The 576,716-nt window shown below is 39.2% G+C and overlaps 1 protein-coding gene across 2 annotated transcripts; it reads right to left on the reverse strand.

Annotated features, from left to right (window-relative positions):
• Positions 1–53,808: 53,808 nt before the first annotated feature.
• SYNE1 (spectrin repeat containing nuclear envelope protein 1) lies at positions 53,809–443,133 on the reverse strand. Of its 2 annotated transcripts, XM_063443606.1 has the most exons (144): positions 443,049–443,133; positions 363,861–363,922; positions 355,278–355,373; positions 352,205–352,288; positions 347,339–347,431; positions 343,755–343,933; positions 338,070–338,266; positions 336,761–336,870; positions 331,323–331,430; positions 326,310–326,447; positions 320,232–320,396; positions 313,977–314,089; positions 312,081–312,249; positions 310,282–310,378; positions 304,871–305,073; positions 301,767–301,931; positions 300,428–300,580; positions 299,028–299,171; positions 297,703–297,876; positions 295,905–296,063; positions 292,297–292,461; positions 289,688–289,822; positions 289,374–289,532; positions 287,581–287,789; positions 286,904–287,012; positions 285,510–285,674; positions 284,682–284,849; positions 283,020–283,196; positions 282,135–282,275; positions 281,558–281,718; positions 279,641–279,791; positions 278,903–279,130; positions 278,081–278,179; positions 277,373–277,560; positions 276,629–276,752; positions 276,016–276,182; positions 275,069–275,222; positions 273,352–273,980; positions 272,502–272,681; positions 271,104–271,254; positions 269,992–270,150; positions 269,282–269,464; positions 267,644–267,745; positions 266,206–266,409; positions 265,283–265,490; positions 263,996–264,108; positions 263,101–263,306; positions 262,272–262,427; positions 261,842–262,133; positions 261,377–261,549; positions 260,762–261,071; positions 256,064–256,228; positions 255,159–255,515; positions 250,945–251,081; positions 248,918–249,095; positions 244,944–245,126; positions 243,440–243,583; positions 241,355–241,510; positions 240,323–240,487; positions 238,784–238,956; positions 233,362–233,515; positions 233,097–233,240; positions 232,683–232,847; positions 232,099–232,416; positions 230,856–231,011; positions 230,466–230,636; positions 229,906–230,232; positions 228,504–228,656; positions 227,450–227,617; positions 225,718–225,894; positions 224,424–224,570; positions 223,472–223,597; positions 222,198–222,374; positions 221,684–221,949; positions 218,164–220,324; positions 217,596–217,933; positions 215,914–216,058; positions 210,799–211,017; positions 209,800–210,065; positions 208,563–208,728; positions 207,549–207,704; positions 201,583–201,735; positions 200,411–200,593; positions 198,325–198,462; positions 197,619–197,804; positions 195,797–195,919; positions 194,516–194,698; positions 193,958–194,101; positions 185,777–185,971; positions 181,781–181,921; positions 177,119–177,286; positions 173,232–173,393; positions 172,686–172,880; positions 170,368–170,541; positions 168,987–169,178; positions 164,051–164,182; positions 162,489–162,577; positions 160,999–161,155; positions 160,406–160,537; positions 159,510–159,665; positions 158,771–158,980; positions 157,995–158,096; positions 152,124–152,243; positions 151,301–151,501; positions 150,309–150,482; positions 149,011–149,142; positions 146,770–146,966; positions 146,198–146,330; positions 144,886–145,068; positions 140,680–140,829; positions 136,916–137,092; positions 135,111–135,266; positions 134,374–134,529; positions 133,250–133,420; positions 132,608–132,741; positions 132,276–132,480; positions 131,630–131,812; positions 131,266–131,412; positions 130,450–130,604; positions 129,492–129,639; positions 128,311–128,405; positions 127,921–128,155; positions 116,902–117,096; positions 114,370–114,495; positions 107,036–107,191; positions 103,231–103,389; positions 101,880–102,046; positions 93,814–93,976; positions 90,535–90,722; positions 87,006–87,156; positions 83,061–83,243; positions 81,093–81,230; positions 80,198–80,389; positions 79,373–79,709; positions 78,462–78,527; positions 75,769–75,911; positions 74,236–74,362; positions 73,370–73,581; positions 72,568–72,768; positions 69,274–69,402; positions 68,152–68,364; positions 65,797–65,889; positions 63,084–63,142; positions 53,809–54,759 (listed from the first exon to the last, which is right to left on the reverse strand). In XM_063443606.1, exons 1-144 carry the CDS (start codon positions 443,113–443,115, stop codon positions 54,519–54,521), a joined length of 26,406 nt encoding a protein of 8,801 aa, XP_063299676.1. In that variant the 5' UTR covers positions 443,116–443,133; the 3' UTR covers positions 53,809–54,518. The 2 variants fall into 2 exon arrangements, with proteins under 2 accessions (XP_063299676.1, XP_063299675.1); XM_063443605.1 differs by lacking the exons at positions 101,880–102,046; positions 103,231–103,389; positions 107,036–107,191; ... (122 more) ...; positions 363,861–363,922; positions 443,049–443,133 and adding an exon at positions 98,803–99,024.
• Positions 443,134–576,716: the final 133,583 nt, after the last annotated feature.

Here is a 576,716-nt window from a genome sequence, read left to right on the forward strand (position 1 = left end):
GTCGGATCTGGGAGATGCTGTCCCTGCCACAGGGAGTAGTGGTGAGTACCCAAGTGCTCAGCTTCGCCCAGAATTGGGCACATAGCTTATCAAATGTCTGTAGCATCGGGTCGTTGCAGTTGGGTGGCTGTGGCAGGTGTTGCAGTGCAGCAGGCTGCGGCAAGTCAGCCATCTTAAGTTGTGGGTCTCCACCTTGTGGATCACAGCTGGTGACAATGCCCCACACAATAGGCCATGGGTGATTGCCAGAGAGGACTGGGATAACCCCACCGGTCCAGATCGGGGGGAACAGGGCTTGAGAGTAAGGAATCACAGACCCAGGCAGAGGATCATCCGCCTCCCCCGCCTCAAGTATGTCTGTAGGCCGCAAGGAGTTATTTCATGGGCAGTGCCCACCAGAGTTAAGCCGAAGCAGGGCAATCTTTCTGATGAGTGCTCCTTATTAAGCAAGAGCAAGTTTGAGAAAATTAAATCAGGGGACAGTACAGGAATAAGTTCATTAAACGAGTTTTCCTGAAGAGCCTCAGTAACATGCAACCATCTTGGTCAGCTAGAGGCCCCACACCACAAGTTGTAAATATTATAATGCATAACCTAGGGTTATAAAAACAAAAACACTTGTTTTGAATAAAGGTTTCATATCATTAAAAACATTTTGATATTTAGCTCTATTGGCTGATTTTCAATTGGAATAAATATACATAAATAAATATAATTCAGAAGCACCTTCTGAAGAGTCAGGTCCTTCTAAGTCACGAAGATGTGATATGATAAAATACCCTCAAACGGTTTTGGTTTTCAGTTTGCCATAACTTAGGGTTTAGTGAATGAACATTAAAGATTTTTATTGTAACACACAGACAGTGATAAACTGGAACAGGACCTCTTTCTTTACTTTTCATTAACACCAACAATCAGAAAATAATAGAAGAGGGTATCACATGACAATAGGGAACATGTAAAAAAAAAACACATAGTTTCAAAATGCTGCCATCTGCTGTCTATACAAAAGCACTTCAATGTAATCATTTTTTTGTTTAAGGAAAAGGGATAGACAGAGGGCCATGAACATAATTCTAAATCAGGAGTCACTCACAGCCCTCTTTATACATGGAATAACATACTCCATGCTATAATTTATAGCGATTATAAAATTCTAATTCATTGCTAAACTCGACACTGGTCGAGTTACATCACGCGATATTAGATTGAGTGACTTTGTAATACCATAAAACTTTACCTCACTGCAAAACAACACTTTTTGTCCATGAATAGCATCATACCTTATATACTCGAGTATAAGCCGACCCGAATATAAGCCGAGGCCCCTAATTTTACCCCAAAAAACTGGGAAAACGTATTGACTCGAGTATAAGACTAGGGTGGGAAATGCAGCAGCTACTGGTAAATTTCTAAATAAAATTAGATCCTAAAAAAATTATATCAATTGAATATTTATTTACAGTGTGTGTATATAATGAATGCAGTGTGTGTGTGTATGAATGCAGTGTGTGTGTGTATGAGTGCAGTGTGTGTGTGTGTATGAGTGCAGTGTGTGTATAAGTGTATTGTGTGTGTATGAATGCAGTGTGTGTGTGTATGAATGCAGTGTGTGTGTGTATGAGTGCAGTGTGTGTGTATGAGTGCAGTGTGTGTGTATGAATGCAGTGTTTGTATGCATGCAGTGTGTGTATAAGTGCAGTGTGTGTATGAATGCAGTGTGTGTATGAGTGCAGTGTGTGTATGAATGCAGTGTGTGTATGAGTGCAGTGTGTGTATGAGTGCAGTATTTGTATGAATGCAGTGTGTGTATAAGTGCAGTGTGTGTATGAGTGCAGTGTGTGTATGAATGCAGTGTGTGTATGAGTGCAGTGTGTGTATGAATACAGTGTGTGTGTGTGATGCAGAGTGTGATGGAGAGCCTTGGTGGGGGGTGGGCATTTTTATTATTATTTTTAAATTATTATTTTAATATTATTTTTTTATTAGTATTTTTTTTCATTATTATTTTTTTTATTATTTATATTTTATTACATTTTTATTTATTTTTTCGTCCCCCCTCCCTGCTTGATACATGGCAGGGAGGGGGGCTCTCTCTCCCTGGTGGTCCAGTGGCATTGGCAGTTCAGTGGAGGGGGGCTGGCAGGAAGCTCTTACCTCTCCTGCAGCTCCTGTCAGCTCCCTCATCCTCCATGCCGGTCCGGTCTGCTCCCGATGCAAGTCCCAGTGTAAGTCTCACGGCCGCACTATGACCCCGTGGCTCTCGCAAGACTTACACTGTGAGCTGACAGGGGAACTGACCGGACCGGCGCGGAGGAGAATGGAGCTGACAGGAGCTGCAGGAGAGGTAAGTAAACGCTTTCTGCCAGCCCCCCTCCTACACAGCCCCCAGTATAAGTCAAGTATAAGTCGAGTTGGGGTTTTTCAGCACAAAAATGTGCTGAAAAACTCGACTTATACTCGAGTATATACGGTAGTTTCAGATTTAAGTCATCCAGCTAATGTATCAAAGGAATTTGCCACTGCCTTAAATGCCCTTTTACTTAAAGCATAATGGAAGTTGCTGCTCTTTAACCTTTAAGGACACATGACATGTGTGACATATCATGATTCCCTTTTATTCCAGAAGTTTGGTCCTTAAGGGGTTAAATAGACACTCCACTGTTTAGCAGATATAACCCCAATGAAAACATGCATACATTAATTATGCATTTTTTCATTAGGATATATTTAAAAACTGCTTGCAAAAGCCCTCTCCTTCTAACCCTGCCAAGACTTTTTGTGACTTCCCAATGCAGCTCAATGAGAAGACAATTGCCTGTCTCTTGAGTTTAGCTCCACTGAGCTAAACTAGCAGAGAGTAATAGGACCGGTTGTCTGACTGACAGCCTGGGAGTGTAACAAGGGTACTTTGTAAAAGTGTCAATTTCTATTGAAGTCTGCACAATTGATTGTAAGTTTGTTTGAGCAGCTCCTTCCTCACTCCTTTTACCAATTGTAAAGCGCTGTAGAATATGCTGTGCTATGTAAATAGTAATTATGATAAAGCGGACACACTCTATACACATAAAGCACTTCGGCTAGCAACAGTGCTCTAGGTGTTTGGAGTGTTCCTTTAAGGGCCCTAAAACATAGTTGAGAGCAGGGGATATGTGGCCATTTTTGTCTTGGGGGGGGGGGGGGGACAGCAATAATTAGATACCACACTCGTACATCATTCTACAACACTCCTCTCTCCTTCTTAAATAGTTCATGCAAATACAGAAAAAAAAACAAGTTACAGTAATTACAGTTACATGATATATAGTAGTGTACTATGCACCAGCAGTCAATAATACACTCCATACTAGTCGCTTTATGAGATATTACACTCCTGTGCCCCCTGTACCCTACCATTTTATTTTATTTTATCCTAAGGGTCACTCGGTGAAAGTATGCTTTTTATCAAGGACTTTACATAATTTCTCTAATAGTAGCACTGTTGCGTTTGAATTTATATATGCTGCTTTGGTCACAAATCTGAATGACTTACTGTTTAGTCACTAAAGTGAGAATCCAAAGTGAATTTCAAATTTGTGGCCAAAATAGCAAAATTAGAAGCATAGCTAAAAGGGGAGCATCACTAAAATCCAAATAGCCCTATATCGAATGGCAAAACCACCCAACTGCGTATGTGGTCATTCTGACTGCAAAACCCGAACATTGTTAAATGTGATAGTGCAGAGTGTTACAAAATTAAAGGCAAAGCAAACAGTCCATTCAGAAGACAGGAGAGTGGTCCCTGTATCCAATGCGAGCCAAAGATGCACAGGAACTGGAAGCAACACTCTTACTCCAGAAGAAGAAATTATAAATCAAACAACTTCAACAAGAAAAATAAAATTAAGTAAACAGTGAAAAAAAGCAATAAAACAATGCCCTATGTCTGGCGGGAGAAAGAGACAAAGCATTGGGGTGAAGAGACTTACAGAGGGTTGGGAAGGGAAGAAAGAGATAAATGGGCTGGGGAAGGGGCAAATGATAGACATTCACTGCGGGAAACAAAACAAACATAGCACATGGTGCTGGAGGAGAAAAACATACTGAGGGACTGGGGAGAAAGAGACACACACATGAGCTGGGGGAGACAAATACACACAAAGGGGCTGAGTGAAGAAAGAAACACACATAGGAGCTGGGGTAGATAGAGATGCTCAAAAGAAAAAAAATGAGGGATAAGATATACTAGAGGGGGTAAGATTCAAAAGAGATTATAAGAAACACAAAAGGGGTAAGACATTCAAGAGAGGGATTAAATGACACTCACGTGATGATGCATTTTTTAGGGAGTAACTGGGGAAGGGGCAAAATGCATCTTTGCCTCTGTAGCTATAAATCCTTGCACTGGCCCTGCACAAGTCAGTTAAATTTGAAGCAGCGTCGGATAAACAGAGTGCCAAGATAGTGTAGTCCCTACTCTGCCCTGTGTGCAGTCATGAGCAAGTGTCAGAGGGAAGGAAGGAAGTGCACCAGGATTAACACGGTATTAATTTGCATTATGCAGCAAAAAAGCCATTTCATCTCTCAGTGAAAAAGGAGTGCGGTCCACGTACACAAACATTTCTGATGAAATGGTGCACTACAGAAAAAAAGTAGACACCCCTGCCCTACACGTTTCATCTGACTCCTGAGACTTCTTCAGGGGCGCTAATATCTCTGTCAGTGACTGGAGCTGTATAATATCCCCAAGGTCCATGTCCATAATTTAAGTGTCCTTCAGCACTCACACGGATTGCCATGAGCCATTCCGCGCTAATCCTTCTGTATGCAATTGTGGTGTGGCGTGTCAAGTCTTGCTTTCATCCTTGAGAGTATTAGAGCCACTTATTATTGCACTTGTGGTGCTTAAGAATCTCTGGTCCGTGTTAAAGCCGGTCTAGTCATGGCCAGCATAATCAAAGATACTACTGATGTTGAACAGGGGATTTTGCAAGCTGCCCCACATAACAGAGACTAACAGTGTTTTTTGAAACAATATGATTCTAGTGAACCTTACATTAAAGCCTTAGAAAAAACTGCACAGACCAGGCTCACCAACCTTTCATCCAAACTCACAGATCTTACCCAAGAGAAGGGGGAGTCAGTTGAAAAATGTGTTCCCCGTGTACAGCTTGGGTGGAAGAATCTCAGGTATTCAGGCAGGGACCCCCTGTCCACTAGACAGCTGCTAACTGTTTCATGCATGGCTTGCATCACCCACTCTGCGCAGCCTTTAAAATAGCTAGACCTGAGTGGTGTAACCTAACTTAGTCTGACCTTAAGGTTGCTAGAGGTATTGAAGCCAACCACCGACTGACATTCATTTTTCTCACCAAATGAAACTTGGGCTTCATGGCTCGACTGCCTTGGTCACTAGATTGCTTGTCAGTCTCACTGCTCTTGTAAATTTACTTGGCAGCGATATTCTATCCACCATAAATGCCAACATACAGTTTAGCTCCATGACTTTGACTTTACCCCGTGAAGATAACTGTCTCATATCACTTGCCAGTGTGCTGGCAAGTCTTAATTCGCTCTGCAGCAATCTACATGCAGCCCTTGTATGATTGCCTCGCCCTTGACCAGGTCCATGGGCAAACACAAAGGCCGGTTGCCTATTAGATCCTGTTGCTAGAGGTGCCCCTTAATGTGTTAGGGCAGTTGCTGCTGTCTAGATAAAGCAACAGACGTGGTTTTAGACCAGCGGTTCCCAAACAGTGTGCCGCGGCGCCCCAGACGTGCACAAAGGGGTGCCACGGAATATTTCCCCGGTGCTATGATTATATCACCGGGGAAACATTACTGCTCAACAGGGGCTCAGTCGAGTGCCGCGGTCCTTTAAGACCGCGACCGGGCCATCCTGCAGGTAGACAGCACGAGAGGGAGAGGAGGCAGTCACAGCATGAAGGGAGAGGAGCATGAAGAGCTCCAGACCCCTCAATCACACAGCAGCAGGACTGTAAGCCACCCTCCTGGAACATAAGGTAGGCTAACAGGAGGGTGGCTGGAGATATAAAAAAATCACTTGTATGTGAGTGTGTATGTGTGTGTGTGAGTGTGAGTATTTGTATGTGTATGAGTGTGTATGTGTATGAGTGTGTGTATGTGTATGAGTGTGTGTGTGTCAGGGTGTGCATCTGTGTATATATACACACATCAGTGTGCTTCTGTGTCTGTGTGCACACAAACATCAGTATATGTGCATTTGTGTGTCAGGGTATGTGTTTTTATGTCAATGTGTATCTGTGTCATGGTGTGGGCATGTATCAATGTTTGTGTGTATCAGGGTGCATGTGTGTATATGCCGGTGTGTACCTATATGTGTGTATGTTTCGGTGTCTATATGAATTTATGCGTATGTTTCGGTGTATTTATATGCATCTGTGTGTTAATGTGCAGGAATATCTGTTCAGCCCAAGCACATACATACAGCCAGGCATCTAAGAATGCAGTGTGCCTTTACTTATGTCCCCTAATGTCACTTTAAAGCGGTGCATGGTATTAAATCAATCTAAATTACTTCCTATGGATTTAAAAGAGGGGAGTGGCAAAGTGGCACAGACCATTTTATGAATTCCTTATCCCCTGGTGAGTTAGTTGAGACCCAGGTACCTCATGACTGTGCAGCCTTATTGGCTCAGGAAACTGCAGATTTTTCGCATGTCATTGATTCACCATTGTCTAATCCAGACTTTGAGTATTTTGTAGATGGTTCTCCATTTGCTGATGAGAAGAGTAACTTCCATACTGGATATGTAGTTGTCTCTGTACACTCGCTCCTCACTGCTCCGCACAGGAGAACCTCCTATTTCGCTTGTAAAGCATAAGTTAAAAGTGTTTATATTCAGGATTTGCACAAATTCATGGAATTTGTCAGATGTATCCAGCCAAATCACAAAGATGTAATTGATCTATCTTTTCCAATAAAATATCTGGTTCATATAGGGTCTAAGGTTAGGATCTGTCTTTATGCACCTCTCCCACCATCCCAGATGTAAATTGGCATAGGAGGGTATGCAAGACGTCCCCGTGGCCGTCCCTGTGATTTGTTGGTAAATTTTTCCATTAAATATGAATACATTATGAATTAGACTGAATTCCAACAGATTTGAAACAAAATTCACATAAGTTACTGGTAGTTTTTGCTTTAGCTGTAGGAATAAATGTACATGTTTAATTCCTAATTGGTGGGGAATAGAGCAGTACAAAGCCTCCACATTCAAACTGCACAGTATAGCATTTTGAGAGAGAATGAGGTTTGTTAGGAGATACAACATCTGTTTGGTGTCAGTAAGGTACGATGGAAGTGTTTGTACCCTAGGAGACAGGATTTTATCCACAAAAATGCTTGCATTTTGAGTCAAGTTTCCACAGCTGGACACAATTGGTCTCCCTGTAGGGTCCGTGAGTGACTTGTGTACTTTAGACAAGCAATAAAAAGTGGACAGACAAGGTTGTTTGATACACATGAAATCAAATTAATCTCGATTGATGACATGGGCGTTCAAGGCCTCAGTAAGTAAAGTTTGCAATTCAACTAGGAATTGCGTCGTGGGTTCTTAAGGGAGGATCCGGTAGGTGTTTACATCATTTAATAAACATTCAGCCATACGGATATAGTGGACTTTGTCTAGGACTACCACATTACCACCTTTATCTGATGGTTTATTTATCAAATCTGTTAGAAAAAAAGGGTAGAGCAAATGCGTCAGATTGCTGTTGCTTGATGGGGGTAACCCCTAGAAAGATAATAACTAAAAAAAAAAAGAGAACCAAAGAAGCTAGATAGGGAACATGTAGGTCTAAACAATTCCCCTTCAGGCTTAGTGTATGTTGAAGCAACCCCTTTAAACTAATAGAAGAAAATAGAATAATTAAAATGAAACTTTTAATTAGTTTACGTTAAAATCCCTATGTATCATAGGAGATAGTAAGAGAAAAAAGGGGGGAGGGGGGGGGGAGGAACAAACAAAAGGAGATATAAGCTAAGGCTGTACTACCCCCGTCAGGTAGTAGCCCCTTTGGCATGGGGATTGCCAAAAAAGTAAAAATATGTATAGATATATATATAGTTCCAATCTTCCAAGCTGCAGCATAATCCCCTGTCCCCCCAGTCACCCTCTGTAACTCTTGTCCCGACGCGTGTTCACCGAATATCGGCTCTTCCAAGGGAACCGGGTCTTGTTAGATCTGTAGTTTAAATATCCCACCTTCCATGCCGATTGAGTAATGATGCCACCAGCCTGATCGGAGGGAAAGGAAAATGACGTGTTACTAAAGAGTTGTAACCCCTTGTAACCGGGTAAAAAATGGATAAGGCAAAAAAACAAATGTAATCCTTTATGTATATATTAAATAAAACACAAAGCAAACAATAATGAAAGACTGTGTTCAGCCTTTCACGGACATTCATTAAGTTCTGACTGATGTCTCAAAAATTTGCCGGGAAGAGTTCAATTTGAAGAGTCTTAAGCAGTACTCATAATGATTTTAAGGTCACTTGTAACAATAGTGTTACTATGTTACACTTATTATCGACTGTAACTAGTGGAAAGAAAATATGTAGCCATGTTTTGTCAGGAGATACTGAGTCTATGCATTCATATATCGAAAAAAGGGGTTGCTTCAACATACAACATGTATTAAATCTGTATTTGTTTGAAGCTGTTTTAAGGTCATTGTTTCCTGTCTACTGAGGTTGCCACTAGGTTGTCAGGGGTGGGCTTCCACATTCATACCTTCAATTTCTCTACAGACCATTTGAGAAAGCCATCCAAGTTCTTATAGTCTTTAAATTGTGGAGTAAACTTACTCCTGGGTTTCAATTGTATGTAGGGAATGTCATTACATGTGGTGCCATCACCCAAATCCAGCAACTCCACTAGAGTGTAAAGGCACTCAAGATCTTTAGGTGTCAAACCCATACTCTGCACTTTTATTTCATTGCGCAGTGTATGATATTTGTGTAGGGCTAACTTTCTAACAAATAGGTGTACATCCTTATCCCAGTCTCTTACCCTTCTCATACTATTTCCTTGGCTTCCTGTATTTTCTGGTGTTAGAAAGCTTTTCCTTTTCTTTCTTATTTTAAATTCCTCCCTCCATCTTCTTTTCTCAATGAATTATTATATGAAATAAAAAAATAAAACAAACTAATTTTATCTACTTTAGGCTTTCATTTTTCTTAAGTTATCAAATCATTTTCTTTCATCCAATGTTGTAATTTTCCAGGTGTGTCAAAAATGAAAGTATTAGCTTTGAATTTCAAAATAAGCTTCACAGGGAAACCCCATCGATAGTGTAGATGTTTGGCTCGGAGGATCTCTGTTAATTTGGCAAAAGTTTTCCGTTTTGATCTAGTGTAGAACGATATTTTGGTATTGGTATTTGTATCTTCTCATAGGGCACTTGTAAAGTCCCTTCCCTTAAAGATAGTAAAATTTGCTCTTTTATACAAAAGGATGAGCAGTATATCAAGAGATCTTGGGGGGGATTTGTAAATACAGATTGTGGCTTTGGTACTGTCACGTATTCATCCGCTTATAAAAATGTGGTTAATGACATTTACTGTCCACACAGGAAAAGTTGTGCCGAGCAGCAACCTAATCCACAGAAGGGTTAATGCTGAGCAGCAATTATGCAAATGGCAACCTGGTAACTGCTTTGGGGTCAAAGGCCGGTTACAGCCTATCAGATCTAGAGGAGGGGTATTTAGACCCAGTTCTCATCCTGCTCAGTGCCCTGTCGTGGTTTCCCTTGTGGTTGTCCGAGAGCGTGTTATTGATTCTGGTAATTCTGGTTATTTGACTTTGGCTTTGTTTTTTACTTCCCTGTTTTCTGGCATCCCTGACTTCTGGCTTTTCCTTATCGTTGTTTCTCTTTCTGTATCCCTTGACCTCGGCTATTCCTGACTATTCTTTGGTACGTTAGTTCGGCCATTCTAAGGTCCGGTATATGTTACCTATCAGTCCTCTGTGTTACACAATTCTACGTGCTGGATCATTCTGTAATCCTGACAGGTACTCTATGCCAGCATTCCATAAGACAGCCATGTTTTTCCTTTGTAATGTTAATGGGTGGAAAACAGTGGTCCAAGTATTCTTCTAATTTTTATTTAGTCATTTCCTCTGTTTCTCAATCTTAGGTTATTGCGTCTCATTCTATCTTCTAAATCAGCAGTTTTTTGTTGTAATGAGATCACTTTAACTTGTATTTGTTGAAATTCCATTTGAGTTAAAGTATGTTCTACATTTTGAATTTTTTTCCGAATTTTCAGAGATCTTTTTTATTTTTTCAAATTGGATTTCCAATGCACTGTTTAGTAATTCAACAGTGAGATTTTGTTGATCGGTATTTTCCCGAGTTTTTCCTTTAGAATCACTCTCAGTACTTTTCATGGAGTCATCTGGGGAGTCATTTTGAGAAACAGCTTTAAGAGTACGTGGAATAAAAAAGGACGAACGTTTTTCCAGTGAGTCTCCTTTATTATCAGCTTTTTTCTTTGACGGTCTTTGATCTTGGGTCTTTCTGTTAGCTGTTAGTGTGTGTATGTGTTTGTGTATGTGTATCAGTGTGTGTAGCAGTGTATGTGTATATGTACATACATCTCAGCAACCAAATTCCAACTGTACACACAAATACATCCCTGCATTCAAGCATGAACACTACATACAAACACTAGTGATGTCCCGAACAGTTCGCCAGGAACCGTTCGCAGGCGAACATAGCGTGATGTTCGTTCCGCCCCCTATTCGTCATGGAGGTGGGAGGGTCTGGGAGGGAGGGTCTGCTACTGATTGGCTGGAATGTGTCTGCTGACTGTGAGGTACAGGGTCAAAGTTTACTCAATGATGATGAATAGGGGGCGGACCGAACATCGCGCGTGTTCGCGACCGCGAACACGCTATGTTCGCCGGCGAATGGTTCCCGGCGAACTGTTCGGGACATCACTAACAAACACATCTCTGTATTAAAACTCCAACATTATATATAAACATACACCAGTATTCAAAAACCAACACTATACACAAATGCATGCCTGTGTTCAAAGACCAACACTACATACAAACACACCCCTACTTTCACACACACATACTCCATACAAAAAACATGCTTACATTCAAAACCACAAACACTTCTGAGTGCTAAAATACAAGCCTGCAAGGATAGGCAAATGGTAGATTCCGAGCTGGCAAAGCATTGTGGTAGTTGTACAGACATATGGGGATCTACCTTTCGATCAGCCTTGCAATGGGGGCAGAGGGTCAATTCTTACACCAGAGTCCTCTCTAGGTTAGTTCTGCCACTGGTTGAATACATCAGGAATGCAAAAAAGACTTAGGCAGGTCTACGGCATAGGAGACTGGGTTGATTATGTGCATCACCTTGAAGGGACTGATAAATCTGGGGGGAAATTTAGCTGCTAAATCAAGTAGAGCAAGTTATGTTGGATAGAGGCAGACAAAGGAAAGAACTATAGGTGAATGTTACATTAATTTTCAATCCACAAACGCTCCTTCATGCAGGAGCTGTGTTGTGGGACATAATAAGTAATGAAATAAAAAAAATATCTGTGTGATGAATTATAGTCTCATTTATTTTGAGACTTCAGCAATTAAAGAGGGCATTTTAATTCTTAACATCCAGTGGCATTTCAGCTGTTCTTTACAGTATTACCGTGTATAAATCTACCTCTAGCAGAAGGTGAAATATCTTTCTCCTCTCAGGTTCGAACAACAACTGTATAAATATGGAGAAAAGTTGCACAATCATTTTTCTTACTGAATCTTTTGAAGCGAGAATTTGAAATTTAGTAAAGATGTTTTTTTTTTTCAACACTCATCTTATCAATGTCTCAGGAAAACTCATTTGCAGTATCATCAAGTATCATTAACTTGTCTAACCACAGATGACTATCTTCTTCATTTTCTTATCAACTTTCTCTTCACGTTCATCAAGTGCATTGAAACCACTCAAGAAAATAACCATATAATTGAAGGCATCATTGTGTGGCTAGAAAATATGATGAACCAGTTATGTATCCTTACATCCGATATAATGAGAGTTATCTATAGATAGCAATTCTGGGGCAAAGTTTGGAAAATGAACAAGTAGGAGCACTTTATTGGTTTCTATAGCTGTATTCCACAATTAGAACTCTGCCCTAGAATTGCTTTTTATACATTACCCTTATTGTCTGCAGACATATAGTTCTAAAAATACCTCGTACATTTTCAAAAACATTTTGTAAATATTAGAAACAAGGAAAAATCACAAATTATATATTATCCTACATTTTATTAATTTACATTTTGTATCCAGTATTACGAGTTAATCAGTGTTAAAATGTGTCAGCTGTATGATATGTATTCATGTATATTTTTTATTTACCTCACCCTTGATATTACCTGTCAGGACATTTCTCGTTTATGGTATAATGCTTTACTATATATTTTTTTAATTTACCAGTGGTGTAAATGGTTTTTTATTTGGATGAGTGCATTGTCTCTTATGTCCTGTGATATTTGCTAAGAAGCAGAACGCACACTCTATAGACCGGATTCCATAAAGGTGTCCCACAGTCCAGAGGAACTCCACTTCACATACAGTTTATGCCTCTATTTTAAGCCTTATTGTATATGCTTATCAAAAAAAAATATATATATATCTTTATTTAATATTGAAACATTAATTTTGCCTAGACATACTATAAGACAAACATTAAGAAAGTGCGACAGTAAGGGGCTAAACAGCTAGACATGTAAAAGTAATATTAAGTAGTTTAATAATTTTACTGGTTCTGAATCTTTTAATATTTTTTTTTCTCTCAGCATTTTTTTGGGGGGTTGTTTGTTTTCTCACAATGAGAACACATATTTATGGTATATAAGAATAATAATTACCAGGAAGTAGGGAAGAGAAAAAAGAGAAAGAAAAAGGGGTAAGCTTATATATTACATCTACATTGGTTCTATAGTTGCTTTTTATAAATTGTTATTTCAAACTCTGCTTTATCGATATTATATATCAATCAAATTTAGTTCTTGAACCTACAAATTTAATATTAAAGATTTCCTATTTTTGTAATCAAATGCTAAGATATACACTTTTGGCGCTATAGCGGGTCCTGTTGAAGTTCTAATATCAAATCATTTGAATTATCTCGGCATTCACCCTCAATACAATAAATCTGCTTTTATATGTATAAGGGTATCGAAATTTAATGGATGTAATATACTAACAAAATCACATAAGATATACTGAGTATTATACATATTTAGCCTTTTGGATAGACAAGCAAAAGCAAGGTCAAACACTTCAAGTTTTTCTTTTTCCTCATAATGTGAACACATATTTAAAGGGACTCTCCAGTGCCAGGAAAACAATCCGCACTGCAGGTCCCCTCTCCCTCCCACCTCCCATCCCCAGTTGCTGAAGGGGCGAAAACCCCTTCAGTCACTTACCAAAGGCAGCTGCTTCTTGGTCCACCGCCGCTCCTCCCCTTTCTCACGAAGCCGGCGGGGGAGACTGATCACGCCCGCCGGCTGGGGAGACCTAATGCGCTCGCGCATTAGACCTCTCCATAGGAAAGCATTGAAAATGTTTTTCAATGCTTTCCTATGGGGATTTTAGCGACGCTGAAGGTCCTCACACAGCGTGACGACGTCTAGCGACGCTATAGCACAGAAAACCTGGACCAGGAAGTGCCCTCTAGTGGCTGTCTGGCAGGTCTGGCAGACAGCCACTAGAGGAGGAGTTAACCCTGCAAGGTAATTATTGAAGTTTATGAAAAACTGCAATAATTACACTTGCAGGGTTAAGGGTAGTGGGAGTTGGCACCCAGACCATTCCAATGGGCAGAAGTGGTCTGGGTGCCTGGAGTGTCCCTTTAAGATATATAGGAATAATAATTGCCAGAGAGTGGGGAAAAGATAGAAGAGAGAGAGAAAAAGGGGAAGACTCATATATTACATCTATATTGGTTTTATAACTGCTTTTGATAAAGCATTAATATTCTTAGATCATGAATATTAATCAAATTTAAATCTCAAATCTATGAATCTAATATTTAAGATTTCCTTATTCTTATAATCGAATATTAGGTTTTAAATTTTTGGCTCTATAGCAGGTCTTGTTAAAGCGGAGCTCTGAGTTCTAATACCACGTATTATGAATTTTCTTGTCATTCTTCCATAATAGAATAAATCTGGTTTTATATTTAGAGGGGAATTAATATTTCATGGAGGTAATACACTAACAAAATCACACAAGATATGCTAAATATTATTTATTACTGGTCCTTTGGCTGGACAAGTAAAAGTAATGTTAAAACCTTTAGGAATATCACGTCACGAATCTCTTGAATAGTTTTTTGTTTTTTTCCTTTGTTTTTTCTTCTTCTCCTCTTCTTCTTTCTCTCTCTCTCTCTCTCTCTCTCTATTTCGGGTCTGCTACAGTGAAGAGGTGGGATTGACTTTAACATTTAAATCTATTATACTTATAACCCCTTACGGACACATCGCCATGCAATGTCCCTGGTGGCTCATAGGGACTTTTATAGCACGAGATGGAAGATTTTTTATTCCATCTACATGCTATGAGGATATATGTTGATGGTGCCTATTTTTTTAGACACCATAGTGTAATGAGTGTTAATGTTTTTGGACGGATTCTGGACTTAGTAGAGTACATATGTTTTGCAGTACGAGTGGGAAGGTGGCTTTGGAGGGTTGGAGAATGGGGATAAATGTCATTAAAATGTACTACTATAAATTCACAGGGACTGAATTCACCTTTTAAAACAGCATGTCTTTTAGATCTTCTGAATAGACAACATATAGACATTGTTTTTACTCAAGAGACACATTGGAAAGAAACAGATAATGGATTGTGGAAATATTGTAAATATCCAAATATCTATCATCAAGCTTTCTGGGTAGGAAAAAAACGTGGAGTGGCTATAATAATTTCTTCAGGGCTTACGTTTTAATATATTCATCATGTTTCTGATGATATTGGGAGATATCTGATCTTAATTTGTAAGATCAATGATGTCACATTCACCCTAGTGAAATTGTGGACCCAGGACATACTTGAAAACAAGAGAAATCTCAATGTATCTTTCCTGGTAAAATATTTTATAAATAAATAAATAAATAAATAATATGCACCTTCAGATCATCCAACCACTTTTTTAGATTCTACTATTCAAATAGTCAAACACATTTTTAAGGGTACTCTTTTTCTGGCAAGAGATTTAAATTGTATAGCATGTCCCAGCTAGTCAGAAAGAGACTAATCAAAAATACTAAAATTAAGAAGAGAGATCTGACACAAACGAAGGCTCTAGCAATGTCTATACACAGACATAATCTATATGACATATGGCGAATACAACATCCTGAGGAAAGGGATTTCACCTGTTTTTCAAATCCCCATGACTAATATTCCCAAATTGATTTTTTTTTTTTTTTATGAAAGCAACATCTCTAGATCTTTGGATCAACTCGCAGAAAGGGAATAGAAGCTGGTCAGATCATGCCCCTGTATTTATGTCTTTAAAAAAATAATCCATGCTTTAAGAGTCATTCTAAATGGAGACTAAAGAATTTTATAGTAGCCTCTGAGTTTAATAAGAAAGATTTACTGAAGGCAGCTGAGTTTTTTCTTCAGGAAAATGATAACAAGGCTGTTTTGGATTTCACCTTATGGTGTTCGGTGAAATGTTCTTTCAGGGGCTATTTAAAACAAAAAGAGGGTAAATCACTAGCAGATCTTTTCTATTCGCCTGGCAGGTTTGGAGAGAACAAACAAACTACTTTGAAGTCCACATTGTATAAAAACTATATGGAGTTGATGATAGATCTTAAGGAGACAGTAAATGGATGGAGGGGTCTAGAGATCTCTTGGCTTGGACAAATAACTATACTTAAATCATATTTGGCCCCCAAAACATCTTACCGTTTTAAAACTATCCCAATCCCAGTTCCATCTAATATAATAAAGGAAATTGAAATGCATGCATGCTGTCCCATTTATTTATGCCAAGTCTGTCTGTTGCTCTCCTAAAGAGCCATACTCCACTCTCTCCTCCAGCTCTGCTACTTTCCACCTTGTTTGGTGGCTGTCACCCTTGCTGCCCTGTTGTGTATTTGTACCCCACCTCATCTAGACTGTAAGCTCATTTGAGCAGGGTTCTCATCTACCTATGTTCCTGTGTCACTGTGTAATTGTCTCATGTATTTTAAATCCCCACCACCCCTTTTATAATATTGTAAAGCACTGCGGAATTAGTTGGCACTTTATAAATACCAATATAATAATAATAATAATAATAATAATAATAATAATAATAATAATAATAATAATTAGACAATAGCCTGACGCCACAAGCATTTTTATTTCACATTGACTTACCTTTTATAGCCAGATACGATAGCTATCTATGTATTAATATCATTACAGCAGTGAAAATGTGTCTAGCTAGACATTGGAGACATACAACTACTCCATCATGGACTGAAATAAAAACCCAAATAAACTTCCAGAGACAGGCAGAGAAACAATTTTTTGACTAAGAAGCAAAGGCTTTAAGTATATACAAAAAAAAATTGGGATCCATGGATTTCATACTATGAAACGTACTTACCTTGTTAGTGACTTGTCCTCTTGAACTTACTCCCCCGAGAGCCGCCTCATCCAATTAACCTCTAGAGGATAGTATTTTTATTTTTTGACTTTGTACTGTAAAATCATCTTTTTCCTAGATAGGTCCAGTAAACTCTCTCTCTCATATATATATATATATATATATATATATATATATATATATATATATATACACACACTGCCTGGTCACACACTAATATTTTGTTGGACAGCCTTTAGCTTTGATTACAGCATGCATTCGCTATGGCATTGTTTCGATAAGCTTCTGCAATGTCGCAAGGTTTATTTCCATCCAGTGTTGCATTAACTTTTCACCAAGATCTTGTATTGGTGATGGGACTCTGCGACAAGTCTTCTCCAGCACATCCAAAAGATTATCAATGGGGTTAAGGTCTGGAATCTGTGGTGGCCGATCCATGTGTGAAAATTATTTCTCATGCTCCCTGCACCACTCTTTCACAATTTGAGCTAGATGAATCCTGGCATTGTCATCTTGGAATATGCCCATGCCATCAGGGAAGAAAAAAATCCATTGATGGAATAACCTGGTCATTCAGTATATTCATGTAGTCAGCTAACCTCATACTTTGGGCAACTGCCTCCACAGGTTTGTACAGTAGGCACTAGGCATGATGGGTGCATCACTTCATCTGCCTCTCTTCTTACCCTAATGCGACCATCACTCTGGAACAGGGTAAATCTGGATTCATCCGACCACATGCCCTTCTTCCATTGCTCCAGAGTCCAATCTTTATGCTTCCTAGCGAATTGAAGCTCTTTTTTTTCCGATTAGCGGTTTTCTTAAGGCTACACAGGTGTTCAGTTCCAATCCCTTGAGTTCCCTTCGCATTGTGCGTATGGAAATGCTCTTATTTTCACTATGAAACATAGCCCTCAGTTCTACTGTTGTTTGTCTACGATTTGATTTCACCAAACGTTTAAGTGATTGCCGATCATGATCAATCAGGATTTTTTTCCGACCAAATTTCTTCTTCGAAGACGATGGTTCCTCACTATCCTTCCAGTTTTTAATAATGCCTTGGACAGTTCTTAACCCAATCTTAGGGCTCATGAGCTGCACTACTGTATCCACCTAATAGGGAGCTCCAATGAGGGGGTAACCCTCCAAAATATGTAGGTAATAGGAGTAGGTGATGTGTAGGGTCCCACAAAGGGAAACCAACATCAGGAGAGCTCCACTGTATAAAAAATGAGGAAGGGAGGCCCTACCTTTAATCAATCTAAGGATAAAAAGGGATATGCAAACAAAAAGTTTACCTTAAAAAAATGGAGGTCTACTAAACGGTGCCCAGGGGATCAATTGTCTGGAGTACCAGCTAGCATCTAAGTTCCAGTTCCCCTAGTGTCCAACTGACAGGAAGGTAGTGTAAACGAGGTTAGGGAGAGAGAAGAGGCACAGGGTCTCCAGAGAACAAGGGACCGGGTAATCAGGTCTAAACGCAGATGAAAAGCCTCACACAAAAAAATAAATAAATAAAATAATAAAAAATAAAATAAAATAAAAATAAATAAATAAAACTCTCAATTCACCCTAAAAGTTACCTCGACACCGTGGTCAAACCACTAGTGTCTACCTGAACCAACTCTCCCTACTAAAGTTATAAATAAATAAATAAACACCTAAAAATCAATAACCATAGTGGTAACAAAAATAAAAAAGTGCTACCAAGTGCAGAGATTAAAGAAAAAGAAAACGCTAGACGCGCATTTCAGCGTGTTTAAAACGCCGTCGTCAGGAGCCTGTGAACATGAGCAGCTTGTTGTTCCATTTAAATACCTATTGCTGATGAAACATGGCCATCAGCTGTTCAATGTGGGAGTTCCTGAGGGGCGGAGTATCTAAGCTCTATTCTGCAGTCCACCAGACCACGACATGCCAGAGTGTGGCATGTCGTCACATGTTCTACATCTCAAAAACATAGTGAAGACACACCCTGCCAATGACATAGCTTAGCTGGCAAAATCCCTGACCACAAAGCCTGCTAAAAAAGGCAAGGCTGCAGGTTCAAATCCCGGCAGGGCCAACCCAACACCCCATCCGTCTGAGGTCAGCAAAACAAGCTCCATCAATGGGGCAACATTAACATATACTACTGGTCATAAGTACATGTTATTGTTTTTTTAACCCCTGTCCTGACTTATAGAGTGGAGTCAGGCGGGGCGTAATTTGGACGTGATGGCTGAATATGTGAGGTGGGCTTAAAGTATTCCCAAAGCACACCTCATAGTGTGACTGGAACATCCACTGTATTATGGAGTGGAACTGTCTGGAAGTGTGCGGGGAATAGCATCTTGGCAGTGCTCACAACATTGTGAGAGCTGCACTGAGTCCCATCCGGTATGGGCATCTATTGCATAGGCTGTCCCATTGATTGTACAGTCATAAAATTGCCACACAAGATCTCACATATGCCAGTCAGGTCAGGTACATTAAATGTACAGTAACGGGACCTGTCTTATGGATTGAATAATGCCTATAAACACATAGAAATAAACATCCAATCAGGGGAAGTAAACCCCAATCAGGATGTATACAATAAGGCAGACAGTATCTTGGCTCGAATGGCAAAATGAACAAGGTGAAAATAAAGTGGCAGTTCATGTTCATATAAAAAGTGTCATATTTACATATCTACAAATTTACAAATAGTATGGTAGGGATCTTAAAAAAGAAGAGTTCCTCAGTGTTTAAGCCCCCTTAATAGAGAGAGAAATTACAAAAAAGCTGAAAAAGAGAATCCCTCATTTAACCCTGCTGGGGATAATGTATTTAGTTTGTAAATCCAATACGATTCTCTCTGCCGTAGTTTTCAGTCCCAATTTCCTTTACATGGAGGTTGGGGGACTGATTCAATACCCATGAATCTAATTTTAGAAGCAGAATTAGAATGGTGAGTTTTGAGATGTCGTGAAATTGGTGTCTCTAATGGTCTCCTTACGGAATTCACATGTTCTCTTATACGAAGCTTGAAGGGGCGAAACGTTTTGCCTATGTACTTCAAACCACTATGTTTTTGAGATGTAGAATATGTGATGACATGCCACACCTTATTTGGAAGCAGACTCTATTAAGTAGACTCTTTCAAGTAGGAGTTAGAAAACCAGGAGTTAAAACTAACTAGGGGTTTAAACTATCAAGGTAATTTTTATTTTTATTTTTTTTTTAAAAAAATGTATTATTATTATTTATATATTTTTATTTTATTTTTATTGTTCTGTATCTGTGAAAATGAGTGTTAGCAAGATTGCTGGTTTAACTCAATGCACATCTTGTTGCATGTATGGATGCCTGGATGTACCATACCTCTGTGATGGTTGTGTGCGAGTGGCTTCTCTGGAAGCTCAGATTGGAGATCTCGAGAAGCAAATCGCAACTTTGAGGGAGATCGACAATCTTGAGAGGAGTCTGCTGCTGACTGAGCAGAGTTTAGTGGGGACAGGTAGTGGAGAGGGAGGAGATAAGACAGATGGGGAACAGGCATGTAGCTGGGTGACAGTGGGGCGAGGAAGCAGGGGGGGGAGGGAAGAGGAAAGGGCTAGCTAGTCCTGATTTGATGCAACCTAGCAGATTTGCCCGTTTGAGGGAAGATGTTGGGAGCATCAGCTCAGGAGTAGCTGTATTAGAGGAAGCTGTTACTTCTAACAGCCGAGCTAACAGCCCCCCTAGTTCGGGTGGGAATCAAAATGTAAGAAAGGCAAGACAGGTTGTGGTGGTAGGGGACTCTATCATTAGGAGAGCAGATAGGGCAATCTGCCGCTCTGATCGGCTCAACCGGGCAGTTTGCTGTCTCCCGGGTGCTTGGGTCCGGCATGTTGCTGATAGAGTGGATGGATTATTGGGAGGGGCTGGGGATGACCCAGCGGTCATGGTCCATGTTGGTACCAAAGACAAAGTAAGAGGAAGATGGAAGGTCGTAAAGAATGATTTCAGGGAATTAGGTAGCAAACTTAAGAAAAGGACCTCCAAGGTGGTATTCTCTGAGATATTACCTGTGCTACGCGCTACAGTGGAAAGGCAGCGGGAGATTAGAGAGGTTAATGCGTGGCTGAAGTTTTGATGCAGGAAGGAGGGTTTGGGGTTTTTAGAGCACTGGGCCGACTTTGCGATTGGGTACAACCTTTATAGTAGTGATGGATTGCACCTAAACGGGAGAGGGTCTGCAGTGCTGGGGGATAGGATGGCTAGAAGGTTGGAGGAGATTTTAAACTAGTAGTAGGGGGGGAGGGTCATAGCAATTTACAAAATGGAGATAGGACAGAAAGGAGATGGGCTTTAGCACAGTATAAGGAGGTTGGAGACGGGGAGAGGGGCAAGCTCAGAACAGAGAAGCTATGTAATGTTGATAATTCAAAAAATGCAAAGTGAAACATGAAAGTCATGTTTCAGTGTTTGCAGATGACACGAAACCGAAGAGGTGGAAGGCCTAGGTAGGCGATACATGAAGAAGTATAGTAATAGGTAGCTTATGTATTAATAAAGAGCACATTATGTAAGCAACAATGTTTACGCCTAACAGAAGGAAGTCAAACAACAATGTAACATATTATGACTGTATTCCTATACAAGTGTCTGAATAAGCTTATTGGTTGCCGCACCTTAGGAGTGAGTCATAGGTGATGTTATGTGGGAATGTATATCGTTCAGTGATATATGTTGGGATGATGATTATAGCATGTGTGTTTTGTGGTCCTTTTGCATAAAAAACAAGCAGGTGCCAGTCCCAACCGCGTGGCATTATATCAGGAAACAGCAAACATCGCAAGCGTTTGTGACTAGCATCGATGTGTGTGCTAATATCTCCTTAGTCGTATTGCTGCATCATTGAGGTGGGCTTAGGGCTGTTTGGCATCCGCCTTAGGATGCCTGTCTATCTAGTTGTCTGTTATCATGTTCCGCTAGTGAAACTAGTGATACCAGTCATACTAGTCATACCCTGTTGACCCACCAAGGGGGGGTACCCCTGGTAGCCTCCACTGCGGCGTCTAGGCTGCCCCATGTCTTGGTTCGTAGCAGGGCTTGTGTTTGTACTCGCTGTTAGCGAGATAGGGAGGGGGAAGTGGGGGGAACGCAGGGAGTAAAGGTGGGAGGGGAAGAAAGACAAGAGATATGAGATGGGGTGGGGGTGAGAGCTGTGTTCTTGTAGAGATTTAATGAGTGTCTGTGGTACTTGGATAGGGAGCATTCGGAAAATACAGAGTATTTTTGGTAGGATCATCAATTTGTATGCATTGATTTTCCCCAGCCATGAGATGTGTGCGTGTGACCATTTATGGACCTCTGTCTTGCAGATATGTGGGAGCATGAGGTAGTTTATTTTTCACCACTTCTGCTATTGATGTTGCAATTTTCACACCTAGGTATGTCAGAGAGTACGTTCTCCGGTCGAAGGGGTATTTTTCCCTTAGGCTACCTTTGGTTGTCATGGGAAGTTTAATGGGTAAGGCTTGGGTTTTATCCTGGTTTAGGCGGTAGTGTGAGATAGTACCAAACTCCGCCAGGGTCGCCATAAGGTGTGGCACTGATTTGTCATCGGCGAATAAAGCCAACCTGTATTCTCGTCCCAACACCTGGATTCCCCGTATGCTTGGGTGATTGCGGATTTTTTGGGCCAGGGGTTCCAGGGAGAGGATGTACAGTAAAGCGGAGAGAGGGCATCCCTGGCGGGTCCTGTTTCATATAGGAAACGAGTCTGAGAGAAATCCCCCGTGAAAAAAATCCTTGGCTGCTGGTGAAGCATAGAGCACCATGATCCCTTTGATAGTCTCTGGGGGAAAGCCGTATTTCACGAGGACACGTTGCATGTATGCCCAGCTGAGTCGTCAAAGGCCTTCCCCGCATCCGGAGGAGGCCCCTGTCAGGATCGGGTCAGGGATCCAACACGCAGAGTACAAAGAGTAGCTGATACGTATACCGGTCCTTAGAATGGCCGGACTAACGTAGAACTACAATAGAATGGTCAGAGACAAGCCGAGGTCAAGGAATACAGAAAGGCAGGAGAGTAAATAACAAAGCCGGGTCAGAACCAAAAGACAAGAGAATCACAAAGCACTGTGTGACTAGAAGGACTAGAACCACGACAGGGCAATGAGTGAATGAGAGAACCCCCGTTAAGTATCCTGGCTAGGGAGAGGAGACACGCCTCCGGCGAGTCCTGATTCGTCTCCCGAGATTTGAGTGGCAGGATGTTTCGGGTTAGCGTCATGACGTCTACCTCCGGTCCTTCTGTTATAAAAGGAAGTGACTCCCTCGCGGCCGGCGTTAGCAAGGCCGAGTGAACCGCGGGAGACCGAGGAGACATGGCGTCCGGACGGATAACCTTCTAAGTCTCTACCTCTCTCAACGGTAGAGACTCCAGGTACCCTGACAGTACCCCCCCCCTCAGATACGCCCACCGGGCGGAAGGAGCCGGGGCGAGATGGAAAGCGGGAGTGAAATGCCCTGCGAAGACGAGGAGCATGAACATCCTCTTGTGGTACCCAACTCCTCTCCTCAGGACCATATCCCCTCCAGTCAACTAAATATTGTACTCGTCCCCGGGAGACACGAGAATCAATAATGGAGTTAACCTCATACTCCTCCTGACCCTCCACCTGAACAGGGCGCGGAGGGGCGATTGTGGAGGAGAATCTGTTACAGATTAGAGGTTTCAACAATGACACGTGAAAGGAGTTCGGGATGCGTAAAGTAGCTGGAAGAGCTAGACGATATGCCACTGGGTTAATTCGAGTCAAGATCCTGTAAGGACCAATATAACGAGGAGCGAACTTCATGGAAGGAACTTTAAGACGAATATTCCTAGTGCTCAACCACACTCTATCGCCTGGAACAAAATTCGGAGCCGCCCTTCTACGTTTGTCAGCATGTTTCTTTACCAGTACAGAATTGTGTAGAAGAATCTGTCGAGTCTGATCCCACAACTTCCTCAAGTTGGCCACATGGACATCAACCGACGGTACTCCTTGGGAAGGAGAAACCGGGGGAAGAATAGATGGATGAAAGCCATAGTTCATGAAGAAGGGACTTGAATGCGTGGAGTCACAAACAAGATTGTTGTGCGCAAACTCTGCCCAAGGAATCAAACCGACCCAATCGTCCTGGTGTTCGGAAACAAAACAACGTAAGTATTGCTCAATCTTCTGATTAGTTCGTTCAGCAGCTCCGTTAGACTGAGGGTGATAGGCGGACGAAAAATTCAATTTGATGCCTAATTGAGAACAGAACGACCTCCAAAAACGTGAAACAAATTGGGAGCCTCTATCAGAAGTGATCTCAGAAGGAATCCCATGTAAACGAAAAATCTCTTTAGCAAAGACCTCTGCCAATTCAGGAGAAGTCGGGAGTTTAGGCAAAGGTACGAAATGTGCCATCTTGGTAAACCTATCGACTACGGTGAGGATAACAGTGTGTTTTTTAGAAACCGGCAGATCCACAATAAAGTCCATAGCCACACAGGACCAAGGTTTGTCAGGAATCTCCAGCGGTTGTAGAAGGCCACAAGGAAGCGAATGCGGTAGTTTGGTTTTAGTACAGACCACACAAACCCCGATAAAATCCTTAATATCCTTCCGTAACGACGGCCACCAGAAATCCTTGGAGATCAAAGAATACGTCTTGCGGACACCCGGATGACCAGCCACCTTACTCTCGTGAAGACACTGTAAGAGCTCCAATTGAAGTTCAGGGGGAACGAAAAGTCTGGAAACCGGAGTCAGTCTAGGTGCCAGATGCTGCAAGTTCCTTATCTGATCAAGTAGCGGGGAATGAACTTTGAGAGTAGTGTTAGCGATAATGTTACACTTGGGTACTATAGAGGACAAAACCGGCTCAGATACGGCAGCAGGTTCATATTGGCGAGATAAGGCGTCGGCTTTAGAATTCTTAGAACCTGGCCTATATGTGAGTACGTAGTTGAAGTGAGTGAGAAATATGGACCAACGAACCTGTCTAGATGATAGTCGTTTAGCCTCCCCAATATAGGATAAGTTCTTATGATCCGTCAAAATAGTAACAGGATGCAAGGTACCCTCCAATAAATGTCTCCACTCCTTCAAGGCCATTATAACCGCTAGTAGTTCCCTGTCACCAATGTCATATCTGCTTTCAGTACCGGACAATTTTTTGGAAAAGTATCCACAAGGATGTAGTGGTTTATCTACACCCAACCTTTGGGACAGAACAGCACCTATACCTGTCTCAGAAGCGTCTACTTCGAGTAGGAAAGGTAGAGTAGTATCAGGGTGAACTAAAATTGGTGCGGAAGCAAACAGCTCTTTGAGTGTCTCAAAAGCCCGAAGAGCTTCAGTAGACCAATTCTTAGTCTCAGCCCCTTGTTTGGTCATGTTAGTGATGGGAGCAATGATAGAGGAGTATCCCTTAATGAAACGTCTGTAGTAATTAGAGAAACCAATGAATCTCTGGATAGCCTTGAGACCCTGAGGTAAAGGCCAGTCTAGTATGGATTGGAGCTTCTCCGGATCCATTTCAAACCCTTCCCCAGAAATCACATAACCAAGAAATGTAGTTTGGGATTGGTCAAAGCTGCATTTCTCTAGTTTGCAGTATAAGCCATGCTGAAGAAGTTTGTGTAAAACCCTCCTGACTTGCCTGTGGTGAGTCTCAATATCCCTGGAATGTATAAGAATATCATCAAGGTATACAATTACACAGTCATCTTGAAACTCCCTAAGAACCTCATTAATAAGGTCCTGAAATACTGCCGGAGCATTGCAGAGACCAAAAGGCATTACCGTATACTCATAGTGCCCATATCGAGTATTGAATGCAGTTTTCCACTCGTCACCGTCGTGGATTCTCACTAAATTATACGCACCTCTAAGGTCTAACTTAGTGAAAATTTTAGAACTTTTTAATCGGTCAAAAAGCTCGGTGATCAAGGGAATCGGATAAACATTTCTGATGGTTATCTTGTTAAGGCCTCGGTAGTCAATGCAAGGTCTTAAAGAGCCATCCTTCTTTTTAACAAAAAAAAATCCAGCCCCAGCAGGGGAGGAGGATCTTCTAATGAACCCCTTGTCTAGGTTTTCACGAATATACTCCTCTAGAACTAAGTTCTCATTCGTGGACAAAGGATATACATGACCCCTGGGGGGCATGGTACCAGAAAGTAAATTAATTTTGCAATCAAAAGGCCTATGTGGTGGTAAGGTATCAGCCTTTCTTTTGTCAAATACTGCCTTTAAATCTTGATACAAGGACGGTATCTGTACTTTGGTAGAGTCAGTAGCGTTATTAATTGGGTTGACACTACAAAGAGGTGACACTTTCTTTAAACAACTCTCTTGACAATTCTGGCCCCAAGAAACTATTTCCCCTGATCTCCAATCTATAACGGGGTTATGTTTCTTAAGCCAGGAATATCCCAGGACTATGGGAACAGAAGGGGATGAAATGAGTAGTAGGGATATTTCCTCCTTGTGTAGAATACCAATAGTTAAGTAAAGAGGTGTGGTCTCCCGGGAAATCACAGGCTCAACTAAAGGTCTACCATCAATGGCTTCAACAGCCAAGGGTGTCTTCCTTAACTGGGATGGGATAGTGTGTTTAGTGAGAAACTTTTGGTCGATAAAACTCTCAGCAGCGCCGGAGTCTATCAATGCCATAGTTTCTAAAGTTCCCTTCTCCCAAGTTAACGAGACCGGTAAAAGGAGTCTATGTTCTTTGTAGTTATGAGTAGAGGACAAAATCGAAACACCCAAGGTCTGTCCTCTAGAGAAACTTAGGTGCGAGCGTTTCCCGGACGGCTGGGACAGCTCAAACGTACATGACCTCTGAACCCACAATACATACACAGTCCCTCTCTTCTCCTGTACTGTCTCTCCTCCTCTGAGAGACGAGTAAGGCCTAACTGCATAGGTTCTGAAACCTGTGGATCTTTGGTTTCAGCAACTTGAAATGATGGTACTAGTCTAGAGAAAGATTTAGCGGTTCTATCTCGAGTATTCTGTCTCTCCCTTAGGCGTTCGTCAATACGGGAGACAAAGGAAATTAAGTCCTCCAGATTCTCGGGAAGTTCTCTAGTAGCTACCTCATCAAGTATTACATCAGATAATCCATTTAAGAATACGTCTATATAGGCCTGTTCATTCCATTTTACCTCTGCCGCCAAAGACCTGAACTCTAGTGCATAATCCACAAGGGTTTGGTTGTCTTGTCTAAGGCGCAACAGTAATCTGGCTGCATTGGCCTTCCTGCCAGGAGGGTCAAAAGTTCTTTTAAAAGCAGCTACAAAGGAATTATAGTTATAGACTAATGGATTATCATTCTCCCACAACGGATTCGCCCATCTCAGAGCTCTCTCAATGAGTAAGGTAATAATAAATCCCACCTTTGCCCTATCAGTAGGGTATGAACGGGGCTGTAGCTCGAAGTGAATACTGATCTGGTTCAAAAAGCCACGACACCTCTCAGGGGAACCAGCATAACGTACAGGTGGGGTAACTCGGGAAGAAGCACCTACAGTAGCTACCTCTAACCCTGAACCCACAGAAGAAGCAGAAGTGTTACGTCTCTCCTCAGGTGGATTAATAGGGCGAGACAGCAGCGCCTGTAGTGCCAGAGCCATCTGATCCATCCTATGATCCATGGCGTCAAACCTAGGATCAGGAGAACCAAGCTGACAATTTGTACCTGCAGGATCCATGGCCCTGTCGTAATGTCAGGATCGGGTCAGGGATCCAACACGCAGAGTACAAAGAGTAGCTGATACGTATACCGGTCCTTAGAATGGCCGGACTAACGTAGAACTACAATAGAATGGTCAGAGACAAGCCGAGGTCAAGGAATACAGAAAGGCAGGAGAGTAAATAACAAAGCCGGGTCAGAACCAAAAGACAAGAGAATCACAAAGCACTGTGTGACTAGAAGGACTAGAACCACGACAGGGCAATGAGTGAATGAGAGAACCCCCGTTAAGTATCCTGGCTAGGGAGAGGAGACACGCCTCCGGCGAGTCCTGATTCGTCTCCCGAGATTTGAGTGGCAGGATGTTTCGGGTTAGCGTCATGACGTCTACCTCCGGTCCTTCTGTTATAAAAGGAAGTGACTCCCTCGCGGCCGGCGTTAGCAAGGCCGAGTGAACCGCGGGAGACCGAGGAGACATGGCGTCCGGACGGATAACCTTCTAAGTCTCTACCTCTCTCAACGGTAGAGACTCCAGGTACCCTGACAGCCCCCGACCGAGCTGCGCTCCATGGCTGCCAGTATGTTAAGGACCTTTCGGGTGTTGTCTGATACCTGGCGTCCTTTGACGAACCCTGATTGGTCGTTGTTTACCAGCCCACCTGGCATTGAGGCAAGTCGGTTGCAGAGTATTTTTGCATACAGTTTGGCATCTCCATTGAGGAGGGAGATTGGCCTGAAATTATTACAGGTGGTAGGCGGTTTGCCAGGTTTGGACAAGGTAGAGATATGAGCCATGAGCATCTCAGCAGGTAGTGCCCTATATTGTATGCTATACTGGTATAGGCCAAGTAGGTGAGGGAGAGTATACGGGAGAATTCTTTATAATATTGGTTGGGGAGACCGTCTGGTCCTTGGGACTTATTTGTGGGCAGGTCCACTATAGCTTTGGTGAGCTCGTCTAGGGATATTGGTTGTTGGAGATAGCGTACGTTTTCTAGTGACAGGGATGGTAGGTGGACATCGGCCAAGAACCTATTAATATCCTCTGGGGTGGGAATTGTCATCTTAACTCAGATTATACAGCTTGTGGTAATAATTGGAAAACTCATTTACAATCATTTTTGGGTCTATGATTTGTTTACCCTTGTCGTTGTTTAGGTAGGCAATCCTGGAGGCGGCTGACCTTTGTTTGAGCTGCGAGGCTAATTTTGCTTTCCTGAAGCAAGAATTTATGTTTAGCTTTTTGTAGAATATATGTTGTTTCAGCCAATTCTAAGTCAGCGTGGTATGCTTTTAAGCAGGCATGGGTGAGTGTTGGTTTTGGTGTTTTAGTGAGGTGATTTCTGCAATTATAGCCTAATATTGGGCTTGGCGTAGTTTTTTCACATGACTCGCATGTTTTCTAAAGCTACTTTGGATCACTGCTTTGTGTGCTAACCATATGTGGTCTGGTGTCATGTCCGGTTGAGAATTCAATGCAACGTAGTGTTGAAGGTCTAATGTAATTTGGGAGATTATAAGTGGGTCATTGAGTAGTGACTCATTTAGCCTCCTAGTGGTTTGACCAGTCGAGGGAAATTGTTCGGTCAGTGTTCGTGTTATAGGGGCATGGGCTGACCACGAAATAACGAAAATATCAGTGCTCAACACTTTCTCTAGGGATGTAGCTCTGATTAAGAATCTATCAATCCTTGAATAGCTGTTGTGTGCAGCAGTATAACAGGTGTAATCAATTTTGGACGGATGGGAAATCCTCCACGGGTCTATGTAGTTGTGTGTCAGAAGTGTTTCGCAAATGTTGGTTGTTTGAGTGTGTTGTTTTTTGGAAGTGGCAGTGGTTACTGTCCGTGAAGCGGACAAGTGCATAGTGCTATCTAGGAGAAAATTAGTATTGCCTCCAAGAATTACCTCCCGTGTACATAGACAACAGTGCCAAGACATTGGTTATGAACACAGCTTGGTTGTCATTAGGGCCATAGATATTTATTAGAGTGTAAGGATTGTTATTGATGTGAAATTGGAGAATAATATATCTGCCCTTTATGTCACCAATTTTGTGGACCAGTTCAAAAGCAACATTTTTATTTACCAGTATAGACACTCCTCTCTTTTTTTTTGTTGTAACATGTGTGGTAGTCAACTGGGAACCAAGGAGAGTTAAACCTGGGTCTGGATCCCCACTTAAAATGGGTTTCCTGAAAGTATGCCACGTGTGCGCCTTGTTTTTTGGCCTCCTGGAGGGCCAGTCTTTGGCGTTCAATGAGAAAAATTGAAAAGTCATAGTGACAGTTATATTTGTCGGCGGGGGGGGGGGCGTGTGTGGGTTATGTATCTATGGATCAGCGAGGACTTAAGATGCTGTAGCCGCATGGGCTCGATGCAGTAGCCTGCAAACGGGTATAGGATGGCTTAGCTTGTAAGCCATGGGTGGGGCTAGTGGTTATTTTGGCAAGAGTGTTATGCAGAATAATTAAACTATAAGTTTGAACAATACAAATTCTACAGTAACTCTTGACCGAATGTGGACTCATGGCTGTTAGTCACAATAGCGGTGAATACAGCCATAAGTGCAAATTGGCAATATATACATAGTACTGGTCATTATAACAGGTGTATATCTGGCTGTTCATATTACATGCTCTGGTGCGGTCAGGACGTGGCCTTCAGGAGGCCTTCTTTGAGTAGAGGGAGGCTCGGAAATAGTACAAGGAAATAGTCCAATCTTGTGTATGTGTCGTCAAGGTGGAATAAAACGTGTAATCGCGGGCTGTAAGGTTGAGCGCCCTCCAACAATCTGTGAGTTGGTATTTGTGGAGCAATCTCAGCATCCGGGCGTGCCGATTGTCCAGTCATGTAGCTGTGGTAAAGCGTGTGTCCACGGGCAAATGGGGAGGTTGAGGTCGCCCCTCGATCACCAAGTTGCCTTCTTGAAAGAGCATTAGTTTACGCAGTACTGTGCGGAGGAATAAGTATTGTCCTGTGTTGGGGACGTGTACTTTGGTCTTGTATCGTGCCCTTGGTAAAGAGGTATATTCCTCATTGTGGGTGTCTTGTTCAGTGTATGTGATTCTCTTGGAGATCAAGATTCCCATTTCATTTCTCGCGTAAGTTAAGTCCATGTATGTTGTATGTGATGAGGGTCATGTCATCCTGGGCATAGTGGGTGTCTCCCGGGGGAGTCGTTTTGTGGTCTCCCCCATTTGCTGCTGCGAGGGGCAACCACCCACCCCAGGAAAGGAAATGTATAGAAAAGAAGAGTAAGAACAGAGATGTGGATGGGATAAGAAGAGGAGAGAGAGAAGGAGAGAATAAGAAGGGGTGTGTGTGTGGGCCAATGGACAAGAGTCTCAAAGAGGCTACACAATTGGGGCCGTCCAGCCGGCAGTTCCTGGGCTCCTCCCGGAGAGCAACTCTCCCCTGCTTGACTTGGGGATGGCTGTGTCTAGTGCCCTGTCTGGGGCAATAATGTCAGTTCAGGGTGAGTAACTAGTGGCCACTAGGCTAATCGGTCCAGAGAAAGGTACCAAGAGTAACCAAGAAATCTGGAACCAAGAGTTTGTGCTCAGTCACTGTTTGTGTAAGTGGTATTAGCTCAGTGCTTCACTGGAAAGTGATGTTGTCGCACTCCGCTGTGGGGGATCAGTGCGTTAGGATGTTAACTATTTACAGTATTGCATAGGGGGCCATCTCCCCAAGTAAGAGGTATGGTTGCACGTGTTGGGTGTGAGCAAGAACTGGTATTAGGGGTAGTTGGTATATGTGCCGTCTACTGTGGGTGGGGTGTCGGGAGCTTTTATGTTCTCACTTTCCCTTTCCCTCGCTGCCGTGTCTTTCTGGCTACCCTTCCTGTTTCCCCTACATTCTTGCACATTTCATTGGGGTTTCCTCTCTTTCCTTCCCCTTTTTTTTCTCCCCCACTTCCCTGGTTTCTAACCCCTCCGCTCTTTTCCTCTCTTCTCTTCCCCCCTCTTTCTGTCCCCCCCTTTTTACTATTTCCTATTCTCTTCCCTCTTTTCTTGCATTACCTTCCCCCCCCTCCCCTCACCCCATCCGCTCTCTTCTTTCCCCACCACTCCATCTCTCCTTGCACCTCCTCCCTCCTCATCTCCCCTTCCCTCCATGGGGCGTTCCTTAAGTATATATATATATATATATATATATATTTTTTTTTTTTATTTTTTTTAATTATCTTTTCTTTTTCATGAATCTTTGCTTCCACCTCAATCTCCCCTCCTTTTTTTGTTATTATTATATTTTTTTCCCCTTTCCACCTATTTTTTAATCTTTCAATGTAGGATAATAACTGTTTGATCCAAGGATAAATCTAACTGCCATTCTGGGGTCAAGAAGGATTTTTTTCCCTAGTTTGTTGCAAAATTGGAAGTGCTTCAAACTGTTTTTTTTTGCCTTCTTTTGGATCAACAGCAAAAAACAAATGTGAGGATGGCTGAACTTGATGGACGCAAGTCTCTTTTCAGCTATGTAACTATGTAACTATGTAAAGTAAGCACATTTTAACAGTCAATTTTTCCATGTTTTTCAATTTTGCAATGCTGTAGTGTAGAGTTTCCATGCCATTTAGGATTTAGTTTCTTGAGAAGTGCGTTTTTCATGCAAGGTCTTCTCCTGTGAGAAGTCAATGTGGAGGTTTACCCATGACTTTTACGTGAAGAATGCTTTGATTTTGCTTGCCATACTAAGTAGAATTCTTGTAATGCTTTGCGCAACATTATTGCAACATTTTGTGTAGACGTGTCAAGATGTCTTGGATATCTACTAAGCACTAAACATATGTCATGATAAACAGATTAAATTAAATCATGTATGTTACAATATGGGAGGTGCTTTGTTCCAATAAATTATTGCACTCATCGTCTACACCAAGCATGTCAAACTCAGGCTAACATGGGCCAAAAAAACAAGGTTTTAGTTTATGTGGGCCACAAAAAATAAAAATAAAAAATAAAATACTTTAGTTTTCATAGAAACGTAGTACCGTATATACTCGAGTATAAGCCGAGTTTTTCAGCACATTTTTTGTGCTGAAAACCCCCAACTCGGCTTATACTCGAGTCATAGTCTGTATTATGGCAATTTGCATTGCCATAATACAGACCGGGGGAGAGGGGGGCTGGCAGAACTGTAACTTACCTTTCCTGCAGCTCCTGTCAGCTCTCTCCTCCTCCACGCCGTCCGTTCAGCACCTCGGTCAGCTCCCAGTGTAAGTCTCGCGAGAGCCGCGGCTCTCGCGAGACTTACACTGGGAGCTGACAGAGGGAGCTGTACAGACCGCGCGGAGGAGGAGAGAGCTGACAGGAGCTGCAGGACAGGTAAGTACAGCTCTGCCAGCCCCCCTCTCCCCCCCACTGAACTACCAATGACACTGGACCACCAGGGAAGGAGCCCCCCTCCCTGCTATGTATCAAGCAGGGAGGGGGGACGAAAAAAAATATAATAAAAAAATAATAATAATAATTCAATAATAAATAATAATACAAAGAAAAAAAAATAATATTAAAAAAAATAATAATTAATAATATATTAAATGCCCACCCCCACCAACACATACACAAACACACACTGCATCACACACACACTTCATTCATATACACACACTGCACTCACACACACTGCATTCATACACACACTGCACTCATACACACACTGCACTCACACACACACTGCACTCACACACACTGCATTCATACACACACTGCACTCACACACACTGCACTCACACACACTGCACTCACACACACTGCATTCATACACACACTGCACTCACACACACTGCACTCACACACACTGCACTCACACACACTGCATTCATACACACACTGCACTCACACACACTGCACTCACACACACTGCACTCACACACACTGCACTCATACACACACACACTGCATTCATTATATACACACACTGGAAATAAATATTCAATTAATATATACGCACACACACTGCTTCATACACACACACACTGCACTCACACACACACGCACTGCACTCATACACGCACTGCACTCATACGCACACACTCCATTCATATGCACACACTGCATTCATTATATACACACACTGTAAATAAATATTCAATTAATATAATTTTTTTAGGATCTAATTTTATTTAGAAATTTACCAGTAGCTGCTGCATTTCCCACCCTAGTCTTATACTCGAGTCAATAAGTTTTCCCAGTTTTTTGGGGTAAAATTAGGGGCCTCGGCTTATATTCGGGTCGGCTTATACTCGAGTATATACGGTAGTTTTTTTTAGAAAAGTACAGTACTAAAAATGTTGCCTAACTGACACTGGAAGTCCTCACACTCCTAGGGCTTCAAAGTAAACAAAAGAGCAAATTTACTGTAAGGAGACATGCATTTGCATATAACCAATGATTCAGTCCAACTACCTTGACATATTAAGAAACGTTTGGTAATTGAACTGAAATGGTGAATGTATGCTGTTGCACAGCTGTAAAAAAAACAAATGACGTTATCTTGTTAAATTTGAAGTCCTATGAGTGTCTAGTTCACTTTGACTGAGATCATCAGACTTGATGATCTCAACCAATCCAATGCTTTCCCATAGGAAAGCATTGGGAGGCTAATGTGCATGTGTGGCAAAAAGCTGCGCGGCCAATCAGCATCTCCATGGAGACCCAATCTAATACACTGCCCCTCCCCCATTCTAATACACTGCCCACAAATCCAATACATTGTCCCCAAATCCAATACACTGCCCCCTCCCTCCATTCTTATACACTGCCCCATTCAGCCAATCTAATACACTGCCCCTTAAGCTAATACACTGCCTCTCCTCTCTCCACTCTAATTGAATACACTGCCCCCACTCCCTTCACTCTAATTTAATACACTGCCCTCCCCCCAATTTAACACACTGCCCCATCACTCTAATACACCCCCCCCCCCCCAATTTAACACACTCCCCCCCTCCTACTACTCTATTAGTGAGTAACGTGTTTTATAAAAAAAAAAAAAAAAACGTAAATATCATTAGAGCATCAAATAGGACTTTAAATGCTGGTAACACCATATCTTATATTAGGATATATGGGGATAGGGGGAAAGTGAAAATATGGTTATCTTTTAGGATTATTCTTTTTTTTTTAGATGATAAAATGTTCTACTACTGCACTTATTTTTTCTTTTCTTTTGCAGATGAGGAATTCCTTTGTGGACAGAATTTTAAGACAGGTCAGAATGTTGAGACCCGTCAATGAAGTCTCTCAGTCAGTTTTATGTCACTTGTTACAACAGAAAATATATGAGATGACTACAGCCCTGGGTTATAAAACTGTCTTACAATTTCTGCCCCAGCATAAAAGTACATGTCACTGTAAGCAGAAGGAAGCAGTAACTTTATACTGAAGCCATCATTTAAAATTATCATACGGAAATATTTAATTCAACATATGCCGTTCTGAAATTTTCATTATTCTGTTGGCATTTCAAATAGAACTTTAGCACAAGCATGATCGCTAATTGAAAATAAATATTAGGTAAGAAAAAACATTCCAGAATTGTTGGTTGGGAATCTTTCATCTATGTTATTTCAATCAACATTTGCCTCTATGAAATCTTTAGTACGCTGCTGCCGTTCACACAAAATCTTTCAAGCAGGACGTTGGCATTAGCATAATCACTAATAGAAAATAAATTTTAGAAAAGAATGAAATATATTCCATTATTGCTCATTAAGCATTTATCACCTTTGTTACGGTAGCTCTAAGCTAATTCATATATATATATATAAATAAATAAAAACACATTTCAGTGTTGAAACTGTTTTAGTGCATATTTATACATTGATGTGTTGAATAACTTTAACACAGTTGAGGACATTACTAAGCGTCACTACAAGAAAAGTGATAACCACAATCACCACAATTGCTTCCAATGTTAATCCAAATATCCACTGTAGTGGTTATAGTGCCAGGAGTTCTCACTCCCACTGCTATGTTTGAGAAGTATGGCACTTATCTGTTTGCCATGAGCACCCATGGTTCAGCCTCTCTGCACATATACTGCTTATGCAAAAGTTCCTCTTCCAGTTTAGCAATATCAACTTCAACAGTCCCAAGACAGGCAAACTTGGTATCACTAATGGAAATAGGAAGTTCTACATAGCAATATCTGTTAAAAGTGTGCAGAGCAAGGGGAACCAAGTAAGTTTCTAACGAATCGAACACAGTTTGGCTTTTAAAAGTGGTATAGTGCCAGAAGATTCCTGGTACCATAATCACTACAGCAAGCTGATCAAATCCAGCATAGTTAGGCTTCAACCTAATTTTTTTATGTTTGTATATTAAGGGTTAAGCCTTACCTGTATGGGTCTGCTGGTAAATTTTGTCTATCAGTTTGATTGACCGAAATTGAGTTTCTTTGTCTTCATTTTTCTAGTTAAATTATAGCCATGACATCCAATCCTGCAAACCTTTTCCATAACATTATGAGTGCAATAAACTTGTATGTTATCTTTTAAACCCACTTGAATGTTATCTTTTAAACCCTGCTAAAGCTCTTATACCAGTCTACCGGAGACATATACAGAAAATAGTGGAGCGCTATCTAGTGTAATACATAGACAATTCATATATACATATGTTCTAAAAGACACTTAGCTTAATTCGTTATTGAGGGACTTCAATTCTGTGTGTGTTCCTTTAAATAGAGAAATAAACTGCAATAGTATAAAAACCTTAAAAACAATTGCAAAATATATGAAAAAGTCAATTGCACTTTTACAATTTCCAGAGCTATGTAACCTAGCTCTGGTATGTATCGCTTATTGGTCCGTTATGGGCGACCACTTTCCCTTCTGGATATTGTAGTTATGGTGCTCCTTCCTTTCCTTGTTTTACTCGAGATAAAAGAAACACAGTAATGGTGCAGATCCCCTTATACTTCCATATGGTGAATAAACAGCAATTATTATACTCACAAGTGTGGAGCCTGTATACTGGCTCAGTAAAGGACCACACACCCTTCTTTAAAACTGCTGGAGTCCAAGTTGATTTGTAAAAATGGATATTTATTTCAATATTTAAAAAATTAAACAATTAAATAAAACAAGCTTATTAAATACCAAGTATAAAGTAGTCCAGATACGAGTTTCGCCATTCTATGTCTTCCTCAGTCCAGTTATAATATAACTCCTCTGTCTGATTTATTCTCTTTTATACCTTCTTTATTAGTGTTAACCTACTCCAGCTGATGATGATTGTTTTACCCCTCCTTCTGGGTATGCGTTGTGCTTGTGTGGTTTGGGGAGAATTACACACTAAGTGTTGTAGCAGCTTTGTTTTATAGGAAAAACCTCCAAATTGGTATATTGATAGATCTGATAAGCATATACCTCTTGATTAAAGCACACACAAATTTAAGTTTGTTTTAGTCTACTGGAGACGCCTTAATTCACCATATGTGATTGGATACAGAGAGTTGAACGGGTTTCCAACCCGTGGTACGCATATCCCCAGGGGTAAAATCCATTGCCCCAGGGAGTATCTGAAACAAATTCGGTGATGGCGGCCGCACGGGTTGGGAACCACATTGTGAGCGTGTCCATCGAGCGGCCCATGCACTTAGGACCACCCGATAGACTTGTGCCATGAGGGGCACGCTCATGTGCTGCTGTTTTTCTGTACTTGTATGTCTGCATGTGTTGCAATGTTTGTATCTGTGTGTCTGTACAGCCATATGTGTGTTGTGTTTTTATCTATGTATCTGCATGTATCCGCATGTGTATCAGTGTGTATGTACATATGTATGTGTATGTGTAAGTGTATCTGCATGTGTATCAGTGTGCATTTGTGTATCTACATGTGTGTCAATGTTTGTATCTGAATGCCTGTATCAGTATGTGTGTCAGTGTTTGTATGATTGTGTGTGTGATTATATGTGTCTATGTATCTGCATGTGTGTCAGTATGTGTGTCTGTATGTCTGAATCTGTGTGTGGCAATGTTTGTATTTGTTTGTCTGTACAGCCGTATGTGTGTCAGTGTGTGTATCTGGGTATTTGCATATGTGTCAGTATGTCTGTGCAGCTATATATATGTCAGTGTTTGCATATGTGTGTCTGTGTATCTGCATGTGTGGCATTGTTTGTATCTGTTAACCTGCATGTGTGTTAGTGTGTGTATCTGTATGTGTGTTATTGTGCATATGTGTATCTGCAACACTCAAGTGCTGCTGTATTTCTGTATTTGTATGTCTGCATTTGTTGTAATGTTTGTATCTGTGTGTCTGTACAGCCATATGTGTGTTGTGTTTTTATCTGTGTATCTGCATGTATCCGCATGTGTATCAGTGTGTATGTACATATGTATGTGTATGTGTATCTGCATGTGTGTCAGTGTGCATCTGTGTATCTACATGTGTGTCAATGTTTGTATTTGTATCACTATGTGCGTCAGTGTTTGTATGTGTGTGTGTGTGTGTGTGTGTATGTATGTGTGTCAGTGATTGTATATTTGTGTTTATGTATCTGCATGTGTGTCAGTGTGTGTCTGTTTGTTTGTATCTGTGTATCTGCATGTGTGACAGTATGTGTATCAGTGTGTCTGTTCAGGTGTATGTTTGTCAATGTGTGTACCTGTGTACCTGTGTATTTGCATTTGGGGCATTGTTTGTATGTGTGTCAGTGTGTGTATTTGCAGGTGTGTCAGTGCATATATCTGCATGTCTATATCTGTACATCAGTGTGTGTATCTGCATATCTGTGTATCTGTGAGTGTGTCATTGTTTGTTTCTGTGTATCTGCTTGTGGGGCAGTGTTTGTATCTGTATGTGTGTCAGTGTGTGCATCTGCATATGTAGTATCAAAGAAGAGAAACACAGGCAGCTCTCCAGGAATATATTCCACCCACCCACGAATATATTCACCTTCTATATCCTGGAGTGCTGCCTGTGTTTCTCTTCTTTGATACTACATTGGTGGATTCAACGGTGTCCATCCTACACACAGAGCGCCCCCTTGGTGGAAGGCCAGAGCATATGTACAGGACCTGAATGCAGGGTATTCTGTTTTTGTTGCATCTGCATAAGTGTCAGTATGTGTATCAGTGTTTCTTTGCAGCTGTATGTGTGTCAGTGGTTGCATCTGTGTGTCTATCTGCATGTGTGTCAATGTTTGTATGTGTGTGTCTGTGTATGTAGGTATGTCGGTGATTGTATTGATTTATATCTGTGTATCTGCATGTGTGTCGCAATGTGTGTCAGTGTTTGTATCTGTGTGGCAGTGTTTGTGTCTGTGCAACTCAATGAGTATCAGTGTTTCGGGGCAGTTGTATGTGTGTCAGGGGTTGCATCTGTGTGTCTATCTGCATGTGTGTCAATGTTTGTATGTGTGTGTTTGTCTGTATATGTAGGTGTGTCGGTGATTGTATTGATTTATATCTGTGTATCTGCATGTGTGTCTCAATGTGTGTCAGTGTTTGTATCTGTGTGTCAGTGTTTGTATCTGTGCAACTCAATGTGTGTTCGTGTTTGTATCTGTGTATCTGCATGTCTGTCAGTGTGTGTATCAATGTGTCTGTCCAACTGTATGTGTTAATATTTGTAACTGTCTGTATGTGTCAGTGTTTGTTTTTCTGTGTCTATGCAGCTGCATGTGTATCAGTGTTTGTTTTTTGTCAGTATTTGTATTTGTGTCTTTATGTGATTTTATGTACCTGTATGTATGTATGTCGGTGTTTGTATCTGTGTGTCTGTGCATCCACATGTGTGTCTATGTGTGTGTCAGTGTTTGTCTGTATCTGCATGTGTTTCAGTGTGTCAAAAGGGCAAAGGAGAAGCAGGGAGAGCCTTTGGCAGAAGAAAAGCAGGGAGAGCCTGGAGCAGAGGAAAAGCAGGGGAAGCCCAAGGCAGAGGAGAAGCAGGGGCAGCCTGGGCTGGCAGATGGGTAGCAGGGGGAGCCTGGGGCAGAGGCATAGCCTGTAGAGCCTGTGGCAGAAGAGAAGCAGGGAGAGCCTAGAGCTGAGGAGATGCAGGGGGAGCATGGGGCAGATGAGTAACAGGGAGAGGCTGGGGCAGAAGGGTAGCAGGGAGTGTCTGGGGCAGAGAAGAAGCAGGGAGAGCCTAGAGCAGAGCAGATGCGGGGGAGCATGGGGCAGAGAAAAACATATACATTTTAAACAGCAACTTTTTAAATAACAGATGGGAGCTTTTCTGTTTTTATTACGTTAGTATTTACCTGAGGTCCATATTTTGATCTTTCTTGGTGACTCACATCTCAAATACCTGCTTTGTTACCAATAACACACCTATTAGAGAGCAGTCTGCTGTTATATATGAACCAAATGATACTCTAAAGATAATCATTTTTCTTACTGTTTGACCTGATACATCACCTTATTTTATTAGACCCTGTGAGGTCACCTTTTTTACTGTGCTGAAAATCCCATAAAAAAAAGAGAGAAATCATATTTGAACTCACTTTGTCACCAAGAGCTTTATTTCTTCTTAATTTATTTACACTGCGTTTTGCATGCTTTTTGTAGGTAAACTCGGTTACTGAACTCAGCCTGTATTTTTCCAGCTTCATTACTGAGGGCAATTAGACAAAAGTAAGTTGTCTAGAGTTAAAGGCAGGCTTGCAAAATAGAGGCTAAAATAGCACCCTTGATATCCACTCTGCTAAGCATACCTGGAAATTAAAACCATTGTGAATAGGTGACTATATGAGAGTATGAAAACATGCTGTGAGTAAATTTATACAGGGAAATCAATGATGCTTCCGAATTAAAATACAAAGAGATTAGGGAAGGATTTGCAAAAATATATACTACCTCTAAAAGATGGATATTGTGTCACATCTTAGAATTCATCTCGAAGGAAAAGCAACTCAGAGAATTTAGCAAGAGATGAACATCGTGAACAATAGTTTATCTGTTATTGTGAAATAAAACAAGTAGCATATATTGATGGAATCCAGGCAACATACTAATGTGTGAATAATAAACATTTTAACCACTCTAGAATAATAATTTTCTTAAAGCTAAGTTTCAGTTCTTAAAAAAAAAAAAAAAATATATAAAAATACAAGTTTGGTTTATAATTTGTTTTCTCAAAACTTTGTATGAGGGATTAAAATCTGCAAATACTTGACATTATGGAAATTCTATCATTTATACGATACTTCGTATTCCTTATTTTGAATAATTTATTGCATTATTTGTTTTCCACATGTTAGCAGGAGGGCAGAATAGATGTCACTGTAGTGCTAAGGAGGCATTATGATCACGTAATAAATATTAATCTCTTCCTTTTTTTTAGATGTTCAGAGTCACGTTGAACTAAACAGTAGCACAGAAGAAGATGTATATATAAAAGTTTTTTTAAAAAAGCACTTGACTTTTTAACTAATAATCAAGGAAGTAGCGACAGACTTTCCCGTTTCTCTACATTGTTTGCATTCAGAGTTTCAATCAGACACTTTGTTTTCAAGAAAGTTGTTGTGCATTTTAAATTGAGTTACGAGAACTGGAAATCTAGATGTTTGTCATCTGGTATCCATTTGGGTTCTGAAATGCAGAATTGTAAAACAGAAATAAAATGCTGAAGTCCCCGATCCCATATTTGCAGTGCTTCATCTAAATGACAAAACTATAACTCGGAAACTATTGACAGGTTCTATAATTGTTTTGAGGATCTCGTAAAAATAGTTGACCTTGTTTAACTGTCATACTCTTAATTTGCATTATGTTTCATCATAATGATCAGGCACAATGGCCCAGGGTGTGTTCTAACTTTATGAGTGCAAATCAAACCACAAAAAAGGCACTTTAAAAGAACAAAATAATGAAAAATGTTTTTCATTTATTATTATTATTTAACAATTGCGTAGATATACCACCAATTAAAACATGCATGCATTTATTTAGGATTTGTTTCATTAGTGGTATATCCAAAAGCAGCTTGCAAAAGCTGCAGATTGCTTGTCTGCAGCCTAGGTCAGCCTCCTTTTTTTTTTTACCCCAGCCCAAACTTTCTGTCTACTCAATGCACCACAAAGAAAAGTCTTTGCAAGGCTGGTGCTCTAAGCAATTGTTTGTCTCTTGAGTTTTGCTTTACTGAGCTAAGCAAACCAGGAAGTAACATTACCGGTTGTCTTATTGACAGCCAGTGGGTGTAACAAGGTAGATTTCTGTTGAAATTTACAGTTTTTTGAGAAATGAAAGAAGACACTGTTCACACATAAAGCACTTCAGCCAGCTAACGTGCTTTAGCTATGTCCCTTTAAACCAGGAATGAGCATAATCCCAAATGGACAAGAAGTTAAACTGTGAGAGCATCTTAGAACTGGGATAGGCAACCTTCAGCAGTCCAGGTGTTGCAGACTACATCTCCCATAATGCACTTACAACTATAATGCTGACAAAGCATTGGGGAAGATGTAGTCCACAACATATGGGGTGGCAAAATTGCTAAACAGATGAAAGGCATCAGTTCATATTACTTCATAGGACTTGAAAGGGAAGATAGAGGAACCCAGTGTTGAATGACTGCATTCTGGAGAGGTATTGCCATGAGAAAAAAATGTATATAAAGTGCACTCGTGAATTTCCATGCCAAGGGAACACTACCAAGCAGGGCCGGACTGGAACAAAGATTCAGCCTGGGCAATTAAAGGCAGAGCAGCCCACTATGGGAAGCCAGAAAGGAGGTTTGTTGATGTAAGTGTGATGCCCCTCCAGAGCATCCAGTGCTCTGTGGTTGTTTCCTGTTTTTTTTTTTTTTTTCAACGTAAGCATGCACTGTGTTTGCTAGTGATTTGTCACTGGTGTCTTCAATAGTGGGATACCAGAGAACTAAAGTGTGTGTGTTTGGAGGTTGCTTGTGCGATTGCATGTGTGTATAGGAGACTATTTTTGTTGTTGTTTGTGAGTAAAGGGGTCTGCTTGTGGCGTACTATGTATCTCTAGGGGCTGTAGTGTATGTGCATTTGTGTGCATGTTTATAGAGCCTGTAGAATGTGTGGGATTAGGGGGTGTTGTGTGTGTGTGTGCGAATGTGAGGGCTGTACTGTGTGTATCTAGGGGACACAGGGTTTGCATTGTGTGTATCTTGGAGTTTGTATGTGTATAGGGGTTGTAGTGCACATATGTGTATAGATGCGGCAATGAATTTTTGAATAGGGGTAGTGTGTGTATAGGTGTATAGTGTGTGCATAGGTGGTGTAAGGTGTGTATAAGAGGGGGGGGCTAGAGTGTGTGTATAGTTATAGAATGTGTGTTTATAGGGAAAACAGAGTACTGTGTGTATAGAGTGTGTGTAAATGCATAGGGGGTGTGGAGTGGGTACAAGGGGCATAGACTGTGCGAGTGTAGGGGATGTAGTGTGTCTTTATAGGGAGTATATAGTGTGTGATGCAAGGAGTGTAGATTATGTTTAAGAGGTATAGAGTTTGTGTACTGTGTGTATGTATGATAGTGCAGGGGGTGTACTGTGTGTATATAAGGGGGTATAGAGTGTGTAGTGTTTGTGAGAGGGGGAGAGGGAGGGAGGGTAGGGGTTAATTTAAAAAATATATATATTTTTTATTTATTTACTGAGTGCCTTGACCCCTCGAGGCACTCAGGACAGGCAGAGCATCGGAAGCCTGCCTGATGGCATCCGATGCTCTGCCTCACTGCCGGACTCCACGTGAAGCAACCCGGAAGTGAATATAATAATCAGTGACTTACCCCTATGGATCAAAGAAGGGAGAAGAAAAAATAAAAATAAAGAAAAGTAAAATAAAACAACATAATATGGTTTAAAAAAGACCTAGGCTTAGTACTAAACTACTGTCAAGGAAATTAGAAGATGGAGGATTGGATGTCCCATCCCTGACTAGACTAGTCGAGGTCACTCTCTTAACCCATGCAATTAGATTAGCCCATGCTAACCCATGCAGTTAGCAAGAGGAAAGTTGGTATATATTTTAAACTAAGAAAATAGGCCCCTTTAAAAAAATCTTTATGAAAATTTTGCTTTAAACCATAGAATGAAAAATTGGTTTGAGATCGATAAAAGAGAATTTTTTTTCATCTTTTAAAATAGAACTATTAAATAATCTGTTACCCGATATTAACCTTCTTCCATGGTCTGAAAAAGGTATTAACACTGTTGAAGATTTAATTAATTCGGGTAAAATTAGAACTTTCAATTTAACTTAAAACGACAATAGGTCTTACGAATAAAGATTTTTTTGATTACCTAAAAAGTAAGGTCATTTGTAATGAAAAGGCTGAAAGTGCCTTATGAAGAAACCTTGAAATATTTTGAACAAATCATTAACTTAACTGACTCAAAAAAACTAATTTCTAAAACTAATCTTTTATGTTATAAATGGAAAAGCAATGCTTCCCAATAGCTATATCGAAATGGAGTCGAGATCTGGGTGTATAAATATCTTTTAAAGGATGGCACAGCTCAATTTCCATCTTATATAAAAATCTTCACTATTTGAACCTGAATGAACTGCACTATGAGATCTTAAACAGATGGCACTTGGTCCCCAAAAGGATGAACAAAATATTTCCAAACCAATCCTCTGAATGTTGGAGGTGTGGGGCAAAAGAGGCAGATTTGCTACCTATATGGTGGGAGTGTCCGATCATTAAAGAGCTATGGCAGGATGTTGGAAGAAACATAAATAAAATGTTAAAACGTACGATTTCCCTAAGACCAGATGTGATGCTTCTACACAATCGTGCATGATTAAACATCAAATATGTCATCAACTAAATATGGAAAAATACATCCCGACTCCCAAAAATAAAAGACTCAGATGTACTGGCTTTTGGGATGAAAGAATAAGGTTATTCAATATGTTATATTAAACTAAGTAAATCCAAGGAAAATCTAAGACAATGCTCACTGAACCCCACCTCATCTCCCCCTCCCCCCCAATCCTTTTGATCGAGAGCTATTTTTTATAATTATTATTTTTTTGGTAGTTTTTGCAATGTTTTGTGGAAGGAATTATTCCAAGGAAGGTTTACACGCGTTTAAATATAACCAAGAAATGTCTTGTTATTATATTTACTAATATGTATTTGTATATTTGGGTACACCTGGGTACAGACATTTCAAGAATGTGTTCATTACAATTATGTGTGTACAATGAGTACAATAAGTTAAAAGGGAAATAGGGAGAAGGGAAGAAGAGAAAGGAAGTAGAGAATGGAGAAGAGAAGAGACAAAGAAAAGAAAAGAAAAGAAAAAAATTAACACTCTTGATAATGTATATGTAAATGTATTAAGTATGTATTTATATTTGTTAAAATTATGAAATAAAAATAACTAATTTAATAAAATAAAAATAAAATAAAAGAAATGCCAAGAGTAAACAGAGGACACTTATCCTAAACGTCAATGGAGTCACTACCGGGTAGCCAGACATACCAGGACAGGGCCGTCGACCAGCATGTACACCAATGCCAGGAAGGTGGTCATCCTCACGGACACCACAAGGTGAGGACGAACATGTGACAGTTACAAGAAATCGGACATTACCATCAATGTGGGACCACAAGAAATCGGGACCAAAGAGGAAGAAACTACAATAATGAACATATCGTCAACTACTTTAATGAAGGAAGAACTTGCTGTTCTTTCAAGAGGTTTGACTTTTTGTCCTATTTATTCTCCTATCCATGTGGAGATTGACTTAGGTCTAACCTGTTTCTTCCATTCCCTTAAACTCAAAACTTTCTTTGATATGGTTCGTATACCTCCTCCCTCTGTTATTCACAGAGATGCAGACATTAAGCTAAGTGATACAGAGCTTAAAAATAAAAGCACATTTAACTCCCTCTGTAGATCATGCAGTTGAGGTTTTTTCAAATTTGGTAAAAAAGGAGATTAATAATGTGGTTACATCTAATTCTGATTACAGGCACCACCCTTATCTTTGTAATCTTTCTAAAAAAGAAGAAATATTTCTCGATTCGTTGAGCAAAAATAAGGATTTAACAATTAAACCTGCGGATAAGGGTAGTGCCACAGTGATACAGAGTACGGTAGCCTATGTGGATGAAATTCTTAGACAGTTGAGAGATGAGGCTTATAGGTGTTTACCAGGTGACCCCACCACAGCTCTTCAATCCAAAATTGAGATACTATTGACTCGGACTTTAAATAATCAGATTAAAGATAAAGAACTTTTATACCAGCTCTGTACACCCTCCCTTAAAATCATAAATCATTAACTAGACCTCCAGGTAGGCCCATTGTAACAGGGATTTGGTTCTCTTCTTTCCCCACGGGCTAAATTTTTGGATAATATCTTGAGGCCTTTTTTTAATAGAGATAAAGTCTTATGAGATACTACTGAAGTGCTTTTGAAACTGAAGGTCATGTGTTCACATTGTTATTTCTGTTGGGTTCATTACCCCGGGACGCATACGCAAGAACAAGTTGGGTTTATATTATTTATCTGAGTGTTTGTGCGCATTTACGCACAAATACATAGGACTTTTTGTTAGCTTCGGATATATGTGTGCACATATTGGTTTCCATTTGGCAGATTGCCTGGAGACATATGTGCTGGATTATTTCAGTTTCGTGCTATCTCTTGCGAGATCGTGCGTACGCATGCATGAATGTTTAGTGCTGTTTGTGTATTACTATACCAACGGCTTTTGTTTATCCCTTTTCCTCAAGTGCGCATGCGTTGCCACTATGCGTTCCAAGACCAGGAAATACTTCCCTGCGTTCCACCTACCCGGTAGTGACTCCATTGGCGTTTAGGATAGGCGTCCTCTGTTTACTCTTTACATTTCTTCTTTTATTTGTATTTTGTTTTATTTTACTTTTCTTTATTTTTACTTCTCCTTCCTTTGAAACATAGGGGTAAGTCACGGATTATTATATCTATTACATGTATGGATCATGTTGTAATTTGCACCGTTTGTTTAAACTAATTATGTTAATTAATTATGTTATTATTTTTAATTGCTTTTTTAATTGAATTATTAGCTGACCTTGTTCACACTGTTTGCTATATATACACTTATGCTGTTCTGTGGTGTTCTGTGGTGTTTGCTTGACCTCTCTGTGGTGTTAGCAAGACCTCTTGTTAGGTCGAAACGTTGCTGTCTTTTTTGTTTCAATAAAACTGCCTGCAGCGTTAACATCCTGAGTGCCTGGAGATATTTCTTCTATTGCTTTGCTGTCGTGGGATTGCTCGTCCTGCCCCGGAGCACCCGGTGGCTGCTCAGGGACTGAGTGTGGTTCCTGCCAACACTTTTGCATAAAGGAGTAGAGACACATATTGTGGTTTGCACAGGAGGAGAGTATAGGGAGGTGAGATGAAAAGAGAATGAACAGTATTGTATGCTGTGGAGATATTAAAAAAAAAGAGGAGTTGAACAATGATATATTTTTAAAATACTGAATTAGAGGAAAACGCAATTGATTTTTTTCACTATTTAGTAGATAAACAGTAGATATACATCCACAAAAAACAAAAACAAAAAATAAGGATGTATTTTTTTTCTGCATAGCTGCAGACTTGCCGTCTGTAGCTTTTGCAAGCCATCTCTTCTTTCTCAGGCACTGACTTTCCACCTTCAGTCAAACATTGTTGCGGCTTTCCAATGCTTCTAAATGAGTTGTAGTACTGCTCATTGAGAAGTGGAAGGCAAGCGAACTTCCCAGCCGGGAGGATTACTGCATCCACTTGCTTTATCTGTTTGGGGTATAAAATGCCTTTTACATTTCCCCCCTACATGCAGTGGTGTATCCTGCTTTTGTGCTGCCCTAGGCATGCCAAAACCCAAGTCCGTTACCTTTGGCTTTAACTTTGTAGTTTGGTTTTCAATACTCTTCACTAAATTATTTAGTTTAGGGAATAAACTACATATGTGATAAAATTGATAGCATGGAACGCTAAAAAAGTGCAAGTGCAATTATTCTTACCCTTAATAAAAATGACTAACACACGTGTATTGGGTACATTGGCTGGTCTTAGATTCAGTGCACATTTTTGGCTGATGGTTTTGTCGAAGAAATATGACTGCTAACAAGATTCTAATCTGTTTCCCCAGCATTTCTCTTTAGGATCAAGCAATCTGCTGCACATTTTCGTCTTTAAAGGCACCCAGACCACTTCAGCTCAATGAAGTGGTCTGAGTCCAGGTACCTCTAGTTTTAACCCTGCAGCTGAAAACATAGCACACTGCAGGGTTACTCAAGCCTCTAGTGGCTGTCACCCTGACAGCCACTAGAGGCGCTTCCGCGATTTACACAGAGTAAATCGCACTTATTTGATGCTGGACGTACTCACGGACTTCCAGCCTCAAAACTATCCCCATAGGAAAGCAATGAGTAATGCTTTCCTATGGGCGGGTTTGAATGCGCGCGCGCCTCTAGCCGCACATGCGCATTCGGCTCCACTCGGGAGCTGACGTTGATGGAGGAGAAGTCACCAGTACCAAGGGAGCCCGGCGCTAGATTAAGGTAAGCAAATAAATTGTTAATTAACCATTTATTTGCTGCGGAACGGGGAACCAGTCATCGTTTACGTGACTAGGGCTCTATATACATTTTTGTAATCCTAACGCTATAGTGTTCCTTTAAGAACTTTGTTCAAAGGAATAGTACATTCTCACTGACTAATGATATATCACCTGTCCAATTTGTGGCTTCCCTGCGTCCCACCTACCCAGTAGTGACTCCATTGGCATTTAGGATAAGCGTCCTCTGTTTACTCTTGGCATTTCTTCTTTTATTTGTATTTTGTTTTATTTTACTTTTCTTTATGTTTTCTTCTCCTTCCTTTGATACATAGGGGTAAGTCACGGATTATTATATCTATTACATGTATGGATCCTGTTGTAATTTGCACTGTTTGTTCAAACTAATTATGTTAATTATGTTATTATTTTAATTGATTGTTTTTAAAATTGAATTAGCTGACCTTGTTCACACTGTTTGCTATATTTACACTTATGCTGTTCTGTGGTGTTAGCTTGACTAAGAACTCTTGTTAGGTCAAAACGTTGCTGTCTTTTTTGTTTCAATAAAACTGCCTGCGGCTTTAACATCCTGAGTGCCTGGAGATATTTCTTCTATTGCTTCGTGGGATTGCTGGTCCTGCCCCGGAGCACCCGGTGGCTGCTCAGGGATTGAGTGCGGTTCCTGCCAACACTTTTGCATAAAGGAGTAGAGACACATATTGTGGTTTGCACAGGAGGAGAGTATAGGGAGGTGAGATGAAAAGAGAATGAACAGTATTGTATGCTGTGGAGATATAAAAAAAAAAAAAGAGGAGTTGAACAATGATATATTATTAAAATTGAATTAGAGGAACACTCAATTGATTTTTTTCACTATTTAGTAGATATACAGTAGATATACATCCACAAAAACAAAAAATACGGATGTATTTTTTTTTCTTCATAGCTGCAGACTCTGGCCGCACACGTGCATCCGGCTCCACTCGGGAGCTGATGTCGATGGAGGAGAAGTCACCGGTACCAAGGGAGCCCGGCGCTAGATTAAGGTATGCAAATAAATGGTTAATCATTTAGGTAACTAGGGCTCCACATACATATTTGTAATCCTAACGCTATAGTGTTCCTTTAAGAACTTTGTTCAAACGAATAGTCCATTCTCACTGACTAATGATATATTACCTGTCCAATTTGTGGCTTGGAGATAAGTGTGCTACTGCGGGTTACTTGGGAGTACTGTTCTTTCTCTTTTTTCCATGTACAAATGTTTGGAGACTCACGCGATGGATGGTGGTATGCTACCATAAAGGCATAAAGGTGTCAATTACAGAGCAAGTTGTTACAGGCTCTGATCCATGTGAGTGGATCTTATCAATTATTATTTCTAGCTTTATATGTATTACCATCTACACTATATACTTGTTTTTGTTTCCTTCTATTATGTACTCAATATTCTCGTGTTATATATTTTTATTAAGGGTAAGACTAATTGCACTTTCTTTTAGCCCTCAACTCAATCACTTTTATCACATTTGTACTTTTATCTGTATGTGGGTACAGAGGTATTCCCACATTTGAGTGTTTTGTGCTGCTATTCACCTTAAAACTTTAAGCGCTTAATTAAAGCCCACTAATTTTACTCTTAGGAGTAAAGATTTTATTTTGCACAAAAAACAACATATGTTTATTCATTAATAAACACCCTTGATAAAGGCAGCCAGGTGGTGCCGAAACATTGGGGGGTTATTTTGGATTCGTGTTTCTGCCCTATTAGGCTTGTGAGAAATCTGGTAAACTACTATTGTTCATTATTTACATGTTGCCTATTTTTTGTCACTTTATATGTTATTTGTATGCTTAAACCTATTGCTGGTTTATTAAACCAAGTTAAATATTACTTGTGGTTTCTGGTGTGCATTCTCCTTTTTTGTCTAACTATTCATTAAACTATAAAATGTAGTGAATTGCAATATTAATTGCAAATAATATACAAAAACATTTGATTTGATAAATTTCTCCAATTCAGCTTGGCTATTTGAACCATTATACATTTTACAGCTTGGCTATTTGAACCTACATTTCCCTATTTGGATTGTAATTCATTACAATTTGGTGTTTCGTGAATAAACCCAGTGTACTTGCAAATGTATAGATTGTCTATGTTGCAGAAGGGGTTGTGATGCAGACAGTCTGCTGCTGGGTCCTTTTAGTGAGCATTAAAGGGACACTATAGTCACCTGAACAACTTCAGCTTAATGAGGTTGTTCAGGTGAGTGCTACAGCTACCCGGAGCCTTTTTCTTGTAAGCACTGTATTTTCTGAGAAAATGCAGTGTTTACATTGGAAGCTTGGAACACCTCTTGTTGCAGTCAATCAGACGGCCACCAGAGGGACTTCCGAGTTCAGAGGCCCTAAAAAGGCCTCTCGTCCGATGCATTCTGGGTGAATGCATCAGACGGGCTATCAGCACACAAAGCACTGTGAACGCGCTTTGTGTGCTGATAGCCTGTCAGCACTGCTGTGGGCGTGGCTTCAGCTGACAGCTGAAGCCCGAACCCACAGGGACGCTTACTGTCCACAATAGTGGTTGAAGGGGGGGGGGGGGAGACCTACTCTCCTTCCCCCCCCCCCGGCCCCCACCGCTGTGCGGCGGGTGGGGGCCCTAAAATTATCAATAAGGGGGGGACCTATTGTCCCCCCCCGGCCCCCACCCCTGAGCGGTGGGTGGGGGCCCTAAAATTATCGATAAGGGGGGGACCTACTGTCCCCCCCGGCCCCCACCCCTGTGCGGCGGGTGGGGGCCCTAAAATTATCAATAAGGGGGGGACCTATTGTCCCCCCCCGGCCCCCACCCCTGAGCGGCGGGTGGGGGCCCTAAAATTATCAATAAGGGGGGGACCTACTGTCCCCCCCCCGGCCCCCACACCTGAGCGGCGGGTGGGGCCCCTACAATTATCAATAAGGGGGGGACCTATTGTCCCCCCCCGGCCCCCACCCCTGTGCGGTGGGTGGGGGCCCTAAAATTATCAATAAGGGGGGGACCTATTGTCCCCCCCCGGCCCCCACCCCTGAGCGGTGGGTGGGGGCCCTAAAATGATCAATAAGGGGGGGACCTACTGTCCCCCCCGGCCCCCACCCCTGAGCGGTGGGTGGGGGCCCTAAATACAAAGGGGGGGGGACCCTAGTTAACCCTCCCCCCCCCAAAAAAAAATGATCTCCCTACCTACCCCCCTCACCCTAAAAATAATGAGGGGGGGAACATTAACTAAAAACCTGTAAAAAAAAAAAATAATAAAAAGAGATAAAAAAAACTTACCATTCGATGTTTTCTTTCTTCTAAAATCTTCTTTCTTCAGCCCCAAAAAGGCCAAATAAAAATCCATAATAACCGACGCAATTAAAAAAAAAAAAAAAAAAAAAAAAAAACGAGCGCAAAAAAAATAATCCATCTTCACCCATGGAGGGCTCCGCGCAGACTGAGCTCCGCAGGGTGGGGAAGGCTTATAAAGCCTTGCCCCGCCCTGCAATTAGGCTAAGAACACTCTGATTGGTGGGTTTAAACCAATCAGAGTGCTCTTTGTCATTTTACAAGCGTGGGAAAGTTCTTTGGAATTTTCCCACGCTTGTAAAATGACACAGAGCACTGTGATTGGATGGCTTGAAACCCATCCAATCACAGTGCTCTGTGTCATTTTACAAGCGTGGGAAAATTCCAAAGAACTTTCCCACGCTTGTAAAATGACAAAGAGCACTGTGATTGGATGGCTTGAAATCCATCCAATCACAGTGCTCTGTGTCATTTTACAAGCGTGGGAAAATTCCAAAGAACTTTCCCACGCTTGTAAAATGACACAGAGCACTGTGATTGGATGGCTTGAAATCCATCCAATCACAGTGCTCTGTGTCATTTTACAAGCGTGGGAAAATTCCAAAGAACTTTCCCACGCTTGTAAAATTACAAAGAGCACTGTGATTGGATGGCTTGAAATCCATCCAATCACAGTGCTCTGTGTCATTTTACAAGCGTGGGAAAATTCCAAAGAACTTTCCCACGCTTGTAAAATGACACAGAGCACTGTGATTGGATGGCTTGAAATCCATCCAATCACAGTGCTCTGTGTCATTTTACAAGCGTGGGAAAATTCCAAAGAACTTTCCCACGCTTGTAAAATGACAAAGAGCACTCTGATTGGCTCAAACCCACCAATCAGAGTGTTCTTAGCCTAATTGCAGGGCGGGGCAAGGCTTTATAAGCCTTCCCCACCCTGCGGAGCTCAGTCTGCGCGGAGCCCTCCATGGGTGAAGATGGATTATTTTTTTTTGCGCTCGTTTTTTTTTTTTTTTTTTTTTTTTAATTGCGTCGGTTATTATGGATTTTTATTTGGCCTTTTTTGGGGCTGAAGAAAGAAGATTTTAGAAGAAAGAAAACATCGAATGGTAAGTTGATTTTATCTCATTTTTTCTTTTTTACAGGTTTTTAGTTAATGGTCCCCCCTCATTATTTTTAGGGTGAGGGGGGTAGGTAGGGAGATATTTTTTTTGGGGGGGGGAGGGTTAACTAGGGTCCCCCCCCCTTTGTATTTAGGGCCCCCACCCACCGCTCAGGGGTGGGGGCCGGGGGGGACAATAGGTCCCCCCCCCTTATTGATCATTTCAGGGCCCCCACCCGCCGCTCAGGGGTGGGGGCCGGGGGGGGCAGTAGGTCCCCCCCCATTGATAATTTTAGGGCCCCCACCCGCCGCTCAGGGGTGGGGGCCGGGGGGGACAGTAGGTCCCCCCCTTATTGATAATTGTAGGGCCCCCACCCGCCGCACAGGGGTGGGGGCCGGGGGGGGGACAGTAGGTCCCCCCCCTCATTGATAATTGTAGGGCCCCCACCCGCCGCACAGGGGTGGGGGCCGGGGGGGGACAGTAGGTCCCCCCCTCATTGATAATTTTAGGGCCCCCACCCGCCGCACAGGGGTGGGGGCCGGGGGGGGGACAGTAGGTCCCCCCCCTTATTGATAATTGTAGGGCCCCCACCCGCCGCTCAGGGGTGGGGGCCGGGGGGGGGGACAGTAGGTCCCCCCCCTCATTGATAATTTTAGGGCCCCCACCCGCCGCACAGGGGTGGGGGCCGGGGGGGGGCAGTAGGTCCCCCCCCTCATTGATAATTTTAGGGCCCCACCCGCCGCACAGGGGTGGGGGCCGGGGGGGGACAGTAGGTCCCCCCCCTTATTGATAATTTTAGGGCCCTCACCCGCCGCTCAGGGGTGGGGGCGGGGGGGGGCAGTAGGTCCCCCCCCTCATTGATAATTTTAGGGCCCCCACCCGCCGCACAGGGGTGGGGGCCGGGGGGGACAGTAGGTCCCCCCCCTTATTGATAATTTTAGAAAGCGAGCTGAGCTGTCAGTCAGACAGCTCAGCTCGCGAACGCGCATTCCGCGCACATGCGCGGTAAAGCGCTCAGGTTCTTCATAGGGCGGCATTCAATGCCGCTCTATGAAGAACGCGATTGGTCCAGCGCGAAGCCGTCCCATTGGGCCCCGCGATTTCGTCATTTTGACGAAAAAGGGGGCGCGGCCTAGCGGGGAGCTCGGCGCTGGAACGGAGGTAAGTTTTTAATATAAAAACACCGATTTTTTTTTTTTTTAATTAATGAAAGTTCATATAAAAGCAAGAAGGAAGGCTGGGGGACCTGTCTTTCTTGCTTTTATATGGTGACTATAGAGTCCCTTTAAGTCTCCCCAAACTGCAGAGCAATCCTTGTACACAGTAAGTAACTTTTTTGTGATTTACAGAATTTTCCTCTTCCCAAATATATTTTTTCTCTTTTATTGTTCTCTCTTTTTTTGTCTTGTGATGTCATATCCTGCGATGTTATGCATATATAATTAATTATGTAAATTCGAATTGCCTGTATTTGTTTCAAAGAAAAGTGGCAACCCTAGACATCTAAAATGAGAATGACATTCCCGCCAATGGGTAAATAAAAATGCAGAGTCTAAAATATTGCATAATATCTATAATTGCAATAAATCAATACAAACAAAACTTGCCTTAGCAAACTGTACAAACATAAATAATAGGTTCTGTTTTTTAAACACTTGTCTGTTAGATTATTTTATTTAGCAGAACTACTCTATAAAGATTGGTAATCCATTTATTACATCCAGTTTCTGTAATTAAAAAAAAGTGCTTCTCATTTATACAACTTTAGAGTTAGTTCATGCTCTGCTCATCGCCCACCAAAGCCAAACAACCAAAACCAGACACTGAGAAAAGTAAAAAAATATTCGCCATATAAGCGCTTTAACATTTTATATTACAACAAGCTTCTAAAATAGCATCTTAAATGCCTCGTAAGTTCTCCTGAAATACTGATAATTCATGTATTCTGAATTGGTGAACAGACTGTTAGAATAGTTATTATTGACAAGTAGACAAATATATTAAATATGATTATGATAGGTATTCCATGAAAGGTCAAATACTGAGTGGTTAATAAAGAGGCATGATGCTTTCATTTCTTTCAGTAGCAATTTTGCAGTTGTCATGATCTGTTAATATATTGGGTTATTATAATTATTGTGGCTTTTGCAGTATGTTTTATTGACAAGTGCATTCGAGTGACTAACACTTCCACAATGAGTGCAAACTAAAGCTGACATCAGCCCGTATTTCCCTGTGGACTGAAAGAACATTTGTCATGAGTGAATTTCATATGGGAGGTGGTCCATTGGTGTACCGCAGCATTGGATGGAAAGACCGGGCAAAGTTATTGGACAGAGTACAGCTGTAATCTTCTTCAGTCATTGGTACAAGGCAAGCAAGACCAATCAGCAGCAGCAGAAGAAGCTGCAGAGGTAACGCAGCTCGGAGGACCCGGAGGAAGAAGGATTGGTTTTGTGAACTGAACTTGGGTTCAGAATGGAAGGAACTTGAGCCAACGTCTTTGGACCTAATAATAAATAAATTTGGAAAATAAGAACAGTATAATGAGTGTCTTTAATATTCATTCAGATCATGTCTTTAATGGAATGTGTGTTTTCTTGTCCACATTGGTACTCTCTAAAGTACCAAACATGTAATTCTACAATAGATATGGGCAGTTTTTAAAATGGTTTACATTATTCTAGAATGCTTTGTTCACAGTATGAAGAAGTTGTGCACATCTCACTACAAACGGTATTTGTATCAGATAAATGATGAACGACTATCCCACTGGTATGTTTTGATATGCAACCTGAATCTGTACAATAGTTGCTGAACTTAGACTCCTATGATGCTTTCATGTGGCTATGAGTAGCTAAGGCTTATGAAAGTTGAAATTATAGCACTTTATTATTCCCTGGTGTGTTCATATCCTTTAACTGTCAATTTATATATTTGATACTTACGGCAGGTGTACTCATTTAATCATTTTAATAAAAATTAGAATGACAATTCCTCCTCTACATTCAATCTATACATGGTAAAAATGGATGAAGCTATCAGACATTACTACAGATTCATTGTTTTGTGTTTTATGTTGCAAATTGAATTTTTTTTTAAATTATTTACGACAAAGTGTCCTGAAACCTATTTATACACAGGATAGCTCACTAAAGTAAATTAAACATGTTACGCAAATATAGCCAAATTAAAAATATTTTCCAGATTAGCTTTATTTACATTTTGGGGTTTTTTGGCATAACATTTGCAATTCATATTAAATTTCCACTTTAGTAAATAACCCTGTCAGACCCACTCCATGGACACTATTTAACAAAAATGACCAATAACAAAAACATTATGTCAGCGGTATGGTTGCAGTACTACCTGACACGTTCTCAGAAATGCTAATGCAATTTTCAACATTACCAGCTTTGCACCTATTAGGTTATCTCTTTGGAAGAGTGCACATTTATTTAGCATACATATTATTTTGTGGTGCTAGATTGTACACTCTATTATTACTATACTCAGACCAATGTTATGCCCTATTTTTATTTGAATTGCTTTTAAACAGACCAGTGGTAGACATATGTAAAGATTTTGCACTGGACCAGTACCCATCACGCAGACAAGTATAAATACATGGCTCTATCTTTAATCATCCAACAGAGCAACTAAACCACTCTCTTTCAAACGGTAGCAATCATATTGAAGCTCATATTATACGATTCTATGAGTGAGCAATCCATTAATGTGAGTCTTGCGTATGTTATCTTTGAGACCTCTTCAAGAGAAAATACTATATAAATGTGTTAAAAAGGTAATGGGTACAGTTTATGCTTTTTTTTTTTTAATGAAAAAAAATTGTATCTATATATATTGTGCTAACAGATTTGCTAGCTAATTTATAGATTCAGAGAAAAAACAATTGAAAAATGCACAATATACCTCATAGGAGATGTCTACTTTCACAAATGTTAGATCTTTGTGGGGTAGTTTTTATAAACTGCTAAAATGCCCCAAAATAAGACATATGCAAATCAAATCCATCTATAAAAATTCTAACTGTAAAACCTGAAATATGGTCAGGTCTATATGTAGTTTCACAGGATAGTGGCAAAGGCATGCATTAAAGGAACACTATAGTCACCTAAATTACTTTAGATAAATAAAGCAGTTTTAGTGTATAGATCATTCCCCTGCAATTTCACTGCTCAATTCACTGTCATTTAGGAGTTAAATCACTTTGTTTCTGTTTATGCAGCCCTAGCCACACCTCCCCTGGCTATGATTGACAGAGCCTGCATGAAAAAAAACTGGTTTCACTTTCAGACAGATGTAATTTACCTTAAATAATTGTATCTCAATCTCTAAATTGAACTTTACAGGAGGCTCTTGCAGGGTCTAGCAAGCTATTAACATAGCAGGGGATAAGAAAATCTTAATTAAACAGAACTTGCAATAAAGAAAGCCTAAATAGGGCTCTCTTTACAGGAAGTGTGTATGGAAGGCTGTGCAAGTCACATGCAGGGAGGTGTGACTAGGGTTCATAAACAAAGGGATTTAACTCCTAAATGGCAGATTCTATACACCGAAACTGCTTCATTAAGCTAAAGTTGTTCAGGTGACTATAGTGTCCCTTTAAGAGTTTTTGTACTCATAAAATGTAGAAGAACTCAATATGGGGTTTTGTACAATAGTAGTACACATGAGGTTTATAAAACAATGTTGAAAAAAACGTGTTATTTTATATGTGTGTATGTTAAAAATCTGAAAAGAAAACATGACGCTGCTATTAATAAACTTTCTGAACTAAGAGCATTCACCTTTTCTTTTTGGGAAATTAAAAGGATAGAGAATAAAAGTATAGAATATATGTCTTCCATATTTTGCAAAAATAATAAATGTTACTTTTTCTAAATGGGTTTTATGACTTGTACTTACAGTGATGCATTATAATGTCTTGAACACTGCATTACTAAAAATAAAATAATAAAAGGCAATACACACAAAGTTTGATTATCATTATATTTAAAGCGGCACTGTAATACCAAACTTACCTTATTGCCCCCCCTTATTGCCCCCCCGGCACCCACCCCTGAGCGGCGAGTGTGGGGCCCTAAATGACAATGGGGAACCTATCGTCCCCCCCTGGCCCTCACCCCTGAGCTGCGGGTGAGGGGCTCTAAATGACAATAAGGGGCGGGGGAACCTACTGTCCACTAGGGTTTTTTGGTTTGGTTTTTTTTAAACAGTGAGCAACCACAATATTTAGTATTAGTAAATTTGTCTGAAAGACCAATTTAGGTCTTTCAGCCTTTTGGTAGATAGCTCCCTGATACCATGGGGATTAGGGAGTTATTTCATAAGCGGCTGCAAGATGCAGCCGTGGCATGATTAGGATCAGAGTTTCATTCATTAGAATGAAATTCCGATATGAACAAAGTCCCGAATTGCGTCCTAACACGAATGGAGAAACTGTTCGGGAATACAGACAGGAAGCATCGCTGGAACACGGAGGAAAAGTGAGAATTGTGGGAAAATTGCTTTGACCACCGGAAATGAAGCACACTTTGCTCCTCCGCTGGTCAAAGCTGGTCAAGCGTAGAAAACCTCCATAAGACAAATAGTCCCTACTTTGTCTTATGTTTTAAAGAAAACTAGAGCAGACAGGAAGAAATGAAGAAAAGATCCTGACAGAGGGAGAGAAGATGAATTGATTGGAGAAAGGTAAGTTCGGCATGACAGTGCCGCTTTAACTTTCAATTTTATTTTTTATTTATTTTTTTACAAAATATGGATATGTTGAGTGTTGGGTGATTGTTTGCATATTACTTGAAAAATTTCCTTAATCTCATTAGAGCTAAATCACTGAGACGTTCTGCTCAGATTTGAGACAATAGCTTTGTAAAGTTAATATTATAATATAAGAACAAAAAGAACATGCAGTGCCTAATTACTCAATGACCCTGCCGACCAAAAAGCACTGTTTGTGTAAAATGTTTTAATCCAAAACCCAAAGTCAATAATCTACTCCACAAAACAACAGTTTTAGCAATAATGTTTAGTAGCATAGTTTGACTGAAAGCTATAAGTAGGGATTGCATGCCCTTATGCATTTTTTATGAATGATAAATACTCAAATTGTTTAGAATAGTATGTGCGCTCCTAAACAATCTATAAAACCAAAGGAGACCGTATATTTTTAAAAAGGGAATTCTTTAATAAAAACTAAAATACTAAAATATAAAAACTTAAAAGAAATATAAAAACTAAAAATATAAAAATACACTCAAAGCGTGTTATGGCTGCCGATATGACTTAGAAGATAGAAACTCCTACCCAAACACATCAGACCTGGCCTTGCCTGAGGTGTTTGGGATCATCTAAGCCATATCGGCAGCCATAACAAGCTTTGAGTGTATTTTTTATGTTTGCTTATTTACTGTTCATAGGAGAATCCTGTGTATATAAGATTTGCTTTATCAATAGTAACTTAGTGTTTATTGTGTGAGGAGCAAGGATTCAGCGATATTCTGTTAAAGGGACACTATAGTGTCAGGAAACCGCTTGGTTAATATGCCTCAATCATTGCCGATGCGCCTCCAGTGGCTGTCCAGAAGACAGCCACTAAAGGCTGGCTTATCCCCAGATGTAAACATAGCAGTTTCTATGTTTACATCAGGCAGGGTTAACCCTAGAGGGACCTGACACCCAGACCACTTCATTGAGCTGAAGTGGTCTGGGTGACTATAGTGTCCCTTTAATTTTGATTTTTTTTTGGATAGATACGGTCTCCTTTGGTTTTATAGATTGTTTGTGAGCGCAAATATTATTCTATACAATTTGAGTTTTTTTCTCCTTAAGTCGCTTACATATGTATGTAGCTGCCCAAGTTAATATACCATTTTAGTTACCAGTGATTTACCTTTTTACTTTTTGAATGATAAATAAATGATCAATAATAAAAAAAAATCTACTTGGTGCTCATTTAAAAGGGTTATGCCAGTGATTTTAAGTGGTCATGTATGTAAAGCATTTCAGTTTGAAATTTCACAAACACCCTATAGTGTCTCCTAAATATAGCAGAATATTACCTTTACTACAGTCTGCTGCTGCTAACTCTGTCCCTGATCTGCCTGTTTGGCTGACATCACATAGGAAAGCATTAGATTGGCTGAGACTGTGAAGGAGGCAGATTAGGGGCAGAGCCAGCACAAGTCAAACACAACCCTGACCAATCAGCATCTCCTCATAGAAATGTATTTAATCAATGCATCTCTATGCGGAAAATTCAGTGTCTCCATCAGCACTGCCCAATGAAGCACCTCTAGCAGCCATCTGAGGAGTGGTCAGTGGAGGTATTCATAGGCTGTAATGTAAACACTGCATTTTCTCTGAAAAGCCAGTGTTTACTGAAAAAAGCCTGAAGGGAATGACTATACTCACCTGAACAAATACAATAAGCTGTAGTTGTTCTGGTAACTATAGTGTCCCTTTAAATGCCATATGTGAATTCTGTATATATTGGACATTTGATGTTGGCACACACAGTATTCTAGAGACAGATTACCGATGGTAGCACAGCCCCTTCACCCTCCCCCCTCCCCACCCAATATACCACCCAAGTCCTCCCCTCAGAGTGTCCTCTGGATTCCTCCTCCACCTTCTGTGATAACACTGGTGGATCAGGCTTCAGGGAGACATGGCCTAGATGAGGGGTCTATGGTAAGCTTTTTATTTTTATTTTGAGGCAGGGACCATACCAATAAAGGCTACTCTAACCAAAAGCAGTGTTTTATTGAAACACAGTTTTGTGGTTGGAGTAACAAACTAATGGAGTGTTTTCTGCTGTAGATAATGTAGGCAACAGGTGCTATTTAATACACATATTTTGTTATATTATATCTCTCTCTTAGAAGAAAAAGTTCTTATAATGCATATATTGCATAACATATGCTGATTAGAATTCCTGCTTTGACAATTTCCTTCTCTGAAAGAAGATAAGCATTCCTTACTTTCATAACATAACCCACAAACTATTTAAGAAATTCTCCACAATCACTAAATACAGATTCTTTACAATAATTTTTTTAAAGTCTGACATTAAGCTATAGCCCATTAATGTTTACTGATCCAGTGCAAGATCAAACACAGAGTATTCTGATCAGAAGCATTTAAAATAATAAGGAACACAGTGACAGCCTGTGCTGTTTTATCAGTTACTACAGCAGCTGACATCAAACACAGTCTGTTTGCCTTATGCTTTTGATGAAGTGCTCCATTCAGTTAGAGCTCGTTTGTATTCCATGCTTGTCTGAATGACAAATTGAATATTGTGCTGTACTGCAAAAAAAGATATGTTAATCAACAGTGCCGGTGGATAGGAAGGGTTCTGCAATGTTATTAGAGAGTGGACCTTGCTGGAAGCTGCAAAGCTGTTAAAACGTACAAAGTGCCAGATGTTTGGCAATGCATGATGAGAGCTGAAAAGGAAATGAGAGCTCTGTGCTTTTGTTACCACTGGATTAAATCAAACTTACTCATCGGCTTGTCAGTGAACCTGCTGGTAACATCACCAACAAGAGACATGCTCAGAAGTAAAGGGTGTTATGCTTTGGAAGGTGCATAGACAAGAATCTTAAAATATACATGTAGATTTAAAATAGAAACAGTAATGTGGGGTGTCAATCAGTAATGTATACTCTATAAATTCCTTAAAATATATGTGTCTGAGTGTGTCTTTATTTTACATCTAAAAAATGGGACAATAAGGGGTGAGAAATTGGATATTAATTTTCACGTCAAGGCAGATTCCGCATCAAAAATAGCTATAAATCTATTTTCGAAATTGCAACTTCTATGACCTTTCAACAACCTTACGCTATAGGTTATCTGAATATTAGAGGGATAATAACTCCACATAAAGTAAAATGATGTCTGCACCTACTATACAAACTTTATTAATTTATTAAAAATTAATCAAGAAATACATAATCTGGAGACATTTCACTTTCGCTGCTACTTAACCGTAAAAAAAAAAAAGATTACAAATGAAAAACTGTTAACTACAGTTAACCAAAAAGCAAAATGTAACAAAGTCAAAACTGAATCGCAAATTTAGGGCAAATTAGGCAAACCAGTAAATATTCTTCAATAAAAAAATATTTCCATCTTGTTTAGTTTTTAAAATTTGTTTTTAAACTCACCACAAAACCCCTATTTCAACTTACTTTTAAAACAATGTTGTGCATTTCTTAAAATCTTTGTTTAACAGAGCCTTAACTAAAGGTGAACACCATCGTTGTTGAATTAAAAATGATAGTTAAAATTGGTGATTATCAGCCCTTATATAATTATTTCTCAATAAATCAATAATTCTGTTAGAAATATACAAACCAAATTTTATGGGTAGCATGAGGACATCAAGAGTGGTACCCAACTGTTTTTTTAATATTAATAATAATACACAACTTATTTACAAATGCTTTCAGTGCATAAATGTGTACACTTTTAATGTATTTTCTTTTTGCTAAATCTTTAAAATGTATCTACACGGAGGTAGTTATTCAAGGAAAATTACTACATACTTAGGGATACAAAATATGTCCCACTGGATATAAAGAAACCTATGTAAGTGTAAAATGTAATCTGAGATGTTTAAACTTTAAATCTATTTTAACATTTCATTTATTGACTTGACAGATAACATTGTTATTATTGTATTACAGATAACACTGTAATACAGGTATAACATAGAAGGACAAAATAATGTAATGCAGGCTCTAGAAGTGGCTCACATGTTTCAGGAAAGTCTCATTATGAGATTCTGCTTTGACCATGCTCTACATTAAAACAATGCATTGTTTCATGAAAGTGTATGCTAATGTCTTCATACTATGTAAAATTACCCTATTCAACATTTTTTTTTGTATTTTAATTTATGATAAATGCAATTTATTTAAAATGGCAAAATTATGGATTGAGAGTCGATATATGGAACTAATCCTTTAGTATTTTTGTAATTTGAGTTATCGAAGTATTGTATAGTAAACAGATTTGGGAAATATATCTAAACTAAGGACTGTGTGAGACTAGGGAAAATAAAAACAAAACAAAACAACGAACGTAACAATAAGTGATTGAAGCACACAAAACAATAGCAAATTAAATTGAAGAAGCTTTTCTTTAGGCAAAGATGCAAATCCATCCAAAATAAGATGGCACGCAAAAAGCTAAGGCAGCAAGTCTGCACTCTAGTGGTCAGAGAGGTATGGGCAGAGCTTTATGTGCATGGAGAGAAAGCAGTTAGTAAGGGTTAGTGGAGTTAATAAGAAAGAGATGGAACCACCAAACTTGAGGACCTTTTTGTAAATTTTCATTCTGACACTGACGAATCCAGAAGAAGCAAGGTTGGCAAAGTGGAAAGGACAGTCATTTTACCAGATGGCAGAATGCTGGTCCACTTTGACAATTTGCAAGCTCCAATAAGTGAATGGAATAGACCCTACCTTAATCAATAATCTAGAAATAAAGAGGATGATACACTTATGTGCCATGAAAACAGCTTGAATGACCTTCACCACTTTAAATGAATCTGTAGAAATCATGTTACAATACTCAATTGGCATTTAATGGGTAAAAGGTGCATGATCGTGTCATAATGAATAAGATGTGGGTGAAAAAACACTTTGGGAATTGAAGAATTGGATGTGGATGGGAAATAATTATCTAAGAAGGGGATATTTTCCAAAGCAGAAGTTGCCAGGACATATAATGGCCCCACACATTTATTATATCATCCTCTTTTTGTTCTAGAATAGTGCTGAATCCAGGAGAATAAGGTACCTGCTAGGTGGGTTGTTGACAGAGGGTCCAGTCTGTGAGACACTACATTTGCCTCGTGGCTGTTTGCAATGAACAGGGGGTAAAGAAAGAAAATGTTCAGTCCAGGCAAATAAAGAACAAGCTACCGATGAAAGAAACTTAACAAAATAAAAAGTGCAGCAAAAGAAATAAAATAATCATATGAGGTGAACAATACCCAAGAAACAAGGAAACTGGCTTTTATAAGGATGGCAAAATGGAAAACAATGGTAAATGGGGTGCGTTGTATATTTACTAACAACATTATATGATCACCATGACCATGATGAAAACACCTCGATATAATAATTTATTGGAAATTATTCCAACGTTGTTTCCTAAAAAACTGTAAAAAGCCAACTTTTAACATAAAGCTTCATTTAAATTCTAAGGAAATACTTTATTTATTTTATCTAGTAACATTGAAAATTGTAGTTGGTTTGTGCAAGTAGACAATTAATTCTAAAAATGTACATCTTGATGACATCATAGTTAATTTGGAATTTTGTCAGAAACTGCTATATGAATAAATTCTGATGACATCACAGCAGATTTGGAATTTAGTCAGACACCGCTAGAAACGGCTATAGGCTTACAAAGCACAGCAAACGTTTTGGGGTAGATTTATCAAAGCAAAGACAGCTACTAATTTAGGGCAAACAGCTAAATAAGGAGTAATCACTGTGCATACCAATAAAATGTATTTCAACATTTAGCACTCTGCACCCAATATAGCACCAGTGTTGCCTTGATTAATTTCCCTTATTATTTCTTCCTTTACTTTTTTTAAAAAAAAATTTGGAGGACGGGCCTAGAGAAAAATAGTATACACTCAATAAACTGTGATATTCAAGCAAATAAAGAGACACGCAGAAAAAAAAAGATATACAAAGAGAAAAAAGAGGACCGTATTGCAAAAACTGCAGGCCAAATAACCAAGCTGAAAACCTTGGTAGATACTAGTGGGATGTTGGAGAATGTTTCCAAATTAGCTATTTGAGCTTTTACCGTAATTTGGAAAAAAAAAATTATCAATTCACTAGAATCCATTTTAAGTAAATGATTTCCAATAGATAAAATAAGAAATTAAGGTAAGATACAGATGGCAAGAAAGACAGAGATATGTAGATAAATGCACAGAGAAGAAAAAACATTTGGCAGTCTTGCTTAGGAAGATACAGAAAGGCCAGAGATACTAGAAGAGAAATAATGGCATGCACAACAAAAAGAATAAGAACCATCTCTATTTAGTGCTGAGCTTCTAATTTCTGCTGCCAATGTCATTCCTTTTAGAAAACATTTATTTTTAAGGTGTCATCAAAAAGTAAATTTCTAGACATGACGAACTACACCAGAACCACAGTGTTTTCATAAACCAAAATAAGACACAGAAACAATAGCTGTTCTGGAAAAGAATATGATATATCCTGTAAGGACAACACTGGGATTTCTTGAAAGACCTCTGGATTGAGAAGCATAACTCTACAACAAATATTTATTTTAATTAAATGTGTTCAAATGTGTTAAACTGCTCAATCATTAAAGGGAAATTATCATTGAAACTACAATTGGATTCTGCATTAATAATAAGAGAACCGGAACTCAAGACAAAGTAAAACAGTAAAGTAATACTCCAAGCACCATAACCACTGCACTTGTTTTAGTAGTTATGGTAACTGAAGGGCCCTAGTCCCATTCCATGGTAAGTAGTCAAAGAATTTGTGAATGGTCTGACAATTACCTGGGGTCCACAGGAGGCCAATCACCTCCTGCAGGAGAGATGGAGACTTTCTCCACTGAACTAGCCCAGGTGCTGTGATCGTGACTACTTGGACCCCAGGTGATTTGTAAAACCAGTCACAGAACTACACACCAGGGCACTTCTGACACTATAACCACTACAGAGTACTGCAGCAGTTATGGTGCTTGGAGTGTTCCTTTAATATAAATGATAATTTTTTTCCTTTGAGAAGATCCCTAGTTAAACACTAAGACAGATCTAATCAAACCAGATTATCCCGAGTGCTTTGCTTACATTAGCATTCAATATACAGAAGCGTGTTGTCTTATATAGTATAATAGCTTGAATATACAATTCACAGACCAGTTGGATATCATACATTTTAGTCTTTAACGTTGTCAAACAATGTTATTCTGCGTTGGACTGATGTACAAAAAAATAGATCTGTTGACCATATTTTTCAAAATGGGAAAATATTAGATATTGTTTGTTGCATTGCCATAGATAATTATGCCAATATACATCCTTAAAAAGCCAGTATTCCTTACAATTTTGTCACTAGGACCTACAGACTAGTGAATGTAAAATATCAGTTAAGAAGATCATATAGATTGTAAGGGACAGATTTTATAGATGTTATTCAACTAAAGTGTAAAATGAGACCCACAGTACCAACACCACAGAAAATTGATTGAAATAATTAAATAGAACTCTAAAGATAGGCCAAAACCATGGCACAGTAGAAAAAACAAAATAGATGAAAATCCTTTGTTCCGATGCCATGCATAAATGGAAATGTCAGGGGTTGGGAAAGGGTCTAAGACACAATATGGACCACCTTGGGATTGTGGAATGTGTGGCTTGCCTTTCCTAACATGATTGTAGTATAAGCGTTTTTTTCTGTATCCCTATACTTAATTTTGCTTTTCTACATGAAAAGATCTCCTGTTTTACCGTTCTCTGCCTGCTAGGTGTGCTCCTTCCTGATGCCGGACTGAGCGATCCAGAAGTATCTAGTTCATCCACTGAAGACCAAGAGGTTAACTCCTAGGTTTAAAAATGACATATGTTAGCAGCTCTTATCAAACAAGAAACCCAACACGCAACACAAAAACTGTTTTTTACAGAAGAAAAACTGTAGTTTCGAATGCCTGTTTTGAAGACATTATAAGTTATAACAAAAGCTTTCTCCAGTAGCAGCTAGGTCACTAAGTTATTGTGAAATAAACTTACAAACCAGTGACAACATATTGTACTGTATTAAGCATAATGACAAGTTATAAAATATACTAGATTATGAATAAAAACAGACAATGATACAGGCAGTAAAACATGGTAAAATTTAAAAAAATAATAACATCTAAATGAGCAGAACCAATACTTAGCCAAAAAGATAAAATGATAAGATATTTTAAGGAAGGTATCCATAAGGTATGTATTTTGCGGATGATACTAAGATATGTTCCATGGTTGATGTTCCAGGAAAGATAAGCCAAATGGCAAATGATTTAGGTAAACTGGAAACATGAGTTGTGGCAACTGACATTTAATGTGGATAAGTGCAAGATAATACATCTTGGATGTAAAAACCCAAGGGCAGAGTACAGAATATTTGATAGAGTCCTAACCTCAACATCCGAGGAAAGGCATTTAGGGGTATTTATTTCTGATGACTTAAAGGTAGGCAAACAATGTAATAGAGCAGCAGGAAATGCTAGCAGAATGTTTGGTTGTATAGGAAGAGGTATTAGCAGTAGAAAGAAGGAAGTGCTCATGCCATTGTACAGAACACTGGTGAGACCTCACTTGGGGTATTGTACGCAGTACTGGAGACTGTATCTCCAGAAAGATATTGATACTTTAGACAGAGTTCAGAGAAGGTCTACTAAACTGGTTCACGGGTCCGCCGGTGCTAGCTCCGTCCCCTTGGTGACATCATCAGAATTGCCGCATTGGATTGGCCGAAATTGGCAAGGGGGCGGGGCCAAACACTGTTTTGGCCAATCAGTACCTCCTCATAGAGATGCATTGAATCAATGCATCTTTATGAGGAAAAGTCAGCGTCCCCATGCTGAGCCATGAAGCACCTCTAGTGGCCATCTAAGGAGTGGCCACTTGGAGGTGGCCATAGGGGCAATGTAAACACTGCCTTTTCTCTGAAAAGGCAGAGTTTGCATGAAAATGCCTGCATATAATAATTATACTCACCAGAACAACTATATTAAGCTGTAGTTGTTCTGGTGACTATAGTGTCTCTTTAAATACATAAAGGGAACTAATACAGTAAAGATGAGACTATATTTAAAGAAGAAAAACTACCACAACAAGAGTACATAGTCTAAAATTAGAGGGGCAAAGGTTTAAAAATAATATCAGGAAGTATTAATTTACTGAGAGGGTAGTGGATGCATGGAATAGCCTTCCAGCTGAAGTGGTCGAGATTAACACAGTGAGGTAGTTTAAGCAAGCATGGGATAGGCATAAGGCTATCCTAGCTATAAGATAAGGCCAGGGACTAATGATAGTATTTAGAAAGTTGGGCAGACTAGATCGGCCGAATAGTTCTTATCTGCTGTCACATTCTATGTTTCTATGTCCATGTTATTCACAATTAAATAATTGTAAAATAATATATATGTAAACACTCATCATCTCCGGATAATAGATGCTTGCTTCAGTGGCACAACGTCATCCAAATGTATACCATGAAGAAGGAGAGCACTCAGAGACGCAGTTCAATAAATAGTGAAGTCAACATTTCAGTCCTCAATTGGGAATTTTATCAAGATGAAAGTCCCACTTTAGAACTGACATTTTGATATGACTTTTGCACTATATGGATCTGCTGAAAGTAAAGCAGTGGTTGATCACTTAAAGAAGACCTACAAGTGCCCTACCTTTTCTAGGTATATATCTATATATATAAATATATATACACACGTGCATATATCCATAACAAATAGCATGCAATGTTGATAAAGAGAAACAAATATATGCAAAAACTTTAAACAAAGTTAATTCAATTTGCATCAAAGGACAATGTGTGAGTGCTAATTATGTGTTAAGCATATAAAGTTTCCCTGAAATGATTATTTACTGTCTCTAAACAGGGTTACAAAAACTGGTTTTCTGACATGTCAAATTTATAAATATATTTAAGTGGGATTATATTGAGTTAGCACCTACTAGCTTCAACCTAAATTGGAACAAATATAATAATAATAACAACAAAATTCAACAAATGTAAAGTTTTTCAAGCAATACGGATATGCGGACTATGTTCTCTTACGTACAAAAGTTAAAGCTTACCAGTTGATTGCTTGACACATCTAAAATTTTATCTAGTTCTTTAATGAATCGAGTGACTTCTTTCAGGAGCACCTTGAGCCTGTTCCCAATGACATGCACCTTTTCTTTGGCTTCAAGGCAGTCCTTGCCCTCTGCGTTCACTAGGAGTTGGCAGGACATGTCTTGCAGAGATGCCACCTTGAGCTGAGACTCTAGCAACTCACGCTTGATTTGCTGTAAAAGAAGAAAAAGACTGTCACATTTTGTAGTCTATCTTACAGACTGAGAAGTCCCGCCACGCCAGAAAAAAAAATACTAAATATAACTAAGCATGTTAACAATTAAATAAAAAAAAATTTACATGTGGTCTTTTTTAGTTATATATCAAAATAATATGGAACTGAAAACATTGTTATCAAATTGAAGAGGTTGAGTGCCAAATACAAGCGATAACTAAATATTTACTTAAATATAACAGCAAAGCTAAACAAATATAGACTAATGTGACCAGATGAACCATTTATACATCAAACAGCCATGATAACAATGTAGCCCCTAATATGCATGTTCTGTAAATGCAAACCTTTAAAAACATAAAGTGAACAGTAGAATGTGATGTAGTATTTGTTTTTATATATTACTTTGCCATAAATGTGTGCCTAGTAACATACACAAGGGGAATGCCATGTAGTCGGCCAAACAGAGGGCCAAAATCCCCTCCCAGCTCCTCTCTACCCCCTCCCCAGTCAGTATAACTTAATTTAGTATTAGTTTAAGTTAAATGGTTGAAAATTAACATCATGAAAGTTCATTGTACATTTGTTTAGTTCTGGATATTACTACAAATCTGAACAAATCATTTTTAAATTAAGTTTAATTAACAATTATAAAAAAAACATTAAATTATCACATCAATTACATTTTACTATGCTTTATGAGAAAAATGTAAATTCTTGAACTGAATATTTAATAATATATTCCTTCATATACACAATGTGTAAAAATCCTGAGAAAAAAAAAATCACATGTAATTATGTCCCTATACTATATTAGATGGAGATAGAGAAAGATAGTGAACTATGTGTTTAATTTCTCCATTATATTAATCTTAATAAAAAGCTTTCAATTAAGGAAATACATTACCATTAAGAGCTTGTGATGATCCTGCAAAGTGTCCATGTCAAGGTTTGTATTGATAGGAACTATTTCATTTTTTCTCCTATCAATGTTTTCCAACCAAAGGAGAAGACCATGGCTCATTTCATGGAAGTCCTGCAAAAAGTCAGAAATAAGGACAACAAACATCAACACAAGCAAGTAATGCAGTTTAAAACCAATAAAAATATAGGTATGGATATAGCTTGTCGGTCCTCTCACACCTCTCTAGTCGGTCCTCTCAAACCTCACCCCTCTGTCAGTCCTTACATTGGCTTCCTGTATCCTATAGGAATCAATTCAAAGTGCTAACCCATACCTATAAAGCACTGAACAATGCTAGCCCCTCCTATATCTCTTCACAGATCCATAGGTATGACCCTTCTCAGTCTCTCTGCTCTGCCCGTGACCTTCTCCTGTCCACTGCTCGCACACGTACGGCCAACTCATGCTTGCAAGAATTCTTGCGGGCGGCTCCCTTCCTATAGAATAGCCTGTCTACTGCCATCAGACTCTCCCCTAGTCTTCAATCATTTAAAGGACCACTATAGTGCCAGGAAAACATACTCGTTTTCCTGGCACTATAGTGCCCTGAGGGTGCCCCCACCCTCAGGGTCCCCCTCCCGCCTGGCTCTGGGGAGAGGAAAGGGGTTAAAACTTACCTTTCTCCAGCGCCGGGCGGGGAGCTCTCCTCCTCCTCTTCTCCCATTCGGCTGAATGCGCAAGCGCGGCAAGAGCTGCGCGCGCATTCAGACGGTCTCATAGGAAAGCATTATCAATGCTTTCCTATGGACGCTTGCGTGCTCTCACTGTGATTTTCACAGTGAGAATCACGCAAGCGCCTCTAGCGGCTGTCAGTGAGACAGCCACTAGAGGATTTGAGGGCTGGATTAACCCATTTATAAACATAGCAGTTTCTCTGAAACTGCTATGTTTATAAAAAAAAATGGGTTAACCCTAGCTGGACCTGGCACCCAGACCACTTCATTAAGCTGAAGTGGTCTGGGTGCCTAGAGTGGTCCTTTAAGAAGTGCCTTAAAAACCCATCTCTTTAGAAAAGCTTATGGCCTCCCAGAGTAACCTCTACCTCACATACCTGTCTCTTGCTCTTTCCTCCAGCTCTGCATCACTCCCACCTTATTTAATTTCCTGTCCTAATGTATTTTACACCCCACCTCCTATAGACTGTATGCTCGTTTGAGCAGGGTCCTCTTCAACCTATCGTTCCTGTAAGTTTTCTTGTAATTGTCCTCAAATCCCCCCTCTCATAATATTGTAAAGCACTATGGAATATGTTGGCGCTATATAAATGGCAATAATAATAATAATAAAAATTAAAGTGGCACTGCAACTGGAAATGTCTCATTCTTTGTATGTATTGTATAAATCACTGGTTCCCAAGCCATAGAATGGAAGGGACATATATGTTCATTTTGTCAAATGTAACATATTTATTGTTAATATGGGAGATATTATTAAAGATAATGGGTGCCCAAAAGCTTTTAGGTAGATAAATGTTGAGCGGGTACACTATAAAAATAAGTTATGAACTTGAGAACTTGAATGGGATCGTTACCACAGTAAAATGAGAAACTAGTAGATTGTTTATTTTTATACATGCACTTGTTTGCATCCTATTTCATATTAAAACCATTGGTAAAGTGGTTTAAAAAATATTGTAATTTTTATATAAATAATGGTATTAAATAATAAAACCACTAAATCTGATCCTTTTTTTTTTTTATTTATCTGTATGAGTGTGCATGTATTGCTTTGCAGTTGGCACTGAAAGCTAAACATAAGTTAATTGGAGTACAACATTGAATGGGAAATCAAACTACAAAGGAGAAAAAATTGGCCTCTTATAATAAAAAAAAGTTGAAACCTCCAAATAAACATCAATTTATTGTTCCTGTAGTCAGTGCCTTTTTACCTCTACAGTAATTCATCAAGTTCAAGCTCCACTAACTCTTAATTTGTGCTTGGCAAAGCAAAATACCAGCTTTTGGTTTTAATGTTTTCTAGTTGGCAGCTTGACAGTAAGATAAATAAAAATTGATTTTCTCACCCATCCAGGTAGTATATATATACAGTTGCAAGAAAAAGTATGTGAACCCTTTGGAATGATATGGATTTCTGCACAAATTGGTCATAAAATGTGATCTGATCATCATTTAAGTCACAACAATAGACAATCACAGTCTGCTTAAACTAATAACACACAAAGAATGAAATGTTGCCATGTTTTTATTGAACACACCAGACTGCTAAAACTTCAGACTGCTGTTTAGCAAAGCAGGCCTGATAGATCTTCCCTCAACCACCATTCCACATTTTCACTCACTTCCTGTCAGACTCAGACGTGCACCGCGACAAACAAGTACAGGGAGGGAGAAATGAAGGGGAGAGAGACAAATTCAGGGGCTGCAGGGGAGGGAGGGGGGTAGAGAGAAAAATTCAGGGGCTGCAGAGGGGGCGAGAAAAATTAAGGGGCTGCAGGGTAGAGGGAAGAGAGAATTAGACACATGGGGGAATGAGACACATGGAGGGGAAATTAAACACATGGAGGGGTAAGAGTGGAGGGAGGTTAAAGACACATCTGAGACAAATTAAGGGGCTTGGGGAGAATGAGCCACATGGAGGGTTTGGGGGGAAGGAATGATACACATAAAGGGCTGGGTGGGAGGAAATACGACACTTGGGGGGGACATGAGATACATGTGGGGTCTGGGAATGAGACACAGAGGGTCTGGGAAGGGAAAGAATGAGACACATCGAGGGGATGGGGGGGCACCAGGGAAATTTTCACACTGGGGCCCTGTGTTCTCTAATTACGCCTCTGATCTGCATAGGATATGGGCTGGGCCTGCTTAAGTTAAGATGAGAGATCACCCATCAGCACTGCAGTCTTTTGTTCCATGTCTACAACCACAATGCCAGGTTGGTTGGCCACTACTTGCTTTTCTTACTGGAACAGAAAGTCCCACAGGATCTTAGCACTGTCCTTCTCAACTAACCTTTATCTCTCGTCTTAACTTAGGCAGGTCCAGCCCATATTCTGTGAAGATGAAATATATATATATATATATATATTATTGTTGTTTCTAGAAATTCATCAGTCATGAGCGGATGTGATAATGAAGAGCTACAATCTATAATTCTAATCATCAATTTTATGATGTTTTTGACGCACATTTCAAGTAAGAAGCTGTTTAAATAAATGTAGCATATTGAGATAAGTATCTAGCATTAGTAGGGCAGTGCAAATAATACAGTACAAACCTGACACTGCATTAAGGCACTCTGCAGTGAACAGCGCCATCCCTCTAGAGTGCTGCACACACGGTCCCATCTATGGTTCATTTGACTAAGACGCTCTTGAAGGTCCTTGCTCTCTTGAGTATCCACTTGCATAAATTCTGAGCTGCACAAGTTAATGGAGAGCACAATAGCTTTGCGGCTATCAACGGCCTTCTGGAGTTCCTGAGATGAGACATTAGTTGGAAATAACAAAGAGCTGTGACTTTACTTTCTAAAAACAGTATCATATTTATAGCATGATGTACATTCATATTTTACAAAAGCTCTTGTTTTGTTTACAAAAACACATCAAATGTGCACATATTATTCCAAAACGGACCTCTTAACAAGCTGCCTACATTCATAGGGGTAAACTATTTAGAAAATACCTTAAATTAAATGACTCCCTTATTGCAATAATTTTCAATAAAAAAGATTTCCAACAATGTTTGTCTCCGTTGCTGCATTATGTTCTAATGTAGAATGCTTACATGCACACTCTACTAACTATGCATGCTGTTAAATTTTCTGCAATTATATGGTTCCATGATATGCATCAAAAACTCTCAAAAGGGCTTTAAGGAGCTTGGAAATGTTATACAAAAATTCTTGCTTAAAAATTATTAATTAAAGTGATTGTAAACAGATAATTGTTCAATTTTGCTAAATACAAAATATCATTTTTTTTTTATTAAAAACACAAAGCATTTTAAGTGGCAAAGCTAAACAAATTAAAATATATTACATACAATTTACAAATTTACAAAACTATTTGAGCAGCTACCTTAAGTTTCTGAATTCTCTGTTCAATGGTTTGAATATCAGTGCTGACGTCCAATCGTCTAAGGTGTTCAAGCTCCATCTCTGTGTTTCCCAGCCAATCCCAGATATTGTCGAGGTCTGAGATAAACTGCTGCCATTGCTGAAGTTTTTGTTTCATTCTGAGTTCCTTATTTAGCGCTTGAGCATGGATTAATTCCCAACGTTCAATAACACCTAAATGTGCAAATGCAAGTTCACATCCTTATTTGACTTAGAGACTGCAATGTACATTAAATAATGAAGTCAAAGGAACAAGTATGCAAGAATTAAGTTTTATTCTCATGTAATTTTCCCTTGTCATTCATACAACATATATAAAAAAGTTAACGACAAAGCTGCATGGCAGTACTCAGCTTGCAGGACAATCGTAGGTGATGCCATTGTTCTATGAATGCTTGGCAGCCAAGCTAATAAGAGTGATATTGGGTTAGAAAACCGCTGATTTTGACCCACGGTCAATGGTTTGTACAGGTAGGGGAGATCAGACAGATTATTTACAAAAAATAAATATGCACAAATGAATATAAAAATTAGAAAAAATAAAATGCCATAAATGAAATGCCACCTTAAAAAGGAAAACAAATCTATGACAGTTTTCCATTAAGAAATATATAAGATAATATTTTCTTGACTCGTCGAGTTACTTAGAAGGCTGTAGGAATGAAAAGTACGGAGGACGATTTGGAGCCCAAAAGAGTACTGCCATAAAATTATTTTTTGTTTTTAATGCGGTCCATATATTAAATCAGTAGTTTCTCATGTAATGTAGGCATTTAATAACAACAAAATTGCCAGCAATGTTCTGTGTATATATGTAGCCCTACTCACCTGATGACTGTGTTTCTGTACTGTTCAAATTAATAAATCCAGATAGTTTTTCTTCTTCTTCTTTCAGTTTTTCACTTACTTTCCTTACTGTATCAATGCTTCCACGGCACTCACCGAGGAGTTTCATCTGTGTAACAAGAAACTGCGTTCAACACCAACAACATATCCTCACTATACTTAGATACAATTATATGTATGGCAGGTCCTTCACTAAACAGGGAGTAGTTGTGACCTAATAAACATATAAAAAGTAGGCCAAAGTTGATGAGTTAAGGGCTATTTTTGCCTGAATGTAAGTTCAGCTACTCATCACGATTGCTGTTAAATGATGAAATCTATTTAAGATGACAGAAATTTAAATAACAAGCTGCTATAGAGGTCAAAGTATTACAATTTGTAATAGTAATGGCCTATTAAGTACTCCACATAAAAACAGCATTGTGTTTTATAAAAGTAGAACCATTAATCTACAATGCATAACTTTGTGAAACAACACTTAAAGGGATACTCCAAGCATCAATATCACTTTAGCGTATCCCTTTCCCGGCAATAGGGTGTGCTATGGCATTCTACAAAAAGAGATCTTTTATGCAGCCACCATACTTACTCTCCTTGCCCCATCTGATCAGGGAGACTGCCTAAGTCCTGAAGCCAATCCCACAGATCGCCATGTGATCGCCATGAAACCGCATTTCAGGCTTGAAAACTGCGAGTTTCTCCCTTTTTTTGTGGCGGGAGCTCCTCCACCATGCGACTGTTCTGTTTGGAGGTCAGGCCCCGCCCCCCTAGGTAAGCAGTTCTAAAGGGAATCTCCAGTGCCAGGAAAACAATCCGTTTTCCTGGCACTGGAGGTACCCTCTCCCTCCCACCCCCCAATCCCTGGTTACTGAAGGGATGAAAACCCCTTCAGTCACTTACCTGAGGCAGCGACGATGTCCCACGTCGCTGTCTCCTCCTCCGCGCCGCTCTTCCTACTGTCTCCGTCGGCCGGTGGGCGAGACTGATCCCGCCCACCGGCCGAGGAGACCTAATGCGCATGCGCGGCAATGCCGTGCATGCGCATTAACGCTCCCCATAGGAAAGCATTGAAAAAGATTTTCAATGCTTTCCTATGAGGAAATGAGCGACTCTGGAGGTCCTCACACAGCGTGAGGACATCCAGCGACGCTCTAGCAAAGAAAATCTTTGCTATGATTCAGGAAGTTCCCTCTAGTGGCTGTCTAGTAGACAGCCACTAGAGGTGGAGTTAACCCTGCAATGTAATTATTGCCGTTTTTAAAAAAAACTGCAATAATTACACTTGCAGGGTTAAGAGTAGTGGGAGTTGGCATCCAGACCACTCCAATGAGCAGAAGTGGTCTGGGTGCCTGGAGTGTCCCTTTAAGTAATGTGTGGCAATTATGAAATATTAATGATCCTATAAGATTTTGTTCTAAGACACAGAACACAGAGGTTAGCAGTACAAAGAATGATATTTCTGATGAATTGCACAGGAACAATTAGTATGCAAGTGATTGTAGTGATAACACTTACATAACCCATGTAACTTGAGTCAAGCTCAGGGCCAGTGGGGGTCCTGCTTCGTATGACATTTTCTGTTTGTTGTAAATGAAAGCGGCTGGTGTCCAGTGCTCTGTCTAGTTGGCGAATATGGGTTTCTAAAGAACCTGCTTCTCCTGAGACAAAACAAAAGAATACCAATGAATAATGATGTTTGCAAACCTAAAATTAGAAAACAGAGAGGCAAGCTTCTAAATGGAAGAAAATCAGCACAATTTTGGTCAGGCAATAGACAAAATTACTAATAAAAGCATATTTTATGAATGCTAATCATTTTATTATATGTTAGTCCGAGGGGCAATGCTAGGTCCAAAACATACCATTAGCTATAGTGCGATGCAAAACTGGCTTACTCCTACCGCAGGAGCATGCAATTTGACACACCAAAACTCCACCCCTTCATTCTGTCCACCTTTTTTCCATCACAGTCCCCACCTCCTTTTCTTTTAAACATTTACAACTAGTAACACATGCTTAGGCACACACCTACACATTACAATCCCTTAAACACACACACACACATACATACAGATACACACAGACATAGAAATGCATACATACAGTGATTTATTTATGTTTAAGGCAGCCCTGAGATTAGCTAAATCTGTTCGACAACCCCGCGCCATCCCTGAATTAACCACAATCTCTATCTCATTCATTTACCCATAATTAGCTATACTCACACAACTATTATTCTATATAAATACATACCCAAATAACAAAGCACACATACAAACAAGCCACGCATACCAGTCATATAGTTTTGAAAATACATACACAGCCACACATAGAGATATATGCTTACACATCTTCTTCCATTTATTACCGCTCCCTTCAATATTCTTAACCACATTTCATTAACCACTTCCTTCAATCTCATTATCACATATTTCATTAATGCTTTTCATGCAATTACCTTACCCCACACATCCATTAACTCTCTTCACCTTAAAGAAACACTATAGGCACACAGACTCCAATGAAGTGAAAATATATTTCCCTTCCCTGCCTGTCTGTCATGCAACCAAGACTCTGCGTTAGCAATACATCTGTGACAAATTCAAATGCTGGGGTTTTCAGGAGCCCACTGGGGGCTACAGCCATGGTTAGCTCCCCCTAGTAATGCCCCTGGTTAGTTATAAATGGAGGCTGAATGTGAGCATATATATTGATATTATATTGATGATACGGAATCTGCAATGTTGTAAAACAAGCAAAATGTACCATTATGTAAGCATAGTCCACGTGGGCCTTTGGATATATATGTTCTATATCTAGAATACACACTAAAAACTAACATACATGACCGTGACTTATGGATTTTGCAACACATATACTGTTTCCCAATTTATGATATATGTTTACAGATATTCCATTCACGTTGTATAACACAATGTTATGGAATATCTATTTATATTGATTTGCAATTATTCTAAAAGTTTGATGCATTATATATCTATATGCTTAACTACCGGTAGGTTGCAAACGGGCACTTAGTCCAAATGTAACCTTTGCAAATATCAGACGGTTGATCTCTTAGCAGAAATGAATCTGTTGAACATGCAGTTTGACATTGGTTCACGAATCCAATCCTCAATACACAAGCACCTACAACAAATTAGGACTATTGGGATAATAGTGATTAGTCTATTCAATGGCTTACAGCAGAATAGTGGAATTCTGCCAATAACAATCATAATATTGACTTCTTAATTAACATGGTATCATAAGCATCTGCAGTAAGGTTACTTTTAGTTCACTTCCCTAATGCCATCATGCATTTTGTTGCTCATTTAGCAATGGTCCTATAGGCCTTGATGTTGCTTAACCCCTTAAGGACACATGACATGTGTGACATGTCATGATTCCCTTTTATTCCAGAAGTTTGGTCCTTAAGGGGTTAAAGAAAAGAGCATTTCAATTTGTCAGAACAATCTGTTGCTATTATGGCCCAGTCATCAATGAGGGTCAAGCAGCGATGTTACACTGTCAATGAGAATTCCTACATGACTGAACACACTGAGTCTGGACAGCGAAACAACCCATTGCCAACAGTATGCAGACTGAGGGAATTCTCCTGAGGAGTTTTAGATTCCTTAACTGACCTCTTCCCTGAGTAGGTTTTATTTACAAGCCTGAAGTGTCTTAACTTAACTTCCACTTCATTTTCTTTCTGCTGTCTTTTAACTCCTTGGGGACCGGTGCCATTTATTACCAAAATCACAATCTTATCGACCAAAGCCAGTGTGAATCATCCTGTGACTTCTCTTTGGAAGTTCTGTAAGGTGTGAATGGGCAGGACACTCCCTTCTAAAAAGGAATCCTTAGCCATATTGTTGTGACAGCTGCTTTTGACCCTTAAGGAGCTAATACAGATTCTATACAATGTCAGTTTAAATACATTTTATAATAGCCTCATTAATTACAGTAGCAGTGGGCTGTGAGTATGTGCATTTGAGGACAAACAGGGAATTGTTAATACCAGCTGTGTTTGTTAGCTTGTTATTGTAATTGCAGTTGTTAATTATTCCATAAGCATGCACAGTGACCAATGTGTTACTTTAAGTAAATGCTATAGTTGAAGCTGTGAAATAAAGATAAAACTATGGCTATGGTGGTGTTAGATGACAATAAGGTGTCCAGTTATTTATTGGCCATTAGCCTACCAGACAGGTTCAGAATATTTTCTGTAAGTTTTACATATGCTTCTGGACTTTCAGGAATCTCTACATCTGTAAAGATAAAGTACAGTCTGAGTACCTACTTAATAGTGTATTACTCTGCATATGGATTCCAGTGGATGACTTGAAGAAACTATAGTGAGAACTGGTCAAAAAGAACAAAACATTTCTATGCTGGCAAGAGCCCTATTTGTCAAAAAGCAGGAGTGAGTATTCAATAAAATATTAAACGTAAACTCTAGATCCGTACACAAACTATTTCAGGCAGATGGTGCTAATTCAGTATGCTAGCCTATGTTGACATTAAAGGACCACTAAAGGCACCCAACCCAGGTCACTTCATTTCAATGAAGTGGTCTGGGTGCAGTTTAACCGTGCAATGTAAAGCACTGCCTTTTAGTATATATGGCAATGCTTACATTGCGGTTGAACACGTCAGTTAGATACAAAGAGCATTGGATTGGATGAAAAAAAAGAGTCAGTGTGATGTTGGGGAAGGTGGATGAAGCACCTGCAGGGACTAGATTTCAGCGCCCCAAAAAAAAGGGTGATTAATTTTTTTTTTTCTTTAAGTGAGAATGTACTGAATATGATAGATAGATAGATAGATAGATAGTAACAATGTGTGCTCCAGTTTTTAATTTGTTCTTGAGTATTCCTGATATGAATTATGATCACATAATACATAAAACTATTATTTGACTAAAAAACATTTAAGTCCAATAATAGTTTAGTAACATTAAAGACCAATAAACTAAAACAATGTTTCAGATCCACTTTTTGATGGCTATCATTTTGAAGATGCCCTTTCATCTAAAATATCTAATCTAATAAGCAGTGTTTCATAATTGGAAATGTTTCAGTCACAGTATTAAGAACCTGGGAAAATGTATTACCAGTAATACCAGATGCTCCTTGAAGGAAGTATGTTTTGTCTTGTTGATCTTCTTCTTCTCCATCTGAATGTAGCGCTTGAGATACCGCAGTCTCAAGGTCTCGACTGAGATCATAGTCGTGGTCCCATTCCAGTGGTATAGAATCCATGCTTGCAGGGGTGTCACGTCCAGATCTTTCACTTCTCATCGGTACTATTAATGACAATGAATGATTTGATGAGGGCAGAGGTGAAAGGATGCCACCTGTGGATTTGCTGTGCCATTGCATGTCCGATAGATCTGCTGCTTCATCCATGTCCAACTCTCGGTCAGAGAAGTCATGCTCATCATCAGTCAGCTAAAAATAGCAATAAAAAGGAAAAATGCATCAATAGGTAGTTGAGTTCATTCAACCAGCACTGGCTAACATTCATATCTGTTTATTTAGCTGCAGCGGTGTTGTTAACTCCATTATCTCAGCAAGAGATATGACTCTATAACCACTGTATCTCATTAAAGTGGTTAATGGGTAAAGAGTCCTACTGTCCATAGCTGGTTGGGCTAAAGTAGAAGATCACTTCAGAGAACCACAGCAGAGGGTCTTGACTGAATGTTCCAGGACAGACAAAAAAATTTGTCGAATTGCTCAAAAATGGTTGGGCCATATCTAAGGACACTCTGCTTCATAACCACTACAATAAGCTGTATTCGTTACTGTTATGTGCATTTGTACTGCCAACAATTTAACTATTGAAAATACTGACACAAACAAATTATTTTATTTGGGAAAAAACAATATACAATAGATGCATCCTGTAATCTAAAAATGAATTTTACATCTCTTACTGGGAGTCGGATAAGCTTCTTGTGATAGCGTTCAACACGGCCAAAGACCTCCAGACAGTATCTTCGGAGCTCATCCAACTCTTCTTCAATGACGGCTGCATCCAGAGGCTCACTTTTTTCAATCAGTTGCTCTCCTTGGGTGATGATTTGATCAATTTTACCGTTGTTTAAGAAAATCTCTTCCTGGAAGGCCTGTAAGAGGTAAAAGAGGACATTACCATTTCTGTTACGGTTATACTAATATTTAACCAATAGCACAGTCTAGATCAGTGGTTTCCAAATCAGTCCTCACTGATTAACCTTTGCAGGGCTGGCAGCTGCAAGCTTTTCCCTCTATTGATTGTAAAGAGTGAGGGAAAGGAAGCAAAAGCCACAGACCCTAATCTTCAAGCCCTCAAATCTCTAAGTATTTCTCAGATGCTGCTCTCCATCCTGGTCTCCTGGTTAAGGCTTGGAGCACAGTAACAGAGACAGGGGAACATGTTTATGTGTCATATTCCCCATGTCGCTATCTTAACTATGCTCATTCTGCTCTCGTTCAGGGCATAACAAGGAGACTGGGAGTACGTGCAGCATGAAAGAAATAGAGTCGGGTCTACAGAGCCACTCCACATCTAATATATTCAGGGCTAGTGACAATTGCCCCCCAAACCCCTGTAGCAACACCTCTGCATTTGTTTTAAAATGGAAATATACAGAAAAGGGAAGTGAGCAGTAATGATTATACAATCACATTCCACCAAATGTAAACATTGCTCTTTCTCTGAAACAGCAATGTTTTACACGGTCAGAGAATATGGGTTTATCTATACACCAAAACCACTTCTGTTTAGAGTGTCCTTTTAAATGTGAGACAATTGCAACTGAACAGAATATTGCAGTCTAATTTTCTTACCTTAAGCTGTTTAATTTTCGCATGCACATCACACTCTGAGAAATGTTCAATGTTGGTAAGCTGAAGGTCCATTTCTGTAAGCCACACAAGGATGCTATCCCGAGCAGTCTCAAATTCTTCCCGCTGACCAATAAAGTGCTGAAAAGTCAGAAATAAACACATTTTGACACTTGACATTTGCAACCAAAACAGGAAGAAGGTCCTCCAATAGATGTGAATTAGGTTATCAAAACCATAACCATAATGTGTTTTATTAAATGTCTAATTAACATGTAATCAAATAGCATTAATGAGCAATGCCACTAGTCTACCTTGAAAACACAATAGTTGATTGCAAATTTGTACTCAAAATTTAATTTACTAGCTGGTGTAAGTCAGCAGCTATGTCAATAAAAAAAGTAACATCCGATCTGGGCACAAAAACCTTGTGGGAAATCCCACAAACTACAGAACCATCTATTTAGGAGATTGTTCTGCAGTTTCTCAGTCATGAAATAGCTATTTTCCAGATATAAATCCAATGACTAGTGGCACCACACTAAAGGTCCCACTACTTGAGCATAGCCACTGAGGCAGCGAGAATTAGACATAACCAGGGAGGGATTATGGGAATTAAATTTAAACCTGGCCTAAACTGAACTGTGAACAGAAGTACTGACATTCTAACTGTAAGGGATACAAGAGATGGGGTGCTAATATGTGATGGGTTATAGTCCAAAGAATAAATGAACAAAATAAAAAGGCTTTATGGATGCCATTGAAAAAAGATAAAAAGTAATTCTGTCTTGACATTATTTATTTTTCTTAGCATTTTTGCAACATTACTTTTATGTATAAATTATCACACAGTGAGCATGTATGTGTTCTAGGGTATAAAATGTCCAGATTCCAAATGGCAGCCCTAATATTTCTTTGCTGAGCAGTTCAAACTCAGTATTACATATTGTCAGCAGGTACAAAATGACTGCAACACTGCAGAAGGGCTTCTGGTTGTCTATGCAAGTGTGTTTCTCTTTAGGTCCCATGCACTATGTCAGGCATAGGCAACCTTCGGCTCTGCAGATGTTTTGGACTACACCTCCCATGATGCTTTGCCAGAATTATGTGTGTAAGAGCATTATGGGGGATGTCCACAACATCTGGAGAGCCGAAGATTGCCTATCCCTGCACTATGTGAAGTAGGTAAGTATTAAAGGGTTGCAGAACAAATTACCTATAAATTATGCTGGTATTGACAATACGGTACCGAATGAGTTATTTTTTATATTTTTTGTTAAGATACTCACAGTATCTATGGATTTGTTATTTATTAAGAATTACATTAGCAGTGAGATTTATTTAAAGGGATACTATAGCATCAAAACAACTTTAGCTTAATTAAGTAGTTTTGGTGCAGATTATGCTCCTGCAGTCTCACTGTTTAATTGTCTGCCATTTAGGAGTTAAAATATTTTGGTTTTGTTTATGCAGCCCTAGTCACAACTCCCCTGGCTGTGACTGACACAACCTGCATTAAAAAAATATAATTTCATTTTCAATCAGTTGTTAACTTACTATCAAAGTTCTTATCTCCTGTTCTATAAATGTAACTTTAATATGCTCCTGCAAGGTCTAGCAGGCTATTAACAGAACAGGAGATAATCAATTCTAAATTAAACAAACTGTGCAATAAAGGAAGTTCAAACATTTCATCTCTCTTTACAGGAAGTATTTAGGAAGGCTGCGTAAGTCACATGCAGGGAGGTGTGGCTAGGGTTGTATAAACAAAGTAGTTTAACTCCTAAATGGTAGAGAATTGAGCAGTGGAACTGCAGGGGTATGACATATACACCAAAACTGCTTCATTACACTAAAGTTGTTTTAGTCACTTTAAACTATGTAATTATTTTACATGATGGAAATGATTTGTTGAGATATCAGGAATACATGCAAATGCACTGTAAGACATGTACAGCAATTGATCCTAACCTTTAATCTTCTTAGAATGGACGTGACTCTCTTCTGCAAGTTGTCCCATCTCTGGTTTCCTTCGTGGACCATCTGCTTTAGTTTACAGGCAGAATCTGTGCGGTTCTCCCGGGCCAGGCGTCGGTACTGTTTATTAATAAGCTCTAGTTGAGTCAGGCTCTCATGAACTTGTCTTTGGAATGCCTACAAATGCAAGAATACATTATTATTGCAGAAACACAAACAAAACAACCATTCCTTTTAACAATAAGTTTCTGTGCAAAGTATACTTTGAATATCTATCTGTCTGTCTGTCTGACTGCATGTCTGTCTGCATGTCTGTCTGCATGTCTGTCTGCATGTCTGTCTGCATGTCTGTCTGCATGTCTGTATGTCTGTCTTAGGTTAGTGCCCATTAGTCAATATGAAACATATCATCATCCAGGCAATCACTACAAGTACAATTTGTATATGTTACCAAACATATTTTACAGTTACTAACAATGTTGCACTAAGTGCACTATAGAGAACTAATGTTTGTACATGTATGTTTTGCAAATAGTTAAGTCTTTCTGAGTGATTATAATTCAGCATTTAAAACATGCAGGAAGGCAACATTAAGGTGAGTAATCAGATTTCAGGAAATGATTTACTGCATTCTGCGTGAGTAACATTCTGACCACTGGTAATTCATCAGTGACTTAAATTTACTTTGAGTCCCTTGACTAAGTAATAGGATAAGCCTGGCCGTCATATGATATTATGCTACATGTTGTAAGATCTTACAAGACATCTCCATAACCCACACTGACCTCTTGTGGTTATACCAGAAATTTGTTAAAATGTCACTTGCAATAATTTTACTACCCCTTTAACCATGTGATTGCCAGATTTGTGAACAATGCATTGCATGGCAGAGTACTGCTTACTTTTCTAACACTTAGCAGTCTGCTAGGAATATAATACATGACAACTGTTTGAGTGCCTTGTGATGCACTATAGAAAATGTGTTGAAAATGTATGAGCAGCTGTGTGTTCTGCGTACATCGGTTCACATTCTATAACAGTGGTAAAGACCATTTTATGGAGCAAGGCACACTTAATTGAGGTACATTTTTATTTTTTTGTTTGGTTGTTGCTTTGCTTTTATATTTATCTACAGCTTATAAAATATCACATTTTCATGAGGCCTTACTAGACAGAAATGCATATTTCTATCAAACTGACATTTTAGTTTTAATTAATTGTCAGGTGGGAAGCCCAATTTTAATGCTGATACCTGAAAACATTATGTGACTGCATTCAACCTGTCACAGCCTTGAAGTCAGTGTGTTTGTGGCACAATTTGAGGTGAAGTGACACAACAGTATGCTACGGTACACTGCTTGAAAATCCTTCACTTCACAGTGACTGCAAGCAAGGCAAGTCGTCAAACACAAAACATCATGATACACTGCTCTTGTGATCCTGGGTCTGACCACGTGACCAGAACACAAAACTAATAGGATTATTTACTAAGTGAGAATTCAAAGTGAATTTCATATTTGAGGCCAAAGTATTTTTAACTAACTTAAAGGGTTTTTTTTTACCTTCATTTTGAACTTCACTTTTAAATTCTCACTTTTGTGAATAGCTCTGCAACTAAACATTTTTATTAGAGAAAACAAAACGTATCCAGATGAAGTCTGAGGTTCACATTACGTCACTGCTTTGTTTTTCTTTTGTGTTAAAATGGACACATTTCAGCTCATTATACCAGTCCTGCTAGAGTAGATTATTAATGAGTGTGTAGGAGAACTGAACTGTTCCAATGATTTATTTGCTGATCAATACTTTCTCATTTTATACATGCAATTTCAGATATCATAGATTTTAAAATTCAATTTACTTTTTTTCCATGGGCCTTCCATTTTCATTAAATCAGTACTTGTCTAATATTACTTCCACAGTCTTTTGCATACTATGCAGTCCTCAGCCCTCAGTATATAATCATCACTAGTCTGAGGAGCATTTGTTATGATATAACTCGTGATGCTTTCTGAAGTCTATTCATTTGTAGCCAAACAAATATCAAGGACCTGAGACAGCTGGCTGTCAGTCTAACAGCTGCTCGACTGACTGTGTTTGTTGCCTGTAAAGACTGGATGTTTTGCTAGTGATCAAACTGCGGTGCGGGTGAAGCACACATACAGTATTTCTCACTCAGCAGTGGATTGCAAACGCCACCTTCTCCGACTGGGGAAAGTACCGTATTTATCGGCGTATAACACGCCCCGGCGTATAACACGCACCTCATTTCCAGAAGGAAATTCCAGGAAATTTCCACCTCTCCCATAGTATTCCCCCCCCCTCATCCCATAGTGTTCCCCCCCCTTTCCATAGTAATCTCCCCCCTCCCATAGTATTCTCGCCCCCCTCCCATAGTATTCTCTCCCCCCTCCCATAGTATTCCCCCCCCATAATATTCTCTCCCCCCTCCCATAGTATTCTCCCCCCCCTCCCATAGTGTTCCCCCCTTTCCATAGTATTCTTCCCCCCCCCATAGTATCCCCCCTTTCCATAGTATTCTTCCCCCCCATAGTATTCTCCACCCCCCATAGTGTGTCCTCCCCCCTCCCATAGTGTCCCCTAGTGCACTTTCCCTCTGTCCCATATTTACTTACCTGTCTTGAAGCGTGGGCCGGCTTCACAGCGCGCACCGCGGAACTGGAACTTAAATTTCAGGTTCCGGTTTCCGGCGGGACTGAAAGGAAGTGTGCACACAATAGTGTGCACACTTCCTTTCAGTCCCGCCGGAAACCGGAACCTGAAATTTAAGTTCCAGTTCCGCGGTGCGCGCTGTGAAGCCGGCCCACGCTTCAAGACAGGTAAGTAAATGTAGGATATCGGCGTATAACACGCACCCATGATTTTCTCCCTATTTTCAGGGAGAAAAAGTGCGTGTTATACGCCGATAAATACGGTATTCAAAGTACGTTTTACAGCCAATTAAACCCCTGAATGTATACTCTAAACCAAGCATGTCAAACATGCAGCCCACAATGGGTATCTTTGTGGCCTAGGGCTGCACTGGCCTACTGGGATACCAAGAAATGTCCCCGTAGGCTGCCTGCCCTGGAGCCGCTTTGTGCTGTGGCCCTCCCACGGGGAGACATATCGGGTTGGCTGTGGGAGTAACTTGTAGTAAAACTTTTGAGTTAATTATATATGTACCCAGGATTACATATTGTTTGCATGAGAATGATAATTTTAATTCATTTTTATTTAATTAAATAATTTTAGTTTGCGTTGGTGTAGGTTGAACTCTATTTTTTTGCAGCCCACGTGAACTTAAACTTTGTTTATTTGGCCCGTGTTAGCCTTTGAGTTTGACATGCTTGCTCTAACCACTACAATCACTTTCTTAATAAAGTGGTTTTGGTGCGTTAATGTTGGCCCTGGAGTCATGCAATTGAAAATAGCGCTGCATGTGACAATCAGCACTGTTTACATTTTGCAAAACCCACATCTATTATCCACCGATAGCTACCAACGCAAATAGATTGAATTGCTAAATTTATTTAATGTCTAAAGTTAGTATCTATAGTATACAGATGCTGTGTTGATTCATTGCTTCTCAGGACTGGAGAATTACTGCATATTGTTTGTTTTTATAATTTATTAGTGTGTTTCTTTAAGGACCAAAAATTTAATAATACATCATAACAGATCAGACTTTACCAATGTGTATCAAAATGGAATGTCCTACCAATTTAACAAATACATTGCTGCATACAGCTGCAAATGAAATATTAGAAAGACTTTCCATGTCCATCAAAGAAGCAACGTTTTTTTTTTTTAGTATTGCCAGCTTCGGCCAAATCTGAAGGGCACGGATAGCCTGAAATGGTCAGACATTTTTTCGTATAGTGCTGGGAGATTCCTCAGCAGAATAAAAACAATAAAAAAAAAAAAAAATTAAATCACCTCAAATTTTTTCAGCTCTTCTTTGGCCATGGTGTACAACACGCCAGAAGAACTGGGAAAAGCGGCTGTTCTTTCAGAAACCTTAATCCATTCTTCAAACCGTGAGAAGTCATCAAGGAATTTCTGCCAGAGTCTCCAGGTTTCTTCAATTCTATAGGGAAAATCAGAAGCTTTGATTATGCCCGGCCCTAGCAACGTTTACCTTAGCTGGTCAAGACCCCTTGCCTCAGTCCTGTTCGCGTATGATTTACACGCAACAGCTGTGGAATTAAAAAAAATAAAAAAAAGTGGCGTCTAGCCAGATTGTGACATTTATACGTGACAAATGTGAAGCTGCTACTGCCGGATTAAACCAGTTGCTTTCTTACTGAAGCTCTACATACAGAGCTAAACAAAAGAACATTATAAACATGCTGGAACTAGGAGCACATGGTGAATGAATGAGGATGTACAGCAGTGTAACATTTTGTTTACTCAATGTGCAAACCTGCCAGCCATTCTTGCTCAGGGCATTGTCGGCATTTAGCACAATTTGAAAGATACACATAGGATCAAAGTTAATTGAGATTAACTTGCGAAGAAATAAGAACTAGCTTGATAAAATTCAAAGATTGCTTGGACAGGGGCCTATGCAAATGGAATAATACAGGATTGCTTTAGGGTGCACTGGTAGGAAACTGCATGTATATAAATCACACATTTAGAAATGAATTTCAAGAAAGCCTGCTTGATGCTTCTTCAATTAAATTACCTTTTATTTGCTATTTTCATGCACTTTCTGCAAATTAAACCACTTCACTAGCAAGACATCCAACACAGTAGCGCGGATAACAAGCAGTTGTGTGGGTAGATTGCAGGTTAAAATAACAAAACAAACGAGTATATAAATGTTTTCATTTATATCATTTTAACATTGATGACACTTGCTAACTCTTAATAGAAATATTGGGAGATAATAGGTTGTAGAAATAATATGACATCCCTTGTTCTTTAATATTTCAAAAAGGATTTTATATAGACACTACAGGCACCAAAACAATTTTAGCTTAATGACGCAGTTTTGGTGTATAGCTCATGCCCCATGCAGTCTCATTGTTCAATTATCTGCCATTTAGGAGTTAAATCACTTGGTTTATGCAGTCCCGGCCACACCTCCCTGCATGTAAATTATTTAGCCTTCCAAAACACTTCCTGTAAAGATAGATCTAATGTTTACATTTCCCTTATTGTACATTCTATTTCATTTAGAACTTTTTATTTCCTGAACTGTTAAAAGCCTTTGATACCAGACAGGTGCCTCCTGTGTGTGATTAAAGTTCATGATCTTATAAAGTAAATGAGCAGTCCCTTAAAAATAAAAGCATGTTTTTTTCATGCAGGGTGTATGTGAGTCACAGCTAGGAGGAGGTGTGGCTAGGGCTGCATAAACAAAACCAAAATTGATTTAACTCCCAAATGACAGAGAATTGAGCAATGAGACTTCAGGGGCATGCTCTATACAATACACTAAAACTGCTTCATTAAGCTAAAGTTGTTTTGATGCCTATTGTAGCATTTTTTACCAAAGAAGTTAATATAACAATAATAATTTTGTAATTATTAATAAGGAGTTAGTGGCAATATTAGGAATGCACAGTGGCATACATACCAGGGTCGCAGGGGTCGTGGCTGCGACCGGGCCCGGCCCACCAGGGGGCCCGGCCGCCCCTGCAACCCGGTATGTACGCACTGGGCCAGCCTCTTCTCCTGGGGGGCCCAGGAGCCGGCCACCTCCGGGCCCCCCGAGGCTGGCCCTGCTTACACCCGGCGGGCAGTCAGGCTGGCCGGTGCGCGAGGGAGCACTCTCCCCTGAGTGCTTCCTCTTCAGCTCCCTCGCGCACCGCACTGATACCGGAGCCGGAAGATGACGTCATCAGTACGCGGCGCGCGAGGGAGCTGAAGAGGAAGCACTCAGGGGAGAGTGCTCCCTCACGCACCGGCCAGCCTGACTGCCCGCCGGGTGACCAGCCCCCCAGGAGCTCAGCAGCACTACTGGACCCCAGGGAATCCCCTAAGCACTCCAAAAGGTAAGGAGGCTGGGGGGAATAAATTAAAAAAAAAGATGCGTTAGTGTGTGTGTTAGTGTTACTGTGAGTGTTAGTGTGTGAGTTAGTGTTACTGTGTGTGTTAGTGTTACTGTGAGTGTTAGTGTGTGTGTTAGTGTTACTGTGTGTGTTATTGTGTGTGTTAGTGTTACTGTGAGTGCTAGTGTGTGTGTTAGTGTTACTGTGTGTGTTAGTGTGTGTGTGTGTTAGTGTTAGTGTGTGTGTTAGTGTTACTGTGAGTGTTAGTGTGTGTGTTAGTGTTACTGTGTGTGTTAGTGTGTGTGTGTTAGTGTGTGTATTACTGTGTGTGAGTGTTACTGTGAGTGTTAGTGTGTGTGTTAGTGTGAGTGTCAGTGAGTGTGTGTCTCCTAGTGAGTGTCAGTGAGTGTGTTACTGTGTGTGTGTTACTGAGTGTGTTTGTGTTAGTGAGTCTGTTTGATGTCTATTAGTGAGTGTGTGTTTGTCAGTGAGAGTTGTAAGTGAGTGTGTATGTATGTCGCTGAGTGTGTCTCTGTCAGTAAATGTGTGTGTCTGTTATCTAGTGTATACGTGTCTGTTCGTGTGTGTGTGTCTTCAGCACTTACCTTTCTCCAGCGCCGGACTCCCTTGGCGCTGGGGATCCCTCCGCCGCTCAGCTCCAAATGCGCATGCACGGCAAGAGCCGTGCGCGCATTCAAACCGCCCATAGGAAAGCATTACTCAATGCTTTCCTATGGACGTTCAGTGTCTTAGAATCGCGGAAGCTCCTCTAGTGGCTGTCAGTGAGAGAGAGTTTCTCTGAAACTGCTATGCTTTTAGCTGCAGGGTTAAAACTAGAGGGGCCTGACACCAAGACCACTTCATTGAGCTGATGTGATCTGGGTGTCTGTAGTGGTCCTTTAAGTGTTTGTGCATCTGCATGCACTGGTGTACATACCGCGGTCGCAGGGGTCGCAACCTTGCAACCCCCCCGAACAGGTGCCCGCCGCCATGTGTTGCGGCCCAGGCCTGCGCAGAGTAAGCGTGCGGGGGGGGCCCATGGATCAATTTTCGCACCGGGGCCCCATAGGTCTTGTGTACGCCACTGGGAAAGCAGCTTCATATATATAACAGAATATAAAACTAAAGTATGTCTTAACACAAACATTTAGACCAACAATTTGTGCAAACTAAGGTTTTGCAAGCAGTCTGAAAATTATCATGTAGTGCACTCAAAAGCATTCAGAGCCATCCTAACACCCTATTTTGCTTTAAAATGCAAAAAAAATAATGATATTTAAATAAATTTATTTAAATTAAATAAATAAAGTTTATCTTTAAAAACTTTATTCCGAGGACGTTGGGGAATCTGCCATTTTCAAGCCTTCCGCAAAAATGCAGAAGGGCAGAATAGAGCACACTGGAAGGGAAATATGTTTTTTTATGGAGTGTAAAAAACATGAAAGTAGGAAACTTTAGGAACTTACTTCAACCTCCTCTCCATAGACATTGCACAGATATTCCTCCATCTACGGTCTAGACTTCGAGTAGCCTGCTGGATGGATTCACACTCCGTGTCCGTGGCACAGGCATCACAGTCATGAAGAAGGACCTCACATAGATTCAATACAGATGCAACTCCAGTACTATGCTTCTCGATATCTCTCTGAAGATCCTGAAACAGAGGTCACTTGGTGACACACTAGCAACAGCCACATTTATTTTAATGTTTTCACACACATGTAATCAAATAAACTGACAAAGTTCTGGCACCTATCTCCCAGCTTCTGCAACAACCATGTCTATTAAATTGTTACCCCCAGACAGCTCAGTAACAGGCAATAAAAAAAAAACCTTGAATTTAATATGGCTTTGTGCCATTGTGCCAGCATGAAACTGACGATTACGATTCTTTACAGTACGGGACATTTATGTTTGTGATCAGGACAAAAGTAAAATTAAGCTCACATTATCAAACATACTATCAGGCAACAAAGAACTGCTGCATGGTATGCTGTGATATGACAATATGGAGCAGTAATTTCAGATAATCATTATATTACAATATTATCATAACGTTGGACTACCTTCAATGTTTGTCTTGCTATCTATTATGAATGCAGATCTTGTATAAATCAAAGACTTTGTTCTCAAGGCATTTTACCATTCCTATAATTTAAATAGAATTCCCAAACTGAAGTATCAGAATTGACATTAATAAATTTGTTGTAGGATATTTATAGCAAACATGTCAAATCTACACCGATCTGTACTGCAGATCCATCCAATGACTAACGCAATGTATTTGTAATTCCAAAATATTCTAAAAGATTGTTAATAGCATGTTTCAACATGTCACATAAATTCGAGCCACTTGCCCACTGAAACTCAATATGGACTGTAGCGAGTATCTTCTGCCAGAAACACCATCAAGATATCTTGATACTTAATCTTTAAGTGGTACGATGCAATCTATTTTTAACAGCACTAGTGAACACACGGTTTGGAGAAGGGAACCTTCAATGTTTGCAGGTTTATAAAAAAAAAAAAAAAAAAAGAGTGCATGTTTCATCAAAAGGTTCCTTAGCCCAAAATGACAACTGTACCTTGAGCAAGACAAATGTAGCTAATATACTACACATATTACTAAAATTAAAAGCAAACATGTGAATCAGTAGATCATTTGAAGCAAAGATTTAAAGCATACTGATAAGAAGTATGCACATGCAAAAGGGATGGGCGTTTTTACTCCACAATGTTTTCCTTTAACCACTCTTATTTCTGCATTATAATAATAACAAAGTATTTAACCAGGAAAGGTACAATTAGATTACTCTGGTTTCCAAGTACGTCCTGGGGATGTTACCTTAGCCCAACATCCAGGGGTTGTTACTATCACCCAATTTAATGGTACTCATTTTATCTACCTCGGAAGGATGACAGGCTGAATCAAACCCTGCCGGGATTTGAACCTGCAACCCAAGGGTTAGAACAGATTCTGCTGATGCATTAGCCCACTTTTAAGTGCATTTTTAACTCCTCAATGACCGTGCTGATAAAATCAACTCCCGTTTTCAGAGATTCTTTGCTCGACCACTAAACTAAAGACCAACTACTGCAATATCTAGCTAATAGAAAGCTTCCTTCTCCTCCACCTGCAGAAAGCAAGGTTTTGGTTATAGCATGTAACTGAACATTATGACACATTGTGAATCCTGAGGAAAATCTTTGATGTCGTGTTCTATACTGCAATACCTTCAAGATACTGGTAATATCTGTAAAAAAAATTCAATATATTTTTTAATTATAATGAACTGTATAGTAGTGACATGTAAAACAATAATATAAAATATCTTTATGGTGACTATGTATTTAGTATAGTATATTGGAAATACATTCTTAATATTACCCTACAATCTTTAGAATTAATTTATGGTTATTATTTTAACTGGAAGATGTTCCAAAAAGTAAGCTGGTATAGCTGATACACTAGCAAATAAAAAATAAAATGAAAATAATCTGACAAAAAAAATCCGTCAAGAGTTTTCCGGCAAACCTAAGAGGTATTTGTAATTTCCTGAAAAATATAGGCAATAGCCTTTGTTTAAATAGGTTGCCAATGCAAATAGAGAACATGCCCACTTTGTGCATTGTTTCTCAAACAAGTGACTCACTTTCTTTTCAAGTCTTTAGTGGGCTCCAGTATATGAGGGGGGTTTATGGCCTTTTTTTACACTTAAAGGAACACTCCGGGCACCATTAAAATCAAGTTGTTATAGTGCCAGGAGATACATGGGCTGGCTTATCTATAGGTTAAACTGCTCACAAATGGCTTAACTCCAAAGGTAGTTTTTATGAATGAAGGGCTACTGATTGGCTTAGTGTCAGCTGACTCTATAGGCCAGTGGCACCCTATCCCGATGCTACCAGAGTCTTATGAAGAATTCCAGAAAGTGGCAGGATAGGGGGGCAGAGTGGAACAGTGCAAACACAGAAAAAGGGTGGAGTCACCAATGTAATGTGTCTGCTGGTTCCATAGGTTTCTATGGTGTTTGTCTCACTATTAGTACTTTAGATCACTGTTTATACATTGTTTCTGTCATTTAATGCTCACATAGTAAATGCAGATTTCTGTCTCAAACTGGAATACTGTAGAGTATGGCAACCTACAAATATGCCATGAAATATTGTCTAAGGCCTCTCTACTTTCTCCTTCATTATATACTGGCTGCTATTCAGGAGCACTGTACTTTGTAAAAGACATCACTTCCCTCTCAGTAAGGGCTAAGTAAATTAGTCTAAAGGGCTTTTAATCTCCATGTATCACATTAACCCTCTGGATACAAATGCTTGTGGCTGAAATGTCAGACAAATAAAATAATAAGCTTTTCAAACCTCTGTTCTAATCTATATGCTTGTAGATGCTATTTTTATTTTACCATAAATGTTTTCGTTCATCCAATTTTAGTGTATATCCTTCCATATTTTATGAAGCTTTGTAGACCGGAGCTGGATATACATGTAGCACATGTAGTTTCATATAAATACACAACATTCCATATACAGTTTAGCCACCAGTGAATGGTACCGTACCTGTTTCAAGAAGGCCACCGGCTTCTTCTCACTCATTCATCCTGGAGCACTGGCAGCCAAGTGCATCTCTGAAACTTTGGCCTCTCTTGATGTGGTGCCAATGCAAATTACCATTTCACGGTTACACTCCTGTTACAGGCAGGAGTCGTGTACCTTACATATTTGGGGTTTACCTGCTGCTCATTTAGCTTCCTTTGTATCTCCTCAGAGTCGCTGGTTTCATACACAATGGGCTTGGACAATTCAGATTCAATGTGGCCCAGCCATGATCTCAAAGTGCTCATGTTCTTATCCAGCTGTTGCACTGCAACCAACGTCTCCTTTAATTTCTTCACTCTGCAGAGAAAGTACCATATTATTTTCACTGAGTGCTCTGATTACGTGAACAATGACAAGTCTGTAAAAATGCCTGAGCTGTTGACAGGTCCCCTTCTTCTGTCACCAGAGCTTTGAATTATTACATACAGAGCTTTGAAACATTACGATTCAGATAACATTTATTTTTAAGAATACCCAAGACAATTCAGAGATTCATTACACACTGTGTGTTTAACCCCTTAAGGACACACGACATGTCTGACACGTCATGATTCCCTTTTATTCCAGACGTTTGGTCCTTAAGGGGTTAAAGGACCACTCTAGTGCCAGGAAAGCATACTCGTTTTCCTGGCACTAGAGTGCCCTGAGGGTGCCCCCACCCTCAGGGACCCCCTCCCGCCCGGCTCTGGAAAGGGGAAAAGGGTAAAAACTTACCTTTTTCCAGCACTGGGCGGGGAGCTCTCCTCCTCCTCTCCGCCTCCGTTCCTCCCCGTCGGCTGAATGCGCACGCGCGGCAAGAGCTGTGCGCGCATTCAGCCGGTCACATAGGAAAGCATTCATAATGCTTTCCTATGGACGCTTGCGTGCTCTCACTGTGATTTTCACAGTGAGAATCACGCAAGCGCCTCTAGCGGCTGTCAGTGAGACAGCCACTAGAGGAAATAGGGGAAGGCTTAACTAATTGATAAACATAGCAGTTTCTCTGAAACTGCTATGTTTATAAAACAATTAGTTAACCCTAGCTGGACCTGGCACCCAGACCACTTCATTAAGCTGAAGTGGTCTGGGTGCCTAGAGTGGTCCTTTAATATTGTGTGTTTGTTATTACTAGTTACACTTTGTGAGGTGTTGATTCAGTAGGAAAAGTAAAAACAAAAACAAAATAACAGTACCCCCTTTAATACTTTATTTTCCTGACTCATGTTTATGTAGCAGTCAGTGGGAAACTAACTACTAATATATACATTTATTATGCTTGCAGCAGATATTGCTTATTTCATTAAACAGAAAATAAGGACTTGCTGAATTAGGTAAGTATTTTAAAATATTTATTTTTCAGAGCAATGATAGAAAACACAACACATCTATACCTACTTAAGCTGAGGGTAAAAGAGAATGAGCTAGATTTTTTTTTCTTAGAAACTTATTAGCCATACCAAAGCACAGTTGGTGTGAGACTAGAGAAGACAATATATTTATTTCCCCTAGGTTAGGTGTTGGTACTTCCACTAATAAGTACTATATAACTGCTAACTTATTTTTTACCTTTGTAAAATTAGCTGGATCTGCATATGCCCACAATTGTGACCCTTTAAATGTGTGCAGAGGTATCTTGGAAAACACTGTGACACTGGTCAAGATAGCAGACATGTCCTAGCTCCCACTATTGAGATGCACTTTAACAATATGGTCATCAACGATATATTGTACTATTCTAGGATTTTATTGCTATGTATATCCATCGGTGGGGATAAATAACCGTCTCAGCCCAGATTTCAAGAATAATTCTGAGAATGCTTCTGCACATGACCAGACTCCATCTTTTAGTAGGCATGGCCTATATTTGTTGACAGATGACTTAAATACCAGACTCCAAGATAAGAATGTTTGCATTGGCATATTCTGGGTGCATTGCTTAAAAAAAAAAAAAAAAAAATCAGTGACTGCAAAGCAGGTCTGTAGTGAACACAATTCACTTTCCTAAATCCACAAAATATTAATTCAAATAGGCATTTTGTACAACAGAAATCTAGATTCATCAATAACACCAATCTATTGCAATCTTGCGCATCTCAAACATTTCACAAATGCCAAAACAAAATGCATAGTATGTCAGTGAGATGTGTAGCTGTATTCACAATGTGAAGTAGAATACATAGCTAAAAACAAACTGACCTTGGGCATGTCTGTATAAATTTAGAACTCCTCCGACACCAGTCACTTCATGCTATCCTTGTTGCCCAGACTCAGAAACCAAACATAACACACAAAGTAGACTGGGATGCACTCCAGAAAGTGAAATATACTGTAACCCAAGCATCCTGTCCAACATAATCTCAATAAAGATACTGTTGCAACAAAACAACACACCACTAGATTTTAATGGAGCAAAGCACAAAATGAAAATATTGGACTTATTGATATACATGTAGACATTACAAAACAGTGGTTCAAGTAACCAGTGAACCATTGAAACGATTTCAGGACATTCTCTATTTTGGAGTAGATGAAAGTTCTTAAATGAGACAGGATAATTAAAAATGGATTAAATAGCAAAGAACACTGCTATTAAAGCAACCAGGAATTTGAGATAGGTGGTGTAATAGAATACTGACAGTTTAGAAAGAAAAAAAGTGGAATATCCACTAAATGACTGTATGTTCAACGTGCAATAGTGATTTAACAAATCATAAAAATCACTGAATAGTAAGAAAAAATGATTGCCGGTAGTTAGCGACAGTATTAAAATGATTCTGATTTGTTAAATCACTATTGCACTTTGAACTGTCAGTATTCTATTACACCACCTACCTCCTATTCCTGGTTGCTTTAATAGCAGAGTTCTTTGCTATTTTATCCATATTTCTTTAGCCTCGGGTGGGGACTTCACACATCTTACCAGTTGTAGTGGGAGATTTGATTTATCTATTGATTTTTTTATATTTTGCTCATTGCATTTTATTTGTCTTATCCTCTGTATTGCACTTTATCTGCATATCCTGTTTATTCTGTCTCTTCTCCCTACCCTGTGTCTCCCATCCAGGTTTTCACTAGCTTTACTTAGTCATTTCAAAATGTTTTACATGAAGCAGTGGTGCTTAACAATATGTTCCATTAAGATTTTTAAACAGTTTCAAAGTGGTTTGTAAAATATTTCTAACAAAATCATTTAAGCCAAGTACCTTAAACATTATTCTTTGCTTTTTTTTTTTTTTGCTTCACAGTCATTAAACTGATTGCAATGACCTTGATTTAATATATTTTGCTAAGCTTTTCAACTAATCACAAACTGTTAGAAAAAAAACAACTTTTCAAATGATTTACCTACAAAAATCCCTATGGCCTTTAAGGCAACTTATTTAGATAAATCAATTGAAAAGTTTTTGTAAAAGATTGTGATCATTTTAAAAGTTTATGAAAGTAAGAAAAAAAAGGACATAAAAATGAGTAGATAATCAGGAAAAGGTGAGATTCTAGAGTCAAGATAAATCAGTGCAAAGTAGTTCTTAAAATGCCTACATGAAAAAAAAACTTTAGGGGGTTATTTACTAAACTCTAAACTGTAGTGAATTTGAATTTAAATCTAAATGGTACATTTCGGCTTTTTTAAGCCGATATTTTTCAATTTATGCTGTATTCACTACAAATCACTATTTAGTAAATAAAGCCTAAAGCAAAAAGTAAAACGGTTCATGCTCTTTTGGGAGGTGGGGGCAATCTGTGCAGTATAATACAATGTTACATCTCTGCAGCACATCCGGTAACAATAATGAAAACTAAAATATATAACATATATAATATATAATAACAATATTGTACTGAATAGAAGCAGAACGATAAGTAGTTTATCCAGTAAGCAGGGAGTATTGGTGAGATTTATTTCCCCAAGTTGACTCATTATAACTCGGTGTTTAATAAATATGCCTTGAAATTTGAATAGTGATAGTAAACGTGTGCTGTGTGAGTTAACGCAGGCTTAGCAGCTGTCACATTTTGAGATTAACATTCTATAAGAGGGAGCCAAGCACTTTACAGTAACCTATCGCTGCACAGCTTCCTTCAAGAGCTTTTTAATAGGGAGTTTATTGATTAAACTGCATTAATCCCAAGAGTCTATCTTTAGAATGAATCGTACCTGAAACCTAAATTAATGTGTGCATCTTTCCTACTCTGGGTTAATTCCTTTTAGGAGATCAAGATTGCTTGGAGCGAAATATTATAATAAAGCGAAATATTATAATATAGCTCATGGTAAAGTGGGCAAGTTAGTTTTTGTAAATAAAACACTTGTGTGTGTGCTCTTTTAAAACAGTCTGATCATTAAACACAAAGCAGATTAACCAGAGGTTAGACAGAGAGCCCCAGAAACATAATTTTGGTTGTTCCAAATCACTTTTAACATAGGAAGAATAAAGAGGGGCTCAGAACCGGTAACATGCCTACTTTTCATGTAATTTGAACTGTTTGATGGAATACAAAGCAGAGTGCAGAAATGTGATACAATTCTAAAGCTAATGAGAAAGTTAGAAAGTTGGTAAAAGTCTCTGCCAAACTAAAAGGTAATTTTATATATATATATATATATATATAACATAACTGCCGGTAAATTCATTTTCGGTTTACTAGATTTTCCGAGTCCATTGTTATCTTACCATATGTAATTATTTAGTGGAAAAAAAAAAACAATAGTGTCTTCATTATTGGAAAAATAATACCCACACCACTAAAACAAGTAGTGTGTCTCGCCTAAAACAGATTAGGTTACATAGATCGTAACTCAAGCATCACTGTAAATATACCAGTAACCTACAAGCAATTTCTCCTAATTTTGCAACATCATCATAGGATCACAAGAATTTTACTTTGTCTTCTTATCATATGTGATCACAACAAATATATGAATTTATAGATTTTTTTTAATTAAAGGCATGCTATCAGAATTGATAAATTAATTAAGCAAACAAAATGAAAACCAATGCCAAGATGCAAGTAAATTCAAATGTGCATTATGATGAACAAATAAATAACAAATGAACCATGTAACCATGGTCACTCTCTCAACTGCCCAAAACTTCCCAAAAGGCAATCTTATGCATGCATGAAAAATGAAATATTTGTCCTGCCTTGAAATATCGCAGTCACAATCTGGGAGATCAGAATCCTCTGTGCCGTCCTCTGCCATTTTATGTGCCCCCAGATCGGCGATAGCTGCCGCGAGCACCATAAACATACTCATTAGTAAATACAAGACCATGAGCAAGTACAATCTTTGAAGAAAGCCTCTCAGTTCTGCAGGGAACGCAGAAATGAGACTGTAACACATGCACAACAAATTGCTATGTGCCTGGTCCCATGCAACATGAGACTGAATGCCTGAACAAATGGCCATGTGTCTAAAAAAAGCCTCTCTCAGGAGCAGTCGCTGTCTCCTGGAATGTTGTCTGTAAACATATGTCAATGATGAACAAACGTCAGCAGGCAATACAGTAAAGCTTGTTTTTTTTTTACAACTATTGAGTATTGCCAAAGCTAATTTTTACAGTTCATCTAGCTCACCCCTTCCAAGCTGCTTGCAGCTTTGGAAATCACTTGTTATATATTGTTGAAGTATATATTGTATGTAAGAAGTATAATTTCTTTTAAATTTAATTCAGTGTTGACTCTCTTGTTTTTTTAGACTAGTGCATTTAGTTTTGCCTGAATTTTGGACTATTACCGGGGTCATCCGAATTCTGTAACTCCAAAATGGGACATGGATGGATCACAAAACAGATGAAATGGACAATGGGCAAACAGTTTTGTTTGATTCGTGATTCTAAATTCTGTCCGTGGGAACAAAAATAAATTATTGGAAAAAATTCTATTTGTTAGTTAGGCTATATTAGCCACTAAATGTTGATTATATTCACAGATCAAATGAGAAGTGACCACTATAGGAGAAAAAAAAGAGGAGCAGTAAAAAAAAATATATATATATTTAATAAATATATAGTATATAGTTTTTTTTATCCACTGCTCCTCCTCTTTTTCTCTATTAATTATTCCTCCTTACTAAATCTGTGAATCAATTAGAGCGAAAATGCACCTATCAGTGTACTGCAAAATATACTCATAATATTTATATTTTGCATTACATTGATTGGCCCTGTTTTGCACCATTTTGGTTCATCTGAATCATTTCCCTGAAACGATTGCATGGAAAAAAATTACATCCAAGCCCTACTATAATGTGAGGTGGAGGCGTGGGCACCTTATTCGACGGTTATAACCACGAGATTTCGCACTATTACTGGAGTGGATATGGCATATATGGTTGCATAAACTAATTTTAATTAATATAGATGGTGGGTCTACTGAGCAAGAAGCACTAGGCCTAGTGCACACTACTACTGTCTTATTGTCATGTTATATTTCTCTGTTAATTTATTGTTTTTGGTTTGCTAGCCCTCATCTACCGTTTTAAAAAAAATTCTGCAGTTATTATATTGCATTTGCAGTACTAAATAAAGAATAAAAAAATAAAAAATAAAATAAATAAAAAAACATCCAAGCCGAAACATCATATGAATGAATTTCAGACCACCCAAACTATTTTTTTTTTCCCCCGGACAAATCGATTCAGCCAAATGAATATTTTTTGCTGTGCACAAGTCTATTGTATATCTGTCCTCCTATGGGTACCTTAAACTTGGATTGATTTACAGCATTCTACAGTGCCTGCCATCTTGCAGTTCTCACCCATTGGGATTTGCATCTTTCGTTCATCCCTTAATTCCACTTACTGTAATAAATCTTACAAGTTATCATAATATTCATAAAAATATAATTATTGCTTGTTTATGAAGAGCAAAATGCTGTACATCTGAATGTATCAATGTGGTTGATCCAGTGCGCGTTCAAGATGGTACAAAAAGGTGAGTTGATTTCATTATCCTACAAATATTTAAATATAGACAAATGTTAGCACTCCAACTACTATGCCAAGTGTTACTTGTAAGCAGCTATGACTGCTTTAGAATTAGGATACTGGGAACTAAAGTCTGCTGACTTAACTCATTTAGAAACAAGCCATCTTGAAGCAATTCTGACAGTTAGCATGATACTGATTGGCTGTTCAGTGTTTGCATGGTGCCCTAAGCTGACCCCACAAGTTATCCTGATTCTGACTTTCTGTTAAAGGGGAATGGTCACTTCCATGTTTTTTTAATGTGGTACATTTTTCAATGCAGCCTGACCCTCCTTTGGTGACAACACTCCCCCTCTCTACAAGGGCGGGGCTGAGGGAGGACATTGCCAGCAGTCATCCATCACCAGCAGTCATCCATCACCAGCATGCAAGGTGAGCTGATTACAGATAAATACTATGCACACATTTAACATTACCCGGTCCAAAACTCCCGCGCTGGCTAATGACGCTGCCAAACGTGGCGTTATACCACTGGCAGCAAAGCACTTTATCTCAGTGTATGCAGTTTCTTAGTGGCATATAGTGACTCCCAGCACCATAACCAGTCCAAAACACCGTGGGGTAAGTCCTCTGTTTCCAGATAAGGAATAAAATAAACACATAAAAATAAGAATCTCTAAATGGTAGATATTTGACAGTAGTGGGACTAATTACAAGAGAACTGCCAAGTCATCTTTTTTTCTTTTCTTTTTTTAAATGATTAAATAAATTAACTGCAGTTTGCAACAACTGCTACACACAATCTGTAAATAGAGAGAACAGGAAAGGACCATCCGGTACACAATATATGTAGAGGCTCCTTAGGGGTTACTGGCAATATAGAAGGGGAATAACCCTAGTTGAATACTTAGAAAAATAGAAAAAGAAAGGGAGACACACTAGGTGTGAATCCCATTAGATCACCATTTCTTTTTCAATCACTTATCAAGAATAGAACATAGTACTTGATTATTAAAAAAAACAGGTAAAACGTACACAAAGAAAAACAAATAGTGTAAAGTGTCACAGCAAAGTGATTAAGTGAAAAGGAACCATGTGATTCATAAACCGGTTTATAGGATGTTTCAGTAACATTGTATCACTGGTACTGAATTGGTATACTGAATTGATATATTGCACATTTGCAACTGGGGTAAACACTAAGAAACTGAAAGAAACATCCAAAAGACCGGTTTATGAATCACATGGTTCCTTTTCACATTCTGTGGATAGCCTCCAGGTGGGCGAACTTACCTTGCTCCAATGAGATCTAGGAGATGTTGCCATCTGTCGTTCACTTTGCTAAGCTTGTAATCAATTTCAGAAGCCTTGCTCTCATGGCTGGCCTTCGCTAGCCTTTCTCCCATTTGCTGAAGCTGCATTTTATTTTCCCGAGCGAGTGCAATTTCCTCTTGGTAATCCTGAAAAGTAAATACATTCAAATAAGGAACACCTAAAAATGTGATTGTGGGTCATATGTTTGTAATACAATTGCAGAATATATGTCAAGAATCCTTTCAAGCAGAAAAAAAATAGTGAAAAGAGACAATGTAAACATGTAAAATCAAAATGAATTTTGAAAATGTATTATATTTCAGTCCTGGGGTAAAAACCACGGGGGGGGGGGGGGCAATTGATGTACAAAACAGAGCATTTGACTGATTCAGAATAAGACATTGAGAAGCCCCAGTTCTAGATGTTAGCCATTAAAATGAAACCCAGACAGAGTCTCAGCACCATTAAATAGGATGCTAAAAAAGGCTTATAAGGTATTGCTCAATTTAAATTGTAGTCTGCAGTGAATTTCCAGCTAACCTATAGGTATTTGGAGCAAATAGTATCATCAGAGTTCAAAGATGGTTTTTCAGTTAGCATGACAACTTCATGGACTTTATTACATCACATACGTTAAAAGCGTAATCAGGTGAAATATGTTTGTGTATATATATAGAACATTAATAAGTTGTCCTACTATCTCATACACTGCCTTTCTCCTCCTGAAGTATTACGCTATCACCTGTCCTACCTGGAAATATACTAACCAGTGGCGGAACTAATGTAGACATGCATTTACACATAATGACAAAAATGCAAATACATGCGTATAGACACAAAAACACACACTGACACACAGAAAGAAACACTGACACACAGAGACACACACTGACACACATACATACTAATACACAGACATTAACATGAAGGCCAAAATACACACATTTTTAGTCACCCTCCTATCTCCTCCCTTTTGGGTACATGAATGTGGCATCTCTTCGGTCCAGTGTGCTGGCTCTTCCAATTTGCACCCCCTTCTCTCTGCTTTCTCCTTCTCCTCTGTATTTCCCACATGGCTCAGTGTTTATATGGGAGGAAGTGACAGGCTCTCACTTCCTCCCAACACTGCCAATATTAAAGAAGCCTGGTAGAACTTATAAAAGGCCACAGTGCACAACCAGGCCACTGAGGACACATTGCTGTTGGGTGGCCCTAACTGCATGGGTCACTCAATGGGCCTCCTCACCATGCAGGCCCCTGTGGTAGTTCCGCTGCAGGCATTAACTTAAAATGGTACCACTGTCTCTACTAAACTATGAATAGTGGTTACCTTTCTGAGCTTTTCGATCATTTCCTCAATGCTGATGTCTCCATTCTGGGATACCTTGCTCTCCATACGAGTGAGCCACTCACAAAGCTCCTTATTTTTCTCATTGAAGATGGCCCACTCATTAAGTCTCTCACTAACTTGCTGTCTTCGCAGAGAAACCTGCAATATTAGAAAACACCTTTGACACTTTTTTTCAAAAAGGGGTAATTCTTCAACATGTAATCGTCACATTTGTGCATAAAAAAATTCTCTCAATTGCACACAAGTAAATATTTGAGTTCATTATTAATGATCTAATCATTAATAGTTATTAATATTTCACTATACAGAATGGGTTTCATGACAGTCTTTTTAATAAAAACTTGAATATTTAAAAATGCTTAAACCTGATTCAAACATTGGTAACTGTGCTTAGGAAATGTTTAACTGTGACCAGAAATGGACTACCGGTATATTCTGGTCTGTTGAGTCAGAAATGTAATAAAAAATGATGTACAACTAAATAGCTATCAAAACAACAAAATAAGCAATTTACGTGAGTAAAATTAGATTTATTTACTATCTTAAATACAATAAATGTAAAATGAATTAAGAATTATCTTGGTAACTGAACCACACAAGCAACAAACATACATTTGCATCAAGATAGTAATAGAGCTTTGTATGAAAGCCGTTATCTCACAAATATGAAGAACACAGTTTATTTTTAACTTACAATCGCTGCTTCTATGCCTATGCTATAATCAAATAGGTATAAACTACATAAATGTTTGTTGTTAATTTGATATATATATGCTGACATAATACCAACCATGACATCGCTGTAGGAGTGCAGGCACAATTAAACATTGTAAAAATTGAAACCAATTGAGATTTTACAAGCAGAAATTAAAGATGAGGATTTTCTTTTTTTGTATGAAACAGCCATTGCTACTCGCACCTTTTCTACATTAAAAGTACACCTTCATATCTCTCATACTCAGTCGTTAGATACGTACCTTTAGCCTGTTGAATGTCTGTTAAAATGTAAAAAGATGTAACCCGCTACCTTAAGATAGCTGTCTATATACTAAGTTTATTACAGTGTTCTTTCTTTTACACCCTAGTAATAGTGCATTTCCTGTTGTGGTTCTTGCCTCAGAATTAGAACTGAGAAAATAATGATGATAACTTAAGTACTTCCACTTCCGGATGGAGAAAAAAAAAGAAAGAGAGAAAGAGAGAAAGAAAGAAAGAATGAAAGAAAGAATGAAAGAAAGAAAAAAAACTTGGCAGTGCTCGTATTTACCTTGTACATTTACAAATAACATTATTACCCACACACAAACATATTTAGTGAATCACACAAAAGTTATTTTGCTTAAAGGAATACTATTGGATGGCTAGTGTGCATGCTTGGCAAAATGCTGCACTGCACCAATTAGATTTTACTTATCTATTTCTGCAGAAGCACCTCTAGTAGCTGTCAGTATGATAGTCACTAGAGGAAGTTAAACCCTCCAGTGTAAACATCCCTGTTTCTGCAAAATGATTAACTGTATATATTTATATATACACTTTGTTTGGGGAGAAGGAGTGAAGAAGAGATCTAGTGGTGCAGCAGGAAAGGTGTACAGTGGGAAGATGTCTATCTTTTTTTCTGCTTTACATGCTCTGCTTTTGTAGTTAAAGCAGCACTGTCATGCTTAACGTAACTTTTCCCAATTGCTTCCTCTTCTCTTCCTCTCTCAGGTCCTGTTTTTCTTCCTATCTGATCTAGTTTTCTTTAAAGCAAAAGACAAAGTAGGGACTACTTTCTCATATATTTTTCCTATGCTTGACCTTATTTGACCAAAGGAGGAGTTTGAGTCCACTCCATTTCCTGCGGTCAAATACATTTTCCCACAATATCATCTCTCCTCCTGTGTTCTCGCATTGCTTCATTCACTGTTAGAACGTCTCGTCACCTAGACAGGGCGCAGGCAAATTCACAGAATTTCGCAATAGCACAATGAATACCGTTTGTCCATTCGTGTTAGAACGACATTCTGTACTTTGGTTTGGAATTTAAAAAAAAATTCTGATTTGATTCGTATCACGGCTGCAGTTTGCAGCCGTTTAGTAGATAGCTCCAAAATTCCGATAGTATTAGGGAGCTATCTACTAAAAGACTAGTTTTGGTCTTTCAGCCTAGTTTATTAATATTAAGTAAAAATTACTTAGCGTTTGTATTACGGGAGATTAAAATCTCCCTAATGCCTCTACTCGCTATCCTGCGAGTAGGGTCATGTCTACTAAACAGCCCATGGCTGCTCACTGTTATAAAAAGAAAAAGACCCCTCCACAAACCCTAATAAAGTGCCCTGTGGTTGGCAACCTATTAAAATAATTAACAGGGGTAGGGGCCCCTAAATGACAAAATGTGGTGGGAAAAGGGATGGCCCTACTGTCCTTCACCCCTCCACCCATGGACATCGGAGTGGGAGAGGGAACATACTGCACGAATGTGGACTTGGGGTGGGACAGAATGTTTACCCTTTAATTATTTTAATAGGTGCCCCACCAAGAAAGGGGGAATCTTTTTCTTTTACAACAGTGAGCTGTTAAGTAGACATGACCCTACTCAAGGCATAGAGAGTAGAGGTAATAGGGAGATTTTAACCTCCCTTATGCTAATATGGCGGTCACATTGACCCCTATAAAATAAGGGGGGGCATGGGAGGGGATTAGGAAGTGGTGGGGAGCACAGCTCACAGCTGCTTCTATTTTTACATATTACAAAGAGGGAGCCACAAGCCAGATTTCATACAATAACAAACCCCGAAGTTACACGTGAATTTCACAATGCTATCTAGTGTGGGCAGATGACGTGTCCCACAGGGCCTTCATCTGTCCACACAAAAATGGTGGCACACAGGACCTAGGGTATAATATCTAAAGGTAAAAAAGGGTGAAGTGACTAGGGGGACAATTTAATGTAGTGGTGTCGGAAGGGGTGTTATAAAAAAAAAAAATGTATGCGGCCATGACAGTTCTGCTTTAGGGATCGATTTAACACAGTATCCCAAAATTCACAGTCCTTACAGCTCAGTCCAATAGCAACAGCAAGGAGTAGTCTGCCTTTCATGACCACAATTCTAAATCTTGCTCACTGGGCACACTCACTATAAATGATTGCCCAGACTTAGATGATGCAACTGAAGCCATTTAAGCATGATTTATACCCTTGTAATAGATGGATGTATGATAAATAGGCAGATTTGGTGTACATAATTCCACAAATCCCTTAATTTGCTAAGCTTTCCAAATGATTCAATACTGTTAGAAAAAGCTTTCCACGTTATTTATATACAGAAGTCACCATTAAAGTCTATGGGATTTTTGTAGATAAATAATCAGAAAATGTTTTCTAATGGTATTGAATCATTTGGATAGCCTATTATATCAAGGCCAATGTCTGAAATGGGTTCTGCTTGCCAATCATGTTTCAGTGTGGGAACATATGTATCTATAAAGAAAAAAAACGCACAGCTTAAGGGTATACCTATTCCTATACTAAATATGAAGAATTAAATAAAACCACGCTCACAATACCAGCCGTCAGTTCAGACTCTCCTCGAGTCAGCCCTTTAAAAGAGATAAACAAATCTTTTCGCAAAATCATAATATATTCTATGTAACCAGACATCACAAAAATAAATATTTTACGGGCTTATAGACACTAAACATGTGCAAACACGCACTTTACACATAGCAATAGCTTTAATTGCTCACTTAAAACCAAAAACATTATGTGATACATGTATATTTGCATTGGTTAAATTACCTGGTGACAAAGCTCTTCCCATTGCCGCTGTAGCAATTCAATGCGCTCATTAAGTATAGAAATATCATCAGCATTGATATAGGGGGAGAAGGAGTTTTTCAGGTGTGTTAGATGAGTAAGATCTTCAACCCATCCTTCAACTGCATTTTCAAGCTCCTGCAAGAAAACAAAACACCATAAAGATTATGTATTTTGCAGAGACATTGTGTCTTAACACACAAGCAAAAGTATTTTGGTGCCATAACATAGAGCCCCCCCAGGTATTAATGACAGCGGTAGTTTCAGGTTGGTGTTAACATTTTATTTATACATTATGATCTCTATTTAAAGGGACACTGTAGGCACCCAGACCACTGCAATTCATTGTAGTGGTCTGGGTGCTGTGTCCATTTTGCACTTAGTGCTGTATTGTAAAACATTGCGGTTCCAGAGAAACTGGAATGTTTACATTGCAGCTCTAAGTCTGCCCACAGTGGCTGTCTACCAGACAGCCACTACAGGCCTCCGGAATTGAAACGGAACTCCATTATCTGACGCAGGACCTCCAGTGTTAGATTTTCCCTATAGGAAAGCACTGAATAATGCTTTCCTATGGGGAGGTCTGATGCATGCACGGCCATTAGGTCTCCCCCCGCCAGCTGACATTGGTGGGGGAGGAGTGTGGGCAGAGCCTGACCCAGCGCCAAAGGGACATCGGCACTGGTTTCAGGTAAACCCTTCAACACCGCCGGAAGGGGGGAGACAGGAAGGGGGGATCTATTAAACCCATAGTGCCAGGTAAACGGCTTTGTTTTCCTGGCACTATAGAATATGTATGAATAAGCTTTTCAAATGATTTAATATTTTCGGATACACTTTTAAAATGTTTTTAATGTTTTTAAAAATGTTTTAATATATCAATATTTATATTGATTTATTTATATATGTATGATAAAAAAAATTAATATTTCAAAAAAATCATGTTAAAAGTATGTGCAGAAATGTCAAATTATTTAAAAAGCATATCCACATATATTAAACTGAGGAATATGTTAGTAAGATGCTAGCAAATACAAAGATAAAAAATTTGTATTTCTCATCCAATATTTAAATGTTTTACACAGTAACTTAAAGGGACACCATAGTCACCAGAACGAGTGCAGCTTTATGTAGTGGTTCTGGTGTCTATAGACTGCCCCTGCAGTCTTTTCAATGTAAACACTGCCTTTTGTGTACAGTACTGCCTAGGGACACCTCCAGTGGTAGTCACTCAGACAGCCACTAGAGGTGCTTCCTGTGCCAGTGCTGCACAGTGTGCAGCACTGAGGTTTAGAGTTTCCACGTTCTGCATGGAGGCGTTGAACATTCCCCATGGAGATGCTTATAGATATTCAATGCTGATTGGCACAGCACAGTATATTTCAAAACATGTGCAATAGCCTCCTAATGTTTTCCTATATAAAAGCATTGGATTGGCTGAGATCGAGACGCAGCATGGGAAAAATGTGTGTAAAATCACAGAGCTATTTAAGGGTTTTTAGGGACCTAAACAGACACACAGACACTATAGTGTCAAGAATACATTTATATTCCTGACGCTGTAGTGTTCATTTAAGTCTCCAAATTAATGTTTTTTTGGTTTTTTTTGTTATAAGACCAAAAATGGTTTATGCTATCTCCCCTTCTCCACAAGGAACAATTGTTGGAAGTGTAATTTAATATTTGGATATCTTTATGTATAAAGAATTTTTATAAATAAACCCAAAAAATGTTATGTCCAATATGTGTACTTTTATACTTTTTGCTGTTTATGATTTACGTGTTAAACTATTAATATCCAACAGGCAACTCAAGAGCTTAGTAAGATACAGATTTCCCAAAGACTGGCTTAGAGTCATGGCAATTTCAGTCCACTAGTTGGTTGACACACTCGTTCTAGAGATTCCTTAATCAGCATGCCTCCTTAAAAAATACAGCATTGAATTTTATTAACCACTTCCTTTCACATGCATGCAGCTGCATCCTGTCTGCAAATCTGAAATTGCACTAACTTAAAACAAAAAGGATTTAAATACAGAATTTGGTAAATTACCAGTACATTAAGTCTGCAAACCATTTAAGATTCAGATCTAAAAGTACTCATAGGTGTTTATATCTTAAATTCTGAATTGTAGCGACTTGAAATTAGAATTGTAACATTTAGTCAAAGAAGATGAACTGGAAAAGATTGTTAACGCAGCTACAATCAGAGCTTGACTATTTTGGTCTATGTTTATAAATTTGCCATTCACATTTCAGTTTGCTACAATTCTGAGTTTCCTGAATAAACCCCAGAGTTAAAAAAAATTGTAAGAAACTCATTTACATGTAAGTAACCAATACCAAGAATGGGGTCACAGGAAATCAAATAGCTGTCAGAACTGTCTTAACAGCATTATAAGCCACAGAGCAAAGCAGTGCACTGGGGCCTTGCCTACACAACCACTTACAGGCAGGGCTGCCATCAGAAATGTTGGGGCCCCTGATGCAGTGCATCAGGGGCCCCAAAGTCTGAGCCTGCCTCTGAGCCTGCCCACATGGCCCGCCCTCGAGTCCCCCAACAGGGACCATCCTAAGTCCAACCACAAGGATGAAGAGTGTGTACAGTGATTTTTGTGTGTGTATAGTGGATTTTGAATGTGTGTAGTGGATACGAAGTGCTTGAGTAAAGTGGATGTGGTGTGTGTTGTGGATGCAGCGTTTATAGTGGATGCAGATTGCTGGTGTGTATTCGATGCAGAGTGTGTTTGTGTAGTGTTTTGTGTAGTGGATAGAGTGTATGTTTGTATAGTGGATGTAGTGTGCATAATGAATGCAGAGTTTGTGTTTGTGTAGTGGATGCAGTGTGTGTATGGTGAATGCAGAATGTATGTGAATGTAATGTGTGTGTATAGTGAATAAAATGTGTTTATGTAGCAGATGTAGTGTTTGTGTGTATAGTGAATGCAGAGTGTGTATAATGAATGCAGGGTATGTGTTTGTGTAGTTGATGTAGTGTGTGTGTGTGTGTGTATTAGATATAGTGTGTATAGTTACTGCAGAGTGTGTGTTTGTGTGGGTTAGATGCAGTGTGTATAGTGACTGCAGAGTGTGTATTTTGACTGACGAGTGTGTGTTTGTGTAGTGGATGCTGTGCATAGCATATCCTGGGCGGGTGCACGGGGTACACAGCACCCAGGCTCTTTGTGAGTAAAGGCACATTGCTGCCGTAGGCTCCGCCAATCTCGCTAAGCGTTGCCCTTCTTTTTAAGCTCTGCCTCCTGTCTGAAGGCCCTCAGAGCTCCTGGATCGCAGCAGGAGGGGCATTGCAGTCTGCCCCGGGCACCCCCCTAGTAAGTGGCATCCGGGCGGACCGCCCCCCCCCCCCCCCCTCCCCAGCCCCCCCTTAGTACACCACTGGTCATATCATATGCATAGAATTTCTCCTTATTTTCGGTTCAGTGTTTTAGTGTTCACTGTTTTTAGAATAGTGTAATTTTAATTTTGCTAACAATTTGAATGTAGGCACCTCTTGATCTTGAGGCCCCAGGCTGAAGCCTAGTTAGCCTATAGGAAAATCCGGCCCTGGGAGGGGCAAGGGGCTAAAGAGGGCACAGAAGGGGAGGGGAGCTAAAGAGTGCACAGGAGGGAAGGGGAGCTACATTAGGGGACAGGAGGGGAAAGCAGCTAAAGAGGGTACAGAAGTGGAGGGGGCTAAAGAGGGAACAGGAAGGGGGCTACATAAGCAGATACGAGGGGAGAGGGGCTAAACAGGACACAGAAGGGGAGGAGAGCTAAAGAGTGTACAAGAGGGAAGGGGGGCTACATAAGGGGACAGGAGGGGAAAGCGGCTGAAGAGGGCACATAAAGAGAGGGGGCTAAAGAGGGCACAAGAGGGGGGCTACATAAGCAGACAGGAGGAGAGAGGGGCTAAAGAGGACACAGGAGAGAAGGGGGGCTAAAGAGTGCACAGGAGGGGAGGTATGTAAAGAGACACAAAGAGGGGCTGAGAGGAGACATAGAGACACACAGAGGGGCTGGGGGGTACATAGACACACAGAAGGGCTGGTGGGACAAAGAGCACTTGGGGGCAAAAAGAGACACAGAGGGGCTGGGAAAGGGGATAAAGAGGACACACAAAGGAGTTGGCTGACAAACAGATGCACAAATTGGCAGGGGGAGAAAGAGACACACAAGGAGGCTGGGAGAGACAAAGAGGCACACAGAAGGGCTGTGGGAATGAACAGATACACAGAAAGGCTGGGGGGTGAGACACACAGAAGGGAGGGGGGAAAAGAGACACACAAAGGGATTGGTGGTAGAAATAGATGCCTGCTGGTGGAAAAAAGAGGCCAGCTGCCACAGTTGCAAGTAGCATCCAGCCGGCTAGCCACAGCAGCCAGCCTGCCTGCCAACCAGCCACAGAAGCCACAGCAGCCAATCGGCCAAAGCAGCCTGCCAGTCACAGCAGTCAGCAAGCAACAATAGTTAAGGTGAGAAGAGACAGCTAGAGCAGGGTATCATAGAGCTTTGTTATATCACTATATTGTGAATGGATGCCAGCTTTTTAGAGAAAACCCTCTCCAGAGCCCATTAGATCCTATTTTTAACATACAGTTTACATATTTGTGGAATGAATATTCTTGAAAACATTTTTTTAAATTGTGGGTGTTTTTTACATTTTAAAAATGTAAAACACACTGCATCCCGTGCACATACACACAGAGACACACACCACATATCTTGCACACAGACACACCTTGCATTCCCTGCACATACACAGAGACACACTGCATTCGCTGCACAGATGCAAACACACACTGCATCCCCAGCACACCCTCAGACACTATTCACTGCATAGAATAATGGATGTGGTCGTATTTTGGCGTGCATGCTTTTGGTACATGCGTTTTTTGGGGGGTTTTTTTACGGTGCGGCTTAGGTGGATTATTGGGCAAGCTTAATGTCAACTATAGGAGGGGTTATCAAATGTATTTTTTGGGCTGAAGTCCCTAGTCCACAGAGCAATGCCCCTGGGGATGGGATAGAGCCAAAAGTGTAATAGAATGGTGCGATAAGTCACACAGGCGCATTCAGAAAAATAAACAAACATACTGCTGAAAACAACAATGCATGCACACACAGTAACGTCCAGTGAAGGATACTCGTACATACAAACATATACACACACACGCGTCTTACAAATAGATGCTTGCATTTACGAATACATTCCATACAAATATTCAATAACTGCATCTGCACACATTAATATTATACACAAATATTCATTTGAATTCACATACATCTGTAAATACATTTCTGTATTACAAATACATTGACTGCAAAATACACCCAGCTTACACACAGTTCATTCAAAAACACTACCAGCTGACAAGATGGCACTGGCAAGCTGTTTTGAAAAATAAATGTCATTGATTAGTAATTCTGAGACAACAATGACACTGGTCAGGGATTTGGGAACAGAAATTGCTATTTGTCACAAAAGTGGCACTGATAAGATGAGGACAAAAATATTTTGAGACTAAGATGACACTGATTAGCTATATTGGGAAATAGAGATGGCGCTGATTAGCTATTTTGAGACAAAGATGACACTGGGAAGCTGTATGTGGGCAGAGGCAGCACTGAGAAGCTGAGGAACAAATATGGCACTAATTAGCTTTTTGGGGGCATAGCTGGCACTGTAGGAAGTGGGTGACATGTGACCTGGGTTGAGGGTGTGTGGTTTCCATAGAAATTGGGTGTGGTTAGAAGTGTTATGTTTGTAAAGGGGAGGGGTTAGCAATATAGCCACACCCACCGGGGGGCACCAAAAATCTTCTTGCATCCAGGCATCAGTGACCCCAGTATTGGCCCTGATGCTGTATATATGTTGAATGCAGCGTGTGTGTTTGTGTAGTGAATGTGGTGTGTATAATGAATGTGGTGTGTGTGTTTGTGTGTTTGTAGTCGATGCTATGTGTGTTTGTGTAGTGAATGCTTTGTGTTTAGTGAATGCGGTGTGTGTGTTTGTGTAGTGAATGCAGTTTGTGTAGTGGACGCTGTGTGTATAGTGAATGTAGTTTGTGTGTTTGTGTAGTAGATGCTGTGTGCATTTGTGGTGTAATTGCAGTGTGTGTGTGTAGTGGATGTCTTTATGTTTAAAAAAATGCAAGTGTTTTTTTTTTAATTTTGATTAATAAAAAAAAAAAGTATAATAATTGTATTAATGAAAGGAAAAAAAGTATTCCTCGCTCCCTGCCTCTTACCTATAGCCAGGGAGTGGGAACACTGGATTCCCTTGTGGTCCAGTTGGTTGCTGAGCTGGTTGGCCAACAAAGAGGGGCCCTACAGTCTTTATCTTTCCACTCTGGGCTTTACTTCTGTCGCGAGCCCGGCATGCATTGCGTGCTGCGGAGCGTTGTCGCGGCAACCTGCGGCATCGCTTTACAGCCGCGGCTTGCAAGAGTGCCGGAGATCAGTGTGAAGCTAGCTGGGCCTGCAGAGGCATATATATATATATATATATATATATATATATGTGCACATTGAAGGGCCGGGGGCTTGGACATGTAGAGCATTACCAGTGCAGTCCGGGCTTGTGACAACCATCATGGTTGTCACCCCTTGGTTGCGGCTCTGCTCACAGGAATAAAAATTTAACTCATCGATAAAATTAAGCTTATATTTATTGGTACCTCCAGTTCTTAAACAGTAAAAGCATATGATGTAAAGCAGAGATTAATCCATACCTATGTTTTAAATGTATAGCATGCAGGCAACTGACATGGGCTGTCAGAATGTATAGCTTTAAGGCTTCAAAAATGATGCGTGTTGATTTTGTCTTAGACGTGTACATTGTTTTTATCAAAGTCAAAGTATGTATTTGCAACAGCAAGATTCTGAATACATTTTCCAGAATAATATACTAAAAAGTTGGCAAGCATATGGGGCCCCTATGGCCGTGATGCCTCTGGCAACTGCCCAGTTTGCCCATGCGTAAAGACAGCCCTGCATTTAAAGTAGCCTTAATTTAGTTTTTTTGTTACAAGACTAAAAACAGTTTATGCTATATCCCCTTCTCCACATTAATATTTCTTTAATACTCCATAGTTAAATATCAGAATTAAATTATAATAATATTTTTGTTTTTTTCTTTGTCATGTTATCAGGTCACATGACAGCTTTATTATTATTATTATTATTATTATTAATCCCCATATTACTCTTTTCTGATTACATTGCAGTTCTGTCTAGCACAAGTAATGAAGTAAGCTATTTCTGGAGAACATGGCTTGTACATTATACCTATGGCTATATCTATATAAGTGGCTTACCTTGCATCGAATTTGTTCTGTATGGAGTTCATCGTGATGGTCGGGTAGACTTTGGGTAAGGTTTTTCCTGAAGGTGCGGAGCTTTTCAAGGGACTCAGCTATTCCCCTTTCACATTTTTCCCAATCCTGAAATAATAGAAAAGCTGATTATTAAGCAATCCATATAGAGTCTCACTCGGGTACAGATGAAGGAAGCTTGAGCTTATTTGCCAAGCATCTACTGCAGAGCTATTTCCATAGAGAAACAATTACCCAGAATCTCTGTAACAGTAAATCAGAACCGTGCAAAGTCTGGATTAATTCCAAAGCTGTGTAAAACTGCAAGTCGCATAAACACTAGGCTGGGAGTCTTGCAGCAAATTTAAGATTATCCTTTACCATTTTAACACCAGTCAGCTGTAGTATACACAGCTGTTTTGAAGTATGATTGGGCTATTATTGATGGACGCTTCTATTATACCGTACTTCAGAGAAGATTATGTACCGATTATGCACATGTTCCTTTCTATCGCACCTTGAGTTTAACTGTGTAAGTGTTGTAAAAGTTGTAAAGGATACATTCTATAAAACAGAGTTGTGAGTATATCAACAAAGACTAGGACCTACTTAGAACACAATGCAAATATTCTCTTTTTGTGCAAAATCCAAGTTTTTGGGATAGTTTAGATAGTGATAATGTAACAGAACTTACATGGTTCTTGCGGCAATCTGGATCTGTGCAAATGGTTATGCTCCAGATCGCTGTGAGTATTGTTACACTATCTGAACCTAAATCACGTTTTGGTTATTTTTTTTGCATTCTCATAAAAAAATTGACTTTGATTTCTACCATGTATAAAATATTTTTGTAAAATTCTAGAACTGTGTGCCCTTGAAAATATTTTACTATAAAGGCACGTCTGCTAGGGAGAAGGAATGCAGGAACCATCACTCATATCATGAATGACATTAAGGATGCCCACACTAACATCCACACTGATGAAGCTGCTCTGTGTGCTACATTTCTGTGGTAAGTAAATCCATGCATTTATCATGGAAAAGGCATGGACATTGTGAGCAAAAACCTCTAAAAGTCAAAATCGGTGCATTCCACATGGTTAAGACATTATTAACGTGCTCACAATGCACTACACCAAAAAATGAAGTGATATGCATTTTACGTGTCTGTGATATTGGCAAACAATTCAAAAACACCCAACATGCATTTATCCATGAAAGATGCTCACAAAACTAAATCTGCATTATTGTGTTAAAAACTGTGTTAGCATTTGCAATTTCAGCTGGAAGACTGTGCCAAGTATCTACTGCTAATTATGGTAATATTTTCTTACTGCTTAATGTAATTTGAATTAGCCTTTTGCTTTAGGCAGTCAATAAATATATACAATATGTGTGCATTTAATAATAATCAAAATCTTCAACTGTCCGTCTCTGATTTATTTAACATAATTTGATACAAACACTAAAACATTCTACACTTTTACTCCATAGAAAAATCAAAGTGACAATAAATATCAGGCTTAAAGTGAGGCTTAATTAATTAATTGGTGTGATTTATACAGAATTACTATTACTGCTTAAGGATGTATTTGATAGGTTGTTAACTGACAATGGATTGGAAGATATATCCCACAATATCAGAGCTGGACGACAGAGTGAGCCCTGCTTTCTAAATTCGGGATTGATTACAAGAGAACTACATATCTTCTAACATTTATAATCCCGTTCATATGAGTGCACTTGACAAGACTGGACTGAAACATGTTGAGTAAATAATGTCACAAATTACAAAGCATGTTAAACAAATAAAAATACTAGCATACATTATACATACTTAAAGGGACACTATAGTCACCAACACAATGTTAACTTAATTAAGCAGTTTGGGATCATGCCTCTGCAGTCTGACTGGTCAATTCTCTGCCATTTAGGAAATACTAGCATGCATTATACATACTTAAAGGGACACTATAGTCACAAAAACAATGTTAAATTAGTTAGGCAGTTTTGGATCATGCCTCTGCAGTCTGACTGCTCAATTCTCTGCCATTTAGGAGTTAAATTGATTTGTTTATGCAGCACTAGCCACACCACCCTGAATGTAACTTACACAGCCTTCCTAAACAATTCCTGTAAAGCGTCATCTAATGTTTACACTTTCTTTGTTGCAAATTCTGTTTAATTTAGAATTTCTTATCTCATACTCTGTTAATAGCTTGCTAGACCCTACAGGAGTCTCCTATGTGTGATTAAAGTTCAATTTACAGAGCAGGTGATAAAAACTTTGAAAGTAGGTTACATCTGATTAAAAATGAAACCATTTTGTTTCCATGTAGGCTGTTTCAGTCACAGCTAGGGGAGGTGTGGCCAGCACTGCATAAATATAAATACATGTGATTGAACTCCTAAATGGCAGTGAATTTAGCTTTGAAACTTCAGAGGCAGTGTTTTGGTGATTGTAGTGTCTTTATAAATAAAACAAATCACTTTTAGTTCTCTAATCAGCATGTTATAAGAGTATGGTAAACATACTTTGAGTAGGAATGCCAGCTGTTTCTTTTGCTCTTCTAGCCTCAATGTGGTGGCCTTCCACCTCTCTTGGATATCGATTAGTTCTGCCTGCAAGGTGGCCTCTGCTTCACTATCAGCAGACAGAAGCAGTTGCTTCCCAGCTTCCACTGTCAGGATGTAGCTTCCTTGCTGCCTGTGAAGTACTTTATCTTTAAGCTGCAAAGTGAAAGAACAATGGTTAATACACCAGACAATGCACTTCTTATGAACATCCTGCCTAATATACTGAAAGCTTCAATTTAATAACCACGCATGATAATAATTAGAACATATACCATCTAAGAAAATATGGATAGAGAGATATTTTAGCATCTTTTAGATTTAATAGTACTAGTTAATCCATGAAAGGTATCCATTACCAATTGTTCCAAAAACATACTCTAACATTGTGGTGGAATCTCGGTAAAAATAAATTTAGTAGGCCGAGATTACCACGTGGCATGTGTACGTGCATATGCTGACGTATCGATCAGTTGGTTGCACGTGGCAAGATACGATCAGTAGTGTACGGAGCATGTGCAAGAATACAGGATATAGTATTCCCCTCCTCCATTGTGCTGGACAGGCCATGCGGTCAAACAGGAAGTTAATTCTTATTTGTGTTGATTGGTTAAGAGAATGTGCGGGTGGAGCTTAATATGGGAGGAGTTATATGCCTATATAAGGAGCCTGCACTATTATCCGGGGCTCAGAACTTGTGGTATTTTGGTGACGCTAGTCCCTCTGAGTCCCGATCGGTGATCCAATAAAGAATCTCTTCCTTCCTGAAGAAACCTGTGTCCATCTCTCTGTGCTTGGCTTCCGTCAGTTTCTCCGGTATCATTTGGTGCATTGGCCGGGAAGCTCATCGTTCAACGGTAGCTGAGAGGCAGAGGCGTGAGACGGTCTATCTTTGCCCACGTTCTCTACGGCTGCACCCCTGAACTTCTGCGTGGACCTCCCTTCGTCTCGGCGCCACTGGGCCGTTGTCCAGGAGATCATCGGCCTCTACGTGAGAAGTGCTGGGGTGTCCCCGTCGATGAGTGTGAACTCAGGTTCAGGAACGAGGAGGTAAGACAACTGCTGTTTTAGACGGCAGGACCCACTAGGGGTATACCGATTGTGCGGTAGGCCCAAAGGGGTTTTGAATCTGTGTATCTGCCCCCTCTATCGGAGGGAAGGAGCGAAGGCGCACCGCTCGATCGAACGCTCTTTAGTCAGACCGTTTGATTTTGTTAGTCAGGCGGGGTCCTGGTGTAAATAGCCCTAGCCGGACACCGGTGTCTTGTCTAGACTAGCGTTCTAGGGTGTATATTACGTTCGCTAGGTCGGAGGGACCGGGAGACTAAGCGGCGCCTGTGTAAATTCGGTTCGCTAGCTCTCAACCTATCTGGGCTAAGTGGGAAGGCGTGTAAATTTGGAACCCACTAGACTTTTGATAGTGCGACTAAGAGGCGCCTGTGTAAATTCGGTTCTCTAGCTCGCTATATGTGGTGATTGGGCAGTGTGGCTAACCAAAACGGGTGTATATAGTTTTAGGTAGTCCATTCAAGGTACTGGCCAATAGTTTAGTTGGGAATTGTAAATGTGTTAACGATTGTTTAGTAAAGTGTATATCTTGTTAGATAGCGCGAGCTCAGCCGTCTAGCGAGAGTGTTAATAGTGTGTTGCTGTATTATAGTGCACGGTACCATAACCCTGTATATTTACTGACACTGTATATAAGTACTAATCATTGTCGTCAATTGCATGTTTTAACACCATAACCACTAATAATTGTATTGTGACCTTAACTTGTGCTTTGACCTATGCTAACCGTACTGTAACCGCTATTTGTAAAAGACGATGTTACTGGGGTGTGTTATAGACGGGTAATTCGTATATAGAGAATTATAGCGTGGGTGACTGTATAGTTACGCCAAAGGGCATAATATTGATTATATAGTGACTGGTGTAACAGCTGTGTGTGTACGGGAATTCCCTGAGTGTTTATTGTTATTGTGTACGTTTCACTTGGTAACTGTACCACGTGGTGCTGTTGCCAGAGGAAACGGGTGTGACTGTTGAATAGTACGCGTGTATAGTATTCGTTGTCGACGACGTTCCATTGTTAAGTATGGGTGCGTCGCAGTCAACGATTCCGGATCCCTTAGGTTGTATGGTGAAGAATTTTAAAAAGGGATTTAAAACTTGTGATTTTGGGGTTAAAATGTCTCCTGTACGTTTGGTTACTTTGTGCACTAGGGAGTGGCCTACTTTGGTTGCGGCATGGCCGCCACGTGGCAGTTTGGATCCAACTCTGGTACAGCGCTTACACGTGGCTGTATCAGGTAGGCCTGAACTTTACGGCCAGTTTCCTTATATTGACTGCTGGAGACAGGCCGTAAATGACTCGCCAAAATGGCTTCAGACATGCCACGAGGAGCAGTGTCGCCTCATGGTAGCTAGGACTTGTTTGTCCACTAGGACTGGTGTTAGGCCCATTTTGGACACGCCCCCTGAGTCCGAGATCCCTTTGCCGCCCCCTTACTTTCCGTTAAGAGGAAGTGATGCAAACGCAGGAAGTCCTGCAACCCTCCCCTCATTACCCTCATCCACTTCCGCTTCCTCCTCCAGTACAGGATCCACCCCCCCTCGTACTAAATCTCCCCTTCCGGAATCAGAACCAACCCCCATTAAAAACGAATATCCTGATTTGGCGCCACTTCAGACTTCCGGTCAAGCTTCATCTAGCTCGACTCGAAGTGTTTTATTTACAACCTTTTCCCAAAACCAACTTCCCACATCCCCATACCCTATCTCTCCCCGACCGGAACCCATGACTGACGCCCCTTTACGTAGCCCCATCCAAACCCGACAGTTGACCGGTGCCCAACAATTAAAGCACTATCAGATGCCTCTTCGTCTGAATCCCGGGTCAGCCTATATCGATGCCGCAGGCCAAATGGCACACGCTGACCCAGTCTTCGTATATGTCCCATTTACTACAACCGATCTTTTAAACTGGAAGACCCACAATTCCTCGTATACTGAGAAACCACAAGCTATGACTGATCTGTTCACCTCAATAGTACAGACGCATAATCCGACATGGGCTGATTGCCAGCAGTTATTAATGACTTTATTTAACAATGAGGAAAGGACAAGAATTAATCAAGCGGCCATTAAAGCACTAGAGGATAGAGCCCGTGCTTTGAACCAAGCTAATCCAGCAGCATGGGCCGCAACACATTATCCCAACACCGATCCCGATTGGAATGTAAATGGTGCTGATATGGTTCAACTCAGAGCCTATAGAGACGCTATAATTGCTGGCATGAAAGCAGGAGGAAAGAAAGCTATTAACATGTCAAAGACAGTTGAGGTGATTCAGAAAAGCGATGAAGCGCCCAGTGTCTTTTATGACCGATTATTGGAGGCATACCGCTTGTATACCCCCTTTAATCCGGAAGACGCAGATAATTCCCGAATGGTGAACTCCGCCTTTGTCAGCCAAGCTTACGGAGATATTAAGCGCAAGCTACAAAAGTTAGAAGGGTTTGCAGGTATGTCCATCACCCAACTAATGGAGGTAGCAAATAAGGTGTATATGAATAGGGATACAGAAAGTAAGAAAGAGGAAGAGCGCAAGATGCGTAAAAAGGCTGATATGCTAGCGGTAGCGATCGCAGGCGTAGATAGACGGGGCCCAGATAGAGGCGATAGTAGATGGAATAGGGAGCCTTTGAGTAGGAATCAATGCGCGTATTGCAAGGAAGAAGGGCATTGGAGGAACGAATGTCCACAAAGAGAGCAGTACGAGAGAGACCAACCCAGGGCAGGCTACGGAAACTTTAGAGGCAGAGCGAGAGGTAGAGGAGGCCCCGGAGGGAGTAATGGTAATAGAGGGAGTAATGGGAACAGAGGAAGTGTTAGGGAAGACAGGTATATTCCAGCAGCGCAAAGGTCCCGCGATAGAGAAGGTAGGGACTTTGTAGGATTGGCTGACACGGTCATGGAGGACTATTGATACCGACCGGGCTCCATCCCCCTTGGTCGAGCGGAGCCTATGGTCGATGTATCAATAGGGGGAAAAAGGAGTGCGTTCATGATCGACACTGGTGCTGAACATTCAGTGGTGACTAATCTAGTTGCTCCTCCATCTGGAAGGACTATTACTGTGATAGGAGCAACTGGAAGAAGTGCTGAAAAACCGGTTCTTAAAAGTCGACTCTGTACATTGGGAGGCCACGTAGTAAAACATCAATTCCTTTATATGCCTGAATGTCCAGTCCAATTGCTGGGACGTGATATGCTATCTAAGTTACAAGCGCAGATTACGTTCCTACCAAATGGAACAACATCCTTAAAGTTTAATGGACCTTCAGGTATTATGACTTTATCCGTACCAAAGGAAGAAGAGTGGCGACTTTATACAGTGTTGACTAGCCAAAACCCTAGGAGTGATGAGTCCTTATTCAACATACCAGGAGTTTGGGCAGAGAACAACCCACCAGGACTGGCCCGCAATATTCCACCTATTAAAATCGAACTAAAACTTGGGGTTTATCCAGTAAGCCTAAGACAATACCACATCCCGCAGAAGGCTAAGAAGAACATCCAATCTTATCTGGATAAGTTCATACGGTATGGTATCCTAAAATTCTGTACTTCCCCCTGGAACACCCCATTGCTGCCTGTTCAAAAGCCCGGTACAGATGAGTATCGACCTGTGCAGGACTTGAGAGCAGTCAATGATGCGGTTGTTAGTATACATCCAGTCGTGCCCAATCCATATAACCTGCTTGCTTTAATTCCGGGCGGGGCTACCTATTTTACAGTCTTAGATCTCAAAGATGCCTTCTTTTGCCTCCGAATTGCCGCAGAAAGTCAATGTATCTTCGCTTTCCAATGGGAGAACGCTGTAACGGGCTCAAAACGTCAAATGACCTGGACAAGACTGCCCCAAGGGTTTAAAAATTCACCTACCCTATTTGGTTCAGCTCTAAGTCAAGATCTACTGGATTTCGAGTCCATCCCAGGAGAGTGTGTATTGTTACAGTATGTAGATGACTTGTTGAGAACAGCAGTTACAAAAGAAATCTGTCAGCAAGCAACGCACGATCTACTACACATTCTCTGGAAGGCAGGATACAAGGTGTCTAGAAAGAAGGCTCAGTTGTGTTTGCCAACCGTCAAATATCTGGGATTCCATATCTCTGAAGGTCAAAGAATTATGGGGCCAGAGAGAAAAGAAGCTGTCTGCCAAATACCAATACCCAAGAATAGAAGACAAGTGCGAGAATTCTTGGGGGCAGCAGGCTTCTGTAGGATATGGATTCCCAGCTACGCGATACTGGCAAAACCTCTGTACGCAGCTATCAAAGGTACAGAGCACGACCCCTTCTTATGGACTCAAGAACAGCAAACGGCATTTGAAGATGTGAAGAAGGCTTTGATGAGTGCCCCAGCATTAGGTCTACCTGATCACACACGACCATTCTACCTGTATGTACACGAGCAAAGAAGAATGGCTGTGGGAGTATTGACACAGTACTTGGGATCATGGCAAAGACCTGTTGCCTATATGTCTAAGCAACTGGATGCAGTGGCCAGCGGACTTCCACCTTGTCTAAGAGCCGTAGCTGCAGCCGCCCTGCTAGTAGCTGAAGCCGATAAACTCACTCTGGGTCAAGAACTTTATGTACGAGTCCCACATGCAGTACAGACGTTGTTGGATTACAAAGGAAATCATTGGTTTAGTAATAGCCGTATGACCAAGTATCAAGCAATGTTGTGTGAAAACCCAAGAGTGCATTTAGAGACTGTAAACACCTTAAATCCAGCTACCCTTTTGCCACAACCTACTGAAAGTCAACATGATTGTTTGGAAGTAATGGATGAAGTATTTTCAAGTAGACCAGATCTTCGTGATTTTCCCATCCAGAACCCCGATGTTCAATATTACACCGACGGCAGTAGTTATGTGAAAGAAGGGATCCGCTATGCAGGATATGCAGTAACAACAATAGACAAGGTGATAGAAGCTCGGCCACTGGCGAAAGGAACATCAGCACAAAAGGCAGAATTGATAGCACTGACATGAGCGTTACAATTGGCTGAAGGTTTAAGAGTGAACATCTATACGGACTCTAAGTATGCGTTTTTAACCACTCATGCCCACGGAGCTTTGTATAAAGAAAGAGGACTACTGAATTCAGAAGGCAAAGAAATCAAGTACGCAGCTGAAATCCTACAACTATTGGAAGCAGTGTGGGAGCCGAAAGAAGTCGGTATTATACATTGTCGAGCGCATCTGAGAGGAGATGGTGATGTAACCAAAGGAAATCGGATGGCAGATAGTGCAGCTAAGCGTGCCGCTGAATCAGGAAGACAGGAGTATGTGGGGCATATAGCTGCCCTAATACCAATCCCACTGTCTCAATGGACTCCAGTTTATACAACTCAAGAAGAGGAGTGGTTAAAGACTGAACCGGGAAAGTATTTGGAGAACAAGTGGTATCAGCTAGAAGATGGAAGAATAGTCATACCAGCATCACTAGCGGTAGAAATTGTCCAAAATTATCATAACGGGACACATTCTGGGAGAGACAGTACAGAAGAATCTCTCCGGAAACATTTCTACATACCAAGATTGTCCAACTTGACTCAGGCCATTGTACGTAGATGTGTAACGTGTGCTAAAAATAATGCAAGACAAGGACCAGTAAAGCCACCAGGAGTCCAGTTTATGGGGGGACTCCCCATGTCCGATCTACAAATAGACTTTACAGTGATGCCTAAATCGGGTGGACATCGTTACCTGCTGGTAATTGTGTGCACCTATTCAGGCTGGGTAGAAGCATGTCCTACTCGTACAGAGAAAGCAGGAGAAGTTGTGAGATTCCTGCTACGAGAAATAATACCCCGATATGGACTACCCTGTTCTATAGGATCGGACAATGGTCCAGCTTTTGTTCACCAGTGCCTACAACAACTGACTCATATGCTTGGTATAAAGTGGAGGCTTCATACTGCATATAGACCCCAGAGTTCTGGTAAGGTAGAGAGAATGAATAGAACTATTAAGAACCAGTTGGCTAAAATGTGTCAGGAAACCCAACTTAAGTGGAACGTTCTCTTACCCATAGCTCTATTGCGAATCCGCAGTACCCCAACCAGAAGGATGGGCCTCTCTCCTTTTGAAATCATGTATGGGCGACCACCTCCCGTACTTGGTAACTTAAGGGGGGATTTGAGTCAGTTGGGAGAAGGAATTACCCGGCAGCAGGTTGTAGAGTTGGGTAAGACTATGGAGGAGGTACAGAAATGGGTACAAGATAGATTACCTGTGAATATTTATCCCCCTGTTCATAGTTATCATCCAGGAGATCAAGTGTGGATTAAAGAGTGGAATAATGTACCGTTAGGACCCAAGTGGAGAGGTCCTTATGTTGTTCTTTTGTCTACCCCTACAGCGATAAAAGTAGCCGAAGTGACTCCGTGGATACATCACTCCAGGGTTAAACCAGCAGCAGTCGATTCTTGGCAAGTTACAGCAGATCCAGAGAATCCCTGCAAGATCCGGTTGAAACGCACTACTCAGTCGGAGTAACGAGGAACTATTGTGGATTACAAATTTTATTGTTACAGGGATTTGGTGCGTGAGTGAGAAGGCCATAATAAAGCCTGTCCGCTTACCAACACATAGTATATAAGCCAGGAAAGTCTCGAAGGGACACCTGTGAAGACGAGCAGAACTCCATTCCCTGCAGCCCTTACATCCTGGAAGCTAAGGTGCCTTCGCACGGACGAAGACTGAGGATGACGGCGAAAGATGTGTTTTTAATAGTGTTTATTTATGTGTGTTTTTATATTCAGGAAGGTAGAGGTACCGACACTCCTAGCTGTGAGGTATGCATTAAGACTACGAGAACAGGTAACCATATTTCCCAAACCCTAATTTGGCATTCACAATACGAGTGTAAAGGAGATGTATCGAGATGTAGATACCTAAATATAGACTATAGTGTGTGCCATTTAGGAGTAGGAGAACCTAAGTGCTTCAGTCCAGAGTATCAACCTCGTACAATTTGGTTGACTCTCAGGAATGGAGATCCTCAGGGGACCCTAATTAATAAGACGGTGTTAGAATCTGTACATTCTTCGGGTGTTCTGCTATTTGATGCATGTAAGGCGATATCAAGTGGTAGAAAGCCGTGGAATGTATGTGGGGATCTTAGATGGGAGAGGACGTATGGATCTAACGATAAATATATTTGTCCCAGTAGTAAAAATAAATATGTGAGTCCTAGATGCCCAAATAGAGAGTATAACTTTTGCCCATATTGGTCTTGTGTGGGGTGGGCGACTTGGGGACAGACAGTAGACAAAGACATGATAGTGACTAAGTTGCCGACTAGCCCATATTGTAAGTCTATGGAATGCAACCCAGTCCATATACTTATAAATAACCCCGATAAGTTCTTAGATAAGTATGGCAATTTATTTGGGTTTCAGATATACGGGACGGGTTTAGATCCTGGGACAATATTGTTTATAGGGATAGAGACTGATACGGTATCCTCCCAAACTCATCAAGTATACCATTCCTTTTATGAAGAGATGAGTATAGATAATAAGATCCCCCATAATGCTAAAAACCTGTTCATCGATTTAGCTGAAAGTATTGCCGGTAGTCTTAATGTTACCAACTGCTATGTGTGTGGAGGTACTAACATGGGAGACCAATGGCCTTGGGAAGCAAAGGAGGTAATGTCCGGTTCTGAGGCAGTTGACCAACTAATATCTACACAAGCCGATTATCATATGAGTGTTAGAGGTAAATCTGAGTGGAGATTAAAGACCTCCATCATAGGTTATGTTTGCATAGCAAGGAAAGGAATAATGTATAATACTTCTGTAGGAGAATTAACTTGTCTAGGGCAAAAAGCTTATGATGATGATACAAAGAATACTACTTGGTGGTCGGCTTCAAATATCTCAGAACCATCTAACCCGTTTGCTAGATACGCCAATTTAAAGGATGTGTGGTTTGACCTATCCATCACATCTACCTGGAGAGCCCCAGCAAATTTGTACTGGATCTGTGGTAAGAAAGCCTATTCGGAGCTGCCACAGGACTGGGAAGGGGCATGTGTGTTGGGTATGCTCAAACCATCCTTCTTCTTGTTACCGATTGAAACAGGTGAGACTTTAGGTGTTAAAGTGTATGATGTGAATCATAGGAAGAAAAGGGGACCCATAGAGATAGGCGCCTGGGAAGATAATGAATGGCCTCCCCAGCGTATTATAGATTATTATGGGCCAGCCACGTGGGCAGAAGATGGTACCTTTGGTTATAGAACCCCTATTTATATGCTCAACCGCATTATAAGATTTCAGGCGGTGGTTGAGATTATCACTAACGAAACATCACAAGCGCTCAATCTCCTAGCGAAGCATAATACTAGGATGAGGACAGCAGTATACCAGAATAGATTAGCCTTGGATTACCTTTTGGCAGTAGAGGGAGGTGTATGTGGGAAGTTTAACCTAAGCAATTGCTGTCTTCAAATAGATGACGAAGGGCAAGCAATAGCTGAGCTTACTAGCCATATGGTTAAACTAGCGCATGTGCCTACTCAGGTATGGAAAGGGTACAATCCAAGTAGTTGGTTTGGTAGCTGGTATGAGTGGTTTGGAGGGCTTAAGGCAGTGGTAGGTGGAGTCCTACTGATTTTAATGTTGTGTCTACTCCTACCGTGTCTTATACCCTTAGTAGTTAGGTCTGTGCAAAGCCTGATAGAAAATATAGCAGAGAGGAAGGCTGCTGCACAGATAATGGCGATATATAAGTATAAGGCTCTAGACCAAGGAGAACCAATGCAGGAAGATGAATGTTGAAGATTCACATCATAAGATAAGTCTGGTCTGGTTCAAGGTAACTTGCGGTGTAAGCAAAACTAAGGTTAAGTGATGCCTCAAGTAATTGTAAAATATCAAGAGGCATCAAAGGGGGGAATGTGGTGGAATCTCGGTAAAAATAAATTTAGTAGGCCGAGATTACCACGTGGCATGTGTACGTGCATATGCTGACGTATCGATCAGTTGGTTGCACGTGGCAAGATACGATCAGTAGTGTACGGAGCATGTGCAAGAATACAGGATATAGTATTCCCCTCCTCCATTGTGCTGGACAGGCCATGCGGTCAAACAGGAAGTTAATTCTTATTTGTGTTGATTGGTTAAGAGAATGTGCGGGTGGAGCTTAATATGGGAGGAGTTATATGCCTATATAAGGAGCCTGCACTATTGTCCGGGGCTCAGAACTTGTGGTATTTTGGTGACGCTAGTCCCTCTGAGTCCCGATCGGTGATCCAATAAAGAATCTCTTCCTTCCTGAAGAAACCTGTGTCCATCTCTCTGTGCTTGGCTTCCGTCAGTTTCTCCGGTATCAACATGTCATCTGAATCAGTACTTTCTTATGATTTAACTCGGGCATTTTTAGTTCTTTTTAAAGAAATCCAAAATACTTAAATGTCACTAGCCATTGTTTTCTAATTTTAAAATCTGCCCAGTAACTCATTAAGTTTTATGAAAATATTTACTAAAATCCAGCAAAACAAAAGTGTTTTTATTGATATATTGAATAATACTGCAGTAGTCTACATCATAAATTGTGTGTGGGCATAATTAGCTGCCTAATATGTATGTGTGTTAAAGTTTGAGGCTACTAATATGTGTATATAAGAGTGGCTAAATGGCTAGTTATGTGTGTTTTGTTTAATACTGCATGGATTAGGCTCATTGCTTTAAAACATTTTAAAGGTAAAATTTCCCCAAAACAATGATTTGCTCAATGGGATAATGCCCCAAATAAAAATGACATGATTCTTTTTGAATGCAAGTTTCTTCTAGACCTAACTGATTACTTGGGACCTGTACTTCTGGGCCCTATTTACAACCCCCTAGTTTCTTTTTGACAATCACAGACCACAAAAAAAATGAAATGTAATTTACCTGAATTTCATCAAGAAGTGCCCTGGCTTGTTGTAATGGTATTGGAATACTACCCAGTTCAGCGACCGGTTGGTAAGACATCTCCACCAACCACTTTCTCAGTTTCTCAGCCATCTCTCTGTATCTCTGCCACTGACGTATTTGGCTATCAATTATCCCTCTCCTCTGCTGAGTCCGACGAATCACCCCTTGCCACTGGCTACTGAGTAAGGCTAGTTGCTGGTTAAAGTCATCCCTGTGAAACATATATGAGAAAATTTGTGACACCAATTCCTTATAATTCCTTACTGAGCATGCAGTGATACAATATTGTGACTGAAGAGACATAGACATCACACATACACAAACACAAAAATATGTTTGAGAGGAAAATTTGCCAAAATACAGTACCAGTCATCAACTTGTCCTTGTTCCAGTAGACGCTGACCATCTGCAATTATCGAATGTAAAATCTGTTGGCGGCTGAACATTTCAGCTTGAAATAGCTGGAAATGGGAAATTTAAAAAATGATTTTTAACACTCACACCATGGCCAGTGCTTTAAAAAACACATTTGCATGCTGTCGAATGGAGACAAGCACAGCCAAGATACATTTTTCGTTTACTAACGCCTCCATTTAAACCTCTACTCTAATCTCTCTGTAGTTGACCTATTCAAAACTGCTTACAAAACATTCTTCATAGACACTTATATGAATGCTTTAAAGATTAATAATTGTTACACTGCCCAACCTGTATTTCAGGTAATATATATATTTATAAACATATATAAAAACCAATACATACAGTGGTAAAGGGCATTGTATTGGTAGGAGAGGCTATTGAGGCTGAAGTACTCAGTTGAGGCTGAAGTACATTGAGTTCAACGTCATGTTCCTTTGGTCAGTAGTGAAAGGGCATATGAGTCCTTCATTAGTAAAATCTGTTCCATGCAGTATGATCACCTCTAAGCATTGCCTAAACCAGGGGTGCACGAACGTTAGATCCCCTGATGTTCTAGAACTACAAATCCCATGACGCTTTGCATTACCCTAGAATGCCTTTAGAATAACAAAGCAGCATGGAAGCTGTAGAATGCCTTTAGAATAACAAAGCATCATGGGACTGATAGTTTTAAAACCTATTGAACACCCCTGGCCTAAACAGTGCCGATCTTATTGTCTTCTTTTCTGGGGTTGGCATTGAGATAGAATACGGAGGTGAATTTTATAACCTTGTTCATCAGTGTTGTAGATTGATGCAGAAGCAATATATGGGTGCTTGTTGGGTCATGAAAGGGTGAGCACAGTGAGAAGTATGAAGAGAGAAATGGCAGATGCTTGGTGTGACTTCTTATTATATAATGGGATGGGAGTTTGCCCATAAAGTGTCAATACATAGGGACAGATAAGCATAACATAATTAGCTTTGAGGGAATATGTGCAAATGCCTATTCAGAAATGCTAGTTGTGCTTTTATTACTAGGTTGTTGCTTGGCCTATGCAGGTTCAAATACCAATTGCCAACAATGTTGAAGATATAAACAAGAGTTGTGGGTCTTCAGCCAATCAGAAAGATGTATTTATACGTACCTCGTGTGCTCGTTGCTGTTCTAACAGGCTCTGGTAATTGCCTGAAATCTCCACTACAAGTTTTTGCTCTGTCTGAATTAGAAACTCCATCCAGGTCTCACATTTCTCCAGGAAAGTCTGGTGTTGCAGCAAGAAAGACTGTAACTTGCTGTATTGGGACACGAAAACGGTAATATTACAAGTGCTGCTCTTATTTCTAAATCATATAATATTCAGTGTTTCATTGTATAAACAGGATCATTTCCTTTGAATGCAAACTAGACAGGCTAAATGGTGTAATTAAAATGTCTTCAAACTGCAGAAGAGAACTAATTAAAATAAAAAAATCAAATACATAACAAATAAGTAGTTCATAGGTTCTAATAATGAAAAAAATATTTTAGTCAGTAGGTATATTTTAAGAACATATACATGTAAATATATATTTAAGAGTGCAATACATTATTTTATGATAAAAAAAAGGTTGTTTTGCAGACTTGCACAATGCTTTTAACCAATGTTTGTCTATGCTATTTTATCAATCTGTACAGAAATATACCAACAACCAGAGGGCTAACCGGCTTGACTCAAGTCTATATTGATCACATTTTAAAAATCCTTAAATATCTTTGAACAAAATAGGCACATGTAAGGGCTATGCTATTGCAGGAACAAATTGTCTCCTATTTGCCTCTCTGGGCACTTACCTTTGTGTGTTTGGGTTAAAGTGTTATCTTAAATATTTCTATATACACCCGTTTACAGATGAAAAAAATATTTTGTATCTGTTTTTAAAAAAAAAAATAATAATAAATTAAAAAAAATATATATATATATATATATTTTTTTTTTTTTCAGAAAGTTTGAATGGTAATTCTCTCTGGGTGCAAATACTAATATAATGTGATATGAACACAGAGACTGAAAAATTTATACTAAACTCACAATAAAAACATATGGCTAAAAATAATGTCCTTACCTGAAGCGTTCTGTAGTCTGTGATGAGATCATAGTCCAGTTCCTGTTCAATGTCTGCATGTGTTTGATTTCATTATCATTCAGAGGTAGTCTATACCCTAACTCATTGAGGCGATCTAGGTCTCCAGCCATACTGCTAAACTTTAACATCTGCCTCTGTACATGAAAAATAAGTTTATATTTGTCAGAAAAAAAATCACATGCACAATGCAACCGGCAGTCCATTCCATAATTCACTAAAATATTTTTTTTTATGTTTTTAGTTATATATGTCATTATTAAGCACCATTCCACTATTATTCACCATTCCAGGAAGAATTACAGGCATTATTCACCAGTCCAGGTAGAATTATAGACTTCTAAATGTGTACACAAATGTCTCATTCACGAGCACGCAGTAAACAATTCTCAGAATTCATATGTATATTGAAAAAACAAAAAACATTCAGACACACTAGTGCAGATATCACATAATTGTGAACACTATTGCGCTCACCTCCCACTCCTGCATACACGCATGCTAGGTTCTGTTTTTTTTGTAATGAAAACACAATTGATATTATAATAAACCGGCACTTATTTTTCCTGCACTCTGGTCTGAAAAGAGAAACAAAAATACTCTGCTGCGACCTCCCTCCTGCACTGCACTGGAACCAACATTTTTTAAAAGTACAGTGCTGTAGCAAGGTGGCAGTGAATCACACTGCAGGAATTCGGTGCAGTCTCATAAAGACACACACATGCATACTGTTTGCATTATGATGGCATTTTGGGAACGTGTATGCTCATGATTGCAGAAGCTAAAAACGTCACCCACCTTGAGCTCTTCCATTCGTTCTTGTATTGTTGAGAGATCTGAAGATCGGTTGGGATCCTGTCCATTTAATACCTCTCCTGCTTCTACAATCCAAGTCTCAAGATCTCTAAGGCTAGTTACAAATGTCTCATAATCTAGAACCCCAGCCTGGAAGTTAAAAATATATACTTAAAATGACATGTTCTACAAAAAAATAAATTTTAAGTATTTAAGTATTTAAGCAAATTAACTTCCGTGTGATTCATTGAAACAAAAACAAAAAAAGAAAAATAAATCAATGTACAGTAATTCAGAGGTCAGAATAATGAAAATATGTATTACATTAAAATTTAAATAATGCAGATAAAATTCTGGCTGTGCAGACCTGGAGTATGGCCTGTTGTCTGTAGAGTGCCTGCTCCAGGACTATCAGGCGTTGGTTCAGAGCGAGGTGGTCAGATAAGATAGTTGCAGCTGCAGATGAGTCCACCTGTTGTTTAAGCTGATCTCCCATCTCATGGAGAACAATTAGGGAATCTTTAGCAGCAGTCAATCCTTGTATTAGAACCTGTTGAAAAAAAGACATCAGTCATCACATCATTTTTTTATTTATTGAAAAATTAGAACAATTTTACAGTACAATTATAATTATGGAAATATGTCCTTCATTCCGCTAGATTCCATTTTCCTTTCAGCCAGAACCTGCATTATTTTTAAAAAAAGCTCTCAAGCTAGAATAAGACTTCTTCCTTTGACTGTAGTCAGCTGTAATGTTCCATTCCAGAATCCCTATAAAAATACATCTAAAAAGAAACATCTCTGGTGACAATGTAAACAGCTATAGTATTTGTAAATGCTGGTGGTGGGCATTTCCAGGATCTTCTGTGAGTTGTAAAACAAAGAAACAATACGCTTTTAAACCATGCAGACAGTAAATTAATAACTTTTGCTATAATTAAAAATGGAGTTTTCCAAATAGTGTAACATTCCATAAAATGAATCAAAAGCAAATCTATTTTTCTTAAACTCACACTGCAATCATTGATCCATGTAGATATCTCCTCATCTCCTATGTCCTTATTGCAAGCCACCTTAAGCAGATGATTGCCTAGATCCTCCTGCTGTTGGACTGTGGATGTGCATTGAATGGAGTAATCTTTGTATCTCTGCCATAGCTGGAGTAGAGCTTTGCTTGAATGCAGCTGTTCTGTTATCTCCTCAAGTAAATTATTCCATCTGTCAATGGATATTGATTATTTTTTGGATCTATATATAACTTCCATATGATATATCCAACAACACGTTGAGCAGTAGTGCAATAACTATAAATAACCAGAAACCCCATTCTTTATTCAGACGTTACCTTGTAGTGATGTCCTTTAAAGTGTTCCTGAGGGTTTCCACCACAGCTGGGACACATTCTTTCACAAGTGTGTTGGTAACAGAACCAAACTTTTCCAAGCTGGTCTCTTGTTTCTCCAACTCATCTTGCAAGTTCTAACAACACATGGCACAAGGTCAGTCAACAAGTGAGAAAGATGCTGTAGTAATTCAAGATTGCTATATAGTAGAATTCTATACAGATAATATGCCACGTTGTCGCTCACTCTCAATACTACAGGCTCACACAAAGATAATACTGCTTTTGTTGATTTCAATTACTAATACTCGTTTTAAAAAGACAACCACTCACCAGCTTATTTGAATGCAAAAATACAATGTGGTTTTGTGAAAGCATGCAAAAGCATCTAAGTCCCATTATGTATTATGCACTTCATCACTTGGGCCATATTACTTCTGATATTAAACACATTAAACACTCAACACATCTCAAAACCATCTATGATTTGAAACCTTTGGCACATTACAGCAGACTAAACCAGCTTTATAATTTGATATTTCAACTTCATTTTACGCTGACAGTTTCATGTCCCAGTTACATATGAATTACATATTTGTTCTGATTGCATACTAGAACTAACTTAGGCCTATTTAATTTGCACACCTGAAGATGGTCTACTTGAACCTTGACGGCTTCCATGGATCCAGTCAACAACCTGTAGCGGGACAACGAATATCTAACTTCCATAAGGTAGCTGTTCAGTTCTTCATAACCATTCTTGTATTGGCTCCACTGATCAAGTACTGATTGTAACAATGCCTTTAGCTGGCCCACCTAAAAAAACAATTAAGACATAAAACAAAACCGACTTTCTCCTTATATCCTCCTTTCCAGATGAATGAAAAAAGAAAGGGTTAGATTTTTGGCGACTGCTTCAATTCAGTCCCCTATTTTGTTTTATTTACACTGTAAATGATAATAGCTGGATCAAAAGCAAACTACATTTGAAGTGCTTTGTTGGCAATGCACATTTTATTCAATGAAAGGAGAAATGCAATGAATTAACCATAAGAGGATATAATAACATTTGATCTTAGATGTTGTAGAATCATGGGTTGAAAAGTACTGTTGATGCGTGGCACTGAAAATCTAGCAATGTAAATAAGACAGAATTTTGTAATTTTTCAAGGGTTGATAAACAAAGTAGAATTATTGTGAATAAATCTATACGTACATCACTACTAATACTAAATCATATTAATAACAAAAACAAAATATAAAAAGATCAAAAGACATTTATATTTCAACTTTTTATTTGTTGGGGCATATGTTCTTTGCCGTGTATGGTTATGAAAGATTCATTATGGGCCCATTTATTGCTTAAACAATCTTCGTAGGAATGTATGTGTTTTTGGTGAAGTGTATATATCATAGGTTATACAGATAATACTGTATTAAACAAATAATTAATGTCCATGTCATAATCAATACAAGTCTAACCAATTTTCAAGCAAATACATATGTTGTTTGCTATTCCCTTTTATTTATGTTCCCTAACAAGACATTATATCAGTGCTTTAGTTGTGGATGCTTCACCAAAGGCATTTAGATTATTCTTAATAATGTGTATCTACCATACAAGACATGCCTCTTAACCCTCCCACTATTTAATTCCAGTACAATTAGATAAATGTATTAATTGATGAGAGATTTAAGAGTAAAACGTGAATTGCTCATATTTCGTTTAAACCAGCAATGCTGTCTGAAATAAAATCAGGAGAACTCACCGTGTGATCCAAATTAGCCCAGAAACGGCTAAGGTCGCGAAGTGTTTCCATGACAACAGCGGTTACTTTTTCTTTCTTACTTTGGATCAGTGAAAGCCCACTCTGTTCCACCTTTTCAACATCCTTTTCTTTTGCTTTTACAAGCTCTTCCAGTTCCTAAAGAAGAACAAGTGATGTTTGTAAAAAAAAAAAAAAAAATGCAGTTCATTACGGTTTCCCAACAAGAATTAATAGAGAGTACAACTTCTAACAAAAGTATTCAGCAAAAGGCATCCATGAGATACTGGAAGTAGAATGTACATTGCAAATAATTACAAATTTCCGTTGTTTTAAAAATGAATTGTATTTATTATCAGGTGTGTCATGTAACATTCAGTCAGTACATTGGCAGACGTTGTTTTTATTTATTTATTAATTTACTAATTTGCTTCCCTACAGGCTGGTAATCATTCCTAGAGTATGGTGAGGGTGAGTGAGGCTTTATCGACTACATTGCATTCTGTAAAATGCTTAAAAAGTGAAAATGTACACACTCAATACTGGTATTCAAGTGATTAATCAATATGGATACATCAATACAACTAATAATACTTTAATACCATGAAACTGTAGGAGTAATAAATAATTGTACAACGCTGCGGAATTTGTTGGCGCTTTATAAATAATATTAATAATAATAATGATAATGATAATTTGGGGTGGAGATCTGATCTAGACCCTGCTCTAATAAACATTACCTGGCAATCTTTTAGGCTGTTCAGAACTGAAGCTTGATCTCCAATGCTTTGTTGCTTTTTCAGATTTTGCTCTTGCTTTTCGAACCAGGATTTGAGAGTTTGGACGTTATTTCCATATTCTGTCCAGGACTCCAGCATTCCTTCTAGTAACTGAATCTGTTTGACAAAATTAAAATAATATTGTAACGTAAATATGACATATGTTGAAGACTTTATGAAGAGTGTTTTTTTTTTTATTTAGAATGGACAGGATTTTTAAGAGAAACATGCTTTATCCATTCGGAGGAGAAATTCTGACCTTATGTATTACTGAATTATATTATTAGAATATAACAATATAACTATTAAAAATGTAATAATATAAATATTATTATTTCATTAACTTACGGTACAGTTTTGATAACATTTCAAGTTTTAAATAAACATTCAATGAAGAGGATATCTTAAAACATATCTTCTAAAACCAATCTCAGGAACCACAGTTAGTCCAGTTAATTGATAAAGCCATTTGAAAAGATCTGGTAATTTAAAAATCCAGCACAAATAGAGGTCTTTTTTGGTATTTGTATGTAGTATCAACTTTATTATTGTCTTTAGGAGTGTTTCCTTGTTCCTTGTACCATCTCAAATAATTAGAAACTACTGTATTTCACTACATTTCATAATGATATAGTCTCTGCTACAATATTTTGCCAATTATGCATGTGAAAAAAGTACAATCAATTCAAGATTCCCTAAACTGCACAACTGGCAATGGATATAATTGAAACAATAAAATTATGCAGATGACACAAAAGCAGGTAAAATAATACAGTCTGAACATGATATAACTTCTCACAGGTATTTGGATAAATTTAAGGGACAGGGAAGGCAAGTGGTAGATGCGATTCAACACAATAAGGAATCCACACGCAATTAATATATTAAAGGGGAATGAAGAATCCACAAGCAAGTTATATATTAAAGGGGTTGAGTCAGTGATAACTTTAAATGAAAAGGACTTGGGAACAATTAAAGATAACAAACTGGGCAACTGTGTGCAATGACAGTCTGCCATTGCAAAAGCTAGTAAGGTGCTGTCATGCAAAAGATTGATTCATTAAATCTTAAAAATAGAATTACTCCTCTTCATAAATCAATGTTAATGCCCCACATGAAATTACGTGATGTAATTTTGGGCACCAGTTTTAAAGCAAAAATATTGTAAAACTAAAGAAATTGCTGAGGCGAGCTACAAAATGTACAAAGGGGATGGAAAACATTGGTTATGCAGAAAAACAAAAAAAAAACTACATTTCTTTATTTTAGAAAAAAGGTATCTCGGAGGGGAAGTAATAGCACTGTACAAATATACACTTCTAGATGCTAACATGTTCGTAATATGCAACAGACGAGAGTTTATCCATTGAGATTGTGAAATTCTCTACCAAAGAAGTTGTCAAATTCTGTAAATATTTTTATTTTATTTTAAAAGGGCCTTGTTTGTTTTTTGGAAAAACAAAATATTCAGGGATATAATTAATATTATATATGAACAGGTTGTTGAACCAAGGAGAAATGTAATTGCTGTCATTATGCAGTAAATAAGGATTTGTTTTCCCTTTTTGGGAAATAATTAGGTATTGCGTCAAATAAATATTTGCCTTCTTTTGCATCAACAGTGTAAAAAGATTTGTTTCAAGGGTTGAACTTTGCAGATTTGAGTATTTGTCTAGCAAGATAACCACGTAACTATGCATGAATTGAAAAATTCTACCAATGCTATATATTTGGAACACTTCTACTTGTTTAGATTTTTAAATCACCTTCTCTGTTATCAGGGCCTGTAGGATTTGCCAACGTCTGTTCATAGCTCCAAGTTTCTCTGCGAAATCAGTCTTGTCACTTCGTTTGCTCTCCACGTCTTGGCTACTAATCTGCAGTACTGACTGATTGACGAAGTCCACGGTCAACTGCTTGCAATTCAAGTCAATCTTGAATCCCTAATACAAAGCGGCAATACAGATTGTTAATATGTGTGTACCGGAACAAAAGGGTATATGATCTCTGTCATGGTCTGACTAATGTATCACACACATTATAATATGGCTTCTGGTTATAACAAGAAAAATGGTTTAAATTAGTTAATAGGTTCACATCATTTTCTAAGTTATTGGCTGCTCTAATAAGTATAATGTGCATATTTAGGTAGTTATTGATCTATGTGTGCTACTTAACTAAAATGTATCAAAAGTTACATAAATGTTATGAATTTAATTGATATCATGAAATTATTATATTATTAATAAAATAAAAAATACTTTTTTTAAGGGAAACGCAACATTTAAAAATACATACTTTGAAATACATATACTTACTCATTGCAACAAAAAAAAAATAGCATCTACTAAAATTGCACAAATATTTTCTAAGCTCTAAAAACTTACCTTTCATTAGCTGAAGAACTGGTCCCTGCAGCTAATGAGAAAGATTCACCCCCCTTTCTGATCAGCACTTACATCACTGCTAAAGCTGAGTATTGTCTAACATAGGGTTAGTCATCGAAATTGGTGGTTTTCTTGAGATTTAGGTATGCATACTTTAATGCATACTTTATGGTAGGGGCAAGTATCCCTCCGCACTGAAGATGCAATCTACATCTCCCCCGAAGATGGGCTCTGTTACATCCGTAGACTTTCTGTGTGTTTGTAGATCTGCAATCATTCTACAGTTGTATTATCTAAGATAGCATGATCTATGTATGAGCCGTTACTACAGACATTTCTTTATTATTCACTCTCTTACTATGAGACACTACTAGTCAGCTTAATTATTATTTTATCTTCGATTAGTTGTTGGAAAATTTTTATTTTAGGTTTTTGTTGACACAATTCAGTTTCTGTCCATATATCTTTTGTTTGTTAACTCTGGTGGTTCTATTGAATTCAAAAGTCCATTCATTTCACGTGATTCTCTATTACATGACATATGTCCCTATTTTGCGAATCTTGCTCTAGTTTACACCTGTATAGATTTGGTATCAGATGTTTCTTAATTCATATAAACATTGTATTGAAATTCTTTGCTACTAAGACTTTCAGAGGCAACAATCCATTAACAGCAATATATCTTTATTATGTATTAAACTGTAAAAATTGGCTAGGCTTGCCAAATCAATTTCCATGTCATTTACACTGATTTATATTCTTCTATCATGTATCGTTAGACTCATTCTAATATCTATGCTTAATAAATGTTATGTTTTAGATTGCTTCTACCATCTCTAGGAAATTACTAGTTTTTTCTTGTGTTGTGAATATTTTACTACATCTCCCATGATGCTTTTCCCGCATTACAGCATTATGGTTGTAAGAGAAGTATAGGATGTAGTCCACAACACAAGGAGTGCCGAAGGTTGCCTACTTTGACTTTAACCCCTTAAGGACACATGACATGTCTGACATGTCATAATTCCCTTTTATTCCAGAAGTTTGGTCCTTAAGGGGTTAAAGTTTTATTACTTCAGGTAGTTTTATGTTTCTGTGGTGACTTGCTATATAAAGCTATTGTGGACTAAAATTCTAATCAAGTTCAGCTTATCCTGGGTAACATTGAATATAATTATATTCCTTTCAAATAATTTTTATTGCATTTTAAAATATATAACAATTTAAAAAAAACATTTTTTTTTTTTAGAGAAATAGATTACAATATGGGGGAAATAACAATAATAATAATATATACATCCATAATATATAGAAAAGATAACAATATATACACCGATATTATGCATATATTTTGAGTTCAAACATAAAAGCTGATATGAAACCACACGTATTCGTATAGAAGATGACAATGAAAAAGAAAAAATGTAGAATAATAATAATAACAATAACTAAAAACAAATACAGGTTGTTTGACCGGGGGACATCACCTCCGATTGTATTTCTTTACTATGTCCTCTTACCACATTGCCAATAAATAATGTAATTTAATATATTTTATAGTTTTTTTTGCCTAAAATGTATTCACATCTTTTGTTTTCTATTGTTAAATGTAAAACTTCTTTAATGTATGGGACATTTGATGAAGTCCAATATTTCGGTATTAAAGAATTAGCTGCAATCAATAAATGAATTAGTATAAACAATTTGTTTTTGGATACATTTCAGAGAGATATTTTGAATAGGCAAATTTCAGGGGTTTAGTTTATAATTGAATCTGTGATTGTATTAATAATTTCATGAATTGAGTTCCAATATTGTTTTATTAATAGGCATGTCCCAAAAAATATGGCCTAAGGACCCCACTTGTCCACAATGCCTCCAACATTTATTTGAATTTGATCATTTAAATTTGAATAATTTTAAGGGGGTTCAGTATCATCTAAATAATAATTTGTAATGGTATTCATAATGAGACCGGCTGTGTAGTACCTTTAAATGATAAAATAAAACCATTCTAATTGCCCAGACCAAAGTCCAGGGATAAGTCCCCTTCCCAATGTAACATGAAATCTGACTTCTCATTGTTATTATTTTCAAAGGTCGAATAAAAAATAGATATAGTATGTTTCCTTCCCGGATCCAAAAAGTACATTTTTTTCTATAGGTGATAACAATATTTTTCTCTGATTCAGATCCAGGTTGGAAACATCAAATTTTAAACTAACCCAATCAATTAGTTTTTTTGTGAATTGGGGCAAGCTGTTGAGCAAGTGTACATCCCAGTACATCAAGGACAGGCAACTTCTTGTATTCAATTTAATAGGACATAAATTCCCAACAGAGTGGCTTGCTTTTTTTTTTACTCTGGCTGCTGCACCTAGGCAACACTGACATAATAAACACAAAAAAAAATAATGCTTTAGTTTTTTTCAATTAATTAAAATTAATTCAATTAATTCGATTTTTAGGCACATGACATTCAATTAGTCCAGCAGGTATGCCAATTTTCTGTATACAAGCTTAAAGAGACACTATAGGCACCAAAACAACTTTATCTTAATGAAGCAGTTTTGGTGTATACATCATGCTTCTGCAGTCTCACTATTCAATTCTCTGCCATTTAGGAGTTAGGTCACTTTGTTTACATAGCCCTAGTCACACCTCCCTGCATGTGACTTGCACAGTCTATCTCAGAAAAGGAAGTAGTTACACAGCTGAAACTGAAGGACAGACTCTTTGCCCCAGAAACACTACATGAAGCTGCAGTGGTTCTAGTGCCTAAAGTGTTTATTAAAGTCTGACTATTTCTAGCGAAACTGGGAAAATGTGTAAGCTATCTTCAAGAACATACCAAATATTGTAGCACTGACAGCATTTTCTTACTTACCTTATATGTAAAATATATATAGATGGCAGAGGAGTATAGCTGATAATGGAATATCCCGTAAAGAAGCTGCTTTCATTACTACGATAAGCGATTGCTTTTGTACAATTGTCTTATAGAGGTGTGGGCTTTACACACTCTGTTGCTTTTCTGTCACATATTACCTTAGATGTCACTTAAGATGTCAAACATCTATAGTTCACTAAAATGAAAATCTATTACCTTATATAGTTCACTAAAATGATTATTCTGTGATTACCTTATATTTTCGGAGGTACTCCTGAATAGCTTCACAGCCTATGACATTTCCAATATTCTCTTCATCCTCTTTGATCACATTTTCCATCAGAGATATCCATGTCATAACTTCTGTAATGGCATGGCGTGAAGGCAACTTATCCATTTGAAGCTGACAAGCAAGAAAAGTGTATATATATTAAATGTATTGCAACAAATATTAAAGAGGTTTTATGCTTTTATATACACAAATGATCATCTTAGAAACAATACAATGTTTGCATAACTGGAAGCCAATCTGTTTGATTTACATCTAACGTCATGTAGGACACTGAGAGTACAACCGCAGCTCAGATCATGCCATATCGTTCTGCCACTGTTCCCAAGAAACTTTTGAAGAGTATAATTATGATGCATGTTGTACTATTTTGTGTTTTCATGTATTTTTAATTCTACATTTCTACTTTATTATTTTGTGATTTAAGAAAACACACTTGCTCTGTATAGTGCTTAAATTACAACTGTCACCAGTTTTTTATTTATTTTTTATTTTATTCTAAGAATTCTTGCACCATGTAATAAAAAGATACGATTTTGTTTAAAAGAAGCATATGTAAAAATACCTGAAAATCTTGCCTGTACTGTCAGAGAGCACTTGATCACTCTGCCATATTCATACACATGAGATAGAATGCGACGGTTAGGTTTCTGCTTTTGCATTTGGATTTTGTAAATATGAGAATTTCCAATGCTGTCAGAATTCGTCCAGAATTCGGGCCAGGTAGACGACACAGGGCGATGGCTGATGACATCACTGTTCTGTGGGATCTTCCTCAGTCTGACACAAAGTGTATGAATATGGCAGAGGGATCTACATATAGAATGTGACGGCAGATAAGAACCATTCGGCCCATCTAGTCTGCCCAGTTTTCTAAATACTTTCATTAGTCCCTGGCCTTATCTTATAGTTAGGATAGCCTTATGCCTATCCCACGCATGCTTAAACTCCTTTACTGTGTTAACCTCTACCACTTCAGCTGGAAGGCTATTCCATGCATCCACTACCCTCTCAGTAAAGTAATACTTCCTGATATTATTTTTAAACCTTTGTCCCTCTAATTTAAGACTATGTCCTCTTGTTGTGGTAGTTTTTCTTCTTTTAAATATAGTCTCCTCCTTTACTGTGTTGATTCCCTTTATGTATTTAAATGTTTCTATCATATCCCCCCTGTCTCGTCTTTCCTCCAAGCTATACATGTTAAGATCCTTTAACCTTTCCTGGTAAGTTTTATCCTGCAATCCATGAACCAGTTTAGTAGCCCTTCTTTGAACTCTCTCTAAGGTATCAATATCCTTCTGAAGATAGGGTCTCCAGTACTGTGTACAGTACTCCAAGTGAGGTCTCACCAGTGTTCTGTACAATGGCATGAGCACTTCCCTCTTTCTACTGCTAATACCTCTCCCTATACAACCAAGCATTCTGCTAGCATTTCCTGCTGCTCTATTACATTGTCTGCCTACCTTTAAGTCATCAGAAATAATCACCCCTAAATCCCTTTCCTCAGATGTTGAGGTTAGGACTCTATCAAATATTTTGTACTCTACCCTTGGGTTTTTACGTCCAAGATGCATTATCTTGCACTTATCCACATTAAATGTCAGTTGCCACAACTCTGACCATTTTTCTAGTTTATCTAAATCATTTTCCATTTGGCTTATCCCTCCTGGAACATCAACCCTGTTACATATCTTAGTATCATCCGCAAAAAGACACACCTTACCATCAAGACCTTCTGCAATATCACTAATAAAAATATTAAAGAGAATGGGTCCAAGTACAGATCCCTGAGGTACCCCACTGGTGACAAGCCCAAGCTTCGAATATACTCCATTGACTACAACCCTCTGTTGCCTGTCACTCAGCCACTGCCTTACCCATTCAACAATATTGGAATCCAAACTCAAAGATTGTAGTTTATTGATAAGCCTTCTATGTGCAACAGTGTCAAAAGCCTTACTGAAATCTAGGTAAGCAATGACTACTGCACCACCCTGATCTATAATTTTAGTTACCCAATCAAAAAAATCAATAAGATTAGTTTGGCATGATCTCCCTGAAGTAAACCCATGTTGTCTCTGGTCTTGAAATCCATGTGTTTTTAGATGTTCAACAATCCTATCCTTTAACATGGTTTCCATCACTTTCCCCACTACTGAAGTAAGGCTTACTGGCCTATAGTTGCCCAACTCCTCCCTATTACCTTTCTTGTGAATGGGCACAACATTCGCTAACTTCCAATCTTCTTGGACTACTCCTGTTATCAATGATTGGTTAAATAAATCTTTTAATGGTTTTGCTAGTACACCACTAAGCTCTTTTAATAGCTTTGGATGTATTCCATCAGGTCCCATTGACTTATTTGTCTTTACTTTTGACAGTTGAAATAGAACCTCTTCCTCTGTAAACTCACGTGTAATAAATGACTCATTTATCCTTTTTCTTAACTGAGGTCCCTTTCCTTCATTTTCATCTGTAAATACCGAACAAAAATATTCATTGAGGCAGTCAGCTAGACCTTTATCCTCATCTACATACATCCCTTCTTTTGTTTTTAATCTAACTAATCCTTGTTTTACTTTTCTTTTCTCATTTATGTATCTAAAAAAAGTTTTGTCCCCCTTTTTTACTGACTGTGCTATTTTCTCTTCTGTGTGGGATTTGGAAGCTCTTATAACTTGCTTAGCCTCTTTCTGCCTAATCTTATAGGTCATTCTGTCTTCCTCACTCTGGTTTTTTTTATAATTACTAAATGCTAACTTTTTGTTTTTTACTATTTTGGCCACATCTGCGGAGTACCACAGTGGTTTCTTGAATTTTTTGCTTTTACTGACAAGCCTAATGCAATTTTCTGTTGCCTTCAGTAGTGCAACTTTTAAATAATCCCATTTCTTTTGGACTCCATATAAATTGCTCCAGTCTGATAATGACTCCTTTACACATATTCTAATTTTAGAAAAGTCTGTTTTTCTAAAGTCTAAAACTTTTGTTTTTGTGTGGTGTGACTCAGTCACTGTTCTTATATTAAACCACACTGACTGATGATCACTGGATCCTAAACTTTCACCTACAGTAATATCTGATACCAAATCTCCATTTGTTAACACTAAATCTAGTATGGCCTCTTTACGAGTTGGCTCCTCAACGACTTGTTTTAGAGACAATCCCAGTAGGGAGTTTAGAATATGTGTGCTCCTGGCACAAGTAGCTATTTTTGTTTTCCAATTCACATCAGGAAGATTACAGTCACCCATGATGATAACTTCCCCCTTCATTGTCATTTTAGCTATTTCTTCAACTAGTAGATTATCTAACTCTTCAATTTGTCCCGGGGGCCTATAAATCACACCTACACGAGTTACTGTGTGATTACCAAATTCTAACGTAACCCAAACGGACTCTATGTTCGCCTCACTAACCTTTATTAGGCTAGATTTTATGCTATCCTTTACATACAGGGCCACCCCTCCCCCTTTCTTGCCTTCCCTGTCTTTTCTATATAAAGAGTACCCTGGTATTGCTATGTCCCAGTCATTTTTCTCATTATACCATGTCTCAGTAACAGCGACTAAATCTACACTATCAGTTGCCATTATTGCCACAAGTTCATGGATCTTATTCCCTAAACTGCGAGCATTTGTAGACATGACTCTAAGCTTATCATTTTTTAACACACTTGCTACAGGCACCTTCTGTCCTTGTTTTGGGGGACAATTGGATTGATGTTTTATCACCCTCATCTAGGGTCCCGAGTAAGTAGGGGCCATATTTCCAGGTATTTTTACATATACTAAATTAAAAAAAATGCCATATCTTTTTCATTACATGCTGCAAGGATTCTTATAATAAAAAAAAAAAATGCTAGTGATAGTTGTCCTTTAAGAGGATTAACAAATCCAGCAGCATATCACCATGGCAACACAATAATAGGCTCCTACTCTTGCCAAAAAAAAATTGCTTTCTTACTAATAAAACTTCTCAGAGGTTACTTCTGAACAGTATCTTGACTGACAGCTAGGAGCAATTCTTTAAGGTTTAAAGGGAAGAGTGGAAATTCATTGACATTTGCTAAACCTTAACATTTTTCAAATAGCTTCTAATTATGAAAAACACCTAAAGTGAAATGATTAAGAAAACCATGTTTTTTTTTTTGCGTGTGTATTTTCTTACCTGGTGTAGTTTCTCTTGTACTACTGGGATGTGTGTGAGAAGCTCTGTCCACTGATTGTCTATTTGTGCCAGTTCTGATCGGAGGGTGGATGTCTCTACTTTTTTCAGTCGAAGCAGTTGGTTCCCGGTGCTCAGAACCGATGATTTCAGTGATGACTTAGCGTCAACTTCTTTTGAGAATTCCTGGCAAAACATTGAGAGCAAATAAGAGTAGCGCAATAAAAATGGAATATGTTATGATATTGAGTATTGGGAATTAGTAACTGGAAGATATATGATCACTACTTTTTTGGATCAACCTTTACTGTAGTCTGTAGATAAAACTGATATTCATCAGATTAATATTTATCTCTAGTGATAAAAAAACAGCCGCGAATAGCAAGAAATAAAAATAATAAGTTATCCATACTTTCTATGAAGTGTTTAAAGCAGTATCAACATATCATATTTTCCTTTTGTATTAGTCTGTTCATATTGTAGTGTCTTTTTCCCCAACAATACAGCAATACAGCATTTGTTGGCTATTTATAAATGCCAGTAACAATAACAAAAGTAATGTTCATCTTAGTAAAAGGTTTTATCTCTAGCTATTACAATGTGTAATTAATTATTAGAATAGAAACATAGAAACACAGAAAGTGATGGCAGATAAGAATCATTCGGCCCATCTACTAACTAGTCGTGCTTAACCTTCAGACTGACTGTGCACAAGCTATGTTTGTATATTACTAAAAGGAGCACTATAGTGCCAAGAAAACAAACTCGTTTCCCTGGCACTATAGGGTTATTAGTTTCCCCTCCCCCCCCTCCTCTTCAGGGCCCCCTCCCACTGGGCTGAAGGTGTTAAAACCCCTTCAGCCACTTGCCTTAATCCAGCGCTGGGCTCCCTCGGCGCTGGTGAACTCACCCCCCTGCCGATGTCAGTTCCGAATGCGCATGCGCGGCTAGAGCCGCGCGCGCATTCAAACCACCCATATGAAAGCATTACTCAATGCTTTCCTATGGACATCACCGTGTCCTCAATGCGATTTTCGCATTGAGGATCGCGGAAGCAGCCTCTAGTGGCTATCCGGGTGAGACCCACTAGAGGCTGGATTAACCCTGCAGTGTAAACATAGCAGTTTGTCTCTGAAACTGCTATGTTTACACTGCAGGGTTAAAACTAGGGGGACCTGGCACCCAAACCATTTTTTTGAGCTGAAGTGGTCTGGGTGCCAATATTGGTCCTTTAAAGTATTTACCCATCTCTTTATCAATACTAAGGTGAAGCAATGAACAAATTGCATACTATTTTTAAATTGAGTATACATACTAGGAAAGCATTGAGGTGATCTCGAACAGTTTCCAAGTCCTGAGGGACAGTCACAGACTGCTGAGTCCAAAAGTCAAGTCGATCCATAGCAGATTTCAACCAGTGAAGAAGTTCTGCAGATTCATTCTTATATCTAGCAATAGATATGATACAGCATAATACAATATTCACATAAGTAAAACGATTTTGATATGGGTGTACTAATGCTTGTATAAAGACACTCCCTATCTCATTAATGTATACACTGTATAGTATACATATTAAACAAAACAAACAGAGGTTTTTTTATTATTATTACTGGAAATAAAACATGCAATATAGTCAATATACACATGTTTTCAAAATATATATTTTATTGGTTTGTGCTGTGCTCTTGCCAGATACCAACTAATTATGGTGCCAAACTGTTAGTTCACATAAACTACATCCCATCATACACAAAAGAGATTTAAACTCTAAATATCACTAAAATCATTAAAAGAAAAAAATTGCAATCTTTGGTATAGACTTAACAACGTTTTTTGCACAAAAAAAACAAATCAACATGTAAAAATTTTTTGTAATTTACAAACCTTGTCCAATGTTTGAGTATGTTCTCCAGTCGGCTGAGTTCCTTGGACACTCTGTTGGAGTTTTTTATCCAAACCTCCCCCAGCTGAGTCAAGAGTGCTTCCAGTTCTGAGCAACTAACAGATATCAAAAGTATTTTGCCATCTTCTAAAACTTGGTAAACTCTGGGCTGGTACTCAGTTAAGTTCAATTTAAAGCACTGAAAGAAGACAATAAACAAAATTATAATTTAAGTGATATTTCCAACAAACTATATCAGACAAAATGTAACATTTAAAAAAATAATAAAATCTAGATAGTTGAGGGCAAAGCCTGACAGCCATGCTGGCTAGTAGCTTTTAAAGCGCCCTCCCCAGAGAAATCTCAAGTTCAATACATTTTGCATAACTGACCAATTTGGGGAAACACGGTTGAGATGAATGACTAAGGTAATCTGCTACCAGGTGGAAGCCTGACAAGTGAGCCCTTGGAGCATATTTTGGCCCGGGTGGGGAAACAGCAGATCCCTCGCCAGATGCTCGACATCCCTAGCAGTGGAATTTGTTCTTGTGACTCCTGTTCATGTGAGGGTTACCTGGTCCCTACAACAGAGGCTGTCGACTGTTTGAGGGATGGCCTGCTGCTGTATGCAGGGGAGCACATCTATGGATAACAAGATCTGGTACTTACAGTTTAACTGGAGATCAGCGACAGATAGGTTGGAGACCTCGAGACCCGTACTGGTAAAATTAGCCACTCTAACCGACTCCATCCAGCAGTTTTGTCTACCTAGGTCGAAAGCCACCATGGGGTACCAACCCTTACACTACCAACACCCAAAGAGGGTAACTAAGAGCCAAAGTCAAAGATTAAGGCACCTAACACTGCTCTCCAGAGAAAAGAATCCGACTTTACCAAAGGCTGGGACTGTGGAGTTTATGTGCCAACACTTGATGCTGGGAGCTTGATGCTTCTGCCTTACCCAGTCTTGGAATAGGCTGTCTGTTTTGCTGAGGAAGCTGTTTGGCCCACAGTCTGGTCTTATTTCTCATCTTTTTTTTTTTCATTCTTATATTTTTTTGATCTGTGCCTCTGCAGTGCTGTTTTGCTCTGCAGAGTGACCGTATGGATTTCACAATGATTTAATTCTACATTCCATGTTATGCTTATTATCTTTTATTTTCATGCATACGTCTAACACCAGTAATTTGACTCCAGTACTCTAAATCACATAGCCAGTGCAGATACATAGATATGTTGTAATGTGTGTTTTATTCACTCATTCATTTTTTTTTTGTGTTGCATGCACTATATATTTTCCCCTAATGACTTACAAAAAAAAAAAGAGGTGACAATCTTTTATACACTTGTACAAAGTTTGTTTGACAGTTGTTTATGTATTTCATACCCTGTACTATGTGTGTTATCACACCTCAATACAATTTGGATTGTCAAAAAAAATATAGTCAGTTATCTAGTTTCATTTTATTTTAAAGGAACACAATAGTCACCTAAATTACTTTAGGTAAATAAAGCAGTTTTAGTGTATAGATCATTCCCCTGCAATTTCACTGCTCAATTCACTGTCATTTAGGAGTTAAATCACTTTGTTTCTGTTTATGCAGCCCTAGCCACACCTCCCCTGGCTATGATTGACAGAGCCTGCATGAAAAAAAAAAAACTGGTTTCACTTTCAAACAGATGTAATGTACCTTAAATAATTGTATCTCAATCTCTAAATTGAACTTTAATCACATACAGGAGGCTCTTGCATGGTCTAGCAAGCTATTAACATAGCAGGGAATAAGAAAATCTTAATTAAACAGAACTTGCAATAAAGAAAGCCTAAATAGGGCTCTCTTTACAGGAAGTGTTTATGGAAGGCTGTGCAAGTCACATGTAGGGAGGTGTGACTAGGGTTCATAAACAAAGGGATTTAACTCCTAAATTGCAGAGGATTGAGCAGTGAGGCTGCAGGGGCATGTTCTATACACCAAAACTGCTTCATTAAGCTAAAGTTGTTCAGGTGACTATAGTGTCCCTTTAAGCTACAATTCAGATTGCAAACGATATTATTAGTAGTTATCAGCCATTGGGGAAATTAAAAAGATAAACTAGACTACTATTTAATGTTAATTGTAGCATTGTTACATACATTGTCAATTTCCATTTAGTTCAAGAAATATTTTAAAGATTTTGATATACAGACACTTATTTCATTCTTGTTAGCTAAGGTGTATAAAGTGATGGAATTTTGCAAATACCTGGTACAGTTTAATTCGTTCTGTAAGCCTTTCCTCAGATTCCTCTACCAGTCCAACAGAAGGTATGTTATTCTCAATTGACTCCAACTGCTTGCTCAGATGTACATAGTTTTCATCAAAAAGTACCCAGGTCTAAAAAAAAAAAAAAATAGTTAAAAACAAGCAAGAAAATATAATTGAAGGCTATTAGAATTAGCTTAAATGTATGTGGGCTGTACACTACTTTGCTTGATGTTTGCTAACGAAAAAAGTCTGTAGTGGCTTCCATGCTTTTTTTTCAATCAACTTGTGTCTTTTGCCAAAAAAAAAAAGGGAAGGACAACTACATGGATGAGATGAAATTTTTTTTTTTTTTTTTTTTTTACAGATATTGCTTGACACGGAAAATCCACTAGATGTAAATACCATTTTTTTTTTTTTAAATCGAAGGCACATACTCCACTCTAAAATAATGTGTGTGCATTTTGCAACAAGTTGTATATTGTGTTGATTGTTTGCAAGAGATTACAGGAACCAATTTCAGGAATGAAATTTCAGCAATACAAATATGACTGTGTGGCTCTTTAGGTCTTCGGCCCACCCTAGATTGCTCTTAAAATATGATTTTATTCACCGTTTCCCCCATGCCACACTGGTCTCTCTTCAGCTGGCACCATCTAGTCCTGCCTCCATGACTGAGACCATTAATTTTAATAGGAAAGCATCAGGAGGCTACAACGCATGCCTGTCAAATTGAATGAGTGCATCTCTATGGAACAGTCACTGCCTGGAAAAACCCTGAACACACTGTGCAGCACAGGACTAAGAATCACCTCTAGTGGCCCCCTAAGTGACTGCCAATAGAGTTGTTACTAGGCACCAAAAATCAAGGAAGACCCTCTAGTGGCTGTTCGAGTAACAGCCACTGGAAGTGAACTTAGACAACAGTGTAAACACTGGCTTTTCTCTCAAAAGGGAGCATTTACACTGCTGACCATGCTGGAACAGGCTAGAAGGCCCCAGCACACAAAACATTGATTTATAGTGGTTCCTGTGACTATAGTGTCCCGTTAACTCATTAAAGGTTAAACAATGCTTCTTGAAAAAGAAATGTCTTGCACTGGTCTGCTTTCATGAAATAAATGGTTGTATAGAAAAAGAGTTACACAGCCTTTAGATCAGTGATGGATAATCTTATTACTTTTGACATTTGTGGTCTATATTTGACACAGTGCACAGCAAGTATTATGTAAAATACAGTCCACAAACATCTGCAGTGCCAAGATCACTGCCATTGACACAGATGAGCTATTTTTCACCTCCAGAATGTATTCTAATTCCACTCCTCGTTTGTGAGCCTGTTTAATGACGGTTGATGCTCTTTCCATTAACTCTGAATGGTGCTGAGACTCTCTAGGGAGTGCATAACTGCTAATTTTTCTGAAGAGTGTTTCTGTGAGGATCATGTGAGATTCCAAACCCTGGAAATAATCCTGAAATATGCCAAGAAGTGGAATTACAGTTAGAAAGCAATATTCTTAAAGGGCTGCCTTTCATATCACAATTTCAACATACATATAGTTTTTTCATTTTTATTGCACAGAACTGTGTCCAGTGCCTGATGCTGTATTGGGTCTATTTCACATGCAACAATGACCTGATACAGAGAGATGTTTGTTTATGAATTTACGCTTATTATCATCTAACACACAATGTTATAGACGATTTAAACATAACAGAGCAGGATGTGATGTAACTTTGGACCATGATTCATCAATTTAATACACAACCACACTTAGCAGGATAAATATAATATTCAATGACTGTTAGACTTTCTGAAAAGCAGCTTGACTGCATCGAAGGCTAGCCTGAGTTGTTTTTGTAAGTTTAGCTCACTAACTCAATAGATATAGCTAAGCACACAGACACAGACTAATGATGAATTGCAAATCACTTCAATTATAATGATAATACTTTAGATGATACCATGTATCAGGAAATGAATAATACATTCAGTTAGGAAATAAATATTATATGACAGCATCTAAGTGGTACTAAGACATATAGACAAAGACTATTAGTGGCATATTAATTCAAATATAAATGGAAGCCAGATCAGTAGTTATTTGACATGACACTGCTACGTGATAAAATGGGAAGACTTTTTTTGGAAGGGCATGGGTGGAACCTGATTGAAATAGCAACCATATTTGACTCCAGTGAAGCGCCTTTTAGCAACCAAGGGCTAATTACTTGGTTGCATAGTATGCGTGTAGTACTATAAAGATCTAACAGTCAGTCATGTGTTCACCTTATGTTTCTCCAGTAGTGTATGGATCTCATCTCTGGAGGACACAATACATTTCTGTCCATTTGACATCTTCTCCTGCCCTGTTTCAATCAAGTCCGATAGATCTTGCAGGGCTCGTTCATACTGGCTCTTAAGAGCAAGATTCTGATTCAAACCACTTCTTCTAGAGCCAATGATCATTATCAGCTCGTCATATGTGTCCTACAGAAAACACACATTATCAGTTCCAAGATCCAAGCACAATGAAGTTCAATTAATAACAGATTACATTTTTCACTAGCACCCCAAAGATAATCTAGAATAATATTTATTCTAAATTAATGTATTCCAATATATAATATATATTAATATAAAATGAGCTATTGGTGACCTTATGAATTGCTCCTCTGAATTCAGCTCTAAACTTAAACGTTGCATTATTACATTCTTTTTCTGAACAATATGTTTTAACAATATGTAACTTAACCCCTTAAAGACACATGGCATGTGTGACATGTCATGATTTCCTTTTATTCCAGAAGTTTGGTCCTTAAGGGGTTAAAGGTTAATTTATTATTTAATTTTTTTCAGAACAATATGTTTTAATAGCAGTTGGTGACATGAAAAATAATATCTAACCATGCTAGTAGTTCCTAAAACAGATTGATATTATCAAAAACTGAAAGTTTCAAACACAAAAAAAGTTAAATAAATGTTTTCAGCTTCTTTCAAAATATTATTCTGTTTAATTTACATTTGATAAATATTGCAATAAATAAAAAAAAGAAACCTATTAAATGAAAATAGATGGAATATATAATGAACTAGCATCCTTCACACATACCTGAAGCTTTGAAAGTTCTTGAGTTGAAGATTGATCCACCTGTAATATGTCTCCACGTTTCTTCAATTCTGTTATTTCTGTATCTATTTCTTTAAGACTCTCTTCTGCCTGTAAAATGGCCTATAAAAAAAGTTAAAATCACAATGAAGTTACATTTTGTCTTCATTTTTCACCTGTCAGCTATGTGCCGCAGGATGAACAAAATAATAAAAGAAGATTGTGGAAAATTGCATTTGAGGTGTTAGACAGTATGCTCATTAAACCTGTAAACCATTTCGTACCTTTTTTCTATGACAAAAACCATTTTCACATACCAATCGACACTGGCTGTGCTTAAAATTGATTTAGCTAATATTGAGCTAAATCTTATTTTCTTCAGATGGTTTTGCAAAGTGCTGTAAATCCTAAGACAACTTCATATAAATCAAAACCAAAATAATTCGAACAAAATAATGGAGTGATCTTAATCCAACCCCGCTTAGTAATGTAGTAATGCAGATGTTCATTTTGCATAAAAAAAACTGAACTGAAGATACAGAGAAGCGGACAATAATAAATGTCAGATGAAGAGATCATGAACTTGCTTTTAACACATATTAACACGTTTTGGCACATATTGGCTGTGAAGTATCCCAGTATTACAGCCATGGGGTAGCCAATCAGCATCAAGCATATTGTAAAGAAAAAGATTATTAATTAAAAATTCAAAACTGGTCCCCCAGACCTTATCTAATCCTGGAGTTATTTAAATCACAAGACTGTTTGGTAAATCAACTTTCATGGCATGGTTAGAGTTTATTATTGGGGGTACTCATACAAGAATGACCATATTAATAACTCTGGGTCATAGCTGGTTCTAATAATGTGTGATGGACTAGGCATCCTTTTGGTCTACAAAAGGGGGTTTGGCTCCTCAAAACGTATGAAAGACCATATGACATAGCTAAGTGGGGGTTGAAGAACCATGTTCACTTGTAAATGAACCCGCTTTCCCTTAGTCCATGGGATGGAGGAAGGAGCAAGGTGTCTCTGCAAGGATTCCAGGCTCTTTTTTCCACACTATGCATAGTGTAGCGGATAGGATGAAACCCATTCAGCTGTCTTAGGGATAAGCAGGATATCTCTTGCCCGACTGGTGGGTAGACCAAGTTTTCACTTCTCTTGTAAGATTATATTCTTCTTAAGAATATCCAACTTAAGTCATGTGACCAATGTAAGTAGGTTGCAACCTGACTTTAACCAAGAAAACTTACAGCCTGCCAAGTTATCCTAAGTGGACAGACCTAATTAAGTGTTTAACCCCTTAAGGACACACGACATGTGTGACATGTCATGATTCCCTTTTATTCCAGAGGTTTGGTCCTTAAGGGGTTAAGTGCCTTAAGTAGCATCACAAAAATAATTGGCTAGAAAAGGTGTGAAGATGTATTCAAAAGTATAAATGTACAGAACTGTGCTTACAATAAATTCCAGGAATACACTTCCCTCTACCTCCTTTCTGGCATACCTCTTCACTTGTGTTTTTAACTTAGAACCAGCAGAAGAACATATGTACTGATATCTCAATTATAATAATATCTCAATTATAATATATTATAACATATATTTCTTCCTTCCATTACTCTTACTCAGAGGCCACGATGATAGTAAATGACCAGATTGTCTACAAAACATAATTGTGACCTTTTATAGTAAATATATAAACTAATGCTCTGATAAACTCAGCTTAAATAGCTATCTTGAAGGTAACCCATTTTAATTCATTTTTAGATTTTGGGGGGAAAAAATGATGATTGTAATTTCAATCATTTAGTGACGTAAAAAAAGGATTAATTAAAAGGAAGACTAAAAATAAAAAATAGGGGTTGCTGCTTTAAAATTCCACACATTTTCTGATCAAAAATGTAAAGTCCCTCAGGATTCTTCTCAATACACCTCTAACAGCTCATCCAAGTGGTCTGTGCAGTCTCCTATTGGCTGCAGCTTACAACAGGTTTGGAAATAGCTCTGAATTACACACATGGGATTATATCCTGATTCAGGTACATCATTGTGCAGACTCAATTCTAGTAAACACCTTACCATTCAGCATAAGTGTTTTCAGAATAAGGTATTTTTTTGAATATCCCTGCCTTAGATATTTTCTATGTGGTGTTAAAAGTTTAGCCTCTTACAGATGTACAGTTATTGTTTTATTGACTGTCCTGAGTCTAAGATCTTAAAAAACAAAAACAAAAAAAAACAATAACATAAAAGACAATGAACTGATTCACTCTCTTGGTTCAGAAAAGTGGGAGAGCTGTGACAAATTAGTAGGAAAACTTAACTGGATTTGAAGATGTCTAAAGAATGTGCTTGTTATGCTAAAGATTGCTTAAACACAACGGCCATCACAGAAATGAATATTTACTTGATGTTGGCAAACGGAAAAAAGTGACACATTTTTATTGGCATCACAAATACTCGTTTATTTATCAAGAAGAATACATTGAGGTTTCTTTACTTTGCAAGGAAGTATCCTTCATTTTGCAGCTTACAAATGAATTACTGACTGCAGTTGTACAAAACAGACACAGTTCATTTTATTGTGTTTATTGAAATAAATATAGCTTTACAGTTGTAGAAATACCACTAAAACCCATGGCAATCTCAAGACAAAAAGATTGAGATATAGGGATCCTTTATGGTCTTAAATTATTTTATATCAAATTGATCTGCAGAATTAAAAGTGGTGCAGACATTTACTATTATGTTTATTATTATTTGTTCTAAATTGTGGCTGAAAGCATTTTATATCATAAATAAAATGTGATTTGGAAGAATAATGTAATATCAGTCCAACAGTCTTAAACATAGACATCATCTTTATCAGGTTTATGGGGACTAGTTTTGAGTCCATCTAGTACTATATATCCTGGATTTAGTTTGTTTTAATCTATATGTTTTGCCTTCTCATTGTGACCTTGGTACTGTTTATTTATTTTGCACCATTGTCTACTGACCACAGATAATTTAGCACTGATGCTTAGCAATACATTGACATGTCAATCACATTGTTTGATAGGGAAACAGACATGAGACAAATGAAGTTAGACAAATTAAAAGCAATCAATCCAATTATCATTACGTATAAAATGTTTCCAATTTCATTTTTGTGTGACATGAGATTATTTGATTTTCTCACCGTACAAAGTTCATAGAGGATAACAATCTAGAATTCTCCAGTACTTGCAAGCTCTACAGAGAAGTGATCATGTAGAAACTGCAATCTGACTTACTGGAGTGTTCTAAAAAGTGTTGGGGCAGTTTGTAAAAGGGAGGGGCCTCCTTAACATAAGCATTGAATATGAAGCATTGAATACTTTCCGTGGACTAGAAGTCCTATTAACTATCAGCTAAAGTGAAAGTGAACCTGCCACTGTGAGCCAAATAAGGGCCCCAATGTAATAAAGCTCTCTAAACGATTCCATACTGTTACAAATACTTTCCATCAGAGTATAGTTGGGTGGATTTTTTTGTAAATCATTTGGAAAGTTTTTCGTACCGTATTGAATCATTTGGAAAGCTTATTAAATCACGGCAATGGTAGGAATTATTTTGGAGATCTGCCTAATCTGTGGCATAGTGTGCCTTGAAAAATAGTTTTAATGGTTATGCTCCTTATCGAGCAAATAATGACCCGAAACAAAATTTATTATCATTGGAAGACAGTTAATTAAAAAAAAATATATGATCTCTATCAAATACAAACAGTCTTAACAAGATAGAATAAATTGACAAAAGAAAAAGGACCAGACTATACATTAAAGTGAGCTGGCATGTTGTAGTGATTGAATGATAACATGTAACCATTCTTAATATAGGTTTACACAATGCTCTGATATATTTGAAAACATATTTATAAGTAGAATCTTTATGGTGCAACATAGCCTAATCCGCTTGATGACCAATGATAGTTCATGCCATCGTAATCTGAGCCCCAAAGACCACACACAAGTATAGAAATGTCCCTCTTAATTAACATTAGCAGCTTTGTACATCCCTGTAACCATTAAAAGGAGTGCAATATTTCCATTTTGATATAGAATCTTTAAAGGTTGGGTTGATAAGATAGAACTATTTTATCATGGTTATATAAGCGGTTAACGGCACTGCTTTTCAAAAACCTGAACCAACATGTTCCTTACTCCATTCCATGAAGAACATAAACAAATTAAATTACAGTTTCCATGCCATAGGCATAAGGCCTGCATTTGCTTTAAAGTTTGATGCTCAACCCATCTATTATGAAAGAGTTAACCACAGCCAATCTACATGATGTAGCAGTATAGTTCCCATCCTCCCAAAGGCTGTCTTGCAAAGTACTATCGGTATCTTGGAATGTGACCCATCTGGTATAGGGTTCCCGTAGACTCAAGAAAAGGATAGAATCCCTGGAAATATGAAATACAGAAGAACAAAGTTTTCAAGAGACAGATAAGATGTAGGTAAGTAAGAGGGAAATGGGAAAACAAAAAAATTTAAAATAAATTAAATAATGATCCAGAATATTAATTTTCAAAGCAGACCTGCTAACAAGGAAACCGATTATTGCAATCTAAATATTCCACTAAAGCAAACGACAGCTTTCACACATACCAAGAGGGAATGCCAGTACTTTACAGCTTATGTATTAAAGGCTTTAAGGAAAACAGTACAATAATAATAAACTGACCAAATGTTTATGACAATATCAATGATTGAGGTTCAGTTTATCCTGTGGGAATCAACATATCAATGTATTTCACTATTGTTGCTTATCAGAGAGGCTCATAAATAGTATTGTTTAATATCAGAGCAATAATGTTATTTTGTTAACCCCTTAAGGACAGAGTCAATTGTACAAGTTGTGATCAAAACAAAATGTAAACAAAACCTGAAATTTGTGCAATATGTCTGTTCAAACATAATTCACCTCTTTCAAATTAAGTACACGCACACTCATTATCCCCATAATAGTATACCATTTGTAAAAGTAGAAACCCAGGTTATTACAACTGGGGTATGTCCAGGCGTTTTTAGTAGCCACTTAGTCATAAACACTGGCCAGTTAGCGTTCATATTTGTTTGTGTGTGAAAAATGCAAACAAATAATTTGAATGCTACTTCTGGAGGTGTTGTATTGCATACCCCCAACTGTAGTTGAACTACCATAATTGCCTGACTGCATGACGAGGGGTGGGGGCATGGCCACAAGAGTGGGTAAACCATTGATGTATAAATACATCACTGGGGGTGTGGTGGCAACATATTGGTTTATTATAAAATAGGTAATTTAGCACAGTATACATGAGCAGTGAGCTGACATGAAGGTCGCCAGTCGGTTAAGCATATGAATGCTGCAGATGATGTATTTTTCCTTTGGGTGAATAATTTCTGAACCTCATGAGGAGTGGGCACCAGAGCAATAACCCAGGACTGGATGGATGGTACAGGGGACACTTTGAAGGTATATAATGCACAAACTCAATATATTGCCATGAATGTTACATGACAATTTTCACAATAATTGCCTGTTATCTACATTTCCAATCACTGTACGAAAGTAATCGCATAGTATATGAGAGGAATATATATCACTCCAAGTGCAAATAGTAATAATATGCAACGCAACAAATACTGATGAGAAATAGTTAATATTTATACCCAAGAAAACAAAAACAACAATTGGTTTTATTAATGAATAGCGAGGTTTGACAATAAAACAGCAAATAACATAATATAAGTTACTTAAGGATGAAATACCACAGTAGTGTATTAGTAAAGTATTATTTTTACTTATAGGAAGAAATCTACTGAAAACTCCCATGTTTCCACAAGATAACAAATTACCTGTATTTGCTCCTTCGCAGGTCTCTCTGCTGCTTCCGCCAGTTTGTGTAGTATTATATATTTATTATCAGCCAGTGAAGTGAACAACATCTTCAAATCATTCTGTTAAAGAAGGCAATACAAATACATGGAATTTACATTAAATAAAAAGTATCTGATTACACTGCAATTCAAGTATAACTGTGGCAATGTAAGGAACAGATCAGTTTTCCTATTTTGTTCATTTAAGTGTGAATTGTCAGTTTCTAGGCCAAATATGTAGGAGACTTTGAGAACTTTCAAATTGGGCTAAAGTTTGAATTCACTTTACGTTCCTGACAATTTAACTTAGAACACAAATATTTCCTTCTAGGTTTGCAAATGACTACGACTATGGTGTTATAAATAAGCTAATGGCAAATTAAAATATTTAGAAAAAACACAGTTTTGCACTATTCTTGAGGTGGTTGTCCTTGAAGGTTAATAATCAGTCTAGATCAGGGGTTCCCAACACCGTCCTCAAGTATCCCCTAACAGTCCAGGATGTAGGGATTACCCGGTTATGTCTAAGGTGTTGAAAAAACAACAACAACAAAAAAACAACACTTAAGACACAACAGGGTAATCCCTATATCCTGGACTGGTAGGGGGTACTTCAGGGTTGGGTTGGGTCTATTTGCATCACTCTTGTTTTATGTGTTCTATTCCTTTTTTAATATTCTTATATGCACCATTCTCTTCTCCTGATTGTAATGGAAACAAACACACTTTATAACCTATTGGTATCTATGACATACCTGGAAGGTTATGAGATCCTGCAGCCTCTCCTTCATTTGACAGCACCGACGATTTACAACTGACTCTAATGAATTCAATCTTCCTAGAAGGCAATCCATTGTATCCTCAATTACACCCTGGTTATCACCACTGTTTGAGAATGTTTGTAAGAATAGAATCCTGTTCTTATCCATTTCTTCTGTCATCTCTTTGATATCTTTTGCCAAAGTCTAGAGTATATAAAAAAAAACAAAAAAAAACAACAAAAAACGAAGTTCTGTGACATTACAAAACATATTTTGTTTTATTTTAAATTTAGAACAAAAATAAAGACAACGTACAACATGATTTGCATATTTTATTAAACTGCATATTAGGGTACAGAATATGTTATACTAAAAGTATGGCATATAATATGTAATATATGCAGTGTGCTGTATATATGTATGAACTGTGATCTGAGTTATATAAAATAGTTTCCTGTTTTTACAGTGGTTTTACAGCAACTACATCATAACAGCTGTCCACGAACATTAGCTACTTTTGTAATAGTGTTAAAGTGGTGAGGTCACAAAACCTGATCCCAAATTACTTTCTAACTAAAGAACGAAAAAATCTGTTCCTTCAGTTATAACAATGGTATTTAGATATTTATAGCAATTATGTAGACCTAAAAAAGCTAACAGTTTTGGAAATGTGTAAACACATAAAGTAATTCTGAATATTTGTTCTTTCATAAATGACAAGATTTCTCCAAACCTCTTGGTGGTAAAGAGAAGTTTCAGTTTCTTCTGGCTGGAGAGTTGTTGACACAAAAATACGTTCTTCCACATCGTCCAACCATGTGGATGTAGCTGAAACTGCATCATACAATTTTCTTTCCAAGGGAAAACTCTTCCTCTCTCTAACGCCACTCTGTGCCAACACAAGTAAAAGGTTTATTACATACAGTATTTTGTTGCAAGGAAAAGGGAAAGTAATTTTGCTCTAAATTCTGGTTTATTAAAAAAATATATAGGTATATATATATATATGACATATGTCAGGTCAGGTATTAGAAATGGCTCTATGGTGACTCATTCAGTATTAAGACTTTGCACAGTGACCCATTGCTGAAATCAGAATTCACCTGTTGAATTCATTAAAACTATTAATTAAACTGATTTTTTTTCATCAAATTCAGCAGTTCTTGCTAAAATGAAGGACAAGCTATACACAGCTATAAAAGTTAATATGATATTATTAAATACTTGTTTATCTGTGTAGATTGACATTCTGTTTATAAGAATGATTATCTTTCAAATGTGAAAAATGTAACATGTGAGTTTATACAGGAGAAAATCTTATAGAAAAAACATGCAAAATGTAAAAGGTAACATCAAATATTGTTTCCCCACTAATAGGACACCAGTTATGCATCTTCCTATAAAGTAGTCTTTTTATACAGTAGTAATTTTACTTGAGTCCATGATCTACTACCTCACATGTTTATTTGAAATCCTACTTGGCTTCTGCGATCACTATAACATTACCAAGAGGAAGTCAAGTTAACATAATGCAGATCTACACCAGAACTTCAAGCACCTTTTCTAAGGAAAAAAAAATATTTTTTGGAAGGTTACATTTTAAGAATTTCAATTGTAATCCAATATTACCTGAGATGACACATCTTCAAGGGCTTGGTTTAAGCCATCCAATAAGTTTGCTACAGAAGATTTGTCTTGCACTTGTTTGTCCCCTTTATAAAAAGGCACCCCAGACATGATCCTGTTGGTTTGGTTAAATATCTGCAAAGTAAGACACTCATGAATATGCTATGTGGTATCAGTGATGGAGATGTAGTTCCCATAAAAACAGTAGCGGTTAGGTATCAATGGAGTAGATGAACTAGATCATCTGAATCTAAGCAATGACCAATATAAGTATAAAAGTTAATCTGCATATATTAATCCTTTTTTTTTTTTTTTTTTTAAATATACAATAAATTTTTTATAAATATGCATCCAGATTATTTGAGGGAGGATTACAAGGTAAGATGATTATAGTAGAAGATGACTGTTAAATATTTTCTGGATATAAGGGAGAGATAGAGAGAATACAGATCTCCTTTCAGGGTAGAGTATGGGTTCTTTTAATACAGATTTTGTTTAGGGCTCGGTTTAAGGTTAAAATTCCTTTAATCTAAGGCAGGACCAGATCATATATGATGGTATATGAAAAAAAATGAATAGAGAAACATGATAACTACCGGTGGTTCTTGTTCCTGCTGCAGTGCATTCTGCATTAATTTCTTCTTGGCACTAAGCTCCTGGTGAAGGCTTTCCCATTTTACTCTCATTTGATTTTCTGATGCTGATGTCAATCCCTCCAAACCAAGTTCGTGAGACACAGAGTCCGGTGTATCACTGTATAAAATGAGATGTTTTTAAATTCAATGGATAAATTATTTCAAAGCTTTTCAGACTGCATTTTGAAATTTGGTCTTCAGTACACAACAATTCAGAGTTAGTTAAAGGGATTCTATAGTGCCAGAAAACAAACTCGTTTTTCTGGCACTATAGATTTCCCCGTTGTCAAGAACACTATAGCAAATACTGACTCTTCTATCCCTCATCCACCTGAGGCACTCACACAAACTGTAAGCTTTTTGCCTTCAACACGTCAATAAAGGTATTTCTATTTTTCTACATTCACTTGGTTTTGTTTACCCTGTGGAGGATCTTCATGCTGATTCATACATGGCTTTGCTATTTATTTATATTAATATTATGTTGAAAACTGTATACTCAGTCTCCAATAGTAATTCTACTTTAATTTTCCAGATGCAATGCCAAATGAAGAGTCTGAGGTCAATCTGCATTGGTGCAATATAGTAATACGAAATATCACAATACACTGGGCCTAGCTTTTACATAAGGGATAGAGAGGCGGGCAGGCAGGCATATATGAGAACATTTGCAATTAATTTCAGGCCTATGGGGATCCCATGGAAAAGATTTTAAAAGGACACTCCATTTACAAAAAATATATATATATATATATATATATATATATATTTTTTAAATCCCTATTTACTAGATATACCTCCTATGAAAAAGGCAGACGTTTTATTATGTATTTTCCACTGGGATATATCGAAAAAACAGCTTTGCAAAAGACACATAACTCTTGTTCTAAGATTTTGCAAGCCCTCCTCTTCTAGCCCCACCCAGACTTCCTATCACTGTCCAATCACAGACTTCCCAATGCAGCTCAATGAGTAGTCTTTGCAGGTGCTCTGGGCAGTTGCTGCCTTCTGAGTTTAACTCCACTGAGCTAAATTACCAGTAGATTACAGGACTGGTTGTTACGCTGACAGCCAGGGGGTTGTAACAAGGTTAATTTCTATTCAATAATATTGATATTTCTATTGAAATATGCAGTTTATGTATTCAGCAAGCTGAAGTGCTTTATGTGTTAAGGGGAATGCCACACACCTACAATTTGGCTGAAAGTGTGTTTCACACAAATGGCAAGAGACATCTCTGAAGCTCTAAGACTAAAGTACTGCCTCTCCTTTCACAAAATGAACTTGCAAGGAGATTATTATAGTGCTTGGATCATCCTTTGAAGCACTAAATTTGGACTCTCAAAATAAGGGTTTACCATGCTCCATGGTACTTTTTAAATTACTTCTTTAAAAGTACCATTTAATGGAACATTATGCCATAAATCTCAGATTATACAGATAAATATTACCAGATGCTCTGTTGGTTGATTATTTCCCCTCCGCGACTTGCAACTGACTGCAGTAATTTCTTCTGCTCAGCGAGTTCTTCTTCCAGTTCCTGAAATAAGACAAATTATTGTGAATTACAAATCCAATAATTTCACATAATGACTACATATATGTTTTAAAATTACAGGAAATTAGTTTAAGTTAAAACCTTAATCTAGCCCTGTTCACAAAATATATGCTTCATTTTGACATTATCGTTGCATAAATATATAGAGAGAGAATGATAGGCAGAATATTAATTGAACTGACCTAACTGATGGCTTTCAGAATGGCATCAAACAGAAGTCGTGTTACTTGTAGGGAGTTGTGAGAAAAAAAAGATGATGTCTAGAGCACTACTAATTAATGCTAATTAACATTTATACAGGACTTGACATAATTTTTAGAAACAAGGCCCACATAGTAAATAAGCCTCACTACTTTAAAACAGAATAATGTGGTATATAAGAAATAAAATGATGTAATTCAAGGTTGTGATCAATTAAAGAGACACTATAGTAACCAAAACAACAAGCTTAATTAAGTTGTTTTTGTGTATAGATCATGCCTCTGAAGATTCACTGCACAAATATCTGCCATTTAGGAGTTAAATCACTTTTGTTTTTGTCCATGCAGCAATAGCCACACCTCCCCTGGCTGTGACTGACACAGTCTGCATGAAAAAAAAAATGGTTTCACTTTTAATCAGATGTTACTTACTTTAAAATAGTGTATCTTCTGCTCTGTGAATTGAACTTTAATTACAAACACGAGGCTCTTGCAGGATCTAGCAAGCTATTAACAGAGCAGGAGATAAGAAATTCTAAATAAAACAGAATTTGCAATAAAGGAAGTGTAAACATTAGATGACTCTTTATAGGAAGTGTTTAGGAACACTGTGTGAGTAACATGCAGGGGGGTGTAACTAAGGCTGCATAAACAAAGTGATTTAACTCCTACATGGCAGAAAATTAAGCAGTGAGACTGCAGGGGCATGATCTATACACAAAAACTGCTTCATTAAGCTAAATTTGTTTTGGTGACTATAGTGTCCCTTTAAATCAGTAACATTTGTTTTAATGCTTTTTCTGTCTCTGCTACAAGCACTTTTATATAATTAATTTTTTCATCAGACGAGTAACCTGAATCTCCAATATTTTGAAGGACAGTGATACATAAAATGCTGTGTTCATTATAAGTCAACTGCCAATCACGAGATTGTAAGACCAAAACAAGGACCCACACAGAGTATGCTTGCTGTACACTACACATATTTACTATTGTACAGCATAAGCAGATAATTATTCCCAAATTATTTTTTTTTAAAGTCATCTAAAATAAATATGAACATAATTAATGTATACAAGAAATATTATAAAGTAATATGGCTTGCAGAGTGTAAGATCTTTGATAGATCGCTCCTGGTATTATCTGTGTTTTATGCACTGCTATGATTCATATAATTTTTGAAATATGAATGCAGATTGTTTTCTAAATCTTTGTACTCCTTTTATAATATTTTACATAACTTTAAATCACTCACTTTTTGCCTCTGTAGACTGTTCTGCTTCTGCAATGAGCGTGTTGTTCTTGCCTGAACTAGCCATTCTTGTACACTGGGGCTCTGTGAAGATGCCAACTCAGAATCAGAGTCTTCTTTCTCATGAAATGTGCCCTGTGTTGAATAGATAATACAAATTGAATAAAAGGAATCATGCAGACTACACGCTCATCTACGTCAGCACACTGCTCACCAATTGTCACTTGTAAAAGATTTGAAATTTCACGTGCAAATATCCAGAATTTACCCCAAAAAATTGTGTTTACTCCCAATCACTGTGCTCAGTTATTCATTTGATTTATTGAGTTGGGCAATGATGTAATTGGTTTATTTTTACCTTTTACAAGTGATGTAAAGAACCTATAAGCAAGACCAACACCAAACACCCAATCACCAGTGCTTAGCCCTTTAAAAATGAAAATAATCAGTATTCTTACATGGCTCAATCATTATATGGTGCTACAGATATCATAATAATAATAATCACTATGATCATCATCATTGATAGAAGTAAAGTGATAGCTAAAATGTAATTGTGTATTTTATTGCCGCCTTAATTAATTGATAGATCTGTAAATAATTCACTAACATGGACCGAATTGATAATAGCTAGCATAAAGTTCTAAGGATGTTACTAGAAGTGGAGTTATACTTCTAGCAGCTGTATATAATTTCTATGTATGTACACCTTTTTAGTACAAAACTCTGCATATACAGACTATAGGCACCAATACCCTTCAAAACATTTAAATGAAAATGAGGATTTTTTTCCTTTTTAAGAATTCAATTTGTTAGAAAAGTTAGGCCACTGAATTATTTTCCGTAACTAGTATTCTATTACCACATTGTTATGTAAAAAGATAACGACCAATAGTAATAATGCAAGCTTATAACAATCCACTTACAACGATAAATCAGATTAAGTACACCTAACTGATTTTATGAATGAAGTGTCCTTTAATTAACGCATTTAAATTACATAATGTATTGGATTTATAATATGCACAGATATATTACAATTTTGCTATGTCTTTATATTATTTAATTTTATGTAAAATGTGGCATATTTTCTTTAATTATTTCTAAACAAGCATTCTAATAATGCTTTAAATGTAATTTACGGTAGGCCATTAACATTGGGTAAATTTGGCTATAATAAATAATTGGGGTTTATGGTGTATTCATACTGATATGTATGTAATTATACAATGAATGAATATATACATGTTATATTTAGATTAGATAAAGAGGACGAGTACAGATTATCCTGTATCAGTAACCATGAAAGAATGACCAACTAAAAAATGTATACATTTTACATATTCTTTAAAAAGGAAGATTAGAAAAACTTCTGCTTCATTTATTGCAACAAAACCATAAATATACTTGAATGCTGCAAATTAAATAGTTTGTCCCGGTCTCAAATCGTCATGCATAGATAATCAAATCTTGTTGTTATGTCTTGCTGCAGCCTAAACCCAAGATAATCTCTTCACTTGCTTAACATCTTTACGTCAGCACTCCTGTTTTAGTTCTGGTGACGTGAATCGCAGACAGTCAAACAAGATAACAAATACAAACCGAAGCCTAATCACAACCTATTACTTTTCTAATTTTGTCAAGATGATACTTTATATTCATTCACCCATACTGGGATCTGTTCATGTAGGTCTGAGGGGAAACGATATTTACAATAGTTGGTGAAAGTAAGTCTGGCATCCCTTGGAAACCAGAAACTTCCTACAGCATCTTTTCTCAAATGCTTTACCGTACTTTTAAAGGTAAGTTAAAAATCAGATCTTTTTAAATAAACCACAGTCTATTGTGCTATTTAGCTGTATTTAATAAAAATCAATGGATGTCTAATCGTTGAGCAAGGGCAACGAAAACCTTGCTTTTCTTGTGCCTCAAAGACTAGTTGTTGCAAATCAGTCATATCAGTCAAATCAGTCAGTTCATATCCACCATGGCCAATTTGGCTAATGATTATTTCAGTCCTGGATATCATTACTTGTGGTCCTGGTTTTGCTATTAAATCCATAATATTATTATTATATTATTATTTTATTATTTATATAGCGCCATCACATTCCGTAGCGCTGTACATTAATATGATCCAAGCCTCCCTTTCCTGGCATTGTAGCTCCCAATATTGCATGTATGACTGCATGAAATAATGTTTTCTTTCCTTTTTTTTTTTTATCAACTTCTCATTTGCTATTCATCAAATACAAAAAAATCACATTCATTTTTGTAATCAAATGTAATTCTCTTTAATGTGAATTTGCCCCCAAATCTAAAACCCTACATATTTATAATACATATGTAATGCAGCTGTTGTGCCCATAAGGTTCCAATGTTAGTCCTAACCCATTTAGTCCATAACCCACTTATTTAGAACTCTGTTCAACCGTGGGTGCTTTAATAATGACATGATAGTAATAATAACCATTGTTAGTTTCTATTCCCTACCATGCTATATTTGTTTATAAATTGAGCATTTTTGATAACAATTCCCAGCATTACTAAGATCGCATTATTTTGTGAAAATGCATCCCACAGATCCATTCCGCTTGGTTTGAGAATAGCCTTTCTAATAAATGAGGAGACTGCACCTTATTTGAAGCATAAATAAAGCAGTACTAGGACTACACACTATGTGGAACAAGCTCTTAATTAGGGTAACCATTGTAAGGAATTGACCACTAGAACCTCTACTGATAATTCTACAACACTAAAAAACACTTACTGATAGATGCTTTCTAGGAGAGTGTGCTGGCCATCACGTCTATGTGCTTAACTGAATATTTCATTATTAAAATGTAATCATGAGTTTAAAATTGCTAACCCTGCTGGATGATGTCCACTCGTATGGATCAAGGCCCTTTATTGCATGCTACAACTAATATAGCATGATTTAAATGATCGTATGCCTTTATACATCAAGAGCTTTATACATCAAGAAGTAAAATTGGCTTTGGAGAAAAATGTAAGAGTTTTTTTTTTTTTTTTAAAACAGTCACATAACTTGTGTCTGCCGCATCTTACAGAAAAACAGATAACATACTAACAACAAACATACAACTCCATAGTACAGTCATTCTGTTTGCTGTACAGACTTACTGGATGATATTCCAGTAAGTTAAATGTGAAATGGATCTACATATACCCAGCTTGAAACAATAGAACTGTACAGAAATGTGAATGCATTTTACTAAAGTTGTCCTTAAAATCAAAGCGAAAATATTCGTGTTATATGAAAATGATCTAGAATATTTCAGAAAGTTCATAAGAGAAATGCTATTAATAAAGGCAAGGACAGCACACTCTTGCAAAATAGTAGAAGAAACATCACATGTATAGCAAGCACACCCCAAACCAAAAAACAGACATATTACATGTTCTGCTTTCTTGTGGGCTTTCATCTCTCCCCATGCTAGTTTAGCCTATGGAATAAACAAGACATGTACTGTTACAGAAAAAAGCAAAAAATAAATTAAAAAAAAAAACAATGTTATATATTGTTGAATAAGCTTTTTAAATAATTTAGTATTTTTAGATCAATGTTTAAAATGATTTAATATTTTGAAAAATATTTGCTTTTTTTATATTTTTTTATACATTTATATACGATACAGTTTTTGATATTCTGTAAATATAATTGTAAACATTTATCCAAAAATATGAAAATCAGTTGAACAGCATGTACAAAATCAAAGCCTAACTTTGATGTTCTTTAAGCACCATCACAATATTTTAATGTGGTTCAAGATATTAGGACTAAATTATGTATTTTATACATGAAACAGCTAGTTGTGATGCCAATAATAATCAACTTGCAAGATATAGGCCAAAAAATAGACAACATGGGAAATAATTCACATTACTTTGAAATTCAAAACCAAGGATAGAGGTAAGCATTTTTTTGGTAATCTGGATAAATGCATTTTTTATCTTTACCTTTTTTAAGAGATTTAAGATGACATTATCTACTATTCCATTTTAAAGGTTGGCCACGGTAATGTCATTTTGTCTACATTAGACCCTTTAGGGTGTTTCTTTTCAAACTAGACAAGTTTTCATACCAGAAAAAAACATGACACAAAAACACGAGCAAGAAGATTTATAGAGCCGCTATTTTATGATGCCATGCTCAACCTTTTATTTTAAGTTCTACATTACTAGTGATTCCTGCGGCATTGGGACTCTGTGGGGACTTGTGGAGCATGCAGTCAACCACGGCCATATATAGACAGAGGGTTAGTATCCTAAATGACTGTACAGGTCCCGAGCTGGCATTGGGTCTGCTCTGTACGGTGCCATGTTTAGCAACTAACCCTCACTCTGTAAAATGAAAACTGGTAGCACTCATGTAGTCCTGATGTTAATAACACTTTATTTGTCAAGTGAGATGTTGCAATCCATTATTATATATGAAAATAAATAGTATCAGCCATTTCAATGTCTGAGTTGAACCTTGATTTTCTAAGGCGTTTATAATGTATTCTCAAAACAACTGCATGCATTTGAATGGAAAGCTTTTCTTTTCGGGACTGTAAGCACTTTTGAATATATAAAGATGGCATGACTCATGGCATGGGACAGCATAGCCATGCTTTAGTACGTTTGCTGTATTTAACAGTTAAGTCAAAGGTAGATTCTGTAAGCCAATAAAAGGATTAAAAACCAGCTCTAAAATACTCTTAACTCAGATAAATACTGAATACAATTTGGGAAACTAGAACACAAAAAAAATCCACAACTGAGTCCAAAAACCTGTCAAATATCATACTATATATTTATTTATATATTGCTACATTTCACACATTTGCCTTTAACAGCAAACACACACTTTGAGTGTGCTGTATGTACAGATCTTAATATTAATTGAAAGAAGTAAAGACAAGGTTTCCATTACCTGGATACTTATCTGCTTGTCTTGAAGAACCCTCTGCAGTTCCAGAAGACTTCCCTTGAGAGTCCTAAGTTTCACAGCTAGCTGTGCAGCCTCGTCCTTGGTGTGGGACTTCCCTTCCATTAACAAGTTCTCACTGTGGACCGAGAGCTCTGACAGTGTCACAACCTTCTGTTCGATTTCAAGCAGCATATTCTGTAGCAGTGAAAACAGAGAAGCAAATTCAAACATTTTATGAAGCAAGGCACCTTGGTAAAGTGGACACTCGCGTGCCAAAGACTATGCCACTGTCACAATAAAAAAAGGAAGCGTTGTTTTTTCAATGAAAATCCATCCAGCAATTGAAACATGTGAAGACATGTCTCTGAAATTAAATCTGTAATCTTTTCTCCAAGTGGTCAACTGTCTGGTCTACTTGTCTTCAAGTGTGGCATCAATTTAAGTCCAATGTTCTTTAGTCCATAACAGCTACTATCACTGTATCTTCCTTCTGACTACACATAAACCATGTGCAGTACTGATAAGCTGTTGGTTTTCAAAGGTTTCTGAATGGTTCTAAGTATATCTGTTTAATCCTCTTTACAGACTGACCTGTATAAACAGATCTAAGGCTGGTATCCTTTAGTGAACTGGCATTGTGATTTGTAACTTTATGCAATATTATATAAACACAGTACCATAAATGTCATTAACAAATGCAATGAAATGTTTTGCAAAGCTCAAATGTTTGTTTAAGCTGATATTTTAAAATCAGTTCAGTTGTAGTGGTGCTAGGCTATATTCACCAGTTCAATCAATTAACTTAGCAATAATCATATGATTATTGCTGAATATTTGCCCATCAAATAAGGCTCTATTGCCCCACTAAAAGACTTGAGATGAGAATCTGCAAACTAAAAATTCCAAATACATACAGGTAAATATTAAACCACATTACTGAGATATCACAGCTGGTGAGGAATGGCAGGATCTAATCTTCGGACACTTCTCATATAACATTATTCATAAAGAAACAAATAAAGTCTGATATTCTGGAATTTCATTTTAGGAGCTAAGATCTAGAGCATATTTAGAAACAGCAGTAAACTGCACAAAAGTAATCATTTTGTGTATTATCACATTTTTACTGTTACCATTGATGTTATTGTTATTATTATTACTATTATTATTATTAGCAATATTATAATGCCTCTAGGTGGAGGTTAGGCAAACGCGTTTATATTAAATAACAGGAGGATTATAATGATGCTAACAAACACTAAATTGGATAACAATGTTTGTGATGTATAATTCCTGGATGACCATCACATTCAATTGAACTGCAAGGTTAGCCATCACCGACTAAATCTGTAATCTGTCAGAGGCAGGAAAGGTAAGTACCTACCTGGCAATCAGTCAGCTGAGCTTCCATGTCCAGTGGCTTTTCAAAGGATCGCAGTACATTGTCCAGTGTAGTTCTTGCACTCAATAACCAGTGATCAAGTTCATCAGCTTCGCTGCGGTACCTCTGAAGAGCTTGTTCATGTCTTTGCTCTTCCAGTTGCTCATTCAGCTTTTCCTAATGATATGTTTTATATAAAATAATAATTAGCAAGAAAAGAATTGTTGGATTTCATCATTTATCTGAACGTATCATGAATTCACCAGGAAATGACAAATTTTACCCAAAATTGTTAAAATGGAAAATTTGGTTTGCTTTAAAAATTAGGAGATTGGTGAAATACATGTTACATGAATACATGTATTTACAGTGTATTGTATGTCTATTTAGCCAAACATAACCTAATTTAATGTAAAATATTAAGTGTTGATAAGACTGTAATTTTCAGTGTAAAGTCAAATCAATCCAGAAAAAAAGCAATAGCATATACTGCTAACAAAAATCTCAAAGATGATGGATTCGTGCTTTGCTTAGGACCCACCCCAAGCAATTCAGACATCTCACAAGAACTACATGAGTGAGAGGACACATTTTTTGTGTTATATAAACAGGAAGTAATGTGGGGTTCGTGCATTTGCAACTAACTGCATAGTTTTTTCAACAAAACCTTGCAAAAATAGCAGAAGTATTTTCTATAGTAGGATAGAACAAGAAACACATATAGGGTTTTTTCACTAGACAATACATTACATGAAACTGGAATCACATTTAGATAAAAACTGTTTATTTGGATACATTTCTTAACCCCTTAAGGACACATGACGTGTGTGACATGTCATGATTCCCTTTTATTCCAGAAGTTTGGTCCTTAAGGGGTTAAACACAGTTTAGCTACTTTATGTCAGGATTGCTAGTTGAGCCAACACGTAGAATTGTGTCACACCTAGGACTAAAAGGTAACGTGTTACCGGGCCTTAGAATGGCCGGACTAAATGTACCAGAGAATAGTCAGAATACTAGCCGAGGTCAGGGATACAGAAAGAGACACAACAATAAGGGAAAGCCAGTCAGGGATACCAGAATAAAGCGAAGCCAAAGTCAATACCCAGAAATAAACATTCAGAAACACAATCTTGGACAACCACTAGGGAAACCACGACAGGGCAAGGATGAAAAGGCATAAGGAGTTTAAATATTTTAAAGCTCTGATTGGCCGAAAATCGGCCTTTGACACAGGAACATGCGCGCATGCCGACGTCGTCATCAATGTGGGCGGACGTGGGGCTATAATTTGGCGTGGATCCAGAGTGGCCGGTGTCCTTCAACATGTTGCAGGAGTCAGGCACACAAACGCACGGCCGCTGGGCGCAAATTCCGCAAGGTGAGGCTGAATATGTTACACTTTAGTCTACATTTTGTGCTTTGATTTTAATTTCATTATAATTCAGTGTTTCAGCAAACCATGTTTTAAGGTTTTAAGGAAGGTTTTAAAGGGGAACTGTCCCTTTTCTGGGATTTACACTATTAAATAATACATTGATATCACTTGTGTTAAGCATTTTTCATGAGATACTCCATTATCTTATAACAAATTTTTAAGGATTTAGCAAATTATAAGATTTTAATTCAGACGAGACAAAGTCTGGGCAAACACTGCGAATGAAATGGGTAAGGAGAAACAGTGTTTCATGTCTCCTTTCCTCTGTATGCTCTCTCTGTGCTGACTGCCTTGTGCAAAGGACAGAGTTTATACCAATAATTGACAGGAATAACTCAGGATAACAATATATGGATTTCTACATTTAATTTTATTTTTCACATCTCACAAATTATTTTTTGTTGAAGGGACACTACAGGCACACATACCACTTCATCTCAAAGACACCTCTTGTTTTAATCCTCTAGTCTAGTGGCTGTCACTTGGACAGGCACTTCTGATTCCGATGAAAAAGCAGAGTAAAACTCTGCCTTCAATCAAAGGCGTCATAGAGACCATCTGATTGGTACAGCACAGCTTTTTGCCATGCATGCGCTCTAGACTCCCAATGCTTTACTATCTCGATGATCTCAGCCAAGGAGGCAGGAAGGCAGCAGGGAGAGAGGCAGTGCAAGAATAAAAGGTAAATAAAATCGCCTTTTTCACTCCCTACATGTGGGGGCCGGGGACTTATATGGTCAAACATGGCACAGATACTACATATCTGTATTCCTAACGCTATAGTGTTCCTTTAAATATATGAATAAGTTAACAGAATATGGACAATCTTAGGAAGTGACAGTTAAAAATATAGTTAAAAAAAATATGTTAAAAATTCTTGTACCTCTAGTAGTTGACGCTTCCCTGAGGCTTTCATTCTGATGGTGGCCATTCTTTCTGCCAAGACAGTGAGGGTAGATTGCAGAGCAAGCTGATCTGCAGCATCAGAGTCTAGAGATTCTGACACCAGCTCATCAGCAAAGGATGCCTGAAGTTTGCTGATCTCTTCTTGTAGCATTAAGATTTCATCCATCAAAGCCTAGAACAGAGTAAATATATCCGATTAGTGGAAAAAAGTATCAGTGTCTGATTTGTCTTTAAAACAAAAGTTGTAGTCCATTGCAAAAATGCCCCAACTAGTTTTAGACTTTTTCGTTTTGTGTATAATTTATAGAAGAAAAATGTAAATGGACTTCATTAAATATGGTGCCGTATCATGAAAGCTTGTCTTTAAAAATGGAAATTGCTTATACTAAATGGTAATTAAATAAAAAATGTATACATGTACAAATCATATAGCAATGTATATACCATAAAGCATATTGCAAACTTGGAATCATGGTATAACAGATTACCAAAGAACGGAACAAAAATACACAATTCCTCTCACCTGGTGTTCAGCCATCTGGCTCTCTGGAGTCTTAGTGGGTTCCAAACTCTCATTCAGTTTCACCTCAATGGCTTCCATTTTTGTTGAAATGGATTGTAGAGAATCTTGGTATCTCTGCTGTCGTTCAAGTGCTTCATACAACGTGCGCTGTTTTTCACTGATCTAAACAGAGAAATTTAGAATTAATATCTTGAAAACAGAAAGCAAGAATCAGAAAATGAATAAACTAGACATAAAATAATTCACTTTGGGGGCCTTCCACACAATATGCAAACAAAAATAAAAGCAGCATCCAAATTAAAAGCAAAATAAATAATATTTATTTTACCATATGTTTATAGGGTTAGATAGTGGCTCTTAACACCTAATTCCCCAAGTAATTTCAGTGGCTCCCAGATGGCTGGATGAAGCACATCATATTCACCAGAGACAACTAATCACAATTTATGGTTTATTGTAGCTGCAGCACCCTCCAAATTAAAGCAGAGGTCCAAGAATACTGTCAAACATTTCAAGTTGACAAATAGGGTCAATTTTAGGGGTGTTGGAAGTGGCAGAGCTGTTCCGAGAAATGTTGGGTGACTTACTATTAACAATTTATGCAACTAAAATATAATTTAGAACAAGAACAATGTATTTTATTTGCTCATCCTGATTTCTAAAGACATTATTGTAGTTTAAAGACACATTACTGTGAGTATAATTGCTGATATGAGGCTCCTAGAAGATAGGGACAGAGAGATTTAAGCCCAACATAGGGACTAGTAGGTTTGTGCCATATTAAGCACATAAAAGATTCTAAAGCAAAGTGCTGGGTGTTATTTAGTATATTACAAATTATGTGTGTGTCACTGAATTATGAGTACTATACACGAGCAGAGTCTGCATCAGTTAGTAATTTAACATGTGTCTCTGTAACGCAAAATGCATTGTTTATTTTTATAATTGCCATTTTCATTGAGTGAAATAGAGAGGACATATATTAAATATATGAGATAGGAACCAAAACTGACCCATTTTAGAAAGACACTAAAAGCACCGTAACCATTACTTTTTGCTCTGGTGCTAGGAAGCTAGTAGTGCAGTTCTTCCATTTTTTGACAAACTATTTTTGATCCATTTGAACAAAAATCAGGTCTCTCCAGGTACCTAAAGTCTGCTGCTGCTTTAGATAATGCAGATGTTTCAGATCTATAGTATCCATAAAAAGGCATCTAAACATGGATGTTAATGAGGGATTGCAAATGCTGGGGGTGGGGGGAGCCATCTACTTTTGCTGCTGGTAGATGGCTAACCCTAATGGGTGTTTTTTCCTATGCTGTGCTTTATGGTGCTGTATCCAAAATGTGAATAAAGGATATTTTGCATTAATATCCCACTGCCTCTATTGCCAGAGCATGATTAACATAGGAACCAATGGGGCTGATGCTCTAGTCCTATGCCCATGGAATAGACCCATTGAACTTTTAATAACTCCTCTTCACATGCTCATGCTCTTGCTTTGTGCAGATGGAATTAAATATGGAACTTAGGAGATATGTAGGGTAACGAAACAGTGTGGACTGGCTTACAATGAAATTAGTTAAAGGACCACTATAGTGCCAGGAAAACAAACTCGTTTTTCTGGCACTATAGGGTTATTAGCCCCCCCCCCTCAGGGCCCCCCTCACACTGGGCTGAAGGGGTTGAAACCCCTTCAGCCACTTACCTTAATCCAGCGCAGGCTCCCTCGGCACTAGTGTCCTCTCCTCCCCATGCCAACGTCAGCTCCGAATGTGCATGCGTGGAAAGAGCCGTGCGCACATTCAAAACGCCCATAGGAAAGCATTACTCAATGTTTTTCTATGGACGTCAGCGTGTCCTCAATGTGATATTCACATTGCGGATCGCGGAAGCGGCCTCTAGTGGCTGTCAGGGAGACAGCCACTAGAGGCTGGATTAACCCTCAATGTGAACATAGCAGTTTCTCTGAAACTGCTATGTTTACAGCTGCAGGGTTAAAACTAGGGGAACCTGGCACCCAGATCACTTCATTGAGATGAAGTGGTCTGGGTGCCTATAGTGGTCCTTTAAGATAAAGATAACTTTGCGCACAGTGCAAATGCTCTTGGTTTTTCAGACTCTCTAACAGTGTGGAGTGTCCCATTAATTCTAGACTCACTACATCTACTTTTTTTCTCTGTCCCAGGCTGCATACCAGGGAAGGAGAGGAGGAGACAAATGAGTCCCGAGGGTTTCAGGGAACTGTCTCGAGAAGGTGATTAATTTGTGGCCCATTGCAATTGATAGCCCAACAGACTTTTAATCCAGCCCTGAACAAGGAATAGAGCAGCGCTAAACAAACTAAGAACACTAGGACTGGAGGCAGCAAACCTGATAATAGGGGAATCCCTCCAACCCCCAAGAAAACTAGAACAAGTCAAATAACAATATACAGGTAGCCCAAGAAAAATACTCCAAACACAATAGTATATAATAAGAGCAATAAAATCAATAAGAGCAATAAAAAACACACGATATAAAAATAGTCCACACTAAAATTTGACAGAATAAAAAATACCAAATGGTATGGCACAGTCTCAAAGGTGGCAATAGATCTTCTAGTACTGGTATGGGACTTTTTTTTGGTAACTACGCTTAATAGCAGTGTATGAAAAGGAAGCAAAAACAGAGGCAAACCAATAGTGCAATATGGTTGTATGTAGTAGGACAAACAACACTTAGATAAGATGTCAACTCACATATGGTAGATGTTATTTACTACCATTTTTCTGTGTACCAAAACCAGAGGGTTCTGCAAGTGGGGATTGTATACCACTGCATGCTGTTTTACCTAGAGATGGTTATAGCGCTACCATATGTGAGTTGACATCTTATCTAAGTGTCCTTTGTCCTACTATGTCATACCATTTTGCACTATTGGGTTGCCTCTGTTTTTGCTTCCTTTTCATATACTGCTATTAAGCGAAGCTACCAAAAAAGTCCCATACCAGTACAAGAAGATCTATTGCCACTTTTGAGACTGTGCCGTACCATTTGGTATTTTTTATTGTTTCAAGTTTTATTGAAAGCTCTTTTTATGTCCTGTGTATTTTTTATTGCTCTCATTGCTCTTAACTTTTTATACTATTGTGTTTGGAGTATTTTTCTTGGCGCTACCTGTATATTGTTGTTTGTCTTAATCCAGCCCTGTACGTTGCCAATGGAAGGAATTGTCTATATTCCATCAGACAGAGGTTCTCAAATCACACTAATGGTCCAGGTTTTGACAGTATTCCACTGGAACAGAATTCAAAAAATGCCTAAATCCTGGGATTTTGATGAGCCTTGAGGCCTGTTTTCGGGAACCATTGTAATAGGATAGCCAAACATATAAGCCTTATAAGAATAAAAATGTGCTTTATGGATCAGAAAAGTCTACAACACCCACTTCTTATTGCATTTACATGTATTAAGAGAACATTATTAGTATTATTATTTATTAAGCAACAACAAATTCGGCAAAGCTGTAAAACAGGTGGACTAACAGACATGTATTTGCAGACGAGCTGGACATAGAGAAAAAGAGGGTGAGGGCTCAAATGAGCTTACATTCCAGAGGTAGTGGGGTAAAGTGGAAGAGGAGGAAAGAGTAGGATACATTTCATGTATGAAAAAGTGGTTTACTAGAATAGTTTACCATGAAGGGTTAGTTTTTGTATGACACAGTTGTAGGAGAGGAAGCAGGGTGGGTTACCAAGGTGCATGTAGGGAGGGTTATTAACATCTGGAAATTCCATTTTTTTTAAAGTAAATAACAACTGTTTTCACACTACTAACTAGTTGCTAAGTTCATAGAAGATAACAATCATATCTTACTTGTTCTAATAAAAATAATGAAATCTCACCACATTCTTTAATGTTTCCCATGAACGCTGCAGATCATCCAGTTTAGAATTGGCGGCTGACTCCAGTCCTGGCTCATAGTGTTCTTGTGGAGAGGATATGTTGGGTTGGATCTTGGCAGCATCTGTCTGCAACTGTTCAGCAGATAAGGCCTGGTAATAAGCAATGTCCTAAGAGCATGAAGCACAACATAGTACTTTCAACATAAAACATACCTAAAGCATGCACACTGCTACTTAAAGGGCTGTCGACCAATATAGGCCTAGAGAAATAAATAAACGATATTCTAAAGGTTTTCGTTTAATATTGCTGCTGTATATCAAGATAGAGGCAAAAAATATATATCCTGGCACTCAGGTACAAAAGTGAGATACAAAAGCTGTATGCCATCTTGTTAAAATAAAAATAGTATATGAAAAAAAAACATAACTCTGCAAGAACAATCTTACAAGTTTCATGCTGAGTCTCCTATAATCTAATCACAGATATCGAGTAGCCATTTCAAACCACTCCAAAATACACCCAGGACTTCCCAGAAACTGTGAGGTAACAAAGCGTAGCCAAGTAGGTAATTACCTGAGATGCAATGACAAGATGGCCGCCTCCACACTGAAAAACTGACTGATCGTCATGTGAGAGCATCAACTAAGATTGTTCAGTTGACAATACATTTTAAATACATTGTTCTTGAAAATATAAAATTCAGTGAGCCTTCTATATGTCAGAGACTACTGGAAAAGTATCAATATATAATAAGGTAATAATTGCAACATATTGCAAGTTGACTAAATTGTGTTAAAGAGCTGCAACATGAAGACATTGTATGTGAGTGCCACACTGAATGTAACAAAATGGAGGAGAGATGTATTAAGGCAAACATGGACTATTCTGGGTGCAAATATTATATGTTGAAAAGTGTAATTGCCTTTTACTTAGCTATTTTTCCAGAATAGCACTTGTTTTTGCCTTGGTAAATTCCCACCCAAAATGTTTACCATATATCATCTCCCACCAAGAAAACAGCATGCCTATTTACTAAGGAACCATGTCATTACTGTCAAAAAATACTTCTGAGGTCAAATAATGAATTATCCTGTTGATTATTTGTTTAATAATAACATTTATTTATTATGTACATTATTGTTAAGGCGGGGACTAAAATTTCTTGCAAGGCCATTCCAAACAAAGACACACAATAAACATAAACAAAAATAATATCCTGGGGATACCTACAATGAGCTTCATGAGGAGGTGCCAGCTATGACCTAGTCAATGCTCCCTCACATGACCACAAAGGACATGGGGAGGTGGACATGTTTTGACAAACTTTTTTGCCTGAAAGAATGTTTGCAGATTTCCATGCCTGTACATCAGACAATGCTGTTATCTAGACTAGAGCTGCATTTTTGTACAATTACTGTAACTATTCAGGTCATCGTGCTGCTAAATACATTTACTAACAGTTAGAAAGATGAACACAGTTTAATCTGAAATGCAGTTGCACAGAGGAACACAAATGGTATTGGCTAAAACAACATGTAACATTGTGGGTTTCCTTCCCTAACTGGATAACATAGTGTTTGTAAATTAGAGTCTCAGACATTTTGTGCAACTCTGCATTTCAAGTAAGTCATGAAGGACCTGTATATCAGGATTTTTTTAAATTAAAATTTAAACATAATTGCTTCAACAGTGAATTTAAAGTGAATTTCAAATGTAAGGGTCAAAGTAGTCGAGCTGGAAAGTTTTGTTTGTTAGATATGCTTTCAGTTTGTCTACTCTGACCTTAAATCTGAAATCCACTTTGAATTCACACTTTAGTAAATAAGCCAGGAGTGTTATGATTATTAGATCTCTCTCCTGAATCAATGGATTACAGCAGTATTCACTAGATCTGTACTTCACTATATCTGCAGAGAAAAATGGGACAGCGCTACACAAATGTAAAAAAAAATACACAAACAATACATACTGTAATAGTCACAACATAAAAAAGTGACATGCTACTTTGCTAGTTCACTACATCTGTTGTATTATCCTTTTAGTTTTAGCGTTTGTGTACATTGTGTCCTTTTTGTTATACTTGCATCACAGGAATCTGAAGAAATTCTGAGGACTACTAATGCATTTTACAAAATATCAGCTGTGCCTTGATAATGTTCCACATTAAGGATAGTGGTACAAGCTATGATGCTAATACAGATCTTTTAAGATATGCATAATATATTATGTTTCTGCATATACACAATCCGAGTGTACATCTTAAATCATCATTGTTATTCTGAACCTTCCTTGCAATTAGTTAATGGGATCAATGCCATCACATGTTTAGATTTATTCCAAAATTCTTTCACTACCTTATTGCTGGTACAATAGGAGAGATACAAGTTCTTCACGTTTGGAGGAATTATAGTTTCCTGAATCAATGCTCACCTTTAAAAAGGTGAAGTTGGCGTCATATTAAAAATAAACACCGACCACAGTGTCACAGTACAAGATCAAACACATAACACATATATAAACAAACAAGTACACTAGCAGAAAAAAAAAATATCTTCCCTAGTAAAATGCACCACTCCATTTTTTGTTTCGCATTATAAAATATACAAACTGTACAAAATGCTATGATCGAAAAAAAAAAAGCCCATAAAAAAAGTCCCTCCACTACTGGTGCCCCCTTAGAAATAATCAAAGGAAAGCATACATTTGAGGAGAGTATCTAGGAGCAGTCTAAGCAATGAGTAATGGAGTTAGCATCCCATGTTAAAACTATAGTAGAATCCACTAATATCACTTTGACAAAGTGGTGGGCTTACCACGGTATGGCCATATTTGTTTGCTAAGATAGATGACTTTAAGTAATTGTGTAAGATTTAAAACATTTCTTTTGTGCGCTGTTCTCTTCATCTGTATTTTGCCTAGATTTTGGTCTTAATTTTCCTAACAAGTTAAAAAATGTTACTTCTATGTAATTTAATAAACAGGTAGTGAAGAGTACTAGAGTGAGCAGCGTAAAACGTGTCCTAGTCTTACATGCCTTGTGCAAAGATTGTTCACTTATTCAATATCTATAAGGGGTAAAAAAAATAATAGTCCAATATTTAAATGCATTTTGCTGGTAAAAAGCTGGGGTGGCAGGCAAAGTTTAGTCTGCGGTTAAATTGATAATATGGATTGGAGTGTGCTTCTCCAATAACATTTGTATGAAAAGCAGATGGGGAAGATTAGAAAGAACCAACCAATTGGCATGAATTAGCAAGATAGTAGTCATATAAAGTAATGCAGTTTTAAGAAAAAGCAAATGGACTAAAGTATTTTTGTATCACAGTAGCTCTCGATGGCCTGTCTTATTTTATGCTGCTTCACAAGATAGAGACTTACACTTCCATAAATTCTAATAAACTCCCAGTGCTGTAATTATGGACCCAGGGTGGACAAATCCCTTGTAGATTCTATGTAGAAATAAAGGATCCCATCTCTTCAAATGTGAAATCACAGTATTTAATTGAAGTTAGAATACATGATGATAACATTTCGACTACACCATGTGGCCTTTATCAAATATGATATAAACCACACACCAAATGGTGTGGTTGAAACATTATCATCATGTTTTCTGGATTCAATTAAAGACTGTGATTTCACATTTGAAAATCTCAAATTCTTTATTTCACAATGATTTTATGCTGCTGTTATTTCCCAAGTTTCAGCGGGATATATATAAGGCTGGGCCTGTAGTTGTGGGAGGGGCTTGGTTTCCCTTCTTAAGGACGCCAGACCTCTCCCCATTATCATTTTTAGTCTGGCGATTTGCCCCTCCCACCAGTCCTTTTACTCATATCATTACCTAGATTGGGCCATCTTATTACAGGCCCACCGCATCGTCGGTTTCGGCACACCACAACTGACTTTTTCATATTACTTCATGTCATACCTACTTCTAATATGCTCTCATTATGGCTTTTATGCCCGACTACAAATATATATATATATATATATATATATATATATATATATATATATATATATATATATATATATATATAATTATATATATATACATACACTTTAATTCATGCACATTAGTCATTCTATTATGATTAGTTTGGGCACTGGCTAAGACATGCTCTACAGAATAATAATTAAGATATTACCAGAGGACCATTCCCATTTTTTATGTTACATTTCTGCCCCTGTAGTGATATTTAGGATAGTAATCATAGAACACAATTAATAGTTATATCTAGTGAAATGTATAAAGAACTAGAAAAGGATAATCGTAGTCATAGATATGGCTAGTTATTCATTATGATTGGCTGAGTATCATGGACAATGTAGTTCTCAAACATCTTGGGTGCCAAGACTAGCCATCACTGATCTAACTTAGAACTTTCATTTATAGTTATAGAATAGATTGATTTAAGGATCTACATAAAATACCAAACTGGAAGGCTCAATTATCATAAAATAAAAATACAAAATAAAAATGACACTGTTCCCATGAGGTTGACCAATTTATCGGTGGAGTAAAACCCCGAGACCGACGGCCGAGCTTTGAGAATCCCCCAGGTATACAAATAATTATAATGCACTTGTTAAAGAGAACAAAAAATGGAGTAATTGCATTTCCTTGTGAGAAGACAAGAGGTAGAGCTTAGAGATACCTGGTTAACAGAAGCATCTGTATTAGCCACAGGTGAAGGAGAACGACAGGCTGGTGGAGAGGAAATCTCACTGTTGCTTCCCTCCTCCCCTGATTCCTCAGTGACCGGTGACAGTAGAGTGTGACAGCGACCAGCGGTCATCTGACCAGCGGTCACAGGAGGACATCGGAAGAACCCCAAAGGATAGCAAGGATACCGGTGAGAATTGAGAAAATTTATACAGTACAGTGTACACAAACATTGAACACACCTATCATAGCATGCACACTGAGGCACAAACCCCTATGAATTTTACTCACACCAAATAACATTTTATAGTCTTTATATTACCAAGGGAAAAAAATATCACAGTCTAAGTTCAAAAACTTTCTATCACCTGTATGACTAAACTCCAGTTTAATTGCCATCCATTGCCAATATTATATGACATAACTAAATAGTAAAACTTAACAGGATTGTTTTATTTTTCCCTTCAATATGCTAGTTTGTAATTAGTAAAAAAGATACAACTTATGAGAGCTTCAGGTTAATAGTGAGTATGGGGCTAACATTGAAAGGGGGACAAAACCTTGAATTATAAAATATTGTGACAGTGTCACTTTAATTAATCATACTTGTTAATTATACAGTATAGTACATGATGTTGCTGTAGGTGCAGGGTTTTAATGCAATGGGTGCAGGGTTAATGCTGCACATTTTTGCTGTGGTTGCATAATTCACACAGCAGGGTTAGGGGGTTAGAACATTGTGTTTGTTTTTTATAACTATAGTTCTATATAATTATCTGAATTTATTTAAAGATTATTTGATTTAGATTTGTGTCACAATATGACTCATAGAACATGTGAGAGTTTAGGATCGGACACAGGGTGGAGTTTTAGGAGGGACTTTAGCCAAAATATGTGGGATGTGCCATGCAATTTGCTCTTGGGATGAAGTTCCTAGCCAATGGCCCAGATATTATCTGTAATGCATCTGCAAATGGCAGTACCTTAGCTCATGCATTATGCATAACAGGACCAAGACATGAGGTGTAAAATTAACCCCCAATCTACAGTAAGATTTGTGTATGGGTGGCTTTGGTCTTGTAAGGCCCATAAAAAGAGAAAATTAACTAAAGCATGTTTACAGCATACTTTAAATCATATATAACAAATGTTTCTGCTAATAGACAATGACAGGAAACTTGCTATCACAGTTTATTTTTATAAACTTGACCCTTCAATGCTTGCAAGGAAGCTATGATTGTTGGCCATAAACATTTGTTTTAATATAAGTTAAATATCATTTAATGTGTGTTTATATAACATTGATATTTTTTATTATGTGGCTGGCAATGAAACACAGAACTAAATATTATCTCAAAAAATTGCTCTTTTGATAAACTGTTACCAGGATACAATGTCTCATACATAACAGGAAACATACTAAAATAATTTGTACACCGACAGAGAGGAAACTCACAATTAGGAAGAACTACGAGAAGGATTCATGCAAAGAATGTACCCATGGGCATAATGGGTCAAGCAGACTGCAATGCATAGGGTATTAATGTTTTAAATAAAAGCATGAATATAATATAAGAGCAGCATAGTACATAGAGATTTATTTCTATGGAACTCAACTATTTCCTAATGTATACCCCTTAAGGAAAACAATGTATCTTGAGGACTGACAATAACATCATTATGCCCCAAAGACAAGATATATAGAGATGCAGAATTCGAAGAAAAAAAAAGAAAGTGAAATTGTTAGCTGTCTGAGTATCTAACCATCACAGACAAATGCTACTTGTCATGAGTCTCAGTTTTGTATCAAGCTGGTATAAAGCTTTATCACAGGATCCCCCATAGCAATTCCACATTACAATGCAGATACCAGTGAGTGACTGTAAGCAACTATGGCAACCTGCATTCTTCATACTGGAGCACAGAGGAACCCTGCATAGTACACAATATCATGTACATTAACAAGTACACACAGTGCAGAATTAATGGTAAGATGACACTAAGCAGCTGCCTAAAGCCCAGGTGTGAGAGAGGGGCACTGGAAGCACACTAAGGCTACATGCATATGAAAGAATATTCCAAAAATAATCAAACCAGCAACACACATTGCCCACTAATGGTACACAGATTATAAAATCAACGTCATCAGTGCAGAGTTCATTAATCTATAACATTATATTTTCTAGATGCTGGTTCTTTAAAATATATTTGTTAAAATTTGCTTGTTATCCTTGTTTGGTATCTTCATATCATGGATGCCAATTTGCATAGTGACCTGAGGTTTTAATGTTCTTTGAATGGTATTTAAAGGGACAATTCAACCACTAAATCTTTGTTCCTAGATGATATCCCTGCACCATTAATAATATAAACATTGCCAATTCAGCGAAAAAGCAATGTTTACATTTGTAAATAAGTGCCATTCCTAGTGGCTGTCAATCAGACAGCCACTAGAGGCACTTCCTAATTGTATTTAATGCTTCTCTATGAAAAGTATATGATTTGCTGTACACATTTATTCCCACACATTCACAGCAGGGCTCCACTACTGCTCATGAGAAGCACTGGATTGACCCCAAATCATCTGTCAGGATCATCACGCAGCAAGAGGAGTGGTTGCAACTCCGAGATCAAGAAATAGGTGGATAAAACATAGGTTTAGTGTAATGTTCTAGTTTTCACAAGAGTCTAAAATCAGAGAAACACTATAACACTATAAATAAATATATATATTCATGACGTTGGAGTGTTAATTTAATTAATTTCTTCCTATTATTATTTTTGGCATATATTTTGCGACAACTTATTTTGCAGCGATTTACAATATAAAAAGGGGCAAATGTAACAATAAATGGGACAATTGCAAATTGTTACAGGAACAATAGGTTGATGAGGACCCTGCTCAAACAAGCTTACAATCTACAAAACAGGAAGAAGTTAAATGAGAACTCTAAGCAACATAACCACCACACGAGTAGTTATGATGCAAAGAATCAGTGGAAGCCAATTACCAGTTTGTGATTAAACATTTTCAAAAACTGGCTTCTCTTCTATTGCCTCATTAAATTGTAAGTAAACTTCTGAAATATCACCTAACTTTGCATGGTTTGGATGGTGCAGTGGTTAAATAGCTTAGTATCCCTTTACGGAATGCACGTTCCTCTTGCTCCCATATACTGGGGCCATAGTGATGAAGTAGGTGTTTTATTTCTTTTACTTTGCGTTAGATTGATTGGATGCTAAGAACACTATTAGTTCCACATGAGCCTCATTGTACTTTATCTTGTCAGTGGAAGGAGCAATATCCAATATCAGGGATAGGTGGCTTCCTACTACCTTGTACCTTATGTGGATATAACGAGTGACATTGTTATTGCCATGACTCTGTATATTGGAGAAGTAGCTTGAGTGCTATTGCTTCCAAATATCGACATTACCTTGGCAATTTTATCTCAGAAAGAACTGACAAGTTGACACCTTCTGGAATTTAATGTTAGGCACATGCATGAACATTCTGGAGGTGGTATGGGCACCACAAATTTGGAAAATTGGAAATATTTATAACACCCCTGCCTATTGCACAGTGAAAGTGTAGGGATAATTGTGCCCCATTTATACCTCTAACCCTACAGTTCACTGGGTGAGTATTGCAGGGATCCTCTACTTTCTACCGGATCCTCATCTTCTCATTCTACAGGCCGCAGGATAGGAAAGAAAGGGCAGGCATCCATGCACTGTAATTATTATTATCCATGCATTGCACTATAATTATAAGATCCATTGCTTTGTTAAGCAGACCACAATTTTTTTTCTAGAATTAAAAATTACGGATTTGAACAGGAGCCAAGGTGCTGCGTGGGTTAATCAAGGAGCTATGTCCTTTAATAGCTTGTAACATGCACTTGAAATAACGGCTTTGTTCTATGGCTACTAGGCTGTAAAGAAACATAGCCCAAAGGAAAGCAGACACGATTAGCCCAGGCCTTACCATAACAACAGATGGGTGAGCTGTGTGTGCAGGGAGGAGCTCTGAGTCCAGTTCTTCTATTCCCTCTGTCAGCCCTTCCACTTCAGTGACAGTCAGTAGCATCGTCGCATGCTTGGCTTTCATTGTCAGCATCTTGCATTTGGAATTCAGGGATGCTATCTGATCCTGGTAACCTTTGATTTTCTTAGCCAGCTCCTGCGAACACATTTTTTTTTTCAAATGTATTATTATGTTTATTATTTTAAATGCTGTGTTAGACTGAAAGCAGCATGAGAGCAGTCTGCTTGTTATTCTGTTTCCAGCAGGCAGAGAGGCTGGCTACATCTAACCAATAAAATCTCAGCTCGCAAGCCCTGCATCATCTACCAGCAGCAACGGCTGAGAGGCAGGATGTTGTTGACTGTGAAATGGAACAAAGTGAGGCTGCATCTCACAATACGGAGCAACCACGCAGCACTGAGTTCTTGTCGTGAGATTGAGAAAGGGAGGCGTGTGCAGCACTGGTGGCTTTAATTGTCAAATAAATCAGACACTAAGAACACCAAAAAAAAAAATGTCACAAGGCAGATTTTCTTAAAGTAACCATGTTTTGTTACAGAGGTGCATAATAATTGCCAAGGTCATGTGCATTTTATGTGACAGTAATGTTTTTAACCCCCCTCCCTGATGGTAGATATCTCAGTTTCCACAATGAGGTCATGTGATGACTGCAACTGTAGAATATGTAAAGCTCAGCTCTCTGCCAGAATCAGAACAAAGAGAGGACACAACACAATGACTAGCATAGAAACCTTCAGATGTGTGCAACCCTGTATTGCTGTTAACCCCTAAAGTGCCAGATTGGAAGATGCAGGCTTTATTAGTTTATTATTTGTGAGCATCTTAACACATTTAAACATAATTATTTCCTTACTGAACATTGTCATCAGTACAGTCATTTGGTGTCCCCGCTGCAGTGCATGGCATTTGTCTACCTCTCCGGGCACTATAAAAACTCTGTTTCTATCACAGCAAACAATAAAAGAAGAGCATCAACACAAAAGTAGTCATTTTTTCAGTGAGGTCTCTCCACCATCAAACTGGAAGTGGGCCAAATCCATAGCTCCATCCACTGCAATGGTGGAATAAAGGTCACAGGGAAGTTTTGACTCTGGTGTCTTGTCTCTTTTTTTTTTTTTTTTTTTGCTCTTGTAGAGGACTTTGAGTGTGGAGGTTGAAGGGTTAATCATTTTTGTTGTTGCTTTAATTTCTTCCTCATACATGGCAGCAATTCTTTGAAAGGTTATTTGACAAAGCACAGATTCACAGCAGCATATTCAGACCGAAAAATAAAAAATGGCCAGGAATCCAGTTCCTGTAATTCAGCTGAAATGTACTATTTCTACAAACAACTAAACTGAAGACTAATTTAACTACTGATTTAAGGGAAAAAGAATGTGAACCCACTCCATACTCAATTACTGTATCCGACATGTGGTAGCAGTTTTGATATACATGCACTCACACACCTTGTCCAAATTGCCAAGCTTGTACTGTTAACCCTGTATCTGCTGCACACTTATGTACTCTCTAGCAGTGCTCCTACACTTTAACTTCTAAACCAGGGGTGCCCAAAAGGAAGATCCACAGATGTTTTAAAACCACAGCTTCCATGAAGCTTCATCATCAAAGGCATTCTAAGGGCATGCAAAGCATTATGGGAGTTGTAGTTCTACAACATCTGGGCATCTACCTTTTGGGCACCCTGCTCTAAACACGTGCACAGTAAATTTGTGATCCTGGTTATAATGTATCACTAATCCCACTACTTGTTTATTATTATTATTATTATTATTATTATTATTATTATTATTATTATTTATTTTACATTTATTTTAGTACTGTACATGCTCATGGCTTATAAAGCTAGTGGTAAAAGTTTATTCTTTCAAACTCTCTTTCATTCAGTTCATGGCTTCAGGAGTAAGTGATCCGATATCCTCATAGCTCATAGCATGTTTTTAGTTGGGGCCAGTGTGGTTGCACTTTGTTAAAGTCTAAATTGTGCACTTTGAATTGGAATAAAGATTATTTTTTTTTCAGCAACATAAATTACCCCAAACCATATTTGCAAGAATGGGACAAAATGCTAAAATACTGAAATTATTTTTTTTTTTATCTAATTCTGTTATTTCCCAAAATGTTTACATTCTGGTCCAGGCTCGAAGGTTAGTGGTTTATTTGTTTCCTCTGTCAAGAACTGCATGGATTTACATTTGTAAGACAGTTTAACCCTTTCACTTAGGAAAGATATTTTTTCTAGGTGCATTTCTCAGATTTTTGTTTCAATGTTATGAATTCACTACCAGTATAAACAAATGCTTAATATCCCAGGAAACTAAAATAAAACTGCACCGATGCAGGTACAGAGAACGTGGTGTCAATTAGCTGTTATAATACCGGATCTCTTGGGAACATCTAACAATCACAGCTGTACCAGGAAAATTTACAAATGTACCTACCATGAAACCCTTTAAATTAGTAAAATCGCTCTATCATCATAAGTAGGCTTTGTACCACTATATAGCATTTTTAAAACTGTCAATAATTTATGCTATCATTTTTACATTTGTGCAGAAAAAAAAATTACAAAAGATTTCCCAGTTAACCTTAAGCATGGCGTGGCACATGGTTTAACCCCTTAAGGACACATGACATGTCATGATTCCCTTTTATTCCAGAAGTTTGGTCCTTAAGGGGTTAAAGACATGTTTCAAAGACTGCAAAGTGAAAAGTTCTGAGCTACTTCACCAATCACAAGTTATTGCATGCTCTATGCAGTCTTGCTATTTAATAATAATAACTACAGGCATACCCCACTTTTGAGTACACAATGGGACCAGAGCATGTATGTAAAACGAAAATGAACTTAAAGTGAAGCAATACCTTTTTTCACTTCCCAATGAATGTACTGCATTGCAATAGTCATTTACAGGCATTACTGATACTGCAACTGCAGATTTCCAGTGATTTATTTAGTGATTTCCAGTGGGCTTTTATTCAGTTAAAACAAACAGTAAAAAAAAAAAAAATCTCATTCCAGATTGTACCATTTATCTTTAATGTTTTACTCATCTGACAACCTTAAACTGGGAGGAAAAGTAAAATAAACCTGCCCACTGGGCCATTTTCTGTCAATACACATCACTTTAGACATTTATGGTTTAACTTTGAATCCTCAGAATTGCGGCTAATGCAGCTAAGCTGCTAAATCATAGTTATAGAAAATGGCAGGGTAAACCCTTTCACTGGATGGCGCCGGTTGCAGAATATGGACAATGTAGGGGCAGAAAATATATATATATATACAGGGAGTGCAGAATTATTAGGCAAGTTGTATTTTTGAGGATTAATTTTATTATTGAACAACAACCATGTTCTCAATGAACCCAAAAAACTCATTAATATCAAAGCTGAATATTTTTGGAAGTAGTTTTTAGTTTGTTTTTAGTTATAGCTATTTTAGGGGGATATCTGTGTGTGCAGGTGACTATTACTGTGCATAATTATTAGGCAACTTAACAATAAACAAATATATACCCATTTCAATTATTTATTTTTACCAGTGAAACCAATATAACATCTCAACATTCACAAATATACATTTCTGACATTCAAAAACATAACAAAAACAAATCAGTGACCAATATAGCCACCTTTCTTTGCAAGGACACTCAAAAGCCTGCCATCCATGGATTCTGTCAGTGTTTTGATCTGTTCACCATCAACATTGCGTGCAGCAGCAACCACAGCCTCCCAGACACTGTTCAGAGAGGTGTACTGTTTTCCCTCCTTGTAAATCTCACATTTGATGATGGACCACAGGTTCTCAATGGGGTTCAGATCAGGTGAACAAGGAGGCCATGTCATTAGATTTTCTTCTTTTATACCCTTTCTTGCCAGCCACGCTGTGGAGTACTTGGACGCGTGTGATGGAGCATTGTCCTGCATGAAAATCATGTTTTTCTTGAAGGATGCAGACTTCTTCCTGTACCACTGCTTGAAGAAGGTGTCTTCCAGAAACTGGGAGTTGAGCTTGACTCCATCCTCAACCCGAAAAGGCCCCACAAGCTCATCTTTGATGATACCAGCCCAAACCAGTACTCCACCTCCACCTTGCTGGCATCTGAGTCGGACTGTAGCTCTCTGCCCTTTACCAATCCATCCATCTGGCCCATCAAGACTCACTCTCATTTCATCAGTCCATAAAATCTTAGAAAAATCAGTCTTGAAATATTTCTTGGCCCAGTCTTGACGTTTCAGCTTGTGTGTCTTGTTCAGTGGTGGTCGTCTTTCAGCCTTTCTTACCTTGGCCATGTCTCTGAGTATTGCACACCTTGTGCTTTTGGGCACTCCAGTGATGTTGCAGCTCTGAAATATGGCCAAACTGGTGGCAAGTGGCATCTTGGCAGCTGCACGCTTGACTTTTCTCAGTTCATGGGCAGTTATTTTGCGCCTTGGTTTCTCCACATGCTTCTTGCGACCCTGTTGACTATTTTGAATGAAACGCTTGATTGTTTGATGATCACGCTTCAGAAGCTTTGCAATTTTAAGAGTGCTGCATCCCTCTGCAAGATATCTCACTATTTTTGACTTTTCTGAGCCTGTCAAGTCCTTCTTTTGACCCATTTTGCCAAAGGAAAGGAAGTTGCCTAATAATTATGCACACCTGATATAGGGTGTTGATGTCATTAGACCACACCCCTTTTCATTACAGAGATGCACATCACCTAATATGCTTAATTGGTAGTAGGCTTTCGAGCCTATACAGCTTGGAGTAAGACAACATGCATAAAGAGGATGATGTGGTCAAAATACTCATTTGCCTAATAATTCTGCACACAGTGTATATATATGTTCAGCTAGGAGTAGACATTATACATTTGAGATGATTCACCTATGCCATGTCAGAAGGTGTGAAAAGTTCTTACCCCAAAGATACTGAACTGGGGGGCGTGGCCGACTGCCGAGAGAAACAGACGTGAATGTGTGGAGCTCCGTACCGGCATAAACAAAAGTAAGCACTTACCCGACAACCGGCTCCCGAATTCGGCCACACACACACGCCACCCGCACAGAGACACAAATGGGGCGAAAAAATAAAAAAAATCGCCAGCCAGAGACACCCAAAATGTCCGACATTAGGCTATCGTTTTCAAGGCCTACTCCACAGGCAGCCGCCAAGATGGCGGCCGCAGTAAACAGCAGCGAGGAGGAGGATTCCCAGGATGAAAGGGATGAAAGGGAAAGCCTTACTTCACCCACAGCAGAGTCTGAACCCCCATGCCCTGACACAGAATCAGAGGCAGAATCATCCCCTGTCACAAAAAGAGACATTAGGGACCTCTTACAAGAAATGAGAGAGGTGTGGAAGGCTGATATACTAAGCACACAGAAAGAGGTGGGGGACATCCAGCAAAGGCTCACAGCACTGGAAACTAGAGAAAGCGCGAGGGACCAGCAGTCACAAAACTACCAAGACACAATGCTGACCCTCTCCTCACAGGTCCAGAAACTCACTCGGACTATTACTACAATGGAAACTCGACACAGAAGGCGGAATATACGCCTCAGGGGGATACCGGACAATATAGAAGGAGAGCAATTACTACCCTACATCCACCGCCTATTGACTACAATGGGCCTTAAAGGAGGCACTGATCCCACAGCCATAGTATCAGCATTTCGTATCCGGAAGGCTGCAACGGCTCCCGAAAACGCAACCAGAGACACCATAGTGGTCACAAAGGACATGGTGACCCGCTCCGCAATTATGTCCCGTTCAAGAGACCTGGGCACTGTGCAAATGGAAGGCAGCACGGTGGCCCTTTATGGGGACTTGCCATTCGCAGTACTTGCGGAAAGGAGGCAGCTAGCACCAGCGGCCAAACAGCTACGAGACGCTGGAGTCAGATACAGGTGGGGAGCAGATGGATCCCTGGAGGTACCACGGGGAAACCAGACGCTCACCCTGACATCTAAAGACGACCAAAAGGAATTCCTTTGCCAGCTGCACCTTCCAGATCCTGACGGGCCAGACTCCAAAGAAAAAGACACAGTGTCGCAGCGTACTCCCAATAGTAATCTGGGTCCGGTGAAACATATGTACATATCGAAACTGACCAAGAGACATTCTCAAACCTCACCACACAGTAGCTGCACGCATGCCCTCGGACCCCGCAGGGATGACCAGCTGGGGCGCAAATAGCGCAAGAGCCGACACCGCCTGAACACTCACCTAATCTCCACTTAAACCTTTTCAAATGCATCCCCAACAGCTGTCTGTTATTATTACTATAATCTGACGTTAAATGTAGACTTAGTCATGTCGACACCCGTTATACTATAGCACAGAAAATTTTGAGTTGTTGTTGTAATTTTACTGATGCTTAAATCTTACTATCACATGTATATTATGGCAAAGCTATACCATGAATATACAAACTCTAATAAAAACATAAATTGGAAAGATACTGAACTGAGCTGCTCCGGACGAGAATAGAACCTTCCATTTCCTGTTCACTCGCGGACAGAAGAGGCGCGGGAATGTCTGTACTCGCGAGGCACCTCTACGTACACTCGTGGGTATGTCTATACTCGCGAGTGTACTTAAAGTGAGTGTATGTAAAGCGGGGTATGCCTGAAGTATTTATAAAGCACCTTTTTCAGCACAAGCTCTAGGAAATAACCAAATCGCCAGTTGAATAGTAATAGATGTTATTATTATCCAATTGATGGTACTCATTTTATCGACCTCAGAAGGATGAAGGGCTGAGTTGATCCTGCTGGGATTTGAACCCGTGACCTTGCATTTTTGAACAGGCTTTGAAGTCAGGGAATTTACCAACTGAGCGTTTTTCCAGAAATCAATGGCTTGAATTTTATTACATAATAGAAATAAAAGGATTCCCCAACCACCCCTCCAAGATGGTGTGAACTATGTGTTCATTAAATGATAGATGGTTGCCCAATCCAAAACTTTGTGTAGGTACTAGTTGTGTATTCCAATATTTTTTTTAAGGTTTTACTTGTGTCCCAATCTAAAGAGTTGATATAGGCTTACAAAGTCTTAAACAAATATGTTGTTTTTTCGTGTTTATGTGACATGGATTCTATCCCGTCTACTCAGAAAGCATGGGAAAGTTACATTTTTACCAGGAACATTGTGGGTGATCCACATGTGTAAGAACAATTTACTAACCACAGCAAAGACCACATGAATACATTTAGTACGGTGTCCTAAGCGGAATTGTAAAATGCATTTAAGGTCTACAGTATCCCTGTGACAGATTAAACTGTCACAGGGATACTGTAGACCTTAAATGCATTTGTAGTGTGAAGTCCCATTCAAGAGAAGGGTTTGCAGAAGAGATGATAAATAGAAGAGCAGTCTAATTGGCAACTTGAGACATACCTGTCATGTACCAAGAGTATATGTAACAAAAAAAGGGGTACAGCATATAAATATCCGTGGGCAGATACATTTGGCACACTTTCTTCCATTGTGTTTAGCAGATGTTGAGAGAATGAACCTTTATATTATATATATATATATATATATATATATATATATATATATATATATAAAACAATCAGCATGTTCACGATCATATGGAATATCATGGTACGAATCATCTTCCTGATATGCTTTGTTCATGTGCACCCTCATTACTTCAAGGGGTGGCTAATGGTGATGGAAAAATAATCTGATTTAGATCTAGAATGGTTTATTTTGTTTAACTTTGGTTTCTAAATCATCTCAATTTAACTATTACGTTCACCATCAAGTGAATTTCAATTGTCAGCCCAAAGTAGCCATACTGAAATCCCAACTGTCATAGAAAATGTACCAAGTCAGCTATTTCAAACAAAAATTTTAAAAATCGCTATGAACAGCCCTGTCAAAGTGATATATAATATTCGTACTTCACATATGCACACTTGCAAAGGACACATCTTATCAGTCTTAAAGTTTCATTTAGAAGAATCAAAATAAAAACAAAACATTTACACACATACACTCACACACACACGCAGACACACAAGCAAACACACACACACAGACTTCATCTCTGCTCATAAATATCATAGACACTCAACCTGTCATATGTCTATATATAAAGAATGTAATTTACAGTTTACCTCGTGCCTCTTGATCTGAAACTGCAGCTCTTGGATATTACTGGTTGTGACTTTTGCATCTTGCAACTCACGATGTGCCTCCTCGATAAGTTGCTGTATGTGTTTCATCTCCTGCTCATATTGCTCATACTGCACCACCGCCTCCTAGTCATAGAAAAAGGTACAAACAGGGATGTAAAGCAGCAAGGCATACCTTCACAAAACCAGAAACATTTTTGGAACCAAAAAGAGTGTGATCTGTGCTTTATCATTAATAAAAAAATAATAATTAATTAATATTATCATGACAGAAAAAAGTAAACTCCCCATAGGCACATTAGGCACATTATTTAACATATTTATTATTTTTTAAATACTCAAAGAGTGCTTGAATGTTATAGTTAGTGTGTACAGTGAAATTACTTAGCAAGCCCCAGGATAAGACTAGGTATAGGACGAATGTTGGTTTGTTTATATTTGAGATATATATATATATATATATAATTGTAATATCTGCAATATTGCATAGTAAAATGTTAAATTCCTGTAATAATGCACATCTCAGCTCAGTGTACTTGCCTGCATAATGTTACACTGTTGGATGGTTGTGTGCTGCAGACGGCTGGTCTCTTCTTGCAGCCTGAGGGCTGTTCGGCATATAGGGAGGCTGGTAACGACTTCTTCTGGGATTCTTAAGGCACTTTGGCAAGCCTGGACAGCTTGCACCTTTGGTTTCAGAGACTCCATTTTGGACAGAAGATGCTGCAAAATTGAATAGATCTTACTACTGGAATTAACAATACTAATATCAGTATACTGAATTTTGACACACTTTTACCAGGACTCCTTTCATTCTGAATGAAATGATGACATAGCAATAAAACTTTCTTTAAACAAGTTCTCTCTTCTGAGGTGAAACAGTTGACTTACTAACTAACTGACATGTATTACAGAGTAGCCTTTCATAACTACCTTTCCTAGTCTGTTATAAAAATAAACAATGATAGATAAAATAATTTATGTGATATATTCTCTAGGTTACCTAAATTAAGCATCTCTTTTGCTCTAGTCTAAGGACAGCCGGTGCAATGGGCTGATGGAACCTAGGTGTACATTTATTTAACATTGTTGCAACGGGATAACCAGTAGATAATGAATGGAGAAAGCAGCATAGTGAGGACTATAGTGTATATAACTACCTTTCCTCAAATTAACAAAAATCCCATTGGGCATTACTTTCCAGTCTTTGAAAGTTATGAAGCCTTTAGATACTATACTTAATCCTAAAAACAGTTAAAAAAAAAAAAAAAAACAGAAGAAAATTGCTATGCTGTACTTTGCTGTGGTTTTTTTTTTTTTTTTTTTTTTTTTTTTACACATTATGTTTATTTAATATTATGTTTATGTATCCCTATATTTAATTTACATGTAAATGCGAGGTGTGGAAAATAAAATTAAATGTAGAAGCTCACAATATTTTATACTGCAATTGTGCCCCTCCATCTTAGGTGCTATACTGAGGTAAAGTACTGAATGAGGACCAATCACAATTGGAAACTGATATAATGCCTCACAACATTTAGTACTTGGAGCCAAAATAGCACCCGTTGTATTTTGATAAATCTCCCCTGAGTCTTTGTTTCTGTCTCTCCTCTTCATTTGCAATGGTTGCTCAGGCTTTGCTTTGTCTGCATTGAATTATAATGTCATTTGCTAAATCTTTAATATATTTAAAAGAAACACATGCAAAAAAAGGTTAACGCAACTTATAGGTGATTTACAATGTTTGATCCAATGGTATAAATTCCAGAAAGTGGCAGTTCCCCTTTCAAAGTGTTAACTCATTTAAGCACACATTACCTGTCTGTGAGAAAGCTGTTCCTTAAGACTTAAGCGCCCGAGTTCTGGAGAGGTTAAGGTTGTCTGGGCTTGTTCAAGTGCTGTTTGTAGAGCTCTTAATTCAGTCTCAAAGTTCTTCATATCCTGGATATACAATGTAAAGACATTAATAATGTGATTCGGCTAAACTCTTCTAATACATAATGAATACCCTTTAGAAAGTAAAAGGGGTTGTAAACTATCATCAAAATAATCAAAGGATGGCATAAAAATTATGAATATATGTTCAAAGTTGATGCCTTACTAATACTACTAATAATTATATAATTCTGACTCCAATGTACAGCACTGGAATCAAAAACATTACAATGTAGTTATCTTTTTGTTTCCACAGGGACATTTTAAACACGGAACAACACTTCAAACCCTCCATGGACACACATCTTTACCTAGATCACTGCTGGTCAGGTTTTTTTGAACGCATTAGGTAGCCAAAAATAAATAAATAAATAACAAAATAATCTACAATTGAAGACAATTAAGTCTCTAACAGTTAAGTATAGATTTAATCAAAGACTAAGCTTAGAATATTTGGGCCCTCCTTACTATTAACTATCAGTGTCACAAAAATAAAAAAGGAGGGAAGCGCTCCAATATATCCAAACAATAAAATACAAATACATTTTCGGGCAACAAGCCCCTGTTCTTGAATAAATGTGGTGGCACTTGATGCGCGATTTACTGGAACACTTCCCTCCTTTTTTTTTGTGTCTATGAGTACCCACTGTAGGAGCCACTGTGTTGGGGGGTAGCAGCATCTCTAATACTGCTGTATATTTTACATTGTGTAAACCTTCTTGTTGGCATCTGGGTAGCCTTAACCTCTATCTAGTACATGTTAACTATCAGTGTGAAGGAAGTGGGTAGAGTAATTTTGGGGGGATCACTTTAGAGATATCTATTACACATTTAAGGGCAAGAAGATGCCCAGTCTCTCTGACTAGGTTTATGAAGTTTGTAATCACAATAACAAAGTATTTAACCAGAAAAGGTACATTCAGATTACTCTGGTTTCCAAGTACACCCTAGGGATGCTACTTTTGCCCAACATCCAAAGGATGTTACTATTACCCAATTTAATGGTACTCATTTTATCTACCTCGGAAGGATGAAGGGCTGAGTCAACCCTGCCTAGCTATCTCACCGGCTAGACTATTATCTATTTAGCTGTGTTAGAGAGATCCAATTGGCTCTCTCGGTGTGAGGAAGCTGATATGCTCCCTCTAATTACTTCCTGTGGGTCTCATAGGCTCAGCATGTATTACTTTATTAGTTTGTTTTCGATTTTAGTGCCACAAGAAAGAGCAGGGCATTGTGGTGCTCTCAAATGCAGCAATGAAAAGGTTACTATTGATGTGTATACATGCTGGGGTCTCAACAATCTCAGCATATGTTTTTTTTTTTACTGTTTTTGCTATTTAGAGTTACAAAGAGTGACACATTGTCACTGTTTGCAGCTATAATTCACAGGATTATGACTGTTCTTTTCCCAGCATTGTTACACCTCTACATTTACACTGGGAAAACAATGGTTCTCTGCTCTCAGAAGCTACCCTGCAAGCCATGATAGCAAATGAAAACAGCCTTTATAGCATAATTAATTGTAGAAGTAGCATGGCTTATTGGGCAGCTTAGTATATTGACACAATCGTGTATACATTTTGAATTTATTCTACTGACAGTCATTAAAATGTCTGCAATCATACATATTATTTCTACAAAAGCGTATGCATCTTCACCTGTCAAACCGTTCTTAACATGTCTAAAGTATAACCAATTTTACCTTAGCTGCATCCTGAAGGTTCTGTAGACGATGTCTAATTGCTAACTGTAGTTCTTCTGTCTGCCGCCCAAGTTCCGACACTTGCTGAGTCATATCTTCAGTGTTAAATACACACGCCAGATAGTCAATCTTTTCATTCATGGAGTCCAGGTCGCTGTGGATGTCTCTTGATTCGTCCAACATAGTCTAATTATTGGAATAGTGAAGCAATTAGCAGTTTTATTGTAACATGTAAAGGCAAAATTAACATGCTCCTTTCCTCCCGGACAAAATACCAAAACAAACCATTGTGCACGTTACACAGAAGTAATAGCAGCCAAAAGCAACCACAAACATTGCATGATAAACAATAAGTGCTACTTTGACTGCTGTCATGCTTGGGAAACTGGTTGCAAATGGGATTATTTTGAAAAACAGTTTAGGCCTAGAGTTGACTTACTAAAGTGAGAATTCAAAGCAAATCTAAAGTGATTTTCAAACGAAAGGTCAAAATTGCTGAAGTAGAAAAAATATCTCTAAGTCATTTGAAATTCACTTTAAAACCGCACAGTAAATAAACCTTCTTTATGTTGGCTTACATGGTAAATAATACATATGCCATACACCAGCAAGTCTGGTGATGTTCTAACTCGAAATAGACTCAAGACAAACATAAGGACAACAACAATGAGCTTATTGCTGACTATATCAACTATTACTAATTTACCTGGTGAGCCAAAGATTGATCACGAAGCTGACTTGCAGAACTCCATGCAATGTGGCCATTTACTAGAATTTTGGCTTTTTCTATCCATCTCAGTATAAACTCCAACATTTCATTGTATTCTTCCAGATGGACCACAGCCTAAAAACAAAACAAAAAATGAATAGTGTGAATAAAAACCCAAACATGTCAGAACAGATTTATTAATACTCCCTCCGTATATCATCTGGCATCCTTTTTGTCAATGTCTCTTTATGTCTTTCCATTTATGTCAGTTTTCCATTACCATTTCTTTAATTATGTCAGTTCCTTGTAAGAGTGTCCCAATGAAAATTAAAATATTCTCCAGTTCTGGCATTTTTACAATATAATAATATAATATAGTCCATATACTCTGTATGCAATTCAACCTTTGTATGGATTAACATCACCAACATTGTTGCAACCAAAATGACCTCTAAGTTTGGCCCCATGAACAAATATTTAACCAAGTCTATTACTATATTAATATTGGTATTACTCGAAGGCATTATTTACTATAATGATGTAATGTCAACAATACCCCCAAGAAAACAAAATCAGGAAAGACTACACCTGAGTTTGGAGATGAAAAATTACCCAAATTGACAAAATGTCCTTGGTTTACAAATGTATCCTTGTGGAAATCATATACATTTGTGCTCAAAAGTCTGCATACCCTTGGAGAATTGGTAATATTTGTATCATTTTTAAAGAAAACATGAGTGAGCAGGCAAAATACATTTCTTATGGGATTCATATTTAAGTGCAGGTTATGAGAACAAAATGACACAATAATAAAACAAAACATGGCAACAAAGAAAAAATGACCCCTGTTCTAAAGCTTGCAGCCTTCGTGCAGGAGAATGCAAATTGCCAGTATTTTCTGATAACATGCTGCATTCATCTTGCCGTCAATTTTCACAATATTCCCTGTGCCTCTAGAGTTCACACACCGCAAAACATCAGTAATCCTCCACCGTGCTTCACAGAGTTTTTTTCACTCTTAGCCTTGTTGACCCCTCTTCAAACATAGCGCTTATTTTTGGTCTCATCACCACAATTACAGTGTGCCGGGCGTGTCAAGGTGTTGTCAGGCATATTGTAACCGGGCTTTTTTGTGGCTTTGGCGCAAGAAAAAAGTTCTTTCTGGCAACTGGACTATGCATCTTATTTCTGTTCTGTGGCTTCTTGAAACAACCACACCGTCTTTTTTCAGCCTGTATTTCTCCTGAGGTTACCTGTGGATTTTTCTTTGTATCATGAACAATTCTTCTGGCATTTGTGGCTGAAATCTTTCTTGGTCTACCTGACCTTGGCTTGGTATCAAGAGAGCCCCTAATTTTCAACTTCTTAATAAGTGTTTGAACGGTACAGCATTTTCAGTGCTTTGGCTATCATTTTATATCCTTTTGCATATTTATAAAGTTCCATTACCTTGTTACGCAGGTCTTTTGACAGTTCTTTTCTGCTCCCCATGGCTCAATATCTAGCCTGCTCAGTGCATCTACATGAGAGCTACCAAACTCATTGACTATTTATACACAGACACTAATTGCAATTTAAAAAGCCAATTAACCTTTAATTGCAATTTTAACTTGTGCCACTTTGTGTGTCTGTAACAAGGTCAAACATTCAAGGGTATGTAAAGTTTTGATCAGGGCCATTTGGGTGATTTCTATTATCATTATGATTGAAAAAGGAGCCAATCAACTATGTGATAATAAATGGCTTCATATGATCACTATCCTTCAATAAAATATATATTTTTTTTTTGCATGACCAGCAATATTGTCAAAATCAATGCCAAAATTTCACAATTTCTTCCAGGGTATGCAAACATTTGAGCACAACTGTGTTCTTTAATACTAGGCAAAGTATATACAGAGTTCAAAAAGGAAAGTATACAAGCTCAAAGTTTACTCTGGAGTAAAGGTTAACATATCAGATATCTGTAAAGTAAACAAAAAGATAAAAAGTGACACCAGAGACTCATGTCTGGGATTAGAACCAATTTATACAAGTATAACAAAAACGTTTTTAAAAATATCATTTGAAATTTATACTATACCTGCTTTAGCTTGCTGGCTCTGTGTTCTGCCTCTCTGCTGGCTTGCTGCTGTAGCTCAGTTAACATTACTATTTTGTCAACCAGTTGCTTGACCAGTAATGGACTCTGCTCGGCAAAATCTTGCACAGCTGCATCTAATTCCACTAGTTTTATGTTGCAGTTGTCTAACTCTTCACATACGATCTGAATTAGAGGCATGTAAAAATATAAGTTGTCCATAAAGAAAGAGTATGCCTGTGGCCCGTGTTTTGGGCAACACATTGTTAGCAGTGATTTCTTTTTTATGGTTTGTTAACATAACAAAATTTTTTTTGGGAAAAGGTGATAGGGAATAAAATTACCATGTTTAAGGTATATTTACATGATATGCGAACTATGCAGTTTGTTTTAGTCCAATCAGAATGTGAATGTAGTGAATGTGGCCAAAAATTAAAAAGCCAATATAGCGAAGAACTTAGACAGTGGACACCAGTTAAAGGGACACTCCAGACCCCTAATGCACTTCAGCTTGCTGAAAAGCTTTATGTGTGAAGAGTGTCATCTCTTTTTATTTTACAAAAGTTAAAATTTTAATAGAAACTAACACTTTTATGAACTAACCGAGTTACACCCCCTCCTTCCCCCAGCTGCCAATCAGACAATTGGTCGTGTTACTTTCTGGTCACCTCAGTGGAGCTAAACTCAACAGACAGCAATTATTCAGAGAACCTGCCTTGCAAAGACTTCTCATTGAGCTGTATTCGGAAGTCCGTGATTGGACAGCCACAGAAAGTCTGGGCAGGGTTAGAAGTGAAGGACTTGCAAAGACTGCAGGCAAGATAAATGCATGTTTTGCAAGCTGATTTTAGATATATCCCCACTTTTAAAATTCATAGGTAAATGCATGCATGTTGTCATTGGGGGTATGTTTACTAAACAGTGATTTTAATGTAATTTGTTTTGGTGGGGCAGTGGGATTTCCTTTTAGAATTGATGACATCAGACACCTGGTTAAGATGCCTTAATTGGCTATAATCTAGTAGATTCATACTAGAAGCATTTTACCAATTTACAGTTAACAACCAGATACTCACAAGTGAGCTGATTAAATACAATGACATTGACTCATAGTTAGAAGAGAAGCTTGTCAAATGTTAGAGAGATATATGTTTCATATGAATGAACCTTCTCACCTTGTGATCTTGTTTCATTTTGGGTACGTTATTTGTCTTTTCTTTCACTTTTGATAATAACATCCTGAGTGTATCTTCAATCTCTTTGATCTGATGGTTAAAGTCTTGGTACAGTGTTTGGTTTTGCAGTACTTCCTTTTGCTTTATCTGGATCTGGATAACGAAAGACAGAAACAGCCACCCAGCGTTCAATAACATAGTTCTATGCATAAATAATACATTGAATATTTGATGAAACAAAATGATGACATTGTGGGTTGAAAAAAGCTGTCCACGTCTGAGCGGTGATTATAAAAAATGTTAAGCTAATGTGCATTATGTTTGCATGCCTTTCCATAGCACCTACTGAATTTTTTCATGGTGGTCAGGGGGAAAAGTAGTGATACATTCCCCCCTCGTCTACCTTTCTGAGACAGGAAGAAGGAGATTCTTCTAAGGTGGCAGAGTGTCATGCCGCCCCCCGGGTCCGCTACTGCCCGAGAGTGGCTGGGACCCAGCGGGCATATCCTGTTGTGGCAGCATTCCCACGTGGCAATGGGAATGCCGCCGATTAAGCACCTCTCCTACGACGTCCTCCAGCCTCACAGACAGTGGCTGGGTCTGTAAACATTAGAGACATCGGCTGCTGCAAGTTAGAACCTTTTAGGGTTCATAATAAACCCTTCTAGTGCCTAACCATCACACGCACAAATTCACTGTCACATGCTTCCTGCAGCCAATCAAGGAGCACCTTAGGCTCTTTAAACATTTTTTGTCCATTTCTCTGTGCCCTGTCGTGGTTTCCATTCTGGTTATCTGAGAGCGCGTTTCTGGTATTGTTTCTTGTGTATTTTGACTTTGGCTTTCTTACTGACTATTCTGATCTCTATATCCCTTGACCTTTGCCTGTGTCCTGACTATTCTGACTTCTATATTCCTTGACCTTTGGCTTACATACCGTTTACGCTATATCTGTTTTCTTGACCTCAGCCTGTCTTGTGTTTTTCCTTTTATACGTTAAATCCGGCCATTCTAAGTTTTCTTTATTTGTTACTTAAGTTCTGCATGTTGGGCATATTAGTGTATCCTGACACAGAGCAAGCATGCTTTCTCTTGTTATTTGTCATTAACATAATGACCAGGTAATAGGATATAGGATGCTCTGCATTTGAATCCTAGAGTTCAATCTCCTCTAGAACCATCCTGCAGACATCTATAGCATCGTCTATGTAGTACTAATGAACAATTAATGTATGCACAGCAACATTTCCATCAATAGTATTTGCTCACTGAAAACATTTATTTATTTATTTATTTATTAAAAATTCTTAAGAAAACGCAGTCTTATTACCCATAGGGTCTCGATGCGCATACCAGCAATAAAAACAGACAAAACAATATCCAGCAAAACCACAGCATTATAATCACATACATTTGAACCAAGTTAAAAATTTCATGTCATCCCATACGCCTGAGCAAATAAAACAGTTTTTAAGCTCCGGCGGAATTTCAGTAGATCATTCTCAAGTCTTAATGTCAGAGGCAGGGAGTTCCAAAATTGCGCTCCCTGAACATCACTCGTTCTCCCTCCGCACTTTTTCTTTTTAAAATTTGGAATCTTCAATAAGGCTAAATCAGCCGATCTCAAGGATCGACTGGGAGCATAGCGTGTGAATTTATCCTTCAGGTAGTCTGGTCCCATACCATGGATTGCCTTATATACCAAACAACCATTTTTAAACAGAACCCGTTCACGAACGGGCAGCCAGTGCAAGGCTCTTAATGATGGAGTGATATGGTCATTGCGGGCCACACCCGTAAGTAGCCTTGCAGCTGCGTTCTGTATCAACTGTAGCTTGTGTATGATGTTCTGAGGCAGTCCAAGGTACAGAGCATTGCAGTAGTCCAATCGGCTACCGATGATGGCGTTGACCACCGAGATTTGATCGGAGGGGGTAATGAATCTAAAAATAGACCTCAGAAGCTTCAGGTGGTAGTGGCAAGAGCTTACCACCTGATTAATCTGGGGCTTCAGTGTCAACCTGGAGTCGAAAATGACTCCCAGATCTATGACCTTGGTGGCAGGACTCGGAGATGGAGAAAACGAGTCCGGCCATGAGGGAAAGATACTACTCACCTCCTGGTTACTGAAGATGATGCATTCAGTTTTGGAGCCATTAAATAATAATTAAATAATTTTACAGAAAATGCTTAACTAAATATATTAATTGGTATGTAATTTAAGGCTTATTTAATAAAGCTGCTCTATGATTTATTTCTATTCTCTAGAAAATAAAATAAGTGCAGGGATACCACGTGTTCACAGATGGATTTGTCATTTCTAGTGATGTCGCGAACATAACATTTTCGGTTCGCGAATGGCGAATGCGAACTTCCGCAAATGTTCGCGAACGGGCGAACCGCCATAGACTTCAATGGGCAGGCGAATTTTAAAACCCACAGGGACTCTTTCTGGCCACAATAGTGATGGAAAAGTTGTTTCAAGGGGACTAACACCTGGACTGTGGCATGCTGGAGGGGGATCCATGGCAAAACTCCCATGGAAAATTACACAGTTGATGCAGAGTCTGTTTTTAATCCATAAAGGGCATAAATCACTTAACATTCCTAAATTGTTTGGAATAACCTGCTTTAAAACATGAGGTATGATGTTGTATCGATCAGGTAGTGTAAGGGTTACGCCCGCTTCACAGTGACAGACCAAACTCCCCTTTTAACGCACCGCAAACAACCGCAAACAGTCCATTTGCACAACCACAAACTCCCCATTTGCACAAGGTTGGATACCAAGCTAGCCATGTCCCGTTCCTTGTCCTCACTGATGTCATTGAAGGTCTCTTCCTCCACCCAGCCACGTACAACACCAAGGGTCCCCGAAAGGTGACAACAAGCTCCCTGGGACGCCTGCTGTGTTTGGTCTTCCACCTCCTCAAAGCCACCTTCCTCCTCTGACTACTCTTCTTCAGACTCCTCTCTCTGCATTGCCTCTCTCTGCGTTATTATAAGGTGTGTTAAGTAGTACTATTCCTATCAGTTTAATCCCTGTTACGTCCCCTATCAGGGGACGTGTATATAAGGCATCGATTTTAGGAAGCAGGAAATGGAAAAACATGCTTGGTCGGTCCTCCTACTTCAAATTTGGGGCACAGCGCGTGCAATCTAGTGTGCCACCAGATAGGAGTGTTGTGTTAAGTAGTACTATTCCTATCAGTTTAATCCCTGTTACGTCTCCTATCAGGGGACGTGTATATAAGGCATCGATTTTAGGAAGCGGGAGATGGAAAACATGCTTGGTCGGTCCTCCTACTTCAAATTTGGGGCACTGCGCGTGCAATCTAATGTGCCACCAGATAGGAGTGGTGTGTTAAGTAGTACTATTCCTATAATTTTAATCCCTGTTATGTCCCCTATCATGGGACGTGAATATAAGGCATCGATTTTAGGAAGCGGGAGATGGAAAAACATGCTTGGTCGGTCCTCCTACTTCAAATTTGGGGCACTGCGCGTGCAATCTAATGTGCCACCAGATAGGAGTGGTGTGTTAAGTAGTACTATTCTTATCAGTTTAATCCCTGTTAAGTCCCCTATCAGTGGACGTGTATATAAGGCATCGATTTTAGGAAGCGGGAGATGGAAAAAGATGCTTGGTCTGTCCTCCTACTTCAAATTTGGGGCACTGCGCGTGCAATCTAATGTGCCACCAGATAGGAGTGGTGTGTTAAGTAGTACTATTCTTATCAGTTTAATCCCTGTTACATCCCCTATCAGGGGACGTGTATAGAAGCGGGAGATGGAAAAACATGCTTGGTCGGTCCTCCTACTTCAAATTTGGAGCACTGCGCGTGCAATCTAATGTGCCATCAGATAGGACTCAGTTTCTTTTGGCACAGGTTGCAAATGGCATCGCGGTTGTCAGAGGCAGACACACAAAAGAAACGCCACACTGCCGAGCTCTGCAATGACGGCATTCTGGTGGTGGCAACAGCATGCGTTGATTGGCGTGCTGTCTGGCTGACCCCGGGTGCCAATGCATGCTGCCTGACTGTGCCACTAGCTCCTTGTGACGACCTCCCCCTGCTTCCAACTCGTCTCCTCCTCCTCCTCTCTGTCTCCCAATCTGAACTTTCCCCCTGTTCTTCTTCTCTTCTAGCGGGCACCCACGTGACATCCACGGACGCATCGTCATCATCAACCGCTTCACTTGTATCTGACAACTCAGCAAAGGAAGCAGCAGTGGGTACAAAATCATCATCATCACACCGTACGTGTGTAATGCTGCCTGACTGAGACATATACCTGTTATCTACATCCTCTGGCAATAATGGTTGCGCATCACTCATTTCTTCCAACTGATGTGTAAATAACTCCTCTGACATACCAAGTGAAGTGGCTGTGGTGCTAGTGTTGGTGGTGGCAGCAGGCGGCCGAGTGGTAACTTGAGAGGTGCCCGAAGCTAAGCTGGAGGAGGATGGTGCGTCGAGGTTCTGAGTGGAAGCTGTAGAAGATTGGGTGTCCTGTGTTAGCCAGTCAACTATGTCCTCAGAACTTTTCAAGTTCAGGGTACGTGGCCTCTGAACACTGGGCATTATTCTAGGGCCAAAGGGAATCACAGAACCATGACCACGACAGCCCCTGCAGGGTGGCCTGTCTCTGCCTGTCATTTTTTTTTCGATTAGTGGTACTATGCGTGCAAGCTACTGTGACAACAGATATGATTGGCACTGGTGTGACACTGTGCCCTGGCAGGCCCTGAAACGCACACTCGTGAAGGAAACTGACTGCTATTATATTACAGTCCAATAAGTTCATTTTTTATTAAATGCAAGCTATTGGGACACCAGATATGAGTGAGTGGTGGCACTGGGCAGGCCCTGAAACGCACACTCGTGAAGGAAACTGACTGCTATTATATTACAGTCCAAAAAGGTTTTTTTTGTTTAAATGCAAGCTATTGTGACACCAGTGAGTGAGTGGTGGCACTGGGAAAGTGGGCACAATATATGCTGTGAGCCTGACACACAGGCTGGCTGGCAGGCAGGCAACTGCAATAACATTACACAGAAAAAAAAAAAGCAGACTGATGTTCTAGCCCTAAAAAGGGCTTTTTGGGGTGCTGTCCTTACAGCAGAGATCAGATGAGTCCTTCAGGACTGTAGTGGACACTGAATACACTAGCCTAGCTATCAATTTCCCTATCAAATCAGCAGCAGCTACACTGTCCCTACTCTCACTAAGAATGCAGCTTCACAATGAATGTAAAATGGATGCTGTCCAGGAGGTGGGAGGGTCTGGGAGGGAGGGACTGCTGCTGAATGGCTGGAATGTGTCTGCTGACTGTGAGGTACAGGCCAGGGTCATCCGTGGCGAACGCGAACAAGCGATGTTCGCCAGGAACTATTCGCCAGCGAACAGTTCGGGATATCACTAGTCATTTCTACTATTTGTGATAGCACTCTTAGAACTCCTGATTAATTAATAAAATGCATTTGACAGTTTAGAAACTACACATTAACATCATCCTTATCTGTAATTTAAACAAGGTGGTGCTATATTTATCTACATGTGTATTTAATTTAAACAAGGTGGAGCTCTATTTATCTACATGTGTATTTAATTTGGTGAATAAGCGCCACTCACGTCTATCATATCATGTATATCACACCATGAAAAGTTAAACTTTCTGTCAGGGCTATTCAATGAACCAAGATTTGTCAGAAACTGACCAGTGAATCTAACATGTTAGACCAACAAAAAGTCATGCTATGTTGGATAATTTAATATCCCAAAAACTGCAATTCTCTGTTTAAGCTTTTAACAATTCTGAGCCTAGTCAGTAAGCCTGTAAATGAAGAGAAGGACAAATAATCATCCACGCTAATGGAAATACATATACGTACACCTGAATTCCAAAATACTGGCCCTTAATCAAATTTGGTGTTTGACATGGCAATTTCTTTCAGACTTACCTCTTCATTTATATTTGCTAAAGCTAAAGCCACTTCTGCTAGAAGCAAGGAGAGCTCTGAAGGTAAAATGGTATACATCTCCAGGTATTTATTTTGTTGTTCTTCAGATATCTTCTCTACTTTCTGCCGATACATATGATACTCCTCATGGAGGACCTTGGAAAAAAGGAATAACACAACTTTTAAGATGAATTAAAAAAATGTGAAAAGTATGTGGTACATAGAAAGTCTAACACTAAGACCACTAAGACCACTAAGACACCAAGACCACTAAGAAGCGGATTAAAGTAGTCAAGGCGAGACAGGACAGCAGCATGGACAAGCACCTTTGCCGTATCAGGCGTATCAGGCGCAATGTTTTTGAGATGGAAGCAGCAGGATTTGGCAATTGATTGGACATGAGGGGTGAAGGAGAGGTTGGAGTCAAAGAGAACACATAGACAGTGAGCCTTAGAGGTAGAGCGGATGGTAGTGCCATTGACTTGGAGAAACACCGACAAGGGAGTGACAACACTTGAGGGAGGGAAGACCAGAAGTTCTGTTTTGCGTTGACAACTGAACTGCAAAATGTATCAGAAAACAAATGTGAATTGGAAAAAGTTATCTAATTTATATTTCCATCAATGAACTCTTAATGAAAGTATGGAAAATACATATAGGAATTCTTTTTTCTATGCAGCTCCTCCACATTGCTTTAAATACTCATTGAAGCCAATGCAATCTCTCCATAGTTTGGTTAAGATGCACTACTTTTAATACACAGACTATTTTTTAAAACAAAAATTAGAAAATTTAGACAGTGGACACATTTTTGGATTTTTTTTTTAAATATCAACCAATATGAACTTAACATAATATATATCTGCAGCTGGAAGGTTAATGAACATCGCTACAATGTGGTCTTATTATACTGGTGCATTCATACACACTTCAATTAAAACTTTAGATTTTTGGGGGGATGGAACCTCTTTATAATCTATTAACACCATAATGAATCATGCAAGGATATCTTACCTTTAATTCCTCCAACTGTACACCTGTTTCTGAGGCAGGATTTTGTAAAGTATCTTTGGTGTCCTTTATCCAGTTCTTTATAATGCCAATATTTTTCTCAACATCCTCACGTTCCTTAAGTTCCTGTTCTACCAGCTTCCTACTTTTCTTTACTTTCTGGCGCATGCTTCAAAAATGAATTGCAGAAAAGAAACAATCATTACACTGAAGTACACAGTAGGTACATGGATCACCTACAATTACCTTAGAAGAGGAAAAGTTTACCCTGAAATAGTGCCATATATACCATAGACACAGTACTGTAAAATGCCTCATTAGGGCTCTACTCATCAATAGCCATGTTTAATGCATAAATGACCAAGAGCTGTATCCCAATTATTTTATATGAATTCCATTATTCCAATGCCTTTTGTAAATAAAAGTAAGGAGTGTAGCATGGCAAAATTGCTATTAATTAAATATAATGGGGACCCCTCCACTGCCATGACCATCCATTTCATTACATAACTTTCAAGTGGGGGGGTCCAGCTCTGTTATGTAAGGAGCAGGATATATGTTCTTACTGGAGGGAAAGAGTTAATTCCTTTCCCCTCATTTAATGTGCAATGTTAAAAACTAGGCCCCAGGTTATGATGCCATATCTACTACAGTCCCAAAATAGTCGTAGGCAAGCAACGAGGAATATTGACCAGAAAATAGAATGACACAACTAGTTAAAAAAAAAACTGGTTATAAAACAATGCAGGGTGTAACGTCTTCCTAAGTGTTACTTTCTATAACTACAGCTCTATTCTGTAATTAAAAGATGGAGCTGAACAAACCACGTAGGGTTGTTTCAGCAAAACACAAGATGACATATTAACCGCTGACGAGACTAGAAGCGCTAGTAAGCATACATCTTGTCTTAAGGTATCACTCTTCCCTTCTGTATAACTGAACCTTTTGAAAACGTTCTACGGCTTCTGCGTAAGCCTAAGCACTGTCATAAGTATGTACTTCTTTTGCGGCTTCTGCGTAAGCCTATACATTGGCACAAATATGCGCTCATGCCGCGGCTTCTGCGTAAGCCTATACATTGTCACAAAATTGCACTTCTTTTTGCTATTAAAAATAAAGAACTAAAAAGAAAAAAAAAGATGGAGCTGAAAGGTGGTCAGTATTGGCTGAAGCTTGTTGTCTTGTAAATGATGCAGTAGGCACTCAGATAATTCATATTTTTAGTGTACTTATTTCTTACTTTGCACATCTGTCTTGCATTGCTTTAATTTCCTGCATCACTGGCAAATCTTCTGGAGAAGCAGTTTCTGTCTCCGCATCTCGCAGGATCCTATTCACAGTATGCTGTCGTAGAAGGGTAACAGCAGAAAGCTCCATCTCCAACTCTTTAACAAAAGCATCATGGCTCTCCAACAACTCAACCAGTTCAGCCTTTGATGCCTTCTCTGTTGAACTTTCTGGCAGATGTTCTTGCAGCTGGTCAATTGCTAAAGTGGCTTTCTGAATCTGCACATTATATACAACAAATGTAGATGAAATTAAGTTAGCATTGATGCAAGTAAAGATGGACTCTTCAAGTCTAAAGTTTGAGTTATATGGAGGAATCGTGTATTCAAATTTAGTCCAATGCATTTAATTTTATCAATAACATGGTTTAGTGCATCAGTACATTGTAAAATAGCACCACATATATTAGATGTTGGATCTTTAAGATAGAATGATGAGATTCTATGTTAAATTTTGTATACATTGTGTATTAGTATTGTTTTTGTATTTTTATTGTACCCTTTTTCATCAATGCAATGTTTTGTGGACCCAGGACATACTTTAAAATGAGAGACATCTCAAAATATCCTTCCTGGTAAAATATTTTATAAATATATATATTCCACCATTCACAAACAGTAATGAATAATGCCGAGTGATAGCTTAAAATACTGTCAAGTGCAATGCAAATGGTAATTATTTCCAGGGGGTTTCCAGAGACACACTGACTATCTCCAGGTGAGAAGGGTAGTGTCTAGCCCTACACATTCCTTGTCTTCCATCATCCAAAACATGAGATTCCATGTCCATTGTAGGATTGGCCCCACACACGTTTATTGTTTGGCACAACCACTATTTTATGGGACCTGACTTTTATGACATCATTGGAAAAGGAAGGAAGAAATATTAATTATGTATGTTCTTATATACATTCTAGTTACCAGCTAGCCATTTGGATATTAACAGATCAAACCTTGATATCTAGTTCTTTCCATTCTTCAACAGTCTCCTCCAGTATTTTTTCTTGCTCTCGAGCAATGGTACGAAGCCTTGTCCATCTCTGCCACACAGTAGCCATGGATTTACTTATAGCTGCCTTGCTAGCATTATTTCCCAGCTTCTCCAGCACAGTAGCCTTTTCTTCCAGTGCTGTTATCTTCTCATGAAAAGAGTTTACCAAGGATAGAATAGACTGGAAAATGGTACAAATGTCAAAATTATAAATCATTCTAAACCACCAAGTGATAAAGTATAACCCTCTACCTAAACCCAGACATGTCACACCTGAGGATATAAGACCTGGCATAGTGGTCTAAATTGATTGGGACATCCAGGATCTATGTACCATACGATTGTTTGGATCTTATTAAGCTACTAGATCATAAACAGCTTGACTTGAGGAACTCCAGCTTGCAGAATAACACTAGTTGATGTATCTTGGCTGTTACATTGTTAGCAGTAAGTTAAGATTAATGACACTAACCCAATTATTAATCTCCTATTTATTAAAGGACATTGAGATGTAGGACTTTTTCTGTGGATACAGTGGTGTATATGTTATTACTAATTGTGGCTGTTGTATATTCACATATTATTTCACTTATACTGTTCTATATGGTTTTAGACAGTTGTAACCGTCCCCATTTATTTATTTTTACTTTTCTTTTTTCCCTTTTTTAACTATAAGCTCCTGGTACATTGCGGAAAGTTTTTATTATTTTCACAGGTTCTTATATCAGACCCAGACATGACTGCTGGCCTATCCTAAGCTATTTTTCACAGAAATGCAAGGTGCTATCGTATTGAAAGGTATGTTTTAGACACAAGACCTCTATCCTGCAAGTTTATCCAAAAGTTTGTTTCTGTGAAATAATATTTTTAAGTAGAGAATGTTAAGGTCATGTTCTGTGGTTCTCAATGGAGCTATGCAATTAAAATTTAATGAGGCAAATTACCAGCTGGAAAGTGAGGAGTCTATTCACTAAAAAGTGACAAATGAGAAGTTGATAACCAACTTGAAAATTCGGGTGAAAACAAGAACAATAAAGAACATTTGAAACGGTTTACAACCTGACAGTTTTCACCCACATTGGCAAGTCACTTGTCAACAAACCACAATGCACTGTTTAACCCCTCAAGGACTGAGCCAGTTGTGCACGTTGTGATCAAAACAAAATGTAAACAAAAACTGGAATTTGTGCTATATGTCTGTTCAACCGTAATTCACCTCTTTCATATTAAGTGCACCCACGCTTATTATATATCACTTTGTTCAGGAGAAACAGGGCTTTCATTTCACAAGAACTATTCCTATATGAAACATAATTCATAATTACTAGGTGGCTGTGAACACACAAAACAAGCAAGATGGAGGATTTAGTAAAAGCCTTGGTACAAGCTACTACTACACAGCCAGAAACAAACCGTGTAACAGCGGCTCAGATCGGTAGCCTCATAGATTCATAGCGACAGGCTGTTGCTGCCCAACAGGAGACAAACAGCTTGTTGGCCACACAAATAGGCTGCATAATGGAAACACAGCGGGAAGACAGAGTAGCACTAACAAGTGCTCTGCAAAAAACCATACAGTCAAGTGTGACTACCCCTGCTATGAATAGTGGGCACTGCATCAGAGTAAATTACTTTTTACATTAAATGATGGAGGCTGATGACATGGAGGCTAACCTGACAACCTTTGAAAAGATTGCTACCCGAGAAGGCTGGCCTCCAGGTCAATGATTTGCCTCTCAGCCAAGCACAAGACAACCGATCGAAAGCAGAAATACTAACACGGCTTGGAGTTACACCTGCAGTGCTAGCCCAAAGATATAATGCGTGGGTTTATGATACAGAGAAATTTACAAGGTCATAAATGTATGACCTCTTGAGACTTGCCCAGAAGTGGCTACATCCAGAAATCAACTCTGCTGCAGTAATCATTGAAAAGGTTGTTATGGATCGCTATCTCAGGAGTCTGCCAATAGCTCTACGGAAATGGGTCAGTCAAGCGGATCCAAAGGACCCAGAAGAAATTATGAACTTGACAGAGAGATGCTGGTTTGCTAATGAAACTTAGACTAAAGAGCCTTACCTCAACCCCAAATTCCAAAGTTACTGGAAACCTGTAACCCAATTGTATCTTCCCTATTTTGTAGAAATAAATAATTTACTTTACCGAGTAGAGAGGAGGGGGATTGAAGAGGTTGAGCAATTACTGGTACCTCAATCCCACAGGAACCTAGTCTTAAAACTAGCTCACAGCCAGTTAGGGGGCATATTGGGTTTAAAAAAAACTAGGGAGAGAGAACTAAGAAGATTTTACTGGCTCGGAATCTACTCTGCTATAGAGAGATTTTGCAAATCATGCCCAGAATGTCAAAGAAAGGCTCCATTTCAAGCCTTCCATAATCCCCTCCTTCCTCTTCCCATCATAGAATTACCTTTTGAAAGAATTGCAATGGACCTGATTGGTCCTTTACTCAAATCCACTAAGGGGAACCAATATATATTGGTAGTACTAGATTATGCTACCCGCTATCCCTAAGCAATCCCTTTAAGAAATACCTCAGCCAAAACCATTGCTAAAGAGTTGATATTTATGTTCAACCGGGTTGGAATACCTAGAGAAGTACTTACAGACCAAGGTACCCCTTTTATGTCACAAGTGATGAAAGAGGTATGTAACTTGCTGAAGATTAAATAATTGAAAACTTCAGTGTATCACTCACAAACTGATATGTTAGTGGAAAGATTTAATAAAAACCTTAACAGCAATGCTCCATAAGGTAATTGATAAAGATGGTAAGAAAAATTGGGATTGTTTGCTCCCATATCTAATGTTTGCTATCAGAGAAGTCCCCCAAGCTTCCACAGGGTTCTCACCCTTTGAATTGCTATACGGCAGACATCCTAGAGGTCTCCTTGATGTTGCAAAGGAGACATGGGAGCAGGAACACGCTCCTTATAGGAGTGTTATTGAACATTTGGCACAAATGCAGGATCACATTGAGGCCATAATGCCAATTGTCAGAGAAAATATGGAGAGAGCACAGGAAGCCCAGAAAGCTAGTTATAACAGGAATGCTAGACTTAGGGTATTTCAACCCGGAGACAGGGTTATGGTACTATCCCCACAGTAGAAAGTAAATTCCTTGCAAACTGGCATGGGCCATACGAGATCATTGAATGGGTCAATGAGGTTAATTATAAGGTGAGACAACCTGGTAGAAGAAAGCCCGAACAAATCTATCATATAAATTTACTTAAACTCTGGACAGACAGAGAGGTCTTGATGGCCATGACAGACAACGCTCCTCAGACCAAAGTGGAGAAAGTATCAGAGATCAACACTCTAACACTCTAGCACACTCTAGCACCTCTAGCACTCTAACACTCTAACACTCTAACACTCTAGCACCTCATCAGCAATATGAGGTCCGAGAGTTTGTTGCTAGAAATCGGAATGTGTTCACTGCAGTACCAGGAAAGACTCATGTTATTGAATATGACATAATTACGGAACCTAGAAAAAGGGTTAACTTGAAACCCTACAGAATCCTAGAGGCCAGAAAAGAAGCCATTAGAGCAGAGGTCCGAAAGATGCTTGAGCTAGGGGTTATCGAGGAGTCACAAAGTGAATGGAGCAATCCTATAGTGTTGGTACCCAAGCCAAAAGAAGAAATCAGATTCTGTAATGATTTTTAGAAAATTAAATGAGATATCAAAATTTGATGCTTATCCCATGCCTAGGGTCGATGACCTAATAGAGAGATTAGGACAATCCAGATATCTGACTACATGGAGAAAACTATATAGGTGCGCTGTGTCTTTAAGACAAAAACCTATAAAGTGCAGCAAGTGTTGTACTGTGCAAAGGTGCAATGTACATTATAGTGCATAAAGCTCCATGTCGCTTATGCAATGTGCAAAAATGTGCAAAACTGTGATAAAAATTCACAAAAAACACTCACTGAAAATTCATATGTTGTTCATCTCAATGTATCCCAAAATGTAAAAAGAGAAATAAAATACAGATAGTGTAACTCTGTATAATTACACACAAAATATGATGAATAAAGTGCAGACTCACAAAAACAGAGCAGATGAGCCTGCTCTAACTGTAACAGCTCCAAGTAACACTCCCTCTTCAGGCAGTAAAAGACAGAGGCAGCCGATCCACTTTTACGATTTATTGCACATAACCTTACAATAGCTTCTTCCAAAACACCCCCTTCAGCAGCAGTACAAACTCTCAGGTTACTTAAAGGGACACTCCAGGCACCCAGACCACTTCTGCTCATTGGAGTGGTCTGGGTGCCAACTCCCACTACCCTTAACCCTGCAACTGTAATTATTGCAGTTTTTCATAAACTGCAATATTTACATTGCAGGGTTAACTCCACCTCTAGTGGCTGTCTATTAGACAGCCACTAGAGGTCACTTCCTTGTTTCTAGCACAGGTTTCCTGTGCTAGAGCGTCGCTGGACGTCCTCACGCTGTGTGAGGACCTCCAGCGTCGCTCAAAACCCCATAGGAAAGCATTGAAATGATTTTTCAATGCTTTCCTATGGGGAGACGTAATGCGCATGCGCGGCATTTCCGCGCATGCGCATTAGGTCTCCTCGGCCGGTGAGCGAGATTAGTCTCGCCCACCGGCCGACGTAAGCACTAGGAGGAGCGTCGCGGAGGCGGAGACAGCGGCGAGGGACATCGCCGCTGTCCCAGGTAAGTGACTGAAGGGGTTTTCACCCCTTCAGTAACCGGGGATTGGTGGGTGGGAGGGAGAGGGACCCTCCAGTGCCAGAAAAACGGATCGTTTTTCTGGCACTGGAGTTTCCCTTTAAGTTCAAAGTCGTTTTATATAGTTTTCCTTTCTGATTACCCAATTAGCTTATGTTTAGGGTTTTTGCTTCTTATTTAACACTCTCATTTGATATTATGCTATAACGGTCGTGGGTGGTTTATTGAGAAATATAACTTTTTCAAATCTTTCAATACCTAATATTTGGTACTGTATTTTGTTTGTAATGCTAGTGTTTTATATAAAACTAGTAATGTAATATCTTGATAAATGTAAACAGACACATACCTTATGGTTTAAAAGCTTCTCCTCTGCTTTGTGATGAGAAAGATCTTTAACCACGGAGAATTTGGATAATTTATTTTCTGCCTCATTCAAAGACATGATTACCTGGTGTCTATCTTCTTGGTATAAACTCCACTGAATAGTGCATCTTCATAACCGTACAATAAAAAGAACATACAATTGGGTTAATCAAGTGAGAGATTTATCACTATTATTTAACTTTTGTAGGTTAAAAACAAACTATATATATATATATTTTTTTTTTTTATTTGAAAGCTTGGCACTCTCCTTCCTTAAATAATATGAATCTAGGGTGCACTCACAGGACTTTTCAATGGTGATTTAGATATTAAGCAAAATTATGTTCGTAACATTGATCAACGTTTCGACCATGGCAGGTCTTTTTCAAGATAACAGAATGTATAACACGGTGTCAATATATAATAAAATAGTGAAATACACTTACTAATCATGATAGTGATCTCCCACAAACTAATTGCACCCGGAGGTGTCCGGAAGCCGTGTGTGACGTCATGCTGCACCGCGGAAGGTAGCGTGGTCTTTAAGATACACAAAACTCACAGTGCTGCCGTGAAGAAGATGCGGTGAGAGAAATCAGTGTAAGTATGAAAAGGTATACCAAACTACATTGTACTTTGGTATACCTTTTCATACTTACACTGATTTCTCTCGCTGCATCTTCTTCACGGCAGCAATGTGAGTTTTGTTTTGGGTATGTTAGCAACCACGCTACCTCCTGCAATGTAGTTTGGTATACCTTTTCATACTTACACTGATTTCTCTCACCGTATCTTCTTCACAGCAGCACTGTTAAGTTTTATTTTGGGTATCTTAGCAACCAGGCTACCTCCGGCAGTGCGGCATGACGTCACACACGACTTCCCGACACTTCCGGGTGTAATTAGTTTGTGGGAGATCACTATCACGATTGGTAAGTGTATTTCACTATTTTATTATATTTTGACACTGTGTTATACATTCTGTCATCTTGAAAAAGATCCACCAGTGTCAAAACGTCGATCAATGTTACGGGAGTAATTTCATTTTATTGTTAAATCACCATTGAAAAGTCCTGTGAGTGCACCCTGGATTCATATTATTTTGTATATATGTATATATTACACACACTGGTTTTCCTTGACAGACAGACAAACAGTGAGATGGACAGACAGATACAAAGACAGACCAATTGATCCATATATAGATAGATAGATAGATAGATAGAGACAAAATGGGTATCAAACACAGTTCTCCTTCAAAGGATACTGTATATGTTTTGTTGTTAAATCTTGAATTAAACTAGTTAGACAGACAGACAGACAGGCAGAACTGCAAATGGAAGCTACTTCAAGCTGGGACACAAACAATGACCAAAATAAATCATAAAAATATGCCTTCCGTGGGGATGCAAATGTTTTAGAAGAAATTAAAAATGCTTTCTTTTATTAATGATACTATCCTCTTCCAAATGAGTCATCAAATAAACAGAAATGGTAATTTATTGTGGATTGCTGTACTTTGAAAAACAATGGCCTTTTTTTTACAGTCAGTAGATAAAGAATAACAAATTACTTAATATACAATATCTTGAGGGATTTACTTGATGTAAAAATGCATTATAAAGGCAATCTATTATTATGACCAAATAGTATAAAAGCTCATACCTTTTCAATAAGTCTACTTGTGCTTGAGCTTGATCCTTTGTATCTTTCCCCTTTGTCTTTAAAGATGTTAATGTTTGCCTTAGATGATCCTGTCCTGTTTTATGTACATACGGTTCCAGCTCAGACACCAGAGCATGCAGTTCCTCCAGGAGTCCATTAAATTTGTTTTGTGTACTTAAAAACTCAGTGTAGTCTCTCAGATTCTCTTCAGCAGTTTCAATATCAACACCATTTTGACCTTGCTTGAGTAATTCTAGGGCATCTTCCACCCAATCTGAAGCTGACTGGACAGCTTGGTAGTATCTGTAACTAGCAGTGTACAACTTATCCAGAGTGGTCTAGAAAAGTAAGCCAGTGTTTAGTATACTGGACAATCATCAGATCACATAACATCTATAACTATACGCATAACTATATATGTTTAATATTTGCTAAATATACATATCTAAATAGAAATTTATCTAGATAAGAAGAAAATGTTGATTGAAAATATATATAAAAACCACAAAACACTCAACTGAAATCCAACCTTTAGTGTAAAAGTATATATTTTGGATATTTGTTTTACCTGTTTTAGATTGACAGCTTCCTGGATTTCCCGATCCAATTCAGATAATTCTGCCATGCAGTTTTCTAGATCTGTGGGAACAAATTCTTTAGCTTTCAGGTACTTTTGTTTTTCCCTCATGATCAAGGCATTCATTATTCTCAAGCTTGACACTATCTCCTCTTGCTGAAGTTGAAGTTTTCGAATCTCTTCCTGGATATTTTCAAGTTTGCTGTCCAAAGCAAAGGGGTTGTTAAGTTCCACTTTCATGTGCCTTAGCCACTCAAGGGTCTGGCAAACTTCCATTTGAAAATCTATGCTCTGTACTAATCTGTTCTCACATTCTCCCATCCTCTCCTTCATAACCACATTCCAAGATTTTAATTTTTCATGCCACTTTTGAATTTGTACATCTGCCTCTTCATAAACAGAAGATTCAAGCCGTGGAGAAAGTTCTTCTAAGCTCTCTGTTACTCGTCTCAGAAGAGTAGCTGCATCCTGAAGATTGGCTGCTAGTGTACGATAACTTTTCAGTTTGTCCTCTGCTAGAAGAGTTTCCTCATTAACCTGATCCAACTCTTTACTCAACGCCTCCATTTTTATATTCATCTTTGAAGAAAGATCTTCATGTTTACGATAGGCATCCTCAGTGTCCTCCAGCTGGCTAACCTTCTGTTCGATAACTCTTTTTAACTTGTGATATTGGCAAACAAGTTGTGACATTTCTTCTGGTAACCATGGCTGTCCTGTACTTCTGAAAATTTCCTTTTTCTGGTTAAGCTCATTTACTGCTGTACCAAGGCTCATTACTTCTTTGAGAAGAGAAGAGTAGTCTTGCTTTAAAGACACCACTTGTATAGCTAAAAGATGAGAGGGTATTTTGCTCATAAGCAAAAAGTGTTCCTCTAGTTCTTTAATAGCTTTGCTTGTTAAATCAATTAAGGATGCATATTCTTTACGAATGTAGATGGCCTCCTGGACTTTAGCAAGTTTTTCCTTGGCTAAAGCAACAACATAATGGCATTGCTGTGGCAAAACATTTAGTTTCTCCTCAAGGTATGAATGTTCAACCTCATTTAGTGAGGGAAGGATTTCCTGTCCATTTCTTTGTAGAGAAAGTAGAAGATTTTCATATTCTGATGCCTGTTCAAGTATTTGCTGGTATTTGGATAGTTGGGAATAAAGTTCAGAATTGTCATTCATTAAATTAATTTCTGGAAATGTTAACACATCTGCCTGTTTTATCCAATGGCACGCTTTATCTAAATCCTCCTTGAAATATTTTCTAGTAACTAAACTCTTTTCAAGTTCAATTAGCCTTTGCCCGCATTTCTGAAGAGCTCTTTCATACACATTTTGAAGTTCTTGTAGTTTACCCAACACTTCTGTTTTCTCTTGTTCTGTGGCTTCCTTCATCAGTTCCCTGCCTTGATTCCACTGCATGTTGACATCACTCTGATAGGCCTTGAGACTTGCTTTAACACTTTTACAACTTCGAATCTGTTTGCTCACATCATCTGGTAACAGACATATATGTTCCTGAAACTTAATTTTTCTTTCAAGCTGCTGAATTTGGTTCAAAGCCTGATACGCTGCCATGAGAAACTGTGTCCTTTCAGATAAGGCTTTATTTAAGTGTTTCTTTCTCTGGTTGACTAAGTCGCTAAGACAGTCTACATGTTTCTGTGAGTCCACCAGAGCATTTTGAAGCTGTTGTCTTTCATTGAGACCCAAATTAGCCATGATCCTATCAGCATCTTTGATCAAGTTTTTCAGTAATATCTGTTTGGCCTCCACTTCACTACAAATAGTGAGGTGATCCATGAGCAAGTTCTGAGCAAGTTCTGGTGGAGGACTTTGATTTAAAGCATCAGAGATACTAGGCTGCTGATCCTCAGCCCATTCTGTCAACTCCTGTAGTCGAGAATGAACTAAACTTAATTGTTCCAAAGTAGAAGCACAAGTAAGAATTTTGCTTTTAACTAGTTCCTCCAGCTGAAACCAACGCTGCTCAAAATGGCTTGTCTGCTCTTTAGCTAACTCTCTATCATCCACATTCAAATGTTCCATCAGTTTTTGTTTTTGGTCCTTAAGGTCCTCAAGAGCAAATCTTCTCTCTTGCAAAATAGATGATAATGCCTTCAAGGCTTCCAGATGCACAGCTGTGCTTTCAGTGTCAGATCTATTTAAAACAATTATGAATTTTAGAAAAATAATGTTTTGTGAAACATTTTCTCTACATATTTACTTAAAGCAAATCTATCCCCTAAACAAAATGTAGCAGCAATTAACAGAATGCAAAAACTAGAAATGTACAATAAACAGCAGAACACAAAAACCATTATTGATGTGTGCATGCATGAATGTGTATGTGTCCATGTGTGTGTCAGTGATGAAAACCCAGGAAACCACGACTAAAATAGCCACAATGTTTTTCCTTTCTCTGCGAAGTTATCAAGGATGATAAAATTCTGATCACCTATAAACAGAGTTTGCAGATCAAGGGACTCTGGTGTTACACCTTAGTTAACAACTATTGGACATCCTACTACTATTGGATTATTGGAAGCTTTGGGATTGCAATCCTCAATTGGTGAGCTCCAACCAACTTTTTTCCTTTTTTTCTTTTTTCTTTTTTCTCTGTATATACACTGAACATTCAATTATCAAATTTTCCCTTATTTTGTCCTTTTTTCTTTTTTCCATATTGGTCCATTTTATATTTTTTCCTTTTTTTCATTATTTTATTTTTGTAATTATTTTTTTCAATTTTTCATTTTTCCTAGAATTTTCATATTTTTTTCTCTGAGAGGTATATGCATTATTCTAAACATAAAGAATTATTTAGTGGTGGATCCACCTGAACACCAATGAACTGCCAAACTCTATTTATATTGTGTATATAGACTGTAAATAATTGTACATACTCTGGGATGTATATACGATGAAGCCTGTAAAATTAATGAATTCATAAGGATACCATCAAATTACTTACCCATGAATTGATGTACATAATTTGTTCAATAAATTAATTTTTATCTGTTGCATATATATCAATTGACTCTCAACTCTTTTCATACAAATTCACATATTAGAGTGCGGTATTGAACTTATTGATTTTTTTGTATTATTTTGAGGTTGTTATGGGGAATATCTCCAATACCAGCACCATCCAGTAGAAGAGTGCCAGCACATTCTAAGGTTTTTTGGTATATTTCCAAAGTTATTTTGGTTTTCTGAATATAGCATTTCAATAAATATTGTAGGTCTTAAAACTGATCTATAACACACCATCCACAATTCCATTTTCTTAATATAAATCCCTATTCCTATATGACTGTGTTAACATTATGTTTCTGGGTAGGTTTATCATCTTTAATTCTGGTGACAGGCAAAATATTTTGAAAAATAAACAAGTGACCCTAAAGTTATCAAAAGCCGTAGAGGATGAAGAACCAATGTAATACTCATACATATCTCTACTGGTGAAATTCTTTATATGTTATTTTCACTTATTAGTCGCATTGACCTGGCTTTTTACCTGGCTAAATTGTCCCATTCTGTTGTTAGCTTTTCAAGGAAAACATCCACTATGTTCAAGCGTTCATAATAGTCTCTGGTTCTCTGAAGATCCTCCTCTCGCTGTAGAAGAAGACTGTTTGCTTGAAAGCAGAAGTCCAGCCAACGATTACTCAGTTGGCTGATATCTGCATGTTCGGGGGATTCCTGACCTTTTGTCAACTTGTTAACTTTTTCAGTAAAGATGGTTATCTTTTCCTGTTTGGTCTGAAGTTTCTGGTTAAATTCCTAAGGCAGAAAGAAATAAAAATAAATAGAGAAGCGAGTATAAATACTAATACGTAAACAATATATTTGTAAGCAATACTCATCACTATTGTTTAACGACAAATTGAATGTATAACAAGTGAATAATAATGAACTTTGTATCAAGATATTGGACAGATGGAGAGGAGGTTGGACAGATTACCAGGCAGAAAGAGGAGGCATTTTACACGTTAAAATATAAATAGCGTAAACTGTTCCAGTTATCGTACCTTAACCTGGGCTACCATGTTTTGTGCCAGCTTTATCTCTAGCTCAGCCCGTCTTCTCTTCATGTTTTGTAGCTGTTGATCTGCCTCCTGGAAATATGTTTGAAGCTCTGCTTTGATTTGTTTAACTTCCTCCCATCCATTAGCCAGCACCTGAGATCGCATCATCTCTTCTTCAATCTGTAGATGGAAAGATTTGTTCTTAAACACACAAGTAGGAGCTTGGGTTTGAATTCATTTCCAAGCTATGGCATGGACACTCATGGGGAAAAATAAGTAGCCCTAAAAATTTGTATAGTTAATATTTAAATAAGAAAGTGATTACTTTCAATTATCACTATAGGGGTCGATTCATTAACCAATAACCAATGTTAAGTTAAAAACAGACTTCTAGAATTTAATGGGAAAATACCAAAATTTTAAAAAAGCCTCCTTTTCAACAATTTTGGTATAGATTTTCCACGTCAGTTGATAATTTACCGCACTACACTGGTTAGATAATGAACAAGTAAGCAAATAATTAATTAAAAAAAAAATCTTTATTTCTGAAAAAAGGTCAAGGATATAGATATCATACAGTAAATGCTAAAGGCCACAAATGCATGTCAGCTGTAACAATTTTGTAACAAATAATTATTTGTTTGCTGTACAAATGTTCTGGTATCATTAGTGTATTGCAATGTATTTAAATGAAGGAAGTAAGCCACAAAAAGCAGTTTCTTTTGTATGTATGAAAACCACTTTAACCCCTTAAGGACACATGACATGTGTGACATGTCATGATTCCCTTTTATTCCAGAAGTTTGGTCCTTAAGGGGTTAAGGAAATGTATTTTAGTACTGCATGCTACAAAGCAACCACATCATTTTACAGTGCCTGCAGTGTTCTTATCTCTTATGACTACCAGTAAAAGAAACAAATACAAAAAACAACCCATACATTCAATTCATTATTTGAAAATGCCTTTCATGGAAAGCCATACATGCAGTACACTTGGAAAGAAGGGGACGCACTCTACAATTACGAAAACAGTATTCAAGTACTAGAGATAATTAGAGATTAATAAACAGTCTACAAATAATAAATGTAAATAGTTTAATTGCTACACTACAACAGTTGATAGTAAATGTTCATTTAAGTCCTAATACAGTTAAAAGTAAAAAAAAACTACAAAACATCTCACAATCCGAATTTGTGCAAAATGATAAAAATCACAACCTTTAAAATGTATAATTTTGAGACATAATTATAGCTACCAACATCTGTAATACACTTACTGTCTGCTTTATTTGCTGAATGTCAATAGCTACATTCTTCACAGCCCCATCTGATAGATCACATGCTGTGCATAATAAGTCCAAGTAGGTGTTGGCTTGCTCTAGCAGAGTTCTGTAATGTTTGACCTGGATATGATGATATGTGATATGATTTATATTATAGCAAACTAAAACATATATACTGTATCTGTATACAACTTCACTAGGACCAGACATTATTTATAACCATAGAGCACAAAGGCTCTACATAACAAGTATAACATTTTTTTACATCAAAATGCATATAATATAGAAACATTTAAGATATACAAAAATGCTAGATTTATTTTCATTTAATGCCTCAGCATACAAATACAAATGTCATAGTTTTTGGTAATGGCTTATCATTTCTGTTTTTCAGTTTTTTTTTATTGTAATTGATATTTTAATAGTAATTCAACTATAAATTACAACTAAATCTACTATACATATTAGATGAAAATAATATTAAATTATATATTTTAAAACTGAATTATAAAAAGAAAATTTCAAGTGACAAAGGAGAATTAGTTTGCCTCAATTTCTAATTATGCACCCTAACACTCAAGTAATGTAATGTAACTATTAAATATCATATAATTTAAGAGGGGGGATTGCTAGAGCAATATCTTGGGATTATTCAAGAAAAACGTGGCACTTGGTAAGTTAAGCAGTAAATGTTAAACTACATTTTAATATTATATTGTTTTATAGCTGTCCTTGTAGTCAAGCTTGTATCTCTCTTTCTGTCTAGGATAGCAAGGGGAATTCTATATGAGATGTCAAAATAGCCAAACTTGTGTTGCATATATACATCTCCCCCTATGTCAATTATCTAGAACTATCACTAGTCGTTTATTTGGACTGCTTCATTTATAGAACGACAAACAGTTTCAATTTAGATGATGTCACCCCATCTATGTTACTTCCTTACCTGTTTCATTGCCTCTGTTGGAGTGAGTGGGGCTTTGTTGCTGAGTTTGATCTGTGGCTGAAGAGTGGAAAGCCAAGCCTGACACTGCAACAGGGTATCCTGGTGGCTCACGTGTTTCTGGAGTTCACTTTCCAAACTCACATGCACCTGTGGTTATAGAGCATGTTTTAGACATATTGAGTGGTCCCTAAGCAGCAAATGTTGACAGATGAAATGCCACCACTATACTTGGTCATATGAACTCTGGAATATGTTACAGAATTATTAGTATTTAAATTGTGGGTTCTGAAGTCAGTTTCAAAAAAGTTACCAGATCTCTACTAATTCGCCTGTTGACATTTTTAGAGACCTAGGTTGATGACCAAATTTTTTTTTGATTATATATATATATAATCACAAAGAAATTCTGGTGATGAAGACTACAGTCAATAAAATATTTATTTTTAGTTATTGATTTATAGTAGCTCAACTATTTGAACATAAGGTCTATGATAAAGCACTAGAAAAGTTATCCTTATTCTATAATTCTTGTTGATCAGCTTGAAAATAAGATTGGAAACAATTGCAAACTAGTATAAATGTATTCCAAGAATCATGTTAATTGCATACAGCGTTAAATGCATATAGTGTGTCATAAGGAACTAAAGCTAACCTGACCCCTTGCCTTCTTAGGCTGCTGACATGTGTGGATGGATTAGCAGTTCACGTGCTAGCAATGCAACATTGTTTCAAAGTTGGGTCTTGCATGTTAATTTACCACTTCCTTTTCAGCTTTGTTCTGAAGAAGAGAACAGCGTACCCCTTCCGCCCTATCTCCCATTCATCCCCCTTTCCCTTTTTATTTCAGTATTTCAGTTGTTTTGTTGATTGTCACACCTTGGTGGCAGTCCTGGCCAGCACATGGATTGAGAACATCTGGATTGGTCTCTGTGAGGCACAACCTGCTATGTTGCAGAAGGGAATGAAGCTTGGCATAAAGACTATTGGTATTCTGATGTAAATTATCTGTCATGTGGGCAGACACACTATCAGCTGGCATGTCTTTAAATGGTTAAGTTGGCAAAAGTTTTTAAAAAAAAGCTGTGGCCAGTGCCCTATTCACTTTGATATTGCTGTCGTGTCTTCATGGGGTAATGGGGGGTGCTAAGTGAGTTTGAGTGTGGTGGTGATTGGGTTCCGGGATCAGTAGTCATACATTTAGTTTAGCATGTTGGTTTTCCATGAGTCATTCATTTCCTATGTATATACTAAGTTGTGCAATATTGTTGATTAGTTTGTTACATAAAATACTTACCCGCTGGGCGGTACTGCAAATAGCGGAGTAACTGTCTCTAGTCCCTTGCAAGTGGCTTTGTACATTCTGCTTAAACTTTGCCTGCAGATGTTCAGCACAATGGAGAACCAGATTCTCCCCTCTTACTTTAAGGTTGTTCAGTCTTTCTTCAAATCCAGCAATCTCCTCCATTATTGCCTGTTGAAGTACACAATTATTTAATAGGAGACCAGAAACATGCCTCAGGACCAATTAATAATAATGATAATAATAATAATAATGATAATAATAATAATAATAATAATAACAAACATTTAGACTAAAAAACTCAAGAAACAAGCATAAAGGCAAATTCTTTCCAATTCTGAAATCTAGACATAAATGGATTTCAAAGTTACCTCTACTTTAAAAATATAAACCATGTGTCACGCCGCCCGTCAGGTCTACTCCAGCCAGAGAGCGGTATGAGTCCCGGCAGGCGCGTCTTGTTGTGGCGGCATTCCCACATTCCCTCCTGCGATGCCTGCTGTCCTTCCCTCACACAGCGGCCGGATCTGTAATTATTAGAGACGCCGGCCGCTGCAAGTAGGAACTTTTTAAGGTTCTTACTTAACCCTAGGAGTGCCTAACTTTGGAAACGTGTGCGTGATGTCACACACACAAGTTCACTGTCACATGCTCCCCTGCAGCCAATCAAGAAGCACCTTAGGCTATTTAAACCTTTTTCCTTCATTTCTCTGTGCCCTGTCGTGGTTTCCATTCTGGTTATCCGAGAGCGCATTTCTGGTACTGTTTCTTGTGCAATTTGACCTTGGCTTTCTTTCTGACTATTTCGATCTCTGTATCCCTTGACCTTTGGCTTGGCTCCTGGCTATTCTGACTTCTATATTCCTTGACCTTTGGCTTACATACTGTTTACATAATATCTGTATTCTTGACCTCAGCCTGTCTTGTGCTTTTCTTTTTATACGTTAAATCCGGCCGTTCTAAGGCCCGGTAATACGTCTTAGGGTTTCCTTTATTTTTACTTAAGTTCTGCGTGTTGGGCATATTAGTGTATCCTGACACCGTGTTAATTAAATTTTTTTAAAGCATATTTTTATAGTTTATAAACTTGAGATTTTATTTTAAACTGAAAGAAATATGAAATAGTGTTACAGGCAAATTATAAAACACTATCCACACAAACAGAACATCACAAGGCTTACTCCATTAACATTGAACTGGGAGATGTAGTTATCGTCCACCTAGACCAAGCATTTTAAACTCGCGACCCACAATTAATATATTTGCAGCCCAGTGAGCCACAAGTTTGCCATGATTACTAAGGCAGAGGAGCCACTTGCTCTCCTTACATTGCAGGTGCCGACTCAATGCCTGCTCAAATTTTCTCCAGTTTCTTTTATAATGTCTCTGCTCCGAGAGTTCATTGCATACTAAATTGAAACACTCACATCTTTTTAATTTCTCACTCGGTATGGATTATGGGATACAATTATTTCAGTTCGGACATGTATAAGTAATAAGATTGCTATTATTTTCTCATTGATTCCACTCGGACTTTTCAACCAACCCAAATACAGGCATACTGAGAATTGAAATATAGTTAAAATAATCCAATAATTTGCCTTTAGTGGACACTAGAGGCTTTTGTCTTATTTGACTCTTGTAACTGAAATAAGAAATTGTGTAGAAATGTTCATGTGACTGAATAGACCTGTGTCTAGACCTATATTATAACAGTTTACAATACCTTGTGGTTTGCCATCTGTTGGGTTATTGTGTCCAAGCTGCTACTTTCCATGAAGTCAGGAGTTACCAGCCTGCTAGACATATGGAGAAGCCATTTCTCCACATCTTGCAACTGGGAGGTGTAAATCTCATGTGCCTTTACTTTTTCTTCCAGGTCTGCAACATTTACCTTGAAAGAATGAAAATAAAAAGGAAATAGTGATAGATCTGATAACTGTTGGATTAGATAATATTATTGATAAAATGCACAACACGATTAAGAATATATGTGAATGGCTCGGCTGAAACTAGGATTTAACGGAAATTATAAGCCAAATTTGATAGTTAGCCATTTCCATTGCTGAGCTTTTTTTGGCATAGCTTAGTTTTGCATTTGCTTTAACCCCTTAAGGACACATGACATGTGTGACATGTCATGATTCCCTTTTATTCCAGAAGTTTGGTCCTTAAGGGGTTAAACTGCTGTCAGTCATGTCCTCCTGCACAATAATCAGTTTTCAGTGTCAAAGTATAAGGAGAACATATAACACTGGACCCAAGGTGGGGTCAGCATGGAGTCTTGAACTATGGCCCACAACCTACTCCATCCTATGTAATAATGGGAGTATGCGGATAATACCTGAGGGCCAAAAAAACGGATAATACTAATTTCTACAGATATGGTACAAAAAAAATCACAGTTAAAGATGTATCATCCTTAATGGACACTTTATTATCCTCCCATGTACTACATGTGACGGATGGTAATTATGTATTCCGCCGCCTGATTGTGAGCAAACAGTGTTTGTGCAGAGGCCACATGAGCTTACATTGCACTTATTTACAGTCTTTGACAGCTTAAGGAAGCAGAGAGAAAGGATATGGCATTTCATTAAGTCACCCTCCAAAAAGCAATCAGTAGAGTTAAGCAGAGGTTATGATTTGACAAAATTGGAACCACTGTAAGTATGTCAGAGGATACCCTTGGAAGCGAACACAGTTCTGATAAGAGGTGATTTTGCTTAAACATGTTAGTCACTACATAGTTTTATTTTTGGGTCATTACATTTTCTTACCTTCACCAAGTTGCAAAGTTCCTGATAGTCCATTAGCAGTTTCTCAATTTGGTCCTTTACTGTGCCATCGTAAGCCATGGCAAGCAGAGCTTCACCCTTTTCGCACACCAGTTTGATAGCAGGCTCACGTGAGAACACTGTCTGCTGAACCGACTGTACATAAACAAAACTTTATTGGAAACCAGAATATTTTATACTTTCAGTTGATATCTGCATTACAGCATTGGTTTCAATTAGAACAACGGATCATGCCATCAAAGCTCACATTTTACAATTTTAAAACATGCTTTAGAATAGGGATGTCCAGGAAAGTCTTGGTTGGCAAAAACCCATCAGTTTTGGGTTCATTAACTCACAGGTAATAAATAAATAAACTTGTTGCATCATATATGAATTTTACTCTAAAAGCAAAATACATAATGATCCTTTAAAGATGAAATATCAGGCCCTTAAATATTAAAATATACCAGATTTTTTTTTTAGAAATAAATGTTCATAAACGGTAAAGGGACATAACATTTCTTATTTTTTTCCAGGAGAGTAATATGCTGGTTTAATGGAAAATTGCTGGATTTTCATTTTTTTCTGTTTTTGTTATGTGTCCTATTCGGCTTTCAGATTGACATTAGAAAAAGTTAAACCATTTTATATATGTAAATATTTAATATTTCATAACACTGTACCTAACTGTAATATCCATTTAAATGTAATTTTGAAGGACACTTTACTTTCATCTCATTTAACTGGTTCTACTATTTGGAGTCCCCTGGCCCCATCCCTGCCATCAATGCTAAAACATTTTCGAACAGTTCAACCCTGAATAACAGTCCCTTGCTGTCAACAGCCTGGCCCCCACTTGAGTTATATGGCAATAGCAGTTATTACACTCTTCCTTAGCCTTAGCAGTTTATACAAGCAATGGGCAGCTGTGATAAGCTTAAACTATCAGTCAATAACTGCTTCACTTTGTGCTTCATCATTAGCAACACAGATGGGGTGGTCTTCTGAAGACTCTTGTTTAGAGTTAAATCACTCAACATTGGTTTTACACTGAACAAAAGGACTAAACTAGCTCCAGACACTACAAGCACTCTCATGAGATGAAGAGCTTACATTGCCAGAGGTGTTCCTTTAAGGTGTGTTTATGTGCATTGCAGCAGTAGATTACCAGGTGCACAATTAGTAAAAAAAATATTACTATGTGTGTTTAAAGAAAATCATTATTGATCCCACATGCAATTTTAGAATTCTAATCAAGATCATCATCACCACAACATAATGATAAGCTTAATAAAGTAAAATAAATCATCTGTATCACTTAATTTCAATGATTTCTGTTAGCCTCAGTTCTTATTGAATTAACTCTACCCAACTGGTCTATCGTCATACACATAACCCTTACCTTATATTTGGCTAGCTGGGCTTTCTTCTCATATAGCTCATTTTTTAGTTCCACTGTTGCTTGTAGTACCATCTGATATTCAGCCACCCAAAGGGCTTGCACCTTGTATTTGTCTGAGAACTCTTTGGCCAGGTGGGAGCTTTTTTCCAAAGCTGTGTGTTCCTTCCTTATTGAGCTTGTCAATTCTTCCAACTTCTCGACATGGGCATGTATCTCCTTCTCCAGTTGGTCAGCTTCAGTCACTTCCAAATACTTGAGAACTCTTTCTCCTTTCTCCCGTGCTGATTTAAGAAGGCCATGACCTTTATCCATGTCACTTAACAGTAACTACAGACCAACATATAATTGTTAGACTGAATAATAAAATATATCTTTAACTACACAGATTAATTTATACCATGTGAATTTTACATGTTGACGTGTGCATGCCACCAGCAATATGCATGTGGAATTGTCTACTGTAATGTAGTAAGAAGAACATGCTGCTTTGAACCATGCTAATTATATTGATAGGTGTCACTTGTTTACCATACAATTCATAAATGTATAAACATACTTACTTCCAGCTTCTTCTTCTTCTTCACCATTGATGACTTATCCATCATGCCAATATCTGTAGTAACATTTTTAAAATTTATTTGCACTTCTTCACTCCAGTCTACATAAGCCTTCAGGGCAATATCAGACTCTTCTATGAATCGGAGCTCTTCCTCAATGAACTGAGTTTGTTCCTGTAATAAGTAATGAGTGGAAACATACAAGCAGAAAGCAAATATGTTAAATAGTTAAGAATTGCAATTTCCAAATAGAGAAATAGTCAATTAGTCCACTACATGATTACTAAATATTAAATGTACGTAAACTCGAGATGTAAATTGAAATCTTGTTTAAACTTCTTACAATCCAACTAACGTAATGAAGACATTTTCACATGAACACAAAGTCTTTACCTGAATGTGAAGCCTGACGGCTTGATAACGGGAAGTAAGCAGTGTTGCCAAACTGCCCATTCTGCTGCTGCTCCGACCTTCTTCCAGAATCTGCTGAGCCAATGTTCCTACATTCTCCACCTCATCTTTATACACCATGACCTCTTCCTGCCATTTCTTTAGACGATAAAAAATTATTAGTTTAATTAACAATACTTGAAAAAGCAAAGATACAGAAGAAATAAGGCACTTACAAATGAAGGTTAGTCTTAATCGTGTACTTCCCACAGCATTTCAATAAAAGTTTGATATAATTTTAATGAGATACCCACATTGACTGTGTAGATATTTTATAGGAATAAGACATTGTCTATGGAGGTTCCTGCAGGATCCTTGGTAGACATCAGTGTTGTACACTTGCACATGCGCAAGACTACAGCACCGATGTGGGCTCTGGCAGATTAAACGCCAGGAGGGTTTGAGATGTCGTGGTCCCATTTACCCATTGGTTACATTATTTTACTCAAAATGTAACAACAACAAAAAATATATATATTTTCAAAATTTAAATGGGTACTTCATCAAAATGACTATCATAAAATGGAATAGATGAATTAGTTTTTATAGCCAATTAACAGAACCACTTTGTTTGAAACTAAAAAACGTTTCAGGCTGGCAGAATTTTGTACATGTGGTGGTTCGGTTTATCTGCTGAAAAAATATTTCTGAAAAATGTGAAAATGGAACAATGAGTGTACTGCAAAATATTTACATAATATAAATATATTACTGTATTACTGCCATTTGGCTCACAGATAAAATATAAAAAAGTCACCACCAGAGAGAAAAAGAAGAGGAACTGTAAAAAAACAAATATATATATATATATATACCTATATAATAAATAATAAATAAATATAGATTTATTTTTCTTCTCCTCCCTTTTTCCCTCAATTGATCATTTCTCTTTTGATTTGTGAATATAATCATCCTTTAGTGGTTGTCCCCAGCCCTTGATAATTTTGTTGCCATTAATCATCTCTTTATCTGGCACCATAGATGGAACTTCGAATGACAGATAATACGAAAATGCTGTTCATTGCTCAAGTTGTTTGATTTGTGACATATGTCTATATGGCAGTTTGGAAATTGGGAAGTATACAATCAACCAATTGCCTCAAATGTGGACAAATTGCCACTTGTAACTAGTCTACCTATTAGTATACAGCTAATCACATTTGAATTTTTCATGCAGTCTACTTACCTTCATTTGTTGTAGTTGTACCTCCTTTGTGGCTCTATCAGATTGTCTCCCTTTTCTTATATTCACTTTTCTTTCAACAGACGTTAACCACTCATTAGTTTTTTCAAACTTTTGTTCCATTAGTTTCAGCCTGTTCAAGGTGGTATTGATCTGGCTTCTTGTCTCTGCAAGTCTTTGTTGATAAACTTGCCAGTCTTGTTTTAGTGACTCGAGTTCTCTATCTTCTGTATGAGGAATACCCCATGGAATGACATCTTCTCTTGTGTGGAGTATGTTATTGAGCAAGGCTTGACCTTTTGCAAGGCGCACCTGTAACTCCTACGTATTAAATGATAATATAATGTTATTTCGGAATTCTTTAGCTGGTTTGATATATTTCCATTTATTTTTGTGGTTACTCCACTAAGCTAAAATAAAGTTTATGCCATAAACCCAATTTCAATCCTTTAATTTCATAATAGCCAACATCAAATTATATACATATATTTAATTTTTTTTTTATTTTTATTTTTTGCATGGTTTATTAAGAACCACTTTTTAGACATCATTTTAGGCCTATCAAGTGTAAACTGTAAATGATTTACCTGCAAACTCTGAAGGGTGGATTCATGCATTTGTGTGTCACCCTCAAGCTGTGTCAGACAATCTAACTTTTCGGTTTCTTGCAAAAGCCATTCTTCAAAAACTTTAAGTCCTTTTTGATAGTCTTGGTGGCTCGTAACTAGCTTGTCTGTTTTAATAATTGCCTCCTTTTGGAAAAGAGATCAACCAAACAGTGTTGTGACATCACATATTTTAATGAATCTTATAAAATGAAATCAATAAATCTTACGGTCATATAATCATTGGATTTATCAATATGAGACTCCATATATTTAAAAGCATTCCTTTACTACCTGTGATACGTTGAGCATATTTTCTGATGAGCACAATAAACTGCTGTAATGTTTACGTAAACTCCAATGTTATTCTATTGTACCAGAATACTGTATTCTCACCTTTGTTTTCTCTTTGAGACAGTTATAGCGTTCCTGAAGTTCTTGCAGTTCCAGCTGAGTAACATAATGTTCTGTCATGCTGGAGCCTTTCTTCTCTATTGTCTCTAGGAAGCAGCCATGACTCAGAACTTCTTCATTTAATAACTATGAAATAAATTTTTTTTATAAAAGTTTTATTAACTTTCTCAGGAGGGACAATACACTCACCAGTACACTCAATAAAGCTCTCGTTATATATTTTATATAGGTAATAACTTGCATATACCTTTGCTTTACTCTTTGCTGCAATTTTGTCCCTTAATTCTGCGTACTGTCTTTCGGAGTCATTAAGCCTCTCTTCTAGCCTTTCCATCCAGCTGGAAAACTGCCGAACATCATCTTGGTAGCTTGTCCATTTAGAGAGAGCCCCTTCAAGCTGACTGGGAGTGGAAATGCAGAGGGAAATGAATACAATTAAATCACTCATGTAGCTGAGAGAAAAGAACATTCATGTTTTACTAGCTGGCAACAATTGTTTTGAAAGCAGTTTCTGAAGTACCTCACACATATTGCATGGTTGTGGTATGATTATAGGTATTTTCCTATTAAATAGAACATGGTAAATCCTTAGGACAGATGGTTACAAGACAACAGCTACAATTGTATAAGCTTAAAGTGGTTTATGCATGAAACATTTAGTTGCAGTGGACTATAAACTGTCTAGCACAATGTGGGGAAAATAACTATGGTGTAATTATACCCAAGATGGAGAGAATTATTCCATAATGGTAACTTTGAGAAAATGTTTCCAACTTGGTTTCAATTTCATAGAATTGCATTTGAATGAATGAACCACACAGAGTCCATATATGAGCTTCAACAAAACAAAATTCATTTGCAAATATCCCCAAAATATCATGGGTTTGGCAAAATATTTTTTGACAAAGTAGATTCAAAGTTCCAAAGTCAATGCAGTTAACATTGAGTTTACGATGCCCCTCTTACCTTTGCAGGTTTTTGACAAGCTGACTGATCTTTGTTTTTTTAATGTAATGGTGATATTAATATTTGGAGTTACTAGCAACTCCCAGTTAACACCTATAGTCACCAAAATGATCCTTTTATTGATCCACCTTTAAAAACGAACATTGCAAGCTCCACAAACAACTATAGTTCATTAAGGTTATGGGGCAAAGCGTGGGAACCTGCTGCTCAACAAAATTTATAGACAGATATATAGAATCTCTCGCACACTCATAAATAGTGTCCACATACAGTGATGTATAAATCTCAATTCAAAAAGTGATTTGTGATAAAAGGTGAAATAACTTCCCTTAGCAATATGGGATATGCCCAATTCAACATGTGTATGGTATAGGGCTATTCCAAGCTAGGGAAATAAGAAATATATGGCATAGTGCAATACTGTATATATTAAAGTTGGATATATAGGCAAGTGACAAATGCTCACTCACACTTTGATATCCCAAGGAGTGCCTTTAGAAATATACTTGGTGTATCTTCTTGCTTTAAGTGCTTGGTAAAGAATGTTGTCAATCTGACAATGCCCATTATTGTGTAATACTGTGTCATGAGTCTTTAACTATTTGTACAGTGTGGGTTAAAATTCAGAAGACACACAAATGCCATTAAAACACTTAATATTAGTTTGGTCTTGCCATCATCATCATGTAAAACTCCAGTCGGTGTACCTATGAATCAGAAGTGCACACATTGGTCTATTAAATAGTGATAATAAAATAAATCATCAAACATTTAGCATCTTGACTTTCAGCTTACTCTGTTTAATGCCATGTATCTATACTTGACTGATAATGTAACCATGGACAACATCCAACTAAATTTTGTTGAGCATGTGTATGGTATAGGGCTATTCCAAGCTAGGGAAATAAGAAATATATGGCATAGTGCAATACAGTATATATTATAATTGGATATATGGGCAAGTGACAAATGCTCACTCACACTTTGATATCCCAAGGAGTGCCTTTAGAAATATACTTGGTGTATCTTCTTGCTTTAAGTGCTTGGTAAATGTGAATCTCACATAAAAAACAAAGTGCAAAAAAATATATATTGAATGACTGTATGGATAAAGAGTAAAAAAAAGCATTTATTACTTACATCAAAGTAAATAAAAGCAGGTAAATAAGTCCAACGCGTTTCTTCCCTGTTAGGGACTTCCTCAGGGACAATCTTTAACAAAAGTGTTGAATACAAATACATACAATCCTATTTACAAACATCCCCCAATATATACCACCCCCAATAAGTCCTAATAGTAGTTCTGCAGATGATTCCATTTCTCTTCAGCTGTTTTCGATTCAAATTTCGGTCACTTCCGGGTTTCGTGTGTCCTGTGCAGTCACGTGATGTGTGTGATGACATCATGCGTTCCAGCTATGCGTTCCACCTTCGTTTCAGCTGTCATTCATGATGACAAGCCGGCATGTCTAATGCCACTGAAAAAATGCCACTGAAAAAGTGGCATTAGACATGCCTTATTTTAAAATCACAGAATTTCTGTTGAAGGTAGATAAACTACCATGTTTTATTAGTATATATTTTTATTATTTTATATATATTTCTTGGATTCATTTTTATAAATTGTAGAATCATATTCTGATACGTGTATGGTATCATTTGGAACATTTTGGCTTGTGCATAGTACATTTTGCCAGTGTGCATGCTGCCTTATGCAGTATGGAATTGGGCATTCATGCACACTGACATATAAATACATTAGTGTAAGAAACACAGGTTACTGGTGTGTCTGTTTTGTTTTTTATAAATAAAGTTTATTCAAAAAATCTCAAAAAATCTTTAAATCAGTAATACCTCTTTAACCTCTTTGCCATCCCCTTTTGTACACTCCCCCCACTCATATTTCCATTCAGAAACAGCCTTTTCTGACTTTTTTTTAACATCCCGGCTTGTCATCATGAGTGACAGCTGAAACGAAGGTGGAACGCATAGCTGGAACGCATGACGTCATCACGCACATCACGTGACCGCACAGGACACACGAAACCCGGAAGTGACCGAAATTTGAATCGAAAACAGCTGAAGAGAAATGGAATCATCTGCAGAACTACTATTAGGACTTATTGGGGGTGGTATATATTGGGTGATGTTTGTAAATAGGATTGTATGTATTTGTATTCAACACTTTTGTTAAAGATTGTCCCTGAGGAAGTCCCTAACAGGGAAGAAACGTGTTGGACTGATTTACCTGCTTTTATTTACTTTGATGTAAGTAATAAATGCTTTTTTACTCTTTATCCATACAGTCATTCAATCTATATTTTTTTGTACTTTGTTTTTTATGTGAGATTCACATTTACCAAGCACTTGAAGCAAGAAGATACACCACGTATATTTCTAAAGGCACTCCTTGGGATGTCAAAGTGTGAGTGAGCATTTGTCACTTGCCCATATATCCAATTATAATCAGGGCCGGTGCTAGGATTTTTAGTTACACAGGCGAAGATGCATTTTGGCGCCCCCAACTCTCATTAAAAAAAAAATGCATCTTCACCTGTGTGTCTTTCCTCCCAAGCCACAGGCACACAGGCATAATTTTTCAGTCACACAGTCAAAGTCATACAGGTACACTGTCAAACAAAGACAGAAATAATCATACAGAGACATACAGACACATACAGTCAGAGACATACAAGCAGAGATATACATGCATACAGAGACATGCAGGCATATAAAGACATACATGCATACAGAGGCATACCGTCATACAGACACATACATACAGACAGGCATACAGAAACATACATACAAAGACATTCAGGCACATACATACAGACATACAGGCATAAAGAAACATACATACAGAGACATACAGGCATGCAGACACATACATACATACAGAGGCATAACGTCATACAGACACATACAGAGGCATACCGTCATACAGACACAGACATACATACAGAAACATGCATACAAAGACATACAGGCATACAGAGACATAAAGGCATACCGTTACATACAGACATTCAGAGACAAACATACATCCAGTTACATACATGCATACAGAAACATACGTACAAGACATACAGACACATACATACATACAGAGGCATACCGTCATACAGATACATACATACAGACAGGCTTACAGAAAAATACATACTCACACACACACACAAACTCACAGACACATACTCGAACACACACACACTGACAGACACACATACTCACATGCACACACACACTGACAGACACACACACACACACACACTGACAGACACACACACACACTGACAGACACACACACACTCACTGACAGACACACACACACACACACTGACAGACACACACACACACACACTGACAGACACACACACACACACACACACACACTGACACACACACACACACACACACACACTGACAGACACACACACACTCACTGACAGACACACACACACTCACTGACAGACACACACACACTGACAGACACACACACACACACACTGACAGACACACACACTGACAGACACACACACTCACTGACAGACACACACACTCACTGACAGACACACACACACACACTGACAGACACACACACACACACACTGACAGACACAGACACACACACACACTGACAGACACACACACACTGACAGACACACACACTCACACACACACACACACTGACAGACACATACTCGAACACACACACACTGACAGACACACACTGACAGACACACACACACACACACACTGACATACACACTCACACTCAAATGCACACACACATACACACACAGTAATTAATTATCTAAATTAAATTTAAATTTCCCACCCAGCCTCCCTACCTGGAGTGCTGGCGTGGGTCTTTCATTGGTGGTCCAGTGGGGCTGCTGGGAGGCGTGCGGCTGACTGGATTAGGAGGCGGCGAGGGAGCTCTCTGATCTCTCTGACCGGCTCCCTCACAGGCTGTTTTCTGATGCCGCGGGAGCCGGAATATGACGTCATATTCGGCTCCCGCGGCATCAGCAAAAGGCGCGCGAGGGAGCCGGTCAGAGAGATCAGAGAGCTCCCTCGCTGCCTCCTAATGAACTTCAGCGCCGCTCCGGGGATCCAGGAGGTGACCAGGCAGGAGGGAGCACTTCCCTCCTGCCAGTCACTGGAATTTTGTGCCGCCTTATGGACGCGCCGGCCCTGATTAGAATATATACAGTATTGCACTATGCCATATATTTCTTATTTCCCTAGCTTGGAATAGCCCTATACCATACACATGCTCAACAAAATTTAGTTGGATGTTGTCCATGGTTACATTATCAGTCAAGTATAGATACATGGCATTAAACAGAGTAAGCTGAAAGTCAAGATGCTAAATGTTTGATGATTTATTTTATTATCACTATTTAATAGACCAATGTGTGCACTTCTGATTCATAGGTACACCGACTGGAGTTTTACATGATGATGATGGCAAGACCAAACTAATATTAAGTGTTTTAATGGCATTTGTGTGTCTTCTGAATTTTAACCCACACTGTACAAATAGTTAAAGACTCATGACACAGTATTACACAATAATGGGCATTGTCAGATTGACAATATTCTGTGTCCTCCTGTGAAGACACGATAGTCATTTTATGATATTGTACTGAAAACAGAACATGTGTGCTTGGGATTGCAGTATTTTCAACAATTACCTTTTACACTGAATGCAAGCTGACAGTAGTGATGCCCAAGAATCTTTCAGTTCTCGTAGCTGCTCTTGAATGGAAGGTACTCCTTCGGTAGATGTGTTTCTCAGTACAGACTCGCCTCTAGTCAATGTCATGTTCATCTGAATTTCCTTCTCTTGCTTTGCTGCCAGCAGTTTCTATAAAATAATCATGGTTTAGTCAATTATATAATTGAGACAATGTTTCTGTTTTCTGTTTACTGCTTCAAATTAGCATTCTATCTAATCCTGTTGCCTTGTTACAAAAGGACCTAAATTTGAATTTTTGGAAATTTAAAAGTAATGGTTGATATTATTGGCTCCATTAGTTTGTGCATTTTTTATGTACTATTACAATGTTAAAAAGCATTGTGTCCATTGGTGGGATCAACATATATGGTGTATACAGATATGAGTTCATTTTAGCAGGGTCTTCAATAACATCTTGTTTCCTGTCAACATTTGTAATAGTTTGTCTTATTAGCTGTTATATCCCACGTAACATTGTAAAGCGCAGAAGAATATGTTTTGCCAATAAAAATAATGGTAGTAATAACCTACCAAAGTATTTCAAGATCTGTCTTGGAAAAGTGCTAACATAACTATCGAAAATGTAAGGGGAGTGTCTAATTACAGTATTTTGCAGTGACCTCAATTTTTTTTTCTAATTTACATTTTATTGATATAGAAATATGCAGTGGAAGCCTGCCTCAAAAAGGACCCAAAATAGGAGAAAGACCATGGAAGAATTGAAAAATGATGGGACGAACGTCAGTCCACAGAAACTGTTCACAGGAGGACCTCAATGATAAATATATGTATAATTTTACAGGCTGCTATAAACTATTGCCATGCTTCATCTCCAGTGTGACCTCTGACCGGCAAGATTTTTCAAAAAGGTTAAACATTTATGAGGGCGTTCGCTGACTATCAATCATCACTTTCTATGCCTCTCCATTTGTAGAAACACCTCTTCACCATCACATGTTTAGGTAGCTTTGGCACCTAAAATAATTGATTGCATCAATGTTCAAAGTAGGAAATTAACAACTTTCAATTTTTTGCCCAGAGATTATGAGTTTTTAAAATTTAATTATTGACATAACTGCCTTCAATCACAGCTTTATAGAGCCTTCTAGCTTAAAGGGAAACTCCAGTGCCAGGAAAATGATCCGTTTTCCTGGCACTAGAGGGTCCCTCTCTCTCCCACCCCCCAATCCCCAGTTACTGAAGGGGTGAAAACCCCTTCAGTCACTTACCTGAGGCTGTTTCCTCCTTCTACTTAAATGTCATAAATATTTACATAAGGATTAGAAACTGATTTGATAACAGAAGCCTTAGCTGACATTACAAGTTATATGCCCCTATTACCTCCACCATGGGCACTGAATGAGATCAGGAAGCCTGATGTTGACCAATGGCCGCTTGGTCTACAAACATCTTTTGTTTCTTTAGCTATCTATATTCAAATAATGTGAACAATGAACATACTAATCCAATGATCACACTTTATACATTGTCTTACCTCCAGCTTTGTCATCCTGCTGTTCAAAACACTTTTGTCAGCGGTGGGGTGACAGTATGACTGGAGCATGTGGATTGCATCATTAATCCAGTCTTGTAGTTCATTCAAACCTTGAGAAAACTGTTGATGTTCCATGACAATTCGATCCATTCTTGACATTTTTTCCTAAGGCAAATTTATATGCAGTGACATAAATATTTACCAAGGCGTGGTTTACGAGTAAAAGATAAAACTGAGGCCCTGCTGATTTATGATGGCTGCAGCAAACACAAATATTAGTATCCGCACATACAAGCCTTACAATATTAAATTGGCTTATAATGCCAACTTCTCAGTCTCCTTTTGTTAATACTTTGGTTAATAAATAATTGCAACTTTATGAAATGCGCGTATGCAGGTTCTTAAATAATAATATTTTTAAAAAGGTTGTGACATTTATTTAGTAATATTGCGTGTCAGCATGCATATTACATATAAGTTAGAAAGAATGATGTACAGCTGAATTAATACTTAAAAATATAATATAAAATTGCATTTATGTTAAAAGCGCTTTAAAAGCAATTAAAAGATAAGCCTTTCCTGATTTCTTTGGACATCACACTTAAGTATTGGTGCATAAAAAAAATATATATATATTTATATATAACAAAAAAATAAATAAATATTTTTTATTCTTTTTATCTATAATGTTTATAATATTACAAATTTTCTTGATGATTTCGATATGTAGGAAAACATTTTACTTATCTTTACACATTCATATTACAATGATGAAAACTGCTGACATAATTGTAATTATCGCGGTTGGGTTAAAAAAGTGAGATCTCATCAGGGGGTGCTTGATTGCACCCACTAACTTTTCACAAAGGATGAGACTGCTCTGATGGCCTAAAAAGGCCTTCCACAATAACATAAAGTAGTACTGCTTTAGTGTCAAGGAAAATCTAATACATTTATAACAACGAATAATACAATTACTATACAAACTGCACTTTCACTGGCTGGCAATTAGAACACAGAGTAAATTGTTACCTTAGTAAGGTTGTTTAATGCTAGATACTGGGAAGACAGCTGAGACACTCTGTGTGCAAAGCTTTTGTTGGTAGACTGTCCTTCCCTCAGTTGTTGAGCTTTCTCTTTTAGCCTGGTGATCTGTGGCTCATGGCAGCTTATTTCTTCCAGGATAGACTGGAGAGCACAAGCACATTTTGATAGAGACAGAAAAAAGCATGCAACAAGAGTGCAAGACAGGATACAATGCAAAGTTGTTATAAATAACATTAGCATGCACATACATAGATGCCATCCAATGTCACTGTTTCGGTACCTTCAAGTTATCATATACATATCACCTAGTGCATTAATAGAGTTTATATACTGAACCTCAATGGTGGCGAGTTTGACAAGAAAATGGACAAAATAGAAAACTGGAAAAGTTCTCCAACTGATTTACGCGTCTGCTTTGGAACCCTCACAATCCTCATGTCAATTTTCCCCAATTCGACGATGAGTGATTGAACGTCATTGTTTATCACTTTCACACTAATTCCTTGAATGGTACTACTTTTGCTATTAAGAATATACATTTGTAAATAAAATGTATACTTTATTGTAAGAAGGTATCTTTCTACTGCCACTCCAAGATTTTCTTTCTTAACATTTTTTTTAAATTTGTAAATGTTGATATATTTACATTTTACTAATCTAGAATCTTTGCTTGAATTGGCTCTGTGCCTCACACATACATAACATCCACATTCTTTAGAAACTAAATACTGGCCAAGCTTATAAATGTATTAAGATTATTACTGGCCATAAAGTAAATAATCACTAGCCTTCTATGAAAATCATTGCTAGATAGCCACTTTACTTAAAGATTTCTTAGAACCAATTCAAAATAGTCAATGCTTTTGGACGTAACGTCCCATGCTAAAAATGCTACGTATAACGGATGGCCTGTGGGCAATTTAGCAATTTTCTCACTAATTTTAGGCTATAAACGTGACAATATTTCATGAATGTTGCCTGTATGATTTCCTGTTTATGTTGATTCTTTGATATAGCATTTATACATTGGTCATTGTAGGATGGATTCTCAATTCTGGTCTTTGTATCTAAAAAAGTGGATTTTTGGAAAGACTATCTTTGTTGAATGAGAAAAATAAAATTGAAAATAAAATTAGTAAAAATTTAAACAACGTACTGATTTAACCTAAAATGTGCCAATTAACCTGATCTAAACTTGAAAGTAGCAATTAAGTGACATGGATCTAATATTAGACAACACATAGCAACAGAGAAAGCCATTCAGCAAAACAAACATTATTGTCTTGAACAACATATATCAAACTGTGTAAAGAATTACTTTACTTCTGGCCAAATACATATATTTTATTTTGATCTTCCAACACAATTAACTGTATACATACCAAGTCTATCCAATAAATCTGTGCTGTCTATTTGTATTCAAATAATTGTTTCTTGTAAATAAATATTGTAATCCATGATGAAGATGGAGCTTCATGAATTCTAAGTTGGAATTCTAAGTTGAAGATGTACTAAAAAAGATCCGGTCACTGGGCAAAACTAATATATTGTCCATTGACAGAGGCACAAAAACACATTTTCCTACAAAATGCACCAACTAGTTGAATATAGACCAACCAATATTGATGTAATGAGTCTACAAGTAGCAAAACATGACTGATTAAAAAGCCGAACACCCAGGGACAGAAAGATACCATTACTGTTATAAATGTTATCTAAAACCTGACTGTAACTTACAATGTAATGGCTCTTTAAAATTTTCCAATCAACAAAATAGACCTGTCTATAAATAGGCTGCCTCTCGTTGTCTGAGCTGGAAATGCAGAGGTATACATTGCCATATGTCTGAGAAACGTTATCTAAAACATCTTACAATAGGTACTGTTACTGCTCGGTAGTCACATTTTTAAGCTGACACAGAGAACACAAGCAGCATATAAACATATCAACAGTTATAGGAAACATAGCAAAAGAAGAGCTGGAGAGATTCCACTGGATATCTGGTTTTACGGCATGCAATCTTTCTGTTTTCATGAGTGACCTTGGATCATTTTCTTACACCACCATTACCTGAAGCTTCTGCTGCTCTTTCCTTTTAGATGATAGGTCATGGAGACGGTTGTTGCTATCTTGCACTATTTTCTCAGTATTGTTAAGCCATTCTTGTACTGGCTCAGCACTAGTTTCAAAATCTTTCATTAGAATCCTTAAGTTCTAGATTACAAGCAAAATAGCATTACTGAAACAACGATAATATTCACAGATGAGCCAATATACACATGTAATCTCACGTGAATATATTTTAAAGGACCGCTATAGTCATCCAGACCACTTCAGCTCAATGAAGTGGTCTGGGTGCCAGGTCCCCCAGGTTTTAACCCTGCAGCTGTAAACATGTCTTGCTTCCACGACGTTCAATCGCATTGAGCACGTAGAACATCCATAGGAAAGCATTGAGTAATGCTTTCCTATGCGCGGTTTGAATGTGCACGCAGCTCTGGCTGCGCATGCACATTCGGCTCCACTCGGGAGCTGACATCGGGGGCCCTGAGGGTGGGAGGGGGGGGACCTAAGGACTACAAGTTTGTTTTCGTGGCACTATAGTGGTCCTTTAAATTTTTGCTGTATCTCTCGTGCAGATGGAACTTGCTGGCATTTCGGATCTGGACTGCCTGTACGGGTGGGACCAGTCTGATATGCTTAAGATATGTGCTCTCTGGAATGGCACAAGCAAGCAAAAACTATTTTGAGACCTGAGCTGGGATTTACCGAAGGGCAAGCTATTGAGTCACTCTTTTTTGTCAGTTCTCATTTTTTCTTTTTATATTTTAAGTTTTAATAATTTCATAACTAGTGGGCTAAGTAACTGCATACCCAAGCTGCTTTCAAAGGTTTGATAGTATAGAATTGAAGGGATTAGGAAAATCCTGATTTGTGCATTTGCAATTTCAGAAAAACAACACACTGGGGAATATTTATCAAAGTATGAAAAATCTTAAGGATAAGGCTAAGTTTTCCGAATCTGTTTAAATAAGGGCAACTTGATCAACCTTGTGTTTTAGCCATCTATATATTTCCATTTGATCATTTGTAAGAATGAATTTTAAGATAGGATTAAAGTTACAATACAGCTATTGTGTTATAAACATACACTATAGGAGCCCGTTTCCTTTCTGTCTCACTTTATTTCCTAAATGGGAATGTCAGCAAGATTACATTGCTTACATTAAGGACCGGCAAAGTGTGTCAGAATTCCAAACAGCAGTTTCCCTCATTTGAAAAGATATAAATAATGATTAACTAGTTCCATTCAATTTTAGCTTCTCATATAAAAAAAAAAAACGTATACAGAATGTCAGTGTTCTACAACATACATTTTATAAAATTGTAAACTTCCATATTGCATTGCTGCGATTCATTTACTGATTGATTTTGTCTCTGATGCATGTGAGTGAGAGTTGTATAAACAGTAGTGGAGAGAAATGGGTATTTGTTATTTGTATTCCCCAAATGGCACAAGGATCCCTGTCAGCAACACACTTGCTACGCACTATGCACTTTATAGTTATGGTACCTCTAGTGCTGATTCTTTTTCATGTAGAGATGAAATGAATGCTTTCCAATCATCTTTAGCAGTCAGGACCTTTTGTCGAATACTTTTCACTTTCTCCTGAGGCATAATACTGCACAGCAGTTCACCCCTTGATGTCACAGTTTGTAATTTCTGTTGGCCATTTTCACTTTCAATAAGACATTCCTAACCCAAAAAGAATTGTTGTTAAGTGAGGAAAAAAATGAATATTAAAGAGAGGGATTTTTATGTGACACCATACAGAGAAATTCCCATTCCCTCAAAATAGTACTCAATAAAAAGAATCAAAATACCATACTTCCCAAGTGTCCTTTGTTTAGGAGGAACAGTCCCTGTCAAAATACCATACTTCCAAAGTGTCCTTTGTTTAGGAGGAACAGTCCCTGTCAATATACCATACTTCCAAAGTGTACTTTGTTTAGGAGGAACAGTCCCTGTCAAAATACCATACTTCCCAAGTGTACTTGTTTAGGAGGAACAGTCCCTGTCAATATACCATACTTCCCAAGTGGCCAATTTTAGGGGGACAGTGCCTGTTTTGGCTCCAAATCCCCCTGTCCCTCTTTTCTATACTAATGTTTCTTTTTTTTTCTAGGTTATCCATATTGTTGGTGTTTCTGATTGTACAACAAAGCTCCACAACAACAATACTCAACAGTACACAGCAATAATCCTACTCCGTAATGTGTCTTTAAACTACAATAATGTGTTTAGCAATCAGTCTGTGTAAATAAGATACATTGTCTGTATTCTAAATTACATTTGAGTTGCATAAATTATTAGTAAGTCACATATATTTCCTTAGACCAGCCCCGCCCATGACACCACCCCCACTAACACCCCTAAAATTAAAATGTCCCTCTTTCTTAATTTTGTTGGGAGGTATGAAATAATAGTATTTATAGCAGATAACACTGATATTTATCACATGTAACATCTGTTCTTGCCGTACACAGACCGAGAGAAAGGGTAAACATAGAGTAACTCACTTCAATAGGCAATGAGTTCAGCACTCAGCAGTGCTCCAATTATGTTCTAAAGCCAGGTAAACACTGTATATACTGCAATCAGCTGATACTCACCAGTCTCTGCGGGCACTCCTTTAAAAATAATCATTATTAAAAAAATAAATAAATAACATACTTGTAGGAAGTAAACATACAAAAATAGTTATCATAATTATCTAATTTTTTTGTTGTTGAGGTTTTAGAAAACAAAATTCACTTTTTAGTGGAGTTTCCACGAACACTGGTGAGTGTCAGCCGAGTGCTGTTTATAGAGTGTTTACCTGGCTCGAGAACTTTTTGTTCTTCACAAATATTGTTACATGGATGAATATATTAATTTTATTACATAAAATGTAATAAATGTGTGACAAAGCATATTAGCAGTATTTCGGTGTTGTTAAAAGGTTAGGAAGAATCAGTTTTTGCTAAATTACATTTCGGCTGCTATTGGAGCAAGCCACTAATACATAGAATTAAATGCAATCTAAGCATCAACAAATAATGTCAAATGATCTGTTTATGGGATTTATTAACTAAACTTTTAGCTACTAGAAAACCTCTGCAACCAGGCTGTCAACTCGAGTAAACAGATCACATCTCAAGGCTTTGTCCTCCACAGTCTCAACATTTAACCCCTTCAGGACGGAGTCAATAGTGCACATTCTGATCAAAACAAAACGTAAACAAAAACTGGAATTTGCGCTATATGTCTGTTCACCCGTAGTTCCCCTCTTTCATATTATATGCACCCACACTTATTATATATCATTTTGTTCAGGAGAAACAGGGCTTTAATTTATCATTAACTATTCATATATGTAACATAATTCATTGTGAATAAAATTTAAAAAAAATGAGAGAAAATAAGATTTTTTTTTTTATTTGTATTTCCGTCTGACATTTTAGCTGTGAATGTCATAATACTGTTAGGTTTTACTGCACAAAAATGCACATATTTATAATCAGAGATGTCTCACGAGTACAACATTACCCCCCATTAACAGGTTTTATGGTGTTTTGGAAAGTTACAGGGTCAAATATAGAACGTTCCATTTTCAAATAGAAATTTGCCAGACTGGTAATGTTACCTTTGAGACGGTGTGGTAGCCCAGGAATGAGAATTACCCCCATAATGGCATACCATTTGAAAAAGTAGACAACCAAAGGTATTGAAAGTGGGGTATGTTTAGTCTTTTTTAGTAGCCACTTAGTCACAAACACTGGCCAAATTTAGCGTTCATATTTGTTTTTGTGTTAAAAAAGCAAAAAACGAATATTTGGCCAGTGTTTGTGACTAAGTGGCTACTAAGAAAGACTGGACATACCCCACTTGCAATACCTTGGGTTGTCTACTTTTGCAAATGCTATGCCATCATGGGGGTAATTCTCATTCCTGGGCTACCATACGCTCTCAAAGGCAACATAACCAATCTGGCAAATTTCAATATAAAGAAAATGAAATGCAAGCCTTATATGTGACTCTAACTTTCCAAAACACCATGAAACCTGTACATGGGGGGTACTGTTATTCTCGGGAGACTTCACTAAACACAAATATTAGTGTTTTAAAACAGTAAAACATATTACAACAATAATATAGTCCATAAAAGTGCAGTTCGTTTGTAAAAAATGCAAAATACTTCACTTTTACTTAAAATATCATCATTGTAATACAATTTACCAGTATGAAACACTAATATTTGGGTTCAGCGAAGTCTCCCGAGTAAAACAGTACCCCCCATGTACAGGTTTTATGGTGTCTTGGAGAGTTACAGGGTCAAATATAGTGCTTGCAAATTAAATTCTCTGCACTCCCTGTGTTATCAGGTATGTCAATCAAATTTTAATTAATCAAATCACCTAATTATGTTAAAAGATTACTTAAATATACACGTAGAATTTTAATATATATGCATTTATAGGTATTTAAATTCTACGTGTATACTAATGTAATCTTTTATGTAATTATATGTATTTATCTATATATATATATTTGCGGTTATTTGCATTTTATATATAGAATGATATATATAGAATGTCATTCTAAGTGTATTTTGTTACCAATATATATATATTAATAACAAAATACAGTTAGAATGAAATTACATATGGATATATAATTTATATAAAATTTTGTTTTAATATTTTATTTATTAATTTTATTATTTTATTTATTTATTATTGTAATTATACGTATTTATATATATAATATATGTGTATATATCTATTATATATATAATATATGTATATCATATATATGTAACGTCATTCTAAGTGTATTTTAATACTAATATATGTACTTATATTAGTATTAAAATACACTATGTATGACGTTAAATATATATAATATGTATATATATTATATATATAATATATATACATATATTATATATATATATAAATATATTTATTTTAATTTTAAACATGTCTAATATTTGTTTTACACTACCTACCAGCAGGGGGACTGTCTGATATACCTACCTACCAGCTATAGGGGGCCATGTGATCGCTCTTTGAGAGCGATCACATGGCCCCCGGGGGCTTCTTTTGCCGTGGGGGGGCTGTCTGGGCTGTGAGGCAGTCCTCCCGAAGCGGAGCGCCGGGAAGGTAAGTATCCCAGGTGCTCCAGGGCAGCAAGCCGTTACGACGTTCTATGCCGTCGCAACGGCTTTAAAGCCCACTTAAAGCGCGACGGCATAGAACGTCGTAACGGCGTTAAGGGGTTAAAGGAACGTCAGCTAAAAAACTGACAAGGTTTAGGTCGATTTAAAATCGTTGCTTGAAGCTGGCCTATGCAAGGCTGTCTTAACACATGGGTACTAGGCAGTTTCCCAAGGGCCCCACAAGCATAGTGGCCCAATAGGCTTGCCTGTTAACACGACCCTGAGCCTTTACAATCTCTCTATGGTTTTTCAAAACATCTTTCTGATTTGGCAAAGTGTGTCATACCTGTATTTTCTCAAGGTTGGAGGAGGCTTCAGAAATACTTTGCGGTATGTCAAAACACTTGGCGGTAGTAACCCTGGAGTTGATCAACCACTGCTGGAAGTCTCTGTAGGCGGCTCGGAACAGTTGTTGCAAGGCATGCTCTTTATTTTGACAGCCTTTTGTAGCTTGTAAACAGAGACTTGATAGAATGAGAGAAATTAGCATTTATTTATTCAAATATGGATTCCCAAAAGGTAACAGTTAAAATAAAAGGTAACAGTTCAAATGTTTGACTACAAACAAACTACTAAACCATTGAGAGCACAAGGGTCAAACGTTACTTTTTAAAGTCTAGGAATATGACATTTACAAACATAGACCTAAGTATGCCCTCTCCTATCTGAGATGTTGAAATTAAGCTCCTGAATCTGATGTTGTATTTTGAGGCTCCAGTGGGTAAGTAATAAAAATGTATGCATTGGCTTGGAGTTGCATTAACTTAAAGGGACACTATAGTGTCAAGAAAACAAAATCGGTTTTCCTGACACTATAGTACCCTGAGGGTTAAAACCCCTTCAGTAGCTCACCTAATTCCAGCGCCGCGCTCCCTTACCTCTCCTCTCCCGCCGACGTCAGCATACTAGTCCAACCTCACAGGAGCCGAATGCGCATGCGCGGCATTGCCGCGCGTGCATTCAAAGTGTCTCAATCATTGCAGATGCGCCTCTAGTGGCTGTCTGGAAGACAGCCACTAGAGGCTGGCTAAACCCCAAATGTAAACATAGCAGTTTCTCTGAAACTGCTATGTTTGCATCTGAAGGGTTAAAACCTGAGGGACCTGGCACCCAGACCACTTCATTGAGCTGAAGTGGTCTGGGTGACTATAGTTTCGCTTTAAACCTTCCCCTTACTCATCTCCACCCTCCCTTTTCAGGAAAACACTGTTGCTAGTCAGAGTATCTCTTCCTATCATGGTTCTCTGCCCAAAATAAAAAAACCAAAAAAAATAGCTAAACCTGTTCCAGCGTCAAAGTTTTCCTTGCAGCCCAACCCTCCTCTGCTGATGTCCCTTCCACTAATTTGTGGAGGACAGACATCCAAGATGGTGGTCTGCAGGGAGAATATGGGTAGCACTGAGTGTGGCTGAATTTCGCTTGCATGCTGTGCATGCTGACGACAAATGAGAATCAGGCACAGAATTAACAATAGCCACTCTTGTTCACGCTGGCTAATGATGCCCCAGTGACACCGCCGTAGGTAGAGTTACATCTCCAGCAGTTTACACATTGTATGTGCAGCATTTCATAAATACATAAATACTCTAGGTTCCATGACCAGTTCAAATCACTCTGTTAACATCTAACACCAACCCATCCTAATTCTTAATCTTTCACCTACTTTCTCTCCTTATTTAGAAATCTTTATCTCTTAACATCCATCCTATTTTGTAAACTCTAACATTTTGCTTTATTTCCTAATCCTAAACGATTAGCTTATGTCTCGCCATATAATCCTAAACTCTAAACTATATCTCACATCCTCATGATAAATTTTTATAAAAACTCCCTTCTCTGCTCTATTAGACTCTCGCTCATTCTCAATTCCTTTAAAAACTTACCTCTTTAGTAAAGCATATCAATTAATGGGGGAGTAAAGTCAAACAATTTGAGGTATTGAGTCCAGGAAAATGTAACATATAATCTTAACCTTTCCCTATTTGCCAATCCTAAACTCTAACCTTAGCCCTTCCATGTATCGAATTTCTTCTAATCGTACATCTTAACCTATTTCTTAATCTTAGTTCCTATCTCTAATCTTAACTCCTCATTTTATTTCCTAAACCTTATTAACCTCTCAAATGTTTCCTAACCCCTTAAAAGTTTCTCAAAAACTATGAACTTTAGTGCCTGGTGAGAAATGCTGATCCAAATAAATCTAAAGAAGTGCTCTTGAAAATACATGGACCTCCTTAGCAGAAAAACGCTATATAAAAACAACAGACAATAATTATTATAATTATTATTGCACACATTACATTTAAACTGTACCTGTTGTGATCCTTAATTAAAGCTGAGACTTTTGCAGAATATACACTTAAATCCTTTGAAGATCTGCAAAGGTCATTGAATTGAGTCTTTAAGTCGCCAATGGCAGGTTCTGCACCAGTGAGGGCATTCAGAGCTTCCTGCAATTACACCACATGATATGCTTCATATACATAGTTATAAATATGTCATAAATAACAACTGTATGGTACATGACTAAATACTTTGTGGTTTATTTAAAATATATACACTGATCAGTCAAAACATTCAAACCACCTGCCTAATATCGTGTAGGGCCCCCTTATACTGCCAAAATAGGTCTGATGCTTTGAGGCATGGGATCCACAAGACCTCTGAATGTGTCCTATGGTATCTGGCAACAAGACATTAGCAGCAGATCTTTTAAGTCCTACAAGTTGCGAGGTGGGGCCTCCATGGAATGTATTTGTTGCTCCAGCACATCTCACACATGTTCAATTGGATTGTGATTTGGAGAATTTGGAGGTGAAGTCAGCACCTTGAACTCTTTGTAATGTTCCTCAAACCATTCCTGAAAATGTTTTGCAGTGTGTTAGGGTGCATTATCCTGCTGAAAGAGGCCACTACCATCAGGGAATACCATTGCTTTAAAGGGGTGTACGTGGTCCGCAACAATCTCTAGGTTGGTGGTATATGTCAAAGTAACATCTATATGAATGCCAGGACCTCACGTACTCATGGAAGGTGCTTTCTGTGGTGGACAGGGGCAACTTGATTCAGCCCCATATGCAGCATACTGCAATGCACTGTGTGTTTAGCATTACGTTTTTCAGCAATTTAAGCTACCCATGACCCTGACACCGGTTCACTGGTGGTCCTTCCTTACACCACTTTTGATAGGAACTAATGACCCACTTGCTGTTTTAGAGATGCTCTGTCTAGCCATCATTATATGGCCTTTGTCAAAATCACTCAGATAATTTTGCTTGCCCATTTTTCCTGCTTCCAATGCATGAAATTCAAGAACTGACTGTTCACTTGCTGTCTAATATATCCCACACCTTGACTGGTGACATTGCAATGTTATAATCAATGACCACTGTCAGTGGTTTTAATGTTGTGGCTGATCAGTACATATATGGAAATGTTGAGCCCTGTATACAGTTTGATCAATATATATATATATATATATATATATATATATATATATATTGTTTAAACAAAACGCAAAGTAATGTACAGTAATGCTTTCTTTTTTTTTTTTTTTTTTTAATTCTTTATTTTTCTTGTGCGGTAGGTGATAACAAGCGTGCATAGCTAAGATAGCTTTTGCAGGCAGTATATACGACATTTCAAATCTTGGCAGTCAGTACAGCACATTTTTTTTTATATATAACATGAAGTTAAAGACTAGTATAAACATTAGTATATAGCTTTTCAACAAGCTAGGTCGAATGTGTTTAAAACAAGGTTAGGCTAGTTGAAGCTTGGAAATATGGTTAGTATCGGCAAACAAAATGTTCAAAGTGTTCATGTTCAATCCTAGCTTGAATTGCGTGTCTAGCTGTATGTACTTGCGATTCATGTGAGTAAGTGATAGTTGAAGTTAAAGATTGAGACGTACATAAGTTTGCTTTGCGTTTGTCATTAAGGTTAAGTGAATGGCAGGATGTTGATGAGTAGCTTATCGGTTTTCTGTGTGATTGTGATGTGTAGAACTATGCTGGGGTTAGCGTGCCTGTGTTGTGTCAGTCGTGGGATTAACCCCTGTGCTGGTGCAGTGCGTGGAGTGTAGTCAGTAGAGTGGCCTGCGATCAAGAGAAGTAAGTGAATGCTTATGTGCAGGAGTAATAACTGCCTTGTGTGATATGGAGACAGTGGGTTGCTGTGGCGGCAGCTGTAGCCTAAGGAGTTGCATGAGTGTTGGAGCTGATTGTATGGTGTGGGTTATGTATGCTAGTGCATCTCCTCAATCCTGGGAAATGACTCGAGTGAGTCTGTGGTACTTCCGCCTGGGGATGTTCAGCCGATGCCAGTCAGTGGCTGGCCGGCAGGCCTGGCAGGCACAAGTCCACAGTGGTGTATGGGCCTGTGGGATCGGTCAGTCTCTGCCGCTCGGAGGGTCATGCCGGTGCTGGAGTAGCTGGCAGCAGCCGTGAGGGGTGCTGGTGGCCCTGCACTTCGATCGGCGAACTGGCCCCCATCCGCCGCTGGTTCATTTTGGCGGTGAGTGTATAGAAGTCCTGTGCGGGTCCCTGGGGCTGAGGGGATGTTGTTTTGTTGCTCGTTTGTTCTGTAAGTACGGGGCCTTCCGGTGCAGCGCCGTTTCTCCTCTGGGGCTGGGTGCTTGAGGGGAAAGTGTTGCGGGGGAAGCCTCCGGGTGAGCCCCTTGTGAGATTTTAGGTGACTCACCCGTGGTCGGGCTCTGAGGTGTCGTTGCTTGTTTCGGGCTTCCCGCCTCCTTCTCCCCGCTGCCCAGGTCCCCCTCGTGTGTCGTTTCGGCACTGCTGGTGTCTGCTTGGGGTCTCTTGGGGCTGGTGCCGCTGGCGCCTCCTCCGGGGTAACCCCACGGTTCGAGATCTTGGCCCAGAAGTTTTCAAATAGTCGGTTTAACCTTTCCGACAGTGGAATCAGGCAGGCCTCAGATGTCGAGGTCCACGTGGCTGCCGCCATGTTGGTTGTCGTTGGCCCTGCGGCGTCAGTGAGCCGATGTCGGTACCTCCGTCTAGGGCTACATGCTGCGGGTGCCGGGATATCCCTCACCGGCAGGGGAGGTGGAAGTGGTGCCCCGGGGAGACCTCCCGCCGTTTGGGCTGCAGGTGGCTTGGGGATCGGCCGTTTCCCCTGTACCTTCTGGGTAGGCCGTGGGTAGGCCTCAGGTCTCTCTCCCGGTCGCGGACGCCCTTTTTGCTCAGGATCACGATGCATCCACTTCTCCATGTTGTATCCTCGTAGCTTGGGTGGGCAAGTTGCCTCTTTGTGGAGAATTGTGGGTTTATTATCGTTTTTTGGGTCGTTGTGTCCGGAGCTCGTCCACAGTGTGACCGCTCTGTTCGGCGTTCAGGCTCCGCCCCCAGTAATGCTTTCTTTAAACGGTTTTCTTTCAAATATTTTATTCAGACAGTTCAATTTTATTAGCCATTCATATTTAAATAAAGTAGGAATAATTCACAATGCCAACAGATGTTTTGATGTCAAAGATTCCTAATAGTTCTGCATTACACAGGTATTAATCATCAGCAATTGGGATTCATTTTAGCCAAGCTAATTCATGATAATTGCTTGAATGTAGGCATTTTTTAACATAAGTCTAACAGCCATGAGTATATCCAATAAAGCTTTTATTTACTAAACAATGCATTGTGATAAACTGAAAACTAAACTGCAAAATGTAGGCCAAAATAGTTTATTTGTAAAATTTCTATAACTTGGCTGCTTTTTGTAATTTGGATTTTACGTCACTAAAATGCACTGCTTAGTAAATAAACCCATTGAATTCATGCAGAGGTCTGAAAATCAAATGAAATGTAAATATCCACATCTCTATCCTGGAACTGGATGCCTCAGTCTTGGCTCACTGTCAATCACGGTTCCCAATGTTTTCCCATTAAACGGTTAGTGGGAGAGATGAAACTCTTTTTCCGTTCTCCTCCTCATTTACAATGTGTGCAGCGTCTGGACTGCCTGGACTGGATCGTGCTGTTACTTGCTAAAACGTTTATATACATTAAAAAGAAATGGACCATCAAATGAAGAAAATGCTAACACCAACTTCATGTGGTTTTTAAAGTTTTTTTTTTTTTTTTGTCATTTCAGAAAAGTAGGAGTTACATTTTAACTTGTTTTTTTTTTCCTTTCCTATTTTTCTCTATTTTATTCTATTTATTTAATAATTTATTTTGCAAGAGAGGAACTTCCAGATCAAAAGGAGAAAAGGCATGTGTGAAAGTATGAACTTTTCAATACCTTTTAACCCAACAGTGACAAATGATGTGCTATGACTCATAATATTTGGCTAACTCCTAAAGGGGACGATAATATACTGTATTAAGTTATATTATATTACTAGGCCAATTTTTGTAAATTAATTGATTATGCTATGACAGAATACCAATATGAATATACGCATAATAAGTGAGCTAAATAATCCAAGTGTAGATAATTTTTTTTTACTGAAAGAACCATAACTTATATTTTAGTCTCTATGTGAAGAAAGCAGGAATAGATCAAAGTGTTACCTTCTGCCGTTGCCAGTGTTCCACTATATCTTTGTCTGTGTTCTTGCCTTCCACTTTTATTAGTTTCTGGGCCCATTTCTGTAGAAAGACGCTGAAGTCCTGAACTGCGTCTTCCAGTTTAGAGACCTGAGCGGCAAATTCTTGTTCTGAGATGGCCATTTGGCTCAAAAGAGTCTGCAAAGTGCTCTGACTCTGGGTAACATTTTCTTCCCACTGCTTCCAGTCGGCCTGAAGGCCGTGGATCTCTGTTTCCATTTGCTCACATCCACTAGCCGTTGTGTTCTGCTGCACTGTGGGAGCCAGAGTTTCAATTCTGTTAAGACGTTCAGCTCCAGTCTGTCTGGAATCTATCAGCTCCTGCAATGGAAAAATTCATTGCTATAGCAACCCGAGTTGTTTTCAGTCTTTGAGTAGATTTGAATGCCTTACAGCGGCATTGCAGAATGATTTCACAATTGGAACTTCAATAATACTAAAACAAATCTGTTTAGAACGTATATCTATAGCATGCGTTCTACTAATTTCAATCACCAATACTTATATGACTTAACAAAGAAATAATCAACACAGCATTTTACTGTTAATTGTTCGACTTTAAGACATTCACTATCAGAAGTGCAAAGTAAATTTATTAGGACGTGTACTGATTGAACTATACAAATAACAAACTAAAAATACGTTCTAAAATTATTCTAGTAAAAATATATTTCCAGTGTTCTAAATGTAGCATTACTCATTCAAACATAATACATTGTTATTGTTTTTTTTTTTTTTAACTGCTCACTATTTGCTAGAAAATTGTATGCCTTTAGAGTGAGGGTTAACACGAGCAATACGTGTGCCAGTGATTCCTACGAGAATGAGAACAGCTGTTTTTCCACTCATGTCATTTCTACTGATCTTGCCTTAATTTTTGTCACTTTTTTCTGTATGGCTGATGAATCTCCTGATGTATCAGACCATCTGTGAAGCTCTTCTTTGGCTGAGTGCAGCCAGTCGGTGAACTCATGCACTGCATCTAGATACAGAAGGTGGTCCTTCACTATATCTTCAACATTTCTCATCTTCTCCTTCAAATATAAAAGGAAAAAAATTTAGTAAATACCAGATCTTTACCCGATCTTGATATTGTTAAAATCAGGGGTGCCCAAAAAAGATAGATCACAAAATGTTTTAAAACTACAGCGTTCATCATGGCATTCTAAAGGCATGCAAAGCATCTTGGGAGTTGTAGTTCTGCAACATCTGGTGAGCTACATTTTGGGTTTACCCCTGGTTAAAATAAATTGTGCTTCAGAGTTAGGCATTACACTTTAGAAATTTATTTAACCCTCCTTACGCAGATTTAGTCCATCCTTAGGCCATTTAGGCCAGGCCACATGTATAACTATATAAAAGCTTAGCCACATATTTTGCATATTTAATATATATATACACAGAAAGTCAGGCCAAGTTTCATCATTATGGTATATTTTATTATACATAAAAAACATGAAACAGTGCCTTTTTTCTCAGGACAATGTCAGAGTTATTCACTAACGTGAGCTTTATAAGGTTCAAGATGACTTTCAAATTTAAGGCAAATGCAACCAAACTGGAAGCATAGCTGACTTTGAGAATCTTTGGCCTTAAACTTGAATTTTGCTTTGAGCACTTTCTTTAGTGTATAAATCCATTATGTTTCAAATTAATTGACACATCATGTGACAAAATGTAATGTTGTAAATATATAAAAAAATATATATAATTTGCACAGTCCTATGTTACATTATCATTTTATAGTATTGTATAGTACCATTGTATAGTACCATTGTACAGCGCTATGGAATTTGCTGGCGCTATATAAATATTAAAATAATAAAATAATAATAGTAATACAAGAAGATGCTATATATGAGTTTCTGCTCCCTAAATAAACTAGTATCACAAGCTTGCAGTTTATCCGTCTGGGCCGACATTGTTTACAGTGTAAATATAATTTGATTTATATATATATTTTATGACACTAATTACAACCATACTGAATTATTTTATTTGATGTAAGGCGTGAATGATCATTGTGACAGGGCAGGGTTTGTATCTTTAATTGGTGGCAACATGGGAACACAACAAATACATGTATGGAGTAGACAAAGTTAAATGCAATTTGTTAATACATCAATGTCCTATTAAATAAATATACGTAGTATCCACTGATGTAAATGTAAATTTAGAATGAGAAGTGTGCAAGGAGCCATAATAACAAAATGGGGGAACTAGAGGTAATAGCATACACTAAACAATGTGATATTATAGGTATAACAGAAACATGGTTGGAAAGATAGGAAAAACAAGAAGGGTGGTGGGGTATGTTTGTATGTCAACCATGAGTTAAAGTCAAATCTTAGGCATATGGCGTGTGGCGAGGAAACTTTGGAAGCCAAAGAAAAGGAAATCAATTATTGGTTGGGATATGTTATAAACCACCTAATGTAAATATTAATGAGTAAGAACAGCTTAATTATAGGAGATTTTAATTGCCCGGACATAAATTGGGATAGAGGGACTAGTACTTCAGCAAGGGGAATCAGGTTTTTGAATGTGTTAAAGGGACACTCCAGGCACCCAGACCACTTCTGCCCATTGGAGTGGTCTGGGTGCCAACTCCCACTACCCTTAACCCTGCAAGTGTAATTATTGCAGTTTTTCATAAACTGCAATAATTACATTGCAGGGTTAACTCCACCTCTAGTGGCTGTCTATTAGACAGCCACTAGAGGTCACGTCCTAGTTTCTAGCACAGGTTTCCTGTGCTAGAGCGTCGCTGGACATCCTCACGCTGTGTGAGGACCTCCAGCGTCGCTCAAAACCCCATAGGAAAGCATTGAAATTATTTTTCAATGCTTTCCTATGGGGAGACGTAATGCGCATGCGCGGCATTTCCGCGCATGCGCATTAGTTCTCCTCGGGCGGTGGGCGAGATTAGCCTCGCCCACCGGCCGACGTGATCACAAGGAGGAGCGTCGCGGAGGCGGAGACAGCGGCGAGGGACATCGCCGCTGTCCCAGGTAAGTCACTGAAGGGGTTTTCACCCCTTCAGTAACCGGGGATTGGGGAGTGGGAGGGAGAGGGACCCTCCAGTGCTGTGTGAGGACCTCCAGCGTCGCTCAAAACTCCATAGGAACGCATTGAAATGATTTTTCAATGCTTTCCTATGGGGAGACGTAATGCGCATGCGCTGCATTTCCGCGCATGCGCATTAGGTCTCCTCGGCCGGTGGGCGAGATTAGTCTCGCCCACCGGCCGACGTAATCACAAGGAGGAGCGTCGCGGAGGCGGAGACAGCGGCGAGGGACATCGCCGCTGTCCCAGGTAAGTCACTGAAGGGGTTTTCACCCCTTCAGTAACCGGGGATTGGGGGGTGGGAGGGAGAGGGACCCTCCAGTGCCAAAAAAACGGATTGTTTTTCTGGCACTGGAGTTTGCCTTTAAATGACACCTTCATGTCAAAACTGGTACAAGCACCAACTAGAAAGGATGCTTGTCTGGATCTCGTCATAACAAACAATGTTGATCTTTTCACCAACATTCAAGTAGGGGAGCATTTGGGAAACAGTGATCACAATATGGTAATTTTTTCAAATAAACTCAAAAAAGCAAAAACACGTGGGGTATACGAAAATTTATAATTTTAAAAAAGCCAATTTCAATAAGATTAGGGCAGCTCTACAACATATCGACTGGCATAAACTCCTTAGTGAAAAAAACACTGAGAATAAATGGAAACTCTTCAAACAAATATTTAAAAAGTACATTTCTCATTATGTACCATTGGGTAATAAATATAAAAGGAACAGACTGAAACCAATGTAGCTTAGTAGAGAATTAAAACAAGAGATTAAAAATAATAAAAGGGCATTTAATACATTTAAATCAGACAGATCAGAGGCATCATATATAAGATATAAGGAAGCCAATAGTGCTTGCAAAAAGGCCATTAAAGTGGCTAAACTAAAAATGAGAATTAGATAGCAATAGAATTCATAACCAACCCCAAATATTTTTTTAAGTACATCAATTCTAAAAAAACAAAAAATTGTAAATGTAGGTAACAGAAACAGAGAAGGGTCTGTTAGTTAATGAAGACCAGGAAAAGGCAGACATTTTAAATAACTATATTTCTTCAGTATATATTAATGAGGATCCTATGGCAAGAGATATGCAAATGATTGCTGCAAAACACTTGCAGATAACTTGTGATTGGATGACTCGATACAAGGTGCTACAGCAGTTAAAGAAAATAATGTAAATAAAGTTCTGGGGCCTGACAGTATTCACCCCAGAGTACTTAAAGGCACACTATAGTCACCTGAACAACTTTAGCTTAATGACCCTGCAGCCTCACTGCTCAATCCTCTGCCATTTAGGAGTTAAATCCCTTTGTTTATGAACCCTAGTCACACCTCCCTGCATGTGACTTGCACAGCCTTCCATAAACACTTCCTGTAAAGAGAGCCCTATTTAGGCTTTCTTTATTGCAAGTTCTGTTTAATTAAGATTTTCTTATCCCCTGCTTTGTTAATAGCTTGCTAGACCCTGCAAGAGCCTCCTGTATCAGATTAAAGTTCAATTTAGAGATTGAGATACAATTATATAAGGTAAATTACATCTGTTTGAAAGTGAAACCAGTTTTTTTTTTCATGCAGGCTCTGTCAATCATAGCCAGGGGAGGTGTAGCTAGGGCTGCATAAACAGAAACAAAGTGATTTAACTCCTAAATTACAGTGAATTGAGCAGTGAAATTGCAGGGGAATGATCTATACACTAAAACTGCTTTATTTAGCTAAAGTAATTTAGGTGACTATAGTGTTCCTTTAAGGAGCTAAGTGGGTAAATAAGTGAACCTCTGTATTTAATCTTTCAAGATTCTTTTGTTTCAGGTATTGTACCAGAGGATTGGAGGAAGGCAGATGTCGTTCCTATATTTTAAAAGGGTTAAAAATCCTTGCCTGGAAATTAAAGACCTGTGAGCTTAACTTCTGTGACTGGGAAAATATTTGAAGGGCTATTATGGGATAATATTCATAAATTCATTGGGAAGAACTTTGTTATTAGCAATAATCAGCATGGTTTTATGAAACATTGGTCATGTCAAAATAACCTAATTGCATTCTACGAAGAAGTAAGTAGAAGTATAGATCAGGGTGCTACAGTGGATTTGATCTACTTGGATTTTGCCAAGGCATTTGATACGGTTCCTCACAATAGGTTAGTCTTCAAACTAAAATAAATTGGTCTAGATGAATATTCTTGTTCTTGGGTAGAACATTGGCTTAAGGATAGAGTACAACAAGTTGTCATTAATGGTAAATTTGCAAGCTGGACAAAAGTGGTAAGTGATGTCCATCAGAGTTTTGTTTTGGCACCATTTCTATTTAAAATATTTATAAATGATCTTGAAATAGGCATTGAAAGTCATGTTTTAGTGTTTGCAGATTACACAACTGAACTTGATGGACGCAAGTCTCTTTTCAGCTATGTAACAATGTAACTATGTAACTATATGTAAATTGCATGGTTTACACTGGACTGTACAATATGATCTTGGAAATAAATAAATGTTACCTTGGCAACGGTCATAATGTCATTAAAATGTGTTCTTATTTCATCCTGAGCAGTCTCAGAGAATGACACATCCTCTGTTTTCTGGTGTAAATCCTTAGCCTTTTCTATGAGATGGTGTAGAGTGGTGGTGTGATCTTCTATATCTGACACAATTGCCTGGATGTGATCAAGCAGGGCAAATTTTTCTTTGAGGCCATTCTGAGGATGGATGGGTTGCTCCAGTTTGTGATCTACAGCTTCAAGCCACTGTTCCATCTGTCCTTTTCTTTCCAGATGTTCATTCCACTGTTCAATGACAGCCTCTAAGCCACTGTTTTTACAAAATAACACACTGTTGTGAATATATTTCTATGGAAGGCATATGTATTATACAACTGTAGAAAATGTATTGAACACATGAAAATTAAATGTATTTAGACTTATATAGAATAATTAAAGGAAAGACAACTAGGTAAATGAAAGGTAGAAGCAGGCTAGTTAAAATTTCAATCAGGTATTCAGCTGAAATTGTACAAGAAATAGAGTTTCAAGTTGGCTATAACAACTATCCTTATTTGATGAGATTTATGTTGTCTTTATCCTGTTACCCCCAATTTAGTGACTTGGCTGACCAACCTGAGACACCTCGTCGCTGTGTTGTTTACAGTTCCCCATACATCTTTCAGGGTCTGAAGCTGCATCTGAATAACCAACTGGCCATCCGTGTTGCTGCTCTTTAATGCCTGTTCACCTTTCCCGATGGCCAAGTTCAACTTCACTTCACCTTCTCCTTTAACGAGTAGCATTTCCTAAGCAAGCAAAGATAAAAATATTCAATTTAGCACCTATGAAGGGATGAATCCAGGACAAGTGATCAAAGACATTAATTGTTCTGTAAAATGAGAGAAAATGAAACTAAAGAGCATGTCAAAATAATCATCTAATAATGATCTAGGACTAAGGCCATAAACCATTTATTTTTTATGAAATTATAACTCTAAGGTGCTTCTGAGATACGCAATTCGGGTAAACCGCTGATAGGCCTGAATTCAGATGAATTGCAGTTTGGCAGAAACCAAAAACACAAGTCTAGTTCTTTACCTGGACCTTCAGAAGACGCTGCTCAAGTGTGTTTTTGCTACCCACTGTGCTTTCCGTGGTAGCTAGTTTATCCTGCATTTCTTTCAACCATGACCATGTTGTCTGTAAAGCCTCTTCAAAAATCTGGTGCTCTTGGAGGGCGACTTGACAGACCCGCAGCTTTTCTTTTGTGGCTTTAACCAAGTTTTGGTAGCTTGTGAAAAGTTGTGATGAGAAACGCACTTCCTGCCCATCCCCTCGTCCACCTTCATTTAAAACTTGGGCTCGTTGAGAAAGTTTGTCAAATGATTCTCTGCAAGAAAAAAAATACCGATCTAACTTTAACTACATTAGCCCATTACACTTGGCATAGTCATGAGGAGGCAAGATTAATATTCTGCCCTAAGTCATATAGGCAACACTAGGTTTGAGCAACAGGCATTTTTTTTACCTTGCAGCCAACAGTTCTTCCAAGAACATCTCAACTTTATGCATTTCAGCTTTCTTTTCAGGAATGTGCTGTTTGCTCTCTCCAAGTGTCTCTGTTCTTATTTGTTCTTCCAGGTCATGCATCCACAAGCTCAACTTCTTGTGTTGATCTTCAAAACTGAAAAAAACAACATTATATAAATGGCATAAATGATGCTAACTTTGGCATAATTACCTAGCTGATATAATACATATTATTAGCTTTGATGGTGCTCAAGTTATCACGTTTGTTATAATCATTGTACTCTTAAGAATTTGTGATTTTAGAGAACTTAATCAGTTAGCTCTGTTTATCAAAATGTGTTTCCTCTGAACCTTTCTACTACTTCTAAAAATCTTTTAGATCAAAATATACCGATTTTGTTAAAACACAAATGGAGTTGACACTGAGTTCTCCTCTAGGTGGCAATGGAAAGGAGCACTGCAGTGGAAGGGAGATTTGCAAAGGAAAGTGGTTGAGTCATTTGAGAGGAGAGAACGATGGCAGAGGAAATCAGGTAACAGGAGATTAAGGGATGGAGAAATGTCAGTTTCACTGTTGAGATCTTCGGTTTACTCATAACTACTAAAACATATGAGGTTTTAGAAGAGGAACACAATATGGCAAATGACAAAATAATGTGGTTTTAGTCCTTAAGTGGAATATTCTTCCTAAAGAGAAACTCTCCTGAGCTATGAGTTCATTGAAATGAAAAATATAGGAGCCATTCAATGAAATGTGATATGCAATATGATTGTATTGGGGAACTCACTCATCTATACATGTCTATTATGAAAAATATGTGACTTACCTTCCTAGCTCAGAAACACAATCCTCCAGGGCCTGCTTGTCCTTCAGGCACTGCTTCTTGAAAATTTGGAACTCTTTTTCAGCTTTTGCTGTCTGTTCCTGAATACTGATCACAGAAGCTTTGGCCAAAGAGTAGTAGAGCTTCTCTCCTTCCTCTGAGGCAGCGTCTAGCTTGGTCTGACCTTCATTGACTGTATCCAGTATAGCCTATGTTACAAAAATAGATATAAACCATTTAATAATCATTAAAAAAATGCATTTTTTTAAAAAAAATTCGATTGTACACTTCACCCTTAATTTTTATTCTAATAGCATGAAAAGTTACATTTTATAGATGAAACAGCATGGCTCCTATCATTTTACAATGCAGTTTAGTCCACTGTTTAGTAAACTGAGATGTACAACAATCAGATTGATGTGGTCCATGCGTGCATAGTTTGTGGCTTGTTTTCTCGCAAGGAAGGAGAAACGGGTCAGCCCAAGTTGCACACAAGGTGTGCACACACTGCACAGACAACATGGACAAAATTGTCATTGTATTTTTACAAATCACTGCAGTTCTAAACTGAATTGTTTCTCTGGGTGCTCTATAAGACATCACCTTTGCAGTTATGCAAATTTGGACTGGTTATGCTCTCTGAGAACACATCATTCCTTTATTGTTCTGTTTTCTTGGCACAATCTTTGAGTGCATCCTCTTTCCCTTTCCTCACATTACATTTCGGTATAGGCTCTCCTCTCCAACTTACACAAGTGATCCTTGTTCCATAGCAAGAAGCCACCTCTGTAAATAATGTTGTTTTAAATCTTTCAAAAATGTGTTGTAGTTTTACGTGACTAAATATTCACAGAAAACTTTACCACAGCTATACCCAAATAGAATATTTAAAATGTACCTGTAAAGTCTGCATTTTTGTTTCTAAGGTTTTACTGTCTCCGGACCGGTCAGAGGCCTTTTTTAGCCTATTTTTTATTTCCTTAAACCATTCCTCAAATTCATGCAAGGCATCTAAAAGTAAATTAAAATAAAAACAAGTAAATGACATCGAAATACAATTGAAGGTAATATTGTTTATTTGTATGACATGCACTCGGACAGGCCTCTTACAGTTCTCAATAGGATTTTTTCCATGTTTAACAAAAATGAAACAATAATTACATCTTTGGCACATCTTTGTCAATCAATAGTTTTCTGTGTTAAAATGTAAGGGTATCATAGCTGACTGGTAGTGTTATAATACCCTAGAGCCCAGGGAAGCAACAGTACTATAATGAAGTCAACAATAACCCTTTATCTATAGTCCAAAAGCGTGAACACTGTGATATCAAAGTCAGCCTATTCAGACCACAGCAATGAATCTTACTACACAAAGGTCCAAGGGAATGAATTCAACTACAGAAAGCCCAATATTAGAATTATTAATACATACCAAAGAGTGATCCTTAATACAGAAAGAGCAACACTTGTACTACTACTACTACAGCCAATAGGAATGACTCTTACTACCCCAAAGTACTACTACCACAGCAAAAGAAAGTAATCATTAATAAGGCAAAACCTACATCATTAGCCCTGTTACTACATTCATGAGATTGAAGCTCTATACAGCAAAGACAACTTCATTCTTTACTACAGCCCAGGGGAGTGAAGCTTACTATGGCAAAGACAACTTAATTATTTACTACATCCCAGGGGCAGTAAAGCTTACTACAGTGCACACTATTCGTACTATTAATATAGGTCTAGTTTTTCTAGGAAATATATTCCAGTGGTACTCATTAACATTGTGAGTTGTGGGTGACCACTTAGAAGGAACCTTAAGCACTATTACAGGATGGATTTTACAATATTCCCACTGGCGTGTCTCTTAAAATATTTTTTTTTCTATTCCTATTGGAAACTAAACAATTCTATATATATTACACCCACTGACAACAGATAACTTGATTGATGAGGGTTACTGGAATTAATCTGATAACAGTTATTTATCCCTCTAATGAGGTGTATGTCAAACGCAAAAGAAAAAACCTGTAAAGTCTTTGTGATGCCGTTTCATGAAATGGGCTATTAGAACAGAATTAGACATTTGTGTTTATCGCCCACTAAAGTATAAACTAGATTGTAAACTCTCAAACTTGCTCTTTTTAAAGCACCATTTGTGAAGTAACTTAGTACTATATACCAGTAAAGCGTTTCTCCAATGTTTCCTGAAGGCCTGCTTGTGTCTTCATGCATAGCTGATTCACAGATTCATATTTCTTTACCAGAGCAGTCACAGTTACTCCGATGGCCTCCAGCTCTTTAGAGCGATACCGGCGGCATAGGCTATTCAGGTTATCTTGGGTGCTGTTAATGCTAGATAGCTGGCTTTGAAGGTCTTGCTGTATATCCTAATTGAGAAACGAGATATATTTAAAAGTATATTTAATAGCAAATTTTAATAGCATATATATATATATATATATATATATATAGCCCCAGCAGCACCCTATAATGTATGCATGTTCAGGTGAGTGCAGCCCTCTTGGTTTCATTTATATATTTGGGAGTCCAGGCCAACTCCTTGGTTTTGCGTCCCTCCCTGTCACAGGTGCCTCATTCCAGGTCCCTATTTAGCCTTGACTTGCAGAGAGTCTCAGTAAGGAAGTATTTACCAAGTAAGTGGATTAATCTCATAAGAGCAAGCATTAGGCTGCTAGAGTCAGACCTGCCAAGAATGGGGTACATTGACGTTGTGGCAGGCTTATGCAATAATAAACCCCCATAATTGTTTTGCCTAGGTGAGGTGTTTTTAAATAAAACTATTACAATCTCTAAGATTTGAAATCATTGTTTAGTGAATAACGGACTGCGTTGGATTCTGTATTTATATATATATATATATATATATATATATATATATATATACATATATAAGATTATATATAATGTTATGATATGTCAAGCTATTTACTAATATTTATTTCTAACGTATGCAGTTGTCACATCACACAAATGTGTTATAGACATTCATGTTAAATTAATTATTTAAGTTATGATTTAATGTTCTGGCATTCGGACACCCAGGCATTTACCTGTCTTGCCCAATATAAATCTCTCACTCACCTTTAATTTCTTTACATCTTCAGGATCCTGACTACTTGTATATTTTAAGATGGATTCTTCAACCTTACTCAACCAATCTGTCATTTGTTCAATAAAGTTTTCCAGTTCTGTTTTCTGAGCACTGAAATTGTTTAGCGTTCCTTTAGCCATTTGTGATACCTCTTTGGCATGTTCGAGTTTTTGTCTCAAATCTGCCTCCATGAACTACAAAATAAATATAGTAATATATTGTAAATTAATGTGGTGTGTATCAGCTATTATAGATTTCAACAATAAATCTCACAATTAAAAGTGTTGTGTATGAGTGCATCACACACAATAATTTAACTCACATTGTGCTTTAATCTATCACATACCTCCACACGGGAATAATGACTATTAACCTGCATGTGCGTGATATTGCCCCTCCCTTTCCTCCTTTCACCCACCCTCCCCCACAGACACCAACAACAACATCAACACCTCTAATAAAAAAAAAAAAAAAAAAAGTTCCTCTTTGGCTATATGTTACAGGGAACATTCTTATGTTCTTAAGTACAAACTTTTAAAAATCTGATAAAAAATAAATATGTATTCTGCACTCGTTAGATTGAAGAGCTATTAAAAGCTATTAAAAGTAATTTATACTTACAAGCCATGTAAGACAATAATTTAGAGATGCAGAAAAGCAAATCTGCTGGTTATGTTCGGCTAACGGTTACATTTTAATGATTTACAGAAGTGCAATGCTAAATGTGCCAGAGACAGTTATTGTTAGTAAGATCTATGAAGTAAACCAACATAATGACTTATTGAGAGAACATGGAGAATGTAATTCTAAAAATATAACATGTATACACACAATAGTTGCACAACGCTGTATCAACAAGGAGGGGAATGTTACACTGCTCTAAAATAATATAGCTTTGTTCTGTATTTTACTCAAAATATCAAGTTATGAATAATAATAATCAGTACATGACACAGCCTGTTTAATTATTTGCTTTTAAAGTTATCCGAAATGTAAGCGTTTTTTATTATTACTTTATATATTTTTTTTGTTTCTAGAATTAACCGCATGGAAAATAATTTGACAAGCTAGATGCACATTGTCAGGTAGTTATATTAATACATCTGGTACAACATTCTAAAAATGAAGCAATCGCCATGGAAACCAACTAAATGTTTCTGTGGTGTACTTCACTTTCTGAAGCCGAATCACACTTAATACATAACTGCTGGCGATTATTTGCATCTACAGCAACTTCCTGCATTTTATGTTGTAAACATTTTATGTTTCAAGTAACACATATACCAAGCTGCATTATATTATGCTATTTTAAGGCAGTTCACATCCCAGAAGGCAGCAGCTTATTCCCATGAAATACCCAGTTCCTAAAAATAATCAGATGAGATAAGTGTTCAAGAGAACGTATTTATCTATAATTGTATCTTGTACCTGGAGCTCAGCCGGAGGTTCCTGACTCTTGGTAAGTTCTTTTAGCTCATAAACCTTTGAATGAAATTCATCCAGCTTCTGCCCTTTGTTTGTGACTTCAGTCTGAATGGTTCGGAGAGAAAATGGAGAGCAGAGTGTAAAAACAAAGCACCGAGTTAGAACGTTTTCCAGAAATACTTTGATTTCTGGCCAAACCTCAATTCCAACTCTGCAGTACTCAAATCGAGTGGAATGTTCCAAAGAAGTGACTGTTTAATACTGCATTTAAACTAACAAGTCTGGAAACAATTATTCATTTAACAGTTTGATGACTAAATAGTGTTAATTAGAAAGCTACAGATAAACTAAGGTGAATTCATTTTCTACGTTATACAATTCTCTAACTGTAATCATCAAATGATTGTTGGATAAGTAATTATTATTCTGTAAAATTATTTTTTGTAAATTTAGTTTCTAAAATAACTAATTCGACATGCGAATGCTGTTTAGAAACATTTAACCACTAACTTTAACAGTGAGCACTATTTTACAATTACTTGTAGCTGATGGAATAATATTATTTAGTAAAAGTTTGGCGCCTATGTCATTGCATCAAGTCAGTTTAGAATTGAGAACTATGTTTAAAAAACTACTTGCCAAACTTGGACAAATGTAATGTAAGTTGAAAAAATATCCACCTTACCTGCATCGCTAACCCAGCTTTCAGGTATTAAAAAAATTCATAAAAATGATTTATTCATTAAACAGAGAGATGTGCTGATTGAATTTTTAACACTACAGAGTTAAATTAATTATTAAGCTCCCCGCCCTCTCTTAGATGGCATGGAAAAGGTGAACTTGCTTCATGCCTCCATGGCTGGGGTCATCAATCTTCATGTTCTCAGCCAACCCAATGCTTTCCCACAGGAGCATTGGGAGGCTATTGCACATGCACAGGCAAAACACCACTCAGCATCTCCTTATAGAGATGCATTGTATCATGTTCACTTGTTTCCTTTTACCACTATAATTCTTTCAAATTATTTTCAAATTCTTGAAAATAAAGATTGTCAAAAAAAATGTATATTTTACTTTTTCGGTAATAAATTTTCTTTGGCGCAAAACTAAATTATATAGTGTTTCCAGGGGATCTGGGTAGGTTTTATAACGGGGGCAACATTAAAACTACTTCTGAAAAAAACTACATTCTATCACAATATAGGGTTACATATGTGTATCTCACTTAATTGAATAGCACATATCACATAGATGTCGATGGAAGACAGCTGCCTTAGTTAAAATTTTTAAAGAGGGGGATAAGAGACACACAAGAGGGGTTGTAAGAGATACACAAGGGAGGTGTAAGAAACACAATGGGGAAAAATAGGGGATAAGATACACTAAAGGGGGTAACACATTTAAAAGAGGGGGTAAGAAGCACAGAAGCGTGGTTAAGATGAAGATTTTTTTTGGGGGGGTGTAGATGGGGGCGGCAAAATGCATCTTCACCTGTGTACCCAAAAATCCTTGCACTGGCCCTGCCTGTAATCTTCCATTGTCTAAAAATAGATGCATGCCTAATTGGCTTGGGTGAACAGGTTATGAGTTTCCTATTGCTCTTTGGTGTAATTCACTTCTCTCTCCTAGAATGCAACTGACCTGGAAATCCTCGAGGCAAGCTTTCATTCGCTGACTGCTGTTCAGGTTGGTGATATTTTCACTCATCTCAGATATAGAACTGCTGGACCATTGTTCAATTTCATCATTAATGCCCAGCACATCTTCCCATAAAGCCAGGCTCACACTTAGCCTTTCCAAGTTGTCATCTATTCTTTCCAGCACCTATTTCATTACACCAATAGGAGTGTTAGTCAGTACACAATAAACACATACGCCTGCTGTAGTAAAACGTATTGTGTGCATTATGATTGCAAGTGGGGAAGTCTCTGGGTGCCAAGGAGAGACCCACTTATCATCAAACCTTTTCCAAGCACTTTTAAAACGGAATCAGTAATATGACAAAGAATGAATATGATAAAAATGTCCAAGCAAATGTGACTAGGGTAAATTCTCCACGGTTTGAAACTATTTATAGCCTTAATTTTAGATGTGTAATAGACGCAGTGGCAAAATGCACATATATTATGTGGGGGCAATTACATTTCCAAGTAAATAATTGTTCAACTGTATTGTGATACAATCATAATGAAAGTTCTGCAATAATGAATAGCTCTCATTATAGTACAAAAGAATTTGAGATAAATGAAGATGATTATGCTTTAGAAATTTTCCTCCTGGGGTACCAGATAGTCTGTATAATATTTTATAACAACCAATAAAGAGTTTATTTTTAAGTTCAGTTTTCCTACATCAAGCCACTGATCCAAAATGTTTTCCATATCCTCCTTCAATGGTCGGGTGTCACAGCCATTAATTCTCTTTAGCTCCACCAGCAAGTGTTTACTTTTGTTTGTGAACTCATCAAGGGCCTTCTGGTTCTCATTCAGATCACTCTTTGCAGATTCATGCTGCACAGAAAACAAAAAAACAGTGCTAAGGTTAAAAATCACAACAACATTTACCCAACACAATATTTTAGACCATCTTGTATCTACAACAGAAATATTGAAATCTGACTGATGCTTTAATTTAATAAGATAACTCAAAAAGAAATATTGGGGCAAAATACTAAAAGTGGACCAATTAGTCAAAACATGATTTTCTGATTGCTTCACTTAGTAATCAATCAGATTTGTATTTATTTTTTTAAAAAGGAACGTCTGTAAATTGACAAAGAGTAGGGTTTTATAATAGATAATCAAATATTTGCTTCATGGATTTCTATCTAGATGGAAACATCTTAATTTGCAAAGCTTTTCTTTTCCTTCTCCCCTTTTAGACACTTTTTCCCCCCTTTATTTTTCATCTACTTTACTCTCTAACTGTTCCTTTGTGTATTTTTTCTTTTCAATCTGACACCAAATTAAGAAGAATATGGGTAACATAAAGGTAGGAGGGGAAATTAGAATTGGCAAAGGAATGATTTAAGGTAGAAGTGTGAAAATGGTAGGGAGAAATGGGAAAGAGGAATCCATGAACAGAATATGTGAGATCTCCTTCATTTATATGTCCATGATGTGTCAGGTTCGCATGGATCTAACAAGTGAACTCCACGTTCACAAAAAAAGAGTTGAGGGTATAACCAAGTGTTCAGAACCCAGTGTAGGGTTTGTTGTTAGCTATGTACTGTTGTGAGTTCAATTCAAGCTAGAAAAAATAACGGATCATGAATTTCTCCTTTATTATGTGCATGTCTTCATCTGAAAGCAAATTCTTAAAATGTCTAATACCTTTCACTGCCATAACCTCGTTAGCCAGGAGTCATTGCTCCGCTTTCAGAATTTGATCAAACAATGTTTTTATAAATTATTCCTCCCAAGTTTATACGCATGGTCAAGAACCACTTCTCCAGATTTTTTACCTTTGCTATGGTGCGTCGGATATCTTCCTGATCTTTAAAAGTTGACTTGATTGTTATCATGTTTTCAGCACTTTCTATAAATTTAGTAACTGTGGATCTCAGCTCCTGATATTCTCCCATGAGATTAATAAGGTGCAAGCACTGTTCTTGGCTGTTATAGAAACAAATCATTTCATTATAACTTTTTCCCTACTTACTATCTACATCCTATATGAGACACAGTCCCTGTAGTACATACTAACATTACTATTATTGATTATATTGATTATATTTGTTTTATTTACAAGAAAATTATATATTGCATATCACTGCATCAGTAATCTAATAAAAATGTTGAAAATTTAAAAAAAAATCCAAAATCTACAACATTTGCATTTTTCAGTAGCGTGAGTGAATAGGTCAGCATGAACTTGTTTATTACAGTTCCATTTCCAAAAGATAGAGAGACAACGATATCAGCTAGAACCTAATATGTGGTGTTAAGTGTGGTCAGAGAGGTAACATGGGCATAACCCAGATTAAATACAACAGAGAAATAAATACAAATAAGGGAAGGAGTCTACCTAACAAGCATAGACTCCCACCTTACTAGAATTACCTCTTAGGTTACATTATTTAGAGGTGATGGCGACAAAAAGTATATATATCATAATTCAAAACTTTCTTTAAACAAGAACCTATTAAAGATTAAAATACAATAGACAGAGAGAACTGTATAGAGATTAAAGATTAAAATACAATAGACAATAGAACCGTATAGAGAGGGATGAAGGAAATGTCTCGTAAATATAATGTAATATGAAGAGTATGGATCAAAAGAATAAGTGCATCGGCACACAAAGGAGCTCCCTTTCATCTCGGCTATTTCTAGGGGCTTTAATTCATCTTGGCTATTTCCACTACCTCGTCACCTACTGCAGTATACAGACTATGTGACTCTGTCTGTCGTGTAATTAATATCGTGGGTACATTGGGTTTACTGCCCTACCCAGACTAAACTATACACATTTAGGTTTCTTTGTAAGGATTTTTCCATACTTTTCATATTACATTATTTTTATGAGACATTTCCTTCATCCCTCTCTATACAGTTCTCTCTGTCTATTGTATTTTAATCTTTAGTAGGTTCTTGTTTAAATAAAGTTTTGAATTATGATATATATACTTTTTTTGCTATTATCTCTGCATTATGTAAAATAAGAGGTAATTCTAGTAAGGTGGGAGGGAGTCTATGCTTGTTAGGTAGACTCCTTACCTTATTTGTATGTATTTCTCTACAGTTCCATTTCACTTACTATAGATGTTCAGATGTGCCAAATGAGTAAGTTGCTTAGAAACTGTCCATTTTCAATAGTACACTAAAGTACAGTTATTCTAAATAAGAAAAATAATACTTACCTTTCAGTAATTAGCTTTTGTGTATCCTCCCATGTAATTTGTAAGCCACTCAACTCTGAATCTGCATCTTTAGCTCGAGAAAAGTCCTTCTCAGCTATCTGCTTTGCTTTGTCCATGAGCCATTGCTTCTCGTGTTGATAAGAATTAATTTCTTCTTCCAGTTCTTTGAAAAATGTAAGCCTCCAGTGATAAAATAGTACACAAATAATTAAAGCTACAGACCAAAATATGTCAATCGTGTTTAGAAGCAGTAGTAAACTTTCAAAAGCGGCAGTAAGAGTTCAAAAAGGTACTAGACTGAGTTGGAAGGTTTTTTTACTACAACTACACTGAACAAAATGATAAACGCAACACTTTTGTTTTTGCCCCCCTTTTTCATGAGCTAAACTCAAAGATCTAAGACTTTTTCTATGTACACAAAAAGCCTATTTCTCTCAAATATGCAATTTGCACATTTTAGAGTGGCCTTTTATTGTGGCCAGCCTAAGGCACACCTGTGCAATAATCATGCTGTCTAATCAGCATCTTGATATGCCACACCTGTGAGGGTGATGGATTATCTCGGCAAAGGAGAAGTGCTCACTAACACAGATTTAGACAGATTTGTGAACAATATTTGAGAGAAATAGGACATAGAAAAAGCCTTAGATCTTTGAGTTCAGCTCATGACAAATGGGGGCAAAAACAAGTGTTGCGTTTATAATTTTGGTTAGTGTATTTACAACTACTACTACTGAAAATGAGAAATATTGTGCAGAAACACACAGAATCTTACATTTATTAACTAAACGTTCCTTTTAGTGTCATCTATTATGTAATATATAAATAATTCACACAGTTCAATTATTACCTTTGCTGAATTGCTGGAAGCGTTGGTTCTTTCAATTTTAACGTGTCTGCTTTTTCTTCAATCTTCTCTATACTCTTAAGGAGCTTGTCTCGACCGTCAATGAACGAGTTCCACAAAGCTCCAAAAGCCTCTGCTTCGCTTTGTTTGGCTCCAAGTGATGTTTGGACTGCCTCTAGCTCTAAGTTCAAGTTACTGACAAGTGCCCTGCATGATGTTTTCTGTCCTGAAGCACCACTCGTCAAATGACACTGTGCTTTGGTTAAAGTCACATCCAATCCTACAGACAAGGTTGCCAGTTTGTCAATTTCTTCTACCACATCATTTAACTCCTTTTTAAGGGACTCTGATTTCGCTTTCTCCAAACTGCTTGTAGTATTCACTGCCTCTTTCAAACGAAGGAGAACAGACATTGAGTTTGCATGGATTTGTAAAAACTCTTCCAGTTTAGACAGGGATTCTTGTCGTCGATCTGTAATTTGTATGGCTTCCTCAAAAAGCTGATGACAGTCTCCTACCCTTCCTTTCAATATAGAGTGGTCTTCTGAACGGGTGAAAGAGCAAACCCTTTGAAGCTGCTCTTCAAGTTTCTGTATTTCGTTCTCTTGATTCTTCAAATCTGTTATATTTTGCTGATGACAAAAAAAAACACAAATGAGAAAAAAATATTTTTAAGAGTTTTTATGATGTTAAGCTATAGTTGTATATATAGTTATATATAAATTATTTTTTTTTGTTTATAATGTGCATTTTATATGTTGTGAAATGAGAAACTCATTAAATACCATCTAAATTTGGGTAGATGTATAGGTAAAAGTGTTACTCAAGCACCATGACCACGTCAGTGTTTTGTAGTGATCCTAGTGCCTAGTGCAGAGTTTCAATATGACACTGCACACAGAGATAATAAGGCTAACTGCCAGTGGTGTACCTCCACCTCCAGCAGCATAACTACCCAGTTGAGAACTTTCCATGCTGGCTAATGTCAATTCTGTCCTGAGTATTCTCAGCCAATAAATGACTGGAAAAGCTGATTGTTGGTCAGCCAGCTATGACAGGAGACTTGGCATTAGGTGAGACCTAGGTAGGTGGCAATCCATAGTAAAATGGCTTGCCCTTTACCAGAGAACAAAAACATCATAACTATTGTAGCAGGATCTAGAGGTTATAAACCCACATTTTTTTAAATTAAAAAGACCGCACCAAATGCTCATGGATGAGGGCACAGAAGGTCCCTCTTTTTTTATACACATTTATTGGTGGTGGTGGTGGGGGGGGGGGGGGTGTCTTTGTTTTTTAGCAGCTAAACCATTTATTGAGTTTAGCTGCTTGAATTTTCTCTGGCATTAAATCCAGCTGAAATTTGAAAAAAAATGATTCAGCAGTTTTGGTCTATACAATTAAATTGAGACCTAAGCATTTACACGTACTTATCTTTGGAAACTTCTTTGGGTAACACAGATAAATATGACAGATACAATTCATAAATAAGTTACATAAGTCAATATAGGAGTAAAATATTGACATTAGATCTTGCATAGCAAAAACTCAAAGGTGCTGGAAGCTGGTAATATATGTTTAGTCTGATTTTTTAAAGCTATTTTAAAAAAACATAAAATGATTGTGCTGTGTAAATCACTCTATTTTAAACACATTATGAGACCTCACTAATTGGTAATATTTTATGCAATAAAAAAAAAAAATTATATAAAGATTTTACCGTGTTAAGACTTTTTGATGTTTGATAGTCAGAAGTGTTTATTTCAGCAGAACTGTGAAGTTCTTTCAGGAATTTGTTGATCCAGTGAGACAATTCAAGTAACATAACATTAAGTTTCTGGTGTTCCTCGAGTAACGATTCCATAAAATGTACTCTGGAAAACACAAATGGACAAAGTGATGGTTACTAATGAAATTCATGCCTATTAAATCACAATTTCTAATAATAAAACAAAAAACATTTGATTGCTAGAAGATGCTCAAGGGAGACACTACCACAAAAAACTACAATTATAACAGAAATTATCACTAAGCGTGCAGAGGACGCACAAATTCTGGAATCACAAATAATAGTTCTTAAGTAGTAGATGTTGAATGAACGCGGTTTTTATATTCCAATGTTTGTTTGCAGAAAATCTTCTGTGTATGGAGCTAAAATTGGATATTGCAAAGAAAATGGGATGCTTGCATTTTAAAGACATTTTATGGCACCAACAAAAAAAGTGTGAATGTTTTGTACAAAATTATTAGAAATGATGTTCTTGACTTGTCCTCGCCTGTGTACCTGATCACTGTATGAAGAGAATGGTAACAGGATAAACTCTCAATTACACTGATGATGTATGGGAAGAGGAGATAGAAATGATTGACTAATTTTGGGTCATATTCTTGAACTATATATAAAAAAAAATAATGTTTATTATGTACGTATTCTTTTTAAAATTTAAAAAATAGCATAATAGTTCTAGTTATTTTCCCTTCAGACGGTAGATTTTATCTACTATAAGTGTGTTATTGCGGAAACAATCAATACATTTAGGCATGTGTACTTTTAGGAAAATACATATATAAAAAATAGTGGCATGTGCCTTAAATTAGGGCTACCTACAGACAATTCCATCACTTACATGATATTTCTGGAAAATAATAAATACAAAAGACACTGACCTTTCTGAAATAGCTTGTGGTAATCCATTCCATCTTAGAGACAGTTTCTCCTTTTTGTCTTTCATTTCCATGACATTTTTTTCGGGAGTGGAAGTATACAGAGATTCCCACAACTGGACTAGTCCTGTGTATCGAAGTGTTTGGGCTGGCAGCTCAGCCTGTAGATCCTGATTTTAGTGCCCAGAGACATAAAACACAGATTTTAAATGATAAACCTTATGCTGCAAGTTAAGCAAATCAGGCAATATGTGATGGCACAACCAATGTGAATATGTAATAAATGTGATCAACAGCATTATAAAGCATCTAAATGGATGCTGCAGGTTTCGGTGGGTCCAAGTGGTCCAGCAAAGTATCAGGATGTTTTTTTTTTTTTTTTTTTATATATATAATACTTAGTACCAAAGAGTAGACCATGATTTTCAAACAGATAGCAATGTTCTCTTTCATTTGTAAAGTCCATGATGCAAACAGTTAAGAACTAATGTTGTTGAGGTGCATTGTACATCTACCATATGTAAAGCCTTGCTGAACTATTCACTTTAGATGTAGGCATGTCCCAGAATCATCAGTGTGGATATTTGCTAATAGATTATGTAAGAAAAAAACCTACCTGGATAGACTTTAATTTTGCCTCGAGCTTCGCTCTATCCGCTGGAAATTGGTCTTCTTCTGAGCGGATCAATATTTCACTTCTATCTAACCAAGTCACAAAGGATGATAATTCCTTCTCTTGTCTAAATGTAAAAAAAAAAAAAGAACAAAGTATATTATAACAGAATGTACAAGTGTTTAGATTTTGTCTGGATAATTTCTTGAAAATCGCAATTTCAAGATTTCCATTGTAAAATGTGAGCTGGCAACTGCAATTTTTTTGCTGTTTGGGTTTTAGGTATTGCTAACAGCTGTTGCTAAAGTCAGATCACAGAATTTCACTATGGGTGTATTGTTTTGGGACTGTCTCGATGGGTTTTACCTACACAGCCACTTTTATGGGGCCATTTAAGTGCATGGGATTAGTAACTATAGTGCACAGAATTTGTTAGTAAACGTGTGCTATACATATCTAAATCTGAATTTTTTTTATTTCATACTGACTTTGTGACCTGCATCTGGATACTTTCATGAACCCTTCCTATACAAACTCTGTTACCTAGTTAGAAGCAATCAGTTTGCCTATGGAGAAAAGGCAAGATGAATCACCGATTTACAGTTACGTTGCAACCACTTTGCACATGATATGCAAATTGGCAGGTTTAATGTTTATCATTTAAGAAATGTTTATCACATCATATCATGTTTAATAAACATTATACACAGCTGTTGCTTTACTACCCTGCTCTCTGGACTCACTTACCTCTGCCACTGCGCTAAGAGGTTTTCCAGCAAGGCATGCCTTTCTTTAGCTTGTGCTGTGAGAGCCTCATGTCGTCGCTGCAAGCTTAAAGTGTCTTGCGTAGCTTGATCCTTCTTAGAGAGATTGCGGGCACTAGCAGCCAGAGAATGTAGGCTGTTCATCAACAAATCGACACCGTGACAGAGATCCTGGTTATTGTTAAATAAAACAAAACAAACATATTTAAACGTAGATACTGAAACTCAACTCAACTATTGTCACAACTTGTCTGTTTTAATCTAAATTCTGAAATTATGTTTTCAACTCACCAAAATGTAGTGTTTAGTCAGTATACCCCAATGCCTTGCTAACTGCTCTACGGCTAAATATTCACTTCAATTTTTCATTTAGATTACAGTTAAACAGAGGATTTTATATAAAGAGCTGTTCTGCAACACAGTTGTAAAAGAGGAACAGTCACCATGGAAACCACGAGAATGTTCATGCAGATTGCTTGCTTTTTAGAAGTTTGTCCCAATATTACTCTTTTTACACGTCTCTGTATTTACATATGAACACGCAAACTATTCTCGGCCTTCTCATTTTTTCAAAGTGTTTATTTTGCAAATAGTATAATTTCGCTCTGTAATGGCACAGGTGAACTAAAACTTGTAAGAGACCTGCATGGGGATAATGAGTTTCTGGCTATTTTCAGTGTTCCAATTATACCTGATGTGAATGGAGAACACGGTAAGTTTCCGCTGCAGATGAGCAGTTATTAACAGGCTTGTTTAACACAGCTTCAAAATCAGACAGAGAGCTCTGCACCTAAACAATAAATACAACAGTTTAATATATTTGAAAAGGAAAGGGAAAGCTGTTAATACCCAGCAATGTTACAGTACTTATACTTCTATACTTCTTTCAAGTTTAATCAAAAACTAATTAAAAGGTCTTAAAAAATGACAGTTTCCATAGAGAAAAGTTGAGCCAAGAGATATACTTAAAAAAGAAATATACGGTAGTTACAAAGTATGTATAATAAAAAAAATAATACATACATAGACTATAAGCCATGTATTCTTTTCTTTTCAATAATAATAAAGTACTGGTAATATGAAAGATTTTCTTTAACTGCTCTATCTCCAAACCTCAGCATGCTTAACTGTAAATTTTAATCTAAACTCACCTAACATCCTGCACCTAAACCTAGCTGCCCAAGCACAAAGTAAGTAAATCTGTAAAGCATTTATCTGTATAGTGCTAAAATAACAAAATTAGCGCTGCGGAATTTGATGGCGCTACATAAATAACATAATAATAATAATAATAATAATAATAATAATAATAATAAATATTAATTTCTCAAAAAGGCAATTGTGAGCAGTTTCAGTAGATCAAATAATGCATCATTAAAAAATTTAAATACTTCTTAGCTATTAATTATTATACAATGCCTTTTTACTCAAAGATTTAATTTCAAAAATATTATGCAAAAGTTTTCCTGTGTAATTCCAATAAAATGCGTCTAAGTTCTGTATATTAATATACCTGTTTGAAGGTGTCCTCAAATTTCTGATGTTGTACTGCATTTCCCATGATGCTTTCTTCCATTTGATGGGCATGATCTTTGAGTGTATCCCAATGTTTAACCATTTGTGATAGTCGGGCATTGATACGCGCCATTTCTGCAGAGGTGATAAATCCAGCAAATGACTGGCTTTTTGCTTCAAGATTTGTGATCTCATTGGTTTTACTTTCTAGCTCCTTGATGATTTCCTACGAAAAAGTAGCGATAAGAGCACATATCCATACCTTCCAACATTTCAATTGTGAAAGAGGGGTACTTTAATTTTAGGGGTGTGAGTGGGGTGTGTGGCCAGGGAGAAAATGTAGGTGACTTACTGATAACATTTTATGGAACTAAAATGTAATTTAGACCAAGAGCAATGTATCTTAATAACACAGACTGATTTCTAAACATATTTATTGGAAGTATTATTGCTGTGGGGCTCAGACACACCAACAATATGCGGCTCCAAAATTGGGACTGTTCCTCCTAAATAGGGACACTTGGGAGGTATGCATTTCTGGACAATGTACATATTTATGGTTTTATATAAGAACTGGGCCAAGCATTTTGGATATTTACATTTTTGTTATAAAATCTTATCCGTTCCAAGATGGCAGTCTGCTTGGTACAAATTAGTACAGTTCACATACTCAGTCTGTAGGCTGATAGTGTAAATGTTACAGATCCAAAGTATATATAACCTTGTTTTTTCATACCTTTATTCGATTAACTTGTGCTTCTGGATGAGTAGCAGTTGACTCCAGCTCCGTTACTTCATTTTCTTTTTCCAAAATCCAGTTTGAGTGAGTTTCAAAATCCTGGTCAAATGCCTCCCATTTCAACTTCACTGTTTCCATTTTGCTAATACTTCAAATAACAAAGAAAACAAGAATCACATTAATGAACACACTTAATTCCCAATCCCAATAAAGTTTAAGAACTAAGTTAACTGGTGTTCATTATCCAGAAAAAACACTGTAGGGTCAAAAACACAAACATGTATTCCTGACCCTATAGCGTTAAAAGCACCATGTAGCCCACTGGCTCCTCCTTGTCCCCCTAAATATAGTGAAATCTTACTTGTATTGAAGTCTGCCTCTGCCCCTGATCTGCCTGCTTGGCTGACATCACCAGAAGTGATTCTCTGAGCCATTCATAATGCTTTCACATAGGAAGGCATTAAATTGGCTGAGACTGTCAAGGATGCACAAGACAAACACAGCCCTGGCACGTCAGCTTCTCCTCATAGAGATGTATTAAATCAATGTATCTCAATGAGGAAAGTTCAGATTCTCAGTGCAGAGAGTGCAGAAACTGAATGGTAGTTTTCGGGAGTGGTAGTATACATTGTGCAGCACTACCCCAGTTACTACCTCTAGTATCCACCTAATGAGTGGATAGTGGAGGGGTATCCCTAGGCAAAGAGAGGTGGCATCAAATTTTAGCACATGCTACATTTTAAAAGTTTTAGATTCTTTATACTTTTTTTCCTTTCCTATTTTAATTTATATGCTAGTAGGTAAATTAGTTCATTCTTGTTGTGCCCCAGAGAAAATGCAGACTGTGTATGGGCATGTACACATTTATCTGGGTCAGTGAATTCACCACAATTTTGGAAATTAGTTTAACTAAATTTATTCAGAACACAAAGGTGTGCTCACCATCATTTAATCGCTTTGTGCAATCTTTAGATTTCAATGCGGTGTCCCATGGCCAATATAACACTGTGGCACGTGTTCATAGTAGCATTTGCACGACATTTGATCAAATATATAGTACAGCATTTATTATTTATTTTAAAAACTAATTACGCAGCGCTTAGACCAAAAAACTGTCATGCAAAAATGCCAAAGTCTGTTTTTGGCATTTTTGCATGAAAGTTTTTTGGTTTACGCGGTGTGTAATAACCTTTAAGATGAAATAATACATGCTTGCTGCTATAAACACATGCCTAAGTTTGTACTAACCTGCGCATCATTATTAACCCTAGTAAACTCTGAAAATATTCTCTGAAATTGACACTTTAGAGTAGAGTGTATATCTAAGGAGCCAGATGTTTTTTGGGTATGCAGGCTGTACATCATGCACCATTTGACATACTCACATAGCATGGGTGGGATTTAAATTGTAGCTATGGATATCTGTGATGTCTATAACAGCCCCACTGTATTGTCAAACACACATCTGATGAGTGCTGATACCACTCCCATGTTTGCAATAGGTTTCTGTTTTCAAATAGCAGCCAACATCTGACATTCAGTTGGTTGTCCAATGGTTACACATCAGGAATTAATTTCTACTCGCCAGAGCTGAATTTCCACTTGCCCGTATTAATGTATAGACTAATTTCCAACTAGAAATATATCCTAGTTGTTATAAGCGCATAGGCAGAAAGACCCAAAACAATCCACCTTCCTCACGCATCCGTAGAAGACCATTTTTTATTCTCTCACACACAGAATTATGTTACCATGACAGCAATAAACTCCAAGGACATTTCCTATTACTAATAAGGGATACCTATTCAATAATCTTAAATGTATGCTGCATGTTTCTGATTATCTTGCCTGATTTCATCTTTAAAAAAAAGTTAGTGTTTAAACCACAATAAAAAGAGCAAACAAGGAACCTACTTTTCTTCAAGGGATTCTTTGACAGTTATGACCTTCTCCTCAATGGATTTAGTTTGCTCTTGAAGTAATTGCTTGCCTTTTGATCCAAGCTTTATCTCAGATGATTGCTGGACAAGGCTTGCAGCCTGAACCGAGGTGGCTTCATTTTTCTTACAAACATCCTATATGATTGAAGAAGTGCGCACATTTTTTTTTTTTTGGTTAACAAGGAGTAATTTCTTACAATGAGATTTCATGAAAATAGTGAGTGAAGGATTTAAGTTAAAAATCTTAAATCTGTGAAATATGAAAACATACTTATATTTTCACACCTTGATAAATCTTTTCTAATTATCTATAGAAATATATTACTTATTTTTTAAATAAAAGTAATATTCATCTCTAGTACATGCAGTCTGCAGTCCATATTATACAACATGTGGGTTGGTCCCTAGTGGAGAAGATTTGCAGTTGACATGACTCTAAAGTAGGCGGTACAATCTTTACTTACTTGGCTATCACTAGTTGCTAACATTAATGTATAACACCAACCGCACTGAGCCCTGTTCTAAGTGCTAAAACGCTAATTACATCTTACCTTTGTCTGTTGAAGCTCTAATGACAAATTCTCTAAAGTCCCAAAGTTCAGAGGCCTTTCAAGAGTAGGAGCAACCTGCTTCAGATACTGTGCTATGGCTTCTTTACCAACATCTATCTGCTCCCATTTGTTTATTGTGACCTAATGAAATAGGGGGGAGGGGACAAAAATAGCAAAAAACATGAACAAATATTCTTATATGCATAAAAGTATTATGGAAGTTTAGGTGCAAAAAGTGTTAGGGTGAGAAGAATGCAAGTGCAAGAAACAACAGACAATGCATGTAAAGATGGAGAAACTGCAAAATAATCAACAAAATTAAACAGAGAAAAAAACAACATAAGAGTTCAAAACTTTGCAAAGGAGTAGAGCAGAGTAAGGTGCCTTACCAAAACTATCCAGTAGATGGAGAAAAAACCCAGTAGCTACAGCTTTGGGGATTGTATTAAAATTCCCTTTAACTGTGCATGCAAGATGGACAGCTAGAGTTTAGGGGAATGAGAACATTAATTTGGAGGCAAGAAACAGAAGGAACAGACACAATATTATTCATAAGGTTCTGAATTTGTAAAGGCCAATTTTGAGAATATTATTTGTTAGGTGTCAGGGCAATTTTAAAGAAAATTAAACATGTGGGCCACTAGGTTGATTATGCGCTGTAATGTAACAATTTGCCTTAGAATTGATTCTGATGCATTTAATTGGCCCTAAAAAGTACTTGCAATAAATCAAGAATGGCTCAGGAATTAATATCCAAATTGTAAGTCTCATAAAAATTTAATTGTTGCACTGAAACAAATAGTAGTGTAAGGGTTAATAAGACAGCAGCCAGGCACCCATTGTGGGTCACATGTCTATAAGTAACAAAGTCAAACAGTCTCTTACCTTCAATTCCCCTTCCTGTTCCACCATTTCTTTTTCCACTGTATCCAGTTCGGCTTGCATACCTTCTAAGTCTTCTTGAGCTGAGGGAGCTAGACCTCTTTCCTCTTGAAGTTCCTTAGCTCGAGCTATCTGGAGCTGAACATCCTGCTTCTTTGTCTGTATCTTTGCTATGTTTTGCTAGAATCAAAATAGGACATGTCGTTTTTTTATAAATATGCTTTATGAAGTTACATATTGCATCATTTTTTTATTCTCATCAATTGCATAAATTTTCGATTTTCTTCCCTCTATTTTCCAAATGGTTTCACTTTGTAATTCAGTATTAGCTAAACATATTTAGTATTCTATTAGATCATTTTATATTAGCACCTTAGATAATAAGCTTTAGCAATTTTATCAGCTTTTTTATAATTTTGATAATTCTTATTAATTGAAGGTGAAAATTAATATATCCTTGTTGTCCGAAAAGCTGACTAGCAAGCAAATACATTGTGATCCGAAAAAAAACATGTGCAAGTTAATCCAAATGTAATTTACTGTAGTTGTCAGGATGTTTGTGAAATAATATTTTATGTAATACAATAATTGAAGTACACAACATCCTATTTCTTCATCTTATTTTTACTTGCTTCAGTTTCTCCAACCTTATCACCCTTCAACAAAACAGGTGACTTATTTTGGGGTTGAAAGGTTGCTGTTGTGGTTCCTAAAATAGTACCTGTCTTGAACCAAGGAGTGCCTGGACCACTAGAAATCTTGACGGTAGTAGGTACATTAACTTATGATCAGCAATAGAACATAAAACACAGACCATAGTGTAGTATATTAAAACAAAGTATAATAAACAAAAACCAACTGGGCAAACTCATATGTTGCTGAGCCTATTAGTAAGCAGGCTCAGACTAAAGGCGCTCTTTACAGGTATAACCTCAGAATTTCTGCTCCCAGTAACAGTTTTCACCCACAAACTGGTAAAAAAAAAAAAAACTTACTGGGAGCAGATATTCAGAGGTTATAGCTGTAAAGAGCACTCCAAATGTGCTGGAACAACACATCCAAACCATGGAGGCCCCAACTTGCAGGACTAAAATATCTGCTGCTCACGTATTGGTGCCAGATATCAATGGACACATTTAGAAGTCTTGTGAAGTTTATGCCTCAACACATCAGCTGTTTTGGTAGTATGGGATCTCCCTATACAATATGAATCAGTTGGTTTGAAATAAAGCACCACAAGTGATATGATCATTATCTGACAGGTTAGCACATTGCTCACTAGTGATGGTTTGCTCATCTTTTTAGTAGATAGTTTACGTTAATTGTTAAATTCACAGCTCCACCTATTGAGATAAAAAGGTTTTTCGCTATACTCTAACTTGGTAACATTTTACCAGGGAATTGCAAACTTCCCAAGATTACTAAACTGAAAAAATACTTGAGATTATGTTTTTTTCCAATTCACCTATTTTGACCTAAAACTACCAGAGTTGCTAAATGTAGAGCATACCTCACTTACAGGATTTTCCCAATTTGGCTATTTTGACCTTTTAATACACTTTGAGTGCTAATTTTAGTGAATAGTCCTGTGCATTTGATGACAATGAAGCCAGGTCCCCGGGTTAAGGAACCTCCAGACTTGAAACAACATGGTTCATGATATACCTGGTAATGCAGGAGCAATCCTTGAGCCTCTGCAAGGCTTTCGGTGTCCAGTATTTTCTCAGCTTCACATTGGGCATCTTTAGAACTAGAAATGAGCTCATTTAACACATTTTTCACTTCTTCTTTGTATTGTACACAGTCACCAACAGAATAAAGAAGTTTCTCAGCCTGTTAAATGGATGAACAAGTATAAAGACAAAGGCTATAATATAACTGCAGTTAACAAACAAAATGACCACAAAATCAAAGTTTATTTTGAATCATTAAATGTTTAATAAATCCCCTTCACTTTCATTTTCTAGTGTAATACCACAGAATATAATCTATGCAATATGTTTTAATTTCCCAACTTCATAATGCTACATCTCTTATTGAGATGGGAAAGGATGAAAGATCGCTAGGAGTCAAATCTATAGTTTCATCAGGAGCTAGTGTTACTGCAACTGGAACACTAACAATCATGTGAGCATGATGCTTTCAGACACCAACTACAGTTATGTGGTAAGATAAAGGTATTTGTATTTCATAGGGATTGCAGGGATTGCCAATACTAACAGTGACAGATACAGCATCATTCTGGCCTTTGGTAGTTTACAGGTTTCACCCTCCCCCCTTCATACTTCACATAAATACGGTGAATGTGAGCATGCAAATTCATGGTTCTAGGGGCCCTGTCCTTATGTCATTACCTAACAGTCACCTAGTGGTTAATATTGCACTATTGCCAAGGTGAATGTCAGGGATCTCCCATATTGGATCACCAACTCATGTTGTTACCACACACCGTGTACACAATTTGCTTTACATTAGAAGTGCAATGTATCTTACCTCAATTAATAGATCTACAACGCCTTTAAAAGTCGTTGAAAGCCTGGACAGCTCCTTATTCTGCTCCTTCACCTCGGATTCGGCTGATATCTCAGTAAGAATGTTAAGCCTATCTATCAGGTAACTGAGGTTTGCTTCTTGTATGATCACATCTTGCTTGATTCCCTAAAGTAGATAAGATTCCTTAAATATCTGCATCTAACACCTTTAACAGCATTAGGTAATCCTAAACGTTCCACTGATAATTTGTAATATGGATATTAACATTTTTTTTATACCGCAATATTCTTTAGTTCTTTAGTTTGGATTTTAAAATACAGCAGCTGGCCCTTAGCTTCTGTAATGCATACATGAAATGGCAATTAAATTAAATGGGGCTGCTCTTTCGTGCCAAAAACAGATTGATGTAGCCTTTGTAGGAGATAGGAGGTACAGTTCTCTTCTGACGACGGCACTTTCTATAGTTCATTTTATGAGGCCAGGATGGACTCAAGGGCACGTACTGTATATCACAATTGGACTTCTCCAAGAAGTCTGAAGAACATGGAATGTCAGAGAACAATTAAACAGTGCATGGCATTCTTGACTCTTACAAGCAGATTTGTTTAAGTGTTGCAGACAGTTGTGTGCCTTTCTTTGTGATTTTTGTTTAACTTATTAAATCTTTCCTAACCGTCATGTTTGAATGCATGCCATTTTCATGCAAAGCAACTGATTTATCCACCTTTACGCCATTTTGACTGACAGAATAGTGTTCAGTTTAACATCTCTTTTTTTCCTGCCACCTAAATTTGGTGCACTTTTCTGAAATGTTTAATTCTGTGACAAATAGTGGATTATAGCCAGAGAAAAGCCACAATATTTTAGAACATTTCTAGAACAATTTTATCTATACAAACATATTAGAGTCCAAAAAGATTATCATACTTCTCCTCCATCGTGTCATTGTTACATGTATAAGAACATTTATTCCTAACCTATAGAGTTGATTACAATTCAGCTATCATGATCATTCAAATGACAGACTAATTTTTACAGGGAGAGAGTCATAAATAGGTTAACATATAATAAAACCTTATGGAAAATACAGTGACATGCTAACCAAATGTCTCAATTTGTAATGTAGATATATCCAAATTGATTACCAATGCACCATTGACTTGCTATACTGCTCAGTTTTGGGAGATTTGTAAAAGTGTTGCTCTTAGAGAGCCAAGTTGTAAAAGTGGAGCAATCCACCCTGTTGTTTCCATGACAACTACTTCACATTCACCCACTTTTTGTCAGAGACATTTTTATAGCTCTTCCACTAGTAGAATTATTCAGGGCTGCAGCGTAACTGTATCATGACCATATGGGCTTAAATCCACCACCTGTCCCAGTTTTAAAATCACCTCTACTGAAGCTTTTAAAACATTGTATTGTGCAGCATCTTTAGCACCCTCTTTTATTTCCTTCAGCTGTTTCTCCTTTGCCAAAACCCACGCTGATAGATCATTTAACCTATAAATAAAAAAAACACAATAAACAACAAAGTTAGGAATTTCAAATAATAGGAACAGTTCTAATCATCTTCTGATTTGTCTCTGCATTTTAGTTTGTTTATTAGACTTGGATATTTGTTTCATTACTAATTTGGGCCGATTGGGTGATCATTCAAATTCCCGAATTCAGAGCCGAAATGTAGCTGAACCACGAATGAAACAAACTTTGCAATAGGTGGGTATGTTCGTTTTGATTTGTGACTGAATTCTGACAGTCACTTAATGTTGATTTTATTCACATATCAAGCGAGAAGTGACAAAAAGGAAAAAAAGGAGAAGCAATAAAAACAATCTGTATAATATACAAAAAGACCTTTACTGTTCCTCGTCTTTTTTCCTCTGCATATACTATGTTTAACATATGCAGCAACACAAATGCACATTTGATAGTTTGTACCAATACTTGAGGATCACATTTAAGGTTCCAGTTCTAGACAGTGCCATTATGTGTACAAGTACAGCTGATTCCCCTTTAAATTGTTCCTTCAATTAAAATAAAATGTGCTATTAAGTAATTTAGACTATACCTGCTTTTATAATCCTTCCATTTGCTTGGATGCGCCATCAGATTCTGATGAGTGATGTCAACCTGAGCTCTCAAATCTCTCATGTATTCTTTGCAGTTTTCAATCACCCCCTTTACAGGGTCTCTGTCTTGTAATTTCAGACACAGCTCTTCAATTAAATGTAACCTTTTTTCACACAGTTGATGGAATCCCTTCTCACTGAAGAATGCCTACAAGATCATAATGAATAAAACAAACAGTAGAAAATAAGAAAAGGAAAAATTATAAATAAAACAAAATAAAAATGAAAATTGTGTTTTTCTTCAAAACTAGCTTTGTCAACCTTGGTTAAAGAAAATACATTGTTTTGTTAAACTGATAGTGAGAAGTTGTAAGTATACTTTTAAAATCATAGAAAAACTTACTGCTTTTACAGTATTTTAAAGAAAACAAGTACAATAAATTTAAGTCAACAAGTACAATAAACTAGACTCAGCAGACAGTTATAAATCGATCGCACACATGTATAAAAAATATTAATCATGAAATCACATATGTAATAGAAAGGACTGTTCTTCTGAGGTCTGTGCCAGCTGAGACACAGACATTGCTTTCTAAGAAAAGATAGTGGGGAAAAAAGTTGCAACTGCACTCACTCCTCTAGAAGATTTTCTGTGGATATTTGGATGCTGTTTAAAAGATCTGATGCGTGACGTAAATTAAAATGATTGCTTTTGCTTCTATTTTTTATATTAGATTGTAGAGCTGTGGTAAGCTCTCACGCAAAAGTCACAAAAGTTAATATAACAGTGGAAGTGACGATTAGATAATGGCAACTTTGAATGTGACAAAAACAATTTATTATTGGAATATTTGTACCAAATAATCAGCATCATTTCAACCTCAGAATGTAATTCAAGACAGTGCACAATATGTGCATAATAGTAAGGATTTGTTAAACAGACCGGAGGTGTGTTGAACAATTTGTACCTTCAAAAATGTTCTTGTATACATGCCAGTTCCAGGTGTCCGGATTAGCAACAATCTTAACATTTTAAGTGACTAATGGCAAGTCCAGAGTAGGATTAATATTCCTCTGGGCCCTAGGCAGGTTCCCAGGTTGGGGCCCCCCTTTATTCTTCACATAGGGATGGTAAATGGGGTCAACCAAATTAATCGTTCCAGGTGCCCCTGTCTAACTGGCTCTATGGTTCCTCCTACTCTGAAGAAGTCTTGCTGGAGGTGTTACCATGTGTAGGAATTTTCTTCAATTTGTAAGCTATTGATATGTATTATATATATAATAGTGATTCATGTACTTGAGTAAGTTATTTAGAACAAGACTAAAGAACACATGAAATGTTTCTCCAGTGTAGACACATATCACATAAAGCACCGTAGTGAAGTTCTATGATGCACTCATACACACCATATATTCTGATATTTTAAAGAAAAAACGACCCCACTGTCAAATCTCATGGTAGGACTAACAATTAATTTCAATGCCCTTCCCATAATTCCATAATGTCTCACAAGTGTTAGAGGTAATATTTCCATTTCCTAACAATCTAATTAAAAGAATGCTGACATTTAAAAGACAAATCTATGTGTGTATATACTGTCTTTATATATATATATATATATACGAATTTGTATAAGGTATAAAAACAGCAAACCCTGTTTCTATGAGTGCTACGATACTACGAGGGCTAAGATCCTGTTAATAAATTAGAAAAGAATAATGGAAAAGAGAAAGGAAAATAAGGACGACTGTCCTTGTGGCAGTGAGAAGGACAGATGGTACGCATACACACCCTGTGTTCTTTAATTATCTTTTCACTTCCATCTACTGGAAGCATTTTATTCTCTCGTGCCAACTCCGTCTTACTTTCCTTGACCGTTGTTAGAATCCTGTTCTTTTCCAAGTCAATTTTGAGATGTAATAAATGATAGGGAGCTTCACCCTGAAAGTCCTGTCGTAATGATGAATAGAAACAATTAGGTTTATATATCACAAAGGTTTATTTGAAATGCATATGCACAGTTTGTTTGCTCTTTTAATAATAACTAACAATAATAATATCTTAAAGTGTGCATTTTGACATGTAACAGAGATTGTTCTGCAAACCTTCCACTGCTTGTGTAGCTTCCTGACAGTTTCTTGGAGTGGCTTCAGATCGTGCTCAGGAAGTATATCAGTCAGCTCGTCACATGCTTTTAAGAAGGTGTTCAGAACCTTCTGATCCAACTGACCAAAAAATTCCTGTGTAAATAAACATAATAATATGAAATTATTTTGTAACTACAAAAACAGACTAATTACTGTGATATCTATTTCTTTCCATGGGCTTGATAGATGAATACAGCTACTCCTCACTTACCGACCTGGGTTCCATTCTTACGACCTGGTTGTAAAACAAATTGGTCAGTAAGTGAGGATGTGCTACAGAGCATGCGCACCAGTGCAGGTCTATGTTCGGTGAAATTTCCCCGAACATAACAAGCACAGCAGAGTAGGGAATCCATCAAATCTATGTTCGGGTAAATTTCCCCAAACATAGACAAGCGCAGTAGAGCAGGGAATCCCTCTAATCTATGTTCGGGGAACGTTCCTTGAACATAGATTAGATGGATTCCCTGCTCTGCTGCACTTGTCTATGTTCAGGGAAATGTAGACATACGCACCAGATCAGGGAATCCCTCTAATCTATGCTCGGGGCAAATTCCCGGAACATAGACCAGCTCCCTAACGTGGGAAATCCCTTGAATCCCCACACTAGAGAGCTGGTCGTAAGTGCGAGTCGTCGTAAAACAGGTAGGTTGTAAAGTGAGGACCACCTGTAATTAGAATTATTTCAAGGACAGATTGTATTTTTTTTACACTGCATGGTGGGTGACATCATCCATATAATGCATGGGTTGGCTCAGGTAGCATTTGCAACCAGGTAGCATTTGCTATATGTAGCTACTGACATTTTAATTCCATCCTCCCTCGTTTATGTTGAGACCTTTGATCTTGTAGTTTATTAAGATCTCTTGAATAAAGACATTATTTTCCAATAATACACAGTTCACTGTTATGTATCATATGTATGGAATTGTGATTAAATACAGTATGTTTAATTCTGTAAATGTAACAATACATGTTGTTGTTTTTTTTTTTATTTTGTGGGCAAAATATCATGAATCAAATGTTAGTATGAATTGCTTCAAACTTAGTTACTGATTCAGTATTGCTTAGAATCTCAGTCAAGTTCTGTCATAAACGGCAGTGCTCTGGAGAGAACTGAAAAGTATTGTTAGACTGGAATGAGTTATTTAAAAAGTGAAATTATTTATAAGGAGTGGTAAATGTCCAGTGTGTAAGAAGAAAATAGCTACATTGGATAGAATAAGTTGCTGGTTAGATGATGTTAACCTGTCTGAGTTTAAAGGCATATAGCATAATATCACATTCTAAGTGGAAGAAGCAGAATGTGTGTCAAATTTTTTTTTCCAAGTTTTGAAGGAGCTAAGAGTACTTACTTCTGATTTATTTATTAATAATTTTAAATGCTACTTGCAATTCTCAGATATACAACACATGTAAGTGTATTTATTTGATTAACTTTTTCTTTAAAAGTCACAGAGGAAGGGAACCTTGAGCACTCCAGATGTTCTGGACTACATCTCCCTTGATGCCGGTATTATATCTGTAAGAGCATTATGGACCATGTAGTCCACAACATGGTGGCCAAAGTCATAATAAAATACTTTCAATTCTGATTCAATGGAGGACTGTAAGGTCCCAAACAATGCTGCTATAGACTAACTAAATCCAAAAGTTTCATTTAAGATAATGCTCTGTTAAGATTTATGGATTCTGTAAAATATGTGTGCATTCCACTTCCTTTAGAGATACGTTTAGTAAAATAAAGAAGAGATACTAACAGGCCATGTGAAATAGGATACCAACATTGAGTGGTCAATATTTTGCTGTGCAATGATCATTATTATCAGTTGCTTTAAATAAAATGAGTGTGCCTCATTTTGAAGTCCTTTTTTTACTGTACAATACATTTAATAATTCAAAATAACTAGCTCTTAAAGGGACACTATACTCACTAAAATCACTACAGCTTAATATAGTGGTTATGGTGTCTATAGCCTGTCCCTGCAGGCTAACCAATAAAAATGTTGCTTTTTCAGAAAAAACACAGTGTTTACATTGTTGTCTAGTAACAACTCTAGCGGCAGTCACTCAGATGGACACTAGAGGTGATTCCAAACTCAAGATCCAAAGCTATGCATTGAGACACTGAATGCTCCCCATAGAGATGCATTGAGTCAAAGCATTTCAATGAAGAAGTGATGATTGGCGCAGTACAGCTGATGATCTCAGCCCTGGATGTGGGGACAGCCATGGCAAGACTGGTGTGGTGAAGGAGAAAAAGTAAGTAAACTTACCTTTTAACTCCACAGAGAGTTGCAGAAACCTAAACAGCCACTCTAGCACTATAGTGTTAGGATTCCATGTTTGTGTTCCTTTAACACAGCCTTGAATAGTTCACAGTCACACAACTTTCTAATTGTGTACATAATATCTGGGGAACAGGAGTCATACTTCTCACACATTAATTATGACCCAGGCTAACATCTTTTGTAGGAAACCCTAACACCATTTTCAGTGTAATTATGACTCGAGTTCAGAGATATCTTATTTGATAATGTACAGTTACCATACAATTGTGTACTTACAGTGTGCTTCTTTAGTAGATCCTCTGGGTTTCCTTTCTCTTTGAAATACACTTCAGCAGTTTTTAGAACTTTCTCAAGTTCTGCTCTGGATTCTTCAAACTTCTTCATCATGCTAGTGTTAGCTTCTACCCTTTTTCGCCAATCCGCAATCAACTTTGTTGTGGTCTTGAGTACAAAAATAATTTGTTTATTATATTGATGAAATGACACCCTGTAACCCATGTATTCCAGATACTCATAATAAAGATCTCACTCCCTTTATCTCTAGCTGTATAGTTGTTCTTGCTCCAGGTTATTCTGACTTATGAGTAAATGACGTATTTATAAGAAAGAATATTCATGAACTTTGGCATGTTAAAACGTTTCTGAAACAGTATGTAAAGTCACAAAAACAGTTTTACAACAAATAGTAGAGGTACACACGGTACATCTAACATTCTGAATTTGGTTACAACTTTGTTATAACACAAGTACTATGCAGTTACACACAACTGTTTATCTAAGATGATCGAGCAAAATAACAAGTACCAACTAACATTTAATTTTCATAAAAAATCATATATAAAAAAAAGGAAAAAATATTTTAATATGAGACACAGTGCAGAACATAGCATAAGGGAAACAGAAGGACATTTTTACCAAACCATCATGACATACAAAAAAAAAAAATAATGAACAGGGCATGTAGGAAACAACTCACGAGTAAAAAAAAAAAAAAGCAAAACAGTGTATATGAATAATATAAAATAAGATAAAATTAAAAAAAAATTTAAAAAATTTAAAAATAATGTAACAGTGATTAACAGAACAATAATGTTGCTTCACTGTAACTTTCATAACCTGATATGTTCTGTATTGATAAAACAGCAACTGAGCTAAGAGGTTTCTCTTTCACTATCAAGACTGAATGAGACTAGCAATACATGGAAATAACATTCCATAATGTATCACTTTAACTAAATGTCAGTATTAAGATTACACTAAACTTCATAGTGCGTTCTTTCCCCTATTTGAAAAATGTGAAACAACTGAATCTGTATGTCGTGATATAAAGCAACCACTCAAATCCTTTCAGCGTTTGACACCCACCGTTCCTAATGAATGCTATTATTGTCATTAGGTACCCTTCGTTGGTTTAATCGTAAAACTAGCACCTGCAGGAAGAGTGAAAAACAATTACATGTTGACAGTACCTGCAGGTTGCCAAAAGGTAGATGCTTAAGCTATCAGAGAGCACCTACACGTGATTAGTAGTAAGTGTTGGTAATATTTTAGAAATTACTATATTTGACCTATAATAACTTTTTCAGGTACATTTAGGCTGTACCATGAATATCATTTTTCAATTACAAAAATAAAAATAAAAAAAAATCAGTGGCACATGACTTCTTTATTTTAACCCTTAAAATAAGTCAGTTAGCATAAATCATATAAAAGTAGCTTAACTTTTCCCTAACAATATATATTTGACAATTTTGGCTTTGTTAAAATTTAACCAAAAATTTTATATTTTTATATCAAGTGAAAAAAATTACGATGGTAAGATCCATATTTCTCGTGAGGATTATACAATTTGGCGTTTAAATATTTGTCAGTTATTTTTCAATTATTTGTCAGTTTATTTTAAATATACATAATTATGGGTTGTATGTAGCTAAGCTATTGGTACAGAAAAAAGGCAAAAATAGGGACAGTTTTACTGGAAACCCCCCCCCCCCCACTAAAAATGTCTCAAGCATGCGTGATTGCACTTAAGGACCACTAAAGGCACCCAGACCACTTCATCTTAGTGAAGTTCTAGCGCTGCTATGTAAAACATTGCCATTGAGTAGGCTTAAACACACCTGTAGTGTTTAGTAGTTAGTAGAAATTCTCTTTCCCTGCCTTACTCCTTGCTCAGAAGCAGGAAAGACCATAGATACTATCTGTTGGTTTTCAAACAGTGTCTGAAGCAATGTGCATGGGTATGGCTGAGGGTTTCTGTCATATACTACAGGTATGGATGAGTTTTTCTCCTTTATTTTCCATGTATTTGAATTTTTTTTTTAAATGGTATTGTGATAAAAGGTGTAATTTAAGCTTGGAATGCTTTAGCAAAGTGGGGAATTCTTTAATTTGAACGTTTGTTTTTCAACAAAAAAGTGAAAACAAATACCAGTTGGTGTCAGGGCCATACCTATTTCACTATATATATTTTTCTTGAATCTGACAATATAGCTAATTATATTTGAATATACTTTGTATTATTTATTTATAAAATTGTAAATTTGACTTTTTGTATTTTAAATTCAATGTAATTGTATTTATTAACTCGTCTCATAAAATAATACTTGTTTTGGGAAATGTGCTTCTAAATATAGAAGAAAAGTAAAATGTTCTTATTTATCAATGTAGCCTTATATGGCAGAAAAAGAGAAAAGTATACGTCTTCATTTACATATTTAATACAGGTTATTAAATATGTATTTTCCTTCAATAACTCTTGCATAACTGTTCCACCCTGAAATCATCAATGCAATGTAAAAAGACATATTTTTATATTTGCTCAGTGCAGCGGTTAAGGTGCAAAGAGTTGTCAGCTTCCAAATTCCATGTTAATGTCAAACTAATGTTTGACAAAAAGCATGGCTCTCTAAGCCTGTCAACCTATTTCACCTTGGTTAAAGTAGAAGAGCTTTTCCACATTAGCCACTATCGGTCTTAGGATGGCAATGACAGGCTAAGGGTCAGGTCAATCCAGCCTACTATTGGGTAAGAGTCACCAGTTTTGTCAAATAACCAACAATGGTTTGACACTAACCAAAGAAATGGTGAGTGGTATATATATATATATATAATAAAAATATATATACAGTCCTTGCACTCACGGTTGATGAAAAATTTCCGGGTGCTAGAAATCCAGGGAAGAAAATGTAGTTCTCAGGTAGGGATCAGCACTCACGGGCTTAAAGTATTACAATTCCGAAGTTTATTGAGTTTCCATTAAAATATGATAAACGTTTCAGTCCACCTTGGGACTTTCATCAGGATCAGATCATGCGAATGAAACGTTGATCATATTTTAATGGAAACACAATAAACTTCGGAATTTTAATACTTTAAATCCATGAGTGCTGATCACTACCTGAGAACTATATATATATATATATATATATATATATATATATACATACATACACATATATATATACACAAGTTCCAAAAATACCAACAATTGTAGAGTTGATTTCTGTAGTCAGAAGTAGGTGAAGATTGTAAAATACAATACCATAAAGATAAAAAAAAACTGCACTTTATCGGTTGAAAAAAAATGAAATGGAGACATACACAATGTATTATTTTTATTTTAAAACTCTTTTAATAGGACGCACAATGTATTTCCTACGCAGATTCCTACAGATAGGTTAAGGCGCGTTCCCTTATTGCTTTCTGTTCTGCACCGTGTCTCACAGGTATGTCTGGCAAACAGGTAACATGAAGATTCGGGGAAATGAAGGAGTTAAAAAGCTGGAAAGAAAAGTTCTAAGTAAGGCAACTCAAAAGAATACAGATCTAAAAAAAAAAAGGGATAGTGGAGAAACGTAGAAAAGGCATCAGCTGCAAATCACCTGAAACGCAGCTTGGGCGTCTGACAATTTCTTTTGAAGTGTAGATCGGTCAAAATGATGCAAGGTTTTACTCATAGCCAATGCCTTGTGAACAGCCTGGCCATTTTTCTCTATAATGCCCAGAGCCTTTTTACAATTATCTTGGTAAATCAACAGCTCCTAGAAGAAAGACATTTCAAATATGTTAAAAAATATTACCATAATAGTCTTCCTTTTCTTTCATGACCCTTTGGTTCTGCTGTATGAATTTATTGTAACGGGCAGACATCTTCATTTTCCAGTATATTAACCTACCTAGACTGACAGACAGCTAAACAGGCAGACAGAAAGATAGCATAAAAAGCCACTTCTTTTGAAATGTATCAATATGGAAAGCATACAGTTTTGTCCTATCGTTTTCAACACTGCTACCCTCAATCAGGCAGGGTCATCCTTTGAAGTTATAAATTACTGAACCCCTTGAAAAATGGCAGCACATGTATACATTATTTTTTATTGACTTATGGAGAATTACAAATACGCTTGCTGATAAACATACTGTATACACATACACACATACACGTATACACATGTCGAGAGTGAGGCAGCAAACAGTTTGTTTTGTGTGATTTGCTTATCTTTGACTTTTGATTCACAGCACAAAAAAAACAACGTTGGATAAAACAGTTTGTTCTATACCTGATACAAGCCATAAACTTTATAATCACTGTAGCCACCCCCCTGGGGCATGTTTGCAGCAAATGTGCTGTAGGAGGTAGGAAAGTAGCTAAAAATAATTGTTTTATTGTCTAGTATAGATTAGGTAAAAGGGTTTCCAAAATATATCTATCCATCTGCCGTTGATCTACAGAATATATTTGACTTGTCCTGCCAATACTCAGTGACTGGCTAAGCATCACAGTACTGCAGCTCAACAACAGATGGATATAGCAATCAGTCTGTTATGTGTAAAATATGTAATTTTTTTTAAACATGGAGACAATATATTTTATGTATTATACCATTTAATTATTTATCGTCCGTCATAATTTGCCATTGCCCACTGTATTAACTTGAAATAGTTAAAAATATGTTTTATTATTGTAATTAAAACCAAAATAGCCATTGTAAGTAATCAGAAGATTCATTTAAGCCTTTATACTTCTCCTCTCACTACGTCCAGGTTCAATATGTGGCTACTTATCATTGATTAATAGTGATGTATCATTGAAATATAAAATATAGCATACCAATTTACCTGTATGTTTTTAGGACTTTTAATTCACGTTTAGTCTGCTGATTTAAGAACTGTTTTATTACATTGGCTTCTACTTCCTAACTCCTGTTTTGCATACATGCTGTTATCTCTACATGGCTCATTTCACTAATAGCTTACAATGTCTTAAGTGCTATACACGAATCATTAAACAATATTTATGTTGATACATTAGTTTGTTAAAGAACAGAAAATTATCAACTGGGAGGCAAAGTGCACTTTACGAACACTAACTGAGCAGATGGAGACATCATTTTAAAATGATGGAAATTTAAAGTGCTGTATGTGTGCTTTTATATTAAATTCAGCATCTGAAGAGGAATATGACAGGTAAGTAATTTGCTACTACAAAGTTTGGTTAAAACTGGACAAAATAAATTAAGTACAACATTCACAAGTATAAATATCTATTTTTCTGGAAACATTTTGCTTCTGTTAAAACCGAATGTGGAACATTTGCTGAAAATTCTTCTGCCTATATTGTGCATGTATGTGGTGCCTTCGTGCACTAAATGATTAATCCTTGAGTTATGTAATACATACCCTTTGCTTTTGCTTAAAAACTAAAGATGATTGCATGTCTATATCTGACATAGATAATATTTCACTGAGTTTTTCGAGAGCTTCATAGAAATTCGTCATCTGTTGCTCAAATTCCCCTAGCGGTGTAAGCAATTGCTGAGATTCATAAAGCAATGGAGGGTAGCGTTCCCTTATCTATAAGTGCAATAGGAGAAAATATAATAAATTCATTTTATCACAAGTCTAATGTTAAAAACACAATATCAAGGAGACAAATGTGGACATTATTCTCTTAAAAGTGTGAAAACAAGTGATAGTGATACGTGTAACAGTGCAAGAATCTGCTTCTAATCTCATTCACCAACTGCTCAGTAAACAATACATATCAGAAAGTACTCATATTTATATTGGGCACCAATTGCTGTGCTCGTGCTGAGGGCACTATGACCTAGCAAGGTGTGCTTCAGCAGTTTTCTATTCATGGTCTGTACTGCATGGGGCCACCGCATCTGACCATCTTTGTCATTGCCAGTGACACAGCTTGTGTAACTGGACCCTCTCCCAATGGACCACCCACCCCATCCCAATCGCATATATCACATAGATGAGGTAAAATTAATTATATAATCGTAAACAAAACATTTGGTAAACAGTATTAACAATATAAATATACACAATAGCAGCATACCTTTGTGATCAGAGGTGGGATCCAGTAATTCAACTTGAGTTACTGGTAACACCAAAACTGTCCACAAATAGAATGTGCATCTCAGCCTGGCATTAACGCATGCAAGTCTGACTGGCAGCCTCCCAGCAAGCCCCACTCAGGGCATAACATACGGAGAGTGCTAATGAAACAGTACCTGAGAGCAATCAGCACAGCATGAACGTGTCTATAGATATGCTTACACTGGGGACATTTTACTGGCATGGTGGAGGAAGAGTCCCTATTTTGAGAAGTCAACAGCAGTCAATAATATAATAATATATGCCAGCAAATAAAACATTAGAAATATTATGTACAGAACGTTTTGAGGTGTACAGTTACGATGTACCGCTATATATAAAGTAGTTACAACAGGGCCATGGTGTTTATGATATGGAGAACTGATAAAAAGACATAGTAGTGACATAATTAATCAGAGATTAAAACACATATTATTTTTACTTCTAAAGGAAGGACAGTGTGTGCTTTCTAATGTAATTGTTGTACAAAAGGGCTGAAAGTTGGTATAAATTGACAATTAACTGAATAGAAGTCATTGTCAAAACTCCAAGATATCTAGGAAGCAGTGCTGCAATAAAGCAAGCAGTAAACCACTTGCATAATTTATCAAACTTCTTACTTTGTTTAACTGATCTTTAATTCTTGAGACAGCGGCAAGCATTTCATTGGCTTCTACAGCGGGGGATTCCTTTGTGAGAAGCTGAGCCATTCGTGTTACTGATTTGTACTGAGCTTCTATTATTGGCATTTTCTGCTTAATGTCCTGTAAAAAAACAAAAACATTACAAACAATGGCAATGCAAGTGAGTATTATGCAATAAATATGTATCCTTTTTAGATTGCTAAAACACCACTCTGGTAATTGTTATGGCATCCTTATTACCATATTACCTTGTAACAGTACAGACATATTAACGAATGTGGATAGATGGCATAGATTAAAGGAATACTATAGCATTTGGAATACAAAAATACCCCCCTCCCCCACTCCCCCAATTAATGTTAAAAAAATATATAAAAACTTACCTTTTTGCCATCTTTGAGACTCACTCACTGCGTCCACCTGCTCCTCCCACATCATAATCTGGCAGTTGTTGCTTCTACATCTTCTTGACTAATTCAATGCTACTCATAGAGAAGCATTGTGGGTGAGAAGTACATGTGCAGTGATTGCCACGCTCCTTCTTTCAAATGCTTTCTATGAGAAGACATTCTCAAGCCATTTGTGAGTGGGGAGCCACTGATTGCTTAAGAGTGTCAGCTGACCACCCACGGCAGCCCTAAGCTACAGTTTTGTAGATATGTAGATTTTTGGGTAAAATTTTTGTGATCGCTTTTACCCCTAAAGGTGAGCCAGCGCTGGGACTGCCTAGCACCATAACAACCTAATTTCAGGTCCCAGAGTGTTCCTTTAAGTACCACTTTTAAACTGGTCAAAATAAAAACAAAAATTTCAAATTGTTTTAACTAACATGAAGAACACAAGTAGTAATTGTCTTCACAATGTATTTTTTTTTTTGTATCACCAGAAAATTTACTATTTCACTTTTGGAAAAATGTGCCTTTATGAAAAAAACTAAAGAAAAAGAATATATAACGTGCTGTTACATAACATGTGTTAGCTGGAAATGCAAAATTATGCAAAATTGCTCCAATTTAAATGTTTTTGTCCTTTTGTTGCTTGTATGCTTCCACCACAATCTCTATTTGTCAACATTCACAGCACTAAAGAATTTCAAGACCCATAATACAAAGAAACAGATTTGGGAATATAGCAATAAAATATAGCTGCTTGGTGTTATTTACAGTAAAGAGAAATGTAGAGAAATGAAATGACAAGGGATTTGTAAGAGAGGGAGAATTTTTCCAGAGCAACTATTTTGGCCTACAATTTGCAGGCCATTTGGCGGTTCTACATGGTTCTCAGTTGAGTGGATACATCTTTCAGCATTTTTAATGACAGATTCACTTCAAAGATTTCAAAGGCTTCTCTTCATCTAATAATAAGACAAGACTTGCCTCTAGATCTTGGACAAACATCCTGACATTTAGAAACGATACTTCTAGCGGAGTTGAGATTCTTTCATTGCCTCCTTCTGCAAATGCTGCCAGTGCAATCAAGCCGTCTGCATATTCTTTTTTTGCTCTGTCATATTCATCTTCTCGAGCATACTAGAAAAGAAACAGAAATATCTACATTATAGCTTGCCCAACATAGATTTCAATTCAAAGGTGCATTGCAGGTGCTATAATCATTTTATCTTATTGAAGTGGTTATAGTACCTGGATTCCCCTGGAGCTATCCCTCCATTTATTGTTGAACCATTTTAAGACTATTTAAGAATGAATGATGGTATCTGCCTGCCCCCAGCTCAGTCCCCACTGCATGTATGGCAGAAGCAGACATTACACACTTTCTTAGCCATACCAATTCATACCAGCAATGAGCAGCTAAGATGGACTGAATGCGGGCAGCTGACACTCTCAGCTAATCATGGCTAATCACGCATTGCCACTTGGGCTTATGCTTTTACATTAGCCTGGACACCACTGAGGGAACCCTTGTTTAGAGTTAAATCCTTCAAGAATAGTTTACACTATACAGAAGCAAGCTGCCAAAGTACTCCAGGCACTATAACCACTTCAGTGAGATGAAGCCGTTGCATTGCCCTGCCTAGAGTGTTCTTTTAAGGCAGGATTCCAAACAGAGATGTATAAATAGTACGTTTGTAAACCTAGTAATATTGTTTTCGATAGCAATTTTTTCTTAAGGCAGATAAATGAAAAAGCCAAGCAACAAAACAAAAAAATGGCAAGCCTATATTTTGTAAAAAGTCACCCTATACACAATCACCTGCCCATCCTTCTTGCAAACTAATCTCTGAACAGCACTATGTGGTACTGGACATTGAACTGATGTACACTAAACAAGCATTTGAAAAGATAAGTTCTATATCTAAATGTGCATTATTAAAATAGAATACTAATTTTGATAAATTAACTTCTGTTTTTGTTGTTGTTGTTGTTTTTCTAAGCAAATATTAAGGCATCAAAGGTTCTAAGGAGAGTAACGTAAAATCATGGAACAATCAAATTATGAAATTGTGTCCATGGTAACATGTTATTTTGATTTTTGTTATAGGAAATTGGATAAACTAGCACAGTCATACGACCAATTATAGATAGGACAAGCAAAATATGTTTGATTATTAACCTTTTCATTTTCTAAAAAGAACTCCGAAAATAAATCTGATTAAATCAAGCCATATTCTATTAACATACATTTGTCTTATAATGTATTTAAACATAATTTAATAAACTACGTAAAGTAAAATTGTGAAAGACGTTAAACACATACATGTTTGACTTCCATAAACAGTTCTCTCCATCTCCCGTTAAGAAGCAGCAGCTGTTGTTTGATGTCTTTAGAAACGGTGTCGTCACATGTCTCAATAAGGAAATTACCAGCGTCATTCATGGTTGTGTGCTGTTGGATCACATGGGGCAAATGACGGAAGAAATCCTACACAGAAATATAAAATTGACATGCCTTTAACAATATGGAGAACACTTAAAAGTCATGCACATCATGAGTACAAGCAATACATCAGACAGATAATACAGCTTCCCTACTTTTTTAAATGAGCCCAATTTCTAATGAGCAACCAATGTAAGGACTGACAGCGTGGTGAGGACTCAGAGGTAAATCTGAGAGCTTTAGTTTTTTGCTCATGGTATCGGTTAAAATCAAATAAGATTTTTCAGATTGTATATGCATTTTTGGGATTATACTGTTTTTAGTGTACATGTATTTTATTCATGTGTACACTGTCAATGTTCTATATTACAATGCCACACAGATATCTGTTGCAGATTGCACACCCATTCACCTTGCATTTTCTTTTTGTTAAGCATTAAGCACTTTCAATTTAACCGTTCCTTAGAACACTTTTCTCTGGGATATTTACTTAAGTGAGAATTGCAGAAATTCAATGAATTCAAAGTGAATTTCAAATTAAATGTCACAGAAGCAAAAAACGAAAACAGAACTGGCTCGCCTTTAAATCAGTTATTTTGGCTAACTTTTCAAATTCAGATTCAGTTCTCATTTAATAATTAACCCTGTCTATTTATTGGGATTGATTTCAGACTTCTTATATGACTAGAAGTATTTGATTATCGTTGACTAATATTTTCACTGACTATAAACATAACATATTGCAATAAAGGAAAGATAAAGGGAGAAGAATCATCTATTGGCCATACTTCAGAATGATCAATGTATTATTATTTATGAACCGTCAAAAAATTACACAGTGCCGTTGAATATGTTGAATGTACAGGAAAAGAGGGTGCTGAGGGCCTTTACATTTGAAGGGGAGTAGGCACATTGAAACAAGAAGTATGGTTTAGAGGTATTTTAAGAAATAGAAAAAATAGGTTGCCAGGTGAGTTAACAATGAAGGATTAGTTTTTTTTTAGATGGCTCAGTTACAGGAAAAAAGGTAGGTTAGTAAGGTGTGTGTGTGTGTGTGTGGGGGGGACGGGGGGGACTGCTTACAATTTAATAGCTTGAAGAAAATGTGTTTTCAGTAATGTTTTTTAAAGGATAGACACTGTGAGATGAAGATGACAGTCCTGCTGACTTGGAGGGAGATAGACGGGGGGTAGTATAATTTGAAGGAGGAAAGAGAAGTAGTTCTGTTTTGGAGAGAATGAGTTTAAGAAAGAAAGTTGCCATCCACTTAGAAGTAGAAGACAGCGGCCATTGGAGCTGCAGTCAAATTCTAGAGTGGAATGAAAGAGGAGAGCTTTTGTTTCCTCATTCATTGGTCTGTTCCACGAACGTATTTTACGACTTTCCGACCACCTTAAACCTTCCACCTCTCTTCCCATGTCCTGCTCATTTCTGGCAACCCAAGGTTAGGTGACAAACCACCTACCTACCAGTGATTCAATGTTTTAAGGGAAAGGGCTAACAATATGATCTGAATGAAGACATGGAGACAAGGTATAATTTTGTTTCTGTAGATAGCAGATTACTCAATCCTTCAGTTTTCTAGCTTGTCAGTAACTGTCAGAGCCCAACTACAAAATGCTAGTTAAGTGACTCACATCTGTTTCAGATGCATGATTTACATTTACATTCTAAAATTGCAATAATGTAATATTTGGTTTTCAATGTATTATTCTAACTGCATAATTGGAAAATCAAATAAGCTTTCAGAGGAGAAAAGTGGTCTCCACTAAAGTTAGTGCATCAGGATACTGCAGGAGATGTATAAACAAACATGCTTTTTCTACAGTCAACATAAACACATTCACGTTATATTGTACATGTACCAATACCGTTAATATACATTTAGTATTTTCATTTAGAGAATGTTTATGTGTTTATTTTAATGTTTATGCTACTAGGAAAGGTCCCTCCCCCCTCAAAAGGGTTGGAGTAACCCTTTAATGTGTGAACCCTTAGCCCTTTTTGATAGCTGATTGATTGATTGATTGATTGATTGGGTTGAATAAATAAATTAGTTAGTGGGCCCATCACCTGATGGAATTGTGTCTTAAAGCCAGCACGTATACTTTCTTATTATGAACTGAAGATTTTTATACTGTTTTGTTTTTAACTTATGTGAGGTTTGATACATTGTTGTTACTGGGATATTTCTGTATCCGGTGCTGAACTAGCATTCTACAAGACATTTAAATGGTAAAAAGGGGCCTTTTGCACCAGTGAGTGAATAATTTTATTATATACCATAACGTCATGAATTTGACAGATTTACATTCATGTATCTATATTTTAACAACCAATCGAGAAGTTTGAATATCATGAGCCGGCAGAAGGAAGGTTGAATGCCATATAGAGAAAGTCAACTGAAAGTCTTGTAATCTAGAGCCAAGTATAATCCACTCAAGAAAATGTGAGTTTGCTTCGTGCATGAAATACATGCTGCTATATTATCATTATTATTTTTATAAAATGTTTTTATTTTTGTTGTGTTAGATGTAACAAAAGTGACTGTGCTGCCACGACAGCAGGCACAAGCCTATTAAGAGCAACAGAATGTAACATCAATATGGCAGTAAAATAACGGCACAATTTTTCAATTTTGTAAAGAAACATATAGAATCATGAGATAATATCATACGGTGCTGCTATATTATTTTTGATGGTGATTACACTATGTTGTATATCTATGTTTTCTTGTTAGTTATTACACATATAGTACATCAGTTTTACACTGTGATATAAGCACATTTTACAATAAGCACATTGTTGGCACAGGGGTTAGTGCACATGATAGTTTGTGGCTGCTGGTTATTATTACAATTAATCACCAAATAGAAACATGTGTAGTACATTTATTTTAACGTTCATGATACTTGTCGATATTATGTTATCCAGCACTGCATTTCATTTTTAAAATCCCATCTGTGACCTGAATCTTTGCTCACCTTTTTGGCATGTTCAGGTTGATTCAGCATCTTTTCCGCATCCTCAAGCCAAGCCTGCAGGCTGGCCACTATGTTGGTATATTTATCCCAGTTGATAATGACTTCTTCAAGCATGCTTCTCACACTTCTCACCTCCACGGATAGGTTTCTCCATTGTGTAGTTGTTTCATTCAAAAACTTAGTAACACTCTCGGCTTCTTCAACTACAAAACATCAAAGCATGCTCAAATACATTTACAAAAAACAACACATGTATACCAAACAGATGTATAATGCAGCTCAATCCAAACTGTGGAAGTAAGACAAATGATTATTTTAATTTATTTTGAGTTATTTGCTAAAACTTCCATGCAGTAACATATATATTTTAAAAATAAACTAATTTCCAACTTTCCAACAGATATATATTTAACTTACTAATAACCTTATAGGAACACTACAACATTGTATTTCTGACACTATTGTGACTGTGTGGCTGTTTAGGCCAATGATGCACATTGTGCAGCTCTGACCCAGGAAGCACCTCTAGTGGCTATTTTCTCTGAAAAGGCAGCATTTACATTGAAAAGCATGCAGGGGCAGGCAATAGACACCCAAATCACCACGTTAAGTTGTAGTTGTTCTGGTGACTATAGTGTCCCTTTAATAAAGCTCTGCAGATTGTGCAACCTTAACAATGAAATTGTATAGTGAACTAGATATATCTCAGTTAGACATCAGCAGACATTCTCGAATTACCTTAAAAATTAATAGATAGTCAGTTTCTCGTTTAATTATTTTTTTTGCTGATGGTAATAGTTAAAATAATTGCTGCACATTTACTATATGTTGAAGATGAACTCTCTAACTTGACAGTGTTCTGCTGTAGATATATTCACAATCATATAATAACAAATGACCAACTCTTCTAACACATATTTTATCATACCTGGTGAAGTCTGTCCTGTATTTGCATTGTAGCCCTGATCTCTAAATATTTACCTACAAAATGTGTTCTGTATTGTGCAATATATACTGCAGTTCTTAGCTCTTTATCTTTGTTTGAATTCACTCTTACATATGTATTCCGAGTACCAGCATAGCAACAGTTTAAACATCTCTACTACAGGTGTACAACTTAAACATAACATTCTATTTATACATTTGCTCTCAATTTAGATCCCACATAATGTAAGTTTTACTTACAAGGAGACTTTTCCATTAAAACCATGGTGGCTTTTGCCTCCTTCTGTCACCTACACCTTAAATGATCACACAATACCATAAAACTTTACCTTACCGGGGTACAACACCACACACACAGGTCCTCACAACCTTTCCTAATCACGCACCTTTCTTAACTTCCTACCCTATTAAGAAAATCCTCAAGTGTAATTATAATGTTACAGTTCCCCTTGGCACTACCAGATTACCGATAGATGGTCCTATATTTAGGCTACTTAGCGACCTACTGGACAAATCCCCGTTTGACTATAACACAAATCTGGTCATCTTTATGGCTTTCTACGGTTTCCTCAGACCTAGGGAGTTCACAGTCATACGTCAAGTAGATACGGCATAATGCCTTAAGCTTTCTCACCTAAAGAAAGTAGAAGATCACTACATACTTTCATTACCTACGACTAAAACCAATCACACCACTTATCAAACTATCATTCCCCTCTTCCCTACCGAGAATGTTTGGTGTCCAGTCAAAATACTTGACATACTCTTGTTGTCTCACCACACGCACTCACCTGACACTCCACTATTACTACTCCAAGGGCACCCATTCACCACAGCTAAATTAATTTCTCATGTCAGAACCCTAATATCAAGGTTGAGCTACAACCCGGCTTCCTTCTCTGGTCACTCCTTCCGTAAAGGCGCAGCATCTTCAGCTTCAAGCTCTAACACACCAGTCCACATCATTAAGAGACTGAGCCGCTGAAAATCCTCAATTGATAATACTTATATATCTCGACCAGAGAGGGAGCTCTGCCAAGCCTTCAGAAATCTTGCTTTGTAACTTGCAATTTGCCATAAAGTGTGTCTACTTTGAATCCTCCTTTTGTCCTCTTTTTATTACAGGCCTACTCGTACATTGGTTTTGGCACACCTCAACCAACTTTGCATCTCCTTCTACATTCCATTACGTATTAGAAATTCCGAGCACAAATATGTATATATACATATACATACACACACACACACCTGATTAAAAGCAAAACCATTTTTACATGCAGACTGTGTCAGTCACAGCCAGTAGAGGTGTGGTTAAGGCTGCATAAACAGAAGCAAAATGGATTCGAGCAGTGAAACTGCAGCGGCATGTTCTATACACTAAAACTGCTACTGTTTTGATGCCTAGAGTAATAATTTAAGCCATTATAACGTTGTGTAGTTATAACACTTATCAAAAGTGGATTTCTTAAAACCTACAGATACCTGATTAAGGACTTACCTTTGTACTGTAAGGTTTCCATTTTTATTTATATGTTTTTATATTTTATTTTAACATCTTTATCACTTGTGCACTTCACAATAAAGCACTTTATACTTATATCCACTATTGAGAGGATACTCGATTCTTTGGAAACCATTCCATTTATCTAAAGAAGGGAGTGGGGACCTTTATACCCCACCAAGCTGGAAATTTGAGCCTATACTTATTGTCTCCAAACTTGTGAGTGTATTTTTACTTATCCATAACACTCTCATATGTATATTGACAATATTGCACTATTGTTTTCCTATTTTGTATGTTCTTATTAGGACGATATTTGCCCAAAATTGTCAAACCATTTATAAGAAAGAAACTCAACCTTATATGTATGTATATTCATGTTTATTGTGAGATTTAAGGGAAACTCACTAAGGTGTTAGAGTTTCAATTGTTATTCATACTACTCACTGGGATTCTGTCACTTTCTATTGATATGATTTCTTAAAACAGTCTGTAAGATACAGTTAGGTATACAACATTTATCAGAGATATTATTTTTTCTATAACCTAAAAGAAGGTGATTGTGAAATATAATATTGCAAAGCTGTGTTTTAACGTCATGCATTAATTATGGGATCCTTACTCATTTTTGTTTCATTGCAAAATAAAAATTAACAAAGGTGAAAGGGTTACTCCAGCCACCATGACTACTTCAATAATTTGAAGTGTTAATGATGGTAACAGTCTGTATAAAACTGCACATACCAAGATATTTTGAACTTTGTGCTGAGGCTAGTTGCACCCCAACACACGTGACATTGGCAGCCGAGACTGCCAATGTCCATTCTGTGCATCTTTTGCGTCTGTTGGCAGCGTGCAGAGCTTTCTCCCACCCACTGCTCCCTCCTGCTTCCCCCCGATGCCCTATACATACCCCCTTTCACATAATACACAGGAAAGGTCCCTTCCCCCACCTCAAAAGGGTTGAAGTAACCCTTTAAGGTTTGAACAATTCGCTTATTTTGGCAGTTGATTACGGTAATTTGGTTTATTAAATTAATTAGTTAGTGGGGGGTTGATTACATTAATTATCTTAAGAGAGGATATGAAGCTATAATTTCCAAGAGGAAACTAGGGAAATCTTACTGCAAAAAAGTCAAACTGAAAACTCACAACTCCCACGATCCTTTACCAACCTGCCATAGAATATCCCTGTCTCATTGATTCTGCCTTAATAAATATAAAGGGAATTTTCATACTAGCTTGAGCCATACAAATTGAAACTCTCAAATGTATTGTACTATTTAGAAAGTATTTGTGATAAATGATTATGTTTGAAATTCAATAGGAAACCCCAGAAAGGGACGCTGCTAGGATTTTAGACGAGTGCTCAAAATTGTGCTCAGGTACATTAATGTTTTCTTTCTTATGGTTTCAAGTCATAAGTTAATGTAGCTATCTTACCCAGGGCCGGATTAACATAGGGGCTGATGGAGCTGCAGCTCCAGGCCCAGGCCCATGGAATAGGCCCATTGTAAAAAAAAAAAAAAAAAAAATAACTTTTTTTTTTTACAGACTACTCTTAGGTTTACCACCTGACTGGTATTTTAAGGCACAACTGGTATTTAATACTGCCTGGCCATGACGGTACTGCAGTAATACAAGCAATACAAATGCAAATATTTTTCTCCGTATAAACGGAGATTATTCTGCAATACCAGCACCGGCCAGTAGGGGAGAGAGGCAGGGATAGGAAGTTACAGCTTCTTCTGCATCTCCCTGCCTCTCTCTACTCACTGATCCACCGGCGAGCAGCTACACAGCACAGAGACAGACTACAGTTCAGGTAAGTGAAGGATGGGGGAAAAGGCAGCAGGGAGACATGGGGACACATGTCTCTCAGTGTCCCCATGTCTCCCAGTGTCCCCATGACTCCCAGCCAGTGTATCAGTGTCCCCATGTCTCCCAGTGTCCCTATGTCTCCCAGCCAGTGTCTCAGTGTCCCCATGTCTCCCAGTGTCCATGTCCCCATGTCTCTGTGTCCTTAGTGTCCCCATGTCTCCCAGTGTCCCCAAATGTCTCAGTGTCCCCATGTCTCCCAGTGTCCCCATGTCTATGTCCACAAGTGCCCCATGTATCCCCAAGTGTCTGTGTCCCCATGCCTCCCAGCCAGTGTCCCTAGTGTCTGTGTCCCTATGTCTCCCAGTGTCTGTGTCCCCATGTCTCTGTGTCCTTAGTGTCCCCATGTCTCCCAGTGTCCCCAAATGTCTCAGTGTCCCCATGCCTCCCAGTGTCCCCATGTCTATGTCCACAAGTGCCCCATGTCTCCCAGTGTCCCCAAGTGTCTGTGTCCCCATGCCTCCCAGCCAGTGTCCATAGTGTCTGTGTCCCCATGTCTTCTAGTGTCTGTGTCCCCATGTCTGTGTCCCTAGTGTCTGTCTCCTTATTTCTCCTAGTGTCCCCAAATGTCTGTGTCCTCATGTATCCCAGTGTCCCCATGTCTGTATTCACAAGTGCCCCCATGTCTCTGTGTCCCCTAGTATCCTAGTGACACGGGACACACTGAGACATGGGGACACTGGGAGAAATGGGGACACAGACACTGGGAGACTAGGGGACTGGGCGACATGGGGACATTGACACTGTGATACATAGGGACACTGATGCCAGACTGGCCTTCCAATTCTTTGGACAGACATGCCCCCTTTTTGGGCATGTTCGCCCCTTTTGGCAGTTCTGGTCACATGATTCACGTCAGTGGTGCACCCTTTTACCCTGCCCATGGACATTGCGAGATTAGCATAGAGTATGTGTTTTCTTATAGCTGCATCCTTTGAGTTTCCCTCCAACACCAACTCCATCAGATACATGACTCTTGAGAGGTATGACTGTTTTAGTGTTTTTGGTCGATAAGTTTCTGTAATTAGGCCCCATCATAATTGTCAGCACCAGACCCACTGGGCTCTTAATCTGACCCTGATCTTACCTGATCCATCAGCTTTCACATACATCTCTGCTGCCTGCTTAAGTGACTGACTGGTAAATTCGTATTGCTCAAAGAATCTATTGCCATCAATAAATGTCTGCAATAGAAAATTTTAAAGTACATTACATTCCAAACAAAAATCATGCTTGCATTATTTAAACTAGAAATATCATTAATACTACACTGTATTGGCACTGTGACAATCGCTCTGAAATAACATCTTGCCGTTAATGTTTCACTAATCTTTCCTAATTTCATAGCGTCAAATTAAGGAATATCTATATGAAACAATGTATTTATGTAAGGGCTTGTTGTAACTGATATTCTGTTTAAACGTTAGCTTAGTATATTGTATATGATTTATGGTCAATATACACCCACACGTTAGAGGTGTTTTATATATGTGTGAATGTTTGCATTTGTATATGAGCATGTGTATTTATATATATATTTTTTTTTCTGCACCATGACTTGTATGTGTATATGTGCGTGTTTACATATGAACTCTTCCAGTTCTACAGATGTGAGTATTGGATTGCCTTATGCACTTTTGTCACACGTAAAATAAACCATGCCAAATCTAAAGGCCAATATAATAAATATCACGACGGAACCGGATAACATCTATATGTTATGCAATGGGCAATTATATTAAGAAAGCTACTGATGACAATCCACAGGTACACGTGATTGCAGTGGAATGTTTTTCTTTTTCCCTTGTAATTTGTGGCACTTAAAGATGTTTGCATTTATGTGAAAGTATACTCTGAAATTTAGAGATGACTGTTGCGTTGATGGAAAATCTGCAGCAGATGTTGCCATGGTGATTTGTTACGCAGTTTGTGTTTAGTTTAGAATATTTAGAAAGAGATGGATGAAAATTCAGTTCTTGTGGGTAATCATGCTTCTTTATACACTATATCAGGGGTTCCCAACCCAGTCCTCAAGTACCCCCGACTGGTCCAGGATTTAGGAATTGCCATGTTGTGTCTAAAGTGTTTTTTTTTCTCTTCTAAAAACACCTTAGACACAACTGGGTAGTCTCTAAATCCTGGACTGTTAGGTGGTACTTGGGGACTGGGTTTGGCACTATATTAATGAAAATACCAAAATAAAACAAAGCACAACAAAAGTTAATGAAATGTTAATAACAGCACAATGATACAAAACATATTTTTTATGGAAAATATACAAAATAGCGTTACTCTTTTATGCAATATCACATATCAATTATGCTAAATGTTGGCACTTTGGAACATAGACAACAATTCTCTGGGTTCTCTGAAAAGTGGTCCAAAACTGATGAAGTGTGAAAGTTTAGATAACTACTATAAACCATATACTTAGTGATATGTTTAGGATTTTGGTGCTAATTAGAAATGTGTTTATTTAATATACTTTGCTGACAACAAAAAGGTTTGGAAAATAATTGTCTGTGGTACACACAACAAGACAGGCAAAGAGAAGGAATCACCCTAAATCAGGAAGCAAAAAACTGAAACTCCGCAATTTGTGTGTCTCTTTTTTCTGCTATTTAGACTGGGGTCACATTTTCCACTTACATATTTTTTTTTTTTTACTTTTGGCAACTGTAAGTTTACTTGGATCTACAACCTAGTGAAATGAAACATTATGCATTCTAGAACCCACTAAAATTGGAGTTTGTCAGTCTAATGGCTAAACACAATATTTCCATATGCAAACAAACCCCATATTTTATATAAGAATACACAGACATAAATGTTAACTTATCTCTGTACATTACTTGAGAATAGACGAATGCCAGAAGTATTACTTACAATGTAATTTTGTAGTAGTAGTTCTACTGATTCCCTCCTGCCATATTTGATGATCCATGATTTTAATTTTGATTCTGCTAGGACCAGAAGTGCTAGAAGACGGTATTTCAATTCCATGAATTCAAGTTTTATCATATGAAGTTGAGAAGAGGTTGCAACAAAATCGAACCTGCAAGTAGATAACGTTGTTTTAATGTAAAGTCAAATCACTCCACTGTGTCTTAAGAAAATTCATTGTACCCTGTTTATACCAAAAGCAACATAGCATTTGGAAATTATTATAGGTATATATTATATTTTTTTCATGTCTCATGTTTCATTGATTTTCAAGAATAAAGACCTTACAAGAAAGAAAAAAAAGGTGTTAATGCTAATTGACTATTCTTTGAATACTTGATGCAAACATTTTTAATGTATCATTAATTTAATTAAATAAGACTCTACAGGTAAATCACGAGAAAATAATTAGTTTGGGTTTTGATTTGGACATACTCTTTCTGCACAAGTCTAATTCTTGGTAAAGAAATCTCAGGTAATACATTTTATGAAGAATGGATACATGTGAATGGAGTAGTAGAGTAATTGGAAATGGCACTTGGACACACATGTATAATAATGTGTATATTGTAAATATATCTAATGCTTCAAAATATGTACTTATTAAATCATAGCCTCATTTTTATTTTGCCAGATTGAAACTCCCCATGAAAAAAATCAAAATCTCAAAGTGAGGATGGAAAAAATAATATTCTTTTTTTTTTTTTTTTTTTTTTTTTAAGTAATTTTATTTTAAATGTCGTCGTCACAGTAAATAACGTATATCTAATAGATTATTTCTGTAATTATTACATTTCCATAAATGACAAATATGATAGCATGGCCATCTACTTATACTATACTTGGGAATGTAGACCAAAAACAGTTGGAATTGCCATGATTGGACAACTCTCACGCATGCAAGCTGTGGGCACACGTTCACCCCAAAAGAACTTTTAATAAACCTGTAAGTGTTATCTAAAGTGTCCAGTTGATAAGGACTACTGTGAAATGCTACGTACTAACAGATTGCGTGGTCATATTTACTAAGCTAATGCACCTACTGTGACAGATTAGCAAAGCTGTCACTAAGTATTTTCTTTCTGAAGTAGAACATGCAATTTAATAACAGTGTGGTACCTTTGAAATATGCTCATTGTTCCCTTGGCTATTCATTAAAAAATATATTTTTTATATTTTTCAGATATCGTAAGAGGACACACATACTTAATCATACACTAATGACTAAACATACTATATTAAATTAATGTTTGATGACTATCTCAAGGCTTGCAGGAAAACTAAAAAAATATTTGGAAACTTATTGAATAACTGCAATTAATATGAAAAAAAAATTATCTCCTACAAATAGGTGGTATGATAATATGAACACAAAAAATGTTATAAGAATACTATATTAATTATTAGAATGGTAAAGCACTGTTTTAGGATATTAGTCTTAGAACATTTTTTATAGTTAAGGAAAAAAAAACATATTAAGATAAATTAAGATAATTCTATCAGTACAACAAATGGTCCCCAGTTTGTCTATTTGCTGCATCTTCACGACTGCTTCAAATACACAATATAATTGTTAGGTCCTGTGACAACAATGGATTAATTAAGGTCGTCTGATATCAATCCTCAAAAGTAATTTTGGGGAAAAAAAAGGAGACTTTTAATCAATAAAATAGCAGGAATTAAAACTGAAAACTAAACACATAAGGAATAGCCAATAGGTAAAACATAATGCTAGTTGACAAAAAGTCTCTCCATATTTGCTTCAATCATCCATCATATTTTAATGTTTAGCCTTTCGTTCTTATAATTAATCAAATTAGCCAGGTGAAAATTCATTACCTTTCAGCCATGTCATCAAGCTGCTCTATAGGAACTGGCACTCCGTTGACAGATCGAGAACGATGAATCTCTTGAAAAGCTTTTTTGTAACCATCCAGATTCTTCAGCACGTCCTGTTTAATATTAATTAGAAAAAAAAAGCAAATAGTAACAAAAGAACAAAAACAGAGAAACGTTTTGGCTAGAGAAACCGAAAAGCTAAGCTGCAACGATGAGTCATTGTTCAGTATTTCTGTACTAGGAAATTTTATCTGTCACCATGGCATACAATTTTACTCTGTCTTGAAAGCATGTCTTAATAAATGCTTTTCACAGATCAATTTAAATTCTTTCTGTGAGCATGCTGAAAAGCTGGACCTGCTGGTAATTAGGCACTTCTAGAGACTGAGGACTAGAATCGCCTCTCAGTTTCTGAGGGTTTCTGCTGAATTCTGATATCATCACTGCAGATTGCCAGTACAGGTTTTGTAAAAAAATCAAAAAAACTACACTCTATCAATATATATATATATATATATATATATATATATATATATATATGAGTAGCTACAACTTAAAGGGACACTCCACTGCCCACATAAAAGAATAAAAAAAAAAAAAAGCATCAAAACAAGAATCACTATTTAGTAGATATACCCCACATAAAATATGCATTTTCCCCCCATTGTTGGTATATCTAAAAACAGCTTGCAAAAGCTGCAGTTCTCTTATTTTTCAAATTAATTAATTAATTAATTTATTTATTACTGACATTTATAAAGCGTCAACAGATTCCACAGCGCTGTACAATTGGGAAAAATACAAACACAATAAGAACAGACCGATACAACTGGTAGACGACCCTTCCCGGGAGCTTACAATCTAAAGGTTAAACTGGGGAGATGAGACAAGAGGTAGTAGAGGGATTTGTATGTGATAGCAGAGAGAGCTAATAGTATAACTGCAGCAGCTGATAGCATGTGAAGGGAATGAGGAGATGATTGGCTATGGTTCCAAACAGCTGGAAGACCATGGATATATAGTTACAACAAGGGTGGGGGGGTTGAGCTGAGTAAAATTAAAAGGCCTTCATGCAGGGATGTATGATGACTTGGGGCTAAGGAAGAGAAATAAAACAGTTACTTAAAAGGCATTTACAACTGGGAGTGGCAAGCGGGGGGCAGTCTGCTGCCTTTGCTACAGCCTCCCTCTCTCACCACCACCATCTTCTTGTCCTGTCTAGACTTTCTGTGGCTCTCCAATCACAGACTTCCCAAAGCATCTCAATGAAATGTCTTTGAAAGGCAATAACTGTCTCTTGAGTTTCGCTCCACTGAGCTAACCAAACCAGGAAGTAAATGGACCAGTTTTCTGAGTGACAGCCATGGGGGTGTAACAAGGTTAATTTATGAAAGTGCCAATTTCTATTGAAATCTGCACTTTTTGTAAAATTACAAACAAGAGGACACACTCTTCACACATACAGTATTTCAGCAAGCTAAAATGCTTTAGGGATCTGGAAACCTTGGATGGCTAAAAGGTGTTTTATAACTTGAAACTTGAAACTTGAAACATAATGCTTTACCTTAGGCTGAAAATGCATTAAAGGAGTTGAAGTTTCATTACAGCTAGGGATCTACCTTCTGGCCACCTTTGACTTAAAAGAACACTATAGGGTCATGAACACAAATATGTATTCCCTATAGCAGGCATAGGCAACCTTCGGCACTCCAGATGTTTTGGACTACATCTCCCATGATGTTTTGCCAGCATTATGGGTGTAAGGGTCCACAACATCTGGGGTGCCGAAGGTTGCCTATCCCTGCCCTGTAGTGTTGAAAGCCTAATATAGCCCCCCTGGCCTTTCCTTGCCCCCTAAATATAGTAATATGTATAGTAATCTTACCTTTATTCCAGTCTGCTGCTGGCTCTGCCCCTGATCTGACTCCTTGGCTGACATAATCAGAAGTGATGATTTCAGCCAATCACAATGCCTTCCCATTGAACAGTATTATACTGGCTGAGATTGTCAAGGAAGCAGATCAGGGGCAGAGCCAGCACAAGCCTAACACAGCCCTGGACAATAGGCATCTTCTCATACAGATACACTGAATCAATGCATCTCTATGAGGAAAGTTCAGTGTCTCCATGCAGAGGGCACAGCACTGACTCAGGAAACATCTCTAGGAGCCATCTGAAGAGTGGCCAGTGGAGGCATTCTTAGGCTGTAATGTAAACACTGCCTTTTTTCTGAAAAGACAGTGTTTACTGCAAAAAGCCTGAAGGGACTGATTATACTCACCCGAACAAAATGCCATTAGTTGTAGTTGTTCTGGTGACTATGGAGTCATTTTAAAGTATTATTGATGTATAACATAAAGGAGATATATTTAACATTCTTAAGGAAGACCTGACTAAATAAACATCACATTAAGGTGAATAATTTAGAATTAATTTCCAATTCAACAGTTTCATATATAAAGTAAGAAAATAATGCTGAGAGCATTTTAACATATATTTGCTACAGTGTGATGTACTGTGATGCAGCTACAGTGAGATGATTTACTATCCCATAACAGTCTCCTAGTAGATATATATTTACAAGGCATTATGTGTAATTAAGTGATATGTTTTATTTCTTTTACACTAATAATTATTTTAGAAAAATATAGACCCACATATTAGATAAAATATCAGATAAAACTAAAGTTTCCTAAACAATTAGTTCTAAAGACTCCCAAAAGTTTGGGCTTATTATATTAGCATTGAAAGATTATTCAGTTTGACTAGGTAAGTTGTCATCGCACATTAAACACCAACAGAAGTTTCTTATCTTACGGTGTTAAAGTAATAACTATAAACTAAATAACTTACTTGATTCTAAAGACAGAACAAAATTGGAAACATAACATTTTAAGCATAAGAAACATAACATTAAGTTAGTGTTTAAATAAAAATGAAATTATTGTTAATTCACGCACAATTATTATATGTTAATTTGTTTTTCTATTTTTTGCATGTGCAAGTGATCATGGTTCTTGGTGTGTGAATACAGAGATCTATCCGTTTGTTGCTGAAGGTGTAACTCCACCTCCAGCAGCATAATAAAGGCATCATTAGCCAGCCCAGAACAAGAGGTTGGTTAATGTCAATTCTGTGCATATAATGAACGTCTGTTGTTAGCAGACAGAGCATGCTGGCGACAGACGACCAATGGCAGCACAGTCTTCCCATGCCGCCCAAGTCCCCCCTCATTCCGTCCTCGAGGACATCCATTCCTCTCCAGCGAGATAATATTATATCTCCAGAAGAAGATTAGGCTTCCGGGAGAACTTGGCCTGAGCGCAAAACGAAAGTAAGCTTTAGTCTTATTTATTTATTCTAATTTTGGGAGGGTAGGCAGTCAAGCACAGTAAGGTTTACTCTAACCAAAAACAGTGTTTTATGAAAGCACTGTTTTATTGCTTGGAGTAACCCTTTAATTTAATAACCTATATATTGTTATTCAAATGAGAAATTAATAACTCCAATCCACTTACATCATGGACAGAAGATCAGATCTTGTAGTGACTGAAAAACGATATTTAGTAAAACATCTTCCTAAATAAGAATCTTGGTTCTTGTTTTGATCTTATTTTATTGAAATTAGTTTCACCATGGAAACATAAGTCTAAATGCTCTGTTCTGGACAAGTTGCAGGGGTAGACATTATATTCTGCAATCCATGCTGAAAAAATAGTTTTAACCTGAATGTTCTACTGTGTATGTTTATAAGTGCAGCTGTCCAGGTATTAAGTCAGAATCTTGTTCTTTGTTTAAAAACATGTATCTTGAATTTTAATGGAAAATTAAATTATTTTTTTGAGTTAAAAAAGTACAGAAATTGAATTAATGTGCATTTTGTGAGCTATAATAAATTAACCTTTTGCATTAACAGAACATTTAAAATAAAAGAAGCTTGGACAACTGGAAGTATTCATTTCACTCAAGGCAAATAATGGCTCACTTCCATAATGTGTTCCTTCAACATGTCAACGTAATTTACAAAACACTGCAGATGTACCTTAATAATATCTTCAATTATAGAAACACTTCATCACACATTTACACAAAATGAAATGTCCCTGTCCATATAAAATAAAGACAGGCAAAGAATATATATTTATATATATTGCAGGGTCATGGAAGAAGTATTCAATTCTTGTTACACATTGCTTAATATACAGATGCAAACTGAGAACTGTAATAGACATAGTAAATGGTCCCCTCACTATATAGGTCCTTTAGTTTTAACCCTGCAATGTAAAGCATTGCATTTAGTAGATACAGCACTGCTTACATTGCAGGGTAAATATGCCTCTACTGGGTGTTTATCTGACAGTCACTAGAGGCACTTCCTCTTTGGGAACCGAGTCAAACACGGTTCTCATGGCTAACCTCTATTTCATTGGAGGAGTGCAGTACTGGCCGTGCATGTGCTTTTTGTTCCCAATGCTCCCCTATGAGGAGCATTTTCTTTTTTTTAATGTTTTTATTAATTTTATTTTCCATTCATAACAATAACATTTGACCAACGTATACAACGTATAAAAGGTGTTTCAAAACATTACATTCGGTGTAGCATGAAGTAACATTGCTCTTTGCGAATAACAGTATTGTGACATACAATAATATAGCTCCTTGCATACATCAATATTAAACTTGTTGTCGCCTTGTTGTTCCCTTGTTGTGTATCTGTGAGGAGCATTTTAATGGACAAAATAGAATCGTCAGCGACACGTCGCAGATCGAGCAGCTGTAGGGACTAGTAGTAAGTAACACCCTTCATTACAGTTTTTATTTAGATTTATTGGGGCCCTGAATCTAACTAAAAAAGAGAACACTATAGCGTTAGGAAATCAGATTTGTTTTGTGTTCCTTCAAGGAATATAGGGTGCAAATGTACTAGGGAAGTGGGCATACATGACAGAGGATGTGAAGGAAATAATTGGGAAATGATTGGTTGAGCTGTGAGAAATACAGTGTTACTAGTGGAAACAAATGACTGAGAATCCAGGCAAATTCTTATGCAAAGTCTCCAGGTGGCATGGACAAATATTGCTAGTAGGAGAGGGGAGGTAGAAAATGTGGCTGGGGCATACCTCCCAAGTGACAGTTCATATTTTGGAAGGACTGTCCCTATTTTGGGTCCAAATCCCTCTGTCCCCCTATTCTATCCAAATGTCCCTCTTCTTCAGGTGCCCATGTTGTCGGTATATCTGACTATATAATAGATCTCCACCGCAATGATACCCACAGTAATGTGTATTTAAACGACAATGAATGTATTTAGAAGTCAATCTGTGCAAACAAGATACAGTGTTCTTAATCTAAATGCCATTTTAGCTGGCTAAATTGTTTTCATAAATTGCATTTGGCCACAGCCCCATTCTCACCCAAGAAATTAAAGTGTACCCCTTTGTCCATTTCAAATATTAGAAAGTTTAAGATGGGGTAGATAAAAAGGTGACTGAAGAGGTAATATGGCTTTTTTCGAGATGACTGTCAGGGTAAATGAGGTGATTATATTGCTACAGTAAATTTGTGGATATGTAGATATTAGCTGCAAGGTAGTGGTTAGAGACATATTGAATCAGTGCAATGGCTTGCTGTACTGATGCATTGTGCTATAACACAACGATATGCCCCCAGTCACCCACAGTGTGCTACAAACACATGGACTTCAGAACCATAAAATGCAATTCTTAAAATGTGTTTTTTAACAACTATCTGCATTCAAACAGGGTTTTCTATCTTGCAGTTCATTCAAACTGATATGTCAATTTGCATAAAAGTATGCATTTATCTCTAGTAAAACGTCAAGTAAATTTTATATTTGCAAGCTGCTGATAAAGAGGTAGAAAGAAAAAAAGCACAGATGTGCCTTAGAAATGTGTACTCTTATTGTAGCGTAGCTTGGTCCACAAAGTGTTGGGAACCACTCTATTGCTAGCACATATATATTCTGTACAAATAAAGCTAGTTGTCTAAATATGTGCGTGACCATTACTAAAATGATTTTAAAAAAAACCTATATTGAACCATCTTCAAAAAAATTAACCACTAGATTTGGATCTACTGTTACCTTAAAGTGTAGATGACTCAAGTATTGATTCTGCACTTGAAATAACCTTTCTTTATATTTGAGTCAACTTGCAAATTGTACAGCAGCATAAAATATTGAAATGTATTTATTAACGTTTTTCCGCTATAAGTCTAGGAATATCACCCGTTTACCTTGTGTTGCTCTAATTTCCTGTGTATGATGTTTGCCGTCTCGTCGTGAGCTTGCTGGATACTGATTTCTTCCCTGATAGCGAGCTCTGCTCGGTATAGCCAGGAGCCTATGGTTCCCAAAGGAGCAGGTAGGGATTTATCAAGCTGTATTTGCCAATCAACAATCTGTAAATAAAATCTTTGTTAGTCTCTGAATAGTGCCTTTTGGTGAGTTCATGTCTCAGTTATTACAGTCAATAATTTGTTTACTACACACAGTTCTCTAAAATTAATTAAATGCAGAATGCAATGATTCTGCTTGATGTCATACTTAATGTATACCAACAAAGTGATAAGGAACTGCACTCATTCACATGAGCAAACAAAGGGTGCAACCAGGCCTGTAGCTAGCACAAACCCAATTAGTTGAATCCAATGCTTCATATGATGTCATTATTTCGTCTTTTTGTTATATATTATAATGTATTACTACATAGATCTACCTGCTTACAACAATCAAGCTTATACAGTTGTGCTCAAAAGTTTGCATACCCTGGCAGAAATTGTGAAATTTTGGCATCGATTTTGAAAATATGGCTGATAATGCAAAAAAAAAAAAGTATTGAAGGATAGTGATCATATGAAACCATTTATCATCACATAGTTGTTTGGCTCCTTTTTAAATCATAATGATAAGAGAAATTAGCCAAATGGCCCTGATCAAAAGTTTGCATACCCTTGAATGTTTGGCCTTGTTACAGACACACAAGGTGACATATGAAAAGGATAGGGGAAAACGCGCCCAACAGTATATGTGCAGAAAAATATATACGTGCACAGGTCTTTAGGGTTGTATATACAATTAACCACAAAGACAAAAGAATAATAATAATAATAGTGTAGTACAATATGTAAAGTGAATAAGTAGTGGATAATATTTTGTGGTTTCCACTCACATTTTTTTGAGCTAACTCAGAGCTCTGCTGTATTGCGCATAGACGGAACAATCCCCGTCTTACCATATATGATGATATGGACGTCACGGGTGCCTCAAATAAAGTGCAGTATGCAGGACATATATGGAAGTGAATACAAAAAAATAAATACTCCAATGGTGAAGTAAGTACTGGTGACTATTCAGATGAAATAATAAAGTAATGTACTTACATTTACCAGAGCAGAACTTGCTCTAGTATAAACAGCATGGGTGGTATAATCCCCACCTAGCAATGTGATGGTACCAGGAAGCAATAGACGGATGAATAAAGGTATATATATATATAAATATAAAATATACTATTTGTTAACCATAACAAAAGAACTATAAAAGCACTATAAAATGATATAAAGGAGTCCCACTTTACACGTTTCGCCAATGCTTCTTCAGAAGTTAATAAAATGTGAGTAGAAACCACACAAGATTATCCACTACTTATTGACTGTACATATTGTACTGCACTATTACTATTCTTGTCCTTTTGTCTTTGAGGTCAATTGTGTATACAACCCTAAAGATATGTGTACGTATATATTTTTCTGTACATCTACTGTTGGTCATGGTTTCCCCTATACTTTTCATACTTCAACTATCTACAAGGCTTGGGAATCCTTGAACTTGTTACTGCAGCCTATATCTATCTTGTGTTAAATACTATAGTGAGCGCCTATTACCCCCCCCCCCCTATTACAAGGTGACATATACAGCTTTAAATAGCAATTAAAGGTTAATTTCCCACACCTGTGGCTTTTTCAATTGCAATTAGTGTCTGTGTATAAATAGTCAATGAGTTTGTCAGCTCTCATGTAGATGCACTGAGCAGGCTAGATACTGAGCAATGGGGAGCAGAAAAGAACCGTCAAAAGACCTGCATAACAAGGTAATGGAACTTTATAAAGATGGAAAAGGATATGAAAAGATATCCAAGCCTTGAAAATGCTGTATTGATCAATCACTTATTAAGAAGTGGAAAATTCGTGAATCTCTTGATACCAAGCCGTGGTCAGGCAGACCATGAAAGATTTCAGCCACAACTGCCAGAAGAATTCTTCTGGATACAAAGAAAAACCCACAAGTAACCTCAGGAGAAATATAGGCTGCTCTGGAAAAATATGGTGCGGTTGTTTGAAAGAGCACAATATGACAATACTTGAACAAAAATTAGATGAATGGACAAGTTGCCAGAAAGAAGCCTTTACTGCGGCAATGCTACAAAAAAGCCAAGTTAAAATATGCCCGACAACACCTTGACATGCCTCAGGCACACTGGAATTTGGAGTGACGAGACCAAAATTGAGCTTTATGGTCACAACAAAGCCTATAGTGAAAAGAACAGAATGTAATCAGAAAATACTGGCAGACAATTTGCATTCTTCTACACGAAGGCTGATCATGGGACGCTCTTGGACTTTCCAACATGACAATAACCCTAAGCACAAGGCCAAGTTGACCCTCCAATGGTTACAGCAGAAAAAGATGAAGGTTCTGGAGTGACCATCACAGTCTCCTGACCTTAATATCATCGAGCCACTATGGAGAGATCACAAACATGCAGTTCATGCAAGAAGACCAAAGACTTTGCATGACCTGAAGGCATTTTGCCAAGATGAATGGCCAGCTTTACCACCTGCAAGAATTAGGGGCCTCATAGACAACTTTTACAAAATACTCCACATTCTCATTGATGCTAAATGGGGCAATACATAGTATTAAGAACTAAGGCTATGCAGACATTTGAACAGGGGTCATTCAATTTACTTTCTTTGTTGCCGCGTTTTTTTCTTTTTCTTTGTTGCCAAGTTTTGTTTTATAACCGTGGCATTCTGTTATAACCTAAAGTTTAAAAAAAACTTTTACAAACTAATAAAATCTGTCAACATTGAAGTTGCTGTTTAGTGGATAGGAGAGTGCGCTGGATCTTGTGTATTGTTTATTGTATAATATGGCCCCCAGCAGCACCCCATTTAAGCATGTTTAGGTGAGTGCAACCATCCCCCCATGTTTCCTATATATATTTGGGAGTCTAGCCAACTCCTTGGTTTTGCACCCCTCCCTGTTACAGGTGCCTCATCTCAGGTCCCTATTTAGCCTTGTACTGCAGAGAGCTTCAGATGGAATTTTTTCCCAAGTAAGTGGTTAATCTCATAAGAGCAGACATTAGACTGTGAGAGTAGGACCTGCCAAAGATGGGGTACATTGACGTTGTGGCAGGCTTATGCAATGTATGATCATATAATGTAACTAAATCCCCAATTTTTTTGCCTAGATTAGGTGTTTTTAAAAAAAACTTTTACAAACTAATAAAATCTGTCAACATTGAAGTTGCTGTTTAGTGGATAGGAGAGTGCGCTGGATCTTGTGTATTGTTTATTGTATAATATGGCCCCCAGCAGCACCCCATTTAAGCATGTTTAGGTGAGTGCAACCATCCCCCCATGTTTTCTATATATATTTGGGAGTCTAGCCAACTCCTTGGTTTTGCACCCCTCCCTGTTACAGGTGCCTCATCTCAGGTCCCTATTTAGCCTTGTACTGCAGAGAGCCTCAGATGGAATTTTTTCCCAAGTAAGTGGTTAATCTCATAAGAGCAGACATTAGACTGTGAGAGTAGGACCTGCCAAAGATGGGGTACATTGACGTTGTGGCAGGCTTATGCAATGTATGATCATATAATGTAACTAAATCCCCATTTTTTTGCCTAGATTAGGTGTTTTTAAAAAAAACTTTTACAAACTAATAAAATCTGTCAACATTGAAGTTGCTGTTTAGTGGATAGGAGAGTGCGCTGGATCTTGTGTATTGTTTATTGTATAATATGGCCCCCAGCAGCACCCCATTTAAGCATGTTTAGGTGAGTGCAACCATCCCCCCATGTTTCCTATATATATTTGGGAGTCTAGCCAACTCCTTGGTTTTGCACCCCTCCCTGTTACAGGTGCCTCATCTCAGGTCCCTATTTAGCCTTGTACTGCAGAGAGCCTCAGATGGATTTTTTTCCCAAGTAAGTGGTTAATCTCATAAGAGCAGACATTAGACTGTGAGAGTAGGACCTGCCAAAGATGGGGTACATTGACGTTGTGGCAGGCTTATGCAATGTATGATCATATAATGTAACTAAATCCCCATTTTTTTGCCTAGATTAGGTGTTTTTAAAAAAAACTTTTACAAACTAATAAAATCTGTCAACATTGAAGTTGCTGTTTAGTGGATAGGAGAGTGCGCTGGATCTTGTGTATTGTTTATTGTATAATATGGCCCCCAGCAGCACCCCATTTAAGCATGTTTAGGTGAGTGCAACCATCCCCCCATGTTTCCTATAACCTACAGTTGAATATGAATCCCATAAGAAATAAAAGAAATGTGTTTTGCCTGCTCACTCATGTTTTCTTTAAAAATGGTACATATGTTACCAATTTTCGAAGGGTATGCAAACTTTTGAGCACAGCTGTATGAGATCAAATGCTTTGGGATGAGACTATGGTAGAGTTTGTGAGTTATCATACAAACCAGTACCACAGAGTATCAGGTGTCACATAATGGTGTCAAAAGTAATAAAAAGTGAAACTGATATGAAAAGAAGTTCATCTTTACACATAGTGTGCTTTTTCAAGTAACATGTGAATCTAAGTCTTCAAACTATTTGACAATAACTTGGGCTCTTCTGGCACCCAAAGCCCATGCTGGTTTGTCTGTTGAAGTACAATTCCCTACTAATCTACTCCACTTTAGATGGCAATGATAGACTGAATGTGTTGCTAACTTGCTGCCAGATCTCTCTGCCTCTCATTGCTGCTCCTGGTGTTTAGAGTGCATAGCAATTAAAGAAAAATTGTCATCAAATTGTCACTTTTTGTTTATTGTACTATTTTATGATGTTTAATGAAACTTGATTATATTTTTTTTAAATCATGTATAGTGTATTGATTATTGATTTATTTATTTAGAAAACAGTCACCTTTTTTTTTTTTTTTATCTAGGTGAGCTTCCATTCTTGGTCAGATTCTACTGTTATCATACCAACTATATTTCTTGCCTGCTGCTGCAGTTTCACATATAACAGTCACAGCAGCAGGAAAGTGATAACAGTAGAGTCTGACCCAACATGACCGCTCCCCCAGATAAAAGGTGAACATTTCTCAAACAAAAAAAATATATATCATTTAAAAAAAATATATATATCATTGTTACATTAAATGTAATAAAAATTAAAAAAAATAAAAGTAAATATTTGATGACAATTGCTCTTTGAAGAAACATTTTAAAAGGAAAACATTTAAAAGTAGAAATACCAAGTAGAGCTAAGAGACAAATTGTTACATAACTGATTTTCAAGACAAACATTTTTTACAAATCAATTAGCCAAAATAATGCAAATAAACTAAATTGTGTGGTCACTGAGCCTCAATCACCATAACCACTAGATATTAATGTAGTTTTTCTTGGGCATGTATCCTGTCCCTGCACAGTCCTGAAAAGACTACAGGACCAACGTTTAGTGCAGGCATAGGCAACCTTCAGCACTGCAGATGTTTTGGACTACACCTCCCATGATGCTTTGCAAGCATTATGGGTGTAAGAGCATTATAGGAGTGCAAAACATACGGAATGTCGAAGGTTGCCTACCCCTGGTTTAGTGTTTTCATGCTCACCATAACGGTGCATTGACTCATGATGCTGGCCTCTCAATGCTTAATGATCTCAGCCAATCCATTGTTTCCTTATCACTGGATTGGCTGAGAAGATTAAGATTTATGATCTCAGCCAGGGAGCAGGACGACCGGCGAGGTCTTCATCTAAATAGTTAGCAGAATACTATAAAATTAGGAATACATATTTGTATTCCTAAAGCTATAATGTCTCTTTACATAATTATTGACCTTTTGTTATGATAAATCAACAACTAACTGTAACTTGTTATTTGAACGTCCTTGCAATTTTCTAGTGTAATTGTGTTAAAATATACATTACTTTTAGACTATTTTACTATTTTCAAGCTAGCTCAAGTGTACTATATGATTATACTGACTTTGCTCTGATGAACGTATATATGTAACTTATACAGAATAGTGTTTACAATTACTGATATTTAATAGGAAACTTACCCTTGCAGACACTTTGTCCCAGGCTTGTTTCACCATAGTCTGATCCAGGGACAGTTTGCCATCTTTTCCAAGAGCTTGAATTGCAGACTCAACCAGCTTTCTTTTAATTTCATATTGTACTCGATATTTTTTAAAAAACTACAAAAAAAGAAAATGAAATCACAGGAGGTCCTTAACAGGTAATTAAGTGAACATGTTGATAACATTTTATTGAATATTGGTGAAAGTGTGGCTTTTGATATTTGGTTCCCCCATGTATACAAGCTGACAACAAACTTGACAATCTCCAGATTGTCAGAATGAAGACATTTTACAATGACAAGTAAACCTGATCTGGTTACTTTACTATTTTCTACTGCAGAACGACTATGCTAATATATTGAAGAGAGGGAGAAAGAAAATAGATATTGGTGAAACTTGTATTATGGGAAAATAATGTCACCTAGGGGTTTTGGGAACATACTAAGGTCTCCCATAGGCCCCACCCATAGGTTGTGGGTGGGACTACTGATATAGTGATATGCCCCCCCCCCCCCCTGTTCATTATGTTAGAGGCCCCCACCCACAACCTATGGGTGGAATCTTGGGGAGTACATTAGTATGTAAGGTCATATGGGGTCAGAGCTGACGGGGGGGGGGGGGGGCAGAGGACCCAGGTCCCACATTCCCAATGTGCACATATGTAGAAAGTACAATATTTTTTTTTTTTTTTAAATTCTTTATTTTGTTTGTGCGTTATTCGGTTTCATGCATTAGTTTGACAATTACAAGAGATTAAAGTATGAATTACACGGTTATTAGTCAAGTTGTTCAGCACATATTTTCTTTTTTTTTTTATAACATGTTGCATAACGGTTGTGTGCAGTAGTGCTTACAAATGTGTCTGGGTGTATAACCCTTCGTGTGGTGGAGGTAGCCCCTGTTTCTGTTCTTCGCGGATAGGGTCACATGGTTGCACTTCTGTTGGGGCTAGGTATTACTATATGTAAGTGCACTAGTTCGTAGTTTTCGTGAGAAGTCGAGGGTGGTCTACCCGTGGAGCTATTTCAGCTGTGGACACTGATGTGAGCCGGTCGGTTGCACTGTTGCTTCCTCGTGGGGTCACGGTTCTTACCACGGTAGTGGGGGCCCCTTACCTAAGGGGGCTGCGGGGGGGGGGGGGGGGGTAGGTGTAGTTAGCTTGTCTGGAGCTTGTTTGCATTAGTGAGGGCTTGTGTGCTTGAGTGTGTGATTATTTCTGGGTGCGTGGGTGGGTGATTGTGGAGGAGTGTGCGAGTTAATAACATATGTAGTAACAGGTATAACTAAATATCTAAACAGTTATAGAGAAAGAGTAACAGTTCAGTATGCGAGTACAATAGAGTCCGCCTGAGCCAGGTTGGCCAGGCCTTCTTGTAGGCTGTGTCAGGTTTCCGAGCCTGTGCTTGGGGATCGGGGAGTAAATGGCCTCGTGGTAGCTGGATCTCCCATCCGGGACGGTCCTGTTTGGGCTGTTGTCTGGGGTGCGTCCGATAATCCCCAAAGTGTGAGGACTGCCAGTATGTCAGCCTCTGATGTGGCTCTATGAATAGTCCCGTTGTGCGGAATCAGCAGGGTTCGCGGCATGCCCCATCTGTACTGTACGCCTGCGGTTCTCAGGCGGCTTGTTAGGTGTTTTATTGATCTCCGCCAGTGTAATGTCGCTCGAGTGAGGTCTTGGAAAAATAACAGGCTGGAGTTTTCGAACAGTAGGGGAGTCTTGCCTCTGATTGCTGCCAGAATTGCCGCTTTGTCTTGTGTTGTAGCACATTTTAGTATAACGTCCCTAGCCTCTGCGGCTGGTGTGTTGTTGCCTGCTGGCAGGCGGAATATGCCCTCTAGGTTGATTTTTCTGGCTGTAGCTGGTGGTAGTATGGAGGTTATAAGCCTCCTCACAAAGTGGGGCAATTCCTCTTGGGCGATGTCTTTTGGGACTCCCCTGAGCTTAATATGATTGCGGCGCAGGCGGTCCTCCTGGGCGGCCACCTGCGTCGCTAGTGCTTGGTGGGCAGTCTGCAGGGATTGCAGGGCTCCGGTGAGATTGGATGTCCCACTGGTTAACGATTGTATGTCCCCTTCCAAGGCACTCACCCTCTCCGCGGTTTTTCGTGCGTCCGTTTTGAGAGTACCAATATCCGCGGCCAGCAGGGATTGAATCTCTTGCATCCAAGTTTGCAAGTCTTGTTTCGTGGCAAAGGTGTTCTCGCTCAGTTCTGTGCCAGCCAGGGGAGATTTGGTTCGCTTGTCTTCAGGCCTTAGCTCCGGTGAGTGAGCCCGCTCCGATGGTGCCGGCGGGAGGCCTACTGTGGAGGATCTCGTGGCGGCCATTTTGGAGGGTGCGTGTCGTTGCAGCATTTCCCCGATGTTTGGTTGGTCTGGTGCCGATGTCGGGTGCTGTTTTTGCGTGCGGCACCCCATTGTTGCAGTGGGGCTGCTGTGTGTTGCGGTGACCGTCTCCTCCGATTCCGGGCGGTATTTCGTCCCGATGTTATCTAGGAGAGTCTCCAGGTCGTATCTCGTGGGAGTGAGGTAGGCCCGGTGTTTTAATTTCACCTTTCCCGGCTTTGGTTGGTGAAAGAAGGGCATTAGTCGGCTCCTCACGATCACCCAATGCTCGGAGTGGGGTTGGTGTCTGCGAGTGGGTTGAGATGTTCGTGATATTCTCAGGTTTATCTTTACGAGGTCGGGAGCTGATGGAGATGGCGTCCGCTCAGCTCTGCTCCCAAGCCCCGCCCCAGAAAGTACAATATTTTATATGTGCTCCTGCTGGCCCCCGGGCCATTGGTTGCATCATGTATATTGAAGTTTCTGCCCCTGGCCATCAGAGCATTGCAGCAAGTTAATACAGCAATGACGCGGCACACATGCCGGTCTTGGGAGAGAGGGAGAGGGTGAGGTCCTGCCAGAGTGAAAAGAAGGTGAGTGCTGGGCCCCCTCTTCAGTATACAGCAGCAGACAGCCTGCAGAAAGCCATTAAACCACTAGGTGTAATACCCCCCTTCTGTGGCCACAGGTAAGATGCAGGGAGTGGGGAATAAAATTAAAATGACTTACATTTTTTTATTTAAAAAATATATATTTTTGCCCACAGAATACAGCCCCTATTTTACTCCACAAATTTACACCCCACACACACTGCATCCACTACACACACACTGTATCTGCTACACAAACATGCACACTGTATCCACTACACACACTGCATTCACTATATACGCACCCTGTGCATCCACTACACACACACTATATCTACTACACAAACATGCACACTGTATCCAATACACACACTGCAATTACTGTACACACACTCTGTGCATCCACTACACACACTGCAATTACTACACAAACATGCACACTGTATCCACTATACACACTACACTCACAGTACACACACTTTGTGATCTACTACACATACTGTATCTACTACACAAGCGTGCATACTGTATCCACTACACACACTGCATTCACTGTACACACACTTTTTTATCCACTAAACACACTGTATCTACTACACAAACATGCACACTGTATCCACTACACACACTGCATTTACAGTACACACACACTGTGCATCCACTACACACACACTGTATCTACTACACAAACATGCACACTGTATCCACTACACACACTGCATTTACTGTACACACACTCTGTGCATCCACTACACAAACACGGTATCTACTACACAAACATGCACACTGTAACCACTACACACACTGTACTCACTATACACGCACCCTGTGCATCCACTACACACACACACACACACACACTCTACCTACTACTCAAATATGCATACTGTATCCACTACACACACTGCATTCACTGTACACACACTTTTTGATCCACTAAACACACTGTATCTACTACACAAACATGCACACTGTATCCACTACACACACTGCATTTACAGTACACACACACTGTGCATCCACTACACACACACTGTATCTACTACACAAACATGCACACTGTATCCACTACACACACTGCATTTACTGTACACACACTCTGTGCATCCACTACACAAACACGGTATCTACTACACAAACATGCACACTGTATCCACTATAGACACTACACTCACAGTGCACACACTCTGTGATCTACTACACACACTGTATCTACTACACAAACATGCACACTGTATCCACTACACACACTGCATTCACTGTACACACACTCTGTGCATCCACTAAACACAGACTGCATCTACTACTCAAACATGCACACTGTATCCACTACACACACTGCATTCACTGTACATACTCTGTTCATCTACTACACAAACATGCACACTGTATTCACTACACACACACTGCATTCACTGTACACACACTCTGTTCATCTGCTACACACACTGTATCTACTACACAAACTGCATTCACTATACACATACCCTCTGAATCCACTACACAGACTGCATCCACTAAAGAGACACTGCATCCACTACACACACACTGCATCCACTACACATGCTGCATCCACCACACACATAATGCATCCACTAGACACACTGCATTCACTATACATAACCTCAGCATCCATTATTGACGCAACTTCTGCATCCACTACACACACACACACACATACACAGCCTCCTCAAAAAAATCCTCAGTGACATTTTCCCATAATACATATGGGGAAATTCACAAATTCTGTAGAAACACACAATTATTTATAGTGATAATCCAAAAGGCAATTTCTTGCAATAAAAACAACTGCATTTAACAGATCACAGAGGTCCAGGTGCAGCTCTTTCAATGTATTCGTTCATCCTTTCTGTCTGTTACTGATGTTATATCTTTTTGTAATCCATTGCATGTTGATTACTTGGCCTTAACTTTGTTTTCTTATGTTATTCTAACCATGTAACCTGTGTTCATGTATGCATTCCATACAAGCTTGTTATTTCATATCCTGGCATGATTCGAGCTTTCTTTGTTTTCTGCCCTTACTTTGTCTAACATGATACTTTGCATATCGCCATACCTGATATTTGTCCTGCAAACTGTTTTCAATCGTTTGTGTCCGAATTATATCACGCTCAAACTGCTCAAGCCAAACCTTCAAGTCTCGAAGTGCCAAGTGAGTTTCTCTCTACAAAAAGAAAATAACAATATAACAAAAGTTAGAAAGTTTATTTTTTCCACTGATAATGGAACAAAACACATTTGTTTCATGTTTTCTAAGATTTGTATTTATAAAGATTTAAATTTGGAAGTGTAAAGGTTAGTCAATTGTATTACATACATGCTAAGTCTATTATTGGCGTTCATGGCCAGCGCAAAGGTCTTTGCAGTCCTTTTATGCATCCCACTTCCTTTCTTGCTTTACATTTTCTCCCTTGTGACTATCTTTACATTCTCTTTCATCCTTTGTTTTCGTTTCCTCTTTATATCCTTTCTGTCTCTTCTGCACGCTATTTTTTTCACTCTATCCCCTCCAGTTTCCTTTCTCCTCTTGCTCTCTATTTTTCAAATAATATATCCCCATAATCCTCCACAACCTATCAATTTCTCTGCCTCAATCTCCATTCAAGAATTTTTTTTCATCCTGCCTCTTAAAAGAGGAGATTAACTTTTGGTGCGTCTCTGATATGTGCGGCTAAATTAGCTGACACTGAATATGGTTTCTATACAAACAATGACCTCGGTAGCAACAAAAAGCTAAATTTTGAAACACAAAGGTGAAAGCTTTAGGTTACCTGGTGAACAGATACCAAAAGCCTTGTTACCATGGCTACCACAATTTAAAGAAGTGAAGCTAGATATAGTATATATATAAGAGCATAGAGAACATGATGCAGTATAATTTAGTGCTGCAAGATGTAGGTTGGTGTCCAAAGTGAATCCAACCGCAATATGGTGGACTATATGTAAAGACGGGCTTTGATATGCTCAGCGAATTAAGATATTAGAAACTATAACAACCTTCACTGTATAACATGATAGGATAACTATATAGGTAGGATTCTGGATCTGGTTAGCTTTACATGGTAATAGTTATATAGTTACATAGGCTGAAAAAAGACATGCGACCATTGCGACCATCAAGTTTAGTCTTCCTCACATCTGTTTCTGCTCTTGATCCAAAAGAAGACAAAAAAAATCCCAGTTTGAAGCATTTTCTAATTTTGCAACAAACTTGGGGAAAATTTCTTCTCGCCCTTTAATGGCAGTCAGATATCTACTTAGATCAAGAAACTGTCACTCCACATATTAAATATTATATATCTGACTATTATATTTTCGCTGTTTAAAAATCTGTACAGACTCCTGATAAAACAAAAAATAGACCACACCACTCTACCCTTTTACGGCAAGCAACCACAAATTAAAATTACGAAATATAATATCTAACAGCAGTGTGGGACTTTTGGCTCAGTAACGTGTTAATTTATTCAATCCATGAAAATACATATTCTGCATTCTGTTACAATAGATGCTCTGTTATAAGGCATCCCTAAGAATAAACAAGATTCTTAGAAACGCTGAATTTACATGTATTATATGATATAATTTCAATTGCTATCAGCTAACTGACTACCTAAAGAATTTTAGCAAGGTAACTGTATATGTACGTTCCATTGTAGCTGTGTACATATATTTTGTTTTGTTGAAACATACAGAGTTCCCTGGTGAGGCTGCAAGTGATTTTCTATTGAATGTAGTGGATCTTCTAGCATTGCCAATTCCAAAATCAAAAAAGGTTAAAACCTGCAAAACTCCTTTTTGTACAGTGTACCACATTTACTGTAAAAGACGTTAATATATTTACATTGATTATTGAATGTTATTTTCTACACTGGTAATTACAAATACGTTCATTATATGTATATTCTTAAGTTATAGACGTGTGCACTCGGTTTCAAACAAGCTGGGATTCATCAAAATTTTGGACGATCAGCCTAAAAAAAAAAGCGATACATTTAGGGAAAAAAGATGATTGTAGGTTATGGGACAGGCACTAAATGTTGGTTCTATTCACAGATCAAGTGAGCAATGACCAATACAACAAGAAGTTTACGCAAGGCCATTTAAATGTTCTCTTAGGTATTCTGACCTGGGTTGATAATATATGGTATCCAAAGTTTAAAGGAACAGACTAGACACATAAAGCACTTCACTTTGCTTCGGTTGTTTTGTGTCTGTAGTCCATATAGCCACGATCACCTGCATGTGCGAGCTTGCAACTCCAGCACGGAGGCTTTGAATGAGAAACCTCTTGCACAGAATGAAAGTCTCTGCCATGAAGAGAGCTTGTCAAAGGCTGGAAACAGCAGGTCTGCAAGTTTTGCTAGCTGTTTTTCAAATATCCCCAAAGAAACCACGCAAGAAAAAATAGATGCATGTTTTCTTTGGGGAAAGCTACTATATAGCTACTTTAAAAAAATGAAAGATTCGATGGAGTGTCCTTTAAAAGAATCATCCAAAGTTTATAACCATATGTTTTAAACTACTCAATGCTGAATAGCTAGCTTAGTATAAATGTGTGTAATAATAGATAGCATGTTTGTTTCTTGTCACTGTGCATAATTGTGCTTGTCCATAAGATTTCTATATAGCAGCAAATAACAGGGAAAAAAGGGGGAAAAAAGGATTCTGATAGCAGTGTTAATGTGACAGAACTGGCATAAAGAAACTAAATTCAACTACAAATTGCACAGTGGTTGTAAGGGATCAAAAACACAAAAACTGGAAAAGAAATACAACAAAAGGGATTTAACCACTTAAGGACACATGACGGAAATATTCAGTCATGGTTCCCTTTTATTTCTGAAGCTGTGTACTTAAGGGGTTAATCATGTGAGGTTTATATTAGTAAGGTATTTCCAGATATAAAATCTCCATGAGTTGTTGCCTATGCACAGATAATGGTCAGAAAAGAAATGCTCGTGTAACTGCATATGGAAATAGATTACTGCCACACATTTGATAACAGCCTAATAGGAAGTGAATTCTACAGTGTAACGTCCCCCTCATGTTTATTTCAAGAAATGTACTAATTCTAACGGATGCAGTCTGCAGCCTGTGAAATATGTGTACAGGCCAATTTTCCTATCACATGGTGACCATAGTTGCTAGGCAACATGTACTTCTAATAAATTGAGGCAATGGAGAAACACTGCATAAAAACACCTACAGACTAATTAAAAGGAAACTACTAATAAAAGGCTATAGTTACAACAATAACACTCACAACAAAACTCTTGGCAGGATTGTATCATTTAAATGTGAAGGCTATAATTTGAGATACATTGCCAATGCCAGAAAAAAACATGTCCATTGTACATATATGAATACAAGTTTCTGTTTATATATTGTCCTTGCAATATTATATATTGTTAAATACATGACATGATTATTACCCTCTGAGGTCAAATACTCAAAACATCCATTAGAGTTATCAGAGCATTCAAAAAAATATTGGCGTGGAACTAAAGGGACACTGGAGGCACCTTTACAACTTCATATCAATGAAGCTGCCATAGTGCCTGCAGTCTACCTACCTGTAGTGCCTGTAGTCTCACCTACCCCCCACTCCCCCCAAAGACCTCTAGTTAACTAATTAAATGGCTTAGAAGCGTGGCCTTAAGGCACATCTCCAAGCCCTCTGGGTATGAGAGCAGGGAGTGTTACGTTCTCATACCGGCACAACACAGAGACTTGTTACTTAAAGGGACACTATAGTCACCCAGACCACTTCAGCTGAAGTGGTCTGGGTGCAATGTCCCTCAGGTTTTATCTCTTCAGATGCAAACATAGCAGTTTCAGAGAAACTGCTATGTTTACATTTGGGGTTAAGCCAGCCTCTAGTGGCTGTCTTCCGGACAGCCACTAGAGGCGCATCTGTGACGCTGGAGGCATATTATGAAATAATTATTAAAAAATGGCATATTATTGAAAAATGCTTTCCTATTGACAGCTTGAATGCGCGTGTGCGGCACTTGCCGCGCATGCACCTTCAGCTCCGCTGACGTCGGCAGAGGGAGCTGACGTCGGCAGGGGAGCGGAGGTCACCAGCGCCGAGGGAGCCCGGCGCTGGCATTAGATAAGCTGCTGAAGAGGTTTTAGCCCCTTCAGCACCATGGGAGGGGGACCCTGAGGGTGGGGGCACCCTCAGGGCACTATAGTGTCAGGAAAACTGCTTTGTTTTCCTGACACTATAGTGATCCTTTAAAGGAGAAATCTAGGAACTATATTCACTGCATTTAATTGTAGTTGTTGTGGAAGTGGGTATAACTGAGGACAGGAATATAAAGCTAGACCAATTCCGTAAAATCATAGTTCAAGCAAGTGTACTTGCGTGATTTTAAAAGTATTATACTGTAATATTCTAAAAACAGAAAAAAAATTCACTCCAGCCTCGAAAGTCAATAAAAATTGCAGTTGATTTTTAATTTTCTGTTTAAGGATCTTCTAGACCTAAAATTGTGGGATTAGAAAAAGATGTGCTATATTTGCTCACTATTTTCACTAGAGAGCAATTCAGAGTGGAAAAGGAATTGTTTATTTGCTTCTAAAACAATTATTCTAAACCATTTTATCATAATCTTTCTTTTATAAGAAATATGAGCAATTTTAAAATATTTACCTTGCTGACTAAGGATGTTTTTAGTGTATAGTTCCTCAAGTCAGGGCATTAGAAGTTCCAATTTTTAGAGTTGGGTTGTTTACTCATGCTTGTATCAAATATCAGCATATTGTATTATTCCTACCTAATCTGAACCAACTACCCTGTGTGAGCTGAATTCTAATATATGACTTTCAAAGAGAATAGGTGTATAGATGACATGGAAAGTTTTCTCCAAATTGACCCTTACACCCATAATAGGATACTACAGACACCCAAGGCACTTCAGCTTGCTAGAGTGTTTTATGTCTGCAGAATGTGTCCTCTTTTTTCATTTTACAAAAAGCACAGGTTTCAACAGAAACTGACACTTAAAAATAACCCTGTTAAACCCTCCTGGCTGTCTATCAAAAAACCTGTCCTCTTATGTCCTGGTTATTTAGCTCAGTGGAAGCAGGCAAGTGCCTTGCAAAGACTTCTCACTGAGCTGCCTTGGGAAGTCTGTGATTGGACACAAAAGAAAGTCTGGGTGGGGATAGAAGGGGAGGGCTTGCAAAGGACTCAAACAGGAGAACTGCAGCTTTTACAAGCTGTTTTTAGATATATGCCTAAAGAAAAATGTAGCATTAAATGCATGGATGTTTTCTTTTAAGGTATATATATTAAACAGTGATTGTTATTTTTTGTTTTTATATATATTTTTGGGGGCAGTGAAGTGTCTCTTTAAGTCAAGCCTCAATTAGTAGAACCTAATGAGCAGCTAATGCCACTTGGAAAACATTGGTAAGATTATTTAAAACACGAAGTTGGAACAATAGAAGGTCCAAATGCGATAATGCACTGATGGTACTTACATCATCTTCCTGCCCATCTGTAGCAGTGTTATGAGGGTCAGGATAGTGTTTCAGAAACTGGGCTACATAGGTCATGATTGACTTTTCATCTGGCTTGTCAACATCCACATCTAAATTGCAGGTAAAATGAACATTATCAATTGCTAGAAGATAACTCTGACATACAACATTCTCAATGCAAGAATAAACATAACTGAAATTGATTAATATGGCCTAACAGGTATGACACTCTCTAGTGACCTGTTTATTATTAGAACTATGCCAATGGGAAGAGCTTTGTTTGTCTTTTAATCAGATAGATGACACTTTATAAAAGTATGACAAAACAGGATAGTTGGGCCTATAATAACTGATGTGGTTGGTATTAACAGCTTGTTCTTCCCAGGAGAATGTAATTAGCACTTTGTATTTTAGATTTTTCTTTCTTACTTACTTTTTGACACACACTGAATTTCATTTTTTTTTTTTTTTATCCAAGACACATTAGAAGCTGATAGACCTGTGTAAATGTTAATCTTATATTATTGTTACTAATCTATTAGGTTAACTAATTGATTTCACAATGGAACTGCATAGATTCTATTTACCATGGTCTGTAAAAACATGATCTGGTAAGCATAGCTGTGAAATTGCTGGAGGTGAGATTTAATGGTAACAGTGAAATTAGGTGAAAAATGATTTTAATGAAATAAAAGTAATTGTGCAACTAAATGCTGTTCATAAAGTGATATGTGGAACCACACACATTATTACTGAAAATATGTTAAAATAGACATAAAAGCATAGAGCAGTGGTGTATTTTGGATTTGTGCTGCCCTAGGCACGACTAAATTCAGGCACCCCAAAATCTAAGTTTCCCCCCCAATTTGTGTCAAGGCCATTTTCTTGACTGACAGACACATGCCCTCATTGATACATGCACTGATAAACACTCACTGACAGGTACACAGTCATTGGCACACACTGTTTAGCCAACACACACTTTCACTGACAGACACACACTAACACACACTCACTGACAGGCACATACTCTCAGATACACATAAAATGACATACAGTATACACACTGACACACTCACGGGCACACCCATTCTCACTCACAGACACACACTGACAGCTACACTAACTTAATCACAGTAAGGTGGACAGCCCCAGAACACAAGGCAAACAAGGCATTTGTCTGGGAGCTTGGGGTGGCATTTTTTGGCGCCCCCCCTGAAAGTGCCACCCTAGGCAAATGCCTCGTTTGCCTTGTGGTAAATACATCCCTGGCATAGAGTATAAGTAACAATGATAATAATAAATATACCTTCTGGATCTAGCAGCCTTGGGATTCCCAGTTCAGTTTCGGCAATGGAAAAAGCAGCTTCCAGATTTTCACGGTTGGTTCTATCCTTTAATATGTCCATGTCCACGAGGTCTGGGCGGATGGCATATATTACTGAATGGAAGGCGATACCATTTCTCCAACTTGGCCCAAAATCTTTCACTTCCACTCCAAGGCGCCTAGAAATTTTCAATGGAAAAAAAAAAAATTAGCTGACGTTAAAAACAACAATAACTGTGTGGTTTGCCTGTTCATTATTTGTGCATGTTTTATATATAAGAGACACCACTTACATTGTCATTTTGCCTTTACATATGTTGGTTTTTCATACTTTATACAACAGTATTTTCATTTTTAACAATTAATAAAATGCATTGGATTTACCTTGTATTCACTTTGTGCAAAGTATAATATTGCCTCTTTCACGCTTTTTCCAATGCTTGAGATTTTGTATTTCCACACTTTATACAATAGTTGATATATTTCTATTCCACACTTTACACAATGGTTAATATATATCTCGAACCCACTTTATACAATAGTTGATATATTTCGGTTCCATGCTTTGCACAATAGTTGCTGAATTTCTATCCACACTTTATTTAATGGTTAATATATATCTCTAATTCCCACTTTATACAATGGTTGATATATTTTGATTTCACATTTTATACAATACATTGGATGACACTTTTCCATACTTGATACAATGTTTAAAGTTATACCATACTATAACCACGCTTAAGACTATAGTTTAACCTACGTCATATAATTTTTGCAGGTATACCATTCCACGTGTATATCATATTTGAGATTATAACTTGCCAAACTTCATACTATGTGTGTATTTATACCATTCCATTTATACCATTTATTCAAAACATGAAAGTTGTCAATTCCACAGTGCATACAATGCAAGAAATGTAAACTATGGTACTTGAGAATATGACTTCATAGTTCAAACAATTACTGAAACATTTTGATTCTACACGTCATACAATAATCGAGATAATATCTTTCCATATTATCTGCAATGCTTAAAATTACACCATTGCACAATTTGTACAATAATTAAGATGAATAATTTTTCATAGTTTATACTTTGCTAGTTTATGCTACACCAGACACTACATATTTCCACAGTTCAGATTATGCATGTTCACTCTGTATACACTACTTGTAAATTTCTATTTCACGTCATACAACACTTGATGTTTTAGCAAAGGATTGATATAAATTCACACACTTTATAAATGCTTGAAATTCAGGTTTTTTTATTGCAACATTTTCAGTCTTTATAAAGTGTATATTTTTGTTTTTATACAATACTTGTATACTTTCCCACACTTTATAAAGTATGTACAATTTCTAATTTTCTTAACAAAGGCTATCCCTTTTCAAGTATTGTAAAATTCCCAATATACATTGCTTGTCTTTTCATATTTGTTACAATGCCACACATATATGTCTATCCCACACTTTATACAATGCTGGAGATGTGTCTGTCACACACTTTATACAATGCTGGAGATGTGTCTGTTCCACACTTTTTACAATGCTGGAGATGTGTCTATCCCACACTTTATACAATGCTGGATATGTGTCTATTCCACACTTTATACAATGCTGGACATGTGTTTATTCCACACTTTATACAATGCTGGAGATGTGTCTGTTCCACACTTTATACAATGCTGGAGATGTGTCTATTACACACTTCATACAATGCTGGAGATGTGTCTATCACACACTTTATACAATGCTGGAGATGTGTCTATCACACACTTTATACAATGCTGGAGATGTGTCTATTCCACACTTTATACAATGCTGGAGATGTGTCTGTTCCACACCTTATACAATGCTGGAGATGTGTCTATCACACACTTTATACAATGCTGGAGATGTGTCTATCCCACACTTTATACTATGCTGGAGATGTGTCTATACCACGCGTTATACAATGCTGGAGATGTGTCTATTCCACACTTCATACAATGCTGGAGATGTGTCTATTCCACGCGTTATACCATACTGGAGATGTGTCTATTCTACACTTTATACAATGCTGGAGATGTGTCTATTCCACACTTTATACAATGCTGAAGATGTCTCTATTCCACACTTTATACAATGCTGGAGATGTGTCTGTTCCCCCCTTTTATACAATGCTGGATATGTGTCTATTCCACACTTTATACAATGCTGGAGATGTGTCTATTCTACACTTTATATAATGCTGGAGATGTGTCTATTCTACACTTTATACAATGCTGGAGATGTGTCTATTCCACGCGTTATACCATACTGAAGATGTGTCTATTCTACACTTTACACAATGCTGGAGATGTGTCTATTCCACACTTTATACAATGCTGGAGATGTGTCTATTCCACGCGTTATACCATACTGGAGATGTGTCTATTCTACACTTTATACAATGCTGGATATGTGTCTATTCCACACTTTATACAATGCTGGAGATGTGTCTATCACACACTTTATACAATGCTGGAGATGTGTCTATCACACACTTTATACAATGCTGGAGATGTGTCTATTCCACGCGTTATACCATACTGAAGATGTTTCTATTCTACACTTTACACAATGCTGGAGATGTGTCTATTCCACACTTTAGAAAAAATGCAGTGTCCCACTAGGGGACTATGGTGTGTATCAGGGAGCCTAGATAGTGGGTAACCCTTGGTTATATTATGAAGAGAAAATAGGCGTGTCCATGAAACCGTGGCTACAAGGAAGGTCTGAGATATCATAAAGTAAATATTAAAATAAAATAAATAAGTATATTGTTTAATTCTCTAAAAACCAGGGGGAGAACATCAAACATCAACAAGAGCTCTAGAGGGGTGTGAGCTCTATGATATAGATCAATAAGGGGAAGGGAATATATAGATGAACGGAATGTTGTACAGAGATAATGTACACTGGAGGAAAGGATATTATATCCTAAAACGTATATATACCTGAAGAAAACTATACCGCTATAGCTAAGTGAAAAAAGTATAAACTATGGTATATATATATATATATATATATATATATATGGGGGATAACCTATTATATAGTGGTGATACTGGACTGTAGTCACAGAGCCAGAATCAGAAAAGCCCCTTGTATATATACATGCCTCAAAGGGTAGTGTGGAGCTAATTAATGTATATAATAGAGGATTGTTGCAAGAGAGTTGTCACTTGAATGAATAAAGTACTGACACAATAAATTAGTTCCATCCCTTCACGGTCATATAACAGTACTAGAAGAAAACCCTATCAATAGATTCAGCAGAGCCTGTAGTTTTACCATTAGTGTTGCAAGGAAAGTAAAAAAGCTACTGTTGTAGATTATTATTAGCAGAGCTTACAAAGTATCATGCTTACAAAGTATCCTGCACAAAAGTAAGAACCAATGCTAAATTGGACAGAGCTTCCACTATAACGCTTGTTTGAGGAGGCAATAATAATTATAAGCAGTCCTGTCTGATAGATAATTGTATAAATAGCCTAAGCTGTTATGGAGAGTATAACAACTCTTATCAGACCTGGGCTACGTATATGCTAGAACCTCCTAATAGTCACTTACGGATAAATAGATCATGTATAAATGCTAAAGCTTCCTATCATACACTTGAAAGCGGTTCTATCTCAGGGTGTTAGCACAAGGCTAATAAAAGGTTGCCGCTAAGCATCTCTTTTCTATACAACGATGCTAAGATATACAGGTCTATAATAGAACAATCTCCTTCCCCCACTAAAGCCAACTAATAATACACCATAACTAAACTAAGTGCTACCGTTAAGTGCTTGTGAAAAATAAATAGTAAACCGACGCGCGTTTTGGCGCTACTAGAGCGCCTTCAACCAGGGCATTAATGAGAAATGCTCCCTATGGTCTCCTGATATATGGCTAGAGACAGCGGGCACGTGACCACAACGGCCAATCCTGGCCTAAAGGGGCGTAAACTGTGGGTGTGTCTTCAGTCCGCTGGAAGTACAGCCCACAGTGACATTATGTGTAGTGGCCGCCTAACTTAATACATATTAACCAAAAGTATGGAAGTGCAGAGGATTCAGTAGGAAAAGGGGGGAGTATGGCAAACTCTAAGAATGCCTAAATGAATGAAACTGAAGAGGAGTGCCCGATGTGAATAAAGAGGGCATTCTCCATTAAAGTATCCTCGTCCATAGCAAAAAGGAGATGGTTATATTTGACACATGATTTAACATAAGAAAGATATCTGCATTATTTGTCAGAATTATTTATATGTGTGGATTAAAACATGTAGAAAGGTGTAACAATGTATACTTATAGACTACATTGGTCCTATAGTACATTCTAATCCACTGATTTATTTTGGGTCCTGAAGGACTCTTAAAGGTACAGATACCATCAAGCTTTTGCCTGTAGTTGAACACACACAACTCATCACAAGCAGCCATTGCTGATATGAATTGGTATGTTAAGGGGGAGTGCAAACTGTGGGGGGCAGGCTGCAGATGTTCAGGGTCCCTCATTCAGTTTTAAACCATTCATCAATGGCTTAACACTGATGCGAGGGACAACACCAGAGCACTTCCAGCGCTATATCCACTTCAATGAGATAAGGCGGTTATAGTGCTTAAAGTATACATTTGAATGTAAACTACATTGAAAGAATAAACTGCGTTTTAATATACATATTTTTTATTTTTTTTAGATATCACAGAATAGCAATCTAAACATGATGAAGGAAGCATAAGCACAAAAAAAAAAAAAAAAAAAAACATGACTCCCATTATCACAGACTTGATCAGGACAAATAGGCACATAATGGCAAAAGCTGATATTACCAGCAAGCACAATAAACAGGAATGGATATAGTAAGCTTTCTTGAACATAATAAAAGCTACTTGTTGAGAAGTAAATTTTAGTAGTAAATAGAGCATTTTTGTTAAGTGCATTGTCACAATTTTTTTTTGCAGCTTTATGCTGCACTTACCGCACCCGAGAGTTTATCCTGTACATTGAGGATGGAAGATGAATTAGTAATGGTAACAGTAATGATTTCACCATGAGTTGCAATAACAACTATCAAGCTTATAAGACTGATATGATAGCATAAATAACTGTCTGATGGCAGAAATGTTCAGGGATAAAGCCAAAAACAGCACAAGTAGTAATAGTAGTAGTAGTATTAGTAAAGTCACTATAAAAAAATGCTAAAATATACAGCATAAATAATGCTACGAATAAGCTTTTCTGTTTCTGTGTAAACAGCATGTGTAGCTCCTACATTGTCTCCTAGTACCTCGAGTGACTATACTAGGTGCATATTAAAGGAACATTGTACTCAATATAACAACTTCATCTAGATTAAGTTGTTACAGTACCTACAGTTGATCCCCTCCTTAGTGACCCCAAATGTTAATATTTTACTAATTAGAAGGTTTGGAAGCGCGGCTTCAAGCCACAGCTCCAAACACTCTGGGTATGAGAGCCAGGGCTGTTCATTCTTGATTCTTATACCCTACCATACTGTGATGTCACACTGTGCAAACAAAATGCCACAAATCTTTAGACTGCATTGGAAATATAAAATGTATATTTAGAACTGCAATGCCAGTGAAAGTAACCACTTGTAACTGTAACAAGCTGTATTTGGCTTACTTGGCTGCAGTGTATTGAACCCATCGAAGCAATGCTTTCTTGGCACTTCCTTGGATTTTGTTCACAACTTTGCGTTTGACTGGTGGGCTTCCAGTCTCCGTACCCACTACACTGTCCACAGAAGATGTGCTACTGGACAGTGAATGCAGCTGGGGAAGGTTGCTTGTCAATTCTTCAATCTAAAAAAAAAATAAAATATATTCATTAGTCTCTTTAATAAAGAACATATGTTGTAACACATAGGGAGTCATTTTTAACATTTTTACTCTCAGCTTCTGTGAAATCCATATATTATTTAAAGTATATTCAACTGGTTATCATCATATATAGTTTAACAAAATAGTTAATTGGTTAAAAAATATCACCATTGATTTTATTAAAACATTTGATAATATGGTTATTATTAGTCAAATTCTGATTTGTGTGTTGAATCACATGAAATCAGTAAATGTAGCTATTATAATTAATTACAGGAGGTAACTAGCGTATGCATGCGTGTACAAAATATGCATAAATACAATAAAGTATTACTATCTGAAAACACCAACATTCAAATTGTTTAAAGGAACACTATACGGTCAGGAACACAAACATGTAATCCTTATCCTGTAGTGTTAAAAACACTATCTAGCCCTCCTGGCCACCTCTTGTACCTCTAAATATAGTAAAACGTTTATTGCAGTCTGCTGGTGCTGGCTCTGCCCCTGATCTGCTTCCTTGGCTGACATCATTAAAAGTGGTGATCTCAGCCAAATACAATGCTTTCACATAGGAAGGCATTGGATTGGTTGAGTTTATCAAGGAGGTAGATCAGGAGCCAGCACAAGCCAAACACAACCCTGGCCAATCAGCACCACCTTATACAGATGCGTTGAATCAATGCCTCTCTATGAGGAAAGTTCGGTGTCTCCAGCAGAGAGTGCACTTGTAGTGCACTATAAGCATAGCAAGTAGCAAAAAATACAAATAATTTTAATGTTGGCTTATTTTTGGAATGCACTTGTTTTTTTTAGTACAATACAAATAATATGTGACGTGATATATATTGTGTTTATAAAAAATGTTTGTAGTACTGGATTGGCACTTTTTTTTAGAAATATCTGCATAAAAACTTAAAGGCTGAGATGGCACTTTATAGGATTGGCACTTTAAGAAGATATTTATATTATTTAGTTTAATGGAGCATTGCACATTGGCTTACAGCCATGCATGGCCACATTAATCAATATATGCATCTCAACATCTCAAAGAGGCATTAGTGATTAAAAATGGTTTCATTTATAAATGTAGTGTTATTATTAAGACCGCATTATACTTTTTTTTTTTAATTAAATATCTATTGATCTGATTGGCTCCTAATATGACAAAGTAATGTATTGTTGATGTCATTTGAAAAGTAAATTCCTACATTTCAAATATATATTTGAGATGCATATATTGATTAATGTGGCCATGCATGGCTGTAAGCCAATGTGCAATGCTCCATTAAACTAATGAGTGTAACTCTCTAGAGCAGGGGTAGACAGCCTTCTGCATTCCACATGTGGACTACATCTCCCCTGATGCTTTGCCAGCCTCTTGGCATTAACAGCAGTATGGGAACTATAGTCCATAACATCTAAATTGTCAAAGGTTGCCTACCCCTGTTATAGAGCTTCCATGAGATGTGATATATAATAACTAAGATACAGCATTGTGTCTTCAATCATAATTGCCTGGAATTATTAAGGCAAAAAGTATGTTGGTCAAAGTTATATTCCTAATCTATCAGTAAAATTAAGGTTATGCCTTGAAAAAGATGATCTGGTACAGAACAACAACCTGTTCTCTTAGACTGAGCCCAATGGTTTGAGCAGTTTTGATAAAGAGACCAGGGGCAACAGAACTGTTAAATATCATTTCAATATCAATACCGGGTTGTGCCAAGATTGTGAACAGAGGCCAGGATTCCAACATTGATAGTTATAGAATAAAATGTTGCACAACTGATAATGATGGAAAACTGTGGATTTAAAATAAATAAATAAATAAATAAGAATAAAATAACAGAAAAAAAAGAAAACAAATACACAAAAGTTAGCTACAATGTAGTTGCTGCATTGTAGTGGGAATTGCAACCTGTCTGTTCCACTGCAAGTGTCAGGGACACAGGAATCCATTCATGATATGGTGTGATAGACAGTAGCAACCCAATCACTTACACTGCAAGCATACACGCAACAGAAATCAGGCACATGCATACATTGAATCGACAGAGAATGTGGCTGGCAGGATATCAATAAGTCTGAAGTGCATAGGTAGAGGAAAATTGAGGCTGCTTGAGCAAAGATTGTATTAGCCAATGAATAATCTGCACATGCATTATCATAAACTACATTGCTCTTGGGGTTTACATGAATATAGAGAAGTTATTCCATTAGGCCATTACATATATATATATATATATATATATATATATATATATATATTTAAATAGATAAGTGTATATGATGTGTGTTGTTTATTAGATATAACGGTGAGAAAAAAAATCAATATAAGGAATTGCATCATTATTATTATTACTACTGGCATTTATATCCAACAGCACAGTACAATAGCATAGTACATATGCATTGTAAATACAATAAAGTATTATTATCTGAACACCAATATTCAAATTGTTTAAAGAAACACTATAGGGTCAGGGACACAACATATAATCCTGATCCTGTAGTGTTAAAAACACTATCTAGCCCCCCTGGCCACCTCTTGCCCCTCTAAATATAGTAAAACGTTTATTGCAGTCTGCTGGTGCTGGCTCTGCCCCTGATCTGCTTCCTTGGCTGACATCATCAGAAGTGGTGACCTCAGCCAATCACAATGCTTTCACATAGGAAGGCATTGGATTGGTTGAGTTTATCAAGGAGGCAGATCAGGAGCCAGCACAAGCCAAACACAGCCCAGGCCAATAAGCACCTCCTCATACAGATGCATTAAATCAATCCATCTCTATGAGGAAAGTTCAGTGTCTCCAGACAGCAAGTGCACTTGTAGTGCACTATAAGCATAGCAAATTGCAAAAAATACAAATAAATGTAATGTTGGATTTTATTTTTGGAATACACTTGGTTTTTTAGTAATTCAAATAATATGTGAGGTGATATATGCATACTTTTTTATTTATTGAGTTTATACAAAATCTTTGGAGTACTGGAATTGCACATATGTATATATACACATACAGGCTACTAACATTTTTAATTAGCAAAATTTAATGTGCCGGAAATGTGAGTCTTTACCAAAGACTGAAATACAACTCCCACCCAAAGAGACTACCCTGTGCTACATGTTCTTTTCTGGATCATTTTAACCCACAAGGCCTTGCAGTACTGAAAATAGTACATTCTTTAAGAAGAATTCGAATTGTGTGAAGTAAACTTGAAAAATATCTTGTGCATGACATTTGTTTACCTTTATGGAAGCAAGCTCAATAGTAAACACTGTACTATCTGTAGCAATAGTAAACAAACTATTTTTTTTATTATTCACTAAAGTTTCTCACTTTTCCATAGTTCCTATAACTATGTTTGTCATACAATATTTACCTGAAAATAGAGGATTACGGTCCATATCAAACCAAGCACAATAGAGGGCTTCCCATCAGCAATGTCTGTAGAATTTATATTCACCAGTTTAATCTGAAAAACAAAAAACATTCATTGTATTGTGTAATTTAATAAATTTTATAATCATAATTAACTAAAACACATTAAAATTGTTGACGGAATCTGCAAGCAGATCTATTGGAAATAGGCAAACACATAAATGTCTACGACCTCCGCTCACACATTATCTCTGTCTTTATCAATTCCATCTTCAGAATTCTCTAAGCTCCATATCACTAAATGTATTGATCCGCTGTTTGCTCTCTATTTTCTTTCAGCATTATAGTTTTCGCTTAACTTTACTGATTCCAATTGGTTTCTGAGCAGACAGTGTTTTCTTCGGATATGAGCTGTTATTATAGTAGCATGCATTGGAGGATTCCATGATACCAATGTCAACATTAATTCTTGAGAACGCTACTGATTGAGCCATTGGGTATTTCATCATTTTGGGGAGATAACAGTTGAATGGCTTAATCAGAACATTATCGAATCTGTGTTACAGACTGAACCTTGTTGCTGCTATAAAGGTGTTTAAGTCCTCTGATTTATTGACTGAATTATTTTGTTGTTAGCATGTAATGTGGCTAATGTTGGTTTATTCAACATCAACATCAACATTTTACTTCTTAAAAACTGCCTCAAACTGTTAACATAATCAATGTAAATATATCTTACTTTAATATTTCTTTTCTGTACTATAAATGCATTTATTAATATGTTGTATGCATAAATACCTAACAAATAAAGGCTTTATGTTGTTGTTGTTTTTTAAATTTAGGGATAAGGATTTTAAATGAATGAGGTCTTTCAAGTATGTGCTGGGAAATAAATGTTATTACCCAACATACTAATACTCAATTATAGGAATCCCAAAAGGTTTAATGAGTCAACCCTGCCAGGACAAGAAAATGTGGCAGTGAGGAATAAACATGTTTTACATTCAGTACACTAACCAAATTAACTCTGTGACGAGCTGTTATAACTTACCATTTGTGGATTTATTATATCAATTGATATAGCATTATAAATATTATTACACATTAACTATATGAATTAACATATTGTAATTAGGAATTTCACAACAGTGTGGAAAATACGTGTATTACATCAAAATATAAGGCAAATAATGAATTTTTAAAACATTAAAAAAATCTAAAGCCATATTGAGTGTTTCATGCACATGCAATGTACATTAAAACTGATCAGCCACAACATTAAAACCACTGACAGGTGAAGTGAATCATTTTCCACATCAAGATGTGGGATATATTAGGCAGCTAGTGAACAGTCAGTTGTTGAATTTCATGTGTTGGAAGCAGGAAAAATGGGCAAGCGAAAAAGTGACTTTGACAAGGGCCAAATAGTGATGGCTAGATGACAGAGCACCTCCAAAACTGCAAGAATTGTTTGGTGTTCCCCATTTGCAGAGATAAGTACCTATCAAAAGTGGTGCAAGGAAGGTCAGCCGGTGAACCAATGTTAGGGTCATGGGCACCCAAGGCTCATTAATGCATGTGGGGAGCAAAAGCTAACCTGATTGGTCCCATCTAACAGTAGAGCTGTCATACTCAAATTGCTGAAAAAGGTAATGCTGGCAATGATAAAATGGTGTCAGAACACATAGTGCATCACAGTTTGCTGTGTATGGGGCTGCGTAGCCGCAGACCAATCAGACTGCCCATGATGACCCCTGTCCACAGCAGAAAGCACTCTCAATGGGAACATGAGCTTTAGAGCAAAACCATGGAGCAATGGAAGAAGGTTGCCTGGCGTAATGAGTTATTTTTAGGATAATGCACCCTGCCTCACTGCAAAAACTGTTCAAGAATGGTTTAAGAAACATGAGTTCAAGGTGTTGCTTTGGTCTCCAAATTCCCAAGATCTCAGTCCAATTGAGCATATGTGGTATGTGCTGGACCAACAAATCCAGTCCATGGAGGCCCCATCTCACAAATTGCAGAACTTAAAGGAAATGCTGCTAATGCCATGGTGCCAGATACCACAGAACATGTTAAGAGGTCTTGTGAAGTCCATGTCTTGATGCATCAGAGCTCTTTCGGCAGCACACACACACACATTATTAAGGTGGTTTTAATGTTGTGGCTGATCAGTATATATATTTATTCATGCCATATCCATATAAGTAAAACATGCTGATGAATGCAGTAAGCAATGAGCATTAAATGCAATAAGCAGGGCAACCTTAACACCCTATCACCTGCATTCATATGTAATGAATGAACACCTGATGCTCTCCTCTTGCCTATCAATCTTATCCTCATATTTCCTACTGAAACCTGGAAAAACAAGTCCACACAGTTCATCTTATGACCTTATGGCCTTTTGACCTTTCTCATTTTTGCCTCCAAACATCTTACTACCTAGTGAAAAATCATTCACTTTTGTTGCCTCCTGCTTTTATTTATATTTCTAACCAGCTTAACACAACATATGGCTTCTCCAACACATTGTGATGGTCCCTTCATTGACTTTTATTTTTCTGCCAACCCTGGAAATTTTGTAACCTATCTTGCTCTTCCAATACAAAACAAAATCTTAAGCATTTATATTTTAATTTCTTAAACTGCCCTTTACCAATCTTTTAAGCTGTACAGTTGTCATTGTTTACACTCTGAATCCAAGGTCTTTCTAAACCAAAAACCATCTGTGATATTTACCCACACCAGCTCACTCCATCCTTTTGCCTCAAGCATTACCAAACTTGCCTGGGCCGACATCACCTACACACATTACAACAGCATTCAAGCATAGGTGAAAGTATGAGGCTTTCTTTACTACGTTACATAAATTCCTATATTCGAAACCACAGCCTTGGCACTCTTGGTATATCTGCTACATTCAAAAAAGCTCCTATGTTGGTTAGCTTCTCTGGACGAAACCACACCATCGAGTATACAGTCACACTTTAGTCATTCATCTCTACTTAGCACCACTCTAAATATATTTACTTTAAAATACTTATATATCATGTAGAATGAACAGCGGTGGCGGGTCAAAGGCTTGGGACACAGAACTATTTCCCTACATTATCAACCCCATTGCCTCTGGCACCACCACCATGATTCTTCAGAGTACGGTAGCCATCTCTATCCACTGGACAGGTAGATATTACTTCTTGTGAAGGTTTGGATAGGAAGGGGTGCTGACCACAGGATCAACAACCATAGGTAGGAACCCAATATGCAAACAGCAAAATTCTCTGGAACACTGTGAGTTTGCACAGGACAGTTGCAAGCTCTGGAACATGTTTGCCCAGGGTAGCTTGTGTAACACAGAAGACAGTTCCACTGAGCAAGGCCATCAATGAACTGGCAAACAAGAAGGGGCGAGTGTAAACTAAATAGGGAGGAGAAAATTACAAGGTAGGGCCAGTTGGGACAAAGTCAGTCCTCTTTAGACTGGGAGCAGCAGGACCACGGCAAGGTAGTGGCATTGAAATGTACAGCACCACACTGAAAAGATCAGAAAACTAGGGAGGTAAATGCAGGATCATGACAACTCTACTGCTCACTCCTTCCACACAGCAATCAATTAATCTGAATGATCCTGAAATGATCTTTAAAAAGATGCTTTTGGCTCACATGCCCAGGTGAAAAGGCTCAAAGTACAAGGAGGGGGGGCAAAAGCCCAAGATGTTCACCTAAAATGTTTTATTATACACAAAACTTGTCTCCAATAACCCAAGATTTAACTTATAATAACAGAACCAAAACAATAGATGCAAATACATACAAATTCCCCAGCTTAAACATTCTTACAACAATGATGGAAACAGAGAAGGACTTCAATAGCAGTGGTACTCTCAGAAGATCATATCCCAACTTTCATATTTATTACTCCCACATTCTAGGGAGTATTTTTATTAATAAGGCCTCAATTTAATATTGTTAGATAAGCTTGCCAAATGATTTTGCAGTTTTTCATAAATGTTTAAATTTATTTACTATTATAAAAAATATTACATTTCGTATTTTCGTATTTCGTATTCATATTTCGTACGTTTTTGAAATTTGTTTTATCTATTGACATATATCTTATGTATGATATATTTCTTAACAGTTTAACATGTTGAAAAAGTCATAAGAAAAGTTAATCAAAAAATATTAAATTATTTGGAAAGCTTATCCAACATTACGGTAATTAAATTGAGACCTAGGTAAGGTGTTTTCCTTTCAAATAAAATACTGACCGGTGATCCTCTGTATATTGACTTGCATGGAAAGCAAAACGTTAATAATTAATAATCCTTTTTGTACAACAAACCAAATTCAAGTTACACATGTGTAGAACTCAAGACATAATGCTGTATAATGCTTCAAAATAAATTATTCAAACATTACACGTCATTAACATGAATGTTTCCAGTATAAACTAATGTATATCATTTTTATATTTTGTTTTTGCCAGAGGTTATTTGTTGAAGGTCACAGAGACACACACACTTTATACATACTGTATAAAGAATACATCTGCATGTTCAAACATCAGAAACACATTACCATCTGTAAAATAAGGCTTTATCTTTGATGGCTGCCATAGAAGCGCGGTCAGCTCTGAGCTGATAGATACGTTCTCACTGCTACTACAATCAGAGAGCTTTGTTTCTATATGAAATCGGTAACGTGGACTTGGCTAGGGCCCCGTCTACTGATCACGTATAAATGGAGCTGTAACCAGTCAGCTGTAAAACTGTCAATTCCTATTAAAATCTGCACTCTATATTCAAATAAAAAAAAAAAAAAAAAAAAAACAGAAACACTCTTCCAATAGTTACAAACTTACCCGTCTACCTTCCAGGAACTTGAGAGCTGTACCAATATTGGCAACAGCGTGTATTCGCTTCATCTGCCTTCCTTGTTCACATGGCTAAAATAAAGAATAACTATAATTAATAAGGTATACTGACCACTTTGTAAAAAAATGTGTGCTAGAAACTTGCTAGTAGCCCACATCCAAGTGTAAGTAGCAAAATCAATCAATTTACATAGCTTCGTATATGAGCAAAGAAAAAACAAACAATAGTACATTTGCACAATTTAAATAGTGCTTTCATAGCTCCAAGATAGTCTCAATTACATGTCTCTGAGAAAAAAGGCCTTGCATGGGGGAAGAACTCCCCCAAACCCTTCTACTATAAGGGGTCTGTTTACAAAAGTCTGAACAGTGCATTAGTGAAAGGGGCAAAAACATTTAGTTCTATGTACAGAACCCATTTGTTTTAATATCAGTTGTTTTTTTAACAATTTACTATTTGTACAAATAAGTCATTTATTTTTGTGGAACTCCATACCATTGTGTACCTGACCTCTTCAACTGGATCCAGTAGCCATATTTGGCACCCCTGAGCCTCTAAGACAGACCCCAGCATGGCACTGGACCATGTGAGTCAGATTCTAACCCCTACTCGGTGTTATTTTGTGTGATTACATACAGTATACATTGTGTTATTTTCTTCTGCTTTTCTTGTAGAATCAAGAATTTTACACACGTTTGTATACATTTTTTATTACCCTATTTTAGGACACTTGGGTATTTGTTTGACACTGGTGTATATGATGTAGAGTGTTGGGGGACACTCCTTTATACCAGCTTGTATTCATTTAACGTCTAGACACACTTCTATTCTTCTGTTTTGTGTATTTAGTTCAATGCAGGGCCATTTAGACTGTAAAACCTGGACATTGTATTTAAAGGGACACTATAGTCACCTGACCAACTTCAGCTTAATGAGGTTGTTCGCTCATTAAGCTGAAGTTGGTAAACACTGTATTTTTCCGAGAAAATACAGTGTTTACATTGAAAGCTAGGAACACCTCCAGTTGCAGTCACACAGAGGGAACCAGAGGGACTTCTGAGTGGATGGAGGCATGATATGCCTCCATCCACTCAGATCTGCTGTGCACGAGCATCCTGTGATTCAGTATCTCCTCCTACTGCATGCAGACACTGAACTTTCCTCATAGAGATTCATTGATTCAATTAATCTCTATGAGGAGATGCTGATTGGTTAGGGCTGTGTTTGAATCATGCTGGTTCTGCCCCTGATCTGCCTCCTTGTCAGTCTCAGCCAATCCTATGGGGAAGCACTGTGATTGGATCAGGCTATCACGTCAGCAGACTGCTTGTTTTTCCTGAGTCTAACAGCATGCAGATTTACAGCTTCTGGCTTGAATACAGTAAGATTTTTACTATATTTATGGAGGCATGAGGGGCCCAGGGGGGCTAGATGGTCATGCTAACACTATAGGGTCCGGAATACAAGTAGTTGCACTGGTGACTATAGTGTCCCTTTAACAATATTCAGATTTTACAATTTTGATTTTTATTGAACAATTATTGTGTCTATAGTACAGCTGGTTTGAATGCAGGGACAGAAAGTTCCCCATTATGAAAATGTAAGACATTATCAAAAGTTAGGACAAAATGTGGTGTTTACTAAATTAACCCATATATATATATATATATTGTATAAAGACAGTTAGGGGACAGTTAGGTGAAATATAATAAGCTGTGATTTAGCTGTGCTGTCTTAAATTATTTTTTTCTACTTGATAAGAAAACACCCACAGGTAGATAAATAATTCACCCATATAAACCTATAGCAGAGGGAATAAAGAAATAAAATAATTTTTATGTGCTGTACTGACATCTAGTGTTTGAAAACAGCATTTCAATGGCTCAAACATTTCCCTCTGCCTCAAGTACTTTCAGATCTGTAATACACTCTCCTAACATTAAAATTAATTTTAGAATCCTACTAAGCATGCCCACTCTTGCTATCCCATATAACAAAGAGCAGAGCTTTTTACTGCACTGATATAAGGTAAATAAAAATAAACATGTTGGGTGACCATGATTGGTCCATTCTAAAGAAAAAGGCTATGTGTGCTTGCTTTCCATTTCTGCTTCTGTTGATTAACATTGCCCCTTAACCCCTTATTGTAATACCTGGTTTCATCACCTACAATCTCAGGCTTTGCAGTGACAGCGAGGAGCGGAGGCATAAATAAATCTAACTGCAATTTTAAGGAATGTGATACTTTTTTATGTTTGATACCATTTCTCTTCATGGTTGGAATATGAGATTTGAAAAGTATTGGAAAATACATTAAAGCCATTATGGAACTCATTGCTGGCTTGCTCAATGATGCATTATAACGCGACGGATACACAATATCTTAAAAAACTTTGCGAATCTCCGTCTTTCACCTCGAAATTATAATAGTTAATAGTTAAGATGGATCAAGTGTAGTTCGGCCTACCAGAGCCCTAATAGCTAAAGGGCGGCTGATAATTCAAAGCACCATGGGGAAGTATGTGCATCTACATATACCATTTACTCTTAACAAGAAAATATTTACATTTTCCAAAGAAAATATTTAGGAAAATGTTGTTACACTAATGCCTGGAGATTGACAAATGATCATAGAATTTTAATCAAAAAGCAAATGAATACAGTTCCTTGTAAACTAGTCAAAAAGCTTGGGCTTCAAAAGTAAAATTGTAAGAAGACATTATCTGGAAAAACAGGCTATGACAATTTGGAGTGTTTAGATATGTGATAATCAGCTGGAATTCACAGCTTTACTAATATTGCCAGATGCTATAATATACAGTGAAGCCAATTTCCTAAGTTAATCAAATATCTCTATAGAATGAGCTCTTCAAAGTGTATCAACATACTAAAAATTAGCTTTGTGTTTATGAATTAGAAACCAAAGAAACAATAGTTGTGATACTGCCTTATAAGAAGCATTTACAACTTGCTTATTCACTGCTGTTTTTTGCTAGTCCAGAGTTATAGCATGAATTCAAAGCAATGCATAAACCAGGCGTATTTCATTTGTATATTTACCAGTTTTTTCCCAGATAAAACTTCAAGTAGGGCAAGTAACTTTATGCCATCTTTGATGTCTTCAAAAAGTTCTTCTACTCTCAATGGAGGATTTCTCTGTAACAAAAAAACAATATAAATTCAATGCATAGTTAACACCATTCTCAACATGTGTTTTAGTGCAATATTTTATATCACGTTAACAAGCACTGCAAAATTACATTTGGCCCACAAAAGTACCATTTAGCTTCCCATTTGCTCCAATGCTGTGTTTTATTATGCAAAGAAAGAAATTTCTCTTCCAAATCCACATTCTGTTCCTCTGCATATTAGCAGAGTAACCATAAATGGTAGCCAAACTCTCTACCGCTACACTCTGCAGCAATTGTTTCTAGGTCAAACTGTATAGATGCCTTCTACAAGCCAGGCAAAGGAGAGGAGAGTTGGTTCTTTGTCACAGCATGCTGGAAGGATTCAGCGTGTCCTACTCACTCCCCGGACACCACATGTCTCAGAATTCAGAGAGGGACACTCGAATATTTAATACATTGGAAAGGTTACTGTCCAGAGGAACGCTAATGGTAGCTTGCCACAAATGATCCTGCCCCTACTTTGGTAAGAAATTTCCATAGACTCCATCCTACCAAACCCACTCTTGGGCGCTTATGGAGTCAGTACCCTAGAGGGGGGATTATGTAATGGCACGCCTGTAAGATTGAGCATGCCCTACTCACTTTCCAGATGCCATGTGTCTCTTAGTGTCCCGGGAGTAAGACCTCCCAGTCACTGGCTGTCTTCTCCACTTCCTCTCCGGTTTCCCTGTGCCCTGCGATTGACCCACGTGGGTTGCGGCGTGCAGGGGAAGGGACACTAACTCTGCGCATCCGCCGGTGTACCTAGCCTCCAGCAGATGGACTAAATGGCATGTATGCCATGTCCCCCACACTGCCCCAGTATCCCCCCGGGCTGTCAGAGCCCTGGAGGACCTATACTGGTTTTCCTGGAAGCACTGTGGGGAACAGTAGCTTTCAGATAATAAACGGACATAGAGTCCAGCCCAAATAGGAAGTGTGGGCAACTACTCACCCAGAGGAGCCTTCCAATTACATAGGCCCATAGACCCCTCCTCACGGGAGAGCTCCAATTCCCCCTCCAAATCTCCAATTTCCAAGGGTCTGTGCTCAGTTGTTTTGTTGTCTCCGTAGAGTACAGAGCCAGATCCTGCCTGAAGTCATTTGATCACCTACACTTGATTTCCTGAATCAACTCTTGTCTGCCTGAATTCTGATAATACTCTTTATTTCCTGAACTAACCTTTGGCTGCCTGGACTCTGGTTAACCCCTGCAATCCTATTCCAGTCCCGGTTAACCCCTGCAATCCTGCCCCAACCTTAATCAAGCCTTTACATAATTTATCCAGTGCCAAAGCTTTGGTAAAGACTTTACTTTTCACATTAAGGACTTTTATTTCTTATCAAGATATTGTCTTATTTTCTGCCTTTGTTTTGCATTGGGACTTTTTCAATTATACTTATGTACTTTACAATAAAGACCTTAAATTCAGTGACTGTGTCCGTACAAAATCTCTGCATACTGAGCCCATTCACTCCATTAATACTGAAGTAATGCACAATGTATGTGGATAATTGAAGATGTATTTAAAGTGCTATTATGCGTTTTTCTGCCTAACAGTGTGTGGAGGGCATTTTATTCTGCATGGTCAATCAGAGAGCTTTATTCAATAAGCAAAATTTTGTGAATTGCAAAATTTAGGTTAAAATAGTCAAGCTGTGACTATAGCTGAATTGGAGTTACTCACCAAATAAGCTGCATTAGCTTGAATTTTGCATTTCAGTTTTCACTTCATTACAAATAATGAATAGAACAAAAGACTTGATTTGCTACGAAAGTAAGATTTATACAAAAATGTTAAAGTTCAGAAAAAGAAAAAAATGAAGAATAGGACAAAGAAAGTAAAAATTGGCATTGTGATTAACAATATGGATATTCAGTGGAAATTACTGTGCAGATCTCTTTACGTATTTCCCAGTTTTATTCCAATGTAGATAATTAAAAAAAAAAAAAAACCTGCACAGTTGGTGGGTGTTGAGGACTGACTTGAGAAACACTGCTCTAAGACATGGTTAAAACTAGCTGTATCCCTCGGATGGTGGCACTAACTATGTTTGCAGGTCACCCACGGGTTATTTGAAAACAAATAAATACTGGAGAAGGCTACCAAAGTTGCTTTATTTGCCAGGATAGTACTCTTATTTGTTATGTCTCTATTATAAAATCTTCCATTTTTAATCACTGTTTATTTTGGACCACATGCTTTACAGGCATGTTGAATTTGTGATCTTTCTATTATTTTTTTTCTAACTACTAGCCAATCGCCAATGTCAGCTTGGAGGGTCCAAGCCACACCTACCAGGGCTGAGTTTCTACTCGCCATGGCAAAATTTTCACTCCCCATTGATCAGTGGAGAAAGCATATTTGGTGCCCTGCATATATCTTGAAACTAGCTAATATATTGTACTAAAAATTAACTAAAAATATTTGATTGAAAAAAAGATGCTAGGGGGAAAATTACCGAATGAAATATTGATAAAGGCTTTAATTGAGCAAACAATGACAATAGCCTACTTCTTAGCTTAAACTGAAACAGAGACATAAAATAAACCAAATGTGATTTATTTTAAAATAATTCACACATCTATGCTAGAAGGCTAGATGATGCTTAAGATATCAATAAAAATTGCTAACAAAAGAAGTCATAATTGTTGGAAACCATACCGTTTCCAAACAGTCAAAATCTGTTAAGATGTGTTTTTGGATTGTAACCTATTACAGAAGTAGGATTTAGAAATCTATAGAATTTTTCATATTTTAATAATTTCCGATGTTCCATACATACATTCCAGTAGCAGAAGAATTCTCAAATCTGCCTCATAGAAATCCCAAGAAACATTGTTTTAGAATTTTTCAAAGAGAATTTTTAAGATGCTCACTTGTGCAATTTATTCAGATGTTTGGAAAATCACTTTGCTTTAAAGTGCAAATTTTCCAATGGATTGTGCCAATGACAACTCAAGCGATTTCAAATATAACACATCCGTTGTTGTAAGATAATGTTTGCTTTGACAATCTTACATCACTATTTCCTTTTAGGCATTCCGTTTCCAACACAGAGATGTTTATAGGAATGACATGGAAATCTGTGTTGAAACATACATGTTCGGTTCTATCTTGCAATCATATGTCTGTGACTATTTACTATCTGACTTTATAATAAGGGGGGGGGGGGGGGGGGAGGGGAGGAGGGTTGGTGGTGTAACTAGCCTTAAAGGGGAACTGTCACTTTCCTGCAAGTTACACCACTGAAAAACAATTGAAAGTCAACTATGATGTATGTTAACCATTTTCAAGTGAAGCACTATTTGTTTGTCGATGTATACCAAAACATTATCAAGTTACATCACAATCCACTTTTCACAGGGCAAAACTAGGGCAAATATGGTCGAATGAGGAGGAGAAACAGAAATATTGCTTCAAATCTCGTCTTCTCTGTATGCTTTCTCTATGCCGACTTCTAGACGCAAAAATATTGCTTATAGCATGGGTGCACAAAAGGTAGATCCCCAGATGTTGTGGAACTACAGCTTTCATGATGCTTTTTCATTCTAAATCATGGGAGTCATGGGAGTTGTAGTTCTACAACATCTTGGGATGTACTTTTTCGACACCCCTGGTTTATAGTAATGACTTATAGCGAACCAAGAAGGAGGTGCCAGTTACAGAATAGAGTGGAGTGGATTTCTACATTTATTTTTACTTTCACATGAGTCAAATAAATATTAATATATATATATATATATATATATATATATTAAATAAATAAAATGTTGTAAAATCCTGACAAGTGACAATTCCCCTTTAACAGGCATTACAACAGACAAGGTAGGCACTCGTATGTGTGTATCTACTGTACAACACATTTTTACACTTACATTATAATAATAACTTCCATATGTTTGAATATTAACCCTTTGCTTTGAAACCTATTTGCAGCCAGACTCAAAGAATCTGTGTCATCCAGCACCAACCTTGAGCATTTGTAAGCTCATTCTAAAACAGAGATGCAGGTTTTGTAGCAAAACCAATCAGCAGAATATTTCAGTTTTTTTAAAGTTCTGTATTCTGTAATCACAAATGATTCAGAAACATTTTGAAATATTTGTGAGACAAGAGAATGTGTGGAGACTACTAATGGTGTCCACGGTCCACAATATTGGTGCTAGGAGGACTGTCCTTTCATATGTGATCTAGGAGTTGAGCACTCTAAAATGCCTCAATTGTCACATCATGCTTAAAAAGGTATAAAAGTCAATGTAAACTCAATTAATTACTATACCATCCTTTGTACAAATATATGAACCTAACACATGAAGAAACCTTTTTTTGAACATATGATTAAGCTGTTTTCTTAGATTTCCCTAAACTAACTAAGCTATGCACTATAAGGAAGGTCCAAAAGTGACATTGCAAGTGACTTAATTTTAGTGATCAGATTTATTCACAAATCGGTTAGTTCACATGGGAGTAAGTGAAGTGTGTGCAGTGTGGATACAAATGGCTAATTACTGTATGGGATGCTATGCAATAAGAGTACAAATGTATTTATCAATTGGGGAGATGCTGTGTACACGTTGGGAAGTCGATATTGTTTGTTAGTCCTTAGATAAAACAAAAATACTGAGATGTTTTAGCTTGGAATGTTTAGGTACATTACATAGCAAGAGTGACATTTTTCCGTAGCAAAATTATATATTAAAACGGAGATACTTTCAAAAATAACTCAAATGTATTTGTGAAAAAAACAGAACACTCCACAAATTAATTTGTCCAGTAAAGCATCTCCCATCCTCACATAATTCGATATTGTAATTCACTTTTGATTTCTAACATGATGTGTTTAATTACATCAGCTAGAAAGAGCACCCCTGACTATTTAATTCTCCCCTTAAGACATAATTAGCATTTCAAACACAGGACACACTGCTTGAACTGTACCGAACAAACATATTAAAGTTAAGCTGAGCACTCAAATGATCACTGATAATTATGAGATACATGTGACATGCAATTGAAGTAAAAGTATAATATTATTGATTTAGATAAATATTCATAAGGGCTTGCACATTTTAACTTATTTCAATAATTTATGGAAGTCTGGAAGTCAGTTACATGAAGACACTTTTAAATAATCACAAACAAGTGTTTTCCCCCAGGAAAGAGAAAACAACATTTTAGGGACAGGAATTGTCCATAAAAAGAAGAAATAATAATAAGCAAGGCCATAATTCTGTGCACAGACTGCTTTATATGTGCAATAAAAACAACATCAAGGCTTATAATTTTGTAACAAATGTATATACGGTATTTTTGAATGTATTCATTAAACCAGAAATATCAGAGGGTTATACTTGATTTGAGACTATAAAATTAGATTACAAAATTTGGAAGTAATCAATTCAGAACAAAAAGACATTTTGAAAAAATGTTGTTCACTTCCAAAATTTGGATGCCTATTATTCCTTATGGGGTGCTGTTTAGCAGATAGCTCCTTAATTTAGTAAATCCTTAAAAATGGTAATTCCACTTGAAATGCGAAAATATGGGAGCTATCTACTAAATTATCTTTCAGTAGATAGCTCCCTAATTTCCTATCCTTATGAGGGATTGCCATACTTAGGGATACCAAAGAAGGGAGCTATGGGCTAAACAGCGACCTAATTTGGTATGCTTAAACATGGCGATAGCACATGAAGGTACCAAATTAGCGACATGTGTATTAAACAGCTGAAAGACCAAAATTAAGAAAATGGCTTTTCTGAAATTTTTATCTTTCAGCTGTTTAGAAGATAGCTCCCTAATTTGCTATCTTCTGTATAATTATACATATTGTTTATATAACATGCATGCTATATACATAAAGCGCATGCATTCTATATGTCATATAGAACCATTTCAATATATAAAATATGTGCAACATGTATAGAATGCAACTGTACAAGTATAGATAAGGTATGTACTGCGTGTAAATAGGATGTAAATGTTGCATGTATATAGAATTTATATGCTACATGTATATAGAATGTATATGATATCAACAGGATATCAAATTAAGGACATATATACTATACAGCTAAACAATCAAAATTAAGAAAATCCTGTTTCTCTTTCAACTGTTTAGTAAATAATTCCCTAATATGCTATCCTTTGGTTGTCATAAGAATTTATGCCAAATACCAAATAAGGAAAATATCTGCTAAATAAGAGATCTAATTCGGTACCCTTAACCATGGCAATTATACTTAAGCATTAGAAATTGGGGATCTATCTACATAAATAGAAAAACCCTTTTCCTTAATTTTGCTATATCAGTTAATTAGTAGATCCAGGTGTATATATATATGCATATACATGATGTATACTGACTGACATTATTGTTTTACTTATTTTTCCTTATGGAACAATGACTGTACAGAATGCAATCTGTTAAAACTAAATTCATATATTCTACTGTTTAATTCTGTGTAATGGATTGGATTATGGTAAATGTTAAATTCTACATGCAATATTGAGATATATTTTTACATTTTTTGTTTATTTGAGGCGTATGCCTTTTTGATTCATACAATAGTATATCCCAATATTTGCATGTCCATATTGTATTTGAAACACTATTAAGGATGTAGGTTAGATTGGCCAATAGATTGGTAATACAGATAGCCGTTATGCATAAACATTGAAATCCATTTTGACTTTAATTTTGGCAGCTACATCACACTATAGTTCACTGGGGATGCTGGAACACGTGATCATACTGGAATGTTATGATGTCATTTGACGCGTGAACATCGTGACGTCATTGATACCCGGAAGTACTCTCCGGCATTGTACAATGATTCCTGGCATCAAGACATTTACAGATAGTACCTCCTACATTGAGCTGATCGCATTGGGGTTGATTTAAGTGGGAGGAAGGCTTAAGGGACGAAACGTCAGGGTTTTCAGTTCTACTGCTCCTGGTTAGTATACCATTTTTTATGGGTATTTGTAGATAAATTAGCACTTTATTGCTACTCTTAGTAGTATCGGTACTATAGGTGTATTATATTATGCACTTTTGTTCTGCTAAAGCTTCTTGTCATATTACTTTAATGCATGAATAAACTTTTTCTATGTGCAAATTTTGGGGTGCCTTGGGTTTATCGTTCGATTTTTTGCTTAGTAGATAAGTAACTAGTTTGCTATGCTTATGAAAATGAATGAATGCAAAATAAAAATGTAAATTTTGTTTTGGGTTTCGTCAATGCGGATGAATTTATATGAATTCTGAAGATCTTACATCCTGCAATTCCTTCACAATTCTCAGAATAGTTTTTGCAGCAGGCAAATGTCAAATTTGAGAAATCGGCACATGTGTTTAGGAATGAGTATATCTTAAAACTCCCAGGACAATGTACACATACTGGTAGGATCATGAAGTTATAAACACTGCTGCCAGTTTAATCTTGAAATTGCAACGTGAATTCAGTTAAATCCCAGTTCTTCTTGGTTCTATTACTAAAGAGCATTAAACAATATTCCTCTTGACAAAAATTGAATGAATGAAACTGTATCTGGCTAGCTCTGGGAATGACCCTACAGCCTATCTTTAATGCCACTTGCTCTATACATGTAATTGTATACACATTAAAGCTCATACAAATTAATTTTCCATTATTATAGAATTATAGAATAACAATTTCTGTTTACTGTGAGGGTCCATAATGTATATAACTGCATTCTATTATAGAGATATGACTATGTATTTTGTGCATCATGCACTGTGCTTGATTTATGTATACATATGTTTTATATCCTCAGTCACTAGTCACGACATACATCTTGGAAACTCAAAAATAACAGCTAATTACAGAGAATTACATTCAAATTGTTAAATGAACACATGTGTTTATCCAAACAGGAAGTGCTCATTCATACTTCCTGCATGGCATCTCTAAAAGGACATAATTTTCTCATCTTCAATTAAATGATCATTTTTAATTTCCACTTTCACTGCATTTTGTATTTTAATCCCGGCCATTTCCTATGAGCAGCAACCTTGTGAGCACTGCTGCAACAAAACAATTTGAGTATTTCATAGTTTCGAAGTAATATGTAAAATTATCACAATTTGATATATTGTTAATTTGCCCCACACACTTTTATAAGAGAGCTGCAAATGTTTGGTCAAAATATCTCACTTGGTGCCTTTATGATAAAGGAGTCTCATGTCTCATTGCTAAACCAACAGTGGATGAATTACTGGCTCACTCAACAACTGGTTTATTCAAGAGACTAGAGTCAGCAACAAACTACTAGAAATTAAATTAAGTTCAGAATCGAATCTATAGACAGTTTCATGGTTCAGTAAAATTATGTAGGTTACAAGTGTCTTCTAAGTGAATATAATTACATTTTAGAGGAAAGAACGTCCAATATCTACCAAACATCACACAGATTAATATTTACTCTTGCAATTTTGTAATTACCTTCGCCAAATGTGAATTGATCCATTTTGTAAATGTTCTCTTTTGGACTGCTTCTTGTTCATCTGGAAAAGAAAGGAATTACAATACATGGTTAGAATCTGTTCACATGGTTAATTTATTACTTATTACTTTCCACTTGTGAATAGTTGATGAATAATTAGTTTGAAGTTACAGTTATAACACATCAATATGTGTACACAAATTAGAATAATTTAATGATTTTTTACTGCATTCTCAATACATGACTATATGTACATAGACGTCTATGGTTGCCCCAGCACCACGTGTCCTGATGAAAGCTCTGTAATGGAGCTGAAACGTTGATCTTATCCTCTGGAATAAAGAATACTTTCTTGGAAATCCTAGGAGTGCCGGTATTTTTCTATTTATATTCTCAAGCTACCAGAGCACCAGGTATCAAATAACTTTTTTGTTGGAGTGCAAGAGCTTCTATTTGACACATATATATATATATATATATATATATATATATATATAACAAAGATAATGTTACAAATAAACATGAATGATGGAAATAGGTCACACTGTCAGACTACATACATCAAAAAAGTAATAGTGTAAACATTTTAAAAATAGCCGAATTTCAGCATTTTTCATTATTATTTTAGAATCTATATGATAAAAAGTGAGTTGTCGGACCAGGAGACTGTACAGACGTGTTTTGTGGAGCTCTGCTTCACCTCGACGAATATACACAAATTGCAACGGCAGTTTCACCCAGAGAGAATCCTCCACAATCCCACCCCACCAGAGGCAACATGGGGCGCAAGCACCGCAAATTTCAAGCACCTGAAATTCCCACACAAAGAGACATAAGGCTTTCGTTTGAAAACAGCCAGCGGTAGGCCGCACAGCAGACTCGTCAGAAGACCCCCAAGAGGAGGCAGAGACATCACTCACCTCTCCAAGACGGGGTGACCTGCACCGGCTGTATCTGATGAAGATTCATCCCTAACAACCAAGGGGGACATTAAACACATGCTCCTGGAGATGCGCCAAATTTGGAAGTCGGATCTCCGAGAGATACAACAGGAAATGGGGGGCCATGCAGAACAAGCTCCAAGTGGTGGAGGAGAGAGGCAACGCCCGGGATGCAAGGCTGCAAGCCACTGAACACACCCTGGACGGCTTAACCCAGCAGGTACAAAGACTACACAGCTCTTTGGCGATCCTGGAGGCTAGACATAGACGTCTCAATATACGCCTGAGGGGGATACCTGAGGCCGTTAAAGGGGACGCCATCCTACCATACACCCAAAAGCTACTTACATCTATTGGCTTGCAGGGACAAGCAGACCCCACAAGGATTACTAAGGCGTTCAGGGTCAGGAAGGCTCTGTCAGCGCCAGAGGCAGCCCCTCAAGACACCATAATAGTTACTAGAGACACAGCCATACGAACGGCCATTTTGGCACGCTCCAGATAGATGGGAAGCTCGAAATTTGAGGGAGCTACTATCCTGTTTTTCAGTGATATCCCTTTTCCTGCACTACTAGAAAAAAGAAAACTGGCCCAATAGCCAAAAAACTGAGAGACAATTCGGTGAGGTACCGCTGGGCAGCTGACGGAACTCCGATGGTGTCCCACGGCGGCCAAATCCTCACACTTACCTCAGATAAGGATCCAGAGAAACTAGGCTGCTGCATGGCACAGGAGAACTCGCCGGCAAAGATGAGCACAAGCAACTACAAAGGAGGAGAGAGGGGAGCAGCAGGGGAAGAAAAATTGCGAACCCACCTCAGGATTAACAGCCTGGGAGTCCGCAGACTGTGAACATCGGAATGCCAGCAGAGCAGTGTATACCCGAGCCACTAACATAGACCCAATACCTGGGACTGCCCTGACTTTTGATCCCCTGTCACCACCCCGATCTCCAAAGCACACACAAGCTCACCTAGCATCGGCACTGTACCACAGACTTGCCAATACCCCTGGCACATGCTAGAGGGCAGCACCACCTGGACTCAGAGTCACTGGAGTATGCACAGAGTGACCAACCTGCAACGCCCCATACCCAATGTATTGTTATGACATGCCATCTTTCCTAACATTAATACTCTGATGTGAATGTTTGCCTATATGCATAAAATTCAATAAAATACAAATTATATAAAAAAAAAAGTGAGTTGCCATGAGCTGACACACATCTTTAATTAAGGCTAGAAAAGGGCTTAGTTTTGTCTATGAGGAAGGTAAGAGATCTCTGTAATTTACTCATGGTTGCTTAATTTCTTGAGACGAGAACACCATTCAGAAAACTAAAAGGTTTACCTAGTTCCAAAGATGGTGCTAAGATAGCATTGAGCATTAACCCAAAAATGCTCCATCATCCTCCCGCTTGGCACACACTGTACTGCAATACCTGAGCCACTGTTGACTTGACACACACAGTGCTACAATAACTAAGCCAATTTAAAAGTGGTTTTGTCAAAGTGGCTTTATCACATTCTGGTGTCATTCTGCATATTTTTCAAAGTCCCCATTGGTGACTGCTTCACTTTCAGTGTGGTGGCTGCAGGTTACTGAGTACGGTAGTTTTTGCTTACCTGTCCCCCACGACAAGCTATGTCAAACATATGAAAAATACATAAAACAAATATCTTAAGACAGGGTTGGGATTTCAGTGAGATTTCTACATAGTCTCTATGAGCATTTTTTGGGGGTGGGGGGACTGACAGAGCCTTTTTAAATGGACTCCACCATATATGAGTGCGTTGGTTCTTTTTTTAATATGACCTATTTATTGTGATGCCACTTAGAGCTAACTTATTAACTCTATTCTATGATTGTATTTTATTTATTTATTTATTATTGCCATTTATATAGCGCCAACAGATTCCGTAGCGCTTTACAATATTATGAGAGGGGGATTTAACTATAAATAGGACAATTACAAATAAACTTACAGGAACAATAGGTTGAAGAGGACCCTGCTCAAACGAGCTTACATTCTATAGGAGGTGGGGTGTAAAACACATTAGGACAGGAATTTACAATCAAATAAGGTGGGCTGCCCTTTAGGAGAGGGCAAGAGACAGGTATGTGAGGTAAGGGTTAGTCTTGGAGGCCATAAGCTTTCCTTTAAGCCTATCTTTGGCCAAAGATATTTAGATAAATATGATATAAGTGGGATTTCACTTAATACATATTGGAAAGGCTTCTATATTTTTATGCACTTTTTTAGTTTTCCATTTAGCCCTCTTGATGCTGATTGACTGCTAATCAGTGCCGTCAGTTAAGGAGTAGTGAGTAAACCTCAAGCCGACTAATTCTAAAGTTGAAATGCATTTCCACTTTATAAGCAGTGCATCTTATGCGGTGGGTACAGCTGTAGTGATATTAATTACGGGGGTTTTCATAGTTTTTCCTCAGTAATAATTGAGTATTGTAAGACAACTTGCTGCTGCATTTACGGTTTTGAAAAATATATTTATTAATAAATTGTTTTCTATCTTTGAAGATTTGATTATGTATCCTTGCACATCAGGGTTAAACCTGGAGAGGAACCTTTGAGCGCATATTACAGCCTAAATAAGATGCTCATTTGTGTGGCTCCATATTAATCAACTAAGTTCTGTTGTATTAAACTTGTTACACTATGTATATACTTTCATTTTTTTGTTTTAATTGGGGATACTGTGTGGTGTTGAATATTCCAAGTCATAATGTGGAATTATATTGCATTTTATTTGGAATTATTAATATGAATTATTTCACGGAGTACACACTTTTAGATTGATTTTTAAATTGTTCAGTAAAGGGGGCGCATTTTGAAACGTGACATGTGTGTATTATATTTTCACAAATTTCATTATTTAAAACAACACATCACTTTTTTTTTGTATTTAATTCTAAAGTTTGTATTTTTTTCCCTACATTTAGATGCTAGTATAAGTATAGTACCTAAAACTAAAATATAGAACAAAATAATGCTGAAAAGGTGAAAGTAATATTAGCTGCTTCTGTGCCCTCAGTACAACTTTTTTTTTTCAAATATTTTTTCATCAAAAGTTGAATGAGAATTGAGAAGTCAGACCTTTGTGTATGCATCCAATGGTGAATATACCTCTCTCATCATCTTTGTAACATAATCATTGCAATATAAATACTTATAATGGTTCATAGTAAGGGTGGATCAAACTAGAATGTCAGTTTTCAGATGGTTATGTTTATTTTTTTATTTTATTTTTCATACTTCAAAATGTTGGATAATATGGCTAAATGGAGCATTATGCCCACGTTTCTAATAGAATAGTAGTAGGCTTTGTTTGATAACAAAATAAAAGAAGGGAGGTGGGTATTTGTTGGGACTCGGTCATTAGGCAGCCATGTTAACTCTTATTTATACAGTGAAGGGAAAATTTGATCCCCTGCTAATTTTGAATGTTTGCCCATTGAGAAAGAAATGATCAGTCCATAATGTTAATGGTAGGTGTATTGTAGTGGGAGACAGAATAACAAAAACAAATCTGTGTCAAAAAAGTTATAAATTGATTTGCATGTCAATGAGTGAAATAACCATTTGATCCCCTACCAATCAGCAAGATTTCTGGCTCCCAGGTGTCTTTTATACAGGTAACGAGCTGTCCAAGGATGTCAGGGACAAGATTGTTGACCTACAGAAGGCTGGAATGGGTTACAAGACCATCGCCAATAAGATTGGTGAGAAGGTGACAACAGTTGGTGCGATTATTCACAAATGGAAGAAACACACAATAACTGCAGACTCCCTCCGTCTGGTGCTCCATGCAAGATCTCACCTCGTGGAGTTTCAATGATCATGAGGAACGGTGAGGAATCAGCCCAGAATTACACGTGAGGATCTTGTTAATGATCTCAAGGCAGCTGGGACCATAGTCACCAAGAACACAATTGGTAACACATTACGCTGTGAAGGACTGAAATTATGCTGCACCCGCAAGGTCCCCTGTTCAAGAAAACACATGTACAGGCCTGTCTGAAGTTTGCCAATGAACATCTGAATGATTCAGTTGAGAACTAAGGGAAAGTGTTGGGGCCAGATGAGACCAAAATCAAACTCTTTGGTATCATCTCAACTTGCTTTGTTTGGAGGAGGAGAAAAGCTGCCTATGACCCCAAGAACACCATCCCCACCATCAAAAATGGGTGTTTTTCTGCTAAGGGGACAGGACAACTGCACCGCGTCAAAGGAACGATGAATGGGGCCATGTACGGTCAAATCTTGGGTGAGAACCTCCTTCCCTCAGCCAGGGCATTGAACATGGGTCATGGATAGGTATATCAGCATGACCATGACCCAAAACACACAGCCAAGGCAACAAAGGAATGGCTCAAGAAGAAGAACATTAAGGTCCTTGAGTGGCCTAACCAGTCTCCAGACCTTAATCATATAGAAAATCTGTGGCGGAAGCTGAAAGTTCGAGTTGCCAAACGTCAACCTCGAAACCTTAATGACTTGGAGATGATCTGCAAAGAGCAGTGTGTGACAAAATCCCTCCTGAGATGTGAGCAAACCTGGCTGCCAACTACAAGAAACGTCTGACCTCTGTGATTGCCAACAAGGGTTTTTCCACCAAGTACAAAGTTGAAGGGGTCAAACACTTATTTCACTCATTGACATGCAAATTAATGTATAACTTTTTTGGCATGTGTTTTTCTGGATTTGTTTTTGTTATTCTGTTTCTCACTGTTAAAATATACCTACCATTAAAATTATAGACTGATCATTTCTTCGTCAGTGGGCAAACGTTCAAAATTAGCAGGGACTCAAATACATTTTCTCCTCACTGTAAGTTGATTAGCATCAACAGCCCTGGTAACACTTATTCATTATTTCATTCAAAATTGTTTGAAGAAGTATCAAACTGGCTTATTCCATGGTTGGCTGAGGTGTATTTCTTATATTCAAATACTAGTATTAGTATAAATTATATAGAGTACAACTTAATCAGCTATATTTAAAGTGGAGCTATCAGTTCTCTGAAATTTACACCATGGAATAAAATATTAAAGGGACACTATAAGGCACCTGGACCACTTCAGCTCATTGAAGTGGTCTGGGTGCAATGTCCCGGTCACACTTAGTTTTTGAGAAACTGCAATGATTACTTTGTAGCCCTATGACTACTTCCAGTGACTGTCTATAATGAAAGTCACTAGATGCGCTTCTGGGATTCTAAGGAACCCTGAGTCCCTTTAATGATGCAGGATGTGTTCACGCTCTGCAAGATGACATCCAGTGTTAGTGAAAACACCATAGGAAGAACATTAAGACAATGTTTTCTTATGGGGAGGGCCTAATGCGCTCATGGCACTTGTTGTGAATGCGCACTAGGTCCCACTGTAGAATGATGTTGTAGGAGGCAAATATATATAGGAAGGAATAAAGGGCTTTTAACTCTTTAGGCTCCGGAGGGGGAGTGCTAGGGAGGGGGGCTCCAGAGGGCACAATTGATCTAAGAATACAGATTTGCATTCCTAACACTATAGAATCCCTTTAAGTATCCCATATAATTTTCTTCATGAAATGCTCTTTCTTTTTTTTAATTTTTATTAAGATGAAAGGCTTAGTAAATTACATCTTAATACAGTTCAGACAAGGCACAGCCAGGGCACACAATTCAAACGAGGAGGAGATAACAGAAAGATTGTTTCATTTCTTTTCTCAATATGCTTTCTCAATGCTGGTTCAATTGTATAAATAAGCTAAGGATAGAGCCTCTAACAATGATTAATGGGGAAACAAGATGGAAGTGCTTAGTTGCAGGAATAAGATGTATCTATGTAAACTTTCATTGTTCACATCTCACAAATACATGTTTGTAAAATACAAGATTAAGTAAACTTACATTTAAAAATAACTAGTGCAGTTCAACATCAATGTATCAGTTTATTTGGGAAGATACATGGACCACTGTTTTTCCTAATGCATGTACAGCACATATACAACTGGAAATAAATAGGTTTAAAGACATTCTGAGGGCTTCAGACTACAATAACTGTAGACTTCGGTGTGATCAGAAGTAATCCAATGTGGTGTGGTGCCTCTTAATCTGTAGCACCACTCCTAATAGGATTTGTTTGAATTTATTTTACCTTTGCTTAATTATTATTATTATTATTATTATTATTATTATTATTATTATTATTATTATTATTACCATTACATAATCATACTCAAATGTCAACAGTTTAATAAATTAGCAGATGTTACTTGTCTTTAACAAAATTTATATTTCCTCTCCCAAAAAAACAAATTAATAGGTTATTGTACAGCAGCAGCATGCACAATAATAGCTCTTCATTAGAGCCAACTACAATGTTCCATTGGCAGTGGGAGACCACTTCAATCATTAGCAATTGTAACTAAACAACTATAAAGCTGTTTCTCCTAATGTCTGTTATAATAAACTGAAAGACAATTGCACGCATGCACATATTGTAATGTGTAACTTACAAGAGTATCTTATTGAACACAACTGTTGTGTGAGCTTATGTATACATAACTAGCTTTTCCAAGTTCATCGAAGCAGTGCTCTGCACACAGACAAAAAAAAAAAAAAAACAATAGACAGACAGATTGTGTTATTAAAACAATAAATTTCCCTCTACAATTTTAGACATTACCGCTGGGTAAAATTACATAAATTAAAGGAACACTATAGTCACCTAAATTACTTTAGCTAAATAAAGCAGTTTTAGTGTATATATCATTTCCCTGCAATTTCACTGCTCAATTCACTGTCATTTAGGAGTTAAATCACGTTGTTTCTGTTTATACAGCCCTAGCCACACCTCCCCTGGCTATGATTGACAGAGCCTGCATGAAAAAAAAAAACTGATTTCACTTTCAAACAGATGTAATTTACCTTAAATAATTGTATCTCAATCTCTAAATTGAACTTTAATCACATACAGGAGACTCTTGCAGGGTCTAGCAGGCTATTAACATAGCAGGGGATAAGAAAATCTTAATTAAACAGAACTTGCAATAAAGAAAGCCTAAATAGGGCTCTCTTTACAGGAAGTGTTTATGGAAGGCTGTGCAAGTCACATGCAGGGAGATGTGACTAGGGTTCATAAACAAAGGGATTTAACTCCTAAATGGCAGAGGATTGAGCAGTGAGGCTGCAGGGGCATGTTCTATACACCAAAACTGCTTCATTAAGCTAAAGTTGTTCAGGTGACTATAGTCTCCCTTTAATATTATCAGCAGAATTTTGAAGTCAACTCTTACGTTTATGAGTTACTTTCATAGATGTGAAATTGATCTTCTATTGAAAGTTGATGTTTACTTAATCTGCTTTTGATTGCCTTTTGGTTTTAGGTACAGTTTTTTCTTTTGTTTGTTTGTTTGTTTTTATGATACATTACTTAAGGATTAAATAAATGCTACCTATGTTTTCAGTTAACTGTCCATCTAGTCATACAAAACTGTATACACATTGGTAAAAAAAAAAAAAAAAAGCAGAATTGGATTTAATTTCCAATCTGGCAGTGGAAACTTCAGTAAAAGCCAAATTGCAAGCATTTGCATAAAACGACACATTTTAGCAGCTATTTGCAGTTTTTGTAGCCAATGTACCCTTTACTGAACGCATTCAATGTGTGCACCATTAAGGCACATATTGCTCCGCATTAACATATTGCAGCTCAACTGACCTTCTGGTCACACTGCAGGTTCTATACTGTAAGTGAAACAGCTGCCTGTATTGGCTTACAACATGTCACTTCCCCTTTTGCAGAGTCTTACTAGGGAAATCTACTTGTGAAATATACATTTTCAATGTGGTCAGATTATCCAGCATTCCTTCAGAAGGATCTAAGCGTTTCCGAAATATCCAAATGAGCGAAATTTACCGTTAACTGGAGATACTTTGGAAAAACTACATAACTTATAATAATTCATAATAATTTATGCTCTGGCATTTGCAGCAAATTTAAATATTTTTCCTCTTCTTTAGTAAGAAGTGAATAAGAACAGCAGTTCCTAAACTGTGTGCACACAGGGGCCCCACAAATAGTTTCCCAGTTGCTATGATTATAGCACCGGGAAACATTACTGCTGAGCAGGGCCCAAGTCGGGTGCCGAGGCCCTTTAAGACTGCGACCAGGCCCCTATAAAGACGACAGTCTGTCACTTCCTCCCAGCTTCATGCAGGGACAAAGTGCAGGCGGAAGAGGAGGCAGCCGCAGCATGAGGAGAGAGGAGCATGAAAAGCTGCTCCAAACCCCTCACTTCCACCAGCAGCAGGACCTGTACTCCATCGACTCCCCTGGACACATAAGATAATCTAGCAGGAGGGTGGCTGGAGATATAAAAAAAATATCAATTGTATGTGTATGTCAGATTGTGTGAGTGTGTGTATCAGGAGGTTTGTGTGTGTGTGTGAATATATATATATATATATATATATATATATATATATATATATATATATATATGTCAGTGTGCTGCTGCTGCTGTGTGTGTGTGTGTGTATTTCAGTGTGCATCTCTGTATGTGTGTGCGTATATATATGTCAGTATGTGTGTGTCTTTGTGTGCGCACACATCTGTGTACGTGTATGTGCATCTGTGTGTCAGGGTGTGCATCAGTGTGTCAAGGTGTGTGTTTCCATGTCAGTGTGTACATGTGTCAGGGTGTGTGTATCTGTGTGTCAGAGTGCATTTTTGTGTGAATATGTTGGTGTATGTCTGTGTTAAAGTGTTTGTATGTGTCGTTGTGTGTTTCTATTTTTGTGGCCCAAGGAGTCTCCATGTTAAACTTGTATCAGCAACAGCTCCTCTCGCATCCAGCGAGAGCATTGATGCGGGTTGCTATGGCAATACTCTGCGGGGCGCAATGCATGCCGGACCCGCAGCATAGCTCTTGCGGGTCGCGAGAAGAGAGACGGGGAGCTGCTGCTGATATAGATTCAACATGGAGACTCCTGAGCCCCTCTTCAGAATCCAGGCTGCTGTGCCACCGGACCACCAGGGAAAAGTATTGTCCATCCTTCCTGACCCTCAGGTAAAGATGCAACAATGAAGATGTAGAAAGTACTGTCTATTTTCAGTCTGCTGAGACATCAACTCAATTTATTTCCACCGGAGCTAAATACATTTGCATCACTGAAACAGCCAACTGGATAAAGGATCTGTTTATTCTTTGAATTTATCAGGCCACTAAAACAAAATGTAAAATGAGCAACAGTTTTACATTGCTCAGTTTTATGGTCATTTTAAAACAGTTTTAAAGTCATTTTGTCCTTCAGGGAAACGGAATCACACTGTGTCAATATTAAAACAAATCAATAAAGTTGTATTTGGATAGAGAGTTCTGCAAACCACTTATATAATCTGTGGCAATAATGCACATATCAAGTGGTTTAGCAGATAATATATTAGAAATAAATGTGAGCTGCAGCAAAGACAGAATGGTAACCTGGAGAAAAGGATGAAGGGATAAGCCTACAAGGTGAATGAAAAAAATAACATCTGCAACAGAAAACAATGGTTCATCACCCTCCTGTCATCTTCCTAATTATTATTATTACGTTATTTATATAGCGCCAACAAATTCCGCAGCACTTTACAATAGGTGGACTAACAAGCATGTAGTTGTAACCAGACACGTTGGACACACAGGAACAGAGGGATTGAGGGCCCTGCTCAATGAGCTTACATGCTAGAGGGAGTTGGGTAAAGTGACACAAAAGGTAACGATAGTATTAGACTTTTGACAGTTGCAAGAGAGGAATCATGAGCTCCATATGTAGGTTCAGTTTAAGGTGGCACGCTGACTTTCTTTGAGTAAAATAGGGAGATATTCACCAACGTGGGAAGTGCAAAAGAAAAGTCAATAAGCCTCATCAAGAAGTGTCACATCAAGGGGTGAATAGCGCATGTAGGGCTGTGTGTGCAGGGTCTCCTCTTCCCCTCCAAAAGCATACACTGAGCCTATCACAGGCAACCTATTGGAAGAAATGCTTCAGTCTGCATTAGTCTCAGGCAAGAGGAGTAGTCAGTGTAACTCAGCTGGCAAGTCCTCTGTCAACAAGGTTAACAAGGTTTAGGGTTAAAACATTCAAAAACGTTTAACCCGTAACCCCTTAAGGACTGAGCCAAATGTACATGTTGTGAACAGAACAAAACGTAAACAAAACCTGGCATTTGCGCTATATGTCTGTCCAACCGTAATTCACCTCTTTCATATTAAATGCACCCCCTTTATTATATATAATTTTATTCAGGGGAAACAGGGCTTTCATTTAATATCAAACATTTTGCTATGAAATATAATTTAATATGAAAAAATTGGGAGAAAATAAGAATTTTTTTTATTTTTTTAGTTCTACATTTAACTGTCAATGTCATAATATTGTTTGCTTTTACTGCAATGAAATGCACATATTTGTATTCAGCAAAGTCTCACGTGTAAAACAGTACCCCCTATATACAGGTTTTATGGTGTTTTGGGAAGTTACAGGGCCAATATAGCACGTTACATTTGAAATTGAAATTCGCCAGATTGGTTACGTTGCCTTTGGGACTGTATAATAGCCCAGGAATAAAATTTACACCCATAATGGCATACCATTTGCAATAGTAGAAAACCCAAGGTATTGCAAATGGGGTATGTCCACAAACACTGGCCAAAGTTAGCGTTAGTATTTGTTAGTGTGTGAAAAATGCAAAAAACGCCAATTTTGGCCAGTGTTTGTGACTAAGTGGCTACTAAAAAAGACTGGACATACCCCATTTGCAATACCTTGGGTTGTCTACTATTGCAAATGGTATGCCATCATAGGGGTAATTTTCATTCTTGGGCTACCATAGGGTCTCAAAGGCAACGTAACCAATCTGGCGAATTTTAATGTAAAAAAAAATGAAACACAAGCCTTATATTTGACGCTGTAACTTTTGCAAACACCATAAAACCTGTACATGAGGGGTACTGTTGTACTCAGGAGACTTCGCTGAACACAAATATTTGTGTTTCAAAACAGTAAAAAGTTTTGCAGCAATAATAGCGTCCGTTTAAGTGCTGTTTGTGCGTGAAAAATGCAAAAAAAATGTAACTTTTACTGGCGATATCATCGTTGTAATACATTTTACTGTTTTGAAACACTAATATTTGTGTTCAGTGAAGTCTCCCGAGTAGAACAGTACCTCCCATGTACAGGTTTTATGGTGTCTTGGAAAGTTATAGGGTTAAATATAGTGCTAGCAAATTAAATTCCCTTTACTTTCGGCATGGGTTGTCAGGCAGGTCCCGCTAATTGTAATTAATTAAGATATCTAATTATGTAAAAATATTACATAAATATATGTGTAGAATTAATATATGTATTTATATAAGTATGTGTATATATATATGTATATATATATATATATTTTTTTTTTAATATTTTTATTTATATATAGGTTAATATATATATATATATATTTATGTATATAGATATATATATATATATTATTTCGTTCTACGTGTATTTTGATATAAATATATATATATTAATATCACAATACAGTTAGAATGAAATAACACACATCTATATATTTTCTAATTATTTATTTTTTAATTATTTTTTTATTTAATTTTTTAACGTATTTACATATTTTTTTATATTACATATAAATATATATATAACAATAATTATATATATATTTAATCAGTATCCGTCTACGTGTAATTTGATATTAATATATATATATATATATATATATATTAATAGTAAAATACACCTAGACAGTGTATGTGTGTGTGTATGTATATGTGTATATATATACTTAGATCATATATATAATATATATATATGATCTAAGTATATTATTTTATTTTTTTACACTTATTTTAATTAATTTTATTTAATTTCCAGCCAGCAGGGGGACCAATACAGTTATTCCCCCTGCTGGCAATGCCTCAGCCAGCTAACCCGGCCATGTGATTATGAGGTCCTCGCAAGGACCTCACTCTCACATGGCCGAGGGGGCCCCAGGAGGACGGACGTGCCGCGGGGGCTCCCTGGGAGTCCCCCCAACCGCGATCGCCGGCGTGGGATCGCCGGCGACCGGGTAAGTTAAAAAAAAAATGGAGGGCGTACAATTACGCCCGGCGGCGTTTAGAACCGCTTAAAATAGGCCGTAATAGTACGCCCTCCGTTCTTAAAGGGTTAAAGTGACACTATAGTCACCAAAACAACTACAGATTAATGTGGTGGCTCTGGTGTCTATAGTATGACCTTGCAGGCATTTTAATGTAAGCCTGTCTTTTCAGAGAAAATGCAGTGTTTACATTACTGCCAAGTAACACCTCTAGTGTCACTCAGATAGCCACTAGAGGTGATTCCTGTGTAGTACTGCATAATGTGCAGCACTGACATTCAGCGACTCCACGCTCTGTATGAAGGTGCTGAATGTTCTTCATAGAGATGCATTGATTCAATGCATCTCTATGAGGATATGCTGTGTTTTGCTGCGTGTGCGTGTTTATGTTAGTCTAGTATAGCACTGGTTGGGCTAAGATCATCAAAATTGATGATCTCAACCAAGTTGCCGGAGCAGGAGTGGAGTCAGCCATGAGAAAACCCACAGTCGCATTTTTTCACAAGTACCTAAATGGTGTTTTTCCACCTATATTGAAAACTACACTGACTGACCCAAATTTGAGTTAACTACTGGGCTGTGCAAAAATAAAACAAGTGACCGTTCCATTTTAAACTTTGCATCGTGTAACTCCTCTTAAGTAATTTCCTCATAAAACAAAAAAAAGAAGATGCCATACATCTCAGAAAGGAAACCTAGCAGAATTTGCGTTTGACAGTACATGGATTTTAATTATATGAATATAAAAATGTCCCTTTATGAAAACATCCTCAAGGCCAAAACTAGTCAAAAACCAAACTCCAGTTCTTCTTGGATTACAATGCAAATAATATTTAAGGTCATAAAATTGTCAAATAAGAAGTTAGTTTTTTTTCTGGAAATGGCTTGTTAATGAAGAGTTAAAGGTACACTGTAATTGATTTATATATATATATATATATATAGAGAGAGAGATAATAAAAAAAAAATCACATGCACTCAGTGGCCACTTTATTATCACACATGCATGTTAGTGTAAATGTCCAGTAATGTACTGTACAAAAGACTAAGAGGATATGCTTGAAGGAAGCAGATTTTGCCTACTGCAGAGAAAATGGTTCTTTAAATTAAAGAATTGCTCTAAGCACCATGACCACTTAAGTGCTTTGAAGTGGACATGATGCCTAGAGTCTGCACGTGCAGTGTTTCCCTATGAAACATTGCACAAATGCAATCTAACCCCTTTGCTGCCACAGGTGTAATTCCCCCAATGGCAGGGTAATAGAGGTATCATTAGTCAGCTCGGAACAAGCTGGCTAATGTGAATTCTGTGCATATTTCTATGCAGAGTTGTATTCATTGACTGTGAGCAGTCAGCAGCAATTCTATCTGATCATAAAGGACCTTTGGCACCACGTAGGGACCCACTCAGGACCGCAATTAGGTAGGTACAGGCTATACATGTGTAATAGTGTGTGTGTGTGTATATATATATATATATATATAATGTGTGTATATATATATATATATATATATATATATACTTACATATACAGACGTTCTCCCTTGCATCCACTAAACACATACACACTTTCTCCTTTACACACACATACACTCACTACATACACTTTATACACTGCATCTTCTATACACACAACCTACATCGACTATATTCACACACTGCATCCACTGTACACATACACACACCATATCCTCAATACACACACTGCATCCCTTAGACACACACTCACTGCATCTTCTATACAAACTTAGGCCTTCAGGCGCCCTGTGCGAAAATTCTTCACAGCGCCCCTCCATGGCCACACAGCATAACCCAAAACTTTCCACCCTGTAAAAAGTGCTAAGCCTCCATTAATTAATGTCATTTGTGGGCATATTATGACTATACACATGTATATTAATGCATGTGTAATTATAGGCATAATACATATATGAATAATACACACATATTAGTATACATGGGTATATATACATATTACTCACAGAAATCATGTTAAACTGTACTTGTTATGGTACAAAAAACTTCTGGTATTTTTTTAAAAGAGCATACAATTCTATCCTATATTGTGCTAGCAGAATTGCTAGCAATTATATAGATTTAGAAAAAATATTTAAAGGATCATCTAGCATTAGGAGTACAGGCATATTTCTAACACAAGGGTGTTTCTCTAGCAGTTTATATTATGGGGGCCCTTAATTAAATTGAAGAAGTTCCTGTCTCTCTGCATCTGCCCTGCCTCGACTGACTGAGATCATTAGTACTGATGTTCTCAGCCAATCCAATGCTTCCCCACAAGGGAAGTTAGTATGTATGCTCAGCAACTGCCTAGAAGCGCCAATCAACACCTCCTCATAAAAATGCATTGACTCAATGCATCTCTATGGGGAGCATTCAGCGTCTCCATGCAGAGCGTGTTCACATGGAACATTGGTCCTGCAATTTTTGCAAAACTGCAACCAGGAAACCCCTCTATTGATGGCATAAGGCAGCGATGTAAACACTGCATTTTCTCAGAAAAGGCAGTTTTTACATTGCTGAGTCTACAGGGCCAATCTCTTTGCTCCAGAACCACTACATTAAACCGTAGTGGCTTTGGTGCCTAGAGTGCCACTCTAAAAACTGGTCTTTGGGAAAATAGTGTGGGATGGAATAGTAGTGTGTGTAAGGAACATAGTGTGAGGTGGGATATGGATGTAGTGTGTACAGAACATAGTGTGGGGTGAGATAGTGATGTAGTGTGGGTAGGGCACATAGTGTGGAGTGGGATAAGGTTGCAGTGTGTTTTGGGATACATGGTGTGGGGTGGGATAGGGCACATAGTGTGGGTGGGATGGGGCACATAGTGTGTGGTGGGATAGGGCACATAGTGTGCAGTGGGATAGGGCACATAGTGTGCAGTGGGATACAGAACATAGTGTGGGATAGGGCACATAGTGTGGGATAAGGCATATAGTATGGGGTGGGATAGGGCAAGTAGTGTGGGATGGGTTAGTGTGGAGTGAGATAGGGATGTAGTGTGGGGTAGGGCATGGCACATAGTGTGAGGTAGGGCACATAGTGTGGGATGGGTTAGTGCACATAGTGTTGGGTGGGGTAGGGCACATACTTTGAGGTGTGATAGTGCACAAAGTGTGGAGTCGCATATGGTACATAGTGTGTGGGGTATTGATGTAGTGTGGCTAGGAAAGGGTGAGAGAGTAATTTCATGTTTCTTTTTATTATTATTATTATTATTATTGGTATTTACATAGTGCCAGCTTTATCCTCAGTGCTCAAATTTAACAGGAACAATAGGTAGTTGAGGACCCTGCTCAAACTAGCTTACAGTCTATTATTAATGATTTTATTTAATAAAATAAATTAAAGTTGATTTGCCCCCTCCCTCTTGAATACCTTTGTCCAGGGAGGGGGAAATACTGATCCCCTGGTGACCCAGTGGTCTCTGCCCAGGCCCGGACTGACCATCTGGTTTGCAGGATCTCCCCGGTCGGTCCAAGCTGTGTTCCATGACGGGCCCATGGGGAGATCAAAGATTTGGGGAGAGAGTAAGGGAGACAGGAGAGGACCCAGAGGAGTTCTATCTTGCAGCTCCACTGGGTTCCTCTCACAAGAGTTCAGGCTAGAGTTCACTCACCACTAGGACCACCAGAAATGGCAGCACAGTACCCCCTCCCAGGCAAATGGTAAGAAGGGAGGGGGGATACAATGCCTGTTTTTTATTTTTATTTTATTATTTTTTAAATTATACATACATATTGGTTTTAACTTGCCTCCCCAACACACAATCCTCCAAACACACACAACACACACACAGCATTCGCTCATAGCACCCTCACACACAACACTCTCACACACAGCACCCTCACACACATCACCCTCACACAGCACCCTAACACACACAGCACCATCACAGACACACTCCACACATCACACACACATACACAGCCACCTCACTCACACAGCACCCTCACACACACTGCACAACTAACACACATCACCCTTACACCCTAACTGCACACCTTACACACATTTAAAAACATTTAAAGATTTAAACACACACTGCACCCACACACATAGCACCCCCCACACACACATAGCACCCCCCACACACACAGCATCCTCACACATACACTGCACCCCTCACACACACACTATACTCCTCACAAATATACACTACACCCCTCACACATACACCATTCACACACACAGCAGCCCCCAAACACACCACTCACACACACACACACACACACACTAATTCCAAACATATATGTATATATACTACATACTGCTATACTCCTTACACATACACACTACACCCCTCACACATACACACTACACCCTTCACAAACACACTGCACACCTCACACATACACACAGCAGCCCCCAAACACACTGCACCACACACACACAATAATTCCAAACATATATGTATATATACTATAGAACCTCTCACACACATACTGCGCCCCTAACCATATTACATTCCAGACACACACTAGATCCCTTACCCAACTCTGGATCATCTACACATATACACACACTAGATCCCTATATACACTCTGAATCCTCTACACGCACACTCACTAGATCTCCTATACACAGTCTGGGTCCTTCAAACACACACTAGATCCCTTACACACACACACACTACACTTCTGACATACAAACTCTATATCCCTATGCACACACTAGATTCCTTGAAAGCAAACACATACTACATTCCCTAAACACACACTCTCTACAACCCCTACACACTACATCACCTATACACACATACACACTACAGCCCATATGCACACACTCGCTATATCCCCTATACACACTATGCCCCCTATACACGCACACTCTACAGCACCTAGACACACATACATTAATTACACCACAAACATAACATGACTGAAACCAACCTATTAACCTATTAACACAAAACAACACCACAATCAGCTCACTCTCTACACACACAATACCATAAGCAGACTCCAAACACATGCACAGTACTCTTTCCTGTCATGTTTGTCTCCTGGTATCCCATTTATGGAGACACCAGTGACAACTTTCAAGCAAACACAATGCAAGCATGTTATTAAATTTGCTTGCGCTGTGCAGAACAAATACAGGGATGTTTTCTCATGCTGGAGCTCTTCAGCAGAGCTCTGCGCACGGTCTGCCCTGGGAGAGCATTGATACAATATGCTATCTTTGAGATGGGGTGTGCTCGTCATTGGGGATGACAAAACACACCCTATCTGGCCCCGCCCCTTTTCAGTGGGCTGCTGAATTATTTTCCCAGTTTAGCCCTGACTCTGCCAGTGCTTCAGTTCTGCACCTTCTCCTGGTGCAGACAGGAGCCTTTCTGTCGAGCTCCGAACTAAAGGTATGAGAACATTGCTGTGGAAACCTACACTCACACCATATCCTCAATACACACACTGCACCCCTTTCATACACACACACATACTGCCTCCTCTGTACACACAATGCACCCACTATACAAACACACACTACATCCCCTACACACACTACATCCTCTACCACAGCTCTAAGTGCCTCGAGATAATGGTATGGGAGAAGCATGGTGTGCGGACACATGGGATCTTGAGCGGTGTAAGGGGACCCAAAATTTCCAATGGCAGTCCTGCCCAGGGGAGGGGGTAAACCATTGCAGAACAGTTTGCCCCATTACTGGTAAATGGGGCAAGGCTACTCCTTGCATTATACATTTTACAGCGGGCTGTAGTGGTTATAATGCTAAGAGTAAACCTTTAAGAATATTACACATGTAGATTTTCTGTCCAAAAATGTTGTGTTATCAGATTATGTACAGATTTTCAAATAACATATGGGTATGGCTTTTGAAAACAGAATATTCAAGAATATAGCAGGTAATAATTTCATTTTGTGGCAAAATTAGAAATCAGTCAAATTTTGCTTTTGGTCTAGTTTTGGATGAACAGCAAAACTAGACATGGGTGAAAAGCTGAAGTTGATAGACCTTATTTTCAGTCCAAATACATATATAACTTTATGGTGGTAGCTCAATGCAAGAAAACAAGTTTTGTACTCTCATTCATGTGCATGAGAACAAGTAACAGCTGCTGGTAATTTCATCTACCAGGAACTAAAGACATAACAAATGTGGTGCCAAAGAGAGAGATATTCACATAAGTACAGGGCCAGATTAACATAGGGGCTATTGGAGCCAAAGCTTCAGGCCCAAGACCATGTAAAAGGCACATTGATTTTAACAAAAATAAAAAATATATCAGGGAACTGTCCCCATAAAGTGTAAAGCAAGCGTATCATTAGACACGTTCACTCCAAGCTCAGAGTGCTGAAACAACGATGTCTACATAGTCCGCTTTTAGTTGACTGGCCTGTGTAACTGGCAGGCAGTCTGCCATGCTGACCTTTCAATACTTTGGGCAGACTCACCACTTTTTAGGGTTGGTCAACCCCTTTGGGCAGTGCTAGTGATGTGATTCGAATCACTGGCCAACCTCCTTTCATCCCACCCACCAATGTCCGGCTTCACAGGACGCCAAAGTTGGGGAATATGGAATTATATGAGAGAAGAAATTGAGAGATTAGCATAGAATATGTTAATTTTTAAAATGCATCCTGTGAGTTTCCTACAGCACCACATCCACCAGATGCATGAAACTTTAGCTGTTTTAGTGGTTTCTGTCAATAAGATTCTGTAAATAGGCCCATTATAATTGTCAACACAAGGCCAGCTGGGTTCTTAATTTGGCCCTGCATAAGTACATCTCCTTTCCCCACTTTCCTCCATGCTTCATCAGGCTTATGATTATGTCCTGGGACTGGGATCTTTGCAAAAAATGCAAAGTTCTACAAGTAGCAGTGTTGCTCTGAGAAGCATAACATAAAATCTGCCATATATTTACAGGATTATTCACATGTTTTAATGCTGCTATACCAAGTGGGGCAAAACCATCCGTCTGCATACTGACCCATTCGGACTGCAAAATCCAGACACTGTTGATGGAATACAACAATGTCCAGATTGTGAAATCAGGAACTGAATGGGCCTGAATTTGGTCTGGATTTTAACCATATCAAAATTCAGGCCAGGATTAAAAAAAAAAAAATTCAAACTATTTGCCCAATGTAAAAAAACCCTTGGTGGTGCAGTTAAAACAGTCATTTTCCTGGCACTATAGCTTCCCGCTCTGTCAAGGCCCCCGCCTGTCACTTACCTGGGTCCAGCGCCGCCCACGCTCCTCCCCCACCAATGTCCGCCATCATTGGAGACCTAATGCAGAGCATGAGGACGTCCACCATCAGATAACAAACCAAAAGTCAGTTTCAACTCCGGAAGTCCCTCTAGTGGCTTTCTGGTTATAAAAACTGCAATAATTACCACTGCAGGTTTAAAGGAACACTATAATCACCTAAATTACTTTAGCTAAATAAAGCAGTTTTAGTGTATAGATCATTCCCCTGCAATTTCACTGCTCAATTCACTGTCATTTAGGAGTTAAATTACTTGCTTTCTGTTTATGCAGCCCTAGCCACACCTCCCCTGGCTATGATTGACAGAGCCTGCATGAAAAAAAAATTGTTTTCACTTTCAAACAGATGTAATTTACCTTAAATACTTGTATCTCAATCTCTAAATTGAACTTTAATCACATACAGGAGGCTCTTGCAGGGTCTAGCAAGCTATTAACATAGCAGGGGATAAGAAAATCTTAATTAAACAGAACTTGCAATAAAGAAAGCCTAAATAGGGCTCTCTTTACAGGAAGTGTTTATGGAAGGCTGTGCAAGTCACATGCAGGGAAGTGTGACTAGGGTTCATAAACAAAGGGAATTAACTCCTAAATGGCAGAGGATTGAGCAGTGAGGCTGCAGGGGCATGTTCTATACACCAAAACTGCTTCATTAAGCTAAAGTTGTTCAGGTGACTATAGTGTCCCTTTAATAAAGGGGGGTGGACCGTGTGTCTGGTCTTTAGTGAATAACTCTGATAGAGTCTACATTTTTAAATCTGTTCAGCCATGATTGTGTATATTAATATTAGTCTTATGAAATACATTATAAGAAAGCTATTATGGCATATATTAAACGTCTCTCGTTCTCCCCCTTTCCCTTGCACATATCTCTTCTAAAAGCTTTTCAGTCTCTAGGGTCCTGCTATAAGGAGAAATTTTAAAGTATTATGTAATGAGATTATGTATTATGTAATGAGAAGAAGCACACTACATAGATATGATAAGTGAACATATGATCGATCATTAAAATATCTTAAAAACTGCAGAGATGTGTTAACACTCTCTACACTATTCTTGGTGACATGTGAGGTTATTATGTTACCAATCAGATCAGATAAGGACAGTCAGGAATACAACACTATCAGGGTTACATTTTCCCCTCACAATGGCTTATTTTGCTATTTTGAAATGGAAAACTGCAGACTACTTGTTACATTGGAGAGGAAGTGAGCCTATGACCTTGCGCATAATTGTTTATCTCGACTCCAAAGAAAACAGTATTGATTTTCTTACTGGGGTTAGGAAACAAATGTGTGTGTTTAAAGAGACAGTGCACATTAGATTTTACTGCACACTTTATAGTTATATATTGTTTTAAAAATATATATTATGGAGATAAGAAATTAAAAATATATGCTTGCAATATATATGTTTGGCGAACAAGTTAAAATGTATCACTGGTTAGTAGAAATTCCCTGATGGTGAATGTTTCATAAACCCTTTAGGCTAGTAGCGTGGGAGTATTGAGCTTACTTTTTATCTTAAAATTGATGTGTATATTTATAAATTGGTCTCTTGCACTGTGCTGATATCTTACTTAACCCTTAGTAGGGAGCACACACTCATCTCACCGAACATCACACTGGTTTGTCTATCAACGCCGACTGACCTAATCGAAGTACATATGGAGGCAAACCAATGTTAACAGTGATTGAGTAAGCCTGATCTCCAGGTTGAGGGTAACTCAAATATCAGCATGCAAACGAGAAGGGCTGAAAAGTTGTATTGTGAGTGCGCAAGCTGCGTGGCTTGGCTTTAAAGGTAATTAGCACACATGCACAGTATTAAGCATACATGTACTCTGACTACAGCCTCTCTAAAAAAAATAAGTAATTGGAAGGAGCTGAATTTTTCACTTGTACTTTTATATTATTATTATTATTATTATTATGTTATTATTTATATAGCGCCAACAAATTATATATTTAATTGTACAAAAAAAGTTATGTGGTAAATATGCTAGTAAAAATAATGTCCATGCTTTATACGAAATGCAACTTAAAACTTTATTTGGAACTAGAAATATATTTTTTTATTTTGTAATATAGTGTTAGTAAGAAAAAAAAAACGTATACAACCTATAACTAAAGTTTGCTCACAAAATCTCTAAACTACAAATATAAATATACACAAAAATGCATAATTAAATGTACCAATGACTATTCTAAAAGATAATCAATCAGGAATGTTCAGAGCATGTTGCTGTGTCATCTGTAGCTGCAAACATAAATTAGCGGGGGAGGGAGGATGGGGTAATATAACCACTTAAATAGAATATGTAATATATTACAAATTATATGCAGCTTGTTAAATCGTATTGCAACGTTATTAATTGCCATTATTTTTATTTCACCTTTTTATGACAAGGCTAACCAAAACACCTTACACCGTGATAGTCCTGACATGCCTTCTGTCATGAGGGGGTTAATCTATAAGCCAGACAGAGCTGATAAAAAGTCAGATGTTACCCCGTAAAATCACAATGAAATGACAGCCCTTACATCTATTACGTTCTCAATCGCACGTGATATAAGTTAGCATGGAGCACAGACTCAAAACAATTTGTCCTTATAATTTCGATTGTGCTGACCACAATATTACTCTAAAAAAGGGATGTGCTCACTTACCACGGAGGTACTGGAAAAATCCAGTTACCAAATTTATTGATGTTACCCGTCTTCTACCAATTTCTTTATAATGAGCCATTAGGGTTAGTCCAGGCAGCGCTTCGTGACATAAATTTTTTGTAAAAAGCAAACAAAAATCATTACTACTATATCAAAAAGATTGCAGTTCGGTACCTCTTGCAAAAAAAATTAAAAAAAATAAAAAATTAATCCAGTTTAGTATCTGTTCTAGGAAATCAGTGTAATCCATTTATTCCACACTGTTGCAGGGAGCTCGCTGTTTTTCAGGAACCAGCTCTGTTCTCGTTCCTGCCATCATTCTGTCTTTATGTTTTCCTGATGTACTATTCCATCTTCCCAGACTACAGCCAATCAGTTCCGTGGTAGCAGTGATGTCAGCATCCTAGTTAATCTATCCTAGGCTCAGGGCAGTCCAAGGAAAATAATCTGTTATGCTGAGACAAGCAATTCTACTCATCTACAAGATGATCTATGGTGTGCATGAAAAGGATACATTGCAAAAAAACAGCAAGATGTATTACTTCTACTGTATTCAAAATGTGAAAAGCTTAAGAAAAATAAACAATAAGAGATAAGAATTATTCACCATAGATAACTAGTTTTTTTCCTTCTTCGGTTACAGTAAAATATGTTTTTGCTACACTGCTGTTTCTGAAAAAAATGTCATCAAATTCTCCAAAATTTTTCTTCATGTTTTCATTGTCAAAAAAAGGATTTTCACAAAGAAGAATGCATAGAAAAAAATATATATAAATTTAGGCACTCTTCCACAGAAAAATATTTATATAAACACATAGAGAGATGGGTAAATAGTAGCATATGGAAATGATGGAGGAACAGAATTTATTTTATAATTTAAGCTATTATGGCAGCAGTAATATGTAAAGCGCCATCTGTTGTGCTTTATACAGGACAGGCGTGTATTCTGTATTTGTACAGGACACATTAGTATCCCTTATTTAGGACGACCTCCTGTCTTCCAATTTAGTTTAAGCAAAGATTAATGCTTATCAATGATTTCATCCAATTAAAAGGGATTATGTGCCAGCAGCCAGTCAGGAATCACACAATTGTTGTTAAGCTCCACAAAGATACCTGACAGATGCGTTAGCCTTAAAGAAAATCCTCTAAATAGTGAGTTGCAGTGACTAAACAACAAACCTGCAAAATTTAGATCAAAACAGAGTCTATAAGAAAATTCCCAACTCCACTGGGATTACTCAGTAAACTCTAAATTGAATAAGGTTATTCACCAAAGTGAAGGTCAACACAGTAAGACTGTGATTTTAGATATGTTTACGTGTTTTTTACCATTTGAAATTTCAATTCACTACACCCACAGCTGTTGATATCTACAGGATTAGTGATATTTATACACAGTGTTACTAAACACAATTAGTCACTAACATGATGTTATGAGGGATGTTCTTAATACATACATTAAAGCAGAATTAACATTATACATTGATCAGCCACACCATTAAAACCACCTGCCTAATATCATGTATGTCCCCCTTATGCTGCCAAAACAGGTCTGATGCATTGAGGCATGGACTCCACAAGACCCCTGACCGTGTCATATGGTATCTGGCACCAAGACATTAGCAGCAGATCCTTTAAATCCCGCAAGTTGCAAGGTGAGTCCTTGTCGTTCCAGCATATCCCACAGATGCTCAACCAGATCTAGATCTGGTGGAATATGGAGGCCAAGGAATACACCTTGAACTCTTTGTCATGTTCCTCAAACCATTCCTGAACAATTTCTGCAGTGTGGCATGGTGCATTATCCTGCTGAAATAGGCCACTGCAATAATCAACACCATTGCAATGAAGGGTTGTAAGTTGTTTGCAACATTCTCAAGGTAGGTGGTACTTGTCAAAGTAACATCCACATGAAAGCCAGGATCCAAAATTTCCCAGCATAATATTGCCCAGAGCATAGCAAGGCCTCTGACAGCCTGCCTTCTTCCCATATCCTGCTGCTATTTCTTCCCCAGGTAAACGACGCACAAACACGATTCATCAGACAAGGCAACTTTCCTCCATTGCACTATGGTTTAGTTTTGGTGCTCACTTCCCCATTGAAGGCACTTTTGGCAGTGGAAAGGGGTCATCATGGGCACTCTGACAGGTCAGCAGCTATGCAGCCCCATATGCAGTAAACAGCAATGCACTCTGTCGTCTGACACCTTTCTATCATGGCCAACATTACGTTTTTCAGCAATTTGAGCTACAGTAGCTCTTCGTTGTGATCAGACCAGAAGGGCTAGCTACCCACATGCATCAGTGATCATTGGGTGGCCCTGACACTTACGCTGGTTCACCGGTTGTCCATCCTTTTATGATTTTTGGTATGTGTTAACCATTGCATACTGGGAACAACCACAAGACTTGCCATTTTGGTCTAGCCCTCACTATTTGGCCATTGTCATAGTCACTCAGATATTTTAGCTCCCCTATGTTGCTTCCAACATGTGAAATTCAAGAGCTGACTGTTCACTTACTGCCTATTATATCCCACCCCTTGATCGGTGCCGTTGTAATGATACAATCAATGTTGATTATACCTGCATTGATATAACCAATGTTTATCACACTTGCATTCACACTTAGGCCTACATGTATTTTTTTCAAATGAGATGTCTGATATGGAAATGGTAAAGGTTCTATACCCACCACAAATATTACACACACACTCCATACACCAATAACAAATATCACACACAGTCAATACACCAATAACAAATATCACACACAGAGGCGAAGGTGCAGGCCAGATTCCTAGTACACTGGACCACTGAAGATCAGTATGCCCTCTTCTCAGGAAGGTAACAACAGGGAAGGGGGAACAAATATTTTTTTTGGTTCTTTAATAATTATTAATATAATAAAACACCTATACAGACACTACACTATTCATGGATAAGCTGGTATGCCCAGGGAGGGGCACTGTGAACATTTTTTGCACAGGGTGCCTAAAGGCATAGGGCTGGCCCTGGCAGAGCCAATAGGTCACAATGAACAACAGCAGATCCTGGTGTATAAACTAATTAGGAGCATGTGAAGGGTGACTGGGACTGAGGTGAAATGAAAAATGTATTCCCAAAGGTTAGGTCAGGAAGTAAGTAAAATAGAGGAGTGCTGAGGTGGCTGCAGATGTGAAAAAACAGAGCTCCAGCCATATCAAAACAGGATGTCCACTGCCTCAGTCCATCACATATTACTATGGTCCTTGGGATCCATGTACATTTTTTAGGACAATGGAGCTACCTCATAAGTCTATTGTTAATTACAGTTCACCTTTTGTAATGGGGATCCCTAGTGGCAAATGGTGAAGTTTCAAGATGGTGACAAGACGGTCCCAGCCTCCATTGAGAATGCCCAATACTACTGACTTTGTTTTTTTTATTGGCAGCACGGTTTGTCTGGTGATACTTCTCAGCTGCCACTTGGTTGTTTTTCTGAAGTTTTTTTGAAGTTGATGTTTGAAATGGTAACAGCTTTTGCCAAACATTGTGTAGCCCGTGCGTATAGAGTTAATGTTCCCAAGTTGTGTAAAGCGCCCCCCAAAAAATAGTTATTTTAATACAACCTGAAAGTAGGTAAGTGGTGTTTGGCCCTTGACATATAATTTAATAATGGCTTCCTATTTGCTGCATAATAAAAGATAACATGCAGTGGTAGTTAAGAAATACTGAGAAGACAAAACAATAGATAAACAGACTACTTAACATATGTACAATGGGAATGACCTCTCCTACAGTTAGTGCTGCAGGGCATTAAGTTTAAAAGAATGAGAAAAAAACTGATCTTATTAACCTGAGGCAGATTGACTCAGTGACTTACAGTGTTTAAGGCAATGTTGTCAAGGGAACCAGGCAATGAACCTGTCTGTCTGTGTGTCTGTCTGTCTATCGACCTACCTATCTCTAAACAAGTTAAAATAATTAATATCCTCTGCTGAATTCCCATTTCAGTTTAGTTAAGAACATCTTTAGTATAATTAAAGGGAAACTATAGTGCCAGGAAAACAAACTTGTTTCCTTGCATTATAGCTTCCCCCTCTGTCAAGCCGCCCTCCCGCCCCTCACCCCCCCAATCCCCATGGTGCAGAAGGGGTTAATAACTGCTTCTGTCACTTACCTGGTTCCTCGCCCTCGACGTCAGCCGGTGGGGAAGACCTAATGCGCATGCACGGCAGATGTTGTCAGAAGTGTTTATTTTCTTTTTGTTATTAATATTGTTTACAATTTATGATATCATTCTAAAGCTAGCCCACAGGTACTGATAAAAAGGTGATATCTTCAAATGGAAATTATAATGAAATTTACTTTTGTTTCAGATTTGAAATGTTCATGTAACATCCACGTTTGAAACTACTTATTATGCTGCTCCCACGTATGACTTGCTGGCTATTTTTACTACCTTTCATGTAGATTTTGTAATAATAAACACATTATTCTATACCACGGCAGAAGTTTCAAAGCACAATTAGTGATGTGCCACAAAACCCCTTGTTACATAAAAGTGTGAACCATTTCCATTGCTCTGCAGAAATCTGACCCTACATTGCCCTTTTACACTCAAAGGGTTAACAGCACGGCAGAACAATGTCTCCAAGGCTTTGAATTAAGTAAAAACATTTTTCCTAACAAGCTTGAATTCCTTTGTACAATATACATAGCAACACAGGAGGGATCCCAATCAGCATTTTTAAATACAGTTCATATGGCTACAGGGAAAATTCATAACTGCTTCTCAGACAAGAGCACCGGCTGCTTAAATTAAGTATTAAATGTGTGTTACAAGGACCAAACTTCCAAACAGGCAAATAATGAGGATATTAAGGGAACAAGGACACTCAATAATACTATCTGATGGAGATTAGGAATGATCCCCCAACCTTTATTATGTAAAAGTTTAAATTCACATTTTAAATTTAGACAAGTAGAGCAAAGTTAACCCAATCTTCCATAGGAACGCAAGATTCAATTTTATATTTTGCAAGCGCTGTGTCAGCTTAGTACAAATCACTCTTTAGCACAATGGTACCCAATCAATTCAATACTCAAGACACACCAATCTCATTGGAAATGAATAGGTAAATGTCTAAATACATTGGTGTTGGTGTGCCATGAGGACTGGGCTAGGAACCACTGCTTTTATATAAAAAAAAACTGGCCACTTGGATGTTAATGGCCTATTTACTCCCAGAATTCCCTGAATGCAATAGATGGCCAGAGAGTCATGGGAGTTGTAGCTCAGCAACAACTGGCGGGCAAGAGTTTGAGATGCCTAAGCTTACTAGACTAGACTAGACTAGAACACCTTGTTTGTTGTGTTGTATTCAGTGTATATGAGTGAAAAATCAGATACAGTGGAATCACTCGCTGTAGGTGCTGCACATTGCAACTGTACTTGTTAATTATACTTTCACAACATCATTCTATCCAATCATGTGTCATTCTGTAGATCAAATAAATCTACAGCCATCAAGCTCCATTTATAGACCTTCAGAATTTTTTTCACTAATCGTGATTATTCACCTACGTGTGAATTGTCAGGAGTTAAAACTAAATTCAAAGTGACTTTCAAATGTTAGGCCTAAATAAATAAATAATTTGTAAAAAATCTTTCAAAATGGCTGTTTTGGCCTAAAATTGCCAACATATTTCCTATGACTCAATTTTTGTCAATAAGAAACATAGGTGTGTATTTATGTGCAGCTGTACATGCATGTGAACATACATAGGAACAATTTATTATTACATCAACTGATTATAGACTTTTGACCAATCAATGCAAATCATTATTGCAGGATTAATTGATGGTCCTTTCATAGTAATAATAATTAAACTGGCAGGAGCCTATTTATATAGCATACATAAATTACCCTGAGGGTCATAACACAATAGAACAGCATGTTATCCAAAATACTTTTTTGTAACGCTTTCTTTAAAGTAACCCATTCAAATACAAATTATTCAAAGTTACATTACATAACAAGGTCAAACGACTGACATATACTTTTGTTTCATTGTGCTGTCTAACTAGGCCTGCAGTATGGGGAAGGAAATACATCACTCACTGCTTCAGTTTCCAAAACCGTATTAGCATTTTTTATATTTTTTCAAACATTACACATTCTAAAAAAATTATGTTAAGATAACTAAAGGGAATGTATGTAAAAAAGTATCTGCTCCAAGTAAGTAAAAAAAATTAAATTGTACATTTCGGTGACAAAAGTATTAGAACACAGATTGGGGTATATAAACTGGTCTGACGTATCCTTCTTGCTGCCAATTTACTCAATAAGCCCCCCTCACAATTCCTTCATTTATACATGTATATTAATGCATGTGTCTGATAGTAATTTATATTGTGCGTGTGTATATATATATATATTACACACACAGTACATATAAATATTAATAATAATACACATTTACACATAATACACATTTACTAAGTACATGCCTACAAATACACATCATACATACATATGCATGCACACACTGTCCTATGCAGACACACACTTGCTCACCCATGCAGACACACACATGTATGCACTGACCCACGCAGACACATACAGAGCAATGCAGACACACTCCCAGTGAACCATGCAGACACACTCACAATGACCCATGCAAACACAAACACACACACACACTCACTGACCCATGCAGACACTGATCTTAATAGGCACAGGAGGCTGGCTACGCTGGCCTGGCCTGTCCCTTACTAGGCAGGCTGGTGGCTGGCACTGGCCCCTTGCTGGAATTGAAAAGGGCAGGGTAGTGTCAGGAAAGGGCAATTGCTCTTGCTTGCATGGCCCTCTCCTTACATAGAAAAGGGGGACAAAAAAAGAAGGAGGTTGTGCGGGGGTTATGACAGTGATGCCTGCTTTCCTCCGCTTGGTGCAAACAGTGTTACAGCAGCCATCTCCCTTCGCATGAGAATGGACTGGCTGGTGAAGGAGAATTTTGACCTCCCCACTGGCCGTGCCATCCATCTCATGCGTGCTGCCCATGGCCTTATTAAAAATCTGGTTATGGTCACTACAGACCCCTGAAGCACTTTGACTTCCTGAAGTGCTTTATGTGTGAAGAATGTGTCATTTTTTTCCCATTTTACAAAAAGCACAGATTTTAATAGAAATTGGCAGTTTTAGAAATTAACCTTGTTACAGCCCCATTGCGGTCAATCAGACAACTGATCCTAATCAGACAACTGATCCAGAGGCGGCTCTAGACTTTATGAGGCCTTAGGCGAAACGCAAACATGAGGCCCCACTAACAAAAAAGTGTCACATATACACATTGATGCGCTGTCTACCTGTGTATGTGCCTGAGAGTGTGTCTGACAGAGAGTATCCTTGTGTGTCTGAATGTATGTCTCTGTGAGCATGTTTGCGTTTTTGTCTGAGACCCTATGTGTATGGGGTAGCTGCTTGAAGTGTGTTGTGTGTGTATAAGGGGGGGGTGATGGTGAGAGGGGGGTGATGGTGAGAGGGAGAAGGGGTGCGATGGTGAGAGGGAGAAGGGGTGCGATGGTGAGAGGGAGAGGGGGTGCGATGGTGAGAGGGGTCAGGGGGTGCGATGGTGAGAGGAAGAGGGGGTGAGAGGGAGCGGGGGTGCGATGGTGAGAGGGAGCGGGGGTGCGATGGTGAGAGGGAGCGGGGGTGATGGTAATGTGAGAGGGAGGGGGGTGATGGTAATGTGAGAGGGAGGGGGGTGATGGTAATGTGAGAGGGGGTAATGTGAGAGTGAGGGGGGTAATGTGAGAGTGAGGGGGGGTAATGTGAGAGTGAGGGGGGTAAAGTGAGAGTGAGGGGGGTAAAGTGAGAGTGAGGGGGGTAAAGTGAGAGTGAGAGGGGGTAATGTGAGAGTGAGAGGGGGTAATGTGAGAGTGAGAGGGGGTAATGTGAGAGTGAGAGGGGGTAATGTGAGAGTAAGAGGGGGTAATGTGAGAGGGGGTGATGTGAGAAGGAGGGGGTGATGGTGAGTGGGGTGAGGCTGAGGGTGGTGACGGAGGGTTATGCTGAGGGTGGTGGGGGGTGATGCTGAGGGTGGTGAGGGGGTGATGCTGAGGGTGGTGAGGGGGTGATGCTGAGGGTGGCGAGGGGGTGATGCTGAGGGTGGCGGGGGGGTGATGCTGAGGGTGGCGGGGGGGTGATGCTGAGGGTGGCGGGGGGGTGATGCTGAGGGTGGTGGGGGGTGGTGAGGCTGAGGGGGGTGGTGAGGCTGAGGGGGGTGGTGAGGCTGAGGGGGGTGGTGAGGCTGAGGGTGGTGGTGAGGCTGAGGGTGGTGGGGGGTGGTGAGGCTGAGAGTGGTGGGTGGTGAGGCTGAGGGTGGTGGGGGGTGAGGCTGAGGGTGGTGAGGCTGAGGGGGGTGATGCTGAGGGTCGTGGGGGTGGTGAGGCTGAGGGTGGGGGGTGAGGCTGAGGGTGGTGGGGGTGATGGTGAGGGTAGGGGGGGTGAGGCTGAGGGTGGTGGGGGGTGATGGTGAGGGTGGGGGGGTGAGGCTGAGGGTGGTGGGGGGTGAGGGTGGGGGGGGTGAGGCTGAGGGTGGTGGGGGGTGATGATGAGGGTGGTGGGGGTGGGGGTGGTGATGCTGAGGGTGGTGAGGGGTGATGGTTGGTGATGGGGTGGTGAGGCTGTGGGGGGTGAGGGTGAGGCTGGGGGTGGTGATGGTGGTGGGGGTGAGGCTGAGGGTGGTGGGGGGTGAGGCTGAGGGTGGTGGGGGGTGAGGCTGAGGGTGGTGGGGTGTGAGGCTGAGGGTGGTGGGGTGTGAGGCTGAGGGTGGTGGGGGTGATGCTGAGGGTGGTGGGGGGTGAGGCTGAGGGTGGGGGGTGAGGCTGAGGGTGGTGGGGGGTGATGGTGAGGATGGGGGGTGAGGCTGAGGGTGGTGGGGGTGATGGTGAGGGTAGGGGGGTGAGGCTGAGGGTGGTGGGGGGTGATGGTGAGGGTGGGGGGGTGAGGCTGAGGGTGGTGGGGGGTGAGAGGGGGGGGGTGAGGCTGAGGGTGGTGGGGGGTGATGGTGAGGGTGGTGGGGGTGGGGGTGGTGATGCTGAGGGTGGTGAGGGGTGATGGTTGGTGATGGGGTGGTGAGGCTGTGGGGGGTGAGGGTGAGGCTGGGGGTGGTGATGGTGGTGGGGGTGAGGCTGAGGGTGGTGGGGTGTGAGGCTGAGGGTGGTGGGGGGTGAGGCTGAGGGTGGTGGGGTGTGAGGCTGAGGGTGGTGGGGTGTGAGGCTGAGGGTGGTGGGGGTGATGCTGAGGGTGGTGGGGGGTGAGGCTGAGGGTGGGGGGGTGAGGCTGAGGGTGGTGGGGGGTGATGGTGAGGATGGGGGGTGAGGCTGAGGGTGGTGGGGGGTGATGGTGAGTGAGGCTGAGGGGGGTGGGGGGGGTGAGGCTGAGGGTGGTGGGGGGTGATGGTGAGGGTAGGTGGGGTGAGGCTGAGGGTGGTGGGAGTGATGGTGAGGGTGGTGGGGGTGATGGTGAGTGAGGCCGAGGGTGGTGATGGTGAGGGGGGGTGAGGCTGAGGGTGGTGGGGGTGATGGTGAGGGTGGGGGGCTGAGGCTGAGGGTGGGGGGGTGAGGCGGAGGGTGGGGGGGGTGATGGTGAGTGAGGCTGAGGGTGGTGATGGTGGGGGGGTGAGGCTGAGGGTGGTGGGGGTGATGGTGAGGGTGGGGGGTGAGGCTGAGGGTGGTGGGGTGTGATGCTGAGAGTGGTGGGGGGTGATGCTGAGGGTGGGGGGGTGAGGCTGAGGGTGGTGGGGTGTGAGGCTGAGAGTGGTGGGGGGTGATGCTGAGGGTGGTGGGGGGTGAGGCTGAGGGTGGTGGGGGGTGAGGCTGAGGGTGGTGGGGTGTGAGGCTGAGGGTGGTGGGGGGTGATGGTGAGGGTGGGGGGGTGAGGCTGAGGGTGGTGGGGGGTGATGGTGAGTGAGGGTGATGGTTGGTGATGGGGGTGGTGAGGCTGTGGGGGGTACGGCTGGGGGTGGTGATGGTGGTGGGGGGTGATGGTGGTCCCTGGTGGTCCAGTGGGCTCCCTGGTGGTCCGGTGGCCATTACTTCCGGTCTGCAGCTCCGCAGCGCTGCAGACCGTGTAATCTCGCGAGATTTCAGAGCGTTGCCGTGGTAACCCGCGGCAACGCTCTGATTGGCCAATTCTCGCGAGTCACATGGTCTGCAGCTCTGCACACTGCGGAGCTGCAGACCAGTGTCTGCGGTGGCTGGCCGGCAGCCAGGAGGGGCCTCGCACCCGGCGGCATACCGGGCAAGCCGCCGGGCCCCCTCCTGGTGTCAGGTCCTCGGTCACTGACCGAGGACCTGACACACTCTGCCAACAGGCGGTTTAGGCGGCCGCGAGGCCCCAGCCAGCGCGAGGCCTTAGGCGGCCGCCTAAACCGCCTAATTAGAGAGCCGCCTCTGAACTGATCCTAATCAGACAACCGGTCCTGTTACTTGTTTGTTTAGCTTAGTTGCTCAGAGCACCTGCTGTGCAAAGACTTCCCATTGAGCTGCATTGGGAAGCCTGTGATTGGACATCCATAGAAAATGTTAAAAAGGAGACTTGCAAAAGCTGCAGGCAAGAGATCTGTGGCTTTTGACATTTTTTTTAGATATAACCCAAAGAAAAATGCATAATTAAATACATACATGTTTTCATGGAGGGTATATCCAGTAAGTGGTAATTTTCAATTTTGTTTGTATTTAGGCAGTAGAGAGTCCCTTTAAATTGACTAGATTCTGACATTTCTACTGACTTTGATATGTCAGTCAAAAAAATAATTGTAGTCCAAGTTTAAAGAGAGCAGCTTAACATACCAGAGAACAATGTATGTAAACATTCATTCATGCAAATATCTATTCAGACCAGTTCAGAGGAGGCTGGGCAACATATAGGCCTGGGGGGTTATGTATGAATGAATGGCACCTTCTTGCTCATGAAACCCTTAGAAATCTGTGTGGAAGATTCTACTCAAGTGGCAAGTGTAATATGTTGGTTTGTCAGATAAAGATTAAAAAAGTTGCAAGGAAACCTCAAGCATTTTAGTAACCTCTATCAATGTGAAATGTGCAAAGGGAGCATGTACACCTATCTGTACAGTAGAGATGTCCCGAACAGTTCGCCAGGGACTGTTCGCCGGCGAACATAGCTTGTTCGCGGTCGCCGCGGTCTGGGAGGGAGGGTCTGCTGCTGATTGGCTGGAATGTGTCTGCTGACTGTGAGGTACAGGGTCAAAGTTTATGATGATGACGAATAGGGGGCGGACCGAACATTGCATATGTTCGCCCGCCGCGGCGACCGCGAACAAGCTATGTTCGCCGGCGAATAGTTAACTAACTATTTGGGACATCTCTACTGTACAGATATCAGATATGCAGACCCCATCCCATGACTCCGTTACCACCAGTGTTAATTGTTTCATGTCACCCTTTGGTCCATTGTAAACAACTCTAAGGATACCATACAAACTTATCAGGAACTTGCAGCATTGTCAACCACAAATACTAGAATCACTTGGGAAGTATCCTAGTGGTTAAAGGAACATTATAGTGTCAGGAATGCAAACATGTAATCCTGACACTTTAAGTTGTAAAACACCATTTAGGGAACTAGCCCTCTTTACATCCGCATGATCAAAGTAGTTTACTTACTTTTTTTTATCACATCCACACTCTGCATCCTTGGCTGAGGTGATCAATTTTGATGATCTCAGCCAACCCAATGCTTTCCCGTGGGAAAGCATTGGGAGACTATTGCGCATAAACGCAAAACGCTGCACTGTGCCAATCAGCATCTCCTCATAGAGATGCTTTAATCAATGCAATGCATGAGGAACATTCAGTGTTTCCATGCAGAGCGTGGAGACGCTGAACATCAGGGCTGCACTTGTGCAGCGCTGACCCAGAAAGGACCTCAATTGGCCGTCCGCGTAACTGCCACTAGAAACGTTCCTAAGCAGTAATGTAAACATTGCCTTTTCTCTGCAGGGACAGGCTATATACACCAGAACTGTAATTGTTCTGGTGACTATAGTGTCCCTTTAAGTCCAGGCCTGGAAAGAACTGGGAGTGCAGGTACATTTCCTGCTTGCTGCCTCAATCCTGCAGTATCTGTCAGCAGAAATCCATCTTCAGTGGCTTTTAATTAAAAAAAAACATGCTATCGGCCAGAGAGGATTGTACCCTACACCCCATGCAAGCACTAGACCAGGACTTGGACCAGACCAGGCAGAGTAATAAATATTTAAAGCTCTAAGCATATATTCCTTTTTGAATAGCACAATGAATACAAATGAAGGAATGCGCTATGCATGACTTACAGTAAAAAATAGTTTTATATTTGCTTAATATTTACCTGACACAATGTACACATTATATGCAAGCTTTTCATTATTATTCCGCAGATTGCAGAGGATCACAAATTGCCCAGTTTAGCCTAAATACTGAAACAGTGGATGGCAGAAGAAAGAACAAAGCTAATTATGGATTGAACTTCCTTGAAATATATTGCTTTTTATATTTAACAACATTAAGTCTTAAAGCTGAAAAGGCTTTCTGTGTTATCTGAAAACACGTGTAATTACCGAATAAAGAAGGTTGCATGAAGGAGACAATGGTTTTTACTGAATGAAACATGTTTCACAATGGTTTATCTTCTCACTCTGTTATACATCTGAACCACATTTATTTCACATTGTCCACAATTTCGGACTCAATGGACTCAATAACTTCTCTTTCAAATAAACCTTTTACAGCCACATGCAATTTCATTCAGTCATACTTGTTAATAAAGAACTCGCAGTACTCGCAGTACCTGAAAGCTTTGGAATATATTCTGCAATTTACAAGTATGGAGGATAAATAATGGTCATTGCTGTAAATCCATGTATTTCATTACCGCATCACAGTATTGAGAGAAGCCGGAAAACGAATTCTACAAAATATGACGTGCCTCCGAAAAATCTTACTTATCTTGCCAGATGTGTTATGATGCATGACAAAGTAAGTTTATGTCTGTATATAAAATGTAATGTTCTAAACTAGAACTAGTGTTCTAAACTTAGACGTCATCACACAATGGGAGATTATTATTATTGGGAGATTATTATTATTTGGTATTTATATTCCGTAGTATATTCCGTAGTGCTGTACAATAGAGGGAATTCATACATAATAAACACATACCAATACAAAAGGAACAAAAGACCCTGCCCATGATGACGTAACCAACCTTCAATTAGTCAAATTGGATTTGTGCAGATAAAGCCTATGTAAATATGATTTTCAGTGTGATATTTGTACAGCTGCGCTTAAAAAACAAAATCACCCTCATTTCTCATGATGGATTTATGAATGAAAACATACAGAGCAGAAAAAAATATAAACATAAATATAGCATTATGAAAAAGTGCAATAATGTACTGGTGTGAGCAATAGTGAACGGGACACAGTAAATATAACTGGCATTAAAAAAAGGATGTTAAAAAAATAAAATTTCAAGCATTTTTAATGTGCTAAAGTAGTTCTAAATTGTGCATGATTTGTACTAACAGTTCATTGTTTGATTAATAACAGATAGTGCTAAACACCTTAAAGTAATAGAATATTTGTAAGCGTATAGTATTGAGAAGTTTGAAGCATAGTCCCTGGCTTCATTCCAATTTTAAAAAGAGGGCTTGCATGTCATTACCATACCATGGAAAGGGTTAATCCAGAATTCAGAGCTGAACCTAGTTGCATTGGCAATGCTTACATGCATTCCTACTTGTCTACACTCATGCACACTTATGCACTGGAAGATACACATTTGTCACCATTGACATCAGCTGAAGGTTAGGTAAGTACTTTAGAAATGCCTTCGTGTAAAATGTTGCTCAGAACTCAAGATCTTCAGGTAGTGGAACACAAGAGGATTTTTATATTTTTTAACGTATTCTAAAAATAAACCCCTGGCTCACATTGAAATACAAATACAGCCTCTGTCTCTGGAAGCACCGAGGGAAACATCTCTGTGAATGGTAATATGTATCTCTGTACCAATGTAACACCAAATACTGTATACATGAAATAAAAATGATACATTGATGCACCAGCACTACTTCATACACCCACTAAAGCACTGTGATAGAAAATCATTACATAATTAAAAATGTTACCTTTTTTCTTGGAGGAACACGCAAGGTTAAATTTTAACATGTTTCACTTGCTTCTCAAACCAATGTATTTTGGAAGTTGACCTAATTTTGTTTCTTAAGCCAAACAGGAATTTACCAAGGAAACCTCCAGCCACACAGTATTTTTATTTCCCTTTGCAGCCACTGTCATGGCAACGCTTCTGTATATACACTTTGATGTATCCTGCAGTGCTAACAGGTTACACAGGCTGTAACTGCCAATAGTGACATTGTTGTGCAAGCAAGAAAAAAAGGATAATTCAGCACAACTGTCTTCAATGTGTCAATCACATACAGAGCAGGATGTGGATTACAGAGCAAAAGGAATTGGCTTTCCCAACCACATTATAAGGTTGGTGCAATAAAGGGTTATCATTCTATTTGTTTGCAGATATTTACATAGGGCTACTGTGGATACAGTGTTATAGAATTATTTATATGCCTTATAGGCCTGATTTTATCACAAACCCCATTATCTCATTTAGACTGTTAGCTCATGAGTCATCCTGAGTTGTACTTTGTGTAAAATCTTGCATGCTTTTTGTGCCAGTTTGTGCAATTATATTTTTACATTGTCTGTACTCCCTATGCTTTCACTTTGTACACATTGTACAGTTTTGCAGAAAATGATGGCTGCTTTATGAAACATAAAAATGAAATATAGTTTGATGGGGGGATGGGAGGAGGGGGGTTTGCACACATATATAAATACTGCGCTGTTTTTAATTCTTTAGATATTTTTTTCTATTTTTTGTTTTAAATGTAATATACCTGCACACAATAGAAAACATGCATGAAATATTCAGTTGAAATTAATTTTTGGAAGCATCTTTCTGTCATTTTTAATTCACATGAATTTATGTATACTTTATGCAGTGATTGCAGTTTGCAATATAGACTGGGAATGTTTCAATACAATTGACAAATATGCATTGAAATTTAAACTAACTGATGTTTCTCATGCCAGAGTTATGAATAAAAAAACATAGTTTAGGAGACTTTCATTTTAAATAATTTTGCTCTCAAGGAGCATCAAATCCAATAGAACCAAGCAAGGGCATTAAAGACCACAGGCTGGCTAAATAGGCTTTTTCACCAGCTATTTAAATGAATTGCCTTTGGTTGTGATGCCACATTTGGATATCAAGAGAACAAAATTTAATGTCTGCCTCTTGAAGTATTGATTCAGATTAATGTTCTGAGTTTGGGGCAGTTGATATCTCTGTGTGCACAATTACTTCACCATTTACAGAATTAGTTGGGCTAGCTTTTTAAAGGAATACCCCAAGCACTATAACCACTACAGTGAAGCATAGAATGTGATGGCAGATAAGAACTTTTCGGCCCATCTAGTCTGCCCAATTTTCTATATACTTTCATTATCTGGCCTTATCTTAGAGCTAGGATAGCCTTATGCCTTTCCCACGCATGCATAAATTCCTTCACTGTGTTAACCTCTACCACTTCAGCTGGAAGGCTATTCAATGCATCCACTACCCTTTCAGGAAAGTAATACTTCAGGATATATTTTTTAAACCTTTGCCCCTCTAGTTTAAGACCACATCCTCTTGTTGTGGTAGTTTTTCTTTTTTTAAATTTAGTCTCTCCCTTTACTGTGTTGATTCCCTTTATGTATTTAAATGTTTCTATCATATCCCCAGTGTCTCGTCTTTCCTCCAAGCTATACATGTTAAGATCCTTTAACCTTTCATTGCAAGTTTTATCCTGCAGTCCATGAACCAGTTTAGTAGCCCTTCTCTGAACTCTCTCCAAAGTATCAATATCCTTCTGGAGATACGGTCTCCAGTACTGCGTACAATACTCCAAGTGAGGTCTCACCAGCAGGGCCGCCATCAGGGCATGACAACCATAACAGTTGTCATGGGCCCGGCGGTCCTGGGGGGCCCCGAGCCCCACATACTGCTACAGTAAGTAATGGCTGAGCTGGGGAGTTAAACAATCTCCCCAGCCAGCCTGCACTCAGCAAGGGGCCCGCACAGCCGTCCGCGGGCCCCTGCTGCTACTAATCATGTCCTCCGTGCAGGGCATACTGAGGGGCAGCTAAGGGGCCTCCCAAAGACCCCACTAGGCTGCCCCTCAGTTTGCCTGTCTCCAAACACAGCCTCACTGAGCTGCCTGTAACTGCTCAGGGCAGCTCCGTGAGGCTTGTTTTGCAGGAAGTGACATCACCAGTCACAGTGAGCTGTGCGGAGCTGCCCTGAGCAGACTTACAAGAGGACCACCAGAGAGGTAAGGTTTGGGAGGGTTTTGGGAGCCACTACCCCCCCTTGCTCCCACTGCATCCCCTACCCCCCTGCTCCCACTGCATCCCCCACTCCTCCCTTGCTTCCACTGCATCCCCTACCCCCCTTGCTCCCACTGCATCACCTCCCCCCCTTGCTCCCACTGCATCACCTCCCCCCCCCTTGCTCCCACTGCATCACCTCCCCCCCTTGCTCCCACTGCATCACCTCCCCCCCTTGCTCCCACTGCATCCCCTACCCCCCCTTGCTCCCACTGCATCCCCTACCCCCCTTGCTCCCACTGCATCCCCTACCCCCCCCTGCTCCCACTGCATCCCCTACCCCCCTGCTCCCACTGCATCCCCTACCCCCCCTGCTCCCACTGCATCCCCTACCCCCCTGCTCCCACTGCATCCCCTGCTCCCTCTGCAGCCCCTACCCCCCGCTCCCACTGTATCCCCTCCTCCCTCTGCAGCCCAAACCCCCCTGCTCCCTCTGCAGCCCCCACCCCCCTGCTCCCACTGCATCCCCACCCCCCTGCTCCCACTGCATCCCCTACGCCCCTGATCCCACTGCAGTCCATACCCCTTGCAGCTCCTACCCACTGCAGCCCATACCCCCTACAGCCCCTACCTCCCACCTCCTTCTGCAGCTCCTAACCCTTGCGACCACTGCAGCCCATAACCCCTACAGCCCCTACCTCTCTGCTCCCTCTGCAGCCCCTGCTCCCTCTGCAGCCCCTACCCCCTCTGCAGCCCCTACCCCCTGCTCCCTCTGCAGCCCCTGCTCCCTCTGCAGCCCCTGCTCCCTCTGCAGCCCCTGCTCCCTCTGCAGCCCCTACCCCCTCTGCAGCCCCTACCCCCTCTGCAGCCCCTACCCCCTGCTCCCTCTGCAGCCCCTACCCCCTGCTCCCTCTGCAGCCCCTAGCCCATACCCCCTACAGCTTCTACCTCCCTGCTCCCTCTGCAACCCCTACCTAATTCAGCCCCTACCTCCCTGCTCCATCTGTAGCACCTACCCCTGCTCCCACTGCAGCCCCTACCTCCTGCAGCCCCTACCTCCCTGCTCCCACTGAATCCCCTACCCAACTGCTCCCACTGCAGCTCCTATTACCCTTTGCACCCACTACATCCTGTCCCTCCTCTGCACCCACTACAGCCTCTATTCCCCCTTGTACCCTCTGCAGCCCCTTCCACTCACACCCTTTACAGCCCCTTCCTTTCGGCACCCTCTGCAGTCCCTTCCCCTTTGCACACACAAACATAAAGGGACACTATATAGTTACCAGAACAACTACAGCTTAATTTATATTATACAGCTTAATGTAGTTGTTCTGGTGAGTATAGTCTACCACTGCAGGGTTTTTGCTGCAAAGACTGCCTTTTCAGAGAAAATGCAGTGTTTACATTGCTGCCTAGGAACACCTAGGCGCTTCCTGTGTCAGTGTTGCAAAATGTGCAGCACTGACATTTAACATCTCCATGCTCTTCATGTCGACGCTGAACGCTTGTCATAGAGAAGCACATATATATATAGAGAGAGCGATTTTCGCTATATATATGTGCACAGAGGGCCCCCTGCTACCTGTACGATGAAGAGGGGGCCCAGCAGCACACTCTGTCCTCCTTTCCAGCTGCTCTCTGTCTAACTTTCTTGCACCCTGCGGCCGCCAGAGCGTTGCCACGGGTTACTATGGCAACGCTCCGCACAGCACACAGGCCTGTTTCGTGAGATTTAGTCAGAGAGGAGCTGGAAAGGAAGACAGTGTGTGCTGCTGGGCCCCCTCTTCAATGTACCGCGGCTGGCTCCCTCCACCATGCCACTGGATCAACAGGAAATGCAATCTCCCTCCTCCCTGGCACGGTAAGAACCAGGGAGGGGGGAATAAAATTGAAATATACACAAATAAATAAAAAAAATAATACTCCCCTTCCCCCCTATTTTACACACACTGAATCCTAACAAGCACACTCTGCACTACACACACTCTGCACTACACACACACTACATTCACTAAACACACTCTGCACTACACACACACTACATTCACTAACACACTCTGCACTACATTCACTAAACACACTCTGCACTCACTACAAACACTACATTTACTAAACACACTCTGCACTACACACACACACACTACATTCACTAAACACACTTTGCGCTACAGACACACACTACATTCACTATACACATTGTGCTCTACACACACACACACTACATTCACTATACACATTTTGCACTACACACACACACTACATTCACTAAACACACTCTGCACTACATTCACTATACACTCTCTGCACTCACTACAAACACTACATTCACTAAACACACTCTGCACTACACACGCACTACATTCACTAAACACACTTGGTACTACACACACACTACATTCACTAAACACACTTTGCACTACACACACACACACACACACACTACATTCACTATACACACGTTTCACTCACTACAAACACACTACATTCACTATACACACTACATTCACTACAAACACACTACATTCACTATACACACTACATCCACTACAAAAAAACACACTGTGCATGCACTATACACACACCTACATTCACTACACACACACTCTGCATCTAATGCATGCATACAAACATTACATACATTACACAAAACGTACAATCTGCATCCACTATACACACTGCATCCATGACACACATACCGCCTCCACTATACACATTCTACATCCACTATACATACTGCATCCATGACATACATACCGCATCCACTATACACACACACACACACTTCATCCTTGTGGGCGGACTCGGGGCTGGCCCCGGGGGCCCAGATCTTGAGCTGTGTCAGGGGCCCTAAAATTTCTGATGGCAGCCCTGCTCACCAGTGTTCTGTACAATGGCATGAGCACTTCCCTCTTTCTACTGCTAATACCTCTCCCTATACAACCAAGCATTCTGCTAGCATTTCCTGCTGCTCTATTACATTGTCTGCCTACCTTTAAGTCATCAGAAATAATCACCCCTAAATCCCATTCCTCAGATGTTGAGGTTAGGACTCTATCAAATATTCTATCCTCTGCCCTTGGATTTTTTACGTCCAAGATGCATTATTTTGCACTTATTCACATTATAAATATCAGCTGTCACAGCTCTGACCATTTTTCTAGTTTACCTAAATCATCTGCCATTTGTCTTATCCCTCCTGAAACATCAACCCTGTTACATATCTTAGTATCATCAGCAAAAATACATGCCTTACCATCAAGACCTTCTGCAATATCACTAATAAAAATATTAAAGAGAATGGGTCCAAGTACAGATCCCTGAGGTACCCCACTGGTGACAAGCCCAAGCTTCGAATATACTCCATTGACTACAACCCTCTGTTGCCTGTCACTCAGTCACTGCCTTACCCATTCAATAAGATTGAAATCCAAACTTAAAGATTGTAGTTTATTGATAAGCCTTCTATGTGCAACAGTGTCAAAAGCCTTACTGAAATCTAGATAAGCAATGTCTACTGCACCACCCTGATCTATTATTTTAGTTACCCACTCAAAAAAATCAATAAGATTAGTTTGGCATGATCTCCCTGAAGTAAACCCAGGTTGTCTCTGATCTTGAAATCCATGTGTTTTAAGATGTTCAACAATCCCATCCTTTAACATGGTTTCCATTACTTTTCCCACTACTGAAGTAATGCTTACTGGCCTATAGTTGCCCGACTCCTCCCTACTACCTTTCTTGTGAATGGGCACGACATTCGCTAACTTCCAATCTTCTGGGACTACTCCTGTTAACAATGATTGGTTAAATAAATCTGTTAATTGGTTTTCTAGTACACCACTAAGCTCTTTTAATAACTTTTGGTGTATTCCATCAGGCCCCATTGACTTATTTGTCTTTACTTTTGACACTTGAAATAGAACCTCTCCCTTTGTAAACTCCATGTAACAAATGACTGATTTGTCCTTTTTCCTAGATTTTGTGCTTTCCTTCACATACAGGGCCACCCATCCCCCTTTCTTGCCTTCCCTGTCTTTTCTATATAAAGAGTACCCTGGTATTGCTATGTCCTAGTCATTTTTCTCATTATACCATGTCTCAGTAACAGCGATTAAATCTACACTATTAGTTGCCATTATTGTCACAAGTTCATGGATCTTATTCCCTAAACTGTGAGCATTTGTAGACATGACTCTAAGCTTATCATTTTTTTAACACATTTGCTACAGGCACTTTCTGTCCTTGTTCTTGTTTTGGGGGGCAATTAGATTGATGTTTTATCACCCTTCTAGCCTAAATACGTCCTAGCAAAACCTCTGAACTGCTCACTGAGAGCATTTGTTCCCCTTTGAGAAAGATGCAAACCATCTTTTTTGCACAGTTTATTTCAATTCCAAATGGAGCTACCATGAGAAATGAAGTCAAATGAAGCGTCAGTGGTTATGGTACCAGGGCACTCGTGATTTGCAAATGGTTTGACAATATACCTAGGTTCCCTTGGCGCAAGTTACCTACTTCTATTAGCATGGAAGCTCTCTGCAGAGTAAGTTTGCTTAGAGAAATATGCTTTTGACTCTCAATGGAGGAAGCTAAGCGGGTCCCAGGTAAGTTGTCAAATAATTTGCAAACAGTTTGTCTGCTTACACTGGGAGGTACACTGTAGTGGTCATGGTGCTTGGAGATTTCATTTAAATGGATCCTATAGTGCCAGGAAAACAAAGCCTATAGTGCCAGGATCCTATAGTGCCAGGAAAAAAGCCACTGAGGGCAGACTTAGAGCTGCAATGTAAAAATTGCAGTCCTCTGGAACTGTATTGTTTTACATTGCAGCACTAAGTGCAAAAAGGGCACAGCAGCCAGACTACTTCAATGAGTACCAAACTGTAAACTGTAACTGACTAAACAATGTGATTTATGTTGCAAATATAACTCTATGACTGATTCTGCATTAGTGAATAAACACCTAGGAGATTCTACTCCAAGATGTATATTTACCATCTGTAAAGAGTCGATTTGGAATAAATCAGTTTTGTTTTTCTCTTTTCTTTTGTTTACTGAAAAACATTAAGTTTAAATCCTGAATAATGCAAATCTATAGAGCTGTCCTGTGATCAGAAATGAAATGAGTCTCTATATATCTGAGAAATCAAGCATTTTAACTTTTATAAAAAATATAGCCTCTATAAAAAATCACAAGCTCTCTATGGTCAGTGTATGTTATGTATGCTAATCTGTAGAAAACCTTTCAGTCCCCATTAAAGCATTCTGCAGTTGTCCATGTTATTCTGATAAAATCTAACCAAATAACCTACCACCCAAATTTGAAAATGAAGGACCTAACAAGAGTTGCATAACATAATAGTCTGTTACCAGTTAACCCTGTTAAAGAGCCATTATAGTCACCAAAACAACTTAAGTATAATAAAGTTATACACAGTTTTGGTGTATAAACTGTGACCCTGCAGCTTCACTGCTCATTTTTCTGCAATATAGGAGTTAAATCAATTTTTTATGCAGCACTAGCCACTGCTTCCTGTATGTGACTTGCACAGCCTTCCTAAACCCTTCCTGTAAATAGATATCTAATGTTTACATTTCCTTTATTGCATGCAGTTTAATTTAGAATGTCTTATCTCTTGCTCTTTTAATAGCTTGCTAGACCCTGCAGGAGCTTCCTGTGCATCATAAATGTTACATTTACAGAGTATGAGATAAAAACTTCTAACGTAAGTTAACATTCAATTGGAAATAAAACCATTTTTTTTCACACAGGCTGTGTGAGTTGCATTAACAGAAACAAAAATGATTTAACATTTAAATGACAGAGTGAGCTGTGAGACTGCAGGGGCATAATCTATACACTAAAACTGATTAATTAAGGTAAAGTTGTTTTGGTTACTTTAGTGTCCCTTTAATGAACCAAATTATTACATTTTCTTTTATGTAAATAGTCATGTCTATAATGTCTACACAACTAAAAACCATTGGGAATACTGCAGGGAGGGAAACCATTGTTACTCATAAGTAGCACTATTCATTCATCACAGGTATTGTACTAGAATTGTCATGATATAATAGGTTTTACTTAACCTTGTGTTATGAAGGAATTCAAATACAGTTGTGACATTGATTGATGGAGGTCATTAATATAGACTGTGGCCTACAACCCATTGTTTGACTTTCCATTACCTAAATAAAATTAACTCACAATTTACCAACAAAAGTATTATTTTAGATCATTACAGTTTGTTATATGACTACATTCAGTGGATTTAATTTGGGTTGTATTAATTACAACAATTACTTTTTTTTTAATCTCACTTAAAAAACTATTTATATTTTTGTATTTGGCACTGTGAACAGATAATTAATTTCAGTGTCTTAAAATGAGTTTTCCTTGTGCACGTTTAATAGAAACTCAGTGAAACCTAGAGTCTCTGCAAGGTCACACTGTGCTGTGTTACAAAACAGAGAAACCTTTGTAATTAATAAATCCAAATATGTTGCACATAAACACTATTTTCATCGGCAAAGTATAAAACAATGAAAGTTTAACTCATGATAACACGAGATGGTCCTTTTGGACCTTGATTATTTCTTGAATTATATTTTTTTAACCCCTTAAGGACACATGACATGTGTGACATGTCATGATTCCCTTTTATTCCATAAGTTTGGTCCTTAAGGGATTAAGGAGAAGCAAACTGATCAATTGCACCCTTATTCAACCTGCATACAGTATATTTAAGTAGTGATTTATTAGTAGAGGTCCAGATAATGGTCACCCTAGAAAAATAAGACTCAGCAGATGGCAGTTTCATAAAATTTAACAGAGCCAGTAATACATTGCAAGTCACTTATATAGCATGGCCCTGGGCTCAGAAGACTCATTTGGATGCAGTGTGTATTTATCTACTTTGAAGATTGCCACTTTGACAAAATACCAAACACAAAAGGCTTTTTCAAGTTGCCATTTTATTCCCACTGGCATTTGATCAAAATTCTACTTGGGACAATAGTAAACATTGTTTTTTTTTTTTCTTTTCTGTAATAGTATTGCTTCTATTGTTTTCTGGGGATAAAATAACCTTCTTCACAACTACTTGTAAATCATGTCAAGGGTGTAACCTCCATCTCAAGTGCGGTTAAATTTGGAAACAATGACTTAAAGGAGCACTATAGTGGGAAATAAACATGTATTATTTTTGCTCCATTATGTCCATGGGGTCTTTAGATTTCAGAGCCCTTCATTTACTAAACAAAACTTAAATTTAACCATTTACCTGCAATTCACTGCTGAGAAAGCTATTTGTCTGCAGCCCGATCCGCCTCTTCTGATGTCATCAGGCTTGATGACCTATCTTTCTCATCAAATGCTACTCACACTTATTGTGGACTTAATGCACAACAATCATCACGACCTGCAAATGAAATGCATCTCATAGAGAAACATTGAACGTTGACTCTTCATGCATTGCATTTGACTTGGGTCTGGATGCAGAATCACCATCTTGTGGCTGTCAGGGTGACAGCCAGTGGAGATGTGTTTAGCCCCGCAATGTAAACATTACCATATCTCCAAAATTGCTATATTTTAAAATGCTGGAGCAAAACAGCAGGGTCACTGCATCAAGACCACTTCTTAATGGATCAGTGGTCTGGGTGCTTACAATGTGCCTTAAAGGGTTAGTCTAACCCTTCCGGGTCAACTCAACAGTTAAATTTACTTCAGAATGCCATAGTAGGCATTGTTAGCTAGGTCTCCACCTCCGTTATACAGCAGTAAAGTTATAACATACTGACCATGAATCCAGTGCTGGGGACAGGGCCACCACCAGAAACTAACTCAGCTCAGGGTCTGGGCCCGCTGGGCCCCGCCTCCAATCCCGCCCACAGGGTCCGCCTCCAAATCCCGCCCACAGGAATACACACACAGACACAAAAACACACACTGATACAAAAGGACACAGACACACACACACACACAAAGATACATACTAACAGACACACATACTGAAACAGACAAACACGCATATAGGCATACGTACTGACACACACATACAGAGACATACACACATATACAGACACACAGGCATACATAGTGACAGATAGACACATACTAACATACATACAGACACACATGCATGAGGACTTACACATACATACACCGACATTACATACATACACACAGACATACATACATTCATTCATTCATACTGGCATTCATACATATATACATACATACATACTGACAAACATACATTCATACAGACACTGACATCCATACACAGACATACACTCATAATGGCATACTTTCATACTGACATACACACATATATACAGACATACTGACATACACACAGACATACTGACATACACACAGACATACTGACATACACACAGACATTCTGACATACACACAGACATACTGACATACACACAGACATTCTGACATACACACAGACATACATACATTCTGCAATAGATACATACTAACATACACAAATACAGATAATTTTTCTTACCTTTTCTTGCAGGTGGATGGCTGTGCCTGATGGGAATCGGCGTGGCTCCAGCGGCCTGGCTTTCCTCACTCCCGCGCGCGCTGAGGGGAGGGGAGGGAGCTGGGAGGAAGTGACGGCCACTTCCTCGCAGCAGTACTTTGCGGCTGAGATTCTTTTAAAGGGGCCCGGTCGCGCTATTGCACGGCCGCAGCGCTGACCGGGCCCCTGAAGATAGTGAGTGGGCCACCCGATGGGCCCCATCAGCGTGCGCTACACGTGGGGCCTGGGCGGCCGGGCCCCCCAAGGCCGCCGGGCCCGTGACAACCATTATGGTTGTCACCCCCTTATGGCAGCCCTGGCTGGGGAAAGCTCCCGACACCATTTTTTATGCCTCTGTACGAGATCATTAAGTTCTTTGTGCAGTCCAATCAAATGCTTCTCATAGTGAAGCATTTGATTGGACCATTTCACTAGCTCAGAGTGGGTACAAGGGGAAAGGGTTGGAAGTGGCGAAGGAGGAATAAAAAAAATACATGGCAATGGATTGAGGTGGGAAGGAGTGCACTGTGGAACAGAGGGTAGAGGAAGCTTCCCTTTGCAGGCATACTGTCTACAAGGGAGAAGATGATTACATATTTATCCATGTTGCACACAGAACTGACATTTGGCATTAAGGGCAAGCTACCTAAGTCCCGTCTGCTGGGGGTTTAACTAGCCCCCAGCCTAAACATTTCTCTGTATGTTCTGCGCTTCAAACAGAGATGCTGTACATGCAGACTCCTATCACCATCACCACTTCTAAACACAGAAGTGGTACTGCTGGTTGGAGTAACCCTTTAAGGTAAATTTGGCAAAAAGAAAGAAACTGATGCTTAAGAAAAAATAATTAAAAAAAAATTACTTTTACGGAAATGACAGCATTGAATACAAATTTTCAAAATCACTTTTAACTTGTTTTAAACCTCGTTTACACGTGATGTTTTATTTTCTAAGTATACATTAAAAATTTTGTAATTGACATCACAATCCATTATAGTCCAAGCAGAGGCAGGGCACATATTGTAGGAGGAGAAACGGTTCCTGTTTGTTCTCTTCTCTATCTGTGCTGATTGACAGGTGCAATGGGTTGAACTTATAACAATGATTGACAGGAAGCCAAGATGGATGTGCTCATTTCCACGATACATTGGTGTTGATTTCTGAATTTATTTTTTTTCAGTGAACATAATATTTAAATACTGGGAACTGATGGTTTTCCATCAATAATAATTTCCCATGAAAAAGCAGAGTTTTTTTTAGAAATAAAAAGAGAATTACTTGCATGTCTTATATTAACCATAGTACATTATGCTTTTGTAATATATGGATTGCTATGAGAAGTCACTGGAGATGACTGTTCTTGATAAAGAAAACACAGGGGACTGGATGGTATCATATTGAAACAAGAAAGAGTAAAGCCTTCTGTTTTGTACAAATCAATTTAACTGTACGTCTCGAGCTCCACATTCACAAGGATTTATCATCTAAGTCACAGGGCTGTATAGACTTTGCTGCTTGTTAACAGTAAATCACTGTTATGTCTGTTTCTACTGTAGGAAACCTGCAATTCTATTGCACTGAATAATTATGCATAGATGAAATAGGTAGTAAATAATAAAGTCAATCAATACCTCTGTAGATTAATTATCTTTCTGAAACCAATTTGCATTTCACCAGCTCCGTTATTCATTATAATGAGTTTTGATTGGTTCCTCCCTTGATTCTCTACCCCTCACCATTGAACCCCTCACCCAACCCATATGTCTTTAAAGGGACACTATAGTCACCAGAACAAATACAGCTTATTGAATTTGTTCTGGTGAGTAGAAACATTACCTTCAGGCTTTTTGCTGTAAACACAGTTTTTCAGAGAAAATGCAGTGTTTACATTACAGCCTAGTGATAACTTCACTGGCTACTCCTCGGATAGCTGTTAGAGATCCTTCCTGGGTCATGGCTGCCTCAAATGCATCCAAATATTCAGTATCTCCTCCCTCTGCATGCAGACACTGAACTTTCCTCATAGAGATTCATTGTTTCAATTCATCTCTATGAGGAGATGCTGATTGGTCAGGGCTGTGTTTGAATCATGCTGGCTCTGCCCCTGATCTGCCTCCTTGTCAGTCTAAACCAATCCTATGGGGAAGCATTGTGATTGGATCAGGCTACCACTTCTGATGATGTCAGCAGACTGCTTGTTGGTTTTTTGGGGGGCAAACAGCATGCAGATCTACAGCTTCAGGCTTGAATACAGTAAGATTTTGCTATACTTATGGAGGCATGAGGGGTCCAGGGGGGCTAGATGGTGATTTTAACACTATAGGGTCAGGAATACATGTTTGTGTTCCTGACCCTATAGTGATCCTTTAATATTGAGTGTAATGAACCTTTTCCCGTTGTTAGGATATTCCATGCGGTCTCTAACGATGTGGGCTTTAATGCTATCAGGAGGCTTTGGTTTAAACAGGATTAAATCCCTTCTCACACCAAGGAGACTCAAGAATCATTCAATACTTTGTGTTCCCCTCGGTCAACTGGGGCCATTTTAAATCCATTGAGAACAGCGTGGCTGCTCAGCCGCAGTGATTCTAGGGCTGCAGGCTGCTGAAGATCAGACCCTGACAGTGTCTCCCTCCATGACCCTAAGCCAATTTGGATTGGTGCTGGACTTGGCAAGCTGATCAGTGTAACTGAATGGGAAAGCATTCTTGATATAGCATGTTCCTGTAATACTGAAAAATACAGTAGATCATGTCAAAATACCACACTCCTCTGTTTTAACTAGGACACCCATCTGCTGATATCAGTATTGATATTAGGAGAGGGTTTTCTTAGGGTTATGGGTAGTTGTGGAGTTCGATTAAGGACTAGGGTAGGGTTAAAGTTAATGTTGGGGTATGGTTAGGGTTAGTGGTAGGGTAAGGTAAGGGTTAATGCTATGTTTGAGTTAATGCTGTTTTAGCCTTAGGGATAGTGTACGGTTAAGGTTATTGTAAGCATAGGATAAGGTGTATGGTTGGTATAGCATTATTGTAGAGTTGGTACAGGGTTAGTGTTAACTACAAATAATGAATTTAGATTCAAAGGCATATTAAGCAATTAACAATCATGACAAATACTTGAATCTATACTGAGTGTTTTTTATTTAGTTGCACTGGATGTGGAAAAATTCTTAAAGGACCACTCTAGGCACCCAGACCACTTTAGCTTAATGAAGTGGTCTGGGTGCCAGGTCCAGCTAGCTTTTACCCTTTTTCAGAGAAACTGCTATGTTTATACTGAGGGTTAAGCCAGCCTCCAGAGCCTCTAGTGGCTGTCTCATTGACAGCCGCTAGAGGCGCTTGCGTGATTCTCACTGTGAAAATCACAGTGAGAGCACGCAAGCGTCCATAGGAAAGCATTATGAATGCTTTCCTATGCGACCGGCTGAATGCGAGCGCGGCTCCTGCCGCGCATGCGCATTCAGCCGATGACGTCGCGAGAAAGAAGAGGAGGAGGAGGAAAGCTCCGCGCCCGGCGCTGGAGAAAGAGGTAAGTTTAACCCCTTCCTCCCCCCAGAGCCCGGCGGGAGTGAGTCCCTGAGGGTGGGGGCACCCTCAGGGCACTCTAGTGCCAGGAAAACGAGTATGTTTTCCTGGCACTAGAGTGGTCCTTTAAAAGCAAAAATGCGAAAAATGTTGTGTCAGGTATACATATAGGATATTAAAATAAAGCCATTTATGTAATTTAAAAATCAATATATATACAATGTATAGGTCATTCAAAGAGAAACCCTTAACATATGGTGGAACAAACACATGGCACAAATTCTAGGTTTTATTTTGGTTCAGAATAAAAAGTGGTTCTTTCACCTCAAACTTACCTTTCTCCGATTGTTTCCTCTTCTCTTCCTTTTTCCCAGCCTAATATTTGTTTTTTTTTTATTTCTGCTTTCTTTCGCTTTAAAACATAAGACAAAGTATGGACTACTTTGTCATATGTATTTTTGCTAAGCTAACTTTCCCACAATACTCCTTTCTGTTCTTCATTTATTGAACCCTGTACTGTTAAAAATGCAGTTTAGGTTCCTGGTCCCCACTTGCCCCCTTGTGGGTCTTCTGGCGCTGGCTCTTCCCCCCACCCCACCTACTTGACTGAGATTATCATAATTGGCAAAAAGCATTGGATTGGCAGAGATCCTCAATTCTGAGGATCTCAGCCAAGGAAGCAGGAGCGGAGCTAAATGCCACTCTGTTCAATAAGCATCTACTGACCCAGGAAGCACCTCTAATGAAGCGTCTTTCGGAAAAGGCAGTATCCCTTTAAATAATTAATTTTAAAAGGGTATAATCTGTTAGGAGGGGAGATTAAAAAAAAAAAAAAAGTTACTGTGCGACAAAGCCATTTTAAATCTAGTCTGCTAACACCAGACTGTAATGTAAATATACTAATTGATGACACAGAAACCATAATCTATGTAAAATACACAATGGATAATGGTTTGTTAACATAAACAAAAGTAAATAGAGAGAAAAGGGCAGTGGTACATTACATAGTATTAGCATTTTTGTTTTATAGAGAGATAAACTGCTGCTTATTTGGTTTTCAGTATATTCATGCTTTCTTGTGAGAGAGGGATTATTTTTATTATATACTGAGGAAGTCTAGAGATGTACAAATGATCACTGATTCTGCTGCAGAATACTGCTGGGCTCACATCTTCCAAACCCTTGCTAGTGCTAGCTGCTTGTGAATACTATTATTTAAAGGACCACTATAGTGCCAGGGGCCCCCTTCTGCCGGGCTCTAGGGGATGGAAGGGGTTAAAATTGACCTCTTTCTCCAGCGCCGGGCAGGGGACTCTCCTCCTCCTCTCCTCCTCCTTCTCGTCGTCATTGGCTGAATGCGCATGCGCGGCAAGAGCCGCGCGCGCATTCAGCCAGTCCATAGGAAAGCATTTTTAATGCTTTCCTATGGACGCTGGCGTCTTCTCACTGTGAAAATCACAGTGAGAAGTGCAGAAGAGCCTCTAGCGGCTGTCAATGAGACAGCCACTAGAGGCTGGATTAACCCTTTTATAAACATAGCAGTTTCTATGAAACTGCTATGTTTATAGAAGAAAGGGTTAATCCTAGATGGACCTAGCACCCAGACCACTTCATTAAACTGAAGTGGTCTGGGTGCCTATAGTGGTCCTTTAATTTTGAGGTTTGTATACATATACATTATACATAGATGAGTTGCCTAATCAGCCCAATCACCTGCAGAGATGGAAAAAAGAGGTATTGGAGAAATTTGGCAAGGGTTGTGGTCAGAAGGTGGTGCCAGTCCCACCGAAGGGCTTGTACCCGGGTAAATGTATACATAAGAAATATTTTAATACTGGCAAGGTGACGTATTAGAAAACATTGGAGGTCTGTACCTACAGATCCCAACAGTGGTATGATGTATATATATATATATATATATAGGAAAAATAGGGGGTAAAAGATTCCCTAATATCTTATACTGGTGCTCCTGCAAAATAATCAACTGACGTATGTCTTTATTCAATCCTTGTTTGATAGCATAAGATCACCAGTTTAAAAATCTCCCCTGAAAATGGCTAAAAATGGTAATTGATACCGTAATGAATTTGCCAAGGGCAGAGAGAAATTCCCATATAAACACATAGGCAGCAAAAGATGAGAAGCAAAGGCTACAAAGTAACGACTGGAATAACACAGATAAAGTTACCCCTTCCCATAACTCGTATCCAGGAGTGGATACTAACTGGCAGACTGTGAAATGCTTTTAAGGCATATAATAGAAAGAAAAACTATACACTAGTCCCTAGTCTCCTCCAAACACCTTCGAGGGTGTTCTAAGCTGTAACTTAGTCTGGAAAAAGAATCCTGCCTAATGTGCCATCACCTAGACTGTGGGAATAGCACTGTATAAAGTGAAAAAATTAACCTAAGGGGGTCTAAATACCCATGGTGCAAAAGTGTCCCTTGAGCTCGTCACTTTTCTTCACCTTTTTCACTCAAGGGACACTTTTGCACTATGGGTAATGTTGTCTAATAAACGTCACCTTGCCAGTATTAAAATATTTCTTTTGTATACATATACCTATAAAGTTAAAATCCTTATCCTAAAGTCCATACACTTGTATCTGCACCACAGGTGTGCACTAGTAATGTACTAAATGTGTGCTGGCTCTAATGCAGAGCCATATTGTCCTTCCTGTCCCCATGTAGATTTCGATCTGTACTTTGCATTATTTCAAGTTTATTTATTATCTGTTGAAGATAAAGATCATGAACATTGTTCGGTTATCATTACACTAAAAATAATTGTTTTTTTTGAGTCTTTTTTTTTGTACCTTTGCAAAGTTTTTCCTTTTATATTTTTGTGTAATTTTGCAAAAATTCTCAAAATTAGATTTTTTATTTTTGTTCAAAGTTTTAAGTGGAAACTAAAAAAAAAGTATATAATTACATTCTTTTTTCTTTCTTTGTTAAATATTGTTATTTAATATTTGCTATTTATTGTTTTCTGCTTATATAAAACATCTTCACATCCCAATACTGTACACACATATGCTCTATATTGAAACAGTTCCATAGGTTGACAAATATTATACATATTTATGTGTTTATGTATGTGTTCATTTATACTAGTAGGTATAAATACCAACTGCTGGGAATGCTAGAGGAAAGACTAACTATTAACATCAGCCACTAGGGGGCAGACATTTTTCAAGATTACCGTCATACAATCCCTAAATAAAACTTCCAAGTCATTGCTTATGTAAACACTGTCACTATCAAACTGCTTATTGATTTCCTTAGCCTGAGGGCCCTGTTGATGTCTCTGCTGTAAGCTGTTTGGGGATTCTCTTGGTTCCAATACATCCTTTCCTGAAAGTAATTACTATTTATTGCATCAATGACATTGTGACTAGATTCCCAGTAGAAACAAATGACTTCTGCAAAAAATGCTCTTTTCCCAATAGCTAAAAATACTAACAAATGCATCTATACATTACGCATATAGCTCCCTTTAGTGTGTATCCCCTAACCATTGAAACATGTATCCTTTCTTGACTGACAACAGAAGGTGATTGCAATATTTATTGGACATTGCATTATGAGAGCAAGCCAAGGGTCAAGGGAAAGTCACATTAAGATCTTTAAAAGGAAGCCACTGCAGCTTAATGTGGCGCTGGTGCAAAGAGCCTGTCCCTGCCTGTCCCTACATCAATGTATACACTGTCTTTTCTGTGGCATCCTGACGGCCACAAGAGGTGTTCCTGGTGTGGTGCTGCAATCTTTGCATGACCGACTTTTGTCATCTTCATGCTCTGCATTAAGATGCTGAATGTTTCCCAAATAGATACTGCCTCTGTATGAAGAGAGCTGATTGGTGCAGGGCATTGATTGTCACATGTGCCACGTCCCCTTGCAATCACACTGGATGAGTAATGAGCATCAGTAACAAAGATCTCAGGGTGTGCAGAGTCGTAGCCACAAGGTGGTGAGGGAAGAAAGGTTTAACCTTTTCGAGGGGGTCACCAATTTAAACAGTCAGGCAAGCACTCTAACATTAGATATGCATGTTAGAGTATTCCTTTAACCCCTTAAGGACCAAACTTCTGGAATAAAAGGGAATCATGACATGTCACACGTGTCATGTGTCCTTAAGGGGTTAAAGTGAAACTGTAAGGAAGGCAGTACCTGATAAATTATATCCTGTAATTACATTTCATGTTGGTGATGCTAGCGCTATATAGATAACATGAAATGTTATTCTTCCCGAAATTTAGGATTGTAGCATTTTTTTTCATTAAACATTCAATTGTTGTGATTTCAAGTACAAATTGCACAACTGGGGCAAATAAAGATGACTCAACTCTGTTAGAGTCATAGCTTAGCTAAATTAGGCTAAATGTTGCAATGCTCATTTTAATTTGGCCCGATATGAAGTTTGCAGAATAAACAACTATGCCCGAGCATAATATGCATTTATGGATGCCGCACTTGGAATTGTTCATATACATGGGTGCACATACTTCCACTACCTTGGAGTTCACACATTTATGCTAATGCAAAATGACCAAGGGCAGAGTACACGCTAAAATCTTAAAGTAAAGGCAACATCTGTTTTATGATAAGATGGCAATATATCTTCAAGATTTCAGCAGCACAATATATAGATTTTATGTTATCTTCTATTAAGTTTCATATTGGAGAAACTAGCGCACTTTAAAGAGTTATTACAACACGAAATTAAGGAAATATTTACTGATGGATGCTAAATACTCAGGGATCAATTGATTACCAGCGTAAATAACCTGCTAGATATGCAAATACCTCTCTCTGAATTAACAGCACATAGTATACTGTCATGTGGATATGATGTGCCCAGTGATGTATACAGGATTCATGTAAACTTGTGATGTCCAACTGATCTGATCTATATCTTCATTTAGAACCTTGCCAATACTTTTTTTTTTAAACAAGCCATTACTTATAACGTTGCCTGTCGTTAATATTAGTGAGTCATGGCTTTTCCCAACTGCAAAATTTCACAAGTAGTGACAGAGAATTGTCGGCTGTTGACACGGAAAGCCATTTGCTATGTCGTGGCTAACAGCTCCCATTATTTTATATGTCAACCACGAACGACTACTTGCCAACTGGTTTCCAATCTTCTAGCCACTCATAACTGGATGCTGCTAACCCGCAAATTGTAACATCAGTCTCTGGCCTGCAGTAAAAAGCAAATAAAGCTAAATCCTTATAAATCGTATGAAAGCAAAACATTTTTGTTGCTAAGTTTTACCTGCAAGCCACTATAGGGTGAAGTGCACATCCTTGGTTGTGTGCTTCTGTGCTTTACCAGCAAGCCACTAATATTCCAGTGGCTAGTGTCTGCAGTAACAGCCAGCATTAGAGACAAAGTTGGAAACCTGGTGGTAATTTGAGCCTCTACAAACTACCAGCTATTGTTAACAGCAACAGTTTATGGGAGCTATTTACTGGCAAGGTTATAAAGGATCCCTTTCTAATTCTCAACTTGCACAAGAAAACAGAGGTACCCATATGGAAAAGATTAATAAATGTGTAGCTTAGTAAATAGAACCCTGAACACTATATTCCTTCATTTATGTTGAATGCTCTAAAAATCCAAGCTGTCATATCTGCAGAACCTAAATCAATTAGAATAACATTTAAAATAAAAACATTCTACACTATCATACGTTTAATGGTGAGCTAGGTAATAGAAGATCAACAAATGTGTGGATGTTTTTTTGCCAACCACAATAGTTCTGAATACGCGCTGTTGCATTATGTATGCAGTTTTATGCATGAAATATTTATAGAGGTCGCTCATACAGTACTGTGCAAAATTTTTAGCCAGGCGTTAAAACATTTTACAAAATTAGGCCCTGCACTCAAACTCCCACTACTCCTGGGTGGCAGCAATGACTATAGTACACATCACCCACAATACATACAATAAAAAGCAAAGAAAAGAGTTACTTAAATCCCTATACTTGTTTAAATAACTGGAGGGTTTTTTGGTATCACTTTAGTGGTCATTTAAGTGTAACCTCACCTGTCACGTCAAGGGAAACCCTCTTAGGTGAGTCTTACCCTAACAATTTGCCTTGCTTCTTTAAGCTGATAGGCAAAATCTCTAATGAGACAGAGAGGGGTATTTTTCTAAACCACTACACATTCATTAACTCTTAAAGGAACACTATAGTGTCAGTAATACAAACATGCATTCCTGACAGTATAGGTGTGAATTTGTAGAAACAAAGTGTCACCTGCACACCCTTTACAAACAAGGTGCTTTACTGGACCTAAGGCTGTTTGTTTCTCAGTTAGTAGTAGAAAAAACATCCAGGCACTCAAGAGGTGTAAAAAGGCAGCTTTATTGGAGAGTACAACAACCTCAACTGAGAACTTTACCAAGCTACCATCCCTTAAATACATATCCCATATATATGGGGCATACAATAAATCAATAAAACAATTCATCAATCAATCAGTTCAATATAACAGCCAGTGCAATTAATAATATATTAATATCACAGGTCCAGATAATCACAGGGTCGTTGAAACACAGCCTTCTAGAGTTAAGCAACCCATGTGCATCAACAATGAACAGCTGACAGTTCATGGTGGATGCTCATCATTTTGCATATATATTTACTAACAGTTTACAAAATTCCTGTCCTTTGTATTTCAAAATTGTGTGCTGTTTCTGCCTGCAGCATTTTCTGTCACGTGATTTTGAAACACAATGGACAGTTGCACATAGTGAGCATTGGGTCAGATAACTGATAGTCCAACCAAAGGTGCATAAAGCTGGTTATAAGACACACAGAGAGAGAGAGAGAGAGAGAGAGGAAAAGTAGACAAGAAATGAAAAAAAAAAAATACACATGAATTAAAAATTGTAAATCGTACGTTAAAACATTTTGATAGCAGTGTTTCTTTAAACTAGGCCCTGACAATATGAGGATGAGTTTGGACTTATACCTAATGTTATTCAAATACTTAATAATTATCAATTGGTGCCTCAGTGAGACACAAATTCTTCCTTGTACAACTTCCACATTCTTCGTGACACTTCCAACAACCACCAGGAAAGTATATTGTTTAATGAAAAATGGCAAGTACACTTGGTATGCTTGGTAAACAAACATGTATTAACATGCCACATTCCACACATCCTGCATTGTTTAAACATTTTATTTAAAGGAGTATTAAATATCTAAAAGTGTTTTGTTTACCTGCAGTTACTGTGCCCAATCATTATAGCACCAGGAGGAGAGTTCTGTTATTTAGACACAAAGTTCATTGTAACTTTTTAGATATCTTGGAATGATTCTCTGAGTTCATTATGTTTTAAAGGTATATTGTAACTGCCAAAATCACTACAGTTTAATGTAGTGGTCTTGGTGCCTAGATGCTCTCTTTGCGCATTGCTGCTGTTTGACAGTTAAACTCAAACAGTCATTAGAGGCACCCAAAAACAACACAATACAGTGCATACAACATACCCATCTACTAGCCACTCACTCACCACTTTGGGGCTCCTTCCGATCCTTCAGATAAAAGGATCACCTGTAGAGCACTAGACGTGCTTCCTGGGTCAGTGCTGCACAATGTGTAGCACTGACGTTCAGCGTCTCCACGCTCTGCATGGTGATGCTTAACTTTCTCCATAGATATGCATTGACTCAATGTATCTCTATGAGGAGATGCTAATTGGCACAGTGCAATGTAATATGCACATTAGTTTCCTATGGGAAAGCATTAGATTGGCTAAGATCATCAATTCTGATCATCTCAACTAAGTTGGCAGAGCATGGAATAAATTTGAGTTTTTACTTTCTTTAAAGGGGGAGGGGGGTTCAGGAACCTAAATAGAGTTTTTACCACTACAGGGTCAGGAATACATATTTGTATTCTTTACCCGTATAGTGTTTCTTTAAGACTGTTTAAAAAAAGTGGATACAATTTTTGAAGAAATGAAACAATAAAGATAAAAAAAAAAAAAAAAAAAAGCTTTTCGCTGATACTGTGTTTTTATTTTGTAGAAGTACTGCTGGAAACATTTCTAAACCATAGCAACTGTAACTATGGAAGGACTATACACGTCATAGAAGATAGGTCAAATATTTGAACCCTCTGGCTTCATCAAATAATTGTTATATTGAAAGAAACATTGGTGAAACAACTCACAAACATGATGCCGCCGATCCATTTTATTTTTTTCTTTTCTCATAGATGTCTCATGGTTGGTTAAAATATTACCTATAACAAAGTAGTCAAACCCTTGCAACAATGTCTGCACTGGTGGTAGCTAAATGCATAGAATTTACATACATTTTACATAGATTTTTCTTGTCTTAAAGGGATACTCAAGGCAATTATAAACATTGCATAATACACATAGGTTAGGTTTCAGTTAGCTATGCTGGATTTGTGATATTCATTTTCTTTTGGGTTTTTTATTTTAATGTGCAATACTTTTACTCCATAAGCCAAATCCTTCTTTCATGTGTTCCCCATACTATGGCTGCTATCAGTTTATTCACAGCCCTGTTCACAGTTACATAATAGCAGAATCCCAAGCCATGGCAGCTTGAGGAGGTGCTGTCAAACGACTGTGGAGAAGGCAGGAGGATATTTTTTATTTTATTTGATATTACGCAGCTGCTGCTGAAAACAGCCGCCTGTAACAAAAAGGATAGTATTATAGTGCCTCATCGGGCTACATAAGGAGAGGTGGTGGTGCCTTCCAGAGGCCAGTCAGGTGGGGAAAGAACTTTACTGCACACTACTCTATTAGTTAGGTAGATTGGTGGGATTGAACTGAATAGCTGGCTGTGCGGAGTGTGCCTGTCTCCAGCTATGCTTTCTTTCAGATCCCAGAGAGCATCATCAGCATGCTCATTATGGGTAGACAGATGGGACATAACATCGGAAGACAGGGATATGTCGTGACGCACCCCAAATTCTCTGTTAGAGTAGGGGACCTGACGTTTACTTTTTGGCTCAAGCCCCAGGTGTTTCTGGCACTTTCTGTAGCTTGTATTGTGAAAGAAGAAGTAAAATCTCCTTTTTTATGTCTGAAATAAAAGGTGCAAGCTTATAACTGCAGTGATGTTTTTATTGTCAATTCATACCTTTCATCATTGGGGGGACATATGGGGGTGGAATGGGATGGGCCTGCCCAATTAAGGGGCATGTCAGACTGGCATTAACGCACATAAATCTAAAGTACAGCCTGAAAGCTGGACCCACACACAGCACACCATGCAGAGAGCGCTGCTAAAGGTCCTGGTGATGGCCATAGGCATACGGAAAAATGGGTAAGATCATCGAAGGGTTACTCTGCGCACTTTGATCATTCCACTGATTTTGAAGTGGGCATGGTGCCTGGAGTCTGTGTGTGTAACTTTTCACTATGAAACACTGCACATAAAGAGCTAACCACCTGCTGCCGGAGGTGTAAGTCCATCTATGGCAGCATCTTTGGGGCCTCAATAACCAACAAAAGTTATGGGTGGCTAATGTGAATCTGGTGCAAATTTGTAATCTGATGCCAACATGCACTGGAGTAACTCTTTAAGTAAATATATAGTTTATGTCTCACTCACACATGTCCCGTGTAAAACAACGCACTTGCTTCAGCGTATCTGTACATACTAAGGACTTAGTTAAAACTCCTAGGGTATATAACTAAGAATAGGGTCACTATAGCATTAGTAATGCAGGTTTCTATTACTAATGCTATAGTGTTACACTTATCATATGGGCAGTCCTGGTTGAATAGCCTGCCAGGCGACCAGGCTGACACATCCACTTTATATGTACTTCTAGCCCTCTTCCTGTGCAGCACTGAGATAGGAATCACCTCTAGTATCAATTTTAGTGACTGACACTAGAGGTGTTATTAGCAAGAAATGTAAACACTGCATTTTCTCTGAATTAACACTGCAAGGACAGTCTAAAGACACCGGGATCACTACATTAAACTGTAGTTTTTTCATGTGACTATAGTCTCTTTACCAGCTCTGTAAACATCTAGCCACCGGGAAGAGCTACATTAATAATGGAAATTTGAACTGTCCCTGACACTTTCACTCTAGCAATACACAACAACAGCATACTAAACCTAACCAGAGCATGACCAGACAGAGTGTAACTGGATTATATTTACAGCATCATTATGTGTTGGTTTATATTTAAAAAGTAAATGTTTTTGGAACCTTCAAAAACAAAGCCTTTCAGAGTATTATTAGAACATCAATATTTTTAATATGAATTTATGTTTTATAAAAAGTACATTTTACTAAAGTCTTAACATTTTAAGATGACACTAAATTTTGAAACTTACGTTTACAAATCTGTTAAGTGAAGGATAACATTAAACAAGACTGAATTAGTATGGAAATAAAATAAAACAGATTATTAAACATGGTAAATATTAAACGGGCACTCTAAGCACCATAACTACTATAGCTCATTGTAGTGGTTATGAAACCGTGAGTCTACGGGCTCCATAACGTAATAATGGTTTACTATACACCCATTTTAATTAGTTTGACATAAATTGTGGTTCTCCCGAGCACAGATAGCACAGATGTATTACTCTTTTGCATTATTAAGTGCAAATCCATCCATTCTTGGAAAGCATTGGACCAGACGCCCCTGTTGCTCTCTTCTTTCACTGCTTTTGAAGGCAGGATGGATTCAGGGGATAATAAGGAAGTATATTTTGATCATTACTAGCGAGTCTGCAAAACAGACAGGCTGGGTTAATGGACAAGACACTGTAAGTAGTTTTATTCTAATATACGGCCTGCTATCTGAAAATATAGATCACTAAATTAATTTTAAAAACAAAAACAAAACCTTGTTGGTTCAGAAAATATGATGAAATTGCAGAGCTATTCATTAAATATTCACAGGATATGCTATCAAATAGTTTTAGCGCGTCGTGCCACCAGTTATTTAAAAAGGAAAATATTTTCTCTGGTTTTGTATACAGCTTAAAAACTATAATACGTATTTACAGTAGGTGTGAATGCTTGAAAAGTTGTCAGGACATTATTTGCTTTTTCACAACACCTATCAAGAGATATTATACGTGAGCAAATATGAATTTACACATTCAAACAGTTACCTGCGGTTTGTAAATTTGGAGCGCTTCCCTTTAAAACAACAACCATTGAATTGGCATTGACTTGAGCGATGTCAGTCCCCTACTTTCTATAGCTAAGCTTTCTGTGCTGGTTGTGGAATGTTATATAGTATAGGGCTGGCCAATGGAATTTACAATGTTACTGGTGTGTGTTGCAAACTGCCATAAGGACACGTCATTCTAGATGTGTTGTGTTTGCTCACTAACCCAGATATTTCTCTTTCCTCTTTGCATCAGGAAAACAGGTGATTCTAAGCAAAATCAGGAGGTGCTATCCTTAAAAGTGGTGAAAAATACCCGAAATACGTAGCTCCAGGTTCAAGAGAAGATCACAAAAGGTGGGCATATAGTCTATTTTGGGGCAGGGTACAGACAACGTGAAAGGCAATAGCTGTAGACATGGCATTAATACTTGGAATGACTTTCCGTTAAACTTTTAATATATTGTGGAGAAAAATAGAGCTTTGTCATATAACATCATCTAAGATTTGAAGTTCCTTTTGGGAAATTATTCAAAAGAATTCAGGGACATACGTACTGTATCTGTAGAAATTAGCAGTACGAGGGCTGGCCTGACTATAGTTTCCAGGCATCAGAAGCTACGAACTCAATAAAACATGAACTGGCCAGGTCAAACCATTAACACTATGAATGGCTTTAGGAACTAAAACTAAGAGGCAAAAAAATACACAAGAACTTGTGAGGGACAACTTTACTTAGTTGACCATTATTGCCCAGTCTGTGGATGCCTTTGAACAGCCTTGGTTTGTTGAAAATGTTATTTATATACTGGAGATAGATATGATACTTGGATATTCTATTTTACAAGGCTTATTCTTGGGGTTTTTAAATCATATAACCCTCACAATCCTCACTGCACCCTTGTGCAGGGCTGCAAGGAAAAGGGCTGTAGACCCAAATATGTGGCCATAGATTTATCACTTGACATCCCATTACCTATGCTTCCCATGGCCCTGTCGTAGTTCCTTGGTGGTTTACAGTCAAATATACAGGGTTATTCAAAAAAAGTGAAAACTGCTGGGAATTCAGAGTGATTCCAAAGTGAATTTAATGTTTAAGACCAAAATAGATGTACTCGTACCTCCCAACAATGGAAGACTATGCAGAGAGCTCTGCTGAAGTTGACTCTGTATGATCCTCAGTTCCTTGGTGTCCACAGATGCAGGATACCAGGAAACTGAAGTGAGGCTGCCAGGTGAGCACCCCCAAAACTGTTGGTATTCCTGGCCAAACAGAGACAGAATTTACTTGAATTCCCAGCAATTCTCACTCTAGTTAATAATCCTGAGTCCGTTTTCTCCTTCAAAACTCCCGTGTGGATCAATAACACTTGTTAGTAAAACAAAGTATTACAAAACAATAATTACTTCAACCATCATCACTACTACAGTGTGGTGCAGTTATGATGGTAGGTGTAACGTAGCGCCAATCCCCAATAAAGGGAATTGCATGAATCATCGCAGGGTGCCTGATATCCTATTCAGTAGTATTATGACATCCGGCTTCTGCCACTGAAGTGGTCATGGTGCTTTTAGTAATCCTTTAACTCACCAATCAAAGGTAAAAAAAAACAAAAACAAAAAATGTAAACTACCATGTCCTATTTAAAATATCTCCAGTTTTAGGTTGTAGTAAACATTTTATATTTTGTGTGATTTGATCATTTGTGATTTGATTAATTTATTCATTTCAAATTTCAGAATTGAGAGTTGGAAAGATAATGCAAAATAAAAACAAATTGGTCTGTATATAGTCTTTCTCAAAAGAAGTAAATGTAACGATGTGAAACCGGCAGCCAATCAAAAGGCAAAAGGAATGAAATAAATATATTAAGGCTTCGTTTCAAGGTAAACAGCATTACAAACATTTTAAATTATAGCTTTCCTTAAAATGTAGACAATTTATGTGTATTATGTCACATAGCTTGGTCTTTGTAAGCTTTAGCATTGAAAGTATATGCCTAGCTCCTAGGGAACTGCTTGTCAACAGTAATATGAATAAGTCACAATGATTTGTGATATTACAACTGAGCACCTTCCAAAGCTTCCTTAGTTACACAAATAAAATGTAAAAAAAAAACAGTTGTGTAACCTCAAAGAATGCACTTATTTTATTATTTAGCTTACTCCAGTGAAGGTTCACAAGGCAAGGGCACTAAAGTGTGTCACTCTTAAAGGAACACTGAAGCATTAGGCTACAAACATTATATTTCTAACACTATAGAGTTCTCTTTATTTAGATACAAAAATGGTGTTACTAACCAGAGCCGAGATCAAGACACCAACACATCTAACAGGTCAGTACAATGCTGCACACAACATAGAATGCCGAAGGTTGCTTATTATTGAATGACCCTGCTACAAACAAATATAAGTGCATACGAAAGGCCAGTACAATCATGTTAACAGGGTTACTTACTAAATTGAGATTTGTCAGGATTTCAAAGTGAATTTCAAATGAATTATTCACCCAAAGAAGGTTAATTGGAATAATTTGCCAAGTTTGTAATACTTCCAGTTTAGCTACTGCAGACTTAAATTTGAAATTCACTTTGAATTCCCTATAGATCTTACTTTGGTAAATAACCCTACTAGGGTTATCTCTCGTGCAGAGCAAACTGGCATTTTAGTACTGGATTTCTCTTGGTTGTGGGACCAAGGGAAAACCAGCACAAAAAAATACAAATGGGTCAAGTTCTTGTTCTAAATTCATTTTTTCCCCCTTATTTACATAAGTGAAAGGGGTAATTCAGACATGGACCCTTGCTCACTGTGCCTAAAAAGATACCGGCTACACTTCACAGATGAAGACTGAAAGGATCATTTGGAGTTACTGCATCTCTTGTGATGAAGGGATTTGTTGGCATTTCAGTTCTATATTGCATCATCTAATTTTGCTTTTGAAAAAAGAAAAGGTGACTTTAAAAAACTATATACTGTATATATATATATAAATAAAATGTGGTAGTCTGCACCCACGGTCTAGATTAAAACGTAGCGTTTATTTCCTTATAGCTAAAATGTGCACCCGGTAAAGTGTGTACAGTGATGCCAGAAGTCGACGTTTCAGTCCCAGGGAAAGTCCTACACTGGGACTGAAACTGTCCTGAGAAAAGTCCCACACTGGGACTGAAACGTTGACTTTTTAGGCATCACTGTATGCACTTTACCAAGTGCACATTTTAGCTATAAGGAAATAAATGCTACGTTTTAATCAAGTCCGTGAGTGTAGACTACCACATTCTATTTTTATATATATGTATGTAACTATCAGTCTGGCACCCAGCAATTACTTTTTTGAGTCTGTGAATCTTTGGGGCCTGAGTGCAGAGAACTTCTTTCATACTAGTAGTCGTCTATATATATATATAAAATCCAACAAGAAAGGCTGCTATCCGGACTTTAAAACGAAAAATTTATTAGGTAATGTTAAAAATAACGACCAACGTTTCGGTCCCCGTTCGGGACCTTCTTCAGGGTCAAAAAGGACAACAAGACAACAAAATATTATACACCAAAAGACAATATATACCATAATAATCAATAAAGCCACTCACCCAGATGTGCTCCCGTTCGTTCCCGCCGGCACCTAGTGCACTTCCGGGTATGCGCGCGCATCAATATGCGTCCCGCCCCCTCAGCTTACGTGCGTACGTATCGGGTACCCCGTCTCCCAGGCAACAGTATCAACAAAACACTCTGCTCATATAAATAAGGGCAGTGATCGAAACGGGAGATATATTAAATTTAGGTGAAAAAGCATAATAGTGCATCGTGCATAAAACGGTCATATAAGACAAAGGAGAAGATCAAGCTGAAAACAGCTGTAATTAGTGTATAGCACTGGACAAGCATTAATACATATCACCCAATGCCCTGGTGACATACAGGTTAACCCCAAGGGGAAAAGTGTTGTTACAGTGAATAAAAACTATGCCATATATATGTGAGTCATATAAAGTGCTGCTAGTAATATAAAGTGCAAGAGATGTCATTAATGTGATAATGTGCCATACTATAAAGTGCATAAAAGACAAAGGTACAATATACTATCTATATATATGACAAAATCAAAAAAGCACATACATATAACAACAACTCCTGTTCCTATCCTAGATATTCAAAGGAAGATTGTGGACTTATTGGAGATGGGCCTCAGAGCGGACTTCATTAGCCTCGATCTGTATAGATTCTTGAACAAACAATCCCCCCGTACTCCGATCATTTACAGTATCCCTAAGATACATAAGGATATGAACAGATCCCCTGGCCGGCCCATTGTCTCGGCTATTGATGGCATCCTAGAACCCATAGCACAATGGCTGGACTTCATCTTCAAGGGACCAGTTGAACAGTTACATGCATGCATCAAAGATACGCAAACATTGTTACACAGAATTAAAGCTTTGGATTTCAGCAACACAGCTCCAATCTTTATTACTATGGATGTTAAAAGCCTGTACACGGTTATCCCCCATATAGGGGGCATTGAAGCAATGAGACAAGTGTTGAGTGGATCCCCCATCTATCAGGGACCACCTGTTGAGTTTGTGTTGGAACTGCTGTCTCTAATTCTTTACAATAACCATTTTAGATTTGAAGATCTATGGTACTTACAGGTAGCTGGGACATCTATGGGGTCAGCGATGGCCCCCATGTACGCTAATGCGTACATATATCTATATGAAACCACTCATATTTTAATCCCTTACCAGGATCTGATCATAGGATACTACCGTTATATAGATGATCTTCTAATTATTTGGCGGGGCACAGGTAGGGAAGCGGTTACCATGGTTGAAGAGTTGAATTTGCTCCCGCTCCCTATAAAATTTACAGCGAACATCAGTGAAGACAGTGTTCAATTTTTGGATTTGGAACTTTCTTATGGTAATAATAACGTCCAGTATATGTTATTTTCTAAGCCAACAGACCGCAACACTTTGTTGCATGCTAAAAGTGCGCATCCCGCTGCTTTGAAAAAGTCGATCCCGAAGGCCCAATTCCAGAGGGTGATCCTGAATAATTCTGATGAAGACAAGGCTGAGATACAACTCAGGGTTATGACCCAGAAGTTTTTGGAAAGGGGGTAGGATGCTCAGGTGTTGGATGATGCACTGTTGAAAGCTCGTTTGGCTCTGGTGCGCCCAAGAATGACACCTGGACAAAGATTGGTTTTCCCGATGACCTTCCATAATTCATCCAGCTGGGTATCAGCTATTGTTAAGGACAACTGGAAGATAGTTATGGCCAGAAATTGGAGACAAACGGGTGGGTTAAACTGGCAGGAGATATGTATACAAATGGAATACCAACGCAACATGGAAGCTGGGATAGCCAAGATATCCAGAGAAAAATATAACGAAGTTTGGGCCCCTTGGGTTAGATTTATCAATCACAACATAAACCCCCCCCCCCCCCCCCACAGAGATAGTTATCCGTAGATGAGAGAATGGGTAGCAGGTATGGTTAAGGTTAAGGCGATATGTATGACATGTATGTCTGTATGAATGCAAGGATGTAAGAAGTAAGATACAGCAGAACACTGTTTAATGAAGATGCTTACTAATGCACGGCTTGACAGGCACTTAGAATTATTATTTATTGAATTGTTACTGGAAAATAATTGCTAGAACCGTGTTTAAAAACTATACAGTTGCAAGCTGTGTCTTTACTTGAATTGAACTTGTTTTATAAAAAAAAAAATGAAAATAAAGATTTATATATATAAAAAAAAAAAAAAAAAAAAAAGGACAACTGGAAGCTGATTTCAGCGGACGACACACTGCCAAAGATTTTTAAGGAAAGACCACTCATTTGTTATAAGAAGAACAAAAGTCTTAGAGACATACTGGTGCATACTGATTCAGTCGATAGCTACTTTGGGACAGTCAAATGTAACATACGAGGGAGTGTGCATTGTCTAGGGTGTGTGACATGTGGACACATGATTCCAGCGAAGAAATTCAATCATCCACACACCAATAAGATATATGATATAAGACACACCATTACCTGCAAGACCCAGTTTGTTGTATATAAATTAGTCTGCCCGTGTGGACTCCATTATGTGGGTAAGACGGAGACACAACTGTGCGAAAGGATCAGAGGCCATCGTTCAAGCATCAGATTAGCTTATATCCATCTCTAGACTATCAGATAAGGCAGTTGCCCAACACTTTTTGGACAAAAAGCACCCATTGGCATCATTAAAGTTTGTGGGTATAGACCATATCCCTCCCCCTGTAGAGGGGGTGATAGAGGAAAGATGCTGCTCCAAAAGGAGGCCTTTTGGATCCATCAATTAAACACGGTGGCTCCTATGGGGTTGAATGAAAGCAATACTTATCATTCTTTTATATAAAGGTTATCAGCTAGTCATTTTTGTTTTTAATTTTCATGCAAATATTTATTTGTATAAGATAGGAACAGGAGTTGTTGTTATATGTATGTGTTTTTTTTATTTTGTCATATATATAGATAGTATATTGTACCTTTGTCTTTTATGCACTTTATAGTATTGCACATTATCACTTTAATGACATCTCTTGCACTTTATATTACTAGCAGCACTTTATATGACTCACATATATATGGCATAGTTTTTATTCACTGTAACAACACTTTTCCCCTTGGGGTTAACCTGTATGTCACCAGGGCATTGGGTGATATGTATTAATGCTTGTCCAGTGCTATACACTAATTACAGCTGTTTTCAGCTTGATCTTCTCCTTTGTCTTATATGACCGTTTTATGCACAATGCACTATTATGCTTTTTCACCTAAATTTAATATATCTCCCGTTTCGATCACTGTAACGGATCGCCTGGCACCCCGACCGGGTACCTCCGTTAATGGATGCTCCTAGCGTTTCCTGAGGACTCCAAGCACTCTGGCAGACTCCAAAATCACCGAATCAGAGAAGCATAGGAATCCTCTCTAGCATATGAATGCTGTAGACCGTTGAATAGGAACCATACGAATAGGCTTACACTCCTAGCAGTCAACTGGAACAGCATGCAATAAATCCTTCCCCCAATAATGAGACGACACTTCACTTTGAGGGTAAAACAGGAACTCTGGACTGGCTCATCCAGCCTGGCTTTTATTTCCATCTCACACATACAGGCCACACCTAGGGGGAGGCATAAAATAACCAATAGTAACACGGGTGCAACCCACACATCCCCTCCCCTTAGTGTGACACATAATCCCATTATGCATACAGTTTAAAATATACTTTTACACAACTTTCATAACTTTAAAACCATACATCACATTCACATACAAATCACATATTCAGACTCAGCATACTTTAAACATAAACACTTCCAAAAATCAGGCAAATCCCTCCAGTGGATCAAAAGTTACACGGAAGTCCTTTTATGACCGACCGCCAGCACATTTTCTTGCCCAAAACAGTTCCATGGATTTGGGCTGTGCGGTCGGTCAATTTCTGGCATAAAAACGGCTAAGTCCCATTCGAAGTGTGCCTGTACTTCGACTTTAGTCAAAGTGTCGAAGTGGAGTTGATGTTAAGGGTCGGCAGTGTTCGAAGTTAAAATGGCCGCCGCCACGTGGGCCTTTGTCCGATAACGGCCACTTCGACAACTTCGGTAACTTCGACAGCTTCGACAGCTTCGACTGTGTCCGAAGTGCCATATACAAAAGTACCAATCTGTCCCCAAAGTATTTAAAGGGCTAGGGACAGTATTATACAATCCACATGCCCACAAGTAGTTCTTAAAGGGTCAATACATTATGGTAGCAGTCCATAAGCCCCAATTCAGTCCCTTAAAGGGCAATACCTCCCAGGGACCATAATCACTGGGCAGGAGGCTAGCAACCAGGCTTCTCCAGTTCTCAGTGGCGAGGTTGGTTCCGCCACAATCACTGCCCTTATTTATATGAGCAGAGTGTTTTGTTGATACTGTTGCCTGGGAGACGGGGTTCCCGATACATAGGCTCGTAAGCTGAGGGGCCGGGACGCATATTGATGCACTAGGTGCCGGCGGGAACGAACGGGAGCACATCTGGGTGAGTGGCTTTATTGATTATTATGGTATATATTGTCTTTTGGTGTATAATATTTTGTTGTCTTGTTGTCCTTTTTGACCCTGAAGAAGGTCCCGAACGGGGACCGAAACGTCGGTCGTTATTTTTAACATTACCTAATACATTTTTCGTTTTAAAGTCCGGAGAGCAGCCTTTATTGTTGGATTTTACATTTTCTGGAGTTCTGGTGTTGCGCCCGGCATTGGACTGTTTTGTTAGCGTGAGTACAGGGGATTCATTTATTTATACATATATATATATATATATATGTATAAATAAATGAATCCCCTGTACTCACGCTAACAAAACAGTCCAATGCCGGGCGCAACACCAGAGCTCCAGAAAATGTAAAATCCAACAATAAAGGCTGCTCTCCGGACTTTAAAACGAAAAATGTATTATTATATATGTATTATTATACATATATATATAGAACAAAATAGTAGAAAATATCACTCCAAGGACTTCAAAAGAATATGGTGAAAAAAAAAACGTAGCTTTTATTCAGCAACTGCCACAAAGTATCAACGTTTCAGTTCTAGTGCAGAACTTTCGTCAGGATAAGGTGCATTACATAAACCAACACTTATATAACAAACAAATACAAATTACATTAGTACATTGTATAGAGAACAGGTGTTGTTTACCCCTATCTCAGTGTAGTCCCCATGGTGATCGCCGAAAAACGCGTGTTAAATTGACCCCTGTATGTGTATTCAGCAGCTGGGTCATGCTGCTGTGTGACCTCGCGTTCCAGCGGGTGCTGAAGCCGTCGGCAGTCAGGTTGTTGACATGTCGCCATGGCAACCAGCCGCTCATGTCTAACTGGGCGGGGGGACTGAGTGTGTGGGTGGGAAAGGGAGGAGCGATCGGTGAACTTCCCGATCAGTGACAGGACTTACAACACAAGGGAGACAGATCGATGTACACAGTGAGGAAGAACATCTCTCTGCACTGTGTAAGTGGGTCACTCTCTGGAGAGAGAGGCTGTCTGTTCCCTATATCGGTGCAGCGCCCAGGGGAGGCTAATAGGCAAAATAGAAGAGGCTAGTTCATAGCCCTGTGGGATTGTAGTATGATTCATACATGTAGTGCCCAAAAGGTAAATCGGGTAAGGCAGTAGCTTAGTGTATGTGCCTTAAAGTATGGGCACAAAATGGGAGACACTGATACTGTTAGATGGAAGCTCCAATGGGGATTAGCCTGTCATGAGGATAAACAATTGCTCAAGTCATTTGGCGTAACAGGGGCATAGTCTCCTAATGTGCAGTGCTGATGGTGATACTATGTGAATGGACAAAATAATTATTGTAAACAGATATCATTCTGTATGTAGAGCCCCAGTGTGCATAATGGGCTCACACTGACAATATGAAGACAAGAGTATTTAACCCCTGTTGAAACTGAAATGTAAAATGTGGGACAGAATATATTGCTAAACAATTGATCATGCTTCTACCCAATAGCTTTCTATCTGAGCCGATGAGTATGTCCAGTATCTAATCAATTGAATAAAGATACAAAAGGATATGGATCTGTCCATAGAGCCCCCATATCCACATAACATAAAGAGCCGGTGTAATCAATACATGCATAGATCAAAAATTAAGACAATGATATAGATAATGTAGCTGACCCAATAGTCAAGAAACTGTCCAATTATTATATATCTGAGCCTGGAGATACAGTCAAGAAAAGTTCAGTTCAACTCCCATAAGTGTGAGATACCTAAAGGCAAAAATGCAGACATGAAAGCAATAGTTATGTACAGTGGTGACCTACTTGTTAGGCCAAATAAATGTAACATCAATGTAACATCAAAACTGTATAAATAATTTCAGTCCCGGGGGCCGACATGTCATAGAAAAATACCTATGTTTGTATATGTATGTATATGTATATATATATATATATATATATATATATATATATATATATATATATATATATATATATAGTGTATGAAAAGTAGTATTTTAGTAGTGCTGAGCCAACAATTATTTCCAGAAAAACAGACAATATCCACTTTAGCTTCGAATTTTTAAATTCATTTACATAATTAAGAATGACATATATAGGTCAACATTTGTTGTGTTATCTTCCTGGTTTCCTAATCTTTAAATAGTGATTACTCGTAATAATGTGCATTTAAGGAAATTGATCATGCAGCAATAATCCTGATTATATAAAATTACTTTAGCAGAAATACAGAGCTACAGGGAAACATCTGCCACTTATCAGAGATGGCTATTATTTTAATATCACATGAAGGGTAGTGAAATACATAGCATTAAATATCAAATATTTGTCAATGGTGGAAGATCCTTCAAGTTTCGATATGTATGATAGTTTTCAGTCTTATAACTGAAGTCACATTGTTTTATATATTCTTATTTATTCTCAACATTAGTGTGATGACACTGACGCATGTTAGAATGTAGAAAAGGAACTGGAAAATAATTTTCCATTTATTGTATTTTCCTTTATAATGGCACTAAATTGACTCTCTCTGAGTTGCTCGCAGTGTTTTAAATAGAAATGCTGTGACACTTTTCCTCTTAATGTCACACAATAAATAGATTAGCAGGAAGTAAATGTATTTAAAGTGAACATATTTTTCACCTAAGGCTAAATTGTACAAATGAGATATATACTTACTACACATTTTTTCTTGCCCTTCTCTTTCTATGGAGTTTCTCACCTTCTACCCAGTGGTTCCATCCCCGCCATAAGCTCGCCCTTGCAGGAGTGAATTCTCAGTTTTGTTCAGCCTATCTATGGGAAAGCATCGGATTTTGGATGGATTTTCCAGTGGCTGACACATGTGTAAACACCGGCTTGGATGGAGGGGGATCAAAGTCTATAGGTCTTTCATGAACATGGCTGAGTCACACAAGGAACGCATGCTCCCTTGCGAATAATGAAGCAGGGAGAGAGGACTGACTCAGGATAGATGGAATACGGGCTCACTATAGGGCAGGCATCAGCATAGAGTCTATGCCAACAGTCTGTTTGCTAGGAGGGAGTGGAAGCACAATTTTAGCGCTATTTTATAGGGCAATGTATACATTTACAATGATTACTCTAATACAATGTATAGATGAAAATTAACTAGGAATTCATTGCTGATTTGTGCAAAATTGTATGACCAATTTCAATAAACACTGATCAGCAATTAATTGGAGTTATGCTACAATAAGTGTTAGGTGGCAATGCATCCAGATATGATTTCAGATTGTTAGTCTAAAGAATCTCTGGCCTTTCTGCTGCTGATAATACAGAAGTGTTGCTTCAGTATTATCAATACAAATTTAGACAGCAATGATGGGGTTATGCCACTTTCCTCCTGCAAATTTGTATGGATAATGCATAAAAGTAACAACACCCACATTATCTCAGAGGAAGTAATGGGGCTGAATTCTGGGTTTCTACAAAACTGCTAAAAAACTACCTTAAAGGTGAGACACAATTGTAATTCGCTTTGTGAGTTATTTATTATTTCTGGATAGAATGTTCCTTAAATGGGGTGACTGCATTGCAGATAATCTTTTCATCCATAATGCAACACAAAAAGCGTGTCCGCAAGTGCTCTGCTGTAAATCTTGGCAAAGGTGAAAATGTATTCAGTCTGCTGTAGAATTTAAGACACGATAAATCAGGTGACAGTATCCAGCAACAGAAAATTGAGCCAAGCCCGCAAAACAGAAACTGAATCTTTGGTTTTAATCATGTAAGCTAATTTCATGTCTGAACAGCCCTTTGTTAAAGAAGCAGTCTAAGCACCATAATCACTACAGCTCATTGTAATGGTTATGATTCAAAAATGCAATTGAAATTCCTAAGCAGATTAACCAAAAAAAATTAGGTAGTATCAAAGCCTATTTGCACCATAACCACTTTTTTGAGCTGCAGAGGTTATTGCTTTGAGAATGGCCTTTTAAAAAATATTTAACTGATGTGTCTCCAAATTACAAAGTGTTATTGTTATTCTAAAACATTACAAGTCTCAGTCTAATAATATGACTTTTAAATGGCTTGTTATTCTGGTGAAAGAAAAAAACGTGTTAGTATAACAATTTAAAGTGTACCTGTCATGACACTTATAGCTTATGCTTATGCTTAGGCTCAATAAAATGATCAAATAGTCTGCAAATTAGCATTTTTAAGTCATTTGATGGTATTTTGGAAAGCGCACAGTTCCACAATGTCATGAGCATGTAAAAATGATACCCTTCATTTATTAGAGGCTGAGGTTACATTTTTTATGCTCTGAATAAAATTGATTTAAACGTGGGATCTAACAGTATCCATTTCTGAAAAATTACACAGGCACAAAAAACTCTCAGACCGTGGTAAAAAAACACCCCTAAGGAAATATAGATATAGCGACTGGGAATGGTATTTATTATATAGACTAAGTAACTTGCGCAAGGAAATTAGATACAATTTAGAAATAATAAGTCACAGGGTTAGCATATGTCCATATCTGTCACTACTTTCTACTAGCCAGACACTACTTGCTAAAGTAAAGAAAAAAATCTCCAAAATGTCATAATATCTACCTTAATCCTATCAAATGTCAATAAACTGAGCAACATAATGAATACAATATTGTGACTAGTGATAATTCAGTGTATCATACCTTATACCATTCACACTACAAATCTTAAATACTTATATTTTCTGTTCCTTCAAGATGCCATAGATGTGTTTCTTTATATTCAATACTCTTTATGATGACTTGATGTATGTAATGACAACATTATTCTTCTAGCTGATGTAATCAAATTTCGTCAATAAACTACTCTTCCCCCTTCTGTCTCTGGACACAGGGTCTGTCCTTCCTCCCTAGTCCCTCGTGCGTCGCGGCCGGCGAGTGCTGCAATTGCATTTCTATTTGACTTTATTTTCCCTTTGGGGCTATCTGAATGAGTGACAACATATCCACTTTTTTCTGTTTCTTTTCAGTGTAGTCATCACATTATACCTCACTTCTGGATTCTACGGACACTTTGGATGTTTCCACTACCGTAGTCTGGATTGCAAGTTTATTTCTGGTTTCCTGTTGGATTGTTCACTGTTTGAACTCTATTTGGAACTTTATTTTCTAGTTCGCTACAAAGAAAGAGGAAGAGATGGGCGTATCATAGCCTTTTGTGTAATGATTGAATGTTTTCTGATTGGTTGTTCTGTGCTGCTGGAAGTTTTCAGTAAAGAGAGATATACAAATATCCGCCTCCTGTCATTACTAAAATTAAGATTATAGGTACACTCCGTTAGCATAATCTACAGTTATGTGTCTGCGGCTGCATGCCAAATATTGGTTATATATAATTGACATTATTTTATTGGCAATTGGTATTATTAGTGCTTAAACTGCTCTTTGTTATTCACTGGTCCACTACTTGCTATAGTGTCTGTTTCTACGTTAAGTAAGTAGGGGCTGTTTAATATCTGTCAAGTCAAAGTAGCGACAGGGAGTTAGCGGCAGCTGCTACTAATAAAACAGTGCCTTACAGCTTCCATTATTCTCTATGGGAAGATATTACTGACTGGTTCCAACCTCTACTTTTCCTGGCTGCTACTAAGCCTCCAAAAGCCTCCAAGCTGAATAATTGATAACGAGTGTGTAATCCTGCTGTTGGTGAAGTAGCAACTTTGGACTGCAAGTTTCACTTTGATGAACAAAGGACTGGTCTGGCATTTCTAATATTGTCACTTTTAGTTTTATGTCTGGAAATATATTACACTTGAGCCGTACATTTACTATACCTTCTAATACCACAAGTAAGACCAGTGAATCGTATGGATCTTTTAAAAGAAAATAAATGTTTTTCTTGTTTATGCTGTTATTTTCATGAACCAACAAATTATATGAGGGATGTCAGGGACCCAAACAGTTAGTTCAACACTACAGTGTTAGGAAAACATGTTTGTATTCCTAATATAGTGTTCCTTTAAGGAATTTTGAGAAATAAATCATTATTGGAAAATTAAGAAAATTATACATTTCTAATTTATTTTGTTTTGTTTTTATTTTGCACATAACATAAACTTTATTGATTACTCTAAGCTATTTAGGAGTCAAATGGAATGCAACTACATATGAAGTGCAAGTCAAATTTTTTTCAACTTTTGCAAGGGGCATGTGGAAGTCATATAACAATAGCATAAATTAGAATTGTTGCAATACTTACCATAATGTGCTGCTGGAACCATGTTGATTTGTGCATTTATGTAAAATGCCTCCTGTGACGAGACCAATATAGCCACATTGCATTGGAGGAGCCTGGTTGCCCACCTGTTGCCTTGGGATTATGGACCCTGGGAGATTTGGCCCCTTCAATTAAGTATGGTAGGAGTTATGTATTTTTGTATCCTTTTGTGTTTTACTAGTAACATGTGCTCAATGGAGTCTGCCTCTATCCCTGGATATAATTGGATTATTTTCCCCATTGTCTCCAGGATAGAGGGCTCTGTAAAACCGGTTTGGGCCAGATAGCCATGCTGCCAACCAGGCCCCAAAAGATACTTTACTAACTTCTGAACCCCTGCTCTGATTCATGCTATTTTTTGATATGTTGTTCTCCTGAATAGATTGATTGTGAATTTATAATTTATGCGAATGTGATGTATATTTTAGAAGTTATGAATATGCTGTAAAAACTGTATTTTTCCTGCCTGTGATAAATTACATTAACCCATTGTGTTCAGTAATTATATCACAGGCAGAGGGGAGGATTTTATGTGTTTGTGCTGGGTGTGTTTTATGTTTTACTGTACGGGATTGGTTACATGTTGTCCCTCCCTGTGGGATGTCCCCTTGCATGGGGACTTGCATAAAAGTCTGTGAGTGTTAATTAAAACAGACCACTGCTTGACCTTTAACACGGAGCTTTGTCTCGTTCTTGGGGGGATTCACTGTATGCTGATAGAGACTGATTGCCAGGAGTGTAAGCTGATTGTCTGCTTTTCCTGTTCGTCTGCTAGCAGCTATTCGTGAGGTTCCAGTTCGGGAGTTTGGAGTGCTACCTTATTCCCTTGTATGCAGTTCGGGAGTTTGGTGCATTCACTTGTATTCAATTCGGGAGTTTGGTGTTCTACAGTAGCTGCCGTTATATCTGAAAGGGGAATATCGCCTAAATGGATTTTAACCCCTTGTCTGCTGAAATGGTCCGTTACACCTCCTATATTGAGTATGTCTAAAGATCAATTTTGTATAGTACAATAAATAATTATTTTGACACTGCCAAAAATTTGGCTGTTTTGACCAGGGAGGGCAATCGACTTAAAGTGAAACGTTTACTAACATAACATTACAATATTGTATATAAATACATAAATCATGGACTGTGTATGACTTACATTCCTTTTATAAATTGAATAAACAATATGAAGGAAACCGACCACTAACACGTCAGTACACAATAACTTTAAAATAGTAAAATAGATACTCTAATCAGCTTTAAAAACACCTCAAAAAGTTCATTTTTGTTGCATTTTTTTTTCTACTGGTGTCAGACTACTATGACATTTTGTTCGCCCATTGTGGGTCTAAAAGAAGAAGATTTAAGAAAAAAAGACAGGTTTTAGATTTATTGAACCACCTCACTAATATTAGGATGAGCAGGTAGGTATAAGGTTTTGGAACCTCTAGCCACCGGGGAAAGGAGGGTGGGGGAATGGCCCTAACTAAATTGAAAGGGTGGACAAGGGTATGCCTACCCTATATTAATTAATGCGCCCCACCTGAAGCCTATTGGTGTGGATAGGAAGGGTCATATTGGTGTGCCCAGGTTATTTTTATTACTTCTTCCTCCCCCATTTTTTTTAGAGCCCCCATCCTCTTCTGCCAGATTGCAAATAGTTGGAAGTTAAACTCTGCATCACAAAAAAAATAAAATAGTTGTCTCTAGGGAAATGATTTGTTTTGGAATACATCCATGTGATTTTACAGTTTGTGATTAAGAACAATTTGCCAAATTGCCCCAAAATTTGGGTGAATCGTGATTCGTCAGGAACCAAATACACATGTCTAATCTATACTTATATATTAGATAGTTCACAGAACTATTGTAGTAAACAGCAATGAGCTACTGTATAAATCACAGATATTGTTGACATCACATGCTCTCTGTAACCTTGTTAGTTTCAGCAACTGTCACTGAGGGTTTGCAAACAGTGATACTATTCCAAGATGGCTACCTCCATAGTGAATAACTGTCAGATCTTCAAGTACTAATTCCATCTCAACCTTCTAAAACTTGCTTAGACGATATTGATATTAATTAGAATTATTGTTCTAAACTAATTTATAGAAAAAAAGGCATTTTTAGTTGACAGTGTCACTTTAAGAATCTGGTCAATTCTCTATTTTGAAGACTCAGCAAAGCAGTTTTAAAAAAATAAGGCACATACCTTGCAGCCTTTGCATGACATTAGCAATGTCCCTTGTGGATCTTGTCGGCAGTCGAGATGTAGCCATGATACCTGTTCTGTCGAGTTTCACTGATGGAATTTTCACACTAGGATCTATGTCTTTAGAATGTTACAAAATATATTCTGGTAATTCTCTGAAGCATCACATCTATGTACTTTCTTTTCTCTCTCGCAGCTGATGTCTGAGTTACTGTGGCAAGATGAGCAAATAAAATCCGACCTGTCACGTTTCCAGTGCTGGTATATATTTGTTCTCTTGAGCTCTGGACTTCTCACTGAAGGTATGGGCTGCCTGTAAAGATAAAGAGATAGGCTTTAGAGGAGCTGGGTATTGGTACTTGCAAAGCTAAAACCTGTAATCTCATTAGGCATTCTGACAAAGATTGTCAGTGCAGGATATTCAATATCACTCGTGCCAAGGAGACTATTGTTGTTAAAAGCATACTTAGCCTTATGTGTTGAGCGAAAGATCCATCAACAAATAAAATCCACTGTGCGTGTGCCAGCTATCAATACTTTTCATTTCGTAGACGCTAATGTAATGTGAGCTTTATTTTCTATATATAAAAACAACTTATATTACTTCAACATATTTAAGAGTATGAGTATAATAATTCCTTTCATAAATAATGTATGATTTTAAATAAACCATTAGTGGCCTTTTCTGTGAGAAATGAAACAGAATTCTATATCTAATTAATAAGTTTGATAGCCGTCAGATGTGCAGGTAATCATAAATACTATATTAACTGGACAATAAAACTTAAAAATAAGATGCTGTATTTAAAAACGGACTATAAAAAGGTAATAAAAATATATGTTATGAAAAGCATTTTAGATATTTAATCCAAAATACCAATGTGACAGCATTACTCTTTATAATAGGCAAGCTCAATAAAGGCTGTGTTGTCGGACAAAACTTTGCTATGTTCACTTGCGGTACTTTAATAAAGGGTCACTGACACCTGAGAACGAGTTGGATATATTTGTCATTTTAGGTATGAGTGGCAACAGTTAGTCATTTAAAAAAGTAAATGGGTGGGGGGCGGGGCCTGACCGCTGACAGGATCAGACGCGTTGTGTCTGAGCTCCCGCTCCAAGACCCAAAAATCGGAGAAAATTGGAGGATGCTGCGACTGGCAAACCCCACCAACATCCACACAGACCCCCAGTTACTGGGGAGAGCGGGGATACCGTATGGGAACCAGTCCGGCACCGACAGTAACCCGGCTGGGCTCGCTGGGGCTTGAGCCGGGAGGGACGGCCGCTCTCCCGGGTCTCCTGGCCGGCGGCTAGCACCCCCCCCCCTCTTGGTCTGCGGAGGCACTAACCAGGGCACCAACCTGGGCCAATCAAACGGCAGGGAACATCACCCGGGCGCCAGTTCACAAGATGGCTGCCGCCATGTGCACGGGCCGCCAGAGAGAGCGAGCTGACGCCTGCTCGAAAATGAGGAATCCAACGCAGCTAATGAGAAGAGCACCCACTATTATCCCAGCAGCACATCACAAGGCAATAAAAAGTGTATGGACACTGCAGATGGGAGCATCTAATGTACCTGAATATTGTCACGCTGCCCCCCGACCACAGAGAACACTGAAAAGACGCTGCACAGACTCCCGCCGGAGCAACAGGTGGAACATGAAGATGACTGCAACCTTGAATACCAGCGGCAAGCATAAAACACTGTCTAAATATAAGAGACTGCCAACATAAAGGGGGTGCTTAGTAACTCAGTCATTGTTACCAGCTACCAGTCAGGAATATGGGATCTGCACTTAACAAGCTAATACTGTTGTGTCTTTATCTTGGGAGGGGGGGAGGCATAGATAGTTAATCTGGGTCCAGGGAAGCGCTTGTAACTAACTGCCTAACTACTGAAGCACCACATATCGCAAGGCGCAATGTTGATGTATGGGCTGCATCTCATACTAATAGAGTTACCTGCTAAACCTAGCCTGATGCAATTAACATTGACAGAACCCTATTACTTCGCCTCTGTTCAGTTTTTCTATGCCAGAGCCTGGTCCTAGCCTGTATTTAAATTATAAGCAACTGAATAATCGTTCTATCCTTGCCTGCAATAACAACCAGTACAGGGTATTTATGCCAATCACACTGTCATTGACACTTCCTCAGCACCGGTCTGCTAATCCTGTTATATCGCTTTAGGCAATCCTTTACTCTATTTCACTCTATTCTACTGCACTCTATGTTACTTTACTTGTCATTTAACCCCTTAAGGACCAAACTTCTGGAATAAAAGGGAATCATGACATGTCACGCATGTCATGTGTCCTTAAGGGGTTAAAAACAAAAATATGGCAGTCTTTCTTAGGAGTGTATTACAAACCATCTTGTAATCATTGTAGCGGAACCCTATTGTGGCTGTCCTCCCTGTATTGTGAATTGCCCTCATCTACCCTACCCTGGCCATAAAGACAAACACTGTGCCCGGCCCTTGGATTACCTCAGGGCAGTGGTGCTACTTCAAATGGGCACTTCGGATACCGTCGAAGTGCCGAAGTAACCGTCGAAGCTGTCGAAGTCGTCGAAGTGCACGGCATCGAACAAAGGACCACGTGGCGGCGGCCATTTTAACTCCGAACATCGCCGACCCGTACCATCGACTCCACTTCGACACTTCGACTAACGTCGAAGTACCGGCCGCACTTCGAACGGGACTTAGACAATTTTATGCCAGGAATTGACCGACCGCACAGCTCAAATCTATGGAACTATTTTGGGCAGGAAAATGTGTGTGCGGTCGGTCATAAAGGGACCTCCAGCTCCAGAACTTTTGATCTGCTGGAGGGATTGGGACGATTTTTGAGAGGATTACTAATTAAAGGCTGCTGATTCTGAAAATACATGTTTTATGTTTGTAGCACAAATATTATAGAAGTTATGAATATGGGGTAAAAGTTATGTTTGAAACTGTACAATAATGGGATTATGTGTCACACTAAGGGGAGGGGAAGTGTGGGTTGTACCCAAGATACCATTGGTTGTTTTATGCCTCCCCTGGGTGTGGCTTGTCTGTGTACAGTTGTAATAAAAGGCAGGCTGGATGTACCAGCCAGCAGTTCTGTTCCTGAAACTGTGTGTCGTCCAGTTATTGGGATTGCTGTGGGGATATCGCTGTGTTACTTTGCCTGCTGGAAACTCTGCCTATGGATTTACTATTGCCTTGTTCCTGAGCCTTCCTGGGATCGTCAGTGGAGAATAGCTGTGGGATATCAGCTCTCCGCTACAATCATCAACTTCTGTTACCCCAAAATACCTCCTCTTTCTATTCTGTACCCCATAACGGATATGCCATAATAAAAGAAACAATTAAAACAAAAAAAAAAAAGTAAATGGGTAGGTTGCTTGGGAGGTAGATGTCATCATTGAAAAACAGGTCTGTGTCTTGCCACTGCACCAGAGGTGCTCAAAAAGGTAGAACCCCAAACAGTGGCAGAACTACCACGGTCGCAGGGTTCGCAACTGCGACCGGGCCCACCACTCCAGGGGGCCCGGCTACCATGTGTTGTGGCCCTGGCTCACGTGGTAGAACCACTGGGGCCGCACCTTAAGGGGCCCATAGGGTGGCCCATGCTCTTAGGGCCACCAATGTAAATTCATTTTCAGGGGCCCGGTCTGTGCTGTGGCGCTTTAACAGTGCGACTATGCCCCCTGTGATGAGGTCAGAGCTGGGAGGAAGAGGAGGGTGTCAGAGTGGGAACTCTGACTCCTATCAGGCTGAGCCACTGGACCCCAGGGAAGTCACCCTCCTGCACCTAAAAGGTAGGAAACATACTAAAACATTTTGTAGATGTGTGTGTGTGTCTGTGTATGTGTGTATATATGTATGTTTCTCTGTATGTGTGTCTGTATGTATGCATGTTTGTATGTATGTGTGTGTCTGTCTGTGTGTGTGTGTGTATGCCTGCCTTTGTGTCTGTATGTGTGTGTGTCTGTGTGTCTGTATGTATGTTTCTCTGTGTCTGAATGTGTGTATGCATATGTGTTTGTATGTATGTGTGTCTTTATGTCTGTGTGCGTGTCTGTTTGTGTGTATGTTTGTCTGTATATGTGTGTCTGTGTGTGTTTGTATGTGTGTTTGTGTGTGTGTGTGTGTGTGTCTGTATGTGTGTCTGTGTGTGTATGTTTGTCTGCATATATGTGTGTGTGTGTGTGTGTGTTTGTATTTGTGTATGTATGTGTGTGTTTGTATGTATGTGTGTGTCTGTATGTATGTATGTATGTGTGCCTGTATGTGTGTGTCTATGTTTGTGTCTGCATGTGTGGGGGGGCAACGTATGAGAGGGGAGATGTATAGGGGGGGTTGAGGGGAGTAGACGTATTGGGGTTTTTACACCAGGGCCCCATGGTTTCTAGTTACGCCTCTGACCCCAACTATTTTAGAATATTCTAAAGCAGGCTTCTTCCGGCCCTAGAGATGTTGCTGAACGACAACTCCCATGATTCTCAGCCTATCTGCTTCATTCATAGAATCATGGAGTTGTAGTTCAGCAACATCTGGAGGGCCGGAGTTTGGGGAAGCCTGTTCTAAAGGTTGGCAATGCATTATGGGAGCAGTAGGCGTAGTAGCTATACAAGGAGTTCACCTTGTTGCAGTAACGTAACATTATAGCACTCTACGTTCTTTGTACATAACTCTGTACATTCTATTTTTTAAATAAATGCTGGTGTGATAGAATTGTAATGAGTGTCAGTGTTGGCCCATTAGTGAAGATCATGGAGTTACAGATTATTTTACTATGTTTGGGAGATGATACTGTTTCTTGTTATAATTATTCTGTGCATTCACATATTTGAAGTTATATAAAGCAAAATACATTTCTGTAAATGCTTCATTCACAATCACAATAGCCAATTAAATTCCTCATCAACTGCATATTCAGCTACTTACTTGGTTACAAAAATATCAGATTACTTACACTCTGGTGTTAATTTTAACAGTTTTAAGGGGGAGGGATGTCTTTTGTTACAATAAACATAAGCCCCTTTGGGGGCATATTTTAAACCAGCAGTTTTCTAGAGGAAAAATTATACACTATCTCTGGGGAGTATATTAGTGGAATGGGATATATGCCTATTTAAAGTCCCTTTACTCATCATTTAATACAGGAGTCAACATTTCCATTCATTCATTCAGCCTTGGTGAGTAGAAATTCATCCCAGGTGAGTGCTCCATGGACACTTCAGGCTTGCAGTGGCAAGGAACTTTTAAGCCTTTCAAGTAGTGTAGGGCAATCAATTTTGAGCCCTATTTTAATATTAATCAATCCATCCCTCACTCCCTCCATCTCCTTCCCTCCATCTCCTTCCCTCCCTCTCTCTATCTCTCCCACCCACCCTCTCTCTATCTCTACCTCCCTCTCTCTCTATGTCTCCCTCCCTCTCTTTATCTCTCCCTCCCTATCTCTATCTCTCCCTCCCTACCTCCCTCCCACTCTCCCTCCCTCTCACTCTGTATCTATCTATCTATCTATCTATCTATCTATCTATCTAGATAGATAGCACGGCCGCACTGGTAGGAAGTGATCCTTCCCAGCACTCAAAGGGAAGAGAGAAAAACCACAGCACAACTCAATGCTTGTGCCAAATTCCCACTGGTCCTCAGGGAAGTCTTCCTCATTGCAAAAGGTAGGTATAGAGAAGGGTGGCTAAAACATATTAAATTTCAATATTTGATTTCTTGTGTGTCTCTGTCAGTGTCTGTGTGTATGTGTGTATGTCAGTGTGTGTAAGTGTGTGTCAGTGTTTGTGTCTTTCAGTGTGTGCATGTGCATCTGTCAGTGTTTTTATGTATGTCTGCCAATGTGTGTGTTTGTCAGTGTACAATGGTATCTGTGTTGTAATCCCTGTGTATGTTTGGCAGTTTGTATCTGGAAAGCTGTTTATCAGCATATCTGAAATGTATACGTGTGTGAGTGCGCATCTACGTGTTTGGGAGCATTTGTGTGAGTATCCGTGGGTTGGTAAAGACACAGCAATGTTTTTTTTTAAAACAAAACATAATTTCTACTAAGCACCCATGCAGACCAAGAGGATGAAGATTGCAGCGGTGGCAAGGGATCATCTTCAGGGAAGTAAAACCTGCCTTCATCTGCACCCTCGGCCATTTGAACTTAACCAGAGATGTCCTCTTCAGTTGCCTTTGCAATACATGCGAAGATCCCTAAAAGTGACAGATCTGCTTTAAAAAAAAATGTATTACAGCTAATCTAGCTCAATTCCATCAGCCTTGTAAATAGTTTATTTATGCTAATAGCATGTTTCCATCTCACTGGAAGGTGTATGCAATCTAGCTCAACTCAAAATATCTGTTGCATTATTTTTCAGTGGCTGACTCCTGCGTATTCTTTAGTCTTTATGATTGAGTTTTCTTCTATTGAGCTCCGTCATTTAAATCACATTATTCAATACAACAGATCTATATTGCATCTGACCAGAAATTAAAATGTTTGTAGTGAACATGTCTCAAATTAAAACAAGCAGAGACATAACAACAGAAACAATGTTAAGAATGGAGGAAGACAATCAATCTCAAGTGAAGTTTGGAAGTCACTTCTGTATAAACTTCCTTTCAGCACTAACGAAATGGATTTTAAAAGAGGAACTGTCACTTGTCTGAATTTTTTCACAACTTATTAAAACCTACAGCTTGTGCTTTTAGAAAAATATAGTTTTAACATGTAAACATATAGAGCTATATAAACAAAGGCATATTACCTTAAATATTATACATATTATACATATATATATATATATTTATTTATATAAAATCTTTGCAGACCCCACTTACTCTGACCAACAAGGGTTATTCACTAACTGTAGATTTAAAGGTGAATGCAAAGTGAATTACAAATTCAAGTGTAAAGTAGTTTCCAAACTGGAACATTGTCTAAGTAAACTATGCTTTCAGTTCAGATAATCTGGTCTTAAATGTGAAATTCACTTTGAATTTCCACATTAGTGAGTAACCCTGGTGGACTTTTTTTTAAGTATGTTTTAAAAAAAACTTTATTTATTCTCAATCCATACATGTTATAATCAGAATGACAAGCACATATGACAAACAGAACCAGAGTTCCCATTTTGCAGTGTAGGCAATGTAGACAGGTGCCTCACCACTAGGGGGTGCCTGTTTTCAACAATTATTATGTGTCTTTTTGACTTTAAATATGCTGGTACGGTAAGATAAGTACGAGGAGCAGTTTCCAGTGTCCTCTCTAGTCCAGTCAGCCTTAAAGGAACACTATAGTGTCTGAGTATGGGGTTGGACAGGAAGATGAAGGAAGAACTGTATTGTTTGGTAAATATCGGAATCCTGTATTTTGGTTGAAATGATTGGACAAAAACTAGATGTTACTGAGGTACTACAGATGAAACCCCAGTTTGATTACTGCTAATGTAGTATGCACAAAATAGCACGTTAAACTAATATATTACCTATTTAGGCAGGACAATTCCAATAACAGTGACCTGTCCTGCACTCTTGAGATTGTTCACTGGGTTCATCTGAGGACACCAGGGTACTGACAACAGACAGCTCAGTGTGAGCACATCATTACATTTGTTCATGCTGTGCTGAGGGCACTAGGATCTTCAAGAGAGTATTACAGCAACGCTCTCTGTATGATCTGCCCTGAGTGGGAACAGGAGGCTGTCAGTCAACGTAACATAGGTTTGTGCCATGCTGACATGTCCCTTATATAGGAGGCCATTTTAGGTGCCAACAGTGATGGAAGTTAGTCACTGGCATGCCTCTCTCGCCCCGACCCCCATCCGCTTCCAGGCTCAGAGGTATGGTCAATATTCTAAAAAGGTTCTAATGTATGAATATATTTGCACAGTAATGCAATTTAATAAAAACGTATTATTTGATTAGTGAATTCATAGAAGAGTTATATGTATAAGCAAGAAGGTAAGGAAAGTTTGGCACTTCAAAATTGTCGTATGGTTGGCAACTTGCTACTATAGAAGTTGTTGCAATACATTTCCCATGAGGCTGTACTCATCTTTAGGCTGGCTTACTATCAAGGGATCTGCAGGGCCAAGCTTTATTTATTGTTTCTGGACTACATGTCCCGTCCCATTATGCTCAGGCTTATTTCTGGTTCCAAGCTTCATGCAGTTAAATGGTTAAATCAACATTATTAGGATCTACATTTAATAAATGATTAAGACTAAATTAATTTCCTATGATCCAGTACACATGCATATATGGTGCAAGGTTAATAAATAGCCTAAATAACAGATTATATATTATTTATAAGATTTATTTTCATATATATATATATATATAATATTGTATGTGTGTTTTATTTTTTTTTCTGAAACTGTGTTGTTTTCAGAATGGATGCCTGAGCAGTCTTCAATATATTGAGATGTAAATTCAGCCCTGCATTGAACAGTGAACAAAATTTAACTTGATACGCAAGCTTAACCAAACTGCAAATAAATATGACGCCTTAAATAAAGCTTGACTCTGTTCAATAACGTTTTGGTGCTTTATTAAAATCAATATAAACAGAGAAAATATAGTGGATATAGTAAATGACTGCTGCAGTAGAAAAAAATAAATAAATCTCATTGTACTATGAAATACACAGAGAAAAGCCCATAGGACAAACGCTGTTACGCAGGTCCATGAATGCGTTACACACTATATTTGAATTATTGAACGACTCACTCTGTTCCAGTCCTCCATATTATAATATTATTTCTGTTTTGTACAATTGCAATCTTATTACTGGCTTCATATAATTAATTATATTTTATTTATAAAACATTAAAATGCATTCATCAGCAAAATATATCAAATATTTGGTGACAAAACAACTTTAGCCACACAGGTACAAAAAACAGAAAGTGTTCTATTTCAACAAGCTTACAGTCTAAATTAATATATCAAATTACTAACCACCAATGTCATTAGGACATTAGCTTCCAAACATCAGGCTACTCACAACCTAATTGGGCCAAAAATACTCTGGCCCCGTAACACAATTACAAATTCAGACTTTTGGAAAAGTTTCAGTTGATTCAATGAACATAAAGAACATAATACATTCTTGACAATCATGCATCAATTAACAAGTCAAACAAACCAAACAAGAGAACAGTTTTTACTGGTTGTCCAAATTCAGTAAATCAGAGCAGCCCAGGTACTCCAGATTAGCATCCTCTTTGACAGCTTTCACTATTATGTTGTATGTTTATAGTGAGAAGAAATCAATGCAACTTTGTTATACAGGTAGTCCTCACTTAACGACTTACCTGACTAATAACCGCTCGGACTTATGACAAGTTCTCTAGTGCAGGGAATCCCCCGAATCTGAGTCTCAGGACTTCCGTCGAACATAGATTAGAGGGATGCCCTGTGCTAATGAGCTGGACTGGGTTCGAGGGAATTTCCCAAACAATAGATTCAAGAGATTCCCTGTGCTAGAGAGCTGGTCTACGTTCTAGGCAATTCCCTGAATATAGAACTGTATAGAACTATCCCATATGAGACTTGGTTGTCGCAATGGTCTGAGGGATTCTACTTTACCAACAAAATTCTCTTAACAACCTAGTCGCAGGAACGGAACTCTGTTAGTAAGTGAGGAGTGCCTGTATAGTAAAGCTAGACTCCTAGCAATCGGCATACAGTCAAATTCCCCCCAAGAATAAGACAACACTTCACTTTCAGGGTTAAACAACAACAACACTGATTTATTCACACAACAGGCTTATATGGGATTCTCCCATGCAAGGGAGGGGTTTACAGTACACCAATACAGTTTAAGGTACAACCCACACATCTCCTCCCTCTAACTTATCTGTTAACACAATTAAACAGTACACCATTTCCCCTAAGTTTTGGATGTACCCTAAATACTTGGGGTACATCCACAAATCCAGTATCTCCAGATAGCCCTAGTCTGGAGGAACAACATATTTGAAAATAAGTCAATTCGGATAAAGGGTTCGGGAGTTATGGGACTTTAAAGTATTGACCGACCGCACAGGCAAAGTAACCGAAAATAGTTCCATAAGGTTTCGCCTTGCGGTCGGTCTCTGTTAATGTATTAAAAAGTCCAGAACGGCTTGCCATCCGTGGGTTTCCTTGGGTTCGTTAGATTCCCCATGTGAACATTAGTCTTTCTACCGAACGGCGGCTCGTTCGGTAGTTGCGGCACGAATCCACGGAGGTCTGGAGGTCTCAGCGGTGTTTGCTTAGTCGAGTGTCCGATTTTAGTTCCAGACACTCGACGGCAAAACACTGCTGTTCGGGAGCTAAGATGGCCGCCGTCACGTGTTCGTTTGACGAACAAAGGCCACCCAGCGTTTGTCAATTAAGCTGCGGTTAACCACAGCTTCAGGGGGGTACATTGACGGCACACTCCAGCTCCCAGGTGGTCGCTCATTCGTTAGTTTGTTCGGTAGATAAAATCTACCGAACACCCCGGCAGGAAAGGCGCGAATAAGCCTTTCTGCAGGGAAAATAAGTCTTTTAAAGTCTGGTCCATAGTCTAAAGGAAGCAGGCGAGCAACCAGGCTTCTCCAGTTCCTAGTGGCGAGGTTGGTTTTGCCACATACACTTAAAACATTTCATAAAGTTTGGCAGCCATGGAAAGAATATAGTCACAACTTAACAGTCGGCATAACCTATGGTTCTTGTGGCCTGTTTATAAATGCGGTAGGTATCATGGCCGGCACTTCCATTAGGCCACCCAGGCAGTGGCCAAAGGCGCCAGCTCACTGGGGGGCACCACAGAGGAAAGCCTGCTGCTAAACAAGCCAGCAGGGAGATCGAATGATTTCCCAAGCTGGCAGGGTGTCAGCCGCCCCCTCCCTTCCCCATTACCTGGCAGCATCAGAAGTTTCCCTACCAGGTCTTGCTCAGGGAGGAGTATTCAGTGTGAAATAAGGGGATAGGGAGATAGGGAGGGTATCCCCTCCACTTTCTATTGGGTATGTTATTCTATTTTACATCTACTTTAATCTTATAAACTCTGCTATAAATGATTGTAATGGTTTTCTATGTCTATATTTATATTTTTATTTAATAAAATATTTAAAAAGACAAAACTTTATTGCTTCCAAGACAAATCCTATTTTATACTGTATTCTCAAGTATGTATGTTTAAATAGAGGAACTCTTAATAACTATATAATACAGTGGAACCTCGGTTAACGAATGCCTCGGTAAACGAAAAATTCGGTTTACGTATAAAAATTCATTTAAAAAAATGCCTCGGTTTACGCATTTTTTTCACAATACGAAACAAGTGTCCCAGTTTATAGCTCCGCCCCCTGCATACTGAAGTGTGGGCAGCACGTGAGTGTGTAGTGTGGAGGTGTTGGAGAGGTTTTGGAGCCATTTGCAGCAAGTTGTGGAGCCTTGTGGAGCCTTTTGGAGCCATTTTCAGCAAGTTGTGGAGCCTTTTGAAGCCATTTGCAGCAAGTTTTGGAGCCTTTTGGAGCCATTTGCAGCAAGTTGTGGAGCCTTTTGGAGCCATTTGCAGCAAGTTGTGGAGCCTTTTGGAGCCATTTGCAGCAAGTTGTGGAGCCTTTTGGAGCCATTTGCAGCAGGTTTTGGAGCCTTTTTGGTGCATCTCAAGAAGTGGAAAGGTAGGGAGCTGAGCTTAGTTGTTTGCATGCCTTTTACTGTGTGTTGATGTGTGATGTTTTAAAACATAAAGTTGGATGTTTGAAATGTTATTGCTTGATTAATCATGTCCCTGTACAGTATTTATGCCTTTAAAGTGCACTTTATAAAGAGTTTTGAACAGATAAAATACTTTATTTGACTTTTTTTTCTCACCTCCGGAACGCATTAATTGGTTTTCAATGCATTCCTATGGGAAACCGTGTTTCGGTTTACGAATTTTTCGCAATACGAAACGTCCCGGAGAACGCATTAAATTCGTAAACCGAGGTCCCACTGTATTATGGCTAAGATATCTGTATGGTTAGCCCTGCTAAATTCTATGCTTTATGACATTATAGTGGTAAATAGGGGAACCGGCTGCAGTTACAACCTTACCTAGACACTCCATTTCCCCCCTCTTTTTTTTTTTTCCCTAATTTTCTTTCTCTTATCTCATGGTTATAGAAGTATATTTGTTGCTATTTTTTGGAAAATGTCCGTATTGGCGCAATTAACATGAATATCTACTCTAATCATAAATGCATACAATTTTATTTTTTTAAGCAATGCTGTGATGATGTATGCCAACTGACCTTATGTACTCTTAAATAAAGAATTAAAAAAAAACATACTTAATAAATCGGCACTATCTGGCATTGAGAACATATCTTTACAAGGTCAGTAAAACGGTGTTTTGAACGTATTATATGACCTAGTTACAGAAAACAGCTTTTAGCATTTTTAGTTGCATTACCTCAAAACTGGACAAAGAACATCAGGCTACTTGAAAACAAAACTGCCAGGGGGGTGCTGGCTGTGTTTCAATGTTTTTAATGTAGCAATCTAATGCAATGTACATGGAAGCAGGAGGTCTCTATCAAAACTGTGCAAGTGTTGCACCGACCCATATTAGCATTCCTGAGCACTTGAAGCCAAATACAAGGAGCACTTTTAAAATGAAACCCAAGGCACCAAAACTACCAGTGCTCCTTGCATACGTTATGGTCTCTTCATTCTGTTAATTACCTGTGTTCCAATTTTCAGAAGAGTCCCCTGTATGTGAATTCACATCATTGCTCACCATCTCCACAATTCAAAAAGATGCAAGTTGCTCTCTGCATGTAGATGCAGTCTCCGTAACTCACTAACAAGGCCTAAGATAAATGCAGAGTAATTGTCTAGGTTTATATATCTTTCATGCAGACCGGCCATCTTGATAGTTTTAGGTCTGTAATGCACTCTAATGGGAACCAGTCTCATATTCAAATAGCATGACTTCCGCCTGGCACCTGATCTAAAATGTGTTTAAAAACTTTTTTTTAATGGGAAGCATCCATAGCAAAATCTTTTAAACATGTGTCCATTCTTGTTGTATGTTTGTTAATACTGTTTCTGGCTTACAGCCTTTCCATGAGCAGACCACACATTGCATACAAACAAACATGCGCATTTACATAATCGTACAGACACATATATCCCTACATTTGTACCAGTCAGTTACTTCTAATACGTTCAAGCCCTGGACACACTAATACAAAAATACACAGTGTACTGTACGCAAGGACTTCCTAGTTTTTGATTTATGCGTCTGAAAGACAGAAATACCTGTAACCATTCAAATCACTGCAATGTCTGGCTTGCATCTCAGAGTTGCATTATTTTGTATGAGAAATACTTTGTAAAATATGGGTCTATGTGCTAGATGGTGATCTGTGTGTCTTGCAAACCTTAAGCTAAACTGGCTGCACAGGCATAAAATATGAAGCTAAGTTAAAATGCAGAGATTGTCTATATTATAGTATCATTTGTTAGTCAGTTCTCGAGTCCTCACAATTCAGTGCTTAGTGGATAAACCTTTGTTAACCCTTTAGATGCCAGAGGATACAATGTATTGATGCAAATCCTACTGACACCAAGTTAAAGGGACACTATAATCACCTGAACAACTTTAGCTTAATGAAGCAGTTTTGGTGTATAAAACATGCCCCTGCAGCCTCACTGCTCAATTCTCTGCCATTTAGGAGTTAAATCCCTTTGTTTATGAATCCTAGTCACACCTCCCTACATGTGACTTGCACAGCCTTCCATAAACACTTCCTGTAAAGAGAGCCCTATTTAGGCTTTCTTTATTGCAAGTTCTGTTTGATTAAGATTTTCTTATTCCCTGCTATGTTAATAGCTTGCTAGACCCTGCAAGAGCCTCCTGTATGTGATCAAAGTTCAATTTAGAGATTGAGATACAATTATTTAGGGTAAAATTACATCTGTTTGAAAGTGAAACCAGTTTTCATAGCCAGGGGAGGTGTGGCTAGGGCTGCATAAACAGAAACAAAGTGATTTAACTCCTAAATGACAGTGAATTGAGCAGTGAAATTGCAGGGGAATGATCTATACACTAAAACTGCTTTATTTAGCTAAAGTAATTTAGGTGACTATAGTGTTCCTTTAATACTAGCCTGGGAAACTACCACGCAACCCACCGTGGGTTAATATTCTCCTAGCCGGCTATGCTGTTGGTGTTGGAACCTCTGGCCAGTACTGCGTGACAAATGATTATACAGTCCAGTTTCTGATAGTCAAGAAAATCTGCTTGTCCATGGTCAGTTGCGTTATTAAAAACTGGCCCAGTTTTATATTTCTTCTATAAGAACTGAATGTACATAACATTGTAATTGTTTAAATCAATCAAGTATGTTTTTGAAATAAAATCATAAGTAGAAAACTAAATCCACATAAATATGCACATTGTTCAAAGGTTTAGTCACTCACGCAAAAGATGATCTGTCTTATCAAAATCCCCTTTGCTTCGGAAGTATGATACTGTCTAGAGGGCTTTCTGTCTTCATAAAACATAAATAATATCACAGATTAGAGAGGGCTTTCAAAGGAATCTTGTGACTATGTGTGTTTTTCTTTCCCCGCTGTGTACCTGACAAAACATCAGTAAATTAAGCTACAACCGCTCTGATTATTCACTAAACTATGGAGAACTGAGAAGAGAAATGCAAATGTTAACTAAAAATAGTAGAATAAAAAAGGGGCATAATCACTGTACCCATATGCCCACTGACACCAGGGCCGCCTACAGGATCCAGAGTGAAGCAAATACTATAGCGGGACTTACAGTGGCACTGTACCCAGCTGTTACCTTCCAGCCAGGTTTCTCCCTATTTACCCACCAGCCAGGAGAGCGCTCTTCTGAGGAAATATACTAAAAGACAATAATAACAATTGCTCCCGAAGAGCCAGAGGAAGCCCTCCCTTTTCAGTCCACAGGAGATCCCGATATTTGACTAGCCAAAGCCTCATTCATCATGGAACTAATTTGGGCAATGACCTCGCTAACAAACATTCAAATCTTTACCCTGGTGACGATTCTCCAAATCTGCATGAATCCAAGCGCTATTTTGCCAACTTTGGCGCTCAAATCAGAGCTATCTGGGGATGTATAATATGTGGGGTTCCTGTGAGTTTTTATGTTTTGGGGGATATTTTGTGGTGTAACCTCTTAGTTTAGCGAGTGGTTACACAATTATCTCCTAGACACAGAGGCACCAGGTGATGATCATTGTACTATTGAATATGGACCCAATGCTGGAGATCCGTGTATAAATGACCGTGTTTGTGATAATAAAATCAGATCTTCTCCCAGCATTAAGTCTCGACCAATGTATGGGGGGAAAAGGCTGTAACACTCCTATACTCTACACCTATCCTGCGAGCTATAATCACTGACCATGGCGCTGCATGGGATACTTCGAAGGGGAAAGGAGAGCCTTGGCAGTGACACTCGGGTCCCTGAACAAGTGGTCTGCCACAGCATTTTTCTATATATCTCAGTGGGAGAATTGTTATTCCTTAACCAGTCAAATTGACCAATTCTAATAGAACCCAGGACTTAATGTTTTATTTATTGTAAAAGTTCAAGTTTAAAAAATGTTAATGGTAGCTTGATAGTATTAATAATAATAGAAAATAATAACTATAATAATATTTAGACATGTGCAATGTAAGAAAATGTGGTTCAGTCAAACCATTTTTTATGAAAATAAAAAGAAATATCTGGAAGGCCAAAATTCCTCCATATGTCGGCAGAGGTTTGGTGCCGAGAAACTGATTTGGGAAATGTATCAGCTGAACCAAAAGGGTGTAAAAATGGGCCAATCATTATTAATATATTAATATTTGTATGCATTACATATATAGACTGATAGGAGCATTTTCCTGCATTTTAAAAGACACACAGCTTAGCTTAGTTTGTTACTCTTTAGTTTGTTACTCTTTTTCTTAACCGAACATGTGCTACACAGTAATCACTTGTTGTTATATTAATATTTATTACTTTATGTAAAATATATAATAATTATGTTAAATCTGCACAGGAAATGGTGCTGTCCAAATATAAAAGAGCCCTCCTCCGGCTTAAAAATCCCCAATAGATAGATATCCGGCTGATTTACCGCTTAGCCCACGTCCCCCCCCCTACGGACCGGTGGGGGTCATCCCGGTCCACAAGCTCCCACAAACTCCTGGGATCGTAAGCAACCCGAAACTGGCAACCAAAATGGCGGCCGCCATCCACGCTCCGGGGCCTACACTCACCAAGTCTCCACAAGCGGAACCAATAGGTGGGATCCCCCACAAAGACAGGATAAAAGCAGCATTTGACCGATTTTGGGTGCAGCTATGGGCCAAGTTGGCACAGACCCAAACAGCCGAAACAGCAGTGCGACAGCCAAGCACCCCCCCTGCATACAAACCAGCTCTGAAAAGCACCACGGAGCCACTAAACGAGACAAAGCATGTGAGCAGAGCAGGGGTTGCCCCCCGACCCTTAGGCGGCAGACCACGCATCAAACACCACCTACCCGGGCCTCGACGCGGGCGGAGGACCCACACGCAAGGCCCACCGCTGCTTAAACTAAAAAGACGCACCCGGAGGGGCAACCCTCGGCCGGCTAGCGCACCACAAGCGAGGGAACAGAGGCGAAGGCCTTGTAAAGTGTCCGGATGCAATTCTGACCGGGGGTCGCACTCAGCTTCTGACAAGCGACGGAGGCCACCAGCAGCTCCCAGAGCGGCACCTACATCGGCAAACCTGTTGAAGCAGCAGAACCACTTGCAGGTGACCTCCAACCATAATCCACTGAATACCCGCTATGTGAATAGCACGTCACAAAGAGATCGGGAGCCAAGACAAGGAATGGGGTGAACTCCTACTAAGGTCGGCCTGGGCATATCAGTGACTACCATGCTTTTACCACACTGACCGATCTGCCCCGGCCCAAGCCAGAATTGTCTGTGCCACATCACCTGCTAATTCGACCTCATTGGACTTCCTTTATAACCCTAATGATACCGAGTTCTACCCGACCTGAACAGTAAAGCTAAATGTTTAAATGCCAAATGTTAACTGTTTATGTTCCACTCCAAGAAAGGACTCAAACGGTTATATTTAATTTAATTTTATTTTCTTTGCTGTTCGCACCAATACCTCACACCCTGCAACCGACAACCGGAGGCCTCCTCCTACACACCACACGACTCACTCGTAAGCACCCTCCTGTCCATCCCCGCCATACTAAGGCTCAGGGTGCACACACATATCACACATAGCTAGGCAGACATTGCCATACGTTTATTGCCCAGCATAGCATAACTCGCATCCATACCTGATATCTCTCCAGAGATCCCCTAGCTATTCAACTTTTTACATGTTTACTCATGAGCAAATCAGCACAACACCTAGATAGAAATGTTTTATCTTGTATTAATCGACTACCCAACGACATTTGTTTTTTCTGCATGTATAATCTAGCTTATTCACCGTATGGCGTATCGTTTAAATCTTGTACTACACACACTAGGCATGCACTTAGCGTAACGCTTAGATAGAAATGTTTTTCTCTTGTATTAACCGACTACTCAGCGACATTTGTTTTTTCTGCATGTATAATCTTACTTATGTACCACATAGCATATCGTTAAAACCTTGTACTGCACACGCTAGGCGTGCATTTAGCGCAAAACTTAGATAGAAATGCTTTGTCTTATACTCATTGACCACTCAGCGACAATTGTTTTTTTTTTTTTCTGCATGTATAATCTTACTTGTACACCTACAAAAAAAAAAAAAAAAAAAAAGCGCACATCATCTTGACCTTTTCCGCATATACCTGTGACTACACTCATTGTGAAATGCATATGTCTTATTTTGAGCTTGTAATTAACATTGCGCTTCCAAAAATAAAGAATTTAAAAAAAAAAAAAAAATCCCCAATAGAAACAAAAAGTAGGTTACACTAAAGATATTTAATTTATAAATGTATTTATTTATTTGAGATGCAAAGCATCATGTTATGCTTCACTGTCCAGTCTTACTAAATTCTGTGCTACATAGCTTCCTCTCAGTTTCATAAAATGAACTGGAGATGTGGAACGCTGCCTTACTTTCAATACATGGGTATCTGGCAAACATAAGGTGTTCACACAAACATGTTCTACTAATGTAATTACTGTGACAGAGGGCTCACAACTGAACCCATGGGGGTGCTAGCCATGGCTACAGACACTTACTGAAAAGATTAGCCGGCAGTGTTAGAAAAGGGGGAAGACCTGCACGTTATTGCAATAGACTTTACCATAAACATCTGTGGAGTGTTTTCTCATCGAAGTGAATGAGTTACACATCAAGGGTTAAAACAAGATGCATTAACATAAACTCTTGCTATGCAGTAATTTGGGGGACATGTTTCCTCTCCATTCAAGAGAGTTCAGTATGATTCCACCACACTAAAATACAGGGTGTCCAAAAGTATGTATACAGTTGAAACTATTAAATTCATCGCAAATAAACACAATGACACACAACAAAGTGGGGGTTCCATTTCAGGCATTTAAATATGAGTGTGGCGGTTGGAAAGAATAGTGGTGGGCAGATAAAATAATTATTTTTCTTTACTGTTATTGTGAATGATGACAGCAAACTTAAGTCAAGAACAAAGAAAGTGGATTCTGAAGCACTACTGGAAGATTGAAAATGCTTAGCGGGTGCATACTGGACAGGTTCGGGGAATGTGGGAACGATGATGGAAAACATTTTGCGCACAAGATTAAATTGTGTTAAACAAATAGAAAAATTATAAAATGCAAATAAACTACTGTATAGGAGACTTTTATTCCAGAAAAAAAAAGTTGACCTGAGTCACCTGACATAGGTTTCAGCCAATATCGACTTAGCAAACCACACTGTTTGAGATGTAACTAGGTCTACTTTGGATCATGGCAGATTATTATTCTTATTATTGCCATTTATATAGCGCCATCAGATTCCGTAGCGCTTTACAATATTATGAGAGGGGGATTTAACTATAAATAGATCAATTACAAAAAAATGTACGGGAACGATTGAAGAGGTTGAAGAGGACCCTGCTCAAACGAGCTTACATTCTATAGAAGGTGGGGTGTAAAACACATTAGGACAGGAATAACAGATAACTTGCATGCGAGCAGAACTAGCTACAGCTTCTAATGTCACTTTGGGTTGATGCAGCAGATGACGAACAGTTAGTATATTGGGTAATACACAATTACAAAAGTGTTCTTTTAAAATATTCTTCAAAACAAATTCAAAATATTTAAAACATTTTTTTAAATGTTCATATAAGCTTGTGAATAAAATGACATTCAAACTGATTACATGACTTCTTGCAAATGTTGTATGCCATTAATGTTCAACATGTTAGTATACAGTAAAAATGGTTAGGACTCAACTTTAAAAATATTTGGCTACCACCCTTTTTTATTTGCAGCCTCCTTTCCCCCTTTTTTTTTTTCTTTTTCTTAACTTCCTGAGGGTCCACCACAAAGTTGTTTGTTCTGCTTTTAGATGTTTTATCTGCATGTTTCAATGTATTGCTGCAGTGGCTTTGTAAGCATGTGGAGTATATTGTTGGCAAACATTTTGCCAGGAGAGGAGTAACGGTAAAGCACTGTATTGTCTTAGCACTCCTCTTGTATCATTGTAGTGGGCCCTTTCTTGGAGGTCACCAAATGTCCCCTCACCCTTCTTGGAGAGTTTTTTTTTCTTCTGTTAGGACTATCGGAAATTGAGGTAATGGCACGTCATGTCCATTTTCTGGTAAAGAGGAAAAAACAGGATGGGGGAGGGGTCATATTGTATACTCTGGCTTGTACAAACTTGTTCAACTCCACAATGCCACAATAAAATACTGTTTAAAGCCATTAAAAAAAATAATAATTTTGCCTACCAAAAGGAAGCAAGTGGAGTAAGGGATCTATATTGTTGTGCCCTACATTAAGTATCAGTTTTTCCAGTCACATTGAATAAAAGGTGTTTCTGGTCTCTGAATAGAATACGCATGCTAAGCTATCATTTTAAATTTTCTAGATCTGGCTGTGTGAACTATAACCAGCAACCAGCTTCACCTCTTTCATTTGATACAATCCATTAGCAGGAGAGTGCTATTTCAGTTACCAAGGGAAATGAAACAAGTACAGCAAAATAATGAAATATTTAAATTAGAACACTGGAATATCATCTTAAAATAATGCTCCAGGCTAGCATTGGTTCCTTGTTGTTTTGGTGCTTTTTTATGAAAATACATTTAAAATGTAAAAAAAAAAAACAACAAAAAAAAACGTGTTCTGAAAAGTGGTCTAAAATACTTAAAGTGGGCAAGTCACTACGGAAACCAATAAAACTAGCAGGGACATTGCCTTGGTGACCCCACACCTGACACTTTCTATATGTGTGTATATTACATACTGTTTAACTGATAGACCATTAAAACATCTATGATATCCCTCCTCCCTGCCCCCCCCCCCCCCCCAAAAAAGAAAACAAAAATACAAAAAACGAAATTGCGTATTTTATACAGATAAAATCATTATGGAATACTCACATTGTAAGTGTTTGAATTTCACCAGAGTCAAAAGACACTATAAGACAAAGTAGTACTCTATCTCGTGCATTTATCTTAAGTCTGACAAAACTTGACAAAAGGCAGGGCAACCACCATCACATTTCATCAGTTCCCCTGACAAGTGATGACTGTAAGGAAAAAGGCATTGTCTATGGAGGCTTTCATGGGATCCTCCATAGACTTCACTGTGGTACTCTCATGCATGCACGAGAGTAAAGCACTGACGTGGGATCTTGGCAGATGAATCGCAAGGAGCGGAAGATAATCCCCTGGATAGAGATGGCAGCACCTGTGAGGGACAGCTTCAGGTAAGTAAAACGTACCTTCCCTTGCACTCCCTGGCCACCGCACACCAAGTGGAGATGTCACCATCGATGGTCTTTGCAAGATATGCAAAGACCTCATAAGGTAACAGAGCGGATTTCAAAACTCAATTTATAATCTCATGAAAGCAGAAATGGAACATTTCCCACAAATTGTTGCAGTTTTCCAGTTAATTCTGAAAGGAATATTGATGTTCGCACTCTTATGTATATACATTTATGTACTGGGATTTAATTACATTGACTTTTTAAATTCACATTAAATAAAAACAGCAAAGGGTTAGAGCCCGGATTAGCAATTTGCTACTCATACAATAGTTTACAAACATTGCATCTCACAGGAGATTAAGACAAGACTAAGACTACAAAGTATTTAGTTACTATAGAGATAAATTACAAACACTTCGTAAAGTAGAAATGCCTCAGTATTCCCTTAAACATTATTCCTTTCGCTGCAACACTGGATGTGATTTCAATTCAGATGTGCAAAGCATAGCAAATTTAAATCCAACAAATGAACTTACTTATCTTCCCCTTCACTCTTGTACCGGTCTTTACCTGGTGAAAAAACATTTTCTATGTTGTGAGCTTCTATGTTGTGAGCTGCAGTGGCAACATATATCTGTATAGTGCAGGTGTCTAATTTTATCCCGTATACAAACATTATTTTTACATGTTGGTGTAATTGTTTGGAGGCCGCTGCATTCCCCAAATTTCCAGCATGTCCCTTGCAAATTCCCTTGAACACTTACTTTTACCAACCCTAATGTATGTGAGAAAAGTGTCACTCGTGCTTCCACTTTAATATTTTAGGGATACCATATTATATAAAATATATATATTTCAGTAAAGGATGAAGAAACAAATGAAAGAACTAAAATTCTGTAAATTCTAATATTTTTAAGTTATTTGGCATCCCTAAAAAATCTGTTCACAACACTGGTTTGTTCTAAGGCCACGTGCTAGCTATTCGTCACATGTTTAAAATTAATCTTATTTGATTAATGAGGGCATTAGCAGGCCGTGGGCAAAATATAAAGGTATCAAAATAGCACAAAGGTGTCTAAACAGGTCACTGCAAAACTGACTTGGAAAAATGACATATTAAACAAGTTGGGAGCATTTTTCAAACTCATAGCAGTCTCTGTATTGTTATTGCTTCAGTTAAGAATATAAATAAAATGAAATGTATTAAAAGTACTTCTCTTTTGACATTTGAAATACTAGAGGTAAATATATTTCAGAAGCTAAATTAAAAATGTTTAGTTCAGAAGCTAAATTTAAATTGCATATACAATAATAATTTATAATTTATTGTTTATTGTGCATGCTTTGACTAATTTAACTGGGAGGGTGCAAAGCCACTCTTGGCACCATAACCACATTGTAGCTGCAGTGTTTATGGTGCTTGGAATGTTACATTACGTGTTTTAATCAGTTGAACAGATGGGATTGCACTGTGGAATTATTTTTTGTTTTCTAAAATACATAGCTTTCCGAAAGAACAGTATTCATGAACTATTCAGACTAGAGAAAGACTTGCCAATATTAGAAATAATGTAATCACTAATGCTTTTAACCCCTTAAGGACCAAGCTTCTGGAATAAAAGGGAATCATGACATATCACACATGTCATGTGTCCTTAAGGGGTTAAATTAATAATATAAATATACAGTGACCCAACCCAGGGCCAGATTAGGAGCCCAGTGGGCCTGATGTTGACAATTATGAGGGGCCTAAGTACATCTTATTGACCAAAAACACTAAAACAGTCATACCTCTCAAGCGTTATGTATCTGGTGGGAAACTCATAGGAGGCAGCTTTAAAAAAAACTTAGATTCTCTTAAAATATGCTAATCTCTCTCTACTTCATGCTTTCATCTTGCAAGTAAATCCATACCCTCTAACAGCAGTGTCCAGTAAAGCAGGAAGTTAATGGGTGGTGTAAAAGGGTGGGCCACTGACGCAGATCATGTAAACAGAACTTCCAAAAGGGACAAACATATCCAAAAAGGAGGCGTGTCTGCCCAAAGAATTGAAAGGCTAGCCTGGCATGAATGCATGTCAGGCTGCCTGCCAATCATGCATGCTGTCCAACAGCATCCTGTGCTTTGCATAAATGTGTCTAATGATGTGCTCGCTCCATGCTGTCTAAGGACTGTCCTCTAGCACTCACATGTCCACCTGTCTCCTTAACTTCTTACTAGCAGGAAGAAGCTCCTGGTATACAGTCTGAGACAGAGAAAAGGTGGATGTAGTGAGTGTAGAAGAAAGGGAACATGCCACAGTGTTAGAGAGACCAAAGTCAGCATTACCTTAACTAATTTAATTTCAGCTAGTCCACACACGTTTTGTTTCCATATATCCCTCTTACGTTTCCATACTTAAGCAAGAGTATGTGAAGAGTAGTTAGGGTTCCTTTATTGGAACAAAATACAGGTCTTACTAATTTGCATAACTAATTATGTATGTGTGACATCACATGATGTAAATCACAAGGATTGACAAATAAAATTCTGTGAAATCACCAAAAAACTACTTTCAGTTTGATTCTGCTGTATAGATGGATTGCTTCCAGTGTCTTCCTGTCTCCCAGTGTCCTCATGTCTCCAAGTGTGCCCATGTCTCCCAGTGTCCCCATGTCACCCAGTGTCCCCATGTCACCCAGTGCCCCCATGTTGCCCAGTATCCCCTAATGTATGTGTCCCCATGTCTCCGAGTGTCCCCATGTCACTAGGGGACACTGTGAGACATGGGGACACAGACACTTGGGGACACTGTGAGACATGGGCACACAGACACTTGGGGACGCTGGAAGACTTGAGGACACTGGGGGACACTGAGACTATGTATCACAGTGTCCCTATGTATCACAGTGTCTCAGTGCCCCATGTCTCTCAGTGTCCCCATGTCATTGTGTTCCCATGTTGCCCAGTATCCCTATTTCGCCCAGTGTCCCCTAGTGTCTGTGTCCCCATATATCCCAGTGTCCCCATGTCACTAGGGGACACAGAGACATGGGGACACTGAGACACCTTGGGACACTGGGAGACATGGAGACACTGGGAGTCATGGGGACACAGACACTGGGAGACATGTGGACACTGGGAGACATGAGGACATTGAGACACTAGGGACACTGGGAGACATGGGCACACAGACACTAGGGACACTGTGAGACATGGGGACACTGAGACACTAGGGACACTGAGACACCAGGGACACTGGCTGGGAGACATGGGAACTTTGAGACACTTGGGGACATTGTGTCCCTAGTGTCTCAGTGTCCCCATGTCTCACAGTGTCCCCAAGTGTCTCAGTGTCCCCATGTCTCAGTGTCCCCAAGTAAAAGGCCGGTATAACTGCACTATCGGCACCAGCCCGGCAGCCTCAAATAAATAACGGCCAGGTGGCAACCCTAAAAGTGGTGTGTAAATCCATGGGCCTATTCCATGGGCACCGGCCTGGGACTGGAGCTGCAGCTCCATCAGCCCCTATGTTAATCCGGCCCTGACCCAACCGCCGGAATACTGGGCTAGGCCGCCTTTTGGGATAGGAGGAGCGTAAATGACACCCCCATATGGTTATAGGCGGGTACGCTCCAGCCGGGAGAACATGTTGGATTAAATCCCACCCCACGTGGACTACAACCTATCGGAATAAAGGGGAAGAGTTTGTCTACGCCCCTCCAGATTGGATTGTCTATGTCATTATCTATGAATACAGACTGAATGGGAAGACACACCCTCCCTCCACAGCTGCCGACTGTTCTTCACCAATCAATAAGGGTATATATACATGCAAGTTAGCCAAACTACACACATTGCTCATGACGACGGCGTGCTGACACTACTAAACGTGCAACAAGCTTTTTTTTGTTCTTTCACTACACTTGGTAGCACTGTGTTTTAGAATGCACTAGGTTTCTTGTTTTTCAGTTTCAGGCAGGGAGATTGGTTCAGGTAGGCAATAGTGGTTAGTCCATAGTGCCGAGGTACTATAGGGATAGACTCATTGAGACTTTTTGGGTTTGTGGCTATTGGGGCCTGGCCCCTCCACCTCTCTACCTGTGTTTTTTTTACCTTTTGCCACACCTGCCGTTGGTATACATGCTAGGGATGTGCTGAGCAGGGGTTCCGACATCTGTTTTGAGTTTTAGACACTCTGAGTGTTTCTGCTGTCAGACCAGGTATGCTTAGACATCTCCAAGCTCCATATTTGTGTTTCTCCCCATATACTGTATTTTATCTACCCGTAACTTTATCATACCTATAATTATTAAAGGTAGGACATCCTTTCCATTTTATTGTCACTCTCCTATTTAGGACTTCATTTTCTGTCATCTTTTCAAATACAATTTGTGGGTTATTCCCCATTTTCTGTGAGAGTGGCAGTGGATATTTTTTGGGGGTTAATCCACCAGCCCCTTATTATTGTTTTCGGGGTTTCTGGATCAGCTCCTACTTACGTACCTTTTTATTTCTCTCTCATAAATACAATAATAATCTGTGATGTGTGATTGCGTGGCCATTCTTCCTGAGCTATAAAATAATAGCTGCTTCTAAAAAGTATTTTTGCAATAAATTTGTTTATCTAACAATACAAATGTTTATTTTAGAATTTAGCTATTATTAGCTTTCCTATTCATAATTATGCTTGTACACTTAATGCAAAAAAAAAGGTTGAAGATTTTGTTCCCGTGGCAGACGGTTTGCCTTTCATTAAATGGGAACTGGCTGTGCAAGCAAAAAAATAGCTTCTCAATTTGTCTGCAATATACCATCACCATGGCATTTTCAAAGTCATGTGAACTTGAGAGGCTACTCTTTGTATCATAGAGAAAAGAATGAACTGATGTGCAATGGGTAGAGCAGTGAAATGAAAGCAGACTTCAATAGCTAGAACAGATCAACAGAACCACTCTCAGCTACAAACCCACAAGCCAGGCACCGCTCATTCTGGTCTCCAAGTCCAGTTTGGTATTATAAAACCTTATTTAATTAATTGGTGTGCAATTTAAATGGTATACAACCTCTAATGCCCTTCTTGAAAATCTATACATTATATCCATATAAGGTTACTCATTAAATGTGTGTATTCACTAAACAGCTAATTGTAGTAAATTAAAAACCGAATTCCAAATTCAGTCTAATTTGAAAGATTGCTAAAACTATTTAGCCTGCATTTTGGAATTTGGTTTTCAATTCGCTACAATTCGTTGTTTAGTAAAAGAAAACTAACAGGGTGAAATACAGTTAATTCAAAGTGATTTTCAAATTTTAGGCCAAAATTGATCAACTGAAAACATAGATCAATTTTGGAATGTCTCCTATTTGGCTGTTGAGCTCTGGAATTTTAAATTTACTACAAATTAACTTTGAATTTTTTACAAAAACATAAATTCGCACCATTTACACATCACCTTAGCTTAAGTTAACTGTCTTCAGCATGTACATTTAATAAGGTTTTACACACTGCTTCAATGTTACTGTGGATAATTTGTGACACATCTCTTTGAAGGGTTTTTAGTCTGTATATCTTGATATCTAAAAAGCAATGGCTTCTGCATTTTCTAAAACTAAAGAGTAAACATATAAATGTACTCTTTACAAGATATATACACATAATATATCCTGTTAGTTAGATACCCAAAAAATGATGGAAAGCCACATGGAACTTAAAGTCAAGGATTCTCCATTATTTGGAAGTATAAATACTGCTCGCCTCACCAAAAATAGACTAAAGTGCATCAATCATAGAAATCTAAACTAGTTAAATCTATTTTTTTTTTATTGTTTTGAGGCCAGCCAGCAATAACCCTAGCATACAATACTACCGTATAATTCAATATTTAACCTTGGAGTGTCAGTAGATTGAGTTATATTGAGCATGATAATAAAACAAAAAGCATCATAATTATGCTAATACTGTATTTGTCAGCAAGAGTGTGCTATAAATGGAGGCTTCCCTTGCCCCCACTAGACTGATTTCACCATATACCTGCAACTTCCTTATACTGGCAGCATAGAAATGAAGAACGGAAATGACAAATCGTTAAGGAAGGAAATTTGGTTGGCAATTAACTATTGAGAGATGTGCAGTGCTGTCCCTTTCTGACTGTGAGCATACAGAGGGAAATCTGTGGCCAGAGGCAATCAGGCACCTGCTCTAAACTTACATGTCCCCTGCCCTGTCCCTCTCACTCTGTGTAGCCTAGTGTAATGCTAATCTGTGGGATTCCTAGTACTCTAGCTCATCTCCTCCCACTAGCTGTGTAGCTAACCCACAGCTTTGTATTTATTCATTACCTTCTTCTGGTGTGTTGTGGTTGACAGGAAGCCCTGCTGCTTGGTAACCAAGTACAACAATCCAATACTCTACTGGCAAACAGTAGATTTTGACGTGCAGGCAACTGGACATATATACATATTTATACATTTTCACACACAGAAATCACTAAGCAGCACCTTACACATGCAATGCTCCTTATAACATATAATCACACCACATAAGACAGGATGATACATACACAGGTATATATCTACATATAAACACAAGATAATAGCACACACACACACACATACACTGTCTATACATATGTGTATTTTAACATAACTTAAATATAGTTATACAGGCACACAAACTGTATATATGTGTATATATATATATATATATATATATATATATATATATATATATATGAGTGTGTATATCAACTTTTACCATTATATATGTATATATATATATATGGGTATGTATGAGTGTGTATATACACTTTTACCATTATATATATATATATATATATATATATATATATATATCACTATCTGTGTACATCGATCTATCTATCTTCTGTCTATCTATCTATGTACATCTATCTATCTATCTATCTATCTATCTATGTACATCTATCTATCTATCTACATCTATCTATCTATCTATATATCTATCTATCTATCTATCTCTATCTGACACACACAGCAGTTTGTGTGTATCTGTACATTGATGATAAAATGTCCTATTTCCTTTGCTGTATAATATACACACAGAGGTACACACATGTATGTATTTAAATTCCAGACACAGCATGAAATATTGCCCATCTGTAGCATAGCTTCAGTGCAGTCACAGCTCCATACACCCAGAGAATCCCCCCAGACTCACCAAGCTGGCTCCCAGTCCCTCTGATTGCAGTTTTTACACAGCTAATGTTGCAATCTTTTCCTGAACATAACCAGTACAGTTCCCTCTCCTCCACCATGAATCTGGCCAGTCACCAGAGGCACATTGCGGGATGGAGGGCAGCTCAGAGCTGCATTGCTCTGTGTGATCTTGCAGTATCCTTCCTGCAGCAGTCTCATCAACTCTGTAGTAAAAAAAAACGCTGTCCTCAATTCTTCATGTAGCACCAAGGCGGGGAATCTGGAGAAAAGGAGGGTGAGGTGGAGACTTATATAAAGGAGTGGTCTAAGGTTTCAGCCACCACTTTCTTACCGTTTCTTTCTCTTTCACACTGAGTTTGCAGAATGACGCTGCAGTAACCTGTTAGATACAATGTAACTGATAATCTCCGCGTTTAATCTTCACCTTACAGTTTGTGTGACAGAGTTACAGTGTCAGTGTGTACCGACTACTGCAAATATGCAATGCATTCCGACCACTTCTACTGATGGAACTTTTCCTTTCCCATTCTGAACACAATTCCAAATCACTGTGTCAGTCATTTCTATCCAAGCTATACTTCATCAGTTCTATTATAATTCCCCCCCCCCTCCCCCTCCAACTGCCCCAAGTAAATAGGGGCAAACAAAATATACATTATACAAAACACATGCACGAGCTATACACATAGGCCACATAGGTAGCAAGACACAAAAAATGTCATGCTTGATAAAAAAATAAAAATACAAAAAATAATGTGCATGTGCCACAAAATCATAAAAGTCCCTGTTGCACAAGAATATAATAAACAAAAAGAAAAAAGAACTCCCACAGATACAGAAAATTGCCTCATATGCTAAATTAAGTTGCAGTAGGTTAGTGACAACACAACATATATAAATTAAAGGAACACTACAAACATCATATCTAAAACAGCGTCAGCTTCCCGCTTTCTGTGTAAAGTAGTGCATGCAGGGAGTGGTACCCAGTTTGTAAGAGGTTATGGTACTCAGATTGTCAGATATCTGCCATAACTATCTGACAGAACTTTTGATTATATTTTGATGGTTTTCAAATGCACATACACACCCTTGTAGTTTTACTGTGAATAGTGTATTGTGAATGTAGACTAATGCAGAAAATTAATGTTTTGGTTCATCTACACATGGTCCCAATTTCTCGTGGGATATGGAACCATTTGACTTGGCCGTTTGATTGCCATGTTCTATCAAATGTAGTGGTAATATTTCTTGTTTTCACACGCACATGGTATTTGTGTGCTGTATTTCACAGACTAGATGTGTCCTAGTATTGCAAAGATTTATATTTAGTTACACTCCTTGTAACGGCACCCCTGGCATAAAGGGGTTAAACCGCCGTTTAGGAGATCTTCCCCTTCCAGAGATCAGGCACAGCTACTGCAGAACACCAAACTCCCGAAGAGGATACAAAATAGCACTCCAACTCCCGAACTGGAACCTCACCAATAGCTGCTAGCAGACGAACAGGAAAAACAGACAATCAGCTTACACTCCTGGCAATCAGTCTCTAACAGCATACAGTGAATCCCCCCAAGAACGAGGCAGAGCTCCGTGTTGAGGGTCAAGCAGTGGTCTGTTTAATGGCACCAAAAGAACCTTCTTTTATGACAGTTTCCCTTAGGTAGGACCACCCATAGGGTGTTACAAAATAACCAATCATACATGTGCATTACAGAAGACACTCCCAGCATTTACACACAAAATCCTCCCCTCTGCCTGTGATACAATTATGTTACACAATGGTTTAACATAATTATTACAGACAGTAAAAATACAGTTTTTCCACATACCCTGTAACTTTAAAACCATACATCCAATCTCCATAAAAAATTACACATTTAAACTCAGCATACTTTAAACATAAACACTCTCAAAAATCATACCAATCCCTCCAGTGGATAAAAAGATAGCTGGAAGTCCTTTATGAACGACCACATTTTCCTGCCCAAAACAGTTCCATAGATTTGGGCTGTGCGGTCGGTCAAGTCCCCTTCGAAGGCACGAACAGGTCTGTTCGTGCAAATAGCACATTACAACAGGATGTTCGAACTGTTGAACGTACTTCGACATTAACCGAAGTGTCGAAGTCGAGGCGACGGTAAAGGTCAGCGGTGTTCGTGTATTTGCGTAGCCGATTTTAGTTCCACAGATTCTTTAGCATACACCGCTGACCGCGTTCGACTAAATTAAAATGGCCGACGCCAGGTGTTCCTTTGTCGAATGGCGGCCACTTCGACGACTTTGACGACTTCGACAACTTCGGCAACTTCGGCACTTCGGCTGAATCCGAAGTGCCATATAAAAAGTGTCAATCCTTCCCCACAGTATTTCAAGGGCCAGAATGAGTGACATACACTCTGGAATGGCCGAATACTGTTTTTAAAGGGCCCAATCTCCCAGGGCCATAGTCCAGAGGCAACAGGCGGGCAACCAGGCTCCTCCAATGCAATGTGGCGAGATTGGTCTCGTCACACTCCTATCTTAACACCCCCCATGTATACTTTAGCCAGGTTTGTGGCAGGTGAGTAACTAAAAAACACTAAAACACCATCACCCCAAGTGTTGTGTATGTGAGGGATTGACTAAGTGTGATGTGTATGGGGTTGTTAGAGGATGTTTGTGGGACACTGTGGAATATATTATTTCTAATAATTTAATTGAATAAAAAAGAAATAAAACTATAAAACAACTTTTTTTTTTACTTTTCAGCATGGAAGAGGGTATTATCCTTAGTGTTCCAGCTGGACTATAACCCCTGATGGTCCAGTTTGAGCTAAAATAGAATCCATGGTAGTCCAGTGGGCAAGTGTGCGTCCTGTACCTTTGTATGGTGCAGATAATAGTAAACATTATTCAAGTAGCTTAGTAAATGAGTAAAAGAATAACATCGGAACCCAGGGGCAAGCTCTGACTCATTTACTGAGTGGCAGGACCACAAGAGAGCATTCAGAGAGGTCTGTACCGGACAGAGATGCTGTCTACACACTCCTAAGCAGCATTATATTTTTATTTAAAGGGCCACTGTAAGCACCCAGACAACTTCAGCTAATTGAAGTAGTCTGGGTGCTGTGACCCTTTTGCACTTAGTGCTGCAATGTAAAACATTGCAGTTCCAGAGAACTGTAATGTTTCCATTGCAGCTCTCAGTCTGCCCTCTGTAGCTATCTAACAGAAATCCAAACGGACTTTTGGTCCGTTATCTGATGCTGGAGGTCCTCACGGACCTCCAGCGTATGAGTTTCCCCATAGGAAAGCATTAAATAATGCTTTCCTATAATGCGCGCACAGGGCCATTGCCGCACATTCACCTTAGGTCTCCCCTGCCGGCTGTTGGTGACGGGGAAGGAGCGTGGACAGAGCCTGACCCAACACAGAGGGACAAAGGCGCTGGATTCCGGTAAGGGCCTGAAGGGGTTTTAATCCATTCAACTCCATGGGAGGGGGGCACTCCAGCAGCCTGTAGTGCCAGGTAAACGGGTTTGTTTTCCTGGCACTGTAAAATCCCTTTACTATATTGCTGAAAAATCATTATGCTAAATAAAAGTTTTGCAAGGGAAGGGGGAGGGGCTTCCTGGCCTGAGAACCCTCGGCAAATCATAATCCTCACTTTTCCGTGACAAAATCCAGTCTGATGCTTCTTGTGTATCCTATATAGTTACATAGTTACATAGTTACATAGCTGAAAAGAGACTTGCGTCCATCAAGTTCAGCCTTCCTCACATATGTTGTTGCTGTTGATCCAAAAGAAGGCAAAAAACCCAGTCTGAAGCGCTTCCAATTTTGCCACAAACTAGGAAAAAATTCCTTCTTGACCCCAAAATAGCAGTCAGATGTCTCCTTGGATCAAGCAGCTATTACCCTACTAATTAGAAATTATATCCCTGTATGTTATGTTTTTGTAAGTATTTATCCAATTGCAGTTTAAACATCTGTAGTGACTCTGACAAAACCACCTCTTCAGGCATAGAATTCCATATCCTTACTGTATAAAAACCTTTTCTTTGCCTTAGATGAAATCTCCTTTCTTCCAGCCTAAATGTGTGACCTCGTGTCCTACGTATAGCCCTGTTTATGAATAGATTTCCAGATAAAGTTTGTACTGGCCCCGAATATATTTGTATAAAGTTATCATTTCCCCTCTCAGGCACTGTTTTTCCAAACTAAACAGATTTAATTTTTTTAACCTTTCTTCATAACTAAAATGCTCCATTCCTTTTATCAATTTTGTAGCTCGTCTCTGGACTTTTTCTAGTGCCATGATATCTTTCTTCAGAACAGGCGCCCAAAATTGCACAGCATATTCAAGGTGTGGTCTTACCAGCAATTTATAAAGAGGCAAAATTATATTTTCATCCCGAGAATTTATGCCCCTATTTATACATGACAAAACCTTACTGGCTTTAGCAACTGCAGATTGACATTGCATATTGCTGCCTAATTTGTTGTCTATAACAATTCCCAAATCCTTCTCGTGTGTGGTTATCCCTAATTTACTACCATTTAGTGTGTAAGTTGCTTGTGCATTCTTAACCCCAAAGTGCATAACTTTGCATTTCTCTACGTTAAATTTAATCTGCCATTTTAAGCAAAGCAATATCCTGCTCACATTTTATTACTTTACAAAGTTTTGTGTCATCTGCAAACACTGATACATGGCTTTCAATGCCTATTTCAAGATCATTTATAAATATGTTAAATAGAAGTGGTCCCAAAACAGAACCATGAGGGACACCACTTACCACTTTTGTCCAGCTTGAAAATCTACCATTAATTACAACTCGTTGTACATCTCCGTTCAATATCTCTTTCCACCTCTTTCAGCTCTAATTTTCCCCCAGAAAGTCTTTCTTCTTAACCAAATTATTTTATTCAATTACTTTCTATACCTGGACTTGACTCTGTTCTATGGTTCTATGTTCTATGGCTTACCCTTGAAGAGCCAACCTTAACCGGCGAAACACGCGTCGGGGCTCTGCTCTGCACTATCCTCTGATAATTATTACTTTAAGATCTTTTGTTTAGAATTAGACCTCGGACATGATATTCTTTTGGAGTTGTATAGGCAGGGCACGTTCTTGACTTATCCTTTCCTAATGGTGCTTATCTAAGATTAGCAGATAGCTTTCTAACACAGAATAGATGCCCACGAAGGCACAGCTTAAAAGTTTACAGTACGACAGTTAAAAGCACTATTTAAGAATAGTTACCTACTCAGTGATTTCATTTTTTTAGCTGGTATTGGTGATGGCCCAGGCTGAGTTCCTTCTTCTGGAGTCTATAACTTTAGCATTGCAATACTAACACAGGTCCCCTCAAGGAAAATTGCAACAATTGTATCATACAGATTGATTACATTGTTATATTCACTCTTCAATATTTTGTGTCTCCTGGGATCGCCAGTTTTGGCTTTGCTGGCATCTCTTGAGAAACACTACAGCTTTTTATATCTGGGCTCAGCCTGCTATTCCAGCAATATACTAATTGATTATCAATTAATCTGACTTACATTTTTCTTTTACAAACACTTATTATCTTATATGTTCTTGGATAATTTATTTGGTATAGTTTTTTTTCTTTTCTTTATGTATTTTTTGTTTTATACTTTTGACAGTCTTACTACTAATCAATTTGTTCTAGTTTATCTTTTAATTTACGAACAGTAATATTTTAAATCAATATATTAAACGCTACGTTTTAATTAAAATTATACTAGTAGGCAAGCACGTATCTATTTTGTTACTGTTCTATGGTTCAAGACAACATTTCTTTTTAAGGAGGAATTGTCACTTCCATGATTTTTTTAAATTATGTTTACTTATCCCAATATTTAACAGATATGTATTAGGATGTGCACGACAAGAGTTTTGTGTTAGATTGTAAGCTTGTTTGGGCAGTATCCTCTTCACCTATTGTTCTTGTATGTCAAATATGTTTTGTTTTATTAACCTATTGTACAGAATTGTGGAGTATATTGGTGTTATATACTTAATTACAATTGTGTTGGGGCTACATGTATGTAATGGGAGTTGTGGGTGTGGGAGCTGTGTGTGTATGACTATATGTGCATGATGGGAGTTGTGTTTGTTAGTGTGTAGGGCTAGGCTGCTTATGGTGTGGTGACGATGTTTGTGGTGTATGTGTAGGATGTGTGTTACATGTGTGTAGCTGGAGACTGCTCTTAGTGTTGTATGGGTGCAGAGGCTACTTGAGGTGTATTGTGTGGAGGAGGCTGTTTGTGGTGTTGCATTATGTTGTGTTTTGTGTGTATGGGAATGCTGCTTGAGATGTTATGATTGCAGATTTGTGTAGGGTGGATGCTTTTATTGTATGGGTGAAAAGAACTACGTGTGATGGTGTGTGTGTGTTTGAAGTGGTAAGGTAGCTGCTTGTGCTATTAGTGCTGTTAGTAAGAGGGGCTATTTGAGGCTACCCGTGTTTCTCTATGCGAGCAGCTGCTGTTGTAATTGTGTGTGTGTGTGTGTGGGTCGAAGCTTGAGGATCTCCATCCTTTCATTTCAATCATCATTAATTAAAACTAAGTAATGATTTACGTGTCCCTTCTGTATTCCTTAACTTTTGGACAAGGAGATTTGTAAACCCTGATGTCCCATTGTGGATGATCAATTTGGTATTAATCTGCAGTGGCTGTCAGTGCTATTTTCTGCTCAGCTCTCCCGCCTGAAGCAGGGCAGTGATAAGGTAACCCAGCACTAGATCCTGGGGAAGCATTGTCTGTGAGCTTAGAACAGCAAGGGATGCTGGGCCATTCACCAGCCTAGCCTGATTCTGCCAACATGTATGATAATATGGTTTTATGCAATTTCTGCGTACACATTGTAATTCCTCTGATGTTTATTAAGAGGCTATATGCTCATAGTATAATACATCCCCCATTTGTAATAAGATGCATTCCATGAGGATATCAATATCCCTTTATATTTACCTTAGTCAAATACTGATTGTGGTAAGATCTGCGGTGAGATTGGAAATATTCACCAACTTTAAAATACCCATACCTTATGTTGTAGTGGCACTGCCTCAAGTGAAAACATATATATCGTTCCAGTTGCAACTTGTCCTAAGGTTCAGCAGTAAGGGATATCTGCTTAATAAACACAAACATCGAACTTCCTAAATTAGAGTCATATATAATCTACTTATTTATTTTTTTCCACTAAGTGATATCATGCCTTAGAGGTAATTTAAGGCTTACAGTCAATGAAATGGGCTCCCACAGTGATCATAGTACATGGGAGCCCATCTAGGTCTATTGATGCACTGCCTTACTTGTGAATTGTACATTATTAGCCCAGTACATATTGATTCCAGTGTGTACACTGTGACAAACTGCCTCACACCTAAAGCAGATAGCAATAGCTTCATGTGCCTAGAAACAGCCCTAATGCTGCTCCATAGTAATGGCTGTGAGATGCTTGTGGCAGCCTCCCTGAGGCTGTTGTCGGGATCCAGAGGCTTACTACAATAGCATGATCATAGTGACCAAATGTAAAGGGTATACTAACGATTACGAAAGGATAAACATATGCAATTTGTTTCAGAATTAATCACATTTCATCTGAAGCGTCCACATTTCCAAATCGCCTCAACACAAAAATTAAACAAAACAAATGAATCTATAACAAATCAAATCATTTAATTTCAGATCCATTCGTTTTGATCAGGATATCAAATAAGGGAGTTATCTACTAAACAACTGAAAGAGCAAAGTTAAGAAACTGGCTTTTCTTAATTTGTATCTTTCTGCTTTTTAGTATATTGCTCCATAATTGGGTATCCTTCAATATGGCAATCCCACATAAAAATAGCAAATTAGGGAGTTATCTACTACACAGCGGATAGATCAGAATTAAGAAAAGTTTTCATCAGTTTAGAAGATGACTTCCTAACTGGTACTTTGTAATTTTGTGATTGCCATTCCCCGTAGGAAATAATTGGCATCTGAATTTTAGAAATTAACAACATTTCAGATGACTTGTGGTTCATCTGAATAGATATATTCCAAAAGTAAAATTATTTTTTTCCATGTGCTAAAGGATTAAAAGCAGTGCACTGGAGCCATGCTTAAACAACCGCTCACAGAAATAAAAATATAATTATCGATAAAACTAAGCTTATATTTATTGGTACCTCAAACAAATGCAATACATACATACAATACATATACACAGACTGCTGAATGCACACACAGACAGGCTATTGAACTCACACATACAGTCATACTGCTGAATACATACACAGATTGATGAATACACACACACACACACAGACAGACTTCTAAATACACAGGTAGACTGCTGAATACACACTCAGACTGCTCAATACACACACACACACACACAGAGTGCTGACCAAAAAAACACAGACTGCAGAATAGGCAAACAGACTGCAGAAAACACACACACACACAAACTGCACAAAACATGCAAACAGACTGCAGAATGCACAAACACAGACTGCTGAATATACACACAGACTGCTGAATTCACACACACAGACTGCAGTGAAGGGGGCAGTGTTTGAGGAGTGCAGTGTGTGTGTGTAGGGGTGCAGTGTGCATGTGTAAGGGGTTCAATATGTGTGTGAGAGGTTCAGTGAGTGTGTGAGGGGAAATATATTTTTATTATTTTTATTTAAAAAGAAAAAAACAGCTTTATGTTCTGAGCCCTGCTTACCTTTTACCACGGAGGAGGGGATTTTGCATACATGGTGGTCCTTTGGTGAGCAGTGAACTTTAGCCTGTAGCTCCTTCGGCTTCAGGCTGACTCTCTAGTCCTCTTGCAAGGTGCACATTTAATTGGAGTGTTGGCCTGGTAACGCGCAGTAAGGCTTCACCCTGTTTGCTCGCGGGAGAAACACAGCCTCACAGGTCCTCTTCCCTCCCACTCCCCTAACAAAGTGCCTTTGGGCCGGTGAGTGATGACTTTGATCTCCCCACTAGCCCAGGAAAGGTAGATAGCGAGGCAAGCTCTGCATGGGCCAGCAAGGGAGATGTTGGCCTCTACCAATGGGCATCGCGGAGGGGCCCCTATGCTCATGGGGCCCTCGGGCAACTGCCCAGCAAGCCCATGCGGAGAGATGGCCCTGCGTGTCCTGAATATATGTTATACCAAATAAATGTAGGTAACATTAAGATATCTGTATACATAATGTTTATCGTTAACTCAACATGGTAATGTGTGGATTTTCTAAATTAGTACATCTGATTTAAAGAGACACTATAGCCACCAAAACAACTTTAGCTTAATGAAACAGTTTTGGTGTAAAGATCATGCCCCTGCAGTCTCACTGCTCAATTATTTGCCATTTAGGAGTTCAATCACTTTGTTTATGGACACACTAAGTTGGCCCCCCAGGTGGCCCATGCACTTAGGGCCCCCCGGTGGGCTTGTTTTTAAAAACAAGCCCACCTCTCACACACATACACAGTGTATGTTTGTGTGTCAGTATGTCTGTCAGTGTATGTATTAGTATGTCTACCAGTGTATGTGTCTGTGTTCGTATGTCTGACAGTATATGTGTCTTGTATCTGTATGTGTGTGTGCATTTTTATGTGTGTGTGTATCTGTATGTTATCAGTGTGTGTATCTGTAGTATCTGTATGTAGTTAGTGTGTATATATGTGTGTCTGAGCATCTGCATGTGTGTCAGGTTGTGTATCTGTTTGTATCTGCGTCAGTTTATGTGTCTGTATCTGCAAGTGTGTCAGTGTGTATATCTGTGCATCTGCATGTATTTTGTGTCAGTGTGTATATGTGTGTCTGTGTATCACAGTGTGTGTGTGGCAGAGTATGTGCATATGTGCATACATCTCAGCATTGATACACCAACACTACTCCTGCATTGAAACATCAACACTACATACATACAAACACAAACATTTTGGAGTTAAACACCAATAATATTTAAACACACCCCTACATTAAAAAAACAACACTACACCTAAATGCATGCTTGCCTTCAAACGCCACATACAAACACACCCCTACATTCAAACAAACATACTCCATACAAAAACATGCTTACATTCAAGGATACCAAAATGGCTCAGTGCTAAATACAACCTTGCAAGCATGGGAAATTGGTAGAGCCCCAGCTGTCAAAGCATTGTTGGAGTTGCACGAAAAATAGGGATCTACCTTCGAGCCACCCTTGTGAATGGGAGTCCCAACAAAATTCTTGCACCATGGCTATTTCTACTTTAGTCAGTCACTGCGTTGGGGTGGAGGGCTTGATTGCATCCCAGGGAGTAAGGGGGGAGGTGGTGGGGGCTGGGTTCAGAGGGCCCAAGCAAATGCTCATCCAGGGTCCAATCAATATTAAAGATGGCCCTGAATAAACTAAAGATAGTGTGAACGGGAAATACTATTCCGTTCACATGTGTAGCCGCAACACCAAATTATCTCAAAAATGCCAAAAAATATTAGATTGTACTTGTGAATCATTCCATCGTTAAATTAACAGGATTTTTGCCATGGTGCTGGACTTTCCCCAATTATGGATAATGTGTCACAATAGGTGCATGTAGGTCCACACACATAGATAATCCAAAATAATCCACAGAAAAATGATGTATGCGAAAAGAGTGCACATTTATTGCTTAAAAAGTATTCTATTTCAATTTCTATTTAATTTAGAATGTCTTATCTCCTGCTCTGTTAATAGCTCGATAGGCCCTGCAAGAGCCTCCTGTATGTAATTACATTTCAATTAAGAGAGCTGGAGGTAAAACAATTTAAAGTAAGTTAACATCTGATTAAAAGTGAAACCATTTTTTTTTCATGCAGGCTTTGTCAGTAGCAGTCAGGGGAGGTGTGACCAGGGCTGCATACACAGAAACAAAAGTTATTTAACCCCTTAAGGACTGAGTCAAATGTACACGTTTTGATCAAAATAAAACATAAACAAAACTTGGAATTTGACTATATGTCTGTTCAACCTTAATTCACCTCTTTCATATTAAGTGCACCCACACTTATTACATATCATTTTATTCAGGAGAAATAGGGCTTTCATTTAACAACAACATAATTTAATATGAATAAAATATAAAAAGAATTGAGAAATTAAGAAATTTCTTATTTTTTTTTAATTCTGCATGACATTTTAACTGTTAATGTCATAATACTGTTTGCTTTTACTGCAATAAAATACACATATTTGTATTCAGGATGTCTCACGTGTATAACAGTACCCCCTATGTACAGGTTTTATGGTGTTTTGGGAAGTTACAGGGTCCAAAATAGCATGATACATTTTTCAGTTTTTTCACATTGAAATTCGCCAGATCGGTTACATTGCCTTTGAGACCGTATGGTCAGGGGCGCGCTGGACCAGGGGGGCAGGGAGGCAATTGCCCCCCAGACTGCCCCAAATCCTTTTAAAACTGGCCGCTTCAAGTGCCCCAGTAGCCAGCAAGCCAGCCAGCCCACCGGCCGGCCAGCCAGCCAGCCCACAGGCCACCAGTTAGCCCACAGGCCAGTAGTCAGCCCACAGGCCTACAGCAAGCCACAGGCTTACAGCCAGCAAGCCTACAGCCTGCCAATCGTAGCCAGCAAGCCACAGCCTGCCAGCCGCAGTCAGCAAGCCACAGCCTGCCAGCCTGCCAGCCGCAGCCAGCAAGCCACAGCCTGCCAGCCGCAGCCAGCAAGCCCACAGCCTGCCAGCAAGCCCACAGCCTGCCAGCAAGCCCACAGCCTGCCAGCCGCAGCCAGTAAGCCCACAGCCTTCCAGCAAGCCCACAGACTGCCAGCCAGCAACAGTAATTAAGGTAAGAGGAGCCAACTTGGCCTAGGTATCAGCGAGCTATGTTGTGTTGTAGTCTCTACTGGGGCCTGAAGGCGACTGTTTCCAGCAGAGGTTATCTAATGGACGCTGAGATGGTCTCTGTTAAAAAAAAAACCCTTCCAAGCCTATTAGACTCCATTGTAGTCTCTAATGGGGCCTGGAGGGGATTCTTTCTAACACACTCTCTAAAGGACACTGAGATAGCCTCTGCTAGAAAGACCCCCCTCCATGGCCCATTAGCCCTCAATTGTAGTCTCTACTGGGGCCTCGAAGGGATTATTGCACTTTTGTTCCTTGTGTCTAAAGATTGTGTCGGGTGTGGCTGGAGGCGGTGCATGGAAGCGGGACAAGGGTGGCGCTTGCTGCGGAGTATGGGTGGGGCCTGTAAGGGGGCCCTTGATTTATTTTGCCCGGGGGCCCTGAGGGTTCTCAGTCTGCCCCTGGGGGTGGGGTATTAAGAAGAACAGGGGGGTGGGGGTATTAAGAAGAACAGGGGAGGAGGGATTAAGAAGAACAGGGGAGGGGGAATTAAGAAGAACTGGGGAGGGGTATTAAGAAGAACAGGGGGGAGTAAGAAGAACAGGGGGGTAGTAAGAAGAACACAGGGGTAAGGAGAACACAGGGAGGGGGGAGTAAGAAGAACACAGAGAGGAGGGGGAGAGTAAGAAGAACACGGGAGGGGGAGAAGGGGGAGAAGGGTCTGAGAAGGTGAGGAGAACACAGGAGGGGGGAGTGAGAAGAACACAGGGAGGGTGGGGGAGTGAGAAGAACACAGGGAGGGTGGGGGAGTGAGAAGAACACAGGGAGGGTGGGGGGGTGAGGAGAACACGGGGGGAGTGAGGAGAACACTGGGGGAGTGAGGATAACATGGGGGGAGTGAGGAGAACACATGGAGTGGGAGGTGAGGAGAACACAGGGGGAGTGAGGAGAACACATGAAGGGGGAGGAGTGAGAAGAACACGGGGGGGGGGGTGAAAAGAACACCGGAGGTTTGGGGGGGTTGAGAAGAGCACAGGGAGGGTGGGTGGGTGTGAGAAGAGACCGCTAGGGGAGAGGGGGGAGAGGAGAGACCACTAAGGGGCAGGAGAGAGCTCTAAGGGACAGAAGGGAGAGCTCTATAGGACAGGGAGCAGGACAGGGAGCTCTTTCACACTACGCGCGCACACACACAATGCATCCCTATTGTCACGTCCTGCTCTGTTCTGTGGAGATGTCTGGCAATGGCTTCTGGTATCCAGTACTCTTGTTACAATTCTTGTTCAGTTTTTCTTGGTTTTCTATTCTATGTCTGGGATTTCTGGGTTCATTCTCATAGTCCGTCCCTGGATTTCCCAGTCTCTTGGATTCATTTAAATGTTTGTTTTATGTTGCCACACCCATTTGTTTTCCATCATCCCCTTTGTTTCAAAGTTCCTGCAGGCAGCTCCTCAAGGCTTCTGCCCTTTCTTGCAGGTAAGTGCTATATATGTATTCTTTGGTTGTGTTAGCATACATTAGGCAGTGTAGGATCTGCCAGATATGGGGTACATTGGCGTTGTTGGCAGGCTTATGCAATGTATGATCATATAATGTGACTAAATCCCCATGATTTCCATATGTAGTACTTAGTTATTTCTCCTCTTGTTTTGCCTATGTTATCTTGTCTTGTTTTAGTTTGTATACCCAGCCTATGTACAGTCCTGTCCAGTCATGCCCATGTTATTTTCATGTTTTCCTCATGTCTTGTGTATATGTTCTGGGTTTAGCTTACTATCTTTCTCTGGTTCTGGGTTCTTTTAGTTCTGTCTTGTTTTCATGTTTGGTGCCTATATCTAGACTTGCCTTGTTTCTAGTACTGGATACAATCTGCTGCAGAGCCTCCCTATTCAGCTCCTGGGAGGTCTGCTTAATTTCCAAGCTCCTAGTTCCTGGTATCCGCTGAAGCTGATTCAGGGTCTTGGTATGTGGCTGCACAAACGCTGGTGCTCAACACCAGGGGGCGTGCGGTTACCCTGCACCAGACCCTGCTATCCACCTCCACACTGTGACTCCTACTCTGAACATCAGGTATACTGGGTCCTGGTCCTGCACTGCCGCCCAGACACTGTCTGGGTCCCGGGCACCGGACCGCCACCCTGACAGTATGGCCGTAGGCACTTGGAGTTCGTGGAGTGGACCTTGCAGCTTTCCTGATCTGCCCTGTCTGTATCCTGTCCTGCCTGGATTATGCAGCATACAAGAGTACCTGTATCTGCAGGTGACATCTTGTTCTGCTTATGTCCTGTCTGAGAATTCTGCATGCAAGAGATCCTGTATTTGGACCAGTCTGCTGGAGAAAGTTTCCTTATTTTTGTCGTGGAGGAGGTCGATCTGCTAAGCAGTACGGTGGTCGCTTCAGGTGTTCCCTTGTGATGCTTGTTTCCTGTTTCCTGCTCCTTTTCTGGCGGTGATCTCCATTCGATGCTGGTGGTTCTTATGCAGGAGGCCTTTCCGGTGGGGGATCCTTGCCTCCGTGGAAGTCAAGAGGACTTTGTTGCAGGATTCGCTCGCCATTCCTGGTCTCTGCCTGGGAGCTGTTTGGAGCGTCCGGAGTTCGCTCCTTAAGAGGGGAGTTATGTCACGTCCCGCTCTGTTCTGTGGAGATGTCTAGCAATGGCTTCTGGTATTCAGTACTTTTGTTACAATTCTTGTTTAGTTTTTCTTGTTTTTTGTTTTTCTATTCTATGTCTGGTTTTCTTTATGCTGGGATTTCTGGGTTCATTCCTATAGTCCGTCCCTGGATTTCCCAGTCTCTTGGATTCATTTAAATGTTTGTTTTATGTTGCCACACCCATTTGTTTTCCATCATTCCCTTTGTTTCAGAGTTCCTGCAGGCAGCTTCTCAAGGCTTCTGCCCTTTCTTGCAGGTAAGTGCTATATATGTATTCTTTGGTTGTTTTAGCATACATTAGGCAGTGTAGGACCTGCCAGATATGGGGTACATTGGCGTTGTTGGCAGGCTTATGCAAAGTATGATCATATAATGTGACTAAATCCCCATGATTTCCATATGTAGTACTTAGTTATTTCTCATCTTGTTTTGCCTATGTTATCTTGTCTTGTTTTAGTTTGTATACCCAGTCTATGTACAGTCCTGTCCAGTCATGCCCATGTTATGTTCATGTTTTCCTCATGTCTTGTGTATATGTTCTTGGTTTAGCTTACTATCTTTCTCTGGTTCTAGGTTCTATTAGTTCTGTCTTGTTTTCATGTTTGGTGCCTATCTCTAGTCTTGCCTTGTTTCTAGTACTGGATACAATCCTGCTGCAGAGCCTCCCTATTCAGCTCCTGGGAGGTCTGCTTAATTTCCAAGCTCCTAGTTCCTGGTATCCGCTGAAGCTGATTCAGGGTCTTGGTATGTGGCTGCACAAACGCTCTTGCTCAACACCAGGGGGCGTGCGGTTACCCTGCACTAGACCCTGCTATCCATCTCCACACTGTGACTCCTAGTCTGAACATCAGGCATACTGGGTCCCGGTCCTGCACCGCCGCCCGGATACTGTCTGGGTCCCGGGCACCGGACCGCCACCCTGACACCTATACATACACAGAAACACACAATGCATCCCTACATACACTACATACCATAAGCACACACATTAGATCCTCTACAATAACACATCCCCTACACACTCCACTCCCTGTGAGCGAACTCATGGGTGGAACATGTAGGTGGACTTATAGGTGGGCCTTATGGGCATACTCACCGTCAGGCCCTGGGTCCCAGACCTTGAGCTGTGTATGGGGCCCCCAAAAAATGGAGCTGCTTCCCATTCAACTAGAACTTTGAATTTTGTGACCACAGTTACAAACAGCCTCCCGAGATCCTGTTCTACACCAGACCAGTGGAGCCAAACTGCAGCCTATCATCATCCTCATCTGGTTGTAAGTAGGCAATCTAGTATATTATTAGTGACACTAATCTATAATTTAACTCACATTAAAGGGACACTATAGTCCACAGAACCACTAAGTCTCGCTAGATACTGGAGCCTCCTTTTCCGTTATTTGTTCGTTTTGATCTTGGATCTCCACCTTTCAGAATGTTCAGACAGCGTGTTTATGTGAGATGAAACTTGGATGTGGGCAATGGAGGTAAGCTCCAAAAATAGCGTTAACTATTGCCCAAACACTAAGCCAGGGTCTGTCACCTTAGCTGTAGCCCTAATCCAAACTTGAACTCTAACCTCAACCATATCTTTTGCCAAAACCCTAGTCCTAATCCTATTCCTAGCATACATAAAGCTAGGCTCAGCCCCAAACTGAACTCGAGCATTAACTCTATCTTAATCCTTAATATTCACATGTGAAAATTTAGAAGGGTTTTTGATATTAGGAGAATGGCTAGTCATATAATTGGCCAGGCCTTTATACCCATAAAAGCAGAGCTATTCTTCAGGTGGGGCATGCTGGTCTCTGGACTTGAGCACATTCTGAAGAACCGTGGATTTGTTCCACGCATTTGATGTTTGTGTGAAAGCTGCACAAGATTGACCACAACACCTGTAGAAAACCTCAGGGCATATATAATATTGGAAATAGTTCCTGCACTAACAGACTGTAGCTTGTCACTGTGTCTTTGATTGTCTTAATGAGTCCATGACTGCATGTTTGTTTGTGTTTGTGTACACATATCAGTGTATAAATATGTATGTATATTAATGTGCGACCAAGAATGTGATTGGGCATGTTGCTAATTGAAGATTATACTAGCTTTAGTGTACTAATAATCTTAATTTTAGTAATGACAGGAGGCGAATATTTGCATATCTTTCTTTACTGAAAACTCCAGCAGCATAGAAACAGTAACAACCAATCAGAGAAAAGATATGATGCCCATAAAAGGCCCTGTCTATGACATCACTTCCTCTTTCTTTGAAGCGAAACAATAAATAGCAACAATAAACATAATCATAATACGTCAACAGTTCCACAACATATTAGAATAATCAACTCCAGTAGTTCCGTGATGTAGAGGTATGGAAGGTGAGTCTTTGTCTTGATGAGAGAACGTTCACGCTGCAAGAAAAAGAAAAAGGTGAAAGGACTCTGGCGTGATAACTTGTCCGCATACAATAAACATTAAGAATCTGATATACCAATGGATACTAGAATGAGTAACATATCAATATATATTAATTCTAAAGCAATGATATTTAAGAGTCTATAAACACAACATAATTCAAGGTACATGTCTAAATATTCAACCTATACAAGTCTCTCAAGCCACATATCTAAGTAGCAAACATACAACAATAACGTACTTACCTTCCTGAACATAAAGGGCATATTCTGTTCAACCCAATAAAACATGGGAGGGATCCTATAGGGTGGGAAATATTCGCCTCCTGTCATTACTAAAATTAAGATTATTAGTACACTAAAGCTAGTATAATCTTCAATTTTACCACATGACAGGAGGCTTCATATTTGCATTTTTAAAGCTTAGAATTGACCAGTGTGAAGGAAGTATGAGATGTTTGCCGAAATAGAGCGTTCTAAACGTACCCTCTCGCGCTCAAACCGCGCATCGTATAATGTCGGTTAGGGAAGCGTCGGCCGAGAAAGACTTGTGGGGCCACCGCTCCCTTGACCGAGTGGGCTCTGACACAAGGTTCGACGCCCGCTAGATGCAATAGCCAGCGGCTCCATCTGGCCAGTGTAGTGGTAGGCACCCCTCCATGAGGTTCCACGTAAGAAGTCAGGAGTAGACCCGTCGCATGAATACGAAGGGGAATGATTTCGGTATACCCTATTAGTGTTCCGACCACACCTAGTTTGGTGTCTGACACAAAGTATGGGTATGACACCGAAGATGAACTGGACTTAGTTCGTCTCGATATGGTAAAGGTAATCCCGTCTGGTGTGATAGAGAAAAACCATCCATGTCGAAAGCCCTAACGTCCGTCACCCGTCTAAATAAGACGAGGCATAACAAGAGGGCTAGTTTGGCTAAAAGTCGTTTCCGTGACAAACAAGGATTGTCCTGCTATTCCCCCAAGGAATCACAGCACCACATCCACCTGCCAGAGGTGTGAATACTTGGGTGCCGGGTCTCGATAATTCGGCACCCTGTAGTAGTCGACAAACCAGTGGGTCTTGACCTACTGGTCCGCCCTGTACCGGAACGTGCGCCACCGATATGGCGGATCCGATCACGTTGAGGGATCGATATGACCACCCCAACGAGACCAGGTGTGACAGATAGTTAAGGATCGGTGGGGCAGGTGCGGCAAAGGGATCGGAATCCCTTTCCACCCAATAAACACTCCAGGCCAGACAGGCAGAAATATAGCATTTCCTGGTGCCGGGGGCCTGAGTCCCATCAGAGGTCTTAGTTGATGCAATAGGTCGTGGACATTTCAGGAGGCCCTGAAATCGTCCAGTCCACTAGTGCCAGTCGTCCTTCCATGACAAAGGAGTGGGCTTCCCCTTGAGGTCCCGTCAAACTAGAGGGGAGGTAGGGAGTGGTAGAGGGTCTTCGCGAGACGTCCCCAGGCGATCCGGGAACCACGGTTGGCATTATCCGAGGGGTGTCATGAGCAGGAGCGATATCCTGTGTGTGCGTGTGTATCGAAGCACCCTTGCCATTGTGGAGAGCGGTTGGGTCCGTTTGTATGGGTTCATCCAACACTTCGCATCCGGAGGAAGAGTAAAAGATCGATTTGCCGATCCAAGTTTGCAAGTGAAGTAGTCACTATTGAAATTCCGTCCTCACTTCTGCCGACCGTGGGATCCAGTGGTCGCATGAGTGACCGGCGTGTACGTATCTAGCCAGCAGTCGTTGCATGGCCCCGTAGTGTAGTGAGCCAGGGAATATCGATTGTATGGAGGAGGAGAGGAGGAGAGGAATCCCACAATCCGGTGAATGTTCTGAGAGGAATCGTATCCAACCTTAGAGCGTGTCCGACATCCATCCGTATAGGGGTGATCTTGTCGGGGACCGACGCGGAACGTAGTTCTCCAAGCCGATGTCGAAACCGAGGAACTGACCCGACACAGATGGGGGAGCGATTTGTCTGCGTACTACCAAAAACACGTGTAGTCCAGAACATGAAAGTCAACTTGGACTGCAAACGTAGCCTGGATTCGCAAGGGGTCAGCAAGTCTTCCGTGTACACGAGACATCGCACATCCAAATTCGCGGATGTGAGCCCTCGCCGGCTTCAGTAGCTTTGTGGGTACCACAGCGTCGTAAACTGCTGTATTAGTCCTCATCACTGGGATCGGAAGAAAAAATAGGTAGTATAGGGTAGCGGATATTGACAAGTATGTGTCCTCGGGGTCCCGATGTGTAAACCAGTCGCTATCGTTCAGGAGGTCTAGTAGAAGGTTGATTTTTTCTCTATCCTGAAGCGTTTGCATACCACGTAGGAGTTCCCTTGATGATAGGTTGACTCACTAGTAGATGAAGCGGTTGATGGTTCGGTTCCACTACCGACCAGTCCTCCAACAAACACCTTTCCCCGAAGGGGTGTGGAGGATATGCTTCAGGGAGGTGTGGGCTAAAGTTAGCGTGGTGGGTAAGTTCCCGCCGTCAAATAGTAGGTCTTGTGCTTCTGGGCCGAATACTAGTCGTTCTTATGCCACTCCTCAGATGGCGAGTTGTCTTCGTGTGAGTGATCTATTATGTCCAACGTGCGTGGTGGACAGGGTCGCGGATTCCCGGTGTTCTGTCTACTTGGTTTGTTCAATGGGCCACTGAGGCCGCTACTGCGTCGTTTAACAATGCCTAGAAGTCCTAGGGGGTTGAGAGTGTTCTCCATGACCCGTTCTCGTCCTGTTGGGAGATAGTGGCAGTCAGTGGGAGTAGTGTTTGAGGGTCAGCCCATAGGGGTGCTAGACTCCTGGTAGCACTGGGGATCACCCAGGTAAAGCGGCTTGAATTGCCTGCCTCAGATTGTCTGAATGTATGAAATACTCGTGTCAAGTGTAGAGGGGTCATCTCCATTAGTTTAATCCGGTTATTGGGAGCTGTGGCGTAGGCGCGATTGACCGGTAGTGCTGGTCCGGTTAGCCGGGTTCACCATAAATGCACGCCAGAGCTGTATGCACGGGTGTAACTATACAGGCTTATTATAGAAGCGCGTGGGACCTGTCTCCATAAGGTCTGCAGCCGTAGGGCCCACGTGTATTCGACTGGGGTCATCCCAGGTGGTGTGCCATGGTAACCCAGAGGACACCCACATTATAGTTGTTGGCACCTTACAAGTATTGCATGCATGTCTGGGGGTCACCCCAGGTGGTGTGCCATGAAAATTCACTCAGAGGACACCCACGTTCAATATGTACGCCAGGTACAGTAAATGTACAGATATGTGTCTCTGTGAAGGGTACTCCGCAATACACTCAGTACACTCATGATCCTGCCTGCAAGTCGTATCCAGCAAGGTTGTACCGTTGCTTTAATGTAAAACTGCCAGGCAGTGTTTGAACATCCATATATGTATGCAGTAATCAGTGATAAAAGTTGAGGCGTAGGACTTCGTGCACTCCATCGGGGTTCACCCCGGGTGGCGTGCCGTGGTAATCCAGAGGACACCCACATCAACGTAAAGGTCTATGAATGACCTTGCATGCCTATCTGGGGGGTCACCCCAGGTGGTGTGCCATGAAAAATACCCAGAGGACACCCACATCAACGTAATGGTCTATGAATGACCTTGCATGCATATCTGGGGGGTTACCCCAGGTGGTGTGCCATGAAAAAATACCCAGAGGGCACCCACATCAATGTAATGGTCTATGAATGACCTTGCATGCATATCTGGGGGGTTACCCCAGGTGGTGTGCCATGAAAAAATACCCAGAGGGCAACCACATCAACGTATTGGTCTATGAGTGACCTTGCATGCATATCTGGGGGGTCACCCCAGGTGGTGTGCCATGAAACAATACCCAGAGGACACCCACATAAATTTGCACCGTCAGGTACAGTAATATAATATGACCCTTTGTAGGGTACAATAATATAATATAATATGCCCTTTGTAGGGTACAGTAATACAAAACGCCCTTTGTAGGGTACAGTGATATAGTTGATCTTGTTATAGGTACAGTATACGTTTCGTATAACAACTGCGATATTGTATGGCTTCACAATAATACATAGATTGTGTGCGTGCTCGACATATAATCATCCAGTGTAAGGCACCATAAGAAAATATATCCCTGAGAATAACAAATTATAATAGTATCAATAAATGAATGTGCCCAGAGAGGGGAACCCTGAAGGGGTTAATCCAGATGCAGGGCGCGGTGACCGGGTGATTCCTGTAGGGTATAGTAATATAGTATAACCCTGTGCAGGGTGTAGTAATATAGAGTGACCCTGAGTAAGGCACAAAGAGATAAAGATCCTGGGGTATAGGAAAAACATTGTGTCTCCTTTAATGCCTGCCTGTAAATATTTGTTTGGCAGACACTGTTGGCAGACACTGTGGCAAAAATCGCAACAGGGAAACGTTAAGGAATATCAGCACACGATCCTCTAGCCAGAGTGTAACTACACAGCAGATTGAACTCTTGCTGCACAGGGGAGTTGAACTCATGGAGGAAAAATCCCAGTGCAGAAGGGTATGGTAGTACCAGATCCCCTGAGGGGAGGTGTAATGTTATATGTCCCTGCAGGGATCCCTTACATAGTATGTGTACAACAATACACTTCACAGCCTTATAAATCATAAATAGTGCATGCTTTTTACATCCTTCACATAGATTCCGTATAGAAAAAGGTCCTTAGAGGGCTTGAGGATATTATCACTCAGTGGTATACAACTGCAAGTGAGTGAGAATTAGGGCAGAAAAGAATGCTTTAAGAGCAATCTTTTATGTTCGTTGCGGCGGTCGGGTGATTTCCGAACTGCCGTGTGTGAGGTAGGGCGGCCGTCGCGGATCTCGCGAGCCGCGAGATCCAAGATGGCCGCCGGCCGCGTGTGTAAGAACTGCCCGCTCGCGGCCGCGAGCGGACTGGAAGAAAATGCGGCAAACAGCGAAATTAACCCCGGCTACCCCCCACCCGTCCCCACCCGGCCCCCTGTATGTAAAAGAGAGCAGGTCCGCGCGGCGAGTGCGGCACGGACAGCCGTGACGCCCGCGGACTGCTGAACGGAGACAAAATACAAATACACTAAAACAATAAATCTGACAAATTCGATGAAAACAGGGGACTGTATATAGGGAAAGGAAAGGGACAGGTTATAGGTAGTCAGGGTGAGAATAAAGTACAATAGTATTATGGAATAATTGATAAGACAGGTATATAGATAGAGAGGTAATGATTACTCTGACCTGTTGATGGCTGGAGCAGCAAAGAAAGAGGAAGTGATGTCATAGACAGGGCCTTTTATGGGCATCATATCTTTTCTCTGATTGGTTGTTACTGTTTCTATGCTGCTGGAGTTTTCAGTAAAGAAAGATATGCAAATATGAAGCCTCCTGTCATGTGGTAAAATTAGTTTAGGGCATGTGGGAAGCTATGTATATGTACGTGTTACTAATTACATGTATGTATTTGTATGTATGATAGTGGCATTTAGGTTGGGAAGTGTTTAATGAGGATTGCCCTCATCAAAAATATAGTGCCAAATAAATGCTTGCCACCCTCAACCCCCTAAAATGGCAGGCCCATCTGTGGGTAAAATATTAGCTAAATCCTGAAATGATAGAGCACCACAAAGAACTCTATACTGAAATTACAAGCAGTTTGCTCTATCATTCTACACTCTCTTGGACATGTAGCTTCACTATTCAATGAAGATTGATATGTTAATCTGACAATGAAGAAACTAAAATATTGATTTCACTGGAAGATAAAAAAAAGTTAATTTCTTCTTCTGATCACATTGTGAACTATATTGATATTGATAAAACAAGTCATACTGTGCAGTAATTTTATTAAAGACACAGAGGCTCCTATTATGCATATCTCTTTCTTTATTACTCTCAGCAGCAAAGAACAGAGATGAATAAATAACTGAAATGAACAAAAAATACAGTGCTTAAGCAACCAATTACATATCAAAGGAAGTGACTATAACATGCTTGATGCACCCACAATCCCCCTCTTTCTTTGCTGCTCTCAGACCAGTTAAGTACATACTTTTCATGCTCTGTGTTTAGTAGTGATTTCTGACAATTGTATTTTTTTTTATTGCTTGCTCCTTTATAGCCATTATTGGCTTATAAGGAGCCTGCTACTTTATATTTGTACCTTTTCCCCTGTGGTGTGCTCCCCTGGGCTCTTTTCACCGCGTGCAATGTTTCCGCCGCCCGCCCTACCCCTTCTCCCCCTGTGGGTCGTGGGTGGTCGTGTTGAGTATCTTCACCCGATCCTGAGCAGGTGAAGGTCGGGCCGTGCAACTCCTGCACGTGCGCCCCATCCCACAGCGATTTCTGGCTGACTCAACTCCCTGCCTCGTGCAGCAGCCATCTTACCTCCTCCCGACCTCGTTCTCAGGCGGGACGACGTCCAGACCCCCAGCTCTGCTATCCTTTCCCTGGACACACCACTCCATAGGTACATGTATTAGTGTTTCCTGATGTATACATGCTTATACTTTGTATATAGGTATGAATAGTTTCTGTGTACTCTCACTTGTATCTTTTCCTATCATCTACTGCACTGTTCCTATGTGGGTTATTAAACCCTAATTTCCTTTTTTCCACTGTATACTTATCTCTACATTTAGTTTTATTGCAGATAAACTGTCTTGCTGCCCTTGTTTTTTCATCATCTGCGGCAATGCAGGATAAGGGTGATGGACCTGAGGGCCACATTGATGAGTTTCCTCAGGGAGTTCCTTAGGAGCAAATAGTGTCTGAGGAGTTCCAAGCCCTGCTGGACTCCACCATGGCATCTTCTCTACAGAGAGCGCTTGCCTCCGCTATGGGAGCAATGTCCTCCTCATTCTCACAAACACTGGCGCAATCCCTCTTATTGCCCATGGCGGCTACCCCTACCCTACAGGGAGCGGGTCCTTCCCCTACCCCACCTAGCCTAAAGCCCGTAAGGCCACGGTGAAGCTCAAGCACCTCTCCTCCCACCCCATGACACAGGTTATACCTGCCTTGATGGACTCGCCTGAGGCAGTCACAGATGGCGAGCTACCACCGCGCAAAAGCCTGGTCGGGCAAAAACGACCAGATTATGGAAACGGGCTAGATCCCATGAGGAAAGGTCGTACAGCGACCACAGTGAGATGGATGAGTCAGAGGAGAAGGAATATGCCTCTTACGATGAGGCCGGCTCAGAGGAGGGAGCTCCCCCTGCCGTAGCGTCCCGTACCTGTCCAGGGTGTTGCTGCCCAGGGAGCGAGCGGTGGCGCGGTGCATCTGGATCCGCAGGGTAACCCACTGTTTGATCCGGATGACCTACGTCATCCTCGCTCAGCTGAGTGGGAACCCTCTGAGCATATTGCCCGTTATTTTGCGCACAGGATGCGCACACCACTTTCAAAAGAGGGACGTAGTAAGCTGCAGGCAGAATGCCCTAGACCCTCAGTGCCAGGATTGGCTGCAAGACACCCAAGGTCGATCCGCAAATCGCACAGTTCCTTTTAATAGACTGGGCTGGAAACCGAAAAAAGGCCTAGATTTTTCATTGAGGAGCTGTCAAGACAAGATAATGGATACTCTTGGTCCACTGTCAAAGGCCTATGAGATGTTAGATTTCGCCAAATCGGGTGATTTGGCCCGAAATTGACCCGAAATTGGTTACCATTGCCATATCCGAACCAGGTCCCTCTGCTGAGGGAATGTTATTTGGCGACAATTTTGTCAAAGACCTAGGGTCATATGTGAAAACATTCACCGCCATTGACAAAGCCCAAGCCAATATGAAGAGGGTGTTTTCCCCTAGAGTTTTTGGAGGGGCCGGGCGCAACAGGAGCCGTCTACCCGGCCGGGTATTCAGGGGTTCGTTTTGAGCTCAAAGAGGCTCCTTCTTCCCTTCAAGAACTTTCCAGGAGCCCAGAGCAGCTCCATTCTTCCTGTCCCACTCTCCAAGAGGTGCCACATCGGGCAGACGCCCTTATGGTGCGTACCCTTTTTTCCCCTTATGTTCAAGAGTGGGTGCTGGGCAGATTAGCCCAGTTTTACGAGGCGTGGGCTGTCTTGATGACAGATGCTTGGATTCTCCAAACAGTAAGGGGTTACCATATAGACTTTGTGTCCATGCCTGTCCAACTTTCTATCCCCAGGGAATTGTCTCTAGCTCGAGACCAGGAATCACTGATCTCCGCGGAGATCGTGGAACTTTTCACCAAGGGTGCGATCCGAGAGGTCCCGTTCACTCACTCAAGGTTTACGAGCAACCTCTTTTTGGTGCCGAAGAAAGGAGGGTGTGTGCGTCCCGTCATTAACATTCCTTCAGAAGTGGCCGAATGCTCTAATATATGCTTTTCCACCGTTCAATCTGATAGCTCGCGCGCTATCGAAACTGACTCGACACAGCTGCTCGATGGTGTTGATCGCCCCCCTGTGGCGGTCACGACCATGGTTCCCTCGGTTACTGGAGTTGACCGCAGATTACCCACGGCTGATACCAACTTTCCCGAATCTCCTGAGAGATCTGGATGGCAACTCGCACAAGTTAGTGGATCGCGGCCTTCTACATCTGATGGCGTGGCCCTGGACTTCTACATCTGATGGCGGACCCTGGACTATCGCGGGAGTTCCGCAATCAACTCTCGATCTCCTCGACAATGCATGGGCACCAGGTACTCGAGTGGCATACCGATCCGCCTGGCGAATCTGGTCTAGTTGGTGCATGGGACGGACAGTGGATCCCGTATCTGCCCCTTTGCATATGATCATGGAATTCCTTACCGAGATGTTTGAATCTGGGAAGGCTTACCGCACCATTAACTTATGTCGATCGGCTATTTCAGCTGGCAATCAGGGTTTAGATGGATCGCCTGTGGGGCGTCACCCATTTGTATGCCGATTACTCAAAGGAATTCGTCTCGCTAGACCACACTGTGCTAGATTCACTGCCTTTTGGGATGTGAATGTAGTCTTACAGTTTTTATCATCTTGGTACCCAAATGAAGATCTGACGCTGAAACAGCTATTGGCTAAGGTGGTCATGCTGTTATGTTTGATTTTTGATGAGGGTTTCGGATGTTCGAGCACTTGACTGGAATGCCATTACGTTTACCCCGGAAGGCATCTCCTTTAACATATCCAGAACGAAAAAGTCGGCTTCAAAATTGTTCGTTTGCCCTAGGTTCCAGACTACTCCTGCGCTCTGTCCCGTAGAGTGCCTAAAATCTTATTTGGAGGCTACTCGAACATTGCGCTCTCTAGATTTGTGCCTGTTGTTCATTTCGATTCGCGCTCCACACCTTCCAGTATCTACCCCTACGCTGGCAAGGTGGGTATGGGAGTTGTTGACGTTGGCCGGGATCGACACGTCCATATTCACCCCCCATTCAGTCCGTGGAGCTATGGCCTCCAAGGCCTCGACAATGGGTTGCCGCTTGGAAGATATTCTACGTGCGGCAGATTGGTCACGGGAATCGACTTTTCGTGACTTCTCTTTAAGGCCGATTGATCATTTTGCATCTCAAGTGGTTTCTAAGCTTTGAACTTGCATAATAGGAGCATCCGTGTCTTTAATAAAATTCCCAGATTTTACTATTAACATGACGTAAAGTCATGATTTTATTAAAGACACGGAGGCGAGTATTATTACCACCCACCCGGTTGTGGTTGGACATAGGCCGGTATGGTTTATGGATTTGGTAAGTTTTTCTATTTGGAGATTTTAATGTGTTTCATTGTCTGACATTATATGTGTTGGTGAATTGTGTTTCTGCTACCGTTTTGTATATTAGAATGTTTTAAGAGGTTAGGAGATGGGCTTTACTTAAGTTGATTAATTGATTGTCATTATATTATTATTATTATTATGATATTTATAGAGCGCCATCAAATTCCGCAGCGCTTTGCAATGGGTGGACAAACAGACGTAGTTGTAACCAGACATTATACACATACAGTTTGGAGTCCAGATATTACCATATATTTTCTATGTCTCCTTTTAGCCTGAATTATCGTGTTTTTTCATGTTGGAGATGCTGTTGGCTACGTTAGCTGAAGTTGGATTTTCTACATACTGGTCTTCGTTATCCGGACTCATCCTTCTCACTCCGTGGGTGCATCAAGCATGTTATAGTCACTTCCTGTGTTATGTAATTGGTTGCTTGAGCACTGTATTTTTTTTGTTCATTTCAGTTATTTATTCATCTCTGTTCTTTGCTGCTGAGAGTAATAAAGAAAGATATATGCATAATACTCGCCTCCGTGTCTTTAATAAAATCATGACTTTACGTCATGTTAATAGTAAAATCTGGGAATTATTTGCCAAGTGCAATACACACACAGACAGTACTCATGTATCACTATTGTTTACAGCTAATAGAAATAAAAGGGAATCATTATAAAATACACAAAAATCAGTTTAGATACATTTGGTTAATACAACTGGAGGATAGCATAGAGCTCAATAATCTGCAAAAGTAATGATTCCGTTGTCTCTTAACGTCTTCAAGCCCAGCCAGTTTGCTCTCCACAACGAGGTTGGCTTGCTTCAATTTTTTCACATAGCATAATACTCGCCTCCGTGTCTTTAATTTTCAGGTCTTCCTGCAGGCTTTTAGTTTTGTTATTATCTTCCTCTAACACTCACAATCCAGCTGTCATGACCCCCATGTCTTCTCAGACCAACGCTATGTGGTCCAAGAAATAAGCCTTCAGCTCTGTCAGTATGTTCTGTATGTCCGCTTACAGGTATGTGCTCCGGACCAGTTTCTGGGCTTGCCTGCTTATCACTGGGGTCAGGTTTGCGAGAAGAGGGTTGGTGGTATGCTTCCAACATTCACGAGAGCTATCCGGATTGCTTTCCTCCGAGGCAGGTCTGAATCCTCCTGCGTGGGCGCCAGTTTAATAGGCCGCTGCTGCGATGTCACTCAGAATAAGGCTCCAATATCCTTGGAGCATGAGGCTGCATCAAGTCGTTAGAGTTTAGTTTTCTTTCCCATATGGTCGAGAGGGTATCTGGGTGAGTAATGGGAAGAATTTGTGAAATGATGCTCGATATTGCTTTCTCTCTCTCGGGAGCTTCCTGGCTTCATTCAGTGGCTAGTGGCTAGTGGGTATTTTGTTCATTTTGTGGATTTTTGTCTAAAACAGTTCTGTTACCAGTTATAGCTTGGTCATAGTTTAAAAATGGAGGATGAAGAGACCACTGTTCCCCATGGACACCCACACCGGTGACCAGCAGGTAGGAGGTATTAATATATAAACAGGGGGTTGCATGCCATTGTGTGGGGATGTGTGTCACTGCTAGTACCTCCTAACAATGTGGAAATAATGTGCTAATAATTTAGCAATGTTCACTAAACTGTTTAATTATATATCAGTCAATCAACAAATCCCTGGTAGCAAAACATAACCACAGACATGCTGCAATGATAAAAATGCATAATGGGCAAAAACAGTACTATTATTATGGCTACTATTGCCATATGATATTTTTTATATGGTTTAGAGAGTGTTTGTAGAACTGTTAAATGCACCAATAACATTCCATGAGCTGGAAGGATTAAGAGTATTATCAGTACTGATTGCTTAAGCCTTAGTGCATGTGTTTGTAGTTATGGTGATCTCTGGGGAGGACAGTGTGCTTAATTCTTTTCTATGACATTGTATATGGATGGTTGTGTAACAGCTTAGAAAGATAAGATCAATGCTAAGATGTTTAATACTATTACCATTAGTTTAGGTTTTGATATAATCTTTCTTATTGTTGCATTCTGCAGACATTTATGTGAGCGGTACATTCTCTATACTGTTTGGACAAGATCACTTATGTCTGCCTGCTTGCCTCTCAAATACAATCTTGCCTTTCAAATACAATCTTGCCTTTATTCCTAAAATGCTCATCATTCTCAGCCACATCTACTTTACTCTACATGACATTTCCTTTACTGTTCTGTCCCTGTAGTTTTCCATTTTCATGTCTACACTCTGCAAACATACTATCGTTCAGATATATTTACAAAGGTGAGGATTGTTGGGAATTCAAAGTAAATCCAAAGTGACTTCAAAGTAAATTTCAAATTTTACATATTTAACCCCTTAACACCGCAGCCAAATGTACAAGTTGTGAACGAAACAAAACGTAAACAAAACCTGGCATTTGCGCTATATGTCTGTCCAACCGTAATTCACCTCTTTCATATTAAATGCACCCCCCCTTATTATATATCATTTTATTCAGGGGAAACAGGGCTTTCATTTAATATCAAATATTTAGCTATGAAACATAATTTAATATGAAAAAAATGGGAGAAAATAAGATTTTTTTTGATTTTTTTCGTTCTTCATGACATTTTAACTGTCAATGTCATAATACTGTTTGCTTTTACTGCAATAAAATACACATATTTGTATTCAGCAAAGTCTCACGTGTAAAACAGTACCCCCTATGTACAGGTTTTATGGTGTTTTGGGAAGTTACAGGGTCAAATATAGCGTGTTACATTTGAAATTGAAATTCGCCAGATTGGTTACGTTGCCTTTGAGACTGTATAGTAGCCCAGGAAATAAATTTACACCCATAATGGCATACCATTTGCAATAGTAGACGACCCAAGGTATTGCAAATAAGCGATGTCCAGTCTTTTTTAGTAGCCATTTGGTCACAAACACTGGCCAAAGTTAGCGTTTGTATTTGTTTGTGTGTGAAAAATGCAAAAAACGCCAATTTTGGCCAGTGTTTGTGACTAAGTGGCTACTAAAAAAGACTGGACATACCCCATTTGCAATACCTTTGGTTGTCTACTATTGCAAATGGTATGCCATCATAGGGGTAATTTTCATTCTTGGGCTACCATAGGGTCATAAAGGCAACGTAAGCAATCTGGCGAATTTTAATGTGAAAAAAATTAAACACAAGCCTTATATTTGACGCTGTAATTTTTGAAAACACCATAAAACCTGTACATGAGGGGTACTGTTGTACTCAGGAGACTTCGCTGAACACAAATATTTGTGTTTCAAAACAGTAAAAAGTATTGCAGCAATAATATCGTCCCTGTAAGTGCTGTTTGTGCGTGAAAAATGCAAAAAACGTCACTTTTACTGGCGATATCATGGTTGTAATACATTTTACTGTTTTGAAACACTAATATTTGTGTTCAGCGAAGTCTCCCGAGTAAAACAGTACCCCCCATGTACAGGTTTTATGGTGTCTTGGAAAGTTATAGGGTTAAATATAGTGCTAGCAAATTAAATTCCCTATACTTTCGGCATGGGTGGTCAGGCAGGTCCCGCTAATTGTAATTAATTAGGATACCTAATTATGTAAAATTATTACATAAATATATGTGTAGAATTAATATATGTATATATATACATATGTGTATATATACGTATATATATATATTTTTTTTTAATATTTTTATTTATATATAGGTATATATATAGTGATATATACGTATATATTTATGTATATAGATATATATATTATTTCGTTATAAGTGTATTTTGATATAAATATATATATATTAATATCAGAATACAGTTAGAACGAAATAAAACACATCTATATATTTTTAAATATTTTATTTTTAATTATTTTTTTTATTTAATTTTTTTACGTATTTACATATTAATTTTTTTATATTATTTATAAATATATATATAACAATAATTATATATATATTTAATCAGTATCAGTCTACGTGTAATTTGATATTAATATATATATATATATATATAATTATATATATATTAATATTAAAATACACCTAGACGGTGTATGTGTATGTGTGTATATGTGTATATATATACTTAGATCATATATATATAATATATATATATGATCTAAGTATATAATTTATTTATTTTTACACTGTTTTAAAACATTTTTATTTGATTTTCAGCCAGCAGGGGGACCAACTGTCATTACAGTTGGTCCCCCTGCTGGCAATGCAGCAGGCAGCTATACCGGCCATGTGATTGTGAGGTCCTCGCAAGGACCTCACTCTCACATGGCCGGGAGGGCTCCTGGAGGGCGGACGTGCCGCGGGGGGCTCCCTGGGAGTCCCCCGAACCGCGATCGCCGGCGTGGGACCGCCAGCGACCGGGTAAGTTACTAAAAACCGGAGGGCGTACTATTACGTCCGGCGGCGTTTAGAGCCGCTTTTAAAAGGACGTAATAGTACGCCCTCCGGTCTTAAGGGGTTAAACTAAATAAATAAATACATAGATAAATTGGAAGCATAGCTGACTTGGAGATTTAGTTTTACTTTTTAACACTGCTTTTTTTCCACAATGTTACCAAGAGTGTGACTATTCACAAGAGTGACAGTGAGTTGGCACAATAAGATATCCAAGAAAGATCATCTCTTGATTAAACTGGGTTCAGGTTGAACCCTTTAGCCTCTGTCCGCTGGGACTAAATTCAGAGTTAGGAAAAAAATAAATGTCTGAACAACCTAGTTTCTAACTCAATAAAATAATATGTATTTTCAATTATTCATATTTTCATTCTGTCCACATTTTCAATTTTTATAAAGAGAAAACTATTTTAGTTGGCCATCAATAGGCCCTCCTATTGTGCTTACCTTATCCACAATAAATATTATATTTAAAAAAAAAAAAACTGAAATTACAATGGTGTAACGGATCCTTACAAGTTCCTGGTGTCTGTCAGAATAATCAAGGGAATTGCAGTTATATCCTCTGTTCATTCCATTTCCTCCGTTCGTATGGGTTTGCACGAATCCACTGTGTAAAGTATAGGTGGCCGCCATTTCGGGACTTTGCACGGCCATCTTGCGCACGAACAGCGGTGTTTGCCAGCCATCGTCTGGAACTAAAATCGGCTACGCTACTAGGCGAACACCGCTGAGACCTCCATAGCACCAGGGATTCGTGTCAAAGCTACCGAACGCCCTGTTGTTCGGTAGAAAGACTTAACAAACTATGGGGATTTAAGCGACCACCGAGATTCGACTGGATGGCAAGAATTTCATATCTTTTCACCGTACGAACGGAGACCGACCGCAAGGCCAAAACCTATGGAACTATTTTCGGCTAGTTGGTCTGTGCGGTCGGTAAAAACTTTGGAACCTTATAACTCCCGAACCATTTGTCCAAATAGACTGATTGTTGGATATGTTGGTCCCCTGGACGAGGGCTATCTGGGGATACCAGACCCTGTTTTTGGGGTACATCCAGAACTTAGATAAATTACTGTACATGTTAATTGTGTTAAATGGTTATCTGAGGGGAGGGAGGGGATGTGTGGGTTGTACCCTGTATCTGATTTGTGATTTTATACCTCCCCCTGGGTGTGTTCTTTTTGCATGTAACTGTAATAAAAAGCAGGCTGGGTGTTCCAGTCCTCAGTTCTTCTTGACCCTTCAAAACGTAGCCTCGTCTCGTTCTTGAAAGGGGATTATTTGGGAATATTACTCTGCTCTTTTACAGCTGAACCTGACTCTCTCTCTCTGGATATCAAGGATGGGATTATACCAGCTTTACTTTACTTTTACACAGCAACTTGCCAGGGAAAAGGACGTCACCAACGGCTGATACCCTCTCACTACCTGGGTAGCCATTACAAATGGCATATCAATGCCACCAAATTAGCAAATTGTCTAGATATTCCTTCTAATACACGATGGACCCTTTATGTAATTGTATTATGTATTTATCATTACTAAATATGAAAATACTAAATTAAGGTGCAATTTGACTTACACATTGACACATGACAAGTCTCAAACACACCTGACAATAAATCTGTTAACAAATCAGAAGGCCCATTCACACACATTCACAGAAACATCACATGACAATATTCCTCAATCTGGATCTACTACTTTATAAAATATATGCTGACACTTCTGCCAGCAGCTGCTACGATGGAAAGGACAAAGAGAGAGGAAATGAGTGAATTTCTTCTTTTCCTCTTCCTGACAGCCATGCAGAAATTCTTTGCAGGCATTTGTGAACGATATTCTAATTGTGTAATTCATTGAATTACAACATATCATCGAATTACATTAGTTTTAGTCAATGTCCTGTGCGTAGCGCCCCCTTGTGCAGTACTGCAATGAGAGGAAATTCCAGAAAAGGCCTGGAATAAAATTGTTTTCAGGACTACTTTATATTTTATATCTGGCTCTGGTCACAATCATGCACACGAGCAGTTGTTAACAATGGAAACCATTGAGGCATCCTCAGTTCTGGAACATTTACTATAAAAGAAAATACAAGTACTTGTAATTAGAGATGTCCCGAATAGTTCGCTGGAGAATAGTTCCTGGCGAACATAGCTTGTTCGCGTTCGCCACGGATGGCGAACATATGCGATGTTCGGACCGCCCCCTATTCGTCATCATTGAGTAAACTTTGACCCTGTACCTCAGTCAGCAGACACATTCCAGCCAATCAGCAGCAGACCTTCCCACCTCCTGGACAGCATCCATTTTAGATTCATTCGGAAGCTGCATTCTTTTTTTTTTGTATTTTTTTTTTAGACAGAAGTGTGTTATATTTGAGCATGCTAGGCTGAACGTGCGTATATCATGACTAGTATGAGTATATAGCAGTACATTGTTGTGAAAGATGGCTGTCATGTTTAGGGTGTAGCTTGCACGTTATCAACTGTGTATTTATATCAGCAGCTCCACCACTAGTTATAAATCAAGTGTGAGTCGCCCCATGAGATGAGACTAGTGAATAACATAATACATGAACGGTTAAGGTAAAGGCATGTAAGGAACTACGACAATAAACTCTTTAGGAGGTGAAATAATGACATGTTTAAACGCTTGCTACTTTACGATTAGTTAATGTGCAGAGAGCAGTTCATGTGATCAAAGGAATGGTGTGGAGGATCGGCTATAGTGGGACATGCTTGGCAGGCTGCTGTTTACTGCTTGTGCTCATCCGATCCCTTCTGGGCGCCAGGTGCAGACCCTGGGAGTCCCTGATACCTGGAACAACAAAGGCAAGTCTCTGGCTGAGTGCCGGGTTCGCGGCTTGAGGTGGTGGAAGCTTGTTTTGTCGGGTGGTCGGATCTGTCCCGGTGGTGTTTCACGTCCGGTGTGGGATTGTGGTGGCTTAAGGTGGAGGCGAGTGCTTGACGTGGGGCAGGCTCTGCATTTCTGTTTGTGCTTCCGGTCCCGTCTTCGACGCCTTTTGCGTTGGTGGATTTCAATGGGGACTGCTTCGCTTAGCTGTGGTGGAGCTTGTTGGGGCTTCCTGCTTGTTATTTGCTTCCAAAATTGATTAAAGAGTCTGTCCAGCTTAGACTCAATATCCTGCCATGCTTTGCTGGGACCAGGAGGACATGCGGCTGCCGCCATATTAGGAGAGTCGCAGATGAGTATGTCAGCCTGGGCGGCTGTGCTCTGTGCGTCCACTAGCTCCAGACAACCTCTCAGGGGTGGACCGTGATAACCCCCACCGGTCCGAGGGGGGGGGGGGGTAATGGAGCTCCTGCCGGGAAGTAGCTGCTCCTGGGCATCCCAGGATCGGGAGAGCACCAGGCCACACTTGCCACGCGGAGGTAAGTAAGACTCTGTCGAGCTGCTGACCGCTATTAAGCATGTCGGGTCGGTAAGGTAGGAGCAACATTGCTGGGTCATCCCCTTCTGGGGTGAAATTTGCTGGTTGATAGCTGCTTACAGTGAGATATTGAGGGAGCTCACACGAAGTGTGTCTTTCCTCCATGACAGCTAGGCTCCGCCCCCCGGAAGCTGCATTCTTAGTGAGAGGAGGGACAGTGTAGCTGCTGCTGATTTAATAGGGAAATCGATAGCTCGGCTAGTGTATTCAGTGTCCACTACAGTCCTGAAGGACTCATCTGATCTCTGCTGTAAGGACATCACCCCAAAAAGCCCTTTTTAGGGCTAGAACATCAGTCTGCTTTTTTTTTTCTGTGTAATCTAATTGCAGTTGCCTGCCTGCCTGCCTGCCAGCATGTGTGTCAGGCTCACAGCGTATACTGTGCCCACTTGCCCAGTGCCACCACTCATATCTGATAGCTTGCATTTAAAAAAAAAACAAAAAACTTCTTTGACTGTACTATAATAGCAGTCAGTTTCCTTCACACGTGTGCATTTTACTGTGCCAGGGCACAGTGTCACACCAGTGCAACTCATATCTGGTGTAACAGTAGTTGTTGCGGTCACCGCCCCGCCGAGCCTCACGGCCGTGCCCGACCGGCACGACCGTACCGACTACACGAGCTTACCTGCTCGTCGGCGAGCCGAGAACCGCGCACTCACTTCTTCCGGGCATCACACCCGAATCCAATATGGCGCCGATCACGTGGTCGCGTCTATGGATAGCCCCGCCCCCGAGAGTTATACCAACGTGTGCGTGACGTCAACGCACGACGTCAACGCACACGCACGTTTTGGGGTCAGAGGTCGCCCTCTGACCAATCATAGCCTAGAGAGGGGTATTTAAACCCCTAGCTTTTCCCAGAACTTTGCCCTGTCGTGGTTTCAGTTTCCTGGTTTCCTGAGAGTGCTATTTCCGTGTTTCTGATTTCCTGGTATCCTGATCCTTGGCGTTTCCCTGATTATTCTGATCTCTGGTTTCCCTGACTTGGCTTGTTTTATCGGTATTGAGTATTTTCTGGCTTCCTTGACCTCAGCTTTCCCTTTGACCATTCTCTGTCTCTAGCGTATTAGTCCGGCCATTCTAAGGTCCGGTTTACGCTCTATCCTGTTATTTTCCTTTTCTTACTTATGTATATGTTTACATAGTTTCTGCGTGTTGGACCACATAGTTAGCCGTGACAGTAGTGTACATTTAAAAAAAAATACAATTTTGACTGTAATAGATTGAATAGCAGTTAGTTGTCTGCAAGCGTGTGTGTCAGGCCTACAGCGCCTACTCTGCCAACTTCTGCCAGTGCACAGTGCCACTCATATCTGTTGTCACAGTAGCTTGCACGCATAGTACCACTAATCGAAAAAAAAAATGACAGGCAGAGGCAGGCCACCCCACAAGGGCCGTCGTGGCCGTGGTGCTGTGATTTCCTTTGGCCCTAGAATAATGCCCAGTGTTCAGAGGCCACGTACCCTGAACTCGAAAAGTTCTGAGGACATAGTTGAATGGCTAACACAGGACACCCAATCTTCTACAGCTTCCACTCGTAACCTTGACGCACCATCCTCCTCCAGCTTAGCTTCGGTCACCTCTCAAGTTACCACTCGCCCGCCTGCCGCCACCACCAACACTAGCACCACAGCCGCTTCACTTGATCTGTCAGAGGAGTTATTTACACATCAGTTGGAAGAAATGAGTGATGCGCAACCATTATTGCCAGAGGATGTAGATAACAGGTATATGTCTCAGTCAGGCAGCATTACACACATGGATGTACGGTGTGATGATGATGATGTTGTACCTGCTGCTGCATCCTTTGCTGAGTTGCCTAGGTCAAAAAAGTCTAGATTACCTCACCTTTATTAAGATGAATGAGGGATGGATCCCGAAGGGACTGACAGTGGGCGATACATTCGACTAAAAAAGGCCTGATGAGGGGGACGTAACAGGGATTAAACTGATAAGAATAGTCCTATTTGGTGGCACATTAGATTGCACGCGCAGTGCCCCAAATTTGAAGTAGGAGGACCGACCAAGCATCTTTTTCCATCTCCCGGTTCCTAAAATCTATGCCATATATACGTCCCCTGATAGGGGACGTAACAGGGATTAAACAGTTAAATAGTACTACTTAACACACCTTATAATAATGCAGAGAGAGGCAACGCAGAGAGAGGAGTCTGAAGAAGAGGAGTCAGAGGAGGAAGGTGGCTTTGAGGAGGTGGAAGACCAAACACAGCAGGCGTCCCAGGGGGCTTGTTGTCACCTTTCGGGGACCCTTGGTGTTGTACGTGGCTGGGTGGAGGAAGAGACCTTCAATGACATCAGTGAGGACAAGGAACGGGACATGGCTAGCTTAGTATCCAACCTTGTGCAAATGGGGAGTTTGCAGTTGTGCAAATGGACTATTTGCGGTTGTTTGCGGTGCGTTAAACGGGGAGTTTGGTCTGTCACTGTGAAGCGGGCGTAACCCTTACACTACCTGACTGATACAACATCATACCTGATGTTTTAAAGCACGTTATTCCAAACAATTTAGGAATGTTAGGTGATTTATGCCCCTTATGGATTAAAACCAGACTCTGCATCAACTATGTAATTTTCCATGGGAGTTTTGCCATGGATCCCCCTGCGGCATGCCACAGTCCAGGTGTTAGTCCCCTTGAAACAACTTTTCCATCACTATTGTAGCCAGAAAGAGTCCGTGTGGGTTTCAAAATTCGCCTGCCTATTGAAGTCTATGGCGGTTCGCCCGGTTCGCCCGGTTCGCCCGTTCGCAAACATTTGCAGAAATTCACGTTCGCCGCTCGCGAACGGAAAATTTATGTTCGCGAAATCTCTACCCGCAAGGTCCCCCTGATCAAAAAAGCACATGTACAGGCCCATCTGAAGTTTGCCAATGAACATCTGAATGATTCAGAGGAGAACTGGGTGAAAGTGTTGTGGTCAGATGAGACCAAAATTCAGCTCTTTGGCATCAACTCAATTCGCCGTATTTGGAGGAAAAAATACAGGGGGCTTGTTGTCACCTTTCAGGGACCCTTGGTGTTGTACATGGCTGTGTGGAGGAAGAGCCCTTCAATGACATCAGTGAGGACAAGGAATGGGACATGGCTAGCTTGGTATCCAACATTGTGCAAATGGGGAGTTTGCGGTTGTGCAAATGGACTGTTTGCGGTGCGTTAAACGGGGAGTTTGGTCTGTCACTGTGAAGCGGGCGTAACCCTTACACTACCTGATCGATACAACATCATACCTGATGTTTTAAAGCACGTTATTCCAAACAATTTAGGAATGTTAGGTGATTTATGCCAGACTATGCATCAACTATGTAATTTTCCATGGGAGTTTTGCCTTGGATCCCCTCTGGCATGCCACAATCCAGGTGTTAGTCCCCTTGAAACAACTTTTCCATCACTATTATGGCTAGAAAGAGTCCCTGTGGGTTTTAAAATTCACCTGCCTATTGAAGTCTATGGCGTTTCGTCCGGTTCGCCCATTCGCGAACATTTGCTGAAATTCGCTGAATTTGCTGAAAATTTTATGTTCGCGACATCTCTACTTGTATGTGGTAATATCTGGGAATTTCAAATGCTTTCAGAAATCTACTTATTGTTGGAATTGAGAATTCATGGTTGATCAAAATTCAGAATAATACGAGTGTGCATGAAAAAGCAAAAGTGTGGTTTGATACTTGTAAAGTTATGTGTTTTGTGTTTGGATATGTGTCAAGGAGTGTGCTAGTAAAATGTTTGTCTGAGTGGGTAAAAACTAGACTTAGCTTTTTTGTGTGGTTACGTATCAGAGTATGTACACTGCTCAAAAAAATAAAGGGAACACTTAAACAACACAATGTAACTCCAAGTCAAATAGAAACCTCAAGGGGCCGGAAGACTGGGAAGAAAAAATCGTACCCAACTCCCGTACCTTAGGAGAAGCGAGGTCACCTAGACTGGGTAATAGGGGGTAACCCAAGAGTTAAATAACATGAAAAGAAAAAACCCAGAAGGATATCGTACAAGAAGACAACCAATAGGGTAAGGACCCAGTCCAATCTTAATGTTAATATAATAGCAAAAAACAAAAAACTTTATTGAAGTCTATTAAAAAACTGGGACAGCTAAGTGATGGACCGAGTCACACAAGGAGAGAGATAATAGCATGGAAAAACGGCTTCCAATAAGCCCAAGGACGAAAAACCCTCACAAAAAAACGAGAGGGGGACAGTATACTAAACCATGCATAACTCAGGGTGCAAAAGCAGTAGGAGAGAAAAAAGGGGAGGAGGGAGGAAGGGAAGAAACACACTCCCAAACAAATCCCTTACTCACTGTGCTAGCCCTTACTCTCCTATATAACACCTTCGTGGGTGTTCTAATCTAGACTCAGTCCACACAGCTAAAGCCCCAGGTTCTACATACTAAACAGACATAAGTGGAAGGTGCAAAGTGCTCAAGAAAGTTAAAGCTAAAAAAAGCTAAACCTGACGCGCGTTTCCGCGTAACCGTACACCGTCATCAGGGGTATCAAGAAGAATGCTGTCCCCGCGGTTTATTTTTATATCTACAATTCATTAAGTCCACCTGTGTATCTGCCAATCCGAGTGCTCGAAACATTCCGGCCGTCTCGCGAGTGGGGGCGTGGTATGACGCACCACAAGCCCCGCCCACACTACCACGTGATGAACGGCCGGAGAAAGACGAACACACACAGATCGAGAATGATGGGATTAACCCTTAGAGTGCACAATTATGCCCAAGTGACATTATGAGTAGCTATTATTTAGTTTTCTGTGGTATATAATACATGTAAAGAGGGGGAGAAAGTTAACTCATATTGATTGTAGCCCATAAGTAAAGAACAGCAGTATATCAAACTTATGATGTATCAAACTTCCCAATGAATCAGTAATTGAGTATCCTCCTAAACAGTATATACAGGGAGTGCAGAATTATTAGGCAAGTTGTATTTTTGAGGATTAATTTTATTATTGAACAACAACCATGTTCTCAATGAACCCAAAAAACTCATTAATATCAAAGCTGAATATTTTTGGAAGTAGTTTTTAGTTTGTTTTTAGTTATAGCTATTTTAGGGGGATATCTGCGTGTGCAGGTGACTATTACTGTGCATAATTATTAGGCAACTTAACAAAAAACAAATATATACCCATTTCAATTATTTATTTTTACCAGTGAAACCAATATAACATCTCAACATTCACAAATATACATTTCTGACATTCAAAAACATAACAAAAACAAATCAGTGACCAATATAGCCACCTTTCTTTGCAAGGACCCTCAAAAGCCTGCCATCCATGGATTCTGTCAGTGTTTTGATCTGTTCACCATCAACATTGCGTGCAGCAGCAACCACAGCCTCCCAGACACTGTTCAGAGAGGTGTACTGTTTTCCCTCCTTGTAAATCTCACATTTGATGATGGACCACAGGTTCTCAATGGGGTTCAGATCAGGTGAACAAGGAGGCCATGTCATTAGATTTTCTTCTTTTATACCCTTTCTTGCCAGCCACGCTGTGGAGTACTTGGACGCGTGTGATGGAGCATTGTCCTGCATGAAAATCATGTTTTTCTTGAAGGATGCAGACTTCTTCCTGTGCCACTGCTTGAAGAAGGTGTCTTCCAGAAACTGGCAGTAGGACTGGGAGTTGAGCTTGACTCCATCCTCAACCCGAAAAGGCCCCACAAGCTCATCTTTGATGATACCAGCCCAAACCAGTACTCCACCTCCACCTTGCTGGCGTCTGAGTCGGACTGGAGCTCTCTGCCCTTTACCAATCCATCTATCTGGCCCATCAAGACTCACTCTCATTTCATCAGTCCGTAAAACCTTAGAAAAATCAGTCTTGAGATATTTCTTGGCCCAGTCTTGACGTTTCAGCTTGTGTGTCTTGTTCAGTGGTGGTCGTCTTTCAGCCTTTCTTACCTTGGCCATGTCTCTGAGTATTGCACACCTTGTGCTTTTGGGCACTCCAGTGATGTTGCAGCTCTGAAATATGGCCAAACTGGTGGCAAGTGGCATCTTGGCAGCTGCACGCTTGACTTTTCTCAGTTCATGGGCAGTTATTTTGCGCCTTGGTTTTTCCACACGCTTCTTGCAACCCTGTTGACTATTTTGAATGAAACGCTTGATTGTTCGATGATCACGCTTCAGAAGCTTTGCAATTTTAAGAGTGCTGCATCCCTCTGCAAGATATCTCACTATTTTTGACTTTTCTGAGCCTGTCAAGTCCTTCTTTTGACCCATTTTGCCAAAGGAAAGGAAGTTGCCTAATAATTATGCACACCTGATATAGGGTGTTGATGTCCTTAGACCACACCCCTTCTCATTACAGAGATGCACATCACCTAATATGCTTAATTGGTAGTAGGCTTTCGAGCCTATACAGCTTGGAGTAAGACAACATTCATAAAGAGGATGATGTGGTCAAAATACTCATTTGCCTAATAATTCTGCACTCCCTGTATACACACAGATAATAATCTTAAATTTTAGGTCATGATAGGGATATATAATTAGGCACTCAGATAAGGAAGACTAAATAGATGACATACCATCAATACATGATGGAAATATAAACCAGGGGTAGCCACAAGACATGAAATAGAAATAAATAAAGAATTATATACATATATACAAGCTTAACTTAAGATATCATTATTTATCAGAATTTTAGCAGTACTTTAGATAAACGGGGAGTAGGAGAAACCTTCATTCAGCCCCAGGGGTGACAGTGTTTTTAGGTGATAGATCCAAAATGCCTCCCTTTGTCTTAATCTTAGGTCCCAATTCCCTTTCCTAGGGGGTTATGTTCAAGACCCATGAAGCGAATGCCTGCCGAAGAATGGTTATGGTGTTGATGTAAGTGTCTTGAGACAGGCGTCTCCAAATGTCTCCTGACAGAGTTTACGTGCTCACGTATCCTAAGTCTAAAATGACGAAATGTCTTGCCTACATATTTTAGGCCACAGGAGCAAGTCAACAGATAGACTACTCCTGTTGTATGACAATTGAAAAAGGAACGAGGTTTGACATTCTTCAAATCACTGCTGTCTGGGACCATCTTGGATTGTCTACTAATAAATGGGCACGCACTGCAGTGGCCACATTGAAACGTACCCATTGGTAAGTATTTTTGGAAATAGCCGGAGGGGGAGGTAGTCGAGAGGTGACTAGGTGCTAGAATGTTCCTCAAGTTTCTGCCTCTTCATGCTGTAATCGAAGGAAATGGTGGCAATATTTCTTTAAGATGCTTATCAGATTTAAGGATAGGCCAGAACTTATGAAAGACATTTGACATAGTGTCCCATCCTGCATCAAACGTACCAATGCAGCGTATTTTGTTTACCTCAGTCTTACGACTCCCATCTGTAATCAAAGTTTCCCGTTCAGTATGGATTGCCCTAAGGTATGCTCTTTTCAGAACCCTATTAGGGTAACCCTTGGCCTTAAACATATGACGCAAGTCATTCGCCTTTAGTTTAAACTCTTCCATGGTAGAGCAGTTCCGGCGAAGTCTCAAATATTGGCCTATCGGGATTCCAGATTTCAGTGGTGTGGGGTGATGACTTGACCAACATAACAGGTTATTGGAGGCCGTCTTTTTTCTATACAGTGTTGTTTCGATTTTGCCTCCTTTAGATACCTGTAGAGTTAGGTCTAGAAAACAAAGGTTTTGACCCCCTACTTCACTGGTGAACCGTAAATTGAAATCATTGATATTAAGCAGACATACGAATTCGTTGAATTTGTCTGATGTGTCTAGCCATATTAAAAACACATCGTCGATGTATCTTTTCCAATAAAAGATCTGATCGATGTAAGATTTCAACTTAGGGTCTATCCTGATACATCTCTCCCACCAGCCAAGATGGAGATTAGCATATGAGGGAGCGCAAGACGTCCCCATAGCTGTGCCAGTGGTCTGGTGGAAGATTTTACCATTAAACAGGAAGATTTACCATTAAACAGGAAGGTAAATCAGTTTCAAGTTTCAACAGTTCACGGGTATGTTTAATACCAAGGTTATGGGGAATTGAGCTATAGAGGGCCTCCACGTCTAGGCTGCATAGGATAGCATTTGGAGGTAGGGTGAGGTTGGTCAGTAGGTTCAGCATTTGTTTGGTATCTCTGAGGAAAGATGGTAGCTTCTGTACTACTGGAGACAAGATTTTATCAACATAAATGATTACATTTTGGGTTAAGTTGTCACAACCGGAGACAATCGGCCTACCGGTTGGATCTGTTAGCGATTTGTCACTTTAGGCAGACAGTAAAAGGTAGATAAAGATGGTTGTTTTGTGCACATAAATTCAAACTCATCTAGATTGATGAGTTGATGATTAACAGCCTTTGTAAGTAAGCTCTTTAACTCAATTTGGAATTGTTTCGTAGGATCTTTAGCAATTACGCGATAAGTACTTTCGTCAGACAATAATCTTTCAGCTATACGGATGTAGTGATCTTTATTGAGTATCACCACATTACCCCCCTTATCAGAGGGTTTAAAAATCAAATTCGTATAGTTCTGTAGTTTTTTCAGAGCTACTAATTCCTTTGAATTGAGATTACCGCTGGGGGATAGATCAAAATCATCCACATTTATATTTTCAATTTCCTTAGTTACCATTTCAAGAAATACCTCCAAATTGTTATAATCTTGAAAATGTGGAGTAAACTTACTCTTAGGTTTCAAATTAGTATATGGAATATCGTGATGTATAGAACCATCCCCAGAGTTAAGTAACTCCACAAGAGTATCAAGGCACTCCAGGTCTTTTGGTGATAGGCCCAAGCTTTGTGCCTTAGTTTCTTTACGTACTGCATGATATTTGTATAAAGCCAACTTTCTCACAAATAAATTAACATCCTTGGTCCAGGTGAACTTGCTAAATGTCGGAATGGGTACAAATGAAAGTCCCTTCTCCAGTACGCTAAGCTCAGTTGGACCAAGGGTGGTATCTGAGAGGTTAATGACGCGCAGAGAAGACTCTTTCATTCCCTGCATCGTCTCTGGCCTCTGCCTCGGTTTCTGGTGTGCGGACCCTGAGTTAAGTCCGCTTGTCTCAGTCCTAAAAAATCCACCCCCTTCTTAACCCCTTAAGGACCAAACTTCTGGAATAAAAGGGAATCATGACATGTCATGTGTCCTTAAGGGGTTAAGGATGCTTTTAGGTGGATTTCTAGGAGTAGGAGTTTGGGACTTTTCTGTTTCCGTATCTGTTGAATCATACTCAGATGTACTGAATTGATCAGAGTCCACTTTTGACCTCTTTTTAAAGGAACGGTAGACTCTACCTTGTTCAAAATCCTTTATGTCTCTCATATATTTCTGATGTTTCCTCACTTTTATTATATGTGAGAATTTATCCAGATTGGATTTCAATTTTATTTCTAGTGTCTCAAATTGTGGTTCTGCTTTAAATCCCTGGACCAACTCAATTTCTTTGTCCAATTCAAGTTGTACATTGGCTAGTTTCATAGACTCATATTTACAAATGATATTCAAGGTATTTGAGCACTTAGACGCTGCCTCATCCTATTCCTTATAGAACTCTTCCATCTCAACTTGTCTTGCCGGGGAGATCTGAACTCTTAACCCTCTAGGTATAATATTTTTGGAGATATATTTTTTGAGGGTAGAGACTTCCCAGCTTATCTTTATCTGCTGTTTGAAGAGTTTGGTTAATTTATTAAAGCTAGTATGAATATTAGGGGGAGACAGTGTTTCTAATGTGCTTTTTGTACAGAAGACGGAATCAACGTCCGCACACCAGTTGCTTGCATTGGGCTTATTGGATAGAAAGCCAGCCATTACAAATTTAAAAAGAGTAACAAAACTGATAAATAGTAATGATGGTGACCATTTAGGTGAACAACACCGATTTATGAAATAGAAAAATAGAAACCTCAAGGGGCCGGAAGACTGGGAAGAAAAAATCGTACCCAACTCCCGTGCATCAGGAGAAGTGAGGTCACCTAGACTGGGTAATAGGGGGTAACCCAAGAGTTAAATAACATGAAAAGAAAAAACCCAGAAGGATATCTTACAAGAAGACAACCAATAGGGTACGGACCCAGTCCAATCTTAACGTTAATATAATAGCAAAAAACAAAAACATTTTATTGAAGTCTATTAAAAAACTGGGACAGCTAAGTGATGGACAGAGTCACACAAGGAGAGAGATAATAGCATGGAAAAACCCACGAAGGTGTTATATAGGAGAGTAAGGGCTAGCACAGTGAGTAAGGGATTTGTTTGGGAGTGTGTTTCTTCCCTTCCTCCCTCCTCCCCTTTTTTCTCTCCTACTGCTTTTGAACCCTGAGTTATGCATGGTTTAGTATACTGTCCCCCTCTCGTTTTTTTTGTGAGGGTTTTTCGTCCTTGGGCTTATTGGAAGCCGTTTTTCCATGCTATTATCTCTCTCCTTGTGTGACTCTGTCCATCACTTAGCTGTCCCAGTTTTTTAATAGACTTCAATAAAGTTTTTTTGTTTTTTGCTATTATATTAACATTAAGATTGGACTGGGTCCTTACCCTATTGGTTGTCTTCTTGTACGATATCCTTCTGGGTTTTTTCTTTTCATGTTATTTAACTCCAAGTCAATTACACTTCTGTGAAATCAAACTGTCCACTTAGGAAGCAACAATGAGTGCCAATCAATTTCACATGCTGTTTTGCAAATGGGATAGACAACAGGTGGAAATTATAGGCAATTAGAAAGACACCCCCAATAAAGGAGTGGTTCTGCAGGTGGTGACCACAGACCACTTCTTAGTTCCTATGCTTCCTGGCTGATGTTTTCGTCACTTTTGAATGCTGGCGGTGCTTTCACTCTAGTGGTAGCATGAGACGGAGTCTACAACCCATACAAGTGGCTCAGGTAGTGCAGCTCATCCAGGATGGCACATCAATGCGAGCTGTGGCAAGAAGGTTTGCTGTGTCTGTCAGCGTAGTGTCCAGAGCATGGAAGCGCTTCCAGGAGACAGGTCAGTACATCAGGAGACGTGGAGGAGGCCGTAGGAGGGCAACAACCCAGCAGCAGGACCGCTACCTCCACCTTTGTGCAAGGAGGAACAGGAGGAGCACTGCCAGAGCCCTGCAAAATGACCTCCAGCAGGCCACAAATGTGCATGTGTCTGCTCAAACGGTCAGAAACAGACTCCATGAGGGTGGTATGAGGGCCCGACGTCCACAGGTGGGGGGTTGTGCTGACAGCCCAACACCTTGCAGGACGTTTGGCATTTGCCAGAGAACAACAAGATTGGCAAATTCGCCACTGGCGCCCTGTGCTCTTCAGAGATGAAAGCAGGTTCACACTAAGCACATGTGACAGACGTGACAGAGGCTGGAGACGCCATGGAGAATGTTCTGCTGCCTGCAACATCCTCCAACATGACCGGTTTGGCAGTGGGTCAGTAATGGTGTGGGGTGGCATTTTTTTGTACAGCCCTCCATGTGCTCGCCAGAGGTAGCCTGACTGCCATTAGGTACCGAGATCAGATCCTCAGACCCCTTGTGAGACTATATGCTGGTGTGGTTGGCCCTGGGTTACTCCTAATGCAAGACAATGCTAGACCTCATGTGGCTGGAGTGTGTCAGCAGTTCCTGCAAGACGAAGGCATTGATGCTATGGACTGGCCTTCCCGTTCCCCAGAGCTGAATCCAATTGAGCACATCTGGGACATCATATCTCGCTCCATCCACCAACGTCACGTTGCACCACAGACTGTCCAGGAGTTGGCAGATGCTTTAGTCCAGGTCTGGGAAGAGATCCCTCAGGAGACCATCCGCCACCTCATCAGGAGCATGCACAGGCGTTGTAGTGATACCGGAGAAACTGACGGAAGCCAAGCACAGAGAGATGGACACAGGTTTCTTCAGGAAGGAAGAGATTCTTTATTCGATTCACCGACCAGGACTCAGAGGGACTAATGTCACCAAAAAACAGCAAAGTCTGAGTCCTGATCATACAGTGTAGGTCCCTTATATAGGCATGTAGCTCCTCCCATAATCAGTTCAACCTACACATACTCTTATCTAATCAACCGAATAGAGACTAAAATCCTGTTTAACCACATGGCTTGCCCAGCACAATGGAGGAGGGGAAATACTCGTATATCCTGTATTCCTACTTATGCTCCTTACACTACTGATTGTATCTTAGCTATGTGTAACTGACTTAACTGGTACATCAACATATGTAAGTGCATATACCACGTGGCAATCTTGTCCTAGTAAATTTATTTTTACTGAGATTCCACCACATTCCCCCCTTTGATGCTTCTGATATTTCACAATTCCAGATGCATCACTTAACCATAGTTTGCTTACACCTCAGGTTGCTATGAACCAGACCAGACTTTGTGACTCCCTAACGATATGAATCCCTCAACATTCCTCTTCCTGTACTAGTTCTCCCTGATTTAGAGCCTCATACCTATATATGGCCATTATCTGTGCAGCAGCCTTTCTCTCTGCTATATTCTCTATAATGCTCTGCACAGACCTATCTACCAAAGGAATCAGACATGGTAGGAGAAGGCACAGCATCAAAATTAGCATGACTCCACCTACCAATGCCTTAAGTCCTCCAAACTGCTCATACCAATTACCAAACCAACTACTTGGATTATACCCTTTCCATACCTGGGTAGGCACATGCGCTAGTTTAACCATATGGCTAGTAAGCTCAGCTATTGCTTGCCCTTCATCATCTATTTGAAGACAACAATTGCTTAGGTTAAACTTCCCACATACACCTCCCTCTACTGCCAATAGGTAATCCAAGGCTAATCTATTTTGGTAAACGGCTGTCCTCATCCTAGTATTATGTTTCGCTAGGAGATTGAGCGCTTGTGATGTCTCATTGGTAATTATCTCAACCACTGCCTGTAACCTTATAATGCGGTTGAGCATATATATTGGGGTCCTATATCCGAAAGTACCATCTTCTGCCCAAGTGGCTGGCCCATAATAATCTATGATACGCTGGGGAGGCCATTCATTATCTTCCCAGGTACCTATCTCTAGGGGTCCCCTTTTCTTCCTATGATTCACATCATATACTTTAACTCCCAAAGTCTCTCCTGTTTCAATAGGCAACAAGAAGAAGGATGGTTTGAGCATACCTAACACACATGCCCCTTCCCAGTCCTGTGGTAACTCCGAATAGGCCTTCTTACCACAGATCCAGTACAAATTTGCTGGGGCTTTCCAACTAGATGTGATAGATAGATCAAACCACACGTCCTTTAAATTGGCATAACTTGCAAACGGGTTAGGTGCTTCTGAGACATTTGAAGCCGACCACCAGGTTGTATTGTTTGTAGTATCATCATAAGTTTTTTGCCCTAGACAAGTTAGTTCTCCTACAGATGTGTTAAACATTATTCCTTTTCTTGCTATGCAAACATAACCTATAATGGAGGTCTTTAATCGCCACTCAGATTTACCTCTAACACTCATTTGATAATCGGCTTGAGAAGATGTTATCTGTTCAATTGTCTCAAAACCAGAATACATTACCTCCTTTGCTTCAGAGGGCCATTGGTCTCCCATATTAGTACCTCCACACACATAGCAGTTGGTCACATTAAGACTACCAGCAATACTCTCGGCTAGATCAATAAACAGGTTCTTAGCATTATGGGGGATCTTATTTTCTACACTCATCTCTTCATAAAAATAATGGAAAACCTGATGAGTTTGGGATGCTACGGTATCGGTCTCTATCCCTATAAATAATATTGTCCCAGGATCCAAACCCGTCCCATATATCTGGAACCCAAATAAGTTTCCGAACCTATCTATAAACTGTTCAGGATTATTAATAAGTATATGGACTGGGTTACACTCCATAGACTTACAATACGGTTTGGTAGGCAACTTAGTAACAATCATATCCTTATCTACTGTCTGTCCCCAAGTTGCCCACCCCACACAAGACCAATATGGGCAATAATTATAATCCCTATCTGGGTATTTTGGACTTACGTACTTATTTTTACTACTGGGACAAATATACTTATCGTTAGACCCATACGTTCTCTCCCACTTAAGATCCCCGCATACATTCCACGGTTTTCTACCACTTGATATCGCCTTACATGCATCAAATAGCAGAACACCCGAAGAATGTACAGTTTCTAATACTGTTTTATTTATTAGGTTCCCCTGTGGATCTCCATTCCGGAGGGTCAACCAAATTGTACGGGGTTGATACTCTGCATTGAAGCACTTAGGTTCGCCTACTCCTAAATGGCATACACTATACTCTATACCTAAGTATCTACACCTTGATACATATACTTTACATTCATATTGTGAATGCCAAATTAGGGTCTGGGAAATATGATTACCTGTTATAGTAGTCTTAATGCAAACCTCACAGCTAGGTGTGTCGGTACCTCTACCTTCCTGAATATTTAAAAACACAAAAATACACATTATCAAAAACACTTCTTTCGACGACTTCATCCTCAGTCTTCGTCCGTGCGATGGCACCTCAGCTTCCAGGATGTAAGGGCTGCAAGGAATGGAGTTCTGCAGGTCCTCTCTTCCCTTCACAGAGGTCCCTTCGAGACACCCTGGCTATGTCACGTGGGTGAGTGGTCTGGCTTTATTATGGACGACAAAACACTCACTTACTGATCTCTTTAAACACACTTGTAATCCCAATATCTCCTCGTTACTCCGACTGAGTCATGCGCTTTAACCGGATCTTGCAGGGATTCTCTGGATCTGGTGTAGCTTGCCAATAATCTACTGCTGCTGGTTTAACCCTGGAGTGATGAATCCACGGAGTCACTTCAGCCACCTTTATTGCTGTAGGGGTAGACAAAAGAACAACATAAGGACCCCTCCACTTAGGCCCTAACGGTATACTGTTCCACTCTTTAATCCACACTTGATCTCCTGGATGATAGCTATGAACAGGGGGATAAATATTCACAGGTAATCTATCTTGTACCCATTTCTGTACCTCCTCCATAGTTTTACCCAACTCTACAACCTGCTGCTGGGTAATTCCTTCTCCCAACTGACTCAAATCCCCCCTTAAGTTACCAAGTACGGGAGGTGGACGCCCATACATGATTTCAAAAGGTGAGAGACCCATCCTTCTGGTAGGTGTACTACGAATACGTAACAGAGCTATAGGTAAAAGAACATTCCACTTAAGTTGAGTTTCTTGACACATCTTTGCCAATTGGTTCTTAATAGTTCTGTTCATCCTTTCCACTTTCCCAGAACTCTGAGGTCTATATGCCGTATGAAGCTTCCACTTAATACCAAGCATATTAGTCAGTTGTTGTAGGCACTGGTGAACAAAGGCTGGACCATTATCCGATCCTATAGAACATGGTAGTCCATATTGGGGTATTATTTATCGCAACAGGAATCGCACAACTTCTCCTGCTTTCTCTGTACGAGTGGGACATGCTTCTACCCAACCTGAGTAGGTACACAACTACTAGTAGGTAGCGATGTCCGCCGGATTTAGGCATTACCGTATAGTCTATTTGAAGATCGGACATAGGGAGTCCCCCCATATACTGGACTCCCGGTGGTTTCACTGGTCCTTGCTTTGCGTTGTTCTTAGCACATATTACACATCTTCGTACAATGGCTTGAGTCAAGTTGGACAATCTTGGTATGTAGAAATGTTTTCTGAGAGATTCTTCCATACTATCTCTTCCAGAATGTGTCCCGTTGTGATAGTTCTGGACAATTTCTACAGTTAGTGATGCTGGAATGACTATTCTTCCATCTTCTAACTGATACCATTTGTTCTCCAGGTATTTCCCAGCTTCTGTCTTTAACCACTCTTCTTCTTGAGCTGTATAAACTGGAGTCCATTGAGACAGTGGAGTCGGTATAAGTGCAGCTATATGTTCCACATATTCCTGTCTTCCTGATTCAGCGGCACGCTTAGCTGCATTATCTGCCATCCGATTTCCTTTGGTTACGTCACCATCTCCTTTCAGATGCGCCCGACAATGTATAATACCAACTTCTTTCGGTTCCCACACGGCTTCCAGTAGTTGCAATATTTCAGCTGCGTACTTAATTTCTTTACCCTCTGAATTCAATAGTCCTCTTTCTTTATACAAAGCTCCATGGGCATGAGTGGTTAAAAACGCATACTTGGAGTCCATGTAGATGTTCACTCTTAAACCTTCTGCCAATTGTAACGCTCGTGTTAGTGCAATTAATTCTGCCTTCTGTGCCGATGTTCCTTTTGACAATGGCCGAGCTTCTATCACCTTGTCTATGGTAGTCACTGCATATCCTGCATAGCGAATCCCTTCTTTCACATAACTACTGCCGTCCGTATAATACTGGACATCAGGGTTCTGGATAGGAAAATCACGAAGGTCCGGTCTACTTGAGAACACTTCATCCATCACCTCCAGGCAATCATGTTGACTCTCAGTAGGTTGTGGCAAAAGGGTAGCTGGATTCAAGGTATTAACAGTCTCTAAATGCACTCTTGGGTTTTCACACAACATAGCTTGATACTTAGTCATGCGGCTATTACTAAACCAATGATTGCCTTTATAGTCTAGCAACGTTTGTACTGCGTGCGGGACTCGCACGTAGAGTTCCTGACCCAGAATGAGCTTATCAGCTTCGGCTACCAGCAGGACGGCGGCAGCTACAGCTCTTAGACAAGGTGGAAGACCACTGGCCACTGCATCCAGTTGTTTGGACATATATGCAACAGGTCTTTGCCATGATCCCAAGTACTGTGTCAATACTCCCACAGCCATTCTTCTTTGCTCGTGTACATATAAGTAGAATGGACGTGTATGATCAGGTAGACCTAATGCTGGGGCACTCATCAAAGCCTTCTTCACATCTTCAAATGCCTTTTGCTGTTCAGGGGTCCACAGGAAGGGATCGTGTTCTGTACCTTTTATAGCTGCATAAAGAGGTTTCGCCAATATCGCATAACTGGGAATCCATATCCTACAGAAGCCTGCTGCCCCCAAGAATTCCCGCACTTGTCTTCTATTCTTGGGTATTGGTATTTGGCATACAGCTTCTTTTCTCTCTGGCCCCATTATCCTTTGACCTTCAGAGATATGGAATCCCAGATACTTGACAGTTGGCTGACACAACTGAGCTTTCTTCCTGGACACCTTGTATCCTGCCTTCCAGAGAATGTGTAGTAGATCATGTGTTGCTTGCTGACATATTTCTCTTGTAACTGCCGCTATCAACAAATCATCTACATAATGCAGTAGTACACACTCTCCTGGGAAGGACTTGAAATCCAGTAAGTCTTGACTTAAAGCTGATCCAAATAGGGTGGGTGAATTTTTAAACCCTTGGGGCAGTCTTGTCCAAGTCATCTGGCGTTTCGAGCCCGTTACAGCATTTTCCCATTGGAATGCGAAGATACACTGGCTTTCCGCAGCAATTCGAAGGCAAAAGAAGGCATCTTTGAGATCTAAGACAGTGACATAGGTAGCCCCGCCCGGAATTAAAGCAAGCAGGTTATATGGATTGGGCACAACTGGGTGTATACTTACGACCGCAACATTGACTGCTCTCAAGTCCTGCACAGGGCGATACTCATCTGTACTGGGCTTTTGAACAGGCAACAATGGGGTGTTCCAGGGGGAAGTACAGAATTTTAGGATACCATACCGTATGAACTTATCCAAATACAATTGTATATTCTTCTTGGCCTTTTGTGGGATATGATATTGCCTTAAGCTCACTGGATAGACCCCAAGTTTCAGTTCGATTCGAATTGGTGGGATATTGCAAGCAAGTCCTGGTGGGTTGTTCTCTGCCCACACTCCTGGTATATTAAACAAGGATTCATCACTCTTAGGGTTTTGGCTAGTCAACGCTGTATAAAGTCGCCACTCTTCTTCCTTTGGTACAGATATTGTCATTATACCTGAAGGTCCATTGAACTTTAAAGATGTTGTTCCATTTGGTAGAAACGTTATCTGCGCTTGTAGTTTTGACAACAAATCACGTCCTAACAGTTGGACTGGACATTCAGGCATATAAAGGAATTGATGTTTTACTACGTGGCCTCCCAATGTACAGAGTCGACTTTTAAGAACCGGTTTAGCAGCACTCCTTCCAGTTGCTCCTATTACGGTGATAGTTCTTCCGGATGGAGGAGCAACTAGGTCAGTCACCACCGAATGTTCAGCACCAGTATCGATCATGAACGCACTCCTTTTTCCCCCTATTGATACATCGAACATAGGCTCCGCTCGGCCAAGGGGGATGGAGCCCGGTCGGTATCAATAGTCCTCCATGACTGTGTCAGCCAATCCTACAAAGTCCCTATCTTCTCTATCGCGGGATCTCTGCGCTGCTGGATAATACCTGTCTTCTCTAACACTTCCTCTATTGCTACCATTATTCCCTCCAGGACCTCCTCTACCTCTCGCTCTGCCTCTATAATTACCATATCCTGCCCTAGGTCTGTCTCTCTCATACTGTTCCCTTCGCGGACACTCACATCTCCAATGCCCTTCTTCCCTACAGTATGCGCACTGATTTCTACTCAGGGGTTCCCCATTCCACTTACAATCGCCTCTATCTGTTCCCCTATATACTTCCTTTTCCCTTCTATCTACGCCTGCAATTGCTACCGATAGCATATCTGCCTTTCTACGCATCTTGCGCTCTTCCTCTTTCTTTGTCTCTGTTTCCCTGTTCATGTACACTTTATTCGCTACCTCCATTAGTTGGGTTATGGACATCCCTACAAACCCTTCTAACTTTTGTAGCTTGCGCTTTATATCTCCATAGGCTTGGCTGACAAAGGCAGAGTTAACCATCCGGGAATTCTCAGGGGCCTCCGGATTAAAGGGGGTATACAAGCGGTATGCCTCCAATAATCGGTCATAAAAGACACTGGGCGATTCATCACATTTCTGCAATACCTCAGCCGTCTTAGACATGTTAATCGCCTTCTTTCCTCCAGCTTTCATGCCAGCAATAATAGCGTCCCTTTTAAATGGGCCATATCTGCGCCATTGATATTCTATTCCGGATCAGTGTTTGGATAATGTGCTGCGGCCCATGCTGCCGGATTGGCCTGATTTTGTGTACGGGCCTCTTCTTCCAGCGCTTTAATTGCCGCTTGGTTTATCCTTGTCCTTTCCTCGTTATTAAACAATGTCATAAGCAGTTGCTGGCAATCAGCCCAAGTGGGATTATGTGTCTGGACTATGGAGGTAAACAAATCCGTCATGGCTTGAGGCTTTTCAGTGTATGAGGAGTTATGGGTCTTCCAATTAAATAGATCAGTAGTTGTGAAGGGAACATAAACGAATACTGGATCAGCATATTGTATCTGGCCGTCACCGTTAATGTGTGTCGGGCCAGGTGTCAGTCGAAGTGGCATTTGATGATGTCGGGGTTGTAGGGTACCGGTCAATTGTCGGGTTAGTATGGGGCTTCGTTTAGGAACGTCATTTAGGGGTTCTGGTCGAGGGGTAGTAAGACAAGGGGATGGGGACGCTTTACTGAGGGGGAGGTCGGTGAGTAAAATATTCCGGGCGGGCTAGGAGGAGCCTGACCAGGAACTAGAAATGGCGCCAAATCTGGGTAGGTGGAGTTGACAGAGGTAGGTACTGAGAGGGGAGGGTTTAAAACAAGAGGGCTGGGCTCTGAGCTAGAGGAGGAAGTAGGTGGGGACAACAGGGCAAGGGGAGGAGCGTTTCCAGCAGCACCTCCTCTTCCTCTTCCGGGGGAGGAGGAGTAAGGGGGCGGCATAGGGATCTCAGACTCAGGAGGCGTGTCCAAAATGGGCGTAATTACGGCCTTAGTGGACAAGCGAGTCCTGGCCACCATGAGGCGACATTGTTCCTCGTGGCATACTCGGATCCATTTTGGCGAGTCTTTTACGGCCTGCCTCCAACAATCAATATATGGAAACTGGCCGTAAAGTTCAGGCCTACCTGATACAGCCACGTGTACACACTGTACCAGATTAGGATCCAAACTGCCACGTGGCGGCCATGCGGCAACCAAAGTAGGCCATTCCCTACAACACAATGTAATCAAGCGTGCTGGAGACATCTTTACCCCAAAATCACATGCTTTATATCCCTTTTTAAAATTCTTTATCATACATCCTAAGGGATCCAAAATCGTCGAATCCGACGCGCCCATACTTAACAATGGAGCGTCGTTTCCAACAGAAACTATACAAACACTCTACCAACGGTCACACCCGTTCCCTCGGCAACAGCACCACGTGGTACAGTTACTAAGTGAAACGCACACAACAAAACACTCAGGGAATTCCCGTACAAACACAGCTGTTACACCAGTCACTAAGTAACTAATACTGTGCCCTTTGGCTAAACTATACGGTCACCCACGCTATAATTCCCTATATTTGAATTACCCGTCTATAACATACCCCAGTAACATCGTCTTTACAAACAGTAGTTACAGTACGGTTAGCATAGGTTAAAGTACAATTAAAAATGTCACAGTACAATTAGTAGTGGTTATGGTGTTAAAACATGCAACATAGACGACAATTATTAGTACTTATTTACAGTATCAGTAATTATACATGGTTATGGTACCGTGCGCTATAATACAGTTACACACTATTCACACTCTCGCTAGACGGCAGAGCTCACGCTATCTAGCTAGATATACACGCTACTACAACAATCTTTAACACATTTACAATTCCCAACTAATCTATTGGCCAGTACCTTGATGGACTACCTAAAACTATCTACATACGTTTTGGTTAGCCACACTGCCCAAGCACCACATATAGCGAACTAGAGGGCGGAATTTACAACAGCACCCTTTTAGTCTATTTACTCTATCAAAAATCTAGTGGGTTCCAAATTTACACGCCTTCCCACTTAGCCAAGATAGGTTGAGATCTAGCGGACCGAATTTACACAGACGTCGCTTAGTCTCCCGGTCCCTCCGACCTAGCGAACAAAATATACACCCTAGAACGCTAGTCTAGACAAGACACCGGTGTCCGGCTAGGGCTATTTACACCAGAACCCCGCCTGACTCCAAACCAAAATTAAACGGGCTTACTAAAGGGCGTTTAATTGAGCGGTGCGCCTTCGCTCCTTCCCTCCACTGGAGGGGGCAGATTCCAAATAACCCCTTATGGGCCTACCGCACAATCGGTATCCAATACCCCTAGTGGGTCCACCGTCTTAAACAGCGGTCGTCTTACGTCCTCGTTCCTGAACCTGGGTTCACACTCATCGACAGGGGCACCCCAGCACTTACTACGTAGAGGCCGATGATCGCCTGGACAACAGACCAGTGGCGCCGAGACGAAAGGAGGTCCATGCAGAAGTTCAGGGGTGCAGCCGTAGAGAACGTGGGCAAAGATAGACCGTCTCACGCCTCTGCTTCTCAGCTACCGTTGAACGATGAGCTTCCCGGCCCAATGCACCAAATGATACCGGAGAAACTGACGGAAGCCAAGCACAGAGAGATGGACACAGGTTTCTTCAGGAAGGAAGAGATTCTTTATTCGATTCACCGACCGGGACTCAGAGGGACTAATGTCACCAAAAAACAGCAAAGTCTGAGTCCTGATCATACAGTGTAGGTCCCTTATATAGGCATGTAGCTCCTCCCATAATCAGTTCAACCTACACATACTCTTATCTAATCAACCGAATAGAGACTAAAATCCTGTTTGACCACATGGCTTGACCAGCACAATGGAGGAGGGGAAATACTCGTATATCCTATATTCCTACTTATGCTCCTTACACTACTGATTGTATCTTAGCTACGTGTAACTGACTTAACTGGTACATCAACATATGTAAGTGCACATACCACGTGGCAATCTTGTCCTAGTAAATTTATTTTGACTGAGATTCCACCACAGTAGGGAGGTCATACAGGCACGTGGAGGCTACACACACTACTGAGCCTAATTTTGACTTGTATTAAGGACATTACATCAAAGTTGGATCAGCCTGTAGTGTGTTTTTCTACTTTAATTTTGAGTTTGACTCCAAATCCAGACCTCCATGGGTCGAAAAATTTGATCTCCGTTTTTTTATTTTTGTGTGATTTTTGTTGTCAGAACATTCAACTATGTGAAGAACAAAGTATTTCAGAAGAATATTTAATTCATTCAGATCTAGGATGTGTTATTTTTGTGTTCCCTTTGAGCAGTGTATTTTATATGTTGGTATGTGTCAACGTTTATGGTTTAAGGAAACACTCTAAGAACATTGGCACCAGGAGTGTCCATGTGCCTAAATTACTAAGCCATTTTAGAATGATATGACAATTTATGTGAGTTCTACTACGTGCCTAAGCCTTCAGTCTCTGCTTCCAGATTCTCCTGTTCCACTGTGCTAAGTAGGATCGTGCAAAGCTGCACTCATTAGCTGAGAGTGTCAATGACAGTGAACACCCTCATCCAATGAGTGAGATCCAATATTAAAACTGCCTAATTCTGTGAAGACATCAGCTGTAATGGTTATGGTACTTGGGGGGTCCCTTTAAGTTTTAAAGTGTGTATATCTTTATAAATCGTTGTCTCAGAGTGAATAGGTTGCATCTTAGAGTGGGTAGCTGTCACAATTTTCTTTTATGTACATGTGGCTTCATTGGGCACAGTACATAGAAAATGTGTGGGAGTAGGTAGGAGTCAGTATGTGTGTGTATATGCTGGTTAGGTATATATATATCAGTACTTGATTTCTTTAGGAACTTGTGAATCTATACAACAATATGTTATTTGATGATAGAAATTCTAAACAGTTCTCTTCTTCCTTCTATTTGCACAATTCTTAAATACTTTGAAAAGTTACATCATATTTTACAAAAAATAGAAGCAAAAATGCAGAACTGCACAGCAGCCTACCACCTATTTTCTGCTGCAAAATGTGGCTGGTTACATAACCATTACAAGAAAAAAGTTACACCACAAAGCTTGTTATTCTCTCAATTACCATAAAACCCTGTTTCACAACTAATGTGTTACCTTAAACTAAATAAAGTATATGCCTTACTATTGAGGGGCTGTCAGGGACTGGAGCAACAAATGGAAGCTTCAAAAGCCTTGGGCATAACTTTTATTGTTAGCCCTGACTCGCATCTAACACTGGGACGGAAACACCACCTCAAATTACAAAATTTGTGAAAGTGCCACATTAATGCACCATATCTGCCATTAAAGGAACACTATAGGGTCAGGAACACAAACATGTATTCATGACCCTATAGTGTTAAAACCACCATTTAGGTTGCTTGCCCCCTTTAGCAGGGGTTAAAACTCATCTTATTTCCAGTGCCGCATGGGTGACAGGCTGTCACTTCCTCCCAGTCGTCCAACATTACAGGTGCCCGACTGGGCCCCTGTTAAGCAGTATAATCATAGCACCAAGGAAACATTCCGCAGCACCCCTGTGTGCACACAGTTTGAGAACCGCTGGTCTAGCTAATAACTTTCACAAGCAGAGGTCTAATAACTAAACTACCTAGAAACACAAGCTCCAGGCAGAACTGATGCTATTCACAAAAAGGCTTTATATCCGCCCTTCCTCCTCACTTTCAACCTTGGAGTGTTGAGTTAAACATTCCTAAATTGTTTGGAATAACGTGCTTTAAAACATCAGGTATGATGTTGTATCGATCAGGTAGTAAGGGTTACGCCCGCTTCACAGTGACAGACCAAACTCCCCGTTTAACACACCGCAAACAACCGCAAACAGTCCATTTGCACAACCGCAAAATCCCCATTTGCACAAGGTTGGATACCAAGCTAGCCATGTCCCATTCCTTGTCCTCACTGATGTCATTGAAGGTCTCTTCCTCCACCCAGCCATGTACAACACCAAGGGTCCCCGAAAGGTGACAACAAGCCCCCTGTATTTTTTTTTTTTTAAATGTACACTACTGTTACACCAGATATGAGTTGCACTGGTGTGACACTGTGCCCTGGCAGGCCCTGAAACGCACACGTGTGAAGGAAACTGACTGCTATTACATTACAGTCAAATTTTTTTTTTTTAAATGCAAGCTATTGTGACACCAGATATGAGTGGTGGCACTGGGCAAGTGGGCACAGCATACGCTGTGAGCCTGACACACGCTGGCAGGCAGGCAACTGCAATTAGATTACACCCAAAAAAAAAAAGCAGACTGATGCTCTAGCCCTAAAAAGGACTTTTTGGGGTGCTGTCCTTACAGCAGAGATCAGATGAGTCCTTCAGGACTGTAGTGGACACTGAATACACTAGCCTAGCTATCGATTTCCCTATTAAATCAGCAGCAGCTACACTGTCCCTCCTCTCACTAAGAATGCAGCTTCCGGGGGGCGGGGCCTAGCTGTCATGGAGGAAAGACGCACTTCGTGTGAGCTCCCTTAATATCTCACTTTAAGCAGCTATCAACAAGCGAATTTCACCCCAGAAGGGGATGACCCAGCAATGTTGCTCCTACCTGGCCGACCCGACATGCTTAATAGCGGTCAGCAACTTGACAGAGTCTTGCTTACCTCCGCGTGGCAAGTGTAGCCTGGTGCTCACCGGGCGGGAGAGGCAGTCGATCTCCCGATCCTGGGAGGCCCAGTAGCAGCTACTTCCCGACAGGAGCTCCGTTACCCCCCCTCGGACCGGTGGGGGTTATCCCCGTCCACCCCTAAGAGGCTGTCTGGAGCTAATGGACGCACAGAGCACAGCCGCCCAGGCTGACATACTCATCTGCGACTCTCCCAATATGGTGGCAGCCGCGTGTCCTCCTGGTACCAGCAAAGCATGGCAGGATATTGAGTCTAAGCTGGACAGACTCTTTAATCAATTTTGGAAGCAAATAACAAGCAGGAAGCCCCAACAAGCTCCACCACAGCCCCAACGAGCTCCACCACAGCTTAGCAAAGCAGTCCCCATTAAAATCCACCAACGAAAAAGGCGTCGAAGATGGGACCGGAGGCACAAACAGATATGCAGAGCCTGCCCCACGTCAAGCACTCGCCTCCACCTTAAGCCACCACAACATCCGCACCGGACGTGAAGCACCACCGGGACAGATCCGACCACCCGACAAAACAAGCTTCCACCACCTCAAGCCGCGAACCCGGGACTCAGCCAGAGACTTGCCTTTGTTGTTTGCAGGTATCAGGGACTCCCAGGGTCTGCACCTTGCGCCCAGAAGGGATCGGATGAGCACAAGCAGTAAACAGCAGCCTGCCAAGCATGTCCCACTATAGCCGATCCTCCACACCATGCCTTTGATCACATGAACTGCTCTCTGCACATTAACTAATCGTAAAGTGGCATGCGTTTAAACATGTCATTATTTCACCTCCTAAAGAGTTTATTGTCATAGTTCCTTACATGTCTTTACCTTAACCGTTCATGTATTATGTTATTATATGTTATTAATATTATGTTATTCACTAGTCTCATCTCATGGGGCGACTCACACTTGATTTATAACTAGTGGTGGAGCGGCTGATATAAATACACAGTTGATAACGTGCAAGCTACACCCTAAACATGACAACCATCTTTCACAACAATGTACAATGTACTCATACCCTCAGTGCAACTAGCCATGATATACGCACGTTCAGCCTAGCATGCTCAAATATAACACACTTCTGTCTAAAAAAAAAAAAAAAAGAATGCAGCTTCCGAATGAATCTAAAATGGATGCCGTCCAGGAGGTGGGAGGGTCTGGGAGGGAGGGTCTGCTGCTGATTGGCTGGAATGTGTCTGCTGACTGTGAGGTACAGGGTCAAAGTTTACTCAATGATGACGAATAGGGGGCGGACCGAACATCGCATATGTTCGCCATCCGTGGCGAACGCGAACAAGCTATGTTCGCCAGGAACTATTCACCAGCGAACTGTTCGGGACATCTCTAATTGTCATTTGCACAAAAAAACCTTTTCTTCTTATCTTTTATTATTTTAGTTTGCCTGTTTTTGCATATTTTTAGAGTTTGTATTAGAGTTGTGTGATATTTTATTTGTGCAACTAGGTTATTGGAATAATTACACAAAATAAATTAAATCAGCAGCTAGATTTCATGTAAATACTTTAAAGCATTTTATTGAAACAGGTTCTATCCTCTTGACTGCATTTCAAATATTTAAAGATACACAGTTCATTTCACAGATATTTAAAACATCACTTATTTTACTACCAAAAACGTGTATACAGGTTTTTTACTTTAATTTGCTTTGTAAAATGAGACTTAGTCCATACAGCTTCACTTATTTACTTGGTACTCCAGTAATGATTAACAGCTTGTAGAGGAAGAAATGTGTCTGTCAGGAACTCACTTCACCCATCTAATGTCTGTAAATCTGTAAATTACAGCCTTCCTCAAAACAGGAAAAGAGGCTTCATAGGTCATAACATTCCTACAGTCAGTGAGGCAGGAGGAGTGGCTGACAACTCTCATATCCCTATTATCATTACGGAGACTGAGGCTGATTGCTATAGCTGTATAGCACATTTTAATTACCTTTTTATTCAGAAAAATATTTTTGTCTTTTTTCCCCCATAGTTTTTGTGACGCCTTGCTATTCTAAAGACTGTCAAAGCATTACGGCATTTGGATTTCTGAAACATTTGTGGATCTACTATCAGCCAACCCATGATTCCATGATATAAATGAACTCCTCAAGCTCCATAACCACTATAGCTTGCTTGTTTAGTGGTTCTAGTTCCATGATTGCCAAGAAAACCATCCATGAATAATAGTATCATTCAAGATCATTTTTATAACTTACTTTGTTATGTGTACATATCAAGGATCGTATTCAACAACAAATACAAGACAATGCCGCTGCACTTCAGGATTCAAGTAAATTCAAAGTTAATTCAAATGATTCGCCAAAATAGCCAAAGTGAAAAAAAATTGCCTAGTCAGCTATGATTCAGATATGATTCTAGTTTGGCATCTTTGAATAGACTTTGAAATCCAGACAATTTTCACTCTATCTTTGTATGTGTACCAAATTGCAGTCACTACCTCTTAGTTTTGTGATTTGGATGAAATTGGGATTATACAATTTAATGAAATTAGATGCCAGTTAATTAATCTGTTTAAAACTGATGACACCCAATGATTTGTGCTCAGTTCTAGACAAGAATATGTCAAACCTTTCAGCCACATTTACTCACTCATAGATACCAACAAAGAGATTTAACATGGTTTACTAACCCCGTTATTTATTTATTTTCCTCTGGATTATAATATAGTCTGATGTTATAAAAAAAGATGAAACTCGACCAGGCTATTCCACTATCTTAACCTGTAGGTCACCTTGACACTTCTCTTCTTTATAAGTTCTGACACATTGACATCCACCCATTCAGGCATATGAGTTAGGGGCCACTGCCACAGGCTCTTGTTTGAGAGGCCGCTTCAATCCTTTTGACAATAAGTACTGTATCCCTTCTCTATGGACTACAGTTAGTTAACTGGTAAGTCTAGCTATTACTGGAAAAAATATCCCTAAATTAATCGAACTGGCTGTACAATTGGATGAACAATAACATCATTTATTTTTACTAAAAAGAACACATTTAAATATATATTTATAGAAAATCAATAGGGCTGCTTTATCTCTTCCCATTAAATTCATTAATGTCTTATAAACAAGGTCTTAGAACGTATGCAGTTGATTCAATCTAAATCATGATGTAATTGCAGCTTAACTGTATAATATCGCATACTCTGCCAGCATCAATGTGCATTCTTGTAGAGGGAAGGTATTATTTGCCTTTTGTTTATTGCACATATAGATGATCTGTCAATCTGACTATTTTTAAAAAAAAAAATAGTATTTATGACATCATTGTATAATATCTGTTCTCTGAATTTTTTTTTTTACCTCTCTCACAGGCTTTCCCCCTATTCCACCTTTTCCTACATTCACTGGCATTTTACCTATTCAGATATACCTGACACTTACTCCCTTTTTACTTTCGCATAAAGATAAATAAAATGGCATTTACCTCTCATACATTCCTCATGTAAGATTGTAAATTTGATAGAGCCTGGTCCCTATTCTTCTACTACTATGTATGTGTTCTAAGCGTAATGTAAACCTGTCTATATCATTGATATTATATTGTACATTACATTATAAAATGTTAATAAAATAATAATAATAATAATAATAATAATATAATGCGTATTCAGGATAGCTCAGTTGACTAACACACTGGCTGTAACATCAAGTCAGTTGCCATGACTATTAGTGTGAGTATATCTTGCCTACTTATGATACAGTTGTGCTTAACCCCTTAACGACGAGTGACGGACGAGGTCCGTCACTCAGGGGAATGCGTTAATGACGAGTGACGGACCTCGTCCGTCACGCGTTAAAATTAACGCCGCGATCGCGCAGTGCCGGCGATCGCGGGGTTAATGCTGCTGCTGGGTCCCTCCGAGTCAGGGGCAGACCAGCAGCAGCAAATCCGGATATCCCAGCCCATGTGATCGCTGTGACAGCCAGTCACAGCGGTCACAATGCTGCTGGGATATCTGATCCGCCTCCCTCCACCTCGTGTGGGTTTGTGAAGTGGAGAGAGACGGATCGGCGCTACATTGTGTCCCTGATTTATTGCAGAGTTATACTTAAGTATAAAATTCACTTTTCTGGAGTTAAAAAAAAAATTAACCCTTTCCCTGCTGCTTGATCACTGCTAGCAGTGATCAATATACAGGTCACAGTACTCTACTGTGATCTATTTTTTTTTTTTTACTTTCAAGGGTTAATTTTTAGGTTTTTTGTAACCCTAAGGGGTTAAATTTTATTATTTGATTTTATTAATTTGTGATTTAGTTATTTTGGTGGGTGGAATTTAGTGGGAATTAGGGTATAAAAAAAAAAAAAAAAAAAAAAAAAAATTTTTGTTAGAGTTTTGTTAGCTGTGTTAGCTGTATTAACAATGTTTAGAAAGTATAGCGTGGAGGAGGCTTATGCCCTGTTAGCGGCAGACTCAGAGGCAACTGACACTGCCTCAGAGAGGGAAGCAGGGAGTGACGCAGGGGATGCAGGGGACATGGACTATGTGCCAGATACTGCAGGACCATCAGGAGAAATCGACGATTCCCCTAATGCTGACCATGGCGCAGATGACTGGGTACCCCCTAATAATTTTTCCCCAGACATCCCAGTGTTTACAGGCAATCCTGGCATACAGGCGGACCTGTCTGCCTATAGTGCGCTGGATGTTATGCAGCTGTTCTTGGGGGATGAGATTTTTGGGGAGATAGTCACCCAGACTAATCTCTATGCGGAGCAATATCTGGCACGCAATCCAGACTCTCTTATCTCTAGGAAAGAGAGATGGTACCCAACCAGTGTGCCAGAATTTAAACAATTCTGGGCACTGACCATGTTAATGGGGCTAATTAAAAAGCCCACAATTAGGATGTATTGGGCTAAACATCCTATTTGCAATACTCCTATTTTTGCCGAGACAATGACAAGGGAAAGATATGAAGACATACTAAGATTTATGCACTTTAGTGATAACAACAAGTGCCCCCCAAAAGGTGATCCGCAGTATGATCTTCTTTACAAACTACGCCCTTTAATTGCCCACTTTAACAGTAAATTTGCCGCTATATATACCCCCAATAAAAACATTTCCATTGACGAGTCCCTAATGAAGTTTAAGGGAAGACTGGGGTTTAGACAATATATCCCATCCAAAAGATCCCGATATGGGATCAAATTTTATAAACTATGTGAAAGTGGCAGTGGCTACGTATACACCTTCCGTGTATACGAAGGAAGGGATAGCCACCTTGATCCCCCAGGTTGCCCAGATACAGTAGGGACAAGTGGAAAAATTGTCTGGGACTTAATAATGCCACTACTTAATAAAGGTTATCATCTATACATCGATAACTTTTATAATAGCATCCCACTGTTACAAATGTTGTATTGCTTCGAGACCGTGGCCTGTGGCACTATTCGGAAGAGTCGCACAGGTTTCCCAAAGGCTCTAGCGAACAAAAAAATGAAAAGGGGGGAAACAGCAGCTCTCTGCCAGAATGAACTGCTGGCACTCAAGTACAGGGATAAAAAGGATGTTTTCATCTTAACCACCATCCATGGTGAAAACACTCGGAGGGTCGCAGTTCGTGGCAGAGACGAATATAAACGGGTGCCAGTCTGCATACAGCAATATAATCGGCATATGGGGGGCGTTGACCTGTCCGATCAACTGATGCAGCCATATTTGATCATGAGAAAGACCAGGGCATGGTATAAAAAAGTGGGCATATACCTTTTGCAGATGGCAATCCACAATGCCTTTGTTATTTTTAAAAAGGCAAATGCTGGGCTGAAAAGCACTTTTCTTTCTTTCCAGTTTGAGCTAATTTCTAAGCTGCTAGAATGCCACACAAGGAGACCATCAGTGGAGCCTAGCAGAAGAATGGAGGCAGGTCACTTCTGCTTTAAGATTCCACCAACCCCTAAAAAACAAAACCCCCAGAAAAGGTGCAGGGTGTGTTACAAGAGGGGCGTAAGAGTTGAGACCAGCTATTACTGCCCTGATTGCCCCTCTCAGCCCGGCCTATGTATTGGCCATTGTTTTAAAATTTTTCACACCCAGGCCGAATAAGTAGACCAGTTTTGGGGTGTGATTTTTGGTTACCGAATCTTGGCTTTGTCTACCGTTTATCCTGTCTTCTCTGATCCTTGACCTCGGCTTGTCCTATCGTTGTTCCGTTTCTCTTTACTCCTTTGACCTCGGCTTGTACCTTGACAATTCTCTGCTTGTATAGCCCGGCCATTCTAAGGACCGGTATTACAAGTTTCTCTCTCTGTGTTCTCTCTCTTTGTGGTCTGTCTGTGTTTTGGTTTCGGAATCCATGACAGCTTTGCCCGGGACGCAGATAACTGTGTACTACCCCCGGATAAGTTTACCCCAACTATTCTGTATATGGGGGTATCATTGCACTAAGATGACATAGCTGAGCAACATATTAGGTGTTATACTGCCGTAGCACACATAAGGATAGCAAAATATACAGTAACATCTCCAAGTGTGTGTCAAAAAGTCAGAAAAAATGCTAATTGCAACTAGACTTGGTACAAACTAACAAAAAAATGATCCTACACTAAGGTTTAGAATATACCTTTTGAAATACCCTGGGGTGTCTACTTTAAGAAATGGTAGGCCTTTGTGGGGTAGTTTGAATTTAATACCTGCTAAGATGCTTGGAAATTGCACATAGGCCCAGCGTCAAAATTCAAAGTTCGGTAAAAACTGATATGGCTTGGTCTCCTATATGGCACTGTAGCTTCACAAAATAGTCCCAAAGACATACAATAGGGGTGTCATTTTACTCAGAAGACTTAGCTGAACATAATTTGGGGGGTATGAACTTAGTGGCACATGTGAAATATACAAAATGCCCAGCACAAATGCAATCCATATGTAAAAAACGCACAAAATAATTTTATACCACATACTTTGGCATCTATTGGTGAAAAAATGGGGGCATGTTAAGGCACAATATGCATCTTATGAGATACCCTGGAGTGTCTACTTTAAGAAATGGTAGGCCTTTGTGGGGTAGTTTGAATTTAAAACATGCTAAGATGCTTGGAAATTGCACATAGGCCCAGCGTCAAAATTCAAAGTTCGGTAAAAACTGATATGGCTTGGTCTCCTATATGGCACTGTAGCTTCACAAAATAGTCCCAAAGACATACAATAGGGGTGTCATTTTACTCAGAAGACTTAGCTGAACATAATTTGGGGGGTATGAACTTAGTGGCACATGTGAAATATACAAAATGCCCAGCACAAATGCAATCCATATGTAAAAAACGCACAAAATAATTTTATACCACATACTTTGGCATCTATTGGTGAAAAAATGGGGGCATGTTAAGGCACAATATGCACCTTATGAGATACCCTGGAGTGTCTACTTTTACAAATGGTAGGCCTTTGTGGGTTTTTTTGAACAGTCAAACTGTTATAATACCCCAAATGGAAGCATAGGCTCATTAAATCCGTCTCTCAAAATTCTACTGTGAGTACTGAAAAGGACAGGTCTCCTATATGGCACTGTAGCTTCACGAACTAGTGCCAAAGACATACAATGGGGGTGTCATTTTACTCAGAAGACTTAGCTGAACATAATTTGGGGGGTTTGAACTTAGTGGCACATGTGAAATATACAAAATGCCCAGCACAAATGCAATCCATATGTAAAAAACGCACAAAATTATTTTTTACCACATACTTTGGCATCTATTGGTGAAAAAATGGGGGCATGTTAAGGCACAATATGCACCTTATGAGATACCCTGGAGTGTCTACTTTTACAAATGGTAGGCCTTTGTGGGTTTTTTTTGAACAGTCAAACTGTTATAATACCCCAGATGGAAGCATAGGCTCATTAAATCCGTCTCTCAAAATTCTTCTGTGAGTACTGAAAAGGACAGGTCTCCTATATGGCACTGTAGCTTCACGAACTAGTGCCAAAGACATACAATGGGGGTGTCATTTTACTCAGAAGACTTAGCTGAACATAATTTGGGGGGTTTGAACTTAGTGGCACATGTGAAATATACAAAATGCCCAGCACAAATGCAATCCATATGTAAAAAACGCACAAAATTATTTTATACCACATACTTTGGCATCTATTGGTGAAAAAATGGGGGCATGTTAAGGCACAATATGCACCTTATGAGATACCCTGGAGTGTCTACTTTTACAAATGGTAGGCCTTTGTGGGTTTTTTTTGAACAGTCAAACTGTTATAACACCCCAAATGGAAGCATAGGCTCATTAAATCCGTCTCTCAAAATTCTACTGTGAGTACAGAAAAGGACAGGTCTCCTTTATGGCACTGTAGCTTCACGAACTAGTGCCAAAGACATACAATGGGGGTGTCATTTTACTCAGAAGACTTAGCTGAACATAATTTGGGGGGTTTGAACTTAGTGGCACATGTGAAATATACAAAATGCCCAGCACAAATGCAATCCATATGTAAAAATTGCACAAAATTATTTTATACCACATACTTTGGCAACTATTGGTGAAAAAATGGGGGCATGTTAAGGCACAATATGCACCTTATGAGATACCCTGGAGTGTCTACTTTTACAAATGGTAGGCCTTTGTGTTTTTTTTTTTGAACAGTCAAACTGTTATAATACCCCAAATGGAAGCATAGGCTCATTAAATCCGTCTCTCAAAATTCTACTGTGAGTACTGAAAAGGACAGGTCTCCTATATGGCACTGTAGCTTCACGAACTAGTGCCAAAGACATACAATGGGGGTGTCATTTTACTCAGAAGACTTAGCTGAACATTATTTGGGGGGTTTGAACTTAGTGGCACATGTGAAATATACAAAATGCCCAGCACAAATGCAATCCATATGTAAAAAATGCACAAAATTATTTTTTACCACATACTTTGGCATGTATTGGTAAAAAAATGGGGGCATGTTAAGGCACAATATGCACCTTATGAGATACCCTGGAGTGTCTACTTTTACAAATGGTAGGCCTTTGTGGGTTTTTTTTGAACAGTCAAACTGTTATAATACCCCAGATGGAAGCATAGGCTCATTAAATCCGTCTCTCAAAATTCTACTGTGAATACTGAAAAGGACAGGTCTCCTATATGGCACTGTAGCTTCACGAAATAGTGCCAAAGACATACAATGGGGGTACCGTTGTACTCAGCAGAAGTAACTGAACACATAATAAAACTTTGTACAGGAATAGCACACACCAACTTTACAAAATACACATGAGAAGTTCTTTGTTATAAATTTGTGTGCGAAAACCCCCAAAAAACACAATTTTACTCCAATATTTAGCAGAGGTTGGCGGTAAAATGGCTACGTAGAAAGTGTCAAAACAACCTTAGGTAAATAGCCTGTGGTGTCTACTTTATATAAATATATACTTTTGTGTGGCAATTTTGTTTTCTTTTATGGCTATAAAGCTTACAAGACAAACATACCAAATTCTAAAATCGCTCCACATAAAAAGTTTATTTTACTCCTTGTGCTTTGTGACCTGTAACTACCAAAAAAAACTTAAAATCCCAGACACATTATATATTCTGTAATTCAGAACAACTAAATGAATTTATTTTTAATTACTTTCCTTAACCTGCACTAATTATGTACACATTATTATTGCAAAAACTGTAAAAAAAACACACAAAAATTCATTTTTTTTGCATATTTCTGTATTTTTTAAATAATAAATAAGCATTTATATATATATGAGTTACATCAAATTAAAGCCCTTTCTGTCCTTTAAAAAACGGTATATAATATGTGTCGGTGCAATGAATTAGTAAAAAGCAAATTGCAGTTGAACGCAAATAGCAAAAAATGCAAAAAATGCCGTTGTCATTAAGTGAAAGACAAGCTTCTGAAGCTCTGTCCTTAAGGGGTTAAAAGTTTGCGTACCCTGACAGAAATTGTGAAATGTTGGCATTGATTTTGAAAATATGACTTATTTTGCAAAAACATTTATTTTATTGAAGGATAGTGATTGTATAAAGCCATTTATTATCACATAGTTGTTTGGCTCCTTTTTAAATCATAATGATAACAGAAATCACCCAAATGTCCCTGATCAAAAGTTTACATATACTTGAATGTTTGGCCTTGTTACAGACACACGAGGTGACATACACAGGTTAAAATGGCAATTCAAGGTTAATTTGGTACACTGTGGCTTTTTAAATTAAAATTAATGTCTGTGTATAAATAGTCGATGAGTTTGTTAGCTCTCACATGGATGCACTGAGCCATGGGGAGCAGAAAAGAACCGTCAGAAGACCTGCGTAACCATGGAACTTTGTGTAATAATGGAACTTTATAAAGATGGAAAGGATATAAAAAGATATCCAAAGCCTTGAAAATGTATGCCTCTGTTTGGTATGGCATACTTATAATTGAAACACCTTGTGGGTTTTCCTAAATCTGTCTGTAACATAGATGACAGCTTTATAATTACATCCCTGTAATCTCTGTTAATCTATGGGATACCCATCTGACAAATGAAAGGAGAGACACACATTTATCATGTTGTTATTTCACTTTATTGTATTTCATTATAAAAAAAACCCAAAAAACAACAACAAGCAAAACATATCTTTTTCTTGGTTTATGACAAAAAAAATTGACAAGAACATTAGGCCACAAAGCTGGAAACAAGCAAAGAAGATATTTTTTTGCAATCTGGCTATTTTGATTTAAAGTTTGCATATATCTTTTGAATTCTCCCATTTTACAAAAAAAAGCCCTATTACATTATTTGGTTTGTGTAGGATTAATGTGTAAGAATGTAGATATTTTTCCCTTTTTAGGACTACTAACATCATCAAGTTGCTCCTAATCTGCAGTCTATAAAACAAAGAATACCCCATTGGATACCCCAACAATCCAATAAAAATAGAAAGGACAAACTGTGCCATATACATGAATATGAGTATAACATAAACAAGTGGATGTATAAGATTTATATCTAACATCTTGAATATTGCAGTATATGTCCCAAAGATAAAAGTATTTTTACACAACGCATTTCACTCTTAGGTTTTTGTCATGTTAGAATCACTTGAAAAAGCTTAAGGGTGAAACACATTGTGATTGTATAGAATGACTCTTTTTATTTGTTTTATCTATTTTTGTAGGGTATAAAACAATTAGAGATGTCCCAAACAGTTCGCCGGCGAACATAGCTTGTTCGCGGTCGCCGCGGTGGGCGAACATATGCGATGTTCGGTCCGCCCCCTATTCATCATCATTGAGTAAACTTTGACCCTGTACCTCACAATCAGCAGACACATTCCAGCCAATCAGCAGCAGACCCTCCCTCCCAGACCCTCCCACCACCATGACGAATAGGGGGCAGACCAAACCATCGCATATGTTCGCCCGCCGCGGCGACCGCGAACAAGCTATGTTCACCGGCGAACAGTTCCCGGCGAACTGTTCGGGACATCTCTAATCACAAACATTTTAAAAAAAAAATAAAATTGTATTCAACTTGGTCCTGTATTTTATCCTGATTTTATCCTGACATTTTATTTATCCAGAGGATTTACAGATGCTGCTGCATATCCTTGTTGGGGATCATACCACACAAGCTGATGTCATAGAGCATATGGTGCTCTTAAAAATGTAAGTAGATTTCACTCTGAATTTACAATTGTTACCATTTCAAGCAGAGAGCACTATATTTATTTTATTAATTTCATATGCCGGTTGCACTGTGAGCACTCAAAAAGGATGTCTAAAGACACATCCCTGAGCAGAGATCATACCGCTCTAAGAGCTGATTGAAGGCTCTCCCTTTGTGAGTGTATTTATTATAACTATATAAAGTAGACCTTTGAATATACTGGGTTACGCTATTGTTGTTCTTTTCTATGTTTACATTTCATATAAGATATCAATAACAGAACCAGAACCTATTGACCTGTCATCTTACATCCGATTGTTTGCACATCAAGTAGGATAACAGAATGACCTCAAAAAGACACTATCTCTAGCAGGTTTTACTTTGCTTCTAAAATCACTTTTTCTTTTAGGGACATACAGTGAGGGAAAAAAGTATTTGATTGAAAAACCTCGAAAATGTTAATGACTTTGAGAAGATCTGCAAAGAGGAGTGGGACAAAATCCTCAGTGATTGCCATCAAGGGTTTTGCCACCAAGTATTAAGTCGAAGGGGTCAAATTACTTATTTCACTCACTGACATGCAAACCAATTTATATTTTTTTTTACTTTTTTTTATTTTTTTTGTTATTCTGTCTCTCACTGTTAAAATACACATATCGTTAAAATTATAGACTGATCATTTCTTTGTCAGTTGGCAAACGTTTAAAATCAGCAGGGTATCAAATACTTTTTCCCACACTGTACACTGCACTTTGTATTCAAGTTGTTAGATGTAAATCTTTTACATCCACTTATTTATGTGATACTCATATTTATGTATTTGGAACAGTTTGTTTTTTTCATACTATAAAACAAAGATAGCCTTATTAAGTCATTTGTAAAATTATTGAAATTGTAATAAATTATCCAGATTAATTAACTTAGTATTATTTTTATATTTTCGGTAGAAGAACATATATGTGCAAAAAATGATCTTGCTTCATAATTGGCATATGTACTGTAAAGCTTTACCGCATTTATGATTAATTTATCTATTTAAATGCAGTAAAAGCTTTTGATTCTAATAATATTGGAAAAGATCCCAAGATCAATGTAAGAAGTGCCAGTGAAATAACAAACACTAATGAGATAACTGTGAGATACATTGTCTCAGACCCAATGAGCAGGAAAAGAGATCTTGTTTGAAAACGAAAACATACATACATATGTTTAGTTTAACATTTAATCCAGTATTGGACTTGACCAAGGCCATCCAATAGCCTTTCTGAAGGTTCTGATTTTTAAATCGAAGTGCGGTCATGACCTTCAGAAAGACTCTTGGATTATCCTGACGAAGTGTGGCCTGGCTTACCACATTAATTAATGGGACACTATAGTCAGCAAAACAACGTTAGCAAAGCAGTTTTGGTGTATAGATCATGCCCCTGCAGTTCCAATGCTCAATTTCCTGTCATTTTAGTTAAATTATTTATGTTTCTGTTCATGCAACCTCCCCTGGCTGTGACTGACACAGCCTCCATTAAAACAAAATGGTTTCATTTTCAATCAGCTGTAGCTTACTTTAAAAGTTGTTATCTCTTGCTCTGTATTTTGAACTTTAATTACATACAGAAGGCTCTTGCTCTTGCTAACAGAGTAGATAAATTCTAAATTAGACTGAATCTTTCATAAACGAAGTGTACACATTAAATTACTTATGTGTTTAGGAAGGCTGTGTAAGTCACATGCAGGGAGGTTTGCCTAGGGCTGCATAAACAAAGTGATTTAACTCCTAAATGGCAGAGAATCCAGCATAAAACTTCAGAGGCAGGATTTATACACAAAAACTGCTTCATTAAGCTAAAATTGTTTTGGTGACTAATGTCCCTTTAAGGTAATGCTGACTTTGCACACTGTGCTAATGCTCTTGCTGCTTTGGTCTCTCAGTTTGGCTTGCCCCCTAAACTCTACACTCACTACATCCACCTTTTTCTCTGTCCCAGAGCTTCTGCCTGCTAGTAAGAAGTGAAATATAGGAGTGGACAAGTGCACAAGGGAATTGTCTCCAGAAAGCGTAGAGCGAGTGCATCATTAGAAACAGCGCTGTCTGCCTAGTCCACCCTTTGTTGACTGGCCTGTGGAATTGGCAAGCAGCTTGGCATGCATTCAAGCCAGCCTAATCTTCCAATTCTTCAGGCAGATCTGCCACTTTTCCAGACGGTCCACTTTGAGCAGTGCAGTGACATCATTCATGATACTTGCCCACCTCCTTTTACCCTACCCACCGATGTCCTCAGGGCCGGATTAACATAGGGGATGATGGAGCTGCAGCTCCAGGCCCAGGCCCATGGAATAGGCCCATTGGTTTAAAAAAAAAAAAAAAAATGTTTACATTTTTTTTTTTTTTTTTTACACACTACTCTTAGGGTTGCCAGGTATTTCTCATGTATTTCTTAGGGTTGCCAGGTATTTCTCAGAAGTATTTCTCAGGTATTTGAGGCTGCCTAGCCAGTGCCGGTATTGCAGTAATACCGGCAATACAAATGTCTGTCTCAGTATAAACATAGATTATTCTGCAATACCAGCGCCGGCCAGTAGGGGTCGCTGTTTGTGTGGAGAGAGGCAGTGATAAGAAGTTACGGCATCTCCCTCCCTGCCTCTCTCTACTCACTGATTCGTGGGGAGCAGTTCTGCACAGAGAGTCCAGACAGCAGCTCCGAGACATGGGGACGCTGAGACATTGGGACACTGGGGAACATGGGGACCCTGAGCATGGACGTCCGCAGGAATTTTTCCGGGGGGGAGGGGGGACATAATTGTAATGACATCCATGCTTGGCCCCTTTTTGACAGTGTCATGAAAGGGAAGGAGCATAGTCATTTTCACATAAAGCAAGGATGAATAGCGTTTTCACAACTATGGTGTCAGGAATATATGTTTGTATTCCTTACACTATAGTGTTCCTTTCATCAAATTACAGGAACATTCTGGTCACCATAACAACTTAATCTAAATGAAAATGCTGTGATGCAAGGAGGCCCCTAGGTGCTCTTTCTTTGAAGGGGTGAAACCGCTCTCAAATGGTTTACCCCCAAAGGCTTCCTTCAGCTCGAGATCTCCAGGTCGCTCAGTGGTATTCGACTTCTGAAACAGAGTGTCAGGAAGTGCAGATTGACATTGGGCATGGGTGCCGCTGATTGGCTAGAGTGGTCAGCTGACACTCTAAGCCAATCGCTAGTTCCCGATTCATAAAAATGTTTTACGTTTTTATGAATGGGGAGCTACTGATTGGCTTAGAGTGCTAGCTGACCCATCTAGCCAATCGGCGGCACCCCTACCCAGCGGCCCTCTGTGTTTCCTGACACTCAGTAAATAAAAGTGAACACATTAACACTGATATTGTTTGTTTTTACCTGGGGAGATGAGAAGGTCCAAAGTTTCCCTGCCAGGCCCAGGTACCAACGCCTTATGATGTGGTGTCCAGAATGAAGTGCTCCAATCTCATTTTCTTCTCCTTCATTTGACACAGTCTTCTTTGCCTTCTGAGGCTCCTTCACCTTTCTGCTACTTTCTGCTTATTTTGCGCCCTTCTGCTCTCTTTCTGATCCCTTTTTGCTCCTTGATGGCCCTTCCTGCTTCTTGCAGACCCTTCCTGCTTCTTACTGCCCTTCCTGCTTCTTTCTGCCCCTTCCAGCTTCTTGCAGCCCCTTGCTGATCCTTTCTGTTCCTTCTGATTCTTCTTGCCCCTTGCTGCCCCTTCCTGCTCCTTGCAGACCCATCCTGCTTTTTGCAGACCCTTCCTACTCCTTTCTGCCCCTTCTTTCTACTTGCTGCCCCTTCCTACTCCTAGCAGACCCTTACTACTCCTTGCTGACCCCTCCTGCCCCTTGCAGACCCTTTCTACTCCTTGCTGACCCCTCCTGCTACTTGCTGCCTCTTCCTACTCCATGCTGCCCCTTCCTACTCCATGCTGCCCCTTGCTGCTCCTTGCAGACCCTTCCTGCTCCCTCTTCCTACTCCTTGCTGCCTCTTCCTACTCCTTGCTGCCCCTTCCTGCTCCTTACTGCCCCTTCCTGCTCCTTGCTGCCCCTTCCTGCTCCTTGCTGCCCCTTCCTGCTCCTTGCTGCCCCTTCCTGCTCCTTGCTGTCCCTTCCTGCTCCTTGCTGCCCCTTCCTGCTCCTTGCTGCCTCTTCCTACTCCTTGCTGCCTCTTCCTACTCCTTGCTGCCTCTTCCTACTCCTTGCTGACCCCTCTTGCTCCTTGCAGACCCTTCCTACTCCTTGCAGACCGTCCCTACCCCTTCCTGCTGCCCCTTCCTATTCCTTGCTGACCCCTCCTGCCTCTTGCAGACCCGTTCTACTCCTTGCTGACCCCTCCTGCTCCTTGCTGACCCCACCTGCTCCTTGCTGCTCCTTCTACTTTACCCTCCTGCTCCTTGAAAACCTTTCGACCCCTTCCTGCTTCTTGCTGCCCCTTTCTATTCCTTGCTGACCCCTCCTGCCCCTTGCAGAACCTTTCTGCTCCTTCTACTTTACCTTCCTCTATGCGGTCTCCCCAACCCCATCCCTCACTTACCTGCTCTGTAGGCTGCCTCTGTGCTGCTCCCCTGCGGTTTCAGTCATGAAAGAGAGGCAGGGATAAGCTGTAGCTTCCTGCCTTTCTCCATTCACAGCGCCACCTACTGGCCAGCTGGTATTGCACTGTATTCTCACACTAAAACGAAAAATAGCAGCACAAGCTGAAAAATCCGGGGGGGCCAAGTACTAGGGACACAGTGGCCCCATGTCTCCCAGTGGCCCCTAGTCTGTGTCCCCATGTCTCCCAGCCACTGTCCCTAGTGTCTCAGTGTCCCCATGTCTCCCAGTGTCCCCATGTCTCTAAGTGTCCCCTAGTGTCCTAGTGACATCAGGACACTAGGAGACATGAGGACACAGACTCTAAGGGACACTGGGAGACATGGGGATACAAACACTAGGGGACACTGGGCGACATGGGGACACAGAGGCATGGAGACACAGGGAGACATGGGGACACTGGGCGACTTTGAGACATAGCAGTGTCCCCATGTCTCCCAGCCAGTGTCCCTAGTATCTCAGTATCGCCATGTGTCCCTGGTGTCTCTCAGTGTCTGTAGTGTGCCAGTGTCCCTAGTGTCTCAGTGTTCCCTAGACTCCCAAAGTCCCCTAGTCTCCCAATGTCTCTGTGTCCCCATGTCTCCTAGTGTCTCAGTGTCCCCTAGTATAAAAGAAAAAATCTCAGGCACTCACTGTGATAGATTTAGGCAGGTTTATTGGACACCGCAACTTTCGACCTGTACCCAGGTCTTTATCAAGTCTCCAATGTCCCCTATGTATCAGTGTCCCCTATGTATCAGTGTCTCAGTGCCCCATGTCTCTCAGTGCCCATAGTGTCTCTGTGCCCGTAGTGTCTCAGTGTCCCCTAGTATAAAAGAAAAAAATCTCAGGCACTCACTGTGATAGCTTTAAGCAGGTTTATTGGACACCGCAACATTTTGACCTGTACCCAGGTTTTTATCAAGTCTCCAGTGTCCCCTATATATCACAGTATCTCAGTGCCCCATGTCTCCCTGTGTCCCCTCGTGTCTGTCACCCAGTGTCCCCAAGAGTCTCAGATTTCCCAGGTCTCCCAGTGTTCCCTAGTATCTGTGTCCCCATGTCTCCCAGTGTCCCAATGTCTCTCAATGTCCCCTAGTGACATGGGGACACTGGGAGACATGAGGACACAAACACTAAGGGACTGGGAGACATAGGGACACAGACATTCCCCCTTTTTGTGTATGTTCGCCCTTTCGGACGTTCTGGTTATGTGATTTGTGTCAGTAGCCCACCCTTTACCGCATCCATAGACTTCCTGCTTTACTGGACACTGCTGTTAGGGGGTATGGGTTTACTTGAAAGATGAAAGCATGAGATTAGCAAAGGGAATGTGTTTTCTCATAGTTGCATCCTATGAGTTTCACTACAGCATCATCTCCATCAGATACATGACGCTTAGGAGGTAGGACTGTTTTAGTGTTTTTGGTCAATAAGATTTTGTAATTAGGCCCATCATAATTATCAGCACCAGGCCCACTGGGCTCTTAATCCGGCCCTGGATGTCCTAGTTTGCAAAGTGCTAATGTTGGAGGATATGGGTTTGGTTGAGACATGAAAGCAAGAGGTTAGCATGTGTATTCTTATAAATGCATTCTGTGAGTTTCACTCCAGCACCACCTCCACCAGATACATGACAATTGGGAGGTATAACTGTTTTAGTGTTTTCTGTCTATAAGATTCTGTAATTATTGCCTTCTAATTGTCAGCACCAGGCCCAATGGGCTCTTAATTTGGCCCTGGAAATAGAAGTCTCTAAAAGTGAAGCTTTTTCTCTGGAGAGAAGAGGATTTGTCACAGAGAATAAAAAGGTGGCCCAGACATATGGGCCTTAGAAGATTTGGTGTGGGTAGATGATTGAATAGTTGAATTTATTTGTTTTATAAAAGCACACCTAATGATATGATGCTGACAATCTTTTAAACCCTTGAGGACACATGACATGTGTGACATATCATGATTCCCATTTATTCCAGAAGTTTGGTCCTTAAGGGGCTAAACAAATTAGCCATTAGATATTTCAAACTTGGAATTTTGAAGTTTGTTATAAAGTAGCCAGAAGGGCACTCACCAATGCAACAAGAAAACAGGAAGATGAGGTTAGGTGTTAATAAAGTTCTTATTTGGACCCTTTACAGAAGCATTCTGGGACAGTGCATATCCTAGGCATGAGAACATGTGTAGATAGATAAATAGTTTTAAGCTATAGTGCATTAATATACAGTTTGTTTCAAGTGACATACTTTTTTTCCTTAATTGGCTGAAAAGAAATATCATAAATAAAATATATTTTACATCATGAAGAAACCTTCAAATGATTACACACTTGTAGATTTTCTTTTGTTTTAGAAATGTCTCAAAACTATCAGAAGTCTATGTTGCCACAGCACATTTTCCAGAGTGTTTAAGAGATACTCTAAGCATGTGTCAATTGTTCTTGCCTTTGACATTAAAGAAGTAGAAATTTATTCTTAGAGAAACATGACTTTGTATTTCTTTGCAATGTAAAATGTGTTTTCCTTTTGCCAAATGCACCACAGATGGAAGGACAGTCCTATCTAAACAAATGTAAATAAAACAATATCACTACCACAAGATAAAATGAGAACAAAAGAAAAAAAAATGTAATATCACATCTGTCAAAATAAATGTATAGAAGAGTAAATCGTATCTACGAGCCAGTGTGATGTAACCAGATGTGACAACATTGTGCATGAGCCGAGCCTGACCTCAGGAGTGTCACAATATCTGGTCTAGCATTCTTGTGTAGGTAGAATATTTTCTTTTCTTTTTACTTCATAAAAATGCAGCACTAGGAAATAATTATTATTGTCTCTTTAACTCTGTAATAGGTTTTAGGTCTGTAGGAACCCTCCCCCCACATTGATAGCTGTTTGGAGAAAATTTATTCAGAGCAACCAGGTATGTAAAACAAAAATTGAGCAGATTGGAAATCTGCACTTTTTCAGCAGTTTTTCCTCATACCTAGTGTCCTTTAAAAAAGAATTTCAGGAATTTCCATTGAGCATCTATTTGGGCAGTAGAGCCAGCTGCCCTTGGGTGGAGGAATGCTATTGGCTTCTCTATTTAGCGGCCATTATTGGCTGATAGCACCAGAGGTGGCTTACAGTGCCCACTGAAGAGAGAGCAATGCAATAGCCATTTCATGGTGTGTTTTTTTTTTAAATATAGGAACGCTATAGTGAATGGTGACTAGTGAAGTTTTAGGACGGTGGGGCGCCAGACTTCTCTCCCGGAATCTTATTCCTTCCTATACAATACAGAGATGCTCATACAATACAGAGATGATCATACAAGAAAGCAAGCTGGGCACAACAATAAGTGACAAGAAAACTCCTAAACTACTCTCCATAAAGAAAAAGGGGCAGGTTGCCTAAACAGACCTACAGGCCAATAACTTCCAGAGCTAGGTTATGACCGTCTTGGTACTCACATAGAGGATGGCAGCAGCAGCCATATTGGTACTCGTATAGAGGAGCATACAATGTACACAGGGTTAAAGCAGCAGGATACCGGTACAATCCTTATTACCTTTGAAGTATATTTAATCTGTTGTGGCAATATGGAGCCACAAAGTAGCTGACATGGTTAACAGAAGCAACAATCATAACAGATTGAGACAGACTGAAATCAGATCAGTCCTCAGAGTCACAGCCTCAGTCTTGCAGTTTGACAACTTTCAACTAACCCCAGCATGAGTGTCTCAGGTCTTAGCTGTAGAGTGACTGAGCACTTTAAAGAAGATGTTAGTGGAGAAGAGATATAGGTGGAGAAGAGATGCAGGTGGAGAAGAGATGTAGGCGGAGAAGAGATATAGATGGAGAAGAGATGTAGGTGGAGAAGAGATGTAGGTGGAGATTGGAACAAAGCAAGAAAAGAGAGGTATAGAGTGCCACAGTAATGCCAGTACACATAGCTGAAGTAACATACACAAATTATCACAAGAACTCAAACTGACTTTGTATTAAGTTTTTAAGTAACATTAATTATTTTCTTTTGAGGAACTATAACAGGAAATGTGCTATCAAACTCACGGTTTCACTTCTATTTTTGGCATAACTGACTAGCACACATTTAAGTGTAGGGCAATGCAGATTGTTGTAATGATTGAGGTAAGTCAGCTTAGCATAGAGTGAATTGAATGCATTCAATATTGGCATTGGCATATGGTATGGTAGGTCGCTCTGGTATTTTGCTCTTTACAATACTGTCTTGGTCCTCATAGTCAGTATAAGAGATCTCATCTTGGAATCAAGGTATTTAAGCTGTGGATGTGAATTATGTAATTCCCCCTATTTTTCAATGCTTCAACTTCTACTGGGTCGGAGATAATGTGGATAACCATTTGAGCATAAGTCCGCTGGGGGCTCAGCTAGCAGTTTAGACTGCACCAATTTAAAATATAAGCAGCAAGGAAATAGCATTCCTTTATCAAAGGTAGAAAAATCAATGCTACTTTACAATACACCAAGTCAGGGAAACCTCCTTTAATAGTCCTTCACAATCCTTTCTGTGCACCACCATTTGGAGAATTCTATAAATGAATGAGAATCACAGTATGATTGAAAGTACTCATATACACAGCAGTATAAGCCAGATAGATTGGCAAAAACAAACCACCTGCCACCTAATTACAGATACTCTTATCAGATACTTTTATCTATTCTCATTATTTTGTATTTCTAATCATTTAGAAATGCCATGCTGACATTCTGACTGGTTTGGATAAAAGTTAGCCTGTTACAAAAGTAACCTTGCATTTAGCTACATATCTTTCAGATGTAGAGCTCCCCCTACTGGAGAAAGTATTTTTTGAGTCAGCTGATTATGGGATTTAAACTTTAAATAAAGACATTATTTGCAAATGGCTTCTGATTGTTTTCTGCTAAATGTGATAAATGAACACAGTATGAATGTATTAAACTTTTTTTTTTTTTTTTTAAAAACCAAGACAGTATTAGACATGAAATCACTGAAAGACATTAAAAAGGTAAAACATTGTGTTAAAAGCTAGCCTGAGGAAATGCTATTTTTAGGTTAAAAACAAGACAGAATAGGAATAAGCTTGATAAGTTTAGCAAGTTAATTCCCACAGGATGTGTGTGTGAGGGGTGCATTGTATGTGAGGGGTGCAATGTGTGTGTGAGGGCTGCAATGTGTGTGTGAGGGATGCATTGTTTGTGTGTATCAGGGGAACAGTGTGTGTGTGTATGAGAGGCAGTGTTTGTATGGGGGTGTAGTGGGGGCAGTGTGCCTGTGGGGGGCATTGTGTGTTTGGAAAAGCAGTGTGTGTATGGGGGTGCAATGTGTGTATTGTGGTGCAATGGGGGCAGTGTGTCTATGGGAGGGTGCAGTGTGTGTGTGGGGGCAGTGTGTGTGCAATGTGTGTGGGGAGGCAGTGGGTGTATGAGGGTGCAATGTGGATGTGGGGCAGTGTGTGTGGGGGCAGTGGGTGTATGGGTGGCAGTATGTGTATGGGGGCAGTGTGCAGGGGGCAATGTGTGTATGGGGGCTGAAGTGGGGGCAATGTGAGAATGTGTAGGGAGTTATTGTGTGTTAGGAGAGGGGGCTGATTAAATCAAATATAAGTGTTTTTTAATTAAAATATGCTTCCTATTCCCCCTCCTTTCCCTGCCAGTTGCCCAGCTAAGTGTCAGCGGGATGAGGAGAGATATCCCTGATCTCCCCTGGTCTGTGAAGGCACCCAGCAAGGCCAGCGCTTGTATAGCGCTGACCTTGCATGGACCGGCAAGGGAGAGCCTCTGCACTGTTATTTTCTGGGGGCGGGGGCCATTGCCCCGTTACTCCCTGCCTAGATCCACCACTGGTTCTAGCAGCAGCTTTGCTAAAAATTGAAGAAGGCATAGCAAAAATAGAAGATAACTGTATCATGGGTGAGCTCACAGCTAAAGTACAACACACTGACTACCTTTTTTTAAGTTAGGGAACCATGGAAGGAATATATCTGTGATTGATCCTGGGTGGATCTATGAGATCTGGGAGTTATCTGAATTTCGTGATTATGATGATGTCACATCACTTCACTACCTATTTCAGCTCATTAGGGTCCAGGGAGATAGCACAGTAGGGTATGGATGTATGTGATTGGTTTGTGTGTGTATGGATAGGAGTGTCTAGGGTAGAGAGATGTATTTACCGCAAGGCTAACAAGGCATTTGTCTTGTTTTATGGAGGCACAAGAGGTGACTGGCTGCACACCTTTGGGCCCCCCTGAGTTAAGCGCCCTCTTGTATTCCAGGCGATGGCAAAGGAGCGCTGACCTGTGAGATCTTCTATCACTCAGGCTCCTGGCTTCTCTAAGCTGCACGAGAGGGAGCTGAACAAAAAGATCACAGCTCCCTCACCACTTACTTTGCATGGCTGCCTCCCCCGTCTCACAGGCTAACAGTCAGCCCAAGCCAGTGGCGGATCCAGAAGCTAATCTAGGGAGGGGCACTGGCAGATCATTTTAAGAAACAATCCAGGCACAATAACCACTACAGCTCTCTGTAGTGGTTTTGGTGCCATGATTTGCTGTTTTGCCCTCCTAATGTAAGTAGTCAAACCGTTTAAAAAAAAACGTTTGATAACTTACCCAGGGTCTGCTGGGATAGTGGCTGTAGTGTGTGTGTGTGTGTGTGTGTGTGTGTGTATGTGTGTGAGAGTGGTGCAGTGTATGTGAGGGTCACAGTATGTGTATGGAGGGGTAGTGCGTGTGTGAGAGGGGTGCAGTGTATGTATGGGGTAGCAATTTGTATATTGGGAGCAGTATGTTTGTTAAGTGTTAAGGGTGCAGTGTGTTTGTGTGTGTATGTATGGGGCGCTGTGTGTGTAAGGGGAGGCAGTGTGTGTAAGGGGAGGGCTGTATGTGTAAGGGGGGGGGGCTGTGTATGTAAGGGGGGGCTGTGTATGTAAGGGGGGCTGTGTGTGTAAGGGGGGGCTGTGCATGTAAGGGGGGCTGTGTGTGTAAGGGGGGGCTGTGCGTGTAAGGGGGGCTGTGTAGGTAAGGGGGGCTGTGTGTGGAAGGGGGGCTGTGTATGTAAGGGGGCTGTGTAGGTAAGGGGGGGCTGTGTATGCAAAGGGGGCTGTGTAGGTAAGGGGGGCTGTGTGTGTAAGGGGGGCTGTGTATGTAAGGGGGGCTGTGTAGGTAAGGGGGGGCTGTGTAGGGAAGGGGGGGCTATGTGTGAAGGGGGAGCTGTGTAGGTAAGGGGGGGCTGTGTGTGGAAGGGGGGCTGTGTATGTAAGAGGGGCTGTGTAGGTAAGGGGTGGCTGTGTGTGGAAGGGGGGCTGTGTATGTAAGGGGGCTGTGTAGGTAAGGGGGGCTGTGTAGGTAAGGGGGGCTGTGTGTGGAAGGGGGGCTGTGTATGTAAGGGGGTCTGTGTAGGTAAGGGGGGCTGTGTATGTAAGGGGGGCTGTGTAGGTAAGGGGGGGCTGTGTGTATAAGGGGGGCTGTGTAGGTAAGAGGGGTTGTGTGTGTAAGGGGGGGGCTGTGTGTGTAAGGGGGGCTGTGTAGGTAAGGAGGGGCTGTGTGTATAACGGGGCTGTGTAGGTAAGGGGGGGGCTGTGTGTATAAGGGGGGCTGTGTAGGTAAGGGGGGGCTGTGTGTGTAAGGGGGGCTGTGTAGGTAAGGGGGGGCTGTGTGTGGAAGGGGGGCTGTGTATGTAAGAGGGTCTGTGTAGGTAAGGGGGGCTGTGTGTGTAAGGGGGGGCTGGGTGTGTAAGTGGGGGCTGTGTAGGTAAGGGGGGCTGTGTGTATAAGGGGGGCTGTGTAGGTAAGGGGGGTGCTGTGTGTGTAAGGGGGGCTGTGTAGGTAAGGGGGGCTGTGTGTATAAGGGGGGCTGTGTAGGTAAGGAGGGGCTGTGTGTGTAAGGGCGGGCTGTGTAGGTAAGGGGGGCTGTGTGTGGTGCAGTGTGTGAGGGGATAGGGAGGCAGATTAAAGATATTTTTTTTTGTTTTAATTATTAAATAAATATAGCTAATGTCCCCCCTCCCTTCCTACCTTTGCTGAGGGAGGGGGAGACATTGCTTTCTCTTCCAGTCCCTGGTGGTTCTAGTGGGGGAGAGAACCTGCAGCTCAGGCTAGAGTTCACTCTCGCGAGAACGGAGCGTTGCCATGAGGAGAACCCTGCGGAGCTGCAGGTAAGAGCTCCCCCGGGTTCTCTCACTCCCTCCCCTGCCGGCCGCCCAGCAATCTGCCTGTGGGCCGGGAGGGAGATCACTGATCTCCCCTCCGGTCCGTGAAGGCAATCAGCAGGGCACCAGCCCTGCATTGACCGGCAGGGGAGAGCCTCGGGCAGCAATATATTCTCGGGGGGGGGCAATTGCCCAGTTGCCCCCCCCCCTGGATCCGCCAATGGCCCAAGCCCCACTGGACCCCACTGGACCCCAGGTAAATAATCCACCCAATTCTCCAAAAGATAGGGAGGGTAGGTGGACATAAAATAAAAAAACAAAAATACTATAATTTGTGAGTGTTGGGGGAAAATGTGTGTGTGTGTCAGTTTATGTTTGTGTGTGTGTTTGGGAGTGTTTTTGTCTGTCAGTGAATGTGTGTGTCTTTCAGGGAAAATGTGAGTGTGTATGTCTGTCAGTGTATCTGTGAGTGACTGTGTGTGTGTATGTCTGTCAGAGTGTGTCTGTCAGGGTGTGTCTGTCTGTGAATGTGTGTATGTCTGTCAGAGTGTGTCTGTCTGTGAATGTGTGTATGTCTGTCATGTGTGCATGTCAGTGAGTGTGTGTGTCTGTCTGTCAGAGTGTCAAATCAGTGAGTGTGTCTGTCAGTGAGTGAATGTGTGTCTGTCAGTGAGTGTCTGCCAGTCAGTGAGTGTGTGTGTCTGTCATCGGTGTGTGTCTATCAGATTGCGTTGAGTGATGTGTGTGTCTATCAGATTGCGTCAAATTAGTGTGAGTGTGTGTGTCTGTTAGTGAGTGTGTATTTGTGTGTCTGTCAGTGAATGTCTGTGTCTGTCAGTGTGTGAGTGAGTGAGAGTGTCTGCCGGTCAGTGAATGTGTGTATGTTTGTCAGTGTGTGTCTGTCAGTGAATGTGTGTATGTTTGTCAGTGTGTGTCTGTCAGTGAGTGTGTGTCTGTCAGTGAATGTGTGTGTCTAAGTGATTGTGTGTGCCTGTCAAAGTGTCAAATCAGGAGTGTGTGTCTGACAGTAAATGTGTGCGTGTCTGTCAGTGAGTGAATGAGTGTTTGTCAGTGAGTTCAACACAGCACAAATTGGGGCAGCTTCCCCCGGGCCCAGTTACTCTTGGGGAACCTGAAGTAGCTGCCCCATGGACTTACTGCCCGCAATGATTTGGAAGGGCCCATTGTGTGGCCCATGCATTTAGGGCCACTTGATGGGTAAAACTAAACAGGGGCCAGGTCAGATGCCACGACCCTTTTAGAGCACGACTGTGACCCTGTAATATCAGCTGGAAGACAGTGACAGATGATTTCTTCCTACTAGCTTCATATACAGAGTCCAGCACGGGAGCAGACAGGCAGCATGAGGAAAAGAGGAGCAATGAGCGAGCTGCTCCAGAACCCATACTTCAATCATTGGATGTGAAGACCCTTACATGGTTGAAATGTGTTATGCTATTGGGACTTTTTTGGATTGTTGTGATGAGCAGTGAGCCCAAGTTGCACTGTATAGTGCCTTTTGTATACTTCTGAAGACTGCTAAAGTTTCACGGCACACCTCGCTGTGTCCTGCATACTGTTATTCCTTTTAATCTATCTTACTTTGATGTATTTATTTTGTTTTTAACACTTGGGAAGCATTTATAAATTATTCACCACCAACATCTCGTGGATTCATGTGTACCATCAGAAGGAAGTACCTTTCCAAGCCTGTATAGGCACACTTGGGCTGTTTCCATAGAGCCTGGTATGGCTCTGATTTGTGTGAGTGTCATTCCATCCCCTACCCTTTATATTATTTTTAAATGGTTTTACACTATACGACTTTTTGTTTTTCCTTGATATTCTGTCCTCCATTGGATTTGGATACTTATACATATTTGGATTATACATATTGTTTTAATTTTTATCCTTACACTGTGGTGTTTTTTAAGCTAGTTCCTATCTTGTTTTAATTGTCATTTTATGGTTCTTAGTGCTTGGTGAGCACTTTTTTTTTTACTAGCTATTTACACCCTATACACTAATTCTATGTTAAGCACCTATACACTTTGTATTTGTTTCAATGCAAACAGGCGCACGGTCAGGTGCCACATGCCTTTAAGAGTGCGACCAGACTCCTGTAATATCTGCCAGCTGGAAGGAAGTGACAGCCTATGACTTAAGCCAAGCTTCATATAGAGAGCCCAGCGCAGAAGGATTGTGGTGGAGGTGACAGGCAGAATAGGGGAGAGAGGAGCAACAAGAGAGCTGCTCCAGACCCCACACTCCCATCAACCTCAGTCAGCAACAGCAGGAAGGAAGCCACCCTCCTGCACCCAAAAGGTGTGCTAAAAGAAGGGATGTCTGCAAATATAATACTTATAACATGTATGTGTCTATGTATGCCAGAGAGTGTGTGTTTATGAATGTGCCTTTGTATATCTGTATTTTAGTGTGCATCTGTGTATATGTATCTGTGTGTGAACCTGTGTTTTAGTGTGTGTATCTGTGTATGTGTGTCGATGTGTGGGTCTGTGTGTGTTTGTGATGGTGTGTTTATGTGTGTCAGTGTGTGTATCTGTGTGTGTGTTAGTGTGTGCAACTGTGTGTGTGTATGTGTCTGGTGGTGTATTTTGAATTTGTGCTGCCCTAGGTCTCCCTGTCCAGGCAGCATCTTTTCCTGTTTAAAACCAACACGCAGTTTGACTGATAGACACACACTGACATATACTCACTGACAAATTCCCTGACAGACACAGACATACACTGACAGTCACACACACATTCACTAACAGACACACCGTGGCAGACAGAGACAAATACTCACACTGAAAGACACATACACTCACTCTCAGTCACACACATTCACTGACAGACACACACTCATTTACTAACAGACACACTCTCACAGACATATACTGATTGGCACATACACTCACTAACAGATGCACATTCACTGGAAGACGGACACACACACACACACATTCACTGACAGACACACACATTCACTGACAGGCACACACACACATTCACTCACGGACACACACTGACAGATACACACATTCCCTGACAGACACACACATTCACTGACAGGCACAGACATACACTGACAGATACACACACACACATTCACTGACAGACACACACATTCACTGACAGGCACACACATTCACTGGCAGACACACACACACATTCACTCACAGACACACTGACAGACACCCTGATACTTACAAACTCACACACCTTGTCTAACACACAATGTAATTTAATTTTCATTTACATCCACCAAGTCTCCATACCTTTGGGAGAGCTGGAGTGAATTCTTCCCTGGTGTCCAGTGGGGCTGGCTCCTGCTGCAGGGTGGGCAGACATGAAGGCACATGTGGAAGGCAGGCACAGGTAAGCGGGCTCCCATGATCACTGCGAGGTACGCATTGTGAGAGGCTTGAACGCCTCTGGGGGGACCCTGAGGTGCCCAGCTGGCCAGCTCTTGGGTCCCACACAAGAGAGGCTAACAGGGCACATGCCAGGGTGCTTGGGGCGGTGTTTTTTGCCACTCCCTTGAAAGTGCCACCCAAGGCAAATGCCTTGTTAGCCTCGCTAAAGATACAGTGCTGTATGTGCCAGTGTGTGTATCTGTGTGCCAGTGTTAGTATCTGTATATGTGTACCAGTGTGTGTATCTGAGTATATGTATGTGCCAGTGAGTGAATCTGTGTGTATGTGTCACTATGTTTATGTGACCCTGTGTATTTGTCAATGTGTATCTGTGTTTCAGTGTGTGTAGGTACCAGTGTATGTATATGTCAGTGTGTGTGTGTATGTGTCAATGTGTGTCATAGTGGCCAACTGTCCCATTTTTCCTGGAACAGTTCTAGCAAGTTAGAGTCTGTCCCGTAATTCACTCTGACGGGACAGTCCCGGCAACTTGCAGGCCATGTGTATAATACAGGTCTGTGCATGAAATCCAGGGATAGTCAGTGCTCCCTGTTTAGTGCTGTTCTCTGTATAATACAGATCTGTGTGTATAATATCCAGGGACAATCAGTGCTCCCTGTATAGTGCTGCTCTCTGTATAATACATGTATAATACCTGCAGACTCCTGGAACTAGAACAATCAGAAGCAGTGCAGTGGTGACTGAAGCCTCAATCTGAGACATTTAACATGTTAATTGGTGGCATGAAAAGGGGCTAATGGAATACATGCATTTCTCTCATTAATTCTATTCTGTATATTGTCCTTCCATATCTTTAATTTCCTATTTTCAGCTCTTTTTTAACTATATTAACTCCACAATTTAAATATATTTGTGAACAAATGTATGTTCTATGTTGTAGACACAGCTCTCTGACTGAAGCACATCTGCACAAGGTATTTCTATTTTTGTACTTGTACTTGTACTGACAGTGTCACTACTGATGCCCAACTCACCTTAAAGTGATAAAATGCACTTGCATTGACCTTAGTGGTGTCACGGTCCTCACCAGGTAGACAGACAGCCAGACGTGGTCGCTCCTGGAGTTCCCAACAGGGGACTTGAACCGGGCAACTTCTCAGTCCTAGTCCTGCTTTCTGCCTCTGAGCCACAGCAGCTCTATACAGTGACTACTGATTCCGGTCCTGTTCATCCTGGCATGGCTACTACACCGGGGGCTGCACCTTGACTTGGCTGTGTCTCACCTGACTCTGATCGGTCATCAGCAGGGTATTTAAACCCAGCCTCGCCCTGTGCTCCGCGTCAAGTCTTTGATCTTGTGTTCCTGTTTTGTACCAGTGTTCCTGTTTATCTGCTTCGTATTATTGACCCCGGCTTTTGACTCGTTGTTCCTGACCTCTGGCATCCCTTGACCTCGGCTATCCCTCGACTATCCTGCTGGTTCAGTCCTTGCTTGTACTGCGTATTGGTACTTTATCCTGCACAGCCCCCGTGCACAGACCCACAGGCCGGGTGAATTCTTACCTGACCACCTTGGCCTGTGGCTATCTGCAAGGGTGAGCAACATATCTGCGCTACAGACTCCCAACTCAGGTAAGACCCTGACAAAAGACTTGACCAATATGGAGTCCGCAGAGATGTGCTCACCCTCGCCCCAGCAAGTGTCCAGCCTGGCCCAGACTGTTTCGGAGCTGCAGCAAGAACTTTTATTTCTTAAAGGCGCAGTACATCCAGCCCCGGAACCAGCTTATCCGGAACCGTTTGTCATCATGCCCGACCGATTTGATGGTAGCCGCACGTCCTTTCAGTCATTCAAGATGGATTGCGAGGTGTTGTTTTCTTTAAAGCCTCGAACTTATGCCACAGAATTCATCAGGGTCAGAGCGGCTATCAACCTGTTGTCTGGACGCATCAAAGTTTGGGCTCACCAAATGTTGCAGACGAAGAGTCCTGTCCTTGCCAGCTGGGAATCCTTTATTACTGCTATGGACTCGCAATGCAAGACCACTATGCCCAAGCCAGCTCCACGTACTAAAAAATCGCGGAGTCTTCGTAACCAAGGAACCGAGTACCATCACCACACCCCAGTGATGCCCCCTTATGATCCAGTTCCCAGGAAAACTCCAGAGGTATCCTGTGTTCCACTTGACCCTGAGGAACCTATGCAATTAGGACTTGTCCACTGCAAAGTGACACCTAGGGAAAGGGACCGAAGGAGAAGCCATGGCCTGTGTTATTACTGTGGAGAAAAAGGGCATTTCATCACGCTTTGTCCTGTTAGACCTCCAGCTCTCCGACTGGGTACTAATTTCCTTTGTCCTGTGTACACCGCATACCTGCCTAAAAAGCTACATGGGAGCCGTTATTCTTGCCCATGCTTGGCTTCCATGGGAAAAACCACACCCCCTGCTCCAGAGCCGCCTGCATCGACTGCCAAAGTTACTTCCTGTGGTACCACCACTACTTCCTGCCCACCTGAAAAGGATTTACCTGTGGATTGTGCCATTGCTTCTAACAGAAGCTGGTACTGGGAAATCCCAAGCAATTAAGGGATTCCACACTGAGGACTTTGACTATGGGGACTCACTGGATTCTGATAGTGACCCTGGAGAGGTGTATTATTATTACGATGGAGAACCTACTTACGCCTGAAGGTTGTTTTTTAAGGGGGGGGGGGGGTACTGTCACGGTTCTCACCAGGTAGACAGACAGCCAGACGTGGTCGCTCCTGGAGTTCCCAACAGGGGACTTGAACCGGGGAACTTCTCAGTCCTAGTCCTGCTTTCTGCCTCTGAGCCACAGCAGCTTTATACAGAGACTACTGATTCCGGTCCTGTCCATCCTGGCATGGCTACTACACCGGGGGCTGCACCTTGACTTGGCTGTGTCTCACCTGACTCTGATCGGTCATCAGCAGGGTATTTAAACCCAGCCTCGCCCTGTGCTCAGCGTCAAGTCTTTGATCTTGTGTTCCTGTTTTGTACCAGTGTTCCTATTTATCTGCTTCGTATTATTGACCCCGGCTTTTGACTCGTTGTTCCTGACCTCTGGCATCCTTTGACCTCGGCTATCCCTCGACTATCCTGCTGGTTCAGTCCTTGCCTGTACTGCGTATTGGTACTTTATCCTGCACAGCCCCCGTGCACAGACCCACAGGCCGGGTGAATTCTTACCTGACCACCTTGGCCTGTGACTATCTGCAAGGGTGAGCAACATATCTGCGCTACAGACTCCCAACTCAGGTAAGACCCTGACAAGTGGCAGGGGGGCTGGAGCCCTTCCCTTGCCGTTTTGACTTGGAGACTTTTGGGCCTGAGGCCTCCTTTAAGCAGTTTGGGGCAGAGCACATAACAGAACCTTCTCCACTGAGGCCGCTACTGCAGCGTTTTTCATTGCCTGGAAATCTTGGGAAGCTTGAGTGTGTTCTCCATGACTCGTTTCCGTCCTGTTGGGAGATAGTGGCAGTCAGTGGGAGTAGTGTTGGAGGGTCAGCATGTAGGGGTGCTAGACTCCTGGTAGAACTGGGGATCACCCAGGTTAAACGGCTTGAATTGCCTGCTTTAGATTGTCTGAGTGTATGAATACTTGTGCCAAGTGTAGAGGGGTCACCTCTATTAGTTTAATCTGGCTACTGAGAGCCGTGGTGCAGGCGTGACTGACTGGTAGTGGTGTTGGTCTGGTTAGCCGGGTTCACCACAAATGTATGCCAGAGCAATATGCACGTTTTTTAACAATCAGGCTTATTATAGAAGCATGTCGGACCTGTCTCCTTAAGGTCTGCAGCCGCAGGACCCTTGTGCATTCGGCTGGGGTTCATCCCAGGTGGTGTGCCATGGTAACCCAGAGGACACCCACATTATAATTATTGGCACCTTACAAGCATTGCATGCATATCTGGGGATCACCCTAGGTGGTGTGCCATGAAAAATTACCCAGAGGACACCCACGTTCAATATGTACACTAGGTACAGTAAATATACATATATGTATCCCTGTGAAGGGTACTCTACAATACACTCAGTTTCCTTAATGATCCTGCATTCAAATCGTAAGTGGAGTGGTACTGTTGCTTTAATGTAAAACTGACAGGCAGTGTTTAAACATCCATATATGTATGTGGAGATCAGTATGAGCTGAGCTGATTTACTGTGGAGGCAATCCTGAGAAAGGAAACATATGCTAAGGTGCAGATCGGGTGGTGTGCCATGAAAAAATACCCAGAGGACACCCACATTTAGAACGTACACTAGGTACAGTAAATATATATGTATCCCTGTGCAGGGTAATCTTTAATACACTCAGTCTCCTTTAATGATTTGCATGCTCAAATATCCAGCAAGTGGATTATTTATTAGTTCCTATATGTGAAACTGCCAGGCAGTGTAAAACACTCATCACCAGTACATGGAGCAGTTTGATATAGTGAGGGCAATCCTGAGGGAAAGTGTATTGGAAAACTGACAGGCAGTGTTACACATTCATCGTATATTTGGTGATGTTAGATTTATAACAGTGAGTAGCAATCCTGAGGAAAAAGCAACACTAAAGGTGCAGATCGAGTGATTCTCGATCTGTAAAGCAAGAGGGAAGGCGGCCGACGTGGATCTCGCGAGACGCAAGATCCAAGATGGCCGCCGTTCACGCACAAATGTCCGTAAGGGTGAAAAAAACGCCCCGGCCTCCCTCCACCCGTCCCCACACAGTCCCAACCAGTGCCGGAAAATGAAATACAAGGAGAACAGGTCCGCGGCACGGGCAGCCGTGACGCCCGCGGACCGAGCAAGGGGAACAAAACTTCTACAGGTAAAGCACCAGTATACCAGGGGATAGTGAGAAAACAGTCATGGATACAGTATAAGTCTAGGAGGGACAGGTATAGGAGAGCCAGGAGTGTGTTAGCAAGAAATATGAAAGGAAAAACGAATACAAATAGTCTGTAAAAATGAGGTTACACAGGAGAGGCAAAATACTCTGACCTGTTGTAGGCTGGAGCAGCAAAGAAAGAGGAAGTGATGTCATAGACAAGGCCTTTTATGGGCATCATAACTTTTTTCTGATTGGTTGTTATGTTTCTATGCTGCTGGAGTTTTCAGTAAAGAAAGATATGCAAATATGAAGCCTCCTGTCATGTGGTAAAATTGCCATACATGACAAAGTGGGAGAGTGATCTGGGTGAGGTATTCACAGTGGAGGAATGGCATGAATCATTACTTGCATTGAAAGGCATCACACGTTGCATTACCCATTTGGAAGTTCATTTAAAATCAATTTATCGCTGGTACTTCTCCCCATTTAAAATGTTTCGACTACACCTCTCCACATCTAATTTATGTTGGAGAGGCTGTGGGCAGACAGGTACTTTACACCATATTTTCTGGTCATGCCCAAAACTATCCAACTATTGGCAAAAGATATATTAGAAATGATCATATCTTCCCTGATCCCTGTTGATTTAACTCTTGGACTATGTTTACTTAAATGTCTCCCTGAAGATTTACCAGAACATAAAAGAATAATGTTAGGCAATCTCCTTATCTCGGCTACATCAATTATTCCTAGATATTGGAAGTCTGTTACAATCCCCTCTGTCAAAGATCTCCTACTGTTTTTTTTTTTTTTTTAAATAAAAGATGTAAACTTGCTCTCCGAGTACCATCACCTACCAATATACTCCTCAGACATGACTGGTCTGAGTGATAGAAGGCAATGAGTAGTAAGTACAAGCTTGATTATGTTTCCACCTGACCGAAAACTGTTTTATCACTTATGCTTGACTCATTTACTTTATTTACTGTGTTTCTCATTTAATATACAATACTTATATAACTATATATTAGGTAAAAAAAAAAATGTCTTCCTTTCTCTATTTTAATTATTCGTACCATACTATTGATGCACAATTGATTCATTTTCCCCCAGTTTTATTCTTTTTATTTTTATATTTTTTCTTAATTTATGATCTTTATGTTGTTACTCATAGTATTGATAATGTAACCATAATAATATCCTTGCCATTATGTTACTGTTCATATATCATAATGTTTAAACATTATTGACTGTTAAAACGTTGACAAAAATGTACGATTGCCATTTTTATTATTCTTATTCAAAACAATAAAAATCATTTGAAAAGAATTCCCATAGAAGCCCTGCATATTGTGTACCACTAGATGGAGCTATTTGATAAGATCTGAAAAAATATATATATATATTAAATTAAGTATATTAAATGTATATAAATTAGTCTTTTTTTTCACGATCTGTATACAAAACAAATACATACATATTTCTATGCTTGTATATTTACATTTATATATAGATGAACATAATATTCCTGGAAAGAGTAAAACACCTACAAACCCTCCTTAATTTCAGCTTCACACTGACTGCTTAAGGCACTTTCTTTTACATTAAGTTACAGTGCATATTGTCGTTATTACTGTGTTGTTCACAAATACATTTCCATATGATTCACTGTGCTTCAGCTGGAATGGTGGTAGCTCATCCTCTCTTTCAATTCCCAGCATGGCTAGACCCTAATAGCGTTGTAGATAGAAATATAGCCTGTCTCATGCATGCATTCCTACTTTATCCTCTCCCCTTCTATGCTTATGTTTTTAGTCATGTTTATTCAAGAACTAGCTAGACATTACAAGAGCTGCAGATAGATACTTAGGCTGACTCATAAATGACTACCTTTCCTTTTCTTCTACACTTAGGTTTTTAGTCGTGTTTATTCAAGAAGTAGCTAGATACTACTAGGACTGTAGAGTGGTAAATAGCTTGATTCATGCATGGGTAGTTTATATTGTCTCCTCCTAGGCTCATGCTTTTTTGTGTTTATTTGGCTCGTGTTATCAATATTATACAAAAGGAGATATATATATCACCGCTATGAACTTTTGTTAAAGCCCCAGTAAATGGTGAAATAGTGTTTAAAGGAACCAATTCCTAGCATACAACACCAAGTCCCCAGAAGGCTTCTGGGAGGTCTCCTCATTCAGATATCATGTATTTGATGTATTCAAATAAATTGCATGAAACCGAACGGGAAACCAATGATAGCCTCCACTCGAGGCATAAAAATTCCTGTATTCTTCCACAAGGCAAAATCAAAGGCTTCAGACATGTCTACATGTTTGATCTGTAGCCTACAGACTTTGTATTATGGAACAAAAGCTGTACTTTTATTATATGTATCCTTCAGTGGTGGCTTTTTGTTGGTGTTCCAGTTTTTGTGGTGCCCCTTTTCCCCTTTTTACTTTCATACCTTGACTACAACAAGCAATGGAAGTAAAAAAGGGGAAAGGTGACACGAAAAGCATATAATATTATTATTATTATTATTATCATTATTATTGCCATTTATATAGCGCCAACAGATTCTGTAGCGCTTTACAATATTTTGAGAGGGGGATTTAACTATAAATAGGACAATTACAAGAAAACTTACAGGAACAATAGGTTGAAGAGGACCCTGCTCAAACGAGCTTACAGGATATAGGAGGTGGGGTATTAGAAACATTAGGACAGGAAATATCAAGTAGGAGTGAAGCAGAGCTGGAGGAGAGAGCAAAGCACTGTCCCATAGGAGAGAGCAAGAGACAGGTATGTAAGGTAGAGATTACTCTGGGAGGCCATAAGCTTTCCTGAAGAGATGAGTTTTAAGGCCCTTCTTAAATGATTGAAGACTAGGGGAGAGTCTGATGGCAGTAGGCAAGCTATTCCATAGGAGAGGAGCCGCCCGCAAGAGGTCCTGCAAGCGCGAGTTGGCCCTACGGGTGCGAGCAGCGGTCAGGAGGTGGTCACGAGCAGAGCGGAGGGTACGAGGAGGGGCATACCTATGGATTAGTGAAGAGATATAAGAGGGGCTGGAATTGTTCAGTGCTTTATAGGTATGGGTTAGCACTTTGAATTGACTCCTGTAGGATACAGGAAGCCAATGTAAGGACTGGCAGAGGGGCGAGGTGTGAGAGGACCGACTAGAGAGGAAAATCAGTCTAGCTGCAGCATTCATTACAGACTGTAGCGGGGCAATACGGCTTTTGGGGAGACCAATCAGGAGAGGGTTCCAGTAATCCATGCGGGAGATTACTAGAGCATGGACAAGCTCCTTGGTAGCATATTGCGTAAGAAAGGGGCGGACATGGCAACAAACTGGATGTGAGACTCAAAGGTGAGACCAGAGTCAAGTATGACGCCAAGACAGCGCGCTTGCAGGGATGGATTTATGTGGATATCACTGACTTGAAGGGAGAGCGAGAGAGAAGGATCAGTATTAAGAGGAGGAAAGACAAGGAGTTCAGTTTTAGAAAATATATATTTTCAAAGTTGTGCATTTGAATTTGAACAAACCCCCGATTCTGTGGTTCATCTGTAAAACAAAATTCTGAACTGTGAAATGTCTGAATGAAACAAAGAATAAATTGTACAATAGGTGCAATGCTTTGATGCATTTCGTTAATGCGTTCACTAGTACAAAACACTCAGTGCTTGCATCATACAAAAGGGAGAGAAGGTGGGAGTGAGCTAATTTCACTTGATCAGCTCACTCCCGTGCCATGATGTAAAAAGGGCTTGGCCAGTAGTGTAGGCTACATAGTTTAAAAAAAAAAAAAAAATGTGGGTGAGGAAAGACTGTGTGAAACAAGAACAACACAAAAAACAGGTGCAGTACAAGTTCACTGGGCACAGCTGTTCCTCACTACAGTGCACAGTGCAGAAGTTTATAAAGAGAAAAAAAATGTTTGTTGTCTCTCTCAAATAAGTTAAAGGATCACTATAGGGTCAGGAACATAAACATGTATTCCTGACCCTATAGTGTTAAAACCACCATCTAGCCCCCCTGTGCCCCTCATGCCTCCATAAATATAGTAAAAAACTTACTGTATTAAAGCCTAAAGCTGTAACTCTGCATACTGTTAGACTCAGAAAAACAAGCAGTCTGCTGACATCATCAGAAGTGGTAGCCTGATCCAATCACAATGCTTCCCCATAGGATTGGCTGAGACTGACAAGGAGGCAGATCAGGGGCAGAGCCAGCATGATTCAAACACAGCCCTGGCCAATCAGCATCTCCTCATAGAGATGAATTGAATCAATGAATCTCTATGAGGAAAGTTCAGTGTCAGCATGCAGAGGGAGGAGATACTGAATGTTTGGATGCATTTTAGGCAGCTATGACCCAGGAAGGATCTCTAACAGCCACCTGAGGAGTTGCCAGTGAAGTTATCACTAGGCTGCAATGTAAACACTGCATTTTCTCTGAAAAGACTGTGTTTACAGCAAAAAGCCTGAAGGTAATAAATGATTCTACTCACCAGAACAAATTCAATAAGCTGTAGTTGTTCTGGTAACTATAGTGTCCCTTTAAATAAAATAATAACAATCTCCTGTGTAAGTGGCTTGGTTGATCATTCTCACACAGAATCAAGGACAGAAGCTAAGTATACCTTTTATTTCTGTAAAAATAAAGTGCCATATAGGACTTTTTAATTCAGTTGATATAGCAGTAACAGCAAAAACAGCTGTAAGATAGATTGAACTTGATGGATGCAAGTCTCTGCATTAGGTAATTAAACAGTTCGCCCAACGCAGAGTTACGTGAAATTCTGGCTAAACACTATTCTTTTCATTTTAGCCTCTTGTGGAAATGGTGTAATATTTGACAGTGTAGCAAATCTATTGCTGCCATCTACAGGATTTTTTCTGAAACTGTTATCAACTGAATTAAAAAGTCCTATATGGCACTTTTTTTACTGAAATAAAAGGTATAATTGGAGTTGATTTACTAGAGCCAAACACGTTAAAACTCACTGCAAAATGCTATTTACGATCTTATCTCAGCTGTGTAACCAGAGAAAAACTTGAATTTGAAGTCCTACAATTACTTAGAACAGGCAAGGACAGACAAGGACAGGACACAGAGCTCCATCAGCTGTAGCACCAGGGGCGTACCTGGAGCATTTGGCACCCGGGGCGGATCCTATATTTGGCACCCCCCCAGCTTAAAAATGTAAAAAAAACAACTGCACATTTATTACATGTATTGAGCACTGAGCAGTGTTTGCATTTTCTTTTTTTTTTTTTATATCTTTAGTAGTGATGTACCGAACTGTCCGCCGGCGAACAGTTCCCGGCGAAATTAGCGTGTTCGCGTTCGCCGTGGCGGGCGGACACATGCGCAGTTTGATCCGCCCCCTATTCGTCATCATTGGGCAAACTTTGACCCTGTGCCTCTCGGTCAGCAGACACATTCCAGCCAATCAGCAGCACTCCCTCCCTTCCACACCCTCCAACCTCCCTCCCAGCATCCATTTTCGATTCATTCGGAAGATGCATGCTTAGTGAGAGGAGGGAAAGTTTAGCTGCTGCTGATTAGATAGGGAAATTGATAGCTAGGCTAGGGTATTCAGTGTCCACTACAATCCTGAAGGACTCATCTGATCTCTGCTGTAAGGACAGCACCCCAAAAAGCCCTTTTTAGGGCTATAACATCAGGCTGCTTTTTTTTTTTTTTTCCTGTGTAATGTAATTGCAGGTGCCTGCCTGCCAGCTTCTGTGTGAGGTTCACATTGGATACTGTGCCTACTTGCCCAGTGCCACCACTCATATCTGTTTTAACAATTGGTTAAGCTTTAGATTTTAAATAAATATTTTTTTCCCTGTAATAGAAGAGCAGTTGCCTGCCTGCCAGCTTCTGTGTGAGTTTCACATTGGATACTGTGCCCACTAGCCCAGTGCCACCACTCATATCTGTTTTAACAATTGGTTAAGCTTTAGATTTAAAATAAATAATTTTTTTTCACTGTAATAGAAGAGCAGTTGCCTGCCTGCCAGCTTCTGTGTCAGGTTGGATGCCTTGCCCATTTGTACAGTCAGTGCCACCACTCATATCTGTTTTAACAATAGCTTAAGCTTTAGATTTTAAAGAAATCATTTTTTTTTCACTGTAATAGAAGATCAGTTAGTTGTCTGCAAGCATCTGGGTGTCAGGCCTACTTCAGCGTGTGCTCTGCAGACCTGTGCCAGCGTGCTTTGACAGTTGCCAATCATATCTGGTGTCTCTTTAGCGTGCTTTTACAAAGAAAAAAGGTTTCCAGTGTAAGCTAATAGCAGACAGTCAGTGTCCTTCAAGCGGCTCTTTCAGGCCTTCCTTCAGCGTGTGCCCTGCACAACCCTGCCAGCGTACTTTGACAGTTGCCACTCATATCTGGTGTCTCTATAGCGTGCTTTTACAACCAAAATTTTGTTTCCACTGTAATAGAAGAGCAGTCATAGGCGTGCGCAGCCCATTGCATTAGGGTGTGCACCCTAAAGCACAAGCACATGCGGCGTATATATATATATATATATATATATATATATACACACACACACACACAAAGCTGTGTGTGTGCTGTGTGAGGGTGCTGTTAGTGTGATGTGTGTGTGAGGGTGCTGGTAGTGTACTATGTGGGTGAGGGTGTTTGTGTGTGCATGCTTGTGAGGGTGCTGTGAATGTACTGTGTGTCAGGGTGCTGTGTGTGTGTGCACTTGTGAGGGTGCTGTAAATGTACTGTGTGTGAGGGTGCTGTTTGTGTGTGAGGGTACTGGTAGTGTGCTGTGTGTGTGTTTGTTAGGGTCCTGTTTGGGTTTGTGAGGGTGCTGTTTGTATAATGAGTGTGAGAGTGCTGTGTGTTTGTGAGGGTGCTGTGTGTGTTGGTGCTGTGTATGTGTGTTGGTGCTGTGTATGTGTGTGGGTGCTGTGTATGTGTGTGGGTGCTGTATGTGTGTGGGTGCTGTATGTGTGTGGGTGCTGTATGTGTGTGGGTGCTGTATGTGTGTGGGTGCTGTATGTGTGTGGGTGCTGTATGTGTGTAGGTGCTGTATGTCTGTAGGTGCTGTATGTCTGTGGGTGCTGTGTATGTCTGTGGGTGCTGTGTATGTCTGTGGGTGCTGTGTATGTCTGTGGGTGCTGTGTATGTCTGTGGGTGCTGTGTATGTCTGTGGGTGCTGTGTGTGTGTGTGGGTGCTGTGTGTGTGTGGGGGTGCTGTGTATGTGTGTGTGGGGGTGATTGTGGGGGGTGGAGGTGGGGGTACATTACTTAATATCCCCCCTCCCTTCTTACTTTATGTAGGGAGGGGGGATCTTTCCTTGCTGCCTTCCCTGGTGGTCCAGTGGAGGTGGGGGCAGATCAGTTATCCCCCCTCCCTTCTTACCTTATGCCTGGGAGGGGGGATCCTGCTGCTGCTGCTGCCATCCCTGGTGGTCCAGTGGAGAGTGAACTCTAGCCCCGCAGGGCTAGAGTTCACTCACGCGAGATCTGAGCATTGCCGCGGCAACGCTCAGATCTCGCGAGAGGAACCCGGCGGAGCTGCTGGCAAGAGCTCCGCCGGTCCTCTCCTGCCTCCCTCACTGCCTGTGAGCCGGTGAGGGGAGGCTGAGAGCAGAGCCGGCGCTCGGATAGCGCCGGCTCTGCATGAGCCGGCAGGGGAGATCCTGAGATCTCCCCTGCCGGTCTCAATACATAGGCGTGCCGCGGGGATTAGGGTGTGCCCAGGCACACCCGGCACACCCCGTGCGCACTCCTATGAGAGCAGTTGCCTGCCTGCCAGCTTCAGTGTGAGGTTCACATTGGATACTGTGCCTACTTGCCCAGTGCCACCACTCATATCTGTTTTAACAATTGGTTAAGCTTTACATTTTAAAGAAATCATTTTTTTTCACTGTAATAGAAGATCAGTTAGTTGTCTGCAAGCGTCTGGGTGTCAGGCCTACTTCAGCGTGTGCTCTGTAGACCTGTTCCAGCGTGCTTTGACAGTTGCCAATCATATTTGGTGTCTCTATAGCGTGCTTTTAAAACCAAAATTTGTTTTTCACTGTTATAGATTGAATAGCAGTTACTTGTCTTCAAGCGGGTGTCTCAGGCCTACAGTGTGTGCTCTGCAGAACTGTTCCAGTGCACATTGCCAATCATATCTGGTGTCTCTATAGCGTGCTTTTAAAACCAACATTTGTTTTTCACTGTTATAGATTGAATAGCAGTTACTTGTCTTCTTGCGGGTGTCTCAGGCCTACAGTGTGTGCTCTGCAGAACTGTTCCAGTGCACATTGCCAATCATATCTGGTGTCTCTATAGCGTGCTTTTAAAACCAAAATTTGTTTTTCACTGTTATAGATTGAATAGCAGTTACTTGTCTTCAAGCTGCTCTGTCAGTCCTTCCTTCAGCGTGTGCTCTGCAGAACTGTTCCAGTGCACATTGCCAATTTACGTTGCACTCATTAGAACCAAACACTGTGGGGTGATTTCACCAAGGACCACACGACGGAACAGGATCTGATTTTTAGGGTCCTTCAAATTGAAAAGGAGGATCCGGTATTTATTCTTATATCTGCTGTCAGTACACAGGAAAAGTTTAAATATTTCTTGTTCTACGTTCTCTGCAACTCCACGCACCGACTCATCCAATACGTGAAGATCTGGGGTTTCTCTGACTCTCCTCAGTAGTGTATCAAACAGAGTCTGCACTGTGGTAACACGGACATCTTCAGGACATAACTCAACTATTTGCAGATAGGCAGTCTGCAGCTTCTCTTTTTCACCTGTTCTCTTCTTTCTCTTATGCGTATTCTTGTCTATATGCAGGTGGTCTCTTGCCTTTCTTTTAACCAATTCGTTCCTTCCATATGGTTTCAAAAGATCTCTGGCATCATTACTTTCAACGCAAATAATGTCATCATAGTTAGTCTCCTCATTATTCACCGGGAAGAGAGTGTTTGCACTGACTACCCACAGCATGCTCTTGCCATTGCCTACTCCACCTTCAACGACAGGGTGCAAGTCCCAAGGAGAAGGATCATTCACTTTATTATCTGTCTTTATTTCACAAGTAGTGCCTGGAACATCCTCATGGGTCACAAGATGTAAATCTGGACTAATGTCAACCCCAGGGTCTGGAAAATCATCAATTTGACATTTTTCGAATAATCCCAGTAGGCTGCCACATTCTTCCTCCTCTGATGGTATTAAAGTTTGCAGAGATTCACTATGGGGTGCTGTCAAGCATTTTGGAGAACAATTAAGCATCTCCATCCCAATACGTTTCAGATGTCCTATCAGCTCTTCCACCCTATGCGATACTATGGGCAGGCTACCCGTGACGTCATTATTCACGGCCCTATTTCACGCGGACACTCTGTGTCAGTGTGTATCATGGTCTCTGTGGACAGGGAACAGTCTCTATTCTGCTCTGTGTCAGTGTGTATCAGGGGTTTTGAGGACAGGTGTCAATCCATATCTGCCAAGTGACCCTATGTAGGGGGAACAGTCCCTATTCTGCTCTGTGTCAGTGTGTATCATGGTCTCTGTGGACAGGGAACAGTCTCTATTCTGCTCTGTGTCAGTGTGTATCAGGGGTTTTGAGGACAGGTGTCAATCCATATCTGCCAAGTGACCCTATGTAGGGGGTACAGTCCTTATTCTGCTCTGTGTCAGTGTGTATCATGGACTCTGTGGACAGGGAACAGTCCCTATTCTGCTCTGTGTCAGTGTGTATCAGGGGTTTTGAGGACAGGTGTCAATCCATATCTGCCAAGTGACCCTATGTAGGAGGAACAGTCCCTATTCTGCTCTGTGTCAGTGTGTATCAGGGGCTTTGAGGACAGGTGTCAATCCATACCTGCCAAGTGACCCTATGTAGGGGGGACAGTCTCTATTCTGCTCTGTGTCAGTGTGTATCATGGTCTCTGTGGACGGTGAACAGTCTCTATTCTGCTCTGTGTCAGTGTGTATCATGGTCTCTGTGGACAGGGAACAGTCTCTATTCTGCTCTGTGTCAGTGTGTATCAGGGGTTTTGAGGACAGGTGTCAATCCATATCTGCCAAGTGACCCTATGTAGGGGGAACAGTCCCTATTCTGCTTTGTGTCAGTGTGTATCAGGGGTTTTGAGGACAGGTGTCAATCCATATCTGCCAAGTGACCCTAAGTAGGGGGAACAGTCCCTATTCTGCTCTGTGTCAGTGTGTATCAGGGGTTTTGAGGACAGGTGTCAATCCATATCTGCCAAGTGACCCTATGTAGGGGGAACAGTCTCTATTCTGCTCTGTGTCAGTGTGTATCAGGGCTGGGCTTTGAGGACAGGTGTCAATGTTAGGTGATTTCTGCCCTTTATGGATTAAAAGCAGACTCTGCATCAACTGTGCAATTTTCCATGGGAGTTTTGCCATGGATCCCCCTCTGGCATGCCATAGTCCAGGTGTTAGTCCCCTTGAAACAACTTTTCCATCACTATTGTGGCCAGAAAGAGTCCCTGCTGTTTTTAAAATTTGCCTGCCCATTGAAGTCAATGGCGGTTCGCGCGGTTCGCCGGTTCGCGAACATTTGCGTAAGTTCGCGTTCGCCGTTCGCGAACCGAAAATTCCGGGTTCGCGACAACACTAATCTTTAGACCTGAGTGAATGTACGGGTGTGTTTGCACATATTGGCATTTGAATGCAGGCGTGCATTTTCTGTAGTGTGGTTTTTGAATATGGTGGTGTGTTTTTATGTAGTGTTGACATTTGGTTGCAGAGTTGTATTTGTGTATAGTGTAGGCACATATACACACATATACTCCCATATACACACACTGGCACACATACACAGACACATGCACACAGGCACACACATGCAGTTACATTGAAACACAGTCATACACACATACAGACAAACACTAACACACATACAGATAGACACACAGATACAAACACACATATTGATACAAACGCATGCACACACAGAGAGAGACACACAGGCACAGACACACATACATGTCTGGACTTGGCTTCTGGTATCCAGTACTTTAGTTTCAATTCTTGTTTGGTTTTTCTTGGTTTTTGGTTTTCTATTCTATGTCTGGTTTTCTTTATGCTGGGATTTCTGGGTTCATTCCTATAGTCCGTCCCTGGATTTCCCAGTCTCCAGGTTTCCTTTAAATGTTTGTTTTATTTGCCACACCCGTTTGTATCCATCTTTCATTATGTTTCAGTGTTCCTGCAGGCAGCTGCTCACTGCTTCTGTCCTTTCTTGCAGGTAAGTGCTATATATGTGTTCTGAATCTGTGGTTGTTTTAGCATACATTAGGCAGTGTAGGACATGCCAGATATGGGGTACATTGGCGTTGTTGGCAGGCTTATGCAATGTATGATCATATAGTGTGACTAAATCCCCATGATTTTCATATGTAGTACTTAGTTATATCTCCGCTTGTTTTGCCTATGTTATCCTGTCTTGTTTTAGTTTGTATACCCAGTCCTGTCCAGTTTTAGTTTGTATACCCAGTCCTGTCCAGTCATGCCCATGTTATGTTCATGTTTTCCTCATGTCTTGTGTATATGTTCTGGGTTTAGCTTACTATCCTTCTCTGGTTCTGGGTTCTATTAGTTTTGTCTTGTTTCCATGTTTGGTGCCTATCTCTAGTCTTGCCTTGTTTCTAGTACTGGATACAATCTTGCTGCAGAGCCTCCCTATTCAGCTCCTGGGAGGACTGCTTAATTTCCTAGTTCCTGGTATCCGCATAAACTGAATCAGGGTCTTGGTATGTGGCTGCACAAATGCTGGTGCTCAACACCAGGGGGCGTACAGTTACCCTGCACCAGGCCCTGCTAATCCACCTCCACGCTGAAGACTCCCACTTAACATCAGGTATATTGGGTCCTGGTCCACGCACCGCCGCCTGGACACTGTGTCTGGGTTCCGGGCACCGGACCGCCACCCTGACACACACACACACACACACACTGCATCCACTATACACACACACACACACACACTGCATCCACTATACACACACACACACACACTGCATCCACTATACACACACACACACACACACACTGCATCCACTATACACACACACACTGCATCCACTATACACACACACACACACACACACTGCATCCACTATACACACACACACACACTGCATCCACTATACACACACATACAAACACTGCATCCACTATATACACACACAAGCACTCTGCATCCACCATATACATGCACACACACGACATACACTATACACACATATTGTATCCACTATACACACTCACACTGCATCGCATCTATTATACACACATGCTCTGCATCCACTATCCACACGCTGCATCCACTTCCATACACACACTCTGCATCCATTATACACACACACACATACAATACACAGCCACTGCAGCCACTGCACCTACTACACAAACATACACTTTGCATCCATCCAAAATCAACTTGTTTTGGTTGGTGTGGTTTTGTTGGAGTGGGGGCAGCATTTCATCCTTGGTCCCAGGCAGTACAATGGCTGGCACCTCAAAAAAGTCGGATGAAACAGAGAATAGCTGTTTTTGGTACGGCAAATAAAAAGCTTAGTTGGAGATCAGCCCAATAATGTGGAATGTATCTCCTGTCCAATCAAAAGAAGATTAATGCTTAGGGGACAGCCAGTAAATAATGGTGGTTTTATTCACAGATCAAGTGGCAACTGATCAAGAGAGGGAATAAAAGGAGGATTTTTTCACTGCATCTATTGAGGGAGACAGACCAGCAGTGATATAATGTGTTTTAGCCTTGCTGTGCCTGTGTGAGAGTTCACAAATCCATTATTATTAATAAATATGAGGTCATTAATATTAGTATAAGTATAAGACTAAGTTTAGCTTACTCCCATATCTACCTATCTAGCTACTACTAGTGGCACTGGAAACTTATTTGACTGGGTGACTGATTGGAGACTGACTGCCTGTGTCATTGTTCTTAGTGTGAGACTAGGTTTAAGGTACTGCCATATCTACCTATGAAGCAAAGCCAATTCTGGGGTGGTGCGGACCGCCCAGGTCCTCTGTAGATTGTGCGCAGCATTAGGCTCTACCCCCAATGGTTGGTCCTGCCCCCTGTTTTATGTCCTGCCCCTGTTAGGCGCTGTCCCTCTGCCAACCAGCATTGACCATGTGGGGCAGGTCCTAACAAAAGAGGGCGTAATATACCTATGGGATGGTGTCTAGCAATGAACAACCCACCTATTTACAGAGCACCTGGGTGGACTGCGCCCCCCAATATTGGCTCTGCTATGTAACAGTATAATTGCTGTCTGCTGGTGTCTAATGCTAGCCACTGCTACTTGACACTAACTTGGAATGACAAATGTACAGTTTAACAAGTTTATTTTTAAGTGTTTGTAGAAAGAAAATTAGATTTTATTTATGTATTTATTCTTGTGTTCAGTCCACTGTGTATTAAGCAAGTGTGCGAGTGCTTTGCAGTGTTTTTAGACTTGTGCAGGGTGAAAAATGTGGTTCACCCAAAGCACTTTGGCAGAAACTTTTTGGGGGGGTTTATAGAAATTAGTTCATGCCACTGTTCATTTCAGTTTAAGTTTGAATTTCCGAACAGCAGGTAAAAAGGGGACTATAACTGTGCTGACATGCAAAAATGGCTACTAATACATTAATCCTAATCCAAAGCAAGAGAACTGTACAATTTTTACCGTAAGTCAACGATAAGAACATATTGGCAAAAGAAGGATTTAGATCCCTCTAAGCTTAATTCTTCATACAGGGGTGGTGAAGAGGGCCCTGTCTTACTCCAGAGTGTTAAAGGGATTGTTAAGCTCATTTTGTGGTTGATCTGGCTAAGCATAATGGAGACGTCTAGTCATATATGAATATATCCATTATTACACTAAAAGCC

Source organism: Pelobates fuscus, chromosome 2, assembly GCF_036172605.1.
Source record: "Pelobates fuscus isolate aPelFus1 chromosome 2, aPelFus1.pri, whole genome shotgun sequence".
Lineage (NCBI taxonomy): Eukaryota > Metazoa > Chordata > Amphibia > Anura > Pelobatidae > Pelobates > Pelobates fuscus.

Bases quoted from the DNA above. Each gene is read 5' to 3' on its own strand.
- SYNE1 (XM_063443606.1), bottom strand. From the start codon at position 443,115: ATGGCTACATCTCGACTGCCGACAAGATCCACAAGGGACATTGCTAAT. The intron at 266,410-267,643 runs GTACAAGATACA...TTTATTTTGTAG, and splicing joins AACCTCCGGCTGAGCTCCAG to TTCATGGAGGCAGATTTGAG. The intron at 232,417-232,682 runs GTAAATCATTTA...TTTAATACGTAG, and splicing joins CCACCCTTCAGAGTTTGCAG to GAGTTACAGGTGCGCCTTGC.